The 569,568-nt window shown below is 42.6% G+C and overlaps 5 protein-coding genes across 11 annotated transcripts in view; 2 read left to right on the top strand and 3 right to left on the bottom strand.

Moving 5' to 3' along the window:
- MYBPC1 (myosin binding protein C1) overlaps nt 1–41,886 on the bottom strand; it is a 75,469-nt gene extending 33,583 nt beyond the window's left edge. Inside the window, exons 1-11 of the mRNA XM_082064071.1 lie at nt 41,768–41,886; nt 21,544–21,576; nt 18,594–18,635; nt 13,862–13,897; nt 12,920–12,955; nt 10,235–10,339; nt 8,724–8,872; nt 8,268–8,385; nt 6,596–6,647; nt 5,004–5,060; nt 1,275–1,472 (exon numbers count right to left, since the gene is read on the bottom strand). Of these exons, the coding sequence (XP_081920197.1) occupies nt 1,275–1,472; nt 5,004–5,060; nt 6,596–6,647; nt 8,268–8,385; nt 8,724–8,872; nt 10,235–10,339; nt 12,920–12,955; nt 13,862–13,897; nt 18,594–18,635; nt 21,544–21,576; nt 41,768–41,792 (851 nt within the window). The 5' untranslated portion in view covers nt 41,793–41,886. The remainder of the gene's footprint in view (nt 1–1,274; nt 1,473–5,003; nt 5,061–6,595; nt 6,648–8,267; nt 8,386–8,723; nt 8,873–10,234; nt 10,340–12,919; nt 12,956–13,861; nt 13,898–18,593; nt 18,636–21,543; nt 21,577–41,767) is intronic.
- A 32,884-nt stretch (nt 41,887–74,770) lies between these two features.
- SPIC (Spi-C transcription factor) lies at nt 74,771–84,721 on the bottom strand (the record flags this gene model as incomplete). 2 transcript variants are annotated; one of them, XM_082064050.1, is made up of 6 exons in its annotated part: nt 74,771–76,669; nt 79,746–79,854; nt 80,790–80,902; nt 82,518–82,611; nt 83,234–83,260; nt 84,653–84,721. In XM_082064050.1, the coding sequence occupies 5 exons, from the start codon at nt 83,234–83,236 to the stop codon at nt 76,242–76,244; spliced, it is 747 nt and encodes a 248-aa protein (XP_081920176.1). In that variant the 3' UTR covers nt 74,771–76,241. The 2 variants fall into 2 exon arrangements, with proteins under 2 accessions (XP_081920176.1, XP_081920175.1); XM_082064049.1 differs by lacking the exons at nt 83,234–83,260; nt 84,653–84,721 and having other exon boundaries at nt 82,518–82,623.
- Nucleotides 84,722–106,167: 21,446 nt separating this feature from the next.
- On the top strand, nt 106,168–124,201 carry LOC309441027 (protein mono-ADP-ribosyltransferase PARP12-like). Its single transcript, XM_082055390.1, has 12 exons — nt 106,168–106,575; nt 107,600–107,735; nt 108,697–108,991; nt 109,939–110,037; nt 111,242–111,365; nt 112,982–113,177; nt 113,755–113,875; nt 115,487–115,583; nt 116,559–116,637; nt 117,938–118,068; nt 118,771–118,922; nt 120,723–124,201. The coding sequence occupies exons 1-12, from the start codon at nt 106,247–106,249 to the stop codon at nt 120,995–120,997; spliced, it is 2,034 nt and encodes a 677-aa protein (XP_081911516.1). The 5' UTR covers nt 106,168–106,246; the 3' UTR covers nt 120,998–124,201.
- A 1,368-nt stretch (nt 124,202–125,569) lies between these two features.
- On the bottom strand, nt 125,570–362,506 carry TBXAS1 (thromboxane A synthase 1). Of its 2 annotated transcripts, XM_082045892.1 has the most exons (13): nt 362,322–362,506; nt 306,708–306,801; nt 279,197–279,249; nt 255,739–255,835; nt 228,600–228,716; nt 221,212–221,300; nt 217,963–218,111; nt 216,119–216,249; nt 194,521–194,835; nt 135,379–135,467; nt 132,775–132,912; nt 129,819–129,981; nt 125,570–129,131 (listed from the first exon to the last, which is right to left on the bottom strand). In XM_082045892.1, exons 1-13 carry the CDS (start codon nt 362,417–362,419, stop codon nt 129,057–129,059), a joined length of 1,608 nt encoding a protein of 535 aa, XP_081902018.1. In that variant the 5' UTR covers nt 362,420–362,506; the 3' UTR covers nt 125,570–129,056. The 2 variants fall into 2 exon arrangements, with proteins under 2 accessions (XP_081902018.1, XP_081902019.1); XM_082045893.1 differs by lacking the exon at nt 306,708–306,801 and having other exon boundaries at nt 362,322–362,426.
- Nucleotides 362,507–396,344: 33,838 nt separating this feature from the next.
- Nucleotides 396,345–531,499, top strand: HIPK2 (homeodomain interacting protein kinase 2). Of its 5 annotated transcripts, none has more exons than XM_082044612.1 (16): nt 396,345–396,844; nt 439,353–440,451; nt 495,658–495,781; nt 497,340–497,459; nt 498,194–498,280; nt 499,344–499,528; nt 501,846–501,905; nt 503,309–503,471; nt 506,125–506,251; nt 508,260–508,381; nt 513,046–513,188; nt 513,539–513,721; nt 516,375–516,656; nt 527,205–527,452; nt 528,449–528,609; nt 530,253–531,499. In XM_082044612.1, exons 1-16 carry the CDS (start codon nt 396,826–396,828, stop codon nt 530,718–530,720), a joined length of 3,591 nt encoding a protein of 1,196 aa, XP_081900738.1. In that variant the 5' UTR covers nt 396,345–396,825; the 3' UTR covers nt 530,721–531,499. The 5 variants fall into 5 exon arrangements, with proteins under 5 accessions (XP_081900738.1, XP_081900736.1, XP_081900739.1 ...); XM_082044610.1 differs by having other exon boundaries at nt 396,346–396,844; nt 506,032–506,251; XM_082044613.1 differs by lacking the exon at nt 501,846–501,905 and having other exon boundaries at nt 396,349–396,844.
- Nucleotides 531,500–569,568: the final 38,069 nt, after the last annotated feature.

Raw genomic sequence — 569,568 nt, 5'->3', positions numbered from 1 at the left:
AGGCTGTTGTGAAAAACAAGTGTTATTATAAAAGAAGATCAGAAAACAAGAATATGAATGCTGAAATGACACTGCATAAATCTTGTCAAAGCTGTCACAATACACATACACAATGTTATACATCACTCTGTATTCTTAGGCTAGTCCACATGAATCAGTTTATTTTCTAGAAACATTAGAATAAGTGCAAAGCTGTGCAGATCTGGTTATTTTGAGCAAGTTCAAGCTAGTATCTCTTCATGTATTCTGAATAGGATTGGGTAGATATAGCTTTGACAGCTTGTTGAGAAGTGCTATGTCTGAATAAAATGGCATAAAGCTGGTGCCATGGAATCATTCACAATGAATCTTCTCTATTAGCATAACCATGCAAGTTAACAGGGAATTTTAAGCTGAAATTCCTATTGAGCTTCTCACTATCAGAATAAACACATTGGTTTGACTAAGAGCTGAATAAGCTTTCCTGATGCTTTCTGTAGGTTGCAAGGTGTACATTGCAGTTCCACTGGTGATAAAGGTTACAGCTGTAAAACATTTGCAAAAATATTTGAAACAAGGCAAAAGGTGTCAGTCTGTGAAATCCAGTGGGGCTTTTCAAAGAGGTTCTTTGATATGTGCAAACGTAGGCCAAGTTGTTCTGGGCAAGGTAAGGCCAGATGCAACTCAAATATTTCAAAACACTTTAGCATTGACATTTAGATATTGCCAACCTCAAAAGTTAGACCCAGGGGAGCTGATATCTGTGGTTCAAAAAATTAACAAATAAATGGAGAGAGAGACCAGACATAGTGGTCCCAGGTGCTGAGAGATACGCCTTTCCCAGTAAAACATTTAGGTACTTCCATGTGATGCACCTGGATGGGGAACAGCAATTCCTGCCAGCCAGTTTTTAGTACAGCTGGGATTTAAAAGGAATGTCAGATTAAGTGCAAAATGAAGTTGTGAAAAGCAAACAATGTGTTTGGAGTGACTCTATTTTAGAGTAGAAGATATTAATGATAACACAACATCTAATCTCCATACTGTTTCATCAGGTAACACCTTTCCATGCAACTTGGGGACTTTGTTTCAGCTGGTTCTACTGTTTGGCCAAGAGGGAGGAATGCTTTTGCTAGGCACTGAATGGGACACGGTGTTTACCCTGACCACAGTGGACCAAAGCCACCCTCTCATAACTTCGTGCAGTAATAAGGCTTGGGTTGTAGCATGCAAGTCCTCTTACATGGAAAGGAAGCAAGTTTGGGTTTTTAAGGTGGACACCTGTGCTTGACTACTGAACATAAGAATATTGTGCCTTATCCATACCTGCACTCTTCTTCACTTCCCTGCGCATGCGCTTGAGACGCTTTAACATGCCTCTCAGGTCAGTGATACCATACTGAAAAGCAATCTTCTCATATTCACTGGGATTCGCGTTCTTCAGGAGCTCCCACACATCTACCTCAGGTTCTTCCTCTTGCTGTTTAACCTCCCTATCATTAGCAAAATAAAATTATGGGGGAAGAGTTAGTGAGGCTTTATCACACTGTAAAAAAAAAAAAAAAAAAAGATGAAGCTGAATCTATGTCAAGGTTGGAAATGTTTTGATCAAAATTTGAAGGCTGCTATCATATGCTTTCATTCACTCAGTATGAGTGAATAGCTCAGAATGACATTCACGTCTTTTCACTTCTCCAAAGCAGAATTTAGATATAAGTTTTAAATTGAGCTTTTCTGATGTAATTAGTTGTGAGAGCTTTTATATCACTTCATTATTTTAGAAAAATACCTTTGAAAATGTAGTACTATAATAACATATGGGCTAATCCCATTTAAATCCATTTTATCTGTTGTAACTTGAGTGGAATCAGAGTGGAATCAGTTACAATTTATGATGGCACCACTGAGATTTGACTCTAATCCATACATATCATAATTATGTAAAAATTCTTTCAAACTCTGAGTCCCAGTAATTGCTACTAAGGGTGGCCAATAAAAGGACATTGAAATTCAAGGGATTCTGGGTGTGTTTATAGTTACACCACTGTTTCTCAGAGTTAGTTAAAGTTGGCATATGGATAGGAACTGGAAATTTTCACACCAGCTTGGGCTTGCAAGATGGATCTGTTGGCTTCCATGTTTATCTCAGTCTTAAGAGCAGGGAGTGTTTTCAGAGGCCTGTGTGAACAACATCACCTTTATACAGAAGTTTAAATACTGTATTGACTATCTGCAGCTCCAGGCTAAGGCAACTGATAAAGAGAAGTACAATTATTTCCACAATGGCAGACATTAAGTGAGAGAGCAATGGAAGCAACCTAGACAAAATTATAATTTTTGAGATTGACAGTTTAGCTCAAAAAAGTGAACTGACAGAATGATCTCGGCATTGGAGCAGAAATCTTGACTTTTTTTTCCTGTAAATTCATTAGGATCAGACCAGGATAATTCTGATTTGATCTAGTTGGTCTAACCAAATCAGTACTTTGGAGAACAGAGAAAGAAAATAAATATTTGAGAAACAAAAAAAAATCTGAGCTTTTGAGTGAGACACTTTTAGAGCTGAGCTGTATCAAATCTGACAGAGAATTTTCTTTAACACATACAGAAATAATACTGGGGGTCCATGAGAATCTCTGTGTGTTGGGATGAGGAACTATGGCAAAACACTTTGCTGTTCAATCCATTTCAATCAGTTTTTAAAAAGAAAAAAAAAACCCGTTCACTCAAGAGTCTTTGAAATACTTACATTGTTAGAATTATTGTTAGACAACCTCAGGTATGTAATTTTATGTTTCATTTCTTTTACTTTAGCCTGTGCTCGTGCTTTCTGGAGGATGACTATGTCCAGCCAACACTGGCGTCTCAGTGAGATTCCTTCTGCATGGCGGCAAGTCCAGATCAGCTTGCAAACATATATAAAAGCTGACACACCCCATTGGGTGGAATTCTCCTCTCCCAGGGCTGGCTGCTTGCCATGCAACGCCTGTCCATGCTAATAGGAGGTACATTCCACGGGAAACGAGATAATGTACCCTTTTAAATCAGGCAGTAGTTGAAAATGAGGATCAGTTAGAGTATCCTGATTTTCAACCAGCTTGAAATAATTCCAGACTCTCTTTTCCTCTTGCATAACTGGAGAACAAATTTTGATGCTTAGAGAGCAAACCAATTTTGTCTGAGACCACAATAATTTCTGCTGTGGGTAGTGGGCAAACAATGCTTGGTATTTCGTAAGCAGACTGACCTCTCCACAAAAGCGGTTTCAGATCTTTTCCCCGAAAATGTGCATTTAGTTGAAAGATGTATTTTTTTAAAAAAATGACCTAAATGTTTGAGTGTTTTTGAGATCTTGTGCCTTTTGGAATTTCATGCCGTTACTGATCCATTGCATTGAATCACATAGTGGCTTACTGAGATAACAACTAGTTTGTCTTCCTGCAACACCAGCATGAAATTAGAAAACGGGGAGTATATAGATTCTGTTCATTTAGGTCTTCTTTAAAAAACATGTTTCAAGTATTATGCACCACAGGTGAACCACAGCTCTTTCCTTGGTAATATAACTATACAAAAGAGGAGGAATGCACCTGCAACATTGCCTTTTGAAAAAAATTGAAATGAAAATATGATTTTGTCTTCATAAAGATTGCCATTAATATCCACAGTAGCACTTAATTAGCAATCTTATTCAATTAAGCTCAGATGTATGAGGTTGCATTTCAGTGCCTGAAGCAAGGAGATGATGAACTGATTTGACCAGTATAAAATAATGGTGTTTAAAAACTAAAAGTTCACATTGCCCATAGCCACACAAAAGGTACACTATGTTTTTAGGGTTATACAGTATTTATCTTACAAAACACGTGAGTTACTTGTTAGTGAAGTGATAATGACTTTTAAGTCACGTTTCTCTTTCCACAAAAACGTCAAGATCTCTTACATGCAGCTCTCATGTTGCTAATAAAACACCCCACAGGCAGTCATGAGAACGGTCATGGTAAGTTGCATTAGTATGATAAAAAGTCAAACTGAAGATCCTAATTAGGGATGAGAAGATTAAAAAACCAAAGACCTGGTGGATTTGAATTGGTTCAGGTAATTCTTTCACTGCCTACTTTTGCCTTCAGTTTTCTCATTTGCTTTAGTTACTTAAATACTATCCTCACCATCATAGCCCATGGGTCCATTTTAATTTTTTAATGTGATTAATACTGCATATAGGGTTTTACTCTTTCAGAGTAAGCGATAGATGAGATAAAGGATCTAGGTCCTTTTCAAGTTCTCTGTGGTCAGTTGCCATCGATTTCCATGGCATATAGACTTTCTGTGATAAATTTTAAAAAATTACCAATTAACTATCTTTTCTTAACCTGCTAAAAGACTAAACTAAATTTAAGATCTAAAATAGCTACAGGCATAACTATCATAACACCAGATTTCCAAGGGAAACCAGAGATACAAGTGACCAAGTTTTTCTCCATCACAACATTTAAGTTGAATGAAACATGCTGAAACAGAAAACTACAAAGAAATAATACCAATGTTTACGGTTTGGAAAGTATGATATATGATTTTTTTTTTTTTTTTTTTTTTGGTATCAGGATGCTTATAAAATCAAATTAAGATGTACCCAAAGGGCTAAATCTAACCCTTGCAGTTTGTCACTCTTGCACCAGACTCAATTTTCTATACTGCTCATCCCTCTGTAGGAAATTGTCCCCCACTGCCCACCATGCAAACACCAAAGAAATAGCAAGTAATCCAAATGTTATTGGACTTTTTAGATTGTCGCTCACTTTTTCCCCAGTGCACTCAAATCTGAGGTTTCTTGTCTGCACGCTTAAAGATAAAATACACTGAATATTTGCATATTATACTATGAGAATAATAGTTAGAAGTACTGATAAAAATGAAAAGTCAGAAAATTCTTAAGAAGTTATTAATGCTACACCTGACTCTTTCTGTGTGAGAACCTAATGGTTTGCAATCCACACCTGCTCACTGCATCACTTGGTTCTCACCTACGTTTCAGGAGACCACTAAAGTCAAGTTCTCCTGCATCGTCTTGTCCATCACCGCTGTTATTAATAGAAAAAGATCAAATCTTTGTTTAATACAGGAAGACTTAAACAACACTCGTTGCAAACGCTCTACATGTCTCATATACTTAACACTGTACAGACACACAAATAATGGTACAAAATCAACACAAACTTGTATTCTTTTTCACGCAAATTATATTTCCTTAGGCACTTGTGAAAAATAACACAAAGGTTTGTATTGCTTGTTATTATACTTTGATGACAAATTTTTGTAACTGCATACATAAATTTGCCAGGATTTGTGTTAGATTTTGTAACACAAATAAATGTGAGCTAGTCAACACAAAGAGCTTTGTTTTTCATTTCCATAGTGTATGTCTACAAAAACAAAGGGTTTGTGCTGATCTTTTGCTATGAATGTAAAACAAAGATTTGCTTTGCTGGGTGGTGCTTCTAACAGTGCAAAGCTGTGTCAAATACTGATTGCAAAGCATTGCACTTAAGATTTAACCTTTCTCTAAGGGAAGGAAGGAATCAGTTAAAAATAAGAAAAAACAGTATATTGTACATTTTTACAGATAGAATCAGAGTCCTGTGAAGGTGCATTTCTTTCTATAATGTGACCTGAAACAGTAATACCTTATTACAAACCTCAGAGAGACAAAAAATGCCTTTAATAATTGTAAAAAGGGCAAAATACTGCAAATATTAAGCCCAGATTTTGCATGCAAGGTGTTACTTTTAAAATCAGAAAATATTCAGATACCCTTATCTGCTTGGGCAGAATAGTTATTGAAATTTTTTAAACATGTACTCAAGAAAGAAGTGCACCTTGAATGTAATATCTTTTGCATTTACTCTTTAAATCTAATCCCTCTAAATAAAAGCAGCTGCTTCTGAATCATAGCTTTGCCTGTATGTGTAAATTAACAAACAATCTTCTGTTTGTTGAACATTTTCATTCTGAATATTTCTGTCTTTGTAAGACAATTTTCTCCATAAAATATAAAGATGATATCTAGACTCATTTGAACTGCTATTTTATCACAAAGGTAACAAAACTTAAGACAAAATGCTTTATATTGCATCCTCTGCAATATATTATTTCTACTTTTTCTGTAATGATGGCCTTATGACACACTTTTTTATTGTAAGACAACATGAAGCCAGATCCTATCTCATTGAAACCAGTGCAAATTTTCTCTCCACTTTTAATCAGTACGGGATTGACACCAGGAACTTTCATATTGTAGCTGACAACTTTCAGGAAACATGCAGTAGAACATTCAAGTGAATGAAAATACTATTTTAAAAACCTCTAAAGAAACATATATGTAATTGCCTTAAATTTTCTGTCTTCCCTTAAAGCAATGACACCGTAATTTCACCATGTATATGTTGTAACTCTTTCATTCTACCCACTACCAACTACCCTAAACCCCACTTCTTTGATCTTTGTTGACATAAACATTTTTAAAAGTACTTGATATAATTGTCTGTCAAGGCTAGTGCAAGTTCTGTGCCTGCTACCAGCATCCATTACTGAGGAGCTTCATAGTATCATAAGTTACCTTCTTTTGAAAGCAGATCTGATGTCAATAGATGGAGCAGCTTGGGAAGATTCTATGAAATAACAGTAATGTACAAATTAAAAACATAATTTGAAATAAATTTCTCTAATCAGTATAATTTGGCACATAAAATTTGTTCTGTTTCCTGCTAAGCAACCACAGTTTGTGCTGCTCCTTTGGCATTAAGTTTTGATAAATGCAAAGCTGTTCAGTGCTAAGCTAAGTTTAATTCATGCATTTCTCTAAACTACTATCTGCCTCTGTGATGTTTCTCTCCCATCCCCTTCCTGCTTATACACAGGCTCTGGCCTTTTTGCCTTTCCATTCCCTATGCTTTCTCTCCTGCTTGGACCTTGCACTTTCTCAGTATGCTCAGCATCAGAGGAAAGAGCCAGTCTTCTCTACAACTACAGACTCATGTTGATTCTTGGTGCAAGGATGAATCCCCCCCATTTGTGCCAGCCTGAATCAGATTAAATGGTTCTGATCTACAGCCAGTAACTGGATGCAGCCAGGCTGGTCCCTGACTCCCTGACCTCTGAGTGCACACACCTGTGTGCCCTTTGGGCTGTCAGTTAGCCATTAAATGTCCCCTTAACTGTGACCAGCTTCCCCTGACTGCTGAATCATAGAATAGTTTTGTTAGGAAGGGACCTTCAAAGATCATCTAATCCATCCAACCTGCCATGAGCAGGGACATCTTCAACTAGATCAGGTTGCTCAGAGCCCTGTCCAGCCCGGCCTTGTATGTCTTCAGGGATGAGGCATCTACCACCTCCCTGGGCAACCCGGGCCAGTGTTTTACCACTCTCATTGTAAAATATTTCTTTCTCATGTCTAGCCTGAATCTCCTACCTTTTAGTTTAAAACCGTTACCCCTTGTCCTATTGCAACAGGTCCTGCTAGAAAGTCTGATACCATTTTTCTGATAGGCCCCTTTTAAGTACTGGAAGGCTGCAATAAGGTCCCCTCAGAATAAACCATCCAGTCTAGGCCATTCAGTATGCTTGCTTTATGAGGGTGAACAACTATTTTATCCTCTGGCTGCTGGCCCTGGCTTTTGGAAGATGTCCATCTTTCTCAGTTTGATCGTGTGGGTATGTGTGCGCTGTTGTGCTGGCAGAGCCGCTCTTGAAGGAAAAGATAAGCCTGCAGGTTAACATTTGCCAGAATAAAGACCTTATATAACACAGAAGTAAACAGAGGCACAACTCCAGTGCTATTCACATTGTGTTGTTCTTTATTTTGATGAAGAGCGAAGGAAATAGGTTTCTGGACTATGATCATATCATTCCTGATCAGGGTGCAAAGCACCAGTGAACCATGACCTCTCCATGTCCCTCTGCTCAGATGCTGCCAGATGAAGCCTTGCTCTCTGAATAGCTCTAAGTCTAGCTCTCTGTCTTGAGTGCCAGAGCCTGATTTGAATTCAATACTACTTTTATCTGCCAGTTTTTCTAATTTTTGGATAAATGTCTCACATGCTATCTATCCTAATGTTCATTTAAACAATAAATTACAGACACTTAAGAAAATTCTCTGAGCTCTATGCTAAAAATGTTCTTTTTAAGCATTACTTCATTTAAAGGTTCTGAACAGAATTAGGTGCCATTTCAGGTTAAAAAAAAAAAAAAATCTTTATAAAGCTTTTTAGGCACAAGTGGAATCTTACCAGTGACTTCAAGGTCAAAAGAGCAACTATCAAACTTGTCCTTATAAGATACTTCACAGCGATAGTTCCCTGCATAGTTTTCCTTAGCTTGAATGATATGCATCTCAAATGTGTGAATCTAAAAATCAAACATAATTTTCATTAATGTGGGGGATATATTTGCACGAAGCAGAAGTTAAATAGTAGCCTTTCAGACCTAAATGAGGACCAAGAAATAACTCAAATAAAAGGCTCTGGAAAGAAATGGAAAACTTTGATTTCCCAACCACTACTTGTCTTATGCTGGGAGAGCGGAGAAGTCTGCTTCTGTGCAGGGTCAGAGATCATCACTGAACTCTGCATGTGGAAACCAGCATTAGAATCCGATGCTCTTTAACTTCTACTTGTTTTTTTTAAACTGATCCTTAAGTTCCCTTGGGAGCTTTACCCACAAAAGAAGAAAAGACAAAGACACACCTTAGTGTGACGCTCAAAGGACTCTTTCAGCTGCAAGTGCTTCCCTGCTTTACTGGCCAGATCCATCCATTTTCCTTTAAACCACTTAACATTTGGCTTTCGAAGAAGATCTTTGGCTTCTACTTTGGCTATAAATGTAATATTCCCACCTTTTAAAAAGAGAAAAGAATAAGGCAGTCATTGAGGAACATGTGGTTGGTCAGTCACATCTGTACTAGTTTCTTTTACTATTACTCTACCATGACAGTAAAAATGGAGTCACACAGGCTGTGAAAGTACTGCAGTGTTACAGAGAGTAATGATTTGTGGTCTGGAAGACTTCTGCCCATGTCAATGTGGAGTTTGAGACACAGAGAAACAGGGTGAGTTGTTCACAACATTTGAATTTCCTTACTTAGGACAAACACAGGTGTTCCTAGGTACCAGGCAGTTGTGACCTGAATGAACTCCAGTCTGGAAAAGACAGCCTGGTGTTCTTCAGACATTTCAATCATTAATTCTTTAAGCTGAGAACAGTTTTCTCTAAACAATAATGTGGAAATACTATAATAAAAGTTAGCTCAATTTGAATAACACCACTGCTCAGCCCCTGCTGAGTTTCTATCCTGGGCTCCAGAGGAGATCACAGCTAACTCCTTATATTTATTTTCCAAATAAATCCTCATCAATGCTCTTTTTCTACTCAGAAACTGAGAAAAACAGTAGACATGCAGAAAATAACCCCATCTGATCACATCTTAGTGTATCCAAGTACACAACAGACATATTAAGTAGACTGTACTGAACTTCTCACCATTGCTGCTACCCTAATTAGGGTGCAGCTACCTTACCATGGCTCAGGAGTGCAGTCTGGAAGTGAACCTCCCCACCGTCCCTATTTACCGTGCTCTATTTCACAATACAGAAGGTCCTCACAGTCCTTGATCTCAGTTCTTTTGGGGTGAAATTCAAACCAAAGCTGTGCTCTGAGAGTTTACGACCCACGCTTTGACTGCTCATAGGTATACAGACCGCTGGACTAAACCAGAGCTAGTCCAGAGCAAATCCCCCAGAATGGTTATGGCGGGGATGACCCTACCATCTTCCCTACAGAGCTGCTTCTATTAGTCTACTTGCTAATTTACACACAGCTTTAAGGTACAAGAGTTGACCCAACAATCTCTAAGCTACGCTGCAGGCCTTTGGGAAGATCTTCCTGACATATCAATAACAGTATAGCCAACAGCATCATCGTAACCATCTCTCTTCTCTAGAAACTCTACCTCTTACTCACTGTGCTCAGTAAGCTGTTAAGATTTTGAGCTTGTCTTAAATTAAACAATTGGTTTTTTGCTTATCTATGTATAGTTCTTTTTGCCTTTGAATAGTGGAGTTCACATTCAACTAAAATCAGTGAAAGTGTTTGTAGCTGAGGGCAGAAGCTGAGAATAACAGGAACTGCACATACCTTTCCTGGCTCTGCCTCAGTCTCTGTCTGGAAGTGGCTTTCGATTTTGTTTCTAAGTACTTACCAACGCTCACTGTACCGCTCTGAGGTTTTTCGACAAATAAAGTGGATCTTTGGGAGTCATCACGTTTTTCTGTGTCTTCTGGAGCTCCTTCTCCAAGAGACCATACTGAGATGCAGAGAGAGAGGGAATTGTCAATCATCTGTGTTTTACTCCCTCCAAGATACACTTACCTGAACTTACTAAACTCTCTAACCTTATTACCTCCCTCTTCAGATGTCCTGAAAGATACGTAAGTTTTTGTTCACATTGACATCCATTGCTTGGCTGTCACATTGTGTACAGTTCCTGCAAGAACACTACCTCTGTGGTGACAGAAAATGAAACTATCAGGGAGAAAGAGAGGGGAACCTGATCAGCCAAGATGGGTTCTGAGCAACTCGAATGGCACCAGCATTCAACCATGGGTGCTTTACAGAGGCAATGCACAAAGGTCAGCTCTTTGTTTTTCAGAAGAGATGGAGGTTCTGAAAACACAAACAGCTGTAAGCACAAACAAAACACATATGAGGCATAGTTTCAGTGGGTCTCTCTCGAACCCAAACCCAGTCAATTGTACAAGCTAGTTTTTCCTCATTGTTCACAAAATAGGGGAGGGATGAAGCTGACTTTTGAACTTGGTTCTCTTTCACCATGACAGAAGCAGCGAGTTTGGAGATCAGTCAATACAACGTCCTGCCCCATGCATAGGCTGATGTGTTACAGAGAAATAGCTTGTCAGATGGAAATGACTGTCACATATTCACACAGAGCCCCTTCTCTTCTGGAAACTGAGATTTTGGAACTGAGATGGAACAACAGTACTGAGAGAAGCAGCAAGTGTTCAGTCTCCCCAGGGCAGAGAACTGTGCCAGCACAGCTGTGCGTTTCTGGTCATTTTGCTTATCTGAACAGCCCTGGCTTTGTGCTATGCAGATACATCTTGGATAAATACATGCAAAAATATGTTGAAAGCTGATTCCTAACAGAAAAGGCAGGGAGAGAAAGGCAGTGAATGTCTGTCTGTTACCTGCTCCCTTTCCACAGGGAGACAAAGCATGTGTCTCATATTCTAAACAAGAAACTAGAGAGTCCAAATGCCACATCTCCTTTTTTTGAGGAGTTATGGCCAGTGCTCAAGGGAAAGTGAATAAAGCCAGTGCTGCCACGGTAGTACTAAAGAGCAGAGTGAATGTGGAAATGTACAGCTATAATTAACACAGCCATCTGTCTCTTTCAAATCAGAGCTGCATCTCCCTTGTTCCCCTTGAACTTCTAGTTGTTTCAGAAACAAAGGTAGCTTTTTATAGTTTAACCAATGCTCTTTTGGTTTTGGTTTCATAACTAGCATGAATGGGGAACCAGTCACACAACACTTCTCACTTAGTCAAACCCTGGTCTTGAAATGAAAAGTTCCTTTCTCTGCTCAGTATTTTCTGTAGAAACTAATTTTCCAGAAGTCAGAATTCTTTCTACTAAGTAGAGTTTACTGCCACAGAAACCTTTTTGACTCATGAAAATTCCCGTTGCTTGCGAATGCAACACAACTCGCGACAACCACAGGAAAATGCAAACAATTTGCTTTTATTATCCTGAAGTCTATCAAAAATTTTTAAAAGGTGTAGAAATGTTATATAGCTTTGCTATAAAATGTCTACCTTTCAGTCTTTCAGTGAATTACAAGTAGTGTGCCTAACACCTCTGTATATGTCTGCTTGTACAATATCTCTTACAGTAAAGACATACATGTATATACACACATGTATATACACATATATGAAAACATACACTCAGACATACATGAACACAAATATATATATAGATACACATCTATATATACTCTTTCTATAATCTAGATATTTAGATTATGCCAGTATAACAGGTGAGTATATGGAAAATCATAAGAACAAGTGAGAGTTACTGGTGTGAATAAAATGATGTGACAATGCTTGGTACAGGAACTGCTCACGTGCAGTAACAAACCTAACACGCCACAGGGTGAAATGGAAAAAGCATATTAATAAATGGAGGAAGCTTACATAGAGTCATTAATTCGGTACCACATAAAATAACACCTAAATATTATCATCACCTTTAGATATTAACATTTTCCAATTTATTACACAAACAGAACAAAACGTGGATTTGATGCTGCTGCATGGGGCTGGCATAGGCAGCTATGCCAGGTCAATAACCATGGTTGAAGTACTTGCTGCTCATTTTGTTCCAGAGGCTGCAAATCCTGAAACCACAAAAAGTGGGTGCAGTGTGCGTTACCTGCCAGAGTAGGAAGAAAGAGGTTATGACTTTTTGCTAAGTTTTCCCCACCATCCTTTGAGCTGTGAGAAGAAGCTGTTCTCCTACAGTTTCCTGAGGCCTGTGTGGGGGATTCAGGGAAGTCACTGTCACCCTGTAGGCTGAGGAGGAATAGCTGTGTATCTATCTATATGGAAATAGATATAGATAGATAGGTATGTATGTATGTGTGAAATACTGATATGAGTCCTGTCCTGTGCAGCAGAGCCTTCCCTTACTCCTGGTTTAGTTGCCAGAAACCTATTTGCTCTGACACTTAAAAGCATTTCAACAGTTACAGTTTGATACTGTATAAACAATGAAAATAAATATTATCTTTAAGAAATAAAGTAGTAATGATAATTGTATTACGTAAATTTTGGAGTTTTTTGTCATTTTTTCAGGATGTCTCACCTGAATCTTTTCTTTCCGCTGGCTTAGACATCCCATCTGAAAGGGAAGAGCAATTAAGATGACACCAGCTCAGAGATTGCACCTTAACTGACCTCAGATCACTGGGATTTTAATTGATTCTTCATGCAAGAAGATCACAATAGATACTTAGGACCATACCCATGAGGAACTACTTGAATACCAGAAAATGGAAGTGAACAGCTGAGAAAAAAATTCAGAAATAATTCTTCCTTTTCACTAGAAAATCTAAGTTAGTTTATTTCCCATTCAAGATTTACTTTTTAGTAGTTCATATTTAGAAGGGTTCTGTGAAGTTGATGTTTTCTTCATGATTTGTATCGTTCCAGACAACAGATGAATTTATTTTGTTTACTGTTTATCTGAGGGGACAGTACTTTGGATTATTTAAATAGGCTATTTATTTATCTAGGTTGAGCAAAATAATGATAAATGGTCAAAATTTAATATTAGGGGTTTGTAACTTAAAATGTTATTTATATATTTAGCTTGTACCAATTATATCCTCTAGTACTGTATATCAGTTATAAGCAATTATGTGGATACATCTGTTTTGAAGTCACAAGACATCTGTTTTATTTGTAATTCTGGAATTTGCTCTCAAGACTACCCCTAAAAATTCACTCTATATTTGTTGTTAGGAAAAGATAATTGGAGTAGCTTTCAGAGGTGCTAACCGATATCTTGATTTCCAATGGCAGAAGTTCTACCAAAGACCTCAAGACAGGACTGGAAAAGAACTTGCCTGATATGAAAGTCTTGTACTTCTGAACAGAGATGAATGTAATGTAGGACACTTCAAAAAACTTCTTCTCTAATTACTATGTTTTGGGCTCAGTCCAATGGTTTGGACTCTTCCTTCATTAACAGTCAAGAGAAAAATAACATACATACATACACACAAAGCACTATCACAGTCCTAACCTGCTGGTGGAGTACTAAGTGAAGTGTCATCTTCATCTGTGAAAAGAAATACAAATAAAAAAGTGCATAAAGAAACTGAAAGCACAGACGATCATCTGCTTTAAAACAACTATGTGAAAACATAAAACCTGCAAAAGAAAGGGAAAGAAATCTCAATAGTCAGGAGCATTCACAATGGAAGCTTCAAACTGATGAAGAAAGCTTTGCATAATTCAGTAGCTGAAATGGTAAACCTTGATGTTTCAAGCAAGTAAAAGAAAAATGAGATGTGGACTGTGATCTATTATTAAATCATGAGTTTATATGAAAGCTGCTGAGTGGTTCTGTTTGTTAGAGATGTAATCTACAGTAAATACAAAAAAGCCACAATGAAATCAAGGTCAATCACATATCTAACCTGAGGAAGATGCCATTTCTCTGATGTCCGTGTCTGCAATCAAAATGTGCACCATATATGCATTCAGCATCATTAAATCAAGAAATGCAACAGTTACAAATAGTCCTCTGTATTTATACTTTGTAATTTCTGCCTTAGAATATTAATTTATAATACAAGGAACAAACAATTAATTTTTTACCATATTATAGGAGAAAAATTTAAAATAAAGACAGAACTACTATCACACTGGATTTTCCCTTTAATTACACTAAATGTTGACCATCCTTATGTATTAAAACACTGGAAGCAATTGTTATTCAGGTATTTTAAAATGTTTACTCTCATAGAGTACACTGAGGTTTATAGTTATATAAATCCAAAGCTTAAAAAACCTGAAACTGCCTTTAAACCTGAAATGTTGTAATCATGATTATTAGAAATCCAGAATAACATAAAGACTACCATCTTTACAACAGTCTCCTACATCTCTTTGAATTTTAGATGTTAAACTTCAGAGATATCAGTCTCTGATAAAAACATGGAGAAAATCTTAGTGTCTTAAAAGTCTAATGATTAAAAAAAAATACTCCTGAGGCATTTGAAAGGCTAGAATAAACTAGATATATTTAGGACTTAATACATAAGTGATGTAAAGGTAACATATTCTTATATAGTATCAGAAAATCATCTGGAGAACATTTCAATGTGGAGGAAAAGACAGTTGAACAAGAACAACTTTGGAAAAATATTAACCCACACTTTTAAAAAGTTATTTGGTCTTTTTTAGATTTTCAATTTGTGTTTCCAGAATCAGTTTACCTCTGAAGTTATCCTTTGGTTTTGACCTTAAACTTATAATTTGTCTATATTTTCTCAAAGACAAATCTAATAAGTATAACAAAACCACATATACAATATAGTTGCATTTCTATAAATACTGGTCATATGAATTTTTTATGCTTGCTTAACCACTGAAGGCTAATTGAACGTCTGTTAATAGAATTTAACTACTTAGCTGTAACATTTTACTCATTCCTTTTTAATGATTCATCAAATTTCTTTTTAAAAATCCCTTGGGAGGAGGATGTCAGTTGTAAAAGGCAGGCCTACATATCAAGGATTAATGTGTTATCTTACAAAAACGGTTTCCTATTCATAGGAAAAAGAAAAAAGAATAAAGGAATTTGTTTAGTGGAAGAGTTCTCACCACCTGCATCATCTGCATCATTCGATGGCATAAGTGGACGTTCAAGATGTTGATTTTCAGTGAAAGCACAGTAATAATAATGTCAGATTTTCAAAGAGTATTCAGCAGTCCTATCAAGGGGACTTGGCAGTATGGAAATAGTAACTGAAGTATATACATACAGCAATGGAAGTTTTAGTAGAGAGATGAATGGATAAGTGAAATCTGGAGAAATGCAAGGATGCAAACATGCAATATTTTAGCAGATGGTTGTATGGACTCTAGAGAAAAAGATATCAGTAAAACATGTAGAAATATTAGTAGCTCTCTGAATGGCTGGATGTGACCTAAAAAAAAGGAATGAGCAAATTGATATTAAAATTCAAATATTATTCCAGCAATGGGGAATACAATTGTACCAATATTCAACATCTATGATAATGCTAAAATTAAAAACAAAGGCAGAAGAATGTAAATTGAATGAGGATGAAATAATGTAAAAAATTTGGTGGGATTTCTGCTCAGTCACTTTTTCCCCTGAAAATAAAATGGATGATCATATATATCCTGATTTTTTAAAATAAATTACTTCATATATTTTTGAAACTAGAAATGCTATAAAAGATTAATGTACACAATAAAATTTTATATTTAGGTCTCTGAGCTACTGATTTACAATGAAATAACCACAAGATAACAGAATTTATCACATTGTCCTCCATTTCTTAACTTTACAGTGAACATAAAGGGACATAAATACGTAATTTCGCACAGACAATAACTACTAAAAAGAAATAGAACAGTAAAACAGACACACAGATAGATATACTTTATCTTCCTGACTTCTGCTGTTAACTTTGCCCTAGAAATGAGCTGAAAATTATGGCCTATGTGGTTTACGTGGATGACCAAGCTTTCTTTCCCAGACGCCAGGTTCCAGCACAGCCCAACTGTGCTGCAGAGAGGGGCTGTTCCAGGTTCCTACAATTTGCTGCATCTTGTAAATTATCAGCAAGGAGATCACAACTGCTAACACACAGGATTCGTGGAATTGCATTGGAATTCAGATATGAAATCTTTCCCATCTCATCCCCATTCAGGGAAGTACCCAAATCTGTTACTTCTGAAGCTACGGAAACAGTTTTATAAATAGTTTATACAAAAGCTAACCTCTAGCTGCCTGTGTCCTCACTTCCTTATTGAATCACTCATTTTCTAGTGTAAATTATTTTTGATGTATTGGAAATATGGAACCTTTTCCCATTTTGTGAATTATGTTCACCATTATAAAGATTTTCCTCTGGCAGACGAACGTGAAGCAATCACTAAAAAATGTACTTTCCCTTACTTGGTGATACTCTGCAATAAAACAGGAGCTGATAGGAACAACTGCACTATACAAAATTAAAAAAAAGTTCTACTGAGTGTCTGGCAACAACATCTACATTGCATTGCAGAGGTGACAGTTCCACTGGAGCATGGCAGAAGGCCATTCTTTCTACATACTGATATTCAGACTTTCACTGGAATTCTTACTGAGGTAGCTGCTGCCACCATGGACTCAAACTGGAAATACCTCCCACACTAAGATCTCAAACAATTTTTTTATTAGCAAAATCCTCCTAGACAGTGTAAGCAGCAAGAATGTGTTTTTCCCCTTAGGAAATACCTGTGTTCTTCACTAAATTCAGACCAGAAACATAACAATGTATACAAAGATAATAGAAGTATTTGATAAGATACCTACCCTGTTTTCTTTTCTATTCAGTAAAATGTAGACTTGTAAGCAGTGGGGAAAACACCATTGATGTTCAGTTTGGGAACAAACATTTCTCTCATATCAAAATTAAAGCAAGCAGAACTAACTGCTGGAATAGCTTGAGGCAAGACCTTCATCTTTTTTCCTATCATTAGGCATGCAAATTAGTCCTGAACTGTGTTTCTGTTCCCAAGATGACAGATTTGATTACTCACACAAGATTTTGTGTGTCAAAATAATTGCTCAATGCAAAGATAGCTGGCAAAATAGCATGCAATGAATCCTGGTTCATCATTTTTATTTCCAAAAGGGTACTTGAATCACACACTTTCAGTGTTTATATTTTGACTTTGCTGAGAAAAATAGCCATGCACTCTTTGCCAAATAAATCTGCAAGTATCAAGTATTCATCCAGCTTGTCTAAAAGGAAGGATTTTGTCTAGATGAGACCAAAAGCCAGAATACATTTTCAAGCAAGGCATTTCTTGATTTGTCATAGAAAAGCATAACCGTGCCAAATGAAAAGCAAGCATTACTTCAGTTGTAAGTATGTTTTGGTCTGGTTTAGCCTTTCAGCAGAATAAAGAAAGAAAAAGAAATAATTCATTTCAAAATAAGATTATGAGCTGTTTGAAGTCTACTTTGGCAGAAAGTACAAAGAAGGAGCAGAATTTGGCCCAGTTCCCTCAAAATATATCTTTGTAGCAAGAGGAATTGCCAACAGAGCTGGAGTCTAATCTCAGTGGCACAAAAATATATATCAAAAATTGAGCTGATTTTTGCATGCATTGCTAGTGGAACAGTTAGGTGTTTGTTCACAGCAGACCATTCTCAAAGACATTTTTCAGAACTTGTAATGAGCTCAACTGCTGGGCTCCCGATGAGGAGAGAAAGATGAATGTGAGATTTCTTTTTTTCAGATGAAAAAAATCTATTGGACCTTGCTGAAAGATAGAACATGCAATATCAAGTTTCTGTGGTAGAATAGACTGACAGTAGGAGATTGCCCATGTGTGTTATTTTTTTTTATTTTTATTTTTTTAAAGCTACTAATGTGCGTAGTGCCTGAGTTTTAGCAAGCTTGGTCAGCGTCAACATTTAGGCTCACTTAAACATGGCTTTCTGCTCATGCAAATCACTTGAAGTTTGATCTATTAATTAAATAGTCTTTATCAATACTGTTGCTAAAGTGTCAGTCTTGTTTGCAGCATTTTTGAAGATAATTGTAAGTATCATAATTTCCTTGCACTGGATAAGTCATGCAGAAAAAGGACCCAGGAAGCTTTACATCACACTTCTGAAATTTGGCATCAAAATTCTGAATTAAAGCTCAAGCAATCCAGCATCAGAACAGCATTTAGTAATGTTCTTTTTACTGTCCATTTTTTAAATATGATTTCAGACTCACCTTTACCCTTTCCAGTTCCACCCTCCTGTGGTGTTTTTTGTTCTGTGTAGGAAGTACAAGTATATTTTTGAGAGGATCTTAAAGTAAAAAGAAAAACTTACACAGCATTAAAAATACAGCAATATTCTATGTTCTGCTAGTACTGAAAAAAAGCAAAATTAAAGAATTATTGATATACGTGTGTATGTAATATATAGTTGCAATTCCATAAAGCATTTTACAGCGCTGTGCATATCAATACATTTTCTCTGTTTTGAACAAGCCATGTAAGATTGATGTTCCTCTACTCAGTGGAAGATAAATACTGGGTTCTTTAGAAGTACCAGTTGTTAGTCTCTTGTTCTTGGGCTTATCTCCAAAAGCCTTTTAAATTAGTTACATATCATTGTTAATATGAAGGGAATTGGTTCAGACATGAGATACTGCGAAATATCAATGGTATCCATAGCTCCATTACCATAATCAGTTTATCCTTAAAACAAAGTACACCACAGAGGGAGTGTATTGAGGATGTTCTTAATTCTTTATCATCATCGTCGTCATCTTTATCATCATTATATTTTCTAAGATACTTGGTTTTAGTTTTCTTGATCTTGATTGTGATCTTGAGTTGCCAGCTTGTCCTCTACTTCAAGGAGGTGAACGTGAACTAACTTTGTTCTCATGCGTATGAGAAAACTTGAACTGTATTTTCAACAAAATAACAATGGCTACACTTTCTCTATTTCAGGATTCGGTAGGATTCCTATTCTGTTTTCCTGTCATTCAATTTGCATACAAAGCCATTCAGAGACTTGTCAAATCATGCTGTCTTGAAGGTGCAAACACTCAATATTGTGTTGCCTGTGAATAATTAATTCCTGTGGCAAACTTACCTGTTAACTGCCTGATACAACATGGGTTTGGATGAAGGTCAGTGGAATAAAATTTTCAAGACGGAGGTAAGATAACTTTTGTGCCATGGAAAAAACGTGCAAGAGCCAGCTGATATTATGATTATCCTGATTTCTTGTTCACTTGTGTATAGCCCTGGTAACTATGAAGATAAAACTTGAAATTTGGAAGACAAGTCCAGATTCTGGAAGTGTGGCAGGCTCCCAGATGCTTCTGTCTGGATTCCCTGAATTTCTAAGCTCTAGTTGTCAGGTTGTCCATTTTGGCCAGATGGTCAAACCCATTCATTTTTAATGGAAATTTTGCTACAGTACCTTTCTTTTCCCTCTAGAAACTAGGAGAATTCACTATTCTTGGCAGGTGGTAGTGTGTCTAACTGCCATTTGAAAATCTCACCAGGGCTAAGTATACCAACCTGACAGCTTGACACTGAGATCTAGAAGGAACTCTTACAATGGCTTCCCAAAAATTTCCCATTGCATTTCAAAATGCTGATTATGTCCAATAAACTATTTATATGTTATAGCTTTTGGATTCTTGAACAACCAACTTCCTTCTTTGTGTGATAGCACTTGGTAATCCAAGAAGGCAGCACCTTCAGTCAGGCAGAAGGAACCTAGGAGACATGATGGGCACTTCCAGCTTAGAAATAACCCAGTTTGATCTGTGCTTGACCATACAGGCCTACTGACACCCTACTTGTTTTACAGAAGAAGTAGAAGTATGGGGAAACGGAAGGGGGTTATAGGAGTGATTTAGTGTTTAATCTTGTGTATTTTATTAGAAACAAAGATGTTATGTATTTGAAAGTCTTGATAGATGGTTTTGGTATGCTTCAAGTATGCTCTTCCTTTCTGTCTACAAAAAGCAGTTTCAGTTCTATCTAAAATTTAAGATTGATGAAGAACATGAATTCAAGCACAAAGTATATCAGATGAGAGCCTCAGTGTGAATATTTTGAAATTAATTACTTAAATATCAACTGTGCAGATTTTATGTTTGAGTAAAACACAAGCATCAAGAATGAAATATCAATTAACTTTCCTTATAAATACGTGCAATATGAAATTGTTCATCCTAACATAAAAATAATTTATGAGTTATTTAAATGTGAAATTCATTGTGGTAAATGATGCTGCTACCTTCAGACTTTGACATTTTTTGATGAAAGACTGTATCATTTAAACAAAAATGTCTTGAAACAGTTTGGTATTGCTGTTTATCCAGCTACACAGAGCATAAAACTCACCAAATGGTGAAACCAGACATGTATAATGTATATATGTATCAACCAGCATATGAGAATATAACTCAAGTTACTTAGTGCAAATCAAACTCACAAGGCAAAGGCTTACCTAACTTTCCAGCTCCCACTAAAGAAAATGAAGCAACTTTCCACAGAGCTTCAGCATTACCTGAAGCCCTAGTCCTTATGAATGTGTTTCACCTCACCTAACTCTGGCTTCCTGGAAGCTATTCACCCACTCCAATCTAGACAACCAGACACCTCAGGGCAATTGCCTATACATAGATATCCAGTCACATTTTAAGTAGGTTATCCAGGAAATGCCCTTAGGATGAGCATGTATGACCCAGGATATGCTCCACTGGCTATAGGTAGAGCACTGTTGAACAAAACCAAGATACTTAATCTTCAGATTAGGTGAAATTAATCCCATGCCTGATTGTCTACTTTATTCAGAGTGTTCCTTCAAGGAGAAAAGAAAGGGAATACTTTGATAATTAGATGCCATTCAGCATCAAAGAAGGCAGCACTATTTAGCCACAGAATTTAAGCAGTCATCCCTTTCCTCTATCCCGAAGGACATTTGCAGCATTACATAAACATTCCTTGCAAACAAAAATTGAGACTGAAAAATCAACATTCAGGCAAAGTGAAGTGAGAATATCTTATTTGGTCAGGCTTTCTTAGTTTTCTTACTGTCCTCCCACTTTCAAAGAGACAATGGATGCAAATCATGTAATGGCTACGCAGTATCTAGATCACGCAAATGTTTTTAGTGTTACAGTGCAAATTAGCATTTTTTACACTAACCTGGAGGTGGTGGTGCAGTTTCAGTTTCAGTCTCTGAAAAATGAGAAGAGAGTTATTGAGCTTCAAGAAAAACAAATCTTTTTGACATGTTTGGTACGTGTTTGTTGAATTTAGTGATAGTTTGGGTTCATTTAGTATTTTAATGGTGTTCTCAGATTTTGTTTGTTTTCACACATGCAACACATGGCACCTTCAGAGTGACGTTCATCAGAGGCCTAAAGCTTATGCTCTGTGAAGAGAGGGTACTGAACTCGTTCTGTCTGGACAGATATAATACTCACAGAGTCATAGAATCATAGAATCATTTAGATTAGAAAAAACCCTTAAGATCACTGGGTCCAGCTGTAAATCTAACACTGCCAAGTCTACCACTAAACCATGTCCCTGAGCACTGCATCTACACGTCTTTTAAACACCTCGAGGCATGGTGACTCCACTACTTCCCTGGGCAGCCTGTTCCAATGTCTGACAGCCCTTTCAGTGAAGAAGTTTTTCCTAATAGCCAATCTAAACTTTCTCTTGAACCTATATTAAATATATAATTTACCACATCAATATGCTTCCATCAGATTATATCCTATCTTTAAACAAACTTTCCATCAACTGGAATAATATCTGACATGACAGTAACAGTGAAGTGTAATGGATCCATTAACTGAGAGGATCATGCACAGAGAATCCAGAGACCCTTATCTCATTTTCACACTATCACATCTAGATTTCAGTGTTCATTGCAAGCAGGAAGTAAAAAAATCAGCTAAGCTACTCTGCCTGAGACCTACAGTACATTTATTTTTTTCTTTTCTTCAGTCATGGTTTTTAACCTACATCTCATCCCTTTCAGATGTGCGAGACAGAAACCAGGCTTTGTATTTTATTTAAATGTTACCTTTTTGGAATGATATGTTCTTCAATCTGAAAATATCAGAACAACTTAACTAGATAGAATTTATTTTTAGAACATTAAAGAAAACTTATTTTCAACCTTTAAAAGCCTTAGGACTCTAGACTGGTTGAAAATAGTAATATTTATTGAAGATAGTGCATTGACTTATAGTTCAACTACTTGCAACAAGCAAAGATTTAAAAGGTTAAAATCCTTAACTATAGTAGTAGATGGCCTTTACTGACCTTTGTCATGTTATGAGTATTAACCTTTGGGACCCCACCTCAGGTCATATTCAGGAAATAAAGTTTCATTTTCTGTCACACAGAAATGCTGGTAAGGCTATTCCTTTGCACTCATATCTAAATATAAATAAAACGTTCTTCTCATTCTTAATAAATCCATTTAATGTTTAAAAGAGAGGAATAATTTTTGTACAAATACACTTTTAAGCTGAGTGTATGAATTTGACATGGTTTAGGATCTTGCAGTTACAGATGTGAATGCTATAACAAATCCTTGTGCAGACTTCAAAGAGAATCCCTCGTTACAGGGAAAAAGCTCAGTGCTGTACGTTCTGGTCACAGCACCTAACATATGGAATACAAGGGAGAACGTATGTTAAGGGCCAACAGACACAGAGTCTGATAATAGTAAAGTGGCTTTACTTAAGTTCATAGCAATTTGCTTTTTTTCCTAGTCTAATTACAAACATAAAACTTTTGCTTTGTGGCCTAGGAAAATATGAAAGTACATCTTGAAACACATCCCCTTTACTACCATGACATTTCTCACTGCTTCCACTGAGAACAAAATAACATCTCTATGCCATGGAAGTCTATTTCTTGCATGGAAAAGTAATAGCAGAAAATTATTGACTGTATACTCTGGTCTTTTTGAAATTGAATAGCTAGAAACAGGGAGCATTCCTGTGAGCACTGAATTAGAAAATCCTCCCTGGCTCGCCAACAAGAGCCACAAAGCTATAAATGAAAGCTCACAAAACCAAGTACCTTCCAGGTTCAGATGAAAGGGTTATGAGCCTGTTGAGGGACTTGCCTTGAGTCTGTGTTTTATTTTGAAAGGTATTTTGTGTCGTCATCACGAAGTAGTTTTGGTTAGAAATCACACGTCTTTCCAGTCCTGTCTTACTTAGCAATAGGCACAGATGTTAGCCAAAATCTGCAGCACAGACCAGACCTGAAACATTATTATTATGGTCTAAACTTCATCTCATACATGCAGACATACAAGGAGATATGAAATACCTGAGCAATGTCATGGGCAACCTACTCTAGTTGACCCTGTTCCTAGGAGGGAGGATGGACTGGACAGTCTCCAGAGGTCCTTTCCAACCTCAGCTATTCTGCAATTCTGTGATAGGATGATGACTGAAGCCAGACCAAGAAGTCAGTCGTTTCTTTCCTGAACAATAATTTAAGGCAGTTTGTGCTATTGCTAGGAAAACTGAGGCAAGAAGTGAGCTCAGGGGAGAGACCTGAAGTATGTTGTGGGAGGAAAAAAGGAAGGGGGGGAGTTCCAGGCACTGGGGGTGGCAGAGAGATGGGGGATACTTCAATATAATCTTTTGGCCATGTGCGACCCCTTTCATGGTCATGCTTGGCTTATAGTTCCATTCCTGAGGACAGCCAGGAAAAAACCCCATTAATAGCACTGAGTAGTTTCCACCTCCCCAAAGAATGATATCCCTCTCTGGCTGACCTCTGCATCAGGCTTGTCAGCCAGGAAAAGGCTCTGTGAACTCAACCAGCAGCTTATGGTTGTGCTCTGTCCCTAGGAGGCATGCTTGCTGGAGTCCCCAGATGCCATTCCCCTCAGCCCCGTTGCCTATTATGGTGCTCTGTCGAGGCATTGTCAGGGGGGCTGACAGTGGAGAACGTGTTGCCTCCAGCATGCACTCTTCAGCCCCTTGGGAGGAGACATGTTCTTCACTGAGTTGTAATGATGCCTCTTGAGCTACAGGGGAAAGAGGCTGTTGAAGGTCTGGTTACTGCTGGATTGACACCATAATGTCAACTGGGCCTTCTACAAAGCAACTAAAGTTAACTTCTGTCTCACAGTTTCTAAGAAGAAAGGTAACCACCTCTTCAGTTCTTTATTTAAGAAGCCAAGAATGTTGCATTTCAGTGGGTTGTGTGGTGCTAAACACAGACCTTGCATTATGCATTGACTGTGAAACTTGTAAACCAGCTGGCTATATATAATTCTGCAGTAAAAGAAGGAATTAGCAGTCCTGTCTACATGGCTACTCAGAATGGATAGTATATTAAGTGTAGTTAGCAAGTAAAGTGAAAGCACAACTGTCACTTAGATAACATCTCCAGAAATGCTTTCATGCTTCAGCCATGTCATGAGATGCATTCAGGATCCAGTTTGATATAGGATATGAGCACTTAGAGCCAAGACATATTTATTTGTGATTTATAATTATACATGCACACTCTTGAAAATCAGCAGGAGATGCAACTTGACCCATTATCAATAATTTTCCATCACTGTTCCACATTTGCTCTGTTCAGTTTTTCAGATAAAATAAGACTTAAAATCTCTTGCTATGAGCCTAGATAACTAAGCTTCAAAAAGTTCCATGAGATTACCTATGTGCTAAAGTTATGGAAATGCTTAAGAACAGTATTAAATTGGGACTAGCATTATTTAAAGTTTCAATTCCATTTTAGGTCTGGTTGCACTGACATCTGACCTGCAATAACTACAAGAAGCTTTGGCAGGGAACTGGCAGGGTGCTTATGTGTAGTGGCCGGTTTTCAAGGGCTCTAAATTCCCACTTCCACTGGCTTCTGTGACAGCAACAAGCATATAAACTCCCTGACATCATATATATTACTTTTCATATTGGAGTATAAACATAATGAGGCATGCTGACAGTTCTAAAACAGTCTCTAGGTCCTACTCTACTACTGTGCTGGGAGCAAAGTTTTCTGGAGACTTGCAATTCAGACCATTCAAGAGCTACAGGTTATCAGCAAACCTACTGGGAAAGAGGTCTGGCTGGATAACCCTTTTCATCTTGTGACTCCATACTCATGACCAGGTTTGTTTGGAGTGAGTAGGCTTAGGAATTCTCAATGATATTGGATTTTTTTTTTGTCTTTCTTTCTTTTTTTTTTTTTTTTTTTTTTCCCCACTTAGGTGAATAAAATAACTGCACAAAGCCTAAAGATAGCAATTCACCATCACTCCATCACTGGGCTGAAACATTCACAAGAAGGAGGAGGAAAGTCTCCTGCACTAAATTCTCCCTGCAGTTAGGTATAGATTTGTTATAAGCCGACAAAGACTCTGGGCTGAACAGCCAAGGATTCAGGGTCTCAGTCTGACCAGAGGGCTTACTCCCATTTACTTGAAAGGGAAACTGGGACTGTAGCTGCATCATCGTGGATACAGGTATGATATCTATCTGTGTAACAGCAGCATATTAAAATGACTTTCATATGCCAAAGAACATGAGGATGGTCACTTAATGCTTTTCGTCACAAAGTCCTGTCAACTTGTGTCAAATTTTAGTAGGTGGATTAAGCTTGCGGACATAGCCTCAAGGGATCAGACAAATATAACTATTACGTAGGCATTCCTAAAGTGCTGACTCTGCTAGTCAGACAAAAATAGACAAAATGCTAGTTTGGGGAGAGAGCATGGCTCACTCCAGCCCTTGTGCAGTTGTTGTGCGTAAGGTGTCCCCTGTGCATGGCCCCTATAAGACACGAGAACTGCCGTTGTGGCACATGGCTTTCCCCTGGCGTAGGTGTTCCATTGAAACAGATGGGCAGGGAAGGACCAAGCATGTGGAACAGCTGCTTAACAGACCTTGTGTCCAGATTATCAGCAGAGAAAAGCAATAAAGTTTCTTCATTTCAGTATTAGTTACATGCCCTGCAAAAAAAGTGCTCTGAATAAATGTCTCAAAACTGTTTGACCATTTTTTGTTGGTTACTTCACCCAGGGCAGTACAGAATCACAGATGTGATTAAAAGCCATGTCCTCATCTTTTGGAAGACAGGAACTTGCTCATCAAACTATAGAGATTACCAGTGCATGATAACCATTTCAAACAGTACTGCTAGCAAACCCCAGATTAAATGAGCTGGGAAACAGAGGGCTTGATTCAAAGTCCCTTGTAGTCAAGAAAGGAGCTCAAGTGGACTTAAATTATACTATTCTTATGAGTAAAGAGTGGAGTACCCAGTAGTCTGCAAAAGCTGAACACCATTCTGCAGACAGGGCTGCCTGCTGCCTCATGAGTCTCGGTTATCCACAGAGAAATAAGCTGATCTATATGTAATTTCCACAGACAGTTCCCAACATGAGTGAAAGCAGGAAAGTATAATACCAGCTGAAATAATAACAGCAACATCTAATAATGATGATTATGATTATGATTATTATTATTTAATAACCATTGACATTTTCTATGTTACTTTTAAAATAAACCTACAGAAACTATTCTAAGCAAGATTCAATCCTAGGTCCTGAGAGCAAAATTCCTTCTAAAGGACTGAAGTGAATAAGCAGTGATTCTTTGGTGGCTGCCTAGATGACTATTATTGTGACAAACAGTATGATGAAGACAGACTGATAAATTTATTAATGTATTTCTATTTTCTGCTTCCACTGCTAATGATGGTGTAGACAGATGAGAATGCCTGCTTTGGCTCGCTGTGTCTGTTTCTGTTTGGACATGAAAACAGCAACCTTAGGCTAAGTACACTCTCTTAGGGCAACAAAGTGAACAAATCAGCATGTTCATTGAAGTTGAAATTATTTTTATATTCTAACAATTAAAAGTGTCTTAATCCAGTGATGTATCAACGGGTAGGGACTGGAGAAGAAATGAACTTAACAAAGAGTTTGCTTAAAAATTTGGTTTTGTATATGATTAAAAATCAAAACCATTCCTAATGAATTTCAGCTTGTAGGAAAAAAAACAAACAAACAACAAACCCAAAAAAACAAGGGCAATAATTAGTCCCAACATATAATCTCACCTACAATACTTATGCTTCAGGAATAATCTAAATAGTTCCAACTGTAGAGGTTTTTATGGGCCACAGGATCAAATCAAACCATTGTATGATAATTGCAGAATGTCCCCTGATTAAGAACCGAAAAACTGAATGAACAGTTGGAACAAAATCCTAGTAACAGTGAATTCTGTGGAATGGATTATCCACCAAAGAAATAGTTATAGATCTACTTGAGGAGCTGCAGTTTAATTTGTGACTCCAGATTTTCATTGCCATCTTCGTTGCCATCCATAATCATAGAAGTGCAAAAAGCAACCATTGCTTGTTGTGTTTTTCCAGTTCCCATTTTTCTAAAATGATGCTATTAAATCATATGTAAGATTCCACATCTTTCTGGTTTATTATGAGAACTATGCTTCCATATAGGAATGAATCTCTAAAACACTGTATGCATGACTTTGAATAAAAGTAATTTCTTTAATAAAATGTATGTTTACATATCTATATTTTCCTAAGTTTCTGCAAGTAGACTGTCCAGTAAAGAACTATGTCATCCATGCATTAGCCCCCCACCCCCATTTAATTTATGGTAGGTAGGAGGCAGCCATCAGCAGTCAGCACCCTCATCAAATGATTTCCTTGGCAGTCCTGGAGTTGTGTATGTATAATACTGTAACTGGGAACTAGCAGGCTGCCAAGCGTTGACAGTATTTAAAATAGATAAATAAAGCTAAAGTTGGTGGCTTTAGTCTAGTTATCAAGTTCCCATGCATTCTCAAACTCATTTTTAACCTACTTAGACCACAAGGCACCAACGTGGAGAAATTAAATTCCATTTGTACTTCCATTTTATCTTTCTTCTTTTTTTTATCAAAGAAATTAATTCATAAAGTTAGTTCCTGAGCATTTGCAAATCTAAGAGAAAGGAGTATTCATGCTTGTATCTCACAGACTGTAGACTAGTGGTAGACTACAATTTGAGGGCCACACTTAGTTGAATTTTTTTTTACTTTTTTTTCCATTGAGCTTTTCATACTTGCATTTTTCTACATTATTTCATAATTTAAAAACCCCTCTATTCAGCAAAATCTTGTAGACAAAGCTTTGCTGATTACACCATCTATATGGCAAAACAATATGCTGAAATATGTTACAGTGTTTACTAAAGTGTCTTGTGCCGAAAAGGTAGTTCAGTTTGCCATCGTAAATATACTTTTACGAGAAGGCTTTGTCAGCATAGCTGTACCTGCAAAGTCACTAAAAAATCTCCAAGCCTGAGACTGTTTGTGGCTATAGTGATTTGCCTTTTATTCCATGTCATGACATGCTAGGTTTTATTTTTGTGTTTGGAAATGAAAACATTTTGTTTTGAACTATCTCTGCAAAACCTGTTATAAAGTGAGGTGTAAGTAATCCCAAATGTTACTGAAGAAGTTCTTAGTAGGCATTTTTCCCATGATATTTGCACAGTGAAAACTGTCAGTTTATTCCTACTAATGATAACTCTGTGATAGAAGGTCTTAAATTTTTCTATGTTATGACTCCATTTCAGTTTATATAATACCAATTTAATGTAAGACTAAACTGATTCCTTATTCCTGAAATTCTATGTTCCTCACTTACCTACTCTCAACGACCTGAACTGTTCTTTAATGTTGCTTGAGATGATGAACTACATGGTTCTGCATCTGGTTAAACAGGGGAAGGAGAAAACTGTCTGTATAAATACTGCTAACCAGACAGGTGATTATGTCTAAAGAATAGAAGCGGTGTTCTTATTTGTACTCTGTAAAACCTACAATAAAGCAGTCCTGAAATACAGGATCCGAACTTCTCAACCTCATAGATTTACCACTGGCTTTTTATACTTTAAAGGCCCAGCTCTTTGAAGCCTCAGCAGTCAGCACAGATTTCTGTCTTCTGCAGTATGAAAAAGTGGGATCTGCAGGATCACTCCCACTTGACTACAGTTCAGCCACGACTGTTCGCTCTGCTTTTTTAATAGCACATGCTAAAAAGGTCCCACTAAGGTCTGTGAAGAGGTTCACAGTATCTGTCTAAACCCAATGGCCCCTATGGCATTTGGGGATGACCTGTAAGTGGCGCTGCCGGCTTGCGGTGTTGCCCATGTCCCCCCTGTGCTGCCTGGGTTCCCAGCCTCAGCTGTGACTGGGACTTGCAGAGCTGGTCTCATTCTTGTCTTCAGGAGAAAAATTAGTGATCTGGCTCACAGGTCAAAATTCAGTGACCTCTATTTTAGTATTTGCAGGGACAAAAGATGCACAGCCATGGAGAGCTGATGTTCAGGAGGCAGTCTTTTCTGTGTAAACACAAAATGTACATGACACAGTTTTGATTTCTTTAGATTCATTAAATGCTGCAACACATTTTCAATGTGTTAAATTGCCTGTGCAATAATAAGATTTTTGGCAGCAGGTGCTAATGAGAAATAAAGCTTTCAAAATGACTCCTAGTACAGCCGAGTGAAATTTTTTTTAATAAAACCCAACTCTAATTAATCTTTGTTATATATTTACTGAAATAAATTAATTTACTCCTCAGATATGTTTGATCTTGTGTAAAAAATTGTGATACTAGGTAAACATGTTCTCAGTTTCCTATCTTTCCTTGCTACAGTTTGTTAATAATTTATCTCTGGAAACAAATATTTCCACTTAGTGGAAGAACTTCTCTAAGGAAAAGTGAAAGCAAAAGACACCACAATATGATACCAGAGATAGCAGTATACTTAAAAATGCTAACTTCCTTTCTGAAAGCTGCAAAATGTAATAAAGTGGAACAAGTTATTGTATTAAAAACTTCATAAAACTAAGAACTGCTGCTCAGGAATGACAGTAATTTACTCCTCAAATTTAACAACATGTTTTCAAAGACAGTTGTACTTCTAATAATAGGATAGGAGTCAGCAATGAAGTTGAAAGGGCAGTTATTTGAAGACATAAGTACTTAAAAAGTAAAAAACTTCCTTTCAGATTGTCCAGATAATGTCCAAACCAGCTCGGGAAGTATTTTCCTTGTTTTTCTGAGGTATCCTGAAATTTTTCACCTGAATAAGGAAATGAATTGCAATATTGTTTTGTGGAAATCACATCATGGACCCGATGCTCTGCATTACTGGAGTGAGTTCTGCAAAGGACTGTGTCGCCTGTTGGTCAGTGCATTCGGGTTAGTCTTGAGAGCCATGTGAAGGAAATCATTTGACTTAGAGAGCTTGACTTTGAGGGCAAAATGAGGGCATCAGCATAAAGCTGTGGTGATGTGAATTCATGCAATCTAAGTTATGTCAGGAAATTATGAAGAAGAATTTGTTCTCATAGGTTTCATTTAAATCTAATTTCAGAATAAAACATTTCAACAATTTAAAATGAAAATCTGATGGTGTTTCCATTCCACAGTTTTAGAAATGTCAACTTTTATTTGAGGGTCAGGGCAAAACCGAACATGCATTTGTTGGGATTTCCTCAGAACTGAATGTCTCAGCTTCTTATCAGCTCTTTGTCAGTGTAATATGTACAACAAATGTGTCTAAACACTGTCATGACTGTGTCCAAATACCAAATAAGAAAAACATTTGCGTCAAGTCTATTTGACAGTGGGTGACAGATAATGTGATCTTTTCAAGGAAGAGTTTTAGACTTCCTTCAGATAAGAGCACTCTCCTGTCATCTACCCTTCAGTAGTCGGCCTCCTCTTGGGAGACAATGTCTTACAGAATGGGATTCTGATGAGGAATCCTGACACAAGGCTGTCAGACATGTAGGTGATTAAACATCATTTCAAGTAGCTAATCACTAATAATCCATTACTTCTGTCAACCTGAAGTTTTTACCAAATGCTTATTTGCAGTCATCAGGCTTATGGAAAACAACTCAAGATAAAAAAGAGGGTAGTAGCATCCGCTTTCTTAGTTTACTAAAGGTAATTCATATTTATGAGCTATGAAATCTAGGGACTTGTAGTTTTTGTGAGTGTCGATATTCCTGTACTTGCCAATCAAAGATGATTTATAATTATTTCTGTAAGAGAATTTAAAAAATCTCAAACATAATGGGCAATGCAAAAAAGCAGAGTTGCAGTATTGCTGATATCAAACACTAAAAGAATCACAAGTTACCCTAAAACTCAGGAACTTATTTATCTAATGGGAATTCTATGTACTGACTTTGGGAGATTTCTTTGTTTGCAAGCTTGTTTGCTTGCAGATATATATTGTTGCTCAGAGGTCTAGAATCCAGCATTGTATTCAAAAGCTTTGAGAAGCATTTTGCACATGTGGAGAGAAAGGACTGTTTCTGTAGGTAAAAATTTAGGGGATCTAAGGTCCCAGAGACCCATGGCACCAGACAAATCTTGGGTGGATCATACAGAAATATTTATGTGCAATAAAGTGATGTATGCCCCTTCATGGGTGTTAGGCACACAAAATTATATGCGTCCCTCTTTGTTAATACTATTACATTTTCTACCTCTCAATCTCATTATGCAGCAATGAAGGTAACTGTGAGAATTATAACCCTTCATTTAAAAAATAATCACTTAACTTTGCCTTTAGGGAAAACAGAACAGCAGGATGTTTGCAGAAAAACGATGAGAATTTGCATCAGTAAATCAGGAAAATGGTGTATATAAACGAAAGCTCTTACAAAGCGCCTCAGCTATTGTGAATAACAGTCACAGGTCACTGAATATAATTTCCTTCCAGCTGAAAAATCTGTTGGATAAGAGAGAAATCTTTCTTGCAAAACATGGAAATACAAAACAAGGGCAAAGAAAAAGGGGCAGAGGACAGAGGTCAGATTTCCCCTTTAAAAATAGGGCTAAGGAAAGCTTAGATGAAAGATTAGTAAGGCAGGAGGGAATGCCATGGAAAAAATGTCGGCAGGCATCTGACCCTCTGTGCCTTCACTGAAGTCTGCATCTGTGGAGGAGTGGCAGCCATGGCCTCCATTGGTATTACAGCTCCTCTTTGGGTCTAAAATAAGGTTTTTGGCCTAGATACTATGGTCTTACAAAACCAGAAGATACCAAACGTGCTACAGTGTGTGTATGTATATCTCTATCTAAGTGAATATCACAGCACAAGGCTCAGAAGCTATTAGTCAATATATTACTCCATCTACATGGCATTTCTCATGTGACTGTTCCTAGATATCTCTACCCACAGATATTCTCCACATCATCAGGTGTAAGCTTTTTCTGTAATTTTTTTTTTTTTAGGAACGACGCTTTAGTGCTACTGGAGACTAATAAAGCTGTTGAAAAAGGACAGGAGTGTAATGCTTTGTACTTTCTGGTGTGCAAATGGTTTTAAATGTTGCATTTCAGGTCAGAAAATGGTGAAAGGCCCTATTACACTAGCTAAATCAGCTCAGACTGGTAAGAAGAAGTTTTTCTTCCTTCTAGAACAGTTACAACTGGTGCTAGGGGCCATAATTTGTGCTTTTGTCTTGCACAGAAAAGATCTCATAGCAGAAAGTTATTTAAATTAACATAAAGATACCCAAAGGTTGGAATTCAGCAACTGTTCAACGGCTATGTCTTACTGCTCTTTCTAGTCCACTAGCACACTGGAGTAGGTAAGTATCAAGGGTTAAGACCTAACCCATCAACTGTACCAGTAGGCTTTTCATTTGGGGGTTCTTTCAGTTTTAGCCACATCTGTATTCAGTTTAATTTCACCACATCTTCAGGGCTTGAGAACACAACATTTGGAATATGCTTTTGGACTGGTTTTGCACACTGGCTGAGCAAAGCATGGTTCCTGTGCAAGAAAAAACTAACCATTTGAGCTGGTTTGTGAGTTGCTTTTGCTCAGTCCCTACCTAACATCTCACAGCCACACAGCTCGATAACAAGAAGTGGAGCAAATGTCTCTGCAATTCATGTGTATTCACACAGAGCTAAGATTTATTTATATGAAAAGGGAATCTTCATCTGTGTCTGTGCATGACTTCATCCTACTCTTGGAATTTATGACCAAAATTAGGAAGTTATTCTGAGCCTGCAAAGTTGTGATGAGTGTGTATTTTAAGACAGAACCTTCTCAGGAAGCATCATGGTACTCCTGAAAAATGCTTTCAGACACTCACTAAACCCACCATTTGATCCTACAGAGAATTAAATTAGAACAGAGCTTTTTGTAATAATCACCTGATCAAAATAACTTGCTGGAGCCACCACATAAAAGGACAACTGCCCTAGGAAGTAAATCACATGCTATTTTCAATTAGTAATAGGGCCAGAGGAGGGCAAATTATGTAAGAAATTTTTCTTAATCTCCAGGAAAGAGAGAGGTAATGACTCTCTTGAACATGTTCCATTGCTGCAAGATATAGCAGGACTCCCTTCTTGCTGCAGTGTCTGTACTCTTTTGGGAACATGGAGGTGGGACATAGCAGGGCTCTAAACTGTGGAATGAGTCACTCATCCACAATCCCACATCCTGGTACTGCAACTCTCTGCACTGCATGGAAGTCATGTGCACTGACTGACTTGCAATTTACTGCATTTGTTAAGGTAATTCCTGGAACAAACAGCCTTACTCCAAGGAAGAGCATGAAGCAATTTTAGGACAGTGATTATTTTTTAATTTTGAAACTTTTCTAAGACATATTTGACTTTCTGTTCAACAGCCTTCCGACACTACTCCAGGAGGTCTAATGTCCTAAATTAACCTCCATCTAGCCCTACCAGAGAGCAGTGCATGAAGCATCTCGGTATTATGACATTGAACACCATCGTGGCTCACTGCAGCAGAGACCACATTGAACTGAAAATACATGTAAAGACACTTGGTCAGGGAGTAGAGGATTGTAAGTGTGACTGGTCTTCTTCAGTGCACTCAGCAGATTACAGAAGGGTGCACTCTCCTCTGCTCAAGAGAATCTGGGCCCAGTGTACTCCCTTGGTTATTGAGGGAGAGCATCCAAGTATCACATACAAATAATGCTGGAGTGGAACTGTCTCCTTGTGTTCTCATATAACTGCCTAATGCAGAAAATACTTAGACGCTAATTGGACAAATTATAGAGAAGAACTCTGCAGCCTTATTGTTAAAGTACTCAGGAAAAAGGGAGATGCATGAATGTGTCTACAGTGTGCGCTAGGAGTCCATGCTATGATTCTAATAAGTGGAAACAGATTTTTATTCACCATAAAATAGCTGCTTATGGCTCATTTAATTTTCTTAAACATAGGTGATCAAATACATTCAGATGCCTCAGCATGCTCTTCTGGTTTCTAGCTGCTACTTCAAGGTGCTGCAGATCTCCCATAGGTCCTAAGTAATATCTGCCAGCATAGAATGAGGCTTCTGTCTACCCTAGAGCGTCTTATACGGCAGTAGGCGCGTATATTTAGCAAAGTGCTGGCTGGTCAGCTGAGCAGCAGTTGGGGCTCCACTGACTAAGGACCTGGTGTCATGATTCCAGTGGGAGTCGGAACATGTATTTCACTTGCACACACTTCCATTTGGGTATCTGGTTCCTAACCAAGAGATCTGTGGCAGTGTAAAGACAATTAGTATCTTTGTATGGTTGCAAATTTATCAAAATTTCCAATGAACTGGCATGGACATTAATGTCACATGAGTCCTCTCTTCCCTAACTCTTAAAATAACAACAGCTCTTCAAAGCAAAAGAATAAAATCTCATGGTAGTCATAAAGTGCATTGAACTCCCCTAGTCAATGATGGAAAAAAGACTTCAAATACTGGTTCCATAACAGCAGTGAAAGAGAGAAACCCTTTTTTGGAGCCTTCAGAAGTAACACTTGATTTGTGACTGAGCAGAGAGAGAGAGGGCTGGATGGGAAGAGAAGGGGCTGTTTCTCAGCCACACAGTTCCTCAGACTCAAAAGACAAAGCTCTTTGCAGTGGGACTGATAAAACTCTGATAACAACTAAGTTAATGATTCTATCAATTTGCTTTCTCCTTTATTTTACTGATTTTTTATGTTCAGTGCAAAGCTACATTAGTGTCTGGATGAGAATAAGATTTTTTCCCTCACCCTAGAGCGATTATTAAACTAGAACCTCCCACTTAGTGGAATCTCTGCATTTTCCTTGAGTGAGTGATGAGTCTAGTATTTGGCCCTATCCCAAGGGAAGTTTCCCCAGGTAATTTATTTTCAAACTTGTTTGCTCTTCCAGTTCAGGGAACCCTCTGGATGTCCACTCATGAAACATGAAATATGTTGTACAATATATTTTCAAAGAATCATTAATATGTGTGTCAGCTACCAAGGTTTTGATACCAGAGGTCTTCCCAGATGTATCTGCTAGTTTCGTTTGTTTGTTTGTTTGTTTTTGTGGTTTTTGTTTTCGTTTTTTCTATGGGACCACAGACCTTCCCATCTTTGGTAGATCCCTGAAACTAATATGAAGAAACTCATCCAGTTTGTCATGGAACAGAAAGGTACTGTAACATGGTTGTTTTTTTTTTTCTTTTCCTTTTTCTTTTCCTTTTTCTTTTCCTTTTTCTTTTCCTTTTTCTTTTCTTTTTCTTTTTCTTTTTCTTTTTCTCTTTCTTTTTCTTTTTCTTTTTCTTTTTCTTTTTCTTTTTCTTTTTCTTTTTCTTTTTCTTTTTCTTTTTCTTTTTCTTTTTCTTTTTCTTTTTCTTTTTCTTTTTCTTTTTCTGTTTTTTCTTTTTCTTTTCCTTTTTCTTTTCCTTTTTCTTTTCCTTTTTTCTTCTTCTTCTTCTTCTTTTTCTTTTTTCTTTTTTCTTTTTCTTTTTCTTTTTCTGTTTTTCTTCTTCTTTTTCTTCTTATTCTTCTTTTTCTTTTTCTCTTCCATTTTCTTCTTCTTCTTCTTTCTCCTTCTTTTTTCTTTCTCCCATTTTCTTTTTCACTTTTTCACTTTTTTCTTTTTCTTTTTCTCTTTCTTTTTCTCTTTTTTCTTTTTCCTTTCTTCTTTTTTTTTTTTAAAGCTCTCATAAAGCGATATATTTAGGAGGTATGAGGGGAAAGAACTGGGCAGTCCTTTATTTATCTTCCCAACAGGTGCAGCACAGGGAGGCACAAAAGCAGCATTTGCTAATTTCAGTTTTGCCAAGTACAAAGCACCCCCTGCTCTGCTGAAAGACCGTCCCATTTTCTTCCTAAACTCAGTGAGACTTTTATTTTAGTGCGATGATACAAAATACTTTTCCTATGCATAGATGCACTGCTTTTTGCACAGGGTGGAGGAGCATTTAAACCCAACTAAGAACAACAGCAAGCTAGATCAATCTTGCATTATTCACGTACACGAGTATTAAGAAAACCAACCAACCAAACTAAAAATGCATTGTGTAAGAAGAAAAAAAAAAGATGCAGTTCCTTCAACTTATACCATGTTAAAACAAAACATAAAGAACTCATATAAGAAGAAAAAAAAAATCGATGTAGTTCCTTCAGCATATATCATAATAACCAAAATATAAAGAACTCCAAAACTAATCAATTTTTCTTTGCCAGTGTAGATTTTTTTTTTCAATCAAATTAATCTGATTGGAAAAGAAGTTTTAAATTTAGGAGCAGTGGAGTTGGAAGGTCAAAGAATAAATCTGAGATGCTCTGGCATCTCAGAAAGAACTGCAGGAGCAACACTTGGAAATTAGCTATGGGAAAGCAAAGACAGCCTAAGAACAACTCAATTCCCAGGGCGCAACAAGATCTGTGCAGGAGGACACAGCTCTGCAGGGCTCAGGGTGGGAGGAGGGACCAACCTGATGGATCTAGTTACAACAGTTAGGCATGAGTTTGTTTTCCCTTTGTGAGGGCTTTAGATTTGTTAGCTAGAGGTGATGAAGAGAAACTTTCTAAAGAATTGAGAGGGAAAATAAGATAAGGGACTAGGGTTTCCTTCTTCCCTCATCTAGCAAAACTCATTCACCTGTGACTTTACTGCAGTGCTTGTAAATGATGTATATGGGCCTGACTTTGAGCATGATTTGGCTCTTGGACTGAAGGAAGTTAGAAAGAATGGGAATGTATTTTATAGTCATTCCTGCAGAGGGGCAATGATGGCAGCAGAAGGTGGATGTCGGTATGCTGTTCTTTTGCCTCACTGAAGCATGTATCTATGCAGCAAGGACAGCAGCAGCTGCACTGCCCAGTTTGGTGCTATAATCAAAAGATTATGCAGGTCCAGTCGTCTGCACATAAAGCACTAAGCAATGTTATATGGTGTTTGCATGCTGGGTTTTTGAATTTTCAGGAAAACTTTCCATCAGCACTGTTAATATTGATGCAAGCCAAATTCATAAACCGAAGCAGAAGTTCCATTTAACTTCTTATTCTCCTCTGAAAAATTGTCTAGCCTTGAAAACATGATATTAAAAGAAATCCTACTTTAATTAACTTTTATCCAATCTTGATACTGAGATTGATTTCCCACTGGAATGCTACTCTACATATCTACTTACATGATTTATATGACTAGCGGTGATAAAATACGTTTGACAGTGCCTATTATTCTAATAGACCATACTAAGTTATTTATTTAAATATTATAAATATAATGCAGATATAATTATAGAAGAATCATGCAATACAACAAAACCAGTCACGTTTAAAAGCCAACAGAAGTAAAGGCTGTTTCAACTGGGCTTCTTCAGAAAGAACAGTGTTATCATATCTCTAAGCAGACTCTACTGATACGTCTGTTTACCTCCTTCCACAAATTGCTTGATTTAGAGATTATCCTCCTAACAGACAATATTTAGACATAGTTTTCTTCACAACTTTTACATCTATACTATTTATAGGTTGAAAAAAGTTTTACTAAAACACTGTCTAAAGTACAGACACCGATTTTTTTACATTTTGATTCCTTGTCCATATGTGGATGTTCCAGGCACTATTCAAGCACAGCTTGCAAACCCTTAGAAAATGAAGGTGGCAGACAGTTGAGAAATGCTTTGGCTTAAAATTTGGAATAGTTGCTTAACTCATGGCCATGAATTATTTCCTAGATTGGGGAGAATAAATAAGGCAAATTTACAGAGCTGGCTACTGGTGACTGACTTGCACCTGTCCCTGTGGGATGATGCCCACAAATAGTTTGAAACCTTTGCTCTTGAGAGACTTGGCACCTTTACAAAAGCTTGTCCAAATGCCATGGCCTGTGACAGTTTAAGAAGACACCTAATTAATGGGCAGACCTTATTATGCATATTGGTTGAAGGAAAGCGGGGAGAGGAAAGCCTGCCTGAGTGATTACAATAAATTACAGGAAGTAATTATATGAGGGAGTGTTATTTTATCAGTCACCAGGAAAACTAAGGGCTGTTAAATTTAAATACACTGGTAAAGGTCTTTGGCATCACAGTCCTACCGTAGTCATCCACTGGAATCAGTTAGCCCATTGATGTAAACTTCTTCTTGAGAATATGGAATTTTAAACTAGCCGAGAAAAGCTATCTTACAACAACATTACCATATCCTCCAAGGAGGCCACAACTGATATAATATAGAGGACTTGGACTTTTTAAGAGTACAATAAAGGCCTTAAATCATTAGTCATGGAAGCCTGTTTCTACAGTGACGAATTCCATTAGGCCGGAGTGCTCCAGCAACCTTCTCTAAGCTGAATGGTGTGTTTAATTTGGTGATCCTATTTGTTAAGAGCATATTATGAGGCTACACTCTCAACAAGTCAGAACATTTCTCACTTTGGTAATCTAATAATCTTAAAATAGCTCAAAGAGCATTTGGCTTTAAAAGAAAAAAAGCACGGGAACTTGCTACAGCACTGTCTCTGAAAAACCTAGCTGTTTACTTCTGAAACTGCATGACAATAAAATGCAAAACTAAGATTTTCTTAACGTTTAAGTGTTAGCCAGTTTCTGATTTCTCAGCTGCTCGCTCTTGTGTGTGCTCTTTTTAACTGTCAGGACCTATGAGAATAAGGAATATGAGATCATTCATGTAGATTGCTTCTTTTGGAAATGTCAGAAGAATACTGCCTAGATGCTCATGTGATGCAAAAGTCTCAAGCCTCTTTTTTTCTCTGCTTTCTATTACAGTCCACCAACAAGTTTCCCAAAGGTTTCTCAGAGAGTCCTTCCATGGTACCTTCCAGAATGTAGCCAGTCCAAGTTTCACATTCATTTAACCTTAAATCCTTCTTCACACCTTGCAAATTACCCTGAGAATGGGCACATGAGGTTCTGAATTCTTACTGGTAGAGCTAGTATCAGTAGTAGCAGAGGTATTGCACTACTTACTGGTGCCAAATAATCCTGACACTAGTATAGCAAGTACTTGTACTTACTATACAAATACTGCCACCAGCTCAGGTGAGTTCTTGATCAATGAAAAATCTGTAAGAAGTAGCTGATCTCTTAAATACAGTAAGATAAACCTGTTATCACCCTCATCTACTGGCTGAAAATAAGCTTGGTCCAATGAGGAACAACCAATGTACAACATGTATGTGTCACTTTTCTAGACCTCATTGCTACTTGTGAACTCTAGCTTAATCAGAACAGAACACTTCAATATTGTTTATGCTCCTGAATATTGACTCACCAAAAATCACATTGCCAATATAATGTTCAGAGTTGCTAAACTTATGTTGTTATACAACTGAGCTGAATTTGTAATAACTGCACTGTAAGAACATCTTTGAAACAATCTAGTCTTAAATAATAACCTTGAGAAACTTGAGCTTCCTAAAAAATTTTCTTTTGAAAGTGCAGAAATTATGTTTTGAAAGTGCAGAAATATTTTAGTTTTCTTTTTTTTTTTTTTTTTTCAGTTGGCAGCCACAAAGAGCATTCTGATTAAACTGTGTAATATCCAGTCAAATAACAGATCAAATAAAAAGGACACTTAATACATGTGTAAATCATTTGAATTACAAATAAGACACCCTAGAAGTGGCTTGGCTCTAGGTTTGATATAGAGGATTAGGCTCTCGTATTAATACATGCACTTGGTGTAGCTATTTTCAGAAGGATACTTCATCCATCATTGTCCTCTAGCACTAAGGAGGGCCAGTAAGTAAAATGATCACATTGGTCTGTCAACACTAGTTGCTTAAGACTCAGTCATGCAAAAAGTTTAGTTTTTATATGCCCCCAACCCAATAAGGTGCTGAAACTGCCTGATTCTCCTCATGGTTACTTCTCTTGCCTTCCACAAAACGAGAAAACATTTCAAAAAGACTTTTAAAATAAACCAAATGCTATTGATAGGTTAGTGTTAAATCAAATGTACTTGCTCAAACTACACACGCGGGCCTATCAGATGTTTCAGAATTAATGGAAAAATGTTTAATGCCTTCTATACTTTCCATAAGCTTTTGTTTAAGATTAAACTCAGTTTTGCATTTGGGAATGCATTAGGGATACCTCTTGTATACCTCTTGTTTGCCAATACTTGAATAGCATATGCAGTTTGCATATTTATGGCTTTGCAGAAGCTATGTAAATTGTCAGTGCTAAACAATAATAATAAAAATTTCTTATCAGAATGTCTAAATTTGAAAAAAAAATAAGGGGTATGGAATTAATGCAAATATAACAAAATTATTTAGCTTAGATTTTCAAAGTAGTAAAAAATAAAACCTAACTTTTAAAAAGTTAAGAATTAACAGACCCTGAACATTTTACGCTTGTTTGGGCAGCCTCCTGTGGACAATTCTGTATCTTGCTAGCAGACTACAGACTCAGTTTCTTTCTTATGAAATTAATAATACCATAAAAGTGGCCAGTATTACTGTCTTTAGCTTTCCTTCTGAAATATAAAATATAATAATAATTTCTGTAGTGTGGCAAAAATGTATCATTCTAATTTAACCTGTACAGAAAATGTACTGCATTCTTCACTTATGTATTAGAGATATGGAATATATTTCCATCAGAATCTTAAAACTGTTTCATGAACATATCCTTTCTATACAACAACTTTATGAAAAACATATCAACATGCTGACTCTTTAAACTAGAAGAAATGCTTATTCCCTGTTTTCCAGAGTCTAGATATCATAGTTATAGAGAAACCAGTAATTGCACTACAAAAATCCTGCAGTCTTTAAAAAGTGAATGTAGCATTTGCCCAATGAAGTAGTTTATCAAGATCTCTGCAAAGCCGTTGTTTATTGTCTATAATAGTTGGAGACCAAAACAGTTTTGTGCTATACCCTACCTGAAAGTAATTTCTTAGTTTAAAAGGATCGGTGGTCTGTAATGACATAATGATGCTACAGCTATCACTCTTAGATATTATTTGTTGCTGGAATACGCAAGATGATCTAAAGGATGTTTTAGGTGTGTATATACTCATAAGCCCTGTAATTAAGAAACGTTCAGGTAATATTTGTTATGCTTACCATCTTTCTTGGTGGGTTCCGGCATTGTTACAAGAATTCTTTATTCCCAGTGAGTTTCAGCCTTTCAGATACAGTAAGTAGTAGCCCCAAGTCCAGCTGAGAGGGTATGCAGAGCAGTATGACAAGCAGAGGGTAAGAAGAATTCCTCTGCTTTATATACTGCGACTGAAAGATCAATCAAAATAGCACCTCCTCTCTTTTCAATGCAAACACTTTGAAAATTGACAGTTATGGGAACCCCTCTCACATCTGTTGTCTGCAGCCTCTGCTCCCTTGGCTTTTGGAAGGAATCTCTGCTGCATTGCATGAGGCTGATGAGAACATCTATAACTTTCTAAATTCAGCCACACTGCTCGCTCTCTGCGTCTCTTCCCTGTAACATGCAGACATGCATACACACGCAGGGAGAGGTTGAAAAAGTGACTGCCATGCTATTAAGGAGCCCCTCCTGTGTGCAGATCTTACAGGAACTACTTGTATACACTTATAACTTTTTCCACAGTGTAAAAGGGACAAATAAGTATAGACAGTATGTCTGCAGTAAAACTTCATTTTCTTCCTTTAAAAGAAAGTGGTGGGCAAAGACTAAGTGAGAAGTAGAGTACTTTGCAATATTAATGAAGAGAAAAGGGTTATTGTGTTCCTGTTCGGAGCAGTGAAGTCCCTCCATGTCTCCCTTCTGTTTACATTTGCTACACTTTCTTGACTCCTTTCCTTGCAGCCATCCTCATTTTGGCTTCATTAGAGATTATACTGTTCCTTTCAGCACTGCTGCCTCATTAACTGGATAGGTCACCGCTGTGAGATGAGATATTCTCTTTTCCACTCATCCAGGAGATGCAACACTCCTTGCCTTTGCCAAGCCAGGAAACCAGACAGAAGGAATGGAAACCCTATCTGTAACACACGCATCAAGCCCCTAAACTAAGCCACTGGGCTGCCCTTCTCTTAAACTTCTACTTAAAGTATGAATATGTAGGCAACAGAAAGGCAGGGCAAGTTACTCGGGGCATACTAGGATTTATTTTCTTTTAAACTTTTAGGATTTTGAGACAAAACTGTAGTGATTAGTGCAATAGATGAAGTGGCCCTCAAGGGTTTCATGCTATTAAAACACATTCATATCATCATTACGTATCAATAAAAACTAGGCTACTAAACAGACTGCTCAGTGTCTAAATACACCCAGCTATCATGGAAAACATATTTTATGTCTTTAAATAGGAGTTAGAAATGAAAGAGTACTCAAGTTCCTGTTTATCCTCTAGCCAATGCATGATTCTTTCCTCTACAATCTGTTGTTTTCCTGCTGTTTAGTCGTTTTACAGAGAAATTATAAGGGATGGGCATTTTATTCCTTTTTTTTTTTAAGATACCAGATTATCATCTAGATTTTTCTGCTCTACTCATTGTGGTGTTTTATTAATTTACTGATTCATGTGCTTATAGAATATAAACAAAGGCAAGAGCCCTGCCTACCCTAACCTAAACAAGCAATATTAAAGCTACCTTCCTTCTTCATTTCATATCACTATCTAGGTAAACCTCCTTATATCACTGAAATAATTCCTGTCCTTGGAAAGCAAAAAGAATGGTGCCCTGAATAGATAACTGGGGATTTTGTCCCTCTGGGTGTGGTTGTGGTGGCAGTGGGAACTGGTGCATGAACAGATCTAATAACATTTCAGAGATTGTTTTTTCTTGTTCTTCTTTCTTTCTCTGACATCCAGACACCGAATGACGTGAGAGCTGGACCCAGAGGGAGATGAAGAGCAACTGCTGATTCTCTCCAGCATGATGTTTCCTAAGTGGTCCCTTGTATTAATAAGATGTAAAGACAGTTTGATTTGCATTTCACCCATCCTATGCCAAGACCTGCTGAGAACTACATGTCTGGTGATTTCTCTTAATACAAACAAGATCAAATATGGTCGCAGTCTAGCACTGGATGGGTTGGAGAGGACTCCCATCGGAATCCCACAAAGAGAAAGCATTGGAGGCCAGTGCATATCCTTACATCCTTAAAGGACTTCCATTAAAGGAAGAGGAAGAAGGATATTCAGGAAGACAGAATCTAACTCATAGACTACCTTTTTACTACTAAATAAATCTGTACTGAGACCACTCACTGGCCCAGAGGCCAAGTAAAAAGTGTGTGATTCTCGCCCACATAGTGAAACCCCCTCTCTACCCCAAAACAAGGAGACTGCACCCAAAATGTCCACAGGGAATGGTTGCTGGCATGTGCCTACTTGGGCATAGGTGGGAAAGGGTTAGTTGGCTCAAGCCAAAATGGTACCAGGGAGCATGCTAACCATCCTCCAGCATGGGCAGTCACAGGACAACACTTGAACCTGTGCCCTAGCCCTGCTTTATTTACTAGTATAGACATAGCTAAAAAACTGAATTGGCTCAATAACCTCTGTTAGGCAGGAAAGGAAGGTAGCTTATGTGTAGAAAAAAATAATGAAATACTGTAGTTGCCTTTGTAGTGTGTGGAGAAATGTGTGTTTCTTGAGGTCTCTGTTTTGTAAAGGCCAACTGAGAGTGCAAGCAAAAGGCTTTTCAACTGCACAAAATAAAGTGAAACTGTGGAGTAGCAATCACCTGAAGAATTCCCCATCCTTTCACTCTTTCCTATCCTTACATTATACTTGTATAATACATTGGATTTCATGTTACATTCTGATTTACTCTCATAAAAAACTCCAGTGTTGCAACTCTTTAGTAATGTCATTTTTATAAAAGATGCCACTCAGAGAGTTTTAGGCTGTGATGTCTCAGAGTACCTTAGCAGTAGCAGTGACAAGGAAAGCAGTTTATTTCCTAAGAAAGTCAGCCATATTTTATTTGTTTCAGTCCAGTTCCCAGCTGAGCCCATGCTTCAAGCACCTGCAGATACTTTATACTCCAATCTAAGACAACCTAGGCATTTCATTTTTCTTCCTGTACAAATGTTTTCACAATGTTGTCCCCATCTTGTGCCGTAACAGTTATTAGTACTTTGGAGCTACTGGATAGATTTTATTCAGAGCTTGCCTTCTTATACTTGTTTTCCACATTTTGAGAATGCATGGTAGTCACCAAACTTGCCTTAACACTGCATACAGAAGAGGTGTTGATTTTGGCCAACAATTGTCCAAATTACTTTAAGGTTGGTTAAAAAAGAAGTAAAAAAACTGAAAAGAAGGAAAAACCTAACCCTTGGGTTTGTTTTGTTTTGTTTTGTTTTTTTCATTTTGGTCCTCTCTAAGCTTATGCTTCTTGGATCATAGAGATGACTAAACATACGTACAATTACTCATCCATCCTGTACACTTTCTGTTAATAAATGCATTTATCTACTCATTCTATGAAGTTCAGATTTTTAACGATTTTTTCCCTGCAATCTTGCTCTGCTTCCCTGTATATGACAATCACTCAGCTGATTTGATTGCAACTCAACCTGTGAATGAGCTAAGCCAGAAGAAAAAGCTTTTAGCTCCTCTGTGCTGAACACAAATCCCAACCAAATGAAAGGACCTTCTGACTCAGTTACCAGCCTACATGCTGAATGACTGAGCCAGAACCTTCACAGAAATTGTGAAGTGGGAAAAGCTGAATGCCACCTTGTTTCTAGCCCACCTCCGGTACCTCAGTAGATAGACCTAGAGGCTGTGCCATCCCCAGCCATGCTTTCATTAATTTACCCTACTGCTAAAAGCACCCCTGTTTGCACAGGCTGCCTCATGTCTCTAGATGGAAACGCCTCTTCTCAGAACTTATTCTCCTTCCGTAAGTTGGCTTGTGACCTTGTATTTTGCCCTTCTGTAAAGCAAATGTCTTCTGGCCAAATTTTATCCTTGTCACAGTATGGCTTTTGTGTACCACCGTAAGCCCTCTCAGCCACCTCAGGGGCCAAACACGCTAAGCTCTCTGAGCCTTTCTCTTCCATGCCCGCCCCAATTAATCTTCTGTGGTCTCCTTCCAAAACATGGGTATCCTATTTTAACTCTCTTCAGCTCCTTGAGTATTTTCCAAACAGCAGCTAACCAAGGTGTCAGATAATTAAAACATTGTCTCTCATCTGTTTTTAATAAATTTCTTTGGTCAAACATTCAAAGCCTGTATTTGCTCTTGCAGCTGCTAGATCTGCATCCATAATTTCATATTTGCTGCTATTCCTAGGACTGAACTCTCTCACTTCAGTCTCTATTTTAGTAAGTCACTGTCTGTTTGTTACCAGAGAAAAATCTTCATCTTGTCACCAGGCCAAAGGATTGGAAAATTCCCAGGAGGTCTCAGAGACAAATCTTTCACTAAACTATATAACCAAATGATGTTCTTAGTAATCTGATTTAGTTTTAGGTATTCCTATGAGGAGCAGGGAGTTGGACTTGATGATACTTATGGGTCCCTTCCAACTTGAGATATTCTATGATTCTATTTAAAAATTTTCCACTTAAAAATCTTATTGATCTTGAGAAAAGCTGATCAATTGAAATAACAATGCCGGACAGAAATGATCAGTTTAGATGAAAATGGGAAAGATGAGAGTCTAGAAATAAACCCCCAAATGCTTCCGCGTCTACGTGTTTTCATTAAAAAGAAACAGCATCTTGGTTTTGTACTAACAAACAATCTGAAGTTTTGAAAACTTACATAACAGAAAGCCATTTTTCACTAGTTTTAGTATTTGCAGCTTTGGGTCTTCTAGGAAGCATTTATAGAGCCCAAGGATTAAGGATAAGAAACAGCAACAGATGGTGCTTTCTTTCCCATCAGGAGGAATCCATAAAAGCATTTCTCCAGGTGAATCTTGGAAAAAGGTTTGACAGTGCTCAAGCCCCATTCAAGTCCCACATGTCCTGCCACCAGGCACCAAGGCCTGAGAAACCTGTTCTCCATGTCTACAGCAGAATCGCTTTATAGTGACAACATTTTGTGCTCAGATTCTGCCCTTGCCACATACTCTATTTAAAATAGGACATTATAGATTTTGGTGAATTTATTTATTTTGATATCACTGATAATCTGCAGAGCATTTTTTCTTCTCTACCTATAAAAATAACAAATAAATTATTTCAATTTCTACCATGTGGGCAAGCAAAAGCTTAAAAATATACAACCAAAAAATGCACAACTTCCTCTTTTGCAAGAGAGCAAAGTATCTCAGCATGGAAGAAGCTGCATCTCAGGATATATGCTACTTTTTAAGTCCCCATCTGATTTGTGAAGGTGGTCTTTTTAATCTGACATCTTTACTGAACTTATTGGTGTTGATGAAAGATGTCTGGATTTACCTGACCAGCTCAGTCTAATCACAGCCTTGTGGTGTAGACCTGCCAGGAAAAAAACTTTCCTACTCTGTCATGCACTCTACTTTTCTGCCATGTAAAGGAGACGTGACATTTGTTGAGAAGTGATGAGAAATACTTTCTGTATAGATGCAGCATCCACAAATGGGGTCTTAATCTATGTAGCAAGACAAGGAAAGATTAAACTTTAAAGCCTAGATTGCATTTTTTTTTTCCAAGATGATCAGCTTGGAGACACTTCAAGGCATGTACAAGATGTCGTTGACAGATAAACACCACTTGTCACCTTTACATTCTGCCTTACAATGACCCAAAGGGTGACATTACTGTGTAAGCAACACATGCCCCACGGTGTCCTATAGCAGTCAGAGTGTTTCCTTTCTGACAGTAAATTCCAGCACACTGAGGCACTCGGCACCAAAGTCAAGAGCTAGTCCCTAGGTCAGGGCAGCATGCAAAACTGCAGGAGGACGAAGGAGAGCAGCTTCTTTCTGTTGACTGCTTGGCTGGATCAGTCAGAAAAAGTTAAGATAAAAGTTGACAAGAAAGTGATGGGAAACTTTGCTGCTGACTACAAGAGATCCAGAGCTTATTTAACTCTGGTTTTAAGAGGCAATTTGAAAGAAGATCCTGCCGCCAGGAGAGGAAAGAGACTCTGTGGCCCGTATTTTTGTTCTTACTTCCACAGGTGAAATTGGGAGCAGCTCCTCACTTGAGGTATGCTTAGGTAAGCGAGACCCATCCTGGGTTTATTTGCTCCATCGTACTGAAATCTGTCTAATTGTGAATGCCTGATACAATGTATCAACCAGAAGTTCCTTCAGCCCTGATTTGATCTGTTCGTTAAGCATGTGAAATTTACCTCAGCAGCTTACAAAGAGCACATGATTTGCCCCAGCAGATTATAGTGTATCACGCTGGTGCGGTGTCTCCAGCACTGGCCAATGAGGCTTGGGATGAGGAAAACACCCCTTCATCATTATAAGCATAAGACTCTGATCTTGGGTTCTCTCTCAGAATTGTATTTTTGATGTTTTCTGATGTGAATATAACATTTCACCATAAACTTGGTGGATTAACTTTAAATTATTTTCACTGCATTTCATCTGTCTTATTAGAAGTCTGCAGAATTTAAAAAAACCATGTGTGTAGAAATTTAGCCCTGGAAATTCCTGAAATCCATAACTATCCCAGCAATAGCATAAATTTTCCAAAATTTTTTTTTCCCCTACTGATTACAATTAGGATGTTCTAGTGTCAAAACTGTGCAAGTACCTCTTATGCACAAAGATGCACACCCTATATTATGGAACTGAAAGTAACTTTGATTACTGTCTGTAAGACAATTAGAATTGTTGCAATGACAGATGCAGAATTTGTAGTTAGTGCTTATACAATACCAGTCTTTTTGGTTAAAATTGTTGCAAGCCTCCAAATGAAAATATTAGAAATATATTGATATTAAAAGAAACTTTACTTGGTCTTCTTTAGAACTTTAAATATTGCAGTCTTACAAATTCTAATACTTCATAGAGGTAGATAAATATTTCAACAATTGAGAATGAATGATGTAAATCCAAGTGTCATAATTCATTAGCATTCAAAGTAAAGCACCCAAGTCCCAACAAGGAATGGGCTGAAAATAAGACTTTAAAATTCTCTCTAACTATTTGCTAGCCTGGAAATGTTGTCAAAGTAACTCTTTCCATTCAGATTGCCACCATCTTAGGTCATCCTTGCTATATAACGATCACTCTGTGAAAGTATTTAACAGAAATACATTTAATTCCCACATGTCCAAAGGAGTTAATACACATCAGCATAAGCAGCTTCCTTATCTGGGGCATGCCTCAGTCCTGTCTGTGCAAAGTGGGGATAACCCATTATTTTACTCTATAACTATCTGTATCTTCTTTGTTTCGTTAGAGTGTGCATTCATACCTGTTTGCACAGCAGAACCTTAATCTCTGTTGCTAATATGGTATATTATTAACTTTTACAATGACTAAAAAATACTGCTGCATATTAATAGATGGAATAAAAGGTATCAAGTTCTTGGGCTGGTATTGTCTCTTATCTATTAAATCGCTTGTTCTTAGCATAACTGTGGTATAATTATAACACTGTAATACACTGAGCTAATTTGTTTGACATAGTAATGGTATAATTTCCCAGTACACATAATCCAGTGCCGCTGCAGACTGCTGCTAGCAGGATAGGCCCATTCTGCCCTCCTTTCTCTCTTCCTCCTCCTTCAACCAGAAGGTCTCGTTCTCTTCCTTCTGTTGGACGTAGTGACTATGCAGGATGAGTCAGTCCAGCTCACTGATCTGAGTGAACCCTACTTGTTTGGAGCCAGAGGAACTGTATTCCTGCTGGCTTGGCTGGCTGAAGCAACACTCTTGAGCAACCCAGTGGTCACTAGATACGAGGCAAAGGGAGCGCACAGCCGCAGGCAGGGGAGTGGGACTGTGCCTCTTAGCTGCAACCTACACACACATAGTGTCAGGTTTAATGGGAAATTATACCCTTGTTGTGTCCAAGATCCATGGTTTATAAACATCCGCTTCCTATTCTGGAAGATAATTGAGGTAAGTGTGAAGTACTGGATATCGATTTCTTAATTCCAAAAATATCTGCTCTGTGAAAACAGATTTTCTTTAATTTATCTGAATCCTTTTTCCTTTGCATTGGATGAAAAAAATCAAATTCCTTTCAACCCTCAGTGAACCACTGCAGGGTCTCACTGATTTGCTGAGGAGGGTGAACATGGGCTGCAGGGGACATACCTGAAAAGGCAGCACCATTCACTGGGAGCACAAAGCAAACCTGCAATAATGAGCTACGAATCTCTGCTTTGATGGAGGCTTTCACCTTCTCTCTAAGAAATGAGGATTATTCAGTTTTCATAATTTGCTCTGTGAGTCTGACCAGTCCTCATAACTTTATGGTTCCCCTTGAACTTGATGAGTGCTGAACATTTACCTTCATTTTATGTACATTGTGTAATGAAAGCAGTGGCATACTCCCTTTCTCACCTAAACAAATTCATCTTTTATATAACATACTTAATATGGCTGAATGACAGGAATGTGGTGGCACCACCCTAGCTTCATATATGAACACCTATTGGCTTTAACAGGAATACAGTGCCAGTTTCTATTACTATTTCCAAAGTCTTTGTAACCCCTATTCTCTTTGATGCAACACTGGGCTGGAAATTAACGATGTCTTTCAAATGAGTGATGATGAGATTTTCTTGAGTAAAACCTTGTATGTAGAAGATTCTGAGTTGAAGTTTTTGAGAACAACCAGCATGAATTTTGAAGACAGGCTGTAACTCAAAAAGTTATGTGGTAAGATTAAACATTTGAAAATACTGGTAGAATAAGTTGATAACTTACTGCATTTATTAAGCTTCACAAACAGCCTAGTGAAAGTAAGCTAGAAAGAATATTTTATACATAAAAGAATAAACAAAGAAAGTATACAGTATTTGAAGATCGGTGTGAGGTATTGGGTCAAAGGACAGGACCCCAGAGATATGGCTCTCTGTCTTTGCCTCCTAGTCTAAAGTATATGCTGCTTTCTGGATTTGTGAACCCTGGAAGAAAAATCCTAAGGGGCTGTATTGCACTTTGCCATGGACTTCACATATGAAGTTGAGAATGGACACCTGTTTTGACTTTTTGGATGAGATCCTTTATGCTTAAGTTTTAGTGAGTGCAATGGCAACTTCTGCATCTGAATTAATCTTTCCCAGCCATGCAGTCAGTGGAGATCTAGTCATCAGACTCAGTCCAGTTACTTAAACACGATCACATACAGCTATCTGAGAGTGCCCTCTGATACCCTCATGGCCTCTCATTGCCCCTGCAGAGCATGTAGGTCATCAGTAAGTCTGGTGTAAAATTCATCTCTTCCACATGACTAAGTAACCACAGGCATCTCTAATGGCACTAGACATGGATGTTTAGGCACCTGAGCTAAGCCCTTATTGAAGGGGTTTTAGAGGGCAATCCAGAAGTGAATTTTAGGATAAGATGTCTCGTATCTTGAATTTCAGTGGTGATACCCCTTAAAGTGACCAGCCCACATGTGCTCCAGTGTAGATATTCAGAGAGCCCTGCCCAATACATCTTTCACAGAGACTAATGATTATGAGAATTTTTCAGGTTCACAGCTATACCACCACATTGGATGCCCAAAAGTGAGCCCTCTCATGTGCTCCTCCCCTCTTCCACAGGCTGCTGCCTCATATGTATGAAACCCCAATGCTCATGCAGCTACCTCACAGTGGATCAGCCCAGTTTGGCATTTCACTCTTGCAGTGGCTGTGCACCTACAGAATCGCATGTCAGCCACAGTCTTTTGTCTGTGCATACATGAGACACCCAGCTCCATCTCTTCTTCACCGCTACCTCCTAGACATGCTATTGGCAGTGCAGTGCATCTCAGAGTACAAACTTCACAGTCTGCATTCTCACTATTCCTTTCTCCATGGTACAATGATGGTACAATGATGTTTTGGGCCAATCTTTTCAGTTTACCCTAAGTTCTACTGTATGGTATATTAAAAAAAATAAAAAATAAAAAAAAAGGGATGGTATTGCAGGCACTCGTATGGGAAAAATTCTTCTTCCAAAAATAAACCCTTCCTGCTCAAGTTAGAGCCTGAGGCTTAAGGTATTAGCAAGCTGGAACTGTAACAATACAAACACATGAGAATCCCAAACAGGGCTGAACAACATTTGTGCACTATGCCCTCACTGCTTTCTTATTACCAGTTCAATAACCCTCACGGGATTGCTTCTGGAGGACTTTTTCCCTACATTAACTGTGTAAGCAGGAAGCCTGTGTGCTATCATCTACTGACACCTAAACAAGCTTGACAAACTCTTTTCAAGTGACAAATTAAAAAAAAAAAAAAAAAGTTCTGTTGCTTGAAAGATATTTGCAGTAAAATGATAATTTATATAGTTTGAAATGGTTTTATTTGTATGAAATTCCCAGGCACGCAGTGGCAGACCATCTCTTGCCCTGCCCAGCAGGAACCAGCCACAGTCCCCAACTGTCAATGCAATGCCTCTTCCTTGTGTGTCGCACAGCAAATCGTTCCTATGGGCGTTTTGGCCAAGTGAGGTGGACGGTACTCAACACTCCCTCTACTACTGCCTTCTCGCAGGTATGGGTTAACATTTTAAGCCACTACTATCACCTCAGCTAGTTTCTTCTCACCCTCCTTTGGCAGTTATGGAGAGCTTCAGCACTGATCTCAGCCAGAGATGTTGACTGCACACTGAAGCAGACCAGGAGCACTGTCAGGTTCTGTTGCGTATTCTCAGGCTGCCTGGTAATTGGGACTACCTGAAAATGGCTTCTTCTTAAACCCTCCTGCTAGTTTCACCAGCAGCCACCTGGCTAACATGTCCAGAAGCTTCCAGTTTATTCCAGGAGAGAATATTAAGTCTGTGCTTCATACTCCTGCTCACTCCTATCTCCTGTCTCAAATCTCTCACCATCTCTTGTTTCTTTTGTTAGTATTTTGCAATTATTGTCCGTCATGTGCTTTTGCCAAGGGTCAAGCTGCAGAGAACTATAAAAATAGAGGGAAAAAAAACAAACTATCAGATTTCTGCAATGTCAAAAGGATCAGCCAGTAGGCTGTGTGCAGCAATATCATTTTTCCTTGGCATTAAACATTATGAATAGGGATAAATGTCACGTTAGTAAATGTCACATAATTTCCTGAATATGCTTGTGCCTGCTTTTGAAAAATATTTAAAAAGGACAAAATTTAAAGGTGGCTAGCATACTCAGTATTCAAATTTTAGTATAGTTGTCACGAGCCCTAAGTTGTCACAGGGGGCTACAGTCTACGGGGAGCTAAGTTAGTCACAGTAATCTGAAGATGGGCTTAAGAACCCAAGTTCAGGCTCCTAGTTTTAAAAATCCTACTCTTATTTTACTAAAAATGAGCAGGTACACCAATGGAGTTTATACTGCTTGATAATGAATATGCAGATCAAACTTTCTAATTTCATCCTCTACCACTGTGACCCTGAGCAAGCCAGTATCTGCTGTAGTTCTCATACCTAAAGAACCAAGGAAAATGGGTGAAAATCTCCATTTCCCTTTGCCAGTGATAATATAGGTGGGAGAAACCACCTCTGGCTTCCTGGTCACATGAAGCTGCTAAGCCCACTAAGTGGAGTAGACATGGTACTCTCAGGAACTGAGGAAGATATACAATGGATTAAAAAGTTAAAATTCTATGTATCATCTTCTCCTTGTTGCCATGCAGGTCCGTCACACACTACACGGGTCAAATTTATCCTGATTTGGGAGCTGTATAAATCTCAGGATAAGACAATCTTTGTCCTGACAGTGTTTGAGAAGGCTACTGACACACACATAGTCTTAATTCAGAAGGAGTTAGTGGTTTAGGGACATTAAAGACTTAAGGAAGAGTTTAAACAAGAAGATGAAAGCATCATAAGCTGGAAATACAAGAGGCCTCCAAAAAAGAGGGAGTTGTGAAAGAAAATGTTTGGATGTTGTGACAGGTAGGACAAAAGAGCTGTAAGCAAAGAAGGTTAGGGCTGGATTATGGCACCTTCAGGGCTTGGAGGAGTGGGAACGTGAAATGCGATTTGGCATGATGAAGAAGGAGGAAGCACTGAAGAGATTCAGATTGATGTAAAGTACCAAAGAGTGGAGTAATTTTATTGATAACTTCAACCTGTCTTGGATTTACAAAACAAAGTTAAAGCACAAAGAGATATTTAGTCTGAAGATGATATGAATAACTAAAATAGCTCTAGCGTAAGCCACAATGATGCCAAACACCATGATAGATTAGCCATACTCATCCATACGGTTTTGGTGTAGGAACAAATATATTTGCACAGAGGTATGCTTCTTCCCAAATACTTGTCCCACTGAACCTAGAAATGTTCCTCGATGCAGGTGCTGCTGGGAGTGTATGAAGAGGCCTCTGGAAGTTCAAGGAAAATGTAAAAATCCATAATTCCCTGCAGAAACTCTGCTACCTTCCAGGTAAGGATGATATTTTCTAGCACTTGCAGAAAGAAGGTGGACAGATCTTGATTCTCACACAGGAAGAAAAGGTTTTGTCAGAACAAACTCAGCTGTTCCTGAAACTGCCCCTTTCTCAGAAATCTAAGCAGTTTCATACACAGTTACAGAAGCTAAAAAAGTAAACAAGGGTATATCAGTCATCATGTTTCAAGATGTACAGAAATCCATCTGCCCACAATTTGAAAGATATTGACTTAAACAAGATTTTAACCCTCTATCTCATACTAGCAAACACTGCAGACTAAAAGGCCTCTGATAGGATGCACAGACTTCTTGTGTTCTTATAAAGCTGCTTTCTAATCCTGTACTAGACACTAAATTATCCTTCCTGTCCTGAGCATTTTGCATGGAAAAACTGACTAACTTACTGAGGAAAGGTCTATTGTAAATAATACTACTCCTTAATTTTGTTGCTATTTAGTACATGGTGCTATCAGGAGCCAGCAAACTCACACTAAGTACTATTCTATAATACTTACTCAGAAAGAGGTGATCGGAGGAACAAAATGTGCTCTCTCTCCTCCTTAATTTCAACTTAATATCTAAACTTATAGGAATCCCTATCTGGGGTGTCCTTTGGACAATTGCTCGTCTATCTTGGCTTACATTTATTAAGTTGCTTAACAGGTTGCACATCCCATTTGATCAAAGCTCATAGGGCTGAGAACTAAGCAATGATTTTCCAAAGCCTCATAGTTTTCTAATATTTTCTACATTGTGAAGATTATAGGGTTGTGGCTTTAGATTGTCCTGGGTTTAATTCCCTGTATGCTGTTCTGTTATTGACGGAATCTATCACAGTTGTTTTTTACATTTTTCTCTTCTTTTTTGTTAAAGTAAAAAATCTCCACCTTGGAATGTGCTACCTTGTATATCCAGTCCACTACCTTAATGCCGTTCATTTGTCTCATTTTCCCAGTCTAACAACATTTCTCTTTTGTGATGCTGTACCCAGTGAAACTCCTGCAAGAAGACACTGGAGGACACATTTTTGAGTCAATGCAGCCCTTCAAACCCATTGTTTTTGCTGCCAGCAGAGGTGCACATCTTCAAGTAAGTTCCCCAGCAAGCATTGTGTAGCAGACACAGTCTGCCCATTCAACCAATGAGGCTGACAGTGTTGAAACCAGACAAAGAGATTTAAGTCTACTAATTTACCTTCTAGTGTGTGTAGCTCCTTTCTTGAGATCTGTCACTGAGGCATATTTTGGCTCAACCTCTCTAGACACCTCCTCTTCACTGACATTGCTTTACTCACTGGAGGTATCACGGAGGTTGTGTTGCACTTGCAGTATCCCTTGGCACAGTGTCAGTCTGACTCATCTTCCATTTCATTACTGGGTCCGAAAACAGCTGCAGCTGTCAGAGGTTTGCAGTTACTTTGGAGCATTATGATAAAACTTTACTTACTAATTTCTTCTGGCAAATACAGCCTCCATGGTATCAAAAGAAAAGTACAAAAAATGAAGTCTCTTGCAATGCATTATGGTCATGATTCCCCAGAATTGCACAAATTTGAATAATTACACAGTAATCAGTAAGTGCAAGATGAACATTAATACACTGTTGCAAGGTGAAGGAAAAACAACTGAGACAGAAAATATAACAGTAGAACTCTAAGATATAGTATAGCATAATATAACACGTAGTATAATGTAGACATCTTTACAACTTAATATTTTGCTATTACTTGACGTTATTTTTACTGTGCAATGGGAGTGTTTAATGAGTGTACTATTTTTTACTTGAATTTATAATTTCTTCTTATGAGCACGATAACAGGCAACACATCTTACCTTCTGTGTAATTCCTGGAAGTCTTAATATCTTTCTTTTGTGTACGGTAAGCACAATTTTTCATATGCATCTAATTTACAGATATGTAAATGCAATATAGTATGTACAGGAATACAGCACAGTACTCAAAACCCATGAAAGAGGTTGGATAGATATTTGGAGGGGCTTTGCAGGCCATACAGAGGTCCATGATACTGTGACTGTACAGTCCTTGAAATAGTTTTCTTAAAACTGCAGCCATGACAGGGCAGACTTAATCTGTGAATATCCGGTGGTTCAGCTCTGATCTACTGTTTCTGAATTGTCCTGAGAACAGTCACAAATCTATTTTCATCATTCCAGGCAGGAGCTGAGACAAAGGGATAGGTGTACTGTCAGATCTAGATTATGCCTGCTTCAGAGAAATTTTTAAAGCTTGTGTTTTCCTAAGTGCACTCTTTAAAATGAACTGGATTTATCATGTGCAATTAGCTATGTGATTTTAAACTGAGATAATGAGGCTGGATCAAACACACCTTTCTGTAACAAGAACTCATCTTTTGCAAAATTGTCAAAGGTATTATAGCAATACAACAAGTCTTTGCTGGAGCATACAAAGATTCCTATTTCATTTCAGTGATTTTATACATTTTCCTGCCGAGGAGAATCCTGTCGTTCAAGCGAAGGCCTGGGTTCCCTTTCTGATGTTTAGTGATAATAGAGAGACTGGCTTTCACCTTTTTATAAACCATTTTCCTCAAAATCACACAGGGCATCAAGACACTTGTTGCAGTGAGGGATGTAACAACATTAAGTATTTTTTGTTTAGGATCCCTTCATCACTAAACAGATAGAGGTCTGACACATATGAATACACCTTTATGCTGATGGCCAGGACCAGCACAAGTGAGGTGACACCGGCTGATACCAAGAGGTAAGAATGTATGAAAAATCATCCTAGCAGTGTGAAAGGGGTGGCGGCACAAGAAATAAGAAGGAAATTTGATTTTAACTATTACTTACTTTGTAATATTCTACTTCTGTTTAATTTTTTAAAGACACGAGCATTTCAGTTTGCCCACAAACAAAGTTAGAGGTTCAGAGCAATGCTGTTTTCTCCCAGTGTAATATGTGCAGGCAGCCAGTTGACATTCATGTTGTTTCAGAGTAATATATCAAAAGGAAAACAAGCAGTTGCTGTTCATGATGATGTCAAGGTGATGGCATGAGGGTACTATCTCTGGAATTGCAAGACAGGAGATGCTGTCTGGGTAGCCGTGGGCAAGGGCTACTTCACATAGAAATCAGAGGGGATATATCTGAAGTCAGATAAAATAGGAATGGGTTCAAACTTTTCCAACACCCCTGGGCTTTCCTGCATTTTTAAAAGGTCTTCTTAATTTTTATTTATCCCTGTATTCCCTGCTGCTGTCTATGGCCAAAGCTCTGGAGGAAGGGTAGCTGTTTCTACCCTCCCTGCTAGAAGCTATAAACACATACCATGACAAAAACACAAGATTGATTATTTCATGAGATGTTTCATGATAACTCTGGTCCAGAGGCTCTGAGAAGATTTGAATAATCATTGCAGTTTAGGCACTTATCTAAGCTAGACACTTCTCTTACTGTCAAATTCAGATTAAGTATCTGCACAGAGAAATGAGAAACCTTCTCCACTCAGCAGGGGTAGTTGGGTTCATGGGTTCAGATGGCAGACTTCGACAGGGCCACCTCGGGGCTGGTGAGTAAGAGACAGGCAATGGTTGGCTCCGTCCCCTCACCACTATCTGCCATGCAAGGTGGCTAAGCTAGCGTGAGAGAGAAGATTAGTAACAAATTACTCCTCTCTTCTGAAAGCAAGGATGATGCAAGAAGGATCCTCCTGCTCAGAGGTTTGCTTCCAACTCAGACTGCAAGCTTGCTCCTGTCCCAGCCCAGCTTATCCACAACCTGTTCCTCAGAGCTGTGCCCAAAAATTACTGTCTTGTCCACCAGAAAAAAAAAAAAAAAAAAAGAAGGACCAAGGGAGGAGGAAACTCTTACACAGAAACTGTGAAATAGGAAAAAAACTTTCTTCCGATCTACAGAGGACAGCACAGCACTGATGCAAGAGGACAACAGCAACCAGAGGTTTAGAATTCATAACCTCTAATTCTTACAAGGGTACAATAATGAAAATTAAAAAAAACCCAAAACAAAACAAAACAAAACCAAAATCAATCAAACAAACAAAGCAAACAAACAAACAAAACCCAAACAAAAAACCCCACAAAGCTCTTATTAAAGAGGTGGTAGCAAAAATTATTCTATTCTAGCAACCCTGACACTTCTACACATGTTCAGAATAATGGCTAAGTTTCTGTAGATGTCAAAAGTTTGAAAAGAAACAAAATGGAAGAACAAAAATGTTGTAATTCTTAAAAAGACTAGAGAGAACTGTGTAACTCTAGCTCTGGCAGCCTGACTTCAGTTCCAGGTAAAATATTAGCAAAACCTGAGAGGCGCATCTATTTCTAGATGGACAGAGCAGATAAACCTATTGGCTTAAAGCCAGGAGGGATTTGTGAATCAGACAATGCCAAAGAAATTTGATAACCTTTTTTAATATGGTATCCGAGTGGGTGGGTTTTTATAAAAAAGACCTGTGCCATATGGAAACAGTTTAAATAATGCCTGGATAAGAATTCAATAAAGTGACAACTAAGCACTTCACATGCATACTGTGTCCTTACAGAAAGTCCTTGTACTTCTTTAAAGGGTACCCTTTTATGCAAGTACTTTCTTTACAAGAAGGCAAAATGGATTTCATTCAACCTAATTCAGAAAATAAACACAGGATCATCATAGTAAAAGACAACAGACTCTTCCACTTTACATTTCTCTTTCTTTCTTTCTTTCTTTCTTTCTTTCTTTCTTTCTTTCTTTCTTTCTTTCTTTCTTTCTTTCTTTCTTTCTTTCTTTCTTTCTTTCTTTCTTTCTTTCTTTCTTTCTTTCTTTCTTTCTTTCTTTCTTTCTTTCTTTCTTTCTTTCTTTCTTTCTTTCTTTCTTTCTTTCTTTCTTTCTTTCTTTCTTTCTTTCTTTCTTCTTTTCTTTCTTTTCTTTCTTTTCTTTCTTTCTTTTCTTTCTTTTCTTTCTTTTCTTTCTTTTCTCTCTCTCTCTCTCTTCCTCTCTCTCTTTCTCTCTTCCTCTCTCTCTTTCTCTTTCTCTCTCTCTCTTTCTCTCTCTCTTTCTCTCCTTCCTTCCTTCTTTACTTCCTTTCTTCCTCCCTCGCTCCGTTTTTCTCTCTCTCTTTCTCTTTTTTCCTCATGCTGTTTCTCAACCCTTCTCTCCCTTTATCCCTCTCCTTTTCTCTATTTCTCTCTCCTTTTTTCTTTGTCTTTCTCCCTTCCCTTCTTTCTCCCCTATTTTCCCTCTCTCACACATGCTCTCGTGTATAAACACATACCTTCATGCTTACTGGTTTGTTGGAGATGCTAACTGCAGGGTGTTGAGGTGAGCTGCAGTGAAGGAGCACACTTAGAAGCACTCAGAAGAAAGAGAAAACATTCAGTGTCTTAAGAGATGGAATCAGTGTGTAATTTCCTAACAAATTACTGCCTCTGGGGTACAATGTTCACACCAAACTTTTTATTGCGATAAACCCATGGTATTACTGAAGTGACTCAAAACTACATCAGAACAGACTGGCTCCACTCCACTCTGTAGGGGATGGACTCAGCAGAAAGCATTTCTGGGTAAAATCAGGCACTATGTGTGTGCTCCTACATGTGCTTGGACAGAGCTATGGCAAGTTTGGTTTCCTTTTCCTTGTGCAGGAGTTTTGAATTCAAAATGAGAAACAGACATGGTTCTTCTTGTGTGGGATCAAAAGAAATTCTTCTTTCTTTCTTTCCATAAGCCAATAAAGCAATGGAATGGCATGGTAATGCCTCCTCTTATTTTCATGTTGGAAGATATTAAAACCACTTTGATTTTTCTTGCAGTTCTAGGGGAGAATGCATTAGAAGCTGCATGCCAGGAAAATTCAATTTTAAAGGAATGTTCTGTCCTCAGCTGCCGCCATAGCTCACCCACTCTCCTCAAACAAAGATTTATCTATTTGCTGTGGTACAGCTTCATGCCTCACACAAAGCAATGCAGACAGCAGGCCACCAAGAGGTTGCCATTCTCTCTGCTGTGCTCTGCTTTGCTCTCTCCCTATTAGAAATGCAAGGTAATTGCACATGCACGATCAAGATCCATTACATTTTAGTAAGACTTCCTGAAAGACTGAGCTTATCATATATCTGCAGTTTCTCTGGCACAACCTATTTGCTCTAATAATTTTGCCTAGATAGAGTCTGAGAGCTTTATATATTTCTCTAGGATTTTTGGATACGTCTAACAGCTAGACTGATGGGACCGTGGGCAAAATTTCCAGACAACAGTCATGCTGATGTTATAGTGCATATAGTCATGTCTCTGTTAGCACACACAGCAGATCCGGACAGAAAGGTTATGGAAATTCTAGAAAACCCCTTGAAATGTCATCATTGCTTATGAATTTGTGTACAGAAATCTAATACATAGAGTCTGCCTGATTAGTCATAGCTGTGTGCCTAACCACTGCCTATCAATTTCTTTGCCCTTTATGATTTAAAAAAAAAAAAAAGGAAAGAAAAAAAACCAGAGGATAAGCTTCTAAAAATGGCTGTGTCTAGCACAGTAAATTTAATCCTTGCTAGCACTGCAAATTTTATGCAGTTACTTCTGTGAGCAATGTGCAGAGCTGCAGAAAACTGTGAGAATGAGTCCTTTTGGAAGCTCTTCCACCTGCATTTCCTCATGTGCCCGTTTTACGTCCTTACAGACAATCTTAGGCAAAATCAACTTTAATGCCCCTCCATGGGAATGAGTATGTTGACTAGAGCAACTCTTTGCAGGACAGTGCTCTCTGTCTTATATTTAATGCAGAACCAGAGTGTGAGTAGTTGTCACAGCTGTACCATATGTAACAACGCGTGAAGGAAAGTTCACTCTGTCTGCTCTGGTGAGAACATGCAATTGCCTTCTTTGCTTAGCAGTTTTAGAGCAGGACTTGATCAAAATTGAGAGTGACAGTCCAGGCTAGAGGCTGTGGTGAACACTGAATAACTCTTCCTGGATGAAGGTTTTATTGCAGAAATTGGGAGTAAAGCCAAAACAATAGTAAGCTGACAAAAACCATGAAGATTTCCCCTGTCCTAGGAAATCTTGCAAGCACTTGATCAAGAAAAAATTGTGAACCACACAGGTATGTTGCATTTCTACGCTTTAACAAGGCTTAATTCGTAATTTATGAGCAGCAGAATCCTTCGTTCTCAGTACATTGTCACTTCCAGAGACCAGCGATTGAAATTAAATTGGCAAAATCAAGTACAATCAGGTTTCCTCCTTATCTTCAGCCTAGCAATGTCTTCCCAAATGACTGAACCTTCATCCCCAGCTGATTCCCAACTGTGCTGAAGCAGACAGAGCCCTGCCAGGCTTACTGGAGCCTTCTCTTACAAGTATTGCACAAATAAGCAGAGCAGGACCTTAGCATTTTTTCTGAGGACAGAACCAATATTACCCAAATATTCATTTCTCCAGCCCATGATCTAAGAGTCAAATCAGTCTCAAAGGTGACTCACAGGACCTATGTTCATATAATTATGCCCTTACATTCAGCCCAAATAAAAATCCCTATCTATATGTGCATACATGGTATGTATATATATGTACATGTATATATCAATGGGTGTTTAGATGTGAGCAAAAGCACCACTTAGCTTCTAATAGTCTACTCAGAATCTCATTTTAGCTTCCTTTGGCTGGATTTCATTTCATTTCATTTCAATAAAGTCAGCTACACTAGTAATTAATTTTAGTGTTTTAATGTGTTTTGACACTATTTCTCTTGTACCTAGAGGTTTCAATGATTATTGACAGCTCCCATCCTGCAGTGATTACCTACTATTATTTATTACTCATATGAAATATTTACAATAGAAAATGTTATAAAGTTGTAAGAAAAATGAGGCTAGAAGAAATCTCAAAAGGTTGTTTCATGCAGCCTCTGTGCTAAGGCAAGGTCATCTGCCCTAGCACGATTCCATTTCTTTTCCTAACCTGACCACAAACACATCCAGGGCTAACGAAAGTGTACCCTCCCTAGGGATATGTTGCATTGACTCATTGCTCTCATGCTCCCAAGATTTTTCATAACAACTATATTGAACTTTCTGTGCTAACATATCTGGTACCATAGTGGCAAATGCAGACTTTTAAGCAGCAAATGTAATGGTTTCAGGGAAAACTTAGGGGAGAACTATGAAAGCAAGCAATGCAACTTTTACTTTTCTCAGCATTTATGAAATGGCTTTTAGATATTTTTTATAACCGGAGAAAAGACCTGAAAACCTTCATGAAGATTAGTTTTTCTGAAGTTTATGTTTTCACTGATGACATTTAATGTTGGTGTTGGAATCATCTCTATAAGTCATGTCACACAAGGAAATTAAAAAGAAACTCACCAGTTCTTTTTGTATAAGAACAATAATCTGTTTTATTCCTGCAAGATTTTCAGTAGTTATTGTTATTACAGATGAGACCTTGATACTCCTAATAACACCAAATGTTATTTTGGGCATCCATTCACATAATACTTTTGCAAGAAAGAGCTATGCCAGATTACCAGTGGGATGTGATTTGATATGAGTTGCTTGTCAAGAACTGACATCAGTGTTTCTATTTTGATTGCTGAAAAATTTCTATACAAAGCTATAAAACATTCATGTCTAGCAAAAGGAAACAGATGAGGTGTACCTTACACACAGATATGTGATGCAGTTACTGGAAAAGTGAAAAGCTGATATGTTAGCATTGCTAGTACCCTGAACACTGAGTTGTCCTGGATAAAAAAGCATGTTGAAACTTTGTCTGAGGCTATCCAATGTCAAACATGAACCAATACCATTGAAGGTTGGTAGACAGTGAGACCAGGAGCTTTTGGGACCATTGCAGAGAAAGAACTTCAGTAAGTGTTTGGGGACAGGGACTGGGGACTGGAAAAGGGCAAGGCATGGGAGACGATCAGAGAGGAGCAAAAGCCATTAGGAATAACTTTAACAGTACAGTGAGCCGTGCACACGTTGGAGTACAGTTCCTTATATAAATGCCATAGACATAAGGTCATGGATACAGTTATAATACTGCAACAATTGCTTTATACCAAAAGGGGAATCTTTCCTTCCCATAGATATTTGTGTCCCCAAATCTCTGAAATTAAGCTTTAATGAAATTAGGGAGCGCAGTTTGCATCCTATCAGTCCTATGTGCTGGAAATACATTAAAACCAAGGTCACTGGACAACGGCTTGTAATGGAGCTCTCAACTCACTACAAATAAGAGTTGCCAATTAACTGGCATCTCAGCTCTTTTCCTAAAGAGGAAAATAGAGCAAGTATTCTGTCCATGTGAGTAAAAAAATTCTTTTAAAGCTAAAGCTTAAATTGCATACAAAGAGCATGAAAGAAAAAAAAATATTAGCTCTACAGTGATCTAATTTATGTTCCTTATTTGCAGCAGCAACTCATTCTGAAGCTTAAGTGATCATTAACCTTTAAAAAAATGAAGCTTTAACCAAAAGGATTTAAAGGGTTTTAGTGTTGAATTTTACAGACCTTGCCAAAGTGTAATCTGAAGTCTTAGATTTTTGTTCCCATCTTCAGCATGCCATAGCTTGAATCATAAAGCTAGTACTCGGCATCTTGGCTGGGGGTCAAGATCAACTGAAGTCAAATGTAGGGTAAAGTGGTGAAGGTGACATTGCCTCCCCTACCTGGCTCAGGAAAAAAAAAGATCTCTGCAGCAACTTCTGAAGGACTTAAGCTCAAAAGTTTGTGTCAAAGACTCTCTGGTTCCAGTTTTCCACATCTAAATACACTCTTTAATATCCAGAGTAAGAAAGTACTGGACAAGACTGGATGTAAATTCATCACTGACCAGGGACATACAATGCTGTGCTCTTTGATCATATGGTTGACAACTGGCAAGAGCCTGCATTGTTTCTCTGTTACCTAGTGAATATATTTGCAAGGTATTAGAGGCATGAAGTGTCAGTACAGGGTGAGAAAAGGGGAGAAAAACAAACAGCAATAAATACCCCCATCAAAAAGTGTGCTCCACGGCGACATTAAGCTGAAGCGAGGATCAAATGCGAACACCAATTTTTAACACTTCTCACTCTCATGGAGTATGAGAGAGGCAGGTCCAAATACAGCCTTCACAGTGTGCTCATCCCTAAGTGGAGCAGGCCAAGCAATACCAGTTTTTGGAATATGAAATGCCAGTTTTGTGACTCCTAGGCCAGGCTATTCATAACAAGAGAGTTAATTAACTGGGACTATTCAGGTCATCATCAAAGTAGTATATGAAGCCTCTGCGTGCCTCCTTATGAAATATTCCTATGAAATACTCGTAACTCCTCCAACACTGGTAAAGAGCTTGAACGCTTCTGCAACACCACTACTACCAAATAACACCAAAGAAGAGGTGCCCACGCGAGGCAGGCTACCCTCAACCTCACCATCAACCACTGCCAGCTTTTCTTGCAGCTTTCCCCAAGCTCTTGGCATGGGCCATGGCTGGAAACAAGAACCTGAAGTGGCCCAGCCTGGCAGATTCCATCCTACTTGTCATGAGACTTGTTTGCAACATGAAGAGGCAGTCACAGCTACTGACATGGAAAAAAAACCCAAACAAACACTGAAAAATGCCTGTGCCCGTGCTCTTCTAATTGACTGACCCCACGAGGCCGCCCTGGAAGCGTTGACAGTGCTGCTGGGGACCCCAGTGTCCTTCCCTGCTCCCATATCTTCAGCCGTCACACTGCAGCTCAGGATGGGGTGGCTTTACTTCCACAGACAGATCCCTGAAATACAACAGGGTATTTACCACCCCAGTTATTTTTTCCCCAAACATGCCCTGGAATAATATTTTGGTGCCCACAGAAGCAAACTCCGACTTCTATTTTTAACGTTTATTGTCTGAACAAAAGTCATTAGGAGGCATTTTGGGGTTCAGTTCACCTTGTCCTCAACACAGTGTTTCAGCACTACTTAGACCTTTAAATTGTTGCTTCAGGGCCACACAAGGCCTGGGAAATTGAAATTAAACTGTATTTCCCAATAGGTCATTACGTCATTACAAAGAATTTAACTCTTTCCCTATGTCGGAATCAGGAAATAAATATGGAAGCACAAATTTTATTCAGGTATTTTATCTACAAGATTATATAAGTGTGTATGTGAAGTTTATGTATGTATGTGGTTTCTTTATTTCTATTCACAAAGAAGATCTCTTCTATCCTGCATTTAAGTAAAATTATTTCCAACCAGTACAAAGTGGTACTCTCTTCCACTTCCAGGCAAGCATCTAATTACATATCACTTTATTTCAAACTGCTCTGTAAAGCTTTTATTCATCTATTATCAAGTATTTCCAACAGTACAGTTACAAAGATGTAAAGTTCAGTTCCTTAAGTGTTTCTTATAATGCAGACCCCTCAAAACAATTTAAAGACAATAAAAGCTATGAGTATAACTAGAAGTTTTAATGAATAACTGCAAGCAAACTGTTGTGTCTCTACAGTCACTCACACCTCTCACTACCTGGAAATTAAAAATTGATCCTGTCAAACAGGCATAAATCATACAAAAAATTACAAACTGACTCATTTTTAAAGGGCAATGTAATATGAAAATTATTTTTATGAGATACAGTTCACCTATCTGATGAACTACTTACATCAACAATCAGACAACCACAATCACACATCATATTAAAGGAGTACAAGGAGTTCAAATACTCCATGCCTTTCTGTCTTTCTGTTTCAATATATGGAGAAAATCTAACTATTTATTGCATCAGTGCCCATTTGGGTATATAAACTTTTATGTGCATGTATATGTTTTATATCATGCAACATTAATGATGCAAATATGTAAAACTTTAAATGCTAGACATTCAATGATTGAGTTATGATCATATATATGCTCCTGACTGTTTGGAAATCTACAGATATGCAATAAACGGCTCATTTCACTGTGTAATCATATAACCTGTTAATTTCTTGAGCTCCTGACTATCTGGACTGCAGTTGGCTGACTCCATGGATGTCCTCTGTACAATCCTGTACTTGAAGGACTTATGTGAGTTTCGTGCAATGCAAAATTAAGACTTACAGACTGAAACCCCTGTAGAACTGGAGCTTAATCTGCCTTCTCAGGAAGTGCTGCAGCGTTCCAGGCCTCTGAATATCTTTGAACAGCTGTTGTTGAAAAAATAACTATGACACAGTAGTACAAAGGTTTACATTCATGTCTGATCCCATTGCAGGTAGTTCAGAGTCTTGGCAGACTGGGACTCTGCTTCCAAATGACTCTGGCCTGAGTCTCAAGCTGACAAAACAGTAATTTATCTGACCCAAACTGCACATCTGTGTCTAGTTCCAGGCCTAAGAAACACAAGAAAGGGAGATTTTTTTGCCACTGGGAAGTAAGAAATTCACCTTCCTTGTGGTACGTAGTGCTTCTTCCTTCCAGTCCTGGAATATTATTAAATATGAGAGTTTAAGCTAATTCTGAGCACTTTTAAAGGTGTGCATTTTTCAAGTGGGCTAGTTAATTTTTCTTGCAGTTAAGATGAATGGAGAGCTTTGCGTTACAACACCTTTCACACCTCATGGTGGAGCGTCAGGTTGCATGGATACTTGACTTCCAGCCCAGCACAGGGTGGCAAAAGTCTTAATCTCAACAAAAGGGAAGATTGATGTGGGTCCCCTGGAACACCTGCTGCTGAAGCCATTAGTGTTTGGGGCACTCTCCTCCCTACACTGAAGTTGGTGTGAACTGTCCTCTTGCCCTTCACAGAAAGAGGATCAGGCCCTTACTCAACAAGATTAATAGGAGCAAGCCTGCCATTGATTATGTGCCGCTGTCCTCACCATGTCAGAGGGCAAGCCAAGGGGTGAATTACAGCTACCCAGGGACTCCAAAACATGAGAAGAAATCAAACCAACAGACATACAGTGGAAATTAAAGCATGCTGTATCTGAGATAAATCAATATGGAAAGCAGAAAGACTTATGTTTCCAGTTACTTGCAGCCTGCAAACAGTCCAAATCCTGCAGACCTGTTTCATTAAAACATCTCTATGCTTAATCCAGATAAGGAAGTGCTACTGACAACTATACTTGTGTAATGTTTATTCCATTGTAAGTGTGTTTTTTGCAGAGATCCACAAGGAATAAGAACTTGCATGAAGAGAGGGAACACTGGTGTAAAAATATTAGTTCAAATTTGCAGTTTAGAACATAATAAAAGAACTTCCCTCTGTACACAAGAGCTACATAAGAGATGTCTTTTTCTGTGCAGAGGTCAGAGAGAGAATGAAATGGTCCCATATGCCAAACAATATTCTGAACTACTGATTAGATACTATTTTCAAGTAATTCCATATGACATCATGTTTCATTGTATTTCCCAGCATATGAAAGTGTCATTCATTCCTTAGGACTGAATATTTTAACAACTTGCACCTTGGTTGTCTTTGTGTCCATAAGCAGCAAGAGCAAGCTGCTCCACAAGGGAAGGGGAGCAGGATGCTGAGCACAACAAGGTGTACCAGGCAGAGACCTCGCTGACAAGAGCACAGTCCTGCAGTACCCAACCAAAGTGAACAGAACACATTGGTGACACTAACCAGGTCAGACACAGTCCCGCGATTGCCAGACAAGTCCACAGTGATGAGGAAGGTCTGTAGTAACTTCATGAAGTCAGTCCATGGGTCCAGGTGAGTGTCTGGGTCAACAAGACACATGGCCAGGCAGGGCATGGGTACAGCACATCTCAGGCAGGGTCCAAGTCATCTTAAATGCAGCTCTCAAGCAAAAGGGCAGAGTCCCTGCTGAGGTTTCTTTCAGCTTATTTTCGAACAGCTCTGTCTTCACATTTTCAAGGCCAGACAGCTCTTTCTTGAACTTGGTCCTGAGGCCAGGCAGCCAAACCCGTGGGAGAGGGAAAAAAGCATTCAGGGCCCTGATGCTCTGTAGCCAACCCAACAATTTCTGTTTCTAGTGTGCTTGTCACAGGACACAGCATAATCTTACATTGACATCAAGGAAAAACTGCAGCTGTCCTTCAGGACTGCTCTCAGTAAGGTGCCCAGATGCGTCAGGGCCTTTTGAGACGTTTAAGCCTGATTCTCGTCTGGTTTAAATACTGTGGACTGTTAAACGCGTGGAATGGACAATTAGACTCTGTGGATTTTGTCCCAGCATGCCAAAATGCCATATAAATCCTTTGTCTTGGTCTATGAAGACTGAGAGGCTCTGCAGACCTCAGAGGTCACAGAATCACAGAATGTTAGGGATTGGAAGGGACCTCAAAAGATCATCTAGTTCAATCCCCCTGCCAGAGCAGGAACACCTAGATGAGGTTACACAGGAAGGCGTTCAGGCAGGTCTTTGAATGCCTCCAGAGCAGGAGACTCCACAACCTTCCTGGGCAGCTTGTTCCAGTGTTCTGTTACCCTCACTGAGAAGAAGTTTCTTCTCAAATTTAAGTGGAACCTTTTGTGTTCCAGTTTGCATCCATTACCCCTTGTCCTATCATTGGTTGTCACCGAGAAGAGCCTGGCTCCATCCTCGTGACACTCATCCTTTATATATCTGTAAACATTATTGAGGGCACCCTTCAGTCTCCTCCAAGCTAAAGAGACCCAGCTCCCTCAGCCTTTCTTCATAAGGGAGATGCTCCACTCCCTTAATCATCTTCGTTGCCCTGCGCTGGACTCCCTCCAGCAGTTCCATGTCCTTGTTGAACTGAGGGGCCCAGAACTGGACACAATATTCCAGATGTGGTCTCACCAGGGCAGAGTAGAGGGGAAGAAGGACCTCTCTCGATCTACTAACCACCCCCCTTGTAATACACCCCAGGATGCCATTGGCCTTCCTGACCACAAGGGCACAGTGCTGGCTCATGGTCATCCTGCTGTCCACCAGGACCCCCAGGTCCCTTTCCCCTACACTGCTCTCTAAGGTCCATAGTAATCCAGTTTCCTAAAACCAGACAAGAAGAAACAGGGCAGCAGGAGCTGTGTGAAAACGTGGCTGTCTGCGTGATTGCACAGTCTTCCAGTGGCTGGGGACCATCTCACAGATGCATCTTTTTCCTTTGTCTGTCTGCAGGTTGCTAACTGCTTGTAGTGGGTGGGCTTGCCTCCATTATAGAGCACATTGTTGCTTGTAGAGTAGATAGCATTTTCCTCACTATTCTGCATCTCTCCAAATGGGCTGCTTTTCCAATAACCTCAGCTCTCCCAGTATTCAGTCCTTTTTCTGGAAAGAGTGCTAGCCTCTACATAGCTGGGTGCAGGCTAAAAACCTGAAAGCAAGATGGTTAAAAACTGAAAGGCAAATCAAATAATTCAAATATTATTATTTTTAAGACAATCTCATGATTTTTAAGCCATCTTTTGTACATTCTGTATCTCAACAAGAGTAATGGTCTTAGCCAAATCTGTAAAGAATTGTGCCTTCTAATTGTGATTGAATTCTGCCCTAATGAGGCAGAAAAGTCAGCCTAGACCTTTGGACTACTAAATGCTGCTAATACTCCGAATAGACTTGCTGAGTTTTCATTTCCTCTGTAAGAAAATATTACAAGGCTTCACCAGCATTCTGCTTGGAGATAGAACTGTAATGATTAGCTGCATTCCACTTTAAACTGTCATTAATATTCTCCATATGTAATTAATGCCTCTAATTCTACAGAGATATCATGACAAACAACCAGCTGTCTTTCTTTTCATTTCATTGTGGTTCTTGAACCCTTGGCTCAGGTTATATGTTTCTGGAATGTCAAATAAGGAATTTACTTTTCCATCCATCAGCTTACACTCCGCCTGCAGTTTAATGGCATCTTGCTAATACAGCCTGGTTGCACTGTAATTCACCTTATAATCCATTGTATCAACACTGACTGTTCAATGTGCAACTTCCTAACAAGGCGACTGGTGCCTCCTAGGCACTATATTGCCTTGGAGGAGTGATATTTTAAAATGTATGCCCAGCACCAAGGCTGTCTGGTTTGAAGCTCCTGACTGTTGTAATTAGATATAATTTCCTTCACTAGAACAAAGCCAAAAGAAATACTCTGCTCAGGACAAAAGGTGCCCATCTGCTTCAGAACTGCCCTTCCACCCTAGTGCATCCCACATTTCACATTTGAGTTGTGCTGTTGAGCAATATCAAAAGCTTGGGCTGCCTCCAGATGTGCCCCATGTGTCAGTGGAGGACTGCTTACTTCACTTCGGGGCACTTCCAGTGCACAGATCGGATTCCGCTAATTATTTTACTTATTTATTTGGATGCCTTGGAAACAGCAGGAAGCTGGACCAGCACAAGTTGGACCTGGCTGTTGGTGCAGAACAGGCTCAGGATGCTGGTCCTGTCCTTCCAGCCTTGTCACTTAACTGCTGTGAGTCCACAGATGTCTGGCTACACTTCATGTGTGCTCTGCTCTGCCTGCAGATACAATGGGGATAGTGGTACTTTTACAGAGTCCTTTGAAATCTCCTGGTGAAGGTGATATAATAAAGGCCATGATAAGACAGCCATATTATAACATAGTTACTGTGTTGCTGGTGATACACTTTGGTGTTAGAGGTCTACACCTCTTTTGAATAAATTCATGGTGAGTTCATAGTTACTGCTGCAAGGTTTTGGCCACGTGAAATTCCCGGTAGAACAGCAGGGAAGACAACTAGAAGTTGGATGAAATAAGGCTCTAAAACAGTGGTAAATTTCAGCAGAGGTCCTTACTCAGGTAGGTAGTAACTACCTGTCATGTGCCACCCGCAGGCCAGCTGGTAACTCACAGAGAGCTCTGGTGGACGTAAAAAACCCAAGTAAACTATGCATTTTGGCAAACGCCCTCTGCTGTCACTATCAACAAGAGATTTCTCTACATAGTGCACTGACTATGCAGTTTTCCAGGTCTTCTGTAATACATGTTAGGCCTTAACCACATTGCCTAATGGAATATTACAGGAATTTTTTTAGTCTGAAATGCAGCATCTTTGTAAATCTGACTGGAAGGAGAACTGAAAACCATTGTCAAAAAAGATTTAAAATGCAAATTTTGTTTTATGGTCTCAGACTCTCCCCAGTCCCTCAAGTGAATCTGTTCATGCAGACAGCAGCAGGAACATGCAATGTCACTACTCTCAACTTCTGCACAGAGGTAGAAATCTGTTCCTGCAGTTTAGTGAGAGTCTGGGAGTTTGCCTTGACCCTCTTTGCAAAATAAATTTTGGGAACTAGAAAACTAGGAAAAAGTTGCCAACGTCATTGAAACCTAACTAGAAATGAGCCTGAACACCCAACTGGAGCTCCAGCACTACCCTGATATACCAATGAGTGTTCACGCTCATTTGTCTTTAAGGCAATTAGCCATGGTTGCTTAGATGTTGCCAAGAATGCAGGGGCAGCTCTCATTAATCAAAAAAGATCACACAACTTTGTTTACAACTTGCACTCAGGATACTTCTTAGGAAACAATCCATGGAGCAGTTTCTTGAAAAAAAGCCCACCACTGTTTGTAGTATTTTCCTTCCTTTTTACACTCACTAAGCAATGTATTACTGGTAATGGATGCATCACCCCATGCAGCTTTGTGATATGATAGGGTAAGATCTCAGCTCATGAAAAGTAGGGACTGGTAACCTGGTGCGCAACATGAGACAGTATCCAGCTGTACTTGGGATGGTGGGACAGTCTGACCCATATGTCACCAGAATGCACATCTGGTAAGCATCTGACAAGGTGGGGGTAGGTACTTGACATGTGCTCAAAGTGCTATCAAAGGGAAAATTTTTGCTGGAGTTAAATTCAAACCAAATTAAATAAAATCAAGTAATTTTTGACCTGGAAGCTAAGAATCTCTCCTGCTTTATGTCTGCTGAATGGGAGATATGTATGTAAGCATGGCATAGGCTGGACAAGATGGGGTAGACAAAATATGTTACAAAAACCTCTTGGTTCTATCTCCTTCAGAAAATCTGTAAGGTTGTCAATGTTGTTCCTGCTCATAGGATTTCAGAAGTCTAAATCTGAATGATGATCTTTATTTTTTCTTCATGCACCACCCTCAGCAATGTTGGAGGCCACTGCAGCCACACTTACTTTGGAGAAAACATTGAGCTGCAGCTATAAAACTGACTGTTGTCCTGGGTAGTCGACACTGAGTTGTGAATCTGCTGACATAATAAAGCAGATATAATGTGTCTGCTTTAATTTGTGTGTTTCATATCATCATATCAGTCACAAAATTTTCTGTACCTGCCACAAATGGAATTGGCCTGGTAATAACTTGAAAAGGAAAGATGTTGCTTCTGCCACTTGCAGCAGCACTGTGCACGAAGATGAAAACAATTAAACATGGTGAAAAAAAATAAAACAACAAACCAAAAGGGATGTGCAGAGAACAAATGACCAGGAGGCCTGCAGGAGTCACAAATTCAGTGTGAAAAGCTGTCCGTTAGTGCCATCTCGTGGGCCCAGAGCCACCCCCACACCAAAGAGGCAAAGCTCTCTCCACCAAGGTGTAACCCCACCTCACCCCATCCTGGCTTGTAGCACAGGAACCTTCCATCAGAGGAAAACACTGAACCTACAGCAGATATGCAAGGCATGATAGACTACCTGTGGTCACTCAAACAAACAAGAAGTGTGTTGGAGAGAGGCATCAGCTCAGAACTCACCTGGGACCCTCAGATCTTGTCTGTTGTGTCTGAACAGAAACCAACCTGCAAAGTCAGCACAAGGGATGAGCAAGGAGACTGTCAGCGTGTCTAGCTACACCTGTGCAAGAGGATTTCTGCAATCCCTTCAAAGGCATACTTCACTCTGAATGGCTCATGTCCTTATTAAGTGCCTGAAGCATCAGGATACACAGTATTATTTACATACAGGACTTCAGTATGGGGCACCACCTTGCTCAAACTGGGGTATCCTTTAAACTGGGGTACTGAGTGTGGGAGCTGGGAGCAACCCACCTTCTTTCCCTCACCCCTAGGCCTTATCCCAGGTTTTTCTGAGGCAAGACACAAGCTCTGAGGCAGAGGTGCATGTGAAATACAGGCAGATGGGTAAGCAGGCAGACTGCTTTCTGGTCTGAGTTGGCTACTGGGGTGAGGAGATAGGAGACAAGAGTGACACAAAGGCAAAATCAGAAATCACAGAATCACTGAATGTTAGGGATTGGAAGGGACCTCCAAAGATCATCTAGTACAAATCCCTGCTGGAGCAGGAACACCCAGATGAGGTTACACAGGAATGTGTCCAGGTGGGTTTTGAAAGTCTCCAGAGAAGAAGGCTCCACAACCCCCCTGGGCAGCCTGTTCCAGTGTTCTGGCATCCTCACTGTGAAGAAATAGCAGCAATGGGCCAGTTATCAAGAGTTACATAGATAGAATAAAGCTGCTGTCTTGGGAGCTGCCCCTCATATTTCCCCTGGGTGCTTGGCACCATCACAACTTGTGACCCAGCCTTGTGTCCCTCAGATGAAATGCAGAGGCTGATGGTGGGAGCAGGGTGAGGTGCAGAGGGAGCTGCACCCATCCCACTTCTGTTTAGATCTCCACAGGTAGCCTTGAATTTCCTACATAGACTTACATGACAGGATCCTACAAATACTGAGGCTAGCAGGAGTCCATTTTCCTACACTCAGTCTTGTGTTTTGTGGTGTGGCCGTGACTTTATGATGACTTTATTGCAGTACTGTACATCTTAGAAATCAATACGGTCTCAGGTTAAAGATACTGAGAGATAGGAATCCACTGCATCCCTTAGTGTGTTGTTTCTGTGGTTAAACACTCACACAGTTAAAACCAGCTACACCTTATTTCACACCTCAGTAAATCTAAGTCTGTGCTTCAGATACTGGGTAATCTTCTGGTTTTGTTTATGATTTAACCTGACTTTGCTAGGCTAAAGCATTGCTAACAGTTAAGAATGTTTTCTGTATGTAAGCCAAGTATGGGTGTGTTGCACAGTTAAACATTCTTGTCTATACCCCTAGAAATACAATAGTAGCTTCTAAAATCTCCCCAGGTGCATTTGATTGGGGGGGCAGAAGGTTTTATTTTTCAAATAAATCTTGTTCCAACACTGGCAGTCCCCATGGTTACTCCTGTGGTTGAAATCTGTCTCTTCCTATCCACAAGTGTTTTTTCCCTCATTTCTTCTCTGCCTGAATTTCCTTCAGTTCTTCTTACCGCTTATGCTCTTTCAGCTCTGTGCTGTTCTTCCAGCTGCAGCTGTAACACCTTACCTGGTTACCAGTTTTATAGGAAGAAAATGTAATTGCTTATACCTAAGTTAAAAAGGTAACACAGAATCTGAATAAGAATTTATCTCCTTAACAAGTAGATGAGGCTGAGGAAGGTGAATCTAAACATATTGATAAGGTAAGCATTTTACACAAAGCAGACTCTTAACCTAGTGTATGTTATCAACCTTATAAATAACATGAAATCAGTGTGCGATGGGTGACAGCTGGGCAGTAACTAAACTGTGCAGTTTCTTGGCAAATTTCTGTAAATTATGACATTCAAAATGTTACATTTACATATGTGCTCTCATAGTGAAGGCATCCCAAGTGAAAGACCTCAGTCCTTTGTAAGAGTTAAACTCTCAGTGTGTTCAATGCTACAGCAGGATCGAGATTCAGTTCTATAAGACCAGATGCATTCTTGTGTCTATTTTGTAGTAGCATTTACATTTTACAGGACATTATACTCGAAATATTAACAACACAGTTACGACTTTCTTACTTTGGTAGATGTTTACTAAATTAAAACTTGGGTCTGTCTGGTTTCAGTGCTATTTAACATGCTTCAGATTTCTAAGAGTATGCATCTTCCATCTTACCAAAGCGCTAACTCAAACCCTTGAGCAGAGTGTGTTGCATTGCATCTATTACATAAAACTATATCCCTGTACAAGTAAGTAGGAGTTAGACCAAGGAGCAACTATAAAAGTCAGTGAATTCCATCAAACATATCAGGCCACTATTTAAACCTTTCCACAGAAATTAATTTTCTCTTTATTAATATCCAAGCCTGTACCCACTTGAAGTAAAATGCAGAATTTGGAATTGAATGCAGTTGAATATAAGTATTTTGGCACAGCAGCCTACTCATACGATGATACAAGTTGATCAGCTAACAGAAGTATAAGAAAAAGTGGGTTTATAGGTATCGTCCTGGCATAAGGGTCTAGTACTCTCTTTTTACCTAGATTTAGTCCTTCTTCCCCATAAAGAGAGCATAAAATCACTGAGCCTTTCAGCTACATTCCCATGTAGGAAAAGAGCTGGAGAAGTGAAGTTGTACACATGTGCCTAAAGTTATAACTTCAAAAGATGTTATAAATAACAAAGCTATATTTGTTAGGTGAGTACAGAACTGATGGATAAAAGTGAAGCTTCTCATATTAGTGGGGGAAGAACTGTAAATAACTTCATGAAAAGCATAATCCTTTACTAACCCTCTCATGGTATAGTCACTTTCCCAATTAATCCACTGCCAACACTGAAATGTGCACCTGACAATGCTAATACCATGTGTCAGGATCTGTCCTAAGATATGTTAATTTAAGTGATTAAGGATTAACAGCTTGGCCAACAGGTGCACCTTCATGTGGACCCTATTGTTCAGCCAGGCATTCACTCACAAAATGTCTCTTAACTAAGAACATTTATGAAAAAAGCAGACAGCAGCTTCATGCAGTTGATGAATCTCTTCCCATTCTAATTCACATGCACCCAGCTCACAGGGACCATGTGTGCTATAGTACAACAGCATATAAATTCTGACTGGAAATGTTGAGGACATGCATAAAACTTCGCATGAGTGTTGTCAGGATGGGATCTTTGATGTCCACTAACAGACAAAAGCCTTAATCTGATTTTAGGTATACCAGCTTGAATCTGAAGTGATTCTTCTGATTGATGTCATGGAGAATAGCACATGCCTTACAACTGCTGGTTTTCTTCAATAGTGAATGACCATTTATCATTAACTTCAAAAGGAACAAAACTAGGCCAACACAATTTTCAAAACCCATCTTTTGGTGTGTTTGTATGAAATCTTCAAGGAAAAGCTATGTACAGAGAAGAGTTCCTGTGCTGGGAAGTATTATGAGCTAACAAAGGCCTGTTTATGTGAAAGACACATCTAGCTGTTAGCATGCTGTACTGCATAACCATTGTTATACATGTAATTATTGTAACTGATCCACTCATCTGCACACTGATATTCTTGATTAGACTGAATGTACGGATGATAAACTGTTTCTTTTCCCAAGAAATAAGATGGAGCAAGTCTCTGTAAAACAACAGCACTGAACTGGTATGTCAGCTTCCTTCGTATTTTTATGATTTCACCTGTTCTTCCATAATTCCTCAGTGCTCTGGCCATTTTCTGATATGTCATGATCTTGCGATTTCCCTTTCTTTCTCCCCACAGCTCTGCAAGTTTCTCTTTGTTTTTGGAGACAAATTGGAAGACTCCATTGGGCTTATCCACCCATTGGATGCAGTTCGCCATAGCTGGATCATACAGAGACTCATGAAGGTACTCAAACAGTCGAAGTTTTTTTCTACCTATTAAGAAATAAAGTATAGAAGGTCAGAACAGAACTCATACCTGTTTTAAAAGGTGATCAGTTGTTTTTTTCCTGGAAAGGATCTTACAAGCAAAAGCATAGTTAAACCTGATACCCCATCACAAATTAAAAGATCAGTATAAACTATTCAATGGAAGACCAGCAACAGCAAATGGGATGATAGTTCTGAAACATGTACAGATATGTGACGACAGAAAGGGATTATCATTAGAGTTCCAAGAGCGGGTTATTTGGGGATGTGCAGAAGTGTCAACTTGCATTCCCATGCAGAATAAAGCAAGTTCAGTACTGCAATATTTGTCAGTTAACTAAGAACTTCTCCCCACAGGCTCAGCTCTCAAACATAAGTTTACCAGTGAGGTTTATTTAGTTCCACTTAAGTCTTGTGGATCCCTCTCTCTGAAGTACTTCTAGTTCCTTTCACAAAGCCAAGGGTAAACAAGAAGCTGCCACAAGGAGGAAGAATTGAAGATTATGAGACAAAGAGGAACATTTGCAGAACAGGGGAGTCTTCCCATCATGCAGAAGAATGGCTTCCACTTGGACCAAAGTGGAAACGAGCAGCTGCATCTAAAGTTCATAAAATTTTGTCTTGTGTGTCTATTTTAAACTAGGAACAGGGGAAAAGTGACAGTTGCTAAGGAACACTGAGGTCAAGCCAAGACATCTGGTAGGGATGACAGTGATTCTGCATCTGGTGGTGAGGAAAGAGGAGAGAAGTGACAGACCAGGAGGAAGAAGAGCCTAAAATCAGAGGTACTTTCCAAAAAATTAATTTCATTATCTAAATAAAAATTAGCCTGTGACTAGAAGTATATATTCTACTAGAAATACATGCAGTATTATAAGATGAGAAGCTTAAAGTCATCCAGTGCAGGATGCTGCCTGGTCACAGTAAACGTCTTAGAAGGTGGCATCCTTAGGTCCCCTCCAACCTGAATTATCCTATAAAACTATGAACCTATGGTAGAACAAATAAGATGAGGGGAAAATCCAGCACCTACTGCAGACTGAGTCTCTGCTGGAAAACGATAGTGTAGCCATGTCTGTAGCAGCATCTGATTTCATGCTCTCTGTCCTCTTAGTTCAGCTGCCATTTCTGCCCAAGCTTTTATTTCTAGACACATCATCTCTAGCTAATGTCTTGGTTTGAGAGGGCTCATTGGCTCTTTTGTGTTAATGCAGCTGTGTTTCTAGAACCTAACTTTTATCTCCAAAGTGCTATACAATGCGGATGCTCCAGTTTGAGCTGAGCTTAGTTCACAGATCTTTGTACTGCACCTCATGGCATAAGCTAGTGGCATTTGTTACCAGGCCCTAAAAATCAGTCTAAGACATCAGGCTGGTGTCTTCAAGTTTCTTATGTGGTCACTGGAGAGAGGCAGGTTCCTCCAGAAGGCATTTCAGGGCATCTGCATTAGATTTCTGTGCTGACTTGTCTTGAGGCACCCTAATTCTCTCTGGATGTGTCTTGTTCAACTGCATTTCTGAAGTACCTCTCTCAATTGTCTCCACTCATGGAGCTTTAGTTTAAATCATGGAATGGTCTTGATGTGCGTGAACTGGTCCCTTTTCAGAGGAAACCAAACTCAAAGATGCTTTCCAGAGGCATATCTAAGTCACTACAGCTTTCAGAACTTGAGGCCAGCCTAGAGATTGACCAAAATAAATCCCTGTGAAACACTTTAAACACAGACTTTGAGTCCTCAGTACTGATTGCTTCATCTACAAATCTATTCCTAAAAGGCCACACTATTTGCTAGTGTACAGAAAACTTATTATGTCTCAGTAAAAACCCAAGAGGACTAAATTTATTTAGGTATAGTGGAAACAGTCCCCCAAATCACAGTTTCTGGCAGGAACATCTCCATGGACACAAAGAAAACCCATAGGAGGACACAAAAAAACCTCAATTAAGAATAGTCGGTCTTTCTGAAACTATATGTAGTATGGCCTTCTGGAAAAGGAGATGGAAAACAACATAGAAGAAAGATGAAATAGGAAATTAAGTTCAACAGAGCAGTAACAACTGAAGGTGAACTCAGATACTGACATGTAAAATTCCCTGGTGCAATACTGGGTAAGACATATAAAAGCAACATTTTTTGATTGGAAGACTTTCATTTGCAATGGTGAATTTCAGGCACTAGAAGTAGAGAACTTAAAAGGAGAGGCTACTCTTCTCCTTATCCCAAAGAATTTGTAGTAGTAGTAGTAGTAGTAGTAGTAATAGTAGTAACTATTAAGCAACAGAAACCACAGTGTTCAACATCAATGGGAAGACATGATACCAAAAACTGACACCATATGGTTAAAGTTGAGAGAAGGGGATTTCAAAAAGCAGTAAAACCAGGAAGCTACTTGAAAAAACCCCACAAGCAAAACAGTTCAGGGTGGAAGCCATAGAAATCTCATTTAGCAAAGTCACAGAAAGGATGCTGAGTATGAAGGAAAGGCTAAATAATGAATGCAATAAACAAATGAAGTGCTGGAATGACCAATGTAAGCCAACCTATTCTTTGCAAAACAGATATGCACTCAAGTAAACTCAAACAAAAGGAGTACAACGCAAATTTTTAACTATAAAAGTGCACATTGGAAGCGACAAAAGCTAAGAAGTAATTTGAACGGTAAACAAAGGAAGGTGTAACATCAGGTGCAAAAAAAAAATCCACATATGTGAAAAACATTCAAGAAAACCGCTCCTTATTGAACGACATGAAATAAAGTAAGTTATTAAAGTGGATAAAGATGTTGCTGGTAGATTGATTTACTTTGCATCAGACTTCATCCAAGATGATTTGGAGTGAAACACATTTCAGATTTGTTTCTCCATGTACTAATCAAGATGTTAACAGATTTATCTTACCTTATAAGATTTATCAGATAGGAACTGAATGTTGGCAGTTGTATTCTAGTTACTATTAAATGTTATTTTTTTCTGTTAAAAGTACAAGGAAAAAAAAAACTAGGAAAAAGAAAAACCATGATTTGCCAAGGGATTTTTTTAAACTTACACAAGGTACACATCAAGACATGCTCTTTCTACACACCTTTCCCTGTTTTTGGCTGGCCAGCAGCAGCATGCATCACTTGGCTTTCTGGCGTATTCTGCAGTGTATGGTAGGCAGTCTCTTCTGCATAAAAATCCACTGCACTGTTCTTCAAAAATGAAGACAATGAAGAGTTACTAATAGCATACATTCTCTGAGGAAAAATAAACTTGCAGTAATTAATTGCCTGGAGCCACAAAATGGAACCTTTCTTCACCTCACCCATGGAAGACCTTTTTCGGCCACGAAGGCATGAAGTGTATTGTACCAGTAACAAGCAGGACTAATTTATGTCTACTGGGAAGGACTGCCCACCAGGGGAGAAATTCGGAGGGAAAACACAGTAATTGCCTCACCCTGGACCTTCAGCCCTTCTGATGGAAGCAGAGGAGGAACAGTGGATTCTGTTTCCAGAGCTGGTAAAAGACAAGGGCCATACAGGCAGTGGCTCCTGTCTACTCTGTAGTTCCTGCGCCACGTTGTTGCTAATCTGCTGGTTGAAAATGGGCTTTTGTGGAATCTGTTTACCTCCAGCTATCTCCCCTGCAATATTCATTCTCCATCACTCCTGGAGGCCAGGGTTTTTAAGAATGGACATGGACTCTGCAGGCTGAAGATGAGCTCAGAGTCCAAATAGTGCTGGTCTATCCAGCACTCTTAAAGCAAAATGCTGCAGAAGAAATCAAAGGCGGAGTACTTTCTCACAGCAGCAGAAGCAATGCAGAGGCTGGAAGTTGTTCTCTGCCTGTTCCCAGGTAACAGAGAGAAGCTCTTTTTCCTATAGTACTGGTAGGTTTGTTTGTTAGTCATCATGTTATACGATGAACCACAGAAGAGCACTAGAGGCAAACAGCTAAGATGAAGCCTAAAAAGAGACTATTAAACAAGTTTTGCAAATGTTTCTCAAGCCAATTTAAGCTTAATCATCCCTGCCCAGACAGAATTTCTGTTAGAGTTAGCATAATGATTTGTATCAGAAATCACAAATGGGCAGCCAGTTTTCCATATCTCTCTGACTTTGTTATTAGTAATCTGTTCACTTACAACCACATTTCTCCAGCTGTACCCTGGGTCCTCTGTAGATGGTGCTGCAGAGTAGCTGGGACTCGCTCGGAGGTGATGGTGATGGTTGATCACAGTCAGGCAGTTCTTATATCCTGAGGATCAGGAGGATGAAGCAAACACTGAGTGAGTAATGAGATCAGAAGAAGGAGAAAAAACACAGTGGCAAACAATCTAATATGCTGCTGGATTTATCAAAAAGCATTTATCCTATGGCTGCCTTCTAGATGATAAAGTCTCTAGTGCCAAGATGTTTCATATCAGCAGGTTATCCAGCATAATCTGTACTGTTACTGCTAATAACACTCTCGGGCTGGTTTTGTTTGTCTTCATGACGAAAAGCAATATTTTTTAAGATAAAATGTCAGATATTTCATAGCATCATTAAATAGTTTGTTTAATAGAAAAAGGAGGGCCAAACAGATCACCAAACATAATGAATGAGATAATTATAGACTACTATAATACACGTATTAGAAAAGAAAAGAGAATGTCATGCAGTTCTTCTGCAGGCCGTTAGTACAATGCAAGTCAGAGTTTCCAACTGTGAATGAAGTGAATGAGCATCAGAGCATCTTCAGTGCCTAAAGGAATGACATGGAAGGAACCCAAGACCTTAGGGTGTTGGAAAGAAGCAGAGGACAACACCAAACTGAGACACTTGGAATGAATTATGCACCACAGGTGGTCTGTGGGACATACTAAACACTGAGTTGCAAGTGTTTAATACCCCTCTCCATTGGCCCTTACAATAGATACAGGCAAGAACATTGCAGGACATTATTTGTAGTGGGTCATTCAACATCTGTAAATTACCAGTGCAGAGGAGCCAACAATTTACTTACAACAGCTGAAGTTGTGGCCCAACTGATCTTATTTACATTTCAGTATATAATAGACAACATGTAAATAAACTTCCTTGTATGAAATGCATTCCACACAGAAGACAGTAGACACTTTGTTCTGGACATAGAGGGTTTGTGATGTACCCTCCTATTTTCCCTTCCTTCCACTTCTATTTGCAATGTATTATAAAAACACCAAACACATCTTTCAAATTTTGTAGCAATGTAATTGCCAAAACCTTGCCTCAAGTAGAACAATTTACAGCTTGACTGTATTTTAAGTTTGCAAAGTAGAAAATTCTTGAAACCAAGAAAAACACTTTTCTACCAACTCTCCAGACTCAAGCTATCATTTCTGCATAAAAAACCTGAAAATTTGTATTTTAATGTTAAAAATTAATTGTGGAAATTAATTTCACCTGTCGTATTCTTGGTTTTGGTTTTTTGGTTTTTTTTTTGGTACTGGAATTCATTTTTATATGAATTTATTCACAGCATAACAGAAGGACATTTTTCAATTAAAACATTAAAGCTGGAAAGTGGCTGTTGTACTACGGTCATACATCACCTGATGATAGAAAATCTGAGCTCAATGCACCCAGAATAATACTAGGGGGAAGTTTAAGAGGGACTGTCAGACAGTTTCCCTGTGCTGTGACAAGGAGGATGCACACTACACTGAGCAGTGCTAACAGAGAGGTGGAATCCCTCCGAATATTCTTCCACCTTTCCATTCTCCCAGCATACCACCCTGCTGCCCATTAATTTACCTCAAGGAAATTACTGTCCCACCTATGTGCTTCAAGACGTACCTTCCTGTAAGAATACAAAGTGGTAAATTAAATGGAATAATGGTCTTTTTTACCTGGTGAATACTGCATTTCTCTGTCAGAGTGCTGCTGCAGTACTTCTAGTGCATCTTCGAAAGCCTGGCCCAGTACGTCTTGATCAGGAAAACTCTGCAAGGACATTATTCTGTCAGGAGCCAGAAAAGACCAGGCTGGTTCTTTCACATTGTCAGTTGGAAAATCCCAAATAAATACAGTGATTACATAGAATATACATCCTCCTGGAATATGTATTTTGCAGGCACTGAGGCATTACCATCATCGGTTACTATTGTGAGAAAGTTCTCACTCCTTTGAGTCTCTTTGGGGTCAGTGGGACAACTCACATGGGTAACATTACTCTCTCATGCAAATGTTTCAAGGTTCATTTCCTTAATTTGCAGCAGAAGTTTACATAAAGGGTGTTACTGCTATTGGAGTGTTTTATAGTATGTAATACAGAGGCATGTATCACTTGTGTAACATGATTTACGAAGCCAAAGTTATCATTCAATAACATTGACATGACAAAAATTATTACATACAAGATATGAAGAGGTTATGCAGACAAAATGCTATACTATGCCAATACAAGAAACCAAATGTGAATTTTCAGAAAACTGTTTATTATAATTTTAGAACACCTTGTTCTAAAACAATAAAAAATGCCCCCAGATCTGACTTTGCGTAAGAGTTTCTGTAGCATATTTAAAGTGCTCAATAATGAAAGATAATAAAGGCGTTGTAGACTTACCATTATTTAGGTATAAAAACTTGAATCCTGTTTAAAATAAACAACATTTTAAAGATTGTGTATTTCAAAATAAACAATAATTCTCTTAGTATAAATTTAACCAAATGAAATAAAATATATTTAATAACACAGATACAAATAATTTAGGATTAGGAAGTGGTATTTTAATGAAATTTAATACTTGCAACATTGGATTTTGTGAGGGTTTTGTTGTTGTTGTTGCTTTTGTGTGGGATTTTTTTTGTAATTAATACTATTTTTCATTACTAAAGTTTCCAGTTTCATTAATACTGCACAACTACTAATTTCTCAAACAAAATACTGACCTGAATTAAATGCAAGTGTTTAAATCCCTTTAGTTTGCAGACATAGTTGAAACAAGCTTAAGGGTTTTCATAATTAGCATATGACTGTGTATGATTATGTGTAAATTTGCAGATTAATTGTGCGTTCCAGAAACAAATTTGATTGTTTGATAAACAGTGAAATTAGACACATTTTCAGCCAGTTTAACATAGATTATAGATTATACTTTATACACCACATTACTCAGAAACAATTCCTTATACCTCTGTTTTTTCATATTTGTTACAGATTACAATAATTAGGTTTTGTTGCCTTGCAGTTTTTTTTCCTGTTCTCTTCTGCATTATTATTCCAAAATTGTAAATATAATAATCAAGTCATCAGTATTTTACTCATTAAAGATTTGATTACAATCTCTTGAAAATACTGGACATTTTGGCAATGATTTCAGCAGACGGAAGATTGGTCTCTGTGTGATGTTTTAAAATGCAAAGTGGAGACAAGATATATAAATGTAAACAAGAAAGAATTTTATCCAAGACTCACAATGAATGTTCTAACCTGGTAATTATGCCTCAGATAAGCATGTTATAAAGTACTGTCAAAATTTCTAGAAGTTTTTTTTTAAATCTTGATGATCAAGCACATATAGTGAAATCCTGATGATTTAGTAAATTGACCTCATTGAAGTCAATGGGCTTTTTCTCTTTGACCTCAGTGCAGCCAGTGTTTTGAGAAACTGATCTAATTTTATCCTAAAACCAGAATGGGTTTCATTAATCCTTTAGCTGCAATGGTGGCCACATATTCTGGGGATATAGAGCTGTAGAAACTAAAGACATGAATGTCCTTTGTAAGGATCCTCATGCAGTGTTCCCCTAATTTTAGATAATTCACTTTCCTTAAATTGCTTTTGTTTAATTCAAACTCCAAACCGATACTTGGTCACCTTGAGAGAACATTTGCAGTCACTGTTGATGCCTTACAAAGCCTAAAAACAACAAGTATCATCAAGGTACTGTTGAATGGTCTTACCATTTGCACAGCTGAATTCATACCAAAAAAGAAAAAATCACACCTTAAGTAAGTTTAAAAAGTAGTCTGGACACTTACCTACAATTTCAGCTCCACACACAACACAAGAATCTGTTCGATTTCATAAATAAATGAAAGACTGAGTTCCCACAACAATGGGCTGGCAAAGGGGCTGCATTAAATAGCTGATTTTAGGGAAGTGTTTTGGCTAGGGATTTTTTGAAGAGTAAAGGTATAGCACACTGCTAGCATGGCCCTTCATTCTGCACAAAAGAAGGGCGATTTGGACTGATATAAAATAAAATTAAATGTTGTAATATTGTCCAAGACTTGCAGATTCTAGGCCACTGGGAGAGATTCCTTTTGGTTTATAGCACATCTTGTCACCAACATGGTATCTCTAAGGCAAAAACCTCCATCCATCACCTGTCTCACATAGACTGCAGTGGACCTTGAGGTTTTATTTCAACCTCTTGCTTAGCTCAGTGTAAGAAGCAGACCAAACTAGACCCCAAACTAAGTGTTTCAGGGAATTTCAGAACTCTGCTTCAAAGCTCATGTTTGTAGCCCTGGCCCAGCTCTGAAGCATTTACTGAAGTATTCAGTAAAGATTCAGACAAGCTGTAGTTGCTGATTTGTCACACACTTTCTGAGCAGCTATAAGCCATGATGCTGCATCCTATAGGATGAGGACTCTATGTTTTTAGTACAGAACTTCTTATTGCTTCTCTGCCCTGGTTCTTTGCATACAAGACTTGCAAAGTCGCATTTTACAAAATTTCCTCACCATTTTCCTGTAGAATTAGCTCTTACAATATTTATATACACTACCTCAACCAAAAGCAATAGTAAAGAACTAGCCTGGCTATGAATGCTGAGTGGAAGTCATCTGAAGCCAATGTTAAGATCAACCACTATCTGCTGGTTTCAGATGCAAGCTGCCTTTTCAAAATTTGCACCACAAAGCTTCAGAATATTGTGTGTGTGTGTGTGTGTGTGCGTGTGTGTGTGTGTGAAGTATTTTAATACAGGTATGTGGTTTTCTGAACTACAAGTTCCACTTTGTAGGACTTCTCTGGATGATTTGGGCTTATAAGGGAAAATTAACTGGTCACTGTGCTCTTAAATCATAAAAATGTGAAACAGCACTGGATTTCAGGTCAAAATATGCTTACACAATTAACTTCTTTACTTAGCAACATGGAAAAGCATGGATTTCATGGTTCAGTTCTTTTCTGAAGTAGAAGTATGTATCAGATTCAAAATTGTGAATGAGCTTCAAGATCCCTCCTGGGTTCCTTCCTGATAAATGATGTGCTAATAGATCCTCTGATGATGCAATCTGACCTGCCTACTGCAACATCTCCACCTGCAGCTGGGCAGTCACTGTTCTGCCCTCCTGTGCTCCCCACTCATCCTGGCCATGAAACTGCAGGGGTGGCCCATGCGGAGGAGGTCAGGAATGTCCCGTGCTAGTCACAGCTGATTCCAGACGGCTCTGCAAGGGACCCACCACCTGTGAAAGTGGAGCCCATCAGCCATGTGTGCGGCACCTTTGTGAAAATATACTGAGGAAAGGGCAGAAAATTCCAAAGGTGAAGAGACAAACCTGAGAGCAAACGCAAAAGCAACTAGGAGACAATAAGGGAATAAGTGGACAAGGATGGGAACAAGGGGATGAGGGGACAACAAGGTCAGAGGAGTTGGAGGTGCTCCATGACTGAGAAGATGCCTCCCCAAAGAGATTGTGGCCCACAGAGGGACCATGCTGGAGCAGAGGTAATGAGTAAGAAGAAAGCAGCTGCAGAAGGAAAATGGTGAGAAACAGGAGAATCAGAGAAAAAATGCTACAACCTGGCCCCAACCCCCTGTGCCACCCATCACTTCACCAAAGGGACTGAGAGTAACCTGGGGAGATAACAATAGGGGAGGAGTTGTGTCTGGACTGGAGTTGAGCCTGGGAAAAGGGAAGGAAAGATGTTTTAATGTTTGCCTTCTTTGCTTCCCAACACCTGAATCAGCAATTAAATAGATTATGGCAATAAATTAAGTTAAATTCCCAAAGTGCAGGAGCAGGTGTGTAGGTGTGGGGCTGCTGTCTGGGGCTAACCCGCCCTAGTAAAAGGGGGTGAAGGTCGAGAGATTAAAGCTAATGGTTTTAACACCATTAAAACGATTAATCTTCTTAAATTAAATTGCTTGATCAGAATGTTCTCATTTCAAATAAGACGCGACACCATAAGGCAAGCCAGCAAAAGGTTTGTTTTCAGAGGAAATGGGAAGGTGCCACGTGTAGCACAAACACCCAGCACAAAACCAAGAGCAAATGCTGTCTCAGATGGTAGATTTAAAATCCGTAACCCATTTGCACATTGCATCTTTGGCCCATCACAAGCTCCAACTGAGGACTCAAGCTACCTCACTGAGAAGCCTGGAAGGATTCAGAAGAGGCAGAGTAAGGTACAACTGAGGAGGGAGCATCAGCCGACACTGACTGCTCACTCCTCAACAAATCACTGTACAGTCACAGCAGGCAGCCCGTTGGCCTCTACCAAGAAATCTTATTACTGAAGAAAGCCTGTTTTCATTTTTGTATTGGATAGGAAGAGGAATTCTGGATAAAAACCTGAAAAAGAGAACTTACTATATAAATTTTAATGTTTCAAACAATTGATGTGCCTGATATCAAAATTTGAATATCAGTTAGAAACCACAACATCAAGCTCTTCTTCCTTCATGTTTTAAAAATAAACTTCCAACAACAGAGTGATTGTTTAAGTTTCAGAACTTTCTTTCATCCTTGCGTGGCACTCAAAGCTTTTTCATAGTAATGGTATAGAAGCAGCATTTTCACTTCTCTTTGAATAAAAGACAGAACTAAATAATGTATTACAGCACTTGTTGGGGTGCTTGAGTAAGCCCAAAGTCTCTCACGTGAGGCATTGTTCAAATGTAGAATACAAAACAATCTCTCCCTTCCCAAAGGAATGTAAAACGTGAAGTGTCAAGTTTTCTCGCCAGGTATTTGTAGCTCTCTCAGACTTTTTTGAATGCCAGGCAATTTGTAAACTGTCCAAATAACACACAGACCACTCATGATAGAAGGCACTTCATAGAAAAAAGCAACTGGTTGCAGAAATTATTCTGTCATGGGGATCATTTGCTCATGCAGAACAGACTGCTTACCAGCTCAACAATCTCCAGAAATCAGAAACAGGTGAATGGGAGAGCCACAGAGAGCTTCTGTGCTTACATATTGTTCTTGCCCTTGGCAGACCCCTTTGACACTCCTCTTCTGGCTGTGCAGCTCTGTAATAATCTTTGTCATGAATCCTCATGGGTGTAGATTCACAAGAATTACACAACCACAGATGCTGTTTCCCTGAAAGTGGAAGGGATGAGAAATTACACGCCTGTGCTCACCTCCTGAGTCTAACCATGTTGATCAGTGGACTTTCAAATCTGTGCCATTATGCTGGCTCTGGTCCACTCCATTCGAGGTAGAAAAGAAATTGTAAAGTTTCTTGCAGCAAGGATGCAGCCTCTTCTCCACACAGCAAGAAGAGGCATCAACACACGAAGAGCTTTCTTCTTTTACATGTAGAGTGCAATAATAATCCAGGCGTGAGTATTTCACAGTGAATCAGTCTGCAATCTGAACTTCAAATTAGTGGGCTCAGAAAATGCCTGAATTCACATTTCCAGCCCTGGAATAACAATGAAAACTCTCCTTAAAACACAAAACAAAACACCACACACAAAAGGGAAATAAAGGCTCCTTAGTGGCAGCTTAAGTACTAGGGTTTACCATGATTTTGGTCAGATAATTTAATGTAAAATGCATACAGAAAAAAACCTGAAAAGGAACATAAACCCCAAAAACACAGTTACAGCATCATATCATATAAACAAATAGGATGACAAACTAGGTCCATTTGTGTTGGGAGAATTCAGTCTACGCTTTTTAACAAACATGATCATTTATTTATTCAAAATCCATAAGATGAGGATATATCATAAGTTCAAACTCTTCAATTTTTATTACAAATTATTTTATAAATGTCAAACTCTCTGCAATTCAAAATACAGACTTGGTGGAGCTATAGTATTGGTTCCTTAGCTGGAGTAAATTGGTATAGAGTCACCAAATCCAAAGGACCACTGATTATTTGTACAAACAGAGGTTCTGGCTCATAGTTGACACTAGTGTTATTTTCAGTACAGTAAATGGAAACTTGCTGGCCCAGCACTAATGTTGCACATTTTTCCCTGACTTCCTGATTTGTTTTAATTCTTTGGCCACCTTATAAAGCTTTACAGTTGGTTAAACAGAAAGAGTGTTGTTTTTGCATTTTAATCCTTGTAAGAGCTCCTTATAGTTACTTACAGGGCAACAATTTTCAAAGAGCTTTGTCCAACCATTATCTCAAAGTACATCTTATATATGAAGCTTTTTCTCTTCTTAGGGAAGAAAACAGATATTGAAAATGTTTTACAACTTGAATATTAAGCCTAATATGAGAGACTATCTTAATCAGATTCATTTCCTTACCTTTTAATATGAAAACTTGGCATATCACATCGGGATTCCCATCTCAGAATCATGTTTTTGACTTTAATATTGCTTTAAAATATTTTGCGTTTAAAATGTTTTAATGCTTTTAGAGTTAATAATTTTCTGGACTTTATAGATCCAAAGAAAAAATGTCTTGCTCTTTCTTAAGAAGATACTATCTACTTTTAGGCTATTTCAGAATTACATATGTTTTATTTTAATGTAAAACTGGAACCAGTGATATATTTGAATCTCTATGTTTTTCTGCTTTAATAACTTACCCAATCTTAAAAGATATATTTACGGGTTAGTTTTACATCTGCAACATATTCCACTTAGAACCATCAAACAATGACAGTCAGAAAACTAGGTATTTGGATAAATCATTGCAGAGGTTAGTCTATACACTTATTTTCATTTTCACTTCTGGGGCCTAAAAAGAGAAGTGCACCATGAAGGCTGAAGCTGCATGAGGGGGCAGATCAGCTCTTCAATGGAAAACCCACATCTGAAGCCCCCACTTCACAACTCAACCCAATACATTGGTCCAGTTGTCCGTGTCAGCAGGGCTTCTCAGGAAGCTGCTTATTTGGCTCCATATAACCAAAGGAAGTGACTTTCTACTGGGAAGCCCCGAGAAGATAGAAAACCAGAAACCACAACAGAAGCACAAGGAACTAATAACAAAAAGTTCATTGCGGGAAAGAAAAAAACACCCTAACTAAAAGATTTTAAAGTGAAATATGAAATAATTAGTTTGATCAATGTACAGGTATAATTAATACTCCCTTAAATACTGAGATAGCTAAAACACCTAAAAGTCAATAATACTTCAGTAGAAAACTATCAGAGCAAGACTGGAATAATAATAGGATAGTATTTTGTAAAAGTAACAATGGATAAAAAGAAAGACTGTCAGTAGGAGTTGAGCCTGACAAAGTGTATAAATGGAAGTCTTTTACTTAAAGAGAAAGCATATAGAGAGAAGAACACAGTATTTCAATAATCCTTAATGGTGAAACTAGGGAAGCCAAATAAGAACTAATAATTTTCTGAGTAACTGAGCTATTTGTAGAAGAAAAATACCTTCAGGTTCAAGGGCATTTAGATCACTGGAGTTTAATCCAATACCCCATTTCAATGCCATTCCCCTTAAATCATAAACCTGAGATTTGACAAATGTTAAGACTAGGTGACAGAGACTTTCAAACTCCAAACAATGTAAGGAAACAATTGTGTCTATTTTGGAAAAGCTGAGAAGACAGGCATGCAGTAACTAGTGTAGCATTTGCAATCATATTACAACTCAGAAACCCTACCTTTCTACTGCATAGACTTATGGTCAGATCAATAAAAAGAAGATTTACAATTAGAGTACTGAAATATATATGGCTTTGGTTCCTTGACTCCAAAATGCAATACATTGCTCTACTTAGGATCCTGCTGAAGCTTTTGGAGGCAGTTTTGTACCTCAAAATTGAATCAACAGCCACAGCACTGATTGCAGAGGTGCCCCAGAGGGTACAGATGTGGGTTCAGTTCCCTCCTCTGTTTCAGGAGTTTAACCTCACTTTCCTCACCATTCAAGAGAAGGCCCTGAACAATTGACCTGTATGTTAAAGCCAAGCTATAGCACTTCTTCACCTTGCAGCTGTGCCTCGATGGAACATCTACATTCAAATCTCTGTGAACCATTCCATACCAAGAGTTCTCACCATTGAACCACAACACTAAAAATAGGCAGCTCTCACCCACATTTTCACAGGATCACAGAATGTAAGGAATTGGAAGGGACCTCAAAAGATCATCTAGTCCAATTCCCCCACCAGAGCAGGAACACCTAGATGAGGTTACACAGGAAGGTGTCCAGGCGGGTTCTGAATATCTCCAGAGAACGAGACTCCACAACCTCCCCAGGCAGCCTGTTCCAGTGCTCTGAAAGTGTTTGAAATCATATTAGGAGGAAGGCTGGTATATTAGCATTAGAAATTATCCAGAAACAGCTGTCAGCTTTGACAATATAGGTCAACTTAGACAGGAAAAAGTGCAGCATCTGGATCCTGGACAGCATCAGGAAGAAGGAAGGCACTGACCTAGTCAGACTGGGCCATTTCTATATATTAATAAAACCAGTATTGTTTCCTCAACCTGGAAAAAAAAAGAGAGTAGTAATTGTTTGAGAAAAGGAAATATCAGAATATATACATGCCTTCTAAGAAAACTGATAAAAGCATGTAATAGTATGGCTGCTGGTTGCAGTCCAAGAATTTGAAATTGTTGATGGGACTCTGGAGACATTCAAAACCCGCCTGGATGCCTTCCTGTGTAACATCTAGGTGTTTCTGCTCCGGCAGGGGGATTGGACTAGATGATCTTTTGAGGTCCCTTCCAATCGCTAACATTCTGTGATTCGGTGATTCATTTTGTAGTTCAAAACCAGAGTGATTTGGCTGTGAGCTGAGGAGAGGCAGCATTTAAGAACAAGGCTTTAAGAACAGGGCTTGAGCATATAAGAATGGCTGAAATTACTCTAAGCAAAAGTCCATCCAGCTCAGTATCTTGTCTCTGATTGTTGCTCATGCTGGATGCCTAGGGAAGTACGTAAGAATGGGAGAAGTGGGAAGACCTTGTTTCCAGCAAACACTTGCACACAGACTTCCTTGTGGCCAACATACTTACTTCCATGAATTTCTCATTCATATGAAAAGCAGAGTAATCACTGATAGATATTATCAAGTCTCAAAATAGGCTGACTTTAAAGGATCTGCACCAAAGTTTTGGATATAATTATGATTATTATCACAACACAGACAAAATTGGAAAAAAGGTAGGACAAAGATTTGAAGAAAAAGGAAAAGAAGGTCTTAGAAACTCTGTAACAGATGAAAGAAAAAACCTACAGCAGACTTGTATAGAAGAAAACAGTATAAATGTAAGGTAACACTAACATTTTTAAGACAAGATACATACCAGGTTCAGGCAGACAGACCACATAAGCATATCTTAAAAAACCACATCTTTTGCTGTTGAACAAAAAGAAAAATCAACATCTAATTAAGTAGGCCCTAAATTATCTTTAAATCCTCTGCAAATTACCAGCAATAGACAAATGTGCCTGTAAGATGAAGTGGTGGAAGAAAATCACAGGTCCGCACTGGAGTTCGTAATTCTGTTGAGCTAGATAATAGAAATAATGAGAATTATATGAATACAAGGTGATTTTTCATTATAAGAATACAAGCTGACCTTTACCTTAAAAGAAATTCAGCACTCTACAGGATACTAGTATAAGGCCTATGAAGTGTACGTATTTCATTTATCACTTTGAAATAGAAATAATATGAGACACTATGAAAGAAATAAATTTCCTCTTAAAATAGGAGAAAAACATTTTTAACACAAATACGAGTTTTCTGCACCATCCTTCATGGTATATGTGCAAGACCAAGAACTGGCAAAGCAAACTGCATGTTGACATTAACTTCCTGAAAACTGAAATGAGAAATGAGTTTGGGCTTTCAACTAAAAGACAAATGTTCCATAGGAATTTTCCTCCAGCTGTTTCTGCTGCAGGTACTTTTTTATTAAAAAATTATAAATAAGGTACTCTGATAGACTGGCCCAAATTCCACAATGTGCAACTGAAAGGCCAACTGACCTTCTCAGGCATATGCATTGCAAAGTGAACATGCTCCCATTTTTTCTATTAAGGCAAAATGTGGGATCACATTTTGATATCGTTCCCATGCAAGTTATTACTATACTACATTACTGTACTACATGACTGTAACCACCAAAAGCACAGCAGTTCGAGCCTTTGACAAAACGTCCATTCTTAGGAATGGATATCAACATTAAGTTGCACCAAATTGTTGGACAGGTATTTCCTACACAGGGCTGAGACAGAAAAAGTGCAGTTGTAGAGACTTGAAAACGGGTCATTTAAAAGGAAGGAAGCTGTATGGCTGAGAGGAAGACAGTAATAAATAGTTGTGAGAGGTAACCAGTTGATCTAATTCAGTTGGAGACACAAAAACATGTCTGATCTTACAGTCAAATGCTCTGAAGAAAAGTAGTTGAAATACAAAAACTATTTAAAGTAATTCTTGCTGTTGCAACTGTCATATTGCAAAAAGAAAAAAAAAGAACAAACAACCCACAACCAGCATATTCTATCTTTACTGAAGGAGTAGAATGAAGTCAGATTTCTGCCAGAATTCTAAATAAAACAAATACATTTTAAGGAACTGCAGAGCGGTAAAGGAAGTTCTATAAGAATATGATTTCTCTCGCTACTGTACCCTGAGGGTGACTAAAAAACAGCTGTCCCAAATAATGGGGTTTTATGCTTTGATGAGGCAAACAGTTATGTGGGCATAAAGTGCTATGGCCAGCAAATAAATGCTTCCTATATTATCAGGGAAGTGCCAAAGAAGCACTTAGGCTTTGGGGATTTTTACAAACTGGTGTTAAAGAATTCTGTATCATGATTGTAGAGTAGAAGGCATGTTGATAACATAGTTTCCTGGCATGGAAGCTTTATGAGCGAATTTTCTAAAGCTGAGTGTTTTTTGTTTTTAAATTTCAAATGAAACTGTCTTTTTGCAATAGCTTTTATTTGTTTCAGTTTCTTTTTGAGGTAAAAGAAAGGGTAAAGTCGAACAACTAACTTGTCTATGAGTATTTTTTCCTACATTCCATTGGGTAAATGAATAGTAAAGGGAGATACAAGTGCGTATGTTGTCAGTTAAGATGAAAAATTCTGAATGTTTTTTTGGCCACGTTGCCATTCCTGCTTCCACTCATCAGCTGCAGAAGCCCAGAGAATCAAATCATCACTTTAAAATCTAATTCCTTCAAAAGAGACCTACAACAGAAAGCTGCCAGAAGCCTTCATTTTGAATTATCATTGAATTCAGCAAAGAAGGAAGAGACCTGAGAGGTATGCCACACCTTAGCCTTATGTATGTCCTGTAAATGTCTTCCATGGAATTCCCCCAACCCACACCTACAATATGATCTCAGCCAGTTGAGCTCACTCAGGTTTTCTGGGATGTATTAGATAAAGTTAGCTAGAAAAGAAACATTAAAAAACATGAAATGAATTGAGAACTGGAATAATGGGTTTACAAGCTAAGGTTTATGGCTACCTATTTTATGAAACTGTTATTAAGCTGTTGGTCAGCTAACTGTTTAATTCAGTCATATACAAGAATCTAGAATAAAGATATAAGAGGTTTAATTTAAAGATCACTTCAAAGACACTCAGAGCTAGGGACCCAGTTCTAGAAAACATTCAGATGTGGCCTTAAACTCATGCCTAATCAGAAGCACATTTTAACTTAAAACTAAGTGAGAAGAGAGGATTGGAACCTATTTGGCAAGAACATAAAAAGAAGGACAATACTCATAAGAGAATCTGGACTAGTTCTGTGGGACCTGGATGAAGAGAGTATTATTTGGGATTACAGCATGGTAAGAGGTATTGGCTTGTATTGCAGCTCCCCTAAAAGATGTCGAACACTTCACAGAAACAAATATAAATAACATTCCAGAAAAGGCAACTTCAAGTTACAAGGTTAATACCAGGCAGCAAAGGAAATTGAGAAACATTCCACATCAGTCTTCAAATAAAATAGTATTTTTGACCCATGCCTGCTGTAGTTTTCTCATTTCAAGCCAAGCTCTTAACCTTATTTGTGCAAAATACACATTGGAGGCTTGAACAACTTTTAGATTCAGGGCATCTAGAGCCTATTCAGTTAAATCAAGCACAACAGAAACATCCCATATTTCATAGGCCCAGAGTAAGACATCAAGCTTCACTCCATCCCATATCATGGAGTTACAAGGATATTGGGCATGACCCTTAATTCTTGCCTGCTTTCAAGTTGATTCTAAATATATGTTGAGAAAGGTCTGAAAATGCAAATCATGACAGAAATAACTGGGTAGATATTATGTTTCATGCCATTTTGTGCCTCGTGTAGAACACTCATTCAGCAGTGTTAGCTGAAATGCATGGCCACCAGAACTGCTTTGTCCTTAAAAATCATCTTCTTCAGGGCTGTTTAATTATGATCAAAATACAGAAAACCTCACAGGTGTGATACTATTTGTGTTGAGGATATGGTTTTTTTCTGTCCCACAAAAACCCATCTGAATTTAGATTACATTGCAAACCACTGCAGTTCTGCACCTGTGCTCAATGAAGTTTTACACTTCAGCATCTGAAGCTGAAGGATCCTGGGCAGGTGGGTGTGCATTGTTTCTTTCCAGCTTCTTCCCAGGCATGGGACTGTGCATGTAGTCTTCCACCAGCACATGTGTGAACAAGTACTGCAGGGGCAAATCAGGACTTGCCCTGTAACTGAAGCTTTATACCAGGACATAGTTGAGCACTAGCAGTGCCGGAACTGGCTTTTCCCTGCTTTTTCAGGTCGACTTTTTCTTCTGTCGCCTCCTGGAGAGTGCTGAAGCTTCATGGGACAAGTAGCTGCTTGACTGGAATACAGACACAAGAACGGCTGATTTTTGAGAGGAGGCAGTACCAGGGATTGTTATGCGAGATTCCATGGGAGGTATAGGAAGGAAACTGTGATTGGTAATTAGAAGAGCAGGAGATGCTGGGAAGTAAGACTGGGAGCTGGAGGTCATCAGAGGTGGAAGGTGGTTGCACAGACACTGGCTCTGAACCCCAGTGTGTGCAGTGGAGAGGTGGGGTGAAGTGCCAAAAGAAATTTCACTGGGATTTGAGAAGAGAGGATTGGAACCTGTTTGGCAAGAACATAAAAAGAAGGACAATACTCATAAGAGAATCTGGACTAGTTCTGTGGGACCTGGATGAAGAGAGTATTTATTATTTGGGATGAAAAACCTGTGCTAATGTGTGTTGGGTTGAGGAGGGCAAGAAGAACAGAAGCCAAAGATCGGGGAAAAGATAGGATAGGATTCTGGCTTCAGAAAGATAATAGAAGGAGGTGTCAAACTTGAGGAATGGAGGGGAAATACCAGTGTCCTTTTCCCACTCTTGAACTCCCAAGACTACGGTGGAGCCCAAGATTTCACCTGGACTCCTAATGCTTCCATTAAACTCTCTGGTGAAGGAGGAAGGCAGCAACCTGCTATTGCCATCAGAGAAGCAGCTAACTCAAATGGTGGAGATGCAGGTGGCAGACTGAACAGATTTTTTTATACCATTTTTTTTCCAAATATTATTTTAGTTAACTGAGGAATTTCTCTCTTCCGGGAAAATGAGGAAGAATTCCAAAGACAGAAAATGCCAAAATCAAGCCAAAATCATCTAATTTCCCTCCTCCCTGGGTGTATGTTTTAACATTTTCCTCTGAAGGACCCTAGCTTTTTCTGTGCGTGGGATAAATCTTGCTCTAATGGTAAACTGGGACTGTTCAGTAAATGAGACTGTCATTTGCAGAAGCCCTGGTGCATCTGTTGCAGAAGTTATAAACTACCTAGTGAATAAGGGAGAGGATGCTCTCAAAATTAAAGCAGCTGAATGCTACCCTGGAGAAGTGGGTTCTGGCCCTGTCTTTACCACAGAGTTCCCAAATGATGCTAGGCAAGTCCCTCTGAACAACTTTCACAGGTGGTCACTGACTGTATGTTCCTCATTTTTGGGATTTCTGACTTGAGACCCCGGTATCAGATTTGCAGAAATGCTGAACAGTATCAGCTGCCAAGTGTAGTCACTGAGCACTGGTCTGTGCCCACGAATTGCCCACAAATGCTGAACTCCTTAAAACATGAGTTCTTAGGTATCTTATATTGGATACACAAAATTAGCGGGTATCCTGTAATTGAATCTCTTTGTGCCTTCATCTGTAAAGCAGGGGTAATGAAATTATCTTCACATCACAATGCTCTTATGAATACTTACTGCCTGCATAGCATAAATATGCTGTAATGGAGGGAGCATAAAGGAGCCTATATGGAGGTTAGCAATTCTCTCTTGAATGCAACATCTGACCGTGTAGTAAATAGGGCTTGGGGATGCAATCAGTAATGGCTAGTTAGTCACTAAAACAGCACTATCACATGCATACACTGAACGAAGGAAAGATCTTGTAGCAGCAATTACTGATGATCATGTCAAAATAGTACCATAACACACACAGTGAGGGCAAATTGAAGTTGTACCAGTCAACTTAAATTGTCATGTGTAACTAACTTTAGATTACTTTGTTTGTAATCTTAATATCCTTTTAAAGTACTTTTCATTGTGTGCACAGATAGAAGGGTTGTGCTTTTAGCAGATCCCTACTTATGTTCCTTTTTAAAAAAAAAAAATGATGGACTTCTAAAGGGACTGCTCAATCTTTACCAGAAGGTGCTTTAACAGCAATAACTTTTTTTTTCCAAAATATTTTGAAGACTCTTGACTCAGATAGGGGTATTCTTATAAAACAAAGCTAGCAAAAATGTAACTACCTAAACATTCTTTCCCCCACTTCTCGGACTCTCAGTGTTCATCTCTATTTTCAAAATGACTAAAATAATAAAATCCCAGATTGATTACAGGCACAAAGTACACACACCGTACTTCAGAAAGCTGTGGGAAGGGGAATCTCAGGTCAGAGATGACGAAGATGTAGCCAGTGCTCCCTTTGGGAGAGTGTCTGGACAGAGCTTGAAAATAAATTTCCCAGCAATGTCAGTCTGAGCAGCACCACGTGAAGAATTGGGATTACTAAACAGCTTTTTTTCTTCATACAGACTCCAGTTACTTAAGAGATGCAGTTAAAGCTTGAGATGTACCCGTGGCTAAGCAGCCAGAGCTTAGCACATCTACTCTCCCCAGTTCATTGTTTCATTCATTTTCTAGCTGTCCATGATCTTCTAACACGAACATGACACGAAGATCTTGTAGTGAAAAAGGAATCTATTTATATACTGATGAGGAAAGAGAGACATCTGGTCTTTTTTATAAGCAAAATTTAAGAGAGAAAAACAACATGGCTATATTTTCCTCTGTGCATAATTTTAAAGTAATCAGATTGTTTCTTATTCATTACTATTTGCTTCCGGTTAAATATTAAGCATCGGTGATAATAAATCCCACAAATGGCCTTTCAGAGTTCATTCTTTGCTAATTCAAAGACTGACAAAGAAAACACTTGCTTGTAAAAATGGCCGAGACCAGCACTAACTTGGGAACTGAAACATACCAAATGAAAGGAAAATAAGCTGAAAAAAATCTCATCAGCCTTGATTAAAATAATCTCTGTTGTAAGTATGGAATTCCCATGAGAATACTAGGAAACAATTGTAAATCTACTTTTAGAAAACTCATATGACTCAGCAGAATGTTTTTTTACAAGTAAGTTCCTCTTTTTTTTTTCATGGAACTTGAATCTTGCTAACACATAGTAGCACGATTCTCGCAGAACGAAAGCAATATTTCCATTTCCTATACTACAGCAGATATACTAGTTTTATTTTAAGACCCTATAAGAAGTAAATGCAATCATTAGACAAAAAATACATGGAATATATTTTTATACAGAAATTATAAAGTACTACATAGATATATAGCCCTTTTATGGCAAGAGGGAGCATAAGGCTAAAAGAGTTCAGCTGATAAATGTCCTTGTTCTATGACAACATACAACATTTGCCTTGCACAACAACAGATAATCCGGATTAGCCAGCCTATCTTGCTAGTTATAATGGGTACCCGGGCAAAAACCTCTATCATAGGTCTTCTGACAAAAGACCCGAAGATCCAGTGCACGTCTCTGAAATGATGCTTTTTTCTTTGCCAGCAGTAAACTGTGTTATAGAGCATACTGTCTTTGGTCCTACTGGAAGTACTTTCCTACAGAATTAACTTTATCTGATTAGTATCTCCGAATACATTCCCATTTTGCTGCTGCATTGCCAGTTAAACTCTACATGTTTAATTATTTTGTACAATTTAGGCCTCCCTAGGCATATATTTTAGTTGGGATTCTAGGCAGTTGTTTAAGATAGTATGAATATGTTCGTTATACACCTCAGTATACTTTTGCAAGAAGCTTTTGAAAGCACAGATTTTTGGTTGCTTTTTGACGAGTTCCTTTTCTCCTTCTGTTTATCCTCTGTCACCGTAAACAGCTGCTACTGATCTCCAAATCATTTCCCTGTGACATTCCAGGTGATGTGTGGCACACCACACGAGCAATTGTAAATTTAGCTGATGAACACACAGAGAAGAAAATGAACTCACAGAAAAAAAAAAAAAATCACAAGCAAATTGTAGAAAGCTTTCACTGAAACTAGGAAGCTTCAATGGAAAATAGGGTCTAGGAGCTGGAAAATAAAGTCAGAAGTTTCTGATTTCTTGCAAAGGTAGTTTAAAGGTTTTTTATATTTGCTTGGGATGTTTCCCTTATACAGCTGTCTGCTGTCTTGAAAGGCTTTGGGCAGAATGTCTGAGAAACACACCAACTCCTTTTGAAATCTCTCGCCTTCTCCTATGGTGACGATGATCCTGCTTTTTCCTTGGTGTCTTCAGAGGTTACGGGTCTTAAATATGTTGCAAAGTGCTGAAGAGCCTCCAGGGGCTCAGGGTGTCTGTTGATTATGCTGCAGGCTTTGCTGAATTGGATATCTAAAAAATCAGTTGCTCGTGATTGTGACTAGAGTTGATGATCTATTTGATTCCTTCTGTCTCTTGTTTCAAAGTTGTTTGATGTTATAAAAATACCAATAATCTACCCATAAAATAGCAAGTTGTTTGGTTTTTTTGTTTGTTTGTTTGTTTGTTTTTTTAACTAGTATGTGCAGACATAGAATTTTCATTCATAAGCAGTGCATGTTGCCATAAATATATCTCTTCATACAGCTGTTGGAGAGTGAACAGAGGTAAGTCCTTATCAGTGGAATTTTATATTTTGTCTAACACTGGATGAAACACTGTATGCGAAGGCCAACGTCTGTATTGTTGCTGATTGCAGTGCAAAATGAAATGTGACATAGGTTCAACAACTGTTCTGGTTCCTGACAAATGACCTTTTTTTAATCATAGGAAACTCTGAAAAAGTACTGAGCTTTTAAAAAAGCTTTTTGAACCGTTGGAACCGCTCATTTAAATACGTGCATGTTGAGCAAATATTTGTGATACACAGATAAGTGGTTTGGTGGCAACTCTTATCTTTCAGAAAAGAGAATTACTATTCACTAGCTGTCAACAGGGAGGCCACTCCCAGCAGGAAGTGGAAGGCTTAAAGGAGAAACTAACAGATGTATTTCGATTCAGTGTATCGGGACAGTAGGTAATGTGGTGACAAATGCAGGCAAAACTGCTGCAAGACAACAAAAGGATTCCAGACTTTGGCAAGTTTCATTAAACTCGTTTTGTTTTGGCTGGTTCTCATGGTTCCCCCCTCTCGACCTTGCACAAGTTTCACCTTGAATTTCTATTCTAACTGTAAAGAAACAGGAACATAAAAATTTAGCTGAAATCAATGGATTATTTTTTTTTCCCATCATAACCATGAGGCTTTCCCTGTCCTTTAAAGAAGTGACTTCATGGGTTAAGATATTTTCTCAAGTATAAAAATGGTCTAAAAAAAAATGGGACAAAACCACACAGGGCCACTTGTTATGGACATTCCATATAGATGTAGCCAGCAAATGTACTACCATTCACACAGCTTTTCCATGGGTGAATCAAAATACTGCTGCTCATGATATGGCTCAGTTACTGCTCATTTGAGGATCATTGTAGTATTAAGAACTGTTAAGAACTCCTGGAAAAAAACAGATGTGCTTCAGAGGCTTTCTTCCAGCGAACACATGTTTTAGGGACATGTCTATATGTGAGATGACAGCTCTTCTAGCAAGAGATGAGCCTCTTGAAATACTAAATTAGGGAAATAACCACCAGGAATGAGACCTGTGGCCTCAAAAGTAATGGAAAGATTACCTCCCATGTTAATCCTCTGTGAGTTTAGGATCAGACCTTGGAGAAGAATGCACACTCAGTCCTTACAAGAATAAAGCAGGGGAGACACAGGATCTGTAGAGGAAAGAAGAGTCTAGAAGAGAGGTTCTTAGGAGGTTTCTGAAAGATGGAGGAAACCAGTGCAGAAGCTGACTGATTTGTGTGAATACAATAACTTTTTGAGGGTGTGAAACTGAGAAGAACAAAAGCCTATGAATCGCACAATAAAGAGACACTTACACCTGCACCAAGTAACTAGAACTTCAACAAAATAAAACCAGAGGTGTGTCAATTGCAAATAACAGCATTGCTAACTATACTATGAATTTTCGGCCCAAAAGTACTTTTATTTTCAGAAGCAAGACCACTTGAAACATATTTATGCAACAAAACAAACTGTACACAATACAAATTATTGCATGTTCCACTAGGCTGGCCTATTTTTAAAAAATAGAGAGTTTGTCCTATATCCTGTCCAGACTACACTGATAGTATCTGAAAATACACCCGGTCCTGAGGCAGCAGTAGAAAATGAGGATTTATCCTGCTCTTTGCAGAGGCTGCAAGATCTCTGGGACAGCCAACAGCCCCACAGTCTGGTGCTACTTATGTACTGCAGCAGAGCCAAGTTCCCAGTTTCTTGCTTTTGCGTTGTGGGTGCATGTGTCATCTGTTGGCTGGTTAGTTTGCAGTTTACTGTGCTGCTGGGAAACTCTTGGGATTGTAGCTGTAAACTTGATATGTAGCCAGCTAGTCCAGATTTCAGGAATACAAGCCATACATGAAGAAAGTAGTACATAGAAATAAAATATAGGAAATACAAGCCATTATAAACAGGCCAGTTGCAGACAAAATTATTGAAGGTTTAGTCAAGCATTTAAAAGTAACCATGCTGTCAGACCATCACTGGGGAAATGATTAGCCCTCCAAATGTGTGTTCAAACATAGATTGAGAGGCAAGTCAAAACATTTGCAAGTAAATGCATCATATTTCTAACTAAGCTTCTGAACCCTGGAGAGTCAGCAATGCAGCTGTATCAACCAGCTGATATTTCAGTAGAGAACATTCTAGCTCATGACTGTGTCTAAAATCCGCCTTGTTCTGCCCATTTTCTTTACACCATCCTCCAGAACAGACAATGAAAAGCTAGGAGCTTCATTTCACCATGCTAGCTAGGAGAAGGGCTAAATCAGGTGGATGGGGTGGGAAGTGAGAGCACCACTTACTGTCATGATAATGGATATTTGAAAGATGCGTACAAAAAAAAACAATGGGAAAAACATTAAATAACTACCTTTTGAAGACTGATGCATGCAAGATTGTGAAATGATGCTGCCATTCTAATTAATACCATTATCTATTAACTCTTCCTAAAAAAAAAAAGTCTATTGATTGACACTCGAAAGATTCTAGAGTAAAATTTTCATAGCAAAATACATCATCAGCTGCTGGCAAAGGTGGCTCACTGAAACTGCAGTACCTGAAGTGCCACAATTATTAAAACTCTATGTGTTCTGAGTCAATCAGCTCTTCAGAAAACACAGGAACTGCTCAAAGGCAGCTTATTACATGGCCAATGCACACAGCAGTCATAAATGTAGGTAGTCACATGCAATTATGTTACAATGGCATTTAAGAAAACATTTCCAGCCTTACCTTTAATTAAGGTATTGAGAGGTGAAGAGCCACTTGCCTTATGTACCCTTGAGGTCTCACATAATTCTTTCTTACATTTGAGGTACTTAATTTTACAAGTGAGAATTGACTTTTCCATTGGCAAAAAATTCTTCTGAAGAAGCAGAAAACACAATTTTGCTTATATATATATATTTCATAGGTAGGGAAGTTCTATCAAATCAAAGAGGTACTTTTTTTTCTTCCTGAGGAACACATCACAAAACAAACGACAAGAAACGTGTGAAAGAGGGAATAAGATATTATTTACTTCATGTTCAGGGATGGGAAGGTGCTTAAAATCAAAGGCAGCTCTGCAGATCTTCTCTCTGCATCAATCATTGGCTGTTTCAATCATTGCCTAGTTTTACATTTGTTCTCATGAAAAGAGAGAGAATGATAGCTCTGCTCCAGAGCCTTGAAAAACTCATTCTAGCTGCAAAGCAGAAACAACAATGTGAACTTCCTTGTGAAACACACACCAGCACATTGGAATGAATTGCAATGGTGTAAAGCTGCCATCAAACACCCCTCCAACCCTGACCTTACACTGCTCTCTCTCTGTAATGGACTGTCTCTCTATAAAGTGGACATCTGCATTGGCATAGTCATTCATACAAATCTTGTGATGAAAAAAAATGCTTTATTCCTGCCAAATGAGTGGGTTTTTTGGATGCATTAGGAAAAGAAGTGTGGAGGGGAGATGCAGTTGGAACAGTGACCTTGACTGCGCAGGGACGCTTGGGCAGATCTTTAAGATGGAAAACATTGGAAGCCAGTTAGATACAATGGATTTAGGGCACTGACCAGAAAAGGTAAATGGAGCCCCACTGGGGAGAATGAGAGTTGTCTAGTACCATGTTGGCTTCGATGTTTATAACCCTAAAGGGTTCCCCAAGTCTTGTTTCCGTCAAGATATCTCCTATGGCTGTGACAGTACACGTAGTTTTCCAACAACTTGAAAACATTAAACAACACACCAAAATTAGGAGGCTTCCACTCATGTTCTGAACAACCCAGCGGAATCACTGAATTTGGGGTTGGACCAGATGATGTGCTGTGGTCCCTTCCACCCTCAACTGTTCTGTGGTTCTGTCAATTACTATCTGTGGTGTGTGATCTCAGAAGTGCATAGCCACTAGAGAACCCTATGTTCCATTTGAATATGAGGAGAAACTTACTTTGAGGGTGCCAGAGCACTGGAACGGGCTGCCCAGAGAGACTGTGGAGTGTCCTTCTCTGGAGACATTCAAAATCTGCCTGGATGTATTCTCATGCAATCTGCTCTAGGTGAACCTGGTTTAGCGAGTGGGTTGGACTTGATCTCCAGAGTGGCTTCTGGCCACTTTAATTCAGTATGTGCACATATTCTTGCTATTATTTCCTTTAGTGTGCTGTTCATTCTTTCTACAGGTCCCGAAGACTGTAGGTGATAGGGAGTATGTAGGTTCCTCTCTATTCCTAGTGATTTATACAAATGTTTGCTTATATTTGCTGCAAAGTGAGTACCTGGGTCTGACTCAATTGACTTTGGTACCCCTTAGCTGGGTATAATTTCTTCCAGTAAGGATCTTACTACCCCTTCTGTGCCAGTCTTTCTCATTGGGAAGGCTTCTCGTATGTCTTCTTTCCTAATGAGCTCAGAAAATAAAGTTCAATTTACAGAGTATATTGTTCTGTAAATTTGAGATATCTAAATGAACTGGGACACTCCAACCTCAAAAGTAGTCAACTGAATCAAACAATAAGGATTATTAGGAAAGCAACAGAAGATAAAACGAAAACCACTGAAAGGCCACTGTGCATATTTCATGCACTCACATTTTGCATACCCTCTGCAGGTCTGACCCTTAAGGAAAGACTGCATTAAGCAACAAAAGACAAAGACAGCCCAAGCTATGGAATTACTTCCATACAACAACAAATGAGTAAAATAGACCAAAACTTTACAGTTTGGAAAAGAGACAACAAAGGAGTGTATGATCTGTGGATGTAAAATCAGAAGTTGAAAGAAGAGAAAAGCACTTTTCCTGTGTTTCAGGAAAGCTAATTGGTGGACACTGGAAGGGAGGGATAAAGGACAATAATGCTACGGCCTCTCACATTGCCTCCTAGGCATCTGTTGACAGCCTGTTGGAGGCAGGCTATAGATCTATATGAACCTCTAAGTGACCTAGTATAGCTGTTCTTCTGTCCCATGCACTTGTCTAGCTTCTTGTTTTGTCACTCCTTCCTGATCTTACAGGGCAAGTAGGAAATAAGATGAGACAAGGGGAAAGGCGCAACAGAAACTGGCTGGCAAAAGAAGGAAGTAGGTGTGATTCTTGCTCAATGCGAATCACCATCTGCTTTGTCACCACCTGTGCCCACTGCTGCCAGTCTGACTTAAATAAAGGTACTGTACATCACTGTTTTACTGTCATTTAAAGCATGGCTCCGAGTGAATGTGATGCACCACCAGGAGTACCAAAACGACCCAGAGAAAAGCACTTAAAAAAATGAAAAGAACATCTCACTTCTAAGGAGTTTCTGAGCTCCCAGAGGGTGAGCACATTGCTCGGCCACAGTCTGGTGCCAGGGCTGCAGTGCAGGAGGATGCAGTGACACTGTGTACCAGTTGGAACCATGAGCATCGCAACCAGGGCGGTTGCATGTCCAGCAGATGCCTGCCCATGACTTCAGCTTTCAATTTATGTGTTGAAAGGAAAGGAGTGTGAGAGTGCCCTTCGTGATGTACTATCAGAAAACTGACGCAGGTCAGAAACCTTAACCAAGAAGTTTTTCTGGCACCTAACAATGGTTGAATTCACATGCCAGCCTTTTTCCTGTAACTGAACGTGGTGAGGGATACTCAGCTGTGGTCTCTCTTTTGCCCTGGGCCACTTAGGTCTCTAGGAGATGTGTGCCCTTGCAGCTGCCACCCTTCTTTTGGTCGAATTCGGTTAAAAATGGCCAATACATCCCAAAAAATCAGCAGGGGGAGGAAGGCAAAGGCCCTCCCCCTCCCCTCCCGCATGTGTCTCGCTCCCTGCAGTCAGGTTAAAGAAAAACACAAGAGATGGCACCACAAGCCCCAGTGAAGAGATAACGAAGTCTTTAGGGTGACCCTGGGTTTTTGGGAGCATCTCAGCAGGTGAATGGAGACTTCGGTCTTGCTGGCAGGGATGGCCCCTCCAGCGACAGGGACTTCGCTCCGGCTTTGAGGTGGAGGGGGCAGCCCCGGCCCGGCCGGGAACAAACCTGGGCACCGGGACGGCACCGGGACGGCACCGGGACGGCGCAGGAGGGCAGGGAGGGGAGCGCAACGCACCTCGCTCCGCCCCGACCCCTCCCCGGGGCGGCCGTCCCCGCAGCCCGGCCACCACCCGCCCATGCCGCGCAGCCGCCGGTTTCGCTTTCGTTTCCTCGCCCCCGCGGCTGGAGCGTCCCGGGGCGGAGCTGCCGGGGGCCGGCCAGCCGGGCGCAGTTCCGGACGGGGAAGGCAGCACCGCAGCGGCCATGGCGCTCGCTGCCCAAGCGCTGCGGCTTCTGTGCGCCAGCGGCGGCTGCCTGGAGCAGGGCGAGCTCCAGCGGCGGCTGCCGGGCCGGCCCACAGCCGAGCAGCTGTCGCGGGCGCTGCGGGACGCGCAGCGGTTCACGCTGGTGCGGCGGCCCGGCGAGGCGGGGGCGGCGGCGGCAGGCGGGGGGATGGCGGCGGCGGTGGTGGTGGTGGCCACCAGCCCTGTGCGGCTCTGCCAGGAGCACGGCGCGGGCTGCCTGGGGCAGTGCGGGCGGCTGCACCTCTGCAAGTACCACCTGAAGGGGCTCTGCCGCAACCAGCAGGCCAGGTGAGCGGCGGGCCGGGGCGCGTCCCGGGGCGCCTCCATCGCCGCCTCTATCGCCGCCTCTCCGCCCGGGGCTGCTGGCGGGGACCCGCGCAGCGCTGCCTGGGCCGGGCAGGCGGGGCTGGGCCCTGCGGTGGGGGAGGCGCGTTTTCCCGGGGCTCGTGTGCTGCTCCTTGTCCCCGGGCGCGGTTGCCGTCCGCATAGCCCCCTGTCCCCGCGGGGGCAGGGGCCTCGTCCGTCCTTGCGGGACCACGAAGCGAAGCCGCCTGTGCCCCGCGGCGGGGCTGGGCGCTGCTGCGGCCTGTGCTGGCCGCCCCGTTGCTGTTGATAGCGCTCACTTAACGCGTTTGTGGGGCTGAAAAAAAAGTGTTTCCGAGAGAGAAGTCTGTGACTTTTCGGTTGGGGGCGGGTGCTGCGAGCGCTTCCGCCTCTCGCCGTGGGCGGCTGAGAGCTTGGGGCTGGGGGCTCAGCCTCGCCTCACTGTGTCCTCCCCGCAGTGGAGGGCGGCTTCCATGGAGGCTTTGCTCCCTCATCCATGTCCTTTTCCCTCTTCATTTTTCCCGAAGGAGAGAGACACAGAGGTTGTTCTCCAGACTTTGGGGAGCAGCACTTCCTCCCCGGCTCACCCCCCAGCCAGGGCTTTGCTCTCTCTCCCCTTGCTGCACACGCTGCTGCACGCAAAACTCTTGAGTGCTTTGTGCTGCGTTTATCGGTTTGAGTGCATTACTCTGGCTTTTTGGTGTTTTCTTACGCGTGGTTGCGAGTTGTGGGTCAGAAATACCAGTATTGTCAGACTATGCTGATGCTATAATGACTGAAAATCAGAAATAGCATGGTAATTATCCTCAGAGTAATTATGTAGTCTCTTTAGCAAATCACACAATGACTTTATAAAGGAGCGCTACAGATTCTTCTGAAACTAGATAATTTGGTGTGCTTTCTAAGCTGTTTAGTGTAGTATTGATAGGGTAGCAAAATAGTGCTAGTCTGTTACATTCACTTTGCACTTGGGTTTCTTAACTTGTAGGAAGGAATGCAAGTTTGTTCACAACTTCTACTCTGACCACAATCTCTATGTTCTAAAACAATACGGACTTGAGCATTTAAACAGTGGTGAACTTCGCCAGCTTCTGCTTCAAAATGACCCTTCTCTTTTACCAGAGGTGAGTAGTACTGTGATGGTTTCATATCCTTGTATTTCAGTGAGCATCACAAAGTGGAAGAGGCTTGATACTAGATGGAGATGTTAGGTGTCAGTTTAGTTAACATAATGCAAATCTAAAACTTTAAATCTGCATCATCTGTTCTTGTCTGTGGTGGGTTGACCTTGTCTGGAAGCTAAACACACAGCCCCTCACTCACTCACTTCCTTCTCCCTTGCCCCCAGCAGAACAGGTGAGACAAAACATGAACAACAGAAGTGATAAAACTTGTGGATGGAGATAAAGACAGTTTAGCAAGTGGAGAAAAGAAGGGAGAAGTGTTACAAAGGAGGTTAGTCACCACCTCCCACAAACAGACCCATGTCCAGCAAGCCTCAGAGCAAGAGACACATTGTACAAAGGCCTGACCTCTGCTCCTTCCTCCCCTTTTTTTTTTTTCTGAGGCGGGGCAGAGTGTAGGAAGCCTCAACACTGTGCAAGTACTGAGCAGTAGCTGAGACATTGGTGTGTTATCAGCACTGTTTTGGTCACAAATCCAAAACATAGGGCCATACAGTCTGCTATGAAGAAAGTTAACTCCATCCCAGCCGGATCCAATCTCTCTTACCATCAAATTCAGGTCAAAAAGTTCACCATTCCAAAACTAGAAAACCAAGGAGTCTGGGTAGTGACATTGTAAAGTCCATTATCCTACATTTATATGACTTAGAACAAAATCCTGTCTGCTTGAGAATGTCTGTAAGATGGTTGTTGTCTGTTGAAAGATCTTTCTAGATGTCAACAGGGAAAAGGAAGAACTATCAAGTAATCATTTGGAAGACAAGAAGAAAGAGGGAACTTGTATAAGTCTTTTAAATGCAAATGTAGACATGTAGCTGTAAAAATTTAAAATCATTGATTCAGACAGTCTATATGAGGATATTGTACTTTAATCTTTATTTCTTTTTTTCCTCTACCCAAGGTCTGCTTGCATTATAACAAAGGTGATGGACCTTATGGATCTTGTACCTTTAAAAAGATCTGCACCAAACTGCACATTTGCCAGTACTTTTTGCAGGGACAGTGCAGATTTGGCAGCAGCTGCAGGCGATCCCATGACTTATTAAAGTCAGAATGTTATGAGAAACTGGAGAAACAGGGAATGAGTTCAGACATTATTGAGAAACTGCCCTCCATTTATAGGAATATGTATGACATAAAAAGTGGCAACAGGAACACATATGACATAGAAGATGCCAAGTCTTCACCATGCAAAGGTAAATGATATCATCTTGTGAAAACACCAGAAGAAAAGTCATTATATTGAATGTAATATTCTCACAGATGTCATTAAGAAAAAAAAAATGAATTCACATCTTGATGTGTCGTGCACCTATCTCACTGACAGAGATTTGTGTCTTCCTAAGTGAAGGGGATTTCAAGGCATGGGCTCCTGAGAAATAAAGTGCTTAGTGTTTGTGAAAGTCTTAAATGTGGGGTTAGAAAAGCATGACAGGAACAGGAAACAGGGAGATCTATATTTTTTTCTCGATAAAAAACATAAAAAGCATAAAAAGTGTTAGAGAATTGTTTAAAAATAGGGGTGGCATTTACTTGTGTGATTGTAAACTACTCATATTTTCTTTAGTGGTTGTCTAGCATAAGAATTCACAGGCAGCAGTATCCCAGGTACTTCTCAAAGATGTAATACGTTTTTTGTTATTTTCTTTTGAAGTTCCTTGGAATTATAAGTATAATAGGGAAGAAAAGGCTAACGGAATGGTAAATCCAAGTGTGTGCGTTCATCTCTGCTATTCTCCCAGCAGGTCCTTCTTTCCTTCTGTGTTAGGTGTGCTTTAATTTGCAGAAGTATCAAATTTTGAGACTTCAGATTTTATAACTACCAATGTGAACAGCTACGTGAAATGCACGGTTGACTCAATTCCTTCTAGAAATGCAGAGGCATTGAATTCTGTTCTTATTTTGTGGTGATAGCTAAAATCTGCATTTGAGGAATTCAGCCATTGCAGGACAGTCAACTTCAGAAAGGATGGATAAAGGCATAGGACTTTTGAGTATACAAGGTTATCAAAGACTTCAGCGTCTTTCTGGAGCTGAATGCAGTTATAAATACTGTTTTCAGGCTTCTTCCCTACCTGCAGGTGCACTTTTAAGAGGTCTTGTTGAAACAAAGTGTATTAATAAGGCTTATTCCCCACTCTAGAGAGAAAACACAGCTCTAGCCGAGAGTCCTCAACTACAAATGATGAAGAATTGGAACAGATCTGTTTATATCATCTCTGCAGAAGTTGTGGCTTTAAAGGTAGGTGGTGACTGTAGCAAGTGCAGTCTATTTTCCTTTTCTCATAAAGAGAAAGCAATAGGCATCTTTCACAGAAAGGGGAAATTTCAGAGCTTATGCTTATCTTTGTTTAAATCTCACTGTAATCTTGAGTGCTGGTAGGAAAGTGTTTGACCTACCTGGTGTACAAAACGAAGGAGCTGTTTTGTTTTACACTGAAATGTATAATATGAGCACGTGTTGGAGATTGGCTACTCCGTCTGTGTTCGCCTAAGGGCTTGCTGAATAATCGAGTCCTATTTCCAAATAGCTACAAAAAGATACTCTGAATTCTGCCTTCTTCTTTTTTATTTCTAGCATGCTTTGCTTCCATCTGTCTGAGCTGTCTCTCTTTCAAAATGTACCAACTTGTCCAGGAAAAAGGCTGCTGTGCCGGCTTTCTTGTTGGGTTGTCCATTTGTCATCCTTTTTCTTCTTGATGTTCTTGACCTGTAGTAGTCCCTGACATACTGCACATCTTCTCATATGAACTGTGTGGTGGAGTCTCCTTGACTTGCCCTGATTGCAGATTGTTCTACAAAAACTAGCCTCAAGTTTATGCATGTGTGTACTGGTGATGTGATCTTCACTCTTATGGAGGAGTGACTGCATACTGACCCTTCAAATGGTTTCTGAGTAACACTTGTGATACATGCTACCATTATTCTTGTTCCTGGTGAAGCCTCAACCCTTAGAGACTTCTTGAAGTCCCTACATGTGCTACTTCCTATCCTAAAGCTAAGCACTGTTGGGTTGTTTTGTTTGGTTGTTTTTTTTAACCATGGTATTACCACTTCGAGACTAAGTGGTTTAGCACAGATATTTGAGTCTACACTGTTATTCTAGACATGAAATAATAGCCTGTATGAGCTTCTCCTCTCAATTTATTGTAAATTTTTGACTCTGAAACACTTCTACCACTGAGCTCCTGCTAGTAGTTTCAATGCACAAAGAGAATGTAGTAGATACAGAAACTGAACTTCTGCCTAAATTCAAAAATGAAGTTTTGCTTGCTTATGCCGGAAAATTCTGAACTACTGCTTGTAATGATTCCAAAGGTGAATACTTTCCATAGCTATGCGTTTGATACTTTGACCAGGTGTAGAGCACTGAAATGCTGGATATTTTTTCTCATTGCCTGTAAAAATAATGTTTGGGTTTGTTTTTTTTTTTTTAACATTTACAGACAAGTGTATTAGAACTCATTTTCACTTGCCATATAGATGGCAGATTTCTGATGGTAATACCTGGAAGGACTTGAAGAATATGGAAGAAATAGAAAAAGCATATTGTGACCCCCATAACACCAGGTATAAACTCTTATAAAGATCTAATAAACTTTAGAGTTTGCTATATTAGACCTGGCCCTTAGTGGCTATAAATTGCTACGGTTCTATTTCAGTCATTACATAAGTGGCTTACTTTGGTATTCTTCTACTGACCTCACTTTGCTGATCTGTTGCCAGAGATCTGATCCATTGTGACTTACTTATGCCTGGAGATTGTATAGGACCCTCTGGGTTACCCTACTGGATTTCGCTGGCATGGAGTTGTCTTCCTTCGTAGCAGCCCATACATTTGTGACTAAAACAGTGCTGCTAATACACCAGTGTTGTAGATGTTGCTGAGTAGTGCTTGCACAGAGTCAAGGCTTTCTCTTTTTCACACTCTTCCTGGAGGTGGGCAAGGGCTTGGGAGAGGATCAGCTGGGACAGCTGACCTGAACTGACCAATGGAGTCTCTGATACCATATATTAATAACGTTATGCTCAGCAGTAAAACCTCAGGCAGAGGAAAAAGAAAGTTGTGGTGTTGGTTTCCAAGGTGGCTGCTATTTGGAGGCTGGCTGGATAGGAGACTGCCTCTGGTAGGTGGTGAGTGACTTGCTTTATTTATTTGTTTGTTTATTTGCCACCCCCACTTCTTCACCTGTTGAACTGCCTTCATATTGACCCATAACTTTTCTCATTTTGCCCTTCCTATTTTCTACCACTTGTCAAGCAAGGAAGGGCAGGGGGATGAGCGAGCAGCTGTGTGGATACTTGGTTGCTGATTGGGGTCAATCCACCACAGTTGCTTTATGTGACTGACCTGCAGACTCTCTAGTATTCTTTGCTGTGAGTAAATGTATAAATACTTCCTACTGCTGCTACCATAACAATACTTAATCCTCACTGAGGATGGCTGGAAAACTACAGAGAATGGTGTTTTTATCAAAAGTACTTGTGAGAATCTGTCTTTGGTTAGAGCTTGTTAATACACAGCTTGACCCCATGATTAGAAGTAACCTTCTTTTTCACCTTTTGAGCTGGAGGATGGAAAGGTAGTATAAGACTTGGCCCTCTAACCCCTTTCCCCCCAGTCCATATTGTAGAACTGGTAGAATACCTTGTGTACCTGGAGAGAGAGAGATACTCTTGGGTTTAGGGAACCGCTAAGAGTATGGAAACACCTTTAAGATTTTGGAACGAGTTATGTGGCACAAAGAGGGTATTGGAAGGGGCTTATGCCAGTGCGCTGCATCCCATGCTAGAGGATTTACCTGGCCCACTAATGTTACGTTAGAGGCTCCTTGAAGCTGTGCTTAAGTTATGACACTGTTCAGTTTAGAGTGTAGTTGGTTAGCAAGAAGCAGGCAGTGTACATTTTCCACTGTTTCTGTTCATCTTATGTATCTCATGAATTTATGCGTTGATAATGGTTACGATCCAGGGAGCCAATGCGAGATGTAATATTGTAATGCAAAATCCATACAAACACAAGACAGAGCCAGGATTGTTGTAGAAGCTGCAGGTTTGCGTTCTGTTTCTGAGTGATGTTGACTTAATTTGAAAATTTGTGGTGGGCTTTTGAACCTATGTGTAAAGTTTCACAAACAGTTCTGAGTTTTTTTCTCTCTTCTTGTTCTTTTTTTTTTTTTTAATAGATTTAATAATGGTGTTACTGAAAGTGGCTCCATCTTGTCATGTATCTGTTTTCTGAATATGCGCTGTGGGTTTGAAAAGATTAGACGTCTTTCTACAGCCTCCTCTGTGACCAAACCCCCTCACTTCATTCTTACAACAGAATGGATCTGGTACTGGGAGGATGAGTATGGCCGGTGGCAGGAGTATGGAAAACGAGTAAGTGTGGAGAAATGGGGAAACTCAACTCTGTGTTAAAAGCACAGAACTACTAAAAAATACAGTGTTTATATCCTCCCACTCTTTTGTTACCCTTCCCCCTGCCTCCACTGTACAGATGGACTTTAAAGGCCTAATGGGATCTTTTCCCTGCAAATTTAATTGGTTAAGGTAGGGGAGTGCTTGCTAGTGAGTCACAAATATAATTGACGGATAATTCTTCAGTGAGTCATATCAGATAGGATCACATTAACACATTGTTTTCATTGCTTGTGTCCGAAACTTTATTTTCTGAGGTTCCGTTACAACTCTGTCTTTCCCAAGGTGAATGTGTGGTCTCAGTAGTCATGTTCACTGCATGCACTTCAAAGTGTAAGTTTAGGCTTCATAACACTGCTCGGTTTGTTTTAGGGGCAGTTTCAATGGCTTAATACATGTTTTTTGTCTAATGTCTATTATCATGCACAGAAGTTGGTACATGCTGCAGCCACCATACCATCTAACAGTTGTTGGTTTTAAACTTGCTTGTATATAACAGACCAGGAAAATTATTTTTTCTATGGTATTGGCCTGACAGGATGTTGATCATGTAGCTGCTACTGTCTCCAGTGATGACCTAGAGAAAGCTTATATAGCCAAAAGTTCTCCAAAGCTGAACTTCGAAGCTGGGAGACATAAATATGAACTCAATTTTGGAGGTAGGTTGCATTTGCTTTGGTTTTGCATTTTGTTTCTCCTTCAGTCCCTCCCTTCCTCCTTCACAGGTCCTTTGTGGTTTTAAACTACATTACTAAAGGAGATGGGATAGAGAAATTTGAACTTTGAACTACAATGCTTAGAGAGACAGAGCTTCTATCAAAGTTGTCAGAATAAGAGCTGCTCACATAAGCAAAGTGGCATTCCTATTCCTCCATTTAATTTTTGAGAAGTTCTTTTGCTAGGTTTCAAAATGTCTGCCAACAAGTCAAAGTGTGATGTCACCATTGATGCTTTCACCAACACAAATGGTGAGAAACTTCTGGAAGACTTGGCAAGCCAGCTTCTGGTCTGCTATAATCACTGGCTTGCAGAGGAAAGAGTTTTTGGGCAAAGTGTGGCGTCCAGACGATCCTTAGTATTGCAAGACTTGTGTAGCTGTTTGTCCATAGCTCTACCTGTCTGGAAAAGCTGAGAACATGCCGTGTCTATGTCAAAGTAGGAAGATGTGTTTCCCAAGAGTTCAGGAAATGTAAACCACTTGTGATGGCACTGTCATCTCTAATACTGTTACCTTTCCAGATAGTCTCTTCAAAAATCACAGGGAATAGTGATGGTGGGAATCAAGCCATCTAGACTGTCATTTTGGTGTAGTTGCCTTTGATCCAGCTCTCCATTACTGCCTCATTCTGCATGAAAATAAAAAAATGAAGCAGAAAGGGCATATGATACGTGGTTTGTGATTCAATTTAAAGCAGTGCTGTGAACATCTATATAGGCTGGGGAAACTTGTCTGGCTTAGAAAAGAAAATTGCATAGTAAATCAATCTCTTTTCTAAGGTTTTGGCTTTTTTAGTAACCTAGGCAAACGTGTGCTATGTCTTCCATAACTTAGTTTCTAGGCTTGGCAGCGCCAAGAGGTTTTTTTGTTTGTTTTCTTCCTTCTCTCTGAAGATAAGGCCTTATTCTGCTGGTTGCTACCAATTCTTAGTTACTAGTATGATGTGGCAGTAGCTACAGAGGTTCCAAGATCCAGAAACAATGCCTCTAAAATTCAGGTTGCTGTGACTTGTTTCTGTTTGTGGTCAATAGAAATGATCTGTGATAGCTGTTAGGTTGCATTTATAGGATTTGAACTCTACAACTACACATAAGAAAACAGTATCTTGATTGCAAATTGAGAAGGGATGCAAAACATGGAGCAGAAGTAGATATTTGGTTTACAGTGATTCTTTTCAGTAAAGTGTGGCTGATGGAACAGTGAAGGAAAAATAGCTACTGGTGCCTGTCATTCCTTCTAAAGTTATGAGCAAAACTGAAACTGAAATCCTTATCAGTGGTTTATACAGATAGACCGTGGGTTCCACATCCTGCTCTCACTTCCCTTTGTGTAGCAAGAAAAAAAACTTTGTGCGTTTTTTTTCAATATTTTTGGCAAAACAATGTAGTAGCAAGTTTTTTGGAAGTGTGAAGGCTTTCTAAAACATCTTTCTGATTGTTCAGTTTTTGTTGTCTTTGTTGTTTGTTTGGTTTGGTTTGGTTTTTTTGTTTTTTTTGGTGGGTTTTTTTGTGGGGTTTTGTTTCTTTGTTTGTTGTTGTTTGTTTTTCTTTAGCCATGATTCAGAAAAACCTTCGCTACACAACAGAGAGAAGGATTTGCAGAAGACCTAAATTTGTCTCTCAGGCTGAGGTAGAAAAGGCAAGAGCAAGGTAAGCTGCAACTGCTCCTTCTGAGATGATGAATTTAGTGCATTGTGAATGCAATGTCTTCCAAGGTGAATGAGTAGCTGTTAAGACAATTTTAAAAGAAATTGAGAGAGGAAGGGACATACCTTTCCTCCAACAATTTCTACCCAGGGCAGTATTGCAGCCTGACCAGCAGTTTTTAAGCAATTTAGGAACCTTGGAAATAAAGGAAGTTTGGGTTTGGTCACAGAAAGTGTGGAAGCATATAAAATAATTCAACATGTAGCAGTGTTGTAGGGAGCCTTTGATTAGAGGGAGCTGTCTTACTAGAGCAGCTGATACAGATGGAAGCAAGAAGTTTTATGCATAGTAGCCATTTCTGACGTCTGAATTCAGTAATTTTCAAAGCTAATTACAAGTTTAGAACCAGTTCTTTTGAGAACAACCAGACGGTCTGAGAGGAAAGTAGTACTTGACACAGGTGGCGCAAAAGGTGACAGTCTGCAAGGGGAGTTGTTCTATATAATTGTATGCAACTCCCAACTTTTTTGGACATTCTCTTGCAGCACAAAGTGCTTGCTTAAACAACAGGAAAAAGAGCAACTAAACACACTAAAATTGAGGTGGAAGTAGAGTGAAGGGCTGTATATATTCTGTTTCTGACATACCGATACGATACTAGATGCATTTTTATTTATCTACCCTGTTGTAGCAGGGCTTTTATGTATTCATTCAACTCTTTGCAACTAAGAAGACTACTTTCATCTTTAGTTCAGTGTATATCTAGTATTTTTTTTCCTCATTTGGCATCTCGCTTCCTGCCATAAGTCTTGACATGATGATTTAGAACAAATATTTTCATGTACCGAAATATTTCTGAATATGCTCAGCTGCTGATATGCTCCATAAATTTGGCAAAAATGTTTCGTATCGTGTACATAAAATGTAGGGATTTGTTTTGTTTTAATTACATGTTTTGTAATATCTTGTAATGTACAGGGGCTTTAAACATACAGAAGAGTTTAGGGGCATTCCAGCTCACTGGGACAAATCTGCTGTGCCTGAACTGGGATTCAAGGTTTGGAGCTTTTTGGTTTTTCTCTCCATCAGTTTTGTTGTGTACAGGTTTGTTACATCACAAGTTCAGTGTTGCTTGTGCCTTCGTAGATGACTGTTTCTTGTGTAACACACTGCAGAGGTGTTGGTAAATTTGAGCTTGGTATCACACTTGACAGGCCTAGAGCTGAAACTAGAGCCTAATTTCAACTAACAAATGGTGGCAGTATAACAATGGAAACATTGACTTCCAAAGGCTACTATTTATCCCTTTCCTTAGCAAATTTGCCTGAATTAGCAAGAGTGTTACAGGTGCCCAAGATACATAGCTTGGAAACCCAACGTGCTGAAGTATCAGAGCTTAATCCTGCCTCTGAACTTCGGGGTTGTCATTCCCTGAGCTGTGTATAAGTAGACTGTTGTACATCTGTTGAGCACTGCTGAAATCAACAGAGTTCAGGCTGGCATCATTTATCACTCATCACTCCAGTGGAGTGAACTTGTTTACCTTTGTAACACACCCAGTTAATATCTGCATGGTTCACCTTTGCTGACTTCTTGCTTGCTTCTGCTACCACCTCTGACAACTTTAGTAACTATACCTGCACAAAAGATCTTATATGAAGCCTGAAAACTACTAACTTGCAAAATGCAGATCCTCAAGAAATTGTCAATAAAAACTAGGGAAGGCTAACATTGACATTCTTGATGTTCCAAGGGAAAACATGCAAGTAGGAAACTTTGATTGCTTTCAAGACTCTCATGTAAGAAAGTGATTTTTGGCAGTCTGTCCCTACTCTTCCCTAGACCTGTTGAACAAATAAAGCGTTTTCAATTTATTTAAAAACATAGCAGGCAGTGCAGTTTATATTCACTGGCTGTAGGGAGTATAAACTATAAAGATTTAAAAAGCATGGGTGTAAAGGTGCTCTTTGATTTACTGCAACATAAATTCTTCATTCTTTTTTATTTATGTGCTCATTACTTCTATGTATTTAGGTACTGTTTGATATATGTATGCAATTGTATCTTGGCCCAATTATTAAAAGAGGCTGGGTGGCTGCACAAAAGCATGCAGCTCCTTTAATGTCTTGTGGGAGTGCAGTCTGGGTGTCCTAACTCCAGGAGTTAATTTTCCCTAGGTAAGAGCTCACTTTTACAGAGCAGGGATCTCTAATCTCCCTTTCTTCCAAGAGTATTTTTGATCCTCGTACCTCTGTTTCACAGAAAAGACTTTAAAGGTCTGAAGAGTGCATTATGTATGGTGGCTGTGTTATGATTCAGTGAAAGATGGGAGTAGCTTTTTAATTGTTTCCTTACAGCTGATCGAGCTTCACCCTTCTTCTGAAGAATACAATAAAGTAAAGGTGGACTTCCAGCGCACAATGCCCAAAACAGTTATTAAAAGAATTCGTAGAGTTCAGAACCCATCTCTCTGGGAACTGTATCAATGGTATGTGTCGAATATTGCTCTGGTATGTGTGCATGAAGCTTGTTGTTTCTGCAGTTAGCTGTATGCAAGACATAATCATTCCTCAAATGTAGCTGCAATTAAGAATCTGTTTTCACTCCCTCACTGAAGTACCTAGCCAGGGTCAACACTGAGATAAAGAGCTATCAACAAAACCAAAATTCGGTCATGACATAATGCTTAGAATAATTAGATGAGCTCTGTGGGAGGAATCCTTACTCTTGGGTAAGTGGTTCTGACTTCTGCCAGGCCTGTGTACAGGACAACTGCCTTCCACTGAAGCTTTGAAGCTGGTAATGAGTCACATCTGGCACAAACACTGGTTTGTAGCTGGTCAAAACTGAAACAGCCTTCAAAACTAAATGCAGAACTCACTGAGGGAAAGCTTTAACATGAACTCCTGTGTTCAGAAAAAAAATAATGGATAATATTCTGCCTACTTCCCAAAGACAGTAAATGAAACAAAACATTTTTCTTGTTAAGTATCTGGGGGCATTTGTGTATAACAAAAGCATTTTTGTACCCAGCTAGACAGCAGGACACCCTCTATGCCCAAAGTTCAGACCTTAATGTAAGTATTTTCAGAAAGTACTCTGTGTGAAATTACCTCTGAGTGCTAGTATGGCTGGAATGTGTCTGGGTACAGCCACTGTGAAACTGCAAAAACACTGCTTCTTATTGCAGGCAGAAGGAACAAATGCAGAAGAGCAATGGTGGAAAGGCTGCAGATGAGCGATTTTTATTTCATGGAACCAGTGAAAAATACATTGATGCCATCTGTCAGCAAAATTTTGACTGGAGGATCTGTGGCCTTCATGGGACAGTCTACGGCAAAGGTGTTTTTTCATCTTTTTCGTTATCTTGGACTTACTACAAAATTCTCAGTAGTTACTGCAGAGGTGTGAAGTTACGAAGAGGGCGCTCAGCCAATCTAGGGCCTAGCTCTGTGATGATGAGGATGACATAGCTGACTTCTGCAATGGTTACATGGAGCTATGGCATACTGAAAGGCCTTTATGCTCCACTCTGCCCTTGCAAGAAAAGACAAGCTTAGGAGAGTCCAGTTCTAGGGACAGTTTCTCCTAGAGTCCAGGCTTACTTCTTTTCCAGTTTCTCCAAGCTCCTACGGAAAAGGAAAATGGCATTATTTGCCTTTTTTTTTTCCAGGAACATAAATGCCATTCTGAGTACAGGCTTTTTGCATTGTTAGCAAATGATATTCCTTTACATTGTCCTGTGTGCAGGAAAGGATCAACATACCAAGTGGAACAGCCAAGTGACAGGCTACCCACCCATCCGATTGAAGACCTCGTAACTCTCAGAAATGTTCTGCTGAATATTAGTAGCCTCTCTTAGGAGAGGAAGTTCAATGAGACTGGGGAGGGAGGTAGATGTCTAGGAGAAGGAGGAAATCTTTTTGAGGAACATGATCACAGAATCACAGAATCGACTGGATTGGAAAAGACCTCAGAGATCATCGAGTCCAACCCTTGGTCCAACTCTAGTCCATTTACTAGATCATGGCACTAAGTGCCATGTCCAATCTCAGTTTAAAAACCTCCAGGAACGGCGAGTCCATGACCTTCCTGGGCAGGCCATTCCAATGCCTGACCACTCTCTCTGTAAAGAATTTCTTTCTAATATCCAGCCTAAATTTCCCCTGGCAGAGTTTAAGCCCATGCCCCCTTGTCCTATTGCTAACTGCCTGGGAGAAGAGACCAATCCCCACCTGGCTATAACTTCCCTTCATGTAGTTATAGAGAGTGATGAGGTCACCTCTAAGCCTCCTCTTCTCTAGACTAAACAACCCCAGCTCCCTCAGCCTCTCCCCATAGGTCTTATGTTCAAGTCCCTTCACCAGTCGCGTTGCTCTTCTCTGGACCCGCTCCAGCACTTCAATATCTTTCCTGAACTGAGGGGCCCAGAACTGAACACAGTACTCCAGGTGTGGCCTCACCAATGCAGAGTACAGGGGAAGGATCACTTCCTTTGTCCTGCTGACCACGCTATTTTTGATACAGGACAGGATACCATTGGCCTTCTTGGCCACCTGGGCACACTGATGGCTCATGTTGAGCTTCCTGTCAATTAGTACCCCCAGGTCCCTTTCTGTCTGACTGCTCTCCAGCCACTCTGCGCCCAGCCTGTAGCGCTGCAGGGGGTTGTTGTGACCAAAGTGCAGCACCCGGCACTTGGCCTTATTGAACTTCATCCCATTGGAATCAGCCCATTTTTCCAGTCTATCCAGATCCCTCTGCAGAGCCCTCCTGCCCTCCAGCAGGTCGACACTCCCTCCCAACTTGGTGGGCAAATTTGCTGATGATGGTCTCAATCCCCTCATCTAAATCGTCAATAAAGATGTTAAACAGGACTGGACCCAACACTGACCCCTGGGGAACGTTATAAACATTACTTGTGTGGCTTTTTAGTATGTGTGCTGTGAAAAATAAAAGTGTAGGTAAAGCACAGTGGTCAGTTTCACTAAGAATGCCATTCAGGACAGGAGTGAAGGCTTTGGAAAGGCTGTTCGTGAACTGTTTCATGGCTTTTTCTTATGAATTCACTTTCACACTGTATCACTCCCTTCCCTGCAGTTTTGGTGTCTTATCAACTCTGTCTTGGTTTTTCTTCTGCAGGAAGCTATTTTGCAAGGGATGCATCTTATTCTGACAACTACTGCAAGGAAGACTCATACACCAAGACAATGTTTCTGGCACGGGTGCTGGTGGGGGAGTTCACTCTTGGTTGTTCTTCTTATGTTCGGCCTCCCTTGAAGGACAACCAAAACTTCTATGACAGTTGTGTGAATAACTATTCAAACCCTTCTATCTTTGTAATCTTTGAGAAACAACAGATTTATCCAGAGTATCTCATAGAATATATTGACCAAGCACTGGCAAAAATGCTATAGCAGCAAAACCTGTGCTGGTTTTGCTGGGATCGAGTTAATTTTCATCATAGTGATTAGACTCTTTCTTTTTGTAGCTAGCACAGTCTTTTCTTTTGGATTTATATGAAAATAATGTGATAACACACTGAACTTCCCGTGCCTTTGCGTGGCTCAGAGTTAATTTTTTCTTTCCAGTAGCTAGGCTGTGTTTTTGAGTTAGTATGAAAAGAATGTGAGGACTGGCTAATGTTTTGGCTGTCGCCAAGCAGACCAAGGACTTTTTCAACTTTCTGGCTACAGGTGCACATAGAAGCCAGGAGGGAGCATAACAGGACAGCACCTAGACTGACATCCAGGCTGGCCAATGAGCTATTCCCTACCATTAGCGTCATGCTCCGTATGTAGCTGGAACCAGCTTTTCCAGCTCTGCCATTTACTCTTTTTTTTTCTTCTGGGATCGGCTGTTCAAGACCAGCGTGCTCTCTTTTCTGAGACCAGCTGTTCAGTATGATCATATTTGAGCATGAACTGCTGTCCAGATCTTCATTTTTCTGGCATCGGCTCTTTGGAACTGGAGGTCGCAATTGCTGCTCAGGAATGGGCAGAGTATTGGTCACTGGTTGGTGAGCAATTGCATGGTGTATCACTGATTTTGTATATACATTGTTATAATTTTCTCTTATGTCTTATGAAACTGTTCTTATATCAACCTATGAGTTTCTCCCTTCCCATCCAATTTTATTCCTTATCCTGGTTGGGGCAGGGGGTGGGAGGTGAGTGAGAGGCTGTGTGGTCCTAGTTGCCAGCTGGGGTTAAACCATGACAGAGAGTAAAAGTAATTTTTAGAAGTTTTATAATTGGGTAGATGAATGTTCAGAAACATTTATTCTCTATTCTTTCTGTGCAATAGAAAATGAGGGATAAAAAGACACAAAGGATGTCTTAGAATTCTTAAACTCCTGTGCCTATCTCCTGTTGTTTAGCATGCATCATGTTTCCCTGCCTTACTAGAAACTTCTGTGTGTTAGTTTAGTTCACTGATGATTGTAACATGAGAACTGGCTATGACTGCCAAGTTTAAACAATATTTAGTTGTAATTGTTTCGGGAAAGATCTTTACCCATGCTTGTTGGTCAGAGGCTGTCTCCTACCTGCTTATCTTTTAACTCAAAATTTGATAAAACCTGGGTTTTTTAAATAATGTGTCTCCTGTAGCAGTAGACATTGAAGCATTTGCAAATGAGACTGTATAATCTCTGTGCTCCACTTATTGCATAAATTCTTAGCAGCACTTGTTTTTTGTCCCTAGTTAATCTTCACCAACAAAGCCTCAAAAATTAAACTTGCTTGTTTATTCTGGTTTTGACTGCGATATAGTTAATTTTCTTCCTAGGAGCTGTTATAGTGCTGTGTTTTGGATTCAAGATGAGAGTAATGTTGATAATACGCTGATGTTTCAGTTGTTGGTGAGCAGTGCTTACACAGAGTCAAGGACTTTTCAGCTTCTCACACCACCCCACCAGCGAGAAGGCTGGGGGTGCATAGGAAGCTGAGAATGGACAGAGCTGGGACAGCTGACCCAAATTGGCCAAAGGGATATTCCGTATGATGTCGTGCCAAACAGAAGAAACCTGGGTGAAGTTGGCTGGAGGGTGGCAGCTACTTCTCAGGGACTGGCTGGGCATTGGTCAGCGAGTGGTGAACAGTTGCATTGTGCATCATTTGTTTTGTGAATTATTTTATTATGATTATTATTATTTTCCCTTTTTTATCCTATTAAACTGTCCGATTCTCTGTCCCAGTGGAGGGGAGTGAGCGAATGGCTGTGTGATGTTTAGCTCCCTGCCAGGTGAAACCACAGCATTGTTGAAAAGGAACTGGGACTTATTTTCCCTTGTTAATTTTCTCATTTAAAACAAGTACCAAGGACAGGAAGCATAACAAGGGTTGCTTGGTGCTGTGCTACTCTGAGTTACTTTGTCGAATAAATGCTGTATTTTAGGTCTGTGAGAACTGAAGTTTTTAATGACTTTCACTGTGTATGCAAATGAGAGAGTGCTGGCAGGTGCCCAGGCTAAAGAAGAGGAGGCAACTCCTGCTGTAATTTAAAAATATCATGGGCGTGAAATACACAGTTTGCACTACTTGATTAGCAAAACAGTTGTTTCTGTGGAACTACTTTCTGGTACTTTACAGCTGTTGGGAAGGACAGTGAGCGACTCTCATTACGTTTACTGTCCCTTTGGTTGCAGGAGATACACTGGTTACCTCTGGAATCAAGGTGCCTTTGGACTTTCTTGCATGAAAAACGTGCTTTCCTGGGGAGTGGTCTTCAGCCACAGAGCTGAAACCTTTTAAAAATTATTAGTGTTGAGCAGGAAGCATACATATATGCAAATAAAAAAATACTTGAGCTGTCAAGTATTTCTTAAGATTAAAAAGTTGCTGATGAATAGATCAATACTTTATCACAAATTTAATGCTCCTAAATGAGTACTTGTTAGCTATAGTGTGCTGCAAGAGCCTTAAGATTTACTTTGTATAGGACCAAAAAAAGCTCATCTTTACCTGTACTTGAGAAGTGCTTCTTTTTGATTCATCTGGATGATGAGTGACAGGTGTACACTGGGTAATTCTTGTTACTTCAGCACTGTGAACCAGGAGCTTAGCCATGGTTAGCTGGAGTAAGTCTGTGCAGAACTCTTTATGTGACTGTAAAGCTAGCAATATAATATCTAAAGGAAAATAACTCCGTGTTTAAACCTAGAAAAACACAGGATGTGGAAAACCAAGTTGACTGCATTATTTCTTTTGAAAGATTTGTAATAGAAAATATATAATAAATCTCGTGTCAGTAAATGAGCTTTTCGGTAAATGCTACATTCATTGAGGAGTATGTGTATGAAAGCTTTTGTACCTGTGCAGAATAAGATTTTTCTGCCAAAACAAAAAACATGTTAATCTGCACATTCCTGGCAAATGAGAATACTGGTGGTATGCCTTTCTTTCTCTGAACATAATCAGCATTTCAGCTAAGAACTGGAATAGATAAAGTCATGTTAATATTTTGCCAGAAAATTGAAACAAACATTTTTCCATGCAAAAAGTTGAAACATTTTTTAATAACATTTTTTGAGGGCTAGTAATATTTTTAAAACCTTAATTCTTGGAGCGGATCTGTTAGTGTGTGTGCAAGTGTGTGTAAATAAAATAACTGGAATAAAATGGCTGGTTTTGTTACTTTGTCATCTGTTATTTCTCCATTAACACAAAAAAGTTACCATGTTTTCCACTTTTGAAACTGCAATGGTAACTTTCTTGTGTGTAGTAAATAAACAACTATTTCAACTACTAAAGTCCTTGTAATGATTTTCTCTCAATACTAAAAGCACCAGGTTCCTGAGTTCTTAGAAACTTTCTTAGAGGTGCTGCTTTTAAGCAGTGGAGTCCCTCTGTCCCTCTACACCTGTTTGGGTTGCATTTGGAAATGAACAGATGAAAGTGTGATTTGCATTAAATCTATACTTTAGACAACAGTTGATATTGAACCTCTTTTCTGAGTGAGGAGGATATCTCTTGGCTACTTAAGAAATGGAGCAGGATCAGTGTAATAATCCATCCCTCACTCCTACAGCATGTGAGGAGAAAGATAAGCTGCAAAGGTTGTTCCCTTTCTTGAGAACAGATCCATCCTGGCAAGACAGATGGCAAGCCAGCAGAAGCCAAACAACTTTGCTCTGCCAGTAGTGCCCAGCGTGGAGCACCGTAATTTATGAACCCCTGACCCCCACCCACTGGGCTGGTTAGGGGTCTGGCAGGTTAGGAGTCAACGCACCACACCATTTGATGAGTTTTACCCGTAATCAGGTTTGTCGTGATATCCTGCCTCGATTTTATCAGATGTGTGTGTCAAAATCCTTTCTGTAAGTGCTGGCAGCGAAGGAGTGGCAGTACATTGCCAAGTTCAGATGCCTGCAGCCTGGCAAAGTAGGGGTGGTGGAGAAGAGGGACTTGGGTGGATGGCATGTACCAGCTATGGTCCTGTACTCAGTGCTGCTTGGCTTGGAGAAGACTTCCACGTTGCTGCTTTGCTTTTTTGCACTTGAGCCAAAGGGAGTTGTAGAAATGCTGTTTTACTTGGAATACTTTTTCTAGCACAAAACCCGGGAGGGTGGGTGGCTGTTTCGTATTGCCAGGTTTACTGATGCTTACTTGTTCTAGCAGGGGATGGGCTTCATGGGCCTGAAGAGCTCCCTTGCACTTTTTGGTTCAGGCTCAGTCATGGCTTCATCTCTACTTGCAAAAATCCTAGCGATTGAGGGAATCCTGCTCTCTCCTTGAAAGTAGCCCTAGCACCCAGCAGTGTAGGGAGCAAACAGCTTAGACACTAATCCGAGTTTTCACAGTTGGAAGAAAGACAGCAGGGCCAGTGGCAACCAAGCAATGAAATAAAGGTCTGTAAATCAGCTTTTAATTCTTTTAGCATATTTATTACTGTGAATGCACAGAAGTGTCTGATATTAGGTAAAGCTGATTCAAGATGGAAAGATGATTTAACAAAGGGAAATAAGAAGGTGGTCATTTCAGAAAGTATCACACACAAAGGAAAATCTGCAATTTATTGCCAGGTAAGAATAGATCAAATTTACAATCATGCAAGCAGAGCCATTTTTAAAACCCAGCTCTGATTTTCCAGGATTGCTATTTATAAAGTACAAAACTGTAAAGGTTTTCTGTCTCAGCACTCTCGTTTAAAAACACCACTTTATACTGACAGCTTTCTGTAATCATTGCGAAGTCCCAGAAGATGTTTTTAATAGAAGCTTTCCTTTACCAAGCATCATTTGCTTTGTATCAGCTGTCAGAGAAGAACTGAGACCCTTTTGTAAAACAGACATACCTGGTTTTAAACAAACCCGCAGCTCAGCAATGCAAGACAACACACTTACTGTTTCTGAGGAGAGAAATTATTTAAAATCAGCTTCCTTGTTCCTCCCTAGTATCAACTACTGTTGAGTGAAGCATGCTGTACCATAAATGCTAACAGTCACTGTTAGTTAAGGATATTATGTTTTCATGTTGCATGTTTTCTTTTTAAAGGAATACTAGAGCCAACTCTGTTCAGGATCAGTTTGAAACCATGTTATATGGGTGACAGACACACTGTGATTAATAGGATATTACCAGTTTGTGTTTTGCAGAGCTGCTGTCAGTCCTCTGTCTCATTTTTTGCAAATGTGTCCTTCCAGGGGGCTAAAGCAGCACGGGTCCCTCAATACAGCTCACTCTTTAGGTATGTTGCTGAGGCCACACAGCCGGGGTGAGGCCCAGCATCGTTAAATACCCTGGTAAAATGTGCGGTGTCTGGTGACTGTATCAGCAGCTGTTGTTTAAAAAGAAGAAATGGCTTGGGGCTCTTCCTTTAGTACTGGAAAGTTGGCAGCCTTTTCTCTGTCTTTCTTAATTCTCTAGCTGTCTCTCTAGGTCTGCCTGTAGAACACAGGATGATGTGCATCCAGGAATCTGGCTTGGCCCACACTTGCAAAAATATTTCCTCTATTCCATACCACTGCAAACTGACAGGTGATAATAGGTAATGCTTCCTAACCAGAAAAATTTGCAGGACACTTGAGAAAACCTTAGTTCAGACTCAAGTGAGCTTACTTGCACATAGTGTCTGTTCAACTCTGAAGTGGCTGGGAAAGACTCTAGGTGCAGTTTCCAGGCCTGTAAAATGTGATGGACAGTTGCAGCCAGTGCGGTACTGTTTGGTTTTTTTCCAGTGGAGTCAGCAGGATTCAAGATGATAGTGCTCTGTTCGGGCACAAAAATATGAGTTGTTCAACTGCTCTACACTTTAGTGAGGATACAAGCAGCAATCAGATGAACAGTCAATACAACAGTGTATTGAAGAAAGACAGAAGCTTGATTTTGTTTTGGAGCATTTGTTCAAAAATGAAGCATGCAATGTCCTGTTAAGTCATTTAAAGAAGAAAAAGATTTTTTAAAAATTGAAGAAACAAACAAGCCTTTGACAGATGACTTCAGACTGGAATGAGCTTCCTGCTTGTTCAGGTAGGTAGGACATTTTTAGGTAAGGCCCATCCAACTTTTTGCTAGTTTATATACAAGCTCTACAGAAAATCAGCTGCCAGCATGCTATTTTCATGAGGGAAAAATGATGAATAATGTGTAGAAATTAGAGTATATACAGTATATTGCTTTTCAAATAACAATCACTCCATCGGTAATTCATATAATGCGTGTCTGTAAGAGGGCACTTAGTAGCGTGCCAGCGATGCTCCAAGGAAACAGGAACAATTCCAAGACTGCCAGGTCAGTACTTCACCACTCCTACCTGTTCGGTTCTGTTAAAAAAAAATCCCTTGAAAGAGACAAAATCTTCCAGGAGCAAGATACAATAAATTGATCAGTGTTCAGTCAGGATGTGGGAAGAAAGCAGCAAAAGGTGCTTGCTGGAGAGAAACTAGGGAACTAGCTGGGGATCAGTGAGCAGATGGCTCCTTCCAGCAATCCTTGCAGTGATGCTGAGCAGTCAGTGTCTTCCTCCTCCTGCCATGATACTTCTCCATGCATAATGTCACCAAGAGAAATGCTGTACCTAAGGAAACCCCAGAGTATGTCAGCAGACCACATCTGCAAAGAACTGAAAGGTGCTTCCTTATTCTTATGATGCCACAAGAATTTTTGCAATTTATAAAGAAAAAATAAAAAATAAAAAAAAATCAAAGGACCCTGAGACTATCTCGTCTCACGGTTTTGTTGTACAGCCAACCAGTTTGTGGTACCCACTGAAGGAAATGTGTTGGTTGGTTCTTTTTTCAGGTCAGTCACTGTTGTGTGATGGTCCACTAGCTGTGTGGTGATTAAAGGGCTTTGTAGAACAGTAGGAAAGAGCATGGAGGGAATGCGAAGCATGGGAGTGTACTGCTGCTTTGGCTGTGAAGATGGATGTATGCAGCCATACAGCTTGAATGGACCCATGGTGGTGCTGCTGCAGTGGGCAACCAGACAAGTTCCCTCCTGAGCAGAGTGAGGCACTTGGGACATGACCTGTTCTGAGGACACACAAGGAATCAAGAGAGCTGCTGGGACTGATGATTCTGGTCATTGCCATTGGCTTTGGTGCATGCAGTGCTCTTAACTTCTGTGAGTCAATGAGCCGAACAAGGATGGTGTCAGCTGCAACGCGTGGAAAGGAAAGGCCTCAGAGCAGTGAAGTAGATGTTGTAACAACACCTTCTGAATACCCTTAAATTTCCTCCAGTCTTCCTGCTTTCATTGAATTTGTATATCTTCTTTTCTTCCACCTTTCCAAAACAGTTCAGTAACTAGCAAAATGGATGCCACCTCATTTCTTTGGTCTTAGCTGCTGGAACATAGCTAGTAAACAAGGGAACTCTTCATTCCTCTTCAATCAAGTCAATGCAATGTGCCAAGTGAAATTGTTAATCTAAGTGTATTTCAAATAACTTCAAAAGCCTGAAGAAGGTGCAGCTCCTTCCACTTTGAGAAAGACACTGGGATAGATTAAGCATTGTGCAGGAGTCTCTGCTTTGATTTTTAGCAGAATTCAGGATAAAACCCAACATACTAATAGTGGATCACAGGTCTTCTGCTGTAGCTGTGGTGCCTCCTGGGCTTTTTCTAGAGTAGGGACTTAGAAGCATGAGAAGGATGAATAAGATAATGAATTGTAATCAAAATCTACTGTGAATTTAGTGTGCACTTAACATCTGCTCCATTCACTGAACATAAACATGAAAAAGCATTCTCAAAGATGAGTGTAAGCAAATGCAATGTAGAAAAGCAAGTGAAAGCGGGACGCTTCTTTACAAATATTATTCACAGCAACGTCAAAACCACCAAATGACTGTGGAGCCCACATCTCATTTTAAGAAGTGACTGGAGGATCTCCCACAGGAGGTGAGGCAGCACCTGCTTACCATCAGTGGGACTTAGGCTCCTACCTGTCTTTGGGGTTTTGAAAAATATTATACCAAGTGAGTCATTGAAGAAGGGGTCCCATCTCAGGAGGTTTCTGGATGTACATTTTCTTTTAGCGAGATTCTAGCATAATGTAGACTCCATTTTTTGGTCCAAGTGTGGCTTTTGATTTCAGCTGCAAAGGAATCTGAAAGAAAAAAGAGCAGTTATATGTATTTGTGTGTATAATACCCCCACGTACCGACAGGCATTTTTGCTGGGGACCAGTTCACACCAGGATTACTGTGGAAGCTGTAAAGTACTTGTTTTACAGTTAGCTGTGGTAGTATAATATTAAATAGAATTTACAGCCAGAGGCTGAGGCAGTGCCTGCCCAGGTATATTGTAGATCTGAACAGGAAGAAATTATCTCTGTAAACTCTAGAGCTGCCAAATAAGTGCCAGGTGCAATATACAGGGTGTTTCAAAAAGATGGACCCTATTTCAGAAATACAGTGATTTCAAATTGGGTTCATCATTTTGAAACACCCTGTATATACCAATAGGCACATAGTAAAGTACTGAGATCCCATGGAAGTTGTACACCCATTCTTACCCTGTATAAATGGAGATATTTTGGCTGAGGTGTTGCTACACTGCTCTCCAGACAGGGGTCTGTAACTGTTTGTTTTGTTGGAAAAAAATAAAAGTGATATCACATTTTGATTAAAACATGTAGTCCAGGCCTCTTATGGCTCCTTATTATGGAAGCGGCCCTAGAAATTTTCTCAAATGAAGAAAAAGTCACAAAGACAAGTAAGCTGTCCTGTCTAGGACACAGCGTCAACTCAATGAAGTTAACAAGTGTGGCCTTCAAGCATCTGCATGTACAAACCTCCGTCTCTGGGCAGGTCTTAAATCGAAACTTCTGCAAAATCCTCAGCAGAGTCATCTTTGTCTCCAGCAAACCCATCTTCATGCCAATGCAGCCACGGGGTCCTGCCCCAAAGGGCAGATATGCAAAGGGATGTCGTTCCTTCTTGGCCTCCTCTGTAAACCTAGAAGGTGCGGAGATGAAAACTGGTTCAAGAAATGCTTTTTGCTCCTGATTCCATGTTTCTCAATTAGTTCTCAAAGGGTGGTTATTTCAGTTGGTCTTAATGAACAGGTCAAAGAGACTACTGACAGATTATGTCCTGATGGGGATGACACCCTTAAGTAAACAGATAATTAACTTATGACCATCAGCTAGTGATTCCAGGAGAGGAGAGGCAGACATTAGTATTACTTCCAACCTCTCTTTAATGAATTGCCTTTGTTCAAAGACCATGCTCAGAAGAACGATAACTTCAGGTACAGACACACTAGCTGTGTAGACATTTGGATGAATGAGGGAGGGATTACAGCTCAGAGAAAACTAATGGGCTACAGTGTGAACTAACCAGAATTGGCAGAAGAGCTTCCCTGCCTTGCACCACAGAAGTAGAACAACGGGAATTTCTCTTGGAAGTTTATGAGGGGAAACAAAATCTCATGGGATTGGACAGGCTGTGGAAGAGAACTGTTAAAATTCAGGACAGCCAATCTTCCTGTTCTTAACCCAAAGTGAGCGGGTTCCCAGTTGGGAAACACTGAAACTGCAGAGATTTCTGTTCTTAGTGCTGAAGTACCTCATTCCAATTGGAGAGACTGATGAATGTGGCAATCTGTATGCAGATCTGCATCAACTAACTAGCTTTAAAATACTTGATCAACCTGCTAGAAATGAGGCTTTTTTTTTTTTTTCTCACAAGGAAGGAAACAAAATTCCTATTTGAACAGTAGTACAAAAGGAAAAAAAAGTAAAATCTCCTTGCCAACATCTGCAAAGATAGATGTGTATTGGACAGACAAGAGTACAGAGCATGAGTCACTACAACTTATTAGGGCCAATTAATTACAAGTAATTAGGGCCAATGCATAATCAGCAAGGTGAGGCTCACCCTGGCCTGTGCTGAGTCACTGATCCAAATGGTTCCTTAAAATAAGGAAACCTTCACAGCAGCGTCATTACCATGGAAATCTACATAGTCCTCCCATGTCATAAGGTATTCACAGCTGCTCTAGTAGTACAAAACTACTTTTTCAGTTCTATATGTGAATAAAGGTTTTGTCCTTGATGTATAGGGTCATCTGTGAAAATCTCTCATCTCTTTGGATACAGTTTGCAAGAACTTCAGACTTATAAGGCCCAGAGAACTCATGCAGGGTAGACAGAGGGGAGAGGTAATACAGGCTATTTTGAAGTCTGAAAAAAAAAATAACATTGTGTATTTCTCCTAACACCATCCCCAGGCTTAGACATCCTAAATGAAATTGGGATACTACTGCAGGGGGTACTACAGAAGCCTGTACTTTGAGGCTAAAAGAACATGAACTCATGTACTGCGCACTGTTGCATATCCTGTGCAATTCTTGCCTTGCTCACCCCCATATATCATTCTGGTAAATTTAAAGTCTTCCTTGTATTATTCCTGAGGCAGATTTCAAAACTAAATATTAGGGGGAAAAAGGCTGTAGCTGCATTAATTTATTTTTTTGTTAAGCTCTTATTTTGTAATTCTTACTAACATTACCAACTGATACAAGCTGGGGAGAGTGTTAGTAATTATGCTTCATTCCTCAGGGAAATTTCAAAAGGGAATTCATCTCAGATTCATAAAAAACAGCAGTGTATGAGTCAAGGGGACTGCAGCCCCCACTATCCATTTTACCCTGTAACGTGCTTTCATACTACTGTTAAAGTGGTGAATAAACAATTAAGACAGTATTTCTAGATAAGCGTTGCTAAACATTCCCCTCTCCACGCCCTGACTTCCAGTTATTGCTAACATTCCTTCCCAACAAAAAGTTTGGGCCTCTCTAACCCTGGCATTGCTCTTCTTCATGGCCTGATAGAGCATCTGGCAAGATTTGCTGCAGAAGGAGCATTGGGCAAACCCACCTACACTATACACGTTGTCCTGCTGGCAAAGATGGTTTTGGGCTGCCTGCATCACACCCAAGTGTTTATGGAGCGTGCACTTTTTCTCTTAGTAGACTTTTCAATGCAGTGGTAGCTTAAAATGCAGCTGCCCACAGAGCAGCTTAAAATATAGCTGCCAACAAAACTCAGTTGTGCTTCCACACGGCACTGCCTCAGCTGAAACCCTCCCTGTAAGCTCAGCTCAGCATCTGTAAGATAGGGCAGGGTACACAGACACAACTTGACAGTGCCCCCCGCAGTTGAAAAGAGAATAAATGCTCCATGTGAAAATTCATCTTGCCAAGCAGAGCTAAGATCCCAGGATCCTAACTTATGGGCAGAGAGCATATTCCCTTGGAAGATGGGGTAGGATCCCCATTCACAGTGTACCCATGCCATTAAAACATCTCAGGTGAAAAGTCTGCTCTAAACCAGCCAGGAGCTGGATGAGTTTCCTGGGTAGCTCCAGCTGTCTCACTTCAGGATTTCTGCATCCAGACATCACACTATTTGCAGCATCTGATTTGGAAACAGATCTGAAAACCTGTGCCACATTTCAACCTTGACCAGTCCTTGCACCTTCTGTGGGATGCGCCACTATCACTACTTGCCTAGTTTGGTAGAAATTACATATTTTAAACTGTGCTCCTCTTGGTGGAAATACTACTTTGGGTGAAGAGCGAGTGACTGTGGCTGTGAAGAAGCAGCAGAATTTGGTGTCTCTGCTGGACAGACTGGAGTCTTGTGCCCACCCTAATGCATGAAACAGCATTTAAGGCAGACCTTTGGTCCAAACAGGCCCAAATAAGGACTTCGACCTAAGAATGGAAAGCACCGCTCCACATACCTCTCAGGAATAAACTTCTCAGGCTCTGGCCAGAGCTCAGGGTTGTGGTGGAGATGTCCAACTGCAGTTTCAATGACAGCCCCAGCTGGAATATGCTGTCCCAGCACTACGCAGTCTTTAGCTGCTTCCCGAGTGAACCTGCAACAGTAAGTGTCACATATCCCAGATGATTAATAAAGGTAAAAACGCAGCAGAAGGGAACCATAAAAGTCGATCTCTTCAGCTGGATTGACCTCACAATTTCGGGAGTTACACTTTCGCAGAAGATAAATACAGCAACCATTGCTGATGTGAGTGTCTTCTCATGTTACTCATCTTCACCCAGAAGTACACAGCTCCAACCCAGCTGGCTTACTTTTGCCCTTTTCACAGCAAAGCATTTCTGACTGCTTATGGTTCCAAAATGTTAACTGTTAAACTGCAATTTATTGCTAATGTTGGTCTTGGACTAATTTTTAATGAAAACTGCAGGCAAAATGTGTCAGTCATCTCTAATAACAGACAGAAACCGTATGCTGGTTTGCTTTCAGGAAAAATTATATCAAATATAGTTTTGAGTTTGTTTATTTGAGAAGCTCCCTCACATTGAGACAGCACCTGAAACTTAGCAAGGGATGGTTTTAATATTAGGGTTAAGTCTGCTGCTGCTGCTACAAAAATACCACCAATTCACAAGCCTTGGAAAACTGCCGTTCATATATACTCATCAAAGACAGGCACAACGTTAGCAACAAAACTCTCCAGTTTCCTCCCACCCTGTGGTGACAGAATAGGACTGTCCTTAGGAACTTCATCATGACAAGAAGGCTGAGAAAAGCTGCCTGCCAAAGCTGAGCTTGGGTCTGTGAACCTTGTTAAAAATGGTGTGTGGGTGTGCATGTTGGCTGGTAGACCCTGATCTAGACCTTTTGGTGCTTGGGCGGTCACTACAGACCCCAAACCAGCCCAGAGCCAGGTGGGTGCTGTGCTATTTCAGCCTGAGATCTCTTCCCCATCACCAGTGGGGAGAACAGGGGCAAGACAACATGCAGGAGCTCCTTTTGCTGCTCCCTGCGCTGCACCTAAAAAGTTGAACAAAGATTTCAGCTCCAGGGCTGTCAGCCTGATATCATTACAGGAATACATTCTTTCCTCACTGTCACCCATCTCTCTCTTTCTCCTAAGCAAATAAATAACAGAAGCTCCAAACCTGGAACAAAACAATGGCATGCTAAAAAAACACATTGACAAGCCATCCTTCTCATCTTTACATGAATTTGGTGACAGTGGAAATGTGAGTTCTGAGAAAGAAAGTTCTCTGGCTAGCAAGTTTGTTGTTGTTGTTGTTGTTGTTGTTTTGTTTTGTTTTGTTTTTTTTTAATAAAACAACTCACTTTATAACAAGTTTGGCTACTACTGTATTTTCCCCTAACTCAGCATTATCCTTGTCATAGGCAATTAGCATCTTTCTGAGGCACTGGGCTGTCCTATGCATTCCACATCAATCAGGGTAAAAGCCAGATCAATAAAAACCAGGAACGCCAACCTGAACTTCAGAACAACTTTGCTCTATTTTAATTCTGTTTCCCATCTGACGAACATTGATTGTTTCCCAGTGTCTCAGCTGAAACTCAAAGATATCTGATGTTTTAACTGGCAAAAAAATTTCCACTTGTATACCATGTATAATATAGTCAAGCCCAGTCATCTCATCCAGGAGCAAGTAGCTTTGACATTCACCCTCTGAACAACCCTGCAGATGTCCATGGAAACATCTTGACTTCTGGTCTTTGTGAACATGGAAAAGAGAACATGATTTTAAGCTTTTTTAAGGTGCTTGCAATCGTGAGGTGCATTTTTCAAAGGCTTTCACTGCAAGCTTGGCTTTGGCTCCTTTCTAGTAATCTGAATTTTTCCCCTGGCTTCACAAGCAGTGCAACCAGTTGACCCCTTCAAAAGTTCCATTCTTAATATTTGCATTTATGCTCATGATAACTCGAATATTTGACAACCAAACAGCTTTTTAATTATTTTCCCCCTTCTTTTCAGTTCATCAATATAACTTAGTAAAATCAGTCTTGTGTGACTTGAGGCAAAACTTTCCAAATTTAAGGGATGCAGCCATTATCTTAGCTATATTAGTATAACACAGTACTAAGTGCAAAACAGTAGGGGTCCAGTTTCAACACATATGTAAAATACAGTATTCTGAATGTGCAGCCCTTCCCCACATTAGGGCCTTAATGGCCAACAGGGTAACTCATACACCAGCCAATGGGCTGGGGTAGGTCCTTGCTCTGTATCACCAAAGCCCGAGGCATACAGAAGCAGCAATGTCTGGCTTTCTAAGGCCAGTCTTGCTGCAAAATGGCTCTATCCTCCAACCTTGGGGGATGTGAAGAACAGTGAAGAAGAAATCTTGGCCAATCTGCTGTAAAAAACTGCTTTAGAACTACCAGTATTATGCAGTTTTCCTTCAACAGGCCACATTTTATCTTTCAAATGCACAGGCAGTATTGATGTTGGCACAGAGACCAAGGGCACATTGGTCTTCCAAGAGCAGATTTCCATTTTATACAGCTAGGGATCTACCCTGTAGAATCAGAAGGGGGAAAAAAAAGATACCTGAATGCAGGTGGGTACATGCGCAATGTCTCTGCAATCACCATGTCCAGATAAGAGAGCTCTTGTACATTTTGGTAATCAGGGACCATCTGAAAAGGCAGGAAGAAAGGAACAATTACATTTTCTCACATTTAAGCGCCAAACTCATCTCAGATTAGCTTTTAAATCATCTATTTTTTACTGAGCATTTTTTCTGTAGAAGAACTCGATGTCTCATCTAAAACAGTAAATGATAAAATTATACGAAAATGTGGGCAGTAATTAAATGTGTGTATAGCATTCCTTTCATGATCAAAACACTTTGGTGTGCAGCCCAGCTGAAGATATAATAATAAATCAACCTGCTGGGAAGTATTAAAAGCCGGGTATTACAGAGAGCATTAATAGCTACAACAGAGCTATTGTTTTATACATGCACGAAAATCTGCACAGGACCCTCGTTTCTTCCCAAAGACAAGGGTGTACAGCTCAAATCCCACCCAGCAGGATTGCGATGGGACCTGGGGAGAGAAGCCTGTTTGCTCCTGTGGCCACCCCTTATGTAATGCTGCTTAATTTTACGTGGTGAGCAATGCCTGAGCCCACATTTTCACAATTTTACAGAACCAGCCGGCCCTTGATAACAAGTGGTGGGCACTAAAAGCCAAACAAGGATGTAGCTCAGAAGACTTTGCCCTCTGACAGGCAGCAAACAGACTGTGAGAGACACAAAACCGCAGTCAACCACCAGCAGCCGTGACAGGACTCAGTACATGGACGAACAGACAATTTGTCCCGCTGCTACCTTCCCTGGAAAAAAGGATGTTTTCCTTGTCTTATTGAGTGCTCTCAGCAGAGGGCAGCCAAAGTACATCTAATAACCTCGTCAGGAAAGCAGAGTTTTGTTTCAAATTAGAGCTTCTCCTGAAGACTGACACGGAGTAAATTGGAGAAAAGCACAGACGTCAGACTAGACTAAACCTTTTATGAAGATTTGGGGCCCCTGTCGTTCACAAAGGGGACTGGATTCCATCCTTGCTTTATTTACTACAGCACTTTTCATGTATAATGCATATTTTATTGAATTTTCATGCAAAAACATATGGTACATACTGAAAATACTAAGCAGAGAACAACTCCAGATGGTATGCAGAAAAGGCGTACAATAGAACAAGGATACCTTGCTGGATTAGGATATCCCACTTATTCAGCACTAAGCCACCATGCACCATTTCACATTAACTGATCTTTTCTAGGAAGGAAATAGATACATTCTATTGTCCCCATTTTTTGGCTTGGGAAAGAAAAGCAAAACCAGAGAAAGAAATTTGCACAGGCTGAGTAGAACCAGTGTGTCTGCTCCTCTCTTAGGGAAGAAGATGCAACTCAGCTTGTCAATAGATGAAGTATTTTGTCAGTATACATCAAATATTATCAATAGAGGAAGCACAGCCTGCACTGACAGCCTTTCAATGTTGCTTTTATATTGCAGTAGTGCCTACTAACTCAAATCTTTGGCTTTGGTCGATGGTTATCAGACAAAGGGCTAGGAAAGTAAAAGCCACAAATGTCAGCAAAGTCATGAAAACCATTGCTGAAGGCTGTGCAAGGAGCTGTGCTCCAATAATTTGAAAGGCTGAAACCAAAGATGGATGACTATTACCATCCTTGTTTTGCAGAAAGGGATCCAAGGGCTACCTGATTTTGCAGGGGGAATAAGTAGCAGAGGCTAGAAATCAGCTGTGATCAGACTCAAATTTCAGGCCTTCAAGGCAAAACCACCCTTGTCAATGACCACACAGGTGCTCCACATCTTGATGCAAATACATGCTATGTTGTGTATTAACTTTTTATTTTTTTTCCTCCTAATTTTACATCTCTTCTTCAGAACTTCCCTCTGCCCTTTTTATACTGCTCTCCTGAATCTCTTTGAATCCTGGGTCAGCGTCTGAGTCCTGTCTCTGCAATCCCTTCTGATTTCATGGCCAGGCTGGCTGAGGGAAGAGTTCAGGCTCAGAGTAAATGAGCAGTGGAGCCACGAGCACGCTGTGATGTGTTCGATTCTCTGAGCCATGCTCTTTCCACTGGGCCTTCCTGTCTCTCTCATAATCCCTCTACTTACTTCTGGAGTCAATAATTAAGATAATTATATGGTAACCTGATATAATAAGTAGCCACTAAATCAAACCATACAACAACAAATAATATAACACTAAATTATGGGAGCTTTGGTTTGCTCTTTCAAATACCTTCTATACCTTCAGGGGATTAGCAGTTCAGAAAACAAAACAAAGGTACAAAACCAGCTGATTTTCCTTACAATAAAATTCTTTTTGCTTATATAAAGAGAGAGGGGTCGGTCAAATGGCAGCACAGTGAACTTCGCTATCTTGAGCATGGCAGATACATCAGTCATTTCCTACATCTGATGCAACTTAATTATTGGCACTTCCATGCTTTTAGCGTCAAAGTAGCTGGACCTAATTTAGCAGTTGTTTGCAAGGTCTGACCCAGGGCTGCAAAAAGTACACACCAGCCAAGTATCTCTATTTAGGAAGGACAGTTTGTTGCTTTTTTTTTCCCTTTCAAAGAAAATATTTTCCATTTGTTTTTCCACTCCCTCTCTTAAAAATATTCCTTTAGCCAAGCACATTTCAAAGGAACTTAAATATGCTTTTCTCCCTAAATGTCCCTATTTATATCTTTCAACTGCTGGAAGGTTTGCTGGGATGGGGGGGTGGTGTTGTGCAAAGATGACACTTTAACCCCTGGCAAAAAAAAAATTGTCTACATTGCCTCTTGTTCAAGATTGGGTGTTTTTTCATTAAGAAAGAGACTCCTTTCTGTAACAAGTAGACATGTGGAGGGGAAAAGGAAGCACCGCAGTGCATGTAATAAAACATTCTATATTTTAATTTTGCAGCCATTGCTTTGCACAGCAGTGTCTTGTATGCTTTGCACAGCCTTTTACTGTCTTTTCCTGTTGACGTGGAAGTGAAATGGCCACCTAACTTCTTGCAGCATTTCTCTGTGTGCATGTTCCCCTGGTTTGATTTCCGGAGGTGTGGAGGTACATCCTCACCCATCCCAGGATGTTCAATCCCTTCTGAGGTCCAGAAAGCATCTAATTTGGCCAACAAACTGTCCTTTATGATTGACAGCAAATCCCAGGCCTCAATTCCTTAGAAAAAGGTGGGAAATTAATTCTTCACAGAGTACCCTGAGGTGAAATACCAGCAGTGATTATAAAATTGCATATGTGCTACGAGGATGATGTGTGGTTTAATTCCCACATGAATTCCAAGAGAGATAACTGCCTTCAGATCCACCTCTGCTTTTTAGTATACTGGCTTTAGCATTTTCTAGGCAGGCAAATCTATTTTTTGCCACCACCCTCAGTTAACTTTTAATTCCTCAATGAACACGAAGGGAATCCAAGTGCTGACAGGAGAGGTCTGGCCAATCTTTCTGCTGCAGTTTGAGATGTTACTGTTCCCAGTTGCTCGCTTCTCTTTGCTGGCTGTGGTTAGCGTCACCACAGCCAAGTCAGCAGAAGGGAACATATGCCTGCACCTCAGATGCTTCCATACAACGTCCAGCATGAACCCATCTTCAGCAGCAGTTTAAGACAAGATGCTAACTTTTCCCCAAAGTAGATGCTGAGTGAGGCACAGATCCTCCTCTACCACCTCTGTTTTGGGAATGGTAATCCAAGTACATATCAGTGAATGAAAGATTTCCACTTATCCTATTGGTCATGGTCAGAGGTGCTCAGCAGCCAGAAATGAAAAAAATCAGAGAAAATTTTGTGTAGCTGACAGAGTGTGACGTGCACCTGAAATTGCTCTGGAAGCAGCCAAGGTTGCAGAGACCACATTCCTCATAACTAGCGCTGCTGAGTCATGGCCTGAGACTGAACCAGCTGCGGTTTCTTAGAAATTGCAAACCAAACCAAATGCCTCATGGGCAGGTGTGACTGTGACGAAGTCCATGTCAGAAAGAAGATGTGCAGATCTGCGAAAGTGGGAATGCAGATCCATGAGTTATCTGTGTGTGCATAGCTACACAGCCCACATCAGCTCTCCCCCCAATATAGACTTTGGATGGCAACAGAATAGGAAGAGGTGAGTCAAAAATAAGCCATCATTGTCCCCAGTAACTCTCACCCACCTCCCCTTCCAAATTGCCCAAAGAGCTATTCAGACCATAGCCATAGCTAGGATTCACAAACAGGTCAATAATATTTCTTGATGAAATGGATCAAAAGCTGCTGATAGATCAAAGAGTCTGTCTGGGGTTTTGATCTCTCTTTGGTCACCTCTAGAAGCTGCTCGTCCCCTAACAGAACTAGAGCCTGTGTGCCATGCTCAGCCTGGGAGAGAGGGAAGAAATGCAGGAATACTATGTCAAGTCAGGGTTGACCCATGACAACCTTGGTAACAACCATATCAAGAAAGGAAAGGTTAGAGACAGGACAGCACTCGAAATGCAGATCAATTGAAAAAAGGGGTGGGATGGTTCAATGGGCTTTAACTTGCTTAAGGAAAGCTTGCCTCGTGTTTTACCATTTCTACAACAACATGCTGGAACACCTGTAAAGTAAAGTAAAGTAAAGTAAAGTAAAGTAAAGTAAAACTTCCCTACAATGTCAGGCAATGAAATCGGGACAAAGTTGATAAAGTAAAATTTCTTGGCTTTATCCTCAGAACTTGGACCAAATACTAAAAAAAAGCTTAAGGTAGTCCTCATGCGATACTTTTATTACAAAACCTTTCTCTCTGTGGTCTGTGGTCCAGCCTGGACCTGCCAAGTGAGATGTCTCCCTGAGGCACAGCACTGGGCAGAACCAGCCTTTGCCTCTGGGGAAACAGGACCCCGAAGCTCCTGAGTCCCACTCATCCCAGCAGGCAGATCACAGCAGAAGGTGTTGCTTTAAGATACCCCGCTTTAACATAGAGAAGAGCCTATCTAAAGGCACCAAGTGTCTGTTTGCATTTCCAGTGACACAGGCCTGGAGAAGGGTTTCTTCTAGCAAAATATTTAGTTCCTGACTATAAAATTGAGAACATGGTTCAGGAACAAAAACTAGGACAACAAGTCTGATTTCTTGATTAAGACACAACAGCAAGAAGCTTCCTGAGTGGCCTAGCACCTCTTCTCTCAAATCCTCTCAGGAATTAACATTAAAGCAAGTCCTCAGCTCCATCCCCTCCTGCCTCTTTCCCCACAAGCAAGCAAAGGCTACGCAAAATATGTTCTCCTAAGCTTTCCCTTTATTTCTTTATTCCATGTCAGTTACCTGCCACCTCTCTCATCTGCTTGGGTTGTCATTCAAATGGAAATGCAGCTTGCAGGCCCTCACTCCCACCCTTGGTGGATGCTCGCCAGGGTTGGGAGCATTACTTTGCTCACTGAGGCACTCCCCAAGCTGCAAGAGCACTCAGTGCTTCAGGCAACTCAAGCAAACTCCTCCAGGCTCCTCCTAAAGACTGTGCATACCAAGTAAATTTAGTATTACAGCTTTTTGTTCAAATCGCCTGCCGCTCACCCTCATACTGCCTCCGACTCTACCCTTCACGTTCCCCTCTTGCCTGGTCCATCTCCACACCAGTCGTGTGAGCACAGGTGGGGGCAGGTGCAGATTCGCGGGCCAAGTTGAGAGGTGGTGGGAAAGGCCAGCACACCAGTTACACTCCAATAACCACATCACACACAAACCTGGCAGCCAAATTCCCTCCGTTACTTTGGTGCAAATCCATGCAGCTCCCTGGGGTTGTATCAGTGTAACGCAGAGGCAAATGCGGTTCTAAGTATGTACCGAACAGTGCTGGGGAAAGAGCCAGAAAGTATAACGTTACACCAATGTCAGCTCTTTAATGTTACTTTGCTTTTTGAATCAAAGACTTTAGCTCCTGACAGAAGACAGACCTGCACTACCTCCACTAGCTTTCGTGGTGCTAAAACAAGGTCTTCGTAGCATCGCTGTTCACAAGGAAACTTCTGTGAGATAAAAATACTTCCTGGAACTGAACAGTGTCCCAAAACCAAACAGATAAGCACAAAAGCTGTGACCAAAACAGTCAGAAATCCTCTTCCACCTACATTACTACTGACACATGGCGATCACCATGAACAGAATGAGTGCCATCAGGTAGAAGATCTGAAAAAAAAAAAAAGGCAGGAAAAAGAGAAGAAAATCACTACGGAAATCCTTGATGAGGCAAGCTACAAATTAAAAGAACACAGAAAAAAACTGTTTCAATCTGAATTTCGTAACTTTGTCAGCTCCACCTAGTCCAAAATTCTCATGCCAAGAGAACTGGGTGCCCTTGAATTGAAAAGCGAGTAAATAATTGGGAGTGAGACAGGGCACCTGGGGTGCTCCACTGTCACGAAGGACGGGGCAGGCCCCAGTGTGCTTTTAATACACAAGTTCCCTCACTATACTGTCTTTCTTTTTTTTCCTTAGGTTTGGTGGAGAAGAGTAGCTCCTCTCCAGAGGAGGCTCCCTACCTGCATGCACTGCTTGCCTTGCTCCAGCTGTTTGTGGATGTGAAATAATCCCCGGCTGTGCATTGTAGTGGGCTAAGCCCATCAGAGGCACATAGACTGCCTGTTTCTCGTCTCCTTAAAAAAATCACTCAGCCCCCAGGAATTCCCCCCGCGGGTTGTCTCCTAAGTCCACCGAGCCTCGAAGTCTCCCTTTCTACACTTGTCTGGCACAATCAAAATTTCTACTTGGGTGGCAGAAATGCTGAATGGTGAAGGATCCCAGTGGGAGGGAGGCAAGGAGGAAATTAAACAGGAGAAAGGACTGCCAGAGGCCCAACAGGCCGAGAAAGAGAATTATAAAACTGGGGTAGGTCTGTCCGAAGGGCATGTCACCAGTCCAAAGCACATTAAGCACTGAAGTTCGTGCAAGACTTAATCCTTCCTGCTATAGAAGTGTCCCTTGGTGGTTGCTGCAGATCTACAGGAATAAAGAGAAGGGATTTTTTTTTCCCCTCTCAGCAGACATTCATGGTATCACATAAGAGCCAGATGATTTAATTTAATCATTCCTGCTCCAGCTGGTATTTTCTCTATGGAGGTGACAGTGCTTTAAATTAGGGCCTTGCATATAAAAGGCCTGTGTGTTTAGCTTAATGAAATGTTCATTTCCTCACGTTATGTTTATATTAAAAGGCATCAGCATGAATTTTCATGTTGCAAATAGAGGTTATCATATTGGCTACGTAGTGAGGACCTCTTTGGTCTTTCTTCATTTCTATGGCCTCGTATGCTTGGCAGCCTTTTTGGACTGAGAGGTGACTCAGCCCCAGGCCTGCAGTTTGGGCAAATATGCCCTAGAGAGCATGCTCCAACCTATGAGGAGAGCAGAGCTTTACACAAAATAAATTATTTCGGTAATTCGCCCTTCTGGAGATACTTAAATATGGGCTTGAGCCAGTGCATGCTTAAGTCATTGGCTTCAGCCGTTGCTGCATGAGACCTTTTCTGCAGGATTCTCCCATCACTCAGCCTAATTATTATTTGCTCTGACAAGGGCAGGTCAGTTTTAATACCACACAACATTTATGTAGTGCCTGATGCCTTGAAAACATTTTATGTACATTAGGTACAGTACAACAATAATAAAACTTTGCCTTCCCATAGTTGCTTTTCCCCTGAGGCTTGCAAAGTGTTTAGCAAACATTAATTAGTTGGTCATCTTCCAAATGCATGTGTGAGGTGCTCCTGGTAAATAATCCCTCCCCGTACACAAGGGGCCAGCAGAGGTGCTGAAGACTGAGGCCAACAATTTACCACCTTAAGAGTCAAGTACCCACCAATTTGAGCCTTAATAAGTAGCCTGATTTTTTTTCAGCTTCAGTATGACTTCTGTGAATAAATAGGCAAATACTGCTCCAAATACATAGAGTTAGAATGACCAAAAAAGAAAGAAATACATTGCAAGGCATTGAAATACGTCTTAAACAAAAACGAGCTTGCTTTGTTTTTAGCTGCCAAGATCATAACTCAGGGCTCAGCATGTCCTTGAGAAACTGATGGTACTATAAGTACAGAAAGAAGCTTCACTAGTGTCAAAACTCCAATTCCCTGCTGTAGACTCCCGCACCTCTTGCTTAATATAGGTAAAATCTTAACCATTCTCTTCTTACTTTCCCAAAGCAAAGGATCGGAGCCAAAAGGAGAAATAATGTTTTAATATATGGTTCAAAACTGATGAGCTATGCAAAGCCTTGGAGCAGAGGAACACTGGTATGTCCCATCTGTGTGGCAACTCTTGATCTCCACCCCTCTTTTCTCCCCATCCAGACAGCGCTGGCAAAGTTTCCTAAGTGAGACCTGTTCTGTGTCACTCCCACTTCCTGCCTCATTTCTTGACTGGCAATGTGGCTTATGCCATGTCCACTTCTAGCTCCAAATTTTAGCATGTGTCCTTCCTGCAAGGCACAAGGGAGAAGTCTGTTTCCGTTGAGACTTCTCACACTTCAGCTGCAAATATGAAAAATGGAGAAAAAAATGGGAAAAGCTTTTCTGAACAAAGCTATTCCATGACTTTTCCTCTTCTGCTCCCTCTGGAAAGTGCTGACCACCTCGGATACAACAAAGCAATCTTCAATTAGTATGTGAAAAAACTTGATAGCACTTAAAGCAGCATTTGTGTTTTCTCCCTCTTATGCATGAAGAGGATCTTTCAAAAAACATAGATGCCAGTCCAAAACCCACTACCCCAAGCTCAGAGAGGAGCTGTCTGTGAGCTGGGGTGTCTGCTACCGTGACACTATCCTGTGACAAACCCCCCTAGATATCCAGATAAAGCCGTCTGTGACGAATCCTGGCAGACGCCTATTCAAGGTTTTCTTTCCTTTTCTTCTCTTACTCTCTCTCTTCTCCATCTGGGAGCAAAGAAATTTCCCTAGGTCTGTTCACGCTTAGATTTAGTGAAGCCATCATGGTGTCATAGTCTGGCACTGTTTCGTGTCTTTGCTTTCCTCTACCCTTTGCAGAGCAGCATGGCACGGCTGTCCATCTGTTTATGATTTACTTCACACAATTACTTGGTCCCAATTATGCTGATAGGCACAGTAGGTTATTTGAGGGCCAACTGGACCTCTGTAATGACACTCGAATTGTACCCAAGTCATGGGAAAGTTTCCAATCAAAAAAAGGCCAGCAGAAAAACTCCACTGGGACTCTCCCAGGAGAGGCTTTCTGTCCTTCATCCCAGAAAGCAAAACCAAAAATTTATATTTTTATCTGTAATTCTTCTGGAATTATCAGTGTCCACAAAAACTGAACAGAAAACAAGACGAGAAACTGACACCTGGGTCTTTCTGACTTTAAAGATGCATATCGGAGAAGAGATTATAAAGAACAGCATTCAACTCAGGAGGCCACATCTTTCATGGTCTCCTTTAGCACTGACCTGAATCACAGAGTCAGAGCAGCCGTACCAACCTGCGCCAGCTGAGGATGGGCCCAGGAAGCGCAGCCATTTTGAGGACTGTGTACTGCTGCAGGGAGGGAGCCCCCTCCACGAGTACTGAATCACCGGCCCTCATAGAGCAAACGGGAGTGAGGGGAAAAAAACCCACAACTCAAAAAGCTGCAGGATGAAATCACAGGGTCAGCAGTGAGAAAATACAGAATTAATTTGTAGCCTGAATAAGGTCATTTCTAGAATGTTTTAGGATGATATAAGGCTTTACAGGGAAGGCAAATGGAAAGTATTGCTCACGATTTCTTCTGCTTCATGAGTAAGCTGCTTTGGCCTTTATTTATTTATTAACTCACAGTCCCACAACAGTCCTGGTGTGAAGACCAATTTGCTGTTCTCTCTCTCTTGCTTCTCAACGATATTTTTGCTTTTTGAACCTGACCCTTTCCTGTCTCAGTGCCTGACCACCTCACTCATTTACCTCTCCATATTTCTAAGGAGATCTTTATTTTTACAATTACCCACACCTGACTTCTGTGCTGTCATTTCACTTAAAGCCACACTACTTTAATGCCCAGTATTTTATCCTTTCTTCTTCTTTTTCAAAGCTCGAATCTACTTTATGTAGTCACAAAAACTCTGGGCTGCAGTGTGGAGACCCAGAAGAACCTGCCCCAACATAGTGGTACCCACCTAGATTTGAGCCAGTCCTGTCATGGAGGACACGGATGCCACTGAGACACAAAGGTGGCACCCACAAAATGACACATTTGTTCAACCAGTCAGCACAAAAGAGCACTTTTAAGCCAGAAAATTGCAAAAGCCATAGTGGTCTGCAGAGAGTTCATTAGCAATTTTGCACACATAAAATACCTGATAAAATACAGTATCCTGTGCCGTTTTTATCACAATTTGTGGCTCAAGGATCTATGGATACCTACAGATGGGATAATTTGGGTGCAGGGAGTGATTTTCTGAGAGTATGAAGTTGAAGTACAGCTGTAGACTTTTCCTGTAAAGGATCTGTCACACACACACAAGAGCAGATAGGCATATGCAGAATATTACCAACCCTGGTCACTCAAACATTATGAGCGAGGCCCCAACATACTTAGAAACTGGCTGGAAAACACATGAGGTTTATGACTAATAATAGTATTTTGAACTTAATTTGCCTTCTGGCTTACGAACCAGGATTCATGTTTTCAGTCTTACCTTTTCAACTAGAAACCTTTTTTTTTAATAGGTTGGTTGCTTTTTGTTTTAATAATGAAATATGAGGTTCTGGTTATACACCTGACTTCAGTGTCGAGTGATTTGAAAGAATACAAAACAAATACCCAGAGACTTGCAGTGCAAGGGCAGGATGCTGGTAATACGCCATTTACAGAGCACCATGGGCCATCCCTGCCTGCCCTTTGGCCATCTGCTACTAGTGCTCAGCTAGAATCACACAGATCTTTTTAAAAAAAAAAGAAAAAAAGTCTACAAGACTGGGAACTTCACGTGGATAAACATCACACAAGCATAAGCTGCCCCTCAGAGTGCCCACAGTTTTGTAGCACATGTTTTCAGGGGGGAGAGGGTGTTACTGCAAGAGGGGCTTCGGACATTAAGCATCCAAACCTGCTTTTGAGAATGCCGAACTTGGTACCTTGGCAAAGCTTGACACAGAAGGAAATTGAAACGTGCAGACAAAGTAACTGGGGGGGGAAAACTGTGCTAAGTCTATAGATAGCATGTTGTTTCTTCTGGGCACTAGAAGGGGGGTGGGGAAGGGAGGAAGTGAGGGGGAGAGAGGGAGAAGAAAGATAAATTTTGGTTGCTGCTGTCATACTTAGATCCACTTATCTATGGCTGAAGCCAGACAGCTGTGACTCTAAATGTAGAAATTTAATTAAAAAGTAAAAAAATGAAAATCAGCAAGAAAAAACAGAAAAAAACAGGACTTCACGATTCCCACACCTACTCTGAAGTATAAATAGAGACTATCTGACTGATGAAGGGTGCTTATTATTTCTTTGACTTCCATGTGTGTAAAGAAACCTACAATTCTTTCTAGTGAACAAGCAGGATAATCACAAATCTAATGGCAGGTTGCTGGTATTTCAACTTTGCGGCTCTAGCTTAAATGACGTCATGCGACGTCTTGGTAGTCCCAGTGATATAATGCCTATAATGCACTTAAATAACAAACAAACAAACAAACAAACAAAAGGGTTTGGATCAATTACGAAGGAAAAGATTTTGGAAAGCAGCTTTCTTGGGATCGTATTTTGCCTGAGTTACACCTCTTGCAAGAAATACGTTGGGGAAAAATCTGCAAGTGGATGCAACTCCCTTTTGCAACTCTTGCATAGATAGACCTGCCTTCTGCCAGCCTAACTTAGAGCAACCTCGTGGTTTTTCCCTGCCTTAGCTCCCAAGGCATTTGCGACGTGGCTCAGAAGAGCCAGAGCATCTTGCACTTATGTCCATACCCACTGCTTTTCCTGACACATTTGCTTCCCATTTCACATTATAGCACAGTAAGAGAAATCGGTATTAGTACTTTTGGCCTCTCTTCATGTGCGCACACATGTATGCGTGTGTATTTTCTGTAACACATCCATCAATTTGAAATGGTATAAAAATGACAAAAAAAAAAAATCTTTAAATCTCAGAAGATTCAAAGTGTCAGTGCTGTGAAGTCAGAAAATTCATTCCAGTTCTTATTTATCTAGGTCAGGATGTGGGAAGACTTTTTTTTGCCTTGTGCATATGCACGTCACTGATTTTGCACCTTGGTATTACACAGGCTGGCAGCTGAAGAACCAGGGAAGATGACGGCTTGCTCCCTGCTTCCTGTGGACTTAATAGAAAAATCCCTTTTGTGTTCCTTATAATGGAGTCTTGTCTCATCTCTACCACAAGAGACACTTAGGCCACTATGTTACAAATACCGTGCTGATGGTCAGTGCGTGTACGTAGCTCTGACTCAGTGCCACATCACCACTGCCCTTCTTTAAACCAGAAGAGAAAAGCAGCCTACAAAGCAAGGAACAAGTTAACAAAAGGCTTCATTTATCTCCAGCTGATACCAACATGACAGCAGGAAGTGCGGGGTCAGATTCCAGGCACCTTATTGCAAGGGCAGGAGGAGCACGGGGAGTAGCTGTTGTGTGGCGAAGCCACGGGGCTCGCAGTCAGGAGGTCAAGTCCTGACGCAGCTTTCTAAGTGCATTTGGGAAAGTCTCTTCCTCTCCTCCAGTGCTTTTAATAGGACCAGTAAACCTTAACATGAGATGGTGCGGATTCTACTGGCATGCTCAGAGGCAGGCAACATATGATGCTCCGTTCAAATGATGTTCCTGATCGTCACACAGTACTAACTGTAACTATACTGTGAGTTTTTAAAAATTTTTTTAAGTCACAGATAATGTAAGGCTTGTCTGTTAATACCCATATTGTAAAAAATAAAGGTAAATCTTGAAGGGACAACAAAATTGTGGACAGACTAGTAGAACTGAAATTTTACACAATCCTTTAGTGTAAATAAAGAAGTAAACTTAACCCATTGTTAAACTTTGCTTTACAATGTGCAGTTGCTGGGGGAAAAAAGCTGTAATGGGTGTTATACACTCACCCACATACCAACAACAAACAAGCAAAGAAACTCACTGTTTACCTCTACCTTTGATGGAAAAAAGTTGTAATTTGAAGTTTAAGGGCTCTGCTTTCAAAGTTTATCTATACATGATGACCTTGGGTCTCAAAGAGAGGCTGGGCTCTGTGGGGATCCTCCCTGCTCCCCACACCTCTGCCTATTCAAATTATGAAGGGAGAACCGTACAGGGAGACTGCTGCTGCTATGGGACCTCTGAAAGAGAAGCAGCACCAAAAGTGCTCCCCAAGCAGAAACCAGAACAGGCTTCTGCAGCCAGTGTCAGAGATCAGAAGCTGGGCTCATGCCACTCTCATATCACATGGTCCCCAAAATCCAGATGAGAGGGTGTCGGGACAAGGCAATGCCACTGCACTGTATGTGGTGCTACCAGTGCATCTCTGCTCCAGCCTGGATGGTGCTTCCCTATTTGAATATGTTTTTCCATAATATATTTCTTATCTCATTAAGGGGAACTATTAATCAGGTGACCCCGGTGTCACCACAGCAAGGATGGAGCTGGTGCTCTGCTGGGTTCCGACACGTTCCCTCCTTGCTGGAGCTGCAGGATGGTTCACATTTGGAGAGTGCTGCCTGTGCCGAGCTCCAGACAGGATGCAGCATGCTTGGCTCGATGGGAAATTAAAAGGATATAGGCTCTTTTGTCAGCTTGGCTTGGTCTTAATAATGTTTAAATATCTGAAGGTCACTAAATGACAGAGTGCAGCAATTTGGCACAAAGGCCCGTCTCTAAGATTATCTAGGTTTGCTAAAGTAAGACAACAAAAGAGAATAAACCAGACTGAGCAAACCCAACAACCGCTGCTAAAATGTTATTCTTCTCATTAAGTCTATGTGCTGAGCCTATAAAGAAGGCAGCATTTCCTGTCCCTCTTGCTGACAGTTCAGTATTAGGGCACAAAGGCAGGTCACTGTCCTTGGTGATATGGTAAACAAAGATAAGATCTGAAAGCAACAGAGTATTTTTTTAACCCTGATAATTCACTCAGAATAAATTCCATTGTGGAGAGATTTATTGTTTACTTAGCACTCCTCAAAAGAGTTCCTCAGGAATGCAATCTCCTTCCCATGCACCGGACACAAAACACTCATTTCAGCTGAAAGCACTGTCCAGGGCTGCTCTGGGCATTTGTTACCCATCCCTGGAACCACATGTATGAAATGTAAGCGAACCTACTGGAAAAATGCAGCCCCAAACATCTGCTCAGATCTGCTTGTTATCCTGGGTTGGGAACTTAAACAGATGTCTTCAACGGGCAGCTGTGCTCATGAAAATGCTTTGCCAAAATGCCAACAAAAAGCCCCACTGCTTTCCTTTCCTGCTCACAAAATGTCTGCAGCAGAGTGGCACAGGAGTGAATAACATCGGTGTATTTTCTGGCACTCTAAGTAAAAGAAGCATCAGTCTTCCCTCTACCTTCCCCAAATAATACTGCCCTATTCCCTTTCTCCCACAGCACATCTCCCCAAATGCAGACATACCATGCCACGACTCGGGGAAGCACGCAAGGAAGGTCTCACTGCCAACAGCACAGACTGTCTTATCTTTTTCATGTAATGGCTCAACAGCTTAAAGTAAGGCAAGATTTTAAGCATTTGCTGATTTGAAGCTTTTGGCATCTGTCAAGAATTTGGGAGCTGTGGGTGCTGCAACTGAAGTGGCCACTTAATCCCTCCGTGGCTCCCCTTCTCACTTGGGAAACAGCAACGAAACCTCTCCAGTAGGTTGCCTGGTACCTCTGAAAGGTGCACTTGATAGACTTCTCCTAGTAGTAGCAGACATAGCTGCAAATCCAACTGGATTAGACTTAACTGCTCTCAAGAACAGCATAGAGTCAGGATTGCAAGAACAACAAGAGATTTCTCATGGTTTGTGCTGTACATTTGACCTTCCCTACCTTTTCACAGGGTCTCTGCATGTCAACAGAGACAAGAATCTCTTTTCAGGACACAAGAAGGTTTGATGCAACACAGTTCTCAAACGTGCTTACTGAGGACATCCTAGGATTGGCAGAAATGCATTACCTATGGCCTTGGGCTGTGCTGTAAAGTGGATTGTGAGTTTAACATGTTTCTGTTTAACTTTCTGAAAGAGTTATAAGCTTAGCTGTTGCTAAAGTTTCCAACAGCGTTCTTAGGGACGGATTTTGTAACCTGATCTCATCTCCAAGCCTACATTGCTTGTCTATTCAGACTAGTTCCTCTATATTTCTCTGAGCAAATAGGAACTCTTTTCGGCTCTCACAGCACCACAAGATGTACGTGTCCACATTCCACTTGTATGCTTTCACATCACTGCTACAGTGGGTGGCAGTTGCTCTATTGATTGCAGCAGGCGTGTACTTGCTCTTTTTCAGCTGTTCTCATAACCTCTTTTTAGCAGCTTTCTTGCCAGATAATCTGGCAACTCAAAAAACAGAAGCAGCAAGTTCTGCTGTCTGTTCCAAGGAAAGTTTTTTCAGGATCACTCAAAGATGCCAAAATCACAGAGGAATTGTTTACACACTGTACCAACATGCCATCCAGCTTCTGATATTAAGGTCAGTCGGGGTTTATCAATATAATCGGTGGTTCTTGTTGCAGGTATCTTATTGCATTGAGACCAGTCAGCCCACAAACAGAAGCTGAGCGGCTGTGGAGTTCTGAAGAAAACAGCAGTAAAATCAATCTCTTCTTCTGTATTGTAGTGCACTCATGGAAAAGGAGAGGAATGTCTGCCTGTGGTCATCACCCCCAAAATACACTGGGGGTTATCTGCTGTCTTCTATTCCTCATTCCATGTGCTTCATATCAAACTGAGACCCTGCACCCACACACCTACACTCTGTGCTATTTGTATAGCATACAGTATATTTATATTCATGTGCTATTTTATATATGTTAGAGCAGTATGTACTGATTAGTAGAAGGGTGCTGAGGCTAAACCTTACTTTCAGAGGTGGAGGTAAATTCAAGCATAGTCTACTTAAAAATGTTAGATAGCATAATAAATCAGGAAAACCTATGTCAGTAGAAGCATACTTTTATTGACTACTTTCACTGGACCCATTTATCCGAATACAGTGAGAAGAAGCAATATTACCAGGATGCTTTTGCCAGGGAATTGCATCCGTGCTATAATACATCGCAATTCAGAGATGCAATAACTAAAAGCTCATCAATGAGTGTTGGTGGAAGACCCACACAGTAAGTTTGACCTGTGTAAACATTAGGCAGCTAAAAACAGCAAACAATGTCCCATCCAGATACGTATATGGAACACTCTGTATACAAACTAATGTGCTTGGTAGAAGCCTTAGCAGCTGTCAAGAGGTGTTGCTACACCAACGACTACCAGTTCTCATGGATCAACACTGAAACACATGCCTATGCCTTGTCTGCAATTCCTCAAAGGGAACTTCTTTTCAAAAAGAAGCAAAACTACAAACTTCCATCCAACATCTGAAAAAAAAGACAGTAAATGGATTGATAAAATTTCTTCAACCCTCCTTTTAAACAGTGGTGACAGAAAAGAGCCATAGAGCACGTGCCCTGATGGCAGGCTTGCCTAATTTGACTAATAAACTGGTTTAGAATTTGTATAATTATATCATATGAGAAATCCTTGTAATTAAAATGAAATAAAAGTATAATGTAAAGGCATTATGTCAAACTAAAGATGCTTGTACAGAAAAAGGGAAGTTATGCTGATAGAAGCAGTTTTATACTTGTATACTCCTATGTAAGCTAGGAAGTTGCATGTCATTAACTGTCTTGATTTCTAAATTAACATAGCTATCAGCTATAGCTATAGAGATGTGTGTAGATGTGTATAGCTATATACACATGTGTACACCCACTCACATCCTCTTCTTCCTTCAACACTGTACACAGAAATTTACTGTTCTTTTCTGTAAGAGCAGCCATTTGAGTAATCTGTAATACAGCAAGGGCAATTAATATACTGCAATTTATATACATTATTTTTCAACAAAGATAAAATTTAAAAACAAGACCAAAGAAAAAAAAAAGATTAACAAAGTACCCATCCACACAGTTTTGACTAAAGTTTTCAATCACAATCCACTTCAGAAATAAGCAAAAGATTCCTACATTAAGATGCACACTCACACAAACACACATGCATGCACACATGCACACACAAAGGAGAGACTAACAGTTATTTATGTTTCCTACTTCGAGAAACAGGAAACCTCCCTTTGCATCTGCTTTTTTCTCACTAAGGAAAATAATTTTAATTACAGTCACTTGGCAGAAAGCCAAGTTTGATTTTTTTTTTTTTAATGACATCTGTCTAAGCATTTTTAAACTTCCTGCTCAATGTAACTTCCTTCATTTTATAGACCAACACCCAGTTACAGCAAAAAAAGAAAAGGGAGTAGCAAATGATTTATTCATTTTTCATGTTAACTCTTATCAGGTATATCAAATGCTTCATTGTTCTGAGAACTGACGGTACAGAAAGCAGATTTACAGGGGGAATTTAGGACTCAAGCAGTCTGGGACAGGGGGAAAAAAAAAAGGCATGGAAAAAACCAACATGGTTGTAACTTAACCCTAAAACAACTCAACAGTTCCTGTTCTGCTGACTGATTTTCCTAGGTTTGGCTAAGCTTCTTCTCAGGAAAAAAAATGAGGGTTGAGAACAGGGCAAAAGTTGGGACAACTTAACTAAAACCAAGAACATGAGTCGTCACGACCAGTGGACGCCACCTACACCAGCTTAACTGTGGGCAAGTATCTGCTGCATCACTGAAGTTCCTATGGGCTTGGGCAGTGCTGCAAAGATAGAGGCTGGGCTTGAACTCCACATCCCAAGCTGGCACAGCCCCCTGCTTCAGTCAGGTAACTGGGACAGGAACAAGAACCCCGGAGCTCCTCTAACAAATCTGACCGCAGAAGCAGCAAAAATTTAATTTTTGGATGCTGAGTGTAAAAGCTGCCCTCCCTCCTCGCCCTCTCAGGCCACCACCAGTCATGGCTTACAAGGCTACGTCGCATGGCTTGCTGTTTTCCTCCTGTATGAGGATCATGTTGAGCCAAGAGGTGAAAAAAAGGAGGCAAAAACCCCACCACCAGAGAAGGAAAGCTGAATAACATGAAAAGAGAGAAAACAGGAGAGCTGGATAAAAAGCGGGTGGTGTGGGATGAAGAGAAGGACGCAAGGACAGAAGCAGTGGTGGACGAGGTGGCGGGGGAGCTACCCCGTCAGCTGTCACAGCCTTTTAGGTACCTTGGCCTGTCTCTGAGATGTAGCACGGTGCCACATGGCTGGGGCCAGGGGAGGGCTGGGGGCCAGGCCAGGCCAGGGAGCAGTGAGCAGGAGAGCTGACCATCAGTGTGGAGGAACACGTTTTATGTGTCCTTCTCGCCACTCATTCCTTGCTCTGCTGGAGGTCAAGCCACAGACGTGTACCCACACCTGGTGGAGGGAAGTCCCAAAGGGATGGGATTTATAATGCACATCAGACACCCGGTGTTAGCTATAAGAATATCTGCCTCTTGGCTGGCCCCACTGCTGGGACACAGGTAAGCCTAATTAATTGTTAATGCCTTGACACCAAAGCTGCATTTTCATTCTTTGCTCCAGACAACCTAGATTTCATTCTTTTGAATTACATGTTTTCTTGAGCAGGGTAAATCATCTTTCAGGATACATGGACAACACAACACAAACAACCTGGCAGAACTAAGTCTCTCTCCTGCACATTTTGCCTTCATGCAGATCTAGCCTACAGCCATCCTGAAAGTGCTGCAAAAGTTTCCATGTGATTTTTAATTTCCTGGTCCTGGCTGGAACCAGGACTGAGAGTGCTGGAAGCCTCTGGAGGAAAAATTGGTATTGTCAGATTCTGCCCTAATTTTCCAAGATTCAGGAGTTTCAAAGAATATTTCAGCTCTTTAAGTGTTTGGAGACTTCACTCTCACAAGTGGCTGACTGCCTTCTGACTTGAGTCAACACAGCTGGAAAATGGAGTAAAAAAAAAAGCCCTGAAATCTCACTGAAAACCAGATGTTGCCATTGAGCAGAGCTACTGTGTTAATAAAACACTAGCACCCCTGCACTCCCTGAAACAAAATGAATAACTCTAATAGATTTCCCAAACTGTGTTTTATGCCAGAAAGAAAGTAGGAGAAAAATATTTTAAGACTTGAAGCAGACTGCGGAGAGGTATGGTTCTGGTGCTGGCACTGCAATTACTGCGCTGTAAGAAAGATCTCTATTTTTAGGGAGGACAGGCTTGTGTTTATTCGGCAGGAAGCGATCAGGACCAGTGATTGCAATATTACTGCTGGACCTGTGGTCGGCTGGATATGAATGATGTGTTATAACACAGCATTTGGTATGGTGGTGCTGAACACACAAATGTTGCTGACATGTGCCCAGTGTCATGTACCACACAGTTTAAGCAGGGTCAGGAGTTTATATGTACCCCCAGGGCACACAGTGTTCCTTAATGGTACTCACATTGTAGCCATAAAAGAAAACATCTCAGTGCTGTCAGCAGCAAGGCAAAGACTTCAGAGCAGTTTTGCTTAAAAAATAGTGGAACTTCTTTGCATACTCCCATCAAAGATATTTTTCTATCAACTACATAGGCCTCACAGGACAAAGATGCATTATGTGATATGATATATACACAGCTAAGCAGGAATGCAAACAAGAACTGAAAAACAACAGTGGTTTGATTAAACGCCCTGTTTCATCTCATCCAGCCAGCATCCCATTATGAGCCACAGGGGGCCAGCTTTCTGAGGCCACCAAGATGTCAACAGTTGGAGGAAACATTCACTCAAATGCCCCTGGGGTTGCTCTGAAAGCAGTCCCTGACATGACATTCACAGCCTTCTGCAAAAGAAGCAGCAGCACAGATTTGTTAGCAGGCTACGTGAAGTTGCACGAACTAGAGGAAAGCTCATGTCTTTGGAGAAAAAAGCTGACCTCTCTCTCTCTACTTCCCATCACACACAAGACCCTCATCTTTTCTCCCTCAGCAGAGCTGGTAAAGGGTCTTTGGAGCTGAGGAAGAGTGCAGACAAGATCCATGCACCACATGGATGTAGCCCTCGTGCCTCAGCCATGGCACACACACATCAGCTCCTGTCGGCTCGGTCTGAACCAGATGCCAGGAGAAAAATGGGTTTCACTCCTCATGCTGCTTTGTTGTGATTGAGCCCTAAGAGCAGTGGTAGTACTGACTGATTGTACCACTAAGTTTAGGTTGAATCACCGACATGATTTAGACTACTATGAACATCAGTGTGCTTAATTTGTGGGTGGCTAAGCGATGATAGCAAAAGAAGAGCCAAATTTAAAGTATAAACATGATGAGGTGTTTCAAACGCAGAGCTGTACATTGTAGATAATGTGCTGAATGTATCCAGTGTTCTGACACTTAACAAAATAAAAATATGGTACCTTTCACCTGGCAATCTCCAGCCATTTTTTACAAAACAGATGGGGAAGCTGACTCATCGAAAAGGTAAAATGTTTTGCATAATGTCACAGATCACAAATTCAGTGCTAGAAAAATCTGCTCCTTAAGCTAATTCCCTTGCTTTGTCACCAGACAATATTTGCAGCAGTACACTTGAGCAATAAATTAGACTTTAAAAAACTCAAGGGCATTAGCAAATTATAATTAAGCATACATTCTGCAATGGGATTAATTGTTTTTATAATAAGCAGCAAAAATTAGTGCCTATAAATTTCACGATGTAGGAGAGTATTACTCCTTCTTAGAGACAACAACAAATACTTTTGCCAGATTTTGATGATGCAGATGTGTGTGTATGCGTGTGCATGTTTAGAATACAATGAAAGCAATAACAGCTTGGCTGCACTCATTGCTGTGCACCTTGATGCGGAAGATAACTGATGCTAGATCCAGAAAACACTTCAGGGCCTGATTAAATTCAAAAAGACACAGTATTTTTTACATTAACACTGCTAAACATGTGAATTGTTTTTCCTGGAGTGAATGATTTAAGCGCAAGCCCCAAAGAGACACCAACTGTCTTTGATAAGTGGATAAACTGCATTGACACTTAGTTATTGCTTCTTTGCAGTTAGATGCTGATTGCAAAATCAAGATGACAAAATCTTCAATGACATACCATATTCAAACTTCTATGCTTAAAATGAAATGCCAGATTAGGACAATCCTCATAAATGTTTTGTTGCTAAAGGACGCCGAACATGTAAAGCTCTTATTCATGTTGGTGGAGATTGCTGGTGGTTAGCCTTTCTAACAAACTCACACATCTATTTAGATGCTTAAATACGGAGTTACGGGCCTGACTTTAGGCACCCATGACTGAAAATACCACTGCTAAATACTATTTGTGTAGGCTGATGCTGAAATACTACTATGAACTTTCCATAATGTCATGAAACACTAGGAGATATAATAAAATTATAATAATATGTTCTCTTCCCTAAATGCCCTTCAGCCGAGAATCTCGAACATCCGTTCAGAGAAATACAAGAACGCTTCATTTACCACATGAACACACTGTGGTCTTGGAGCAAGTCAGAAGTTAAGAAAAGTCAGAAACAAGGAGTTCAAGTAATGTTAGCCAGCATTCACTCCCCAAACAAGAAACCCGCCTTTCCCTCTCTTTTCAGAGGAGGATGAACAGCACATCTCTCAGCATGTTTGTTATGGTGCTTCTGAAAAGTCCAACACTATGGATGACGACCGCTATTGCCAGAGGTCATGTCTGAGTGCATGCCAAAGTTGAATCAAAAGGAAACAATATTTTCAGCTTAGAGCCTACTAAAAAACAAACAAACAAACAAACAACAACAACAACAACTTCAACACCTATACTGATAAAGCAAACAATAGTATTGCTCACTGTGCTCTTTTCTGATTTGTTCACTTTAAATCATCCCAAGGTAGCACCTTCCTCCTGGCAGGAGGGCTGGTCAAACACATGCATCTACAGATGATCCAGGTGCCAGCTGGCACAGGGTGAGAGGGGCAATAATGCACAAAAAGGCTGGCCCACATCTTCTGACTCTGAAGATGTCTGTCACCTACTCCGGCTCTTATGGCCCACAACTAAGCCATGGCACAGTGCGTCTGCTTTTGACTTGTCACTCTGCCACGCAGCCATCTCTCTTCCTTGGAATTAACAATTTAGCTTCTAGCAGGGTGCAGCTGTTAAGACAAGCCTGTTACAGCTTCACGAGCAGTACTGTTGATTAAGCAGTTAAACTACATGCTGCTCCGTCAATCTAATAAACAAAGCCCTTGTTGTTGATATACCAACAGTGCCAAAGTGGCATGCAACAGGCAGAGAAAAGAGCTAAGAGATGTCTCAGCAATCACTAGCTTTACACCTACACAACTTCTTACATACTGCAGAAACCCAACCTGCAGGGTTTACACCCATTGAAATCTTACCCTCTTCCCCTTGGAGCCATATGACCAGAGATCGACTGGCAGGAGCCAGCAGCCAAAGCGACATGCAGGGTCCTGCCTGAAGCCATTGCTGGCACCTTCCTCCTGCCAGGACAGTCTAGGTGTGATGGGCATCCTCCCTGAGGTCTCCAGGACTGCCCCTAGGTCAGCCTGAGGATAGCCACAGCCCTGCCAGGCAGCCTTCCCCCATCGCATTGACGGGAATGTCTACTTCCATTTCACAGAGCAATTAAAAGACCACTGGGCCCAGCCCTTGAAGAGATGACCACCTCCTCTTCTGCACTGCTGGGGCTGGTACTGTGGCCACTGAGCAGCTGGCACTGAACAATAGGGGCTGAGACCCAGGAAGCACTGCTCGACCTGCAAGCCCACCTCACCTGAATCACCCTCTGAGCCCCCAGATTACTAAATAATGAGAATCCTGCGTGACCGCATCCTTTTTCTTATTCCCACACTCGAGTGGCTGTTACCTGCAGTCCCACCAGAACTTTACAACCTTCAGTAAAATCTTTGTGAGCCCCGTTTCCCCCTTGTCCTGAGTGGGAATGGTGCCCGTGGCAGCACCCAGCCCAGCACCACCACACGCTGGAGTGGGAAGGACACAGGACATGCAGAACAGCCCACAGCAGGGATTTCCCTGACCATTTCCAACCTTGTAAAGACAAGCATATGGCAACACAGGCTGCGTGTAGATATGGCATGTTGCAAAAACTTACAAGGTCTGTTACAAGGCAATGGGCTTTTTTTTTTTCCCTCTGTTTGCTGGTGTGTTACAACAAAATATTCTCATCTTGTTTGCACTGTTTGGATAATGAGCAACAATTCATTTTGTATAAAAATACTCTCTCAAACCTCTATCGCTTTATTTGTGCATGCATACAGACACAAGATCTGCTACAAAATTTTCTGGTGAAATCTCCCCTAATTATTAAAGCCACCTCTGTTCCTACATGGAACAAGGAAGTGTCATATAGAAGCTGGCTCTCCCAGCTGAGCTATATTCTGCTTGTAAATAAAGTTATTAATACTCCATAAAGCATAAATAGCTAAATATCTATTTTTAAATGTATGTAATTATCAGTCTGCTAACTATTAGTTTGCTTCTTTAGACCTTTCCAAACGGGCTTAACTATAACACAGGCAGCATTTATTTCTCATTTAATTCCAGTTACTCCAACTGGAAAAAGGTGGCTGCAAAGAGGGTGACTTATCTGCAATGCTACAGTATCTGTCAGAATGACATTCTGATTTAATGTGGAGGTTATAGGGCATGTATGTTTTATTATGCTCTGGCCATTTCATGACACTTGCAATTACAGAATGAACAGTGTTGATGTTAGGAATTAGAAATAAACAATAGTTCATTTAATGATTGATATTCACTGAAAACAAGATTATCTTTAATGTAATTGAATAATTAGTTATTGATGAAGGGCTCATGATTAATTACAATTTACCTGCCTTAGCAGGATTTTAAAGATCCAGTATGCATTATTTTCAATGGCAATGAAAAAATGGATAAGGAGAAGTTGCAACTGTTAAATGTAACAATTTCAACACTATGATTATTAGAGGTAGTTAAAAGATCTGAAAAACCTTCCTAATACGTTGAAAACAAAACCTGGTTGCTCTCTGCCTCTGGGCTACACAACCCTCTCCATTGCAAACCCTCCAGATTTGAGCCTGAGGCTTTGGGCCAGTGTCAACTGGTGCAAATCAGCATAGCTCCCTTGAAGCCAGTGACACTAATAGGAAAAAATTCAATTTAACTGGGTACTTGCATAGGTCACCAAGATCATTTACAGTTTGTAAGGAACCCGGATGCTGAAATTGTGGGATCAATTGAAAACTACCAGATAAATATTTAACAGTCATTGTGTAATTGATCAATGATGGATGCATGAGGATTGATTTATATGACATCACATCACAGCATCACAGCTATGGTAACAGTATCCAGGAAGGGCATGAGGAAGCAACCATGTTTATGCAAGTAAACATCTTATGAAGACAGATGTTTCTAAAACGCTGACTAGGCTTTAGCCTTGTTGCTTCCATTTCTGATTGCAAAAGAGAGTATGAAGAGACTCCAATCCTAGCTAAAGAAGCTGTTAAGAAATGGTTTCAGGCTCACAGATACTATAATACCTGCACTTTCTTTCTTAAAGCATTAATTCCTTCATTTTGGCTTGATAATTAGTGTCCTCAGTCTTAGTAATCCTCAACCAGCTCAAAGACCTCCACATCTTTTCATGAGAGGGAAGAAGAAATGACACTGACAGTAAAGCAGTCTTGAGGTGGATCAAATAACTTTTGCACAAAACATCACTGTTTTTCTGGCTGTATTCAAGAACGCAACAGGTGCTGGGATCCCTCCCAAGAATATAAGAAAGGATCAACTAGATGGAAAATAAAGGTGCAAACACTATAGGTTTCCAAAACCCGGCAGATAAAAATAATCCTGATGAAGTCAGTCCAAGACATCTCCTAAAATTCTTTTGTTCTGCATGTCTCTGCGGGACACTTTCTCCCTCTCACCGGCTCTATTCCCTACATTTGGATGTAAAGGATTTCACTATGCTCCTTTCTTCCTCCTACCCCCTAAACCCTAATTCAGAGGCATACCTTGCCCTTTCCCTCCCTTCTCCTCCCCAGAGCATAATTTATAAAAAAACCCCAAAACAAACAAACAAACAAAATCAAACAAGAAAATAAAAATTAAAAACCAAAGAAAATGTAATTTACAAGGTGTAAGTAATATAACATATATTGATGCCTTACAGGGAAGCCCCACTGCTCTAATAAAGAACTAGTAGGACCTTGGAATCATTCCTTGTTGGGAAGGGTTAATGGAGGCCATGCTCCTTTGCATCACAGTATTAAGCTTGACATTTTTAAAGGAGAAAACACTCCCCACTAAAACATAAAAGGCTTTGCCTACAGCACTGCCTATATGTACCGCTTCTCTTATGACACGAAGCTAAAGCATGGGAAGCTATAAACCACTCTGCAGTCAGTGCCAGCAGACAAAGGACTTTTTTAGGGAGAAAGCCAGAGTCTGCAGCAAGAGTTAAACCAAACAGTTACGATTATACAGCTCACTTCATTTTCCCTAAGGAAACCGAAACATCCCTTTCATTTCACTCCCGCTCCCCCTAAATCAAGTTCAATCCACTCATATGAAAGGGCCACAATACAATACCCTTAAGGAAAACATAACCCAACTGTGATGTGCACTGCTCCTATCTGAAGACCTTGGAGGTCAAGGCTGTGCTAAAAGAGCAACCAAACAGCACATGAGTCTGGAGAAGTTAAGTGAGAATCCTTTGCAGCAGCTGTCTACGGGAATCCAAGGGAAACCTTGTGTAAACTGATGGCTTTGGGGAAGTGACCCTGGATTGTGTGATGGTAGATTCAACCATCGCCTAGTGGGAGCGTCCTGAGAAATTCAATTTTCAGAAAAAAAAGCACTTGGAAAAGGGGCCCTTTTTATGACTTCATCTGACACGGTAAGCTGTGAAAATATAATTTCTTTCTATAGTTTAGGAAGATTTCACTCGCTATTAAAAGGTTAATGTGAAAATGAAAACCATTAAAAAGATATCTGTGCTCATCCATGTACTAATTATAGCTTTGATCATTGAAGACGAGTTTTATTTAACAAATGCCCTGTTACTGCCAGGACTTAAGATCTTGATCTCTCTTTCTTTCTTCCCGTGGTACATAATAATTGCAGCTAGTGATGTTTTAATAGAGGTTTCAAGTTGGTTAGGAAGGCCTGGGACATGTTACATGATCCATGATATGTTCATAGTGTGTAGAGAAGATTTATGGACCTTTTCAGATGAGACTCCGAGCGTTTGCTTCCACATGAAGGCATGCACTGTGATAACCTGTGTCGTCTCCCTGGGTTCTTAAGCAGGGAGTGCAAAAATCTGAAGATTGCATTTTGCCTTCATGTTATTTCTTTAACTTTCTGACTTTTATTCAGAATGGCCGGTGGACCATGTAAGCCACTTGAAACAGCTTTATGGGGCAGTGTTGCCCTGTGGTAGTAAGTTGGGTAGGTCAGCATCTGGCTGTGTCGTAGGCATACTACACGTTCTGTGTGCATCTAAGCTGGATGAAGTTACTGCTTTCATTGCTCATCACTGCCCTCAGCTACGAGTTACCAACCCCTCAGACCCTGAGAGCAGATCTGCTCACATATTGGCTCTCCACTCATTGCGTCCAAAATGCTCTTCCAATATCATCATACTTTATGATGAAGCCTTACACTAAACTAAATTTCTTCATGCTAAATAGGGCCATTTTGACTGAGGCAGGTGTGGGGGGCAACTACTCAGGCTTGCAGATTTGAATGGGAGCTGTGGGGCAGGCAAAAGGTTGGTTGACCAACTGTTGCTGCTCTGCATGCAGCTCGAGTGCATCTAGAAGACTACATGACCATAGCACAAAGCTTCGATGGTGGCCTCAGGAAACGTCCAGCCTCTAGTATCGCAGAGGGGATACTAGGAACCCGAGTGCTTATTCAGGGTCCTATTCAGTTCAGTGGTTTTTCACTGAAGAGCAATGGTATATCCATCTGCAGTTCCTCTATTAGGAAAGCAGTCAACATCTCCAACAATGATATACAACCTTAAATCCACATTGTTTTGTCAGTTTAAGTACAAACCACAACATTTTAAGAATCTATGTTCTATTAGGTTTTTTTGAACATTGCATGCTCCAACAAAACTCAGCTCTAGGATGGAAATTCTCAGTGGTATTGTAGAAATAATCACAGGAATAAGGATTGCAGCAACATTCCCTCAGGAAGTCTGCTTTGCTGTCTGGTTCCCATGCAGCAGGAATGTGTAAATTATTCAAATGTACCATGCAGGAAAAGAGGACTTGTATGAAAATAAGTGCAATTGTTATTTAAGAAGAGAAGGAAACAATGAAGCAGCAGCTTTTTAAAACATATCCGTAATTTTTCCACAAAGCAACAAGTGGAAGTTGTACACAGAACTATTTACTGTGAAGGTGTGGTTTGTCTGTTTTAAAACAAAGTATCTTTTCAATCAGAGACACCAGAAATAGGGGTACAAAGCAAGTTTGAGGGATTTACAAGCGGACATAGCTTTAAGATATGACAGTAACCAAGAGCTTGTTCAATTAGTTTACTTGTAGAAAGCTCTTCAAAATTTCATTTTACTTACAACCAAGGCTTTACAAACTTGGGCTTACACCCATGATATAAATTTCTTTGCTTGTTCTGTAATGCAAGAGAAAAACGGAATTCCAAGTGACCTGGCACAAAACTTCAAACCAAGTTCATGACAGCATTTACAAAGCTAATGCTGTGTGACATGGTTTTCAGGTCACACGAAAGCAAACCAGAAAGTGGAAGTAAATGATGTAAGAGAATTATGTTTAATTTGGGGAGGTAGAGCAAAACTTCAATTGCTGTGGTGTTGCCTTGAAAACAATACCGGATGGATTCAGAACTCCAAATGGAAGAAAAAACCCTGCCAGCAGCAGCTGCACTTTACACTTGAGTAGCCACATGGGGAAACCTGGGGCAGGTCCTCAACCAGGGTAAATTGCCTTAGCTCTGAATAGGACCTGAATTCAGTGGGAGTCTGTCTGTTCATCGACTTCAATGAGCTGTGAATTAGACCCCAGAGTGCCAGGTTTCCACAATTTCAGAATGTTCTCTTCCTCATTAAAATGTACTTACTAGTGACAGCAGCCAATGTTAACCTAATGAACAAAGAAGCTCATTACTGACAAAAAGTGCTACTGAATTTCTATGTGCCACTCATGACAAAATCATCTTTGAAGAAAGCAGAGTGAGATCCTTCACCCCTAGCTAGCTTGGACAAACTCCTCATCCAAACACTGTAGAAGATCTCCAACATCTGTCTTGCAAACATAAATGCAAACACTACCTTGGGCTGGAGAAGTTTGGAAAGCAACAGTGCTCTGAAAACTTTATCTGGCCTTTTCCGGAAGAATCTGTTTTCACTTAAATTTCCCAAGGCTGGGGAGTATTAAAGGAGGTGTAGTATTTGCCCCAGTGAAGCTGAAACATGGACAAGGTGTCAAAAGGACACCTTCAGCTTTTTTACCTTAAAATTTTTAAGACTTTTTTGATCCCATCTCCTTTGTCCTGAAAACCACACCAAGATTCTTAGATTAAGTTTATAGTGTGGTTAAGGCCACTGATGTGGATGTACCTGCTGAGCTCGCTTTGAGCAAGCTAAGAGGAATGGAAACCACACCAGAAGCAGAAAGGTCAGTGAGAGCTGAAACTCACCTGAATAACTAGGTTAATGCTGAGATAATTAACTTGTCTGTTGTGTAGGCCAAGGTTACTTAGCTAATAAAAAGCTAAGAAAATCCATTACCTTGGTTATGGAGCAGCCCTACTGTCCAACACAGTATATGCATAGCTGGCCCAATCTTTTTTGTTTCTGGGCTTGATAAAGGCATGCCCTTTTGAATGCTCCTCACTTGTTTTGTTTGCCCTGTAGGCTGTTGACTTCTCACGGCAGAGATAGATGTTCTGCCCTAGAACCAAGAGTAATGTCCGTTGCTGGCCCTCAACACACCCCATACACAGTTGTAACATTACAGGAGCAGCACCAAGGCTCTGCTGGCTTGTTCAGCAATAAAGGGAGTCACTCAGCCATCTTCAGAGAAAGAGACCAAGGAGAACACTTTGAAAGCCAAAACCAGTATACAGATGCCAAGTTTCCACCAAAGGACAGTAAGAGTTAGGCTAGAACATTGCAGGGCATCTTCCAAAGCACAAATGGCAGCTAGCTTGCCCGACTACCACTTCAGCCTTTGAGAAGTAGCTGGTAAAATGTCTGGCCTGATTCTTGTCTGTCCAGCACGCTGCCAAATTAGTCACACTTTTACAAACTGCATAAAATGCACCTCAAGGTGCTTACCTCAGAGCTGCCTAAGATGGAATTACACGAAAGACAGACCACAGGGCATCAAGCTCACCAGCTTCTGAATGGGAGAGGAGTGATAACAGCATGTAGTGAGGGAACCTCAAAAAGAACTTGAGTCACCTCAAGACAACCCAATTCAAATGGCCCCTGAGAGGCTGTAGAGTAAGGAGGGCTTGCTACATCCAGCCACATCCATTAGCTCTCCAACACAGTTTCAGTACGGAGCACACCACAGGCAAAAGTGAGGAACAATAGTATTGCACCACACATGTCCCAAACAGTACCTGAAGCCACCTTTGAGACACGGCTGGCCATATTTTGGGACATGTATCAATAATTAAGAATGACATATAAGACTCTTCTAAATCCAAAACAGCAAACCCAAAACCCAGCTTCACTCTCCCAACACCAAACCCTTAAGCAATACTGGTACTATTAAGAGCATTAATTGCTCTACAGCTTCAAGAACTCAACCTCCTGAGAGCACTGCATTAAAAGATAATTCTGGCTGCCATTTCACAGCACTGTGCCGAGCAGGAAAGCTCCATAACCTGCCATAAACGCAGACAAGCATACAGTATTGCTGTAAATACCATCATGTCTCAGAGCAAAATCATAGTGACAGGCACTCTGGTCTGCTGCAGTTTACAATTGCATGGAATAGGGGTGTGGGTAGAGTATAGTAACAAATAACAGGTATAGATTTCAAAACAGAGAAACTCATTATTTGTAAAACAGATGCAGGCAGGAGAACTGAAAGGCAAAGTGTATTGATGGATCCTTAAGTCTCTGGATGTGGATCTTATTTTGCTAAAAAAATTACTTTATCCCCTTTTCCACAATGCCATGTTTACTTAGCAGGCATTAAAAAAGGAGGAGAGGAAAAAGGGTAAAAGAACAAAACCTACAATGACTGAAGCTAAATTTATACGCACAACAGAGACAGATAAAGCATCCCAGGGGACCTTATCAGTTTAACACAATAACCAACAGGCTGTTTCCTGTATATAGCGGCTTAAGGTCGGCGGATGTTTATTAGAGGCAGAGGGGAAAGGAAATGCAGTATCTTTGACTGACACAGTGTGGATATATGAGAAGTGCTATTTATGCTTTTGACTTGAATAAGAACCACAGTGACTCATAGCTGTCTTGTACTTAATATTCCAATTAGTGCTCCAGGAACACTGAGCACCACTGTCCCAAAAATGTGGGGCTTGTTTACTGTGCCTGACAAGAAATATTAGAGGGTAGTAAGAATTTAGGCTTCTTCAATCCATTATCATCTCTCAGTTAAGAACTGCTGGGATAGATCAACCTCTTTCCACCCCCTTTGATTTTTTAAAAAGAGACATTAATTATTAAACATTTATATCATGTCCAGTGGGAATCCAGTCTAGGTTTGAGGCCACACTAAATACAGCTCTGTGGTATGCCAGAGAAATCGGCTGTCTGTGTGCTAATTCTTTTCATTCCTGGAAGACCTGTAGAAACATGAGAAGAGAGGTAGGCATTTGGTCCACTGTTTTTTTATGAGTCGACCTAATATATTATTGAATTGGGAATTTTGGGAGCACAAGAACATGAGAGGAGCAGAGGCAGGGAGATCTTGTTTAACCACAGTTCTCCCTGCTATCGAGCCATGATTAGAAGCTTTAACCAGAGGTGGGACAGCAAGATGGAAAAATCAGGATCATACTGAATATTCAATAGAGACCCTACCCTAGAGAGGCAAATAGGCATTCACTTGCCATTGTTATGCCGCGGGGAGCTCCAAAAGTAGGTCTTCAGGGCTCCATCGTGCTGATTTAACTCTGCACTGAGCCTGGGGTACAGCCACGGGTGTAACATTTTGGCGTCAGAGGGGTAACGGAGCGTGTGATGCTTCTTGTTCATGAGGAAACAAAGCATACAGAGAAGCATCTCGGGAAAACAGGGCAATGTGCTTCTTGCTTGGAAGAGGAGAGACAAGTCTGCATCTGCTAGAGATTTTGGAACTGATATTTCATTTTAAGGAACATGAACTACCCTGCTGTATGTAACCAAATGCTTCCTTTGCTCACCCCTCTGATGAGACAGTAAAGTACAATTACAATTCTCTTACTTGCTCTTTAAGACACTCATTGTTTTCCATAGTGCTGTACAGAAAGCCAGTGATCACACTCGGAGCTTTGCCTGCCTTGGCAGAGGAGATGACTTCTTTTGTGACTCTACATAGAACGGACATAGTCCCCGAGGTCAAAGGCACAGAGGATTTTCTGGTTCTCAAAAGGGACACAAAGTTGAAGGCAGGGACAAAAGTGCAATGGAACTACCACTCTTTTTTCCCACCCCCAAGATTATACAGGCCTAGAAATATGAAAGAGTGCATGCCGCTCTCCTAGGGGAGGTGAAGATGTACACTTGTACATCATCTGAGAAAAAAAGTGCTAATCGTTACAGTTCTCTGCAGAGAACAAAACCCCTTACTTCATCACCCTGGACAAAAGGGCAAATATTCACTCTGTGCTCCAAGTCCCTTTTACCAAAGCAGACGTGTAAAAATATGTATGGTTTAATCCTATTCAAATACACATGGTTGCAAACCTACCTGCTGGACATGAATCATGCTTTCTCGTGTCCACCTGGAGATGCATTGAGGGTAGGAAAGCTATAGCTGGACATTTTAAAACTATTTCAAATAATATCCCAAACAAATTGGAAGCAAACTTACCTACCTCGCAAGAAGGACCTCTACTCTATTTAGGAACGCTGACTTTTCTAATCATAATTCCTCCCTTTTGAGATGCACATTTTACAATAAGGCTTGGATGTTCAGAGGGTTTGATTTCTTCTGTAAGCTTCCAAGAAGGGCTCATCTCCCACCTAAAAGTCTTGCAAGGGACAGCCCAACATCTGAGATTCAAACACTTGGGCATACTGGTACTTATATTATTAGTGTGTTAGATGCACACAGCTATCCTGAATGCCTGAGTCTTATTCAAGTGCCTAAATGGCAAAAACTTTCAGAGGCATCAGCTGCAGTTGGGCACATGCCTTTCTTACTCTGCCCCACAAGCTGGACGTCATCTGGGTAAAATGGCAGCAGGATGGAGCTTCAGGCCAGCCTGGAAGCAGCAGTGTGGTCCATAATCTTTATTCCAGAGATCAAGTACTCTGAGAAACTCTGCCACCACGCATACCCTAACAATCCCTTCTAGATTCAAGGCTCACCTGCATACTTGTGTCCTGCAAGGATCGGTTCATGGATACCTCTCTAACATTTAGGCAAGTATGTGCACTATAGAAAATCACCAAACAAGTGTTTGGAGAAAATCTATCCTCAACTGCAGATGCCAAACACCGAGTTGAAGCAATCTCCACTGACTACTTTGGAAAGGGTAGGCAGGTGGAGACCTTGAATTACTGAGCCGTTAGCTTCAGCTGCACGTCTCCAGCTTTTCAAGCAATGGAGAAGGAATGCATGTCCCTAGCTATGTCCAAGAACTCAGACTTGAGGAATACAAGTCAACCAGTAGTAACAGCTGTTCTTGCCTCTCAGAAGGCTGCCTTGAATAAAAACAGGGATACATTGAATTGAAATGATTGAGGTTGGAGATGGGAATGAGTTCACTGTGAATCATATGGCTACAAAAGGGTATGACATGCACAGCCTTCTGTACAGCACAAGGGAGGGAAGACAGGTGTCTCATGAATTATGAGTAAAGTGGGACAATTTAGGGAAAGTTTTAACTTTAAAAAAAAAAAATAAGAGGAAGAGACCAAAAGCCATTAGATACATAACCTTGTAGTCTAATATGGCCATAAATTAACAGCTGCACTATATTATGTAAATTTATGTTAAATTATTCACTACCTGTCACCATATCCCCATAAAAAATCTACGTACTGACATTTACGAAAAATGACATCTTCTGATAATAGTTTTGCTACATATTTCAGTGGCTGCAATTGCCTTTTAACCATCTTGACTGCTGCTGAGGCAAACACTACTGGAACAGAGATGCTTTAGGAGGTTTAATGAATTAATTACTATTCACGATTTACCCTCCAGGAGGGCACCGTCCATGTAAGCCCGTGTCCTTAGGGCAGTACACTTCTTCCTCCAGTTTCAGAATTTGCTGGAGAGGAGCCAGGAAGCATCACACAGGTCCCTGCATCGCTCTGGCTCTGAGCTGAAATAGGATACCCCATAAAGGCCCTGGCTGCACCTGTTTAGTGTTGAATGTCCTGGCCACCAAAAAGAGCAGGGCCATGTTCAAGGGATGCACCGCCCATTTTGTCCTCCTTCACCCATAAGGAATCAAAGCGATCATCCAGTCGTGGAAACCTGGATCAGAGCTCTTCTTGAGATGAGATGCTGCCTGAATCACACATGGCTTGAGGTGGTCCTTCCACTTCCCAGCTGTGTGCTTCTGCTGGTTGTGACTGATAGGAAAGTGGGACTCCCCAGCAATCCTGCCTCTAGTGAGGCACAGCACACAGAGACACGTTATCCATGCTTATTCTAAACAGGACACACAATGGGTTTGGGAAATTGTGTGTGTCTTATCCTTCACAGCCTCTGAAGCAGCAAGGCACATAGGGCTTCACCACATCTTATTTTGGCATCGGTGTTAGAAACACAGCTACCTTAAGCTCCCTTTTTCCCTAGCCCACAGAGAAAAAAAACTTCTTCTCAGTGAGGGTGACAGAGCACTGGAACAGGCTGCCCAGGGGGGTTGTGGAGTCTCCTTCTCTGGAGACATTCAAAACCCGCCTGGACATGTTCCTGTGCGACCTCACCTAGGCGTTCCTGCTCCAGCAGGGAGATTGGACTAGATGATATTTTGAGGTGCCTTCCAATCCCAAACATACTGTGATACTGTGAAAGAAAAGTCCACAGGGGATCATTCAGATCTTACGACAGGACACAATTACCCCTATGTGCGTCCTTCCCCACCAACTACAGATGCAGTCTGTGATGTGAATTCACAAGAGCCTCACACAGGTTTACTGGCCTCATGCTGCCACTCTGCAGAGATGCTGGAGCCTGAAAAGCAGGCTCTGGCTCTTGGCTTCCTTCTTAAGGGTCTGGGCAAGAAGCTCCGGTTCAGCCATCCAGTCAAGGAGAGAATTTGACTGGATTTACTATCTGTTTGCTAGCTGACCTCTGACATCCAGCTTATACACAAACTATCTGCACCCACAGAACAGCTGTCTGCTAGTGGCAACTGTGTCATGGCTTAAGATGGTAACAGCAAGTGGAGTTTACTGAAAGACTCCCGCTGATGAACTTTGGACCAAACCAAGGATAAAGAGGAAAGCTCTGAAGTTCACTGAGAACTGGAAAGAAGTTCAGCTTCTTCTGCTTCTTCCTGCTAAATCTTGAGTGTAAGCTCAAAAAACGAACAGAGGGCAAAAGATAAAAGAAAATTCAGGTGCTCCCCTATTAAGCCAAAACCCATGCAACAAACTACTAATGTACTTCCAGGGACACTGTCCCTAATTTGACCTTGCAGTTCTGCTCAAAAACATTAAGCAAACATTTCAGAGACATGAAAGAGAGGGGATATATGTTAACGAAAGAAAGAATAGAGGAAGGGGGAGGGAAGGCAAAAGAATAAACAAGCTTTTGCGACAGCAGGAAGCTTGCTCTTAATTCTGAGATAATGAAACGCTTCTAACCAGGCCCAACTGCTGAATATTACAAGAGCCACCATCTCGTGTGGATTGCATGCAGCTTTATTTTCTACTCCCCTGCATGGACTGAATATGATTCACAGCACAGTCACAGGAAACAGTCATTACTATTTATTTGGAGTGAGATGAGTGACTGCTCTAAACAGCATCAACTGCACCTGCAATAGTGCAGAGAATCTTTTTTTATTAAGCATATCCATGCCCTCTTTCCCCCCTCCTTCTTCTCTTCAATATTCTCTTCACAAAGAGCATTTTATTACAGTGCTGGCTGTGTAGTTCAAAAAGGAAAGAGGCAAATTTATAGCGATCATTAGAGAAGATGCAAAAGTATGGCAGCAAACGCTAGCTTCGCCACTTTGTGTGCACAGAAACATCCCCACACTGTACACAGGCCACACAAACAGCATGAAGAGACAAACGATCCATAAAGTATAGCTACTTATAATACAATTATCATATAATAACATATCTGGCAGTGGGGAAGCCTCCTCGCCTCCATTTCTTAGTCTTGCTGTGGCTGGAACACGTCAGAACACCCTGAACTCACTCTGCTCCAGACAAATCCAAAAAACAGCTCGTCTCCCTCAACCCCCAACACAGCTTCTCCATCCTCTTTACAAGACACTGCTCACAATTTTGCTGCAGCAATTTATCTCTGGCTACACAGAGATGTGAGCAGTCGGCTCCCAGCTTGCTGCTGCTCTTTCCACTGCTGTACTTTAGCAGCTGATGCAGAAGCCTCGCTGGCCCCCAAAACACTGCACCTATAAGGTGCCTCAGCTAATTCACACCCCACAGTTATCCCCCAGCTTCAGCAGTCTTTGCTGATGAAGGTAAACTTAGACTGCTATTTTGAATTTAATATACAGCTATAGAAAATTCAGAGCGCTCAAAGCACAGACCTCTCTCTCATCTATAGCCTTTATTGCCCAAGTGCATACACCTGATGTGCTTACAAAAAATGTCCTTGCTGGCAAAATCCTCTTAAAATGGCATAGTTCTGTTTTCTGCTTTTTTCAGGTCAACAGTATGGAGAAGCTAAGGCCATTTCATCCCACTGCTGTAGGTATCAGTGTCTCAAGTACCTGCATCCTGTGATGCCATTAAAAGCTTCAGGAGATTAAAAGTGTTGGTTTCCTTGTTTTTCTAACAAAGTAAGGTACTTCACAAAATAATGGATTGCTCTTGAAGATTAATACTCCTAATAGCAGTGAACAGATGCACAGAACGGATTGTTTTTTCATAGTGCACTTGGGTACTTATGTTTATAAATTATGTGTGGCCTGTGGAGCAAGTGCAATTTCAGATCACAACATTTACTGGAACATCCTGCTTCTATATGGTCACTCTGACACCACTCGTTGACTGACACCTAGAAAGTTCCCTCACCAAACAGGGAGCAGCACAGAGTCCAGCACTCTCGCACGCAAGGGGCCATAGTTAGACTAATGCCACAAAGGAGAGCAAGAAGGAAATACAGACCATGGAAGACTGGACACATAATGGAGGGAAGAAGGGGGGAGAAAAGGACTTCACGGTGACCTGTACTCCACTCACATTACAGCAGTATAATAATCACCTCTGCATCCAGCACCCAGACACTAAAGCAATTGGCAGAGATAAAAAGGTGGTGGGGGAAAAATAAGCAAATTGAGTTAATACATAAACCACTAAACACTGCTTAATACTGCTTCTCCTATCACCACTTAGCAAAGGACTATTAGAAGAAAACACACTTTCCAGCTGACACAGGGTTGCACCCACCTTAGGTGTCAGCAAACTGCCCTGTGAGGAAAGCAGCACAACACACTTCTCCTCCACCAGGCTGAGAGCTCTGCTCCACCATCCACAGAGACAGACTTCGCCGACCAAGAAATAAGGACTCTCATGTCACTGTCACAAGAGTATGTAGAAAAGTGGAAATGGTCTCGTATCAGGCAGGTGAGAAATATATAATTCCCAGCATCAGGACTTTTCTTGATTCCAAAGAGAACATCTTAAATCTTGAGGCAGAAGGACCATCCTGTTATGGTACAGTTTGTTTTGCAATATATACACTATCTCAGCTAGGACCTGATCCCAAACTATTATTACTTCACTTTTGCCTTTGATAGCCATTAGTCAAGCAATATCTGGGGACAGATTCTCCTCCTGGTTACAGCACAGTAACACCCTGAGCTGACAAGATTATTCTTTATTTATACCCCCAGAACTGAGAGGCAGGGTTTTGGGTTTTTGTTTTTTTTCAGGGTGTTTTTGCAGCTGGAGGTAGTTGAGGTAGGTTCTTAGGGACATGGTTTAGTCCTAGAGTTAGGTTATGGTTGGACGCAATGATCCTGAGGGTCTCTTCCAACCGAAATGATTCTATGAGGTGAAGTGTGGGAATAGCCTTGCAGGAGCTGTGAGGGAGCAGTCCCTTACTGACAGGAGCAGCACAAGGCCATACCTGCTCACAGGGCCAGGCAGAGGGGAACTGGCCAGGGAAGGATCTGCCCCATGCCCTTGGCAATGGGGAAGGAGCTGCCCCACATCCTCGGTGATGGCAGCTTCCCAAGGGACAGGTCACCCTCATGCCAGGACGCACGAGGGCTCAAGCATCCATTGTGCTTACCACTGCTGTTGGAGCCTTCCCTCCTCAGCACCATCAGGGCGGTGCCTTCCCCACCAAATTATTTCAAGCAAAAGCCAGGGTTTGAGGCAGAAAGTGCTTCTCGACACGTGAACTCTCAGCCTCTGAGCAGAATGAGTGCTGCGAAAGATTCGTGGGCCTCCCTCTGCCCCCACCATGCCCCCAGTGTTTAAACAATTAATTAACAATTTCTAGAAACCAATTCACAGAAGGAGAAAGGGCAGATTTTCAAAACTATCAGCTTGTAAATGGAGCAGAGCTGATTCTCTGGCAACTCTTCTAACAAGGTTTCTTTTTTTTTTCACAGTATTTGTTTTATGCTTCCTAAAGATCTGTCCCTAGTCTAAATCCCAGCAGGGGGAGATGCCAGTGGAGTTTAATTACATTCCACCTATGGGGAACACTCAAGGAACAGGGCTCTGAAAGAAACCACACAACTTGGTCTAAAAAAAAAAAAAAAAAAAAAAAAAAAAAATGAAAAAAGTAATCTGATTAAAGAAATGATATGAATGTGCTGCATCTCCTAATCAACAGTTTAAAACATTCTCTTCTTAAAAGTCTCAAGGCAAAGAGCCAAATTCTCTGCTAAAGCAAACAGGGAATTTATACCATCCATTTCCAACAGACTTTCAGCATTCAGGCCTATGACTTAAGTAAACAGTGATATTTTAAAGGGTTTTGGTGGGTTTTTTTGTTTATTTTGGTTTGGTTTTTAATTTTTTTTTCTTTAATATAAACTAGACACGCCTTGTGCTGTGGTGAAAATCCCTGTGATTCAGGACAGGTTTTAGCTTGGACATGAGCTATTGTTAGTGTTTCAAGGGATTAAAACAGGCCCTGTGCTCTGCTGGCTGGGGGGCGTGTGTGCAGATGTTGGAGGTACATCTGACCCCAGCCAGGAGGGTGGGCAGGAGTTGAAGAAACGCACATTAAATGCAAAACGGAGACTCACTGATCTGTAGCCATGTCATGGGAACCCACTGCCCTCAGCACAAGTGTGAAGGAGAGGGAAAGAAAACTGCAGGCTGCCTCCACCAGGTATAATTCTTTAAATCTGGAAAACCCATCTAGCTGAAATATTTTTCTCTGCAGGACTCAGGCAAATGACTCCTGTTCATTCAGCTGGGACACCTGAATGCTGGACTAGACAGTGGAGGAAAAATACTGCGTTCAAAGCCGGGAGGCTGGGAGGGAAAATTAGGCTTTTTCACCATTCCCCCTTCTGGTACTCCTAAATCAGCGCCCTCGGTGTTCTGCAACTGGCCGCGATGAGACCCAACCTCAGTGCTCAGAAAGCAGCTCCCACTAGGGACTGCAAAAGGGATAGTGAACACGGCTTCTCCACCCACAATCTGGAGCTTGGCATTATGTCCTGCTGCACACAACAGAAAGACTTTGCACCAAACAAGCACTGAAATATTTAATCGTTTGAAACATTCAAGTGCGACAAAATTATCAATGAAACTAATTAAGAATCTTGAGATAATAAGCACTGATGACAAAATGTTCCACTCTAGTGCCTGCCATCAGGCAGTCAGGATTTATAATATCTGTCGTTTATAAAACTTATACCCTGAAGGACCTCAATACGCTTTCAAAATGTGTGTCTCCGCATACAGATAGTCCTGCTCCCCAAGGTGACTCCAACTACTCACACATACCCAGCAATGGTCCTCAGATTCGGGTCAGGACTACAGATCACAACTGTGGAAATACAAGTATATATGGCCTTGCAAGCAGAGAAGGTGGAAAGTGCCAGCTTTGATGTCTGCAGGGCCAGGTCCAGAGGTCTCACCCAACCCAGCTTTATCATGGAGACCCAGAAGGACAGGCCATGGGAAGTCAAGTCAAGAGCAACGGGGAGGGAGAAAGTCATGGATTTGATGAAAAGCCACGGCACCAGCATTTTATGCTCTGGGATTTTTCAGCAATTTAGGACAGGAAGTGAACCGATGTCAGGCGATCGACGCTGCAGATGGGTCTTTAAGCAGCCAACATGTAAATGGCGTTTGGCAAAGATACCGTGACTAACAGCCTTTTTTTTTTTCCTTTTTTTTTTTTTTTTTTTGGTGAGAAATGCCATTTTTAGATACAGTCAGAGAAATGCTGCCTTCTGCCTGCTAAGAGCAGGTGTACAGATGTCGACAGCGAGTTCAGGCGAGTGCCAGGTACTCGAGAGTTGTCACTGGCTATGTAAGCTGCCTAACACCATCTCCAAGCGTTTGGAGAAGGCGAGATCTTTTTATTTTGCTGAGGTTTCCAACAAACTGCTCCTCTAGCAGACCCTGTCTCTGGGCTCAACAGATCAGTGTAGCCTGATTTTTAGTTCGCCTTTGTTCCTTAAGTTAAGCCCTCTACACCAGGCCAACTTCCAATGGAGGAAAATGGTAGGTTCTCTCTGAATCACCAGCGCGGCTCCCGATGAGCTGCCCACGAGACAGGTACAGCTAATCTGAAATGACGCCTGGTAACTGCAACGTGTAATTTCAGACTCAAGGCACCAATTTCCCAGTCAGTTTGTAGCTACACTCTGTTACCGCAATGGGTTTTCTGCACAATTATCACAACACTTAGCAAGTTATTCATTTCCGAGAGAGCTAAGGAATGTTGTAAATGATTTTCATTTTAAAGAAAGCAGTCATATTTCCCTCTGGAAGAAACAAATAGCAAAGTTTCTCCCCTATATTTTGTTTATTAATAATGTTTCACAAATAATATTATTCCATCATTAGTATTAAAAAGTATTTTAAAAGATGTAATAAATAGGCAAGAATTTATAAACCAGGTGTGTGTGCCTTTGTGGCAATGGCATGCATCAGGCACAGGCAGTTTGAATATTTTATACTTCATAATTTTTTTCCTAAATAATTAACTAGCTTTAACTAGTGGTTGTCCAGTCCTACCAGTGCTGCAGGTTTACCTGCACATTATACCTCTGAATGTTCCTTTGGCAGCCCCGCTTTTCCCCTCTCTGAATCCAGACAAAATACATTCACAAGCCCTGCTGGATTTTTAACTTCAAGATCTGTTTCCTACGTCACTCTGAACAGCAATGTAAATCCATGTCCTACAGCTTTCCCTTCTGCAGCAAACCCAAACCGCTCCAGTTAACATCTCTTGGGTTCACTGGATGGACCTGCATTCAGTCTGGTATCTCTTGGCACAGTGGGCACACCTCCTAGCACCAGCTGGCAATGTGGGCTCATTCGATTCTCTTCTTGCTTCGTGCACTCCAGAAATGAAGAGGTTAAAATCTTCTAGCTTGCTTTAATTACTGCAACACTGACAGCAATGCGGAGCTGGACCACGAGATGAGGCACACTGCACCACTGAAGAGTGGTACCCTTTGGATAATGCATTGAAATGGAACCCTTTCGCCCCATTGCTGACTTGGAAAATAAAGTTCTCCTTTTCAAAAACCATCTACTACCAAGGGCATTCTGGCCTATAATTGCCATCCCATAGCATAGTCCAGTGTTGAAGGATATCTAAGTATACATATATTTAGATCCTTATAGATGCACATGAGGGCTTAGTTCTAAGTGTACGTATATTTAGATGCATATAGAGGCATATGAGGGCTTAGTAGCATTTGTCCTGAGTTGGAAGGGACCCACAAGGATCATCAAGTCCACTCTTGGAAACACTTAACTCCAACAACAATGACAGCACTTGAAACAAGGGTACACTGAGCATAACCAGGTCTGTGAGATAATATTACACACTGGTGGAGATTGCTTTTTGAATACTCCATCCAATTCTAATATTCATATTTTCCAAAGGATGTTAAAAACACAGGTGAACCTCTGAAAACAGGCACATAAACTGTCCAACTTACTGAAAAAAAAGAAAAAAAGAAATAATTTTTAGAGACTTACAGTTTCAATACACAAAAACACTAACAGGTGATATCACTGCAGCTTATGACTATAGTCCTACAGTGAGGAGAAAATAGCTTTCCTATGCAAAAGGTCTTCTGTACATCAGTCAAAGAATGATGGAAGTTCAGGGGAATCTGAAGGCAACAATTTAAAGACTGAAACAAACTTAAACTCTATTTAAGATAAGGATAATTAAGTATTGGAAGAGATTAAACAAATACATGGCAAATTTTCTGTTGCCACAAAAATCAGGGTAGAAGCTGGAGGACCCCTGGCATGATATTCCCAGCCCTGTTTATTCACGATCTTGGGACTGGTGGCAAGATGAAGCCTTACAGCAGGAACAGGAATGAAATCAGAGCCCAGTTCCAAATGTTGCCAAACAGGGGACACATTCACATCTGAATGTTATGACCTGGATCTCTATCTATGGTTTTTCTTGTAAAATCAGAGCTCAGAGGGAAAGTAGGATGTTCACTTCACACAGAGTCTCTGTGTCCTTGCGTTGTTCTCTATTTAAGTGCACTGCTAAGGCTCCACTGATAATAAAAGATTGATTTAAAAGACGATTCTACAACCTAAGCAAACACCGAGCCTGGCTAATGTTACATATCATATCCTCTTGTCATTTACTGCTACTCTGTATGTTTACTGTGCCTCTCACTCCCCCTCAGTATCAGCCCAATTTACAGCAGAGCAGCTGGTCCTCTGGGGCTGAGCGCACAACTGTAACTCCGAGCCCAGCAACAGCAGCCTCTTGATTATAAAAGCACAGCACTGATTTCGCTTAGGATCTGAACCAAAGCAGCACCCTCCTGAGGCTTTGGGTCAAGTCTTTACAGATTGCCTAAATGACAGGCACCTCTATATCACTACTCTACAAGCTTAACCTCTTGTAAGATCCAAAATTTAATCAAATTATCTGCATTCCTGTACCAAGGCTCTTACTTCAGTCCAACAGAGAATACAAAAGAAAGTAGTGTGAACAGTAAAGAATTTAAAGAATATTGTTTCCACTCCATCTTTAACTTTTATAAGAAAATCTGTTATTTTGCATTTGCTACATTTCTTGTATCAAAGTCGGTACACAGCACGACAAAAACATCCATGTTCTTCCCCCTAATAAGGAAAACTTAATGGAATGTGTCATCTTTTCTCTTTTCTTTCTCTTATTGTTTTCTGTATCACTGGTTTGCTTTCTACTCCTTGCCAGCAAGATGAGCATTACTCTTTAAATAACTGGATTGTAAGAACAAGAGATGTGTCTTTCAAGCCCAATTCCCAGTTGCACTAAGCTCCTACTATGGCAGCATAAACAGGCCTTACCATAGTTGCAAGTGCTTGTTTATGTGTTGACAAGATAGCATCACGCAGGAATAAGGTGATGATAAAACTGCTGCAGATGAAGTGTGAGGATGATGTACAGGCACCTTGACAGTCCATTCCCTCTACCGAAGCAGTGAAAGAGGGCATAAGTGTAAACTGAGAATCAGGCTCTTGGTTTGCAGTTACCCTGGATACAGTTTGTAGGATTTATATGTTTAATTAACACAAAATGTGGAAGGTTCCACAATTCAATAAAGAAAACACATTGAAGACAGTTCTGCCCAACATTTCTAGAACAGTAGAACTTGCAACAATGGAACATGGATAATTAAAAAGATTACTAAAGCACTTTGTTTTGCTTGTTCTTCTTGGGATCCTTCATTTTCAGAATCAGGAAGGACATTTTATGCCACCTAATTAAAACAACTGGGAGGGGTTTTTTTAAACAGATGTACTAATTCAAACAATTAATTCAGTGAAGTCCTATACCCATGGTTGTACAGAAGATTAGACTGCACAGTAACAAACTCCTAAACTTAAATTCTATGACTTAATGTGCTTCATAGACAATACCTCTTTTTTTTCTCCCCTACAGAATGGATATGAGTGTGCTTTGTAGGGACTGCTCAAAACACTGGTGAAGACACAGTTTGCCTGCCTGTCCTTGCATAGGGTGATGCATACACATCCTTTAATTTGTGCACACAAGCAGACCTATTGACTTCAGTGATTTGGATTTCTGATGAAAATCACTCTATTTTTACTTAAACCCATGGGAGAAACAAACACCAGATGATTTTATAAAGGATTCCTTGTGAGATGTAGGTTAACTAGAATATGCAAATACAGCTTGATGAGTTCCTTTATTTCCCATGCCAAAACTTTTAAACTCTTTGTGCCTCAGCCTGTAGAAGCAGGGCCATTAACATTACAAGCCCTGTAGGTACATTTAGAGGTTAGCATTTAGATATCATTTGGGTGTTATCATATGAAAAGTGTTAAAGTATCCTAAAATATTTAGAAAAGATACAGTATCTTCCTCTCACCGGCAGAAGTCTGCAATGCCAAAGCAGCCAAGTCCCAGCCTAATGTTGGGCTAAACATTGATCAAAGCTGTAGATAAAGCAACTACTCACCTCTCTGGGTAAATACAAGAAATAGATAAGGTCCATTACAGAATCAAGTAAGGAGGATGACAGCTCCTGTGCAGAGTTACACAGGTGACCCTCACAGTGCAAAATGTCAAGCAAGGCTGTGCATAAGGCATCTGTGGGCAGAGTGGTTTCTCCAGGTAGTTCTCTGCAGAGATTCAGGTGTTCAGGAGAGAAGGAAAAGGATCAGAAAAGGAAAACAAAGGAGACTAGGAAGCACCAGGCACAGCTTCAGACGTATGGCCAACCCAGCTTGGCAAGGGACTGCCACTGTCCATGCTGCTCCAGGAGCTGTGAATGCAGGAGCCACGTCCTGCTGCTCCGTTCCTGCTGGGCTAAAAGACAGTTCGCACATTCCTTGTAAATAAGGAAAGTAACTTCAAATCTGGATCCTAGCTCTAAGTCAAACAACACAAAGGCCCTAAAATTTCAGCTGGCTGCTCTGCTTAACACAAGTAATCAACGTAAACAACCATCAAATCATGATACGGCACAAAAACTGACAAATGATGGAATCTTTCTTGGTTGACATGGTAGCCACATCCACAGAGGTATGCTCACACACTCCTTTGGTGAGGCATCAAGCACTCCAAGTTTGCAGCCAAATCATGCATTTTATCTCACATTGAGCTCACCCAGGCGACAGGCAGTATTTTAGGTAACAACCTACTACTTCTTGTTCCTCATATCTCCATAGAAAATTGCTGGTAATCATGACTTTCTTATTAAAGAAAGTATCAAACACACACAGAAGTTTTAAAATAACGAGTCGTTAGGGGAAAAACCCACAACCTGTGACAGTCATGCATGCAACTGGTGTCAAGCTGTGCCACTTAAAAGCACTCTGTGGCACTCACCTACGACAGCCTGGCAGTACACATTTGTGTATTTCTCCCAGGCACGGAATAAAATGCTTTTAAACATCACCTTCCCCCTCCCCTCCCAGCAGGGCTGTCTCTGCTGGCTGGTTTCTACTGGGCAGGTAGAGTGAGATCACTTTTAAAGCACAATTTCTTCCATTACTGGATTTCCACTCCCCAAAGCGCAGGGACATGTACCTGAGCATAGCATTATAGAATCATAGAATGTTAGGGATTGGAAGGGACCTCAAAAGGTCGTCTAGTCCAATCCCCCTGCTGGAGCAGGAACACCTAGATGAGGTTACACAGGAATGTGTCCAGGTGAGTGTTGAATGTCTCCAGAGGAGGAGACTCCACAACCCCCCTGGGCAGCCTGTTCCAGTGCTCTGGCACCCTCCCTGAGAAGAAATTTCTTCTCATATTTAAGTGGAACCTCCTGTGTTCCAGTTTGTATACATTGCCTCTTGTCCTATCATCAGTTGTCACCGAGAAGAGCCTGGCTCCATCCTCTTGACACTCACCCTTTATATATTTATAAACATTATAGGGATGCCAGCACCACAAAGTACCTGCAGCACAAAGTGTCATACACTGGAGTGAGTTGTGAACACCCCTGGCCACCCTTGGGGTCTGGTGGAAATTCAGCCCCGGGGTCACCATGTAGCAGAGACTTTGGTGGTGCAATCCAGGGAGTCTGAATGTTTCCAGAGCATCCATCGCAAGCAAAGCTGCTTGTGGAGACGTAATCTTCAAGAGCAGAGGGCAATGGCACGAAGCTGGGAGAGTGCCATAATTTGACAAACCACAAAGGGCTAACCAGGCACTCATCCTTGGAAAAAACAATGGAAAAACTCACCTTTGGGTGAAGGGGCATTCATACTGCTGGCAAATTGTGAAGCGAAATTCAAGTAAACCCCTTGGGACTACTCCCCACTCCTCCCCTTACACTGAAACAACATCAGAGCTATCTGCCCGTGGTGCTCAAACGTTTGTGTTTTTCACATCACAGAGCCAGCAGTTTTGGACCCCCTTATTCTTACACTTACATACCTTTGGAAATTAGCATAAACACCTCAGCTGGCTACCGATGTGATTAAGATGTGCCTCCGCTTGGCAATTTTTCCTTTGAAACAAAGCAAAGGCTTTCATTTGTTAAGTGAAAATTCCCTGGTGGAAACCCCTCTCTCTTTCCCTCCCATTTTTGACCCCATATTGGGCACTTTAATCTTATTTTGGTTTGAGGTTTTAGAAGCTGAAGGCTGCTTCTGAAGATCACTGAGGCAAAAAAAATCACTGGGAGGAACACCACACTTTGAACTGAACGTCCCTGGCACAATGCACATTGGAAAAAGCAGTGAGAGCATTTCCTAGTCAATGTAGCAGTATTTTTCACACCCTGTTAGAAGAAATGGAAACCTGTGGTAAATAATGCTGCTTTGCAGAAGTCCAATTACCCTAAATGATAAATTGCCTAATTATTTTGGCTCTAGAGTCCTTCCCAAGTTCTTTATCCTTTTCTTTGTAGTCATTGTCTGCAGAATAAGAGCATTTGACTGTTACTAATTAGTGAGAGAGAAAGATGCAGGACACTCAGTAAACTCACTTCCCTTTAAATCCATCTTACAGTTATTTTTCCCCAGCACAGGAGAAAAAAAAAATAATAAAAAAAGGTAATCATTTATTTAAAAGCTGCTCTGCTGGAAGAAATTTTTTCTCCATGACTGCTCTATGATACTAAAACAGTCAGCTTTTGTTTTTTACTTTCTCCAGAAAGCCAAAAGATTAAAGGCACAGCAAGTTTAGACTAACACCTTGAAATTATCTGTAAGGTTCTCTACTTATCAGGCTATTAAATCTTCAATCCTGACTGCACAATCTTCATATTGTATCCTGAGTGCATATGAACTTAACACACCTTGAAAACAAATTTCAAAAAGCAAGAGCTCTTAAAAGTGTTTTGTTCCAGCTCACAATAAAATGACTTTCTGACATCTTGTTACTTCCTTGTTACTTCATTTAGATCAACAGCAGCAGCAAGGGGCTGTGGATAATTCCCTCACGTTCAGAACTTTTCCAGTTCTTCTCAATTTTATCCTTTAAATTTGAAGTGTAACTAGGAGTATTGAGAAAGATATTACAGTTTATTCAAAATTTCTATTGCACTAGAAGGTCAAAATAATTTTAATGCAATCCTTCTTTTGAACCAAGTGTGTGTTTTGCATTAAAAAAAAAGCACACTCTGTATTTTCCCATCTATTAACAGAAACTTTTCTGAAATTAATTTTTTGTTTAAGATGTATGTAAAATCAAAATGTTTCACATATAAATTAATATGACTATTTTGTTGAATTCTGAAAGCACAGATTTATACAGGCGGAAAGTATCGAGTCAATATTTCTGAAGAATTAATTCTTCTCCTTGTGCAATGTGCCCTAATGCACTATGCCTCAGAGACAGCCATGAAGGATAATTCCTAGGACTGAGAAAGCAACTGAGTTTTCAGTCTCATCACATCTGAGACCTGACTAAGGAAACTGCAGAATTTGGTACCAGTTATTAAAGGAGTCTTAATTCAAGCACCTATTTACCCATTCAGTGTTGGCTAGAAACCAACAGTCCAGTCCATACAAGCAATTGGTGTTTCTAGGGTACAAAAGTTCTCAGTCTCCCCTGACCGAGGCCCCGAACTGCTATCTTGGCAGCTGCTACAGTGGTGAAATTCCACTTCTGACCAGCCTACTTCCCTGGAAAGCATTTTGCGGCATAGACCAAAACATTCAAAATGTGACTAATTACACTGAGGGACAAGTTTCGGTTCTTTAAAGGATTTGATTTTGGAAAAGACCCACAACTCGTTTGAAAATCAGGCATCAAATTAGCTGCCAATACTAGTGAAAAAACAGGTATCATCTGAGACAGTAAAATCCGCTAACTGGTGTGAAATGGAAAATTCCTTAAATAGCATGAATTTCCTACTTTTCTTTGTGTTTTCCTGACTACTCCCTCTGCACCAGTCTTGCTATCTGGTTAAGTAAGGAAACGTTCACTCATATCACTGGAAGACCACTACATTTCTAGAGCAAGGGCACACCCAGAAATACCACATTTTCTTTCTTTCAGTATTAAAAGGGAAGCATAAGGTGAAGCAGGACAAACAATACAAAAGCCATCTCACGCTGATTAAAAGTAACACAAAAACACATTGTTATAAATGGAAATTATTTAAATACATATGTTCTGCCAGGGTGGTAGAGAAGGAAAAAATAAAGTGGGGGGAGAAGGTCACAAGAAGTTCATTCTACCAAGAACTGCTTTACATAATCATGAAATGCAAACTAGTTTCCATTCCTTCTGGCACAGGCTCATTCAGCCTTCACTTTGAATGCTTATTGACAAATAAATGGACTGGTTACTTCCTATTAATGCTACCTAATTTATGTACATACCTGGAGGAAAAATTCCATTTTGACCTCACATTCATACAAGCTAAGATCATTTTTTAGCTATGAATATGCTGAATACAAGTTTAATTTCAGCGTGGTAGCTGCTGGGGATTTGCCGTTTCTTGACAAATTAGGCATGTGTTTTCCCCAGCTCAGCTTTTGCACCTTAATGCACATAGTATGTGCAATTCAGGAATCTGTGTTGAACTTCCACATGAAAGACCTTCTTTTCTTCAGCCATGATTCATTCTCTCCCTCCTCCTCTCTCTCATATGCAGGCATGTGCACACACACACACAACTTGTTAGTCATTTTTGTTTTATGAGCTGTTCCCCAATACCTCTCCTTGTCTCTTCCTCTGCCCATTAAAAGTCCTTACCAAGAAAGTGATACTTGTTTTTGCAAATCTCAAAAGTTGCTGTTGTCCTGACCAAGTAAAGTGCTACTAAAGTAAGATTTTATCCCTGAGTCTTGAAGGCATCTCAGAAGTAGACGGCTCACCGGAGACCCCCACAACAGATGAAGATGCCAGGGCTGGACCATCATCTTCATCCCCTGAAGAATCTGCCGGTTACACTGTGGACATGGCAGGATCTCATTCCAACTGGATGCTAACTAACACAGAGCTTGAAAATACTTCTCTGTATGGTTTAGTGTTTCATATTCCCCAGGACACAAATTCCTGCCTGATGAATGCGATTGGCTGCTAATGCTGAGACACAGTGTGGGGTCCTGACACAGGTGCCCAAGGCCACCCTCTCTCATTTGTAAGTTCTCTCAGGGCCAGATGGTTTGGTTCCTCTGATTTTTTGCATCTGAGGTTGTGTCTATGGCTGGCTGTCCTCCCTTTCATTGGCAGGTATTTACAACTCAGCAGCACATACTCTATGAAAAACTTTTTGACGCCTAACACCCATTAAAAAAATATAGATAGATAGGTAGGTAGGTAGGTAGGTAGGTAGGTAGGTAGGTAGGTAGGTAGGTAGGTAGGTAGGTAGATAAAGAGAGAGAGAGAGAGAGGGAGAGGGAGAGAGAGAAGCATAATACCTTTCTGGACTTGACCTCTACTTCACATACAAAAAACTCCTGAGAGCTAGACAGGTTGCCATAAAAAGATCAGACACTCATACCCCTGAAGGGCATTCCCACTCCTGAGAAGTCATGCCATGTGCACCTCTCTTTCTGCCACACATAACTCCTCTGGGAAGACCAGTGAGAGTATGTCCCTCCCAAAGCCGTGGAGGGAGCTGAGCTTATCTCCTTATTCACTTCTGCAAGGCTCAGCTGCCCAGTGCAAAATTTGATCTATCAATTCTACCTGAAACTATGCTCTATCCTGCAAATAATGTGACCTACCTGTAGCTAAAGTTAACACTCATACTGGTAGTTAGCATTGATTAAACATTGATGTTGGTATGAATTTGGTTTTCTCTGTCTCTGGGGGAAGTATGTTGATTGTCAAGTAATGTCCAGAGTGGTACACAGGAGCAGCTGGGATACAAATGCTTAATAAAACTCTAACCAGTTTCTTACTTAACAGTGATATTTTTCCTTAGATTAAAAACAAATATGCTCTTTCCTCCACAAAAGCCTCAGATGGAGGGTATGGGGGAAGGAACAGAAAGATGAAGAAGATTCATCCTTCCCTTTACTTCCTCTTTAAACAAATCTGTCTAATCACATTTAAAGTACTATGTTATTAAGATCTTCACCATTAAATGTTCCATGTCACTAGAAAAATTTATTCTTTAACATGAACCCTGTAGCAGTAATAGTGGGTCAATTATTATGAGGATGGCAAAATACCAGGAAAATTCAGGGATGAAAATGAGTATCTGTCTCGCATACATTACCTGAGACTCAGTTTTGCTCAAGAACAGCAATAAGGCAGAGTCACTGAGCAACACGTGACATTGCAAGTAAAAGATAAATTAGTCTTCATGGGCAAGAGACTGATAAGCTTGAACTGAACAAATGGAAAAATAAAGGACTTTTTTTTTTTTTTTGTGAAGAGGGGTAAATGAACCCTGCAATGTCAACAACAACAAAAAGTTCCTTGAAATGTGGGCACATTAATCATCTCAACAACACCTCATTCCAGGCCACATAGAATCACAAGTTCTCACCTGTCAAAAGGATTTCCCTGGGAAAGAAATAAGGTTTTTTCATACCCAAAGCCAAAACATTTCTAAAAGATACCCTGGTCTTACCAGCTGATCAGTTCAACTCTTTCCATATTATAAACAACCTGACTCTCCTGGAAGTGCTTTTCTGTTTAAGAGGTACCTGTGGAGAAGAGAGACCTGCAGATAAAGTGTAAGAACTACAAACACGTGATAAGCAAAAGGAATTGCCCTCACGTAGCTCCTGGCTGCTCACACTCTTCCTGCTTGCCCGTGCTTCTGCCAAAGGGTGACCATGGCTGCCTACAAACCACAGCTTCTGTAAAGCATCCCACAAGCAACAGGGATCTTCCAGAAAGGCCCCCAGGACAGCTTCTCTGGCTGGTGCTGTGAGGGTGCCTGGGACAGAGGGCAACTTGTACAAGGAGATACCTGAAAAGGCTTGTGGAGTGAGCAAACTGAGCCCAGGCTTCCCCCACAAGGTGCTTCCCCTCAGCTATGGAGTGTCAGAAGAGGCTTGTGGCAAAGTGGGAGAACATGAAGCAGGCTTGGGCACAAGAACTTGCTCAGGCTACCCCTCCTTATAAAGTAGAGACAAGTCAGAGGAGACCAAAGTCCTGAGTCTCAGAGGTCCTTAAGTGGTTGAAATTTAGGAAGAGTTAGGAACCAAAATAACCTCTGCCTGAGAAAAGTGACTTTGGGTCTGTTGAGTCCAGAGCTGTCATTCAAATCAGTAGATTCCAAACACTAAGAGAAGGGGGGAAGTGTAGGAAAGGGCTTATTGTCTTCTCCTAACTTAGCAATCTTCAACCTGTATGTACAGAAGCAACACGAGACAAAGATAATGAACTGATTTCAGACACTGAGCAATTGTATGAAGAAGTGCAGAAATATGACCCAACAGCATTCACTCACTACATGCTTAAATGCATCTTTTTATTTGTTAACAACAAACCCGATTGCTGACAGCTGACGCTTGTGAATGTGACGCTCTGCAACATCATCTTACACAAACAAAGAAATCAGAGGGTCATTTCCTTCAATAGCATGAACACCACCACCATGCAACGTTACTTGTGTTTAATGTTTTTGTAGGTTTTGTGCGTGTGTGTGTCTGCATGTGTAACAGTGACTCTCTTCCGCAGACTTTTTTCTGCAAACTATTTACAATTCAGGCTCCTGTGATAAATGCAAGCCTCCACTGACAGCAATATTTGCTCAGTGAAGCTTAGTCTCTGTAGTTGCAAGCTTCTGAGAGCATAGTGCCTTGAGATATTGCATGAAAGGCACCAAACTCATGCAAATTGTTGTGGTAATTCCCTGACAGTGTCATCTCTCTGAATTTCACCTCTCATTTTCACTAATACTCAGAGAAAACAGTCTGTGCTGCCAAGGGGATTCTCTGCATAAACAGCTTAAAAATCTAAAGTACTCTATCAGACACAGAGACACCATAAAAACAGTCCTATCTCTCACTGCTCCTTGGGAATTTTATGGGAAGGGAAAACTGTGAAATGGCAAAATCTCCTTTGCAATAAGACATCTCCATTAGACTGCAGAGATATTAGTGAAGGAGTTTTTCAATGTGAAGACAGAATCATAAGCCAGTGGAAGACAGTGTGACTCCACTCAAGTCAATAATGACATGTCAAGTTACTCCAAATGAGCAACTGCCATTCCCATTGGATAAAAATGCCAAATCATTAATCATAAAGGATGAGTTTATGTATCAATCCAGTTCAACCTGGCCCATTCACAACTGACCACACACAGCAGTTAAAATAGAATGAAACTGAACCTTTTCATAAATGAAACTATGGATTGTAATGACTTTGGGCTGGCATCATTCAATATTATTGACATGCAGGAATACAATTAAAACAGTCCAGTCAACATTTTCAATTATACCTATTGAAAATTTTCCTTGGCCCTCGAGCCATAGAAAAGCAAATATTTATAGAAACAGGAAGATTTATTTCCATGAAAGAAAAAACTCCAAACCTCTATTTAAATAGTGAGAGAATATCACAGAACTTTTTTTTAAACAATTTTTTTTAAACTTTATGGGCTCTCACAAGTGATGAAAATGTTGATAAGTCACATCTGCACTGAATAGTCATGCCAGTGCTTTGTGTGGATAGGAAAACTGATGGAGTAGAGACAGGATGGGGCTTATCCTGCTCTTCATTCTTCTATACACTGATGTTTACAAGTCTCATATCAACCAATGATAATCATGAGCTGTGCCTGGCATTTTAAAAACAGAAAGGAAAACCCGGCTGGTCTTGCAGTCTCCAATGAATGTTTTACAGTAATAGCTGCCCTTTCATCTATTTACTTTTATTTACTTTTTTACTCTTCCTGACTCCTGTGCTCTCCTTTACCTTTTCCAGAGATCCTGAAAGTATTCCTAGGCATTAGCAATAAGGAATGAGCTGCTACTCCATCTGAGCTTCACTAGACCTCACTCTCCTGGCTGGCATAGAACCACTGCAGCATCACATATCAGTGCAGCAATACATTTCTCAAGTATTTAAGCAAGTTTCAGTAACTAACACTAGGCCTTTGATACAGCTGTTTCACATGGTGCTTTATGTAAAAAGAGGCTAATGTAGATATGAGCTAAAAACCAAAACTTGTTATGTACCAAGTCTTCCCATTTGTTAATGCAAGACACGGTTATCTGTTACTGAGAATGTGCAATAAATAATTCCTGAATCACAGAATCACAGAATGGTTGGGGTTGGAAGGGACCTCTAGAGACCATCCAGTCCAACCTACCTGCTAAAGCAGGTTCACCCAGAGCAGATTGCACAGGAATATGTCCAGGTGGGTTTTGAATGTCTCTAGAGAAGGAGACTCCACAACCCTCCTGGGCAGCCTGTTCCAGTGCTCTGGCACCCTCAAAATAGTTTCTCTTCACGTTTAGATGGAACTTCCTGTGTTTCAGTCTGTGCCCATTGCCCCTCATCCTATCACTGGGCACCACTGAAAGGAGTCTGGTCCCATCCTCTTGATACCCACTCTTGGGAGACTTATAAACATTGATGAGATCCCCTCTCAGCCTTCTCTTCTCCAGGCTGAACAGACCCAGTTCTCTCCGTATCTCCTCATAAAAAAGATGCTCCAGACCCCTAATCATCTTCATAGCCTGCCGCTAGACTCCCTCCAGTAGTTCCTTGTGCTTCTTAAACTGGGGAGCCCAGAACTGGACACAGTACTCCAGATGCGGTCTCACCAGGGCAGAAGCTGTGATAGAATTCAGGGTGCTTCTTGCTCCAGATTTCTCAACACTTGACACCTTCAGGTATGCATTTCTTTATTACATGGAAGCAGACCACTTCATTCTTATACATCTTTTGCCCTCCTTAGCTGTCCCAAAGCTTACCTGCTTTCCCTCTCTCAAGAAAATGACCTAATTTCAGTGGATTTGTTTACTTTGCAACAGATCAGGAGCACATACATAGCCACTTAACACATCACCTCGGGGCATCAAATAACTTCTTATGAGAAGTTAACTTGATCACCTATGTTTTTTTCAATCTATTTTTTACCACTGCTCTTCCTGTCTAAAATTGTGCAGTCCAGTAAAACAACAACAAGAAAGTAATTTATAATTGGGAATGACTCAGGCTTGAGAGAAGGGAGAAAAGATGGAGTAAGAGAAGACATTTAAATGCTAAAATGGGAAGAGAGTTAAGAAAGAGAGATCTCATACTAAGGGAGTTCTCAGCATGAAAGGTGCAGCAATTTTTCATGCCTTAAGCACTATAACTTTGGACAAACCACTCAGAGCAGCTCAGAGTGCAGTGGGGCTCAGAAGCAAGTGTCCATCTGCTCCGAACAAATGTGTGCTGCAGGTTTACTGTGCTTCTGCTAAGCCTTCTGAAGGGCTCTTTAAGAGCTCCACACAGGAGTTGTTGTTGACTGAAATGGAGAAGGTGAAAACCATGGATGTATTCTTTCTTACCTGGTTAATGTGAATAAAAACATCTCTTTCACAACTTTATAGCCTCTAATGGTTTAGGGATGGTTAGGCACAAACTGAATAATCTGATCTTGAAATAGCAACTTTTTTTCTTCCCTCCATCCTCTTTTACTGGCATGTAGAAATTAAAGGTTAGCTTCTCGACTGGTGTATAACATCATACCTGTACTAATACCAAACATGCTGTGCCAGTTTACACCCTTCTGAGGATCTGACCCCTCTCTGCTGTCCTGTAAACAGATCTGCAGTCCCTGCAGAAAATAGTATTCTATTGTACACACACAGATGTAGACGTTCTGCCCCCACTAGATCATATTTAATTCTCTTTTAATCTTGTTTATTTTGTTTTCATGGTATCAAAGCAAGATGCAGACCCAGCAACAAGCTCGCAGCAAATAGGTGCATCTTATTTTCAGTAGATGGCTTTTCATGGACCGCATACTACACCCCCAGGGGATTCATGAAGAGGACCATGTCAGAGTCTCTATGATTTTAATTTCAGTCCTTCTGATAGTGGAATCATGCTCAAAATTGTCTTTCACAGGAATTCACAGTTAGAATGGGAAGACGCAGTGTGTGGTGACTGTAGTCACCATTCAGTAACCAGTCTCTCTGCTTTGCCAGAGACAATGAAAAGCTGTGCACTCTCTTTCCCTATACCCCAAAAATCCAGACATAGGTGAGGAGGGTAATAACCGGTGTATCCTGCCCTTTAAAATAAACAAGGATAGAGGTTTCTCCTACTTACCTAGTCCACAGAATCTGAAATGGGCCAGGTGCCTTTCCTCACTTTCAGGGAAAGAGATATCATCCAACCCCCACACTGAGATATCAGCCAAGAAAAGACCTAAAAAACAATGACCCACTCCAGGTACTATTTTCTGGCGACACTGTCCTGGAAGTGCCATCTTTACAGTGCATTCAGACAGTGTGGTGGAGAGAGGCAGAGAGGTCTCCCAGGACAGCTCTGACACAATCTGGCTGGACAAAACACAGCAGGACAACCTGGTCAGTTGGACCTGCTTCTCCTCTGGGCTCCCAATTCCCAGCACAGCACTGGGGCCAGATCACTTCCAGCACCTAAACTCGTATTTCAGCACTGCACCACAGCAGCTTGCACCAAGGCTGGCACAGGGATCTCTAACACAGCAGTGCCATGGCTTTCTCCTTCTCCTTCACTCTGCCCCATTCTGCTAAAGTAACCACTATGCAAGCAAGACAGATGAAGATCAGAGCAAAATCAGGAGTATCCTCAAGTACACCATGCAGAGCCACCAAAATATCGTTGTACGTCCAGATGGACCAACCTTGCTCTCCTCACTGGCTCTCACAAGGTCACTGTGATCTGAGTTTTTGACTAGTGTGCCAAAAACCCTGAACTGGGCCTGTCATTTATAGTATTTTTTCTCAGATGGCTCTCAAATGTCTTTATAAACTTTAGCAAATGAGTGTATAAACTAGATCTATCGACACACAAATCACTCTGCCCACCACCAAAGTACAGCCATCCCTGGGATGATACACAGCAGCTGCTATAAAATCAGACCACAGCTCTGCATCACAGATTAGGGCAATAAAACACTACATGAGGCAACCAAAATGGTTGGAGGAAGGAAGGGGGATGTAGTGGAGAGCATCTTCTGGTTAAAATTACCTGAGCATAAATTTGGCTGAAGAGGGTACTGTGTTCAACGCTTGCATATCTGCAAATCAAAGCAGTCTTCCACCACCTGTCATAACAACCTGACATTCTCCATGTTTTGGCCTTCTAAAGCCCTTTCTGAAATTGCAGAGCACCTTGATAAGAGCAAAGCTCATGTGCTGAGCAGAAGCAACAGCCTAATCAAATTTCTTAGCAAGTGACTTGATAACTAACTGTGAGCCTGTAGCTGCTATGCCCCCTCCCTTCCTCTCCCTTGCATGACAACTGAACACAGCATCTATATATTCCCAGTTTTAAAATAGCTCTTGCTCCCGTAACGTGCAAACCGTTCACACAGATCCTATTTTCTAGGCTAAATGTAGTTAATTACACTCACGAAGGGGAATGAACTGCTGCATCCTTTTTCTTATTCTGGAATGGATTCCTTGAGCACTGCATTGCCACCCCTCAAATCATGAACCATTTATAAGAGGAAATCTTTTGAAGGATGGGGCTGTAGAGATTAGATCTATTAATTACCTGGAATCATGGACAGCAGATGAATAGTTATCCTTCTCTCCCTCTTCACCTTGGCCATATAGCTATCTATGCCTCATCTAAAGCTAAACCTGAAAACTAGTAAAGTATGGGGAAGTGATTTGAAAGGTCCTTCCCACCAATATACGACATGGGACAGCATGGTTTGGGATAAGGCCACCAGTTCAGGTTGAGGTACCACACAGACTGTACAGTGCTGACCTGCAAAAATCATTTGAGTGCCATCTCCCTACACAAAGTTCTAACTTCTCTGCCATGAGTATCTCTAGCTCCACAACCTCTCCTAGACACTGCAAAAGCTGAAATTACTAGCGAAGTACTCCTGTTAGAGAACAAAGAGAGTCAAGCATTACATGTCTGAATTGGATTATTACTGAAATAATGCTAGTAGTGATGGCTCAGGCAGGCCATATACAATGTAGGCTATGTTTAGTTCTCTGTCTTCAATCAGGAGCACACTCACATGCAAGTCGCTTGCGCTTGTTCACACTGCAGTCTCCAGGTGCGCAGCAAAGGCTCCTTTAACTGGAACTAAACCAGAAGATTGGTTCTACTGCTAAGGGGAATTTGATACATGGGGCCATACTCAAACTAACCCAAAATAAACTCCTGAGGTGTGTCCAGTGTGCACCCAATAGTTCTCATTACCAGCTGTGCTAGATGACGAATCTGTGTCTATGGTAGCACACTACTTAACATAGACCTAGCCATGTACATTATCTCCCTATATGAAACATCTGTAAGCAATGAACCAGTTAATGACTGCTTTCAGTCAGCTTTCCATGCACTTACATGGAAAAGTTTACTAATTCCTAACCCCATCTGCAGACAGATATGAATGACATTGCATACCTATCATATTAGATACCTGTCCCAGCGGTTTCACTTCAGTTTCTTAGGCTGTCAGTTTTCAGGAACTGGCAAGGCAATGAACCATATTTTCCTTGGGGCTGCATAATAGAGGTTTCTATGTGCAAATCTGCCACCAGTATTAACCAGTAAGATGCACATAATCCAGGCCAAGTTGCACCTTCACATCTTTGCAGACCTCAAGGAAGTCAGTTGAAATAGCCAGACATGAGGGCATAATTAGACTTGCCATATTTGAATGAAATGAGTAAACACACTCCAACTGGAGTACTGTAGTGCTAATAACCTAAGAATATTACCCAAGCACTGTAAGTTAGAACATAACACATCAACAGTTTCATTGTACTGAGTTAACTCACACCAGAGGTACGAAGCATGCACCAAGGAAAAGATCTGTGGATCAGATTGCGCAATCCCAGCCTCCACTGCTGCCATGCATCTGCACCCTCAGAGAAAAAGGAATCTTAGATGGAGAACCACCACACTCAGAACCTTATCATACAAGAAAAAAGAAAATATTTTTTGTGTGCACAAATCCCGACTTTTAAGTTTGCACAACCAAAAGGAGGGAAATGGTAGCTTTTGAATGGGCACACTCCTGCATAGTAGAGAATTTTCTATTACCAGCAAAGCAGAAAATTCTACAACTCTTTTCTTCTTCTGTAAGTACAACACGAGTATGGAATGCATAAAATGTATGAAACTACCAAAATTGTATATTTAAGGATTTCAGCATGCAAATCCAGCAGCTAAAATACTGCATGACAGCCATACCTGGTGTCATTTTATTCCTGTTATCCTCATGATCCATTATAAAAGTGTTCATAAAAAGAAAAAGACCCTCAATCTGAATTGTCACAGCTGACAACTTTTGTGGAGAGTGTAGGGTGGAAGAATGGCTGCTTCATGGTCTGCTAGATATACAAAATACTGTCAACAGTTATCCAGAGAACATAAATGCCCTTGGTAAATACAGATAGTGAAGGAGAAGTAATTTGAACACAGCATAAGAGAATTAGATATTGTGATTTCTTTTTGAAGCATACACATATATTCTACTGCTGAAAAAAAAAAAAAAAAGTATGAACATTCAAAGCAAAACTTTGTAGTTCATGGTTTTTAAGAATGCTGTTTATGTCCCTATCAGGATCAGTAAATAACATTGACCACAAAAACAATAAAAGGATCTGAAGAGGAGGAAAAAAAATAGAAATGTGTAGTTTTAGAGTCTGATGACAACTGGTTTATTTCAAGAGTGTAAAATGTAAAGGTTAAACTTTGACTATGACATAAATTTACAGGGCCATCTCTTCAGTTGCTGTAAAGTGACATTATCTATCAGGTCTCTCCAAAAAACTAAACAATATAGATTAATTTTGAAATTTTGACTGAAAATCTTAATAAAATGTCAATATACACATACATAAGCGAAACAAATAGGGGTTGTGCAGGTTCCACAGTGGCATGATGACATTCACATTGCCTTGGTCCCTGCACGAAACTCCACACCAGCACATTGTACTCACGTGTTTTGCTGAGAACGCATCAACCTCCTGAAGCACCTTCTCCTGGCACTCTGGGTTGGTGGCTAGCAAGTACGTGGCAAAGGACAGTGTGCTAGTGGTGGTCTCATACCCAGCGATCAGGAACAAGAAAGCTTGGCCTGCTATCTCATCCTCCGTTAACATCTTCTGAACCTTTTCAGATGGTGTCCTGCCAGCAAGAGGTGCTTTGTTCTGCCTGGAAGTGATGGATGGACCGATCACATCAGAACACTCAGCTTCCAGAGAGTCAGCTGAGTTGCGGGAGTCAAGCATCCACTGAAGAAAATCTCTGCGCCTCTGCAGAATACAGGAGGAGAAGACACACAAAGAGTCGGTCACAGAACAATGCTTTTACCCATGGGGGATAGAAAGAGAGAGCTGTTTCCTATCTATCTGCCCACTCAGCTCACATAGAATGACTAACAGCATTTCCCCAAATGAGGAGGCTTCTATAAATCAGCTGGAAATGCCATCATTAAGAGCTGGTCACTGATTTCTTCCCAGTGGGATGAGACTGATCTGCCTCCAACACACAACAGGTACATATTTTCACAGAGGATTGCAAATAGCCAGCTCCATACAGAACTTCTTTCATCCTCAGGGTGAGTTCTTCACACTTGCTGCAAGCAAGGTGATAGACACAGTCAATGCTCAGTCCCATGTGCACCCACCAAGTGGAGGTGGCACAACTCATGCTTGGAAGAGTTTGCCCATCTCCTTGAAGGCACCATCTTCATTTGTTCACATGGTCAAAACATGAAAGTCACCTTATAGGTTTAGAGTTGCATCTACAATACTTTCAGTGTCAGCTTAACAAGATAGAACTAGAAACTGATCTCAGTAAACTGGTGCATCTTTTTATGAGAAAGTAAAGTTATGAACACTTGTACTTACATGAATTTTTTTAAAAACATATATGCAGAAAGACATTACAACAGTAAGCATTCCTCTACCATAAAACCTGGTTTGATGGCTTGTCTTTGCAAAATGCCCACTGAATGATTCTACTGTTATGAAAACTGCTTTCTTTCACACTAGTTTCTGACAGAAATTTTCTAAAATAATCTATGGACAAGAGTGAGTTGGCTCCAAACCAGTCTGGACAGCAAGCTTGATTAGGCTTTGAAATATAACCCAAAAGGTTTGAATTGACTTTTGGGAGTGGGCATAATAGAATTGTGCTGAACCTGAGCCATAACCCTATGTGATTGATTTTCAATTCCTCAAGTACCAACAGAATACATGATAGCTCAAGGACTTAGAAGCGACTGCAGTGCCAGAACATGACAACGTGTGCAGTGGGATGGACAAAAGTAGAAACCAAGTCTTTCTCAAAACAAACAAACAAAAAACTGTAAAGCTGCATTAATCTTTTAAAAAAAGAATTTGAGTACTTTATTGGATCTGGTGATTAACAGATAAAGTAGAAAGAAGAAAAGCCAGAGAAAAGGACAGGCAAACAAGATAAGAATAAGGAAGGACTAATTAATTATAATTGTCAAAGAACTTAATCAGATTTTTTTTCTTTTTCACGACACGGGAAAAGAGACAACAAAGGAGGAGAAGTACTTAGTGCCCTGTGCTTAGCTCTGCTGCCCACAAGCTGTTCTGACTGATCTACAGGCAGAGAGAAATGGTTATTTTTAGGTTTGGGTAACAGAAGGGATTGGTACACTGCCTCTTTAACAGCTCCTTCCCTCCACCCCTCAGAACTTTTTCATTTTGCATGTGAACATTATGCACCTTGTACCCATGACCACAGTGCATCTGGCACCCTGGTACACCTGAGAATCAATTCTTCAGATAGCAGTGAGTGCTGGTCACCGCACGCTGAAGGACTATACAAGTTGGCCAGTCAAACCGCACCACCTCCAAGGCATGGGATACGTGCTTTCCCCCAGTAAGGGAAGGCACACAAAGCATCATTATACACATGGCTTTCAGCAGATGAGCTCTGGCTCTGAAAATACTTCCTTAAGCGCAATTTCCATATTCAAATTGGCCATGCTTTTCTGGTCTCTCATTTCTAACACAGCAAGCCAAAAGTTGCAACTGCCCTGCCACAGTCATCCTCCCCCAGTTTCGCAGGGTACCTCTGCTCTTTTATATTCCTCTAGACTGGAGGAAACAAGACTTCACACATACTTCAGGTGTGCATAACTAAAAATCTCATTTAACTTTTTCAGGAAGGGCTTTATTCACATTCTGGGAGTCCACGTGTTGCACAACTAAGAGTCCAGCTCTGTGGCATGGCCTACTCTTCAGAGATTTTCCTGGTACGTATATTTGGGTTAGGCCATTTTTTTAATTAAAAAAACCCCAAACAGTCCAGTACCAGTGTATTCATCAGTGTGTGGAGAAACTAGTCCACTATAGTAATGAACTGCATCTGTAGAGATATTCCCTTTTATTTGTAAGACTAGTTATCATCCCCTAAACTACCTTTAGAACATAAAAATGTGTAATTATACTCATATTCAGTGGAGCTGTAACATTGTAACATACTGTAGTTCAAATGGTATACCATTGGCTATGGTTCTGCATTCATCTTTTTCTAGCTGTGAATTTTCCTGTAAACAAATCCATTGCTCTCTGAGGGTTTGCAGTTCCCAATCATGAGCTGTTACCTGAGTCTGGTCTTATATTTAGACAATACACTCTCTGGAGATCCTATAAGATGTTTCTTCAGCCTTAGACAAAATCAGGTCCCAGCCTGATGCAAAGCATCTGGTTATTTCAACGATAGTAAAGTAATAATCATAATGACTAGTGAATAAAATTTCATTCATGAGAATTTTTGCTGAAAGCAAACTTAATGAATGCTACCACAAGTGAATATTCCCAAGAATGTGCTCTGAAATGCCTCTGTGGCCATTTTGAGGAGCTCTTTTTATTACTCACATAATATATTTGGTTAGGAATTTAAAAGCTTGTCTTGTTGCAGAATCTGTTTATAAGGTCACCCTATTGAGAAACAACTGGCTACTTTATCTGTGCCATGTAATTTGCTCACAGGTGAGCAGGGGTTGCTAAGAGCAATGGCTTCATAAACAATCCTTACAAAAACAACATTCATTTGTAAAAACTACTTGAATAATAGTGTGGGGGGGGAAGGAATAAAATTAGAAAGATGTGAACTTTTTTCAAGATAATGCTATGCAGTGGAAAGAGCTATATTTTAGCAAAGCTTCTCTTCCTTATGGTTCATTCTACTTCACTTTAGGCATCAGTATAGAATGCAACATAAAAAATCATCATCAAGCCAAGCGAGAGAAAAGATTTCCAGGGTTATAACCAGTCATAATGAAACATATTTTTCTTCCGCACCATCAAGATGGAAAAATCACTCTGACTCAAAAACCTAACAATGGCAATAGAGGCGAACACTAGCATAAAACCAAATATAATTGGATTGTTAAGTGCTGGAAATGAGGAAAAGGTATCTCATGAAAATTCACAGGGGTTTTCTCCACTTTGACTGACAGCAGAAAAAAAAAAAAAAAAAGCAGCGTTCTTTTCAGTATGACAACAGACCAACAGACCAGGTACTGACAGTATCACTGCACAAAAATATTCTCTGGTCATCACATACAGCTGCCGGGTTCCTTTTTCCATCAGGGACATTTGTTTGATTTTCCTCACAAAAAGCACAAGACCATAATAGCCTTTATTGTGTCCTCTGACACTTGCATAGTTATGTTACAATGGCCTCAGAAACAAGTTCCTGCTTCAAAAGAATGGCATACGAATGCGACAGACTCTTGTTTTGCCCCCATGCAACACAGAGCCTATCATTAAGCCAATGAAAATTGAATGGAAAGCTACTATTTGAAAAAAATCTAATTTGAATGCAGTATGGGACAGGGTGCATGTCTAACTTGGTGGTGACACAGACATCCCCTTTGAAATATATAATAAGACAAGCCTCGCTTTCAGCTCCCCCAAGATAGACACCTTGCAATATATTTCCTGACACCAGTGTTCTGGGCTGTATCATTTCTCTCATTAGTCTCCTTAAACATCACCTGGCCATGCGGAGAAATCGTTCTGCAGAGAACCGTAACGAGCTATGTGCTACACACTGGAAGAATAGATGTGTGCTATGCTGGGGAAGGCCAATCCCGCAGTATCTATCAGCCCTCCTCAAATCACTGCTTTTAAGTTTTGCAACTGTCAGAAGAAGAGAGATATATATCGCTCACATGCCTGATGTATCATGACTTCTCTCACAGGAGGCAAGGGTCCTGGAGGGGCAGGGGATGTCTCCAGGTCTTTCCATCTTAAACAGGGAACTGTGTTTTCATATCTAAGATTGACATGCCGGCTGACCTTGTGGCAAATTCACCGTTGCTTTAGGGATCTAGGGAACCCTTGGGTTGTGCTTTTAGTAGAGAGATTGAGCCATTCAACTTCTCTGCAAGGTGAAGTAAAAAAATTCCTTGAAGACAACTACCGAATGTGTATCAGTTAGAATTTTTTTGTTCATAATGCTGGGATTTCAGTTGTGTTTTCTGCTAACTATACTCAAATTTTGCACCACTCTAATAGTTCAGCTCCCCATTTTGAGTTCAAAAGAGCCCAGAACTACAAACAGCAACTTAAATCAGTGAAACAAACTAGATGACATAGGTGTTTGGTATTCTGTAAACGTTTGCTGTGGTTCAGAAGTCATACAAATAAAATGCTGCTAATATAATACCACTCACAATAAACTGTGCAGACCCTTCTAGCCATTCTCAAATGCTCTGATGGCAGCTCAAAAAAAGCAGAAGCTAAGCACTAAGCTTCAGAATCCTTATCTAACAGATCAAAAGCTCACATCTCATTCCACTTTCCAACAAATTTCTACAAACACTGATGTATTAGTTTGTATCCAGATAAATTTTTGTATAATAAATTTGATTTAGGAACTACCTTTTTAGGTGAGACAAAGCTGTGTCTCCCTGAAGTTATCAGTAAAACACTGTGATAGCTACCCAGATCCTTTTGAAAAAGCAGCACAAAATGCAGTCCCGCTAAAACTATCACTTTGCCAAACTGCTTTGAAAGGATCAAATTCCACCTCTTCCTAAAACTTCCAGGTTTCATTTGGTTTCTCAGCGAAATCACAAAAAAAGCCAGTCTCTCTGCCAATGCATCCACTCTCAAAACATTTCAGAGAGATTGTCTTTTTGCCTTGTGCTTGAACCAAGGAGCTGAAATTAACTGGGAGGCCAGAGCTGAGAGTCCTCAAATTTGTGCGTCTGAAGGTTGAGGACATGGTGCCCTTATGGGTGATGCTGAGGTCTGGAAGGATCTGGAGCCTGTTGAATTGCAGGGTACAACCATTGTTCAAGAGTGGTTGGGAGGCTTTCAGTCTGGCAGAAAATACTCTTCTGTTTGCATCAGTTAACATCAGCTGGTGAGAACACTGTAATGTGTTTATTGTAAAAGGGCTGAATGACTGAGGAGGTAGGTCTTACAAAGCAATATAACTTGCATTAAAAACCTGAGTAAATTTAAAGCAGAAAAAAAAAAATCACTGAGTGTGCACTTGGAAAACAGAGAGGCCTTCTCCCAGCCTGGCCCGTTCTTACAATTTGTAGTAAAAACCCAGCCTGAGAAGATTTTGTATAACTTGTGATATTTTCATGTATTATAATCACTAAACTCCTACACAAGTTTCTGGCAGTAGTTCACAGCAATGAGGGAGCACTGTGAGTATCCAGTGACACCACATTTGATGTCAGAAGCCACAGCAATGTTTTTGCTTTCTACTTGAAAGAAAGAAGAATTGCCCCTACAATAATGTCGCAAAAATGCTACATAAAATGCTGAGCAGGCCCAGAAGGAGCAGGTACATCAGCAAATTGATGAAAGCACCTGAGCATGGAAAGTATTAAACATGGTAACAAAATGTATCTTCTATATGTAACCGATGGTCTTGTAGAAAATAAAAATAAAAAAACAAGAGTAAGTCTAAATTCAAGTATGGCATGGATTTTATTGGCTGAATTTGCCACTAAATCGGCAGAGTAGACGATATGAATTACTGGTTAAAGCACTGACCTCCACAGGGCTGGGATGCTTTAAGCTGCACTCTCTTTTTTTGCCTTCGAACATAGTTATAACTGGTGCAGCTTCTCCATCTGTAAAATCGGTACAACACACATCAAATCTTATAAAACCCCATGAGGAAAAGCTAATGATCATCTCAGAAAACCCTTTAAGACCTAGGATGAAAACAGATTTACACAGACTCAAAGAGTTTAAGGCAAAAGCACCATCACATGGGGGAAAGAGGCCTGGAAAGAACTCAGCAAGTTATCTACTCCATCCCCTTGCCATGAGGCAGGATCAGCCAAACCAATCCCGACAGCTGTTTGTCTAACGTGTTCTTAAAAACCCAGCCAAACTCCAGCTTCCCACAGCCTCCCCCAGGCAGTCCACCCCAACACTGAACCATTTTTGTTGTTGGAGAGGTTTCCTCTCCTCCTGCAAGTCACTGCAGATATTGCAGGTCATTAGATTTCACCCAGCTACACCTGTAACATCTGAGGCTCCACGACCTGTACTCATGTATGAGTTTCTCTCTCTATATTTATTACTTCAGTTGGTCGTTAACAAAGCACACCAGTAACAGAAAAAAAGCATACTACTGAAAGATATGAAACCATTTTCACGTGGCAGTGCCTCCATTCATGAGGTAAAGGAGAAGAATGTTCAGGTACAGCTGCTTTCTTCCTCAAAAATTTTGCGCTTTTCTGACCTCCAAAATGCAAAGTTTAAGTAAGAGCATTAGTAATCTACAGAGGCATAGGCAAGCCCAATTCAACCTGAAAATAAAGCTGGAGAGAATGCTTAAAAACAAGACTTTGTTAAGGATGCATCTCCCTTCACCTTAAACTGCTGCAAGTGGTACTAGAGGGCTCACATCTTGAAAGACAACAGCCTCCTCCTTGAGATGTTCCCACACTGTCCAGGGATGAAATTAAACTTGAATTTGAGATCTAACTTTGTGAATAGAGAGAGGGCAAAAAACTGTTTTGAGTTGAGACAAGCTTAACATAGGTCTTTATGGCTCTTGTAGAAGGAGGCAGTTTTTAATCTTAAGTGTGTGGACCTGTTGACTGTGAGCTGCAAAGATCCTAGTCGGAGGTCTGACTTGGCTGATGTGATAGGTAGGATGAAGAGACAAAAATATCAAGTACACACCTATCTGACTGTTTCATTAATTATGTGGGTCCACAGAGAAACCAATGGCTTTCTTAGAGAGCTGGAAATGCTTCCAGTAGTTCTTCAGTGTAAAACCAAGGGATTGCCTGCAGCCTGGTCTATGTACACCCCTAAGGAACTGACTGCCATCTCTAACTCTGGCTGAGCAGAGTGAGCTGGGTGTCAAGAGAAGGAGTAAGTTTCTCCACGAAACTCAGCCTAAAGGCAAACAAGTGTCATGCACTTTGTGGAAGCTGGTGGGCATCTCTGCAGTGCTGGGTTGGCAGCCTCAGCCCAGAGCACAGCACAATAGCATAACCACCACAGCTCCCTCCATCGCATGCACGTGTGGGGAAGACCCAGAAAACAGCCCAAAATGCAATGGCTAGAGAGTTGCACCTGGTTTTCCCAATCCTTGTGTCGTGGTGAGCAAGACACACTGGTAGCAAGTGACAGTGGACTGAAAACTCTTTATTCTGTATTTGCAAAACATTCAGGATAACAGCACCCTGATAACAGCTCCTGGCATTATCATAGCACAAACAGTAAATATTGGATTTGTGTGTGCAGTAGCTGAGCTTCTCCTGCCCCACGCATGTTTTGCTGCTTGGAGGTGAAGGAGTGAGGTTATCAGAATGCCCAGATGGGGCAAATAGAGCAAGCGAAGAAATCGCTGGGTGCTGGGGAAGAACAACAGCTGGGACCAGGCTCCCCCACGCTCGCCAGTGTGTGGAACTGGCACCAGCTCCCAAGCCAGCAGCGAGCTGACCGCCTCTTGCACACGGGATGCACATGTCCTCTCCAGAGCTGATCTGGCCTCCCAGTGAACCACCCAAAACTCCCCTCCACGCTTGACGGGAGGAAGGGAGGATGCAGGAAGGGAGTGTTCAGAAAAAGTGACACCCAGAAGCTTGACCCTCTGCTGACTCAAATTGCTGACTAAAGGCTGCTGTTGCAGGCTGCCCTCTGTTCCTTTTCTATTTGACATGGGTTATAATTGTATTTGCTGAAATTTAATTCCTGATTAATAATCAGTTCTGGTTTTAGCAGTTGCCTAACATCCAAGAAAATACACAGGAGTCTCATTATTGCTTCTTTATCCTTTGTTCTTCCTGCCCCATGTGCTCTCTTTAACATGCTCGCAAAGCCCCACCACTCACTTTGAAAAGCCATCAGGATGTTTTGGGGCCATCCTGGGAATTTACTGTTCGTATCCCATCCTCTTCCATCTCTGCCCATGGTTTGTTTAAGATCCTCCTCATTCTGCATCACATTACATATAGATTGTATACATTCTGAGGGAAGGAACACCTCATTATTTTGTTTTGTGATGGCCTTAAGTAATTCTGGGTAGCTAAAAAAAATATATTTTTTAACTAAACTAAGTATGGCTGCGAGACTGATATAAATATGTACTGTTGTTAGAAAAGAAAAAAAAAGTACAGTTGATGTTATTTATGTTCTTTCTTAACAATATGGAAAAAAACACTTGTCTTTTCTATTACTTCTCCGAGCAACTGCTCTCCACTGCTGACAGGCAATCCTACTTCTGGCTTATCCATTCACAATCACACCTGCACTCTACATTATGATTTATCCTGGATCTTCAGCTAAATTAAACTGGATTCTACCTGTAGTACATAAATTGCCTCTATCTCTGACTCTCCAGTTGTGTGCATGAAGGGGTACAGGTTTCTCATGCAGTGGGTGAAAGCAGCATTAGGAAGGAGAGGATTCTTTTCAGTTACCCGGTGACCAACAACAAATTTTGTTATCCTCCGCCGTTTCACGGATGCTCGGTTCAGTTATGGGTTTTATCCAATAGATGGCTCCTTGGTAGCAGGAAGGATTCTCTTCCTGCTCTCTTTTCTTTCACAGAGTTTCAATACGAGTTTCTAATATTTACACAGCTATTATCTTGCAAATATAGGCATTTTGTGCACACTGATAAACACACAGAAGAAGTGTGTGTGCATGAATTAAAGCACAAAAGAAAAATTTGATGGCATTTTATATATTTCATGCCACTTTGTCCTTTGCTGGTACAGGGATACATGAAAAATTACAGCCAGGCAGCACTGTGGACTGCAATGCTTCCTAAAGTCAAACTAAATAAAAAAAATACAACTTCAGAAGCACATTAATATTAACAGCATGCCGGAATACCAACTGTCGTTCTTCCCAAAAATATGAGGACATATCCCACATCTTACATATCCCTGACTGAGCAATACTTCAGCAGCTTACAGGCATCATTACTCCTCTGTCAATGAAAGATTTTTCACAAGAAAAAAAATCCTATGTGAAATTATTGATATAATGAACCAGGAGAGCTCTGTGTAATTGGCAGGGTGCAAGTTAGCATCATTATGAGCGATGCTGCCATTTCTTAGATGGGGAAAGTGAATAAGCTTTTGTTGTTTTCCAGAAAAACATAATCAGAATAATAATAGCAAAACCCGAGACATTAATTACATTCAGACAAATCATGTTTATCCTGTGTATGCGCTTGTGACTTCTCTGAATGAGAAGAGCAGTTCCCAATCTTTTCTGCCCTGAAATCTACCTCGCGTCTCACTCAGATCTTGTCAAGACCTTATCAAACACCTGGCAGTAAGCCCACTTTTGAGATTGTGACCCTCTGGTCAGCACACACAATCAAGTGAAAAACAACAACAGAACAACCACAATAAATAATAAATCTCATAAAAGCCAGACCATGGCTATTGAAATCCCTGTGTCTTCACACTTTGGTGGGGCACAACTATAAGCCCACTATACCTGCTGTAGCATGTAAAATAATAGCATTCCTAATAATAACCTTTATCCTTGAAACATTAAGCTACTTTGAAAAGGGGAGGAAGGAACCAGTTTACTATATATATATGTATACACATATAAATAGATAACGTCTTCATATGAGCACAATTACAGCCATAATAACTGTTAAGAAAAAAAAAATGTTTTGTCTGTGTTCAAAGCTGAGCCAAATCACTGTTCACATTTCAGTGCTCCAGAAGGACTTGCCTAATTCCATACTTCAGATTTTTGCTCACTAAAACTTGGAAAATTTGGACTGACTTGCACTTTGCTCACTCCAAAATAAGCTCATCAGCATGCTCGGTCATGAGCTGTTACACTATTGCTTCCCTTGACTCCTGGGCAGACATCCTGACCAGTCCTGCAGCCTGATGGATACTGTGCAGAGAAGCAGCACCTGGAAAGGCAGACCCATGCTCTGGTGACCCCTCAGCTGGAACAAGGGCCCTTCTGCATGCCCAAAGAGCAGCTGTGACATTGCTCTTAGACTGTGCAAGGAGCAGATTAAAGCCCTGGTGAAAAAAAAAAAAAAAAAAAACCAAAAGCTCCATCTTTCCTCTCTCTGTCTCTCTCTCGGGATACTACAGCCAGTAGAACTTACCCAGACCCAAAGCCAAGCCCACAGACTTTCACCTCCCTCCCTTTTTAAGGGGCCAAGTTACGTACATACCAAAAATCAGAGTTCACAACAGAAATACTGACAACAAATTTCACCGTGGAGCAGTTTAAAACAGGCAGCAGTGATATTCATTAAGCTGTTAATAATGCATTGTGGCACAAAGCAATTTATCAAGTTTCCATTGTAATTAAAATCACTGAATATTTGGGCACTTGCAATGCACCTAGCCCTCCCTGCTTCTGAAGCTTTACATTTTAATGTGAATTGTGGCTCCCTCTCCCCAGAGACCTGCTAAAAAGCCCATTTTAATTGGTATGTTTTTAATTGCAATTATATTATTAAAAAGTGTACATTTCTGTTGAAGAGAGAAAGGAGGTGCTCGTCTCCCCTCCAGTCTCTGTCTCGCTTAGATATAGCTTGCTTATCCCAGTGGGAGGCAAAAGTGGATAGTCACTGTGAATAAAGCGGAGAAAGTCATGCACAGTCACAGGCTCTGAAGCCAGGGCAAAGCTGCCATTGACTGCGTGGATGTAAGATTTCCTAGGTGGATTTTTCAGGGAGGGAGAGGAATCACTGCAGTCATTCTGGCTGTTCTTTAGCAAAAAGCAGAGGGATTCCTGCCTTACAGCCAGCTGACATCAAGGGCACATTTTAGAAAGCCTCTCCTCAGTGCTTCCAGTGACAGACCATCCGTCGTTTTTCCACAATAAGTAACTCATATGTTAAACTATCCTCAAAATGTAGGTATGATCATGAGCGGCTGGGGTTTAGCAAAGGCCTCTGGCTCTGCTGGTTCCAGCAAGCTGGGGAAGGAGAGGCAGCCCCTGGGGCACCCTGGGCATGGTGGCAAGAACAGAATTGCCCCAGTAAATGAAGTTGGTCACTTTTACGCATTGAGATGGTCAAACTGACTTGCCACCAGTTTCCAAAGAAACACAACTTCATGTGCTTGACATCCAGACATGGACCAGATAAATGGCTCTCCTGTTGGCAAGAGCAGCTGTCGGTGTCTCTTATAGTAGAAGTATGGATCTGCTAAGGTAAGTAGACATAAGAGAAAAGGAAGAAATATCAAAGGAGTGCAAAGTAGATACCAACAGTTGAGACAGATCAAGGGAAAAGCCTCAAGAGATCAAAACATGCCAACAGATGGACAAGGCAGTTCAACCAGAATGAAATATCATGGAGCAGCTTTTTCATAACTGCTTCAGAAAAGGTCATGCTGTATTGCAAAAAGAAGGTAGTGCGTGGGGCTGAGAGAGGTCACTGCAGCCAAACAGAGACACAGAGAGACTACAGAGACAGGTTTGAAGATCACCCACTAAAACCACAAGCACTGCAACTCCCCTCCTCATTCTGTGAGCAACTCAGGAAGGAAGGACGGTGAACCAACAACAAATAAAATTAAAGAAAAAAGGATGAAATATGAAAGACAAAACTGACAATGTTAAAAATGACAAAGAAAGGAAAAGCACTTTCATTGTAATTAGGTCAGTAAATCTGTGATTTTTTTCTAAATTAAGAATTTCGATGCTATGTTCTAGTTAAATGTGTCAGAAGAAAGTCTGTCTGTAGAGGGAAAGTACCCGAACATGCTATTGCTCTGAATGGCAAGGTAAAAGAAATACAGAAAATTCACAGGCCCAGTCAACAGATTCCTTGCAGATTTAGATCAAAAGTAAGTAAAAAAAAATATATATATAAAAAGGGCTATGTAAATTAAGATTAGCTCTGATATCTCACCTTGACATTAAAGGCCACCACCCTGCTATGCAAAAAATTAATCTCCAGATGATTTCATTTTATGGCAAGATTCCCTTTGTTTGCTGATTTGAAAACCCCACACCCTGGATGAAGACCATATGACAGATTAAGCAGAAAAAAGGGAAGGGCTTTCCGTGACCTAAAGCAGGATCTTGTGAGAAACTTGGGAGGGACAGACCACAAGGGTAATGTACAGAAAAGATGAGGAACTGTAAGAGAGAGAAGTTAGAAAAGAAAGGGAATGTGCTTCATTTAAGTCAAGCAACTTTTTTCCTTTCGGCCAGAGGGATGAATACAGAGACAGTACTGTGAAGGAAAGCAAATTACAAAAAGTGGGAAAAGACACACTGGTGAAGATTTACTTTATGCTGAGGGAATCGCAAAGGGAAACTGTGTTTCCAAGCCTATAAGAAAATGACCCCGAAAGACAGATGTAACATTGATTAGGCTGGATATTTTGCACAGACGAGCACATACAACAGAAAGGCTGGTTTACTGACTGATTTGGCATATATCAATAGGTCTATGACTATATCAGATTCTGCCCCGAGCGCTAGAAAAGAAAGGCAGCTGGAGATGCTTTACCCCCATCCCATAAAACAGACACCTTGTTCTCAGCCCTGGGCACAGCAAAGTTTCCTTGAGTCTGTGTAACTTCTGTGGCCCAACACCCAGGAATGTTTCCCCAAAGACACACAGAGACCCCACAGGTTGCAACAGCCTTGATCCAATTATTTTCTCTGGTTGGAGTATCAGGCAAGATGCTAACTAACCAAGGGACGGACTTTATGTCTAAGGTCATGAAACAGCAATACTGAGTACTAGGTATAAAAAGTACTAAAGCCTGTGCCACATCCTCCTCAAACAGATGGCCTTTCAGAAAGATTTAATCAGACATTGAAATGCATGCTGCGAATACTCATTACTAGCACAGGATCAGGCTGGGACAAGTGGCCAGCACTGACGTTATTGCCTACAGGGAATTACCACAGGCATAAACAGGATTTTCAATGTTCAAACTTCTCTCTGAATAACAAGCACAGGGTCCCCTTGCCATCATAAGGGAACATAATGCAAAAAAATTCATCATGGGGTGGAGTTGCAGAGGAGAAGTAAGAGACCCAGGTCCTCATAAAGGAATAACCACCTTTTTCTTGGCTTTCTCATCCTCTGTTTTTCACCTATGCTGGTCAAACTGCCATAAAGCTCCGTGACACATAACAGTGTCTGCTGAATCCCACTTTCAAAGGACAATGAGCTCTTGCTCTTCTTACTTTTATGGACGCATAAAACAGAGCCATGACCACTCCCTCCTCTTCAGTATCAAGAACAGGAAAAACAGGATACAGCCACAATAACCAGCACCTAGAGGAGGTGTGAGTAGGGCTGGCCAAAGAATAACAAAAACCAAAAAACAAGCACTTTTCTTTTGATCTCCCCTTCAAGGATGTGGTGGTTTCTTTGAAAAAGACAGGTTTGACTTTTAATTCTTTCCTCCTCCAGTTTTTCAGAAAAATAATACTGCAAACATGATTTGAAAGAGTCCCTAAGCTATCTTTTGGCCTGGATTTTTTATAAACAACATTTTAAGTGATTGATTTTACCATCTAAACACAATTTTTAAAAGTCGCTGAAACCCTTGACATTACCAACAACCGAGCATGTGGGTTTCTTTATTTTTCCTCTGGATAAAAAAAAGGCTTTTTTCAACACTAAAAATCCCACCCTTCTCAGTTCAGAGATGTTTCTCATATGCTGTAGTTTAGCAAAGCTAAATGTCCATCTTCACTTCGTGCACTGGCTGGTGAAAACAGGAGGAAAATGCATGCAAACTTTATTGACAGAAGCATTTAAGTCCTTCCTCCCTGTAACTCTGAAGGCATTCTGTTGGCCTAATGACTTCCCATGGATTAATGCTGCTATAGGGAGGATCTGAACCTCCCCTGTTCGCCCCAGAAAGGAGAAAAGATACCATTATTTGAAGGTTCTCTGAAAGAGCTCCACCACACGTCTTAGAAAGTGAGGTTAGATTTTTCCTGCATAGATACTCACATTTGCTCAGTACTGTCTGCAAGATCATTCTTGGCAACTCTGGATAACCAAAAATTTCATCAGTGTAATCAGTATTAACACGCTGGTCCTTTGATTTCAATTCCATCCTTTGGTACAAGCCTGTGTTCTTGCAAACTGAAGCATGTGAGTGGTGCTCCAATAAGTCAATGAGATTGCTTATGTGTATGATGGCAGTTTGGACCCCAGATTGTACCTTAAGTGGGACATACAAATTATTAAACAGGGACACCACTCCTGTTACCCTCTGAAGAAGAAATGAAGATACACAGCAGTGGCTGAAAAAGGCTGAAAGGAAGTGGGCAGGGATGGAGGTATTGGAGAAAGAGTCCCAGATGCCAAGATTATTTTATTACGGTTGCTGCAGAGTTTGCTGGAGTAGGGCAGATAATATATATGTTATACCATCTGCCCATTCCTTGTCTAGGACCCATAAAGTACTCTGATCCGTAACCAAGGAGGCAGTAAAAATGGTGCAATAAGAGCAAAGGGGGAGCGGTAGGAAGCAGATGTGGTACGTGCTTGCTGGCAGCAGGTAACCGAGCAGACATTTGCTTGTTTCTTGTGACTGAAGTGCTGGTAAAGCGCTGGGCTCAGGGTGTGCTGGGCTGCAGAACCAGGACAGATGCAGCAGTAATGCAAAACTCTTCCTGCTTCCCCCATCAACACGCCTCAGGGAGGTGAGAAAGTCACCGTTCTCCTTACTTATTCTGTCCTTGATCTCTTTTGAGCAGAAAGACTGCAGAACTGCATTTCATGATGAAAGCACTTCAGCCAGACACTTCAGCCCAGGCCTGAAACCAAAATACCACATTTCGTAGGCCTGCAATTCATCATTGGAAAGATAAGGACAGACTGATCGAGAAATTTCAACTGGTGACAAAAAGTAATGGGGATTTTAAGTCCATCTCAATTCAAGGTTTTGAGGCCTTGCTATGTTTAAATGTCCACTTAAGAAATCCTGAGGAAGTTATAAAATTCATTACATCTTTAAGGGGAAAAAAAAAAAAGTATTTTTCTTCAAACATGGAAAGGAAGGAACACAATTTTAAAAGCAATCAGTAATGGCTTGATTTTTAAAAGAAGGTGAATAACTAAAATGCCTTTTAACATAATGCCACTTTTTAAGAATCACTGCATGCTGCCCAAGCACAGACACCAGATTTAATGCTCAAAAGGTGTTTAACATATTCTAGCAGAATGATACCCTTCTGCTTAAAACAGCAGAGATACAGGTTTGAGATTTGAGATCAAACCCCATATTTAGCACAAATTCCCTCTGTATCTTTAAGACACACATTTACCTTTCTGAAAAGCCCACTTCACAATTCCACCCGACAAAGGCAGTGGATAATGACATAATCAAACCCTAAGAACAGCCCAGAAGAAAAGAATTGCAGCATCCCTCCTACAGACTTAGACAAACAAAAGGACCAGACTGATCCTTTGTTTTACTGACTGATAAATCAATAAAAATGGATTATTTAATATTGCCATGTAGTGTGTATCCTTAAATGGACACCACCTTCTTTCAAATATAAACAAGTTCTGCTTGGTTTTCTACAAAGGCAGGAAAACTGCACACTATTAGAAGGTGTCTAATCCTCCCATCTGCTGTTTCCTTAGAAAAATATTTACTTTTTAACATCTGTACTGCATTTCCACAGTTCAAACGCACACATAGCTCCTGGAATGTACATAGTATTTAGCAAATTTTTAACTAAGTTTTCTTAGTAATTGTATAGTTTTCCCTTGACAAGGAGAGGATCAGACTTTTTCAGGAGGATTACCTCTGCTCAACTCATTTCAAGCAGCTCTTGAATAAAATAGTTCATTAGTTCATGAAAAGCAAAAACTCCAGGGAACTACTGTGGAAGGAAGAGAAAAGAACAGAGTGCCACAGTAATTAGGTTTTCAGATTGTGCCTTATCCTCCAGAATGCAGGTACACACACACATGCCCCTCTTCTCTTTAGGTAAAGCATTAAGGGGAGCTCATTGCACTTTTTTTTCCCTGGGAATCAGTGTTCCAGAGACGGAAGTGGTAACCAGGCCATAATTTCCCAGAAAGATATTAAAAGATACCATTTCCTTATAGTACATTATTCTTGCTAGCCAGTAGTACAAGGGCAGCTCTCTCACCTTTGCAAGCCTTTAAACAGCTTAGTTTTAGACTTCCTCAAACTTCAGTTTCCCAAACTTTTTAGGCTCTCATGGCTGATGCTGAAAAACTAAAGGATTTCTGCACACCAGGAATCACTGTCTAGTTGGATGGGGGCAGCACAGCCAGTGGGTCTGCTTACCAGGGATCGGGAAAGGATTGGTATGAATAAGGATGAGAAGTGGGGAAAACTGGAGGGAGTTTGCAATCGTGCACTGGCAATTGCTGACCAGAGGAAAACCTCTTTTGATCTAGATCTAGCACAACAGAGTACAGAGCATCCCAGGGCCATACCAGTTCATGGGAGGCTAGATCATCACCAGGACTGACAGCACCATGCAGCTTCTTGGTGGCTTACACCATGTGGCTCATGGGCAGCATGGTTCACAGCAGCACAGCCTTTTCTTGTTGTTTAGAGAACAAGTCTTAAGAGGAGCAGCTGAGGAAACTGGGGCTGTTTAGCCTGGAGAAAAGGAGGCTGAGGGGAGACCTCATTGCTCTCTACAACTACCTGAAAGGAGGCTGTAGCATGGAGGGTGTTGGTCTCTTATCCCAAGCAGCAAGTGACAGGAGAAGAGTAAATGGCCTCAAGTTGTACCAGGGGATTGAGATTGAATACAAGGAAAATTTTCCTCACAGAATTGGTTGTCAAGCACTGGAACAGGCTGCCCAGTGAAGTGGTTGAGTCACCATCCCTGGAGGTGTTTAAAAGATGTATAGATGAGGTTCTTAGGGACATGGTTTAGTGCTAGATTTAGGTTAATGGTTGGACTCGATGATCTTTAGAGTCTCTTCCAACCAAATGATTCTATGATTCCTTCTGTCTGCTCTGTACTTACACCAAAAGTATTCAGATAGTATACAGGTCTCCAGCCAGACTGACTAAACTGCCAACCGAGAAGTCAATGAGTACAGTTCTGGTGGCACTTCTCTGCGCTTTGTCATCCCCTCATTTCAAATCTGCTTGAGACCACCAAGAAACAGCTGATCATCATCAGAAACATCATCAGGTCACTACCTACCTGGCATGGATCAGTGACCTTGAATTATGCATTCAGAGCAGACAGTATGAATGGAAAATTCAGGAGATGCCAGAAGAATGTGTTGTAGGCTCTGTGAACTCTCCAGTTTTCTTTGTTAAAGGGCACATATTTTGAAAACTGGACTTGCCCACAGATCTGTTTGGCTTTTAAAAAAATAATGCTTTGCAATATCCTTAAATAGTTACATTCCAATTGTTGTTAGGACTATGAATTACAAATGAAATTCTGGCCTTTCATCTTCCGAAGGGGCTTAGTTTCAACCCGCAGTTTTAGAAAGGAATCTCATTTTGAGCACCATGAAAGACTTCTCCATCTAGGTATCATCATTTGAAACAAAGTGGTAGCTTAAGAACTGAGCTATAACATGATAGAAAAACAACTCTTACATGAATAATGATTTACATATCAGATTATTAAATGAAAATCTATCAAACTATCATTTATTGAAGTAAACAGTCTATCTGCCCTGTTTCTGGAAACATTTTGCCTAAGGGAAAAAATTCAAGCCTGGGCAGATAATCAGGATAAGGTATTTGAACACTTAAATCCTGCTGGAGTCTTCAAAGTAGGTGTTAAGTGGTGCATTAAATTTGTGCTGTTTCTTCTGAGCAGGGTGAATTTACTCTTTTGTAAATAATGGGAAAAGCATTTTATAATAATTTGAATCCATGAATAAATGTAATATATTAAAATTTCTAAAGTACTACCACTAAATGTTTTTATACATAAGCCAAATGAGCAAAACAACCAGGACTGAAATTATTTGACTGACCACAGAAAGATAATGTATAATTAAAATGACATCTGCAGCACCAACGGATGGGATGAGAGAAAGTGACATCACAGATCTCATATAAGCTGCAAGCACATTATTAGATCTAAACCTGGCTGCAAAATGACTATCTGCCCATGGGATTACCTTTAGGCATTCAGAACCATTGTTTCATTTACTGATAGAACAGGGATGATAACAGGCTGTCTTTACTTGTCACATTGTTTTTTGGCCTTTCTTTATTCTTCATTCATGTTAGCTGCAGATGAGAGGAAGAAAAGCTTCAGCTGAATCACTTTCACGGAGCTTTTCATTGTTTCAGTTTGTTCCAAAGGTGCTATTTTTTTCATTTTCTTTTAAAAAAATTTTTCTTCCTCCCCCCGCCTCCAAATTAAAAAAAAAAAAAAAGGCACTTTTAATAGTGATAAAATCAATGAGGAGTAAAAGATATACACAATGTACCATTTAGGAATATGGCAACCTAAGGAATACCCATTGGTCTAATGCAGCACAGGGAGACCGTAAGATTTCACTTATAGCTCCCATTATTAGCACAAAGAACCAGTAGCTACTGGTTATATCTCAGCCTCATTAAAATTCAATGCCAAAACTCTGACTGACTTCAGTGGGTACATTTCATCATTTGAGACCTAGGACACAGGACGTAATTCTCCTTCAAACGTGGGGCTATCTGGGACACTTAATCTCTACAGATTACATTTCTGCATTAAATTGGACACAGCTGCATTTTGATGTGTTTCACATACCATTTTTATGTTCCTGGCAAATTATTAAGTTGCTTATATCTGTAACAAGACTCATGTGCCACCTACCTAAAATAGTCAAAATTCTAAGAGCACGTAATGAGATGGGCAAAGAAAAGGGAAAAAAAAAGGAAGCTCCAAACTTTCCAGCCATTTGTAAAAGCCATGCTAATGATGCTGAGTGACAAAGGGGACTTAATGCGCTCTCAAAAATCTGGTCCTAAGTGTCTAACTCCCAGCATTTGAAACAGTTCCCATATGCCAATTTTGCAAACTGGGCAGAAGTCCTGGAGCAGGTGGGACCACAGCCAGTCGTGGACTCATGCATACACTGTTAGGGTAAACACGGACCTTGCACTTTCCTCCACACTGCCCTATTCCTGTGCAGCTACTGCCATGTGTTATCTCTCACAGCACCTCCCAAACTCCCTTCCAATTTAACCTGAAACCTCTGTTCCATCCACCACCAAAACCTGCAAACAGGCTGCATATGCAGAGAATGCTGCCTCCTGCTCTTGTCAGTACAATTTTGCTTTTCTTTGTGTTTTCTCCTAACCATTCCTACCTGACGTCCTTCATCTTAGTCTGCAGTTTCAGGGAGTGACCATCTCTAGTATAGTGAAGGATTTAGCTCATGATCGACGCCCTAAGTGCTACTGCCACAGAAATACACTGCATTTTACTAATAGTAGTGAATACATTAACTTGTTTTAACCCACATTATCTTTTTTAATTTTCCCTTTTATCTTTTTGTAATTGATACACAGAATAGACTTTTTATGGAGACCCATTTGCATAAATATTTGATTCAAAACTCTCCATACATACAGCCACACCAATATGTCATTAGAAGTTCACATTGGATCTGTGAACTAGAAATGAGGTGCCTGCAAGTAGCTTAGATACAGCATCCCTGTTAGAAAATATTCCTCCAGCACTCAGCCTGGGCCAGGAACCGTGTTTATGAATCATGAATTGTTTGCAGGCAGTCAGTGGGGTTTACAGTCTTTTAGATGAAAAGAAGGATGGAGACAAAGACCTAAAAGTTGGTTGAGGGAAAGACTCATAAAGGTGGGCTGAAGGAAAGACAAGAAGTGTGTGGTGATAAAGCACAACAGATACAGAAGTGAGGTTTCTCTGCAGAAAAAGTCAAAGAAAAAGAGCAGAACATACAACATAGCAAAGAGCAGCAGTATCTTTGAAAATCAAATTGATTTTTAAATGTGTCCCAGATGTAACGTAGGATAAACTAAAATCATTTTTTCTCCTGAAAGGTGACAGCTGTGAGTCTATGCTGTGAGAAGTTGGGAAGATCCATTCTCACCTGTGCTGTTAACACATCAGAATTGCTCTTCATCTCAAACTGGTAAGAAACATCTCTTATATTTCAATATTAAGAGCTCCTTTACATGTATGTTGTAGTGTGTTTCACATCGATTGATATGTAGAATTTGTCTCAGTTACCTTTAAAATGGAATTCTCATTGATATTCTTTGTTTCTCACTACACGTCCATAATTAAGTGGTTAACTTATTTTCAGAGATGTTATGTGCACTCTGCAGTAAAGAATGGTCCAAAAGGACAAGTAGACCTGAAGAATTTTTGTATTACAGAACTGAATCACATGCCTACATTCCAAATGCTTTGTGTACCTAAAATAGAGAGACTTTCATAAAAATATATGTGCCTTCAGACAGTTCATAAAACAACAGTGATTAAAACAAAGCAACAACAAAACCCAGACCTGCCTTATGTCCAGACAAAAGAGAAATACATGGGTAACAAATGATTTGCTAATAACACATACTGATTAGTTTACATACTTCAGGCAGAATTTACTACTTTTCTCTTTAGCCATCTCAATATCAAGCGTCTGCTCTTAACCAAACATTCAGGTTCTTTCCATTTTCAAAAGCAGTAGGAACTGTCACAGGACTATATAAAACCTGTCTCAGCTCCTAGGTAATGACTGGGTTGAAACACTCAGTGGGGGCTCCCTTTTCTCTGGCCGTTAAGGAAAAGTAGCATAGACAAAACACCTGACCTCAAGATGAGAAAAAATTTTACAGAGTGAATCCTTCCTTCTGGGTCTAAAAAGTGGATTGAAAAGTCATCCCAGATGTAACATTTTCTGCATCCTTGTTTGAGCCAAAACACTAAGAGAAGCATTCTTTCTTGTAACATGTTAAGCATTCTGCATCAACACTAAGACTGGTTGATGGAACGTAAAGCTAAAAATGAGCAAAATCTTCACTAAATTGTTTTGACTGTTCAAACAGACTGAGTTTGCTTTTTCAACTGAGGCTTATGCCACTTCAATTTTTTTCCTCAAAATATTTGCTTATCCCTATATTTATCACAGAAATAGCCTTACCTCAGCTGCATCTTGCTGGTCTCTGAAGACAATTGCATTTTTTATGCTTTGGATAAAAAATCCATTTAGTTCCTTTTGTTTCTTGTTTGGCAAAATCCGAAGCAATGGGACCATTATGAATGGGAAGGAAACTGTAAGAGATTTTAAAGAAGAAAACAGACTGTAAAGGCATACAATATCCTCCTCCATTAATATTATAAAACTCGTCAAGTGGGATGTATTACTTTTGTGAAACCTGTTTTTTTCCTCTTTCTTTCTCCCTCCCCTTCTTTTTCTTCCACCTCCATAGGCTGGTAAGGGATTTTCTTTTAGAAATTCCATGTTGGCTGGGACTCCCCTGCCAGACAGATGCCTTCCAAGCTTGCTTCCACAATGCCTCAGGATTTCAGTTCAGCTTCTCGATGCCACCACAACACAGAGCCACCACAACAAAGGGGAGAATTATTTTCCCTGCCTACTCAAACAATTACATATATAGAAGGCAGGGGATCTTGAACTAGCCTAGCAGCTTATGGCATTGATCCATGAAATTGTGTAGTAGTCATTCTCACTTAAAGTTCTCCAATATTAGGATACTCATTAGCTATTTTTTTTTTCTGCTTCTCTAAACAGGCCACAGACTCTGAAAGTGGGATGTGATCACAAGGATGGTCTCCAGTCCATTGCCTTTATAGTCAGGTACTAGAAACTTGAGTGAAGTCTTGCATCTTAACAAACACCTTGTTAACTTATGAACATCTTAAGACTAACAAAACAGTCATCAGAAAGCCCCTGTGCTGCCAACAGGGCAATGTAGTGTGGAAATTCAGACCACATAACATAGCAGCAGAAAGAGATCAACCAAGGAATCCAACACCAAACCCTACAGAAAATTTCTTTAATGAAGGGCATGGTCTTAGGCATATAGGGGCACATTTTTGTCCCTTCAGAATTTTGTCACAGATCACACTTCGCAATCAGGTTAAACACTAACCCCAGGACATTTTGGATACACAACTCCAGAAGGAAACAATTCATGTGCTACTAATACAGGTGCAATCTGTAATGCCAGCAGGATCAGATGGGCACAGGAAACTTTGCCACTGTGCCACCTGACACTACTGTGAGCAGGTCCAGATAGCAAGATGGTAAAAAGCTCAACCACCTTGATTATTCTGTGGCTTCCTCAGCTACGATTCTTACTGCCCTTGCATTTAACAAGGCCACGATCATCTTGAATCCTTAACTTTCATGTCCTAGAATCAAATGGCTTTATACCCCATTCTTGTGTTCCTTATCCACCTGAAAATAAATGCATTCTCTTAATGATAGCCTGTGCTAGCACTTACCATCTTTATCATTTATAGCCATCAGCCAGGCTGCTGTTGCTATTCAAATAAGAATTTGCAGGACTTATACTATCTGCTTATGCTCTTCCACCTCTTTTCTTTAGTCAGTTATTAGCCTACTGTTGTTTATGGGTGGGATTTCAATCTCTACCAAGCAGAGAGCACAAAAACTTTACTCTCAGGCTCCAAAGGGCAGTTACTCTGTTTTAATGCAGAATTGTATTAAAAGAGATATCGTAGAAACTACAGGTCCCAGAAACCTTCCACTCAGATCAACCTGGAGCATTGCTTTCCCAGACTCTCAGTTTCTGGAGGAAGTTGCCTGAATAGTAACGAGAGTTGTAGAACATATGGTGGAAATCTCAAGGGTATATTGAGCCTGTAGGTTGCATTCTGAACACCTTGAAATTAAGTCTGCTATACATCTTCCTGCTCCTGCTTCAGCATATTTTGTAATTTAAGAATGACTTTTAGAAAATTACCATAAATAAGTAGACAAAGGTAGACTATACTCACGGATTAGAATAAGGAGAGGCTTAAACAAAGACATTTCAAAGAATGTTCTGCAATTCTTAACGAAGGGGTCATCGGGATTCTTCTGAGAATCCACCTCAGTACCAAAAGCTACGCTACCAACGACATCCAAGGTAAAGCAGTTGTAACACCTGCATTGAGTTGGAGAGTGATAAACCATTAGCTACAAATTACATATCTGTTAGTATCTTGCTTCTACAAACATCACATAACATTAATTTTTGTCTCTGATTTTCTTTTTGCTTTTAGATTTAAGCTTTGCCAACAGAAGGTGTTTCCATCATTCTGACAAATGCTGGTTCTTAACAATGATCACCTTTTCTTTGCTACAAAGTGAACATACTTTCATACAGCTCAATAATTTCACTAAAAAAAATAAAAAATAAACTATTTCATTTATTACCTAGAAATCAAATGCAACAGGTCAGAGATTCATAAGCATTTTCTTAGTATACATCCTAAAAAAGATATAATTTCTTTCTCATTTTGAACTGCAGAAACCACAGCTCCCACCAGTCCAGTCTAAACTCTCAGTGACAAGAGGTGATTAAGTAAAATTTCCTGTCAAGGATTTCCTTCATCTTGATAGCTCCTTTATGATGCACAATTGTGGTCAAAACCAAGAGGAACTGACACCACGTGAAAACTGTATCTCTGCAGAGGAGCAGCAAATGCTTTGAGAACTACAAATGATCTGTGGACCATGATCTAGAAACTTAAGAACTTACTGAATCTCTCCTCACATATCTGACCATTTATCCAGTTGTGTCATCATCTTTATTTCTATTGGGCATTAACAGCTATATTTAGTTTTGAGACAAATGGACTGAGAATGCAAAATATTCTTTAAATTTGATTCCTCCGACCTGTGGCCAAGTGTGCAATGAGTGTTCTTCTATGTTCCCTTACAAAAGGCTAATATCAAATTCTCTGGTGTTTTAACCTGAGTGAGCATGTATTAAGAAAAAGACAGGACTCGGGCCCCAGTGTATGCTGCATGTACATTGTAAAGCAGCATTTCTAAACTATGATCTTTGGGCACTGTGATTCTGATGACACCAGAACAGATTTGGAAGATAACAATACTGCCAAGTTAAGTAACTTATTTGGGTTTTCAACTCTTACACAAAAAGAGGCATTATTGGAAGTTGAAATGTTAAAAGCAGGGGTGCAGCAATAAAATAATCATTTCAGAAGCACTTAATTCTCTTTCAGTACCTTTGTGAGGTAGATAACTGAACTAAGTTTTGAGTTGCTGGCAAAAAACGAAATGGCTGAAGAAAATTAATGTACAAGACAACAGGAGGTTGCAGATAGCTCAGCATGACCCAGCAATGTGCACCTGCAGTCCAGAAAGCCAACCCTATCCTGGGCTGCGTCAAAAGGACTGTGACCAGCAGGTTTGGGGAGGTGATTGTGCCCCCCTACTCCGCTCTCATGAGACTCCCACCTGAAGTCCTGCATTCAGCTCTTGGGACCCCAACATAAGAAGGACATGGACCTGTTGAAGTGAGTCCAGAGGATGGCCATGAAAAAGATCAGAGGACTGAAGCACCTCTCCTATAAGAACAGGCTAAGAAAGTTGGAGTTGTTCAACCTGGAGAAGTCTCCAGGGAGACCTTGAAGCAGCCTTCCAATAGCTAAAGGGGGGCTACAAGACAGCTGGAGAGGGACTTTTTACAAGGGCATGTAGTGATTGGACAAAGGGCAATGGCTTTGAACTGAAAGAGGGCAGATTTAAATTAGATATAAGGAATACATTCTTTACCATGAGGGCAGTGAGGTGCTCAACAGGTTGCCCAGAGAAGTTGTGGATGCCCTGTCCCAGGAAGTATTTCAAGGCCAGGCTGGACAGGACTAAGAGCAATGTGGTCTAGTGAAAGGCATCCCTGCCCATGGCAGGGGTGTTGGAATTAGATGATCTTTAAGATCTCTTCCAACCCAAACCATTCCAGGATTCTATGATTCCATGATTTACATCCAAAAAATAGCTCCCAAGGCAATTCTGGGAAACTGCAGTGCAATGAGAATCACATTTATAAATGTAAAACCTGCTGAAATGGCACTATTATAAAACAACCGGAAGATCATATTCTGAGATGGTCAACATCATTCATTTATACTTTCAAAAGGTCTTTTCCAAAGTGCCTCTTGAGAGGTGAAACCCTATCGTGGATCAATAGGTAAAAGACCAGGCAAAGATAAAGGAAAAATGGAAAAAAGGGAAAAGCCTGGAAGGACTCAAAAGGTCAATTTTCATTAGAGCACTAGGGTAACTGTAATGTATCTCAAGGTTTCATAGCATCTCTGCAGAAATTTAATAAAGAGATCTCTGTGCACACACATACACTTGCGTGCGTACCCATACATGTACTTGAAAAGAGGTAGATGAATCGTGGGTAAATATCTATTTCTTTAGATGACACAAAATTATTTGCACTGCTCCAGTTTAGGGAAAATCATGATCAACTTCAGTAGCGCTGGCCAAACCAGCAAGTGAAATGTATGCAAAATAGTGCCTGTTAGAAAGAATGCATTTGAACTACTCATATGCCATACGGAGTCCTGCAAGAAATGCATCTGCTTAGAGAAGGGGCTAGACAGTGTTGTGAAGATTTCAGTGAAGACCTCTGATGAAAAAGCAACAAAAAAAGATAATAGGATATTAAATGCATAACAAATGGCAGAAAGCACAGTATGGAAAATATTAAAGTGTCATTTTATAAATCAATGGTGCATTCTCATCTGGAGTACCGATCCCGTCGTTTCACAAAAGGCTAGCATGCCGTTAGAGGGGGTTGGAAGGAACGTGGTAAGAATGATTAAGTGCTAAAAAAACCTCATGTAAAAAAAGCAAGAGGGTGATGGACTAGAGGGATTTGATACTAGATCAGTTCCTTTATTTGTACATTATTGGCAGGCTGTAGACAGCGGACTGGACAGGGACTGATGCAGCTTTCTTTTCTGCTTCCAGCTGTTAAAACTTCATTAAACAACAGCTAGAAATACAATAGATGCGTTTTCAAAATTACTTTTCAAGTATGCAATGGCTGCCCCCAGGAGAAAAGGCATCTATCAGACACATCTTCTATTAAACTATGATCTTCACTTGTAAAAGAAAGGGAGGGGAAAAAAAAATCTTTTATACAGTAAGCACATATTTAAAATAACTGCTGCCATTGACTTTTTTTTTTTTTAATCTGCTACTAATTTCTGGCATGTTGAACATACCTCTGGATGTCAAAAGCTTTGCCAGAATCTGCATAGACTTTCAAGTTACACAGCAGGACGTCACAGGCCTGGTTTATTAGCGGTGTCATCTAGAAAGGAACACATTGTATTGTGAAAAACATTAAAATGTTAAAAAAGAAAAAAAATCAAATTAGTTTTATCCAGAAGATGGGACAGAGCTCTCAGGATACTCTGCTGGTGTGGTCAAACACTTTTGCACAGTTAAGATGAAATGGTGGGACTGTCTGCTAAAAATAAATGTACACATTACAGGGATGCCTTTCTCCAGCTCTGGGCCTAAACATGAGAGGCCCTGTTGCTTACCTGACCTTTAGTTCTTGCTCACCTGTAGCTATATACATAAAGAGCTATCAAGCAAAGACATTCTCTTTTTAATCACTCCCTGTTTCAGTTGATGATTTATCACAATCCATATTTACAATATATTACATTTACCAGGGCAGAAGGAATAATATTTTCCATAGTTCTAAAGTCCAATAAAGATATTAGCATGAGAGGCCCAGAATTTCCATCCTGTTGTCCCTCAGTTTGAGGGATTTAACCTGTACATTAGAAAAGCGCCATGTATACCACTACAAGTTACTGTAAGCAAACTGCTATTGCTACCTGAGGAAAGGCTTTTATGGAGTGGTGATGCCATTAAATGGTCATTCATGTGAATTTATTAATCTAATGGTTCTTTCCTGTCACACACACATGACGTTCAGGTAGACTTACCCACAGCTTGGCTGCAGTGAACAGTGCAATAGTCTCGTCTTTAGGACTTCATGGAAACCATGACACAGGACATGACCGAGACCTCATTGAAGTCTCTCTTTAACTTTTTGCATATGAAAGGCATCAGACACTTGCCTTGATTACACCTACTATGGGGGGGCAGAGGAAGTGTGTGGCAGCAATCCAGCCATGACCCTAAAGGCATTATCTGCTATGGCTCTTTCTCCGTATCAGCTGCTGAGAGAAACTTATAGCCTACAATTTGATACCACAGTCTTCCCTCAACAATTATGCCAAGCATCAGCAGACATATGCACAGAAACCTGCCTTTCCTTCCCGAAAAACCTCCTTCAGCATACGGATGTCAACAAACATGAGAACAGACTTGCCTTACTCCTCTGACATTCTTGTTACCAAAAAAGGCTTACTGCAGCCTCTCAGCACACTCCGAGCTATGCAGCCTGCCCAGCCAAGTCCATTTTGCTTGGCACTTCCACGTCTGAGAAACTGGCATAACACTTTGTGCACAGGCATGTTGCCACCCTAACACATGGGCAAGACTCTACGCAGTCAGAAGGCCAATGTGGGAGCAACCAACATGTTTTCCAAAGGCAGAAGTCTGAGGAATGTGTCTTGCTGCTCCTGAGGTCCTGTACCTATATGGGACAGAGCAGGTTGCCACTGTTTCATTTCAAAGCTGGATTAATTTGGGCTTTGCCACAGTCTCTCAATACAATTCTGAAGCCGGATTAGTATTTGGTAAAAGTAGCAGTTATGTGTTTGGGAGGTGCATACCACGTTATGTGGCAGTTTTCTTCCCCTTTTGGCTTTCTAAAGAAAGTCCCCTGCAGTGAGCTTCTTCTCAAATGGTTCAACAAAATTAACACATTTCTGTTCAACAGATTGAACAAGGGTGAAATGCTTTTTAAGTCTCTGGGTCCAGCCCCTCCAATGAACTGAACCAGTCAAGGAGAACAAAACGAAAATCCATATTTTAACAGGTATGTTTCCTAAACAGATGGTGATCATTTTGTATTTTCCTTTTATTGCCTTATTTTCTCTTTTATTCTTCACCACATCACCAGACCTGCAACCACCCAGCTGGTTGCTATTGCTTTCCAACAGCTGGCAGAGATGGCAGGGGCGCGTATGTCTGGCCAGGGCATCTCAGAGCCCCTCTGCACTTTTCACATTCCACCAGCCTTTCAAAATACCATTGCAATTCATTTCTAGTTGTAAGATATTTTTATTAGTGAATCTAACCATGCAAAAGGGGAGGGGGGCATATGGATCTGATTTATTGTTAGTATGATAGGACAGAGTCATATCAATGAGACAATTATTTGCATATGAAAGCTATGGGGGATATCTACTCAGGAATCCTGGATTAGGTTTGGGTTTTTATTCCCCTGAGGGACACAAATTAGTCCAAGATTGCTAACTATAATACAAAGAACACAGACTGAAACTTTCTCAAGTCCCTTAACACTTAAAGTCTTTGTTCAGCTGTCAAGAAAAATAGTGTTGGGGGAGGTGAACTATACCAAACTTTGAAAATGGGGACAAAACCACACATGTTGATTCGTACCACCCTGGGTATCACTGACTTCTTATATGTTCTCATTTGCCAGTCAGAACATAAAAGCTGCATAACCTGCCTGAGTTTCAGTTCTCAGTGGGTAAACAAACCCCAGCTGCTCTATGTTCAGATTGGCTGAGAGTAACAGGATGAAGAAAAATCTAAACAATATGGTCCCTGTAAATATTTGATCTGCCAGTTATCTAATAGCAAGAGTAGCCCAGAGTCCAAATTTCTTTCTTTCTGCCAAAGAAGAGCATTTGGGGTTAGGGTTTTCATGATGCCAGGGGCTTTGCTGTATAAATCCTGCCAGCATGCTATTTGGCACATAACAACAATTAGTTTCTGATTCTGAGTATGTACAGTGCATGGGGATGTTTGCTCTGTTCAAAGGCATCAGAGTCACGTTCCTCTAGTTAGATGTGGTCCTCAGTATTCACTATTGTTATTTCCCTATCATTAGCACCCAAACTATAAAGTAGAAGGCTGGAACATATTCACTCTAGATAGACACACTGGAGACATTACTGTTCACATACAATATGCAGAGGTCATGTTGGGCCTCTTATCCCACAACTCGGATGAAATATCAAGGGAAGGAGAAGGAAAAAGGACACGTCCCTAACATAAGAACTGCTTCTGTACCAGATTTCAAGTTCCCGACTAAAACCAGGAAAAGAGTGGAGTGTCAGGAAGATGTCTGTGAGAGGATTTGTTTCCATTAGCTCACGGTGGGGTCCTGCTATTCACAGGCACAACTTAACAAAAGGAGCAACTCAACCAGACACTGACTTGTAGCTCAAGGACATGCACAGTTCACATACCAGCTTCAATGTTAATTATCTGCTTTGTCTCAGGTAAGCATACTGCCAATAGCAGTTTCCAAAGACCCTTCCAAAATGCCTCTGAACATCATGCACAAGCAGAGTAAGAGCAAATCAAGGAAACCTCAATGGTTGGACTGTCAGATCTTATGTCCTAGTGAGGTCTGGAAGATCTGTGTGCCCGAGAGTGACACTAGAGGATTTTCCTGCACTGTTCTGTCATGTTATCACAAGTTCTGCTTTGTGTCTCACTTAGTTTGAAAGAAAATGCCTCAACACAAACTCAACTTTGCAAGTTATTTAGGACAATGCTACATTATGTTGTGCTCTCTTCTTTAATTTTTGTGTTCTGTTTTGTTTTAATGGTTGGTTAATGGAGGAGAGGGATTCCTGGCATACTGATAGGAGATGACAAGACTACTGCAGCACCATCAGAATAAATAAAAATCAATAGGTTTTCTGCTGGTGTTGGCTGTAAAAGAGAGCAAAGCTATTTATCAAGTCTGACAAGGGGTCCAGAACAGCAGGATCATCACAGGCACCGCAGCAAAAAGAAAAGGAACAAAATAAGAAATACTAAATAGGGAATCAAGATTGGTACAGCAAGATCACTAATATATCAGCTTGTTTCATTACATAATAACTGAGGAGAGCATGACAGGAACATAGGGAAATGCATCTTTTACTTAAGGGCCTCCAGGTATTTTACTTCACCAGTTCCTCATGAATTACATCTTGGATCAACTTTCAGCAGTTGGTATTATTCCTATTTAACATATGAAAGCCATTACATGCACAGAGAATTTAAGTAGCTTCTGCCAGATCACCCAGAGGCAGTCAATGGCAAAGCTGCAAGTGAAACTTCTTGGGTCTCCTGCCTCCTGTCTCTCATTTCTCATTCTTAGTGCTCCCATAGCAATGGCACCATGAGGTCCATTCACAGGTCACACTGGAAAGAGCTTATTATCAGATCTGCTACCAACTGTAGTGGAATCTCATTTGAGATGCTACCAAATCTTACTGTAGGATAAAGCTTAGAAGTCCATTGATTTATGCTATGCTCACCATTGTAGTATTTGAATGCAATGTTATCTGGAGCCAAACCTTCCTTGGTTGGAATGGACTGCTTTACTAATCTTTACATACTTGTTAGAAAAAGAAAAATAAAAAGGGAGAACATACAATGTGTAGAGATCCATAAAAGTAATAGTGAAACGATGCACAGCTTTTAAAGATAAATTCAGGAAACAGAGAGAGAAAGATGGAGAAGGTGCCAGAAAATCTTGAAAAATGTTAGGAAAACAGCTCTCTGTGTACACCCAGCAGTCACTACACTGGCTACCCAACAGCTCCATAACCTCTAGTTTCAGTTAAATGCTTGTAACTGTGCAAGCTACAAAATTTCTGGGATCAATTTTCCCTCTTTTGGTGACTGGCTGTTGGAGATTTTTGCCAAACTGAGGAGAAATTCCTCAAGTTTAGTGAACTTCTCAGTGACACTACACCGCTTCCATGGAGAGACATGAGCAAAGTACACCTCTGTCCCCAGCCACAGGAGCTAGCTGCCTCTGTGGGGCATTGCAGGTCAAACCTTAGCAACCTAATTTAGCTCTGTCTTGGATTTTGTCCTCCATCAGCCAGGCCAAAGAGTGGCTTTTTGTTATTGCTAGTGTTGAAGCTGTCCTTTGGCCTAGCAGTAGATTCTTGTGTTTCTGAAATGGAGATATCAGGAAGCTACATTCGACTCTCGAGCCCTCTGTGCATCTTCTATCTGAAGCAATTGCTACGGGAAGCACAAGGAGTTATTAACATTTATTGCTCTGTCACAGGCTAATCACTCCCAGTTCTCTCAGAGTGTCCAGGCAGACAAAGTCTGTGTTTGAAGAGGCTCATCAAGGGGAACCACTGTCCAAAGCCATTTGGGAGGTCTGCAGTCTCTCCAGCATCACTGGAGAGTTTGCATAGGGGAATGAAGGCAAGGCAGACATCCAGAGTGCACACAGAAGAAGATTTTAGTGTGGGACTTTGTCAGAGCTCAGATCTCTGTGAAAAGAAATCAATGTCTTAGGAGAAGAAATAAGGAACGTGTCTAGCAGAATTTATAAATATGTATAAAACAACATATCCAGGTTCTTGGCAATAAATACCAAAACTAGCTTATTTGTAACTCCTTTGAGGTAGAGAGGAAGAGCGTATTAAAACCAGGATGTCTTCTACATAACTCTAAATACTCTGTAGTATGACCAATACTAGAATATAGTATTTTTATTTCCATGCTGCTGTAAAGGTTCTGAGAGAATGTGAAATATGGGAGAGTTAAAAAGTGAGATCATAATTAAAGAGCACTAATTTCCTTTGAGAAGTGTTGGTATGGCCTCTAAATTAAGCAAGAGCAAAAGAAGCACAGGGGCAAGGACTTAAGTTGCATTAACTTCAAATCCCAAGACAGTTCAAGTACTTGGGCAGAAAATGAAATGCGAGACTGAGGAGTGCATTCATTCAGAAGAGGTTCTCAATCTCATCTGGAGTTACTGCAAGCATTTCTCTGTAAGGATGGACAGTCTTCTGGTGGAGACATGGGACAGAGGAACAAAGTTGGGCCTTTCAGAGAGACCTTCCTCATGCCTCATTTTCCCACTTTCTGTAGACTTGCAGGAGAAAGTGACCATTTCCAGGTCATCCTGAGCCCACGCACAAACACTCCCCTTCCACAGAGTTTGGAAGAGGCAGCACAGGGAAAGCTGATTATCAGGCTAAAAATAAAGGTCTCAATTTTTGCATGTAAGACAGCTCCCAGGCACTCCCCAGCTCTCTATTTTACCTCCGACTACTATTCCTACATAGCAGCTCTGCCACCAAGCAGTGCAAAGTGAGCACCATGACTTCTCTTCCCACTTTGGTTTAATAGGTCAAAACCTGCAAAAACCTGTGGCTGCCCAGCCCCAAATCACAAGGCCTCCACCTGCTTGCCTTCATCGCCCTCCTCCATCCAGCCTGCCTGGCTGGTGCCGGCAGAGGTTGCTCTCCGCAAATTGAGGGGAGCGCAGCTTTATCTTTTGTTAGTCCGCCAGCCAAGAGCTGATGACCTGCAGTAAGGCAGATTAATTTCTGCTAGGAAAATGCAAAACTCTCCCCACCACGCCATGAGCAACTAATCGCTTGCATATTTAAACATCCTCGCCTCGCTAAAATTTCACGATGGAGCCGGTGACAGAGCAAATGTCGAGGCGCATAACCAATGGCATTGTCAGTCGTGATTAATCAGCATCTCCACCAGGCTGGCAGCCAATTAGAATTTACCATAATAAGGAGGTGACAGCCGGCGTTGCTAAGCGACCGCTGTCTATAGAGCTGGGAGAGCCAGACACATTTAGATGTTACTGTGGATTTCGACAGCGGCATGTCAAGACAACACAAGCGTCTGCCCAATGGAAAATTTTACAACCCAGGACTGGGCACCAGAGTGAGGCATGGTTCCCTTTCAGAATAAAATACATAAAGGAAGAGGTGTTTTTTTTTCTGTTGTTGGGGTTTCTCTCCTCCCCTGTAACCTCCCCCCGAAATAAGACTTTAAGCAGTCAATCATTTAACTGCGTTTAATTAAGAGGTATCGTGTCACTGGAAGAGGACTTTGTTACTGGGTAATGGGTTCCCATGGCTAAGTAAATGCTGAGACATTTGTAGGAAATTAGCAGCAGGTCAGCGCATAGACATTTATTTTCAGTCAGAGGTATTTATCTGGCAACGACATTATGTTCCAGTGACTTATTTTATTATATGAAAGGATTAAAGAATAAAAGGAGGAGGGGGGAAGGAGACAGAGAAATGAAAATAGACTGACAGCAGTTCCCGTATTAACGTGAGAGCTGCTGACTCTGCAAATCACGAAAAGCTATGTTCCAACTGGGAGCAAAAACCTTTCCTGTGCTTTAGCTTACTCCTAACAGGGTGGGGGGGAGGAAGGTGTAAGACTCCTTTTTGAGTTTGCTACACTTTTATGGACAAACTGGTTTATATAAAGACAGAGGATCATATTCTCAGACGATCTATTCTGATTTTCACCAATGTATGACCTGGAATACTCTATATGTATGCTCAACTGCATGTGCTCCTCAGGTCTAAATAAACTGGCACAAAGTAGCAGTTTTTTACATGTTCTTAATATAGAGCTATATGAAGTAGATGCTTGTATGAAAGAAAACAATGGTGTCTTCTAAATTAGGAGAGCAACACAGCATACATCTCACCTCTTTCAGTTTGGTATCGCTAAAGGCTGGGATCAGGAGGCTCCGGACATACTTCCATCTGTCATCACGAAGACAAAGGATGCTGTCAAGCATTGGCTTGGAAACCAAATTCGGCTTCTAAGTCAAAAGAAAACATGATTCAGTTTTAGTACAAATGCAAGTGAAGCTACTTGAGACTCTGAAACTTGGAAAGACTGGTCATGAATGCCACTGTCCCACAGTGCTGTCCTACAATGAGAGAGGTTTGAGTCAGTCCCAACCGCCAAGCTAAACATGGCTGAGGCTAGAGAAAATCTCTCTTTTCCTGCACACATTTCCTCTTGGACTTGCAAAAAAACCCCCAGGGCCAGTCCAGTAACTGCTTGCTCAGACTGTTCTGTTTCTGCCATTCCTGGTGTTCTCCTGAGATTGCCAGTTCTCCTTTGCTGAACCCTGGCTTCTTTCCTGCCTTTCCAAGGTGACTAGCAAGAGGACCTGTCAACACTCCCTCTCTGTGCAACATGAGTGCCAACGCACTGCACGTGAGTGTCAATAGGGGACACGATTTCTGGTGACAGCTGGTATGTCAGCCTGTTACATGCATTTTAAAAGTCTTCAGAAAATACGTTGATTAGAAAGCAATTCCTAGTCCTCACTCTATCTATGAGGTGCACTCTCACTAAGAAGTTGTGGTCTGAGACTCTTAGAGCTTCAGCCAATAGTCAAACATGGTAGTTTAAAGCGCTGCCCCATGAAGTTCTGTACCAAGAAGGCGGCTACGGATTTGCTAAATTTTAATCCCCCTATCAACTACAAAAATCTCTATCCAGAAAATTGTGATATTCACCAAAGACTGAAGGAATAAAAAAGATGAAAGAGGAAGTGTGTCAGAAAACAACACAAATACACCTGGAAGAGGTGTCAGGAGATGCCTAGACCCATAGCAGAATCTAATACAATTTCAGTTATTGCCAGAGGATGTTTCCTAATTGTTCTTGAAGGACTCCAAAAATGGAGATTCAATACCATCCCCACACAAAGTCTTTCATTATTGGACTACTTTTACAATGGTAGCAGGATCTCCCTTGCTGGAAATTATGGTCTTTAGACTTTATGCTAACACAGGCACAGAGCACAGGTTATTCTCTCTGCTTTGCAGCAGCCCACCTGTGCAGAAGGCTACAGTAACAACTAATCATATTGCTGCCATCTAGCCCAAATAACACCAATTTGCTCAATGCATATGTATCAGGCGTATTATCTGGGATCATTTGTTCAGTCTTGTTGCTGTCCCTCTGCATAGTCTTGTTAATTTACATCTTTCTCAAGGTATAGTCCCTGTGACTTAACACGGTACTTCAGCCAAGGAGGATTTTTTTTTTTTTCTTTTGTTCTGCAGGCTATATCCCTCTCTATTCACCCCAAAATACTACACACCACAATATGACAGTGGTGACTCATGTATTTGCTTGTGGTTCTCTGCAACTCTCAGACTTTTTGCTGAATAATTAGTCCCTAGGAAGTTGTTCCCCAGCCTTTATCATTAAAGTTGGTTACTCCTAAGAGTCATAGATAGAACATGTCCTGGTTGAATTGTGACCATTCTTGTCATGATTTCTTCTCCAACTGATCACGACCACTTTGAATTGTAGCCCTTTCATAGCATCTTTCATCCTTAACAGCTTAGTGCCTTCTATATAAATTGTTATCACACTCAGTGCCATCATCTAACCCAGTAACAAAAGTACAGAACAGCACTTGCAAATAAGCTGCTTCTGGGACACTCTCAGCTCATGCTTCCCTTCTGACAGTGGACTGATCCCAAACACTTTCCGAGTCACCTTCAGTCAGTATTTCAGGTATTGTACAGCCATGTTCTCCAGACAAATCATCCTAATTATGGTGAGCGGAGGTGGAAAGCATATGCTCCCATAGATATCAGGCTGTAGAGACACTTATTTGCACACGCTAGATTTTCTGTCCCCCAGGCCCCTGCCTACCTGCCCAGGGTAGCAGTGGCTGTACAGTCCCCCATGTTATCAGTAGCAGCAGCATTCACTTTATTGGGAGAGACCCAAGCAAACTAAAGACACTTTGGCCTTCCCAATGATATCTGTTGATCACTTTCACCCCTAACATTTTCTTTCAGTCTTTCTTTCATTACTACTGTACATGAAAAATGAGTTCTTCCAACCTGTTAAAAACCTGGATGCTTTAATCTCATTTTGTGCCTCAAGACTTCTGATTTTATTGTCCCTATGTGCTGTTTTTTTATCCTTTTTCTTGGAAATCTGACCTACTTCTCACTCTGAAAAAAAAAAAAAAAACTTCAGGGGCTATGAAGAGCTGACAATTTACCTACACTGGTCTTCTACTGCACTTCCTTAACTTGCCTCCTTATTGGAAGAGTTTGCACTTAATATCTTTTCTTTAAGGAGCTGCCAGCTCTCCTTAACACCTTTTTCCTTTACACTTGCCAGAATCTTGCTATACTGCATAAGCCTGTAAAATGCAGAAGCCTATTTTATATTGCAAACAGGCTAATGGGATAGTTTTACATTCTCAGTGTAGTAAACCGATGTCACTGAGATGACACCACAGACCAGTTCTGTGCAAAGATGAGCTCTTTTAAAGTAGAAGAATACGTATCAGGATATCAAGCTGAAGGAAGAGACTGACTCAGGTACTCTCATCAGATGACTACTGTAAGATAAAATATGGCCACTTTTTAATGTATACATAAACTATATTATTTCATGCAATAACAAGAAACACTTGGGTCAGGCTTTCAAAGCTGAAGTGGTTTGGACTGCTTTCTCTGAATATCCTCTTTAAAAAATGATCTGATTTCTAACTTGTCAGTAGGTATCTGTTCTGAGGATCAGGAGTGCAGCTACAGACACCATCACTCACTGGAGTGCCGCCTCATTTGTTACAGATTTTCAAGGCATAGTAGAAGCAGAAGAAAGAGGCTCCGGACAACTGGAAATGATCGTCATTCTTGGAGAAAGTACTGTGTGCTAACCTCTGCTCCACAGTTCTTATGTGCTGCTAGGGAAGCACTTTATACTAAGTCTTGACTCAGTTGGTCACCAAATAAGTATTCTTTACATCTTTGGTCTTCAGTTTCAAGCCCTAAGGCCTAAATTGCAAACCTCCTGAGGACTCACTAATGCCACTGAAATCAACAACAGAGACTGTGCCTTGATCACACGAAAAGCATTAGGCCAAGAAATCAGGTCATTGAATGGAGCCCCCAAATTAGCAAACATTCCCAGACCTGTGCTTCAACCCCCCAGCCTTCAATTCTGATTTATAAAGTGGAGATATCACATCACCTCCTCGGAACTGCTAACAATACATTAATATTTCTTAGGCACTCAGAAACTACAGTGAAAGAGCGGAATAACAATTCTCACAAGGAAATGACTGATTTTGTCTTCCAAGCAAGGTTTGAATAGTGTACAGGAAAAAAAAAAAAAAAAAAAAAAAAGGAAAAAATTATAGGGCAACACTTGGAAAAATATTTTTCATCCACTCCTAAATTGAAGGCTGCCCAATCTGTGCACTCTATAAGACAAGTCTCCTTTGGAAGACAAGGCTCCACTTAGATAATAACAGATGTGATATAAATCTAACTGCATTTGCCTTGAAAGCAAAACCCCTTCCTAAAACCAAACATTCACCCTAAAAATTGCTCCTAATTGCATAAAGACTGTATATAGTGCATTCACAGAGAGGGGCCCAGTTACTGAACAAAAAGCCTGTTAACCATAATGCTATAACTACGATGCTAACAATAGTATTGCCTTTTTAGCACTCTGCTTCATGTCAGTAATGCTCCTTTAATATATTTCTGGTGTGTACAGTATTATATACATATAAACGCTGCAAGGAAGGAAAGACAATTTTGCTCATAAATTATTTTACTCTGTCTCTTTAAACTGGGAACACAAAAACATGTTTGTGTTTATTGGAATAGCATCAGTGTGACTGACAGTGTATAGCGGATTTCATTTATCAGGTTTTCCTTATCGTTCTGCAAACACTTTCCTCCTAATTGCATAACCTATGCTGCAGGTTCATACAGCAGGAATGAAAATGGATTTGGTATGAGAATGAGCCTGAAGTATCTTAGTGAAAGATGAAGTGTCACCTCTCTCCGAATGGATGAAGCGCTATCTGAGCACTGTCTGAGATTTCTTGAGCCTATAAAAAACACTAAAAAAATTACCATGGAAGGCAGCTGTAATATTTTCAGGGATGGGATTTTGGTTTTTGGGCAGGGAAGGAGGTTGCTTTTAAGTCAAATGCAATGAGACTCATATTCCATCTAGAATTATCTAAATACCCAACAACTGCTCTGCACTTCCTTCTCCTGTGTAATCAACCATTTCTGACCAAAGAACAGTAATGCTGCATGAAAACTACTGGCAGCATGGTAATCTGCTGCAGCATACCTGCAAGTGCTACTGAGTACCCACAATCACAAACAGAAACAACAAAGAAAATTGAAGAGATTTTCTTCCAAACAAATCCTTTAAAAGAGAGAACAGAAAACAATGTTTGCAGATGAGCAGCATCTTTGCAATTGATGCAAGAATTCCCTCCCCACTAAGCTGTTCCTCAGGCTGACCCTTCAGACCCAGTTATTGGCTTGTTTGTCCCTGAGTCAATTTGGCTTGCTGTGTATTACTCAATAATTTAGGCAAGCGACTCTCCTCTGGCTCTGAGGCCAAGTGGTACAGAACACCTCTTCTCATTGAAACTAAATCACCTTCCCAAAGAGAATGGCCATATCCAACCTGCATATGGTCATGGTGCATGTTCAGCTCCTTAACTGTGCCCAGACCATGCTTGGGGGACAACTAATCGATACAGGACAATGACATGCTAAGAAGCATGTCAGTATGGACATCTGTAGGACCTACTCATGCACTAATAATCTGTCCCTGTTTTATTCTGCAGTATAACTGTAACCTTGTGTGATTCATGAATCATTTGCTCCTTTCTTGCATTTGTTACTAGCAGGCTAGACTGAACCTCTGGCAGTCAACAATGACTGCCTGGAGCAGAAGGAAGTGTAGCAGCACCGCAATATTCCTTCAGAAACCTTCTCTTCTTCCTTTGGTAGAAAAATAAGGATGTACATTTGCAAGCAGCAGAAGAAAATTAATGCTGCCACACACTCTTAAAATATGCCGAACAGTTGATTCTTCAAAGAACCTAAGGGGCAGCTCTAAAGACCTTTAAAACCCTACTGACTCCAAAACCTACAATATAAACCATTCACCTCCATAGAACCAGCTGCTAATCTACTCCACATGCTTTGACAACACAGCAAGAAACGAAACTCTATAAAATAGGATCTCAGAAACCTTGTTTTCTTAAACTTAGACTTAATCATAGCCTGGTAGTAACAAAACCAATCAAAAAAGATTTACTTCTGCTGGAGCCAACCCACAGCATTGAAAGCCTGGTGAGATTCAAATAAGGAACTAAGCTCTAGAGCACTCCAATTTGCAAATCCTAACAGTAACTCCAACACTAATTCTGGCATTAGTCACACCAAGCAAACATTTGCCTTCATGTAAGTCCTCAGCTTTCTTCTAGCCCTGCAGGCTTCGCAGAGTCCAGCTTTAACTTGAATCCCATGCCCACTCTCCCCTGAATTCTAGCCCTAGTCTCAAACCTACAACCTGTGCTAATGAGACCCGTTCACTCACCTCCAGCCTGTCTTCTGTACCCGTGAACACTGAAGTATCCAGGGCTATGTCCAGCTGTGGGTTCACCCCACCCCTGCCCTTTTCTCTCCTTGGGGAAGTTTCTGGGTATATTCCCAAAACAAGGGGTTGTCCTTCTCCCAGCCCTCAGGCATGCCATGCAGTATCTGCAAGAGCTCTAGGAGGAATGGTTCTGTCTGTGCTTTCTGTCCCTGGGTGAGCTCCAGAAGCGATAAGTAGGCAGCAGCACTAGAACATCAGTGGGTTAATTTGTTCATCTTCTTATTTTCAAAGAGGGTTGCTGTCCTTCTTTTGCTAAAAGTGCACTTGTGATTACATATTGCCATCCTGCTTTAGAAACTGCATTTTAAAATTGAATTTAATGAGATGAAATTTAATGAAAAAAACAGCAAGAAAGTGAGAAAGTTTGTCTCACGAAGAGAAGGCTCTATCCCCAACCCTCAGACAGGAATTATTTGTAAAATCTGTTCATAAGATTACTTGCTCAAACCCACTTGATTGACAGGTCATCACCACCATTTCAGCCAGCAGGTGGAACCAGTAGGTCCATGAACTGCCTAGATGGTATTTCACCTAGCTAGTGGCAGAGGCATGACATTTACAGATCAACATAATGTCCTACTGAAAAAAGAAAAATCTTACCAAGTCTGCAGTAAGTGGATCATGAAAGTAAGAAGGCAGAAGATGCCTCCATATATTAGCTTTAAAAATTCCCTGGTGGTAAACTGATACAGTATATTTCTTCAAACTTGCTTGGTGTTTTGTAAGAGGAGAAGTCATGCTCCACTATATCTGTGTTCATGACAATCAAAGGCTTTGTGTAATGGCTTCTCATTGAACCACGAGAGCACTGTGTTGCATGTGGTTAAAAACAATACAGAGCTGGTTTATGTCATATACCCTATAGTTCATTATCATTTCCATCTAGCAGGTTCCTGCTTACACAGATGTTATAGCCACATCTCTTCAAAAATTGTATCACTTTTCTCTTAAAAAAGTCATCATCATATTGGAGCAAGGCTCAACTCCTTACCCAAAGATCACAGCCCTCATGGAGGATAAGGCCTAGCACGGCCCACTGAGCACTGTGCCCCAGTGTGGGAGACCACTGTGTGCCTTCCACCCATATAGCACTGGAGATGGTCACTACACACAGGTGTGGTCTCTCCCATAGTAGGCTCACTCTTCATTTACCTTTCCAAAACTCCATATCTAAATCCTCAGACGCCTCACACCCTGCACTGCTGCTCCTGGGTGGCTGAAGTGAGTCCTCCCTTGCCCATTAAAACCATGTGCACACACATTTCTTCACAAATGTTTTCCCCAAAACCCTCCCAGATCTTCATTAACCCTGCTGATAGTCTATTACACTTGACTCTATAAAACACCATTTTATACAAGCCTGATTTTAATATCTATGATTTAGAAGGTATTCTTGTGCCTTCAGAGGGAAACAAAAAAATCACCAAACTACCTCCGAAGAGCCTAAGTTGCTTTGTAATTTCATAAAAGTGTCTAGTAAAAGTTTTTTGCCTAATTTGAAACCAACATGCTTGTGGAGAAAGAGATAAAATATCCATGAATTATCTATTTCATTAAGCTTTTAAGGTTCTCCTTGGTCATTAAGATACTTCAAATGAGTGTTAGAAGGTAGAACTGGTTTCAGTGATTACAGTAATTGTCTCCCACTCTACTGTATAGCTCAGACTATACAAAAAGGCATCTCCAAGCCCATTCTTTTGTTGTCAAGTCAGGATCTTCAGCAACTGACTAATGGCTACTGTTCATCACTACTCATTGGAAAAATGGCACAGCCAAGACCAGCTTACAAGTAAATACTGACTTTTTTTCCTGTCTGTGGCAAGCAGCCTGGAAACATCTGTTCTTGTCTTTGCAAACATTCTCTTAAGTCACGGTTTTGTCAACAGAAACCAAAGCGAGTCCTTGCAATGAGGTAAATATAACCATTCATAAATGCTAAAACAAACACACATGGCCTCCTGCAGTCTGACCTACACTGATTCAAGTCACATATCATTCCATTTGTTGGTGTAAGCAAGATCAAATTAAGTCAACACCTTCATCAGTTTGCATATGGGGGTCAGTTTGCACATTTGAGCTCAATACAATCAACCTAAAGAAAAAAAGTATTCAATGTCAATTAATTAGGAGTTTTGGTATTATGAACAAATTCAGGTTGTACTAGAGAACCTGTGCTCTGTGCACAGTTTCTGCTGTGCTGAGAAGCAGGGTTTTAAATACAACATTTCAATCTACTTTACAGCTAAGGTAAGTGGACTTTTTAATGTTGGATTAAGTCACAAAGCCTCTCTGTTTATGCCCCCTTTTCCTAAAGGAAAGGTTGAGGACCACAAGGTTCCTTTTACAGATTGTAGGGAGATTTTGGAGAAAAACAGTGCCAAGTACCTTTTGCTACAGATATATTCCCATGCTTTCAATAATTGGTAATGCCCTTTCAATAGCAGGTAATGCCCTTAAGAACTTGGGCTAGACCTTTCTGTTACATAGGAACATAATATTCCACAGTCTGCTCATTTAGAGACATCACTGCAGCACCCTTGGAGAGTCTAGATAATACTAATGGACATTGTAAGTACTTAAAGTACTTACACCTGCCATAGTCCTGACCCAAATGCCTTGGGCCTGCAGCTGGATGCCTCAGAAGAGGATTCACCAAAGCTGAGCACAGAGTTGCCCAAGCTGCCATGACAGCAGTACATGAAGAGTCTCACACCACCCTAGGGCCCCACCACCATCCTTCTCATGGACATCATAAGACAATGTGCTCCAACAGAGAGGCCACTACAGCTGTGACCAGGGATTACTTCCTTTATTGCAACTGAATAGTGAAACAAAGTCATGGTGGTGACTCCCTTTCATAATGTTGCTGAGGGAACCGAAGTCACATATGGGGAAAAAAAGTTGTAATTCCCTCCTGGCGAGAAAGATGGGAAGAAGAGTAAGGAAATAAGAATAATGAAGAAGGAAAGAACTACCACAGCAGAAGTCAGAGAATACTTAGGAGTGAACTGAGACTGGACTTGCAGCATTCATTCCCTTTGTGAAATGTGCTACAATCCAAGTCCCTCTCCAAGGTCTGTTTATATAAAACTATCATTAGATAAAGACATATTAGTAATATTTTGTAGTAGTATCTGAAACCTTGGCCTCTGTGATCAGCAATATATTTTAGTAGTATATGAAACTTTGTCCTCCCTAATCCAGGTGACTCCCCCGTAAGGCCGCAGAGATTCACTAACTTGTCAGCCATTAATACCAAGGACTACATGGAGTGTGGAGTAGCTTCAACACAAAAGGCTGCTAGCGCATTTTCCCCAAGAATCACCTATAGGTTGCTAGGTAGGACAGTTGCCAGAGAGATCAGATGAGTACTTTGAAACAATTTCCAGGAGAAAAATGCACTAAAGCCTTTTACATGCAGTCCAGGCAGCTCCCCTAGGAGCTAGGAACTGTACTGAAGAGGCCCAGTTCCACCACCTTCTCTTGTGACTCAAAGGAACATGCTTGCTGCTGCTACTTTTTATTCAGAGCCTGAATCATCTGCCAGTTTCGAAGGTACTTGTGAGGTCCATCTCTTGAAGCATCATATGTCTCTAGGCTGAACTTGAGGTAGGTCTCAAAACCGCTAAGCACTTTAGCACCAAGCTACTTTTGACAATGCTTAAAAAAATTGCAGGTGCCTGAAAAACGTTGGTGTTGAAATTACCAGTTGTAAGGGACTCAATACACTTTCAAGCACTAGGTATGGCTGAGCAAAGGGGCTTTAATCTATATTTTCAAATTAAACTCCTCAAATAGGCGTTAAATTCTTAAGACTTGCTGATTACTAGCAGAGGCAAGCTAGTCAGGTGAAGGGGAGACCTACCAATGGCTTAGTTTAGAAGTATTACTTGTATGCAAAACCTTTTCAGAGCAGAGTACATATAAAAAGTGTATTATTCATGTATTTCATATTTTATGGACAGTTTTGGTTTGACCTCTTTCACTCATATGTTGTAATATAGTTATAAAATTATTGAAAGGCCCTTCTAGCTTAAAATCTCAAAGCACTGAGAAACATTAAAAGTAAACAAGTTAAGTAACCTATGACCAAAAGCTGAGTCTTTTCAGAGTTTCTATCAGTCTTCCAAGTTCCCATACAACATGTAAAAGTTGTTGCCTAATGCCCCATTTCCTGTGTGACAAAATCCTGATAAACAAAATATACTTTAAACCATCATTTGTCTAATTTGAAATAGAAGATTTGGAATCAGTATTTCAGACTAATAATTTCCAATATGCACAAAACAGCTAAAGGAAAAAAATATTTTATGTTTCTTCCCCCAATGCCAAAATGAAAATTTGAAAACAATGTCAAACAATGCAGTTTGCTTATGAAGACTGCTCATGGTTTTCCAAAATACAAATAGGTTCAAGATTCTCTTTAAATAAAAATACTGGAAGAAAAGAGCTATTAAAAATTAAAAACATAGATGCTACTTCCAGCTCAGGAAGTCAGCCATGGATGGTCAGATGTTAGGGGGCTATTCTATAGGAAATACTTCTCTGCACTTGCCCTGTTCTTCTGCCCTTTCCCTAAGCATCTGCTGCTAACCAGAGACAGAGCCCTCCCTGGCCAAATATGTCTCTTTTTATGTTAGCTTTCCTTTGAAAAGTCATTCGGAAAGTAAACTCCAGGTCATCTGTAGTGGCAGCACAACAAGCTGTCAACAAATCACATTTGCAATAACTGCTTAACTGAAGAATTCAAATTCCCTGCCTGCTACTTCACAATTTTTTCTAATTGCATTAAGTGTATATTTATTTAATACACATCAGGGAAAAAAACAAACTTTGTGTATTGAGATCTCCACATCTATCTGTCAAAACACTAATGCATTTTCCTGATAGTAGTAGCTGCTTTCGTTCCTCATTTATTTGTCCCTCAAGAAGAGTTAGGCTATAAAACTTTGTAAGCAGTTGCATAGCAAACTTCCAGGATTCTATCTTCCAAGATTTCACATTTGTGGTTATTTGTCTGGTTCCAATCAAGCAAAAAAAAAAAATAAACCCTAATTTATCAAAGCATGTCAAAACATGCTTATAATGTTTATATGAAATTAATTTGAACACATTGAGAATTAAGTGTTTGTCATAAGACAATTTCAACAATAATATAGTCCTATTGCATACAGATAATATTACAGGACTTATCACAAGTTCCCTGGAGATGGTAATTTCAGTAAAGCAGTCTCACTTCCCAAACAACCTGTAACCAGACTGTTCCTCACATCTCTCTTATTTGATTTCTTCAAGGAGTGCAGCTAAAATGCTCCTCTGAGTACCAGCAAGTACCTTGTTCAAAATAAATTAACAGTATCAGCCACTTTTGCATTCTCAAACATATTAGGCTTGTAATAGCAAGCAGTGCGGATTATGAAGCGTAAAGCACATCACCATATCTTGTCATCTTAAGAGTTCTAGGATAAGATAAAATTTAAAAACAACCAAAAACCCCACAGATTGGAGCCCATGCTCCAGAGCTCACTGATCCCTTTCTTGCAAAACAGGCCTCCTTCAGGTGACAAAACATTTGGAGGGCCAGTTTCACCACCCCATCGCTTCAGTTTTACTGTGCTGCCAACCACATGAAGTTCAACACAGGCAAGTGCTGGATTTTGCACCTGGGACACGGCAACCCTGGCTGTACATACAGACTGGGGGACGAGATGCTGGAGAACAGCTCCACGGAGAGGGATCTTGGGGTCCTGGTGGACGGCAAGTTAACATGAGCCAACAGTGCCCTGGCAGCCAAGAGGGACAACCGTGTCCTGGGTGCATCAAGCACAGCATTGCCAGCTACTGCCAGGTCAGGTTGCTCAGAGCCCCATCCAGCCCGGCCTTAAATGTCTCCAGGTATGGGGCATCTACCACCTCCCTGGGCAACCTGGGCCAGTGTTTCACCACCCTCATTGTAAAAAGGTTCTTCCTCATGTCTGGCCTGAATCTCCCCTCCTTTAGTTTAAAACCATTAGCCCTTGTTCTGTTGTAAGAGGCCCTGCTAAGAGTCTGTCCACACCTTTCTTATAGGCTCCTTGAAGTATTGAAAGGCCGCAATAAGGTCTCCCCGGAGCCTTCTCTTCTCTGGGCTGAACAACCCCAACTCTCTCAGCCTGTCCTCACAGCAGAGCTGTCCCAGCCCTCTCATCATTTCTGTGGCTCCTCTGGCCCCTCTCCAACAGATCTACATCTTTCCTGTGCTGAGGCCTCCAGAGCTGGACGCAGGACTCCAGTACTTTCATGCACCTAGTGTTTTTACAAGCTATCTGTATCTTCACTTCCAAGCCCAGCTTTACTGGTGGGTGGAAGAAGGAGAAAGAAAGGGGTTTTAGTTGCCAAACATCAGTGCTGGCCAGTGCAGCACGAGTTCTGATATCACAAGAATTTGTTTTGCTTCTGCACAGCTGCTTCTCCCACATCTGAGGTTGGTGCTGAATCCCCGCAGCATCCAACAGCCTGATAAACAAAAGGGATCTTGAAACTGAAAAAGTAACCCTCTGCAACATGTCTAAAATCCTGCTGAAATTTTTACTTAGAATAAATCATAACCATGGGACCAGCCTAAGTTCTTACAGCAAAAACTGACTGTGCACTGCCAATATAATATAAAAGCTACAACAAGCACCAAGAGCTGAAAGAAGTGAGGAAATAACAGCTGCCCCACTTGACCACCAAGGACGAAAAAAACCAAACCTGCACCATCCAGCAAACAGAGAGTGTCTAATCTGACATGGTCTAACACCAACTGGGGAGGAGATGTTGCCTCTAAAAACTCAAACATTAAACAAAATAAAACCAGATCTCGTTAGAGAAACTTAACTAAGCTCTGTAGTTGAGAGAAACTAGAAATACTGCAAAATCAATTTGTTTTACCAGGCTTTCCAGAAGAAAAAAAATGGAGAAAAGTTCCGGTAAAATATACTGTTATATATGTTCTTGGAACAAAATAACTTTACTTTGCAAATTGGACCAAATTTGACTTTACATTTACATTCTAATTAGCTTTTTATTTAATCTTTCAACTCCTCAAAATCAGCCACAACATGAAACTACTATCTTCCACATATTTCCTAAACACATCTCAGAAAAAATTAAGAGCTATGTAAGGTTGGTTTGTTGTTGTTGTTTGGTTGGGTTTGGTTTGTTTGTGGTTTTTGTTGATTTGTTTTCATTCTTGATGCTATCAATATAGCATTCCATATATTCCTGCTGAAGTCACTTAAGATTATATTAGGAGGAAACTAGGAGAGCAAAACAAATCGCTAAAAGGTTTGAAAATCTTAGACTTTGTATGGCCTTTATATCCTAAAGCATATACAAAAATTGGTCAAATTCTTTAGCTATGTTATCCTATACTATTTTTCCCCACAGCATCTCTATTTGATTTTGTAAGTGTAACATTTTAAAAGAAAATAAAGTCCTGAAGGGTTTTAATATTACATATTTCGTACGATATGATTCTGTCACAAACTCAGAATTCTCAATCTAGACGTAAAGCTCACATTACAACTTGTAGAAGAAGTCTGTGATCTGTAGAGCCCTGTCATGAGAGAGTGATACTAGCAAGTGTGTTTTCTTGGTCTTTAATAATGTTTGTTGATTCTGTGTTTACTGAGATTCTTCAGGGATTTATAAACTTAACCTTTTGGTCAGATTTTCAAAGTGTTTTTTGTTTGTTTGTTTGTTATGTTTTGGTGGGTTTTGTTTGTTTGTTTGTTTTTTCAGCCCTTACACCAGAGCAATGAAAGCCGAAGTCAAAGAAAATTACTTTGGATTTATTTTTCCCCACAATGGATAAATAACTCTAGCTTTTCCCTAGGCTTCTTCTCCAAAATAGCGAGACCATTTTGCTTGAAAAATTCTAAATGGAAAATATTAATTGATTCAGTTAAAATTTGATAAACTTGTGAAAGGCAAACATTGTAATAGGACACACAGAGCAACTTTAATTATAGATATCACCATTGCCTCTGCTACAATACAGCTTCTTTGGAACTGATGAAATACCAGTATAGTCCTGATGACGTTAAAATGTGACTGAAGGTCAATGACTGGTTAAACTGGAATGTTTCTGAGCCATTATTAAATTATTCAGAATTATTTTAGGGAAGCTGCATAAAAAGTGCAAGAGTGCAGTTTTAGCTTCATCTAAATGCGCATACTGAAAATGGAAAAGGAAATGGGGAAACTGTCCTTTGCAATTACATTGAAAAGGGAAAAAAATAATATCTTGTGTATCTTCAACTTACAATTAATCTAGCAGAGGAGAATGGTGCAAGATAGTGCTTGTTTTTACTATTTATTTCCCCAAGAGCAAGCGTGAGAGGAAAAGAAGAAGAATGGGACATTATTTCAGTAAAGAATGTAGTTATTTTAGTTTCTATTGCTTAACACTAGTGAGAGGAGACTAGCAGGAGTAAATAATTAGCAATGATCAACAATCCTTTTATTTTGCTGCAGGATAGCTGTTTCCTGATCCATGTATACATAGCTGCTGCAGCATATGTGTCTGCGTGGCTAAAGCTCTCACTGTGACCAAGCCTTCAGAAACAGGTGAACCAACATGAAAATGAGCAGTGGCCAGGCATGCTCAAAGTAGAGAGCACTTGTTACACCGGAGAGCCGGTAGCAAGCTACGCAGTGTGAAGACTTGAATTTTAGACCTCTCCTCCTCTTTTCTTTTTCACTTAAGTGTGGTGAATTTAATGCTGATGAAAAGTCAGCAGCACTGGCAAAGGGCTCTGCAAGTTTCCTTGGTCGTGGTGGGGAGCACTATGCACACAGGGCAGCACTTCCCCAGAACCTGCAGAACACCCTGCAGCCTGTTCCCTTCCTAAGGCTCACACCAGCCAAATATTTGCTATCAGCCATTCACAACAAATGGTGCCAAGATACGTGGTTGCTATATAAACAAAGAAGAACTCTCACTGGAGACTGATATAAGACCTGCGGATTCATTTTTCATTTATAGTTCATAAGATTTATAGCTGCAACACATTGGCAGTGGTAAGGAGTGCATCATCTCTAAACACCCTTTCCCATGGAGGTTTTACTCTTGCAGAATGAACATGACATGGTGTATGATCACAAGCAAAAAAATAGGATTGCTCGGAACAGACCTTCTGGAGTTAATTGCTAGGTTATTTTGTAAAGATCAGAGAAGAACTTTCCAGGCCATGGCCAGAGAACTGGTACAAAAAACAACTGCATCAGTTTAAGATGCTACTACTCCATCAGCTGTTCGACACTCCACATCCATTGGAGATTACCACCATTGAAACTGAGCTGGTAGAGAGCTCGTATAAACACTCATCATCTGTTTCAGTGCCAAGCCAGCCTGTGTAGTTCTGAAAAAGTCGGCATTGATGCATAAACCAAAATGGATTAGCTTCTGAGCTGAACCAGATGAGGAATGCTCACACGATCCATTTTGTAGGTCTTGCTGTTGGAATGGTAAGTCCAGCTAAGATATCTTCACAAAAGGTTATTAGCATTGTGCTAGACAGGAATATTATCATTACCTAAAAAAACAAACCAAACAAACAAACAAAAAAAGACAAAAGAACTTTCATATATTTAGATTCAAATATAAATACAAAGGCAGGTAAATAGATTAAGTGATCAGAAGGAACGACTAAAGAGAATTATTTCCATTATTTTCGAGATGACAATGCTGCTTTTAAAAGACTTAAAGTGAATGGCAGAGGCGTCCAAGGATTAGTATAACAATGCCAGCATGTATCACATTAACTACCACTGATGAGGAATGATAGTTACTTGCACACACCCAACTCCCCAGATTTAACTCCTATCCCAATTGAAACAAAAAGCTCATCTACACACACCAAAAATAAATAAATAAAAAAAAAGGAACCTGCTTGCATAATAGTCAATAGAAAGGATTTAAAAGTGGTGGGAGTTAACTGATTTGAGATGATGCCCACATGCAGCCTCTGGCATTGGAAGTCACCACAGTATTGGTTGCTGGAGGCTGGACAGATTGGCTAGAAGGAAGATTACTGTCACTGTCTGTCTTCTGCTGCTGGCCATCTTTGAAAGAGGACACCCTACTAGGCTACACAGATCTTAAGTGTGATACATACCATCCATTCAAACTATCATATATTGCTATGTCACATCTGCTCCAATGCGCAGTGCTGAACTTCTAGGTTTCTGGACAGGTACATGTAAATCTCTGTGCTGTGAAACATCACTCCCCTAGACCTGAACAGGTTCCTCCACCATCAGATGCTTCAAAAGGACTTTTTAACTCATGACCAGGTGAGTTATCTCCAAATGTGGATACAAAGCAAGGTACTGGGTCTGAACTCTGATCACTCAAGTATGTAAAAAGGCCAAGTTGAACATTGTGATCCAAGCCCGTATGTATTCTGGAACAAGTGATAAACTAATTAGTCTCCTCCTAACAAAAGCAGACCGGGAAAGGCAGGAATCAAAACCATTACACTCTACTGTACATTAAGAATGGGAAAAGGGAGAAAAATGTAAACAACATAACTAGTCTGCTACTGAGAAATAGAGGTTTCAGACATCAGAAATGAGGGACTGTTGAAAACCTCTGCTATTAGACTGAATAAGCTTCAGAAAAAATAACCCCACCAAATATGTCCAAAGAAGTAAGAAAAGTTGAACCCCCCTTTAAAAAATAACAAATTAGCAGAAAAGAAAGGCCAGGACCAGCAAAGACCAGCACGAACTGCATCTCCGCATATATCAAACCTACTCATAACACAGTTGGCTAAGGACAGGACTAGATAAGGAAGCAATGCTGTATTTAAACAGGAAAAATATTTATCAGCATAAGATTTTACATATTTTATCCAGCAATAAAATATATTCTTTAAATAAGGAGCAGAGTCCTGGGAATAGATAGTCCTTTCCTGTCTATAAGTGTTTTTTGTCTTCAGCATTGCAGTATAAAAAGAAAAAAAAAAGTGCTGCTATGAAACCAGTAAATAAATAGCCAATGTAAGTTTGATGAAAGATTGGCTCGGAAGACCGCTTTTGGCCTGAATAGAAAGATATGCTTTCATCCTGTTTTGACTATACTCATACGTTTACCTAACATAATTGGATGTGGTTAATATTGCAGGAGCCTTCAAGCAGCGCACATTTCCCTCATTAGTGGATTTAAAGCCTTAATGATATCTCCTGTGCTGCAGAAAAGCCCAATGTAGGCTTTAAAAGTGATTGGCAAGTTTCAACAGGAGAAAAACTGGGGAAAGAGAATGTAAAACCTAATAAAACTTGGATCTTGTTGTATTCAGTAGTTTAGAAGATGAAATTTTGCAGAATGACAGAAGAAAGAAAAAAGGTGAGGATAAACAAGCCAAAAAAGATAATTTCAAAAGCTGATCTCACAGTAACTCAAAGAAACATGTGAAAGAAACGGGGAGTGGGTAGAAAGAGGGAATGTCCCTTCACATACCTGCAACACACTAAGACACGTACATACTTAATCCTAGGTAAACTCACTCTGACATAAAAAAGTGCATATGCACAGAGTATTGTCAAATCAGCATCTTCCTACACCTGCAGCAAAACCACCTTTTTGTCATTTCATTATGCAGCTATTTTCCCCCCTCCTTTAAGTCTCAATAGAGTTGGCACAGAAGCCTTGCATCTAAGAAACAGAATGTCACAATATACCATCAACTAAGTACATGCAAAGGGTTTGGGGTTTTGTTGTTTGTTTGTTTTGTTTTTGTTATTGACTAATTTTGACCATTTTCCAGGAGCAGAAATTTCACAGGCTGGTTTAGTTTCAAAAGAAGTGTAATTATGTACAGCTGTATTCAGTATTTCTTAACTGCCTTGAACAATCAGCGAAAGGGAGATTTGCACACATTATCAGCCGCTATCATTAGTGCTGTAAAGTACGTAATCCATCTGGTGTTCTGGTGTCTACCTAGGAGCAGGTATTGAACCAATGATGGCTGCAGTATAATAGCATAAACAAAGAGCATTAAAACCAAACAAAAAACCACAGTAATCTTGGTAATTTCTCGATACCAGATTGTCCTTGTGTTTGTGTTCCCCCATGGTTTTGCAAACCCTCTTTATATATATAGGCGTGGAGAATTAAAAATATAAATTCCATCAACATGCAGTTTTGCAGTGTTCATAGGGGAAGAGGTAGCAGAATACCATGGTTATGGCAGCACTGCAGCCCATTAATAAACCAGAGGAAGACTCAGGGATAGATTCAAATACTAAGACACATGTTGAAGAATAACTCACTTCATAATAAAATCCTTTAAAAGCTAAGATGACTGTGCATCTCAACATCAGTTGTGGTCTCAACCTACTGATTCATCATGTCTTGATGGGGGGCAAGGGAAGAGGAAACCTGTTCTTAAGGCTTCCAGCCTCCTTGCAGTCAATTGCATTGCTTTTACATTGCCAAGGTTTATGGCCCGTAGCATATGAAAACAGATAACCCATATCTGGAAAAGAGAAAAAGTAGAAAGTTTTTATTCTTGTATTCCATCTGTGTGTAACCCTTCTGTTTCCACCATTACTGCTAGTCCTTCATACAGGAGGGATCAGCCGGTTTTATTTGCTATCTTACCTGGAAACATGACAAATAGTAGTGTTTGCTTACTCAATTAGAGATTAATAAATCTTAAGCAAACCATTTCACATGACCTACGTGGACAACAACACGTTAGTCAGCTAAAATAGCACGCTTACGAGATGTGTGGTTTTCTCCAAGTCCAACTGTGGTCTCACCACCACTGCTGTGGATATGCTGACCTCTTGCAGAAGAGCTCCCTCCAGCCATGACAACACAGAAAACCTTCCTCAAACAGCAAACCATCTAGGTAGCCACTCAAAGGAAATAAAATGTCAGTTAAAGGTTCTCCTCTTTAACACAGGGTCTTTCCAAGTCAGTCAATGAGACCATCCTCAAACTAATAGGACTTAACTACAGTCACTGTTTTTAGCCTGACTGATTGCTTCTAAGTCATTCTGTTACACTCCAAACTGTTGCTATCAGTATACTCCTAAACTTTCAGAATTCCTCATCAAAACCTTAAATGTGTGAAAACAGATTGTGTTTGCCCTCTTCACCATGTGAGGCACAGAAAAACAAAAGCTCCTATTTAAGGGAATGTCCCCATTCTGGACAGAATTTTAATAAACCTACTTGAGTAAATACACACTCATGGCCCACTGAATTAAATGAGACATAAGAATGTGCATAGAAGTAGGTAAATACTAACATTTTTTCACGAATAGCAGCCAGCAGAGGCACGTGCCAGGTGTTCAAGGTAAGAACAAATGAGCTTTCCCACATTGCAGGACAGTGGTTTCACTTGGTTTCCTGTTCTGAATTAGAATTACAAATGAAAATTACAAAAGAGAAGATAATCCTCAAAATACATTCAATTGAATCTGTTAATATTAATTTAATACTTCAGGTTTTTTACAAATACTTCAAAAAAGAAAGTTACTGAAAAGGAAAAAAAAAAAAAAAAGAGCTTGTCATTAAAACATTTTTCCTCCACATTTCTGAAGCTTTTTTTAAGAACAAACAAAAAACACTCCCACCACAACCATTTGAATTAACAGATAAACCAAATACCAACCCTTTGCCATCAGTTCTGAAGCACTAATATTCACTAATGATAATGTTCAGCTGGAAATTCCCAACATACTCTTTCACATTTGTTAAGGTGACAAAGCATTTCCTAAACGATTTGCCCTTGTGAACACAGGAATTCTGCAGCAAAGCCAAAAACTGAGCTCAGAGCTCCTAAATCCCAACCTAGAGCCCTAATCATAAAACCAGACTTCATCCCACTGGGATTCAGAGGATCAGGTGGTTCCCAGAACACAGTCTACTAATATGTCAAGTCTTTCTTTAAGGCTAACCGAAGCCAAAGTCTAATTAATTTTACAGTCAATAGCAGTGATCATTTGACAACATTAGTTTTGTGCTATTAGCTGTGGCATATGGGGAAAAAGAAGCAATTTGTTGTGTGTGCATAAAAAGACATACACAGTCTGAAAGAAATGACCCTCTCAATATTTATTATTTTAATTTTAAAGTGTCTATTGCGAGCATATGCACTGTTACTTTAAAACATTTAAGCAAAACTGGATTTAATTGCTCAGAAAAAATAACCAGCAAGCTCGGAAAGCAAAAAGAGGAAAGCAAAAAGAAATCCAGAATTAAACGCTATCTTACCAGGCAAAGGCGATGACAATATAGTTACATACACATTGACCAAGCTATAAAGTTATTCTCATCTGTCCAGAAGACAGCCATGGAGGCACACCGAGGAAAGAAAGCAGATACATCATTACAGTTGTTGAGCCTTGGAGCTCCTGCTCCAGCTCAGCCCAGTGAGAAACATCAGGTCAAAACAATGATAAGACCCTTTGCTCTCTCCCTGGCAGGGACTGGCACGAGAAAATCTCTCAGGCATCTGGGCTCACATAGCTGTACAACAGCACCCACAAATATTCAGTCAAACATTAATATTAAACAGTTAAGTGCTACACAGCCAAATGCATTCCGTGTTAGCAAAATTCCCTTTCTATAATGATGTTGTACCAGCCAAGATTTCAAATCAACTATGATCTCGCAGCTGTAGAAAACTGCTAGGCAAAAAAAGTAAATCTTAATAAATTCACTGCTTGGACACCTTTTCACTTATCCTTGTAAGGCACCGAATGATTTTTCGAAGCACTGAATATTCTCAGCTCAATGAGACTGAGCCTTATTGTACATGTGGCAGTATTGACACTTGCTTCAATTTGTCCTACAAAGTCGGAGAAGGGAGGAGAGAACACTGCGGCTCTGTATCACAAAGAACTGGATGTTCCTGGCATGGCCTGCCATCAGGTGTGATGGCTTTGCTGCCTCAGGAACAGAAATACCACCACAGCATATACAACGAGGCACATTTTTGAAGTTTCCGTAATAAGATATGGCACAATTGAGATCCACGAGGCTCTAGTGAGGACAAGAGATTCAGCATCACTTCAAATCATGACGACACTCCAAACCAAATGTATGTGCATCTGTATGCATCCATAAATACATACAAATATACACAAATGCAGGTATAACAACTAATTGTGGGATATGTTGGCTCCAAAAACGTTATGTTGGTCACCCTCCATGCCCTATGTGAACCTGACAAATACCAAGATGAAGGAATGGGAAAACAAAGAAACATATCTAAAAAGACTGAGGCAGTGAACAAATTTAAAGCACGTCCCTCCTTTCTGCTGCCATGAAAACCAGCTTGTGTTTAAAACTAAATATCACAATCAAATTATTAGCACACAAGAGAACATCACTTGTGTACTAAACCATCCCACTGAACAGTCATTTCAAAAAGTGGAAAAATGAAGATCTCATGATATATATTTCACCATTTTTTTCTTGTTTGTTTGAATCATCTTCCAAATATTGACTTACCCAGCATCATACTGTGTGTCACTAGTACTCTAAACCAGGCACCCATGAGAAGGTGAGCCTCCGACAAAGCACACTCATCATCTGTTTACACTCTGAGTTCATCACATTTTGCAACAACAATTTGGAAATAAACTAAGAGATTCAACATGAAAAGATGATGATGATAGCATTGACACACTGGAAATAATCACAGGGCATTTAATCTGAAGAAAAGAAATATTTGTAAACCAAAACCAAGGGTACGGGGTCAAGCATGTATATGTGTCTTTTGGCAACAGTACACAACGCTTCATTCCTTAACTATTTTTACATGATACATCTCCAAATAATTATGTCAGTGAGTTGATTTTTTCAAACCAAAACCCATATTTGTGAGAGAAGGACTAAAGAAACAGCCAGGCCCATAAGCTGAATCAGACTATGGGTTTGGATACACAACTGAATTACCACAGTTTACTGAATGACAGCCCAGCAGCTGGGTTGCTGTGTACAGGCAATGCAAGTTAATCTAAAAACCAGAGCAGGACACATCAAGTAAATCTGGCACAAGACATGCAAGTGACTCTTTACTTGCAGAAGGCCAAGATGACACACACACAGGAGAGTCAGCTCCTGAGGCACCACAATGAACTGTTCAAAGCCAGTCATGCATTCCAGCCCCAGTCCAGAGATGTAATGGCTATCAGTCGGTGTAGGGTCATCTGAAGTTAATGGAAGTACACTGATTTATGCTGGCTGAGGACCTGATCCCAAAATCACAGAAATACAGGATGGTTGGGGATGGAAGGGACCAGAGGAGAGCATCTTGTATCAAATTTGGATAGACATTTTACTAAAGAAATATCGGACAAGGGGTAATGTTTTTAAGCTAAAGGAGGGGAGATTCAGGCTACCTATGAGGAAGAAATTTTTTACAATGAGGGTGTTGAAACACTGGCCCAGGTTGCCCAGAGAGGTGGTAGGTGCCCCATCCCTGGAGACATTAAAGGCCAGGCTGGACTTGAAGATGTCCCTGTTCATGGCAGGGGGTTGGACTAGATGACTTTTGAAGGTCCCTTCCAACCCAAACTGTTCTATGATTCGATGATATACAGATGCTTTTCTTGCTGGTACTGTGTCCCCTAGCAAGAGATGAGAAAGAACAGCCAATGCAGGGGTATGTCAGCAATCCTGGACCACAGCTGAACAAGACACAGAAAATAGGCTTCTTCCTATTTGGTGGGTAATATTTGATTTAATATCACAGGTAGGTCTTGAAGCTTTACAGACTTAACAAAATAAAGATGAAGCCAACAGCTTAGTGTAACAGGCAAGTTCTACATGTGAAAAAAAAAACCATATTCCATGTGGAGGAACTTGGAGGGGGGAAAGGACAAATGGAAGCACAAAGAAAAGTAGTTCAAGCAACTGTTGTTTCCTTCAAGAGGGATACAAGGAATTTGTACTGTCACGTTATATGAACTTCCATGCTACTTTTTTGTTTTTACATTTACCACTTCATTCTCACTTTTTAGTCTATTGTTACTTCTTCCACTGCAGCAGCAAAGCTCCTGATGAGAAAACGGTAATGTTTTCTTTCAGCTATTGCAGTTAGTATAGATTTTTGTATTTTAAAATGTCACCTTCATATAGCTGGTTGGCAGGCAGATTTAAGGATTTGATCTGGATCAACTACTAGCTTCCACAAGAATCCTGGCAGAGCACTGACTCCAGCAGCTGACAAACCTCAACTAGCCAGTACTTACCTTTGCCTTTGGGCTCACTGATCCACGATTTTAGCAAATGCTCTGGCAATCAATTTCTGAACCATATAAATTACATACCAGGTAATACCTCTCTTTACATTACTCCTTAACATTCTGCTCCTACATTTTTAAAAGTACACTTTAATGATTCTCAATTACTAATTCAAAAAGATATTTTCAATGCAGAAATTAAAAACTATCTGAAAACAGATTACATATTATTATCCTGCTGGGGAGAATGCAACAAACATCATAAACCTATCTCATGCACAACACAGTAATTCAGCTAAAAACAGTCTTAGTGCTCCTAAAAGAAAACCTCTATTCAAGGGACGACTTAACATAGTTGTGAGAAAAATACATTATTGACTACAGTAAAGCCCTGCCTAGAATGCTGGCTGAGGTTTCCGTGGTTAACCTGAATTAAAATCAATTCCATATTTTTTGGCAGAAGGTCTATAAGCTAATTTTCATTTTTTCTTCTTCAACTATACTTAAAAACATAGGGAAGAGAATTCATATGGCTTAAGTATGAAGGTACATTACAGGAGACATTTTTCTTTTTAAATGGCTACAATGTTCACCTTAATCAAGTCAAAATTAAGTGGGAAAGTAGAATGTTCATTATTACCTTCCTGTGACTACACAGTTAACAATAAATATACCCCCATGCCTATAAGGGAATAACACCCTGTGTGCTAGATTTGGTTGTTTGTTCTAAAAGGAAGTGAAGCTTAATACAGACTTGATCTGCAGTCACCATACACTTCAACAAGAATTACTAACTAGTAACTCAGAAACAACAGGGGAGGTCAAGGGACCTAAGAGGTTTTTTACAGCAATATTTCAAAGATATTCATAGTAAAGATGTGAAATGTGTAATATCAAAGGGTAACATAAATGCATAAAATGAACGGGAGATTGGCTTCTGTTCACATGCAAAATCCACTTTGTCCACATAATGAGTGAGCAGATAGGTTCAAAGTATGAGAAGTGTATGAGTGGTTCACATCGCTCTGTATGTGGAGACAGGATACAAGATGTATCCAAAAGAATCCTCTCAGCAGAGTAAAACCACCCTGATTCCCTAAATGTCTTCTCATCACTTCCCAGCAAGCAGCCAGCAAGTGCTTGTAGACAGCTTTAATAAAATCCCAGAGTTCAGTGAATCATCATCTTATTCACTGCTGCCTATCAAGTACATCCACTGTTTGCAACCCTTCACAAGTTCAATTTCCTATTGTCTCTTAGTCTTGTATAAACATATTCCAAGATTAATTGAAAAAGTAGAATAATAAACATGGGACATAAACTTTTTCTACACTTAGCTTTTAGAAAGAGTCCTCACATCCTGCAACTCAGTGATGCTTTGTTAACATATGATTGCTACAACTGCTAGAGTGTGGTCAATAATCTCTCTCTATGGCATTCTGGGTTAGACAACTCATATTTCACCTCTGGTGGATAAAGTACAAACCTTGATTTTGGAAAGCACTGCTGCGGGGAGAAGAGAGAAAACAGTGGATTTTCCCAAGGCCTGTTCAAACCCACTAGTCTCATTCCCTTTCCCATCCTTCTCACCCCTGAAGACTGAAACTCTTAAGCTAAAAAAAAAAAATAAAAATAAAAAGCTTTGGGTTGAAATAGCAACTGTATGTCATGTCTGGATTGGAAGATATTAGCCTAGCTTTATGAATAACACTTACTCCAAAGCCAATTCTATAACCACTCATCAGTAGACCATTTGGAGAAGGAAGGGGTAAAATAAGGTAGGGGGATCTATTTTGCATTTTGGATTCTCTACTAGCAAATATAAAGCCTCACTTAAGTAAAGGATCTTGCTTTGAGTAATTTTAAAAGATATAAACAGAAGCAACCCTATTAAAAGTCTTAAACCAACATTTATTCAGTCAATATGAGAAGAAAGAATTATTTTAACCTGGAAAGGGCTTTTCTCACTCTACTCTTTCAACCATTTTTCACATATAACCAAAATCACATCTGAATAAATTCCACTTGCCTTCATTACATACCATCCCACATTATTTATTTTCATATAGAATCCTTAGCGTACAAGACAACTAAACATTTCATTGAGAGATTTGATAGTGAACTAAAGAGGAGAGTCAGCTTCCAATGTGAAAATTCAAGAGAGAAAAGGATCCCCAGGCCAGATGTGGAAGGACCCAGAAACAGAAGGCTCCTTGCTCTCAGTAAGTGAAAGGCAATAGGTGGAAAAGGGGGAACAAAGTGGAAAGTGAGATATACTATATCAACACACAAAGATTGCAGCTGTGTGAGAACACCATGGAATAAACAGATAAAAACATATAACATGAGGGGAAATTAATGGGAATTAAAGTCATGCGCACTAAGCAAGGCAGAAATAGCAACAGTGCACAGAGGTGAAACTGTTTATCTGTTAAGGAGGGGATTAGGAGTTAAATTTTCTCATCTGTCACAGGCTTTCTGGTTGGTGACGGGACGTCACTCTGTCAGTGTCTCAGTTTCTCATGCATAGTGCAGGATGTTGTGCAGAAAAGCCACAAATGGTACAGGGGACAGTCAAGTGACAAGGGCAAGATATGAACCTACACAGACATCTATACCTAAGAGATCCCTGATGAAGAAAACAAGAAAAAAGGGAGAGAGAGAGAAAGCGAGAAAAACTAGCTATGGCGACCTGAACTACTTGAATTTTAGAGAGGAACACAAATGTCATGGACCATGACAGATGGATGTACAACCACAAGAGAGAAACCTCTCACCATAAAATCCTGAACATAAGGAAAAATTCTGCCAAATATGAAGGGTGACAATTCAAATTGTCAAAGGCTGACTGAAATGAAGAGCAGAATGAATAACTGAATGTATCCTCAAAGGAATGCTCTTTAATTTCAAGGAGGTGTTACTGAGGCTCCAGCTACTGCTATGAATAGTGGGTATAGTCTGGTCCTATCAAATACACAGGAGAATAGCATGGGAAAGTTATGGACAGGAAGAAATAGGGTTCCTGCTTAGGAGTAGAAGAAGGGAAGAGGTGGGAAATTCCTTCAAGTACAGAGGAAATGGGGAAAGACCCTTGCCACACACAACAAATTCAGACTAAGAAGCTTTCACACTGAGATTCTTCCATTCGGATGTGAGTTACAGGCAGAATGGAGGGCGACTTGTACAAGTTGTTATTAAATAAGATATAGGTAGCCACAAGATGAACCTCACGTACCAAAAGAAGGAAGCAAAGGAGACAAGAAGTCTATAAACAGACTATCTGGTTGCAGAGAGGATTGGAGGGGCAGAGGAGACAGACAGCTGATCAGAGATGAAATTTTCGCCGAGGACACAAACAACCCTCCTGAATACATGTGAGTTATTAGAGCAAGTCTGAGCATACACAGGGGCCAGGATGAAGAAGTGAATAGATGGCACTGAGGCAACATGCGGTCACAGTGACAGTATTTCCATGTAAAATGCTGAGGAACTGCTGCAAATCTTCCTTCTCTCTTTGACCATTTCCCCCTCATTATTTGTTCTAACCAGTTCTTGAAAAAAAGTTTTTTTAATATTTATGCATGTAATGAACAGCATATGCACAAGTCCTTGCTAACCCCAACTTCATTCTTTGCTATTTATCTTTTTCAGAGTGCTAAGTATGACAAAGCAAAATACGTTAGCTGCAGGAGGCATGTCCCTGTCCCAAGCAGCCTGCTCCTGCCCAAAAAAGTCTAAAAGCACGAAACAGACCACAGGTGGCAGAAAGTAAATAGTACTGTCCACATGTTACAGACTGAGAACCAAGGAAGAGAGCTAGTAAGTGATTTCCCCAGGCTATCGGAGGAGGTCAGTGGCAAAACTGGATATTGAAACCCTCTCTCTTCAGCATCCATCTGGTTCCTCACTCACAAGGGCAGTGCATTTCTTTTAAGGATGTTCTGTTTCTTCCTCAGAGAGTCCTGGTAACAGAACCCTTTGTCTGAATGTATATATTGAGTTTATATAGCTTTAAGTCTTATTGACCCATGCTGTATCTTTCCCACCTCTATTTCCAGCTCCTTTTCAGTCACTTTTAGTCTGAGCTCCAGTTCACAGTACTACCAACTCCATTCACAAAGCCAACCTTTTTATTTACTTACGGTTCTGTTGGTGAAGTTACTGAAGTTTTTCACTAAGATTTGCTCGATCATCTCTGGTGTGGAGACCACCACATACATCTGGCGACCAATGTAGTACCTACAAAGAAAGAAAGTAGAGAGTCATTTTAGCAGATGACCACCTGTCTCTTTCCCTAAAATACCTCTTTTGGCTTGAAAATACTTGCCATGAACAAATACCACAGAAATATATTCCTTTAGGTAAATCAATACCTTTCCCCATCCCTCTCAACTATTAAATTAAGATGCATGGTCTTGGACTTTAAAGGAAACAGTTAAAATCTTTTACTGATTATTAATCAGTACTCAGCCAACTTTTTAACATAAAGGTTTACGCACTCTGTGCTCACCATGGATTCTGTACAAAGCGATGCAGTATCACTAAACCAAACTACAGAGGGGCAAAACATTAGCAACCAACAACCCAAACAATCATGAAAGACCTATGAAATCAATTATCCTGCAGTTAGCCACATGAAATGTCTTTTCCATGACAAAACTCTGTCTACAATAAGACTTTGCAGAGGTCTCCCCAGTCTGGCTGCAGTAAAGGCACACTTCCACCTCTTCTACTAGCACTGGAACCGAGTGCATCTCAGAGCCCAGGTTCTACATTACCATGAAGATACCCATCCAATAGATATCATCTGAACTTTACATAGCATCAATGAGAAAAAAAGAAAAAAAAAAGGAAACAACCACCACCAACAACAACAGAAAAGGTCTATTGACTATAAAGAAATTAATAATACTTTAGAAGAAGAATAGACAATAGGAGTTCTCACCCTCTGCTTGTACACTCCCTGTCCCCCTGCTTCCAGTTCAACATGAACTTTGGAGCCACAGTCTGTCCTCGGGGGACTTCACACTATTGTGGATACTGCAGAAGTACTGGGACCCACGCCAACCCCAGGACTTCTCAGGCTGCAGAGCTCCCTTCTCTGGGAGGCTGAGGGAGTTGGGTCTCTTTAGTTTGGAGGAGACCGAGGGGTGACCACATTAATGTCTACAAATATATAAAGAGTGAGTGTCACGAGGATGAAGCCAGGCTCTTCTTGGTGACAAGCAATGGTAGGACAAGGGGTAGTGGGTTCAAATTGGAACACAAGAGGTTCCACTTAAATTTGAGAAGAAACTTCTTCTCAGTGAGGGTAACAGAACACTGGAACAGGCTGCCCAGGGAAGTTGTGGAGTCTCCTGGAGACATTCAAAACCCTCCTGGACACATTTCTGTGTAGCCTCATCTAGGTGTTCCTGCTCTGGCAGGGGTATTGGACTAGATGATCTTTCAAGGTCCCTTCCAATCCCTGACATTCTGTGTTTCTGTGATTCTCCAGCAGCATTCCCCCTCAAGGCCCACAGGCATTCTGTGCTTGGCTGCTGTGCAGGGAGAGGATGAAGAACCACCAGCAAGCAGAGGTTGCCCGCAGTTCCTACCTTTGCCAGTTGCCATACCAGAAAGACTATTCAGGCAGCGCTGCCTCTGATCTGCCAGCAGAGAGGAAGAGGAGGCTGGAGACAGGCACAGGAGGGCCAGGCAGCTCAGAGCAGAACATAAAATATGCTGCAATACTGTGGTAATATCGATTCCTAATAATTTTGGTATGCTACAGCTTAGTATCAATATATTGCTTATGACCTGTCTACATTGCAAGAACAGAACAGACAAGCAAACCCTGGGCTGAATTAAATTTAGTAACTGGAGGTTCCCATGGCAATGAAGCTGCAGCAGCACTGATTTCACCAAGGGCAAACAAGTCAGACAAACATCTTGATTCCAAAGCAGGGTTTCACAGTCCACCTTGACCCTCTTACTACCGTAACTCATAACAAACAAAAAGTAGAGAAGAACAAGAATATAATTTTCTTCAGGAAGGAAGAGGTCTTCTCTTCTCTGGTGGGTTTCAAGAGGGAACTGTTATTTCCAAAATCCAATCCACAGGCTCCACTTGAACCTTAGATACAGGTTGCATTTCTATTAAAATAACCCTTTTCCATCTCTATCAGTTTGCTAAATCACACCAAAGTAGTTGTCTTTTAATGGACAAACTTTTCTTCAGAATCCTAATAGATGCATAAGAAAGAGCTGAGTCCTCATTTTAAAGAGTGGTTTGATCACAGTCTTTGGCAAAAGAGGATAATGTCCTGCATGCCACTTCCACATGTACTTTGTGCAATTTATCTGGTGTTAGAGAGGCAATGCAATCTCCCAAGTCAAGACCTGTGCCACTCCAAACCTATCTGGGATGATCAGCCACAAATGCTGACATCTCATGCTCATGCCTCGCTTTTCTTTTCCCATCTCCAAGTTTATTAAGTTCCTTGTCTCATCTAACTGTTAATGGCTGGTAGTCCTTCAACACACAGCTTTTCACAGGGTCCAAATATCTAACATCAAATACCAAACTTTAAAAAAATAAAAGCTGATTATGTCTACCAAGAAAACTTAACCCTAAGCACCAAGAGGCACCACACAATATATCATGCAAAGCACGTGTGTGTGTGAGACACGTCTAATGAACTTCAAACTTGGGAAGCTGCACAGCTCCAGCTCTGGTCCACTGAAATAACAGGACAGTGCTCAGAGTTGCAGCCCTTATGTCAGGGTCCTCTTTGTGCTTGAAGGCATTCAGGTCTAAAATTGGGGACAGGAGAATCTCTTGCTCAAGCTGCTCTTATGAGAAAGTGACTCACAAGCCAAGCTTATGCAAACATATCTATTCATCATCCTCCAACTCAGACCAGTCACCCATACTCCAAGTTCTACTTCCACAGCTAAGCTCTGTCTTTTTTATTTACTCTTCTCTTTCTATCTATAGGCACCTGCTTTTCCTTTCCTTATCCAGTTATGAATAAGTGCAGAGAAGGGGAAAAAATCCCCTAAAATTAATAAATTGAAAATACTGAAAAAATATCTTAAATTACTTTTTAAGCAAAGTTCTACCTCCTTTTAAGGGATGACTGCTGTAAAGCACACACAGATTTTACCACCTCTTATCCCAAACAGCAAAAGCCCTCTTCCCATTTTTTTTTTTCTATTCTCCTACTTTCTGTATATAATCTTTCTAACCTTTTCTAGGACACAAAAGAGGGAGAATGTGTATGGGCATGCTTTGGAAGTCAAAATGCACAGGCTAGGAGCATGCCTTCCATGATTTTCCCTTGAAGTTAAAGAAAAAGGACAAGAAAGCTAAACATGAAACAAAATCACCTGAGCTATTTCATTTAGAAAACACAGGTCCAGAATGTGCAAAGCCACCAGAAAGATGCTTAACTGCGTTTTAACATATTTTAAATGCTTTACAGGATCAATGCCTCAGTCACAAACCAAGAGGATATCTCCCAGCTAGGCTGTGTTCGGTGTTTTTTGTTTGATTTGTTGTTTTGTTTTTGTTGTTGCTGTTCTGGGTTTTTAGGTTGGTTGGGTTGGTTTGGGGTTTTTTTAAGAGGTTTTTGGTGGTGGTGGCGGCGTTTTGTTTTGATTTTCCACCTGTTCCAAAATGGCAAGTAAAAGATAAAATCTCCCTGTACAATAATCTATTCTTCCCAAGTAAAGAACATATTCATCCCTGCCATGTAACTTCATTTTGATTCTGTATTACTACACAAGGTTATCACCAGTCTCACACAGACTCAGATTTATTATTGAACAAAAACCGATATTCTTGTCAGATTTTAATAAATAAGAGTTTGAGAAAAACAAAAGCCTCCTGGCAACTGCATTACAAATGGAGTCATGAATAATTTAGGACAGCAATTTTTATTAACTTTCTCTAGGCTAATCTTTTCACAGGGCTTGTCCAAACACAGAAGTCCTACCTTTAGCTACAGTGATACAGCACCATTACACTACTTGCCCCAGCCCTGTGTAATATTTTCATGCAGGGCATTCAGGGTGCAATGCAAACACTTGGGACTATCTAGCTGACTCGTGCAGAGAGACAAGAACACAGGAATGTGTTACAGCATCCTCAGAGTGATGCAACTCTGTCTGCATTGGAATCTGCTACAAGACTGCCATATCAATAGAAATTAATTTCAAGACCCACACATGATTTCAATTTTCCTGTGTAGATGAGGCCTCAGTTATTTAAGTTATGCTGTTGGGGAAATTTCCACTAATTTTCAGTTTAAACTGCAGCCCTCTGAAACAGAAGAAAAAAAAAATCCATGTTTTTAGACCAGCAGTTTTAGCTCTGATGGAAGGTGAGACAGGAAAGACCTGGCACCAGTACATCAACAGCACGAGGACAGCGTTGGCTTCCTCCAGCAGATGCAAGGATGGATGAAAAGCCATCTCCACCGTGGGCTGCTGGTGCAGAAGCAGGCAGCCATGTGCTGTACCACCCCCAGGAAGGACAGGCAAAAATCTTTTGAGATGTGTTCAACAGAGGACACGGATTTACTCCCAGAAGTTACGGAAGAGCCACACTGCCCTCCAGCATGTTTATCGAAGGGCTCACAGGTCAAGGGGATGGTTTTGTTATATTGAGCAAAGGAAGTAAATCTGCATTCACCCAATACACTCAACCACAGCATTTTGCATTGTAGGAGTAGACAAGCACTGCTCTTAGGTCAATAAATGAAAGGGACAGAGACTTCTGCCTCATGTTCAGGTTTCACCCACGATGTTTAAGTCCTCATTGCGGTGATCTAGTCATTTAGTAAGCAAGCTTTTTCTTTTATCCACAAGAAAAGCAGCCATCCAGCAATGATTTCTGCTGGTTTACATGTGTCCCACCACTGATTTCTGCAGAGCTGTGGCCCAGGTGTGCCAATCCACATCTAGTGGCTTCCATGGCCATGGCCACAGAAGTTACCCCATGGAGGTACAGACATGTGAGAGATGAGCTGCTGAGCTCGACCGCAAGTCAAGGTAGGAGCACGTTGGACTGCCCAGTCACTCCTGCAACACCCAGCGGCAGCATCTCCCTTTCCAGCATTTGCCAGGGAACCCTTGGGAATGTAATTTTCTGTTCTCAAGTGATGTAGTAGATCAACCAGCTGCTTTTAATTTGAAGGACTAGTTTTTATCATTATCACTTCTGTGCCCCCAAGATCATTCTGGTTACATTGCACGGTCATCTGCTGCCAACAGCATCCCCCAAGTCCTGAGTCATGGATGTATTCTCTGAGCAAATCTCACAGCAATGTTGCCTTGCTGCACAGGAAAATATGGAGTATGCACACAGTACATCATGGCAAAGGGCCATGTGTTTTTGTATAACACTTGTGTGGGAAACACCTGCAACCCTTTCACCTTGTTTATAGTGCTGCTGTCAATTCACAGAAGACTTTGATCTCCCTATCTATTATCAGTGCCATGTAATACAAACACATCACATTAATCATAAAACACATATATGCTGTTAGGCAATAAACAAGGCTTTGTTTTCTATGCTGCAGTCTGGCAAAGTACACAAAGATCATCTGGAAAGCTAAATGAAAATAGAAAATTAATCTTCCCCAGGGAAGAGCTAAGAACAAAGACCACCCCCTACCCCCCCCCCCCCCCCCCCCAAAAAAAAAAAAAAGAGAGAAAAAAAGAAGAGGTATGCCAAGACAGAGAGATACAGGGGAAAAGGCTACTTTTCTTATGAGACATTTCCTTAAAAGAAAGTTCCTTGATCACTCTGCCTCTTTCGTTTACAGATACCCATTCACTGCAGGCAGAGAATCACAAAAACAAATAGCGCACTGCTTGTTTAAAATAGGACTCAAGCCTGGCATGACTTGCTTAATTAGTTCAGAGGTCAGCAAATTGATTTGTGATGAGCACTTTCCCTTCCAGCTCTTGCAGGCAATACAGAATCTGTAGGACTAAGCGATACGTAACAAACAGCTGCAAAGCACACAAACAGTTTTCACGGAAAGGGTTACTTTGGGCTGAGAGGAAAGAAAAGGACAAAAAATTATCAGGTACCACAAGTCCCATTATTATTTGTGTTATATTAGCAACTAGAGGCCTCCAAGGTCCCTGGGCCCTAATTTGGCAAGAGTTATACATAAGTAGAAGGCTTATTCTAAGCCTGTGGAGCCAACAACTTAAATAATGAACGGTGGGGAAAACAGAAAATGTCCATCATTTTCCATCTGAGGTACTAGGGCACGGGGAGGTATGGAGGAGCCAGGAATTGCCAGCAACCACCTTCATTTTTTTATGACTCCCTGTGGGAACAGAGCTCCTCAGCTGCCATGTGCACCTGGAACTTCCATGCTGGCTTTCTTCAGTCTGGGGGAAACCTGCTGGAAATTTGGGAGCTAACTCCCATGCCACTTCTCCCGCATCCCAGGACGTGACTCTAGCTTGCAGGGTGCCTTCCTGGACTACTGATAAGGCGAGTATCTCCAGATTAGAGAACTAAGAAATACAAATTACCACTTTAAAAAAAAAAAAAAAAAAACACAACAAAAAACCAGCCCACAAAACAAACAAACAAAAAGAACACAGACACACACCCTAGAAAGAGGTGAACTTATTGCACATAAACATGAAGCCCCAGTAGCACGGAGCAATCTCAGGCACACAGAAACATTTCAAAGCACAGCTCTGCCAACACACACACACACGCTAGACTAATCCAACCCATTGTGTAAATTCATGAAAAAGAAGACATGGCCACAGTGATTTCTATTTAAGAATAAATAGTTCTTCATTTCCTTTCTCGATGAACTACACTTATTTTCATGTCATGAAAGCTTTAAAATAAGCACATAGAACTACTAATTTAATTCCTGACTGTATTAAAAATATCATGTAACAAGATACCCAAACACTTGCACACACTTTCTGCACCATTCTGTATTGCTATGCATCCACCTCTTTCTCCACATACCCAAGATTAAAAATGCTATCTTCTACATACCAAGAACCTCTGTGCTATCTCAAGCTTGCACCTTGCTAAAAGACCTCTGCTTTCTGAAATGCTTAAGGAAATATCAAAAAAGGAAGAAAATTCTGAGATTATTTATATTCTCGCCACCACTAAAAGCACAGCTATTTTTAAAGGAGCTCCTCCCTTGTCAGGTGCAGTAAGAGATTTGTGGTGCAAAAGTAATATATTTAGGGTTGACAATAAAGAGAAGGAGGGCTGATTGGGGCCTTTACAAGGCACAGAGCTGGTCGAGTCTTCCAAGTACCTTAAACCAGGGTGAAAACGAGGCCTTTTTCTGGGCATCTCTAATCCCAGTTGGAGTTTAGCAACTTGAGGGTGTCACACTCATTTACTAATTCCTTCCCCCTTCCAAGTGAGCAGCACAGGAGACACAGACTCTGCATGGTTGTGTTAATTCATTCATGAAATGAAGTAGATGACATTTACTCACATATAAGGAATGACAGGGATTAAATTAAGCTCACAAAGTGCCATGAAGAGAAAAAAGAAAAAAATAAACCACCTCTGAATTATACAAGCATCTTTGGAGTCTACGTCCATTTGGTTTTCTGAGGAAATCTGAGTCCAGATCCAACTGCAAGTACAAAAACTCACACCCACATTCAGGGTTTAGGAAAAGAGGCAGCAAAGGGGATGGACAGGGATAACATAAGTGTTTATTTTCTTGCTCCAGGTGAGCTGTGGAGCCGCGGGGTCCTGGGCTGTTCTGCCCCACAGCTGGGGAGCTGCCGCTTCCCAGGGCTGGCGAGGGTTATTTTTATCCCGGCAACTGGGCTAAGATGATTGCCGCCACCGCCGCTCCGCATGCTTGCATCATACCGCTTGCGCTGATTAGCTGCATCAGTATTCCACTTCATTAACACAAAATGAAAGCTGTAAATAGGGTACTGTTTTTATAGGATACTACTGGAAACGAGAAGTAATGTGATATTAATATGAAGCCGGTCCCTCCTCCCGCCGGGGCTTGCGATGCAGTTGCTACCGGGTGACGCTGAAAGCACTCACAGCTCTTCACCTCGGCAAGATCTTCAGAGGGTGGTTTCTAAATCTTTTCCCATGGTATTTCCCACCAGGCTTGGACTGTATTAGTCTGTGTTTTGTTACCCGTGTTTAGACTGTGACATTTTCACCAAAGCTTGTTTTGTCTGCACTCGTTAAAGCGGGGTATGCCTGACTGACCTCATGTGATGATGCGGTAGATGTTTCCTGTGGGTTTCAGCATATTTCTGTGCCCGGCCTTTCTGTGGGTTTGCGATACACAGCAGTCTCATCTCGGGTTCTTTGCACCTAATTCACTACCAAAGTGCTCCTTTGCCATACCCTCAGAGAAAAACCATTAGGTTACTATTTCCAGAACACTAGGTAAATATTTCTAGGGAAGGCTACCTCTGGGAGGTAGCAAACTTTCTGTGTCTCCAAACTTTACTTGCTATCACCTACACAGTGTTCATTTGTATGGATTTATATGAGCCTATTATTTATATTCAACAGTGCTACCCATTCTTATCAGTGCAGTGACAAAAAAAAAAAAAAAAAGAAAAAGACAAGAAGATGGCTGAGGAAGATAAGCAGACACTGTTACTCAGACTAAACAAGGGCAGCCTTCTCTCCATCTTTTTTTTTTTCCCCCCCACATAAGGGAGGGAGAGGGATCTGCTGAGTGCTTAACCCCATTTCTAGTCAAAAGCTCTATGCAGCTTCCCTTGACAGACAGGTAAGCAATTTCTGGGAAAGGATGGGAAGTATTACCCTGGCAGGGCTACAGCCATTTCATATAAGATAAATGGAGACAGAGCAGCGCACTTGAAGAAGATGAATAATATGGCTGAGAGAACAGGTAGAAGAGGAGCATGTGGTGCAATGCTGCTTTTTAGCAAAGTGGGGTGGGACCCATCTGAATGGGTGGCCATGAATTTGGGGAGGATCCTCCGTGTCCCAGAAAGCAAGGGAGCAGGTACGTGTTGTGGTGCAGGCTACAAGGAAAATCTGGGGATGGGGACAAAAAGAGGAGAGCATATGTGTGACCATACGGAGAAAAAGAAACAGGAAGGAGGTCAAAGGATTTAAATATAATTTGTGATACTACAACATTGCAAGATAGAGCAAGCTATAAAACAGGTTGACTGTAATAAAACCACAAGCGTAATAAAGTTGCTAGTTACACACCCATCACTAAACTTCATATAAGCAAACACTTCAAGATGACTAAAACAAAACCTGTGGGATCTGACTTCTGCCTCTAATAAAGTGTTTCTGATCACAATAAAATTGAGGTTTGTATTATTTTCCCTTCCCGAGACCTGACATCAGGGTACAAAGAAAAGCTATCCATAAGTCTGCATTTCTGCATCCTTCATCTCATACATACTTTACATATCACGGCCAGGACTCAAGGGTGACTAGAGCTTTTCACATCTCCGGTTTTGGTTAGCCATTTTAGCCCTGAAGGAAAAACAAGGCTTTCAGAAAACACTGAGTATCTCTATTTGCTGAAAAGTCATGTCCTCATACATATCTTCCAAAGAGGCATTCAGAACAGAGGCATTCAAAATCAGTAGGCTGTTTCTGTTTATTTTAATTCTGCACTTTATCTTTGATTTCTTCATAGGCAAGACAGCTCATCTGCCTCCTGTAAATACGATCAGCAGTGGTGGACAATACAGTACTTTATTTTTGTATGTGTTTGAAATAAACGTACATAATTTTCTTTCAGTCTACTCCCCCTTACTGGCATTTTGATCTTAAATCAATGAGAGTTACAATATATTGCACAACATCCCTTTTTATTGTTTGCTCTATGTTTACGCAGATGCATGCGCTTCTGAAATAATACTGTCTTAATATTAGAATACTTTAATTTCTCAAGAATAGATAGGAGTCAATATACTGAGTTTTTGCATCATAAACATAACGTGATGAAATGAGCAAGCCAAATGGAGTTTTGTGCACACACAGTCTTGTTGAATAAGACACTTTGACTTGGTCATGGCTCCTATCCTGAAGATATCTGAAGTTTAAGCAAGTGAAAGCTGAGTTTCATAAACAGAAAGCAATAGGCAACCAATTAATCTGGTTTGTGTGCAATAAAGACACAGATCTCAGCCAACACTGGACAGTCTTACTCAGGCAAGTATAGGTTTGCCAGACTGGCCACGAGGGGGACAGTCACTGGGACTCATTTTTCTTTCTCGATCTGCCTTAAAAACAATATGTTGAAACAAAGGAAAAAAGGATAGTAACCACCTACTGAGCTCCTGGGAATGTACTTTTTTATGTTACAGCTTGCAAAATGCACACAGGAAAGATTCATTTTTTAAAATCCTTGCATGTCTATAGTAGTGTGTACTTTTTCTATACATTCTTAAGATCTACACAGATACACATGAAATCATTTAATTTTGATAATGCATTATTAAATGCACACTAAGCCAAATAAAAGTCATTTCCCAATGCTTTATGCATTTATCATGAAAACACTAGCAGAATTCTTTACAACAAAAATGCTAGCTGTACACATGACCAAACTAAATTACCTAGGGAAATGGCTAATATCTGACCATGTGGAAACATTAGAAAGTATGGCTTTGTTATAGAACTCGAAGGAAAAAATAGATGCATTTTCTTACAGAAAAATTGCAATACAAAATACAAAAAAAAAAAAAAAAAAAAAGTAGTAAAAAACACTGCAGCTCCAGGAAATTTTCCTGAATCAATTCAATCGGTGTCGTGCTGGACTTTAAAAACCCATTAAAAATAACCATGATAAATTTCCTAACTTCTTTCAGTGCATCACACAGAAGACAAAGGAAACTGCAATTCAACAGAGATAGAAAAGAAAGAAAAGAATGGAAAAACCTGATAGTTTGCGTTTCAGCAGTAACATCCTCACTAACAACGGGCAAATCTGCGCCACAAAGGAGGAGCAGGAGTGATGTGCACAGCTGACAATGGCACTCCAAAGTAATGACTTCCAGGAAAATCTGCTGTTATAAATGGACAACGTGCTGCTGAGAAGTCGTTGAGTTACAACTTTCATAACATGGCAAATTATTTCAGCCTAAAAATGGACATACTGAAAAACAGGCTGTATGTGGTTGTGGTAAAGCGACTATGGGGATAACGTCCTACAAAGAAGCTAATACGCTCACCTGGTTTAAATTATTAATCCATGCATGTTCAGGGATTTTTCCCAATATTTAATGTGCAGTCATAACACACAAACCATGTTTCAAACAGTCATATTAGTAAGAGCACTACCTAGTTGACCTATTTTCCATTTACCACCTTGTACATGCTATTATTTGTAACAAACATGCTCTTTTGCTGCTCGCTTTTTTTCCTGAGGTAAAAGGGGGCAATTGTATAACTAATGGCATATATGTCACTGTGTCCTGAGACAACCCAAAGCCCTGAGGATGGAAGAGTACATTTAGCTCCCTCCTCTTTCATAGAAGCACCCTTTCACCACAGAGCAACAGCTCCTGTTCACCCACCTCCTTCTTCTCACATGCACATTGAACAAAACTGAGCTCTCTTCACAGCTGCATTAAACAGCTGTCCCAGGCCTGTGTCTGGCTGCCCAGGGACATGAGTGAGATGTAGTCTCAATCATTTCTCCTCTTTGGCTCGGTCACAGAAGGCTGAAGACCTCAGAACTCCCAAGGACCTGCCTCATTTCTGAGTTGTCTGAGCAAATGTTATCATCCAACATCTCTTTGTTATGTTATTCCCCAAACTCTTTGGATTTCTGGTGTTTGCTGGGATAGTTTCCTAGAGCCCATCCCTCCAAACAGGTGAGCATACATGAAACACTAGCAATTGTGCTTAGGATTTCTGAGGAGAATATTTCTGAAACAAAAACTGCATTTTTAGTTGCTCAAAGGCTACCTAGAAAAAAAGAAAAACAAGTAGATTTGAAAGCTGACCAGTGTAAAGACTTAATTTTCCATCTAAATATAGAGCCACTGGGGCAAGATCAAGCAGCTTGATCCTCATGTAACAGAAGAGGTATAGCAGAGATATAACCCACTGAATCTATTTGCAACCGCTATAAACAAGGCAAAAAAAAAAAATACAAGCACAACTGTAGGATGAACCATCACTGAAGTAAATATATTGATCTATCAAAAATTATTGAAGACTGACAATAAAAGGGTTAAAAATGCTTAGAAGAAAGAGAAAGCAAAAAACACAAAACCAACCCACTGAAAGACTCCCACTTGCATTCACAGGGAAAATAGACGGGAACAATAAAACACAATGGCAGTGCCTGTATGTCTTTGATAGCTGCCCCTCCCAAAAGCTGGAATAATCTTGTGATAAACCAAGCAAATGAAAATGTAAATGCACGAGCAATCATCTGGGGGATTCAGCTGCTTCGAGTCCTGTAGGCAAAGAAGGAAGGTGAGGAAGGTAGGAAAGCAAAAGAAGGCACCACTTTATAATATTTATAATTATTGACCACGCTCTCTTCACCTGGAACTTTTTTAATCCAGCAGAGACCTTACAGGTAAATGTGGAGGGGAGGCTGCAGGTAGGGGTTACCTGCGGATTTTGGGGGTGCCAGGTGGAGCAAATCACCCAAACTGCAGAATTGTCACAGTTTAACCCCAGGTAGCAATCAAAACCACAACAGACACTTGCATGCTCCTCTGGCCCGAAATAGGGGTGAGAGTCAAAAGGGAAAGGAGGAACTTGTAGATTGAGATAAACATAGTTTAATAAATAACAAAATAACACTAACATACTTCTACTAGCACTGATATCTATAAAATGGAAATCGAATATAAAACATACTTATTGGAATTCCTCACAAACTCTGTCCACACCAAGCAACCAGTCCTGGGCAGAGAGAGAGTACCCTGGTCCCAAACAGCCAATCCCAGAGGAAGAGAGAAGAAGCCAAAAAAGGCTGAGAGGCTCAGAGGCCAACTGCAAAACAGCAGAACAGAAAAAGATTGAACTAAAGGAACTCTGGAATGGAACTCAACTGAAGCAGGTCTCTCCGGTCAGAAAACACAACTCTCATTAAATATGAAACGTGATGATAATGGCATGGATTATTCTTATTGATCAATCTGGATGTCAGTCAAGGTCTGCCCCATCTCTACCCCTATTTCCGAGCTGCCTCACACCTGCAGATAGAGAGTCCAGACAGACCTTGGCTTCCAGACAACAACTAAGATAACAGTAACTTCTTACATTCTCTTTGTTCCAACTCAAAAACACTGGAAAGTTACTTGAAGAAAAACATTAACTCTGTCTAAGGGTGTTCTGTGATTCTGTATTATCTTCTTCTTCTCAAACTAAATCCAAACAGTGACCATGCTAGCTATGAAAAAGAAAAGTTTCTAACTGCATGAAGAAAATTAACTTGCTTTCAGTGAAACCAGCACAAGAAATCCAGTATTCAAAAGTAGCATGTGATGGAGAACAGGAGCAGTCCTGATGCACAATGGTGCATCAAAGGTGTGTCAGGGGCTTATCTGAACACTTAAAACTGTATTTGTTTAAATATTTTGCTACGAAAATGAACATCAAGAAAAATACAGTAGTTTCACAAACTCAATTTTGTTCTTCATTGTTAATGAAAATACAGTCGTGTTAGTTATTGGGCAAAAGCAAATAAAATGCCACTGGCACTGGAGAAAAGTTGGGTCTGTAGTAAGAATAAGCTTAGGTACTTCGAGCATTAATCTTCCCATTTTGCCTCCAAAATCAGAATTTAAATTATTTTAATAGAAAAGAATTTAATATTTAATGGCTAATGCCTTTCCATGTGACATTATGTTACCATCTGACCTGTTCTAACATTTGCCTCTATACTGCACTTGTAGACCTAATTTCTCCTGCCCCAAGTATAGCTTATTTCTTACTGGGCCAAATGGACAGACAGTGTCCATAATAAAAAATTGCTAGGCTGCTTTGATAACATTTTACTTTGGCCCATCACACAGAGTATTTCATAAGTTGTTCCATGCAATAAAAGGTCCCAAAGAACCAAGATCCTCTCATAATGTCACTCTGAAAGACTCTGCAGCAATTCCCTGTGTCCTTGCCAAGATCCTTTTTCAATAAAATAGATTCCAACATTGACAGAAAAGAGTGGATTATTGCTGAGTGATAAAATGTCTACTGCTAGCCCTTACAGAGTCAGAACATTGCTCCCAACTCACTCCTTTTTCGGTAAACTACTTTAAGATGTCTGGATATGTCTTAAAATTTGTTGTACAAAACCTAATTTTATTCAATAGGCACCATCGTCCAAAAATCGAAGTTATATAACATATGAGAGAGCTAAAACCATTGGGTCAAGATCCTCAAATAGTCACGGCTCTATGCCTTTAATGGAGCTACACTGAAGTAAACAGCAGCTTGAGGCTTCAGATCACTATTTTCAGGCTTGTTTACATGGGGGAGAGAGGAGATTCTGGGACAAGATGTGATTTGAATCTTAATAAAGTTATGCTAGAAAAACTCCTATGGGAGCACACCCCTATAGACACAATCATTGCTGGGGGAGATGACCAGATTTTTCCCTGATGTCGCTTGAGTCATCCCAGAATTGCTGTGTCTGTGCATGGGAGCTTTTTCGACATTACTACAGCTGTTTAATTATACCATTACAATTTTATCCTTATGACTAAAACAAATCCTCTTTCAAGACAAGCTTCAGGTTTAGCCACCAAATTTAATGGAAGGAAAGACAGATTCCCAATCCCCAGTGTAATGATGGCTCAGTTCATTTCACACTCCCCAAGCTAGGAAAAAAATAAAAAATAGAATAACAGTTGAAAACAACTTCTTCCTTTGTTGTTGGGTATACTTTTGCCTATTGTCTGATGAAATCATATCCAGTTCACTACCAGCAGAAGGTCTGACATAAAGCAGACTCTCCAGGGAAAGAAGAGAGGTAGTCGAATAGAGGAAAAGGCTAATTTGAAGATGATGCCAAACCAACAAAGAAAAAGGAGATGTTTTGTTCCCCTTACTACTAATAAAACACAGTAGACTCAAATTGATCCCCAGACTAATAAGGCAGAGGAAAAACTAAAACCTATATATGACAAAACAATAAAAAAGTAATGAAGAGATTTATGGAAGTACATAAAAACCTTGGAATGACGTAAAAATTGTCAGGTCATGTTACTGGTTTCAGCTCAACATGGATAAGAAAAACAGGGAAGAATAAAAGTTACAGCATGGAAGAAAGCAAAGGGATAGAAAGAAAAGAAGGAATGCAAAGCCAGAGTAAATGGGGGAGGGGGGCAGGGGAGGAAGGAGAAGGGAAATTGCAGCAAGAATCATAAATACAAAGTCAACAAGACAAGTTTATCAACATAAAAAGAAAAAGACAGAACAAACCCCAGAGCAAAGTAGTCGCACAATTAGAGGACAACAGGCAGCAATGGAATTAGAATTGCTTCCATAGATATTGGGAGAAGCAGCTGCGGTCATCCTCAAAGAAGAAAATACAACTATTTCTATGAAACAAAAGACACATCCTTACTCCATTCCTGTGCAACACTTAGGTGTCCTAAGGGGCAGAGGCCCCACAAAGTCTTGTCTAAGGATTCCCCAGCATGGGGAGAGAGCATCTAATCACCACCTATGTATCCCTCCTGGTGCTCCTAGCAAGGTGTGTGTGGGGAGAGGACAAAGCCATAGATGCTCCAGCCTGTGCTGGGGCTTGAAGAGAAGACATGCAACAGGCTGCTGATTTACAGTCTCTTCTCTGCATCCTTCTTCTCCAGCCCCCAGCAGGACATATGTGGGCAGGGGAAATCCTGTTTGCTTGATGCTACTCATGGCACATGAGAAGGCAGTCACAAGCTGCTTTTGGATTTCTTTGGGCTGTCACAAGGAAGGGTAAACCTGCAGTACGGAGTCACCTGGAGAGCCAGTAACCTGAGTCTCCTGTGAAGTGTTGGGTGACCAAGGAAGGGAGGAGGAGTTCCTGAGTTGCAGCATTAGTTTAAATTTGATCTGCTTCAATGGCCGCCAAGAAAGGGAATAGGGGAGTGTGATGGACATTGGGAGATGATGCATTTTCCTCCCTCTCTGGGTAACAGAGAAAAATTATTCAGGAACTTCATTTAAAAATTGCCATGCATGGCATTGGGAACAGTGGTTCATGATCAGATAGATAGCTGTTAAATTCAGAGGCCATTAATAGCTCCCGTATGTTACAATATTGTATGGATCCACTTCTGGCTGATGTAGGAAGTTCTAATGAAAGCATTAAATAGGCACAGCAAAATATTCCAAATAGAATGGCTACATTAAAATAATGGCCAGGTTCTTCACCCTTTTAAGAGCCCTCACCCTTCTTCTTCCAAAATGGTGGAAAGGGCAAAAAAATTACAGGGTGGACTTTACAGTACGTTACGAAAATTAACAAATCCAGGCTCTGGTAGATGGTGAAGAGAGCAGATCAAGGTGAAATTAAGTCTCAGAAACCAGTTTTTATAACTGCGGGGTTCACTCAGAGTATTCTCTCCCCCTGCCTTAAATTAGGATGACACAGTCTGGTATGCAGGTGCTGATCATAACAGCATTACATGACAAGAAGAAGCAATCTGTTTAGCAGTCCCATCCCAAGCCTCTTTAAATGACTATTTTAAGCATTAATTAGCTAAGAAGCAGGCAGTACAGATCAAAGATCACCCGTGTTGTACATTAGGTGTAAAATGCTCCTCAGGCAGCAGGTTTTGAAAAGAAACTTTGGTTTTCAAATAATCTTAACCTGGAGCTCACAAGGACTATGCTTTAACAGCTAAGTGCTGCACCACCAATGTGCAATGAAACAGGGGAACCCAGAAACACCTCCCAGGGAGCAAATGGGCTTGAAACCTCCTCTCAGCCAAACCTGCTACCTGCATGTGCAGAAGCAGACAAAGATTTAATCTGTTTCCTCTGATGCTAAAATATGGTACAAGAGCCTGCTCTGCTGCTTCCCTCGTCACTTGTTGGAGCTGACGCAGTTCTAGCCAATCTCACAGAGCCTTTCTGCATCCAACCAGTGCCGACTCAGTGGAGCTATCCTGACCAGGGGATTTCCCTGTATGCAAACACTAATTTGCTGGAGCAATGACCACAGCAGTTTGCACATGCCATGAGTACAGAACCAAGCATCAGAAACATGGTGCAGGTGACCAGCACTGTCCTTTGCTGCCTTGCCAAGTGCACATAAAATGTTGTCTGTCTCATTTGGTTGGATTTCACACTCTCTTTCCAGAGGTGTAAAAGATTACATCAGGTCTCTGACTTACTTTGGCTTGAACAGCTGCAATAGAGTCATGGAGAAATCATGGATGGAGGAAAGAAACTTGGAAAAAGTGCAGCAGGGAGCACATGCCTGCAGCTCAGCCACCCCAGGACAACATCTGGAGTCTCTCGAGAGCAGGAGAGGGAGAGCTTTTCACACAGAAGAGTTCATCACTTGCATTAAACATTGCCATCCAAATGGCTTTGCCTGTGCTGAGGGCTGGAACTGTGACATTTTGGTGGGCTGTGACATTCTGAGTCCAGTGAATACCTAGAACACAAGCGTTCATGGACCTGACTGCAACAGCAAGAGGCTACAGTGACAAGTCAACAGCCATCACAGAGCAGACAAGCTCAAGTTGCATGGTTCTCATGGGAGGTCATAGCACACACATAGGATTTTGTCCATGGCTAAGAAGAACTCATTAATGAATACCTTACTAGTTACTAGTACACCAAGCATCAATCTGCAATGTTGCAGAGACCTAAGCACATTTTTGAAACAGCCAGAAATTAAACTGGTCAACTAATTTATCATAAATTCTGCCTATAAACTGCATCCCACAGGTCTATGTACACAGAACCTAAAATGCTCCATAATGATCAGGCGGCCCACAAAACCTATTTCAATTGTAACAATAACACTAGACTCCAATTCCAGCAGCTTGATTTAACCATTGGAACTAACTATAACCAACACCTAATTAGGGTTAAGTGTGGGGAGCCAGATGGAGGTGCAGCACTGTAACATGGCATTACATGTTAGCCAGAAATGTTATTGGGTTTGAGTTCTTTTAAAAAAAACAACTTTAAAGAATAGGTTACAATTAACAAATTCTGAAAGCATTAATGAAAAAAGGGGGGTCTGAAAGTTTAATTTAAGAATATTACTATTCTCTTATTGTTCAGTCCTTTTTTCAGACAAACTTCTATTTCAGAGAATGGCTAGCACATTGCACAAAGGAGCTATAAAATTGTCTACATGCAAAGTGCTGTCAAAAGAGAGGGTGGGGAGGGGGAAGAAATATTTTTCTCTCCATTAACTTCTTTCGGCTACAGTAAACCTAGGTGTTTATGTGTACCAACAGCCGTTAAAATATTTTTCAGGCACAAATGCAATTGTTTCTTTTATGGCTCTGATTCAGCAAGGTAGATAAACTTCTGCCTAACTTGAAGTATGCTGAATAACACCATTGACTTCAATGGGATTATTCATGTGCTCGAAGTTAGGCACATGTTTAAGGGTTCTGCTGTACAGTATCCTCAGTTTGCCAGTATTTAATGGAAAGTGAGATAACTTTAACTCACAATAACTATTCTGAGGCTGATAAACAATCCTATAGAATCAAAGGATGTTATCACAACACATAAATGAGGAAACAACAAATAAAGTGAGGAAAAAAAAATCTTGACAGACTACAGAAGACTTGACTCTGGCCATAAAAGAATATCGCTCTGTAAGAAAACAAAACTCCAGGCAAGCGAGGCTACCAAAAATCTTTATCGGGTTTAATGTGAAGCAGAGATTATGAAGAGCTATAGATCAGAAATAGGAAGCTTGTTTTTTCTTCCCTCTCCCTTATGCTTGCACAGGCATGATTTTTCTCCAGCTGAAATATGAAAAGTAAATTGTTTAAAATATCAAAATAAAGGAGGGACCGCAGAAGAGGTAGTAAGTCCATTAGAACCCCAGTGCAAAAGAAGAAATCAAACAGGATAAGATTGTTTCATAAAACTAAATTATTTCTTTACATGAGCCTTCAGAGAAAAAGGTGAGAATGCCTGTCCTGGGATTACTTTTTCCACATAAAGCAGAATAAGGTGAGAAACAGAGAGGTTTGTTTTTTTTTTAAAAAAAAAAAGGTTTTGAAATTAAAATGGCAATAAAGACACTGTTTCTTCAGGTAAACTAACTGCATGATTAACACATCAGCTATTCCCTTCAGGAGGAGATCCTGCCCCTATCCACTGTAGGTTCACTGCAAGGTGCTTGAGGAAGGCAGAAGGAAGGATAAGGCTTTGAGAAAAGTTCCAGATGCCCAAATCCCAGAAATGTAAGACCTTCTTCTGCCCACAAAAGGTGAAACTCCCCACCCAGTGACTAACTAGTGTGTCTCAGCCCTGATGCAGAGGCCTGGAGCAGCAGCGAGAAAAGCCTGTTTCTTGTCCACAACTGTTTTGATTATGGACTCATCTGCAGAAATGCTAACTAGTGCCATCTGCAGCGACATTTTTTTTGGAGAGGAGAAGTCAAGCGTTAGGACAGAACCAACTCTGGCTGCATAGACTTCTGACAAGCTGTCAGCTGCCAGTGTAGCTTACAATCACAACTCACCCCTGGACACATTTCAAGTTAGAGACTGGCTCCATGATATAGCCTAATTCTTTAAACCACTCAACCATTTAAGTGACCAGGCTTGATCTTGGTTCCAATAATGACTTACTAGGAAACAATTTAAAGAATATTAGGAATTCTTAAAGGGTTAAAAAAAAAAAAAAAGGGACCACCCACAGATCACACATTGAGTAATTCCATAGACATCTTAAGGAAAAACACCTATCCTATTTTGTTTTCTGTCTACTGCTTAAAAACATGCTGAAGTAACCCACTGCAAAACAAGATACTCTATATACATCCATGCTTTCACAAGATGCTTCAGCGGTGCATGCACACACCCATTCCTGTGCCTGCACCTTGACGTGATTTCTGTGCTTCTGTGCTGATCCTGGGATACTTATGCTGGAGCCCAGCAGAGGCTCAATTTGGGTACATGCAGTTTGCTGCTGGTGGCTTTATTAGGGACTGAGAATGGCTTACAAATGCATCGTGTCAGAACCATTCTCATTATTTCCTCCCGCTATCAGAAAATCCATATTTTGATCTTGTTGACTCTCTGTCAGGTCACAGCCTGACAGTCATGGGCTCAAACATCACAATTGTCTCCTACTTTCTAGAGGTGGTTTAATCCAAACTCTATTCTCTTGCTATTCTTAGATGCATCTCTTCAACTCTACCTTACTTGTCCCCCTTAGCACTTATTCTACTACATAGTTGGTCAGACTTCTCACGTCAGGTTGAAGTTGAGAGTTCAGGTGAAGGAAGAGTAAGAATAGAGCTTGATCTACTTCAAGCTGTTTCATATGCAAAAGGACATGAAGAAAGAGAGTCACCCTAGAAATTGCACTGAATTTTAATATTTTTTTTCTTATTGAGGTCTGTGTCATGAACTCTTACACTCTTCCCCACACCAAAATGCATTGCTACAGTCAAAGGCAGAATAGGTTCATTCATCCCAGAGGCAATCACCTGCCTACTTGGGGCTGTGTCGTATTTTCTGCTCCTTCAGTGGTGATGCGTACTTATTTTTGCACTGTTCTCCAACTCCAAATCAGCCATATGTGCTTACGGTGCTGTAAAGTCATAATGTTGCAATCACATTAGAGTGGTCAAACACATACGAGGTGTGTATATAAAGTAAAATAAACTCATGGCTTCTACAGACCTGCCCCTATGGTAGCAGTTGCTTTTCTGATACTATAAAGTATACCTCCCCTTTATTTCTCTTATTCAGTCAAGTAGATCTTTGTTTCTCTGTCTGGTCTTACCACCTACTTCCAACCAGTAGCCATAACTTAAACTTGAAATGGAACAATTGGTATGGGTGAAAAGAAATTGTCAAAACAAAGTTCACCCAGAAACTAAGTGACACTAATTTCCATTGAAACCAAGACAACTTTCTTACAAAACTCTTAGCATAAAAAGGAGAATATTCAACAAAAATCTTAACATGTATCAATACAATGCTTTCCAAATAGGATATTTTTCACTTTTTATTTTTGTTATGGAGAACAAGCACACATATTTTAGAGCAGATATTCTTATAGAATATAGATCAAAACTATAGCTAAACCAAAAACTACCAAGATACATCAGTGGCTTGGATTCCCCCATTAAAAAGAAATGCTCCAACTGTGCTTTATGCACCAAACCAGAGCTGTTTATTTCTGCCTTGGCCTCCATCTTGGGCCATCTCTGTATGAAAACAGACAGTTTTCACATCACACACTCACAACTGAAGACTATTTGCATTGTCTCTCTCTATAAAAGAATAATACCATCACCTCTCCTTTGGATCTGCACACGGGAGTGAAGAAAAAAAATGCTTTTGTGACCTACAAAAGCCTTACTTGAAATAATTCTCTACGACTTGAGGCCTTTTGGAATGGAAGGGATATATTGTTTTGACTTGATTAAAGCTGAAAAGTTGATTTGACATCCTGTTGTCAAGGAAACCAATTCACACACAAAAGAAAACAGTTGTGATGGTATCATTCAGACTATTCAAGTGACCTTAGAAAGAAAAAAAGGCTTCAGTTCCAAAGATTTGTATTCAACTCACTTCACCACTGTAGAAATAAAGATCATTGCTCTTTATGCTTATTGGAAAGCAGTTTTCAATCTGGAAAAAGCAAAATGCCACATCTTCTTCCAACTGCCAGATCCAATACTTTGCTTGGACCATACACATAAACACACCTACCATTGCCTATTTCAAAGGACATGGAAAGAATCACACAGAAGACACACAGAGAAGAAGGAATTTCTTTATTTGACAGCACCACGATAAATACCTCCGACACATACCACATGTATTGAACAGCAGCTCGCAAGCCAGTTTTTATAATAAAACACTCTCCTTCAACTACAAACAAAGCTTACCTTGAGCACAGTGATGTTTGAGGCCAGCTTTGTTTTCCTGGGAGATATCAAAAACCAGCATTTATTCTCTGCCAGCCTCTCAGATCCCTCACAAATTGAGTTTTTCATACACACAATAAAAGGGATATAATTATGCTCAATCTGCTTGCTTCTACCTACAGGACATCCCAAAGAGACAGGAATATCCTGGCTGACCACTACCACCAGCTCTGCAGCCCATGCAAGTCTCACAGAGGTTTCATTCCCTAACAGTTGTGGGTAAATTGGAAAAAGCAAAACTTCCTATCTATCCACTCTGTAATTATACATCTCTTTCTCTGCTGACGTAGCCTCTGCCTGCCCAAGTGAGCAGACAGACGAGCAAATTGCAACTTGTCTTGAATTCAGCTTAGAAAAAAATAGGCATGATATTAATAAGGAGGGAAATATACTGAGGATTGAATGCCAGTGTTCTTACATTATTGTCATTTAAGGGCATTACACCAAAGGTCACAGAGATAATAAGCCTCAGTCATTTTCCATTTGTTACACAATATACAAATTGCCACAGTGTTAATGAATATCTTTCTCCATTCCTGGCCAGCCAATACACTGTATTATTTCCTCTTAGACAAGTACCTAACCCTTGGAATTCATTATTTCCATCACTTCTTGCAGCACTTTGTCCTTAGGGCTGAGCATAAATGCCACAAGGCAACAGTGACTGGAGCACCAAATGATTCATGTGCCTGAGTCTGACTTGTCTCTGATAGAGTTTTTTTTGCTGGAAGAGCATACAAAGCATATTTATGTAGTTTATGATCAAATATGCACACACACATTGATATATGCTCTCTCAAAAGTGGAAAAAATTTTGACATTTTTTGTACTTTGTGGATATTGCTTGATACTTATATATTGAAATGGTAGTTATGCTAGAAACACCAACTGACCACAACAATAGAAGCCACCATGAAGAACTACATTTCCACTTTCCACTTAAAATCATGGAAAGTAGTTCTTGGAACAGAAATTACATTCACAGAAATCTGGAAGGGTTTCTGTGAATGGATATACTGCTTAAGCCCTCTTCACTACTAATAAACTGCCAAAATAGCACAGCTGAGCTATAGAGAGAGGAGTGCCTCATTTCTAATCTGTACTTCATAATGTTTTAAGTTTAGGAATTTTGCATAAACATAGATAGCAACAGCTGAAACAAATTCGTACTATTTCATAAACGAGGTGAGGGTTTTTTAAGATGTTAAATTATTAGTTCCGCGGTTCACCATAAGTGTAGAGAATATGCAGATGAAAAGAGAGTATTGAAGGCTGGTAGCTGTGTACAGTTCCAAAAAAAAGACTGAACTTTACGTGCATAATTAAAACGCTGAACTAAAATAAGCCAAGGTTACATTCTGCATGTAATCAAACAACCTCCACCTCTGTCCCCTGGACTGAAACACCACACTCTGCATTTGGATAAACATCTTATCTTGGCATTTTCTCCTCTCCCACTGAACAAACTCAAACAGCAAGAGCCAGAAAAGAAGAAAGGTGATGGTACTTCTAAGCTTACCCACAAACAGGTCCATACTCCGTTATGAGTTTTGTGTGGTTCTCCCAAAAACCCTGGATAAAAGAAAAATAACAAAGTATTTTAGAATAGTACTTAACAGGAGCTCCATTATACAGAGCTGCTAGCACTCACACCAAAGCTCTGAACCAACCTCAGCTAGGAGAACCATGGTATTAAGTCATAGCCTCACGGTTGTCTCATTGTCCATCTATGACAGTAGAGTCTAGAAATGGTGACTGGAAAAAATAATCCCACTAACAAACAAACAAACAAAAAAACAAACACCAAAAAACAACACCTCAACACCAAAAAAAACTGGGAAGACAATGAAACATGTTTTCATGGGGGTTTTACACTCCAAAATATATTATGAAAATATATTCATGAATTATTTTTTCTTAAACTAATTTCAGGATTGGGATCCTGACTTATAACTTTTTTTCTGATAACAGAATAATTATATGACTTACTACACACAAAAGAAATATAGGGAACGTGGAAAGGTGGTCTTGTTTTCATTTTAGTTCTATTATTCATAAAAACCCCAAACAGCAAAGTTGGGAGCTTAGCATGAGGCAGTCACCTCCGACACTCTGTAGAATAATAAGCAGATTTATTTTAACAAACTTTTAGAATTTTTACTGTGTGCTTCATATTCATAATTGATGAAAATTGGTATCCATTTATATAAATAAACCTGCCATTATACTAAATTGTCAGTGTCCTAAATGAATTCAAATTGATTAATCTGAAAGAAGGTGTGCAAAATGTATTCCCAAAAGTGAATATTAAAAAATCTGTTTTAAAAAAGTTGCGATATTTGAGAATTGTACGGCATTGTGTTTGTAACTTGGCTATGGAAAAATAACACATTTGACTGCATTAATCTGCATTTATATTAATTCAAGAAAGACTATTGTGATCTGTCTTCATTCTTCAGAGACAATTCACTAACAAAGTAGAATACTTATGCCTCATGTTGAATTTTTCTTATTTTTATGACATATTTCAGAATATTCACTACAACAATATGAATTATTGCAAATACATTAACCACAGACATAAATAAACAAGATAATGTAATGTGCGTATGTGTTAGGAGCATTTTACTACACTAAGCAAAAGAAAATCTGGTAATCAAAAGTAGTTATCCTACTTATCACCCTAATTAGCAAAGCACTTGCCATGACCTACAGTCCTCCTCTTAGAGAGACCTTCAAATGTCTTTTATTGTTATACAGTTGTGGTGTTGGTTTTCTTTTTCTAAAAAATGTACTTGCGATATTTTTTTATTGTACAGGATGTTATGTTTCTAGGTTAAGGCAAGAACTTAGGTTTCCCTTAAGCTACAAAAAGGTAAAGCACTGGATGGTGTGTAACAAAACACACTAACGATAAAATTATGAAAGAGGTGGTTTAGATGATTGCCCGGGGGAGAAAAAAAAAAAATATATATATATATATATGTATATGTATACATATATATATATATATTCTCACCTGAAAAGTACTTTATTACTAAGGTAAACAGAAAAGCCTCATCTATTAGCACACAAAAACTAAGGTGAACAAAGCCTTTGTGATACCACAAATACATAGAGCTAGCTAAAAAAGGCTTTTATCTGCAGATACAGAGGGAGGGGAAAAGGTACATTCACATTCACACCAACCTGCATTTTGCTACAGCGATACTTCAGCAGTAGCAGCATTTCAACCTGCAATTGTTATGTTTTCAGCATCACAAAGGTTGCCTACTGTCTTCCCCTGCTGATGCAAGGGGAAGTCCTGAGGCCAGATTCCCCCCAGCGCTATTCTCCGAGCAGCCATCGAAGACACCGTGCAGCGGGCTCAGCTCCTCGGTGCGCTCTGACCGCTTTGCCTGGGAGAGTGACACCAACTCGCCTAAACACGGTGACAGATTTGCAGCCACGCTTGGTCACCAGCACGACACTGGACAGTGCTCGAGGTCACCGGGCAGAGCTGAACCCGGCATGCCCAGCACTGCTGTGTCGCAGCAGGATCAGCTGCACAGAGCAGAGGGACTTCCAGTCTCATGAGACGAGGCCAAATCAGGTCTGCACCCTCCAGCCCACCTCCCTCCCAGCCTGAGACTTCAGTAAGGACATCCCAAACCTCAGCCTGAACCTCACCCGCTAAGTTTGGCTTTGAATTGCAGGCACGCACATAGGTATTGCACTTGCTGTATCCACCAGCTGCATTCCAGAGAGCCAGCAGGATATTAACATTTACAAGAAGCCTAGGCTTTAAAAGATTCAGTGAAAAAGCCTTTCAGAAAGCTGGCTTCTTGGAAGCACTGCTCTTGGCTCACTAGCGTAGAGGGGTCAGGCAGAATGCATTTCAAATCAGGCTTGTTAACCAATAACTGGTTTTCCACCTCCAGGTTTCCTGAATGATTGCACTAGCTTAAAATTAACTACACTTAGCTTTAATTCCCCAAAGTGAGAAGTACAAACCTGCAGGATGGGGGAAGGGAAGGAGTTGAAAATTATCTGGGAGAGACTGGGAGAAAACATCCTCAGGAGTAAAAAAAATGCTTGTTCTCTACACTCCAGGACACTTTCTCATGTCCTGCACCACTGCACACACATACATGCCGCTGCATACCTCTGCCATCCACCCCCACAGTCCACAGCTATCCCAGCCCCCTCCAAGGGCACGTAGGGCATGGTGAGTGCCCTCCTGGAGCAGGTCTCATCAGGCTGCATGGGACACACAAGAAAACCGCACACACAGAGACCTGTGAGGCTGCAGTGGCCAGAGCAAGGCAATGGGCAAGGCAAAGGGAACATGTGCGTGCATCCCTTACAAACCAAGGCACACCTTTCAGCTGGAGGAAGCTGGCATCATAGGAAGGCAATTGTGTTTCTCTTCAGTAGCTGTGAGGAAGGGCGATGAACCTGTGATGGCCTCAGTACACAGTGAGGGGATATGCCACGTCCACATAGCTCTGCCAATTTTGCAGCACCATCCCTGAAGACAGCTTCCAGTAGAGAGGTACCTTGAAAACATCCTCCTCCTCCTGTGACTCATGTTTGAAGCACAGCAAGCCTCATAAGTGCTTTTGGTAACTTATTTACACTAGCTGAGGTCGATCTGCTCCAATGCTTATTATTGCAGGTTTGTCCAGATTTATAATTACAATGGTACTTAATATGCACAGGACAACTAAGCACCTGACCACCAGCAGCAACTATTTGACAAGAAAATGGAGACAGAGACCTCTCTCTGACTCAAGACCACCCAGAGGGTGAATACAAGGAGAGGAAGTGAATTCAGAAGTGGAACCTGCTGACATATATCCAGTGGCTTAAACAGCTGTAAGGCAGGAGCTACAATGAACCTGGGGGTTAGGAAGGGGGTAAACAGAGAAAAATGAAAACACGTAATCCAATTTTTTAGGAAAATGGAAGGAAACAGAAAAGCAGAACCATGCACGGTATTATGAGATCACAGAATCATTTTGTTTGGAGAAGATCTTAAAGGATCACCAAGCCCAACCATTAAGATAACACTTTGTGCATCAGGTGGAACTGCAGCGCTTTAAACAGTCACTCATAACACTGAAATGTAAAAATATAGTCAGTAATGCTGTTCCAAGTCAGAAAAATCACTTAGCTTTTTTTTGTTTGGAAGCTGCATAATATGAATCGTCAACAACAACTCAGAAAAGGGTTGGGGCACGGGGGACTTGCTGTGAGTGGCCCCTACAGTGAGGTACCAGCCTGATGACAACCCATTATCAAGCAAGATGATGCAGAAGTATGTAAAGCTCCTTTCCCTGAAGAAAACATATTTTACAGCATCTGGTACACCATGGAAACAACAGCTCAAGTGGGCTGACTGCTGCACACCCAGAAAGCTTCTTTGTTATGTGGCGGTCACCTCCCTATAGGGAATTTGCATTCTCCCCTTCCTCTGAGTGTGTAGCATCAGCTGCATCTGTGGGTAGAACTACCCACAAGGCCAAATCCTGCTCTCAGGGATACAATTCGATCCCTATAGAAGGGAACAAGATTTGGATCTACATCAGTAAGAGTGAAGTCTGATCATTGACAGCCATCTATCTCAAGATATCTTACGCTGAGACTTCAGCCTGAGCAGCACATAAATGAGAGGAAAATTGGAACTGGAAGGTGTAGGTCCGCTGATGAATGAAGAGGGTGCCCTGGTGATGGACGATACATAGAAGGCAGAGTTAATGAATGCCTTCTTCGCTTCTGTCTTTACTGCTAAAAGCAATCCTCAGGTGTCCTAGAGAAAGAAGAGAAAGTCTGGCAAAAGGAAGACTTTCCCTTTGTTGAGGAAGATCAGGTTAGAGATCGTTTGACATCCACAAACCCATGGGCCCCAATGGGATGCACCCACAAGTGCTGAGAGAATTGGCAGATGTTATTGCAAAGCCACTCTCCATCATCTTTGAAAGTTCTTGGTGAATAGGAGACGTGTCTGCGGACTGGAAGAAAGGCAGCGTCACTCCAGTCTTCAAAAAGGGCGAGAAGCGTGACCCAGGAAACTACAGGCCAGTCAAGCTCACCTCCATCCCTGCAAAGGTGATGGAACAGCTCATTCTGGACATCATCTCCAAGCATGTGGAGGAAAAGAAGGTTATCAGGAGTAGTCAGCATGGGTTCACCAAAGGGAAATCATGTTTAGCCAACCTGATAGCCTTCTATGATGGTATGACTAGCTGGGTAGATGAGGGAAGAGCAGCAGATGTTGTCTACCTTGACTTCAGCAAGGCTTTTGATGCTATCTCTCACAACGTCCTCATAGGCAAGCACAGGAAGTGCAGACTGGATGAATGCACGATGAGATGGATCATGAACTGGCTGGATGGTAGAGCTTAGAGGGTTGTGATCACTGGTGCAAAGTCTGGTTGGAGGCCTGCAGCCAGTGGTGTTCCCTGGGGGCAGTAGTGGGTCCAGTCCTGTTCAACATGTACATTGATGACCTGGATGAAGAGATTGAGTGTACCCTCAGCAAGTTTGCCAATGACACCAAACTGGGAGGAAGGGCCGACACACCAGAAGGCTGTGCTGCCATTCAGCAAGACCTGGACAGGACACAGTCCTGTGGGATCTTGTCTGAGCGAACCTGCTTTGCAGGTAGGTTGGACTAGATGGTCTCCAGAGGTCCCTTCCAACCCCAACCATTCTGTGATTCTGTGAAAGGGCTGTTGGCTCAAATATCCTCTTTTTTCAATAGATTCTGCCATGGCAAGACACATCCTTCAGCGATTTCCTCCTTATTGTATATTCACCTTGCTAATCCCTCACCACAAGGAAAAATCTGCAGCAATGTTATTTTCTCTCCTTGCTGACAATGGGTGTAGGCACTTAGCCAAAGTTTTCAGAAAGATGCAGTAATGCCATGCATTTTGATTTTTGGGGTGGCTAACCCGAAGCATATCCAACTTATTCTTATCAGTTGCTCAATATTTGCAGATTTTGTGGCTGCAAATGGGGACTTAAGTGACTTCAAGCTTAAGTTCAAGCTTAAAGTGACCCAGCGTCAAGGGTGCTTTGTAACATTTCCACTTGCTGTAGATGGAAAACAAATCATATGGTTTATAAACTTAGCTATAGTCCTTAAGAGTCACCTGATAAAATGATTTGGAGGTGGCCACATAGTTGGGACAGAGCAGATGCATGGTCCTGACAGTAGCTCAAAATTTGGACCCCAAAGAATGCACAAGGGTAGCCCTTGAACTTTATAGTGCACTGAATGCTAGAAAAGCTACTGATTTGTGTAGAGAGTGATGCAGTGTGCCCATCAAAATCTGCTACAAGTGGGAAACATTACCCATGCAAGAATAGCCAAGGGAAAAGGTCATGGCTTTTTTTGTCCCTTTCAGAAAAGTGTCACGTATTACCTGATGTCAATCACTTACCAGATGAGCCTGGATTCAAACCTGTGACTCGGAAGCCAAAGCTGCCACATCCTATCACTTGCCCCATATATGCTCCACCCTCACCACCCCATAATCAGACATGATGTTCTGTTCCACTGCCATATAACCAAAGCACCATTGTTTCAGTGCACACTGCACATCAAGAGACAAAAAATCTATACAGTTATTTATGGTACATGACAATGAATGACATTTATGGATCAGATTTTTAGTACTTGATGGGCTTCACATGCTTTCTTTCTTTAGACCACCAGGAGAAAAAAAAACAGCTGCTAATAACCTAGTACCCAAATTGATTATTTTTTGTAATACAAGCTAACATTTAATTAAAGCAACCTTGCACCAGGCTGCATCCCACTTTGAAGGAATGACCCCAGATTGTACATCATTTCCAGTAATAATCCCAGTAAAAACACTAGGATGCCAGCAGACAAGAGGAGGAAAACAGCATGAACTTCTAACCAGCCTGATTCTGAGCCATGTACATAGTTTGTTGCCTTTGATCGTTACCCTTAATGGTTGTCCTCTGTGTGCAATTTGGTTTAATTTATGTGTATGCCATTTCAGATTTTTAAAAACACATATAGCCCTTCCAAATGTATTAGAAACAGCCTTCCTACCCTTAATAGTTATTAAGAGAGGTTAGAGTTATGTAATTAAGTTAATCCTCATCTGTAAAGGCTAATTAACTGAACACTAATTGAATCTGCATATGAAAATTTGGACAATGTGTTCTCATTACACAATTAAAAAAAAAATTACCTGAACTAAATACCAAACAAATCATAAATTTTTTTTCTTCTGCCTTTTCAGGTCTTGAATAAAAGCTAAGCAGGCAAGTTTATTTCTGTGTGCTGTGTTAGACCTTGCTGTCTGGAACAAGGAGCTGTCATATCGGTGTTTGGAGAAACTGGTCCTTCCCTGAAAGATGGTTGTCTTCCCTCTTGCATGAGCTCTCCCTTTTTCTATGCCCTTACCCCATCTGCCTTTCATCGCCCGCTTCTCCTCTGCTGTCCACCACCTGCCCTGGTCAAAGAGAGCAGAAGCTCTTGGGATCGAGTCTGATCACCCAAAGGATCAGATGGTATCAAGGTATCACTTCAGTGGATCAAAGGATCAGATGGCACAATAAGATTCAGCCATGCTGATTCACCACCCCAAAGCCTGCATACAGCCAGCTCAAAGCCACCTGGGCAGTTTTGGCAGGGCACTACCCTTTCACCCCCCAAAGATCACTTCCCAGCGAAGTCCCAAGGAGAAAACAGCCTCATCTCATTCTCCTCTGCCTGGGAGTGCCTGCATTACAAAAGCAAGACAGGTTTTGGACCCTTTTCAGCCTTTGCTTGAGACATTTACAGTTTAAAACAGGTTTCCAAAATGGAATTAAGAAAAGCACATCATCCTTTCTGGTATTTGCTGTCTCTCCCCATTAACCAGGTTAATGGCTGATTCTAATAGGCTGGTAACTGAAGAGTCAGCAGGAGGGAGGGGAAGCCAAGCAAGTAAAAACACAATTGTGAGCCTGACCTCGATAGCATTCAAGATTTCGCAGTGCATGGAACACACACAGTCCTCAGACTTCCTCACAAACCCCACCACACATTTTTAACATTTTAGTTATAAGCACCAGCACTGCATAAGTGGCACAGCTGGATGGAGCAGCACAGCCAGTTTACAGTCTCTCGGGCATCACTTCTGTCCCACTGGGAACAACATGGTACCCCTGCTTCATGGCAAATACCTAAAGGAAAGAGGGTAGAAGAATGGAAAATGGGATACAACTCATGTTCTCTTCCTTTTGGAAGATAATACATTTTCTAGGTGAGAGAACAGTGGAAGATGTACACAAACTTCAGTAACACATGTGGTCTGGTGGTGTGCAAATGGTCATCACACCCAAAAAGATGAAGATCAGAATAAGAATTGAGAGATGGTAACCATGCAAGCTCCAGGGAAATTAGTATGAACTGAGCTGAAAGAAAAAGTACAGGCATGAAAGGAAGAAATCCACAGATTTCTCAAGGATCAGTCTCAGGACAAACCTTGTTCAATGTTTTGAGGACTGACTGGCACAAAAAGCAGACAGACCTTAATGCAGTACATTAATGATTCTGGGTTGAAAGGCAATTCTTTCCTCAGAAGGCAGAGAAACTGAGATTGTCATATCAGAAGAACTGGATGACCTGAAGAACCTGAACAACTGCAACAGAGGAGAGTTTTTAGTTGAAAGAAAATCTTCATGCTCTTAGAGGGACAATGTAAACTCCAAGAATTTCTGCACTAGTAGATTATTGTTTGAAAATGACAGAGAAGGGAAAAACCTGGATGGACACATCAACCACAGGATAATGATGAACAACAAGTATGACAGAAACTACAAATGTAGAATATCTGGGATACAGTTTCTCTGAAATGCTGCATGCAAATATGGTGAGCCAAATTCAAAAGGAATGAATTAAAAAATTGAATGAGTGGAGAGAAGGGTTACAGGGATCCTCAGGGAACAGAAGGCCTGTCTTACAAGTAGTAATTAGGAGAGTTCATTTTAGCAAACCAAAGGTTCGTTTTAGCAGACCAAAGGAAGGAGACATGCTTGCCATCTATAAATGTACTGGGAGTAAGCACCAGGGAGGGAAAAATATCTATTTAATATAAAGGCCTACATTACTAAAAGATCAAATGACCATAAACTGGCCATGGATAAATGCTGCTAAAAATTAATGTTATTGACTCTCAAAGTAGTAAGGATCTTAGAACAACTTCCCAGTCAGAATAGCAGTGGCAAGAAACTCAAGGAAGGTTTTGAGGCACAGGAATTGGTAAAATGTGGATACTTAGAAAAAAACTGAGAGTAGGATAAATAACTCAGTCCATCTACACCAGCCCCTTAAGGTGACACACAGCCACTTCCAGAATGAGACTCTTCTCTAGTGGAAAAAAATGTACTGTGCTTGCATGTGTGCATGCTGCATTCACACTTCTAGTTGATTCACCTTAACTTTCCAAAGCATTCACATATAGATACGGTCTCAGACGTTATTCTGGCACGTTGAAATGAGATTCTAATTTTCTTTTTGTCTTCCTATTTTCAATCTCATTTCACTTTACAAACTTAATTTCCACAACATTTCTGGGATGGTAGGTAAGTGCCCATCTGTCACAGGTGGGAAGTCAGAAGTTCACAAGATTAAACAATTTCCCAAATGCCACCCAAGAAGTCAATGGTAGAGCCAGAATCAAGTTGCAGGTTTCTCAGTCCTCCTTCTTGGTATCTGACAAAACCATTGCTTCTCTGCCACAGAAACACAGACAGTATATGAGATAGGAATATCAACAAATTCGATCTTTTTCTGAGCTTTCAGACATACCACATGCCTGAGGCTTCAGAGATAGGCAAGAGGAAAACAACCCTACATACATGCTTAACTCCAAAATGCTTTAAATAGAGGGAGGTTTCTTCCTCATCCAGCCACTGGCTTAAGATTCAATTACCCTTATCATAATATGCATAGCTACAAATGCAATTAGTCATAAAATTATCCAGTCCCTCAAATTATTCCAGCTGCTGTATTCAACTCCCTGATTCTTGCAATCATGAATTCTCCAGACTGGCTACAATAATATTTCTTTTTATCTATTTGGAAGTTGCCTGCCATTAGCTTAGACCTTGTTTATATCTTCTGTAGAGCTATAATTGTGACCTTACTACTTTTTATTAGGACTATTGTCTGGATAACACTTAAACCTGCAAGGCTCTTTTTTTACTTAATAGTAAATGTCACAGAAGACACCTATTCACGCTGCAAGGGACCTTTATCAAAAACAGAAAACATGTCATTATCAAGACATGTACAAAGAGAAATACAATTTGAGCAATGTCTGTTCATGAAAGGCTCCATATGAGGTCTTACAGACTCACTGCAATTTCTGATCCTGTGATAAACATATATTTATAATAAGTCAAGAATCTAGAAAAGGGGAAATAGTGATGGATTTTTTTTTACTAGACTATGTAATTTCCACTAAATCTCTTCTAAGTTGTCTTCTTTCCAAACTGAGTGTAATTCTCCTCTACAGAATATCTTCTTCTATGTAACTCCAGTGGATCGCTAACCAACTTTGTTGCATTTCTTAGTATTACCACGTACTCAAATTATGACAGAAAAACAGAGAATTACAGTGCTCTCTGTAGGAGGGAATTCATTGTGCAAGAGAAGAATATGCAAGAGAAGACCGTTGCAATGTGTATTTTCACTCTGTGCTCAATGTCTCTCAGGTTGATTAGCATAAGCATGCAGCACATCTTACTAATGGTGAATGAATTTTATTTTGAATTTTCTTTGCTGGCCTCCCTTAAGGGAAGCAAAGCAGTAATTGCATCATTTAAAGAAACGGCAACAACTTCTGTAGGACAGAGAGACATGCTGGCTAAATCTGAGGAAAACAAACATTTTGGGATTACTCTTCAGCACTGATCTATGGGGCAACAAACTGGCATTTGGAGAAATGAAAGTTGACTTCTTTCTCGAGAAAGGGAAACAGGGACTCTTTTTCCTCCAAGGAGAAGAGTGCAAACAGATTTTGAAATAGTTACGGGAAAAATTACGTGTCCATGTGCAAATCTTGCATCTTCATCTACCAAATTAGGATGACAGTGTTTAAGTTTTCTTCCCTGATGCAAACTCTGGGCTATCTCATTTTGATTTAACTCAGTTGTGCCTAAGTGGATACTATCTAGACAGGTGGGTTTCATGAAAACCTCAGCTTTAGGAAGCAACATCACTCATTCAGTGGATGATAATATCTTGCCCTCCTTAGAGGCATTTCCCTTGTAGGGTGTGAAGGGTCTCTGCCATTGTTTATGAACTGATTATAGAAATCAATGACACTTACGTATCTGTGACCACCAAGTTTGAAACTACGAAACATGCATCTGAAAAAACTCCAGCTATGTTCAGTACCCAGATTTTGACCTTTTATTGTGATGACACTGAGACACAAAACAGTGCCCAAATCAAAGCACTAGGCTGCACACAGGATATTCCATCAAGGGAAGAGACCTGGAAGGAGCACTACATGTGACAGACATTAATCATGCCACTTAATGCATTACTAACAGATACTAGGACTATTTCTGTACTTTAACATAGCTGGACAAGCCCAGCTTCCTCTTGTCTAATTCCCACCTTGTATGGATGCAGGCTCTCAAGCATGAAAGGAGAAAAATGTCCCTATAGATTGTAGTGGACTCTGATGCAGAACAGAGCATGCTGCTATCTGTAGCATGGAAAGGCCAGGCATATGACAGGCATCTGTCACACGGCACCTTTGTAAAAGCAACAAGGCTAAGGGCAGACAAGTCAGCCTGACACACACAAGCCTTGAGGTGAGCCCATACATTCAACAGGGCACAAGGGGGCACATGGCTGCTGAGTGACAAGCACCTTCACCCTGGCCATGTGAACAAACAGTGGTGTTCTTCATCCTGCTCCCAGACTGACAGTCCACTTGGTAGGACAGACCCACCCTAAACCACTAAACCACTAAACCACAGAAATCCTTTGTCAGATGCTGTGCAAAATAATGTTATCCCTTCAGGAATGAGACAAGCTTCAGCTCCAGACGCATTACACCAGGCAGTTGACCTATCATAAATTATTATTTTATTTCTAACAAAATCCCCTTGTTTTCATAGGGTAAGTTACTCTTCATGTTCTGCTCTGAAGCCAACCACTGTTTAAGACCCAAGCCACCCATGTGGTAGCTTGTAGGATCCAAGCATGGAAAACAGACACTCTAGAAAACCATATCAGGCCTTCCTGGAACAAGGGATTAGGAGGAAGACAGATGGAAACATGCAGTGCCAACCCCTGTGTGGGCTGGAGAGAGGATCGCAGAGAGCAGTGGGAGCTGAGATAGCATGAGGAAACCAAATGGGAGGCTGCAGTGAAACGAGAATTTGGGATAGCCCTAGGGATCAGCAAGGGCACTGGCCAGCACCCTGGGTGAGCACAGGGGGTGCCAAGCAAAGGCACAGTCGTAGCTTCAACTGTGCCAATTTCACAGAGAGAAGAGCTTGATTTTGGAGGTGGGGAGTGAATTGGCTCATGTTAGCCATTCAGTTCTGTTTCTAGATCACCAGTCAGGGCTGGATTCTGCAGAAGCATCAGAAAAAGCACCCTGTTGAATCCATCTGGATTCCTTTTTTTTTTTAAAAAAAAAAAAAAAAAAAATTAATGATACTACACACCTGCAAATACCAGATATTTTCCACAGGAACTGATGCATTTAGCTGCCCTTTCTTCACAAATGCATTCATCTGCACCCAGAATAGGGGAGAGTGGCTTGGCACCCTCATTTGATACAACGTCTATACAGAATTAGATGCTTTGGCACAAGGCACCAAGTTGAGACCGACCACTGCTCCTCCCTCTCCCTTTGAATTAATGACATTCCCAGGGAACTGGGCCACCAGCAGAAAGTAACCGCTGCCTGGGACAGAAAACAACTTTTTCATCACACCCTCTCCATAAATCAACAACCTGAAGGGACTGTAGAGGAAAACAACAGCAGTGGACAACAACTTATGCTTATGAAGACATCATCTCAAATGGAAAACTATCAGCACCTGCACTGTACTACACTTCTAATGTATATGGTACCAAAGTGCCACCACCTATAGAGTTCCGGATTTGCACATTCCTGGCTCTGAGATGGTCCCATACTGTAATTAGTAGTTCCAGGGTAGGGGCTTTCTCCTGGAGGTCATCAGAGAAAAAGGGGCCTGTCTCATAAACAGTAAGAAATCAAATTATGGGTTTTCCACTCTAGTGAGACCCCACCTAGAGTACTGAATCCAGCTCTGGAGGCCTCAGCACAGGAAAGACATGGGCCTGTTGGAGAGGGGCCAGAGGAGGCCACAGAAATGATCAGAGGGCTGGAACAGCTCTGCTGTGAGAGTTGGGGTTGTTCAGCCTGGAGAAAAGAAGGCTCTGGGGAGACCTTATCGTGGCCTTTCAGTACTTAAAAGTGGCCTATAAGAAAGATGGGGACAAACTTTTTAGCAGGGCCCATTGCAATAGGACAAAACATAAATATTTTAAAATAAAAGAGGGTAGATTCAGGCTAGACATGAGGAAGAACTGTCTTACAATGAGGGTGATGAAACCCTGTCCCAGGTTGCCCAGAGAGGTGGTAGATGCCCCATCCCTGGAGACATTCAAGGCCGGTCTGGACGGGGCTCTGAGTAACCTGATCTAGTTGAAGATGTCCATGCTCATGGCAGGGGGTTGGACTAGATGACCTTTGAAGGTCCTTTCTAAGCCAAACTGTTCTGTAATTCTGTGATCTGAAGGACAAATTCTGCCCAGAAGAAATAATATGATGCAGCCAAGAAATGGTGCTAAAAATGTAAACTGACATCAGTTTGTCCTTGGTTTGTCCCCCAGGAAAAGGGACGGAGGAATGACTACTACAGAATGGGGCATCCACTGAAGCCCTGGGAAATAAAGGTGTGTCCCACCATATCATTGTGGGAGCACCTTATGAAAGCCATAGAGAATCTCCTGCTGGTGCAAAATCTGGCAGCACCCTACTGTCTACTGGATTATCTCTTAACCCAGCCCTTGCACAACAGGTACATCAGGAAATAGTGGCACAACAAGAAGGTGAATGGACTCCTGATCTACTGCCAGGTCCCCTACGGGCTTTCATAGAGACAGGACAGTTTAGGGGCTGCTTAAACTTTAGGGATTTAACTGGGGGGTTTTTTTGACCACTCTAAAAATTTGGCCTCTCCATCATACACTTGGGCAGCACTTCTTTTTCATTTGAGATCAAAATTACAGGGGTTGATCTCAAAGTAAAAGTAAAAGCAAGACCCAGATGAAGACCATATATATCTATTTCTCTGACTCTTCTGCTAAAATTTCAAGCTAAAGTGTTATACACAGATACCCCTAATTATATGTATTTATTCATCACATCCTCAGGTTATTTATGTGACAATACAGGATGCACAAAAGAGTCAGGTTCTCCAAAATAGAGACAAATACCTTAGTTTCTGTAGAACAGGTCATTTCTAGAAAATGATAGATGAATTTCAATTAAAGGAGCAGATTGAAGCTGGACTTTTAGTTTTGTGACATGCCAAAATCTTTGTGCCTTGTAAAGAAAAACACATGATTAAGAATGTTAACAGCCTCTTTTTACAGTAGCCAGTTGTCAGAGGAGGTGGGAGAAAACAAACCACACAGAAAACAATTGCCAATTTGTGGTCTTGACCATTTAAAATGGATCCCAAAATAGTCTGCTAAATTGTTTCACCCAGAGCAAAATTACCCATGAATACATATACATGCACACAAAAACAGCATCTCTTGACGCAGTGCTGATGGTGACTGCAGTCAAGGAAGAACCGTTATTGCATTCCACGTTGTGAAAAGACCACAATGCAGTAATTATTCTGAAAGGTTTTCACAAAGTACAATTATTAAGCTAACATTATCCCATTATTGTTTGTTGCTATGGAGATAATATAATCAATATATTTTCTGGATTGATTTTTCTTAATACTACTAGCACATCGCACAATATAGCAAGATTTAACTCAATGCATTAACTGATTTTAGTTTATGATGGGCAAAGTCTTGAGGCAATAGATTGCAATCCGTCTCACGCCTATTATTCTATCAAGACACTTAATGTCAAAATCTCTGCTGCAAAAGTAAGTTTTCCCTGTTGAAAATGAGAAAAAGGATAACAAATTTCTCTGAAGAGACACAATCTTTCAAGCATGATTTTAACACTTATTTTTCCTAAGCTAAACAAAAATTACCAGACTGACTACAGAAGTAGTAGAAAAGCAAATTCTGTTTGAATACTTGACTTAAGATGCTTATTTATTTCAATGGGGATGTTTTGAGGCATTGTCCTCCTCCCTGTGACACAAACTTTTCCTGCAGCAACAGGAGGCTCTGAGAAGGCAGCAGTGATTGCAGCTCTGAGCCACAGCCCATTGGAAGTGGACGCCGTTGGCAGACTTGCCATCACCTCTTTCTGCCCAAGCCTGGAGAAGTCTCTCACTATCTGCTCCCATGCCCAGCAAAGACAGCCGGCATTCAACCATTGGTCTCAACAGGTGGTGAAGCAAAACTGTTACAGCCACAGCCCTCAGTTTCCTTGCCCCTAAAACTGCGAGAACACTTCCTTTCTTCCAGGTCTGCCTCTGCAGATGCTAAGGTTTTAGCAAATCAAGCGACTGTTCCTGGCTTAGGATAGTGGTTAAGTCTTCACAAACCTGAGTCTCAGATCTTTGCAAGACAGTAACATAATATATTAGAGGCCTCAATTCTGACACTGTCGTTTCAGCCTGCTGCCTCTCCCAGGAAGAAAGGGGTTCATCATTGTGCAAGATCTCAAAACCTCTTAACATATATTTACCCTAATTGTCTGTAGAAGGGTTTTAACAGGTCTTCCCCTCTCGTATGGCCATACTGGGGTAAACTGCCTTTGTCTCAGTCCCAGAGGTGATCATATTTTGTCAGTAGGCTCAGACCAAAATTTAAAAGTGCAGCAAGTTAGACTTTACATAGATAAATAAAAAGAGTTCTAGCACCATTTGAAACCAACAACATCTATTGACTCACGTAAGAATCACAGGTTGCACTTTTAGGTGCCACAGTGTGGCTTTAGCTGCCTTGGGTTAGGCACCAGTATGGAAGCATTTTGGCCACAGAGTGTACAACTGCTTGCATAAAATGTGAAATTATTAATCACAGTAATCACAGAAATTTCATCTTCTCCCATCACTAAAGGCACCAGATTGGGTGGTCTTGTCTTTCTACTCAAAGAGGGTTGGGGCCCAGTAATGTAACTTTTGGACTGGCTGCAGGAGATCCATCTGGAACGATCATTCACAGATTAAATATGTTGCCTATGCAACACATCTGGCCCTTCTGGCGCAGGGGATAAGCAATAGAGTTTGGAATACACGTTCACAAGCCACCCCCTGTAAGACTGCTGCGCTGCCACTAACCCAAGCAGAGCTAGGGTTGGTTTATAAGCCACCTCTGTTCCCCTTGTCCTGCATGGCACAGCTCATTATGTTCCATCACATTTCTCAAAATGGCTCCGAACTGCTATGTGGGCAAGTGCCACAGTGTACAAGAGAAGCACATATGTAAGGTTGCTGGCTTTCCCACCTTGTTCACTTTTATGTTACTTTATAAAGGACTTTTTCTGCTGGACAGGGCTTAGACAAGTAAGTACAATACTCATTCAAACAGGCTACTGTCACGTGCAGCCTTGAAGGACACTGTCTGCTAGTTCATCAGCGCAATAAAGCATTGCTTAATACACATCAGTGTTTCGAATATGAAGAAAAACTACATTTGTTTCAAACCACTGACTGCATGCTGTCGACCACAATGCCTTATCATGCAACAGCCCAGAAATTCTGCAAAAATAAAAACTCGTTTAGCTGTAGTCAGTCAGTTTTGGTAACAAGAATGAAACAATTACATTCGTAAGGAATTGGTCTCAATAACAGAGACACAGCACCGCCATTAAATTGCTGCAGGCCTGATTTTACCACTCTCATTCATACAGAGTAGAGCCTACCAGCAAGACCCCCTTCATTTCAGTGCTCAGATACTACTTAGCAAAAATAATCAGTGTCCTGCTGCAAAGGCTGAGGCTAATCACACTTTGTTTAGTTACATTCTGTAATTGCGCTGTGTCTTCTTCTAGACAAAAATCACTATTTTTTTTTTTAATTAATAAAGTCTTATAGGTACCTATATATATTAAAAAAAATATATATATATATCACTACTCCATAACACAGATATTGAACTTTGATGCTGGAGGTTGAACTGAGAGACAGCAGAGAGTTCTGCAGTGGCAAGAGTCATGATACAGAAGCATCTGTCAAGGGGGAATCCCATCCCTGTGCTGCAGGACTTCTCCTTCCTGTGTGACGTCATCTAGGTGTTCCTGCTCCAGCAGGGGGATTGGACTAGATGACCTTTCGAGGTCCCTTCCAATCCTTAACACTGTGTGATTCTGTGATTGTGATTCCTGGAGCTCAGCTTTGCCAGCGCTGCTGTCCCTGGTCAGTACATTAACCCAGCCTGACCTTCTTGACTTTCCCTCACATATACAACAGATCCTTAATGGGAACAGGGAAGGGACAGCCCCTTACACAGGTCACACCATGGTGCAAAAGGCTCTCGCAAACCTCCTCTCTCTGCTAAATATAATTTAACCTGAAGCACTTTGCCTGCAATTATGAAAAAGAAAACCAAACAAATGTGGATTTGAGATGGGATGCTGGAGGGGAAGTCGGTACCGCTGCGTGGCAGGGCTCCCTTTGCAGCGCTGTGCTCCGGGAGACAGGAGCTGTTCAAATGTTTTGACAGAATATGCCGATTCCTCGGGAATGTTTTTATTCTAGTCGATGTGCCAATTCTGCACAGATTTCCAGTGGAAAGCAGGCAGACAGTCTGAGTCTGCTGAAATAAAGCTATTTCACCCACAAAGAAGAAAAAGTTGCGTTTTCAGACTATTTTTACCCAATTGGTGATTAGTCAGTTCGTTGTATTGTTTTCAATTTTACTTGCAAACTCTATTTTCTAACAGGCTTTAAAGACAAGCTAAAAGGCACCAAAACACTGTAGAAAATCAAACTCAAGCAAAAGATTTCAGAGGACTATTGAAATATAGGTCTGCAGGTAAACAGAGCACAGGGAGAAACAGGGAAACCTGTAAAAAAAACTTTACACTGAATTAATAATGTCCTTACTAGAGCTGCTTAGTCTGGTTCTGCAAGAACCCAAATACCTCCATATTTGCATTTGCAGCTGTCTTTCAAAAGCTTTCTTTTTTCCTTTTGCCTTAGACAGTTATTTATAGGGCTGTTATAATTTGAGATCTGGTCTTCTTGTGGCAGGTCCTCCATCCAGGAAATTAAATAGCATTAGAAAATTAAATCTCACATTTATGAGGTCTTCAGGATGGCTCCCTGGGGCAACAGGAAAAAAAAAAATAGTGAAAAATCTAAACACAAATGTAAGATACTTGTGTAGTTCCTAATTCTATCTGTCATGAACTCTATGGGTGTATTTATTAAAATAGAGACCCCTGGTATAAGCTCACCAACTGTAGCTTTTTTCCCCAAAGCTCTCCCATTTCCTCCTTGCCTGTGATCAAGCACCTTTTCCATCCCACCTTGGCTGCAAGGTGTTCCTGTCCAAGATTCCTCAGACATGGACCACAAAGAAGGACAACTCAACCACCACCCTTCCTCCAGCTGCCTGGCCACGTGCTTTGCACCATATGTCATATATTGCAGTGTATTAACTGACCAACGTTCATCCCTTTGCAAGCTTCAGCCTTTGCAAAAATCATGTATCGATCATACATTTCCTGTTCATACCTTTCTGTACTTCTTTGCTGGGCCAGCCTCTAGAGCCACAAGGTGCCTTATCCTACCTAGGGCTTACCGCCTGCTCTTCCCTCTCAATATATAGACATAAAAGCAAATAGAGGGAAATCAATGAAGATTTTGGGGTTCCCCATCCCCTTTTCCTGTGTTTCCAAAGGGACACTTCCCTCCAAACCCTCCTCTTGCCATTTATCTTCTTCCTTTTCTTGAGTGGAACATAATCACCAGGTTTAAAGTCACATTCACCTTCCCAGAGAACACTTAAACTCCTCATCACATGCAACTTCTTATGGCTTCTCTGGCCCAGCTTTCACTAACCCTACCTAGGTCACCTCTGGCATCATGCTACCTATGAAAAGTTAACAGCTTTGCATATGTCAAGAACTGAGGAAAAAGTAGTAATAATAATAATAAACATATATATATATATAGTGCACAGAAACTATGGAAGCTCATAAAACAGTAAAGACTAATTTGCAATCATTTTAGTGGGGTTCTGCATAGTTTATTGTGAAAATATGTATCTGAGAGTATTTTAAATATATATAGGTTTCAGTTTCTTTTTCTCTTGCTTATATTCTGTTTTTCTTGTCACAGAGTGAAATAAAAATCACTGTTGTTCAGCGAGTGGGTTGTTTTTTCTACTGAATACTTAAAAGTGCACCAGTGCAATTGTTCAAAGAATATTTCACTTTTCCCTCTGCATTATTAGAAATCATCTAAAATTCATGGAATATTTAAAAATTACAAAATGAAAGCAGGAAAAAGGCTAGTATCATAGAAATAAAATGAAAAGTTAAAAAGTACAAGGTCAACCCAAGACTGTATCATCCGTTTCACTGCATTGCATTGTGGGAAAGAAAAAACAAAACCAACCAAACAAATAAGAACAGTTTGAAAAACTTATTTTTAAAAGCACATGGGTTTGTTTAGACTTCCTGTTGATTTATTTTTCCATTTTCTTAAAAAAACAAAACAAAACAAACAAATAAAAGAAAAACCCCACAGCCAAGAGTGACTTCTCAAACAAATCTGGTTATAATTCAACTCTGGTTGATTCTGGTTTTCACATCATCACCTACACTTAGACATGGGCTGAGGCCTCTGAGGACATGGAGAATTCGATTAATTTTTGATCTTTATACCTCTCTGGAAAGATTGCTCTTTTTTTACACTTCTACGTCTTTCTAGGCAACTTGCATTTCTGGATCAAATTGCCTAAATGCTTATACCAAAAAAGAGCTCTCCAGAAAATAGTTTCCTTTATTTCTGACAGATTAAGTGAATCCTGACCATGCAACAGCTTCTTTACATCTGTCCCGCATCTGCAGCTATTGAAGGCCTCACAGCCCTGCCCAGTCCCCATCCTGCAAACCCACTGTGTCTTTTCCAGCACTGCATCCATTTAACTGTGGGCTATGACTAAGACCCAGCTTCACACTCAGTTCCCTCTTAAAGTTTCATCTCTGCTTTCTGCCTGGGGAGGAGAGCCCAGAAGGTCATGAGTCTTACAATCAGACAAAGCTACCAGGAGGTGATGCTGCCCAAGGCACAAAGTAGGCAGCCAGAAGACAGAACACAGTGATACCAAGGATTTAATGGCACATGTTTGAACAGGCACTTCTCCAAAGCCTTCTACTACTCATTTGAGTATAAAGCCTTGCAGAAACTGAGCCCAGCTAGCTGCAGAGGATCAGACCCACAGCAGCTGCACCTTCCTACTCTCAGAAAGGGTGAGGGAAGTGTTTTCCTTGCCTTTCGGGATGACTTGCTGTACAGAAGGCCAGCTTCTGATCTGAAGAGACGTGCCATGCTGTAAACACTTCTAGCGGAGCTTGGGTTAGCAGCACTTATAAGAAAACCCTAATGAAAATAAATTGTTATGTATTTACCCATATGCTGAGGAGCATATGGCTAATGCATTCAGACACTGCTAATGAAGTTAAGACTCAGCTAAATTTGTTGGCTCATGGATAACAACTGTTCTCAACAACCAATCTGAGCCTGCTATAATTTTAGCATTACAACAGATACCTGGCCATTATTATATGTACTGATCCTGCTGACGTAGAATAACTGTTTTTCTGAATATGGTTTTCTCCACATCTCAATAAGAAGGTGAGTAGAATATGATGCCGCTAAACTCCAGATTTACAAGTAATGTGAGCAAGTTACAATTTCTTTTCAAACAACAGAGATTGCCCTTATTCATTGTAGCACCGAGTCTATTGCTTGGGTTTTTTTAATTTCAAGGACTAAAAGATTTTATTTAGTCCAATTCCATTCTCTTCAGGCCAGTGCCACACTGAGGTGACTACATCCAAAACTGAAGACAATCATGCCGAAGAAATATTTCTGTGTTTAAGTCCATGTGTAGAAGCCCATTAAGTTTACTACAACAGCTACAGGAGTCCTCCTATTTAGTCATATCACTCGTGTGCAGCTCTTCAAGGTGAAGGTCCCTGCTTCTTGTGGGAATCCTACTCCTTGTGCATGATTGCAGGGATCCTGGGGTCCAAGGTAAATTCCAATTTAAGTGATTATGCTGGGTCTGTATGCTACCACCATTGCAATTATAAATTATCTTCATTCTCTTAACCCAGCTACTGTGCAGCATGGCTAGTTTATCTTAGCTGTTGCTACATGTTATGCCAGAGCTGGCTTTAATTTAGCAGTACATGCTGCTTAAAGAGTGGGATACATAGCAAATTCCAGAGGGTTATGCAATGCACATGCAAGTACAGTGGTGAAAAGGCATGACACCTGGCAAATTTCCCCTATACCACTCTTCGGAGATACATGTCATTTATAATGTAGACTTCTGCTCTGATGGATATGGTAGACATTTCTTCATTGACCCCAAAAAACAATGGTTTTGGTCAAGGATGGAATAGGACAATAGAGAAGTGTCCTTCAGTGCTGTTATCCTGGGGACTCACCTTACACAGACACTTTTATTTATAGATCAGAGCTAGGCCTGGCATTGATTCACAGATCCACTTGCTCTGTGACTATTGCCAAATCATATAATCTCCCTTCTGCCTTCAAACTCCCCAGATTATTGAAAACAGTAGTGATATCAGCCTCCCCAGATCTACCAAAGTCCCCAGAGAAGTTGCTCAAGGCATTTCACCATAACCTGAAAAAGCAAGACCTGTGTATTGCAGAACACCATCTATGTCATTTTGCAGGTGAGTAAAAAGAGGTAAAAGTTGAAGAAGGAGATTTGCTTACCCAGGAAATAAATATTTGCCTCACTCAGACTTGACCATAATCACATTGCGAGCCTGGGGAAAGCCGTAAAATTATTGTAGTCTCCTTACTCGTTGTGCTGCCATGGAGAACATCATCCCCGTTCCACTTAACAGGTAAAGCCCTTCACATACAGCTGGCAATTGCATCAGCCACTGCCTCTGCACCTCACAGTGTTTAATAAAGCAAGCATAAAGTATGCCAAAAGTAACGACCAAAACATGGCTTAAAGAATAGCAAACCTATGATGTTGCTTGTCAATAAAGTCTGCATCTCCTTCTAGGGACAACTACTGAGGTCCACAGGAAACACCCAACCAACCCTAAACCGAAAATAGATGTGGGAACTGTTCTGGGAAGAAGCCACACAGGCAACACGCCATTCCTTGGAATATGAAAGGGACCTGTTTCTTCCCTCAAAGGAAAAACAGTATAGTCTAAAAGAGAAAAAGCATCTGTCATGACCACAACCACTGTCATAGCTTGGGCCCCCATTATTCACAAGCAGAGCAGCAACGATTCACCCCCCTTTTTCTGTCATCTAAGACCTGCCAGTTGCTTTGTGTATCCTAAATGATGTCAGCAGCTTCCACAAAGGTTATTTAAAGTTGGATCACTTTCAGGGATACCTTGCAAACACAGCTATCAGAAACATCAAGTGCAAAAAAGCCTCTAAAGAAGGGTCTCTGAGGAGTACAGCCCGCTCCTCCAAAGGCAGGATCACCCTGCTGAGATCCCACAAGCTCAGGGAGAAGCTGGGGTGAGCCACAGCACAGCCCTACCCAATGCTTTTCTGAGAAACCAGCAGTCTGGCTTTTGCCGAAGGGTGAAAATAGCATTTAGTCAAGTGAGAGTCAGCTAATTGCGATGTCTCGATTTCCTGCATTAGGTTCCCACAAACAGATACCGCACCGACTTTGTCAGGGTATCTGACAACACTAACATCTGATCAAAGGAGGCAGCACAGAGTATCAGCTGAAACTAGGAAAATACGCATATTTGAAGGGAAAAGAGACTGGCTTTATAGATGTATGAATATACACATAAAACACACCTAACCCCAGGTTTCCTGTCACGTTGCAGACTGTGACATGGCTAGGTTTAGATCTGCACCACATGTATTCATGTCACATGAAATGCACGGGCCTCCTTGTCAAGGGGGGGTTTCCCAGAATGTAAGAGAAGATCTGGAACACCCTGTGGGGTTTGCTCGGGCAGTCAGCAGCCCATGGTGGACACACACAGCCGACTAGGGGAGATAAAGCCAGGTTGGTTGGTGATGCCATGGACACCCTGTTTGCTTCCACACAGAGAGCTATCAAGTTGCAAAACACACACTCCCTATCCCCTTCCTCTCTTGTTTATCTGTGTGAAGCAACACAAAACCATATGCAGGCTTTCACTGTCAATGTAAGCTATATTATTCTTGTAATTAAATCCAGGTCCACAGCCTGAGAGCTCCTCTTCTTCCCTTCCCCCTCCTCTTTGCTCCCCTCACCGTATGCCTCTCTCCAACCTTGTTTGGATTTACATGCTGTGTCATTAAATTCCAGAACTGTAAACACTGCAGCCTCTCTAAGCACTGATGCACTGCTTTCTAGGCTGAAAATTAGACATGTGGTTAATTTGATTCCTGCAAGGACTCTGCCTTTTATTTTTCTTTACATCCAACTCTGAGGATGTTTTTGGTGGATGCCTAGTGGAAAAAGATCATGTTTGCTCTCTGCTTCCTCCCTGCACTCTCCCATTCCCCACTCCCACCCATCAGCCATAAAACAACACAGCCCAGCCAGATCCCAAACCGAATGCAACACAAAGCAGCCACACAGCCCCCACTTCCATTCAGCAGGAATGGGCCGCTCCAGGGTAGCCCAGGATCTACAAGTAGGTCATACAGAAATAAAGAGAGTATTCTGTCCAAGCAGAGAGGGGCTAAAGAGAGGGATGTCTTTCATTAAATGCAAGACAGGGATACAAGCACGCAGCCAGTTAAAAGCATCCCTGGATCTTGTGAGGAGTAACAGGAGGAAAGCGGCACAAGATCACGCCATTATAAGGACCCAAAGCACATCACCCAACTGCACACAGGGTGCAACTGCGTATCCTGCCTACCATGTAGCAAAACAAGGCAACCAACCACACACCCACCACTGCCCCAAAGCAGCCACAACGCCAGCCCGAGGCTGCAGCAGCACTGCGCTGTTCTCTGGGAGGCTGAATAGGGAGCAGCGCACACAGGTACGGTACCAGGCAAATGTTGGAGCCAGTGACATGGAAAAACAGCATAGCTGTCTTCTTAGAAAAGAAATGGGAAAGGGGGAGAAGAGAACAGCACAGCCATAGCAACAGGTCAAGTGTTTGCCGCGATTCTTCGGGAGGAAGCATAATGCAGCGCATGTTCCGTCTTGGTTTCCAGAGCATATGTCACGTAATAAAATCATTAGCCTGGGAATTAATAGGAGAGTTTTGTTTTATTTTTCTGCAACCTGCTGCTCCGAAACCCATGCAGATCCCTCTGTGAAAGTCCATGCTGTGTATACCCTTGTGTCTCCCATTACGCGGTTTTCGCAAACAAACCTCACATTTTTCCACAGACTGGTAGGAAAAATGCAGTATATGGAGAGGTGGGGGAACAGTCAGGAGTTTCTAGTAAAACAGCTGTCTGTCTGCTGCAAGTCTGCTTGGTTATTGGGAAAATTGAACATGCTGCTTTTTTTAAACAGCCTAATCATATTTACTATTACATCAGACTTGCCCACCACAAATTGTTCTCATGCAATGGAAGAATTTTTAATGTAATATCTTGGACTTGGATAATTTCCCAGCTGCAGAACTCCAATAATTTTCTTCCTTCTCATTTTTGAGATAAGGTGATTAATTTGGACATGTTTTAGTTTCAGGGTGCGATTATCTCTTTCATTGTACTTGAGAGAAAAGGAGTAACTTAGAGCAAAACAATGAATCAGCTCCTGAAGTCTGTTTCCCTGTGATGGAGATAGGTCTTTCCTGTTGCATTTCCCTTAGCCCCTTAACTTTCAGCACTTCCTCTCTCAGAGACACTATATTAACAGCAACTCTTAGTTTACTCATAGAAAATACACTGTTCAAGAAATCCCTGAAATAACTCTTTCAAAAAAATCTCACAGTGAAAGCATTTTCTTGTTTAAGACATGTTTGAAAGTTTATTGAGACATCACAAGCCAGCACTGTTGGTCAAATCCTGCTTGCATTGTTCACTTGTTTTCAGGCACACTTACAGAAGAAGAATAACAGCAAAAAAGAGGGGGGACAATAAGGCCTGATGCTCTATTGACATATAGAGCGGAGCAAAATAAGAACCTCTGTTCACTTCAGCAGGACTGATTTACACCCAAGTAAGCGAAAGACAAGAAAATCCTTGAATTTATGCCACTACAAACTGAGAAGTACTGCTTACTCCTACAATTTTGTTGAGAGCTTTTGATATTTAGTGTTTTTTCTTAAATCCCCAGGTCCTAGATTTACTTGATTATGTCAAAGGGACTCCCTCTCCTCCTTTATTTTTTCCTTAGGTTTCTAGCAACCATATTCTAGGAAGAAAGCCTGAAACCATAAGATGAAGACAATTTTTGGACTAGAAGGCTGTATATGCGGAAGCGTTTTGATTTCCCTTTCTCTTCTACATCTCACTGTTGTCCAGGGATTTTCAACCTGTGTGGATTTGCAGACCAAATTGGACACTGGAAACATATAAATTCATTCCTCTTAGTCACCATTCATTAATTCCTCTGAAATAAGTGTTCATGGGTTGAAAACCATTAGTCTGATGATCTAGTGGGAGTGTGTCTTGTGGATTTTCCCTGCACAACATTGGCAATGCCGAGGAGCTGGCATATTTAGAAGGGAGACTCCCTAAAAAGCCAGTTTAGTGAAAATACATGGTTGTATAAACATGCAAGTGCAAAAACTTCTTAACATTATAGATGTAGCAGCAGAACAAATCAATGTTTTGCTACTTCCTAAATAAAAAAAAAAAAAGAGTAACCTCAGCTGCCAACCAACTGCTGCTCATTGTGCCCTTCACAGCTACACCCCAAAAATCATCCCCATACCCGGGAAGGTGATGAGCAACCTCTGTTTCTCCCTGGCTGGGGAAGGGAAAGTAGAAGCTCTCCTCTACTGACTGCAGTGAGAGCACTTGTGCTCCAGAAAACACTCTTGTAGAGAACAGCCTGCAGTATAAAAGCAGCTCTCCTATTACTGGCACGTTGCTATGGGCACTATTTATACGAAAGCAGCCACAGTAGCAGGTCCAGGAAACACAGCAAAATACATGAGGGAAGAAAGGAAAATAACAAAGAGCCTGGACTCATTCCTGCCTGTTCCTACCAGCAGTGATAGGACTGTAGGGAAGACGGACAGTGAAATGTGGTAGTGCTGGACATATAGTGTGGTGGGACTTGTGGTTTTGCATCACTCTATTTAAAAACCATATCTGGAATTATTGTTTCTTGATACTCCAAGATACAATTTCATAGCTACCTTTAATTTTTTTCTTTGTTCGCAGAAGTTAGTAAAGTCAAGTTTATCTTTTCTTCATTAGCCTGCTTTAATTCAACAAATGCAAATCTGACAATGAAATTTGCTTAACAGATCATAGATAACAGTTCACAAAAACGTTCTACTTGTACACTGGTACTGGGCAAGCCTATCTACAACATATCAAAATAACTTACTCTCCAGGCACCTTCTTCTACAGCAAGTGTTAGCAGGTGGCTAATAACTGGATTTTGTCATCAAATAGCTACAGAATCAGTAGCTTCATGCCATTCAGCTGAATTTAAACCAGAAGAGTGAGAATGAACTGGTACTGTATTCCACACCACCAGCATCTCCTGTATGTTAAAGTCACCCTGTCAATTCCAGTTCAAATTAATCAAAAGTGGATCAAGTCTACCTTTCATGCTATTTTCTAAATGAAATCATATGTACACATAAAACCAGTATTTAAATGGGTTTTACCTAATAATGAGTCAGATATTGACAGAACAATCACCATGAAGACCAATGTAAGAGGCACTATATGCTCGTTAATAATTCAAATCGCAGCATGGATACTGATGAACATGCACTTAAAAGAGGGAATTAGGCAGCAGCTGGACTTAGCCCAGGTTTCCTGAAAAGGTGTTGGACTGTAACAGAGACACACTAGGGAGATTTTACTGCAAGATCCAACCAGACAAATGGAGTTCCTCATGATTAAGAGATCTTGGACCCTCAGAAGCATTACTGAAATCCAGCAAGGAACATAAAACTAATAGTGTTAGGAGACTAAGGAGATGGGTGAGAAAAATAAGTGAGTGAAATCTGGAGGCAGAATCCCAATACTTCCCCTCTGTCTCTTCCTCCTCCCAGTCCAGGACAGCAACACTAGGGGCACAGAGCAACAGCATTCACTGGAGCCTAATTCCAGTTACTGCTTAGGAGCAAGAAACCTTACAAGCTTTAAAATAAATGTATACAATCAGCAAAAGCACAAACAAACAGAAAGGTCGTAGAAGCCAAAACCACTCGGAACAAACCAGTTGGGGCTAGTTAACATAATCTGCTCCATTCACATAACTAAGTTTATTTCACTGAGGGCATGAACTTTCTTGGAAAAGCTCAAGTAATTAACTGCAGGAGCTTACACATTTTCTTTCCCTCAAGTTTATTTTACCCTGAAATTAGAGCTGCTTGCACACAACTTCTTCTACTAATTCACTCAAAAAGCTGAGGTTTGCTTGTTCTCTCCAGAAGGAGATACTTGAAGAGATGGTAATGTTGAAGTGTAGGAGTCCTTTCAATTTGTCTTATCCACTCTTCCCATCACTTTGATAGATAAAGAAAAAAAACATATCTTACCTCACGGAAAAAGAACAGGTTTCCAACAAAAGGAAGAGGTGGAGGATGTCGGATCCCTACTTTGCTTAGTTTGGAGAATGCAGATGTGGAGTACCTGGAAAAAATGAGGTAGTAAGTTAATTTTGGGTCTTGTCATGACAGGATTTACCATAGTAATTAGTGCAGATGACTTCCCTGGATTCGGAAAGGGAGAAAATGCTTACTATGTTGGCCAAACAGAACTGCCAATGTAGTGACATTGCTCCTCAGGTCACAGAAATAAATGCAGTAGACTGGTGCTTCAGAGAAGGCATAAGAACAAAGAGCCTCAAACACAGGCCTTCAAATTGAGCAGTAGGAATAGAGAGCTGTTCCTCCGCTCACAGAAGGTCTTCTAAGTCAGAAGTGACTCACGTGAGGTTACAAACGAGATCAAAATAGGTATTTGGGTTTTGACTACTGTGGCACAGCTGGGAAGGGAACCAGATATATCTGCAGACTACTTTATTCTTCTTCCATCACCTATACAGACCACAGAACAAGAATTCAAACCAGTCTCAGTCATACATGAGCCAAGACACTGTCAGTATGTTCAAGTCAAGTCTACTACTTGGGCCAGATATGCTGATTAAGTGATTTCCCTGCTGCCAGTCAGCAAATTTAACAAAGATAAAAAATACACAGGAACAAAACTCAGACTGAAAAGCTTTATGCATCCCTTGTTTCAGATGAAACTGTGGCATGTTGACAGGGGCAACACTGAAAAAAAGAGAAAAAAAGAAAAATCTAACCTCATAGCTTTTTTTTTTTTTTCCTTTCCTCCCCCTTTCTTAATACAAACAATGGATTTAACTCAGTGTACTTCAATTAGTGAAACCTGGAAGAGCAGGAGCTAACAGCAGCAGCTTTGATTAGGCAAAGACTCAATAATAGTGAATATTATCACACTGAATGCTATCACCAGGAGAACCAGGGCAAAAGATCTTTAAGATTGATAAAGGCTGTGTCTATATTAGCACCTTGGCTCCAAGCAATAGTATAGTTTTAAAGCTCTCCCCCTGCATGACAATTCTATGACAATTCTATGCAACCACACCTTTTTGAGAGGTAACTGAACTTGAAGCTCTGCTCCAATCCTTCATCTCTTACCAGGGTAGGTCTGAACTAATGAGCAATCCTTCAGCTTTGGACCCCAGGTGCAGTGAGACTATTTAGCCATGGGAGCAACTTAAATCTAGCCCAAAATAAAACCCGTGAACTGCACATAGTGTAGGGGTCATGATATCAACTACTTTACTGTATCAAGTCTGCAAGACATCTGAATGACATAATAGAGAGACAGCAGAAGCAACACCCTCACCTCCCAATGGGCTGACTCCCTCTTTATCCCAGTATACAGCCCTGTTGACTCCAAAAACTCTGCTAACCCATTCCCACGACTTGGATCTCTCCTCCTTCAGGTCCAATAACTGAAACATGCCTCATTTGACATGCCCTACATGATGCAGGCTGGAATGTAACCTAATGAGCAAACAGCACACAGCTCTTGGGCATCAGGAAGGAGAGGGGAGAGAAAAGACCAGAAACTGGTCTTTTTCTCTAGCAGAGGAGGAAAGAAAGAGAGAAAGAGAGAGAGAGACAAAGAGAGAGAGAACATTTTGAAATTATATATATAAAATTAAGATAATTAAATCTCACATGACCAGCAAAACAGAATGCGCCTTAAGCATCGAGTTAGCAGCTTTTTGTACTTTTGTTTCCTGAAAAGATTTCCTGCAGCACAGTATGTATTCTCTTAATGGTTCTTCTTTTGTGCAGATATATTACAAAAAACATAATCAGAAGATAGAGATTTGATCATTTTTAAATAGCAACAATGTTTTTTTGAGAGGGAAGTTCAAACCTCTCAATAGAAATGATGTGTCTTTAGACTATGCAAGAGTATTATTTCAGTATGACAGGGTATCATGGAATAAAGTTGACATTTATTACACATTTTATACATATTAAAAATATAAGCATTTTTCTTTATTGAAACAGCTAATACTCTTGGGAAAAAAATGTTTTAACTTCAAAACAACAAACAGCCTACACAATACATTTTCTTTCCCAAAGAGAGGATTTTTTGCTGCTGTTTGAAATCTTCCTAAAGTGTCTTTGTGTCATAGCAAAGTCCTCATCTTCAGTATGTAACTAGTGGAAAAGATGAAAATCTCTCTCAATGGAAACCTGTCAATTTTGCGGCATTTTAGCCCAGATGTTTTTGCTGTAAAATAATGGCAGATCACAAAACACCAGGGCTGGGCTACAGTCAATTGCTAATTTCACTGTAGACTGGATACTCTGTAGACTCCTGGTCTTCACAGAATCATAAAATCATTTTGGTTGGAAGAGACCCTCAAGATCGTCAAGTCCAACCATTAACCTAACTCCGGCAATAACCATGCCCTTAAGAAGCTCTGTGAAAAGTGACTACAACAGAGCCTTACGCTACACAGAGTAAACAATGTGATCACTAAATACTTAAAAAGGAGCAGAACCAATGAGTATAGTGCACCCGGTTTCATAAGGTAAGAAACACCCAGACTCTGAAGACTATGCTTCGATGAGAGGTTCTTCTTTGTCAAATTCTGAATGCCACTGACAGCTCCATACAGCTGAGCACTTGCTTTCCTTTTTCCCTCCTAACACGTTTTTCTGTGATGCTTTTTATTCAGTTACATTTGAAGTAAGTTTTCAAAAGGTAAGGAAACATGATATACAATGAGATGGGAAACAGAAGTGCTGTAGTCAAGCTACACGCTGAAATGAAAGGGTAGGGCCAGCAGGAAAAAAAAGCAATGTCATTAATAAACACCTCTAGCTCTGCCCTATTTATTTAATATTTCACAATATTTCTGGTATTGCTGAAATATCTGCAGTTTTGCAGAAAAAAAAAAAAGAGAAAAAAAACAAAAACCTCAAGCAGAAAGTATTCGAGTGTGTAAAGACTGATGGTGCTGCATGCACAACAGAAGGAAGATCTAACATCGCACAGGTAATCTTGACCTTGGCCATTTCTAATGTAACAGCGCATGTTCTGCAAGCTTAAATATTACTTGAAGAGCCTTTTTTCCTCACCTCTGCAATATTTCAGCTCATTCCCACCATTTTGTGTGGGGGGAAAAAGTGACTTGGGGGCTTCTTTTAAAAAAATAAGGAAATAAAAATTACCTTGTATAACACACAATGAACATCAGCAACACAAAAATCTGACAGCTTCATGACACAAACCTTTCCCTTTTCAGCCAGAAGCAACCAATAAATCCAACAGGCTAATTTATGTGATTCAGCTACTCAGCACACCCATGACACATACTTGGCCAGTAAATCAGAACAGTGTGCTCAATGCAGGGGGAAAACAGCGGCCAGGTTCTGCTGCTGGGAAGGGGAGGTGAGCTGGAAGCCCCAAGAGTACACAAAGGCAGTGTTGCCTTGTAGGCAGTCACAAGATGTTCATCTGGAGCAGCTGTCCATGTAAATGAAATGGTTGTGAGCCTGCCTTATCACCAGCACGACGTCTTATTTCTCACTCTGCCACTTACCACACGTCCGTGTTAATTTATCACAAAAATTAATCTGCTATCAGACAAGCTCCTGCTGTTGCTGTGGGTGCACACTATGGGTAGATGACCGGCCAATGAACTAGACAGGGTAAGTCAAATGCAAAATCTAGAAATAGAAGAGATACTGAGAGGTGACCAAGATGACCAAAGATACGGAACAACTTCTGTACATGGAATAAGCAAACAGGCTATAATCTAATCCTGGAAGAGAAAAGAAGCAACTGATGCAGGATGTGACAAATATATTTAAGATCCTGAATGGTTTAAAGAAAATAAGTAAAGAATTATTGCTCACTATTAAAAAAGGAAAAAAAAAATAAAATAAATCAGGTGGTAGGATTAAAAATGAAGCATTTTTCCAGGTAATCAATATACTAACTACGGAACTCCCTGCCATAGGTTGTTGTCTATTCCAGAAGCTTAACAATCCGCAAAAAAAAAATATTAAATAAATCAATTAAAGGAAAAAAATATAGCAGGGACTTTTAATTCCTGAATATAACAAATGTAAGAGACACACATGGAAAAGATTAAAGGGAAAGAGAGAAAATTAATCAATTTTTTTTTCATAAGCAGGGAACAAGTCTGTAAGCTTCCAATGGCAAAACGCTATAAAACCTTAAAGACAAAACCTCAGACACTTCAGTTTTCTTAAGAGGAAGAGAGGAAGGAGTCCTTGTGCAAAGAGAAGGGCAGGAAAAAGGATAAAACTGATGGCAGCAATATTTACTGGACAATCTAGCACATTCTCACTCAAAGGATAAGCATACCCTAATATTTACACATGTTGGGCTTCCTACACAACTATTAATTTAATACCCTGGCAGTGTATTTTGAACAAAGTGACAAGACATCAAAAGCAACCAGAGGAACAGCAGTAATGAAGTAGATCAATAAACAATTCAATGACTCTTTGAAGCTGTTCAAATGGCCACTCAGAGCTAGATGCTCTCTGGATATATTAAACATGACTGTTAAAAGAAAGATAACATGACAAATACATTCCTGTAGGGTAGCACTGCAGATTTAAGCACTCTGCAATATGAACTTGTCTCCACAAAACAACATGTAGAAAATAAAGAGAAAGAGTTAAAATCAACAGGTAATTAACAGAAGTTGTGATATATATATATATAATCGAAAGAACTAGCTGTCTGTCCAGCCAGGTCAGTACTGATCAGAACTGCAAGGAAAAGTATTATACATTCTACCATTAAGTTAAATCAATTTGAGTAGCAGATAACATTAGCGGTCAATTCTGCATCCTGGAGTTCAACATACCATTGAAATTACCCTAAATTTGTCTCAATAGAGAAAGTGTGTCATTCCTTCACCATCTAAGTAATATACAATCTAATAATATCTGAAAGCTATAGCTAGGACACTAGGACACTAAGAAACAAAACAAAACAAAACAAAAAAGTGATGTTATTTACTCTCATTTTTGGGAGATGGGAGGTGTGTATTTTGGAAGGTGGAGTGGAAAAACAAAGTAATTTGCTGAGATAAATGAAATCTATTCTGCCAAACAAGAGATAACCACCATGCATTTTCATCTATTTGCCTCTCTTTACATATACCCATACCAGATCCCAGTTAACACTAGGATGTATTTTGTTCACAAATTAATGATAATATACAAAAAAACAGTAGCCTCCCCATTACAATGATGGCTCATATAAAATACACAAGTATTCCTGGGAGCGCTGCCTAGACAGTACAGTTTCACCAAAACATTGATATCAACTCCAGCTGGCTACAGAGTTCGACTTTTTGCTCTTCACCCTCTCTGGGAAATTCTGCATTACAAATACTGCAGTAGGGTCACTGGAGACCTGCCATCACACAAGTCTTTCAGGGTTACTGGAGACCTGCCATCACAAAAGTCTTTCCTCTAGTCTGATATTCAGGATGTTAAAGACAGAAAATCATTATCTGGTCCCATTCTGATGGAGGAACATGCAGAAGCCAGTTCCTGCAAGTGGGTGAGTATTGCAGCCAAAGTGGATACCACCCCAGATGGATACAACAACCTCTGGTTATTACCTCCAAACAGTGTACTCACTAAAAAGAAAAACAAAACATAAAATTATATCAGCTGTTCCCACCCAGAAGACAGGTAGGTCCTGAAGCACTCTCTCACAAAGCAGAAGAGGGAAAAATGGGGAAAGTAAATCTCTCTTATAACCTGTGCCAACCTTGGTCAACAAGGGTTACCAAATTGCCCTTTACTCTTACCTAGCAGTACTCCTAGTCAAGATGGAGGGTTTTGCTAAAAGAAAATACAATTGGTTGCGTAGAATACCAGGCTCAGACTAAGGAATTATTACTATTCCTCAAAAAAAAATATACAGAATATCACAAGTATAATTTCAGTACATTGACAGGTAAGCTTCAAAAGAGACTTTAGCCAGCTTGGGATAAGGCTATTTGAGTATTGCAATTTCATTTTCAAGCTCAACAAATCTATACTTTTAAGCTCTGAATTTCTAGAGCTGTAATACCAGTTTCAGAGATAATGAGAACTTCCATGTAACACTTGCTCTCCTTAATCACCTGCATGCGCTCTCAGTGTTTTAATTTTGACATAATTGCACAAGAAAAAGACAGACTACACACACTTGCACCATCTGCCTCCACAGGGGCAGATGTTTTCCAGCTGCAAAACCTAAATGACCATAGCATTATTATTTCATTGAAACATCTGCTAAGGCACCAGCAATAACATGCAGGAAAGGCCAAATTATATGCCCAATATTAAATTTATACCTCATCTATCTGCTTAACAAGAATTTTTTTAATCCATACTGTTCTGGTCCAATGAACAGTTCTTTTAGTGTCTCTTATCTTAGAGAACCAATAGGCTCAAGGGACTGGTTGTAATAAGGATGTCACAGTGTGTTTAAAGTTTTGCAAGTTACTTTAAGTACAAAAAAATAGCAGTGATTCAAGGCCAATTAAATGAAAAAGCTCATACAGAAAGCCAACATGCTTCACCATGGTCTGGAGTAGCCCTGGTAGAGACAGATGGTCCGTACAGCAGGCCAATGACAATATTTCATCACCTCTCTCGGAGTGTAGCCCCTTCACACTGGGCAGTGACTTTTCCAAATAAAGAACAAAAGAACAAGAGTCATAAATCCACAACTTCAGTTCCTCACTATGGGCTCAACACCTTTAAAGAAAATGATGGAGGTCAACAGCAGCAGAGTCTGTTGCGTCCTTATAGCAATGTATATCCTTGGGAAAGGAGGTGGTACCTCTACCCCATGTGAATGCAAAGGGTGGTCTCCTCACCAGGAGGACTGTCCACAGCAGATCTGAGGTTTGGTGTATGTGAGGCCAGGAAGCCTGGGTTGGAGCTGATAACTAAGCTCAGCTCTCACATCACAGCCCACTGCCTTAACCACAGGCCAAGCCTTCCTTTTGTTCCCCAGGAACACTGGTACCATACCTTTCTTAAGGACAAATTTTCTCTTCCTCTTTTTTATTCACGCAGATATTGTGAGGCACACAGAAGAAAATGATACCACCTCAAAGCCATAAATGTTCTTGCTTCAGCCAGAACAGAAGTTTGCATGAAGAAGTACATTGCTAGAAACTCAATTTTCAGAAACTGTGCTTGTGAAGTTTTTTCTTCCTCTATGCAACTTCATATCCTAGTGATGCAACTCCATTTGCAGAGAACATGGCACCTGTTTCTGTATGCATCTCAACTGTTCCTACACACCAGGAACAATGGTATGGATGAGGGTTGCATCTTCATGTTTAAAGTGATGGAGGCAAGTCTGTTTGGGAGCCTGATCATTCTTGCTTTTCATAACCACAAAGGAGGTACTCACTAGGCCACAGGGCCCTTATTTCATAGGGTCAAAACGGGGTTGCAATGCTGTGGTGGCTGCATTCCTGAAATGTTATCCAGCATATACATCAAGTAGTGATGTGCTGTGCAGCCAAAGCCAAGCCGTATTCCCACTAGCATGTACGTACCTCAGCTGCCTTTTGTTTTTTAATCCATGCAGTTCTGGTCTCTCAGACAACTTCCTCGCTATCTGTTGCTGTCAGGGTTTTAGAGTTCAGGTCTTGTCCCACATTCCTCAACAACAACAGTATGTACAAAGCCAGACGGCGCTATTAAGAACCACCTGGCACAAGGACTGCATCTGCCAGAGAAAGCCCTGGGAAAGACAAAATTACCTCAAGAGACTCAATGCCTCCCAGTGCTTTTGGGCCCAAGATGTCTTCCTTGACCAAAGGCAAGATGGGGAACACAGTCCTTTCTCCCTTTTTGAGATCAGCCTGTCACTGTACACACAGCAGGCACCAAAGAGTTACTGGAACAAACCCTCAGGCATCTTCCCCACTTGTAGACTCAAATGAGCAGTTCTGACAGACTGCCAGGAATACTCACCTCCCTTTAGACAGTTCTGGATAAATGCAGACAGACCTCATGATTACATAGCACATGAAATAATTATTTTATTTACTTATTTTTAAGTTAACATCAAGAGGCCACCATCCATCCAGTGCACTGTACAGGGCAGAGGTCCTGCTGACCAGAAACAGATGTGATCACAGTGCCAGAGATCACTTCATAACGTGCAGAAAGCCTGGATTAATGGTCCACAGCCCAACTTTGTTCTGGCATTTCCTAACTTGTGTGTACTTGACTTTATAACCTCAATATTGTGCCTTTAATGCAATTTTCTGTGCAAGTTCTTGGGTTTTTTAAAAGCTCATTAAAAATCCATCACATTGCATCATTTTGAATCCCTAGGGGTCATCAAAAGACCCTAGGACTATGGCAGAGACCTTTGCCAAGTGAGCTAATGGTGAAGCTGACAGAAGAAGCAGGTTGTCTTTCACACAAGGGACCTGCGAGGCACCGCCTGCCAGAGGGTGTCTCTAATACATCCTTTAAAGAAGGGAAAAAGAAAATAAAAAGCAGCAAAATTGAAGAGCTCCTAAACCAAAATGCTAGGCTCCTTGTTGGGTGCAGACACCTTACCAGTGAGCCCTCATCTGCTCCTCTGGTAGCTCCACCACCATCCTCGGTCTTTTTCATCCACAGTCCTGCCACCACTGCCAGGCCAAATCTCCGCTTCCAACTTGCACAGACCAACTTGCCTCACCTCCCATTGTGAGCTCCCCAACTGAACCCTTCCCATGCTGTTTCATATCAGCCATTCACTATCCTCCATGCAGCGTTTTATCCCAGGACCTCTTGCACAAAGTCCTCTCCCTTCTTGCCATTCGAACACCCGTGGTCCACAAACTTTCCCTCCTCCCGGCAGCGCTGCACAGAGGTGGTGGATGAGTCGAGGGAAAAAGGGCTGGTGGAGAAGTGAAACAGGGTCCCCGCTTGCAGTTCTTGTGCCCAAGGCTTGTGGATGTTATCGTGTGGGGGATCCATTACAGAAATGCTTTTCTTGGTTCTTGTAATTGGAGCAAGTTGAGCTACTCTCAGGAACTTGCCGTCCGGTCAGCCCTCAGCACAGATAAATGGTGTGAATATGGGCAACAAAGACAGAATCAGAAATATTAGCTTAAAATTATATATCAACATAATAGGTTTTGGTGAATGTGTGCTAACTGCAATTTTTCAAAGACTTATGATTTTCCCAAATTTGCATGAGAAAGGCAAGAAGTACATACACTGACAAAAACCACCTCCGCTCACCAAATATTTGAATCCCTGTGTCAAAGCTAATATAAAAATCAAACACCACCTCTAAAGAGTAATTTAAAAAAAATTCCCAGAAATAAAACAAACAAACCAGCATTTTTCTTCAGCCTCAGAAATTATTTTAACTGAAATATTTCAATAATTCCACCTAAGGCAGACACTAGCCCTGGAAAACTTCAGGCTCAGCTGCTTAGAGTTTGATAAAGCAATCGGCAACTGAAAAGAGACTTGTATAATGAGAGCATCACACAACCTTAATTTGTGGTGCTCTCAGACCCGCCTATAATTAAGTATGCCAGATTAAAAATAAAAGAAGTGCTGGCTCTCAGTCCAAGAGTGCACATAAAATCTCAGCTCACAGCTAGTTATTTTATGCAAGTTCTAATCCATTATGGTTGGAGGGTAACAATGACAATGTTGCCTGACCCTTAATTACAGGAAAGATGCTATAATACTGTACATGCCAGACAGCCTATGATAAACTTGAAATTAATACTGGAGACTGCCTGCTCCCCATGACTTGAAACCTCGTAGTACTCTGATTCCACAAGGAGAAAAGATGCTTCTTCATTCTTCTTTTTCTGCTCGGATTTTCAGTCCTCTATTTCCCTCATATTCTATCATTCCCAATAAAATAAAAATCACTATAAATTATTCAATTAAACTTCACACACCCACTCCATTCAGGTACAAAGGAGGCAGAAGCACCTCTAGAGGAGTGATCCCCTTTCCTGGCAGGTGGTTGAACCAGTAACATGAAGCAGTATAAAAGGACCCACTAAAAGTGGGAATGCTTCAGGGAACAAATGATAATCTGCTATATCATGAAATAGCACCAGTGCTGGCTGCATAACCCCAGAACAAACAAGAGAAGCTACCATACATACATCTAAATAGGGAAAGTCCAGAGCTCTCTGTTTTGCTGCATTGATTTAACACCACTAGAATTAAAGTGAAGGGTGTCTAGAGCTCCCTTTGTGAAAAGCAGCAAAGTACTGTGGCCACCAAAGAAAAACATCATTAATTTCTGAAGGGAAGAAGAGCCAATCCTTCCAACTTCAAGGTTCCTGCACACAGGAACAGTGAGTGGAAGTACAGCAGTAGGGTTCAAAGACTGGTGGAAATACAGAATATAAACTCAGCCTCCTCTTTTCCTTTGTACCTTATTTGTGACTTCTTGAGTACCTATGGACTGACAAGAGTCGAGCTGACAGGAAAGAGGAGTAGCTTAGTCCTTTTCATAATGTCAACTCATCTTGTAAGAGAAAAAGTAGCTAGAGCAAGGAATATGCCTAACTTTTATTCTCTACCCCAGCACTAGCAACCATTGGTATGAGATAGGAACAACCTTGAAATTATTTCAATCACCTTTCAGTGGGCTTGAGCAGTCAATCACCATCACCAGCCCAAGTAAGCTATTGTGGGCCACTAACAAAGGCTGATACCTACTACAAAACAGAAGGTAGTTGAATAGATGCCAAAGAAAGCCGAGGAAAAGCAGAATTTCAAACAGACTGAATGAAAGGATTGCAGGCAGCAAACTTCAAGGAGAGTCTCTGAACTTGAAAAGCTGCCTAAAAAAAGTGGGCTCAAATGTTGCTCCCAAGTGCTATCCAGATGAAAAACAAAACAAAAGCAACTGGGGTTTCCTGGAGCTCCAAATCACCCATTCAAACCATAAAGAGACTGAGCAACCAACTAAACGCAGGATTAGGAACACTGGGTATGCACGAAGTGTCAAACCCAGAGCAGAATCGACTGAAAGGTATTTTCCTTCTTTAATCACGAAAAAATGCAGTAACACCACACATTACTTATAAAACAGCAGGTTGGACCATTCAGACAGAAAGATACTTTTTAAGCTGACATGCTCCTCTCTTGGTTGCTGGTTATAAAAGAAAAAAAAAAAAAAAAAAAAAAGTGCTTGTTGCACATTATCTCATCTCCAGGCTGTACTTTGAAGTCCATTCTGGCCATTCCTCGATGACACAGACAAATTCCAATCCTTAAGAATAATTCACTTAACATTATAAAGAAGCCCTTGTTCAAGTCAGATAATTTTCGTTTAGAGGCTGACATGGAAATGGCTTTCCTGGAACAGAGTTGATTTGCATTACTCGGTGTCATAGCACATGACAGCTTACTCTGCAGCCTGCTTGTCTGAATCTTCCATAATCCACACAGCCGCCGTCCTCCTCTCTGTGAAGTGGTTGTGCACAGGACAGGAAGAGCTAATTTTAATGAAGCGTCTTTGCTCTCATATCAGTCACGTCCCTTCTCGAACTGTTTATCTGGCAGGCTCCTGGATATAATTTTGTAATCATTGCTCTCTGCTAACAAAGTCCACTACTGTCGCCTGCTGACTCTTGGGTTTTTTAACATCTGACATACTGTTGCACGAGTAATGTACCATACGAATCTGCTGAAGAATCCCTTCACAGTATCTCTCAAAGGACCTGCTATTGCACCCTGGTCCCAGCTCACCCTCTCTCCTTCAAGTTACACAGTCTCAAACGCTCCTGGCACATGAAATCAAAATGCTTCAGTGCCTCAACCGCAAATTCACTGAGACAGTGACCATCTTTCCATTACATCGCACAGCCTTCATGTGCACCATGGAGCCTTGATCTTTGACAGGGCTTCATAGCTCCTGCTGAAACATAAACGATAAATAAATCATCATCATGGGGTCCCCTAAAGCGGAGGGAAGACTGCTTGCTGTCACTCGATTACTTTTTAACTACCACAATGAAGTAAAATTCCACAGGGAGGTAACGATAGAGAGTCATTACCATGAATGATTCGCCTTCAAAGAGAGGCAAGAGGACAGTGAAAGCGCAGAGAAGCCAGTTTTCTTTGCCCTCTCCACAAGTACCTATGAGTGGATCTGTGATGTTTTCCAGAGGCAGAACAAAGAAACTAGATGCTGAAACACAGAGGCTTGGAAGGAGACTAAGAAGCTGATAAAAATAAAAGGACTAACAACAAAATTAGAATTGAGAGCAGAAGAGCATAGGAAAAAGGCATGATACGAATTACAGAAATGCTGGCAGGAAGAAAGAGCCTTGTAGAGAGAAACAAAAAGGCTGCTCAGCCAGTCAAAATCTCAGAGAAGTCACATCCTAGAGAGGGGATGCAGCATCCTCAACACTACCTAGAGCCACATAAGGAAAAGGCTCTGATGCAATGAAAGAGGTTCAATTAATTATTACAGTTGGATTTGCATATTTCTTGTGCTAACTAAAACAATTTTTTTTTTTTTTTTTTTTTAAGGCTCATTACAGATCCGCATCATTAGTTCCAGGTTTAGTTTGTCTCCAAAGAGCTAACCATAAGACATGAACCTGGAGGCCTGAAGACAAAAACTTTGACTTACCACTAGGGAGTCTGAGTTTAGTGCTTGTCCTAAGTGAAGCTAGACTGGAAGATCCAATCGTGGAAAGACAAGTGACATACAGAAATCTTTTAATTGGAGGAATACAAAAAAAGACACTCAGGAAAGCATTAGCACAATCAACTCAAACCAAATAAAATGTAGTAGTACAAAAATCTAATATACCATATGCCAAACATGGCAATGTGGAAGAAGGTGGCCGTCACTGGCCACTAGCAGAGCTCTGAAGATAAGCTTTAACTTTAATGTCTCCCCCAAGTGGTAAGTGAAAAGGTGGTTGCAATGTAAAGGCCCAGGTAAGGCGACGTATTGCCATACTGGCTACTTTATTTACTTACTCTATCACCACAATAGGAATAGCTAACTCAAACTAAGGTATTTTCAAATCCTTTAGGAAACCGCACTTCTATATTTATGTATACATCCATAAATGTACATTCGTATGAATGCATACACACACACACTAAATATGTTTATTTCCCCACAGAACAAATAAATATCTTAAAATTTTGTATGTTTTCGATACTGTTAATTTTCCACAAGGGAATCTGTACATCATGTTTTTATTAATACTGAGCATCTATCTTTCACATGCCTCTATCCCTTGAAGGTGCATCCACAGCAGAGGTAAGTTAAGGTGACACTCTACTATCGAGTGCCCACACTAACCTGCTTTGGAAAGGAATGTTTTTCTCCTCCTTGGGAAGCTCCCCTACTGAACAACACTGAAGGAAAGCCTAACATGCAAGGCTGAAGATTTTCTATGCTACAGTCCCACCAGTTATAGATAGTTTTGTTCTATTGTTTGGGCTGGAAAACCTAGCCCTTCTCAACTCCTTTTACTTCAAATCCATGCAACAGGCCAGAACCTACCCAGGACTACCACATTAGCTTAGGGACCTGCAAGTTGGTGTAAAGGCTTTCTGTTGTGGCAATTTCTCTGTCCTGAGGACAAAATAGAAAAAGGCAAACCTCAAAAATTCTTGGAAGAGGAAAGGAGAAAATGGAAGTTACGTGAAGAAGGAATCAGGTGGCTGCCTACTTGAGGTGGTTTAGAAGACTGGCTGGTTTCAGTTCTGCATCCACAGGTATCAGTATGCAGACAAACAATACTTTGAAAAAACATTTCTTAAGCTTATGCAATAGAAAAGGTGCAATTTGTAATGGAGGAAAAGATAAGGCAGCATCCTCTGGAGTGAACATTTTTGAAATTAAGTAGCATCACATATGCCTAACAAAATGTCAAAGATGCTCCATACTAAAAAGATCAATTTTTAACAAAACCTAGAGCACCAGCATAATCCTAAAATGTAAAAGGACAAGATGAAAGCAAAAGTAATGATAAGTCATTTAGCCTGACATCATCCTTATATAAAATAATGAAATTATCAATTTGGCATGCCATCAACAAAGAACGTGAGGAGATGCTAAAAATGTAATTCATGGTTTGGTTTTTTGGTTTTGGTTTTGCTTTTTTTTTTGACAGGTATACAGGTATGATTGATAAATACAGCTCTTCCAATAGCATCTACTTGTGCTGGTCCAATGTGCTAGAACCACTAGACCATGTAACTTCTTGTCTAAAAGACCTCACACTACATGAAGAACTAATGTGACACCAAACTAGACAGCCTAAAAGTTGGCTCAACACTTGGCCACAAAAATGTAGCTGATAAGCATGAGGTATTAATCAGCAAGACTCTTACTAGGAGGATTTACAGGGATAGTTTCTTAATTGCTAACAAAACGAATAATGAGTTACAGCCACTTAAATCCAACCCCAGATTTTCTGTACTAAGGAATGCATCCACAGGTCTCCCTAGCATCCTGCTGCCTTAGAGCCACTGAAGTAGCTTGACAGTTGGAAATCTGTCCTGGCAGCTGTTTGATAGCTGATGGGCATCACAGACCACCAGCAATGGTCCCGCTCATGTGAACTATGACAAACACATCCTGATCATGATATTTATATGGGTACAATCCAGCTAGCAGATCACACACTAGAGCAAGGCTGCAGGAGGCAGCTGAGACAATGTGAGGGTTCACTGCAGATGACAAAATGTGATTCCCTTCCCCCTACCACCCACCTCCACGTATTTCCTCTCATTGCTTTCTCTGTGTTCATCTGAGCTGATGCAGTCACTAAACCAGCCCAGCAGAAATGAACTTATTTTGCTGGTGGTTTTGTATCTAGGAGAGGGAAGGGTGCTCACATAATTAGCCAGGTAGGTCCACAGAGGGGCCAAGTGAGTGCCAGAGTCAGCACCAGCAAGTGGGCAACGGGAAGGGGAATATACTTTTTGGCAGCTGCGAACTATTAGGTCAGCTCAGTCACTATGTGAAATGTTTCCCTTAAACAGAGTGACTCTAAAGCTCTTTCCTGGCCAAGTTAACCACTGACATAAAGATGGATAGAGGAGCACAGAGCAAAAACGACAGGCTGCAGCTACAGGCCTGGGAAGTGAAGTCATCTGGCAACTTGATGATGCATCTAGGAAGCAGAACCACAGATCATACCTCCAGGATGGAAGGTTCTGCTTGGAAAGGTCACAGACATGTCCTAGGTCACTGCTTTGATTAGAGCTGGAAGCATTGCTGGTGGGGCTAGAAAAAGGAGTATAAAGGAGCTAGCAGGCAGAAGTGAGGAAACAACGTGTAGAGCACACGTAAGAAAACTGTGCAACATTACACACAGTCCCATCCCACTGCTGTTCAGGAAAGGCATAGGAATACTGGGTGGAACTCAAAGGATGCTTGTAGAAAGAGATCTAAAGGATGGGGAAGAAAAAACAAAAACAGCTTTAAAGTGAGAAGCTTAAGGAGCTTACTTAATACAGCATACTGAACAGAAAGTTGAGATGTGCCTTGACTGCTGCCTGCAAATACTTACACAGGAATGAGCTCTGACAGCGAGCAGCTTTCCATCCTCCCTGACAAAGCCAAAACACTCATGGTGCTGGGTAAAGACATTACAGAAATTTAACCCTGAATTCAGATGCCATTTCTTGTGATGGAGGGCACGGAAAGACGAAAACAGTTCACCAGGGAAGCTAGCAGACTCATTGTGGCTTTCAGAAGAAAATTCCTTTTTTTTTTAGGGGCGGGGGAAAAGACAACCAAACAAAAACCCACACCACACAGCACTTCCCCTTACGAAGTCTAAAGGAAAACACACAGACTGAATACACAGGAAGTCAAACTAGATGGAGGCACAGCTCATTCTGGTCTATAAATAAGCAAGTCATTAACTATTGCTCTAGTTGTTGTTTGCTATCAATGGAAGAGAGACTATTTTCCTCCTCTTCCATCAGGAACGGATTTGTGCTAACACGAATGAGTGACAAAGTCACAGAACTGGCCCCTTCCACACCAATACAGTCACAGAGCTAAAGACAGCAACTAAAAGGCTTTGGTTAGAAATTGCCTACAACTTACCTGCAAAGACAAATGCTTTGCCTCTTTTAATGGGAGCCTAAGCAAAGTTACCAAGCCAGCTAACAATTAGTTAAACAGTCCCATACACGTTTAGGCTTTTCTGTATTTAAGGGTTTATTAGAATCTAGCACTTGGCTTTTATTTTAGTACCTTATCCTACCATGCAGTTTTGTTAAATGCATTTTAGAGCATGGAGCCCTCTATCTAAAATTACCACAAAGACCTCTGTGAAGATAGGCATGTGTCCTTTCCTTATATCAAATAAAGCCTATTTGGGAAACCAGTCACCCCACAAGTCTTCCACTTAAAGAGAAAAAAAAATAATAAATTTTTTAAACATCATCATCATCATTAAAAAAATCAGGCAGCTATTACAAACAGTGATTCTTTGAATTAAAGGGGGAAAAACAAAAGAAACTCTTTTACATAAGCATGGGGTAATGTCCATTACTAAAGGGCACAATCATAGAGATGCAAGACCACAACACAGTCACCATTTTGAACCTTACAACTACTGTACAACATCATTACAGGATTTTGTGCAACCCTCTGAATGTACAGGGGGATGAGTATGTGTGGATGTATGAACAACCATGAAGAATAGTTTCCAACTTACAGTATCTGCTAGTAATCTAAAAAGTCTTTCATGGAAGGAAGAAAATATGGAAAAACCTACCATTTCAAAATCAGTACACCCAAATATATTCTCAAATCAGTACAGCACTTTCTAAGTACATAATGATATATTGAACTTGTAACCAAATCTCCTCTTTAACATAACTCAGAAACAACTCATTCTTCTAGTCTGCTCTTAAATACTAGACCACATACGGTACAGTCTCAATTTCAAAATGTAAGTATCCAGAGGATACCACATATCCTCCAGCAGCCACACCTGCACTGGTTTACCACTCTTTGAGAGACAGGCAGGCAGAATTAATTACTCCATCAGCAACATATGAAGCACCTGAGACTTACTACTACAGGCAGGCCAACTGTGGGCTTAAGCCTCCTGAAAATTAAAGTTAAGCCATTAGTTTTCTCTCCTGACAGATCAAAACCAGCAAAACCGTTGCCTTTCTAATTCTGAACAAGTCTATTTGAACAGAGTTGTATTTTACAGCAGTGTGTAGCCCATTTTTGTGTGTGCACAATTTGCATCCTGTTGCTTGACCACGGGCACAGGCTTTCCATGCACCCTATCATAGCTTTTCTTCCTACAGAGCAAAGCAGTGATGGATTGGCCTGTAATGATAGAAAACAGAGTTTGGGAAGGAGAGATAAAAAGGAAAAGGCAAAGAAAAGTTTGACAGCAGTGCATGCTGATGGGACAAAATTTGGGGACCAGGTTATCTGAAGTGCTTGTGACTGAACTTAGACAAAGAGGTTTTTACAGTTATAGCTGCTGGCATGTTGGCAAAAGGGCAGATGAGTCTCTTACTTGCCTGCACCTGGTTGGTGAAACATTGCAACGAGTAGACGGGAGATGACTCAGAGACCTTATGAAACATCCTCAGACCAGTCATCCGACACTACGGTGGTTCCTATTGTTCCATTAGCAAGTTGCGGCTGGTGGTAAAATAAGCTGCGCGTCTCTAAAACAGTGCAAGCATGTGGTAGGGGTTTTTTTTTGTTTTTAAAAGATAATTAAGTGCTTATGAAAGATGGTATGTGAGCTCGGGGAGCCAAGGCACCCTGAGTAGGCAGTAATTACAGCACCCACGTTTGCTGCTCAGTCTTCTCCACCTTGCCAAGGAATTGGCCATGGTCTTGTTTCTGTTCAAGCAGCAAAAGAGCAGTTCTCTGCACAACTGGTACTCTACAACTCCCAGCCTACAAAGCTCTTAAACAAAACAAACTTTCTTGGATGTAATTAAAAAACAAGAAGTAACCAAGAGGCTGCATATTCGACATCATGTATTTTAGTGTTTCTCTCATCATAAAGAAGAAAGATTTTAAAGTTTGAATTGCTGCCTGAAGCCAGGTTTTTCAAACTTGGATGTCAAAAGACAAAGTTCCTAAATCTACATTTAGCTACTCAAATAAAGGGGCTCTATCTTAACTAGCAACCACACAGAAATTCTCCAGAAACCAAGGGAAGTTGCAGACCCACAACTTTTTCTAAAGAAAAAAAGAAATCATCACATTATGTACACGTAAGTGTCCAAATACAGGCATCTGTAGACAGCAGAGGAAAGAAGTTTTGACCACATTGGCCAGAAGTGTTAAGATGACAGAAAGGCCCAGCCAAAACTGTTCATTGCTGTACTATCATAGAACAGTTTGGGTTGGAAGGGACCTTCAAAGGTCATCTAGTCCAACCCCCCTGCCATGAGCAGGGACATCTTCAACTAGATCAGGTTGCTCAGAGCCCCGTCCAGCCTGGCCTTGAATGTCTCCAGGGATGGGGCATCTACCACCTCTCTGGGCAACCTGGGCCAAGGTTTCACCACACTCATCGTGAAAAAAATTTCTTCCTCATATCTAGCTTGAATATCCCCTCTTTTAGTTTAAAACCATTACCCCTTGTCCTATCACAATGGGTCCTGATAAAAAGTCTGTCCCCATCTTTCTTACAGGCCCCCTTTAAGCACTGAAAGGCCGCAATAAGGTCTCCCCGGAGCCTTCTCTTCTCCAGGCTGAACAACCCCAACTCTCCCAGCAGAGCTGTTCCAGCCCTCTGATAATTTCTGTGGCCTCCTCTGGCCCCTCTCCAACAGGTCCATGTCTTTCCTGTGCTGAGGGTTCCAGAGCTGGACACAGGACTCCAGGTGGGGTCTCACCAGAGCAGAGGGGCAGAATCACCTCCCTTGACCGGCTGGCCACGCTGCTTTTGATGCAGCGCAAGATACAATCGGGCCCTTCTAGGCTGCAAGAACTAGTACTAGTAACTCAAGGAAGAAATAACAGTGTATAGAAGGAGTGGAAAACAGAGAGGAAGGATGAGATGAACAATGAGGGATTTGTTAAGTGCGTGCTTCAGAAAGGGGGCCGGAGTGTTGAGAGAGCCGGGAAGTGGGGTGCCACATCTCAGTGACAGACAGACCCGCAGGTCACCCCAAGAGCAAGATGCAGACAGCTGCACGTCTGCTGTCCCTCCTGCAAGGCAACGACTCAGCTGTTGGCTTTGCCCTACCTGTCATATGTGTAAAATTTCTTTAGCCCTCAAAAGCCGTAATTTGAAGAGTAGAGACACAATTTTCACACAGCTGAGACACATAACCGTCTGTACAATTTTACCAAGTGTGTGCCTACACCAACCCCTAATTATCTGCACTGTCATGTATAATTACTCAGTCTGAACATGTAGTAATCATAAATATGTGAATGTTAGGCACACTTTTGATACATTCAATAGCATTCTGTGTTTGTACACAAGCAAGTCTCAGTATGTATAACTAAGTTCATACCCTGAAAGGGGCAAGCAAAACAAACAAAAGATTTAGTGTATATGTGATTTATCCTGGGACCTCACACAAAACCAGAAAATTCCTCTTTAAAATATTAAATCAAATATTATCCGTTGTTTTTCTTTTAAATAATTGGACACATTGCTTCCATGGCCTACACTAATGACAGAAACTGAAGCTCATTATTCAAGCCTGCTGTGATCAATATAGAGAAAACACGAGGACAGTCATGAGCAGGCAGTCCTAGAACACAATTTTTAAGGTCAGTAAATGTTATTGTGTAATTACCTTGAAAAATGGGCATTATCAGAGAAATATAAATGTGTAAATGGAGGAAGGATGCAGTCATGAAATACTACTGTGCACATCTCAGCACACCTATACAATCTTTCGTGTAGTTGAACCTCATATTTACAAAAATCTGGAACTGCTCAACATGAAACTCAGCATATAAAATAGGGTTAACTTAACCCAAGCATGAAAAGGCTGACTAAATGTACAACAGCCAGATCTCATCCATCTCTTTCTCTTATTCTGGGTATCAGAAAGATTGAAGTGTTAATAGCTGTCTTATTGACTCATTACCTTTAAAATCTGCATAAAAATAGATTTCAAAAAAACCTTTTATTCAAATCAAGCACATTTGACTGCAACTACATCAAACAGAGTCCCAGTTTTATCAGAGATATGCTGCTTCATGTCAGTTAGTTGACACAACCACACGTCTGCCTCTGTGCTAAATACATGTGCACGCAGAGAGGAGGGGGAGGGAGAGGAGGAGGGCACAAGCTCCTATGCAAACATGCTGTTATCTATTTATTTTTTTTCAGCTGGAAAAAACTATTAGCACAGGTCAATCAAATCTATTGAAAAGAGCGAGGGACTCACTCAACCAACCTGTTTCAACAAGCTCTTTATCCTGGGCCTTATCCCAAATGTGCTGAAGACCATGGGAGTTTCTCAGCTGACCTCAGTGGGGTTTTGATCAGACCCACTCTGCAAGTAATCTCATTTGATAGGGCTGCGTTAATTTGCCGTACTGCTGGAATAAAAAGTATTGCAGAGCACGAGAAGGACTGACAAAATCTGACTCATGGAAAGCAGCAGCAAGGCCTGAGCTTGATAAAGGCTATATAAGGATTTTGCCCTTGCTGTGTGGGCATTACTGTGATCAAGGGTGAAGCATGTAAATAATCTGGGCAACAGGAAGTTTACTTCTCAACTACCAAATTAGTGATTTAACTCACTTCTTAAATTTACTGTGACAACACTGATCCTGTTCCCAATGCCCCCTCCTTTGTAAATGCTTTAGCCAGATGTAAAAATGGGCAACACCGATACTCCATCTTCACTGCCATGCCCAGCCACATCCCAAATCACTGTGAAGAAGCCCTTTTAGCTCCGGCCTTATCTGATGGGTGAACATCAGTATGCAAGCCTTTCAGAGCAGTAATGTCTGCAGCACACTGTAGATTCGCATTAAAAATGCATTGTCCAAGTTGTGATATTGTATTTTATCAATTAATTTGCTACATTCGTTGTTTCTGAGGGCTCCATAGAGCACTGATCTCCAAACCTTTTTGATTTTGCAACCCTAACAGTAAAACATTTTTGAGTACACACCCCAAATATATGTATATGTACATGTATATGTACTTATTTATAAATTATATACTTGTACTACTGGACTGACAAATTTTGTGCACCACAAAGCATACACAAAAATAGAAATTAAGAAAGGATGAAATAAAGATGTAGTATTTCTTTTTGTAATTAACACTACAAAAAATATTTCCTTCCTGCACTCTAATAGATTATCTTGCACATCCCTTGGGGTACGTGCACCCCACTTTGGTGCCAAAGAGGACAACTCTATGGAGGTGCCATACAGTACTCAGATATGTTTCTTTCCCTATTACAAATGATATTTCAAAGCCTTAACCATGTACACACAGACCCTGACCTATTCTTCAGGCAAGAATCTGGCCTGCAAGTGCTGGGCAGCACAACAGATGTTTGCTTGCTGCATCTGCTGTTTGTCACTGTGTCACACAACTGCTCAGCGCAGCTGCCTTCTGCTCAGTGCTTAGCTTTTGGAAGGCTGTCCTCAAATTTCCAGTTGCAATCAGTGAATTAAAAAAAACCTCCCCTTCAATACAGTATTTATATTCTGCAAACAGAGTTAAAAATTTAAGTCTTCTCATCTTTGTTTTTATGGATTGAAAAATCACACAGCACTTTCCTACATCTTTCACTTAGTCACTTTTTGTGTCTCCCCTCCTTTCTGTCATATTGACAACATCAGCCTTCACATCTTTTCTTTTTCCTGTTTTCATTGACATAAGTCCGCCATCCATGCTTCTGCCCGTTTGCTAAAGTTTTCCCAAAATCTGGCCACCAAGCTCATTTTTTTTTTTTTGCTCCTTTACCTCTTTCCTAACAACCTTTCTTTCTGTTTCCCCCCCTAAAAATCCTCAAATTAACGAATTCTGGGCATGAAGACAAGGACATGTGTTACTGAGCTTATTCACATAGGGGAGCCAAAATCACCTGATAAGATAAAGCTTTAAAGCTTTATCACTTTATGAAAACTTAGGGAATAACACAGGTGTCTGCAGTCACAGGGGATTGGGCTCAGTGTCTCAGGAGCCCCCTTTCCAGGCTCAGCTTGTCACCCACCTTTGCCTTGCTTACCGATGTTTATTGCTGGGCTGCACTAGAAGTGGAAAGCAGAAAATATGTTTTTGTTTATTTTTTGACAGGCCTACACATTCCTGTATTTCACAAGCTATAAAAAAAAAGCCATGTCAAGTTTAGAGCACCACATCTATTATCATTTCCAGTCAAAGGCAGGACCTCAACACTTGTCTTCATGCTGACTGCTTTCCCTGTAAGCCATCCCCTTATTAACATCAATTGCAAATCAAACTGTAGAGGTGAAATTCATCACTGTGCAAAGAGTCAGCAGGTAACCTACTTCAGCCCATCAAAACAGGGCTTATATTAAACTCTAAGTAGCGCTTAGGTCTTATATTAAGCCTTCATAGAAGGCTGCACTTTTTCTGAGTTACATTGCATGCAAACCATAACACTAGAAAAATGCACTTCAGCACTTAGGCACTGTGCAAATAGTATATTACAAGGAAAAAAAAGAGTTCAGCAGATAGGCTAAGGGCACTACATCAGGAAACACTTGAATCTTTTTTTCAGTGCCATTTTATTCTAAGAAATTGATTGCTTTTCTGAGAAAATTGTAAGTGGTGTGATCTGATAACCTGTAATAAACACATTATGTTCTCAAAAACAGACCTTGTCAAGCAGAAAATACCTTTAAAGCTTCTCAAACTACATGAGATTCCAAATGTATGTCTTTGTTACTGACACACCAACAGGAAAACAATCTTATGAAAGACCCAGAAAACCCCACTAAAACCAGAAACTGCTGTTCCAGTATGATCTTTCTTAATAGGATTTTATAGCAATGTAGTTCCACTGACTACTATGGAAAAATAAACAAACAAACAAAAACCTTATTTGTGTTTAAGGGAAAACAAACCCATAAATGCTTCTTGAGAAACTCTACAACCCTCATATTATCTAACTCACTGTCTCCTCTCTGCTGAGGATTTAACCCAGAACTGCAGCTGGTCTGAACCTGGGTTAGGAGGGGAGGCACTACAGGGCTCTCAAAACTGTCACATCCAAAAGGCTGAACCTGCAATGTTTTCCTGTTCTCCTTCACACAGCCATGGCACAACTATGACTGCAGCACAAAATCCATACTCTTACAGGACCACCAGTACACCACATCAACAACACGCCCTGCACTTGCAAAGCCAGGCTCCACTGCAGCATGGCAAAGGCACCGTGCCCAGGACCAGGTAGGAGCTCTACCAGGGGAATGAGAGCACTCAAGTCTCTGCATGGAGATGTATCCATCAAGGACCACTCTTCTTCATACTCCCTGCACATCACCATCTTGTGGTACAGAATCATACATTAAGCCCAGTTTATTTCTCTAAGAGCAAGGAAGAAGGATTGCTATGGAAAGGTGGGATACATCCCATCCTGGCCAGGTGGTGCTTCTCTTCTGGCAGGAAAAATTCACTTCTCTTTTAATCACTTCACCTCAAATTAATGTCCTCCTCCATCAAAGTTTGAATTTACATGAGAAGGGTGGCACATCATTGTAGAGATTCAGATTTGTGCCTGGCTTCCAGTCGGTGAAGGCAACATCTGCCTCTATGGTGGGTCTTGGGGATTTCACTACCACAATTCCCCACCATCCCTTCCACAAAAGGGCTCTGCTGCCAAACAGCACCAGCGCAGGCTCTATTTGTAGAAGGAGAAATGCCCGTGGTGCTGCTCCAGAGGATAGACAAACAGGTTGTTTCATCTGGGCTGCCAGCACTCTGCACTGGTTACTGCTTACAGAATTACTTCCCCTCAGTTAATTGATTATGTTGTCTGCAAGCAGGAGAATCTCACTGATCTTAAAATAAGGGTTACCTGCACATAAACTATGAGAACAGAGCAGAATACAATAGGAGGATGTTGAGCGTTTAATTTCAGCAGATCTTGTCCTTCACATAAAGTTTCCACTGATTAAATTCATCACAGACAACATAGTGTGGACACTATTTTATTAATTCAGTACAAAGGACATTAAACTTCCAGATAAACCCGTGCAGGTGTGTGTGCACACCTGCAGGAACAGAAAGCTTCTATTAACTACTTTCCCTGTTTATATAATCCCCCGCTTGTGTGCTAAAACAAAAAAGAAAGAGCAAAACACAACAAATACTACTGTACTCTTTGACTGTCAATGCACAAGTGTGACTGTGGGCACAGAAAATCAAAAATCATGTCCCACTGCCACCCCTCTCAGGCAGGCATGGTGGCAGGAGGACAATCTCTTTCCAGAAGGCACAGGACAGCAGTGAGTGCTGACAGCTGCCTTTGTCCTTTCCGTGTACATCCAGAGGGGAGCATGATCTATAGGTAACAATGTGTACGTATGTGGGAGTGAGTTGCGGGTGGTGGCTGGTGTGAGTGCTCGCCTCCATCAATCAGTAGAAAGTACACACAAAAAGAGGTCTCAAATCAAAAAATTCCCTCACCTTACCTCCCGCATGCCTCATAGTTTCTCCCATAACACAGCTTCAGTATTTCCTCCTGCTCCATTTGTACATATTCCTCCTCTCTGTGCCAAGCGCTGCCCAAGCCCATCAGATGAATAAGACCTTTATAAAGCCCACAGGTGCTGTTGTGGATTGCTGTTCATGTAATAAATATGGCAGTAAGCCAGGAAAGCCAAATGAGTATATATGCCTTTAACAGGTTTAGGAAGGATGAAAGGGTGTGGGAGAAGGAGAAGGAGGGGGACGTATAAGTTTTAACACTACAACATTGTTTTCATGGATATTTTTGTTTAAAAGAAAACAAACAAACAAACAAAAAAAAACAAAACAACAACTACACTGATGTCTATGTATAACAGGGCAAATGAAAATAAGGCATGTTTCTGGATTTATTCAGCATGTGATATGCTAGGTGACAGTTGACACTATGCATGCAATGAAAGAAATGCACAAAAGGATTAATCGCACAAGCAATTGCAAACCAGAGCTCCCACAGCTGGATGAGAGCAAAGATTAAATTGAGTTGTAGCAAAAATATGTTAAATCAATATTATCCACAGACAGCAAGAGCAAATCTTTATTTGGAGACAGGTTAAACAACTCTCCTCCCTCTCTTCCCCCACTCCATCCCCCCCCATACATATACTGTTTCTGAAAGGTCTCTCAGTACTGTGAGGTATGGCTGGAAGTCTACCACCAGCTCCTACACAGGGACAGGTGAGCAGGATTCATGCCAAGCCGTCAGTCACGCTACAGTATAGAGGGACTGACACTGCTGTGAGTTGCGAGAGCCAGGGAGGACACAGACAAGGCGCAAATGGGACCTTTGAGGGTCTGTGGTGGCTCCTCTGGGCACCCGCATGCATGAGGAACCACAATGTGCACCAGCAAACCTTGGGCCACAGCCTCCCCCTTTTCCCATCATGGTTCCAGACCACCTCTTCTAGGTACCTGCCCCAGTCTGCAGGGGCACATAACTGTGTTAATCATTCAGCATGGGGGCCCTCATGGTAAAACAAGCTACACAAAGCAGCAGGAGATAGGTGATGAAATGTGAGAAGAACCTACATTTTATCTAACAATACAGGATAACTTCAGCCATCTAACACTGAAGACTTTGTTTTCAAAAACAGCCCAGGATGGGCACAAAGTTTAGATGAATGTTTTGTATTCTTCCTTGAAATCCAAGTCACTTATGGAGGAGACCACATGTGCATCAAACTTGCTAGGAACTCAGCTTGGTTGTACGATGCAGGGCAGGAAAGGCACAGACAAGCCAAGTCAGCTTTCAGACAGTGACAAGTCATTAACTGCTATGACAACTTTCCCCTTTTTCTGTAATCACCATCTGCAGAACAATTGAAATAAGGTTCCTGGAATTTATAATAGATGCTTCGCTTTGTTATCAATATGCAGGAAACACTGCAGCTACACTGGTGAGGAGAGATAGTTTCATGGTACTCATTTTTCACACAAGCACAATATCATTTATACAAGCTAGCACATTGCCAAGAAAGCCTGTAATTTTTGGTCCGCTCTTGGCTCTGATGTGGACTTGTGCACCAGTGGCAAATCATTTCTCTGTTTTCAAGCTCTCTCACCTTTAGATGGGAAAAACAACCCTCTTGAAAGAATTACAGGTTTGCTTATTGAACAGTTGAAGTCTTAAAGCAAAAGATGCCACAGAAACCAGTATAAGAAGTACAACTGTGTGCTAAAGTTGTGTTAGAGTAACTCCTCTTCCATAAAGGACAGCCACTTCTCTCTTCTTTCTTACTGACCATACTTTCAACCTAAACACTGCTCAGTAGTTGATTTAGTTTTTAGGATCCATAACTTGAAACTGTGGAAGAAATTGGTCAAGCCTCTTCTATGGTTCCTCCATAGATATTCCTCTTAAGCTCTCGACATTTGTCTTAAGTATCCATTTATCAAGCACTATTTCAATGTAGTCTTCTGGTTGGATAAGACAAACTGCAAGCCAGAATCAAACCCAGCCAAAGCCTACCCAAAATATAGCCTAGATAGAATAGCATACTTGATTTTGGACCTGTTACAAGGTGGTTTCTTTCTGATGGTGGAGTTTTCTTGGAAGGGGAGAAAGGGCAGGCAAGGAAGGAGATTAATAAAGGTATTTTTAAATGTACAAGGTTACCAGTTTCAGGTCAACACCGAAGCCGGCAAGTCCAGGTGATGCACATCTGAGCTAATGGAAGGAGCTTTCCACATGGCATGGTGCCCCAGCTTTTGAAAGCAAAAGCTTGTGGGGGCTGGATTAGCTTGGCTGGCAAAATAAAAATACACTGAGACTCTGATTTACCTTTTGGGAAACAGAATTAACTTCAACACACCTCTCCTCATTTGTCAGTGCTTACTCGCAAGCAGTATCCCCCCTCCACCCCAAGAGTTCCCTTCCAAGTTGTGCTTCTAGGAAGGCTTCACTAAGGAATGCGGAGGGTACAGATGGATTGCTTCCATGTTTATTCTTTTATTAGGAATTTGTCTCAGTGAGCACCTCTATCATAACACAGTCTGATTTATGCTTACCTTGCAGCAGGGAAGACAAATGCACTAAACTTTCCACAGAACAAGATGACCTCATACTTATAAATTTTTTTTTAAGAATTTTTGTAAGGGACATGACTTTGCCCTTAACAGCAAGCTGCAACCCAGAACCCGTGTCAGTCCAAGTGACTCAATGCATTACAATCCACTGACAAATTCTTATTTCAGAGCTCTTCATTTCAAGAACCACCTTTATCGTTTACATATTTCTTGGGGCAAGCCAGTCACGTCCTTCGGAGCACTGGCATTCTTCATTCCAGTCCAAGGTAGCGACTACACTTCATTAAGAGGTGGGATAGAAAGAGAATGCAAAGACTTTTCATTTACCTTCATGTGAGCACCAAGCAGAGGCTTCTGCACTTTCTTGGCAACAACTGAATTTCAGAGGAGAAATAGATGATGGAGAGGAACCTATACAAGGCTGGTCAATCTAAGTTTTGTGGAGGGGTCCCAGAGCTACTTTGGAAAAAAAGAGCCTTGTAGCTATTCATCTCACAGTTAAAGACTGCAATGGAAAATCTAGATCAGCTCCACTGACTGAGGGAATGAATTCTTCCCTACACTCCTCAGCGCTACGTGCAGAGATAAAGGTTTGCCCCTTGATGCTTAGCAGAAGCCTGACTTTCGAGTCAAAATAGTACTGTGTCATCTGGCTGTCTGGGCTACACTGTACATGTGGCGTCTGCTTGATCTTCTCAGACTGAAGAAATGCTGGAGATAAAGAACGTGCAAATAAAAATAGTTTGAAAAAGAATGCTGGTGATAACGCCCAGTACTACCTTGTTGCTTCATTCTTCCAAATGTTCTGAAAGAACTGCTCGTGCCTCATGGCAAAACAGGCAGCACTTTCTGCTTACAAAAATAACTGACACTCCAAATTTCCTCCTCCCTAACACTATTGGGGAAAATATTGGCATATAAACAGTATTCACATGTCCAAGAGGCTTTTTGATTGGTAACAGACACTGATCCAAAGGACACCAATAGCCTTTGTGCTCCCTTGGTAGCCCAGCGACTGAAGCAAAGGGTCAAAATGGGCAAAACAACTATCATGACTATCTGTAGGAAAGATGACTGTAAAGTCTCAGGGCTCAGATTTCAGATGGGAAAATGAGAAGTACCTGACCCACAAAACCCTCAAGCAGTCCAATTTCTATTTTAAAGAGTGAAGGGGAATGCAAGCTGTGTAGAGACACCTGAAAACAGAAAAGAGGTGCAGTCAGACCCACCTTTCAAGAAAAACAAGAGCTGTGTTGCATCATGTGCAAAATAATGCCTTGCCTGTATAGCCTCCAACACTGTGAAGCAGTAGAAAGGGGAAAAAAACAAAAATCCAGCTACCCCAGTGGAGAAAAATATTGAATTATTCTTTTTAAAGTCTCCAAACACTGAAAGAGCTCAGGTAGGTCAACAGCAATAAAAATAAATATATGAGAGAGAGAGAATCATATGAACCTCTCTGATGACGTGCTTTTCTAAAAATAACCATGGGCACTTATTTTGCCCCCGAACTCAACGAGCTGAATAAAATTGCGTTACAGATGCACAGTCACATTGCAAGATAATACGGGATGTGAGCCAGATTCTCACCTCACGTAAATCAGCACAGCACCACTGGAGTCACTGCAGTTATTTTGAACAGCCCCAGTGGAGGATCTAGCCACACATTTTTGTGTGATGTACAGAGCTCACAAACAGCGTGACCAGCTTTATTAAAGTTCATATTTTTCCAATCGCAAGTGTCTCACATGCTTCGTTATTCAAATTTTATATAAAAAAAAAATTAAGATCTCAAGGTGCCCTGAGGATCAAACATATTTTTAAAGGAACACAGTTAGAAGCAAGGCAATGGGTATTTAAAGTTGAGGAGTGTTTGTTTTTTCCCTCCTTGTCCTATTTAATGGGTCAGGAGAGCTAGCAGGTTAAGAAGAGGGTTATGAAGAGGCCCACTGAAACTGTCCTCGCTCTTTCTTCCTGGCTAGATCAGAGGGAATCTGGTTTGTTTATTTTTTCCTGTTCTAACATAGGTCAAAGTACTAAGAAGACTGAGAATCGCCGATCTCTTGCTTACAATCTTTGGGCTCACACATATGACAAGACTGGGCAGAAAAGGTTAAGTTCAAAGCAGCTGGGACCTCTAGGGATACTTTGAAGTACTTTAGCATAATCGAAATTCATAAGGACCCCTTTAATGTCTAAGTAAACTAACAAATGCTTTTGGAACAGTCTAGCATCCCCTAAGGGAAAAGAGCTGTGCAGTAATAATCACTGAATTACCCAAATAGTCTAAAAAATGGTCTGATAAAAAAATCCTATTAGAGCTGCTCTTTTCCTTTGGTAAAGGTAATTGCATTTTTTGCTTTCTAAAAACAGCAGCCACCATCTTCCTCCCAAAGAGAGTTAGTCTTCAAAGAGAAGTGCCATTCCTGATAACTGGTGACAGACTACCACAAGGAAGCTAACCATTCAGGGCTGGGCTGTGTTCCTGCCGCCGGACAGGGACAATGCCGTGCCACCCTGGTCCAGCCAGTGGAGAACTAGGAAGAACTAAAACTCCCCATGCAGAGTGTATGACCAACATGCTGCGTCCTAGCTTTGGGCAAAAATACGCTTCAAAAAGGGTTGGATAAGCACTTACTTTTAAAGATGAGCTCCTGCAGAGCTCTATTGCTGTGTGCTTTGTACATATACACTTCCAGAAGCAACAGAGGGAAGTCTGTTGTATCTCCATAAGAGAAACAACAGAATATTTTTATGACCCAATGACACACTGCAGTTGGGAATGATGCTTCCTCCCCAAAACAAATACCTCTTCTGTTGTCAGTAGTTACTCAGAGTTGCTAGAAACAAATAGGGCCAGTGCCCACTAACTTCAAATTGTGTTTCTTGAAAAAAGGTATTACTTTAGGTAACAAAGTGAAATTTGAGTATCTTATGCTACCATAGGAATGTGATTCTACATCCTTACTTCCATGTCACTTCAGAAGGGATCTACTGACCTGACAATGAGTGATCACGAAGGAAAATTCCTTCTCTTCTTATGTACAAGCAGACACACTTGTTTGGTTTTGGGTTTTCGGTTGTTTGGTTGCTTAGTTTGGGTTGTTTGGTTTTTTTTGGTTTTTTTTGTTTTTTTTTTTTTGTTTTTTTTCCAGTTTATTCTACAGCAGTGTTACTTCATTTAGGACAAGGCAAAGAAGTCATACATCACATGATGTTTCTAGGAGATGAGCATGACATTTTCTCTCTGCCTCTCTCTTGTTTAATGCAGTATTTACCCAAACTGGATGGATGGATGTCAGTACAGCAGGCAAAGCCTTCATCCAGGACACTGGCCAAAACTAATAGGTGATCATGAATACAGCAGTACCAGCAGTCCTCCGCTTTAGTCCATAGGATCTGCAGAACAGGAAGGTCTCTCTGCTTCCTTCCTTGCACAATCAGACATGAGAGGGGCTGAGGGAGTGGGGGTGTTGGTCAACAGCAGCTTAACATGAGCCAGCAGTGTGCCCAGCTGGTCAAGAAGGCCACCAGCATCCTGGCTTATATCAAAAATAGTGTGGCCAGCAGGACTAGAGCAGTGACCATCCCACTGTATTTGGCACTGGTGAGGCCCCAACTCAAATCCTGTGTTCAGTTTTGGGCCCCTCACTACAAGACAGACACTGAGGTGCTAGAGAGAGTTCAGAGAAGGGAAACAAATCTGCTGAGGGGCCTGGAGCACAAGTCTGATGAGGAGCAGCTGAGGGAACTGGGACTGTTTAGGCTGGAGAAGAGGAGGCTGAGGGGAGACCATATTGCTGTCTACAGCTGCCTGAAAGGAGGTTGTAGCATGGAGGGTGTTGGTCTCTTCTCCCAAGTAGCCAGTGATAGGATGAGAGGAAATGGCCTTAAGTTGCCCCAGGGGAGGTTTAGATTGTGTATTATGAAATCTTTCTTCCCAGAAAGGGGCTGTCAAGCACTGGAACAGGCTGCCCAGGGAAGTGGTGGAGTCACCATCATGGGAAGTGTTTAAAAGTTGTGTAGATGAGCTTCTTAGGGATGTACGTGGTTTAGTGGTGACAATGTTAGGTTAACAGCTGAACTTGATGATCATGGCAGTCTCTTCCAATCAAAATGATTTTATGATTACTTCCAGGTGGAGATGAAGAGCAGCTCTGGTAGACAGACCTGTCAGTAGGGTCTCTCATCTGGCCACCTGAGACATGGGACCTTGAAGAGGAGGAAAATACAACAACCAGATCTCCTGTGACTAGATCATTGCAAAATGGTAACTAGTGGATAAAAGCAATACACTGATCTGCTACGTAGTGGAGCCCAGTAGTGGTGCAGGAAAAGCACGTTATGGAGCAGACCCTTGAGGTGTGAGTGAAACAGAGACACAGAAGTTTTGCTACTCTTCTCCCTCAGGTAACTCCAAGGCTTCCACTCTTTCAGCTGAAAGCAGAAGGGGCTGGTAATAATGACCTGGATCAGGTTCCCACTTAACGTGGCCTCTAGAGAAGTATCAGTGTTTAACATCAATGACCAAAGCTGCTGTGGAACTAATTGCAACACTATGTCCAATATTTCATCAAATACAGTAAATGTATCCATATGCCGTTAATAAAAGTCGAAAGTACTCAACAATTAGTACTCAAGGAAGTTAATAGCTGGGTAGGGGTTTTTAGTATTACTTTTGCTGGAGGTAGGGTCCTGGTAAATTCAGGGAGTGGCTTGTAACTAAATAAATGATCTGAAGAAGAAGGATCCCTGATTTAGCCAGAGGCAGTAGCTAAATCAGAAGGACTTCTAAGTGTGCCGGGCTGGCGTGCTTGTACATAGCAGTCCCCACTGTGCACAAACTGTTCAGAGCAGGGAGCACAAACCCTGCCAGATATCCCATCCATCCCGTGGCCTCGCGTGGAGCAGCAATGTCATGTATCCACAATGGTTGTGCAACTCACACACAGTACCAGTGCTGGAATGACGCCCAGACTCAGCCCTGGTCATTCATAAATATGGACAGAACCCAAGACCTTGATTATAAACACTCTTACACACAGTTATGCAAGTGACTGAATAATTCAGGCTTTCTTCCCAGATACGGCGTAACACTGAGCTATGTAAGAACACAACTCCACTCTGGCACAGTCTGACATCTCTGTATATCAGCCCTTCTATCCAGCACAGCTTGTGAACTGGGGAAGAGCAAACTTTACAGAAAAGCTTACAGGAATGTAACCTCTCACGGCAGCACCCTCTCCCTCCTGGGCACCTCCCCCTCTCCTGCCCAGCTCCCGTCATGTGTTTTGCACTTTGCCTCAATGCCAACATACAAAGAAAAGAGAAAATGTACTGACCGCCTGTTGGGTGGCATACACTCCATGGCTGGCAGTGTAATGCCGTCAAAACTGTGGGATTTTGAACTCCAGGGAGAGCACAAGCAGGAGCATGCCCATGGCCAGGTACAGCTGTACAGGAGGTGAGAGGATCACTGTGAGAAAGCAAGCCATAATCCCACAGTCTCCATCACAACCCATCTAATCCATTTCAGTATCACTTAAGTGCTTCAGGGGGTTGCTATAAGAACCAAGAAGCTAAAAGTTAGAGAAGGGTTTAAATTTAGCAAAATGTTACCATCTTTAGTAAGGCAGAAAATACTACCAGCATGCACCAAAGTTACCTAATACCCTCTACCGAAACAGCATTTTCTCAGGGACTTGTTCATGCACCTTGGTATTGACTTTCTTCCTTCATTCTCCTATTTTTCCCTTGACTACACCACCTTCGAAATCCATTTCCTTCACTTGTAATGCATAGTATCGTGGCACACTACAGACAGGTACCTCACTCCAGGAAAGCTCCCACTGACTCCAGTGAGAGGTGTCCTGGCCAGAGCAGCCTCACCCTGACCTGCATCAGGACCCGGCTCCAATTTCCTCCCTCGCAGCGATTCAAGGGGCTGGCTGATTTAACACCTCAAGACCCATGTGTCAAAATGCTCTGGCCATACTTTCCCTGCTATACATGTGTGTATGTTTTCAATTTGCATACAAGTAACAAAGCAAGTTAACATGAACTGCTCATGGCTTTGCAAAGTGACTTTCCAGTTCCTTTCAAATTTGGCCATTTCAGAGTATATTTTGAGAAGTAATCTAGTGGAGTGCCTCAAGGGTGAGTACTGGGGCCAGTATTATTCAATATATTCATCAATTATTTGGATGAGGGAATAGAGTGTACTATCAGCAAGTTCACTGATGACACCAAGCTGGGAGGAGTGGCTGACACACCAGAAGGCTGTGCTGCCATCCAGCGAGACCTGGACAGGCTGGAGAGCTGGGCAGGCAAAAATTTAATGAAATATAACAAGGGCAAGCGTGGAGTCTTGCATCTGGGCAGGAACAACCCCAGGATCCATTATAAATTGGGGAATGACCTATTAGAGAGCAGCGTAGGGGAAAGGGACCTGGGGGTCCTGGTGTACAGCAGGATGACCATGAGCCAGCACTGTGCCCTTGTGGCCAGGAAGGCCAATGGCATCCTGGGGTGTATTAGAAGGGGAGTGGTTAGTAGGTCGAGAGAGGTTCTCCTCCCTCTCTACTCTGCCCTGGTGAGACCACATCTGGAATATTGTGTCCAGTTCTGGGCCCCTCAGTTTCAGAAGGACAGGGAACTGCTGGAGAGAGTCCAGTGCAGGGCAACAAAGATGATTAAGGGAGTGGAGCATCTCCCTTATGAGAAAAGGCTGAGGGAGCTGGGGCTCTTTAGCTTGGAGGAGAGGAGACTGAGGGTTGACCTTATTAATGTTTACAAATATACAAAGGGTGAGTGTCACGAGGATGGAGCCAGGCTCTTCTCAGTGACAACCAATGGTAGGACAAGGGATAATGGGTTCAAATTGGAACACAAGAGATTCCACTTAAATTTGAGAAGAAACTTCTTCTCAGTGAGGGTAACAGAGCACTGGAACAGGCTGCCCAGGGGGGTTGTGGAGTCTCCTACTCTGGAGACCCGCCTGGACACCTTCCTGTGTAACCTCCTCTAGGTGTTCCTGCTCCAGCAGGGGGATTGGACTAGATGATCTTTCGAGGTCCCTTCCAATCCCTAACATTCTGTGATTATCTACACGCATCATATCAGAAGAACAGATAACAGCTTTTTGCATGTTTAGTTATTTGATCCCTGCAGCAACACACTCCTGACACAGTTTTATAGCCCTCTGTGGACTTTTCTAGCAATATTTCTTCATCCTCTCCAACAGGCAGTGGATTTGGAGTACGCCTCTTGTATGGGTTTAAGCGTGCTTCCAGTCTTTACAGCCAACTCACAGCTGCATAATATTAAACACAAAAGTAAACTATAATTCCCTATCACATTATATGAAAGGGCAGAATACAGCTAGCTATTTAAGCCTCTGCATAATAATTTAACCTAGAACAGAGAGGAAGTGCATGCTTTGAAAGATGTTTTTCTTTGAAATGTTCGACTAGGTCTTCTGTTCTAGGTGAATATCTCATACAGATAATGCTAAGCAGCAGAAATAATTCTTTCCACACTCATTCATTATACAAATTTTGATATAAATCCACATTAGAAATCAACCTGAAAAGACCTCAGACAAGTACTTAAAAATGCTCATCTTTTTCCACAGATAACCACAATATTAAAAAAATATACTTGTTGCCTTGCTATAAATTTGGCCCATGTTTGGTAGTTTTGCTTTGATGTTGTACTATGTTTAGCAATTTGATTTTGTGCTTGATGGGTAACCGCAGCAAGGAGCAAACATAAACACAAAAAGAAAAAGGCCAGAGCATTGCAATTACTTAATTTTACCATAAGACATCTACACTCTCATGCAAAAAGGAAAGGCCTCCACCTTAAAGTAATTTATTTTTCTGCAGCTAGGGGACATTTTCTGACAGCAAGGAAGACATTCCTACAACAACTACTTCCAGGCCTTTGTGCACACTGCAAAAATCTGCCAGTGCCTAGAGTGACTGTTCTCCGGCTCACCTTTTATACATGCACTTTGAAAATATTACATACAAACCAGGAAAGACAGAGGGCTTTTCAAAACAAACAGAAAAATCATATAAAGAAGGTGCTTCAATTCTTTACTTCAGTGTGAATAAAAGCATGAAGTATTGTCCATCTTCCTCAAATGACAACCAGCTCCCTACTAAACACAAAACGTACTTTAAGGATCTGAACTTGATTGCTTACTGTACATCTGAAAGAGACTATGAACTAAACTGAACTCTAACATATTCAAGATTATTAGGCCAGCAACCACCTTTTCATCTTGTGTCCAGCATTCAGTACTGCAGGGCCAGGTTTCCATGCCTCACACCAGCCTCTATGGAAGTATGTGTGTGTCTGGAAATAAATCATCATGCGATTATTTTTGCTTGACTTTGTAGGGAGTTCTGGCGCTTCTTTGGATGCACTTTGTATTTCTGATGCTAGTCCATATGTCTAATCACCTCTAAACTTCCCCAGCACATGCTTTTGAATCATGCACAGAGGGACACACACAGTGGCACTCCAGGCTGCTTTCCTATTTATTTTTAAATCCATCTATTCGTGTGCCTGGGGGGAAAGGAGACCAGTGAGCAGGCCTGCAGAGCCAGCGCTGCGGGCTCCCAGCTCCTGCCGAGCTCTGTGGCAACCTGGCTTGTCAATCCAGCTCCAGCTGTGCTCTCACCATTCACCATCTTTGAGCACTGGGCTGCTACCGCTTAGTTCACAAAGGTTCTCAAATGAAGAGTTAAAAGCTGCGCAGGGAAGTTGGAGCAAGCCTACAAAAAACATTTTGATAATCTTGCGTGTGAGTGGAAAGGCAACAGTACACAACAGCCAGGAGCTCACATGCTCTGCCATGGGCTAGACATAAATTCTCCATCTCGCTCCTCTGCTCTAAGTGATTCCAGGGCACATCCATACATCATGAAACTCTACTATTGTGCTCATGGTGCTTAAACTTGGGACAGGAAGCAGCTGGGTTCCAGTGTATGATCTCATATGGATCTGGGTAGATATTTCTGTGGGAGTGTGGTGCAGCTTTTAGCAGGCTTAATTTCTGCTCCATACCTGTGTTTTCCTGCCTGGGGAAGGAAATACCACATGGAGTCTGGCACAGGCAGTAGAGAGTTGGTGGCAGAGTATCTCCAGAGGGAATCATTGTGTTGCAGAGATGTCAAAAAACAAACAGCTATCCAGAAGCAAAATAAATATAAAAGTCAACAAAGAAGAGTAAAACACAGGTCCATCCCTGAACAGACCCACACCACAGGCAGTTTTACACAGAGCCTTGGGCAGACCCAGGTCCCACACTGGAGGCTTCACCCTGCCTGCTCAACACCAGGGGCTGCATCACACAGAGAGGCACAGGGGAAAGCAGACACCAAGGAATTGCCACTGACCGTGAGAATGGAATATCAATGAGTGTCTTCACACAAAGCCTGTGAAACAGAGGGTACTTTGGCAGTGCCCACTGCACAAGTCATAGTGACCTGAAGCCACCCATCTGTTAGAAGAAACTTTGATCTAGGGCTAGTCCTTAGGCAAAGCTGCCAGGGTTGAAAATAGCAGTAATTCCACCCCCCTGCCAAGATTTTTCTAGAAGACTGTGGAGGTCTTGCTCCCTGCCTCATTCTGGAGGATTTTTTCCACCTTTCACTCCCAAGTCAAATGGGAGAATATCTCACAGATGCCGCACGGTTGTCTTCTCACTAGTTATACCACCGGCAAGTAAAACAGGGCTCTGAGTAACAGATAAAGCTGGACGGGTGGGTGATACTAATTTTTATAATCCAACCCCAGAATAATTAAAGCGAATGTCACAAAAAGTTACCCTAACGCCTACATGCACGCTAGCACGCGATATCCAGTAAGCAGCTGTGTTTTCACATAGTTAGATCAAAGAGGCTGCAGAACAAGGAGGTCACAGTTTGGTTACAGTGTCCAAACAACTAAATCAGTGGGTACTACTGGGCTTATCACTTGATCTCATTACCTTGACCTCACCAGCTCTGGAATTTAGTAAATGTCCCTGGTCAATATTTCAGAAATGACTGAAGTTTTAGAGTATTCAGAGATTCTCTCAGCGTTGGCTAAATAATTATATCAAAAGTCCAGGAAAGGGGAAAACTTGTCCCCCCTTTCCCGTTAGCATGCATTTCTCAATTGCTCTGGAATACAGCACACACCCAGGGGGATGCAGTGATTTTCCTCTGCAATTTGCATCAGAGTATTTTTTTCATTAGAATATTTTTGAGTTTTTTGTTGTCTGTTTTTTTTTTTTTTTTATGGGTTTGGGGTTTGTTTTTGGTTTTTTTTGTTGTTGTTTTGGGGGTTTGTTTGTTTGTTTGTTGGATTTTTTTAAAATCATATTTCTATTACAGGCTTTCTTCCAGTTTTTTCAGCTCATATTTTCCAGGACTCTGCAAAGACACAGAGGAAGCTTTACTCCCCAACTTTTTTGTCTTTTTTACCTCTGTAAACAGAAAGCCCAGCTCCTTGGCTGTCAACACTTAAGCACGTGCAATCGTATTTCCTTTTGCCAACTTTCATCATAACATTATGCATGCAAGGAGGAGGAAGCAGGGCTCAGTTCACAGCCAACATACTGATCCTACTTTGTCTTCTCTGCACCTGACACCTGTTTGTCTGGTTCTAGCTCACCAAAAAGCCTACACTGGTCACATGAATTCAATTAACTTGAGGTTCAAACTCCAAGCTTTGCTGCGCTTTTTTTTTTTTTAATTTTGTTTTTCACAATAGAAATATCCTACTTTTAAAAACTTGGCCAAAGCTTCTTCCTTAAAGTTTTATTAGTTCTGCTCCACAAGAATAAACCTAGCAACAAAATCTCACAGCTTAATCATGAGTCCCTCATTATCTGGATTTTTTTGAAAGCATCAGTATTAAAACCGCACGATTGCCTAAGGAAGTGGACTTTGGGCATGCATAAAGGGCTCCAACTAAAACTTATTTCTAGGCTTGTGGTTGCTAGGTAGAACCAAAGTAATCTTAAAGTCCTGAAATCTATGAGCAAGTAAAGACTTGTTTGCGGCTTAAATAGCAAAAGTGAAAGGATTAGGGTTTCCCTCCACCCCAAAAAATAGTTGCACAATATTTTGGAGTTTGGATAATGAAATTAAGCATTAAAAATCCTGGAGTTATGCATTCTGCCTGTGGCAAAGGCATGCAAGCATAAAGAGGCTTTCGAGCCACCTGGATAGATAACACCCACCCCCAGCAGCAACGTGCCACAAACCACCATCCCTCAGAGATGGCCAGATGGTTGTCTCAGCAAAGAGACGGATCTCTCGAAGTAAGGACTTGCGCCAGTGGAAAGTCTCCTGTTCTCCGAGAGACACGTTTTCTGCCAGAACTGAGAAAGATTCCCCCAACACTTCTGTTCTCAGCGTTCACACGCTGAACAGTAGGGATGATGATTATTTAGGAGGTTTGGCTGTTAGCAGAGCATTCTGTGTAAGAGCATTGACATTTCTACCGCAAAATAAGCTTCCCAAGCCTACCTACAATGCTGGGATATACAAGCCCCGAAATTGATTGAATGCTGGTAATCCTGCTGGGACTGCCACAGAGACTTGCCTTCTCCAAGTTAAAGTATATAAAGTGAATTTATTCTGCTCTGTATTTCAGAGCTCACACTTCAATTTAGAGCAACTTCACAGAGTTCAGCAGTGCTGCTCTTGCTTTACAGCAAGGTAATAAAGATCACAATCAAGCCTTCTATGCTCCTAAGATATTTCTTACTTGGTTTTGTTACAAAAGGTATATTTGTCTCATCACAAAGGCATGCATAGTTAGATAGCACATTGTGTAAAGATTATTTCTCCTGATGCGGCGGGCTCTGACTTTAACTGGGACAATTGAGCACCCTTACAGACTAAACATGAACAACAAAATGTTCTTCATAGTTGAAAACTAACTTAAGCATCCATTTAACTTGACAGCTAGGAGGATTCTGTTGGCTTGCTTGCTTTTAGACAGTGAGGTTAATGGCTCTTCAAAACCAGCTAAAAAATATGCAGTCATGACATACCACACATAGTGAGGGCTGGGAGTTCCTTTTTAATTCATTTTTGGTAATCAGCAGTAAGGGAAGTGAAAGTTTCAGGAATTTCTCTTTTTTTCCTCCTCTTGTGCATGCACATGCAAATGTCAGGCTCCGTATACTAAAGCAAAGCCAGGGCTGTACCCACATTCAGCTCTAGCACTATGAACTCCCTGTTCTGCCCAGGGATTCCTCACTCATGTCACAAATATGCAGTATCTAAGCTTATGAACTCAGATTTATTCCATAAATAATCTGTAAAAGTCTGAGGTAGTGGAAAGCAAGCTATAAATGAACAGCATAACTAAACCAATGAAAAGATATGCCGTTCATTTAGGTGCTCCTTGTAGTATTGAAAGAAAAAATAAGTGGGCAAAAAAACATTTGTTAGAAATACGTCTGTTAAGAGAGACATTTGCAAGCGTTAGTATTTTACACAATCTTCAAAGGCCAAATTTCAAGTTTCAGTTTAGACGGCCCTTCATCAGACAAAACTCCAACCAATCTTCTAAACCATAACTGGGTTTATGCTTTATTCTGAAACGAAGTCATGATTAAACATATAATAAATTCAAGAGCTGAAGAAACAACCAGACTAAAAATGATGCATCAGCTGGGACTCTGGCTGAGGACAATCCCAATTTGTTCTTCGCTTCTTCAAAGAGATTAACTCATTGCTGAAGGGATGGCCCTAATTACTGGGCCTCTAATTTGATGTGGTTTTAGACACAGCATGCACAAAAATATTTTAAAGACCGAGAGAGAGAGAGAGAGATTCGCTCATAGGAAATGTAAACAACAGCCAGCTAATAAGTGGAAGGAAATAATTGTTTCCCATTATCTCTGACATGCAAATCCTAGATTTAAAGTGAAATTGCAAAAACACAAATTATGCAAGACATGGTTTCCAGCTAAGAAAAACAAGTCATTTTCTCTGAATGTTGCTGTTTCAGAGTTGAATGCATCCATCTTGGGAAAAGTGGTTAGCCAAGTTGAATCACATATATTCCAACTCATTTTTGAGGATGACTGAGGATGCATTTAATCTTCACTCAACTGGTGGCCCATGTTTTGTTTGAGTAGACATTGTCCGTACAATGCACACATTTGACATAAAGTATATTACCCAATTTGAAAACTCCACTACTGTGGGAGATACTACCATGCAGTTTCAACTGAATATGGTTTCATAAGTAGTTCAGAGACAGGAAGGCTAGTGTGAAACTAGTTTAAAGGGAATAAAGCCTCTGAAAATAATTAATCACACCATGTACTACTAAAATCCCCTCATAAAGGCATTGGCAATCAGAATGAGTCAACTGGCTGGAGCAAAGTGGCCAGCGGATACCCCAGGGATGGGATCTGGCCCCTGGGCTGGTTGGCCAGTAAGGCTGGGGAGCTGTGCAAGAGGACCAGCAGGCATGATCAAGCTTGGCAAGATTAGGTCAAGTGAAACGTTGCATAAACTTGATTTCACAAATCACATCACTGACAATTTATGGTCAGCCTGATCATTCAGAGTTTCACCATTCTTGAGCACGTCCTCAGATGAAGAGATAGGCATGACCCATTAAGATCTGGTCCTGTGGCTCTAACAGTGCCTGTGTTACGTGCAGCTACCTAAGTGAAAGTATGAAAGTATGCTTTTCCTAGGCAAAGAGAATACAGCCTAGCACCTACCTTGGATCCTACCCAGATAGGCAACACAGGCACAAGGTCCCTCCATTAGAAGTAAAAAAACCACCACCATGACCATTGGAGGGCTGACTTAGATGGGTTGAAGCTCATTGCCTTATCTCTGTAAATAGAAGCATTCAGTTCTGCACTTGGGCTATTTAAACAAACTCATGCTCAAGCACAGACTCCTAGTTCTCCCAAGTCAACAGTGACCTGAAGTCCCTCTTGTTCAACAATTTCAATAGTTTGTACAAGAAAAAAAAAAAAAATCAAGCAATGGTCTTAGCCCACAATTTAGTACCTGGTTATTCTTTAGCTCAGTTCTAGGAAGAAACTGCTAGATTCCAGGAGTCAAGACAGAGTATGAAGAAAGCCATCATTGATTAATTGGTCTTCCGTAGATCTTTTAGTATCCAGGCCTCAGAAATTTTGCAGTACTCAGATTGCAGTACTCTGCCTAGATTCAGTGTGACAAGACTCAGTGATGTGCTTTTGTCAATAAGTACACAGACTTCATGCTTACTTGCTTTACTTAAAGTACAAATCATAAATAGCTGTATGTGACAAATTCCCCAGTATTGAACCTTCACAGCTGCCAAGCAGCATGCTGCAGAACAGAACAAGGAGGGCTATAATTTTCTTTTCTTCATTTTGTTATTTGACCTTCAGTTTTTCAGTTGTCCTTGGATCAGTCTGGAACTAAATATAGTCCTTTCAGCATTATTTATATGTTTAACCCAAAGCTACCTACATGTACTAAGGGACTACTATAACACTGTTCTAAATTATTTTAACAGCTTATTTTAAATTGGAAAATGCAGGTTTTGAAAAACCATTGTCAATTAATTATGATTCCTTAAACTCCTACCAGCTCTCTTGTGTTTTGTAACAATTTGCTCACAGCCTACAAGACAAAGCCTCCAACTTGCTCAGAGAAAGCTCTTGAAACTGTCCAGCCTTTGAAAATACTGATTGATCTTTAAGTTAACACATTGATAATGATTTTGGCCACCGGCTATTTACAAATGCAATGCAATTTACAAATCAAAAAACAAAACAAAACAAAAAAAAAACATAAATAGATCAGCTGCATCCTTAGGGATCAACAGTCATTGCAGCTGAAACATCTCTCAGTGCACTGTGTCTCTACAAACTATTTGGAATGGGAACCAAAATCCACCACATTCAACTGAAAGTCATTAGTGCTTGACTACATACAGTAATTCCTCCCAAACTAAGCAAAAATTTTTTCAGTCGAAAGGCCTTTGCCAAGCAAGGAAAAGACAAAACAGCTACTGCAATGATCCTCTGTGAAACCTTGAAAAAGGACATTTTCTGCCTCAGGAAGTGGTTCTGTGGTATGTCTGCCAACTACAGAGCTAACCAAAACAACAAAGAGCTGGGTGGGTGGACAGGTAGATGGGGACACATATAGGCACACTATTCTATCATGTAAGAGCAATTTCCTATATCATCGCAATTCTGCAAACAGCATCAATATTCTTTTATTCACATAACCAGTGTGAACAATTTCAGAGAAGGATTTGTGGTCCTGCTTGGGTTTCTGTTTGTGTTGCTCTTTTACTTTATCAATAGTACGTTTAACAATATTTTTCAGTCAGAGAATGGACCATGTGAAAGTTGAGAGAGTTATTTCTGTTCTCAGGTAAGAAACTAAAAAAAAAGTAACACCGTTTTATCACTGTTTCAACCAATGCAAGCCAAATTCAGCCTATGAATTTAAAGGGCTTAGACTAGTAAATCAGCTTAGAGCAGTTATTTAGAAGTTCAGAATTTCTTGGATAATGAATGAGACAAGTTGCCCATGTAAGCTTTACTGAAAAATATTTAAATTTTACAGTCAGCTCTGTAACTTGACACAAAATAGTATCACCCAGAAAAACAACCAGCCATTGCCAGCAACAGCTGCGACAAGATTTCTGACTGTTATCCACCTCCATTTAAAGCCAAATTTTCAATAGAACTGAGCACCTAAGATATTTTGCTGCTTTGACAAAAAAAAAAGTCAGCTATGTTACAACGCTTACCTCTCATTTCCTTAAAGCTCTGAGTTTGAGCTCCATGGATGCTACAGGCCTAAATGCTCAGACATAAGCAGATCACTTTGGGCAACACATTCACAAATAGAAGTATTAAAAAATTGATCTGTGTGCACTTGGCAGCCAGTGAAATTTGTATTGACCTTTTGTTGCTGCTCCCTAATTTTACCAGGGCAATTGCACAAAGTAAATGGAACTGAGTTCTCAAACAAGTTTGAGACCCAGTTTTAATGATACAGTAAATGCAAGTTTAGGGCAAGAAGCCTCTGATCAAAACCATCCCAGCCATACCACCCAAAGCAGAGGCCAGCATGGATCAGTAAGGAGCTCCTGTCAAAACTTAGATGGAAGAAAGATGCCTATGTAATGTGGAAAAAGGGACAGACCACCTGGGAGGAATATAAGGAGGCTGTTAGAGTACGCAGGGATGCAGTAAGGAAGGCCAAGCTCCACTTGGAATTAAGTCTGGCCAGGGATGCCAAGGACATCAAGAAGGGCTTCTTCAAGTACATCACCAGCAAAAGGAAGGTCAGGGGAAATGTAGGTCCGCTGCTGAATGACCTGGGTACCCCAGTGATGAAGGGTAGAGAAAAGGTGGAGTTACTGAATGCCTTCTTCCTCCTCTACTCTGCCCTGGTGAAGCTGCATCTGGAGTACTCCATCCAGTTCTGGGCTTCCCAGTTAAGAAAGACAAGGAACTACTGGAGAGAGTCCAGCAAAGGGCTACAAAGATGATTAGGGGTCTGGAGCATCTTACAAGTAGAGACTGAGAAAGCTGGGTCTGTTCATCCTGGAGAAGAGAAGGCTGAGAGGAGATTTCATCAATGCTTATAAATATCTCAAGGGTGGGTATCAAGAGGATGGGACCAGACTCCTTTCAGTGGTGCCCAACGACAGGATGAGGGGCAATGGGCACAGGCAGAAACGTAGAAGGTTCCACCTGAATATGAGGAGAAACTTGTTTACTTTGAGGGTGCCAGAGCCCTGGAACAGGCTGCCCAGAGAGGTTTTGGAGTCTCCTTCTCTGGAGACATTCAAAACCTGCATGGACACATTCCTGTGTGATCTGCTCTGGGTGAACCTGCTTTAGCAGGTGGGTTGGACTGGATGATCTGCAGAGGTCCCTTCTAACCCCAACCATTCTGTGATTCTGTGACAAAAGCTCTGTTAATTCAAATTTGTTAATATGGAAAAGTGAACTTTGAACCAGATCACGTACAGCCTATCTTCTCCCAATAGCATAGCAGAAATGGTATGAATTACTTGTCTTGCACTCTCATTAATTAAATCAAAATTGTCTCATGTGCCTACCTCAGTCCAGATCAGATCTGCCTTAGAGAATGATCCAGTACTGATGGGTGTGAACCCAAGTCCGACTGCCCAAGCGACAGATTCCCACGTGGTGTGGAAAGACTGCAGTTTTTCAAAAACACAGTACAACATATCAACCACAAAATGAAGATATACAAGGCAAAACCAAGGTGGTGTCATAAAACACTTTCAGGGTCAATAGCTAATGTCCCTGTTATAAACATTCTATTGGTTTTACCCAAGGTTATTTCCTTAGCTGCCAGAAGTCATTTGGCTAGAGATGGGATAAAGGGGCTGCTTTGGGCACTGAGTGTGATCTATCCAAGGATCAGATCAGTTACATTCCGCTGTTTATTTAGAAGCTGTTTGTTCCCAGTCACTTGCTATATGTTTATATAGAAATGTATACATATGTGGGTACATACATGTACACTTGGAGGGTGTTTACATAAAAGCTCTTGGGAGATTTTTGAATGAAAAACCACAGTATTTTCCTTCAGGTCTAAACCATACTTCACCAAGAGGACCAGAAGAAGTGTTGCTGAATTTTAATACCTCCTGCTCCTCTGTTAACTCCAAGTTCCTCCACATCTCAGGGGCTACTGAGTATTGATAGCAAAAGACAGACCATTAACCTAGCAAGGCCCCCGGAAAGATAAATACTACTCCCCTGGGCCCCAGTTTAAGAACATCTGGCTTAACCACCATCCTCCTGTACAGAAGCATATCTCAGGAGAGGAAGATGAGCAGAAAGATACTGCTGAGATAAGAGACAACTGCAGCTGCACCTCTGCCAAGGGCTGGCCTGCAACTATGCTCAAGCATGTGAGACCTCACCATGCAAGTTCTTTACCAGCACCCTCTGCTCTTTCCCATTCATGATCATCTTCCATGATGCTGCTGGGTCTCACTGCCTGGCCCCTGCAGCTTTTGGCCGTTCACCTGAACCTCCCAGCTGTTCACCACAACCAAACAAAACCAGAAAAGCAAGAGGTACCATCAAGCAAGGGCTTGCAGCAGGCTGGAAGGGCCATTTCTGATTGCCTTCTACCAGGCTCATTCCTGCAACAGGCTTGTGCCTGGCCACAAAGCTGCTGTGACACCACCAAGGAACTCCTCACTGACACAGGGACATATGCAAGCAAATGCAGGGCAGCAAACTCCAAACAAGCATTTTGGCTGTACCCTCATTCCCCCTCCCCATCATGTTTATAATGCACTCAAACTCATTCAGATTATTTCTGTCCCTCATCCTCCCATGGACAGCAGTCCAAACCCCTTCAGAGAGAGGATGAGGTGGCTGTGACTGCAGAGCTCCTCTACTATATCATCTAGTATTGCTAAGTTATACGCTATTAAGCAACCAAACATCTCAACTCTATCAGTAATCTTATTATTACAGCACTGTAAAAGAAAAAATGAGAGGGTTTTGTTTGGTTTTGTTTTGTTTTGTTTTTTTGTTGTTGTTGTTGTTTTTTGTTTTTGTTTTTGTTTTTTTTTATGATGGAGCTGCCACTGTCTGGAGGAAACCTGTGTTTTGCACACACAGAAAGGCACACACGTATTTCATATGGTGCATTGCAAGCTGCACAGAATTGAAAGCAGCTGGAGGAAAACAGTTATAGAGAAATGGTTCTCCTGGGCATCATCTGTTGATTTGTTTTGTTTATAGAAGGAACGAGATTTTTATCTCTGCTCAAAATATAAAATGCTTCCATGGCACAGAGCTCACTGCTTGGCTACGCTCTCACTCAGGAATGTAAATAAAAGGCAGGGGGGTGGGAGAGGGCAGGGGTGAAGAAAAGGTTTTACTGTACAGAATCCCTAGAAATGTCAAAAATTAAATGGTAAAATGTCCATAGGTGATACAGTCAAGGTTTGAAAGAGGAACTGAATCACCACCTACTGTGGAAGTAAAGTCCACCTCACCGTGCTTGTTAATAGCTTGATTCTACTAAAGCTGAGGAGGCAGGTTAGGGACAAGCTACCCAAATCCCAAGTCTCAAATCCCAGCCTGAGTCCTGGCAGGATGAACACCCACTTAAATACACCAGTCCTTACAAAATGCATGGCCTGCAAAGGCACAGATTCTTATGGTCCTTCCACTACCTTGTGCCCACAATTGATATTCCAAGCTCTCTCTGCAACCTTGCTCTGGGGAGGTTCCTCACTTCTCTGTGCCTGACACCCAAGATCTCATGGTGTCTTTCATTTAACAACAGGGCTCTGTGTCCTAGAAGGACACCAGACGGCTGGTTTTCTACTTAGTTGATATCACTTCCAACTGTATTAAGCAAAAGTCGTATCTCAGGAAAGAAAATAAATTGTGACAACACTATATAATTAACTACTGTTAATAATTTTAACTTGAAAAAGTTTAAAAACATAACTACTGAGAATGGTGTCCAAACTGTGAGAAATTACCTGAAGTCTAAAACTTTCTAGTAGAAAAAGTTTAAAATACTATTCTTCTGAGATCCAAAAGGTTCAAGGTTTGTTGCCATAGCTAGGGATAGTTATCACAAAACTGAGGATCTTTTATCTTTGCACCACCTATTCTTAGCTCTTAAGAGAAGAAGAGAGACAGAAGGCCAGATATGTATCTGGAAGTGAAGGATGCTAAATGTCAGTCCAGCTTAATTAGCCACAGAATGGACATTAAGTCTTTCTGGAACGACCAAGAGGTGTTTGCTCTTCTTAAAGCTGTGTTGTCTCTCGGCCAGAGCTCTGACCTGACTGACTACTGAGGAAATATTTGGGCAACTCAGAGTTCTGTGCTGGGTACAATACATCATAACGTTCAGACACACAAAACATTCCAGAACATTAGTGATATAGTCACTACCCTAATAAAAATATATAGCTTCTCAGTTTTCCTACTGTGAAGCTTATACTGAGGTCTCTCTTGGAGAGGTCACCGCATCTCAACTCACGATGAGCATTTCAGAAAACCTTAAAACTGAGGTTTGTTAAAATCTTTGGAGAGCAAACAGATCACACTGATATTTTAAGAGTTGGAAGAAGGCCCTTGCAGACTTCACCACCATCACTTTCTGTCCCTCATGCTGGTGTGCAACACATTGAAGATCCTTTAGCTGCTCCTTTTTCTCCCAGGGTGGCTATATTTCATGTCGTTCCCACATTTCAAACCACGTGCCTCAATGACCTCTTCATCTTGTTATAGCTCTACTGAGAGGGTGTTTACATAAAAGCTCTTTAGAGCTTTTTGGATGAGAAACCACAAACATGCACACACAGATTACATCAGATTTATTGCTACTGAATAAGTTACAAGAAAACCTAGGGTTACAGGTTCAAAACTCTGCCAGTAGTTCTCATCCAAGAGCATTCATACAGCAGGAGCTTGTGATCATATAGTTACCAATTACCCATCTCCTCTAAAGTTCACTGCCTTTTCATCCTTCCCATACCCCTCAACTCCTAACAAGTATCACAAGGTTTCCACTAGCTGAAAGGAACTATTCTTTCCAAGGAAGTAAACTTCACTTTGTCAACACAAGCACACAGCTACCACCTCATGCCCTGCTCCCAACATACATCTCACTTCAGCTCCTTTCCTCCAGTCTCAACTTTCCCAAACATACTTGACCTCCATCTGTAACCACTCCCTTCAAATTCATATAATATCGTTCTGTTCCCATTCATTCTTCCTAGTCCTTCCCCAGCCATTCTGGGCATCTAGCTGCTTCTTCTATCTGAAAAACATACCAAAATAACAGATTTTGCTCTTTCCCTTGTTTCCCCAAGAACCCCACAGGTCCTGCAGAACCATGAAAAACAGGACTGACCAGGAAAGAAACAACCAGAGGAATGGATATGGAGAATCTACCACATGTTAGATGACCCTTGCATTAAAACTCTAGTATTGACCTGCAAAATCACTTCAGCCATAGAAAATACATGTAAAATAAACAAGCAGAACCTAAAAGAAATTGTTAGCAGTGTAAGCAATGGCACATAAGACAAGGGAATGAAGAGATGGACATTAGACATAATTTTCTCAAATTCCTCCACTATTGCTGGGAAAGTGAACTAAATGTGTTTCCAGACCAAAGCCAGAAAATACTTTGAGCTCTTTCTGCTGGCTATTTCTCAGCAGTTAGCACACACTGAGCTCATGGAACAGTAAACTTCGTTTTCAATAGGGAAAAAAAGCCAAAAACAAACCTAGGGAGATAACAGAAGGATAGAAAAAAATCCATCTAAAGGTTTCAGGTATGCCAAGGGGAACTGATAAAAGACAATCTCTCAATAATATGTCAATATTTTATTTTAAAATTGTTTTCAGACAGCTCCATTAAATACTGTATAAAACTTTCCTATAGAAGAGGAAGGTATGGCAATCAAAGGCATTAATTAGCAGCGAGCCAGAAATGAGGACAAAACACACTGAACGTTATTATTGACAAAGCCTGATGCAAAGACAAAAAGGAGTGAAAAAGAAGAACATGGGCAACTTTCTTTTAATGATGGGAGCAGTGTTGAAGGGGACAATGAAGAGAGAACACCAATTTACTCTTCAGCACTCTGAGGAAGTCTCACCTGTCAAAACTTCCCATTGATTTAACTTTCCATTTAAGAAGGACCACAGCCAGGCTGGCAGGACACTTGGACTGCTATCTGAAAGATGTGGAGTGACAAGTCCTCACCCCTTGGAGCACACGAGGATGCAAAACTAGTCACCCCAATGCAGGGCAGTCACAGGAACTGCCAATACGTTCCCCTGGGGTTCAGGGGAGAGCAGAGTTCATGGCACGGTTTGGAGGAATTACAGCAGTTCTGAGAGGCCCTGCTGAGCCTGGCAGTTAAATGCACAGGCACAGCAAGAGACAGCCCCTGAGCAATGGGATGGAGTACCCCACTGCTCACACAGGCATAGTCTTCTCCTTAAGGAGGTTGTTTACATTGCCTTCTTTCACCATTTAATTTAAATTCCATTTAGTGTACCAGAAGCAGCATGTTAAGTTCATCAGGTTCCTAATACAGTCAGTAGATGGAGGCAGGAGATCCTAGAAGCTAACTCAGAGCACCCAAAATTATTTTGCGAGGTGCCCGAATATCCCCAAGATAAGAAAAGCAACCTGCCTCAAAGCAAACAGCAGATCGGAAGTTAAAACCAAAGACCTAGTCCAGAAGAGCTAAGTGAAGCTCCAGAGAAGACTCCCAGGCAGAAGTTGCCTGGTGGAGAGGCCAGATTAATTCCCCCCTTGCCAGTCTCTCCTGCTTATACATCCCAGTTCAAACCAGACCCAGTCCATCCCAAGCCCTGTGGGAAGGAAAAGCAGAAATGGGATTGCTCAAGGACTGTGTCCAGCTCCTGTTGGTCTAGTGGCATTTGTGAGCACCAGCCAGCTTCACAGCATGCTCCACTGGATACTAGATCTGGAGATGATGTCAGAAGATGGGTAAAAGGAAGCTAACCTATCCCTGTAGGTCTACCTTAATATACTATTAATGCTATAATCTCTGTGCACTTAAAGAAATTGTCCTTGAGGGATTTTTTGGGCAGAGGCATGAAAAGGTTTAGGAAAAACGAAGACCACAAGGAATGAGTAGGCTGAAGATTTACTTTACACAGAGTCGTTAGGGTGAAATGCACCTTCACAAAAGAAGAAAAGGGTCTTCAAATAAACACAAATACAACACTTGAACATAAGAGGTGTCTGAGTTTTGCAATGAAATGCAAGCAAGCAAATCCAAAGCAGCACAGCACGAGAGGCTGAGCTACATTTACCGGGATAACCTGCAATTGTAATTATGGAAGCCTGTTCTACCTTCCCCTCACCAAAAAAAGTGTGATTTGTTGACATAAAAGCAGCATAATCAGGGCACTGAGGGAACTTCTTTTTGGATTATCAAATCTACCTTGTTTTCAAAGAAAGAAAGTATTTAGTCATTTGTGGCGTGGCACTTTTCCAAATTATAGTTCAGTAGCTTACCCTGCTCCTTCTCAGGCTCACCTAGAGATGCTTGATTTAGCTCAAAGACAAGGCCATACACTGCACAACTGTGGGTTCAAATTATGTTTGACACGTTAGTGAGAATTCCAGATTTGCTTCATGTAAAACCACGTGACAAAGGCTACTCTGAATCTGTTAGTTTTTTCTGTCACCAACAGCAATTTACTGATGTTTCCTGTTGAGTCAGATCCTTCTAGCTTTCATAAGCCCTTTGATTGAAGGGGAGGGAAGCAGAGTGACTTCCACTGACATAATGGCCATTTTAGGGAAAAAAAAATAACCAACAGCTGGAGTTAAAAGAATACCAAAGAAAACCAAACTTCCCAGCCTTTTGACCCTGTAAACCTGATGTGGGGTTCACTGCAAACTAATGAGCCTGCCATGAGAGCTGTACTTCTTAATGGGTGTATGTTGGTGTTTCCTACCCAGGCTTCTGTCTCCAGCCACAGTGGTCCTTGTAGCTCTCTGCCTTTGATGGCAGCAGTGAGAGCTGGAAAAGTTCAGGCCTACTCACCCACAGTTGGTGTTCCTTTCAGAAAGGATCCCATTTTCGTACTGCCGGACACTGGATCTGGTTGGAAGCATTATCTGGATGTGTTAGGGAGAATAACCTGCTCACCCTACACCTGCACTCGAACCATCAGCCTAACGCTCTAGCAATCAAACATCTTTTGTAAACACTGAATTTTTTAGGAGGAAGAAATGGTGCAAGATCTAGTTTTAGGTGGCATCTAGTTGGAGGAAAAAAAAAGGAAATCTATTTTATCTCACTTTTGCCTAACTCAAGCTCAAGTAGCAAGGTTCTGCAAAAACAGAACAAAGTTTTACTTGGAGACAGCTATCTCTAAACTTTCTTTTTCAGAACTCTTTCAAAAACAACAGATGTAAAATAATGCCAAACAAACAATAGTATTGAAGTCACCTGTATCAAAATACTATCTGTCCCAAGATTAACTTCTGAAGTGGTCTTGTACAGGTATACTATCAAATGATGAACTCTAACACGTTGTCCCCCACTTCTAAGTACCTTCTGTATCTAAGTGTAAGCAAATGCCTAGGCTTAAGACTAGAGGCAAAAGTTTAGTTTTCATTCTTTTTGATCAGAGACTGCAAATGCTTTGGGTCAGGATTGACTTGTTGTGCAATAGGTGGACAGTATCTAGATCCAGTGGAACCCAAATCTCTCAATCTCTCTATACATTTCTGTAACACAAGTGATCATTAACACTACTTCAGTGTAAAACTGGCATCTTCTGAATGATTTAGCTTTTCAGAAACAGACAAGAACACTGCTAGTATGTGTTTTGCTATGTTTGAAAGCATGCAATTAGACATGTATCTCACAAACATCAACAAACACCTCCCATCCAACCTCCATATTTCTAAAAAAACCCAGGTTTGTTTAGACAGGGGTTGATAATTCAGTTTGAACACAGGTATCTGAATGCTGTGACAGCTTCTTCATAATGTTAAGCTTATGGTACATTAAACTTTAAAGCAAGATAAGCTCCTGCTTTCATTTCGTCAAACATCTTCTCAGACAGCAAAAAGAAAGACACAAAGCAATGTTTGCAGCTACAGCCAAGCACGGGATACCCATCTCAGCATATGTTTAAAATGAAAATGAACGATATGTTGCATAGATATACTACTGTATTTTTAAATAGAGAATATCACTGGGATTTGTAAATCTTAACCTCATTCCTCCCTTAAGTGTTTGTTTTCATTTTGTGCCTAAAAAAACTCTGAGATTCACAGAGAATAAGTAAATAGATAGCAGTCCTTGAAATTGAGAAAGCTCGCTGAAAAGAAACTGCTCTGATAATCAGTTTGGCTATTAAAAATCGCAGTGGGTGGGGGGGACATGGGCAAGAGAATTTTAAGAATAGTCCATGTTGTGCCACTGGTATTATTGAATTTTATGTATTTAGCCATATTATGCCTTTTTGTAGTCAGTAAAACAGTAATTTCACTGTCATAATAGTAATGAGGTAGCAAGAGACATTGAAGAATCCATTATAGGAGACCCGCAAGAAGAGACTTTGACCTACTGAGAGCAAGAAGTAAGGATGGGGAGAGGAGTAGACAACTAAGTCCTTCAGGAATGAAGGACAGCAAGCAGACTTGAGCACATCAGTTAAACTGACAGATTACCAAAAAAGACACCTCAGGTTTGTTCTTCCCATTTCAAATCTGAAGAGACTATGTACCCAAAAGCTTATCTTTCTACTCCCAACATTAAATCAACTACCTTAAAAAGCCTCTCCTTATAGCTGACTTAAGGTCATGTGGAAGATAAATACTGAGAGATTACAGTCACTGAATTTTCACCTGATTTAAAATTGACACAATACACTACATGCATCATCTCTATATTACACTGATAACAATGCATGAGATGTGCTATTAGAGGATTTGTTATAAAGAGTTATCGATTATCTTTATTGTACCAGTCTTAAAAAAAAAAGGACCAAATCATCCAAGTTTCCTCCTAAGACCTATATATTTTCTAGAAGTTTAATTTTATGCAGCTACAGGCTCTCCTCCCTTTCCCGATCAACCCTTGCTTCATATGACCTCACCTTACCCAAAAATCTGAAGAGATTGGTCTTATCACAACTTAGCAAGATACCACCTGCCAGCTGAACTGTGATAAATCACAGCTGGCCTTACAATACACATGCTAACAGTGACTGAGGCTGAGCTGACAGGCAGCAGCTCAAGGCTTTCATTTAAACCACAGAGTTCCCCCATCCACCAAAACCATGCTAAGGAAACAACTCAATAACATACCAGTTGCCATCATCATGTTGGTATTCTAGTGTTCATTAGATCTATCGACTCTTTTCTCTACCTGCAACTGCCTTCTGTTTAGTCTGTTTTAGAGCTAACAAGGTGGACAAGCCGCCTATTCTTTGTACTCACACAACAGTTCACATAAGCTACTACCATAACAACATTCACAACAGCAAATATTCATTCCTCTCTTCCCCCATGACTGCCCTTCTGACATGATACAAAGCTGGCAGAAAAAGATAGAGAAATAAGAATTCAGAAGCTATTTAAAAATGAGAATAAGGCTTAGAATGAAAATGTCAAAGGAACTTGAAGAGTTATTACTTTATTATTACTCCTGCCATAAATAACACTTGTGTTTTCTGACTCCTGGAAGTGTCAGACAATTGGGTATGCAATATGATTGTAATAAAAACATTCTCTATAATTAGGGATGTGCATTTCTATTAGCAACCCTTTACATAGCCTTTAAATAGCTCCTTGAACCCAAGGTTTCAGCCATGAATAAAGGAAGCTATGAGCATGCATTGGGTTTTACTCATTTGTTTAAACAGACATGCAGTATAAAAAAAATAATATAAAAAACAGACTCTCAAATGAATAGGTTGACAGGTTTGAACAACAACCACAGCACTTGCAGATGTGATTCACACCATTAACCTTACAGGTTCAGTCATTCCATCTTACTGAGATAAATGGATCTGAATAGTTTAGCCACCAGGTAAACCTACAAATAACCCACAGATGTTGCCCAGTATATTTCATTAGAAGTTTAAGAAGCACCCTCCTCCATTGGAAGAGTGACTCATAAGCACCTGTATCTAATAAGCTCCTTAAAATCAACCTGTATTTGTAGATCAACAAGACTGGTTAATAGTAACCATTGCCAGGTAAGAGTATAAAACACTTTCCCATTTAAAACTCCAGCTTTCCTTACTTGTTGCATTCACAGAACTCATCTTCAACCAGGAAAGCAGAAACACTTAATGGTGTATCTCTACTGTAAGGCAATTTCCCACCTCAATCCTAATTTAGACTTTCTGAAACTTATATGGTAGGCACTCAATTCAGCAGCTGACTGTCCACAGCCAGAAGCCTAGTTTAACTTTGACTTCAGACTGCAATTAGAGCTAGGTTTGTTTATAGCAAGACCAAATTCTGCACTAAACTGCCGTGCCTTCACCTCAACGGGAAGAACCACCTTCCTCAAACAGAACCAGAAAATGAGGCTCTGGAGAAGCAGGCACCAGAAGGTACCCTACATTTACACGGAGCAGTTCCACGCCTTCAGGGACCTCAGGACACATTGACATGCACTATATGGAAACATCAGGCCCTTCCAGCAGTCTCACAGGTGGTCAGATCCCACCAGCAACCTGCTGCACTTCTGAACTGTGGGTGTGCCTCTGCACTCACCCTCATCCCCATAAGCTTACAGAGATCAGCAGCTAAGCAGCATGGTTTTACTGCCATTTTATTTCCCAGTAAAATTCAAAGGAATTAGAACTTGGATGTTTGTGATGATCAGGGCAGATCTTATTAAGAAAGCTGGCTCACTCACCTACGCGATATGCCAATGCACATCAAATACGGGCTTGACTCTTTTTCAGTCTCTCTAGACCCTCCCTTGACACACAAGGAAGCTGAACAAAGTTCAACAGGGTCAAAGAATGAAGAAATATGTGCAGAAATGATCTGTCACTTACACTGCTATAACAATTGTGCTAACCTGAAGCTGACATCACTATTCTCTTCTAGATTAGCTTTGGGTTTTTGTCAGAGATTCTTTTTCTACCACCATCCCCGAAACTTTTCCTTGAGCACACATACAAATAAGAAAAAAACATTGGTTTACTGGAAGGCAGGATTTGAAGAGGTATTCAAGTAAAAACAGTCAGAAAAGCACTCCGAATTGGGTTAATTTAATTTCTGAAATAAATTATCCAGACAAAGCATTGTTGTTTGGGTTTTGGTTTTGTTTTTTTTCAGCATAGCTCACTGCAATGCCTACTGTGCTAACCATTGCAGCTACTGTTATTCTGATTTGTATCCACTACAAGAGAGCAAATTCAAACAGCAGTTAAAGTGTCTGTACGCTTAAGCCAAGAAACCTGTCAAGGAACAAGTGTACAGCATAGAGATCTAAGGCAACCCTGCAACAAGTACTCAATTTCTTTCTGACCAGCACTAATGTTCCTGCTGCCTACAGAAACTAATAAGAAACCAACAATAGTAAGCTCTTAATTTTGAAGACAATTTTTGTTCGAATCTTGTTGGTAAAGCACTTACAAGAAAATATTGCAAAGAGAGAATTCTCTAAAAGGCATTATAAGTTTTGTCAGTATTTGTTTCAATCTCTGCATCCAAACCAACTCCCTCTTGCCTGACCCTTCTAGCCATTTATCTTCCAGTTTACCCTCACAAATAAAAGACTCTACAGATGCTGGAGGACTTTCTGGAGGCTTTGTGTCCAATATGCAGCCCATATCACCTTTGTCACTTACCAATACAGCAAGACCAGGAAGACTGCCAGCAAAGCCAGGGTGACCGTTGTACTATTAATTTCTACGGAGACAAATGCCAGGAGACCTAGAGGCTCCATTTTCCTCCACCGCAGCTCCTGCTTTGAGTGGTGCGTGTCGGGGAAAGTCTTCACAAGAGCTGATAAAGCCTCCCACAGCTATATGAAGAACATCTGCAACAAAACAGGAACCAGGAGAGCAAAAATATATCAAGTGCAAACTGCAAACCTTTCCTGTTCTCATCAACTGCACGCTCTGAGGGAGAACTTGAAGGTTCCCTGAATGGAAGGATGTAGCAATTTCCCCCCTCCCACTGTTGTTGACTGTCATGCCACTAAATATTTACATACCCACCGCTTGAGACATCAGTGCTGTTGAATAGGTTTTTAGACATCAAGTACAACAAACTGGGGAAAGTCAGGGTGGGGGGGGAAGAGAGGGAGAGAGACGCTGACCATGGTACAGGTCATAGAAGAAGAATATAAAGACCCTTCAGTAGCACCCTGGCACACAGTGTCATTCTCTGAAGTAACAAAAATTAAGTATTTTTGCAACATAAAACTTAATTAGCACTTAATCTCCAGCCTGGTTATGCCTTAAAAGAATGGAACAAAATCAACTTTAAATTATCAAAACTAAACGGAGGAATTGGAGGAAATTCTTCCAATGCAACTACTAGAAGACATATCTAGAAGGAAAAAATAACGAGCAGAAAAACCCCACTGTAGTACCAGGGTCCGTAAGTCAGCATCTATCACACTGGTTAATCCACACAGACAGAACTGTTTGGCTGTGTCATCTCAGGTTCATGAGTCCTACAGCAGATTTTCCCGGCTCAATGCAGTGCTACTTCGGGAGGTACCATTAGCCAGCCTCTCCAGAGATATTTTGGCTACCCCTGTGTTGCATTTCTAGTAACAGGGTTAACATTTACTATCTCTGTGTTGCAGAACAGTCAAGCCGTCACACTCCCTTGAACACTCTGCCCATGAACAATCAAGCTTTGACTGCAGTTAGGAAATATTTTGTGCATGGTATATGAATTTCTCAGCTTTCTTCTGTATTTCCTGCCTGGAAACCTCAATTGTGTTTCAGGCATCTGGTCCAGTCCAAGTAGAAAGGGCAACCCGAAAGGAAGCCTTTAACCACTTATATGAGAGAAGACCACCAACTTGTTACAAAGGTACCAAATGCCTTTATCAAAAAAATCTTAAGGATTACAGCACCAGCAGCAGTAACTTGCAAGTAAAACACTCTTGTCCATGACAAAAATTCCCCAAACTGTCCAGTATCATTTGTTAGTTATGAAACTAGAAATACACATTCCTGGGTACTGCAGCCTTCCCACCTGTTCCATACAACCTATTTGAAAGTTACGGAAATAAAAACTATCAAAAGAGTCCTGCATTTGTAAATTATATGGCAACCTTGAGAAACAGAAATTCTGCAACATCTGATTCCCATAACACACCAGATGAAGAGTGGTTTCTTCTCATACAACCCCAAGATAATAGCTTAGATTTAATGTGCGAGGCTTCTCCAATATCACTGTATTACATTTCCTGCTCTTATCAGAGAAGTTAATAATATAGGTATCAAAAAAGTGAAGTCTCTAACACAATGGAGTTTAATTTTAAGAAGATTTGGCTCTACTCTAACTGAATCACTTCTATTTTGGTTCTCTGTGCTCCACAACTGCATTAATTCCTTTCCAGCCTCAGATCTTTGCAGAATAAGTAAAAGGTGTTAACCAGCTCATCAGTTCCACAGAATAGCATGGTAGTTCACAGAAAACCTTGCTTGTTGTATTAAAAATGCTATTGCTATTCTGGGTCAATAAAAGCTCTGCCAGTTTGCTGTTGCCAAGTTCACCAAGAACAACTGCAACATGATTCAAGAGCAGTGACACAAGGAGTTAGTCAGTGAGCACAAGCCAATCTCAACCAGCAACTGATCCTGCGCGACTTTAAGAAAATAAAAATCAAAAATCCATATGCATTCAAGTGTCTTCAAATCTAAACCAATCACCACAGGAGTAGAAGGTAAGAAATAATATTACAGTTTCACTGTGCTTTTATTTACTTGGCTTTTTGACTAAAGGACATATTTATCCGCACATAGAGGAATTATGCCCTCCTACTAAAATCAACAGCAAAACTATCAGCAATCAGAGAATCAAGTACAGACCTCACTCATTTTTTAAGAAACACCGGAGCTTTTTCCCAGTCACATTGGGAGGTAGGTGGGATGAGTAGTTCTTAAACACACTCATTATGAAAGAAAATAGGCTCTCACATCAGCATTCAATTTGGAAGAGAACACATAATCAAGCTCCCAACAACAACCATCCTTTTCTGTTGTTGATTTTGTGGGGAAGGTTGTTTTGTTTTTTAAGCCTCGGAACCTGTTTCTTGCTGGAAGGTTTTAACTCAGCACCTCCAGCCATTAAGAAGGGTGACGTGCAGCACTGACTCTACAAAACACCTGGAGCACTCCTTACTGCAGATCCACACGCTCCCAGTTATCATCTCAGAGTTAAGGGTTCCAGCTCCATGAGGATTCACAAAAATCCACATGATGCTTTGCAGGGCATGGAGAAAAGCATCAGGGAGACAGACAGCAATGAAAACAGACTATTTATCAGTTCTGTACCTCTCTTTACAGGTCCCTTACATAAGAAATGCCATCCTTATTGACTAGTTCAGAGCACAGATATTTTTGCCAACCTCCCCGTTCTCTGTGGAGCCACGCTAGTCAGGCTGATTATGATAAAGTTATCAAAGAACTTCGGAGAGACACACGAAGTCTTCACTAACCACATACATGCTGGAGGAAGCCAGAGACAAGCAGAAGTGGAAGAGAGCCTTTTCCTGCCAGACCCTATGAGTCAGCAGCACTGTCAGCATTTGCCTCCACAAGGTTTCACTCAATGTTGCATCTACTAGGGTTCACAGCTCCTTGACGCAGCACCATCTGAGCTCTCTTCTTCCATAGCAAATAGAATCCACATATTACCACCTCATTCAACATAAGCCAAAAAAAAAACATTTTTGACACACACACAAAAAAGCTCAAAACACCCACCTTATACTTCACTCCCCAGCATGACATACCTGCAGCCTGAGAGCTCCCCAGCAAATGTCAGACCTACAAGGCAGAAGCAGTTCAAACCCAAACAGCCAGAGCTTCAGCTTGCACGCACATTCACAGCAGTAAATATTAAAAAGGGAAGTATATTATAGCATTCAAAGTGTGAGAAGCTGAACTGTTCCTTCACTGGAAAATAAAAAACAAACCCATCATGCAGACAATCCAGGCTGTCCAGGAAGCCTTCATGCCTTGAAAGCCCTGTCTGCTGTGACTTCAGGAATATTCTCTGCAAATACTCTTCCAAAACAATGCCTTTCAAGTTCAAAATGAATACAAACAGGGCAGTGAGCATCAACAATGCTTGACATACACAAGTATAATTCGGACATGAAATATAAAACTTATTAAAAAGCAGGATTATAGACCTCAGCAGACCTAAATCATGTTAAGATTTTGGACCCATCTTCAAAGTGTATCAAATGGAAAATGTAGTCTCTCATATTTCATAGGCTAATGACTAACCAGCTAGACTAACCACGAACACCTGCTAATGACCAAATTCAACTTCACTCATGCTATTCTATCTCCTATGTTTTAGGTCTATAATAATCTAATTAAGGCTGAGCCACAACAATTTTATGATAGATGAAGGAAGTTTAGATATGTGTTTAATTTTTATTTTATAGCAGTTCTTCTCTATCAAAATTTGTAGCACAGTCTTCAGATCAATGAAATTCTGTTATACAGACAGCTTAGGCACAAAATGCTACAAATGAAATACCACAGAACAGCTTAAAAAAACATGAGATTAATCAGAAACTACCTTATGTATAAGCTTTAACAAAGCCCATGTACAAAACTGTCTAAGTATATAAGATATTAATTTATCTTAAAGACAAAAACCTTTCCAAAGCCAAAATGAATTCTTAACATCTTTAAGGTAGACCAGTAAAAAAAGATCAAAGGAACATTTCACAAGGAGATTTTTTTATGTTTAAAACAACCTTAATAGCCAGAGTACTGGGAATATTAATGTATTGGAATAGAGGGATTTACAGTGGCTGTCTATGACTTCATTATTACTACGCCTGTTCAAGGATTGACCAAGCAGATTATCCAGGTGATTTTGTGCTCCTGCATGATAAATTGTGACAAACTACTCAACAGACAGACCACCGAGACATCATAGTCCACTTATGAAGATCCTTCTCTACATTCAAAATGGACAGGAGCACCAAAAGGATATCATGGGCTGGCTCACGGGCAATTCTTGATCCACCTTGAATAAAATCATTACAATGAACTGGATCTTGAAAGGCAAACACAGTAACTGTGAACCCACACTGAGGAAGGTTTCATGACACTTCCCACTGAGAAACAGAAAGTCTCACTTTCCTACTTAAATTGTTTCCCCAAGTCTGAACCTAGTTATATTAACCTGAATGCTCCTCAGAAAGCAGAGACCCAGCTTAAAATTCTAGGAAAGCTAAATTACCATGAAAACTTGTACTTCAATAACAAATTTAATCTTAGCTGACTAAAAGTTATGGTACTTCAAAATCAGTCAATATCACAGGAGTTAAAAAACTAATTATGCTAACTAAATGTAGTGTCACTGTACTAAGTCCCCTCTAAAGCAACAAACTGTGAGATATCCTAGTTATTTCAAAGAACTCCACTTAGAAATAGCACAGATTTTGTGGTCAAAAGGAATGACAGTGTCTTCCTCTTGCTGTGAGAGCTTGGAATGCATTCCTAAAATAAAGTTACCTTTGCTAATAGTGACATTAAGATCTTGCAGCACCAGTGAAATTCCAAAGCAAGCAGATATTAACGTAACATCTGCTGCCCGGGGCCAGGCATTTCTAAGCAAATTGACTTTATTAAATAATCGGTAACTTGTTTATATTTCTATAGCTTGCTTTAGAAACATGGATTGATTCAAGTAATCCTATAATTTCATTGTCCTATAAACTTGACTGGAGATAAGTAAGGATTTATGTTCATGGATCGATAGCTCCACATTGACAGCAAAAGCTAAAGAATCCTGTGTAAACTAGTTTTGTCATTGCAGAGAGCCATATCAATGTTTGCCTTTGTAACAATATCATGGCAAGAACCAGTGAATTTTCTTCTGTGAAGTTCAGTTTTTAAACACTACAAGAAATACCTAACCTTCTTTGATTGAAAAGCTACTCTAGGTAGCAAAGTCAAGGCTTGAATTCTCCAAACTGTGTTTCAGTGCTGGACCACAGGTCAAAAGAACTGTGAAAAACTTCACAGCAGCACATTGTTCTATACCTTCATTAACCAAACTGTTCTTATCAAATTCTCTTTCATCCATTAGCTCATGGGATTGACATCAAAACTTAGAAAGCCCAATCTTTTTCTGCGCTTTGCAAATATGAAGATGTAGAATGCTTTTTTTCCCCAATTAATAGAAAAATTTTGAGAGCTCAATGTGTAATCTCCAGCTACTACACTTCCCACCTTATCTCTCCACTTTTCAGTTCAATAATTTTATTGTGGAATCCTTTCAAAATGATACAAAGATATTTTTGTAGAGAAAGAGTACAGGCAGCTTCCTCAAAAGTGGGGCAGCCACCTTGGAAGCAATTAACCACAGCAATTGGCATTGCACAGAGAAGTGCAATGGCTCCTGGATTGCCAGCTGGAGAAACCCTGGCCATGGCATCCTTCAAGTTGGCCTAATGGGAGAAGGGGAGACAAAGAACAAAGAGAAAGGAGAAATGGGGGAATAGCAGCCAAGAAGAGGCAGTTCTGACCATCCCGTCATGGGAGGGCAGCCACAGCCACCTGCCCTGCATTCTCCTTGTGAAAAGGACAAGCAAGAAGCTGGATGAACATGCCGCACAGACCATCAACAGCCTGCACGTGTACCCTGGAGATGGGGTTGCCAGGGCCAGGAGGGGCTGGGGCGGGAGCTGAGGGCAAAGTTCATCTAAGACAAGCTCTTACCAAGGGGTGCAAGCCCACCAGGCTGAACCTAGGAGGTAGGTAACAGGGTCCATCAGCACAGCAAGGGGTAAGTCAGGACCAAGGGTCACTCCGGGGGTCAAGTCAACAATTTAAGCACCAGACCAAACCTTCAATGGGGTTCCCGGGCCAATGGACAGAGTGTGTAAGTGGGAAGTCTCAGGTGAGACCAATCAGGACAATTAAGAACTATTGGTGCCTGATTACCTGAAAAGGTCAGGCCTGGAACAGGTATAAAGATAATGACAGACACATGGGAGCTGGGTATGTGGAAGAGTGCATTCACTAACAACACATTTGTTAATACCCTGTCAAAACTCAAAATGACAAAAAGGGAAGGCACCAAAAGTCATAAGAACCTTGAACCTCAGATGAGATAAAGAAGCATTCTTCATCTGAGGCCCACCACTGTTTTCTTCAAGTAGCACGTGCTTCCGGAAGAAGCCCCACAGACATGAATGTTCCAACGGCATTTGGCCCTCAGGCAGACCAAGAATGCAGAATCAGGCCCATCTGAGCACTGTGAGCAGTATCAGCTCTGCCTTTATGCTTTATCTCTATCTAAAACCAGATGAGTTGGATGCAATTCTCTCTCTGAGATTAATAGGAAAGCAAAAAAAAAGAAAGAGAAAAAGAATGTGCAATGGATTAGACAATACAAACATGCCAAAACCAGGACAGGCATTATAACTCAGGCCCTATCACCACCTAGTCTCAGCACCAAAGAGGCCATCAGCTGACACAAAGGAAAAAGGAAGTTCCAAATCAAGCAAGTCAGACTAATGCTATTGTCACAGCAACGAATTTCATACTTCAAGAAGCCCAGAAGCTATTAGTCTGCATCCACATGCAGAAAGGCCATTCGACTGCAGAGACTGAACATGGCAGTTCGAAGTAATTACTGAGAATCAGTCCCAGTTCTTCAGCTATTCATTAGTGGCATCCGCAGAGCCTCTCATTTAGGCTGCAGAAACATCCCGTCACGGGACAAGTTCTGCTGGAGTACACTAGGTGCAGGTTTTGGTAATGCTTTTCTGACTCCTGTGGACAGGCAGGTGGAGGTTGGTGCCCTGTTGCCTCTCTTGCTTTTGAAAAACATTCCCATTGATAAATATTTCAAAATGCCCATAACTGCAGTGGAAACAATCATGCTGGATATTTTCAGATGGGAGTAATAACAATGGGAGTATGGGGCACTGGAAAACACAGAGCTGTGGCAGGATGATGTATCACACCTTCACACTATAGAGCAAATGCAAGGACAACATAAAGTACATTGTAAAGCCTTATCTTCACTCATACCCCTATCCAGGAGATATTCACTGCCTAAATTTATGCATCACATGATGAATAATTCTGGGTAGATCATGCCAAATTTTCCCAAAGGCCTTCTTACCCATATGTAAGGGAACACAGATAACTAACATGCAAACTGCAGCCCCTTACATGCTTCAGAATAGTACATGTAACATATGGATGGCTTTACTCTAGTTCAGCCTTTAGTGCTCTCCCATTCATCACTTTTTTTTTTAATTGTTTTTTTTGCTGCAGTCCTTCCTGCTGACCACTTTTACACTAATTCTCCAAATCAGAAATCCCTTCAGCTCCCTCATTCTCAGCAGGTATGTTGTAAAATGGACACACATAACTGGTGAGGGGGCACAAAAAAAGAAAAAAGTGAAAAAAACCCAACCTTACACAATCACAAAAACATCAGTTCCATATATCAAGTTCTCACTGCAAGTCTTGGCTTAGTTCAGGTGTTTGCTAAAGCACTAGATCTTCATTTGTGAAACTGTGGCAAATACAGGTTTTACTGGGGGCAAAGATGGTCAAGCCCCTAAACAAGGAAAAAAATGTTCCAAAGCTGTGAAACTCAAAGGATCAGAGCTAAAATGGTAATTAAACTATTTTAATTGCTCAGTTTAAAAAATGCACATTTTTCCTGCAGTCTCATGAATCTGAGAGTAAATTTGTGATTTCTTAACGCGTGAGGTTAACAATACTTGCAAAAGGGCATGAACCCAATAAGCTGACCTGCTAGCCAGGGGAAAAGAGGTTAAGTAGAAGACTAAATAACGTTAAATATTAGTTGAAAAATCAAGAAGAACTTAGTCTCAACAAGATTTCATCTCTGCTGACACTCATGTTAACTTGCTGTCTCAGACTGAGGCATGGATAGGATCTGAACCCACACTTCCCCGTGAATCCAGCTTCCTACCTCCTTCCTACCTTCTGCTGCATTTACCAAGTGGTAGCTAAGCACAACCTTAGACTGTAGCTGGGCTAGTACAGAAACAAAATATGTATCCTTCTCAGTTTCAATGAAATACAAAAAAAAAAAAAAAAAATCCATGGAACAAAACTTTTACCATTATAATTTATCTTTTTACTAGATGCTGATCAGAGATCAAGTTCGTGGAAAACCACGGTTCTGTGACAATCTGAGAGGACCACTTTGTGCTCGCCACAGAGCCTAACAAAGTCTTCAAGCTCCAAGAGTCTCAGGAGGTTTTTTAAGCAATTCTTAGAAGTTTCTTTCTGCTCTGAACATGCTGCTGCTTTCTTTACCTTCAGCCAATTAAGTCCGACAAACTTAAGTGAGCAATTGCAATGATAAATCAATTCTAGCATGACCATGGCCAGCAGCCCTGGCAACTGTCCACTTTTAACTTCAGCTCTTCTTCCTCACCATCCATTTTGAAGTAGTCATTTTAACTCAGAACACCACTACTTGCAGATAATTCCCCCTAGTCTAACTTTGACAGTTACACTCATACAGCAACTGAACGGGCATCATGGGATCTCTGTCCCAGCACAGAGTCATAGAATCATAGAGTGTTCTGAGTTGGAAGAGATCCACAAGGATCATCGAGTCCGACTCCTGTCCCTGCACAGGACAACCCCACAGTTCACACCATGTGTCTGAGGGCTTGTCCAGTCTCTTCTTGAACACTGTCAGGCTTGGGGCTGTGACACCTCCCTGGGGAGCCTGTTCCAGTGCTCCACCACCCTCTGGGGGAAGAACCTTTTCCTAATGTCCAACCCAAACCTCCCCTGGCACATCTTCCTGACATTCCCTCGGGTTCTGTCATTGGTCACCAGGGAGAAGAGATCAGTGCCTGCCCCTCCTCCTCCCCTTGTGAGGAAGCTGTAGCTGCCATGAGCTCTCCCCTCAGTCTTCTCCAGGCTGAACAAACCCAGTGATTTCAGCCACTCCTCATATGGCTTCCCCTCTAAACCCTAGTCCTACAGCCATCAACCCAAATTTAAACTATTGGAACATTGGAACACACGCAGCTTAGAGAGCCAGACCTGTGGATAGGTACTCCAATGTAGGGGGTACTTTCTCCTTAAGACCCCCTGCTCTGTCTGTGGAAGCTCAGGCTAACTAGAGAATCCAGCAGCTACCCAGCTGCATGGGACTACTTTAGACAGCCCAGGGACAGAGCGATGTTATTATGAACTTTAATTCATCTACCTTATATTCATAAGCAAAGTGACATGTGAATGTGAGATGCCAAATGGAGTAAGCTGACTGGAAAAGGAGAAGAGCCTGAGGTTTCAGATGGGCCCTATATTTATGCAAGACTAGAAGCTAAAGGCAGAAACAGCAGAGACATCACACAGGACAAAGTCTTACCATTTATTCAATAAAATATAGTCTCTTCTAGTCACCTTTACCTGTAAAGTACTCAGGCATCAAAAGAGGGAAGCGAGGGCTTAGCAGGGCTTTTGCAGATGCATGTGAGTATTTTAATGGTATAGCAAGGAAGAGCATTTTTGTACATCTGGTGCAGGTAGATGCATTCTGTCCCTATGTAATGCTCTCAGCTCTCTGGGTGGAAAGCACCAACTCCAAAGGTAAAATATTGTTTCTCTCTTAGTATATGTAACTCCAATTAACCTTATTGGAACATTGTGGGTATACTAAGAAGATTACACTCCTTAATGTGCAGTTACAGCTGTATTGTAAATGCAACATTACACGTTTTCTATTATGGTTCAAGACCGCTACACTCTTCAAGACTGTTATAAACCTCAGAAAACAGGGGTTTATAATGGAAACACTGAAACACTCAACTCTAAAAGCCCTGGCAAAGAGGAAATATAGCTATAAATTCAGCTTCTGTTTTCCAGCATATACATTGACAAGGTATGAATAATATGTATTTCTACGCTTAGAACAGACAGATGTACACATTGCTCAGGGTAACCTTTGCTGTAAAAGTGGAGGATGGAAAGAGCTCAAAGTGGAAAGAGAAACCTTTTGTCCTGTCTTTTACACAGTTACTGCAATTGCAATAATGACATAAAAACAGCAATTGAAATTTAGTAGCCTGTGTGCTGGGGCCGGATTCTGAATGCACCTTTTTAAAAAGGGTGGGTGGTGTTTCTACAGTCAGCAAGAAAAAGACACTACGCCCTCCAAAACTCCTCAGCCTGCTTTTCTTTAAAAAAAAAGAACTGGCTATTTGGATTCAGTTCAAATGACATTACAAATCAACTTGTTATCCATTGCAAAAATGGATATTGTCTATATATTCTCTGTGTATTCTCTCCCATATATAATCTGATCCCTAGCTTCTTACCACTACCAAGGAGCAAATTTTGAACTAGCAGTTGCTGGACTTACTTAAAAATAGCCCACTCTGTTTGGCAAGAGAAAGATGAGCAGGCAATTGTACTATCATTTGGGCTGTGGCTTTGGGGAATTTCTTCAGATATTAATAGCAACGGCAGAGGTGGGTCAATATAATCCCATTAGCCACAGCACGCTGTTTGACTTCTGATATGTAGGAGGAAAGGAAAACAAAACCAGCGCAGGTGCTTTTTGGCAGTTAAGCTAAAGTTGGGTAAACTGGAAAATCCATGCCTGTTTTAGACATTGCAGCCTGACTGGCAGGCAGGAGAAAGTGGCATAGGGAGGCCCCTGCGTTTTGCTGGCACAGCCCTCACCTCTGGGAGGGAGTGGGGAGACGCACCCACTGCTGCTGCTGCCCACACGGGGCTCCGTGCAACAGGAGGTCCCACCACCACCATCCTCCTCCTGGGGCACCTGCCCTGCCCTGGGGTTTCGGTGACATCCTCGGCCATGCCGCTGCTCCAGAGATAGAGCCACAAGTCCTGAAGTGGGTCTTGTCACCTGGGCTAAGATGGTGACTGTGGTGTCAGCCCACAGGGAGATACCCAGAACTCAGCAAGGTTGCATGTAGGTGTGGTCCCCCATTTTTGACATTAGTGCTGCTCTCACTTGAGAAAGCTTCTTGACTGCATAGGAAATGTTTTCAGATCCAGTGCCACTGCCCCCTATATATTATTTTCTGCTATTACCTACATATTAGCAGTGTCTCTAATGTTGTAAACAGAGAACATTAAATATGGCAGGAGTCTATGAGGTGTATGAAAACCGTCACATGGAAAGCAGCCCACAAGCCCTCCCCATTACAGCAGCTAGTATTTTTTAAGGTAATGGATTAGTTCACAGGAAACTTAGTGCTTCTAACCAACAAGTCTAACACTAGCTATAGCATCCTCACTTTAGATGTATAACCCCTTCTTTTGGGTAACTATTCACAGACGCTGTGTTTAACATTTCTGTGTGCTTGATTCATGAAGGTCACCCACTCGTTAGCTTTTTGCTTTCTGCCTTTCCATATGACAGCAGCCCTGGTGCCTGCACTGCCCAATCCCAACACGCCCAAGAGCAATACCTCCACATTGACCCAGAGGCAGCGAGTCTCCGAGCAGGAAAAGAATTGCCTCATTGTCCAGACCTGTTCAGCATTTGGCAGCCTCTGTGGAGATTAACAGCAAAGCTACTTTATTACCATTAAAAGGGCAATGCAATTCCCAGCAGAACTGAGAACTGCCTTTCACATCTTCCCTTGAGTGAGACCTTTACTAGGGTTGACTCCTGTCTTCACTTCAATTTTTTTGCATTGAAATAGGGTCTTGCAGTTTTTAGCCTTAGCTAAAAACTTCCATTCCACTCTCGCAGTCCTCAGTGTGCCCACTGCTTTCTGTCCCACCCCAGAAGCAGTAGCTGAGAACCGGTATCACTGGCTGTAAATTGTGCATTCAGCAAATCTGCAGTCTTCAGCATAATTAATAAACCATTTGTAGAAAAGGAGCAGCAGTCTCTATGTGTTGGCTCTCACCATCTCATGTATCTTCAGCCCTGGAAGGCCCATAGAGCATCCTTGGACAAAGGATTTCCCAGAGCTCCCTGGCAAATTTACACTCAGCTGTAAGGACCAGCAGCAAGGCTGGAGTAGTTTCCCAGGCAGTTATTTGTCAGAGGATCACAGCCAAAATGTTCACGAGTGTTTTATCTGACCCGTGAAGTACACAAAGCTGTTTCTCGTCCCTGAACTATCCTGATTGCTGCTCTGTTTTATTAAGCAGCAGCATGAAACTGAAGCATTTCCAAGGATTTTCACTGTGGTGATCTGCACAGCCTGAGACTTTCAGTTGCCTCCAGGTCAGCAAATGCCAGAAACACTGGAACAAGGAAATGTATGGAGACAGTCACTTATGCAAAATCTGTATTTGATTATTTCTCTCTACTAACACCTAGAAAGTCAACTTAAAAGAAAAAAAAAGGCAAACTTAAATTCAACAAGAAGTTATTAGACCCTTAATGACTACAGAAAGATTTCCAGTGCCCATAGGGAGTAGGATTCCCTCCCCCACATTCTTCTAAGATTGAATGATTTTTTATTCCTGCTAACCTTTACATAGAGGAGCCAACAGCCACACTTCTAAGTACAGTTGCAAGGGAGAATGACGTCCCTACCGGGCCAGTCACACATGCTAACGCAGCAATTTCCCTAAGCCAGCCCAAATCCAGACGACTTGCCCAATGATGTGCCATGGGAGCGGCACGGCAAAACCTCCCTGATAAAAGCAGCGGGCAAGGAGGACCAAGGGGGCAACAGCCAACTTCACCGCACTTGCTAAGAGATCCTTACCTTTAAATTTCTCCCATGCCCTCCTCCATGGGTTCCTGGTTCTGCTGCCAGGAGGCAGCTGCCCTGCAGCACCCCGAGGGGAGCGGCGGAGAGCGGAGTCATCGCTGCCTCCCACGGAACAGACAGGTGCTTGGAGAGCTGCCCTGGGCCCCGCAGCGAGGCACAGCCCACTGGACTACAATTCCCAGAAGGCCCCGCGCCTCGCTGTCCGTCTGCCCCCTCGCTGCTCCTCGCTATGCATTCTGGGGATTGTAGTTCTCTGGGGCACACCCACACACACGCCGCTGCCATGCCCTTGCTGGGAAGGGAGGCTTTGCGTGGCTGCGAAGGAAACAAACACTCTGCAAACCATTGCTTGAACAAGAAAAACAACAAAAATACCTTTATATGTATGTCTGCATGTATAAAAAAGCAAAACTCAGCAAATATTTTTGTGTATAGTCAAAGGGAACACCGCAGTGAGCTTTCTGATTCTGGTGTGGGTTCAGCTTGCTGGGAAGGGAGGGGGGAAAAGGTGAAAAAAGGCTTGTACGCAAGTATTGCCAAATAACTTTGCAAAATCAGATGGGAAAAATTGAAATGTTCCCATATGCTAATTAGTTAATGTCTGGCCTCAAGCGTATGAACGTGCCCATACTTAACTGTATCTTCCACTGAAGTGAATGCAATTGAATCTCATACTCCAGTTGTTCCAGAAACTCAAGACCTCTAGAAATTATAAGCATGGCTTAGTAATGGTGAGATTTTAGAAGTAATTAAGGGTTCATCCACTTCGGGAGTTGCTACAGAGTAGCTTCACTTGCATAACTCCCCTCCCCTGCGCTGGACATGTATTTCACACTAATACTACTTTATTTAGAATTCATTTGCACTGCTTGGGATTTCAGTTCACAAGGTACCTTTGCCTGAATTGATGGACTTGTGCAAGGTGAGCCTAAACTGCATGTTCTTTTTTACCTTGTGTTTTAGACTTTATTTAGGCATCTCTTCCTCAAAGGTAGAAATTTCTTTTGAAAACTGGAGGTGAAGTTTCTCACACAGTCACTGCTGTCATGAATTTGGAAAGCAATAGGAACACTAAATGCCACGAGACCCACAAAAAGCCCTTTGGGAGCATGGCCCTGTTTGCCTAACGGGGAATGTTTGTTTTTCTAACACCGAGGGGAAGGCGGTGCAGCGGAGAGAAAGCTCTCCTTTCAGAGTAAAATCATTTCTTCACAGTAAGTCCTTCTGGACAGCAAGTCCTAATGATACTTCATGGAGAACATAAAATTCATAATCTGTCCAGAGTATAGTCAAAGCTTCAAAGTTTTACCCAAATTTTATTAGTTGCTTTTGCTTAAAAAATGTTAACAATATTAATGTGAAAAGAGTCAGATAAGTTCTTCCAAGACTAGTAGGTATTAAGCTCATGGATATACAAACAGCTCCCCTTCACATGAGGTGAAGAGGAGGACAAGGAAGGGTCGTAGATAACAGAAAATAATAATGCAGGTGTGATGCAGGTTTTAGTGCACAGATTGGTGGCATCCATGAAGACTTCTTTGCTTCTACACAGCACCACGCCACAGCTGTCTCTGTGCAGTTGTATGGCAATGTTCCTACATGAAGAAGACTTCCCAGGGCTCAGGTCATGATGCAGAGGGTCCTGCCAGAACTGCCAGAGCTGCAGAGGACCCACATGTCTCCATGGCTTGCAGGGCTGAGGCACAGCCCAGCTCTCTGTGGGGGCTGCAGGACTTCTTCGCTCCAGTCAAACCATTGAGTTGCTTCTGGACTCTGTCTGGCCTGGGGAAGGGTTTAGCTCCTTTGCAAGGCACTACAGCTCACCCTGTACTTCTAGAACTAGCTGGCAGCACATGAATAGCGTACTTAAGCCATAACCCAGATAAGCCTTCCAGAATAATTGAGATTCTACAGCATATGACTTTTAAAAGTAAGTTTCCAAAGACTTGCTAGAAAAATGTGAGTTTTGCCTTAGCACTTGTAATTCTAAGATTTCTGAATAATCTTTTTAATGCAGGTTTATAAAAGAACAGGAAGGGGAAAAAAAAAAAAAAAGTATGTTCTTTTGACTTCAGTTCAAGTTCAATTGATACAAGATCTATTGATCACTGGCATGCAATTTACATTGAGAATGCCTGTATTAAAGCAGAGATATTGAAGAGCTGGAATGGATTGCTTCCCAAGATCTTGTGGCATTAAGAGTGGAGCTATGTTTGTGTTCTGTTTGTGTTCTGAACTCAATAGCATTCAGTTCACTGGGGCAGTGTCTCTTATTAAAATGAGCCATAAGAGAGCTGCCTTTGTGAACACACAGGATTATTACTTATTTCAACAGGTGTTTTGTTAGTTCCTGGCTCTGCAAAGACTTCCATAACTAAATACACCATGAATAAGTCCATTGAAATCGCTAAGGTCTGTCTAATGTTTTCATCTTCCTATTTCCCAGAACAATAATGGTCTCAGTCATCTATTATTTGCAAGAATTCACAGATAAAATCTGAATAAAGAGGAAGCATGGATAATATAGCACCAGAGCCTCCTATTGTTTCGTTGGAGTAGGGAAATCCACTGGAGACTAAACTTTCTGTAAACAGCAATCCAACACTGGCTGTCTTTCTTCCCTCCCGAGGGAATGGCTGACTTGGGGAACCTCAGCGCCCCCATTCACCTGGCCACCTCTAACGTGGAGCTGAAAGAGATGCTATCTCTAGGGACCGAAAGATGATGAATACAATGCTTTTCCCATACGGAAAAAAGAAGCAAAATCCAGGTGTGGGTGATTTCCCAATAGTAGAAGGTGGGACAAGAGGAAAAACCATTTTATGCCAACAGTGCCAGAGCTAAAAATTCCCACTGACTTTCACAGAGGAGTTTTTTAAATCAGCCTGTGTCTCCTTGCACAGAGTGAGTGAAGTTTGCAATGCCATTCAGCCTCATGCATGGCAAAGGCTTTTCGTGTTGCTTCCATACTTTGAAAAGGCCAGAGCTTTCCTCAGCACATTCTCTTAAACACCCAGTAGGCACGGGAAAAATGGGGGTGAAGCCAAAACAATAACTTTGCAAAGTGCTGAGCCACAAACCAGAGACCTGAAGTGCTCATGTTTCCCCTGAACACCTTTCCCAGCTGCACACTGGCTTCCTGAGCACTTGCTGGGACAGGAGCCGATGCTGTCACCTCACCCCATCCACAGCAGCATCCCAATCTGCCACACAGCATCAGGGCATTTGCAGGGCCTCTTCACTGGGGCCTGACTGACCACAAGTGAGCAGCGAAATCAAGTTCCCAACCAGCAGCTCAGGTGGCAAATACTCAATGTTCACAAAACTTAATTTGCTCCTTTGTAACCCTGATGAGCTGTTAGAAGCAAAAGCAGAGGGAAGCTCATGGGAGGGCAGTTCCTCATCCTGTGACCTAAGAGAAAGGGTTGTTCTCCCTCTGCCTGGGGAAGGCTCTGCTCTTCCCACCCTTGGCCCTTGTGGCGGATGAATTGAGGCCATGGAGGGAATCTGAGCTGGTGGAATCACAGGAGGAGCTGGTTACCAGCAGACAAGAACGATGTGGGAAGCTCCGCATTGTTCTTGCCAGCAGATGGAGCAGGGCTGGCATGGGAAGAGGGAGCTGCAGGAGCAGAAGGCCCTTCTGCCTCCATCCATGCCTGCCCCTCTCCCAGGAGGAGCTTCTCTGGCCCTGCCCTGCCCTGGAGGGGTCTCACCTTTCTTGCAGGTTGTCCTTCTGCTTCCCTCTCCCAGCCAGAGGATCTGTCCCAAAGCTCTCGTGGGATGAAGGTAAACCTTTCCCAGGGCTGCCTCCTTGCACTAGCACCTGCAGAAAGCTGAGCACAGCAAGGAGGGTTGATGAGTGTGAAAGCGTTTATCCTTGCATCTCCACTGGTCCGTGCATGTCCATGCTCACATGTCCACAGACATGCACACACACTTTTATGTTTGGCTGTGGACTACTTTGAGCAGTGGAGATCTTCAACATACCTGTGTTCACCTTCCATTTCTCCTAAACTGGTTCAGCACCATTGCCTGTAATGGCCAGCTAGGTTATTTTCCATTCTTATTTCTGTTTCTTCTGAGCATAAGCCAGAATCAACATGAAAGGTGGATGTGTCCATGTCAGAACAGCAAATTAAACTTACTGAACTAAGAATGACCAGATTCCCAAGGTGAAAAATTGGAGATGGAGGTAGAAATAGAGATGAAGTACTCTTTTCCTGCTTAGCCCTGGATGCAGGTATGAATGAAAAAATAAGATGTAGCCTTCATCCTCCCACCCTCTTGCCTTAGGGCCCTTCTCCAAGACTGGTTCCCCATCAACACCCTTTTATTAATCCCTTTCACATGCTTTTTTGGTGAGATTGTGAGACACAGGTCCTTCTTCAGCTCTCGTCAATCCTATATGTTTCAAGCTTTGAAAGTCAGAGGGAACAGTCTTCCCTTGATGAGCACACATCAGTGTGTCAGTCCCATCACACGATCACTGCAGATGTGGATAACACAGCAGAGGAAGGTGGTCAAGGTACTGTTATCATCTGCCAGTTTGGCGAGGTAGGTGTCTGACCCCAGCATGCTGTGCTGTCTCAGTGGGTCGGTTCTTCCCAGCTAACTCCTCCACACGTAGCAGGCTCGTGAACTAAGGTTGTCCATGGCACGAGAAGGGACAGCAGTCTCTGATTCCTCCTCAGTGGGCAGCACTCAATGGGCACTGTATCAGCCAGCAGATAATACAGATGCAGTTCTGCTAATGTGTGTGTGGTTCAATGCAAATGTAAAGACAAACAGGTTGTCCTATGAGTAATGTGAAGTGCTGTGCATACCGTACAAAGTAAATACTGTCTTGTTTGCAGAGAAAGATATTTGCAGATAACTCCAATACTTATGCTGCATTCTTCCCTGGTTTTCCTTTTGGTTTTCATTATTCTGCTTTTTGGAAACAGTTCCTTCTTCTTCCTCAGGGGAGTGGGAATATTTCCCTTTTTCTTATTTTTAAAAAGAAGCTCTTTTGTTTATGTCATATATAAGATCTTCACCATCATTAATTCAGACATCACCTGATGTTATGCCTACAGGGGCAAATACAAGCTATGTAAATGGAAAAGTACATCAGAATCTCATATGTTTAACAATAGCCTACACATTTGAAGCCAAAAGGTAGTTGTGTAGCCCCAGTATGTTTCAAAAGTGCCATACTGGTGTCACTTATTTTAGCTTGCTGTAGAAAAAACAGACATGATTGAAAATCCCAGAGCTCATACCTGAGAAAGGACAGCAAGAAATCAGCATGGTTTGTATTCTTTCTTACACTTTTTTTAGGGGCAGAAAGAGATCCTGCTGCACAAAATTCATTTGACATAGATGTTTCAGTGATCTGCTACACAGACAGTAAGGAATAGCATTTTAGAAGCTTTTTATGGGGTATTAAAATTCTAAGGAGGCCAAGTTTTCTAATGGAAAAAGCAAAATATCTCAGGGTTTGAACAGAGGCACCATCTGCATCAGAGCGACCCCAGAATAATTGACTCTGTGTGTGTGTGTTTGTGCACACGTACGTGTGTGTTTCAGAGGGACATTCTTTACTTCAGTTCCATTATAATTCCTTTAAATATTTATTACTGGAATGTAAATTTAGCTGAAAACTGAGGTCTTTGCTTTGGAAAAGCCAGACTATCACCTACCATGGGTATTGTCACTCAGCGGAATATCCAAGTTCCTTTTGGAGAAACAAAAAGGTTTGGTTATATAAGCAGGTCACTGCGTTGAATTATAAAAGCGGGGCGGGTGGAAAGAATAAAAACCTGCTGACTGCTGGTTGAACTACTCCTTGCCTACGTGTGAACTGAAGTTCTGCAGACCTAGCAAGAAGCAGGAGCAATATTAAAATGAATTGGTTACAAATAGTGGAAATAGTCCAGCATGCACATTTAGAATATGCAGCCCTAAGGATGGCTTTGTTTTCAGATGGTTTGACTTTATTTTGAATGTAAAATGTTAATAAGCCTCTTAAGGAGATTGAGGGTGGGAAAAAACATTTGTTGATCACTTTAAATCCCAGGAAAATAAAAAAGTTCTCAAGTTGCTGGATGAAATAACAAACTAGAATAGGTTTATACTTCTTACATTGCTATGAAAGCTTTACTTCTTGATCATTTCCAGACACCAGAACGTTACTAAAAATCCACAAAGGGAAAAGAAATTCTACATTTATATGAGCTTTAAAATTTATTTTGGGACCTAAGTGTGTTACCAATGTAAGGCAGAGTAAACCTGTGACATAAAAAGTATTGCTCATCAAAAAGAGGGACCAAGGACCAGTCTAGCACTACCAACACTTGGGAAGGGATTTACTCACATAATTTTTGGGATTACACTTTATTCTGGAGGGTCAAAACTGGAGCAGGCTGATGTGGAGAATACCAGTGCTGAGGCTCAGGTATTTGTATCACTTTAAACCCCACTGTCATTTCAAGGATATAAATAGGCTTGGAAAAATCAGATTATTGGAAGGATTAAATTGAGATCAGTGTCAGTAATAATCTATTCCTTTGTGGTGACACCAAATGAAAGAGGGAAAGTTTGGGGGAGGGGAGTAATGCTGTTCAACACTGCCTATGGGTTGACTGGGAATGGGGAATATAAATGAGGGGAAAGAGGGTTAAATAGCACAACCCCCAAGTGCCTGGTAGGCAGGGTGAGCATAAGGACAAGAAAATCCTGGCCAAAGACCTCGGCTCACTAAACACTAGTTACAGAGATGGAGTGTCAAGATATATTAGTCACTGTCGTTTATTAAATTACTAAAGTCTGTGTCCTGTGCTACGGTACTTCCAGCCTCACCACCCAGCGTCCCCTAAGAGCTGCAAAATCATAGAGGGATTTTTTCTTCCTTTCTTTTTTTTTTTTTTTTATTTTTTTAATGCCTGAATCTTCTCCCTGCAGCACCACTCCTGTTCACTCCTAACCGGGCTGGAAAAAGGCAGCACATGCCTGGCCTCCATGTCCCTGGGGACTCTGGAGCATCCTAGGACGAGGAACGTAGCATGATTCCCAAGCACCAGCCCCTCCATCTCCAGCTGAGCTCATGGCACTGCGGCTCCTCCAGCCAGAACTCAGTCAGTCAGTCCATGACTGAAATCTGTGCAGGTGTAAGATCAAACTTGTATGGCTCTTTTGGATCCAGACTGATTTTGATAGTGGTGACTTTAATTTGGTGATAAATTCCCTGTTGTATTTTCTTTCAGCCAGGAACATGAGAGAGTGGAGTACAGAAGGTATCTTGTGATGCTGAGAAAAAAAAAAAAAAAAAAAAAAAAAACAACAACAACAAAAAAAGCATATTTAGGCTTGTTTTCCATCTAGCCTTTTGGAAGAAAGTTAAAGGCTGGGTTTTCAGCTCAGGAGCTCTGTAAGTGAGATCATACTTCCTTGACAAGCCATTTTCTACTTACCTCCTTGCCCCAGTTTCACCTGCCACCATCTCCACTGTTTAATGGGGCAGGACGTCCTTCTAGCAAGTGACTAGGAACCGTCTTCTCTGTCTGAGCCCAAGCGAGATTTGTCACTGGCAGCTGTTGGCTTTCAGGATGTGCCATAAGGCTTATCATTTTTTCCAGTTTTTCCTTAAGAGGAATGAGGAGATAGATGGGGAAGAAGAGTATCTCACTGGATAGGGGTCTTTCATCCTTCTGCTGGTTGGCTGAGCAGACAGTGCTGGGAGACTAGTGGTAGTGCAGCTCAGGGCTTTCAGCAAGATTAATAAAGACACCTGGCTATAAGCAAGGCAGTGGTGAGAAGGAAGGAATGCAATGTTTCTTGGAATAAATAATACTTCTAATAACTACCTCATGTATACTGCCCAATGACTGGAGCAAAAATAGTAGGGTAAACAATTCCTAGCACTATCCTCAGGTACTCTCCCAAAAGTTTACTTTCACTCTGTACTAAATGATTTATTTTTTTTTTTTCTACTGTTGAAGGAACAAAGGTTGATATTTGGATTTGTGCATTTATAGCTGTGTCTCTTCAGTGGTTTCCTCACAAAAGCTTGTGGTTCTTTTTGCATTACCCATTTGATTTTTTTTTTCTTAAAGATATATTTAAACTTCTTCTCCTGTTTCTTTAGACACAAAATGCAAACCTCTGCATCTACAAAATAGCTCAGATGCTTTTCTTTTCCTTCTCTCTTTCAGCCCTGCTTCTGCTTTCCATTTTTACTTCTGCTCAGCGAATTAGGCATTTATAGTTATTTCTCTCTTTATTTATATGGGCACGTATTTTCCTTGGAAAGCTGCTGCCTGGTCCTTTGGAGTTGTTGTCACCTGGCCCCAGCCCTGCTTGGTCTCTGTAAACCTACTGGCACCACAGAGCAATCCCTTTTTTTCTGCATTTCAAAGTCATTCCCACCCTTCTCCTTGGACATCAATTAGAACTATCAGAACTGATCAAAAAGCAGAAAAACGGAGGCTAAGGAAATATCCATAAGGGTAAGCAGGAGATAAATCTCGGTTTGTGGCACCTTTCTTTCACATTTTCAGTGTGTCCCAGGGTTACTGTCCCACAGGCAGGGCTTAGCAAGGGTGCAACCCCTTTCTTCTGCATTTCAAAGTCATTCCCACCTTTCTCCTTTGACATCAATTAGAACTATCAGAAGTGATCAAAAAGCTGGGAAAAAAAATCTTCATACATACTTCATTTCAATTTCCTTCCTATTTAAAACAAAAATGAAAAAAAAACAGGTGTTTTGAAAATGTGTTTCGAACACTTCTTTCTTGAGGTTGTGAGCAAATTTCCTTCTACCCTCCTATAACCAGGTAATAATAGAAACAGCATATGTCCCCTTCTATATCCACATTAAAGAAGTTTATGCCTGTCCCACTTAGGAACTAGCTGCTACTGTGACCTGCATTTTTTGATCTCATCTCCACTTTCTTGTGGGATCATTTTAATTTCTCTGTAGTGGTAGAAAGGGAGTCCCAGGCATGTGTTTTTCTCCAAATCAGGACAAGAGTCAGTCTCTGGCCACAGCTGGCAGTCAGGTTGGTCAAAGGCTCTAGTTTGAGCAGCAAACTCTCTCATACCAGTAGCCAGAAGAAATCATTCACATTAATGCCAGCCAGGCTCCATTGCCTCTCTGCTCACTTCTAGGCAGCTCCTGATCCAAAAAGTTCAAACCTTTCCATGCTCTCTGACCAGGACACCTTCTGTGACTGTGCACAGGCACCCAGTTTGATTTCAGCTCTCCCAGTTGCCACAGTTTGCTGGATTTTGGAAAACATCTTCCAGAAGATAATTCAGCAGCAGCAGGTGTGTTGGCTACAGGCAAAGCAGAGGCAGGCAGCGGTGGAGGCTGCTGTGGGCTCTGCTCCCGATGCCACCAGTCACAGTGCTGGTGCCTGGGGTCACCTGCTGGTGTGGGGACAGAGGCACAATATGCCCCAAGATGGAGCCAAGGGCACCAGGTACCTCCCAAGTGAGCTCACAAGGCAATGTTGTTTCATAGCAGAGCACAAAACTCATCTTTTCTCAGACACCTCCCAAATATGAAAAGGAGCAGGAGGCAGAGGACAAAGAAAAGTATTCAAGATGAAGGGGCCAAGCACTAGGATGGGAAGAGCGGAGTCCATGTTCAATAACATTTATGCTTATCTCAATATTGTACCTGGCGCCTAGGTACTGTAGCAATTGGAACCTCATAAATACCAATGACAGACAGTAATTAGCACCCCATAAATACTATCAACAGATAATCTTGCCGCTAGGAAGCAAGAACAAGCTTTTCATACCCAACTGGCCAAGCAAGCTTGGAGGTGAAAATAACAAGAAGATGGAAAAAACACCTTTTGAAAACAAAGGTCTTTCTCTGGAGCTAAACTTTTTAATGGAAATAAAGCCTAAACCAGAAGTCTTATACTAGCCTTAGGCTCCAAAGTGCCCCAAGTCAATTTATATCTGGCTGATAAAAGAGTAGTTGATTGATTCATCACAGCCAAAGGCTCAGCTCCTAGGAATGCATGATGATTTATTTTTTTCTGGGATCCCTTTGATCTCTGCTGGAGGTTGAGGAGCAGCCTCCAAATTATAGAGTAATTTTGGAATTATGTTGAGACTGTTTCACAGAAAAGTCACCTTCAAGTCTCCAAGGCTCTCTCAAGTGACATGGAAGTGGCGAAAAGCTTCTAGCATGACATTTTTATCTCAGAGAAAACGAATACAGCAGTTCTTAAAACAATGGTAATCCAATCACATTTGGACTACATTCAGATCTGGATGTAGGAGCTTTCTATGCACTAGACTAAAAGCACGAGTTTCTATGAGGTTATCTGAAAGCAATAACAGGTTTATAGATCTCAGTATCAGGTAGAGGAAGACAAGCATCCAACAGAAGCCTAAAACACTAGTAATTGGCACATGGGAGAAACTTGCCTTTCAATTCAGTGTGTTAAACTCCACAGCAGTATTTATTCCAGGCAAACAAAAGCCATAGGAGGTGCAGCATCTACTCCCTACCGTTCCCCCTCCACACAGTGCCCTCCCTGGCTTCCCATGTACCTTAGAGCCCAAAAGATCTTTCACCTTGTCCTGCCTGCCAGCCTTTTGTCATGCTTGCTACCCTGCTGTAGAGCTCCTGCAGCCAGACTAGTGGCTGAGGGTCTGCTGGAGTTTGAGGGTCTTCTCAACACAGCTGGTGGTCAGCAGGACTGGAACCTGCAGTTCAGTATCTGACATGTACTCCAGCAAAGCAAGGCACGTAATGAGGGAAGCTTCTTCAGCGCAACTCTAATGACCTCCTCCACGATAATAATATAGAAATGCAGAAGACTCCATGTTCACTGACTGTATTTGCCTGAGAATTACAAAATATTAAATAGCATATTTAGCAAAACAAGAGCTTTCAGGTATTCTCTTTGTCAATAGTCAAGGGCAGAGCTGCAGATCTAGTTTGTATCTGTGTTGAAACCTTCACCAACTTAATTAGAGTAAAACGCATGAAGTGCAGTCATTATAATCTGCTTTGCAGCAACACAAATGTATATAAGCCTTGTTCGTATGACAGGAGTGTCCAGAGTTTGCATTTTCCTTTGCCAAGAAAAGCCGGGTTTGAGGGGGGACAAGGGAAGGCGGGGAGAAGGGAAGACCATAAGAATTCCTCAGCTGGTATTGCTAAAACACATGGAAAGAGCTGCTAAGTCTTTTCGCTGCCTCCACCCTTCCCAGTAGTCTCATTATGGTAAATAATGTTGCACTTATTTGAAAACTCAGGTTTCCTACGGCTGGCTGTGCTGGGGGAGCCGGCAGCGCAAGCGGCGCTGAAGATCTCTGCTCCTCGATGCCAAATCCCAGCGCTCGTGCACCCTTGGTTCCTTGGAGCATCTCTGTTTGCTTTCAGAAAGTGGCTTGAACTTCAGCCTTAAAGCAGAAGCATATTGTGGCAGATACTCTAATCACAATGTCTAAATATAATACAAGGGAAGACAATTTCAGAGAGCTCAGCTGCACTTTTTAAAGCAACTGCCAGGAAACTGCCTCTGTGGCTTGCTGCTTTAGAGTAAGATTAAGTGAATCAGTCTCACCATTTGAATGTGTGGGAAGTTAGAGACAGCAAAGTGACAACTAAGGATGGTTTATTTATAATTGGGCCCTCCCCCTATAGCTGTTTGTGCACAAGTCCTGTGCACTAAGTTCAAAAGTATCTGCCCTTTATGTAAAATTACTCACAAATGCTATGTGTAGGCCAGGTGTATGTCTACACTGGTTTGGTTGATTATAAAGTTCGTGTAATTATTATTGAACTGTCTAGTGATGTTTGGAAAAAAAATGCAGCTTATTACTCAGCAGCTTCAAAAGGCTCTGAGTCCCTGGTGTTTCAGCCAGGAGTCTTTCACAACAAGGAAGAGCCTGAGTGGGGCATCACTGCCACGAGAAGACCTTGGGGGTGGCACGGAGACTGGGGCATCACCTAAGCAGCAGCTTTGCAGCCAAGGGGGCTGGAGGGCAAGGCTGAGGCAGCTTTACTAGCAAGGACCTTTGATACTTAAACTGCAGCTCCTCACTCCTTGAGCAAAAACACCTCTGACTTTCACCTGGAGGTTTAGAGGTTCCCAAAAGACAGGAGAGTTTGCCCAAGACAGGTAAGAGTGCTGTAGCTGCAGCTGCAATCACAAGCTTGAGAGAAATTCAATAGTTTATGGTACTATCTGATTAATGAGCCCATCTGGAGTGGTACTGCAATGAGAAAGGGGTTTGTCAAAGGAAAAATGTGGATTTCTCATCTCCACCACCTTGTGATGTGGCTTGAAGTTTTCAAAGTGTCCTTCCGAGTCAGTAAAGGCAATATCCACAAATCTGAGGTAAAGTTGCTGAGAAGAAGACCCAGGAGTGGCTGAGTCCCTTGGAAGAAGAGCAGGATTGCTCTTTGCTAACCTCCTGGTGGATAAGCCATTGGAGTTGGGCTGACCTCAGTCCCTGAGCTTCCCTTCCACCCTGCTTTGGCAGGCTTGGCCTTTAGTCTGTAGCATCAGCCTGTGCCCCTAACTGGGAAATATTATTAAAATGGCATTAAATATTAAGATAGACAACACAGCATGTCTCACAGTGAGGGAGTTCCTGACACAGCAATGCTTTTCCTAATAAACTGCTCTGACAAACAGTTTACTTATACTCTTACTTCAATTATATGAACTACTCCGCAGCAGTAAGGATGAGTGTGGCTGGGTGTTATTATGAGAAGCAGTAAATATTTATTTGGCTCTCTCAGCATGGAAGTGGGTGGGCGGCAGGGTCTCAAGTCAAGACCTCATCAGCACAATTTTTAAAGCCATAGTCACAGGCTGCGGCTAACCAGCAAGGCACAACTCTGTTGTGTGAACCCATCACCGACAGCTTAGCTATTAATCTTGGTCCAGCATTAGCGGTGATGGACATCATAGCCAGGTTTGGCTTTTACAAAGATCTGGGCTGGAAAAAGAGATTACCTCAATTAAATAGTCCAATAAGTGTAAATATTTCAAGGGTTTCCCATCACTGGTCCTACCAACCCAAGGGCTGTGTCATGGCAGGCACTGCATGTACCAGGTGAGATCCTTGGCCCACAGCACCCAAATGCACAAAGTCCCTGAGCAGACTGGCGGTCAAGTCATGGCCTCAGATCTCCAGGCTCCCCGATGAGAGAGGGAGAAATACAAAGGGCAAGAGAATGACTGCTGGAAGGTGCTGGGAAATGTAATCTCCATCTCTACTTTCTTGGAAACTTTGCCTGCAATTTCAAGTATTTTTTGCTGACGGCATGAAAGTAAAATGCACGCTTCTCTTTGAAACACTGCTAGTCTTCTGGCCATTTGGGGTGGGGGGGTGAAAATACTTAACTTTGGAAAATCAGTTTCTTTCCAGAAAATCTCATGAGGGTCTCTACAGTGCATGGGTTGGAAGCCACACATTTCCAATCAGAAATATCCATATTTATCCCTGAAGTATGGAAGATAAGCTTCAGCAAAGCACCACAGAAGTTTTATTACTTTAAATTCACTGAGTTGTTCTTATAAGGCCTGACCCAAATTTTACGTCAGCCTTTATACATTTTTTCCCTTACCATAACTTCCAATATAATGAAATAATTAATATCACTGTCCTGACACCTTTCTTCGAAAAGGCTGGTTTCAGAGGCCAAAGAGTAGATGGAAGTCCCTTCCCTTGCTGTTGAAGCTAAGACATGTCTGAGATCATACATAGCTGTTCTGCATCAGTAAGGCCACACCACGGGTCTTTTTAAGATGGAGAGCAGAGAATGGGATAAAGCTGAGCAGCGAGGTGGGGTACATGGGTGGGCCAGGCAGGTGTTGCCCAGTGGAAATTTGGCTTGTAACTCAGCCAGTGAAAGACTTAATGGAGGCTGTAATGATAGGGACCTCACCTAAAGCCTCATCAAAAAGACAACACACTTTGCAGAACAGAGCATCCCTCACATAGTCCTATACAGCACTTTATACAGTGCTATAATCACAGCCTGCCTCATATGTGACTTTTTTTTTTTCATATGTGTTGCCCTTTTGATCTGAAATAGTTTCCTTCTTCCCCTTTGACTGGTATTTAGAAATGGATTGAAAATGGGTGTTAAATCTAAAATTTCAGATCGAGCAGCACAGGGTTTGGAATGCAAGATGATTCCTCGCACATGCACACACACCCCTGCAGAAATTATTCAGAGTCTGAAGCAGCCGATTTAAAAGGCTGGGCCAAATGGTCCTTCCAAGTGGCTGTATTTAGAGATGTATTTCTGTCCGTGGGCATCATGGCATCACTGGTGACAGCAAAGCTGGTCTGGCTGGTAGCAGCTGCGTCTCTGCCCATGTGGCCCTGCTAGTGCCACTGGCCACCAAAAAGGTTGAGTTTATGCTGGTAGAGATTGTCCTTCCCTTGGGAATGGTACTTTGGGTAAGACAGACTGTGAGAGCTGGAGGTTAGGGGACCCATTGGTTGTTTCACCAAAGGAAGCCAAGGAACTACAAAGTGAAATTAGGGCATAATTTAGAAGATCAACCTTTGAAAAATTTCTTCTTTAAAAACTGTGAAAATTAAGAGGAAAAAAATATGGAAATAACTTTGTTACATCTTGTGTTGTTTTCAGCAGGATACAAAGAATACACCTAATCTTTGTTGTGTAGAATGGGGATTTGTTTTCTTTCTCTTAAGCGTGCCTCTTAATACAGCCTTACCGGTGGAATAATTAATAAAGCCTGCATCACGAATATGGTGCTCTCAGGAGCCAGGTACTGACGTGCCCTTTCGCACTGCAGCAGAGGCAGGAGGCTTTCCAGTGAGCTCTGGGAAGCAGGAGTCTCCCAGGAATTTTCTGAGCACAGAAAATGCACAAGTAGGTGCTGTTGGCAGTTTTCACCACGAGGATTTTCTTCAGTGGATTTCTCCTCCTTCCAGCCAAGGACAAACCTCTGACACTAGCCCACATTATTTTTTGGAGACAGATTGAAATCTTGTGATTCTGACATAATTTTATTTTTAATTTTCACACCGCAAATGTCAAGGGAAAAAATACCCTAAAAATTATACTTCAGAAAAGACTATAATTACTTCCAATTAAATCATGGCCCTGGTTGTTTGAAAGACTTGACCACAGCTAGAATTTCATTATCTGATAAGCACTTTTTTATACATATTTCAAAGTTTCTTTTTAATAATAAGAAGAAAAGGATCCAAGACCCTGGCGACAATACCTGCACCAACTGCAAAAGCTTGATGATGGGAAATTGTGTTTAACCCCTCAAACAAAGGGGCCACATCATTTTTAGGACATTTATTTCAGTGATACTCCTGATGGGGAAGCAAGGTTCAGAAATGTGATCAGATGTGGTGGGTAAGCACAGATGAGGTGACCCAGATCTCTGCCTTCCCTGGGGCACTAATCAGACTGCGCGCTTTCGTCGCACCTTTCTTCCAGCCCTGGTACCTAAAGCGTTTTGTCAACATCTGTCCTGTTCCTCATTGCCACATTCCTGTCTATATCGGGGTACATTTACTGAAGCCACTGAGGCTTTATCAGCATCATCTGGTTTCATGACGGGCTTAAGTCACTTAAGTCTCATCCCTCTGTATGTCTACACTGCAAATCTAATTGTTGCTCCCTGAAACAGGGATTTGCATCACATAGGCTGCACTGAGGCTGCCACTGGTGTTCAGACTGAGTAAAAATATCAGTGCTCTCATAGAGTCCCACTCCCTGGTGCACAGGATAATTTTGTTGTAGGTTTTTGTGGTCTTATTTTGAACTTGAGCTATGACAGGGCCATTGGTCCTCAACCCCACTCAAGTCTGCAGCGTATTTTCCATATGTGTTCAAAAGATAAGGGCCTTTATTCAGAATATTAAAAATTAAGCAGTCATGGTCCCAGTCCAGTACGCTGTTTCCTGACATGCTTAGGAGTCAGTCTGTGTAATTCGTTGTGCTGAAGAGGGAGGCATGGGCTGGAGGGAAGGGGCAGTGGGTCTTCTGCAAAACACCTGCCTGCAAAAAGGGTTGTGTGTGGATAGATGCGTGGTACTGAAGGGAGCTGAGTCTAGCAACAGAGCAGCAGCAGAGTGTAAAGTCAGTTAACACTGTAGCCCCTTTCCCTCAGCATCCCAGCCAGCAGTGAGCCCAAGTGTCTCAGCTGCTAGCAGTGACTCAAAATCCCAGTCACAAGGGACACGATTTTCTCCAGGTGATGCCACGGAGGCAGCCTATACTGAATGTTAGCTAACTATTAGCAGGGATGTAAGGCTAGGAATGGACATATCATAGCAGGCTGCCTGGGCACCTGCAACTTGCACACGGAGCAGACATTCTTGCTCTCCATGGAAAAATCCTCTCCCAAATAATCCACATCACAGTGGCTAGTCTCTGGCCTGATCATATTAGGAGGAAAGAAATTTAAAATTGCAATTGACTCACCAGTAAAAATATGTGAGTGTACCCAGCAACTAAAGTAGGTTCCCTCAGCACTTACCTAATAATTTTGCTTTTAATTAAACTGTCCCTTCCCGCACTGATTTACATTTAAAAAGAAAACATCTGTGTGTGTTTCACTGGGAAGCCTTCCTCTGGTGTTTACAAGAATATTTTGCTTTGCTTATTGTGAAAGATTTGGGGCCTGATTCTTGTTAACAACACGCTGCCTTCCAGCTCCTCCGGGAAGGCAAACAGGTATTAAAGGTTGTCACTGAAGAGGACGTGCTCACTCGGTGTGCTTACAACCTTTCTTTTCTTTTTTGTTTGTTTGGGGTTTTTGTTTGGTTGGTCGGTTGGTTTGGTTTTTTTGTGGCGTGTGTGTGTGTGTGTTTGTTTGTTTTTCCCAATGTACCTTACAGTCTTTTATTAGTACATTTTTTAGGTTCAGTCTTTCTGAAGAAGAAAATGCAGTGGATGCACAATGAGCTGAGAAAGCCGGAAGCCATGAACCTCCTCAGCTTTTTTTGGGAGAAGGAGGAAGAAATTGTACCTCAGCAGCAGGCACCTCTGGCATTACCCCTGGCACGCTCTTGGCACAGCCGGGGTCTGGCAGAGGCAGTAGAGAAGAGGAGGTGATGCTGCTGTAGCGTTTCTGGCTCCAAGAGACTAAAGGACACCCTGTGTCTATTTGTGCAATCTCCCTAAAATGAGAATGGTGCCCAACAACTATATTTTTAAACTTACCTTCCTTCCCTTTTGCACCTTGACCTCCAAAATCTGTATTAACGCAAAAAAACAACAACAAAAAAATCAAACTCTCAGCATTTCCAGTAAGAAACAGTAACTCCTGCTACTCCTTACTGCAGTCGGGTATAAGGGTATAAGACTTGGGTTGTTAACCAGCAGGACCCTGAGACATGCCAGTCAAACACCATGTGCCTTTCTGGAGATTCGAGTGACATGCCCAAGGCCACCAAGATTTACATGTGGCAGGCAGAAATGCAAACAAGCCCTCCTTGGTGCCAGCCCAGCACTGGAAAAAGGCCACCCCTCCTTTCCCTGGCTTAGTCTCTGCCACCATCACCTGGAGCCATGGCAGATGTAGCTGAGGATGCTGCTGCCTGGGTGGTACACCAGGCTCCCTGACATGGTGAGCATGCTGTGTACTTGCACCCAGACTACGGGTGTGTTTATGGTTGACCCAAATATACGAATGGAGAAATGAAAAATCATAAGATGAGATGTTAAAATGTACTTCTCCAGTGCTGCTTTATGATCGTCTCTCAAGTGAAGGGGCCAAAGAGAAGAAATAGTCTGTTGGTATGGGAAAGTCTCTCTGGATTCAAAATTTTAATTACATGTCCTGTGGTCTCAGGCACACACAGAGTGGACAATGATCTCTCCCATGGAGAGACAGGCTTGCCTTGGGGCTGCTGTGGCCTCACTGCTGGTGCCTGTCCCCCGACAGGTACATTCACTCCACAGGGAACCCTATATGACCAAGGGTGTAGCATCCTTGCATGGATGCTCAGTTTTGAGGAGAACGGAAAGAAAGTGGTTGGCTGAGAGCTGGGCCACCTCTCAAATGCATCCCTGTCTGTGCACAGCAGTGGGAAAGCACAGCAAGGGGTTGTAGCCCCCAGCTCCAAGCCACATGCCCCAAGTCCCCTCTGACAGGGGCGAGCTGAAAAGAAAGTTGTACACAGCAGGGCGAACCCCTGCTCCCTCTGCATACCCACACATCATGAGATTCCTCTGTGCACCAGATTTAAGCAGTCAGTCTTAGCTAAGGTCAGGACTTGCTGGGGCTGTTTTTTATTTACCAGATATGCTGTGACCTCATTTGGCAGCAATTTTTAAAAATATGTAAGACCAGAATGGTCCTAGTTGGTGAAAATATCCCCATTAATTTTCCTATCTTTGGACTTATCATCAGCAAATGAAAATCTGTAATATCCTGGGGATTATAGAACCTGAAACACAATTGGGAATTGCCACTCTGGACTAGACAAGTAGTTCATCGAATTCAGCACCTTGCCCCTAAAAGAGGCAGAATAACCTGTGCTTTGAAGCCAGGCAGCTTTAGCACTTGTGTAAGTATGTCACACACAGGTTTGGCTGCTCCCTCTTCACTCCACCTGCCAGCCACAGGGCCAGAATGCACCACTGCCATGCCCAGGCCACACACATGGAGTCCACCTGCCCCTTCCTCTTTTCTTCTGCTGGGGGAGTAAGCTTGATTTATGTTTTAAGCTTTGATGGACATGTTGCTGCCATGGGCCCGATGGCTACAGGATAGCTCAGGGTGAAACAGCGAGGGAGAAAGAACCCATCAGTGCAGTCTCGGGCAGCAGAGGTTGGTACCGCTGCCCCCGTTTCACAGCCAAGGAGAGCTAACCTGGAGCCACGCTGCAACAAAATGCAGTGACAAGAAGTGAAGACAGTTCTTTCAGCAGCTTGCTCCTCCACTCCGGTCTTGTCCTCTGCTCTTTTCTGATACTTCTCCATGTCTCCCCTGTGGCTCCGAGTTGGCCTCTCTGGCTGCTGCTTTGATCAAGGGTAAGGAAGCATGTTGGGATCACAAGCATCAGTAGTCTTGGAAAGCAGATAATGCCTTCTATCATAAAAGAAGAGAGCAGTGCAGAATTACGATGACCGGAAAATGTTAGGTTATCAACTCAGTGCCTAGAGCCAAACTCTGAGGGTCTTCATGGCTAAATAAAAGAAGGGTAAGAAGCAAGTTAAAATACTGTGCTTGCTGTTGTCCATGCTGCTTGCCCTCCAGCCTGGACTTCCCCAGCTGGAGACAGCTCCATTTCTTTCCAGGATTCGGTGATGGTTGGTCTTGGGATCACGCTCAAAATGAAGCAGGGATGAGACGGCAGCAGGTTTTGCTCCCTCTGCTGTACACAGTCCTTCAGTGCCGCCCTGGACGACTGTGCCCTCAACCACCTCCACCTGCCCTGCCTGCCATTCCCGGAAACATTTAACACGTATCCTCAGCTTCATGTTGTAAACAGAATGCTAATGGGCTGTGAGACAGCCCTCCTGTTATTTCAGGCTTTTTTCAGTGGGGAAAAAAAAAAACATGCAAAACACTGAAAATACCTTGCAAACAAGGGAGGCCCACAGGAGCCTGTGGATCACGTCCTCATGTCCAGTGGGGACACAGCCATCCTGCTCCATCGGCTGGTCAGCATGGGTTGCGCCCTGGCCCACTTTTATCTGCCAGCATAGGCATCCTCTGAGAACCTCGAGACCAGGAGCCAGGCTGGTGGGAGCACTTGGCTCTCACTGAAATCCCCAAATAAAAGTTAGCTCTTGCCTCCTCCTCCTTGAGACATCAACAGGAGCAGCGGGTGCCGAGCCCTGCTGCAATCGAATCCTGTGGTGGGAGAGGTCTGGGCTGGCACCAGCAGCAGAGAGAGGCAGTGTTTTTGGGGACCAGCCGTCACAGCAGGCACACACGAAGATAATACGTCTTCACTGGTCTGATCCCAGACTGCTGGCTGCCAAGGAGCTCCAGGCGGGCAAATCCAGATGGGAATTAATGCAGGATCACAGCCCGAGGTTTCATTTCCACCTTTGCCAGAGGCTTTGTGCGAGTCTCAGCTTCCCTACCTGTGCAATGGGTACCTGGTGACTGACCTTCCTTCATAAAGCTGCTATCAGGCAAAGGGGGCTCCAGATAATGTGGCTTCACCTACAGCTTTCCCGTATGCACCGACAAAAATGATGCTGGTTGCATTTGGTGCTCCTACAGCAAGAGCTCAAACGGAGAGATGGATCTTTTAAAATAAAAATGGGGGGGGGAGAGGAAGTAGTGGCTGTCAATCTGAGCAAGTAAACACTTCTTTGATGTGGTTCCTTTTTAAAAAAAACAAATAAGCAAACAAAAACACAACCAGAATCCTAAAAGCAACAACGTATGTTTATTTTAAATGCATCCGCTAAATATTTACACTGCAAGCAAGCTAAATGAAAAAAAAAAAAAAAAGAATAAACTGGAACTTTTGTCAGTGAACCAGATTGTGAAATGCCTTGAGGGAATAGAAGGTTTATTTGGGGAGAGGGGGAGAGGTAGGAATTTTCCATGCTATTGTAAAACATGAGCTCAAATTATATGATCCCCACAGCCAGTGAATTGCAAAGCTTCAATCAGCAGCCTTTTTAATTTTTTTTTCCCTTCCTCTCTTTTCTATGGGGGGTGGGGGGAAAGAAGACAGAAGTGTTTCACCAACTTCTGTTGACTGTTCCTTTTTTCTCCTGATTGAAATGTGTTGTTAAACAAGATCCCACATAATCTCAGCAGAGGGTTTCTCTCGCTCGCTCTCTCTCCTTCTGGGAAGCCGCGATCAGTGCCATCGGCGCTTGATTATTTGCAAACTCCCTACGCTTTTTTTTTTTTTTTTTTGGCCTTTTTTTTTTTCCCTCCTCTCCGTCTCGGTCTCCGTCTCCCTCTCTCTCCCTCCGTCTCTCTCTCCCTTTCTCTCACCCCCAGTGCAACTTTTGCAGGCGCCCCGGCACACGCAGCCATGCCGCGCTGAGAGCGGGGGCACCGCGCCAGCCCCCCTCCTTCCCTCTTTCCCTCCCTCCCTCCTTTCCTCCCTCCCTCTCTCCTTTCCTCCCTCCCTCCCTCCCTCCCTCCCCAGCGCCGCCGTCCCGAGCCGGGGGGGCCCCGCCGCCCGCCGCCCCTGCCCGGCCCCGCGCCTCGCCCCGGCCCCGGCCCCGGCCCGGCCCGGCGCCGCCGCCCCCCGCCCGCTCGTCCGCCCGCCCTGGCCGCGTCGGAGGGCCGGCAGCGGGGCTGGATGTGCCCGGCTCCCCCCGCGCTGAGGCGGGCAGCGATGCAGAAGGCAGGCGGCAGCTTCGCCTCCGCCGAGAGACACCCGCTCAAGATGGCAGATGTGTGTTGAGTTTGGGGGGCTGCGATCTCGCGTCGTTCGTGGCGGCGTTGCCATGAATAACAGGCGTCCTTGCACCGATGGCCCCCATGTACGAAGGTAAGCCCTGGCCCGGCACGGCCCGGCCCACCCTGCCGGTACCCCTTGCTCTGCCGTGGTGGGGGGGGGACGGGGACACACCGGGGGTCCCCGGCCGCCCGCGGCTCGCCGTGCCCCCGGTGTTGTTGCGGGGAGGCTGGCGCCGGGGCACCCCCGCCCTGCCCGGCGCCCGGCGGGGAGCGGGGCGAGGCGCGGGTCGCCGACCGGCTCTGCCCCCCCCACTCCCCCTCGCCCCATCGCTCCCCCGCCCCGCGGTCCCGGGCGCTCGGGCCCCGGCGGGGGGCGGTGGGTGAAGTCCGTGCCGGTGCCGAGCAGAACAATGAGGTGGACGGAGCTTGCCCTGCGCCTCCGTGTGTGTGCGTGTGTGTGCCTGCCTGCCTGCCCCTCGCTGCAGTTTTCATTTCCAGGACCGGCCACCCCGCTCCTTTCACCGGTTTCCCAAGAGTTCCCCCCGCCGGGGTGCTCCTTCGGGGCGCGGAGACCTCGCGGACAGCGGCGGCGGGGGACGGGGCTGCCGGCAGCCGCCTGTCAGCTCCTCCGGCTTCAGCCTCAGCCCAGCCCGGGCTGCGGCGAAAAGCCCAAGTGCCCCAACTTAGTTTTTTGGGGTTGGAAAAAAAAAAGGGGGGCGGGGGGACGTGTGTTAGATCGGAGCGTATTTTAGTGTGGCTGTTAAAAAACAACGAAGATATCAGGGTTCATTTAAATCCCCTCGCGATGCGTTTTACCCTGCTCCGTCAGCCCTCCCGGCTCGGCGCTGGCCGGGCAGCGTTGCATAAACCGCAGGGACGCCCACCCGGCCGTCGCTTTATCCCGGCCGGGGACCGGTCGGTCCGTGGCGGCGGAGACCCGGGCGCCCGGCGGCAGGAGTGGGGGGGACAGGGGAACACGGTACTTTTCTCCCTGTGGCGAGGACGGTAAAACTTATCTGAGGAGAAAATCGAGCCCGGGCTGCAGCGCCCGAGCGGAGGGCGCCCGGCGGGCGGTGTAAAGTTACCGGCCCGCCGGGTTATTTCTGGGCAGCGCCGGGCTCACCGGCGGTGCGGAGTTTGGACCCCGCGAGAGACAGGCAGACAAAGAGGAGCGTTTTCGGCAGTGGAGGAAGGACGGCCGTGCCTCCCCGCCTTCGGCGCTGCCAGACACCGGGCTGCCGGAGTCTGGGGGCGGCGGCGCCGCCGGGGGGCGCGGAGGGGCCGCGGCGGCGGTAGCGGGGCGCTGTGCGGCGGCGGGCCGGTGCCAGCGGAGGGGCCGCGGCGGGCCCGGGGTGCCGGTCGGAGCCGGCCCGCCGCTGGCGCCCTCTGCCGGTCGCGCCGCACCGCCGAGCGGCCTCGGTCCCCGGGCCCGGGCAGCCCCCCCGGCCTGTGCCCGGGCCGCCCCCGGCGCCTCCAGCGTTAGCCGGCGGCCGCGGGGGCCTGCGGCGAGCAGGGGGAGGCCGCCGCCGTTTCGCTGCCGCCGCCCCCTGGCCGCGCCGGGGTCTCGCAGTCCCGGCGCGTACCTGCCCAGCCCCCGCCCGCAGCCCCCCGCCGGGCCGGGCCTGTCCCCCTTCGGCGCGGCCCCGGGCCACCGGCGGGCCGGTGAGGCCTGGCCCGGCATCGCAGCCCCCGCCGCTGAGCCTGCCCGGCCCCTCCCGAGCGGGCGCCGCTGGCAGAGAGGGTAATGCGGCGATTCCCCTCTGAAGTTCGCTTCTCGCCGGCCCGCATCCCCCGGGCGGGCGGCGGTGCGGTGGCACCTCGGCGGGCGGCGGCGCCCGGCGGCTCCGCAGCGGCCGGGGGCGGAGTGAGGGCGCAGGGCCTTGCGGTCAGGCCGGCCGCGCTCCCCCTTCCCGGCGCGCCGCAGCGGGCGCCCGCCGAGCGCCGGCACAGCCGCCTCCCCGGAGCCGGGCAGGGCAGGGGAGGGGAAGGGAAGGGAAGGGAGAGGAGGCCTCGGCCGCAGCCAGGGCGGGCAGGGCGCCGGCTTCCTCCTGGGGAGGAGGCGGTGGTGCCGCACCGAAGCGTGCGGTGGAAGTTTAGCGGTTCCCTAGAGCATCCTAACTTCAGCGGCGCCCGTGCTTCTGCCTGACTGGAAAGAGGGAGCGGATGGAAAAAATGCCCTGAAAAGCAACCCGTAAAAACAGATTCCTTGCAAGCGACACAGAAGGGTCCGTGGCCAGGCTCTGCAGCACACCTCGAGCCTTAAAGTAGGTGAATAACCCAAGTCGCAGGAGCCAGGGGGTAGCATAAAGGCTGATAGGGGTTGTTTTATCTGATTTGTGTTGCAGCATGTTTGCGGGTTAAATTGCTGCTGGATGGCTTCGAGGGAGGCGGAGGAGGGGTTAATGAATGTTTTTCGCCTCCTGGTTGCCATGAGAGGTCCTTAGAATTCCCTGCAATATCGCAGTGCCTAGATAAAAACTTACTTATCGCAGGGGATGTGATTTCCTCCTTGGAAGGAGGCGAGGACTGCAATCCTCCCTTACGAGCCTCACGTTATGTGCAGTAACTGGCCTGGTCTCCAGCCCTCCTCTAGAGCAGCAGGTACAGTCAGGCCACCGAGGAGAGCGCAGGAGCCGAGGGGCTGGATCAGCGCTGCGGCGAGCAGCCGCTTCTCTACTCCTGCCCTTGATGGTGGCACACGCACCACCACCACCACCACCACCAGGGAGGTGAGGGTAGGTGAAATGGTATCTCCACCGTACGGGTTTCAGAACATAGGCTCTTTGACAGAAAAGGTGCCCCGGGGAGGAAATGTGATACCTCGGAGGCCCTTATGAAGCTGCTCCAGTAGAAATTTAAGTAAGTGATAACATAGAGCACATGCACAAATTCACCCACAATTCTCGACGTGGAGGTGAGGGTGGTGTGTGTTTGTGGTCAGCAGCTGGCTTAAATAGTGGTTCTGGGAAGTGGAACAGTGCCTCACCTGATACTAATAGGTGAAGCATGATAAATGAGTGAGTATCTGGTGTGAAATCCTCTCCTACATACGCTGTGCAAGGAGAATTTTCCCATTCGTTTTAAAGAATTCAGAGTTTTTGCTGTCATCTTCGCCTCCGCTACCTTTTTCTCATTCGTTTCCGGGTGTTGCAGAACTGAACAGTAACATGAAGGACATAAAAACCTACCAAGTAAACTATACCAGCAGTAACACTGCTGTGCAGTGTTTGACCTGGATTTTAGTTTTGATCGTGTGAAATGTGTTTGGCTTCCAAGAGGGCCTCATCAGGTGTAATCCTGAATGGCCTCTGCTCCAGAGTTGGGGCAAAAGAGCAGCCGCCGTCCCACTGAGCGCCAGAGATGCAGCTTCCTCAGGGACAGTTGTATCAGCTTCAGGGGAATTGAATGGCTTGAGGCAGGCAAGAATTTGGTTCTTTGGATGCTTCTCTAGGCAATGTTGCCCTTGCTGGGCAAAATTGTCATCGGTGTGCTCATCGTGTGACTTTTCCTTTTGTTCAAGAGGACAGAGCCAGGCTCTGTGGGCCAGAAGAGACCCCGTTTTAAGAGGCTTTACTGCTAGACATTACCAGTGCCTGGGCTGCAGGTAGATTTTTGCCCTGGGCAGGTTTTTCCAGTGATTTCCTGTGTGTCTTGTAGCTGGCATCCTTCAGAATTGGGTAAAAAGAGGTGTTTATACACCATAACCTTTATTTTCTATACAGTGATTACCTCTGTTTTGGTTTTGTTCCTCTTTGCTTTGCTTCTTTCTTATTCCTGACAACTTTGTTGCAACTCACTGTGTATTTTTAGCAGCTGCGTTGGTAGTTTTCTATGTGGGTGGCTCATGGAATTAATCTCGGTAATATTTGTAAATTGCACCTCGCCACGGGTGTCGGTGTTGTTGCTAGAGCGTGGCACAGGTGGGGACCTGCCTGCACGCTGCCCTTGTCACACCAGGGGCTGGGCAGCCTGAAAATCTGCCCCCAGATGCATTGCGGAGCAGATCCCGTTTAACACCAGGATCAGGCCAGCCCTGCTGGGTTTTGAATGCATCCTCAAATCTCGTTAAAACGCACAAAACTTGCTCACTGGGGAGATGGCACCAGTGACGCGGAGTAAAGGTCTTTACCCCAGAGTTCGTGCAAGGAGATGATAACTCGGAGGTGCTTCCTGTTTATGAATTAATAACCAGAACTTACATTAAGTCAATGCTGGGACCAAAAGTGTAAGTTTTTATTAGCTCAGGATATGGCTATAGCCAGGATAACAGGAAGCCCCCTCCACTTATAATTATTGTTCTTATCATGCTGCCGCGTTTAGCGATTAAATGGGTTTGAGATCTAAGAGGTGAAAAATGCTGTTTTATTTTCAGAAGCGGAAAGAGTGCTGCTGGGACCAGGGGCTGGGTTGAGCGAGCAACACACTTGGACAAAGAGGCAATCACAGTTACTCGCTGCAGTCGTTGGCCCTTGGACTCCATGTAGCACATCCCTCTGCATGGCCCGTAGCAGGTGTGGAAACCCTCTTGGCTTCAGCTGGATACCTCAGCAGGCCTGGAAAATGAAGTAGTTTTCATTTTCCCCTGCCTCGGTTTACCTATTTACCCAGTGGTTGCTATTTACCGCCCACTTTCACGTGGTGCTTTGAAGCTACTGGATGTGGTTTCCTCCAGACTGGGTAAGCGTTGGCTGTGCACCCTGATTAGTGTAGGTCTTCTAGTGATGCGGGACAGCCCAGAGACCTCCTTTGTGCCTGTGAGGGTTTTGAACTCCTGTCAGCCCCTGGATGTTAGATTTTTTATTCAGAGGCAGATAACATACTTGGGTGGCTAAACAAATAAACCTCAGTTGTGGCCACAACACAGCAATGGTGTATAAAAGTATGTAGATGTTCGATGAAGAGGAAAGTTCTGGGAAGTAACATCATGGAAGGATTAGTAGCCTAGGCGTGGAGGTTAATCCCTGGCCTGATTGCGGGCCTCACCAGGTGGGTCCCAGGTGATGGTGTTAGAGCAGTCCTGCCAGATGGCGAGGTCAAGGGCAAGTTCAGCCAGCTTCTGGTTGGACTGGGCTGAGACACCAGTATGAGGCAGATTAGACCACTGAGATGCAGGTGTTGGGGCAACTGGGATAGCACGTACTTTTGGGCAAGACTCCTGAGAAGGGAAGTTTGCAAGGGCATTCAGTGGTGGGCCGACAGCTATTATGGTGTCCCAAGCTCTGTATCTGCAGAGGTTGGGTAAGCTGAGACTGGATATTTTTGAAAGTTCCGCCCTTTTCCTCTCTGATCCCAATTTAAGAAGATATTTTAGGGTCTGTGCCTAAATTTAAGCTCACAGGCAGTGCTGCTGACTTCATTAGAATTGTTTATGTCTTTAAAGCTAGCCACACACTGAAGTACCTTTCTGACTCATGGCCTCTATAGCTTAATCAGTCCATTTATAAAAATGAGGTTGTTTCCTCACCCTTAATAGGAAATCTCTGCCCTCTGAATGTGAATATTATTTATAGAGATTTTGCTTGCTTTTGGAAGGTTAACTGGTAGATAATAAGAAGTGAGAATTAAACACTATTTAGAAAAAAGGTTGTTTCTTCAGCTATTTACATACCCTGCTGTGGACCTAGGTGTTTAACAGGAGGCCTTCTCTTTTGAAACTATTTCCCCTAGCAGTGCGGAGTTCAGCTTTTGTTCTGAAAATAAACCCAGGTGATAATTTCACTCCAGATAGGGCATTTAGCAATTTGTCTGTTTGTTGGAGGGGGAGAGTAGAGACATGTTACTGCTTCCACCTGTTTACAGCACAGAGATGCAGAGAGCGCCCCTGAATCCTCCTTTGCTTGGCCACATCAGGAGCTGAGATCTTTCCTCTGGAAAGCACAAGTGTATGTATTTTGGGACCACTCTTGAATTCAGATAGCCTTCTGAACGGGATAACTTATATGGTAGAAATAGTTCTTCTGAGACTTCCCCATGCAGGTGAGCAGAGGAGAGCTCCCATCTCTGTAGGCTGGCAAGGGTGTCACAACATCACAAAATGCCTTGGAGAGTCCAGAGTCTGGGCTAAAAGAACAAAAAAGCTGTGCCATTAGAATTTATTTATTTAATGGAAGTAATAATAGCCTGTTACGGTGTGTGTTTATACAGTGCTGCATATGTTCAAGGTGCTACATAAAGAGTGTCTATGTGACTGACAGAATGCTGCCAAAGAATGGATTCTTTCACTTATTCGCAGGGGATGTGCAAAATAGCCAGTGAAAGACAAGAGTCTTTGAGATGTGAGCCCCTCAAGTTCCTCCTGGGCTCAATTCTGATTTCAAGGATTGTTCTGTAGATCAGCAACAGCACCGCTGAAGCCCAGGGAGCTACGTGGGGGGAAGCACCATCTCTGTGCAGTGAGCCTTGGCCCATTTGTGTTGCATTCTGGAGCGAGAGTCTTACGCTGAGCGAAGGATGACACAGTGTCTCCCTTGGTTTTCTGCAGCAGTTCCTGCTGTATGGGACATTCGCTCGGAGAAGCTGAAGTTAACTCTTTATGCACACCTCATTCTCTGTCCTGCTCACCTTCCAGGACCTGTGCTGACATCTGTCTCTGGAAGGATGAAGTGAGAGCAATCGCTTACAGCTTCTACCCTGAAAAGTGGAAAAGGTCACCCGCAAGGCAGTGGTGTTTGCCAGACATACTTGGGAAACTCGGAAGGGCAGCTGTCTGCACTGTTCATTATAACCTTTAATCCTTAAAGGCATTAGCAAGACCTGGAACAATGGTGTTACACAGCGAGCGGTACCCTGCAGGCTAACGTCTCCTGTCCTTCTGAACACTGACAGGTTTATCTTGATCTGTGGGCTATGCTGAAATGCCAAAGAAACTTATCTCTCACCAAAATCATTGAAATCATAGGAAGTGGGCATAGGAAAGACTTCAGAAAGTTTTTGCAGAGCAGGATGTCCTATACCAAATACATGCTTGTCCAGGATGTTCCCTAACACTCTTGTCTAGCATATTCCCCATGTATGGAGGGTGCACAGCCTGCATGGGCTGTCATTGCTGGCCTTTGCTAGCTTTGTTGTTGGAAAGACTTTACCTCCTCTGTAGCTGTGGTCTGCTTTGCTTGCTGTGACTTCTTGTCCTATCGACAGTGGGTGTGGAAAAACTATTCCTTCCTCTTTGTCGTGTCTCTCCTTAGCTTTCTGTTCCTTGGGCTAAATCCTGCTTCAAACACATCCTTCAGTTCTTTCTCCTATGTCTGTTTTTCTGCAGCTCTGACCATCCTCCTGCTTCTCTGTGTTCCCTTCAACTAGTGCACCTCTCTTGAATGTCACTGCTAGAGCACAGGTCCGTACCTGGGGTCCTGCACTGGCCAAGTAGAGCACAAGTGCTCCTTCGTGTCTCTTACTGGCAGTGCTCCTGTTTCGTTTTAACTGTTGCACTTCAACATCACTCATCTGTGTGTGGCTTGTGATTTGCCATGGCTCCCAGATCCCATCCAAGAGGTATGGTGCCTCACAAGCCATTTTCTATCGTGTGTGTGTGGAGCTAGCCCTTCCTACCGAAGCATACAATATTTCTATTTGCCCTGTTTGAATTATTTCATCCTGTACCTTTCAATTTGTCAGGATTGTTTTGAATTCTGATCTAATTCCCCTGACTTTGCAGTCTGTTCCTGCTTGGTGTCACCTGCCAATTTAAAAAAAAAAAAAGGACAATCTCTGTTTCTTCACCAGGACCAGCTTTGTTTTCCACTCCACAGTCCCAAAGAGAAAGCACAGAAGAAATCTCTTCATAAAAAATTGGAACAGAACTTTGCCCTCAAAATATATAATAAATTGAGAAAAAAAGACAAAACACTGTCATTGTTCTTGTACCTCCAATTCTTTTACTCTTCTTTGGTGCTTTTGAAGTATTCCTAAGAACAGTTGTATTTGCAGCATTAGTGCCAGTGTCCGACAAAAGCAAGACCTTATTTCATTCACTAGGCATGGCATTGCCATGAAGGGGTAGATAGTTCCCACCTCAAAGGGTTTGCATTTTATTTAGACCCACACACGGGAAGGTGGATAATACAAACTGGCTTGGCTCTCTGAGGAGAGGAAATCACAACATGTGGGTTTTTCTAGACATTTGTGATAGGGATTTGTTTGGGGAAGGAAAGGGTGGGTTGGAGGGAGAGAAATAGTACAGAAATCGGTCAGGAGCAAGAGAGAAGAGGATGAGAGAGACAGGTGAGGAAGAAAGATGAGGACAAGTAACTGTAACAGGAGAGGAGGAGGTGATCCCTGAGAAGTAGAGGGGCTGAGGCTGTGGCAGCAAAGGCTGACAGGGACGGAAAGTTGGGTGAATTGCTGAAGATCCTGGCTTGGAGTGTTTTTGCAGCTGCCCTTCCTGACTTCAGTCTTTCCCAGTTTTTTTCCCTGCAGTTGTCTCCAGCATCTTTGAAAAGGAAGGTGGGTGAGAACAGGAGATACCACATATGTCCTGATGCTCGTAGGTGGGATGAGGAGTCTGCCTGGGGATTGCCTGGCTGGAGCTGAGACCAGAGGCAAAATCAATGCTCTAGAATTCCCATAAAATCTCTAATCCTGCTCTCCATGCTTGGGAAATTCTGTTGGGGCTGAATGCGCTGAAACGTCAGCACTTTTCATTGATCTGATATCCTCGTGATTTCCTCCATTGCTGCCGTCACCCTTTCCACGACGAATGTGGCTATGCAGGATAAATCTGATGTGCCATCCTCCCTCCTCCTCCCCGGCAGGCCCTGCACGCTAAATTTTCCTGCAACCTGCCTAGGATGTCTTTAAGGGCACGTGTGACTCTCCAGGTGACCGAAACGGGTGCGTGCGTGGAGGCACGGTAACCAGCAACTGAGCTCATGGGCCAGAACCGCACGTGCATCGGGCTGCACATGGATGTTTGCGGCCTAAAGGCTGGGCGCGTTTCGAGTGCACAAGGCTCAACATTCTGTTCTCTCTAGTAGCAGGTCAGGTATGTCAGTACACTTGGCAGCGAGTCTGTAAGATTATAGTTTTCCTCTTGGGTGAAGAGAGCAAGAAAAGCTCTTTTTTTGCTTATAGTTTGGGGTCAGGGTGTTTATTTGCTACTGGATGTGATCCAGTGGATTCAGTGTGTCTCTGTTTATTTTTGCTTGAAGACATGACTTTTTTTTTTTTTTATTCTTTAGTTACAGATCGTAAAGGCACACAGGATGGCGGATAGCCAGCAAAGTCCCTAACTATTAGCTGCATTGGTGGAGTGTTACGCTAACACTTCTGGAGGGAATGTTACAGCAGACGATGGAGTGGCTTGACGGAGACTTGGACTCCAGCAGCAAGACCCAGAAAATATCCAGTCCCAGAAAACTTGCAGAACATTTCAGAGAAAGTTTAGTTTTTCAGGAAGCTCCTTTAGCTTTCCCAGAATATTTTTACTCGTAGGCAAAATTTGTAAGTGTTCTTTATTTTTAAAACATGGTTTATATTCTGCTCTTGTCTGCAGCAGCGCCAGCACTGTCAGTGTATTTATCTTTTCCCTGTTAACACTTGCTGTTCCTGGAACGTCTCCTGTTCAGCAGCTGTTTGTAGATGTTTTTTTTCTCTCCCATCGTTATGTACCTTTCCTTCCTGTTCAAGGCATCCATAAACCTCTCATAGTGACATCATAGCTGTTTCTATAGCAACAGATTATGATACTAGAACAGAGGATAATATCAAACAGGAGGAGGAAGAGATAAATTATGGTGTTTGTGTGCGTGTGTCTGAGGGCTTGATTATATTCCTACGTCTCTTCTGAGGATGTTGTCTGCCTGGTTTCTCTTCTGTTTATCTTACATGCCTTTTAAAGGTTAGGAAAAAGCAAAGGAATAAAAAAGATCTGGAGGTCAGAACAATACAGACACATATTTTCTGTCGTCTCTGTGTAAACCTAGTAGACTGAGGGTTTTTTTATTTTGATTTTTTTTTTTTTTTAAATCTCAGTGGTAGCTCTCCTGTGTCTCCTGGGAGTAATCTAGTCTGGAGAAAACTTGGAGGCACAGCAATCCCTTGGTGCAGCTTCACTTTTATTTTAATTATGAATTAGTCGTAGCCACTAGCAACTGGGATCCCAAGTCAATGATCTCTGTGCTGCACATTTTCTAAAAGCTGGACAAATGTGGCACGACGTTGCCTCAGAGAGCTCGCAACCTGTGTTTGAGAAAGGATGCGACAGGTGCTCAAATCAGATGGAGCTGGCATGGGGAGAAGAGGGAGAAGTACCCAAGAGAAAGTTATCAGCAGAAGTATGATCTCTAGATGATGTTCCACCCTGCCCAGAGTGTGGTCTGAGTGTTAGCTTTCCACAGTGGTGTTTCTGGAAGAGCTACGCCCGTAGTGGGTCGGGGGTCTGGATTGTGACTGTCTGCATGGTTCTTCCATGGAGATGACAGCAACAAGTTTGCAGAAGGTTGAGTATCTGTGTTGCTCCATGCTTATGTTGGTAGGAAGACTATCTGTTTGCTTAAAGCATGAGGCCGGAGGTGAAGAACGTCCAGCTAAAATGCATGGAGGTTTATTTTCTCCTAGGCAGCATTTAGTGTTGACAGATTCCAAATAGTTTGGCAAGGATTTCCAGCGAGTTTCTGTTTTGCCTCTAAATAGCAGTAATTTCTGGCCATCGCTGCCACTTTCCTATTTGGATTATTGTCTTCAGAAGCTGGAGAAAAAAAATCCAAGAAAACCCTCTTAGATAGCCTCATAACTCCATCTGTGTGTGTGCAATCTTTAATCTTCCCCTTGTGGCAAAATTTCTGAGGAGTTAAATGGCCATTGCTGGTCTTTAAAATACTCAGTGTAGGGTCATCTCTAATACGGCAAATCTCTGCTGATGCTCTTGAGCACCTTAACATTGACAAACAGTTGTGATCCCAGGCTTAGGCACTCTGGTGCCCCAAGGAGGAGTGCAGGGCAGGGAACTGAGCAGAGCAGCAATCCATAACACATCAGGTAGCTTTAGTGATGCTTTAGCGATGCCATGGGGCACACACTTCTGCAGTCAGGCCTCAGGGTGGTGGGGGCAAGGGAAGCTGGAACAAGGTCCTTTGCAGAGGGAAGAGAGATCACAACCTTTTCTCTGAAGCCAAATTAAAACAAAGGGACAGTTCTTGGCTACAGACAGTTTGTGAGCACAGTGGAGAAACCCAAGAACTCATAACACCCCTAAGGCATGTGCCTACAAAGCAAAGTGGGGATCACATTTAGTCATGAGTACAATTATAAATTTCTTCATCTCTTCTGGTGCTCTTCTGGCACCACCAGAAACCTGCCTTCCCATCAAACCCCCTCTCTGCCTTTTCTCAACATCAGAATATGTATGTATTTAGCAAGTGGGGATAAGAAACATGTTGCAAATTCCATTTTAAAATAGTTGCACCACCTGACAAGGACATGCAAAACCCAGACATGAGCAGATCCCATTGGTGGTGACAATATTTCTCTTGCGGTGTCATTTTCTCGTCATTTATCTGAGGCTATGAGCACCTGGATAATAAAGTGCAGCTTCCAAATGCCTATGCTGCCTGAAAGCACGTGCGAGTCAGAGGGGATGGTAGATGCTGTTATTGAGCCTTATGTGTGAGAATACAGGTGGAAGAGCATATGTGTGTATAGATGCATATGTGGGACTCCTTCCATGTTTGCCGGCATGTGTAGGATTATGCACGTGTTTGCATGTGGCTGCACCCCTTTGTCTACAGAAGGCAACATGGGCCTGATTCTTCTTAGAGCTGTTACGCCGTTCTGTCAGCAAATTGCATTTGTGCCAGGGCTCTTTTCCACTGCAGGGAATGAAGAAGGGAGATTTATTATAAATATAAATTAGGCCTTCCGTGTGTTTGTGAGCTGTCGCAGCCTGTACAGGAGGAAATACAAACAAGGTGAATGCAGGGTGTTTATGTGGAGTGATGCTGTGACAGCGCGTGTGTTGGCAGGAGTGCTGTCTGCAGTCTCTGCGTAAGGGCTTGTGTCGCCGGTGTGAGTGTGGAAGGCTGTAAATCACAGTGTGTTCAGGAGGGGACACTGCCACTCTGCCTGTAAAATGCAGGGAAGGATTTTTTTTTAAGCAATTATGTGACTCCTTTTCAGGCTGAACAAAAGGGTTACTAGAAATCCAAGCTTGAGAAAAATAGCATCCAAGACATTTTGACTGGGAGTGACACGTAAGCCACATCCACCAGCTCATCTCCATCCTGACACAGAACAACTGCATGGCTGGTGTCCTTTACACCTCTCCCAGTGACAGGTTTTGGTGGCCCTACTGGACTGGTTCTTGGGTATCTCCACTAATGTGTCTCACATCTGTCCTCCTGTATCCTCAGTGTTTTCAGTCTTGACCTGGTCCTGCAATGTAGCTGCTGTCTGTATGCAAGTGCAGTATCCCCTTGGGAATCTGTGTGTATTTAGATGTATTTACCGAATTGCTCACAACGTACCTAGTGTAGGTGAGACCACCTCAGTAAAGTAGCTTTTCAGCATGCCTGTGGGTAGGCACCTGAACCCTCTTTTTGTTCTTGCTCAACTGCAAACTCAAGCTACAGACTGTGGAGTTCCCCTCTTTAGGACTGGGCTTGGCTTAAAAGTTATTTTGTGTTCCTCCAAAATCACTGCTGTTTCCCAGAGGAGCACTTGAGTCATTATCAGTCCCTCCATTTCCTCTCAGCCAGGAAGGGTTGAAGGGGTTTCAGGAAGAGGATGCTTTACAAGGAGACGTCTGCTTTCCCTTGCCATGCCCTGTCACAAATAGGCACTGATACTCCTGCCAAAAAGCTGCTGCCTGTAGAAATTAATGTGCGAGGGAAGAAGTTGGGATGTGAGTGAATGGCAGGGTAGGACAGGGTTTCAGGTGGGGATGCACAATGCTTCTGATACTGGGTGCAATAAAACAGATGATGTGGCAGCACTGGGGGCAAGTTAAGAAAGGTGCTTACGTCACTTGGCATCACTGGAGCAAGCTGAAGGTCATAGTTTTTCATTTGGATTTCACTGTGGTTGGTACTCCTGTCCATCTTGCCCTCTGTCATTATAGAGCTTGTGGAAGGGTTCAGGCTTTTACTTTGCTTGTATATTTTGTGCCCTTTCTCCTGTTCCCAGAAGCATCTTCCCTTCTGCCACCTCCTCCCCAGCACAGCCCTGTCATGTTCGGTTGTGCTTGCTTGAAGATGACCAGCCCACCTGAGATGTTCGTGGCTGAGGAGATAGTGCACCACGTATTGAGAACATGCTGACTTCCCACAGGAGCTGAATGCTGTGTGTCAGATGTCCCAAGCCATGGACCAGCAAGCGCAGGGGCTCTGCTGTCACCCCTGGGGCTCGGGGTGAGCCCAGGGAGCTGGCAGGGGAGGAGAAGCGCAGGCACAGTCGCATGGGTGAAATGCTCCATGGTTACCATGAAAAGCTTGCTGAAAATGCAGATATTGGGAGTTACTTGGCTAAACGAGGCAAGGGAAGTGGAAGCCCTTCCCGGTGATCTCAGCCTGCCTGCCTTGCCCTCTGGGGACGTGGGGAGGGCTGTGGGGGGAAGGTGCTCCCTGTTCCCTGCTCGGGGTGCCGGGCAGATGGGCTGCCTGCGAGCCAGACTGTGGGGCACTCGTCCCCATTTTGGTTGAAGGTAACGAACCAGCAGCACACGAGAACTGTGAAATCCAACCCTGTGCTGGGACGGGTTGTGCTTAAGCCCCGTGTAAGCCCTAATTTGAAGGCTTAAAGGGAACTGAAGTGTGGCAGCAAGTGCTGCGGCTGAGCTTCACCCTTCCTGAGCCGTGACAGCCTGCCAGGAGGGGAACTGAGGGGCAGGACAGCCTCTGCCTTCCCAGCAGGGCCAGGAACCTTCAGCTGAACTTCTCAGTCCTAACAGAAGCTTTGGATTTGGTCAGGTTTTAGACTCTGAATGTGATTAATCGTAGCTGGCGGTTCTGACCTCTGTGGTTTTCACTGGATGCCCAAAGAAGTTGTTCCACTAATGGGCCTGTTCTGCCTGCAGCCCAGCTGGTCTCCATGTGTCTGGTTATGTATGTTCATCCCTATAGTTCTGCACCTGGTAACTGCTCTCCATCTCCCCAACCCAGTCTTCTCTTTGTGGGCAGCGGGCTCAGCTTGTGACTGGTAGCTGATAACAACCACCCCTGTACCAGGCTTCTAAAGGCCAAGTAGCCATTGCAATGGGCCTCTGTTGGGGGAGACCCCCACTTCTATCTCATGCCCGTGTCCCCTCCTCTCCACGCTTGCTGTCTGCACAGGGACCTCTTTCGTCTGATACCCCTTGGGGGGATGCTCAGCTTCGTGTTCTGCGTGGGGGGAGTGGGTCAGCCACCCAGCACACAGGTAGTCACAGCGGGCTGAGCCTCACCACATCTTCCTTTTCTTTGCAACTGTGATCGCTTTTCATTTATTTGTACCAACTGTTGTTGCATTCACTTAGGGTCATTTCAGCACTGGATGCTTTCATTTGTTTCAGAGCCGTAGTTTTGGGAAAGTCAGAATGTACCGTGCTATGCTTCGGATAGGTCCTGAGGGTGGCCCCCAGCATGGTGCCTGCTGTATTCCTGGGAAGCACACACGTGCACCTGTGTGCCCACAGGGACCCGTGTCTGCGGATGTCCCTGGGAGCATCCTATGGCATCCTGCCCACCTTCCTCCCCCAGTCAGGTCCACGGAACTTCAGCCAGTACTCTGGAGAAAGGATCAGTGGTGTTTGTCAACCTTTACTAGAAAACAGGTGATTTTTTTTTTAGCCAAGGCTAAGATTGTAGCTGGAGGCCGGAAGGTAACTGTAAATCCTTGGTCTCATTTGCACAAATCCTAAGGGCGTTTTGCCTTCTCGTGCCTATACCTTGTTTCAGAAACATGTAAATTTAGCTTGGATTAATTTTTTCAAAACACCACAAAACATGGCTGGGGGCTTTTAAATTACATTTGGCACAGAGAGGATAAGAAGGATTCTGGATGCTCCATCGGGTAGGTATCCATGGATGTTGGTCACACGCTGTCAGAGGGGAACCCTGAAGAGACTGGATACAACAGGAGAGCAGTAATGATATTTGCAGCCTCTTATTTGTAGGTCTGCTCCTCAGATCAGACCTCTCAGTTTTCTTCTGACCCAGCACATGAGACCCCACACACTGGATCATGTTTCAGGCTTGAACCTTACATGTAGGGTCATCTGGTGGATAAATGCCCTGTTATGTGAAGGGACGGGCCATGTGGCAAGGTTGCCACTGGAGTGGGAGGCAATGCTGGCCAGTTCGTTTCCTTCCAGGGCATAAACCTACAAGATGCCCCTGCCTCTCTGAAGAGACCATCCCTTTTGTGTCAGGGTCCACAGAGGAAAGAAGAGGGACTTGGTTTCTGCCCCGAAGACATGGGAGGTGCAGACCTACCAGAAAGCTCATGAGGAGGCAGCCATGGCAGTGATTCTCTGCTTTGCTGGGGGTCAGTAGTGATGGCTCATGTATACCGCTGAAGGCCTTACCCATAGCAAAGGTTTTGTTTACATTAACTGGCTGCTTACCAGGTCTCAAAATCATTACAAAGAGCAACAAACCAGATAAGGAGCTCCGCACCCGCACGAGTCGTGCTGTGTGCGCCTGGTGCTCTGTCTCCAGAGCTGCCAGTTCAGCGTCTTTCACCTGCTCTGGCTCTCTAGGAGGAAGAAACCGAAGTAGAGTTGGAGGTTTGTCCATGCTGAGACTGGCTGCTGGAGGAACCCCCCCCACCGGCCCTCCCATTACTGTCAGCAGAGGAGAAGGAGAGTTTTGTGTCTTCACCTGCCTTTCAGCCAGAAGGAATGCATGTGCTTGGGGGCTTCCTGCCATGCTCTCTTGCCAGGCTGATGGGTTTCATGACACCACTTTTAGCACCTGAGGATAGGTGAGAAAAGGGAGGAGGAGAAGGAGGAGGAGGTGGTGGTGTGAGTTAATACAAGACCCAGTGGGAAGCTGCGGCAGGCAGTATTACTGCAGTGGTTTGAGCCAAAACTTTCACTCCCTCTCTCTCTCATTAAATTACAACTAATGCAAGTAGCATTGTGAAGGAGGAATTTGGGAACTGTTGTTCATCATCCAATCGCTTGTAACGAATGTGCTGCTCAGTGCCATAGCCCATAGCCTAACTGAGAAGTAATTCACTTGGTATTTGCAGGCATGACATGCATGCCATAAGAATTCCACTGTTAGCATTATTCCAGCATTAGTGAGGGGATATGAAAATAAATGATGAGTGATTGTTTTTCATGATTAAGTCCAGGCTTTTTGCTCCTCTTTTTCCCTTCCCCCCTCTGTGAAAGGAGGGGCCTCTCCATTCCTTTTGCTTTCAGAGCAGGCAGGTTGTGCCCTTGCTCATCCCAGCTCCCCCATCCCCCTTCCAGACCAGCACCCTTCGGCTGAACCCTCTGCCTGTCTCCTCCTGGGTTTGGAGACCAGCCACAGCAGTCCTTTGAATTGCTGTAGGTTATCACCACAGAATGATATGATGTCAGAGGGGACCCCAGCATTTTGTTATGGGTTTATAAAGCTGTTTTGCCCTCACCATCCCTTGAGGGGACCAAGCCCTGCTCTTCATGGTTGCAGTAGCAAGCTCAGAGTTCACTGTTGGGTCAGCAGTTTGGTACTTTGAGGTCATCTGCAAGCCTTAAGTGACTCTTATTAAAAAAAAAAAAGAAGAGGGAAAGCTCTTGAGGCAGCTGTCAGTCTGGATGCCAGGAACAGAGCTGAGCAGCCTCTGCTGGGGTCTGCTGGCAGTGGCCAACACTTAAAAGAAGTCCACAGAGAAAATGAGGGATCTGTGATCTATGGCTGTGAGGGGCATCCCTGTCATTCCAGTGGGCTTTCCTGTGTTTCCTGTGGAGCTTTATAAATGTGAAGGAGTTGAACATAACAGGGGAGTGAGGTAATTAAATATTATTTATCTCTGCTTTCTACCAGGGGCAACCAAAGAAGAAAGCATAGCAGTGTCAGAGATGACCACTGTTTCTGAAATCATCAGTTCATGGGTTTGGTTTAAGCTGGCACGCGAACACCCGCCTGTGCAAAATAAAAGACTTCTTTGGAAAACTGAGCTTAAATATCCCCATGAAATCCCCAAACTGAGTCAGTACCAGTTCTATACAGGATCCCTGTGCTCTTAATCTTATTCTTAATCAACTAACCCAGTCTTTCATGTCGCTGAGTTGCTGCTCACTCTAGTGGCCCCAGCCCACGTTGACTGTTCAGCAGAAGGCCTGGCTGAGCTGAAGGCAGATGGCAGGGTAGGAGCTTGTGCTGATCCCACTACTATTAACTCTACCACTCCTCTGCACAGCAAGCTGCTCCCTTTGAACATCAGCACAACCATTTTTAAAAGCCCTGCAGCCCAGCCTTCTGCGACAGAATAGCTCGTTTTGTCAGGGAAAAAGATACCTTCACAAACTTTTGAGTGCGAGCTGTCAGAGGTAACCTCAAGATGCTGGAAGAAGCAGCTGTAGGCTTTGAGGAAGCAGCAGCAGTTCCCACCTGAGAGTGGACAAGTGAAAGCTCTTGATTTTTTCCCCCGTGTTCTTTATTCACCTCTCACAGGAGCAGTGTATGCACCAGAGAGTTCTATGATGTTGCTTTGCACGCAGTCGGGGTTATGAAATCCAAAGCTGCTGTAGCCGTCCCACCCTGCGCCGTGCTGCCAGCATAGCTTGGCACACAGAGACCTGCAGTACGTTGTGGTTATCCCCATGTAGCCCTGACCCATGGGTCTCCTAAAAAGTCCCAGGGCTGGTATCTCCTCTCCTCCACCACCTGCACTTGCTTACACGCGTGCACACGCACGTGCAATGCACAGGCTTTAGCCCTGACAGCTCTCACCAGTTCACTTCAGGGCAAATGCAAAGTCCCATGTCTCAGAACCAGGGAGGCCGTGTCCCTCTGCCGGAGCTCCTCCACACAGCCCTCCCACAGCCCTTGTGACGTTTGCGAAGGTCCTTTCCACTCAGAAGTGATACCTGCACTTGATTCTTCTCGGGTTTTGCAATATGCATAAATGGGGTGGTGGTGACACTGGGCGTGAAGCCATCAAGTCATATTTACTTGTGATCTAAGACTGTGATTTCAGTTCAGACCTCAAAGGGCAAGCTGCTGTGTCATTTAAAATTGTGCTACCAGCAGAAGCATACGACCTCATCGTATGAAAAAGCAGATTAGCAAAGAAGTAAGCTTCTAAGGTACACAAATCTCCATGGGGAAAAAGGAAATATCTTAATAGAAGAGTCAGTTTTCTACGTAAAAGAAGGCTGGGGAAATGACTAATTTGCTGGTTCTGTTGTACGTGCAATTTGATTCAGCTGTTCCTTCTTTGATTCAGGCCCCCTCCTTTGCTTTCTGTACCCCCTACCTCACCTTGGCTTTTTCTGCCTGTTAAAAGAGAGCGGGCGAGGGAGAGTGGAAGGGCTCAGTGCGGAAGGAGTTAAGGGAATGCTCAGTGGGGATTATAAAACAGCCAGGCACTTGGAAACAGTTAAGAAGAGAGAAACAGATCTGCCGGGAGGGAGTGTGGCACTGGAGCCGATGGTTTATTTTCATGCCCCCCTACACAGCGATGCAGAAGGCTCTCCTGCGATGGGGACGGAGGTAACAGCAGTGGGGAGCAGGGTCAGTGCCGGGGTGGCGGGGCAAGGTCAAATGGCGAACAAACTTCTCCAGATCCAAATTGGCAAACCTTCTCACTGATCCCTACTGACATGCTCCGCCCTGGCTGCGGCTCATTCCTGTTAAGGGTGGCAGGACTTAGCATCTACCATAGCCTGAGGGCATGGCCTTGCCCTGTGGGCAAGGCGCTCTCTTTGCATGTTAGACATAGGGACTGTGGTCTGTGCACTCTTGGAAAGGTGAACACAACAACTTGGCTGTCTGCTCAAGAGCAAAGCGTGGGCAGGTCTGTGGGTATGCCCACATGAGCGTGAGTTGTGTGCGAGGTCCCCTGTGAGCGTGGCTGTGGGTGGACATCTTGTGCAAGCCCACCTGGCCAGGAGGAGCCTTCCTTCTGTCATGCTCTGATGAGGCGGCCTTGAGTCACAAGGAGCCGTGTTTTCACTCACGCTGCATTCGTGCCTCAGAAGCCCAGCCAAGATGTCCCATGTGCCGTGTCAGGCACCAGCTGCCTGGACAAGGGCAGAGACTCTCGGTCCCAGGAAGGAGTGGCAGATACAGGCACCTGGAGGCAACGTCACCCAACACACCAGGTTATCGGCAGGGCTGCAGAGAGAAGCCGGGTTGCTTCAGGCTTCCTCCGTTGGGCTCCCTGCATGCCCAGTCTTGGGGCAGTAGCTCACCTCTTCCTGGTTTGAGGGACACTGCTCCTGTGGTGGTGAGTTAAGAAGTCACCTGAACACCGGTTCTGCCATCCCCTCCTGGCTTTTCAGCTCTGTGCATGAAACATGGTGGTTGCACAGCAGCAGGAGTGTATCCGGCGGTGACCACAGGGGCAAACTGCACGCGTGCAACAGGGAGACCCGTTTTTCATGCGGGGGGAAAAAACAGGTGCAACTATTGTGGCCAAAGTGTGTGGAAAGAAGGGTTAGTCACTCTGCAAGTGTCAGGGGCTCGCGGAGGAAATAGCAGGAGTTTGCTGACTAATGCCGATGATGTTCAACGAGTAAATGAGAAATACAGAGGGAAAACCCTCTGCTTCTGAATTTGGAAGGGAGAAAAAAAAAAAAAGAGGGAGAGAAAAAAAAACGAAAGGAAAATGTATGGAGTTGCTAATCAGCCCCCAAAGTCTCTGACCTATATCTCCCTCCTTTCCCTGGAGCCATTCTTAAAATGAAAAATTAATAGAGAACAACCAGGTTTTACCCCCAGGGTACCTTTTTAGGCTGCCACGTACTGCAGGCTGAGACCAGTGAATAGGAGATTGGTGTCCCGCGGCATGATCCAGAAAGCAGAGTGGCCTCAGTCCAGGGTGTTGTGAGGACACCCAGAGAGACTGGAAGCGAGAAGGTAGTCTCCCTGCTGGGAAGAACGGTCTCTGGCTTTAGACGGTTGGGAAAAGGGTGTTGAACCAACAAGGTAGGTTAAAGTAGACCAGTAAAGAAGGATAGTCCTTGAAGTTACAGTGACTTTATCAGGGGAGACAGAGGTGAGAAGGAAAAAAAAAAGTATATCAGGTCATTAGCCCTCTGAGGGCCAAGTTCATTGTGTCTGCAGAATATTCCTTCCCCTCTTCCCATTTTTAGTTTTTTAATGAGGAAAGAGAATCCTTATTTAAGAAGCCAAAACCTAAGCTTGTGGGTCAGGAGGTTTCATTTCCCAGTTCTGCTGCTGCCTTGCTCTTTAAACTTGAGCAAGGCACTTTCTTCTGGCTTCGCCTTTGTCCCTATAATATGTGGTTCGTGATCCCTTTGCAAAACATTTTCAAACCTGTAGAAGAAAGGAAGAGCTACATTTTCTAAAGTGACCAGGGCCGGAGCATTGAGCCGACAGCCGCGTTGTCAGGAGGAGGAAGGCTGACGCTGGGGGGTTTCTGCCTGTGCTGGAAGAGGCTCTGCGCCGGCGCAGCACACCCACAGCTTTGGGCACTGCCGGATTCACCCTCCCACGTGGCGTGGGAGGGACGGGACCGTGCGGGCGTGGAGTGGTCCACACTGTGAGAAGAGACGCTGTCACCTGCTGTGGCGGCAGAGATAGGTGTGGGCTCGCTTTGCGGGGATTTGAGCATATATAAAAAGTGGTCCTTTCCCATCTCCTCGTGTTGGATGACCTCAACTTAAGCTGCTCAAGATCGCGGGCCATATTTAGTGTATAGGTCTGGATGCATCGTGTTGTCTTTGTTGTACTCCTCCAGAGCCCGGCTCCTTAAATGTTTGCAAGATGATACTTCAATTGCTGCTATCTTACGTGATAAATATCCTCCATAACCCTGTAGAGCCAGAAGCTGAGCCATCCAGGCTGTCTCTGCGTGGACTCTGCCTTTTCAATATTAGGATGCCTTATGTAGCCTGAGAAACTAGGTTATATAGCAGCTTTAATGGGGCTTTTTCCAGACACTGATTGACCTGATTCCTCAGACCAGCTGTTTTATTTATTAAGTAAAACAGGAGAAAAAGAATGCATCTCCTGCATAAATTTAATTCATTGCAGAAAATGTTTAAACTGTTTTTTTGTTTTTTTTTCATAAATTGATGTGGAGCTCTTCATATTGATTATGGGGGTATTAATTCATACGCTAGGAATGAGAAAGTTTTGCCTCTTCATGTAATCCTGTTTCTAGAGAGAGATTTACTTAATGTGCAGTGTAATTTGTCTAATGTGCAACTTTGTATGTAGAGTACGCCCAGATCAGTAGAAACAGTGGGTATAAAAGGGGAGAGCACTGTAGTGCAGTGCTGTAAATCCCTCTGTAATTAAAAATACTAAATTAGTCAATGTTAGTGCAGTCAAGAGACACCGCTAGCTGAAAAGCGGGGATATATGGCAAGAGTTTTCAGTGCAGGACAGAGAAACTGGGTCTGTGTTTGTCTCTGTGTGTGTGTGGTATGTGTCCAAAGGAAGGATGTTTTATAACATAATTTGCCAGGAGTGCAGCCTTGGGTGTCAAGGAGGAATCATCGGGAGTTATCCCAGCATTGTCCTTGCACATTCACAAGGTGCTGGGGGAGCCAATTCTGCCAACTCCCATATTGTCTCACTGTGTTTCCCTCCAAGTCCCACACACGCTTGGTGGACAGTTACAAGGTTGGATTTTATGATTCTGCAGAAGCATCTCTAAAAACACTTTAATTCTCTGAAGAAAGCCGCCACCAACAATGGGTTGATTTATTCCCCCTCGCCCCCGTCTGTCTTTTTGTCTGTCTCTCTTTCTTTCCTGGTGTTAACACAGATAAATCACTGCCTGAAATTTTCAGATGGGTCTGGTTTTTTTTAGGATTTTGTGAATCTTCCTGTAAATAATAAGGGGAAGGATCCGTTTATACCAATGTAAGAGTCACTACCTCTGAGTACTGTCCGTCTGTCTGTCCTATATCCATCTTATGACCACTGCTGCCTACTGTGCCTGATGCTTAACTAGCTTTCTGTTTCCAAGAGAACAGGAGGAAAGGTGGGATTCTTACTCTAAGCAAAAGTTGCTATTTGGAACTGAGTAACAGGACTTTGTTGGGCATTAAGATTAAAAATAAATGAATCTTGTTTATCTGAACAGAACCAGGATATGAAATAAAGCTTCAGTTACAGTTTGCATTTAAGTTTGACATAATTCTGTTAGTGTAACATCTGGCATATGTGGTTTTTTCAATAGCTGGACAATATCACCCAAGAGGAACAAAACTGTATGTCGTGGCAGTGACCTGCTGTTGAGGACATCCTGCAGCTTCCCTATAACAGACCCTCTTTTGGGTTGTTCACAACTTTACCAAACTTAAACTCTCTGGGCTACAATTTTCCATCCCAGCTACCTACCTATAATGTATATTTAGAAAACAACTCACTTATACCTCTATTTAAATTTTTTATGAAGGTTCAGTCTAACAAATAAGCAAATAAATGAGAAAACAATCCCCTGTCTTCACAACCCAATGAAATTTGCATGGTATATACATAAGGGGCACCAATTCTGCTGTCTTGAAGAACATCAGCCCAAACTTGGCCAAGTTTTAAGCCTTAAAATTGGCTGTCGCCACTTCCTCAGCAGACAAAACAAATCTCTGAAGAATTTTATATAATCATAGAATAGTTCGGGGTTGGAAGGGACCTTCAAAGCTCATCTAGTCCAATGCCCTGCCATGAGCAGGGACATCTTCAACTAGATCAGGTTGCTCAGAGCCCCATCCAGCCCGGCTTTGAATGTCTCCACGGATGGGGCATCTACCACCTCTCTGGGAAACCTGGGACAGGGTTTCACCACACTCATTGTAAAAAGTTTCTTCCTGAACCTCTCCTCTTTTAGTTTAAAACCATTACCCCTTGTTCTATCGCAACAGGCCCTGCTTCTGTCCCCATCTTTCTTAGAGGCCCCTTTTCAGCATCAAAAGGCTGCAATAAGGTTTCCCCGGAGCCTTCTCTTCTCCAGGCTGAACAACCCCAACTTTCTCAGCCTGTCCTCACAGGAGAGGTGACCTAAGAGTTTCAACTAAGCAGTTAAAATTAGTGGAAGGTTTTCACGTTAACCTCTCTGTGCCTCAATTCCCTGCCCATGACATATGGATAATACAATGTCTTACTTTATGAGGGCATTGTGAAAATACATTCCTTTATGTTTGTGAAACATTCAGTTACTCTAATGATGTGTACTGTAGGAAAGCCTGTGAGTAAATTACTAATTCCGTCTGCAGAGCAGAGTGTGGCCGGTACCTAGTAAACAAGGCTTGGGGCCACACCTTGAACAATGCAGAGAAGATGAAATAGTGACTAGCTGCTCGCCAAGTGAGCACCATGTGTCCTGCTGAACAGGGTGAGGCCAAGGTTCTGTAGAAAAATAGCCTGTGATTATGTGATTAACAGCTCTGCCCCAGTACACAGGCAAGAAGGAGGGCCGAAGGAAGGTTTCACAGGCAATCATAAAGCTGAGGTCTCCTAAGCCTTGAATTCTCGATTTGCGGCTTTAAATAGCGTTGCTTTCACCTTTTTCTGTTTTCTGCGTAGTTGTCTGTCATGCGGAGTGGGCATGAGGAATAATAAACAGCCATTGCTCCTGGAAGAAGAGGCAGGGAAATGCCTGGTGGCACCGGTCATCAGAGAGGAATATTCTCGGTGAAGCCTTGCAGACAGGCATTGCGCACAGGAGCATGTGTGGCCCTCGAGATAGAGAGAAGTCAGGGATGGAAGAAAAAAAGCAAACAAACCCAGATGTCTTCTTTTTTCCTTATGACAACTCTTCAGTTTATGCTGTTTTCCTATAACATTTTCATTAAACAGCAATGCCTCAAACCAACAGACTTGCAAGTTATTTTAAAGAAGGGCAAGATCATCCTGTTGCTTTTTGCTGGGGGCCTTGTGGGAAGGTGTTTCTTGGGTACTCACAGTTCTGGTGGCTCCCTCTCCCAGCTCCTGCCCTGTGGAAATCTTAAGTGGTACATGATCATCTTTAAGTTTGGGAAAATGACCCAGCCTTGACTCACAGGCAGAATCACCCCCAAATCCCTCTGCTTTTGCTCATTTTCTTATAGTTTACTCTTCCACCCGTGTGTTTCCTCAGGTAGAGGCAAGTAGGGCTGCCTGCAGCCCGTTACTAGTTGTGTGTGGGCAGCACCAGGGGAGGAGGAGGCTCTGGATGAGGGTTTGAAGAAGAAATCGTGATCGTGCCACACATGAGCAAGCTATGGGATGGCTGGAATACACAGTTCAGCAGAGGTTTGCTCGTGTCACGGTGATGTTGGCTGCTTCTTCTACACTAGCTTAGGATGGGAGTAAGGCAGTCACTCCAACGCTGTGGACAGCAAAGATTGCCAGGAGCCAGGAGCTATGAGATGCAAGAGAGTTGTAGACATATACTGACTTCAAAGGGTTACAGTTCAGCAGAGGAACACACTTGCTGAGCTGTACAAGTTGAGGAAACTTGCTCCTTCTCTGCCTACATTATGAGTCAAACCAGGATGCATATTTTCTGCAAATCCCTAAACCCTAAAGCCCGTGCACAAGAGCCTCTTTTTAACGTGTTTTTCATAATTGATGTTTGGCTATTTCACAGTTGCTTTTCCCCATGGAGTTTCTCTCAAAAATGTCTTATATTTTTCTTTAATTTTGACGGCGCATGGCAAGTTTATATTTCAGAAAAAATATTCAAGCATCATTTTTTTTAAAGCTAGGATGCCATTAGGGTGCTTTGGGGAGGGGACTGCTGATTATTTGTGTTGTCCCCTGAGAAGCTGATAACTGAAGTCTTACCAGTATTTCCCCTTCTACGTGTGAATTTTCAGAAAGATTTGTCAAGACAGACACTGGTCTGCTGGCACGGGCTGGTTATTTGAGTTGTTCGAGCATTAGATAATTGCGTTTTAGCAAAATGATAGTTTCTCTTTCTATTTCTTTTTTTTTTCTTTTGCTTTTAATAGCAAATACCTTTCACATTCCCTGCTGTTGACTCCTCCAAAAGGAGGCTTTTATCTGCCAGTTTTGAGTGTGTCACTCTGAGCTGAGGTCCCTCAGCCTGCTCAAAACCCTGGAGAAGAAGTTGGGGTAGAGTAGATGGTCCTGCTCCAGCCCTGTGAGGGAGAAATGGGGGGGCCGCAGTCCCTTGGTCTTGCTTCATGCAGCGTGTGCCTGCGTGTTGGGGGCAGCCACTGCTGTGGGCATCTTTGTTCACCTTCAGGTTATACCTATGCTCAGTGTGGATCACCACCACTGTCCCATCTCCCATAACCCTAGCGAGGGAAACACAGAGTTGCTCAGGAGCAAGGATTTTGGAAAAAAAGGGGGCTGTTCCCACAGGAGAGGCTCGTCTCCTCTGAAAGACTGTGTTGAGTCCCACTAGCAAAGGGCTCAGTCAGGGCCCACTTGGGAGCCCACTGCGTTGCATCGGTCTGTTACCCCAACCTCTGGTGTTTCACACCCAAACTGAAGGGTGTTGACTTTGTCACAATCAGCTACTTTTTAAATGGCCCCTACTAAGTGGGGAGAAGTGTCTAACCCACGATGTGCCTTCACCCTCCTTCCTGCTCCCCTCCGCAGAGCTCCTGGGGTGCCGCAGCATGCAGGTGTCCTGGCGATGGAAGGGGAGGTAGTGGAGATAACATCCCCCTCTGAAGATCTGGTACATGTTAGGAGATTAGAATGCGTTACTCCATTTCTGACCTCTGAAAATGACCTCATTTTCATTTTTGACCTCATGAAAACCTACTCTTTGCCCCTGCGCCTGCCATCCAACCCTGTTCTGAGGTAGACAGAGCATATAAGGCTGGGTAGGTGGGATCACCTTTCCAAAAAAGAGTATGAGGCAGCGCCAGCACTTGTTTTAATTTATTCCTGCTCCTGGGTGTAATTATAACCTCTGGGTAAGGTGCAAAGGTGGAAGGGGATGTGACTGAATGGGGTTAAGTTATTTTTCTTCAAATTGCATTAATACGTGACTTATATGAAAAACAACCACCCTCACACAAGAATGCAAGCAGTGTTTGCAGGCTGCCTGTGGATTTATGAAGCGTTTGGAAACACACTGTACATTATTTCCTGAGACCTGTTTCTTTACACAGCAATGGTGTTTGCTTATTCTGGGGCAAGGATGAGACATGAAGGTATTACAAAACAAAATTTTAAAAAGCATAGAAAATGTTTCTTTCAAAAGCTTATAAGGGCCCTGTTTCTTAACAGAACATAAACAAAATGACAAACTTTTCAGTATGTAGTTGGGACTTTGAGAAAACGTTATTTATCATGTATTTATTTATACTTTGAGAAAACTGTATTGTATATTTAGATATGCTTATTTTTTAAAAAGTACCCTCTTTTCTGCGAAGTCTGTTTAGACCAAAGCAATATCTTTGTTTTCGGAGCTCATCTGCTCCCGCTGCTCCTTTTCCATCTGAAATCACAATACTTGGTCTGTGACATCACCGTTGGCTGCCGTGACAACGTGGTGTCACAAAGACGAGTTTTCATACCAGGTGGAGAGTGCGCAGCAGCAGCAGACAGTCTCCAGTGAGAGCAGAGAGCATGTTTGCCTGTGCGTATTGCTAGTCATGAAGAACAAAGCGAAGCGAAAATCCGCAAGAAAACGCATGGAGTGCCTGTGTAGGTCTTGTGAGAGAGTGCAGCTTCTGGGGTGGGCATGGGTGCTGGAGACTCTACCTGCCGCGGGATTTCTTTTGGAATCGGTTAACAGCAGATCAAATACGTAACTGGTACAAAATTACTTAGTTTTAGAGAAGAAAGAGGGAGAGAGAGGAGTTTAATTCGGATTCGAATAAGACTTGGATACCTGAACTGTATCCACAAGTTTTATGGGGGTTTTTTGCCCCCCTCCCCCCCCCTTTTTTTTTTTTCTACACAAATCCCCTTGGAGGAGACAAGGGAAGATGACTAATGCCCTGATCCTGCTAACGCTTACACATGTGGTTAGCTTTCAATGCATGAGTTGTCCTGCTGTAGTCAGTTAAGACAATTCATGTGCATAAACTCAGACACAGGCCCATGTGCTTGTAGCATGAGGGTCTAGCCAGCTGCCCTAGGGGAACAGTTAAATAAAGAATTTATAGAATATTTTCTAATGCAGACACTGTCTTGACCTGGCGGAGCTGAAGTCTCTGTCCTGAATCCTCCAGGAAAAGCAAACAAACTGGCCTTACGCCTTTCCCCTTTGCTTTTGTCTGCCTGATTCATCTCTTGGGTCACAGGCTTGCAGTTGCTGGTGAGAAGGTGAGGCATCTCTGCAAGTCTTTGAAGGACTGTGTCTTAAGAGGTGACACAGTGAGATTATGAAAGAGCAAGGGGGAAAACAGAATTGTAAAATGGTCGATGTCCACATTGACCATATTGCAGTGATACAAGTGAAAAATATCTGTGCATCCATAGACATCCTATAGGTAGATCTAACTAGACATCCAAAGTCTAGTTAATTAGCCACTGGTTCATTCATTGGTTGCCTTGAAGAGCAGCGTGTCCTGGGGGCCCGCAAGTATGGATGGAACAGTTATCTCGTATGCAGTCCAAAGGCTACCCTGAAGGGTAAGGGCAGCATGGAAACCCCTCATAATCACTTGGAGCATTATTTCCATGCTTCAGTCTCATGCTGCACCAAAGACCCCAGGAGGACCATGAGCAGGAAAAGGCATTGCTGTTTCTCCAACATAACTTCTCTGCTGGTGTGAGAGGGCAGCACCTCCAGCTGGCTACACGCTCTCAGAGGTGTGTTTTCCAGAAGACCCTGAGCAACCCCTGCAGTCACAGCCCTCGGTGACTGATGAGCAGCCTTTGCTATTGCGTGTTTTCTCATTTCCAGCATCCCAGGCAACCCAGGTATCTGCTTGGTTGTGGTCCAGGTTCCCAGCGAGAAGAGCCTGAGTGTTACTCCTGCTTTCCCCTGGCTCCCCACTACAGCCATGTAGAAACATTTCTGAAGTGTCTCATATCGAGAGGATATATATTTTTCATGCAAGCCCTGTAGCATAGCTGTATTGGCAGCCTTAAGAGAGTGGCCACTTACCTACATCTGTGTTTTGGGACATCCTAGGATTTTTTGTTTGTTTGTTTGTTTGTTTGTTGTTTTCTAGCAGGGCTGCACATTGCCGTTGTGGCAATCTGTGTGATTCATGTCTTGCACAGCCCGACAGGTTTATTGCAGCTGGTGTGTGCGGAGCTGCACGCTGCGGTTGCTGCATTGCTTGTGGTTGGTACCAGGGAAGCCCAGGGTGCCGGTGCTGGGCTGTGAGCGACTGCCAGGACCCAGAGGGTGCTGTGTGTGGGAGGGCCACTCAAGCAAGCTGCTTCTGTTGGCTTTGGGAAGTGGAGAGGATGTGAAAACACTTGCTTAGGCTTTATTTTTTGGAAGATTCCTCCAGGAATAGCATGTTTCTTGGAGCAGGCAGAGCAGAGAGCGGGAGGGTCAATGTTGGGGTCTACTGGTGCTGCCAGGATCCAGTTTCATGTTTATTTTCTGCCCTGCAGAGCATGGAGTAAGTTATCATTTCGTTTGAAGAGCTCAGAGTCTCTACCACCGAGCCTTTGAAAGAGTAGATGTCCAGTTACACCTGCTTCTGTTTGACACTTGTCTTCCCTAAGGTTCAAACATTACACTGGCTTGTTGGGTCCTTCGTTCACTGATGCTCATCTGAACATTTCAGCACTTCTCTTTTTTTTTTTTTCTTTTTTTTCTTTTTTCCTTTTTTTAAAAAAAATTCTTTCTTTTTTTGTTTGTTTGTTTGTTTTGGTTTTTTGTTTTTTTTTTTTTTTGTAAAGGAAGGTGCAGAGGGCTGGGAGCAAAGGCATAGCAAGTGAGATTCATCACAGCCTTGCTGAAACCCAGGGATGAGCTGGAGGGAAGGACCAAGACAAAACAGGCGTGGCATCACTAGTTGGGAGATTTACAGCACTTTCATGAACACCTGTTTGGTGCTATCCCGTGTGCAGCCCCCCCGGTGCCTTCATCGCTGCTTGGGGCAGGTCGAGGAGTGTGGTCGGGAGCCTCAAGCCAACACGTTTTTTTGGGTGAGCCACAGAGGGACCTGCGCTGTTGATCTGTCCCCATAAGCAGCTGCAGCTTTGGAGTCCCCAGGCTGCTGGCTCGGTGGTGGCTTGTGGCAGGTGGTTTGCAGGGCGAGCTGTGCGGAAACGTGTTTCCCGGAGACGCGGTGCAATGCGACCCAGCCATTGCAAGTCCGTGTTGCTCTTCCATGACAGCACAAGAACAGGCTTTTATCCTAGAGATCTACTGACTGCTCGTTTTGCTGTAGAGCAACAACTCCCCTTTACTTGTGTCTTTTGTGAATATTTCCATAATAGTTAATATTCAGACTTTCTGTGGCCCTCAGTGGTTTTATCACGCAGCTACATCTTCTCAATTTTTGCCAGATTTCTGTAAAGGGGGACAGAGGTCAAGGTGAGCTCTGTGTTGCGGGTCACTGATTTTTTATGTCCTGGTATAAATACATCTGTTTTAAACATCAAGCCTAACGTTTATAGGACTGAGGGCCCACTTAGCACTTTTAGCCTGTTCAGCTGTGTCAGTGACGTGCCTGATGGTGTGTGCTGATTGACAGCATGTTCAGGAGGGCTGGACAGCCGGTCAGGATGAGCATCATTTGATCAGTGCCCAAGGTTGTGGTGCACTAAGTGATGTGTGGGGCAAGGGAGCTTGCCCTGCATCTGCTCACAGCATGCCCAGCTCCTCCGGACAGGTTTAAGAGTTGCCCACTGTCCAAAATTCACTTGCTAAACTTTTGTAATCACCATAAAAAACCTGTTAGGTAAGTACATTTTCTGTGCCCAAAAGCAATTGCCCCAGCTCCTTCTGTTCTGAAGATAATAAATATAAAAATGAAATATGGACCTGTGTTCTTAAAAGGTCATAGTTATTTGGTCCTGAGGGAGATTCGTATTGAAACAAGTTTTGTTAAGAGTTGATGATAATCTAAAGAACTGCAATGAATTAGCTCCTTGGTTCGTAAAAGGTGGAAAATTGATTAGAAATTGCCTGTGATGGCAGAGGTGGCCTTTTCTGAGATTAGGAATTCTCTTTTTCTTGATGCGACTGGGATGGAGAAACTGAATGGAGAAGGGCGTTGTGTCAGATGCAGAACCAGTGGTCAGTGCTTATTTTGCATTGTACTAGTTTCATTTAAAGCCTTCTTCTGTCTGGCTTAAAATAATTTCTCATAGTAGCAGTGGTCCCCATCCCTGGCTGCCTAATGCATGGCTGGTTGCTAGGAGGACTGCTGTCATCCACATTTTAGTTGTGGATGTGATGACCAATTTTGCATCACTTTCCAGGCTTTGTCTGGATGACTCAGCTGGTCCTCTAGTGACTCATTTCAGTCTCCCATGAGCACAGGAAGGGCTAAAGAGGGAAGCGTGGCTATTTTCAGATACGAAAAATGACCAAACTCAAGGAGTATGTCCACAAAGGAGTAATGGAAACATCAAAAGAACTTGGTATTTATATAGGGTGTAAACTTGCCCCTTCCCACTGAAATTCTTTCCCCAGTTACTGTACTTCTGCTGAATCTAGTTTCCGGTCTCTTCTTATTCTTCATCCATATGAGTATTGGAAAGCTCTCTGTGAGTTTGAGTGCATCAAGTCTGATCAAAGTTCACAGGACTTTTGGTACCAAATTCCCCTAGCTGGTTTTGCTTTTGTTTTTCTGGCAGTTCCCCTCTCATCATTTACTAGGATTCTCACAGTCACCCTACCAACAACCAAAACCCCACCCCATGCCATTTTTTCCCCAGTCATTCCTGTGTTAGACAAAGCTAAGATGACCAAGATTCTCCTAGACCTGTTGAAAGCTCTTGTGACTGACCACAAGATGTTGCTAATTTTTTTTTTCCCTGGATCCTGCAGAAACAGCAGCGTATTTGCTTTCTGTGAGAAAATCATATAGAACTAACTTTCCCAGAAACTTTGCTTTCCCTGTGACTCAGTTTGGCCAGACTTCTTTTCATCATCAGTCGAAACCCGTAGGTGTGACTGTGGACAGCTTGGCTGCAGTGTCACCAGTGCATTAATGATTCTGAACTCATCGTCCCATTGCATCTAGGCTGAATCCTCTAATTTCCTTGCTATAGGAAAAGGAAAAAGTCAAGTATTCTGGGTTGAAAGGGCATGGCTGCAAAACAGCTGTAGTAGTGCCAAAAAGGTGGTTGCAGAAGAGATGGGGTAAGTGAATAGCGACATGTCAGTTCACAGATGTAGGATCACAGAATCACAGAATGGTTGCGGTTGGAAGGGACCCCTGGAGATCATCCAGTCCAACCCACCTGCTAAAGCAGGTTTGCCCAGAGCAGATCACACAGGAAGGTGTCTGGGTGGGTTTTGAATGTCTCCAGAGGAGGAGACTCCACAACCTCTCTGGGCAGCCTGTTCCAGGGCTCTGGCACCCTCAAAGTAAAGAAGTTTCTTCTCGTATTCATATGGAACCTCTGTGCAATCTGCTCTAGGTGTACCTGCTTTAGCAGGTTGGTTGAACTAGGTGATCTCCAGAGGACCCTTCCAACCCCAGCCATTCTGTGTTCTCTGCTTAGAGCCTGCTTTTGAAGCTCCAGCCCCCTTTCTAGCCCATCACAGCGGCAGAATGCCTCAGGCTGCACTGCAGAAGGCATTTGGCATGTATTGTACTGGATCTTCAGGCTCAGTTTCACTCCTCTTCTGTTGTGCTCTAGTCTTGCCAGCGCAAGAAGCCCAGCAGCCGTGGCATTAAGCACTGTAGAGCTGAGTAAATAAATATGTCAATAAATAATCATATCCTGCACAAAAGAGAAACCTGGGGGAGAGACTGATGGTAGCCAGGGAGTTCTGCTGATACAGGTGGAGGTTTTTATTGTTTTCTTTCTCTTAATGACTTCTCTTCCTCTGATTTCTTTTCTTTCAGAGCTTTGAGGGGGAGTAGGCAGTAATTGGTGTCCCTGAGCTTCTTCATCACACACAAGGGCTTTATATCCTTCTTCCTCAAGTAGATGTCCTTTCCTGAGCTCCTGGATGTTTACTCTTCAAGGCTCTGAAATCCCTCATGTAGTTTATCCCTGTACCTAAATTAGGTTTTCTTTCTGTGTTAGCAAGAGCTTCCTGCATCACCTAGGCTGTCCTTCTTTGGCCAAACAGGCTTCTTCTCTGCATGCTGAACTGACCTCTGTCCTATTAGACCTTGCTTAAAAAGAAAGTTGCTGTGAAGACAGCAGGAGATCTGGCAGGTACCACCAGCCCCCAGCCCCAGCATCCAGCCAGCAGTGGGGCAGGAACGTGTCCAGAGGTACTTCTGTGTGATTGCCTGGGGCAGCATCACTCATGTCTTTCCTTGTCTTCACGGGTCATCCTCTGTCTGTGCCTGAGCATGACCATGTGCATGACCGTGGCAGAGGTCAGTACAACTTTAAATACAGCAAAGCAAACCTCTGGAATTCTCAAGGCATCACAGTCACTGGGGTTCCCAAGGTTACACCCGTTAACACACCATGTTCTCGTGGAGACTGCTGCAGCTCCCTCTCATGTGGTCTTCTACGAGCTACTTACCTCTTGAAGGAGGAAGGATGGAGAGATACAGTTAAGTGGCACTTTTCTACAGGGTTACTCTTCTCAGGTGCAGCCTGTGAATTAAAGAGTTTTTTGAGGGGGAGAAATGGGTCCACACCTAAACCCTACACCCTGTATCTCCGCCGTGGTCTTCTGTTTGGGCCAGGTGGCACAGCCCTGCTATGCCTGTTCTGGTCCGAGCTCACGGCCCCAGCGATTTCACGTCGTACATTTCTGGATTTATAGTCTTACTTTGGAAAGCAAATCAAAAGCCGTGAGTGACAGCAAAAAAGGGTTTCTGACTGGTCATCGCTTTGGGCATATTTTTCTGGCCCTAAGTGATAAGGAATATAAAGTCAGGAAGACAGGGTGAAAAATTCATGCTCAAGATGTGTTTCCTTGAGGAAATCAAGGGCTTTTCTCTGTGTGGGGGTGTGTGTGTGCCTACGTGAGGACAGGTTATTTACAGAATTGTTTTAACTACGAGGAGGTCAGGCGATTAGCCTGCAGTATCCTTTCTCTTCATTTCCTGAAACACCCTGTAGCCCTTGGTGTATGAGAGTGCTGTAAATCTTGTGTTTGGTCATTCTTATTTGAAAGGGAGATGTTGCTTCAGAAGCGAGGAGGCGTAGCTAACCCTGGCTTTGGGATAGCTGGGAGGTCATCACATCAGTCTGTCTCAATTTTCTGCTTTGGCAGAGCCCTGTGCCCAGCTTCCCCACCTTTCTCCTTGCAACTTTGTCTTCCCTTGCAGCCCAGATGCGGTGTATTTTGTCCAGATTTCACCAGAGGATTGTTTCTCTCCAACAGGTCTGTGTCCTGATGGAAATGAAATGGAGGGACTTTGCAAGCAGGCAAACTGACCTTTTCAGCCCAGCTAGCGCTTGATCTGAGTTTCAGATTTCGTAAACAAAGCAAGGGCTGAATGTCATGCAATGGCCGCTTTGCAAATGAAACACTTAGGAAAAAATCCTGTGGGAGTGAGAGGTTCAGCCTGAGACTCCAGCAAGCCTTGCCCATGTCCTGCCTTCACAAGTAGGGTTGCTTCTACGGACTGAGGTATGCGAGGTGCCAGCCATTCCCTATGGTTTCACCACACTTAGGCCAGTTGGAGTCATTGATATTACAAAGCTAATACTTACAGGTGGGAAGTCATCCAGGTGGGGAGGCACACCTGGTGGAATAAGCCAAAATTTCCTTTCCTCTAGGCAGCTGTGAGAAGTCGTGAGTGTGCCAGTGCTGTGTGGGTGATGGGGGCACAGCCAGGGCAGCAGAGGGTAAACACTGATTCATTTTGGTCCCTTTTCCAGAGGCCCTGGCACCCTCTTCCAGGAACTAAGATCACAGAGGGCCAGGTAAGGGCAGCCAGTGAAGGCTGTAGGACCTGAGGTCAGGAGCTGAGGAAGTCCTCTGTGTCCCCTGTAAGATGGTGATACTGTTGTGAACCGTATTTGGAAGATGAAAGCTGAAGTGACCCAGCTGAGTGACTTGACCCACTCTGCCTGGAAAGCAGAGCCGTGCCGAGATCCTTCTTTTTTTCAGTTCTGCTTTCAGGATGCAACTCTCAGCAAGTAACAATCAGAGACAGAGCTTGTGGGAACCCAGAGGCTCTTGCATTACAGATGTTTGGAGTTAAATATAGGGACCTACACATGTGCTAAACTGGACTACAAGGCAAGCCCTGGCCAGTTTCATATTTACTGCTCGGGCTACCTGTTATAACTCTCCAAAGGGAACTTTGGGTGCTGTGGAAATGCCGTGGTTAAAGTTTGTTCCACTTTCACTCCCTGGAGGATATATGATGGGTGGGGGGGAGGTAGCCAGGCAGTCCTACATGGCACATTGATCTGAGTACCTGCTTTCAGCCTCCCTCCGCTTCAGAATGGGGAAGCCACAAAATGTTCCCTGGCAGCTTGCTCTTCCCACTCCTCTGGCCATACTCAGCACCTCAGGAGCTCATTTAAGGACAGTATTATACAAACCTCAGTGTGTCATGCCTCCTTTTGAGTGGTGCTGCAGGTGTTACCACGATTTCCAGCTCTTTGAGGAGATGTGGTGCTGCTCGTGGTCCACACAGCAGCAGCTCCAGCCGGGCACCTGGCAAGTGCCTCAACTCTGCTGGGCCCCTCTACAAGACCCTTGGGAGCACTGAGATTTTGGTTGTAAAACTTGTCCCTGACTTCTTCAACAACCACTTTTCTAAAACATCGTTAGACTGTGCAAAGGGTCCTTTGCACTCTCATGCAGACCCTTCAGATGCTGACATTGCCCCTGCCTTTAGCATTCATTGCCTCATTTTGCTCTTGAGACTCCAGAAGTCATCACAGGAGGTGATGGCTTCACTCCCTGGCTCGGGAGGATTCTTGCTCAGTGAAGTATGTCCAGCAGCGGTATCCGTCTTCTTAAGACACCAAGACCTGCCAAGGGCACATTGGACTTCCAAGTTTCTTACATTATGTCTGGAGACCACTTTGACATCTTAGTAGGGTGTGTGCAGTGTCATCTCATGATTTCTGTGGAGGTGACCGTCTTCCTGTCAGTTTTGACAGGTATGCTGAAGGGGGTTTATTTACTGGGGTCTGGCTCTGTTTTGTCAGGGCTGTAACCTATTGAATATATTTACTTGCTGCCTTAATTTGCTTTCCACTCAAGGGACGCTGAGGTGATCTGGAGAGAAGTTGTTTTGCACTATCCCAACTGTGCTGGGTTTTCCCCAGGAAGATATCAAGGGGTTGTCTTCCAGTTCAGGGGAGCACAGACTTGACTGCTGGACCTTCTCGCACCAGGATCTAGAAATTAGTGTCAGGTCCAGTGTCTGCAGCATCTGCAGGGAGGTAATGGGGCAGCCTCTGGTGAGGTAGATTTTAACCTGTGTTCTCAGGTGTTGCATCGTTAATTAACTATAATGTGAAACATAAACTAGTCACATGATTCACTGAGGAAATCCGTAATATCTCTTGTCATTACTGCGATTCATTATAGTGGGAGATGGAGGTGACCCCGAAATAATTCGTCGCTGAATTGTAATTAAGCGTTTAAATGTAAGTGTATGTATTTGTCCCTGAGATTTTGCTTCACATGCCTAAAAACAGGAATATGTCAGAGGAGCCCACAGCTTGTTACTCAGGCTTGTGGGCACATGAACCCACATCAAAAGGATGAATAAGAATTGCGATGTTTCTAGATTACAGAAGATGCCTAATAGTAGGGATTTGTGGCTCTGTAGTGGATATGGAAGAGTGGAGTTTTGTAGTGATGAGATGTGAAATTGTGGTCACTGAGCACTGAAGGAAATGCTTGATATTTCAGGGACTCGACTCCTTTGTCTATAGAGACAAAATAAAAGACAGCACAGATGGTTCAAAGGGAGATCTGTGGCTGGTGATGCCTTGTATTCACTAATTCATAAGAGTTTGGTGTTTCAGATGATTAGCATGCTTATTTAAGTGCTTGCCCACAATCCAAATGCAGCTCACATGACATTGTCTAGTGACCCACCAGATGTGATGAGCGTGGATGGATGGGGCTGGAGCAGCCTGGATGTTTCCAGGCTCCAGTGCAGCGTCTGGCCCAGGGTGGTGCTGCCTTGTTTGGTCTGTGCAGGACACACCAGGGCTCTGGGCAGTCCATTTCCCACAGAGCTGTTCCTGACAGCTCTTACCTGGTGTGGCAGGATGCTTCCAGGAGCACTGGATGCAGCGAGGACAGCACTGTCCATCTCACAGTCTCCACACGTAGCCCTGGGAAAAGAGATGCTGCCCCTACAGAGACCGTTCACCAGAGAGCATCCATCTCCCACCACCCCCAACACTGGAGATGTCCTGGAGTGGGTGTGTGCCATCTCACCAGCCTTCAGCCTGCGTCGGTGCATGGGCACTGAGCCCCGCGACACTTCCCATACCACCGCTCCCAGTGCCCATGTGCAGGTGTGGTGGGGCTAAAGACTCAGGGAAGGGGGAGGACAGACTGGGCTGTCTCAGAGGAAGGTCTCCCCAGGATTTTTCTGGCTGTGTCCTCCTACCCCTGGTCAACTGAGGTGGCTTTCAGTACCCAGCAGGGAAATTGCCCCAGATTTAAGGAGTTAAGAGGGAGAGTGAAGAAGGGAATGAAGATGGTTTGGTGTGGGAGGAGATAGCAGTATCCCGAGCCACATGCCAGAATAACCTGCTCAGGGCATCATAGGGAACAGCTGCCTCATGCCCAAGAGTACTAACAGAGGTCCTGGTTGCTAACTTTTATCCTATCTGTAAAGGAAAGTTTTGGTGTGGAGTATGAAATAGTAAGCAGGGTTGCGTTGCTGATGTTATAAATGCAGGAGAGGGATGTGTAAGAGGGCAGTCGGGGTGACAGGGGAATATAGGGTGTGAAGGTGATTGTGATCAGAGCTCCTGGCCATCACACTGCAGTGGGAGATAGGCTTCTTGGGGGGGGTGTGGGGTAAAAGGATGCTTGGCTTTGTTTGGTCAGTTTTGATTATGGCTACTCTGTGCATTTGAAAGTCTTGCTTTTTCATCTGGCCAGGCAATGTGGATCAAACACAGCAGGTTGAAGCTGTGTAAAGCCAGGTCTGGAGCACTGCAGGGAACAAGCTGTGTGACATCTATAAGAACTGTTTTTGTGCTACATAAGCATTTAGGAAAGTACTAATTAGGACGATACAGTTTTACTAGCAGGACAGGAAAAGCAGAGCAGGAGGGCAGGGAGATTTTCACCTGGAACGAAGGCTCCCTTGACATCTTCTGCTCACCAGGAACAGGAAGGAGCTGAGGCTATTGAGGTCTGAACTCCACTTTGAGGTTGTCTCCAAACATTCGGGAGCATAGGGGAAGGAATTTGTGTAGCCTCAGGGACATAAACTTTAAGGAGGTTCCAAGAGCACAGTGGTAGTGGGGACAAAGCCTCCAAAGAGGCCACACAGAGGCCGATGTGAGGAAGAGTGCTGTTCTGGAGACACACGGCTATTATGAAGGTGCAATACATCAGCCATACTTAGCAGATCCCATTTTCATTGCCACCTTAACCTGGGTGTGCATATGAGTTTGCAGGCTTGTGCCTCTCTGGGGAGAACTGGAAGATATTTATTTCAGGAGTGTCTTGCGTGCATCATTTATATGCTGAACACACGCCATGTGCTTTCGACGGCATTTTTCAAGCAGGCACTGTCGTTCTGGTGGCAGTCAGCAAGCAGCCGCTGGTTACAGTGCACTGGCAGCTCTGCAGGTACTGCAGAAGGTCTTACTGCCTACTTAATACAGGGCAGGGGCTTGGTCTCTTGCCACCACAGAGGCCAGGTTTATAAATCAGCAGTAAGTGCTAGGAGTAAAGTAGAGGAAAACATCAGTGACTTTCAAACTGTTCCTTCCGTAGTCCCCAAAGTGTATTTTTTGCCCTTTGGGGTGACGTGGGTGGATAGGGAGCGTTGCCTCATTTGCTTTCCTGAAACCTGCTGGAAGTACAAGTGAGTCGGCTGCGTGATTTGTGTATGCGTGCAGAAGAGGGCCATCTGAATTGTAAATAGCACCTGCTAAATTATTATTAAGTGAAAGCTGACGTGGGAGGAGTTCTCAGGAAAAAAAAAAAGTCAGGTCTTTTAATAAAAGTCATTCAGACTCTTTTGACATTGTCCCCTGGCTGCACACCACATACTTCAGCTCATGTGGATGCTACAGAGTTACATGAGTCGTATCAAGGACAGGGGAGGCCCCATTAAATCCAGTTACTGTCAATTGTGTGAGAGCTTTAAATGGCTACACTAAAACTCATTATTAAAGAAGGGAACTATCAATTTTATTTAATGCATAGTGCCCAAGCTTGATTCTGCTCCCAGCCCAGAGACTCACTGTGCGCAGGGGTGATATAAAAATTAGTCCTGCACTCTTCAGGGCTTGTATTTAGCTGTTGCAGAGTCCTGGCTGCAGCCCGGCTGGCTAACTGGGGCTGCAGGAGGCTGCCCCGCATCCCTCTCAAGGCAGGGACCCAGCCTGAGCCCAGGATGGTTCAGTCCATCTCACCACTTGCTTTCATCCAGAAGAAGCTTTTGCCAGCACAGGTGGGGCTGCTGAGCCAGGCTTTGCGCAAGCAGGTGTGCTCAGTGGGCATGGTTGCTCATCCTGAGCATCCTCACCCTCTCTGCTGCTGTTGGAGGGCAAAAAGGAGAGGAACCAGAGGCCAGCCTCAGGCTGTCGCACGCAAAACATGGCAAGGTGTCTGCTAGGACCTCCCTGGGTCAAAGGGAGGTAGCAAGAGACACCCAGCCTTGCACAAGAGTTTCCTTGGCAGACCTGAGTTAAAGAGGACTTCTCCCAAGTGGAACTGCCTGTCCCTCTCCCTCCATGCCCTCTGCTTTTCTGAGACTCCAGGAGCAAGGATGCTCCTGCCCCAGAGACGGGCTCTGGGGGATGCTCAGGGGGCATCACTGTCGCAGGGCCTGGATCGCCGTGTTACTGACAGCTTGTTTCTGATCACGGACTTTGTGGCAAGCCGTTGTTGGCCTACGTAATCAAAAGGCTGAGGCTGTAAATCATATTACAGGCTGTAATGAGGAATTTGATCCCTGCAACAAACCATCCAACTTCTATTCACATTAATTACTATTTCTGCTATTGCCATGAAGTAAAGATGCATTTTTTAAGGAAAAAAAAAGAAAAAAAAAGGAATATGCCACTAGCACAATTTGATAGTGTCCTCAGGAAATTCAGAATTTAGGACTGTGTTTTTCTCACATTAGCTGCACAGGCAAATTTGCAATAAAAACATCTTCGCTGCAGAAGCCTTCTTTTCACATCACCAAGCTGTCGATCAGCCTGTAATTTCTTGGTACTGGACTATACTGAAGAGGTGGCCAAGTTATTCTCCTTACAACATGTGCCCCTAAAACCTGAAATGTGAAAAAATAATTTTGGATGGAAGGATGAACATTTCATACCTTTTTTTAGGGGAAAAAATATTTCTCCTGCAATGAGATTTAACCTCTCAGGAGAGTAGAAGTGAGAGCAGAGAAGTCCAAAGTCCTCCCTGTAGCTGCAAGACAGACCTGCTTCCTCCATCCCCTTCAGTTTTGGGCTAGCAGTGTGGATCAGTGTTTGTCCCCGGTTCCTGACCCCCTTCTGAGGCTGCCAGCAGCGTTGCAGGGACAGCAAGGGACTTGTTGTTGATGTGGAAACCAGACCCTAACAACAACTCGTTTCACCAAGGGACACAGGCGGCCGTCTGACGTTGACAACGTTGAGTGACTGCTGACCTTGTTTTTAGCGTCAGCTGATATCAACTGGAGCCCTGCCAGTTTGCACCAGTTGAAAGTCTGTCTCTTAATGGTGGTGATTATCCTGATTTTTACAGCAGCACTGAGAAAGTTGAAGCTGCTGCGCTTCACATCCCTGATTTTAATTTGGGGTGTCTGAGTTTTCTGGTGTTATCTTTAGAGGAGCATGTGAGAAGAACCTCTCTCCTTCTTCTGCGTCAATCTTTTTTTCTGGTTTGATTTTGTATGAAAAGATATTGCTCAAGCACACCGTGGAATGAAAGCCATAAAGCTATAAATTACACCTCTGCTAGGTCCACAATATGTTACCAATTACGTCTGCTTTATTATTCACGTCCAGGGGGAAAACATACATCAACCCAACCCCACTCTCCAGGCAGGTCGGTACTGTACTGGAAGGAACACCGTGACTCTTCTTTATCAGTGGAAAAACAAACAGAGTTTTGGTTCGCTCACATATGATATTTGTGCCCAGCATGCCAAGTTGAGTAATGTTGCTGCAGTTCTCTGAGCTCGCTGCGTGCTACACGATACAGCATTCGTGGCAACGTCATTGCTCCATGGAGGAGAGGGGAGAGAAAGCACTTAGAGGGGCAGGGAGCTTGGGAGTCCTGAGGACCTAGTGTCAGGGACCTTGGAGGTTGCTGCCAAGGAGATTGGTGGGGGGAAGTTAATACAAATTGCAGCAAATGGCATCAGAAATCACATTCAAGCCAGGGGCCATGTCTGCAAAGGAGGACACACCGTGGTTTGCAGGGCTTTGTTGCTAGAGTGGGGTTAGTGGGGTTCTGCATTCCATGTTCCAGCAGTGTGAGGGTTTCCCCATGTGTCCTGATAAGGGTTTTCTTCTGCATCTGCCCTGTCTTCAGAAGTTCATCACTGCGGCAGGGATTAAGGTGGGAGTGTTGAAGCAAGCCAGAGTGATTGTTTTGCTGGTTACTTCTGTGTAGCTGTGTAGGATGGTTTTGGGCTCATCACAGTGCCCCTCTCCTGAGCAGTTCCTGGGCTTTGGGTTGCTGGGAATGTTGGATGTGTTTAGGTGTGTTTGCTTGACCGTGCATTGGAAGCGTGGAGTAACGTTCCTTTTTTTCTGTATGAGTGTATATATTTATGCATGCACATGTGTGAGTGTATGTCTACACATGAGCTCCAGAAATCTTCTGAAGAGCCACATGACTAGTGGAGAATGAGTTTCTTTTAGGAGGGGGAGCCGAGTGTTAAATTCTCTCAGGTCTCCCCTTGAAGAAGTCATCCATGTGCACTGCAGAGTTTGTTGTGGTTTTGTCACTAAAGCATTCGTGCAGCTTTTAACTTTTTAAAGTTGAAAACAAGTCAAGGTTATGTTTTTGCTTAATAATTCAGCAACGGTGCCAGCTCAGCATATTGTCTTTTTCTTCCCTAGTCATTCTGGTTTATTAAAAAGAAACACTGACGACAGGCAGAAGAGTGAAGGAGGCTGTGCCTTTCTGCTTTAACTCCTGCCGAGGGCTGACTGCTTCCCCAGAAATCGCCATAGATTTGTGCTGTTCACAATACTTTTGCCCCAGTGGTGCCATCCCTACCCTGGGCAGGGGAAGCTGGCAGCAAGTCAGAACTTAGATGTCCACTTCTCGGTGGACGTCTTTTTTTTTTTCTGAATAGGAGTGTGTTCTGATTCAATGGAATATTACTCAGAATCCTTCAGTAAGTCTGTCTCAGTCATACTTTATTTTCACTTTGGTTATGAGGTTGCGGGTTTCTTTTTCTGTTTGTTTGCTAGGGTTTTTTTTTAATAAAGATGTAGAAGGCCATTAACTCTTCTAGAACCAAAGAAGCTTGCAGTACAACACATTTTTTTCTTTTCTTAAAAATTAAAGTTATATTATGACCTAGTTCTGCCACATGCTAACGTGTACATTTGCTTCATTAACAATGCCGTTCATTTCCAGGGGATCTGCTTTCTGGTAGTGGTATTGTCACTGTGAGTAAGGATAGATGAACACAGTTCTATAAATCTGGGAGAACTGAGAGCACAGAGTGAAGCTCATGTTAAGTAACTCCCATCTCCAGTGTCCCTGAGCACAGACCAGCATTGTGCACGATACCCACACGCAGACTTGGCACGTAACCTGAAACATCAGCTGCTGCTTCTGTCCTGACTCTGCAACTTGTCCACGCATCTCCATTTTGTCATCATGGTCTATCATCTCCGGGGCCTATCCTGGCTCTCTGCAGGCCAGAAGCTACACAGTGGTTTTATGGAAATAAACAGAGGACTTAAATCAGATCCACCAAACTGTTTAGTGTAGGATGAGCCCGAGGATTTGAGATTTGGCCTCCACAGGCAGAATACTTTGCAGTATTTGACATCGGTTCTTCCTGAAAGCTAGATATATTCCTGGAGACAATGGGAATAAGTGTCTCTTTAGGCAGAGGAGGTAAAAATAACATTTACATTCCTGTTATTAAAAATGAGAAGAGGGAGAGCAAGAGAGCAGGAGTCGTTGTTGTTGTTAGTATAGTTCAATCAGGGGTAATGATTTATTTTAGAGCATAATATTTTATTTGTGTTGAGTACATATTTCTGGCAGAACTTGGTTTTTGTGTGTGTGCATGTGCTGTATCTGATGTCTCTATCCCAGTTTCCCTTCCTGCTATGGAACAAACTAAAAAAGCTGTGGAGGGCATCTTGACACCCTGGTTTCACTCTGATGTTGTATTGCAGGTATGGCCTCGCATGTGCAAGTTTTCTCTCCTCACACCCTTCAGTCAAGTGCCTTCTGTAGCGTGAAGAAACTGAAAGTGGAGCCGAGTTCGAACTGGGATATGACTGGGTACGGCACACACAGCAAAGTCTACAGCCAGAGCAAGAACGTGCAGTCCTCCCAAGCAGCCGCCGCAGCAGCCGTCAACGCCTCCCTCCAGATCCCCAACCCCAGCATCCCGTACGAACAGACCATCATCTTCCCAGCAAGCACGGGGCACATCGTGGTGACATCCGCCAACAGCACCTCGGGTGTGGTTGCAGTGTCTGGGCAAACACTGGGCGGGCCACACAACCTGATGCGTCGCAGCACTGTGAGCCTTCTGGACACCTACCAAAAATGTGGACTTAAGCGCAAGAGTGAGGAGATCGAGAACACGAGCAGCGTGCAGATCATTGAAGAGCATCCGCCAATGATTCAGAACAATGCCAGTGGGGCCACTGTAGCCACTGCCACCACCTCCACGGCCACCTCCAAAAACAGTGGCTCCAACAGCGAAGGGGATTACCAGCTGGTGCAACATGAGGTGCTCTGTTCCATGACCAACACATATGAAGTGTTAGAGTTTCTTGGCCGTGGAACCTTCGGACAAGTAGTCAAATGCTGGAAACGTGGCACTAATGAGATTGTGGCTATCAAGATCCTAAAAAACCATCCTTCCTATGCCCGGCAAGGCCAGATTGAAGTGAGCATCCTGGCTCGGCTGAGCACAGAAAGTGCGGATGACTACAACTTTGTCCGTGCATACGAGTGCTTCCAGCACAAGAATCACACGTGCTTGGTGTTTGAAATGTTGGAGCAGAACCTCTATGATTTCCTAAAACAAAACAAATTCAGTCCCTTGCCCCTTAAGTACATTCGACCAATTCTCCAGCAGGTAGCAACTGCCCTAATGAAGCTGAAAAGCCTGGGACTGATTCATGCTGATCTCAAACCAGAGAACATCATGTTGGTAGACCCATCCCGACAGCCATATAGGGTCAAGGTCATAGACTTCGGTTCAGCTAGCCATGTGTCTAAAGCTGTGTGTTCTACCTACCTTCAATCCAGATATTACAGGTAAGAGACTGGGCTTATGGCATATTACTGGGATAAATGTTTTACCTATGGGAATTTTCCTACATTCCTGTAAATAAGTGGGAGTCATCCCTTAATCCTAAACTGGGATGGCTCTTTGAATGGCTGTTGGTGATAGAAAAAATTGTATTTTTACCTCTTGGAGTTTACTTGCATTGAAAACCATTGTAAATAACCATAAACTGTTGTAAAAACAGAGTTTGCCTGTTACAATTTAGAAACCCTTTCAATTCTGCCCGTATTTCATTCTCTCTGGGACCACTTCCAGAAGAGGGGATGGATCTAGAGAGTTCACATTTCCTTTCCAGGTCAATGCAAGTAGGTTCTTGGTTTCAGAAAAACCTTAACCTAAACAATCCATATTTCAGCAGTGCCTTCCAGTTTTTATTCATATATGAAACCAGAGGCTTTACAAGAATAAGGTTGGCCTGCAGGAAGACTCTGTGGATGCAGAAGATGCATTGTCTAGTTGTAGTTTTCACACAGGCTATGGAGCTTGCTAGAGTCAATGAGAGTATTCCGGTTGGCTCCTGTTGGCTCTGCTCCAGGTGAATGGGCACCTTGGCCGGGCTAGAAACACCTTTCTCCGTGTGGGAAGTTGACGGTAGGAATGAATGAGTATTTTCAGTTATTTAGTGTTGGACTGAGGACCTGCCGTGAACTGTCTATTCCCACTCAGAGTGCTTTTAATTACAGGTGTGTGATGTGCGAGGATGGAGTTCTAACCTCCACGTAGGTGTGCACAAAGCCAAATGTGTGAACCAGGTATTTCCCTCTTCAGTCTGTTGAACAGTTTCAGCAAAGCAGCCTATTCTTATAACATCCGTGGATGGGCATCCTCTCCCTCTGTCTTGACTCCAAGACACAGAGTTGCTCTGTAGATGCTCTCCTCAGATCCTCTCTTTGGTACCAGTGAGCTTGATTCAACATCCCAAGAACCAAGAAAAGCAATTCCACTGCTACCTCAGGGCTGGGGGAAATAGCAGGGGCAGGGGGGAAGGGAATTTGTTTTTAGATGACAGCTGAATTTAGGAATGTACAGGTCATGTTTTTGTTGTTGTAATACTGTGAAATAGGGGCGAAGAGGGAAAATGTGATTCTTCTTGATGACTGATTTAATGAAAATCAGTCCTGGCAGCATCCACAGCTCATCAGATGGGTTACAGAAAAGCAGGGTAGCTGCTCTGTTTGTAAACAGGAAAGAAATCTGGCTTATATGTGGGGAGGACTGGGGACAAAAAAAACAACACGAGTTGTTAACAGGCCATTTTCCTACTTCATAAATATCACAGTGAAAAAGAATACCTGAGCTCTGAGCTTGGGAAGAGTTAATTTCCACAGGAACAGGAACTTTGACAGTGTAGCACTGCAGCAGCTGATTTTTATCTACTTGTCCTTTGCTCTGAAGGAGGCCAGAAAAAAATCCCCAACCCGAGTTTATACCTCAGAAGAGGCTTATTAAATGAAATATTCTACCTGATGACAGTCCCATCCTCCAGGAGAGACATGTTTCTGTAGTAAATATGCAAAAGCTTTTAGGGTTGCAATTACCTGGCAGACTAGAAGAAAAAAAAAGGAGATAATACAGGCATTTTGTTGTTGAGTTATCTGTGATTCTGCATTAGCAGCCTAGGTCCCTAGCTGAAAGACAGAAGGGGCAGCCAAAATGAAATATGTGACAGAAAGCAGAAATGAAAGAGAAAAATGGTTCATTCTCAGCGACAAACAAGGAACATTTCTGTGGCAGTCTCTGGGGAGGAAAAGGCTTGATAAAATTTGCTTTTTATATTTTAAATGTTATTCCTGCCCAGTCTGAGTTTGCAGTTTCTTAGATAATAAGTTCTGTCTGTCTAATTCCTGCCTTGTTTTCCATGCCTGAATTGATGGGAGGAGGGGGAAAGGGGCAGCAGCTCACCAGGAAAAGAAGAAAAAAAGAGAGAAAAAGAAAAATCTCGTTGGGTTGAATTACATCAGCAGGGGGGTGCTGATGAAGCTAAATTCAAGTCATGAGGAAAATTTATATTCTTCTTCATTTTCTGATGGGGAAAAATACAGCACAGAGTAAAGACCCATTCCACTCCAAAGAGAAGGAACTTTCATGCTAGGGGAAACATAGGGCTTTATAAAGATTTCATGTGTCTTCCATTTAATTTACACTTGTTTTGCTTGCTGGAGTATAAAAGACAAGGGGATGACTTCAAGAAATGGCACATTTAAGCTGAACGTGAAGGAAAAGCTTCCTCAGAGTAAAACCTCTCAGACTCTAAGCAGGCATGCCAAAGAAGTGACAGAAGCCCTGCACCCCATGCATTTAAGGAAAGAGCCCTGGGGAATATAATGTAGAGGTCGGCTCTCAGCTGGAGGTTTTTTATCACAGGCTTTTGGGAGCAAATTCCCAGATTGTCCCCATATTTTATTAACAACTTGCCTTTTTTTTTTTTGGTTGTTGTTTAACACTACGCTCAAGAATGTGATGGCCAAATCCTTTCAAATGAGAAACGTTGTGTGGGACCCTGGCCATTCTCAGAGCAGTGTAAGGCCTTTCCTCTTGTTTTAAATGATAGGCCTATTTTCTTCTCCTGGAGGTGGAAGACAGAAGTGTCTTTAAACAAACTCAGTGCTCTTTCTTGACACGAATCCACATAGCCATGTGCCATGGCTGCCACGTGTAATGTGCTCTGAAGACAAAACGGATCCCTCAGCACAGTTTTTTGTGTAAGGAACAGTGGGCAAACTTGGTACTGAGCTGCAGGGGCCTCTCCGGGCACCCCAACATCTGCAACATTTCTGTCCCACCAGGGATATTTCTGTCAGGCTCTCCGGAGGGATTGCGACAGTGTTGAGGTGGTGGGGTGGGACAGAAGGTTTTAAAAATGATCATCAGAATGTCTTCAGTCGAACAAAATTTAGCTCCCATCCCTGTCAGAGGACAAAGCCTCCTCCTGGCTGGGTCTGCTGCCATAACTGATACTCTATAGATTCTTCTCCCTCACTCCCGTAGAGGGGCCTGAGAGAGGCAGGACATGCTAGGCTAAGGTGGGCCTTGCAGGAACCTCTCCTTGCAACCAAGAGTCCCCATCTGGGAGGGCAGCACTGTCACATCCCCAGCGCTTGCCCATGCCTCTGGCAAAGGGGATGAGCACCAGCCAGAGCCTGGTGGGGTGGGGGGACAGGCACATGTTGCGCCCTGCCACTGGCTCCGCACCGAAATGACAAAGAATTTCACAGCCATTGTGAGAACTTAAAGCTCCCAGTCCTGAGTCCTTTACTAAAGGGGAATGACGCCAGAGCAGACTAGGAACCAGGGGTAAAGTCCTCTCACCCACCCAGCCCCACAGTGGTACATGGTCACCTGCATCAGCCCCAGTGGCTGCGCAGCTCTGGAGCTTCTCGCCAGCGCTGGTGGGCTGGTCAGGGACTCTTCCACCCCATCCCAGTTTTGTTGGCTGCCCCTTGTGCTGCTGTTCCACCCAAGTGAGTGATGTTTTCAGTACTGTGGTGGTGAGAGTTGTCATCTAAAAGGGGGAGTGCTGTGAAAAGGATTGCTCTCCTTCCTCTCACCCGTCTTCAGCTTGTGGTGCAAAACTCACCGATGTGCAAAGCGTTTCTTGTGTAGCATCCTTAGCCTGTGCGTGTAGAGCCTGGCCGGTGGCCATCCAAGCATTCCCCTTTGCTTGGGCCAATGGTCCCAGCCTTCCCCCCAGTCACCACAGTCCTTTGTCTTGTCACTTATCACTAGCTGAGTCAGCCTGGGTCTGATCCCTTCATGGAGTGACGTGGTAACACAGACATGGTCTGGAAGTGCCTGTGTGAGGAACCGAAGCTGCAGGTGGAGGGCTGTTCTGCCCAGCTCACAGTGAAGGAGCAGGGCTGGCACTTATAGCCAGACGTGCTTAGGCTAGAAATGAAAGCCGGTTCACAGAACAACCGATCAAAAAGCTGTGACAGCCACTGCGTCACAAGGTATCTTCATGGGATTTTATTTTTTCCTTTTTTATGCTGCAGTTTGAAGGGGAGATCATTGAGGTAGGCTTTGTGATCTCCGTTTTGCAAGAGGTCAGAGAGATCCCTTCTGGGTTGCCCATCCATGTATGAACAGCTTCCCAGGAAAACACACATCCTGAGACATGCAGGACTCAGGTGCTCGCTCCATGAGAGCCCACACTCACACACCCAGGGGGAAGAAGGGGTGCTACCCTCTGGGAGAGGGGGTGTTTGGGGTGGTGGGTAGAGCTGCAGTCCTCCCTTGCTGGAGCCAGAGCGTTCCCTAGCATGGCGTGGCAGCGCTGGGATGCTCGGAGCAGGAGGGCTTCTCTTGGGGACACTACCACTACGCTCTCTTGCCCTCTTGGCTTTTCTTTGCTGCTGAGCTCAAACAGCTGCTGTGTTGCACCCCAGTGATAACAGCATTTCACTAATTAATGGCATAATCACCTTATGAGATTTAAGTCTTTTAGAATTTTCAAAATATTGGAGATATAAAGTAATGGCTGTCAGCCCTAAACTATTAACTGCTAAATGTAGTTCCTTGTTTTCAAAAGGCTTTAGTGTGTGGCGTGTCTGGTCATGGGTTGAGATGTCTGCTTTGTAGGTAAGTGGCCTTTGATGAAATGTTTGGATAACAGAGAATGAAGCTGAGTATCAGTCTGAAAAGGTGTTTATGAGTCTAATTTCAGGCTCCACAAGAAAATATGAAGGCATAAAGGCCTATGCACATGTTATCTGCTGCCCAGAGTGCTAATTGGAGTAAATAGTGAGGTTGTGGGCAGTTGTGTTTTTAACTGGGGTCCTGAGGGACGCAGGGGGTTAAACTGGATCTCTCATCTGTCTTGCCACACGTGGATGTCGTGCCATCGCAGGTATCAGTGCTCTAGCTGTGCTGACAGGGAGCCAAAGCATCACAACCTCTTCCCAATTGTGTGACTCAGAGCGTGCGTCATTCTGGCCAAAACTGCCCTTTAAATGAGGCAGTAGTAATGGCAGCAGGGATAGGCTGTGCTTATTAGTTTACTCAGTGAATTGGCATCTGTTATGTCCTTGTATAACAGTGCACTTATATTTCAAAAACTTCCGCCATTCCGGATTTGCAAAAACATCTCTATCTCAGACTTGACTGCTTTTGCAGCCGTGGGAGTCTTGTTGTTCTGCCAGGCTGTTCCAGTCCTACCTGCAACATTCACTGCTTTACTGACTCTGCCTCTCCAAGGTAAAGAGCAGGTTAGCTAGATGGTTTGAGGAGGAATGTTTCTTCTGGGGACTGGAGTGAAACAACCAGGTTCATTGCTGAAGTCTAAGCTGGGGTTTCATTTAGTGATGATCAGGCCTGATGGGACTGCAGGCTTGCAAAAGAAGCGATACATTGTAGAAGACTTTGTGGAGGAAAGCAGACTTCAGGCTGTACTATTTTAAGCAGTTTTTCATTTCTCTCCCAAGGATGTTTGGAGTTTGGATGTTTTTTTTTTTTCAGAACCAAAATTCAGCAGATTTTTTTTTTTTGGCAAAACCAACATCAGGATTAATTGAATCTCAGTTTCACCAAGTTTGGGAAGGAACAGACATTCAGCTGAAACGCTTTGGCTTTGTCTTATCTCTGTGATAATCAGTCCAGGTTGTTTTTTTTTTTTACAAAACAAAAGGAAAGATAGTTCTTCACCAAGTTCCTTTGTGTATATGTCACCCCAGAGCAGGGATGGTAAACCAGCATTATGCCCATAGTGCATCCAACAGAAGATACACACTGTATATTCCAAAATAACTCCTTTTCTGGAGTCTAATTTATAAGAGAAAAGCCAATATTTCAGCCTAAACAGTCTCCTCAGACCAGAGTCTCCCTAAGGTTTTCTCTGGTGAAACCTTCTTACCTTTTCCCTTGGTGTTTTTTAGTTTGCTCTGAGCAGACCCACCATCTCCTCCTTCATCTTGTCAGGGCTAGCAATCTGCCCCTTTCCCTGTGACACCGCAGCATCTCCTTGCCTGGCTTCGGCATGGCATGCAGGCCTCACTGCGAGAGGAGCCCTATGTCCCTCTGTGGAGTCAGAAAGGCCGTCACAGGAGGGCTTTATTTATTTATTAACCAAGTGTGTAAAAATACATCCAGTTATGTGCACCCAGGCCCAAGAATATTTGTAATGAAGGCCTGTTTGCAAGGAACCTGGCAGAGAGGCTTTCCCCAGCAAAGAGAGGTTGTCTATGGCCTGATGAGGGGGAGAAGTCTTGCGCTGCTTCCTCTTGGGTCATCCATGTCTGAGTGGTGAAAAATCAAATATCTCAACTGAGTGCTGAGCCAGTCCCTTCTGTCCCCTCTCCCCTGTCTGAAAACAGCTCCTATACAGCAAAGATGTGGGACTGAAAATAAATATTCCTTCTGCAGATCTCAGTTTTGTCTTGGTGGCTGGAAAAGGAGTAACCCGTGTGTCCACAGGCAGGGCTTAATCCATTAGGGATGTTGTAGATCAGAGACAAGTACGTGAAAGGCAGCCAGAGGCAGGTACCAGGGTTGGGAGCACTGGTTTTGTATTGGGTCATGCTGCCCCACAGGTGAGGGCCTCTGGTCCTCACCAGTCAGCTGGAGTTGCAAAACCTTTGCCATAGTCCAATGAAATCAAACACCCCAGGGAACTGATTGGCAAAGCCCCACTAAGCACAGATTTTTTTTAAAAAAAGAAAAGATTTGGCTGTTGCACTCACCGTTAATTGTTGGAACAACCAGAGACCCTAAGAGCACCCTGAAATCTGGGCTTTGGGCCACCTGTTGACTCCTGTTGACCTTGTTGTTCCTGCATTGCTTTTCTCTTATCACTGATAGAGATACTTGCATGAGAAAGTTTTATTTCTTAGGAGTTCCTAATTTCCACGGTTTCTCTTCCCTGCCTGAAGTTATAATTTCCCTTTAGCTGTGGAAAGGCGCTAGAATTGCCAGTGCAACCAGTGCAGGTGGCAGGATGGTGGCCTCAGGTGAGGCGATGAGCACTGGGAGCAGGTGAATGGCTGAAGATCCCTCTTTTAGGAAAGTGGCAGTTGTGCAAAAGAGTGAGCAAAACACAGGAAAGAGAAGGTAAATGCATGTTTGCTTCTTAAAAAAAGAACATTTTCCCAAGGCTGCCACAGGTTTCAAGTGTGTCAGCGATCCCCATGGAGGGAAGGGCAGCCCTCTGGGTGCAGGCAGCCCTGTTCACCCTCAGCGCAGGGGCAGAACTGTGATGGCAGCACTGCTGACTAGGGCTCAGTGGTTGACCACCAGCTCTGACACAGGTGTCCTGTCCATACTGGGGCAGCTCAGCTCACCCTCCTTCTCCACATCAGCTCTGAAGAGACATGGTTTTGGAGAACAGGGCTCCTCTTCCCCTCCATCCCCTCCACTCCGTAACTTTCCCATGTAAGCACGCGTTCCCTCTGTGGGCATTCACACCTCCTGGTGCCACGAAGTCCCAGGCCTTGGGCTGAGCTCCCCAAAAGCAACACTCTCTGGTTTGGAAACAAACACTCTGCAAATGCAGCTGAGCTGGAGTTCCTGTGTGCTTTTGAGAGGGCTTGCAGAGAGGAGGCAGCAAGCAAATACACTCCATTACCTGTCCATGTACTGCTACATGAGGTCATCTGGGTACTCCTGACATAAATATCCATCAACCTTTATTTTTGTTTTAATCTGTCCCCTCACTACAAGAAAGACATTGAGGTGCTGGAGAGAGTTCAGAGAAGGGCAATGAAGCTGGTGAGGGGTCTGGAGCACAAGTCTGATGAGGAGCAGCTGACGGAACTGGGCTGTTTAGCCTGGAGAAAAAGAGGCTGAGGGGAGACCTTATTGCCTACAACTACCTGAACGCAGGCTGTAGCATGAAGGGTGTTGGTCTCTTCTCCCAAGTAGCAAGTGATAGGATGAGAGCAAATGGCCTCAAGTTGTGCCAGGGGAGGTTTAGATTGGATATTAGCAAAGACTTCCTTACAGAAAGGGTTGCCAGACATTGGAACAGGCTGCCCAGGGAAGTGGTTGAGTCACCATCCCTGGAGGTGTTTATATGATGCGTAGATGAGGTTCTTAGGGATGTGGTTTAGAGGTGGACTTGACAGTGCTGGGTTAGGGTTGGACTCAATTATTTGAAAGGTCTTTTCCAACCAAAACTATTACATGATTCTATGATTCTTATCTACGCTTGCTGCCAGAGTAATTTTGGTAATGCCGGGAGGATCAGTGAGAGGCTCAGAAGTCTCTCACTACTTGCAGGTTGGCCACAGGTGGTTTTGTATTTAGGGTTTTTTTGGCTTTTTTTTTTCCCTTCTACCATCTCTCACCCATGATCACAAAAACAAGCCTGTCACAGGATTTCCTGCTGTCTAGTTTTCTTCTCTCAAGCTTTATAAGCACAGCAAGTCCCTTTAAGGCTGCAGTCTGGTGAAATGATGTGAAAAATCAAGGTCACTCTCATATTTACTGTACCAGGGCAAGTTTGAAACAGCTACAAATTACTAGCTTGTTTTACTTAAAAAGAGCTATTTACCTAAGAGAATTCAGAATCCTCCTATTGCAGCTATTGGCTGTAGCGCTTCAGACTCCATCTCTGTAGCACGTAAAAAACATAGTATCTTTTGGTGAAGATACCTGTGCTCAGACCAGGGGCTAGGAAATAACCTGTCCCAGTACGGTGGCAAGCAGTTGCTTCTGCAGCCGCTTGTGTGAGTGGCAGTGCAATTAGCGGGGCTAGAACAAGGGCCATTTACAATCGGAGTCTGCTCTTTGCATGTATACGAAAGACAAAGTTTGGTCTCTGCTCCTCATTGCTTACTTCTGTGGTTTTGTGTTTGCTCTCCTTTCTCTCCTCCCACTCAAGTTGCTTCCTCGCCAAGCACAGAGGAAACGGAGCAGAGGAAAGTGTGCTCTTCTTTTCAGCTCCAGTGACTGAGCACCAGCAGCATCAGCAGCAGCTTGTAGGAACAAGCAGTGTAGTGACCCACAGACATTACTCCAGCAAGAGGTTGTCAGTGAAGGAGAAGGCCCTGCAGACGCACACTGGGGTGTGATTTTCCATGTCCCTCTCCGCTTATTTGAACACTTGTTTGGGTCAGGGCAGTAGCTGGCTAATGGCAGCGGTAGCTGCCGAGAAGCAGAGTGAGGTGAGGGGCTGTTGGCGTGAGATCAGTGCACCAAGTGTGAAAATAAGAAGAATTACAAGTAGTGAGATTCATCATCCGCACTTCTGAATATGAAAAAGCAGCATTAGCAACACAGTTTGCACAGGATTTCATGGATGCTTTACTCAAGTACCACGTATTTAAATCCTATCAGGTTTTTGCCTCCCCCTGTACATTTGCTCACTGCAGGCAAGGGATTTATGTGTAACATGGAGGCAGCTTACTGTGTACGTCTGTGCATTCATTAGGTTCACAGGTTTTAGGCCCCAGCACAGTGGGACTGAAAAGCTGTGTTACCCTGAAGAGCATTTTCTGATTGGAAGGTGTTTCTGCTCTGCTGCCTGTTGGCAATGAGGGTAGGAAAGTGACTGACGTGGGTTTATAAATGAATGAGTCATTACCAGAAGAGAGAAATTACCTGAAGATGCTACGATTAGTATGGGGTTATACATTCCGCAGCTTCAGACCCCTCAATGCTGTGATTTCAGTCCCCAAAGTTTCTGTCTTAACTTCTCAAGCCACTTGCTGTACTGATGCTTCAAATTAGCCTAAGCTAATATAAAGGCACCTAATACTCAGGTGGGGGCTCAGTAGCTGCCTCCTTCTCCTGGTCATGCTGGGGAAAAAGGAGTGACTCCCAAGCAGTTGAGAGTAGTTATCTTCCTTGAAAACCACTAATCCTGTGGCCTGACTTAAGCTGAGTTAGAGCCACAGCTGTCACCTGTTTAAGGGGGAAAGTCAATGAAATGTCCTTTGCCTCTTAGGCCAGGTCATAACAATGGTTATTCTGTGGTGCCTTACAAAGTGGGGGGGAAAAAGTCAAAGAGAGGCATGTGTGTGTATACTGTGATTTTTTTTTTTTTATTCTAAGAGGAATAAATAAAAGGGAAGTGACTCTAATAACTGGAGAGGAGAAATCCTTTTACAGGAGATGGTTACCTGGAAGTCACTCTTACCCGTATAAGGAAATATGTGGGAGGAAAGAAGATGAGATTTCCCTCTTCCCATTATCTGGACACTTCAAAACCAGAGATAGCTGGTTCCTAAACAGGATAGTGTGCTTCTGCTGCAATGGGTTGGAAAGTAAACCGTGAGTCCCTGAGTGGCAACTTGACTTCTGTCTTCTACTTATTGAAGGACAGAAGTCATTGCAGCCCTTGTTTTACTTGCAAAGACACAAGTGATTTTGTGCTGACAGGTTTTGCCTTTATTTTGCTGTGACTGTATGGAATTGATTCTTGAGTGCATGTTCAGGTTCTGTCCCTGTTTATGCTGGTTTGCATGAGCCGAGGAGTAGCAGACTTCTTCCTACCTGCTACCAAACCTACAGTCAGTCACCAAAGTCTCCCACTTAGACATGGAGACAGGGTAGATGTGTGGGATTTGGCCTGTGTCTGAGTCAAGTGACTCAGAATCAAAAATTTTCTGTCTCCAAGAGTTAACTGTTTTTCTTTTTGCCAACCGCTGCCGTTCTTACTTGATCTGAAGTAGAAATTCCCAAGCTTGAGAGTAGGACCCGAGGGCCTGATGAGACATGCAAAGTGCTGAAGGTTTTGTAGCATCATCACTGAACTTATGCCTTTGTGGAAGGCTTGGGAGAGTTCTCAGGTAACTCTGGTGACTTAGGAAGCTCACCACCTGAAGCCTTTAGAGGAGAAGAAGAATCATCTGTTCCAGCAGCTGATGCTTGTGCTCATGTGCAGAGAGGCAAAAAATTTACCAGCTTTCAGTTAACTTGACAAGAAGAGGAGCAGTACTGTAATGAGTTGTGTTTTAACTGCAGATGGTACAATTAGATCATTTGTGGTAATACTGCTGAGCAACACCACCGTGTTTGCTCCCCATTCTCTCCAGCCTAGCTGGAGGGGTCTGTCGCCATTTACTTTCTGCTGCTCTCCTCAGATGCCGGGTTTTCTGAAGCGGGGCTTGTGTTTACAGCACCTAACACACAGAGATTCTGTGGCTGAGGCCATTAAACAAAGGGGTAATAGAGAGCATAATGGTACACGTGACCATGAGGGCCAGCACGCATGTTAATGTGACAGCTGGCGTACAGAAGAAAAGCTGATGGCCTTTTTCAGATGCACCATGGTAAGAATTCGTGTTTCAACTAGTTGCTTCCATGCGGAGCTGTGCACTCAGAAGAAAGCTCAGGGTGGTGGGGTGGGAGGAGTATCTGATGGCTTAAAAAAAGTTTCGGTTTATTTTGTCCCTTATTGTTTTACTTACCAGTAGGAGCCTGCAAACAGAGGATATCAGCCAAGAGGAAAATTTAGTATTTCTTTGCACCTCACAACAATATTAAAAGGGACAGATGAAATCTTAAAGGTAAACAGGCTCAGTTGAGGCTAGCTGAATTTGCTGGTTCTTATGCTAAAAAGTTGATGAAATATTGCCAGTTGATATCAGCAGGTAAAAGGGGAGTAATGGTGATGTCCTGTATCAAAAATAGAAGCTTACCTAAGTGATCTCATCCCTGTAGTTGTCAAAAATACAGCTCTTGCCATTGTTAGCCACTTAAATTAGTGGACTGATTCTAGTGAGTTGCATGAGGGTTGTGGAGTCTCCTTCTCTGTAGACATTCAAAATCCGCCTGGACACATTCCTTTGTAACCTCATCTAGGTGTTCCTGCTCTGGTGGGGGTATTGGACTAGATGATCTTTCAAGGTCCCTTCCAATCCCTAACATTCTGTGATTCTGTGATGATCACAAGCAAAAGCAGAAGATAGCCGTGGTGTTGTTTCTGAAAAGGCTTTTCTGGAGGCTCATTTGATAACCTATGTCCTCTTGGCAGGTGCATGAGGGGCCAGGGAAGGGAAAGGTTAGCATGGTCTGGATTTTTCTTAGCAATGCCAATATGTCTACAGAGATGTGGCAGCTCCAAACGTGTTCCTTTGTGAGGTCAGAATAGAGCTTGATGTGGAAGATATATAATGAGCTAGAGAAAGAAAGGCAAGTTAACTGGGTTGGAAGATAACATTCTGTCTTTTGAATGGATACTTGTTATTGTGACCAATGTTACTTTCAGAAAAAAAAAAAAAAAGTTGAAATTATTCTTTTTTCTCTATTGTTTAGCTCTTGTTCTTGGCTTTGTTATGGCCACAAAGAGATGATAAAAATGGATTGGCACAAAGTTAGGTTTCCTGTATCGTTTAGATGTTTTCAGCCCTTAGCACTTTGATAGGGTCTGTTCTTCATTTTGAAAATAGCAGTAAAAGAATAGAGAACATAAGAAAACACAATTCTTTCTCTCTCTTTTTTTTTTTTTTTTAATGAAATTGTCAGTGCTAGTCTGAACTTTGCTGCTGATCCGTATGAAGTCTCTGAACTGTGCGGTTGGAAGATGGTAGATACAAAAGAGAGATAAAATATCCATATGCCTGGCTACTTCAGAAGGTAGTAGAAAGCTCCCAAAGTCTTGCTTGTTTTTAATCTGTATATTTATGTCTACATAAATCCTTTGGGGAATAAACTTTAAACCTTTACGTTGGATTTAGAGAATTACCTTCCAGCATCAGTACTACGATCTAGCAAAAGAAACTAAGCTTAAGCTTATGTGAATGACCCTCTTGGCTTCCAGAGGTATGGGTAACATTAAAGCATGTGTTCAATTCCTACACTAAAATGAGGAATGGGGGTAACAGGTATGAAGTGTTGCAATGTATTTACTGTTCCTGTGTGGTTTTCAAAGGCATTTGGCATGAACAGGAAGATGGCTCACATCTTAGAAAAGGATCAGTCTGCAGCATCAGGCAGCTGGGTACTGAGACACAGTTGACAGCCCCCCCGACTTGGGTGTCATGTGGACCTTGACCGAGCCCAAGCCTTCACCCTGCTCATCAGAGGGAGGCGAAGAATCCTCAGCTGCTTCTCTCTGGTAGCTGGAGAATAGCAGCAGTGCCTGTTCCACCTGTAAGTTGTCAGGGCATTTTCCTAGAAGCATTGATGCCCTTCTCAGGCTCTGAAGGACAGCCAAAGTAGAAGTTGGAGAGAGAAGAAGCAGGAGCAAACCCAGACCCTCACAGGTTGGTTCAGTTGAAAACCATGGGTGGCAAAGGCCAGAGTTGCTCTAGACAGCTGGTAAAGCCACGTGGACCACTCCTCTCAGCCCAATTCTGCAGTGTGCTCTTACGTGGGATTTGAAGAAACTGATTCAAGGTCTGTGCTTTTGAGCAAGCCTGAAGCTCTAGCTCCTAGGCACACTCACAGCTTTTACTTTAGCCTGGGACTACAGGTTCTGATTGCTGCCCACAAAATGGCATTTTAAGTCATGTAAGAATCCTATGTGCAGAATATAACTATAGTCATTACTTTTGTAAGGGGGCTGTCACAGCAGCCCAGTGACAGGGCAGAAAGATGGGGATTCTGCTTGGTTTTCTGCAGAAAATGCCCCTGACTTTCTGCATCATGTGATGAGTGAGGTCTGGGGCAGTGGGGATGGTTGCAAACTTTGACTCAAGTTTTCAGAGCTATTGCTAAGCTCAAGTAGCTTGTGAAATAGCTACTCCCATCATATTTCCCCCATGCTTTTGCCTTCTGACAGATCCAAATTGTTGCACATTTCCCTTCCACACCAGGAGCGGTGCATTTCCCTGATGCTGTGTTCCCTTGCTTAGCTCTTGGTTTATGCCTGAAGTGGTGCCACACTATAGTATTTGCAGTTTTCATCAGTGGTGTGGCCGGGCACCAAGGTACATTGCTTTGTGATGCTTTGAAACGTCTGCCACGACATCATTGCACATATCCATGTGCACACACGTGCACCTCTCTGGTGAGCCAGGGCTTGTGTGTGTGGTGGCCAAAGGGCCAGCAGGTTGCTGGCCTGGGCAGTAGAGCCTGCAGTAGCCAGAGGGGAGAGAGGACCCAGGTGCTGGACAGGAGGCTGCTGTGGCTACAGTCTGAACTTGTTTTCCTTGAGTCTGGCACAAGGTTTTCCAACAAGGCTTTGACCGACCAGGAGCTTAAAGGCTTTTCTTATCTGCAGAGTGTGGCACAGACTGGTGGCAGGCTGTAATTAATGATGATACTAACCCTCCTTATGCAACCAGGGGATGTCTGACAGCATTAGTAGGTAGTTGCTCAACAACAAGGCATGTTACAACTAACCAGCTGGGACCAATTATGAAAACCTCACTAATGCTAGCAAGCACTTGCCTGTTCGTATCATCAGACTGAAGTTGAAGAGATGAGTGACTGCTCTGCGATGCGCGGGCAGGCTCGTGGTTGGGTGGTGCACGGTGTTGAGCTGAAGCACAGCCACCGTGTCCAGCGTGGGGTGTCTGTGCCCTGGGATACATTTGCTGGGCACCGATGAGCTGCGGTGCCCTGTGTCAGCACCATCCTTAGCTCGTGGCCCCAGATCTGTGGGGAGGAAGCACCCCCAGGGCTGCAGCACCATCTTCCTTCCCACCCCACGGCTTCTACTACCCCTTTGCTGCTGTGGCAGTGCCAGTATGTGCCCAGTGCCTGCTTAGTTGTTCGCTACGGTTAGAAAAGGCATTAGGAGCGGGGGCTCCTACTTAAGGCTTCCTCATGAATTTTTAGTTACTACATGAAGATTTCAAGAGTGTGCGAATAAAACATAAAATGAAGCAGAAGACTAAGTGGCACTGCACAAAAGGAGAAAAAGCAAAACCAAACAAAAACCCAACACTGAATCATTGTCCAAAAGGTGCAGCCATTAGAGAATAATAGTTTTTGTGTGCAGCGCAGCTGGGGCCACAGTTGCAGAAGGAAGGTCCTTGGTGACCTGTGTGATGGCTCTGTTTGTTTAATGTGCTAAAACAAAGAACTGAAAAACAGGCAGGGCCCTCACAAATACTCACAGGGCTTCTCTCTCTGTTCCTGTGTCTGTGCCTTCTCTCTCTGCGTGCGTGTGTGTCTTCATGCTCCAAATGCAACTAATCACAGCTTCATGCTCTTGGATGCTTTCCGTTGTGCATCCCTGGTCTCTGCACCTGGGCACTCCCTTGTTGTTGAGTTGCTTTTTTTTTTGGTAATTTAGAAACTACGACAAGTAACATAAAGTCAAACGGTTACTATTTTATCGTCTGTTTTTGTAATTCTCCGTCCTTCAGAACGAGCTCGGATAATGACATTATTCCCACCCCTCCACCCTGACCTCAGTCTATTCCTATCCATTTAGCAAATGCTGCAGCTTGCTCTGTTTCTAATGGGTGGGAATCAATGTGGCTTTTTAAAATTGGATTCTCTCTGCCTGCACAAACAAAATCAATGGTGTTATTGAGCATGTGCAGGGCTGTGTGAATGGGAGCGAGCCAGCAGTGTTTGCTGCCTTGTCGAGGCAGAGGAAAAGCCTGTAACTCATACAGCAAGGATCACTATTTCTCTGTCATTTTTGTAAGGGCTGATGAGTGGCTTAGTACAGTTGGGAAAGTAGGGCCTAGGGAGCACTTTTCATTAGGTTAATAAGATTTTTAAGGTGGTCAGCTTGAAACTGTAAAAATGGGCTAAAAGCAGACCGGTTTGAGGGCAGGTAGGAGGCTTGAAGAACCCAGTAAAATGAGATTTAATCTGAAGTGTGCTTTAGTTTGATAGGACTTTACGACTGGATTTGCTCCATCATGTGGGGCATTCCCAGTGCAGACTGGTCAGAGACCTTTGCTCTCCGAAGTGAGTTTCAGAGGGAGCTAAAGCAGCAGGGATGAGGTTTTGCTTCCTTCACAACTAAGCGTTTGTATGCAAACAAATGAGATGGGGAATTTGTATATCCGTGTTTATCTTTTGTGGGGCAATGAGTTTACTAACATCGAGCTATTGTGGGAAATCACTGGCCACGGCCTTGGGAGATGGAAGGAAGTGCAGATTACAGATGGATGGTGTTTTAATATTAGGATTTTTTTTGTGTGATGTGGGAGGAATTTATTATTCCAGAATGTTCTCTTGGAGACGTGTTAGCTGTAAGCCCTAGTTCACTAGGCTGTGGTAGATGGTTTGTGGAAACGCATTAAATGGTAACCTAGAAGATATTTTCAGTTAAAGCTTAGCTGTGAAGAGTATATCACAACCCATGAAAAGCCTTGTATATGCTTGGAGAGCGTATCAGCTGCATGGTGGAGCAAACAGCATACATGAAACGGAAGTTCAAAATTCACTCCTTTCTGAGTCTTAACCTCTCTATGCAAAGTACCCCAAACAGCTTGTATGTTTGTGTTCCAGGATGTAGAGCAATACTACCAACTCGGTTAGATAGGACACCAGCAGTCTTCCAGCTGCAACCTGTTGCAGACACCACTGATACGGGTCAGGTTCAAGCCAACGACTTTAGCTGTGTGTGAAACACTCCAGAACCTTTATCAACCTGCAAGGCCATTCAGTCATTTCACATAAATGCACATACTGATGCTTGTTGTGAACACCGCTTTGTTAGGAGCGCAGCCAGCCTGGTGTTTTGAGTGAGAAAATGGATTTCTGGCTGTACCAACAGAAGAGGTTTTCTAATGTTGCTGTTGGCTGAGGAGCTCTAGGCCCTGGGAGGGAAGGGATGGCAAGAAGGGACCTTTCCACTAGTGGCTGCACCACCAGAAGATGAGCTTGTACAGTGCCATATGTTTTTGTCGCTACGCGGAGTTCATTTTGAAACACCGTCAGCTCTGAGGATGGAGTATAGATGAGTGGAAAGGAAGAGTTGTGTTTATGATGGTTCATATCTCCATAGCTAAGAGGAAAGCATGAGTTAGCATTTGGTTCCTGACAGTGACTTCTGCTGTGGCGCCAACCCCGGCTTTTGGTGTGTGACTTTCCAGTGAAATCCTCAGAGTTTGCTTTTCCTGACCCACTTTGGATATCTTGGTTTCTCAGTGTTGAAAATCCCCATTGCCCCTGGATTTCACTTGTAAATGGGGTGGGCACATTTTTAACAAACAAGAAAATTAACCTTCTCCTGCTGTCCCTGGTTCAAGTAAGGATTTCTTTATGGCCATCATTTAATTATGCAATTGTGACTGGCCTGGACAAATGAGACAGTTTCAGCATCCTGCATTTGACATAGCTTATCCATGCATACATTATGAAGTGTGTAGAGTAGCTATAAATGATACAGGATTTGTTTCAGCACAGGGCTTGGTACGTGTATGTACGTACTGGTGGACACCATTTTACATTGTGCATACGCAGTTTTATCCATGCAAGAAGCTTGTGATCATCAAATATCCTTTAAAAGAAGCTAAAAATGTGTCTTTATAGGCTTCTTTTCATTCCACAGACAACAAAGGTCCTACTTAATTATTTTCAAATGCTGGCAGCAATGAGGTTTTCTGCAACTTGCAAATCAGTGCAAGAAGCTTCCCTTGGCTGAAATGTGTTCAGCAAAGGGTCCAGTCAAACATTAACCACCTAATTTCCACACATAATACAGTTTTCAATTAATAGAGTGGTTTTTTTCATATGTTCTGGTGTGCTGATTAGAGCTCTGCAAAATAAAATCGCTGTGCTGTAGTATGTGCCAGGACAGGCTTTTTCCTCTTGCTTCATACAGTCTCCAAGATAGATAGATCATTTATGGGGGGAGAGGCCTCTCTTAACTGTGAAGACAGGAAACTTTTTGTGCCGCTTCAGTCCAATCCTTCACTCCACTCCGGTGTCAGCAGTGTGCTCCCACCTTCACAGTGTTTGGTGAGACCCAGGGCAGAGATTTCCAAGTGTCCAGACAGGAGGAGTTCTGATCCCTCCCAGCTGCTCCTGCTGTCCCTGCTTCCCCTGTGTGATGCAGTGGGAGCAGGTGAAAAACGTTGGTCCAACTGTGGGGAAAAAATAACAGTTTCTTCTTTATTTTGTTTGGAGATTTATAATTTTTTTTTTTTAGATTTTAGGGCTGATACTGTAAAGATTTGAGTTGGAGCCTCGATGATTAGAAACTTAATTAAAATGGAAAGCTAATATTCTTACATGAATCCACAGCTGAGACTTTTTTAAAAAATGTGTTGACTGAAAGAGCAATCAAATAATAATAATAGTATTTGGACTTCCCTGACTTGTTTTGATGTGGATAAGTAATCTTGTTTAGGGCTAATCAGAAGATGATCTCTCTTCACAATTCTATTTCTCCAAATTTTTATCCAGAAAAAAAAAAAGGCAACCTTTTCCCATTCTAATTGAAAACCTGTCACTATGAAATTTTGGTGTTGGGCTTTATTGTAACATTTTAAGTGGCTGAAAAATCAATCAAATTTTGCTTTATAAAAATAATAATTTTTGTTTCTTTTTTTTTTTAAACAAAGCAAACAAAACCCCTGTCCCCTTAGTACCCTCTAGACTGCTCCTACATTAACACAGTCCTAAAATTACATTCGGCCCTTTGAAGGCAATCGTGAGGCTGATGTGGCCCCCGGTGAAAATGAGCTTGACACCCCAGCTCTCAACTATACACTTATACAATATTCAGCATTCTTCCCTTATTTTCTTTTTCTTTTTCTTTTTCTTTTTTTTTTAATTTTTACAGTGGAGTAAAAATAATAAGGTGCAGTCTGAAATAGAATTGTTTCTCTTCAACAACTTTCCAAAGCAGTAAGGGAAAACGGATCACACAGCAAGTTTTAAAAAATCAGCCAGTGTGCGGGACATGCTACACTGAACCTCTTTTCAGAAAAGAGCTAGACTGCAGCCTTTAGGAACTGTGTTTATTGTAAGAGAAGTGGAATTTACACCAAGTAGAGGATGTGGGAAGCACCAGCTTGGTATTGCTGCGATGACCGGAAAGAAAAAATTAAAAAATATAGATAAAAAAACAAAAAAAAAACAAAAACAGCGCAGCCAAAAGAGGGGGTTTCCATCATGTGGATAAATTACTGGAAATGTCTGAATGGATAAATTACTGGAAATGACTGAAATCTGTTAGTTCTGGGAAGGTGGACCGCACAAGTAATTTCTCCTCTCTGTCAATCTAGCGAAGGGTTAAATTTTGAGTGAGAATTGATTCGGGGAGAAGACTGCTGCCACAACGCTAAAGACTCATTTATTGGGAGAGCGCTACACTGCTTACTGTAATTGCAAGAAAATTAAAAGAAAGCAAATTAGCTGGGAGCTTTTCAGAACTCTTCCTCCTTTTGCTGACGTTAATGAGATTTTCCCCATACCAAAGCAGCGTTAATAACTTCCGCCGAGTGGCTTCTGTAAATGAAACAAACCTGGGGTGACAGGAAAGGTGGGGCGAGTGGGGAGGAGGAAGGTTACTGAGTACAAGGAGTGGCGGGGAAGGGGACAGATCCTTCGGATAGGTTATATGATGCTCTGGCACGTCCCCACGTGAGGTGGTTCATGCCAAGGTGTGTGGCGATGGTCTGAGTGCAGATCGGCCGCTGCCACCCACACGGCTTCCCCGGCGAAGCGACGCTTTCCCTGGTTTATATTCTGCGGTGGCTTTCCTTGGGAGGGCTCCGGCAAGCGGAAAGTTTCTGTAGTAAAGGGAAAAGTGTCACAAGCTGTTCTGAGGGCTGTATTTATAGCCAAGGCATTTGCAGGAAGGTGGATTTCCTAAACTGGGGTGGAGGTCGGGGCCAAAGGGAAGAGCTTGATCGGGATCAGCTTCCTTAGCAGGAATTCCTATCTTAAGCAAAAATCTGCTGCTTTCCAAGAAACTGGGATTTTCCAGAGCTAGCAGAAGGGATGCTTCAGAGACAGGCAAGGAGAGGAGCATTTGGAGGCCCCTCTGTGGGGAAATGCTGAGTTGCAAGCGAGTTGCATTGCAGGGAAAGGCTTTTGGCAGGGCAGGACCCCCTTTTTGCTCCTCTGCCCCAGGAGAGAGGTGGCTGGCAGGGTTGTGCGAAGCGAGTTCCCTCTGGAAGTGAAGCACAGGGGAGCTGGGGTCCCAAAGTGCTGCCGGGACGAGGGGGATGGATGAAAGTGTCAAGGCTGTAGCTCTTCTTCCCTTTGAGTGCGGTGCTTTCCTGTGAAGGGATGGAAAAATACCTTTGTTTTTCTGAAGACTCATGGATGCAAGTGTTTGTTTATGGTGGGCATCTCTATAGCTATGTACACACAAGCTCAATGTATACACACATGAGTGCATGCTGAGTGGGAGTAATATTTTGTAATTTCTAAGGCACTCCTACATGAAGAGACGTGGGTGCCTAAGAAAACATAGCTGAAAGCAAAATCAACATGACCTAGTAAACAACAGCTATCTCGCACATGTGTGCCTACTGTAAAGCAGATCCTGCGTGCGCAGGCTGCGTGTGCTTCTCCGGATGGTGAGAAGTTAATGTCATTTGAACTGGGAGCTCTCTCTAAGATTTTACTGAATTAAGTTAATTCTGCAAATTTTCTTTTGCATGTCATACCCCACTGACCAGATACAATAGAGTGATAGCCAGCAGCTACGATGCCTGCTTTGTGGGAAACGGTACCTGCTTGGTGCAGCAGAAGTAAGGCTGTTTTTTAGCTGTTGCTGCTCAGCACAGGCACCTTCCTGATGCTGTCCTGTGGGTGACAGCGCTATTTGCAAGTTATTAAAAGTTTAGGAGGATTCAGAACATCCTATTCCAATGGTTTCTAAATATTTCATGCCTGTCATCTAAAGCAGTTTCTGTGCTTCAAAACAGCAGGAGAAAAAAATTATGCATTGTATATTTATAATACATGATTGTTGATCTCTGCTGACATTTATCTTTACTCTAGAGAAGAGACCGGATAACTCGCTTGTGATGGGGAAGGTAAATGTCATAACCAGCATAGCCTGTTACAGATGTGTATTAACCATTTCAATTAATTTTCTTAATGCCTTAATGGGCTTAATGAAGGGTCGTGTGATAAATCAGGCCTGTGTTTTTGTCTTCCCATGGAAAGGGATTTACAATGAAACTTGTGCTGTTCCATGCGCGAACACAGAGGTGCAAACCATAAAATAACTCTCAATGGATGACAGCAGAGAACATGCTGCCTGTGCGGGAGCCCAGGAGATGGTGGCTCTGGGTGTCCTCGTGTGCAGCATGACCTGGTGGGAGCTGTTTTGGGGAGTCAGTCTCAATCAGTCGGTGCCAAGGACTCACCAGCCATGTTTGGGACATTTTGGGGGGTGGCTCTTGTGGACTAGGTCTTGTTCAGTGGGTGAATGCCTGGTCCTGCACTCTGAGACCACTCTGCAATAGGAGCACAGAACAAGTGGGAGCAACTGGGAGGTTTGCCTCAAAAGGGCCCAGCTGAAACACTGGTGTAGATGCACCCAGCATTGATAGTTCCTTTTGTTTTCATCAAGTCTTACAATCCTGTTCCCTTTTTTTTTTTTTTTTTAACATTCTACCTACCTGTGAGAATCTGATTTTTAACTTAAAAAAAAGGGGGAGGCATTTCTAGACCTCAGTGTTATAGTCAGAAGGAGTTTGAAAACAAGCTAAAATTAAGAGACTGAATACATTCTTAAAAAAAAAAAAAAACAAAAACACAACAAAAAACCTCATGCAATTTTGCAGGTTGGCAGGTGACTTTTTATGTTTTTGTTTCCGGGGAGAAAACCTGCAGAAACAGCCTGGGTGGAAAAGAATACCTCTGTGACTCTCCATAATACTGGAATCACAGGAACGGCTTATCTCTTGATTTAAATCCTTGCATCTCCAGTGGAACAGCTGTGGAGTTATTTGTGGTTCAAGTTCACTGCAGTGACAGCTCTTGGAAAATCTGCTTCCAAAATTTCCCTGAATTCTGACAAGGAGCTGCCGACAAAGTCTTAGGCTACGTTATTTATTTTGCCTACGCTTTTCTAATTTTTACAGGCCCAGCCTGCACGTTCCTCTCTGGGTCCAGGGCTATTTCTATGCCTCTTGCTTTGAGCAGCTCCTGAGGCATCCCCGATGCCAAGAGGTGTTACCCCAGCCCTGGGGAGCAGAGGGTTGCCCAGGTGCACATCCCCTCTCTGTGCACAGCTACCCAGAGCCTTTCAGATGCTTAAAATCTTCAGGGGGGTAGGGAAATTGGGAAGAACCAGGGGGGAAGGTGATAGGGGGGAAGCCCTCATGGTGGGCAGCTGGGTGCAAGACAAAACCTTGGAGCAGAAGGAAAGCGCAGGGTCATTCTCATTCTGATTTTTCCCTCGAATGTCGAGTACCAAACCCTCCACCGCCTTCCTGCATGCTTACCCCTGTGCTTGCTTCTTCCCTCAGAAAGTGTTTGTAGCAAGAAGGAGTTGAGGAGATCAAAGCACTAAAAGCAGAACACACGAGTACCTGGGAGGGATGGCAAGTGCAAACCCACCCCGAGGTTGGCAAACTGGTTGGGAAGGAGGGATTTGGACGGATGCAGTGTTGTTATTTCATCTGCGAGCTGGCCATGCTGGGCAACACATGGCTTGAAAACCGAGAAGAGAAAAACATAAAGGGGTGTAATGGCTTTGAGGAGAGTCTTTGCTGCCTGGAGAGCTGCAGCTAGTGCCTGGAAATCCTCAAGAGGTTAGGACTGGGTTATTGTCACCTGGATGGTGAAGAGGTTACCAGGGAGTTAATGAACACATAAAAATCCCGCTAGTCCCTGAGGTAGGGCAAGTTGCTACAGTCAGTTGCCTGCTGGAGATGAGTTTGCCCCAAATAAGATGAATCTGTATGTAAAGAAAAGGTTAGATTTGACACTTGAAAAAAGTTTCCTCCAGTTGGATGCCTGTCTTTTTTTTTTTTTTTCTCTCCTTCTTCTTCCTTTCCCCCAGTACTTTGAAAATGGGGATTTCCACATCTAAGATTTGGGTCTGTTTTGTACCTTCCTGAAACAACAAATTAAAACAGAAGTCTGAAAAGATTTCTATAGGAATAAAAGATCAACACCCACCTGCTGAGATGATTTCTAGAAAACTACATTATGGCCAGGTTTTTTTAAGTATCTCCACCTACAATTTTTAAAGGGTACTCGTAGTTCAGACTCAAAAGGCATCCCAGCTTCCAACTGCCTGGCTAGTTCTCTTGCTTGAGAATCTAAATGCGTCATATATAGTTTAAATATTTTATTTTATGTATATATTAAATACTTGAAATATTTAGAGCATTTTTGATTTTTTTTCAGATGAAACTCCTCGTTTGAGGACTAACCTGAAAAATATAATCATATGCCATTGATTTTTTTGGTCTATGTATGAGGGAAATTAATTAATAATTTGAATTCTCTGAACGGTTTCTACTGTGTTGCAATGATGTAAACTACAAAGCAATCCAAATGTTAATATCAAACTGTAGGAAAAGCACAGGTAGAGAACAGATGTTTGGTGAATGAAGTGAAGTTGAATTTTGAAAATTCCCAGAGCATCTTAGAGGTAATGCTGGAAAGTTAAACAAGAGAAAAGAGCATATTTGCACCAGAGAGGAGGGTAGTTCCCTTTGAGTTATATCTCCATTAGCCCTGCTGAAGGATGTGTGGCTGTGGGAAGTCTAAATCCACACAGAATTTGGTTTAGATGACTTCTGGATTCAGGGTGAGCCTTTCCACATCCACAGTCGCTATTACTTTATTCCATTAATAGTGAAGTAAAGGTGAGTGTTCCTGCCGGTGCCGTCAGTACAGTTACTGTCTGCCAGGCTGCATGTCTCCCACTCTTTATTCTTGTGTCTTTTTTCTTTTTTCCTTTTAATTCATGTTTCTGACTCAAGAAGGGAAAAACTTAGGAGCATGGCCCATCACAGCTGGAGCAGCTGCTCACACCGATGGGGCGTGAAACCCTGCTTGGTTTCACTGGCTTTCACTTGCTTTTCCTGCGGGCAATGAGACTTGCCTCTTGCTTTTGGAACAAGCACCGACCCTTCATGGCACCTTGGCTTGCTCAGCTCCATCTGCCACGTTATGATCTGTAGAGGTTCAGGAGCAAAGGCTGGGGCTAACGCAGACCTGGACTGCAGAGTCAACAGTCAACCCACTATTTTATTCACTCCCATCCTGTCTGGATAAAATAGCAGATCATAGGATCATAGAATGTCCTGATTTGGAAGGGACTCACAGGGATTGTCGAGTCCAACTCCTGTCCCTGCACAGGACAACCCCACAGTTCACACCATGTGTCTGAGGGCTTGTCCAGTCTCTTCTTGAACACTGTCAGGCTTGGGGCTGTGACACCTCCCTGGGGAACCTGTTCCAGTGCTCCACCACCCTCTGGGGGAAGAACCTTTTCCTAATGTCCAACCTAAACCTCCCCTGGCACATCTTCCTGACATTCCCTCAGGTTCTGTCATTGGTCGCTAAAGAGAAGAGATCAGCACCTGCCCCTCCTCCTCCCCTTGTGAGGAAGCTGTAGCCACCATGAGGTCTCCCCTCAGTCTCCTCCAGGCTGAACAAACCCAGTGACTTCAGCCGCTCCTCATACGGCTTCCTCTCCAGATGCTTCACCCAACTTTGTGGCCCTCAAAGCCCACATGACAAGGAAGGCAGTGAGCAGTGTTCCGGGAAGGTGGGCATGCTAAGATCAGCCGCTTCCCCGGTGACACTGCTGCACAGGGATCCAGTGGCCCAGCTCCTGCAGAGGCCTTGGTGGCCCTAGGGGAGAGCGAGGACACTGCACCCTGGAGCAGGAGGGGATCGTGAGTGGCTGCTAGGCTCAAAATTGGTATCTAGTACTTAGAAGAAACTGGAGGGAAAAGGAGGCGAGCATAGGATGCAAGAAAAAGTAATCCTGCAGACTACCTCTCCCCTTGAGTTTTGTCAGTCGGAGAGAAAAGGGAAGTAATATAGACGTTGCAAGTTTATTCAGAAGTTGTCAGTCTGGAAAGGGCCCTGCCTAAATCAAAAATAGATTCCCTTTGCAGAAGAAGCTTCCTTGCTTGTTCTTTATGTATTTATATCTGACCTGGGATGGCTGAATGGACGAAATGTTCTGTACTTATTTCCTCTTCTTTTTTCGGAAGAAGGCAGCCATCGAGTACAGGAGAACTGCATCGGGGCTGACTGGTCCCCACCAACTGGGGACAAACACCCTGTTTCTAGGGCAAGACCTGGCACTCAGTGGTCATCTTTTGTCCATACCTTTGCACTGCTGCAATGGGAAGGCTTTGCTCTCATATGAAAAGAGCTGTTCCTCTGCCTCCTTCTCTAAGCTTTTAGTTTTCATTAAGCAGAGAGCATCGACCTCTGCTGTGGTGGAAACAAGGGCAGAGGTGAAGGATAGGAAGACCGTCAAGGCCAGGATGAAATAACCCTACAGGACTGCAGGAGAATATATGGAAAACTCCCTCTGACTTTTATCAATTAAGGGGAAAAGGGGACTACTATAGGCATTGCAATTAAAAAAGGTAATAGAGTCTGATTTACATTTCAGAATGTATTAGCTTGGTTTTAATTGGAAAATAATTTGAATTGCAAGTGAAATAATTAGATTAGAAAGCCACTCAGCAATTTACTGCTCATATTCCCCAGAACTGGACTCTTGGTTCATAGAGTAATTGTGAACATTATGGGAGCTGCGTTTGATTTCCCTTTTTTTTGCCCTCCCCTTCACTCCTCTCCTAACGAATTGTGTTCTGGAAGTAGAGGCACATCGTCATTAATGGATGCATTTTATGTCTGAGCTCTCAGCTGGTCGCAGGGGCTTATTTGAGGTATGAAATTCGTGAGAACTCATGAGAAGAGGACTGAGGGAGCTATTCTGGGTTCCTCCGAGCCATTTATTCCAAATCTCAGCTGTTAAAGAAAAATAATTGTCAGGTCCTCCTCGGTATCCCTTCTTGAAATAGGCAGGAGCCTTCTGGAGCTGTTAAATGCAGGAAAACTGGTGCCAGAGATATGCAGTGCTTGCAGTGAATACATTATTTTTCCAGAGACATAGATGTATAGCTGGTGCTTTATTTACAAAAGGCACAGCACATCCCCAAGCACCTTGCATCCCAGGAGCCCTGGTCCTGCAGACTGGTATGCCTGAGCAAGCCCAGCTATCATCTCCCACCTTCTGGCCCCGGGGCAAGCACCTGGGGACAGGGACAAAGGCAGGGGCTCCTGTCCCTGACAGCACAGAACTTACTTTCCTGGTTATTGGATGTCACTAATGCTTTCGTGAGGTTCAAGCTTCATATTCGAAAGGAAAATCTTTTCGATACGTGTCGTGGAGAAGTACACAAGGGAATCGTATTTGGGGAACTTACCTATTGCTGCTTATTAGTGTTATAAATCATTGTTTAGTGGCTCATAAAAACAATCTGTCATAAATTACAGATCTTGGAAAAAATCATCACAGATGTGAGACAGAAAGCAATCCATTACTGCTGCATTTTCTCGTTTCTTCTCTGATAGACCCCAGCAACTGCACCATCAGCCTCTGGTTATTTCTAATAATTTATTTACACGTAAAGCCCTTGCCTTCTCTTCCAGATCAGGAATGCTTCCTTCACTTGAGGGATAACTTAAAACCAATTTGATTGGGCATGAAGAGTAATTGGACGTCATTTGGAGAAGCAATCCCTCTCTGTAATCCATCACTGTTGTCACGCTAGCCTGTTTCTGAGGCAGGGCAGTATTTGCTCATCTCCGGTAGTCCGAGGCTGTTGTTTCTCCAAAGCAGAGGCCCCTTTTCCATACTGACTCTTCTGCAGCCTCTGTTTATTTCCTTAATGACTGAAGCGAAAGCAGATACTGTTAGATAAGTGGCTATAAATGATTCTGGCAGCTTTGTATAAAGGCATGTGATAAATTTGCAGGAAAGAATGTTGTGCCAGAGTAGCTTCTGGAGCCAAAATGTTGGTGCCAAACTAAACGGGAAGAGCGCATGTGAGAGACATGTCAGGTGCTACCCCGTGGGGTTGCAGCCTTTCTTCTGGTGACCCCACTACTTCTGCGATGGTGGGGCGAGGGATGGTGTGATGCTCTGGGCCCTGACCTATTCACCAAAACCATTACATGTCCCTCTTCCTTCCTGCCGTTTCCTGACCCTGTTCAGTGTGTGCAGTCACATCTCACTCTTGGGGGATTGTTTTTTTCCTTTTTTTTTTTTTTTTTTCTCCCTTTTTTTTTTTTTTTGAGCAGCTCTGAAGCCTGTAATTTGGTCTCAGAAGCTGTACAAGGAACCTTGTGGATTTGCTGGTGGGACTTCGTATACCTGTTTGTCCAAAGTGAGTGACCTGTCTGCGTGGCTGGGACGTGGTTGGGGTACACACTGCATGGTGTGAGGACACCTGTGGGTGCTCCCCTGGAGCTGAAGGAGATCCCAGCAAAGGGCAGCAGCAGGGCTGCAACCAGAGCCTGTGATTCCATCGTAAAGAGCTGCTCCTTCTGCCTTCCCTGGCATCAGCACCATCACCCAAACCTCTAAATGTCTCATAGGAGGCACCGATTTGTATTCCCAAGCTCAAGTGCTGCAGATTCCTCCATCTTAAAGAGCTATTCTTCCATCTGTAAGCTGGCTACTTCTTTGATTTTTTTTTTAATTTTTTTTAAATCAGGTTTTCCTGTTGAAAGTAGACACTGAGGGGAGGGATCCCTTTGGCAGGACCCTCAATGTACACACATGGTAGTTTCCATTAGTTCCTGTCCGCTCCAAGTGGATTTAACTTTCATTTTTAAATGGCAGCATTTGAAAGGCATACAGGGCTGAGCTAACCATGTAAGTAATTAGGCTAGGAATGCAAGCAGAGGGGGCCATCAGCACTCATTATTTAAGAGCCAGCTTCATTATTTTTACTGCTTGGATGCTTATCTTAACATCAGCAGCCGCTTGTTTTTTAAAGGGACTTTGCCTTGCAGACTTGATGTTCCTTGCTAGGCTCCCCTGGAAGGGTGCTCAGAGATCACACGCCTTCCTTGGAGGGGTGAAACTGAAATATTCTGCTCCAAAAAGGATGCTTCCCGGTGCTGAGGCTCCCACAGTATTTACACCCTGTGCAGGCTTCTCAGGGATTCCTGCCCCCGTCCCTGGAACAGTGCTGCCACCACGATAAAAGTGAGATGTGCTTTGGCAGCACCTGGTGTTTTTTATTAGGTCAGAGCATGAAAACTGTCCAGGCATCTAAAATTAGAAGACGATGAGGTCTGTAGGGAAAAGCAGTGTCGAATCACACAGTTGCAGTCCCTGTCCCGAAGTGCTTGCAGATGAACACCCACCTTGGCTCCAAGCTTTTGTTGAATCCAACTTGCTATAAGGGAGCCCAAATGCATTGGTGATTTTTATTCCTATTCCTTTTATTAAATATGTATATTCCTAGGGCTGTATTTTGGTGGGAGATGCAAAGTGTACGAATAGCTCAATATCATATACCAAACGATCATACTGATGTGTTGCTGCGTCCCTTCCCATACTCATTGCTGCTTTTTATCATTCTTATGTGTGTGGTGGATGGCTGGGCTCTGCTCCTGTAAAAGACTCATGCATGAGGGTAGACCACATGGAAAGAGGGACGTGCTGCTAGTTCTCAGAAGGAAAGATTAGTCTGAGATGCTGAAGTCCTTTGTGAGGAGCTTTGAGACATGTAAGTGGGTTTGCTGCTCTAGACCACTTCTCATGCCACCCAGAACTACCCAGAAATTTGAAGACATCTTGCAGGAGGTGGCCTGGCCATCCTTTCAGCAAACCCCCAGGTGCTGAGCAGTGTATTTCTCCAGGCACCTGGGGGAAGCAAAGGAGATACCATCCTCTACCTTTGCAGTTTCCTGTCTGCTCTGGTCTTTCCTGCAAATTTGTGCCCAACCCGGCAGAGTTAAATGCTGCCGCCGCGTTGCGTGCAGGGCTGCTTTGTTGCCATGTCAACTGTGCATGTCATTTGTTTACATTTGATTTGGCAGAACATTTCATGATAAGAACCAAGGCCTCCAAGCGACTTTGAACTGGGGGGTGTCTGGGCAGGGGCATGGCAGGATGGGGAGCAAGGTTGAGGATCTGCACCCACCTTCTGCTGGTTGCCCACCAAACGAGTGTGTGAAGCTGCCTGGGGCCTCTTCTCCATAGTTAGTTTCCAGGAAGGCAGGAGCAGGGGAAGTAAGTGTTGATTCTTATATTAATATCAATAACTGTGTACATTAATTCTCAGGAGGTTCTCATAGTTTGACCCATAGAGTGTGAAGGTTATTTCCACAACCTGTTGTGGCCAAGGTTGCAGCAACTGGGTAGTTTCTGTGATCTTACCAAATTCCCGACAACCAAATCTGGATTGTTTTCATGTGTTAGTCAGTGATGGGAAGAGATGAATCTTTACAGGCAAAGACCCATAATTCCAGACAAATCTGTGGCAGACTTTCCTGAGGACTTTCCCCAAGTAAAAAGAATACCAGGACTTGGCCCAGAACCAGGGAGAAAATGTGCCTTAAAGAAAATCCTTGGAGACTGAAGTAGTATGTGGTCTCCTCAGCCAGTGCAAAAGTGATGCAAGAAGGATGGGTGCAAAACTAATTTTTCAGGATTACTTCAGTGACAGTGGACTCCTTTTTTTTTGCCTAAACACAAGCAATCTGGGAAGAGGTTCGTAGAGCATAAGAGATTTTCTCCCAAGTCCTTCTGACTGTTTGCCAGGGATGTCTCCCCCTATATTTGTTGCCTGATCAGGAGTGATAAAATCTCCATTTCCCTTTCTGTGCTGTTCTCTGCCTTGTGGACATGAGATACTTTGCTTGTAGTGATGGTGGGAAACACATTCAGGATTCAAGGGCTGGGATACTGGAGAGGTGATGCTATTTCCCCCTTCCTTCTTCAAAGAAAGAGATTAATTTACTGTGTGCTAGCATGAAAAGCAAAGCTTGTCTCCCCAGCAGCTCCTCAGGTGAAGACAGGGGACAGCATAAAGTCCATGATCCTTTAGGAGGTGTGTGCCTCTGCCAGTCACAGCGACTGCACCGGCAGGTGGCCTTCTGGGAGTTTCTGCTTCCATGTGAGAGAAAATACCCTTCACCTGTGATTAATGTCCAAACCACTGAGCACCATGTGAAAGACCAGGCTGTTGGGAGAGCAGGAGAAATGACTCATGGGCTGGCAGTATATTCTCCTGCTTTGATCTCCATCACTCTGCTCGTTGCTTTGTCTTGGTTTTTACATACCTGTGTGTGATAGGTTGGTCCTGAGCTCACCAAGGCAGCAGTTGTCTTCTTGGGACATGGCCACATATGTGCCCTTTGGTGACAGCGGCTTCCTGAGCAGTGCTTCTTCCTTCTCCCCGTCTCACCACCCTGGTACATCGGAGCTGGTTCACCCCTGCATGACTCTGTAAGCTTTGGTACCAGCTTGTCCTGAGGGAAGGCACGGGGTTGGGACCTGGATTTGGGATAGAAACTGATTAAAGCAGCAGTGCCACCAAGAAGAGATGTACCTGGAGACCACAGCCTCCACAACAGCCAAGAAAAGCCGGGGATGTGATTCCCCATGCCTCCCATGTAGGTGGAACTCCACGTCTGCAGATGGTGCACACTGTTGATGCTGGCCTAGAGCTGTGCAGGAGTTGCCCATATCCGTACCTGCTTTGTTACTCATGCCAATTACTCAGAATATCTCCCTCCAACCGATTAGGCTCATGCTGGGGAAGGAGATGGGGAAGGGGGGCAGCATGGTAGCATGACTGCTGTTGAAGCAGGGCTGAAATGTCCATTCTCCTTTTACTTTTCCATCTCGCATGGCCTGGAGACATCACATCTAGGTAAAGGGCTAAGCCAACCTTATTACTCCCTTGGTCTTTGCTGTGCAAACATGCTACCGAAAGTGGTTATTTTTGTAAGGTGGGTTCAGCTCCTGGCTGCTGACCAGCCATTTTTGAACTCCATTCATGCAGGCCTTGAAGCAAACGACTGAAAAATAAAGCCCATCAGGTACTACCGACACGCGTGGGATTTAATCTGGCTCCCAACCTGTGTAAGGTTTTTGTAGGGCACTAAAAATCACATGGTGTGCTCCAGTTCTTTCTTTTTCATTTTCTGCTTAAGGGTGAGACTAGGTGCTTTCCTCAGAACATGAGATTCTTTAATTTTAGACATGAGGTCTGGCACCCTTTGTGGAAGCCAGCTGTCTTGTCATTTTCCTAGCAGTGCTTTCATTCTTCTGCATTGCAAGCCAGCTCTTTTTCTGTGTGGGATCCTTCTCACCTCAGCCCTTTCCCAGTTACATAAAGAAGGAAGAATGCTAAAAGAATGGCTGTGCTGAAATTTAAAAAAAAAAAAAAAAATGTTGAGGCCCTTTCTGATGTGTTGCTGTGTGCCAGATGTCTGCCTGTGGTTATTCCCAAAAAAAAGGCGTCGCCAGGCAGCAGGCATGGATCTATAGTGTTATCTGTAATAATGAGCAGTGTATGGAATAATAGTGCAGAGTACAGTTAAGAGCAAGGCAATACATCTTGGTCTTGAATCAAAGATCACCAAAGGTAGGATGTCACTTTGTAAAGTTTCAGTTGTTTTACTGTTCTGTAGCCACCTTCTGTCCCTCGTTTTGGAATTGGTATTTGCATAACATCTAAAACCCAACGCATGGAGGAAGCATGCGGAGATAACTTCTACAACTAGGTCCCAGTAGCTTTGTTTGCAGAAGAGAGGTTGCCTGCATTCTTTCTGGATGTCACCTTTTTCCTTGCTGGATCCAGAATGAAATTTTATTCCTTCTGCCAGGCTCACTGCTGGAGTGACGTTGGCTAGAACAGGTGCCAGTGAGGGGTGCAAGATGCTCCTGCTCAGTCGTGGATTTTAGTTCCTTCCTCAACTCCACCTCCTTGGAGACTCGTAATTCCTATACTAAGAGCAGGGACCTGTTGTATCTGTATTTATTGGGCAAGGCAGATGTCCTCAGTCCTTTTGTCACTTATAGCAGATGAGCTTTCCAGATGGGAACCTCGTTTACAAACAGTTCTTCAACAAAAATGACATTCCTTGGACTGCTTGTTCTCAAAAAGTGCTCCAACTGACCTTAATGCGTTCTCAGCTGTCCTTTACAGTTGAGAAGGATTTCTGAATGCAAGGTCACCCATTGCAGTGATGTGTGTTACTAATAAACTTGGCACTTGTATCTGAAGATGGTCTTGTGGCCAACATACAAGGCTGCGACAACAGAAGTTGTTTTCTTGTTTGCTTGCATGAACTTGTCAAAGTCATTCTTCTGCTACATCTCTTAGTCTTCCCAGCTATAAAGTGGGATTATTAAACCGCGCTTGCTTTACCTGGTTATATTAAACTTTCTGAAGGTTCGACAGTTGTCTTTATGGCAAAAGAAAGTGCTTGGGTCTTTCTCTACCACCCTCACCCTAGGCGCTGACCCACGGGCTTGCTTCTCACAGCTGGAATCACATGGAAGTTTATTCTGATTGCAGGCAAGTATGGTATTTGTCAGCAGCTCTTGTGAACATCCTTGACCTAGACCCTGCTCCAAGGGGCCAGACTGCATATGCATCAAGTTAGAATTCGCATTCTGCTAAGATATGTCTTCAAAACTCTTGGTAGAAATACTTCTGCACCACATCAGCATCATTCCTGGGGACCTGTTGATTGCCCGTAGCAATTAATGCAAGGCAGGTAGCAGTGCTTGGGAACAGAATGGGTGATTGACTTTCAAATTCAGGTCTGTTGTTTGCAGGACTGTGCTTAGGGGGAAACCCGTAAAAAGGTTTCTGTCTAGAAACTAAGTGTATCTGATGTGGAATTACGGAGGACCAATGAACAGGAAAGTTGACAGTACTGCTTTTACTGAGCAGAGTTACACTTTTAATTACATTTTAGAAGTAGGTTTTGCAAGACAGACCCTTAGACACTTAGAAGGGCAATCCTCTGGCATCCCAAAAAGAACATTGTAGCCTCTAATTAAGCAGAGCATTAACTACGTTATCTCCTTGATGAAACTTGGTAAATTCTGCTCTGACAGATGCTCACACATGGCTTTCTCCCTGGAAATTTGGAAGTTAAGACATGCTTTCTCAATCATCTATGTGATTTATTTTAACCCCTGGCTATTCCTCTCGAGTTGAGCTAACGCACTGAAATAAGTGCAGCTGTCTTAGCGTTGAGCTGTATTTGCATAGAGCTCTATTTGCATGTTGGCTTGTACTGGTGTACAATATTAATAAGGTATTAAAGGAAAGCAGGGGAAGGGGGAGGGGCAAGTTAAGATTTCAGTCTTGTCTAAGCAGGGCCATGCAAATACATTTCCTTTTATCCAGAATTAATGACTAATATATTAACTGGCCTCGGACTGGGATTTTGCTTGCCTGGGAACGATGTCTGCAGCAAGGGGCTGTGCTTTCTTCTGTGTCTTCCATGCTTCTGGAGACACGGGTGGGTTTGTCCACCTTTGGCTGGAATCTGCAAGGCGGCTCGTGCAAGGAAATCTCTCTGTTTGCAGCCATGCACGTCTGGAAATAAATGCAGCCCAGTGGAAAGCCACAGCGTGGGAATGGATGGGAGGGAAAAAAAGGAAGGGGAAACAAAGCAAAAAGGAGGAAGGACCTAGTTCTTTACCAAGAGAAAGCTAGAGCTTTGAACTTGAACCTGAGCTGCTCTTACCTGAAAGAGCGTGCCTGTGACACTTGTTTTGGGAAGAGGGTATGTCTCTCAGAGGTGGAGAGTTGGGGCTACCTACCTGTTGGAACGATAAAGGACTCAGCATTCCGATTCAATGTGAATCACACAAAGCCATTTATTACAGAAACAAGCCTCCTTATGTATGCAACGATATTCTAATCACGCGTCCACGCTCCAAGCATGGATTCTCTAAATGAGTATCATGGGCTGTCCATGCACTGGAGTCTCCCTGATGATACGTCCGATGATTCACGCCACGCCAGGACCCCGCTGATTGAGGAACACCCCTCTTTCTCACAGCAGATTCTGTTCTCAGCTTCTCGAAGCGGCCTTGAGATTCCTTTGAGCCTGACTAATTCAGCAACAAATCTTTATCTATCAAAACCGCTCCACACCTACCATCATTCAGTGTGGTGGCCATCCTCAGCATCCTGATCCACACTTGTCCTGGAGTTATCCCGGCCTGGCCATCTGTCCCACCTCCCGTGCAGGGATCAGCAGCAGCTTGTGCTGACCGAGGTGGTGGTGCCAGCACATCGTGTTACACGTCTGTCTGGGTGGTTGCCTGTCAGTCTGTGTGCTGAGGGGATGGTGAAGCAGGAAGAGAGATGGATTCCCAAGGAGCAGGCAAGAGGGGCGCAGCGCTGTGGCCAGGAGAGCCGGGCTGGGACCTTGGGAGAGGAAGGAGAGGGACCTTGCCATTTTGCGCATGGTTAGCTCTTGGTGAGGATAATCTGATTGCAGGACACTCGGAGCCCGAGTAGTAATGGCTGCTGTGGGGGAGCTGATTAATGTGGCCTCCAGGGAGGGCTTGTCTTCACTTTGCAGAGTAAGGAATATTTCTGGAGCTTGCATACCTAGACCCTTTTATCAACAGCCCAGAAATGTTTGAAGGAAAAGGGGAGCTGTTCTAGAAGGACCTGTTTATAATTGGGGTTTTATCAGGTTGCTGTGTCCCAGATATTTGGGGGAGGACAGAAGGGCCAGAATTTCTGTGTTAATGAAGAGAGGTGCCTTAGCCCCAGGCAGGTTTGCATTGCCTGTCCTTGGGTTTGGTGGGACAGAAGCCTTTCAAACATGGGCTTACCACTAGCGTAATTGCCTCCTGTGCTGAGGCCTCAGCTTCCCTTGGGGTGCCATCCAGCCAGACTGGGTCACCTTTTCACAAAGTCTTGGTGTTTCAACTTGCAGCAGAAGAATAAGTAAGGTGGGAGGAGAGCAGGAGGAGGCAAATACAATGCTCTTGTCCATGTGCTCAGTTCACGATGTAGACATTTTGGTGATAACCTGGTAATCCCACGAGTCGCCTGGGGGAACAGTTTGATCTTGCTGTGGGGATGGTGCCACATTATGGGGGAAGCTCTGTTCCTAATCAGTGCAGAAGCCGTGAGGGGAAAAACAAGTCTGCAACATCACTTGGCAACACAATTATTATAATAGGGTTTGCTTCTTCCTACACTGCCCAACGGAATTATTTTCTCCATATGGTGGAGCTACTCTGTTTTTAACCGGTTCTTCCTGCCCCTTCACCAGATGGCTGTTTTTGTGCAGGACCTCACAGCTCTTGCATGTTGTGCCTTGCCAAGCTGAGAGCAGGGAAAGGATCTACAGGTGAAAACAGGCTTGGGACAGATGCTGCTAGCCCTGGTCGCAGGGGAATGAACATACTGGAGCTGGACGGTTACACATCATCATTAAGATCTAGGTGTTATCTAACAAGGTAATTCAAAGCTAGCATCCTGTTTCTTTTTGGTGGTCACGGAATTTCAAGGAGAACATGGAGTTGAATGAGCAGTAATGGGCTGCACACTGTAAAGTCTTCTGCTTCTGTGTTGCCAGCTTGCTTCAGGGCTGACCTGTATGTAACAGCTCTTCGTCACCCTTGTCTTAGGTGTTAAGCACAACTCTGCTAATACATTGCAATCCTATATGTCTTCTTGCTATTTTTGTCTTCCTAGAGCAGGGCACCCACCTGTAAGCTTCTTGTTGCTCTCCAGCTGCCAGGGAAACCTTGTCCAGCACCACAGCGTGCCTCTGATTTGAGTGCATCCTCGTGATGCCAACGGCCCAGGCACTAAAAAAAAAAAAACCCCAAACAAGGCCAAACAAATAATCAACAACAACAACAAAAAGTGGCATACAGAAATTCCAACCATAGGTGCTGAGTGTTTAAAAAAGATAAATCACTTGTGTAATTTACACCTCAGGAAAAAAAAAGCCCACCTGGGTCCCGCATCTGTATTCAGGGGCCTTCCTCATTTGTTTTCAGTCTGTTTTTCTAAGGAAATGAGATGTGTGCGATCACACTGCTGCTGTGTTCCCTTTAACTTTTTAATCCGGTGGACAAATTCAAGCAAATCTAATGCAGGGGGAGAGGTCTCATTGGTATTGAGTTCTACATGTTTCATGAAAATAGGCAGCTGGGCAGGGACCCTGTTAATGCATGCCCCAGGGGAAGGAAGGGCTGCAGTGTCAACTTGCCAGTGAATGTGTTCTGTTGGAGGAGTGTCTTTGTACAGGAGCTCAGTCCTGAGACCCCTGTCTGTAGGAGATGGCAAAAGTCTTTCTCTAATTTCCTCTTCTGATTTTCTTTTTTTTTTTTTCATTTGGCGAGACTTGAAAATAAAAATAACACTTTTCATCTTCAAAGGGCTCTACAAACATCAGCTAATTAATCCTTCCCTCATCTAGTTTGCTGCTTCAAGGAAGAGTGGAAAAGCAGGGATTTTTCTGAAAGTGAGTGAGATGGATCCTCAGAGGGCCCATCTGAGTCCTGGAGGGTCTGCAGCTGTTGCTCCACTTGAGAGCATGCGGCTCTGTACTACGTTCCTTGGTTGTTCTTTGTTTCTGTAGCAAATAAATAAACAATGGAATTCAAAAAAGCAACCAAGAAAGGTCCCCCAACACATATACCCTAGCTTATGGGTAGAGCATTAACGTGAAAATACTGTAAATTGGTTTAATCGGGAGGGCAAGAAAATTCCCAACATTCAATTTTAGATGTTTAAAATTGATCATACATGAGATCCTCAAATTTTCACAGAAATTACCTTGAAAACACTCCTGTTCATCTCTTGATGTCCTTGAGGATCTTGTGGGCATTGTCAAAACAAGAAGCTTCAGACATCTGGTCCAGTTCTACTTCCCCTTGGTCCAGCAAACTGTACTTGGCTACAATGTCAGTCCTGCTGGTGATGAGACAAGTAAACATTGCTTCCTGGATTCAGGGGAGAATGAGCACGGTGCTGACACTGGTCCCCTCCGTTGGATGAAAGAAGGTCCCCATAAACCAGGTCTGACTCCAGAGAAGTCAGGCCCATGGGTGTGGAGGGGAGGAGGGCACAGAGCACCGCCTGGAGGAGAGTAAGAGCCTGGAGGTGGCTCTTACTCTGTTGGCTTCAAATAAGGTCTGGCTGCCTTTCTGCAGCTCGATTCAGGTTGGGTACCAATGGTAGCTCTGACTTCTGTGCCTTGGTTGTGTGCAGGATGGGCATTGATGCAAAAAATCAGTGCTCCTGGTGGAGTCTTAACGAGGAGCAGCTGAGGGAACTGGGGCTGTTTAGCCTGAAGAAAAGGAGGCTGAGGGGAGAGACCTTATCACTGTCTACAGCTACCTGAAAGGAGGTTGTAGCATGGAGGGAGTTGGTCTCTTCTCCCAAGTAGCAAGTGACAGGACAGGAGGAAATGGCCTCAAGTTGCACCAGGGGAGGTTCAAATTGGATATTAGGAAAAAAAATTTCACAGAAAGGGTTGTCAGACATTAGAACAGGCTTCCCAGGGAAGTGGTGGATTCACCATCCCTTGAGGTGTTTAAAAGACGCATAGATGAGGTTCTTAGGGACATGGTTTAGTGCCAGAGTAGGTTAATGGTTGGACTCGATGATCTTGAGGGTCTCTTCCAACCAGAATGGTTCTATGATTCTGTGTGGGTTTTCCCTTGGTAACAGCCACCAGCCAGGTCTGGCAGAGGTGCTGGCATCACCTCTGGTCACAGGGATGCACTGTAGATCACCACAAGGGTTCGGTAATGAGATATCCCATTGAGTGGAGGGGGGAACTATAAAGAGGGGGTGAGAGCCAAACTGGAGGTGCCTATAGCTGGAACATCTGTGCCATGGTCAACGCTGAAGGTGGCAGGTCACTGTTACAGCCACCCCGTGCTGCTTTCCTGAGGGCTTGGCTGAGGGACATGGGAACCAATGTCCATTGTGGTCCGTTGTGGATTTTTTCCAGCATCCTCTCCACTGTCTGTTGTGGATCCACTCAGAAATAAAGCTTTAGGGATGGGCTGACACTGATTTTTTTCTGTGGCTGGGTTGGGTTGGTTTTTTTTTGTTTGGTTTGGTTTTGGATTTGGGTTTTTTTTTTGTTGCTCTATTTGGCCCCTTCACAAACATTTGGAAGCACATTCGAGCATTTTGGAGTGGTTGAGCATGGTGACATTCGATACAGTGAGTTATCCTTGGAGGGCAGCAGGTGCCGTACTTTTGGTTGTCCTTGGCAGTGTTAAGGAGACCTACACCTCCTTGTTTTTTCTGGATCCTACTTGTGCCTAATTTTTCATCAGGATCCTAAGGTGAGCAGCTCAGAGCTCAGCAGCCTCAAAGGCATTTCAAAAGCTCTCACCTTTCTAGGTTTCTTTCTCAAGAGAAGTTCTGTATATTATTTCCGCTTGAGACTCCTTGTACTGGCTTTTCCAGGGTGATTCTCTCGTCATTAGCATTCAACAGATGTGAACTTTTCTGGGGTCCAGAATGGGACATGCATACAACTTTGTATCATTGTGTGACTTTCATCATGCAAGCTTTTCGCTCTTGTCAGCAATTATTTTTTTTCTATTCCACTTTGCATCAACGTAGAGTTCTATTGCAGATATGGTTACAATTAGAAAATAATTGGTTTAGTATTGTTAGATAATGAATTAATTATCATTTCTGGTGGTACAGAAAAAAACAAGAAAGGAAGTAGTTCTCAGATCTAGGGCTTAAAATGTTTCTCACTATTATTGCTGCTGCAGCAGTTTTCCTGATTTTATACATATTTACTGTTATTCTACAACTGAGAAGCCTGGATCCAGAAATACTGCAGAAGGAAGAAATGGTGAGTGCAGATTCTCAAAGGAAACTATGTTAACTTTCCCCAAAGAAAAAGAAAAAAGTAATAAAAAAATTAGAAATGCCTTCCGGCTTCCCTGCATCAGAAACATGATGCTGTACTTTGAGTAGAAACATACCGAGTTCCCTGCAAATTCATTGTCTTCAAATCATGGCCTTGCACTTCCCATGCCTATCTCTTCTTCCCATCTCTTCCCATGCCTATCTTATTCTTCTTTTAAATGGAGAAGTTCAGATGAGGCATCAGGGAGACGCAGTAAACAAGGAGCCTGGTGATGCCGTTTTTAGACGAGCACCATTCAGAGTAGGATTGTGCTTTGGAAGGTGCTGAGTATGTTCAACAATATTGGAATTTTGTTTCAGTCGTATGAAGGTCTGAAAGCAAATCTCAGCCCTTCATAAATTCAAACAGCCTTCCCTTGCTTCTCTTTCTCACATGGCAGGTGTAAAGACCCGCATCCCTTCTACCTCCATCCCACCTCCACCTCCCCTGGGGGGTGGTAGCTCCTCACACTGGGTGAAGGGAGGGCAGGAGGCCCCCAGGCTGCCTTTCCCTGGCCACTCGGCTCTGCGGGCATCACAGGAATTGTGCCACTTCATCCTTCAGCCACCGTGGCGTGTTGTGGGGTGGTAACAAAGAGCATAAACAAAATACATAACTAATAAAGCAGCAGTGGTTTGCGTTCGGTGTTTGGTGATGGGTGGGACGTGAGGAGAAGCGGCGGGGTAATTATGGATGTGAAAAATGAGGTTGGAACATGCAGTAACCTTTCTAGCTTAGCTGTCCCTGTGATCGATGGCCTTACATTGTTTTCTCACTAACCTTTTGGTGAACCTCCCCTTAGAATAACAGGGGAAATACACTTATTCCCTTCCCCGTCTTGTTTGTTGGTAAAGCGCTCATGTACCGCCTTATTATTGCGCCCTAAATATTACCATGTGTTGGTAGTAAATGGTGTGGTGGGTGATGAGCTGCACCTCAGGCAGGGGCTGCTCTGGCCTCCCCCCACCCAGCTGGAGCTGCCTGCCCATGGCAGTGCGGGCAGCGGCACTGACTGTGCTCCAGTCCAGGTTAAACCAAAACGACCACTATCCACAACTGAAATGGGTGTTGGGAGAGCTGCGGGAACAGAGGTGGGGAAGGGCGCAGTGAGGAGGTGATGAAACCAAAGAGGTGCCCTGAGGTGTTTTGTTGGAGGGATGGGGAAGCTCAACTGGTGATGCAGGCCTGGGTCAAAGTGTCTCTAAGGGGAGGTGTTGGTCCATTTGCATCCCTGCTGCTTGAATGTACTCTGGTTTTACCTATCAAAGCCAAACTTATCCTTTTTTCAGTAATTTCAACACAGCCCTCAAGTGATGAGGTTTCTGAGAACTGCAGCAAGTTTAGGGACCCCAAACTCCTCTGTCAGCAGGAAGATGATTCAGTTCAGGCATTTTGGGGAGAAGCAAATGGTAGATGCCAGATAAAATTGGGACACATGAAAAAATGTAAAGAATGCCAGGAAAGGTTCTTGAACCCCCCAGTTGACTTATCAGAGGTCTCAATGGTTACAGGCAGTCATGATAACTGAAGATACGGATGTATGTATGAGAGCCCCTTCTTTCAAGAAAGGGTGGATCTTTGCCTTCATGTTCAGGGAAGTACTTTTGATTCTTGTGTTTATTTTTCTGGAGTGATTACTGAACTTCCCCTAAGCCAAAAGCACTCCTGATATATGAGGATTTCTTCACTCTTTACAAGGACAGTACTGGCTACTTGCAAAACAGTCAAATTAAGGAATGACATCCGTACTGCAATGCGATCCAAGGACAATTTACAAGTTAAAATTAATCAGATGGGAATTGTTCCAAATTCCCCTCGTGTATGGTGAAGAGGAGGGAAAGTTTCTTTTGTATGATGTTTTTTTTCCACAGGCTTTGTCTCTCCAAAATTTGTATCATGGCCACCTAAAATTTTAACATGTGGGAAATGTTTATATTTTTCAGAACATTGGGATAGCTTTAAGAATTTGTTTTGGCAAGAAAAAAATGAAACTGTAAAAGGAGACATTTGAAGAGTCCCAGAATCAAATATATGAGTATGTGTTGACATGTTATGAAGGTGTTGGGAGCGACTCCTTACTTAAAATTGTGTTGAAATTTGCACTTACTATGGATTTAAATTCATCAGCTTCACACTTTAATGGTTGAATTTAGTCTCCTGATTTCGTACAGAGATGCGTTGGAGAACAATTGAATTTTCTATGTGATGGTTTTAAATAAGGAATGAACCTAACTTTGCAGAAGACTTTATTTTAAAAGTCTTCCTTCTGAAGCGTTGCCTTTCTCCCTGCAAGCATCATGGCTCCTTCGGGACTATTTGCACACCATGTGTGCATTCTTGCTTGTGTTCTGGTTTTCTGTATGGCTCCTGTAAGATATGTGGCATTAAAGGTTGAAGTCAGAGTTGTTCCTCTGCAGACAGCTGCAAGGGCTTTCTTCCACATCTGGACAGTTGGGGAATTGCAGTCTTTGGCCCCAAAATGTGGTAGCCCCCATCCCTGTGTGAGATGAGGTGTGGGTGGCAGCAGAAGGCATTCACAGAAAACACCATTCCAGCGATGGTGTTTGGGGTTTGCCCTGTCCACCCTTGTGCTCCTGAGGCACTGGACCAGCAGGCCTTCAGCCCAGGAAGGATGAGACCTAGGAAGAGGGATGGGGAAGGAGGAAATACACTGGCGTTCGGAGTGAGCAGGTGAGCCAAGTAGAGTTTTGAAGCGGAGCAAGGGCTGGTGGGGATGGTGGGAGGAGTTGAAGGGTGGGGCAGGGACTAGGGGAGCTGGAGTGGGAGATGTGGTTATGAGAGGAGCTGAAGACAACACACTGGTCCCTCCAAAGCCTTGGGGTGCTGTTTGCTGCCATCACGGTGCCCAGGGCTCCATGAGGAGCAGGGGGTACCTGGTTACCTTTCAGTGCTCAGGTTTGTGCTCAAGAACCTTGGGCATTTACCGTAATCATGCAATATCTCACATTGGAAGGGACCCATAAGGATCATCAGGTCCAGCTCTCTGCCCCTCGCAGGAGTCCATGCTGAGGTCCACAGTGACGCTCTGTGTGCTGGGACGGTGTTTGTATGCTGGGGGCTTGTTAAGGGCTCCCATGTGTCATCAGCAGCCTGAGATTTTAGCATTGATCTTTGTCCTTCCTGCAGATTTGCTTAAGCCTCACTTTATTGTACTCTTTATGTAACCAACAGTGGGATACCAGCAGCTCAGGCTGCCGGGGCTTCCCAGTGGGGCTGCTCCCTCCGTGGGCTCGCTCCTGTCCCCATCAGCTGCAGCATCCAGACTGTCAGTGGTCACCCCAATGGGCCAGGGGCTATATTTTGTGCAGGTTTGGTTGTTCATCCTGGCTTAGGCGATGCTGAGCAGCAAGTCCTACAGTTGATGTGAAGAGAGATCCTAAATTAGATCGTGAGTCTTTTAGGACAGGGCCTGTTTTCTTATGCTTTTTTACAGCACCTAGGACAAGGGGTAATGGTTTTAAACTAAAGGAGGGGAGATTCAGGCCAGGCATGAGGAAGACATTTTTTACAATGAGGGTAGTGAAACCCTGTCCCAGGTTGCCCAGAGGGGTGGTAGAGGCCCCATTCCTGGAGACATTCAAGGCCAGGCTGGACGGGGCTCTGAGCAACCTGATCTAGTTGAAGATGTCCCTGCTCATGGCAGGGGATTGGACTAGATGACCTTTGAAGGTCCCTTCCAGCCCAAACTATTCTATGATTCTAGTATGATAGGGCCCTGCTTAAGCCTTCCAGATTTTAGCCCTAGTGTAAATACAGTAAAAATAAGTTAATTTTCAAGTGGGCTTGTGTTTCTGCAGTTCTGTGGAAGAGGAGTGTTCTTTCATGGTGCTATGCCATGCCGTTTGTACACGGGGCTGTTGTCACCTGCTCCGCGGGTCACTCTGCGGCTGTGTTGATTCAAGTAGGGCTTGAGTTGAAGGTGGAAATTTGCAGCAGGAATAACCATCTGGGGCAGCTCTGGGGTATCCCTGCTGTTCCCAGCCACGTTTACCTCCACGTGCAAGTGGGCAGGTATTCTCAGGCTTTTCCTAAAACTTGTTTGTAGACCAGACAGGTCCTCAAAGTGTAGGCAGGATGCTGCAGCTCACCGAGCGGGGCATTAACATGGGCCTTGGGTTTCGTGAGCTGTTCCCAACACGCTGTCTTGCTGGGTGACATTTACAAGTCATTTTACCTCAAAATCTGCCTTGGCTTGGTAATACCCATCTCTTTTGAAAGAGCTTGGAATCCGTGTACTATTATTGCTGTTCCCAAATATCATAAGATGTTGTGGCCTAATAGATACGCCACAGTTTGCAAGGACCTTACTTCTCTTCTTGGCTTTGCTGCTCTCTCCGTGTGATCTTGAGCGAAGTGCTCCACCAATCTGTTTCCCTGTCACCACACATCGCCTTAGATCATCAATTCTCTGGAGCAGATGCAGTCCCTTAGCACGTCGTCTTTTAGCATCTAGCATTATGGGGCTCCAGTCTCCACCAGGATTTCTGCGTGCTACAGAAATACAAATAGTTGCTGCTAATAATAATATTAAATCTGCATGGCTCTTCAGAGATAAGGGCAATGCTCCTTTCTCCGAGGAGCAGGCAAGATAAGTACTTTATTTTTGTCTTTGTATTTTTCTAATTAAAAAAAAAGTGGCCAGTAGACATGACTAAAAGAAAAAAAATAGAGGAGGCTGCAGTAATTTGATATTTTTAGCCTCAGACTTGCTCTGTGAAACCAGTCTTAGGATCATGGCCTCAGTCTGATTTGTATCCGTGTTTGCCAGGGGTAGAAGTTGTTTGGAGCTTTATATTGGTAGCTGGCTCAAGTATTTGGACTAATCCCATAAAGCCACCGTGCAGCTTGGTGCAACTTTCGGTATTTGCTGTGAACAAAAGTCTCAGGGAAACATTACAGATCAGACGCAAGGAGCTTCATTCACTTGGCCGATATGTGGCAGGGTCTGGGCTAGAACGATAAGAGGTTGGGATGGAGCTGAGTGTAGCAGAATGGGAAGCTGTCGGAGATGAGAAGCCAACTTTTGACTGTCTCTTTGTGCTTTGGTTTTGTTTTTGTTGTTTTGTTTTTTCAGGTTTTTTTTTTTTTAATTATTATTTCATTTCCAAAGAAACGCAACAGCAACGACAAAAGGTCTTAAGCATTCAACAGTGAAAACAATAGATCTGAAAAGGAAAACAAAAAGTTAGAGCCAGCTCTGGCATTGGTGGACATTTGGCTCTGAGGGAAGTGAGAACAGCTTGGATTTGCATAAATTGAACACTGAGGGTCAGAAAGTGGAGTCAGAATTATGCTTTCATTGCAGTGGCATGAATGGGAGCGCATAATTGTCATTCTTCCCCTCCTGATCAGATGCCTCCTTGAGGGGATCTCCGCACCCAATACGTTGCAGCTCATCCATTCACTGCCTGGCATGGGTAGGGCTTTTGTTTTCAAATTATGATTTTTCTATTCTCTGATTTCTTCCACAACCTGGGAAAAGCCCCAGCTCTCCCCACCGTGCATTACCCTTTGTTTCAGAGAACAACCAGGGGTCATGCTGTGCTGAATGTAGCTGCGATTGCATCACCCCCGCCCGTGCGTGTTCCTGCACGTCTGGGTCAGCGTGGAGCTGCTGACCCCCGACGGCGATGGTCGTGGTGCTCAGCATTTTGCACCTCCTCTGAAGTTCATAGGGTCCTGCATTTCTAAGTCTGAAGAGATGAGCGTGGTTGTGATCAGCCCAGTAGGGCTTCCTCCAGGGATGTACAAAGATGCGCTTCTGGCTGGGACAAGCTTAGTGTGCCTCTTGGCTGACCCAGGACCTGGCTTTTCTTTTCCATTATGAGGCTTAATAGCTTTTCTTGCCTCTTAAGATTTCCAGCTCAAGTACAACAAGGACTTCCTAGCAGATTCAAATTCAGCAGGGCACTTAAATGTTTGCTTAACTTCAGCTGCATCCAGAGCCTTCACTGAGACTCGGGCACGTCTTTGTTTCGGGTGATGCACATGGTGGGGGGTTTTGCTGAGCTGGAGTCGCAGCCTCCAACCAGCACGTGTCGAGCTGCTAAAAACCCCTGTGCACTCAGACATCAGCAGCCATGTGGCAGCCGTTCCGACTGGATGTCAGGTCCTGGTCCTCCTCTTTCCTTGCGGGCACTGCCCACCCAGGGCTTCCTCTCTCATCCTGGGTGTCTATTTGCAGTTTTCCTCTCCGCAGAGCCACTGGCCAGACCAAACACCAAGTGTCGCTTGGCTGCGTCCCATCCTTTCCCAGGACCATACCCACCCTCAGCTGGATCTTAGATCTGCCCAGCAGCAAAGGCAAATGGCAACTGGCAGCTGCCAATGGCTAGGGCCTGCCTCTGCATTTATCCACAGACAAATGTTTTAACCTGTCGGCGCTAAGAAATCATATTGATTTGAGAGATTTTCTTTTATTCCTTGGGTCTGTTAATTGAAAGGGTGCGTCCTCTTTTAATATCTTCCTGACATGGGCCCGGTTCTACTGTACCTTGTCCGAAAAAGCTTTTCTTTTCAAGGCACAGGGAAAATGATGTTTATAAAAGATAAACTACGGGAATTTTCATTCCCCTCTGGCTTTAGGAGGAGAAGAGCAGCTGGTAGAGAGTGGATGAGAAAGGCTTTATCTGCTATATTTTGGTTACTGCGCTTTGAGTGATGGGTTTAATAATTGATAGAGCAATTTAGCAATGATCCATAATCCTGAAAGAAGCCTACGCTCCCCTCCCTCTCCCTCTCCCTCCCTCCCTCTGAGACTGACAGGCTGCTCTCAGTGCTTTTGTCTGCAAAATTTCATCCCTTGGTTTCTGTAAACAGCCTGACATGGGAGAGGGGGAAAAAAGCAACTGTTTCTAAATCTTTTGTCTTGTTTCCACAAACAGCTGTGCTGCCCTCTCCAGCTCAGGGCTTCAGACGTTTGCTCGCACACTCTTGCTGAAGAGAACAGGAGGTTTTCTTTCAGGCCCTAACCTAAATGGAATGATTATATATGCAATGTATATAGGAGAACAGTGGCTCAGAGCCCTCTGGCAGGGACCTTTCCCTCCTCACTTAAACCCAGGCTTTGTTCATCGCTGAATCCTGCTTTCTTAATCCCAAGAAAGATGTGTAGCAATGGGAAGTGTGTGGGGTACACTGGTGCGCTGGGCTTGAAACTCTTCCAGGATTAACACGTGGAAATTGCTTTTCCCAAGACCATCGTGCTGATGGTCATGGCAAGAACTGAGATCCCATTGGGGTGCCCGGTGGGTGAGTTTCTGTGTGACACCTCATTTTTACAGATGGATGGATGCGATCTGCACATGCCCAGGTCACCCTCGTAGCAGCACAGGGCTGTGTTTGCAGGTGTGTGGTGTGCATCCCTCCATGGGGGTAGGGGGTTTCAGAGCTCCTGTGTGTGATGTCAGCCTCTCTCTTCATCCACAATATGCGCAGGAAGAGAGCAGAAGAGATGAGGCAGAAAAAGAAGGCAGAGAGAAGCAGGAGAGAAAAAGAGACAAGGCTATAGGTACTGAATATGTGTTGAGGTCAAGGAAGGGTGAAGATGGGGAGGATGTACACCCTGGCAGAAGGCAAAGTCAAGTGAGATGTCTTCAGTTAGGTTTTCCGTATTTATTTCCATAGATGTATTACATAGATGCCGGATTGACAAGAAGCTGTAATTAAGCATGACATAAAGTCAGCTATGCACAGCTGTGTTATTCATTAAAATTACAAGGGGTGACGTCCTTTGGGGCACAGCAAAGTTTATGGGTGCTACACCATGGGAGGTCTGTAAGACCAGCTGAATGGTAGCCGGGAGTGACATGGGCATGGCTGGTCCAGTATCGGGGCAGGGAAGGAGCGGGTGAGTTCCCAGGGTCCAGACTAACCTTGTCAGCCTCTGACACCATCCGCTGGAGTATTTTTCACCCTTCCCAGTCAGCACCCTGGTGGAACATGAGCAGTGTCAAGGGGGCGGGTAGTTTAGTCTGCTTCTGTGATTTATTTGCTATGAAATACCCTTAGTAATGTTCGGCTCCCAAGGCTTGCTTGATAATTACGCCAATCAAGTCTGGAAGCAGTTCTTGTGTAACTTGCTCTCTGTTTTTAAAAGACAGATAGAACTCTGTGTGTACACTTGCTACAAACACCCTGGGACCTGCATCTGTACACTCCCAGCTATGAAGTGTTTTGCCTGGATGTAGGAAGATCATGGTGACCTTCCTATTGACAAGTGTATGGTTGCTGCACCATATAGAAACAGAGTCGTTCAGGTGGGAGGGGGCCTGAGGAGGTCATTTAGCCCAACCTGTTGCTCAGGGTAGGCTCAGCCACAAGATCAAGGTCAGGGCTTTGTCTTGTCAGGTCTTGAAAGCCTGACTACTGCACAGCCTCTCAGTGCAGCCTGTGCCAGTGTTTCATTATCTGCACAGTGGAGGTGTTTTCCCTGTCCCCAGTGGGAACCTTCCCTGTTTCAGTTTATGTTTATCATCTCTACCTCCTCCTGCCCACCTGAGCAGAGAGCCTGGCACCGTGTTCTCCATGTGGCAGAGAAGAAGGGGACAGGCTGCTGTCAGGTCCCCCATGGTTGGCTGTCCCCTCACTGAGGCTGCTCCAGTTTGCTCATGCACTGGGAGGCCCCAGGTTGAACGTGGTATCCAGATGTGGTCTCACAAGTGTGGCTGAAGGTGGGTCATCACATTCCTTGGTCTGCTGGCCCTGCTCCAGGGAGGCCATTGGTCCAGCTGCTGCCAGGGTCCTCTTCTCTACCCACTGTCCCCCAAGGTAAGTTGCCTATGGCCATTCCTGCTGAGTGGTTGTGCAGGTATTGTCACCAGAGTTTATTAATCCCAGGGGTAGGACTCAGCATTTGTCCTGGCTGCACTTTTCTTAAGTTCGTATTGGCTCACACCTTCTTCCTGCCCAGGTCGCTCAAGGTGGCAGCCCTGCCCTCAAGCACATCGCCAGGTCACTCCAGTTTGGAATCATCTGTAAACTGGATGGGAGTGCACTCTGCCTCCTTCCCCATGTCCGTGATAAAGAAGTTAGACAAGACCGGTCCTGGGATAAACCCCTGCGGTACCTCACTTGTTACCAGCCTCCAGTTTATATTTGTGTCTTGTAACATAAACCATCACTGAAGGCTGAGTGGATCCAGCTTCCAGTCCTCTGAGCTGATACAGATATTTTTTGATGTGTTGCAAACTAATCTTGAGGGATGGACAAGGGCAATGTGAGCAATGCAGTGTTGGAGCTACCCTCTAGTGGTGGTTGTGCTGGTGGCCCAACAGCAATGGAAATGGCTCTGGCTACACCCCCAGTCCTTTCCAGAAAGTGTCGCTGTGCTTGACACGTGAAATAGGAAGCATGTTAGTACACCCCTCAGAGGCACTGTCCATCCTTACAGCTCAAACCAGAACATCTTTGTAGGTAAACACCGGGTGACATTCCTCAATGGCCCTTTCCCTCCCTCATGAATATCCCTGTGTTAACTAAACTCTCTGGAGTTCGAACTTTGTGCTGGAATATGAAAGGCATGGTAGGCCTGCATGTTCTGGGATGAGTCCTGATGCCCAGGGCTGTCCCTTGCTGCGATACTGCTGGATTGGTGCTTCCCAACACAGTCCAGAGATCACAGCAGTCCTTTAGGCTCTAGTGGGAAGTCTGCAGAGCTGTACCATTTCTGTATGGGCTTCATCTGAGTGTCCGAGCAAACTCCAGAGCTCAGGGACGCAGGAGAAATGCAGAGGTCCCACAGCAAGGCCAGCAACGAGAGTGAGCCTGTCTCTCCTTGGCTGGGAATGGTACAGGTGGAGTCTGGAGCTGCTCTCCTGCACAGGATGGGGAGCAAGTGAGCAGGAGACACTGGTGCTTGTAGGTGTTAAGCTCTGGCCCTGATGGCTGGGTTTTTCACAGGTGGGAAGTCTGCAACTGTCCAGCCCTGGAGCAGAGGAAGGACTCGAGTCTGGGGGTCATTGCATTAGATGTCTGCATTTTTTCCCAGTGTCTGTGTGAGTGGAGAGGTGGAGGAGCAAGGGAAATACCAATTATTACCTTTTACTCCCAGAATATGAGTCCGTCTACTTTTACAGCCCGGCAGTTAAGAAGTGATTTGGGGTCAGAGAGGTACAGAGGGACAAAGCAAGGTGTTCTGTGCTCTCCATCTCCATTAACTAAGAGCTAAAGGTACTCTACATGCTACAACATACAGCAATAAAAAGTGGATACCTCCACAAAATCCAGAAGGGTCAAGCGAAGAGGTGTGAGAAAGAGTCCGTAGAGATGCCAAAGAAAGGGTTCAGCTGGGAGGAAGATGGAGCCTCGTCGCTTGAATAAAAGCCCCTTTGTAGGACACGTGAAAGGATGCAGTTCCTCCTCCCCACAGGAAGCATCTTGGTGTGTGGGAGAGCACGAGCGCTGAGAGGTCTCAAGCCCTGGGCATGCAGCTGGTCAGTGGGTGCTTGCTTGGGCTGGGGGGTCTGGCTTCTGTCTCTGCCTCTACTCAGGGCTTTCTGGGTGGAGATGTGAAGGCAGCTGCTTCCTGAAGCACTCAGGCCTTGGCAAGTGAGACTAACAGGTAGAACGCAAGAGCTGTGTCTGTTGGCTGAGAAGACAGCACCGCTGTGGGTCTGTCTGCACTGCCTGCAGCTGCCCGCAACCTTCTTCTAGAAGCGTCACCCCGAAGGCGAGAAGCAGGCACGCTCTTTGCTCAAGGTGCCAGCAAGTATCGAGTTTTGAGTTATATTTTTGTCTGATGTGTATACTTGTCCATGAAGGACTCTGCTGAGACAGTCACGCTCAGCCACGAAACCCTACCAGAGGTGGTAAATTATCCCCAGGAGGGCAGTTTGCAGGGCAGTTTTAAAATTCAGAAAGAGCCCAGCTCTCTGAATCCAAGTCTGTGGAAATGAATTTTTTTGGCGTTTGTTTTTAATGTCCTGTGATATGTGGGTGAAAAAGCCAGCGATCTAGACTGGTAATTAATTTTCCTGACAGAAACACCAGACAATGAAATTACCCTGCCACAAAGCAGGGTTGCTAAAGTAAATACTCTGCCAGCGGCAGGCCTGAAAGCAGGACGGGGTCATATGTGAGGTGCAAGCAAATGATGAGATGGCACTCCTGCATCTGGGGGCCTGTGGGAGCTGCCAACACAGCGACCCACATGTCCTGCATCCCTGGCACCCAGTGCCAGCAGCTCTCTGGTGTACACGGGCACATTCAAGCTGGGCTCCAAGGTGATTGGGGACTTACCAGACCCAGCACTGAGCCAAGGAGCGGGTCGTCTTTTGCTGGCTGAGTAATTTGGTCTGGGAAAGGGGTAGGAGATGTGTGGAGCGGGCATGGGCTGGCTGCTGCTGTCCTGGAGATATAGGCTCTTGGGGGGCAGCTCTTCAGTGTCTCGCAGGTTGGTGGTGAGTGGTTTTTAAATCTTTGGTCTGTGCTGGTGAGATCTGTGTGAGCTGTAGAGCAGGTTGTGCCTGCGTGTACGTGCATCTCGTGGGAGAGGGAGAGCAGGAGGGCAAAGTTTTCTGTGTTCCGTCTGTGTGTCTCATACCAGAGGCTGGAATTACTGTGCTGAGGGTGTTGTGGATGCACAGCCGGAAGACTGGCGGAAAGCGGTAAATGGGGATGTTCCTGCATGTACCAAGATATCTGGCAGCGGGCTGCATTTGCTTGGTTTCCAATCAGATCCCCACCACCATCAAAAGGTTTGGTGAGTCTGTGTTCACAGAATCACAGAATGGTTGGGGCTGGAAGGGACCTCTGGAGATCATCCAGTCCAACCCACCTGCTAAAACAGGTTCACCCAGAGCAGATCGCACAGGAATGTGTCCAGGTGTGTTTTGAATGTCTCCAGAGAAGGAGACTCCACAGCCTCTCTGGGCAGCCTGTTCCAGTGCTCTAGCACCCTCAAAATAAAGAAGTTTCTCCTCCTATCCAGACAGAACCTCCTGTGTTTCAGTCTGCACCCATTGCCCCTCATCCTATCATTGGGCACCACTGAAAGGAGCCTGGTCCCATCCTCTTGACACCCACCCTTGAGATATTTATAAACATTGATGAGATCCCCTCTCAGTCCCTTGTTGTGTTAAAACAAGCAACAACATTGGGATGGAAACACTTCCCTGTGCAGCCATGGAGTGATATGCTGAAGATCTCTATGCTGTTCTGGGAGGACCTGACACCATGTGAATTGTCCTTCTGATTGATAATTAAAATACTCTGATGTGCAGACCGTAATAGGGTATTTTCCCCTGTTACATAGTGTTACTGACTGCAGAATGGAGAAATCCCACATAAGAACTGGCTAAAACATGGAAATGTTTTCTTTCGCTTTGGAAAAGAGAATTACATCATTCTGATTGCTGGGCTAAATCTTAGTGCTTTTAGGAATAAAAGGGTCAGTTGTGGAGTGGACTGCATGCACAATTTAGGACCAGAGTTATTTAATGTATTAATTATTTGCAAAAAGTGGTGGACCGGCAGTGAAGTGCTTAAGTGTGCAGATACCACAGACTTGCTTGGATTAGGCTGCAGAAGAGAATGAGGAACATTTAAGGGACTTATCTAGATTACAGACAACATTACGCCCGATCACTGCTGTACTGAAAGGCAAGTAAACATTGGAAAAGGAAAAACAAACTATTTTTACATAATTCTATGTCCTAAATTAACTGCAGCTCCTCTGGAGAAAGGACTGCGTGTCTCAGAGGATCTCCCAGATAAAACATCTGCTGAAATGCTTCATGTCACTCCAAAAGCAAACAAAATATTGGGCTCAGGGAAGACTGGAACGCGAAAGCATTCTGCAAATAGTGTGAAATAAGTCTAGGGAATATCCTCGTGTTTAACTGTTTCTAGGTCTGTTCAGTCTATTGCTAAGCAGTCATGTCAGGAAGAGGAGTTGTAGGGGCAGGCGGTGGCAGTGGGTTGAAACATGCATGGAATGGAACACTGGGAAGCCAGAAGCTGCTGCAAAGAAGGGAGAATAGGGAAGAGATATAAAAACAGTTTGTGCTAGAAGAAAAGTGATTCAAGCACTTCTGTCTTCACCTTTAGGCCAATCCATGTGAACATGAAGTGAGAGGTGACAAATTTAAACCTGATGAAGGAAAATCAGGCTTTAAGCAACTGAGTTAAGATGCTGTTGAAAGCAGAAGGTTGCCTGTTGAACTCCAGGTGACATGCGATTAAAGTCAAGATCTCACCTTGTCTTAAAAAAATTGCATTTGTTAAGAAAGAGAGGAGTACCACGTCTTAGGTATAGGTCTACATGCAGAAGGAATCTATGCATCCGTAACTGAGCATACAGAAGTTTCTGCCCGATAGATGTTCGGAAGGCATTTTATCAGTGGATAAGTTGTTTCATTACAGAACGTGTAGCATCTTCCACCAAGACGCTTGGCGTTGGCCACCAGCAGGGTGCCAGCAGGCCGGCAGAACACTGGTCCTGCAGCTTTGTCCTCTGCACCACAAACGGGAGTTGTCTGCTGGCTGAAAACCTGGAAGCCTGTGTGGTGTCCAACACCTGTGGTTCTTGCGGTGTCTTAATGACTGCTTGATTGAGTTAACAAGATCTTTTTGTCTTAGGGCCACTCCCTCTCCATGGAAAAAATTGCAGTCATGAGGCAAAGGCTGGGAGAAAGGTGCAGAGAACACTGGCTGTGGTGCACATAGGGAACCATAGCACTTCAGCCTGGCCCCCCTCTCACAGGGGTTCTCATTGCTGTTCCAAAATTATCATAATTTGGGGCTGAACAGGCAAAGATTGCAACTGATGTTTAGGCTTGACTGAGTAATGAGAATACCAGCTTTCAAAAAAGTAAAATAAGATAAAACTATCTCACCACCTCCCCTCTCTGTAACAGAAGGTCTGTTTTAATATAATGAATGGCGTTCTGTTTAGTTGCCTTTTATTTGTCTAAATGGTACAGACACTGGTTTTGTGCTTTTCTTCCTAACAGTGGGCATGCAAAACTTCTTTCGTGTGTGAAAAATAAATTCTCTCCTAATTGCTGCACTCCAGAAGCTGGAGCTTTAAGGAAAACCCACTGGACAGCCAAAGACTCATGAGAAAAAAGAAATTAGACATTTTAGAATCTCAAATTCTAGGTCATCCCTTCTTGCAGGGGTCTGGAGGTATTGGCAGCATAAGCATGGGGAGGAGGCGTGTGCCGCATATGACAGCAGCGCGAGTCATTTTTATGAACAGGGAGGTTTCTACACAAAATCACGTTGGGAATATCCCATGGATGGTCCACCCCTCCGCTCCCTCCACTTGAGTTAGTGGGAGGGATCTGAAGTTCAGGCGCTGCCTGGCTGAGCTCTCATTAGTGACCAGGGACATTTCGTTGACAATGTGGAAGGCAGACAGTGAGAGGCAGATGGCTTTGAATGCAGGATTTACATAGTAATGAGATTCAGGTCACCATAGCTGTCTTTTTCTTTCTGCATTTTGCCTAGGTGTGAGTAGGGATGATGGGATGGGGAGGGATGGAGGAAAATTAACCCCTTCTTCCTAAGAAGAGATTGGCGTTAGAATACAAAGTTTGTCACGACAGGCTAAAGGACAGTGGGGTATGAGAAAATCAAGAACAGATGAGTCTAGAAGGGCTAAGGGTAGCCACTTTCTAAGTTTCTGGTATGTTTTCTGTGGGAATGGTACAAAGCATCCTAGCCTTAAAATCCCAGAATTTCCTGAAATTTTTACATTCTGCATTGCTGGTTTGAGAAAAGGTAGTTTTGGGCTTTTGTCATTACCAGTCAACTCAAAATTGGGGAAGTTTGTGGGCTGAAGATGGGGCATGGATTCTTGCTACGGGGCCTTTGCTTGTTTCCTTGGAAAAAATTACCCATTTTGCTTGGTTTCTTGGCTAAAGACTTGTCTTCACATGACCATGTAATGACGTGATTAAAACATAATGTTTTCCACTGCAATTGGTAATCCTTAGTATGATCTCAGTAGTGTCAGATCTTATCCTGATGACAGATGGAAAAATGGGAACCATGGGCCCTATTTCCAGCTCTGGATGGTGGCACTTGATTTACTCAATAGCAAACTCCAGGCATTCCCAAAATATGCATCACGGCCTGAGAAATCCCAAGGCTGTTTTGAAAATGACTCAAGTTTTAAAGCAGTGTGTGTTTCTTTTATCTTTGTCTTCTGCCTTTTTATTTAATAGTCAGAGGAGTATAGGAAAGTAAGTTTTTCTTTCTGTTTTACATCACCTGACTCCAGAAGCTGAGGCTTTAGAAGTGTTGCAAGATCTGCAAGAAGTGCAGGAGAGAAACCTTGGGTGATCCCTGTGTAAAACAGGAACTATGGCACTTAACTGCACATGGCTTTTGTGTGCGGAGGTGGGTTTTGTACAAGGTGTTCAGTATTTATTAGATACTTTTGATTCTTCCACTTAGAAGTTTCTTTCAGAACACATTTAGGGTACTAAGGGGAGGATTCATCTTGTCTCACCTTGGCTACTGGAGTTTCGGGAGTGTGTGTAGCCTCGGTGAAGGAAGATTCAAACCATCCCAAGGCAACAGATCAAATCCCCCTTGCTGATGTGTGTGTCCCTCCACTGACTGCACGGTACCTGGCTAAGATTTGACACCAGTTTCTACCTGGCTGAAACGTGAAATGACCCTCACCTTAAGCTCCTGTGGAAATCTGAGCTAAGACTGATTTTGCTTATTTGGGTGTCTCCTGCATGGCCCCAGCTGGGGATCCCTCTGGAGAGCTGAAGCAAAGTTTTACCTTGTCCTCTCCTTCCTCAGCAGGGCTAATATCAAAATGCCTCAGTGAGCATCTTCTGAAACTGACAGTAAATGCATAGCAGGAGTGCTGCCACAGTTTGGCTGTTTGGGCAGGGAGGGAAGAGAAAATCTAATGAGGTGCTTTGGACAGACTGGGAAGTAAAGGCTTGTTGGGTACTTTCTCCTGAGGAAAAGTCTTAGGTCGAATAGATCTAATTATGCTATTTCTCTGTTTTATGGTTACATCCATTTATTTAAAAAGTCAGTAATCCTTTTATACCAGTCCTGTAATGATTATTTAATGTCTGGCTGTTTGTGAAGCCCACCGAGCTGCGTGAACAGAGGATGCTTCACCATAGGGAGTCCACACGCTTCCTCTACAGGGTGGCAAACTGGTCTGGAGAACCTTGAGTGGGGACCTTAATTGGGTGGCCTTCAACCCACAACATTTGGTTCATGCTTCATTTCCCAACCTGACGAATTAAAACAATGGTAGTTCTCTCCTTTGCAAACTGCTGAGAAATGAAGGGCTGTCTCTTGGTGAAACGCTGCAAGAGGACTCTTCTGTAAGGATAAATATTCACTGACGCTCATGCTTGGTTAGCAGACACTTCGTTGGTAGTTGGTGGTGCCCTCGGCTCCACGGGAGCGGTGACACTTGTTGGCAGCAGGCAGCTTCATGAGCATCATGATCTGCGTGGGGCTCCCCACGCCAGCCACACAGATCTGCTCCCATTGCTGATGTTTTCTAACCTCTTCCTTTGCAGAGCCCCTGAAATCATCCTCGGTTTACCGTTTTGTGAAGCAATCGATATGTGGTCGTTGGGATGCGTCATTGCAGAGCTGTTCTTGGGCTGGCCATTGTACCCAGGAGCTTCGGAGTATGACCAGGTAGGTACAGATATTGCTGTGGATGCTGGTAAAAGCACAGGTGTTTTTTGCTTCTCTTGGCGGAATGAACAGACGTCAACTTTTTCTGTTTCACTAACAGGGGATATGTGTTTCTTATCCTCCCGAGTCAACTTTTTATTATCCACCTGGGGAATTTGTTCTAGGTAACCTGTGTGCTGTTTGGTACACTGGCTTTTAAGACCTGACCACGTAAGGAGAGTCTCAATCAAGAGTCAACACTGCTGTTGACTAGAGAGCTCTGTGTGTGTCTCTCCTCACTGAGCAGAGCAAGGACCCTTTCTCTGATGTAACAGCGAGTGCTGAATAAAGGTTTATTTGTCGGAAGAAACTGTACAAACTCTGTGGTGTTTCATAACCCCTTTTATGGGGGTGCATATTAAAAGCAATGCCAAGGAGAACGTTCACAGTGGTGTAGGTTTCCAGCTAATATAAGCTGTCGTGCTTTTCTCCCTATAGGCTTTTGTGCTCCTTTTGTAGACCTAAAACTGATAGTGTAGTGTCTGCTAGAACAACGGCTGCAGAACACTTGCCATTCCCATACTCTTCTTCAGTATGATCTTAGCCGTCTGCAAATGCAGCCTGAAAAGGTCTTTTTTCTTTTAGAGAATTAAAAAAAAAAAAAAAAAGGCAGGGTAATAAATAGGTTTTTAATATATTAAAATGTTTCTTTGACTCTTCTTTTGCAACTAGTATATTTTCAGTCAGAGCTTTAAAGGTGAAATTTGGCAAGGGAAATAACCTGCAGTGAAAAGCAGGGCCATTAGTGACTCCAAAGGAAATCAGATGTAGCTGAAAAACTTACAAGCATTTGAAAATCACATACCAAGCATGAAGAGTAGTTTTTTTTTTTCTCCTCCCTGCCGCACTCCTTTGAATAAATAAATTAAAGTCTGAGATCCTGGAAGCACAGCATCTTTTAGCTGTGTGAGTGCCAGCGAGGTCATACTTATGGAAGTAACCCAAATAACAAATAAGTCATGTAGGCAATAGAGATGAAGTACTTTACCTACTATGAGGGTGTCAGTTCATTTGAGTGTGTATTTCATCTAAGTTCAAAGATAGTCACTTCATAGTCCTCTGTTTTGAACTTCAAACTGCTCTTTAGGAAAGCCTGTGCACTCAGCTGGGGGAAAAAATAGCAAAAGTTAGAGCACGAAAATCAAATTGTTGAAATTACCTCCTGGAGAGGAAAGCGCGCAAAGCAGTAAAACACCCCATTGAAATCTCTGTATGGGTCTTCCTCTTTGACCTTCAAAACCTAGGGACTTTCCTCCCTTTATCCGTAGGCTTTGTAGGAACGTACCGTAGGGGTGTGGGTTTCCAGTGATGTACGTGATAAATGGAGGGATGCCATATGGGAATTCTCTTTCCTCTCATTCCTTGCACTGGGGTTTTTTTTTGGTGAAGTCTAACCACGTGCTACATTTTCACTTTCTTTCTTTGTTGTGTTCTTTTAAATGCCTCCTGCCCTCCTTCACAGAAGACCTCCAGAGATCTTTCATGGGATGAACAGTGACCTCTCATCCTTCTCTTACAGATTCGCTATATTTCACAGACGCAGGGCTTACCAGCAGAGTATTTGCTAAGTGCAGGGACAAAGACCACGAGGTTTTTCAACAGGGATACAGACTCACCGTATCCTTTGTGGAGACTGAAGGTAGGAAGGTGTTCCCTTGTTTCTTTTGCCTTGCAGTTGTCGGTTGGAAGCGAGGAGACATTCAGGTCACCTAAGAGCCTAGGTCTCTGCTTTTTGCAGTGCAGCACAGACATTGGGGTGGGTATAGCCCGAAGTAAAACTGCCGTCCCCGAAGTCTGCAGCACTTAGCCCTCCTGCTCGGCACCGCTTTGTGGGAAATTTAAATCTGGGTTTGACCTGGAAATCTCCCTCTAAGTAGTCTATGAATTGATGTGTACTTTAAATGAAACATGCCCTGGGGAGACTTCGCTCTAATATCTAATGCATTGTGGAAAAAAAATAAAAAAAAAGAAAAAAAGAAAAAAAAATGATTCTGACACTCAAAACCGCTAGTAGTGTAAGTGAACCATGTGTCTCTGGTACAAGTGTGTTTGGTACCCAAGGGGAGAGACCAGTGGGCTTCTGACTGTGAGGATGGGATGCTGGGCCTCTCACTGAGGTAGGCATAGGAGACCTCTGGGACTCCCACTGTAGTTGGAAGGATCCTCTGAAGTGAAAAATAAGAGACATATCACCTTATGACACAAAAGTTGTCATATAACCATAGGGGAGATAGCGTAAATGTTATCTGCTCAGGCGAGGGAGACGTGGTGGTCTCTGATGAGGGCAGGATAAGGCACAAGCTGGAAGTGGCACATAACCCACAGCTGGTTGCAGGGCAGTTCTGGTCAATGCCTGTCTCCTGTTTTGAGCAGACACCAGATGATCATGAGGCAGAGACGGGGATTAAGTCGAAGGAAGCAAGAAAGTATATTTTCAACTGTTTGGATGATATGGCACAGGTAAGAGCACTGGTGAGTAACCAGCAAGACTGCTTCATGTGCTTTTGGGCAACACTAACAGAGGGGAACGACATGATTTCTCTCTGTATCCTATTCTTGTGATAGCTCCTGAGAAATACCAGGATTATGCCTACCTAATCAGCTCCTTATGTGCTGCTGTGTAGGGAAAACTGCACACAGGGGCACGTGGGCTCAATGCGCTGTAGTAAAACAGCCTTGGAAAATGGCTAAGTCACATCTCTGAGTGTTTTCCCTTGTCTCTCCTGTGAGCAACCCCTGGCAAGTCACTTGCTTCTCTGCGCTTTAGTGGTGACATTTGTAAAGTGGTGACATTGGAAATAATCACCATGCCTGCAGAAGAGCGTGGTCACTGTAAAACATGGCTGTCTAGCGGAACAGGGTGTACTAATTCAGTGTCAGTTCCATGTGGTTGTGAAAGTTAATTACAGACTAACCATTCCTGTGACTGGACTTTGTGCTGGCAAGCAAACTGTCACACAAAACTGGTACAACACCAGTACAAAACTGGAGTTTGTGCTAGCGAAGTCCAGACATTGTAGCATTCACAAGCAAACATGCAGAAATAGAGGATTGTATAAATGAATGAAATAAAAAAAAGGGTTTTTTTTCTCTGGTACCTGATACATGAATGGGATGTTTCCCATAAACCTACTGACAATTTTTATTTGTTCTATGTATCTTTTTTGCTCACACGACACATAGTTAAGTATCAGAGAGCACTGTCCTTTCTATGATAAATACGCTGATTATCGGAGCTTGCCTGCTACCACATGGAAGCTGTTCATCTTCAGTGGAGGGTGACTAAGTGTTTCATTAGCCACTGACCCAAGCGAGCTGAACACTTAACAGTCTGTCTGGAGAGCTGACGTGCACAAGCCAGATGACGAGCCACTGCGGAGTCTGCCGTGTGACTTCAGCAACTACCCCTTTAGACAGGGAGGCTCCCAGGGCATGTGCTCCAACAAGGAGTAAACACAGTTTGCTGAAGACCTGACCATCTGCTCTTTCCCTTCAGCGCTCACCCTTGTCCCTTTTCCTTCAGGTGAACATGACAACAGATTTGGAAGGAAGTGATATGTTGGTGGAAAAGGCGGACCGGCGGGAGTTTATAGATCTGTTAAAGAAGATGTTGACGATAGATGCAGATAAGAGAATAACACCCATCGAAACTCTGAACCACCCTTTTGTCACCATGACGCACTTGCTCGATTTCCCTCATAGCACACAGTACGTGGCTTTCTTTTCCCTTGGGGTTTGAATTGAGGGATGAAGAGGGGAGCTAGTTGTGGTGGAGAGCAAATGTGTCTAAGGGGCATTATTAAGATGTTTAAGCTCTAAGTTTTAATCTTTTTCTGGTTAAAAAAGAGGATTGCCAACTCTAAGGTTGCAAGAATTATGTTGTAGGTGCTTGGCATTTAAAACACTGCAGAGTGTGCTACATTCATTATGTAAATATTCAATAATTACATATGTTTGCATTGAAATGCAGAAGAAATTATGCAATTAGTGCTGAAAGTATCAGTATATCTCAAAGTAATACAGTCCTGATTGTTACTGCAGCAATCAGCCTTATCTGCAGTGGGGAGCCAGTCCTTCCTCCCAGAACATTCCCATCTTGCAGGGGTCCATTTGGGGATGCTTGCTTTTTAAGGGAAGAGCTTTTTCTGCAGCAGGCTGGTTTAGAGGCACAGGCAACGGAACAAGGAGTTTTAGGCTTTGTTGTTGCCTGCCTATGTAACTTCAAACACCACACTCTGACCTCAGTTGACACAGTTGTGTGAGGATGTGTCATGCCTTCCAGCCCGACTCCTCATTCTCTGGGGGCTGCGTCATGGAGCGCAGCAGCCCAAAATGCAAGAAATCCGCACCCAGCACTTGCTCATGTGCCCCTAGCAGGTCACATAGGGCCGGGTTCTCAGGTGCAAGTCAAGGCCGACACGTAGTGGGAGTTCTCCAGAGCCCTCAGGCCCACCTACCTTTGAGCATCCTGCTCTACAACACTTTGCAGTTCAAGGGGCTTTTGCAGGCCATCCCTTCCCCATGTCAGGAGAACAGTTACTGGCACAACACTGTGCTTCATTGGGTGCTATGTGCACAGCTGTTGAAAGCCTCGGAGGAGTTTGGGTACAAAAATATAGGAGATGCTTAAAAAGCCATAGGATATGTTTGTGTGGGTACTGCAGACCAGCAGGTTACTCTGTGTCCCCTCTCCCGCCCGTATGTGTACTCTTACCTGCGGTATTTCAAGTTCATTTAAGGTAGTTTCCCTCTGTGAAGGAGGTGTATCTGCCTTTTCATTACATTTGTCACAAGATAAGAGCAGCTGCTTAGCAGAAGGTAGTGGGTGCACGATCTGCATAGACCCAGACTTACCCTTCATAGACATCTTTGAGCATTGTTATCTGTAAGTAGATATTAAGTGATAAATGTAATGAAAACAGGATGGGAGATTGTTGTGCTAAATAAAAAGAAAGTAAGTTTCATATAAATACATTCATAAATTTAAAAATAACAGTGTTTTCCAACAGTGTTAGCATCATATAGGGTAGTCTTTTTATTTGCAAAAGTCCTTCTTACTGTGCAACAACTGATTGTAAGATAGGAGAGATGTGTGGCATAATGCATCGTCGTCAGAAATCTTTCCGTAACAGTCCATAATCACATCTTCATTTTTGAAGAGCTTGGTGGTGGGCTGCTCAGGCAAAACCCCAGAAAGGTTGAAAATACCATTGGGGCCAATAGCAGTGAGAATTTTACCCAAATAAAAGATTCAGCATCAGGTCTCCAAATAGTAAATGATATGCCAGCCAGGTGCGTAACCCCACGCAGCCCCTCTGCTTTGGAAGCAGTGATGGGTAAAGAGAGCAATAAGCTGTAACCAGCGTGGCAAGCTGATGGAAATTTTGTCTGTGATTGCCTGTGGTTTGGAGAGTAGAAACTTCAAAGCCTCAGGAGGTGCAGGGAGTTGTAATCTCTCTTGAAAGTAAATCAGGCAGCAGAGAAAGTGAAAATGTATGGAAGATGCAGCTTCTGGAAAGAGTCTCTGCCGTGGTGTGCTTCAGAGATGCTGCAAGCTTGAGCAGCCTGAGAGGGACCCTTCTGCTTACTTCCAAGCAAAAAGCAAAGCCAGTTAGCTCCCTATTTCACGTGTATTTAACTGCCTGGCTCTTAAGTTCTTGAGTACTTTTCAGTCTTCCTGTCTGTTTTGTTCTGTCCCTGCCTTCTTGTTTTTCCCCCTTTTTTTAAGACAGAGAACACCGTATTATATTAGTAGAGATTATACCTTGTTATATCAAAACATTTGATAACACAAACCATTTAACCATGTACAGAATATACACTCTTTCCAGTGCTTTCTGTTTTTTGGAGGGAGAATTATATTCATACTTGACTAGAAAAATGCAATCCAATAGTCTTCCATATTTATTTGATAAGTGTTTGATATTTCTGAATGTTCTGCGACTTACAGGTATTTCATAGTTCTTTAAATGAATGCACATAATGCGCAGCTATGCACAGTGTCCTGAGCCTGTCTTGTCTGCAGGTATTTATGGCACAGATCCAGTTATCAAGATATTACCTGTAAGAGAAGAAAGATGACCATGTGAGTAAGAGACAAGACAGAGATGAACAGATCTAGGTCCTCCTCCTGACCAACCCTAGGGATCATATGAGCTTGTTCCTTTCCGAGGGACAATTTGTTTCTTAAAAATTATGTGAGGATGTGTTTACCTCCCCTACCTCTAGTAGCTTAGATCGTTACAAAAACAAATTATGCATACAGCTGATTTTTTTACAGCTGCAGCTGATTTTCCCTGCTTAGATTTTCTATTTTTCTGGGTTGGGATAATGGAAATAAAATCAATGCCTTTATACTTTTTGGGGTTGTGTTTCAGACTCTGAGGTCACATTTGTAAAAACTATTATGGAAGAATTGTGGAAAACCTATATTGGTTTTTAGATCTTGGAAAAAATAGATTTTATTAAAAATACAGCTTTGCACAAGATCGCTATGTCGTTACCTTTTAAACCTCTGTATGCTTTGGTATCCCAGTTATAAAAAAGAAATAATACCAACAGTTTCATGTACCAGGCACATGGAGTGCTCTAGCAATGCAGAGAGTATTTTGTCTCCTTTACCGGGGATACGAAATATGATACTTCTCAAAATGTCCATTGCTGTATCAATAACATTTAAACAAAAGTCTGTGTAGAGGTAGAAGCTGTAATTTTTCCCCCCAGAGATCTGATTCTGATTCTGAGTCTGAGATAACCTTAAAACCCGATTCCCTCAGGACATTGATGAATCTGATTTGGCATCATCTTTTGCCATGTGAATCGTCCCATTGACTGCAAGAGGACAGCTCATGTGCTTTTAGATAAGCATCTGCGGAAGCGTTTAGCCAGACAGGGCAATGTTTTAACTGCTTGGCTGGACTCTGCTCTCAGTGAACTACTTTTTTAAAAGGAACAAGTAAGATTTTTCAGGGGTCTCAGTGACCAAGAACAGTAAAATTCTTTCTTGCAAAAGACTTGTAAAACTGCCTTTGGGCTTACATCGAGGCAGAAAGAATGAGTTGTCTTTTTCCCTTAGCCTCAATCATCACAAAAAAAAAAACAGTCTGTATCTTTCTTTCTTGCTCTCAATCTCTTTCACTCTTTTAAAATAGCCACTTTGTATTTCTTGCCCTGACACCGAAAGAGCAACCGATTTGCTGGCTTTTCTGTGACTTAGATTGCAGTGTTCGGACCCATGGGGGCACCCAGGAGTCCCAGAGCTGCCGCTCCCCTCTTGACACCCATTTGACCCTCTTCAGCACAAGGCAAATCTGACTCTCACCAGTTAAGAGAGACCTGCATAAAATAGCAAAGGGCTTTACAAGCCTAGAAGGTGCCAAGCCTGCAGTTGAGACCTAATGCAGGGCCACTGTGATGAGCTGTTACCTGTGTTGGTTGATTGGTTGGTTGATTTTCTGTCTCTTCCCTGTCCCTGCTTTCCTTACACAGTGTCAAGTCCTGCTTCCAGAACATGGAGATTTGCAAGCGGCGGGTGAATATGTATGACACGGTGAACCAGAGCAAGACACCATTCATCACCCACGTGGCCCCGAGCACATCAACCAACTTGACCATGACTTTTAACAACCAGCTGAACACAGTCCACAACCAGGTAAGGACATCGAACAGAAGCAGCCAGTGCTTGAAAGGTTTAAGTCCGTAGGGTCTAGAAGGTGAAAAGCAAAGTAGCATCCCATTTAACATGCCTGCAAAAAGATGGTTCTTTTTTACTCTCTTTCGTCTGTTCTTCCTCATTCTCTTTTCTTCAGGCAAGCAGTAATCTTGTGACATTTTGTGCAACGGTGAAATGTTGCCCTCAGTTGTTTATGTTGTTGTTTGGGGTGATAAATCCTGCTTACTTGGGAAGTTGTTATGGGGAAAAGCTCATTAGTCCCTTAATGCAGCAAGCAGGACTGCACTCCCTGGGTCAGGCAGAAGTATTTGTGATCTTACAGCACTTCTTTAAATGGAAGGAAAAAGAATTTAAATCCTTCTATAATAGACACAGCACTGTAACTGATCAACAGGAAGGAAGAGTTTAGTGGTAATGTTTATTCTTACCTCTCACCGATTTTAATGCAGGTGCCACAGTTGATGTGGGGACCCTGTGCACGTACCCTGACTCTGAACACGTTGTACTCCGCATTGGTGGGCTCTGGCTTTGTAGTGATGCTTTGGACTCTTCAATTAGTTTTATGTGCCCCAGTGTTGGGCTGACAAAATTTATGTGACTAGCAGGCTAAGTTGTTTACTGCGAAACTGTATTATAACAGTGAAAGGAAACTTTCCAGGGACAGCACCCTAGGAGGCTGAAGCTGAAGAAATAGCTACTGTCTTTTAAGCCTGTTGAGAGTAGGCTGCACAAGATTCACTCTAGACATTGCAGGTGGCATTGCAGAAATGGTGCTTGGAAAGCAAGGGAGATAGAGGAGTCTGTGTAGATGTACGGGCTGTTCCTGTGTCACTCAGAAAAGCAGACTTCATGACTCAGTTCTCAATATATGTGATCGCAGAAGGTCTTTTGGAACAATTCGTTAAGCAGGTGCAGGCAGAGCTAGGTCATGGCTTCGCGTGATAGGGTATTAGTTGCAAACACTGGTTCCCTTTCTTGGCTGTTTCCGAGATGCTGACTAAAGAAATGTGGGCTACATGCTCCCCTAGGCTGCAGCTGCAGGTCAGGGACACCATTTGTACCACAACTGCTAGTAGGAAATGCAGACTTGCTTTCGTTTCTTCACAGCTCACTAGATGTTAAGATCGGTTGTTGGCTGGGGAGATCCGTGGTGATCACTGAATTCTCGTAAGGGGTGTGTGTTGTGAGCAGAACCGGTGTCTCCAGTGTTCCTAGAAGAAGTGGTAGAAACATTTCCTGGAAGGGTGTTTTAATTTGAACAAGCTCTAAACCTTTTGCTGTTCTCTTCAAAATACCACTCGTCTTGGCTCTCTGATGCTCCCTGTCTCTGCAAAATGTCTGGGGATTGTCTCCTTCCGGTTACAGCTCCTGAGATCAGGAGTGTGGGAGCTGTCGTGGTTGCTGCTCGGTGTGTGGCACAAGGGAACAAATTGCACTTCCCTGCCTCTGCACAGAGAGGAGGGAGAAAGGTTTCGCCATCGCGTCCCTCAGGGCCGTGGTTGCAGCTGTGTTGGTGCAGCTCAGGTGCCCTTCCTGGGCCCAGTAGCAACTGGGGCAGCACAAAATGCTGAGCCTGCTGCCTCCTGCAGCCTTGATCAAAGCCTTGTCCCTGGTTCATGCATTCACCATGAGAAAGTGTTGTCTCACCTGTCTCCAGCAGTGGTTCTGGTGCTTTTGGATGGAGGGGAAGCGTGGATCTGGCAGAGTCTATCTGCCTAGACATCAATGCTAAGGGCGTATTTTTATAGAGCAGTGGCAGAGCTGTTTAGGGATTGTTTGCAATTGTTACGGACTCAGTCCAAATAAAAAACAAATCACCCTTAGATTTCTAGATGTTTTGCGGAACACTGCGCTGGTTTGTGTGGGTTTGCAACATCCCATGCTGGAGTTTCTGCTCTGACAGTCAAGCCAAGAGAAGTTTGGACTTTGAAAATGTTATTATTACCTACTGTTATGCCTTCTGATTCTTTCAAATTCAAAACCTAATCCAAAGGGCATGTGCTGTCTTAAATACAAAGTAAAGGAAAGGCTGGAATGAGTCTCCCCTCTCAGGATGAAGCTTCAGAGGGCATGGAGGTCCTGAGTTTCTTTTACTTAAGAAATATGAGCTGCTTCTAGAGTATGTGCATGGTGACAGAACAGTGTGATTTGGGGGTAGTAGCATTTTCTGAACCCATATTCTGCCTGCTGCAAGTCGAAGCCAGTAGGGCGATAAATGGGGCTACAGTTCTGCTGTGGAGAAAGCACTGTGTCTCCAAGCAGAACGCGGCAGCACCGCATGGCTGGAGGTCCCATGGTGTGGTACAGCTGCAGTTACTCAAGCAGACCGTGTTCCTTTCCCCATCACTGCCCTTGCCGCTGTGCTTCTCAGCGTCCTGTTCTACCCCTTGTTTGGTTTCAGTTTGCTGTTTTGTTTTTTTTTACTTTATCTTACACTATTTTACTTTTTTATTTTCTTTTTGGATTTTGCTTCCTCCAACGTACCCATCTCCCTCATTTTTTTGTTGTTGTTTTTGTTTAATTCCCGTCATGCCTTTAGACCACCAACCTGGCTCCCACCTCCTCCAGTGCCACTATTTCCTTAGCCAACCCCGAGGTCTCCATACTAAATTACCAATCTGCACTCTACCAGCCTTCAGCGGCGTCCATGGCTGCGGTGGCCCAGAGGAGCATGCCCCTGCAGACAGGAACAGCGCAGATCTGTGCCCGGCCCGACCCCTTCCAGCAAGCTCTCATCGTCTGCCCACCAGGCTTCCAAGGTAAGCACCAGCCTCACCAAGTCTTGGTCAGTCACTGTTCACTCCCTGCTGCTGTTTCATCCAGCTCTTGGTGGAATCACAGAATCACAGAATGTCAGGGATTGGAAGGGACCTCAAAAGATCATCTTGTCCAATCCCCCTGCCTGAGCATGAACACCTAGATGAGGTTACACAGGAAGGTGTCCAGGCAGGTTCTGAATGTCTCCAGAGAAGGAGACTCCACAACCCCCCTGGGCAGCCTGTTCCAGTGTTGTTACCCTCACTGAGAGGAAGTTTCTTCTCATATTTAAGTGGAACCTCCTGTGTTCCATTTTGTATCTATTGCCCCTTGTCCTATCATTGGTTGTCACCGAGAAGAGCCTGGCTCCATCCTCGTGACACTCACCCTTTACATATTCATAAACATTAATGAGGTCACCCCTCAGTCTCCTCCAAGCTAAAGAGACCGAGCTCCCTCAGCCTTTCCTCATAAGGGAGATGCTCCACGTAAGAGCAGTGAGGTTGTTGCAGATGAAAATCACAGGATCATAGAATAATTTTGGTTGGAAAAGACCTTTAAGATCATCAAGTCAAACTAATAACCTAACACTGCTGATATTTGTGTCAGCGGAGGACCTTGCAGGCACCTCTAGCATCATGGGCTGGAAGTCGCTGGTCTGAAACAATGGGGCAAGCATTGAGAAGGGGTTAGGGGAGAATATGTGAAATTTTTCGGCCTATACCCTGAACAAAGTTTAAGGCTCTTCTGCCTCACTTCAATAATCTTAAAAACGTAGCCCCACAACAATGATAAATCAGTACATAAATAACTTGTTCATCACTTCTCAGTGATTCAGTTGTCAAAAGAGGGACTCAGGAGGTTAATGCAGCAGGGAGTGTGGTGCTGGTGGAGATGAGTTTTGCCTCCACGACAGATGCTCATGGCCATTTATTGGTACAGTTCCTTCAGCTGCAAACAGCTCTGCCTGTGTATACCAGTGGCAGGCACAATTGTCAGACAACTCGGGCGATGGTCAGATTTAGCCACTTGTCCTTGTCTTGACTTTGCATGCTGTAGCAATTTGGAACAACTAGCTAGGTGTCTGTAGGAAGTGATCTAAACAGACCTTGGTTCAGCTGGTGCAACTTCTACTCTTAATTTGTGCAAGCCTGTCTGTACAGCAGTCTCTAGGCACTTGTTAAATGTTTTCAGGATTATCAAAGCTCTTTTGAACCAAGGGAGTTTAGCTAGACCTCTTCTGCATAGTTAAAATGCATCTCGAGGGTTTCACTTCAGAAATGTATTGCTAGAATACGTAAGCTAACATCTTCTGCTTGCTGTTTTGAAAAAGCTCTAGAGCAGAGGAGGTAGCACAGGCTGTGCCAGGCACTAAGGTGGTGGAGAGGGAAGTTTCCTCCACATCAGTTAGGCTAATTGCATGGCTGAGTCAGCAACGGCTGGAGTTTGGGGTGTACTGGATTACACAGTCAGATGAGAATTTTTTAAATGTGAGTCCTGAGAAGCTGTGCAAGAGAAAATCACCTTTTTCTGTCATAGCTGAGTGAGTGCACAGTTCTGGATTCCCATCCCTCTGTCCCACTTGGGTCACAAGAGAGACTTGTCACATAGCAATGTTTTTTGGCTGGCAAGGATCATTTTCTGTTATCAAACCAGAGAACATGGGGGAGGATGAGCCATTCCCTCCCCTCTCTTCCTTTTCTCCCTGTACATATTGTGTTACATATTATGTTAAAATGTCTCCCATGGATTCATGATACCCCAAAAATATGAACTCAGTTAACCATTTACCATCTTTGAAAATGTCTTCTCTGCACTCTTATGCATGTATCATATTTATGAATATTGGATGGACACCTTTGAGCTGAGGTAAAATATGTGGGGCCCTGAAAGCCTGATCAGATTTAAGTGGACATCAGTGAGTGCCGTTAAGGTCCTCTGAAAACCAGACCCCTGTTCCTAGCAATGATGTTGGTGGGTAATGCTGTACCTTCTGTGCTGGTGGAACAGGGTTACAAGCCTCCCCTTCGAAGCATGCTGGGTATTCAGTTCGGATGGAGAACGCCGTTCCCATTGTCACTCAGGCTCCTGGGGCCCAGCCTCTTCAGATCCAGCCAGGACTCCTCGCACAGGTAAGGAGCCCGGAAGACACTGAGCTCAACATGTATGTTTTTGGTGTTGTTTAGCTCTTGGAGGCTGAGGAGAGGAGCTTTCTCCAAGGACCTTCTGTGGTGCAGTCTGGAGACTTGGGCAGCCCATATAAGGGTCTCCAGCTTTCTCTGAAATGTCCAAACTTTCCCCAGTTCATTGTTCAACTCAAAGGCTATGTCAGAGTTGCAAAAGCCTCTGGTAAAACCTTATTTCCTTCTACTTCTCCCCTGGAAACACTGGGAAGCCTCAGGGGAAGCTGTGTCAGGCCTCTGCTGAGGAGGCACTGGTAATAAACCTTCCTTCATCCTCCTGAATGTGTGCTCTCAGTGGTAGCTGGTGGCCAGGAGTTGTGCTGGGGAATTGCATGCGGCCAATAAATACCTTTCATGCTTTAACTTTGCACACTTCTGTTTTATGAGCTGCCCCTCTGCTTTTAAGTTATGAGAGAGATCTAGGGGGTCAGGGGCAAGGTCCCCACAGCCGGAGAGCTCTGCTTGTCAGCAGCACTTGTTGGCACAACTGTACGGAACGCTGTCATGGGAAAAGCATGGTTTCTGACAGAAGAGAAAAGAAATGGGGATGGGTACTATCTATCATTTGCACATCCTCAAGGGGAACCCCAGCTCCTCAAAAAGGAGGAGCAGTTTATTCCTTCTTGTGCTGGCTCCAGTTAATCTGCCCCTATTGGTTTTCAGCTGCTGCCATGGTACCTCTGTTTTTCTGGCAGGAAAAAAAAAAAGTGCCTAGTATACTTAGTATTAAATTATACAGCCTGGAAAATATGAACTATGAGTCAAAAATGCATGCCACTGACTCGGGATTGGTTGATCTGCCATGCTTTCATTAATGCCAGCACAGTCTTATGCAGTCAGGTACCAGCAGACTTGAGGGTTTATGCCTGTGCATTGCCTTGCCAGGGTAAGACTCAGTGCAATTGCCTTCCTTTACCAGCTACCAGTCAAGCTTATCTGGTGAAGATGGGTTGAAACAAAACTTGCAGCCTGTGTGATTTCCATTAGCTAAGGTGCCCTGCCCCTTCCCAGTAGCCAAGTCTTAGCTAGAGGGCTTTATAAAACACTGAACCTATTTCTTGCAGCCTGTTGTAACAATCTCCCTGGGCCAGTTCTCTTGTTTGGTAGGAAAGGAGAGCCTAACAGGCAGGGGGAACAAAAACAATGGCAAAGCAAGATGCAGTCTGTGCAAGCAGGGTTGCAGGCGCCTATTGCTTGTGCAAGAAGCCAGCCAAGGTGGTGGGGGAAGGAGGTGACAGAGCTTTGCCCAGCCCCGCCGTTCTGCCAGGCCTCCTGAGGTGTGCTGTTACATGGGGCTTAGAGGGGTGAGGGTTGGGTCTAAAGCATCCTGAAAGATCTTTGGACCTCTAATCCCTTCTTTCTTCTTGAGGTGGCCTTGTTGGGGTCACTGTGCAGTCTGTGGGAGGGAAGGAGTGTTCAAAAGAACCTTTGCTACCCACTTCTGTGCTGCCCCTGCTACACAGAATCATAGAATCATTTTGGTTGGAAGAGACCCTCAAGATCACAGAGTCCAACCATAACCTAACTCTAGCACTAAACCATGTCCCTGAGAACCTTGTCTACACACCCTTTAAACATCTTCAGGGATGGTGACTCAACCACTTCCCTGGGCAGCCTGTTCCAATGCCTTGCAACCCTATATGTGAAGAAGTTTTTCCTCATATCCAATCTGAACCTCCCCTGACACAACTTGAGGCCACATCCTCCTGTCCTGTCACCTGCTACTTGAGAGGAGAGACCAACACCCTCCATGCTACAACCTCCTTTCAGGTAGTTGTAGGCAGTGATAAAGTCTCCCCTCAGCCTCCTTTTCTCCAGGCTAAACAGCCCCGGTTCTCTCAGCTGCTCCTCATCAGACTTGTGCTCCAGAGCCCTCACCCTCGTCTGAACTCTCTATAGTACCCCTGTCTCTCTAGTACCTCTCTAGTACCTCATGAACTCCCATTTCATGGGCTGCCCCTCTCATACTTTCTATGCATGTTTTATTCACTGTCACTTCCACAAGGGAATTGAAGCTGTTTCTGAAAAACACTCCTCACTTGCATAGATTTTTAATTCTTGATTTAATAAAAGAGAGGCAATCTGCCTACTGATATATCTGTCTGTCTCACACGATGAGAAATGCTAGCTGCCTCTCTGATGGCAAGGCGCTCTGATTGATGCCGGTGGCATCTGGTGTCCGCAGGCCTTGCTCAGTGCAGGCCGAGCAGCTGGTCTGATAAACAAATCTGTACCCAATTCCAGTTTCCTGAATGGAAAAACACAGCTTCTTTGTCATGCATTGTAGTCGCATCTGATCTCCAAGCGGCTGCCTGTCTCTCTTTCAGCAGAGAGCTATTCCTCTCATGCGCAGCTGCTTATCTAATGCTCTTCAGACCGGATGGTGCGATTGCTCCAACTACCAGAGGGACTGTCCCCAGCCGAGAGCACAGCGCCTCCAGAGACCACTTCTGTCTTTTCCACCCACCTTGTTTGTCCTCCTGATGAGGCAAGATGCCTCTCCTTGTGCTCCCAGCACTGTGTAGCACTTTTGTTTGTGTGTCAGGATTTCTCCCCTGCCCAGCGCGCAGCACAGGTCACTGTGCTCACCTGCTTAGGGTGGCTGTGGCTGGTAAAGCCGTACTGCGTCCCGGCACAGCCAGTGCCCAGCTCTCCCTGTGCATGTTGTATGAGACCACATACTGTAGGCACAGAGGCCAGTGAGACTGATCCTGTCTTTACTAGCAGCTCTCTGCAGCTTCAGATCTCAAAAGAGACAAAGCTGTACAGTTTTCTGGCAGGCTTCCATGACATGACCCACAACTGTCCCCTGTCCTTGAATAACGCCCTTAATTCTTGATTTTCTCTCCTTTTAACTCCTTCCCAGCAACAATTCTTCCCACGTAGGTCCTGCCACCGGCTTTCAGAACAGACACGCTTATTCCATTAGTTGTTCTGCCTGTGTGTAAGCACAGAGCACTGTGCTGGTGGATAGCCTAGACAAGTCTTATCGACAGATGAAATGATTCAGTGGTCCTTACCTAACAAGTGAGGAATTTGTGCCTGGACCCTGACACTGCATCTAAATTTATGCCCTGCACTTGGGAAAGGAGCTTAGATTTGTTCAGTTCTCTTCCTGAAAAGGAAGGCAGCAGTTTTCTCTGCAAGTAAATCCAGGTAGTCCCCTGGGACTGACTGCAACAGTAGTTTAGTCTCCTCTTTCAAATCAAAGTAGAGACAAAAAGGAACAGAAGAAAAGAGCGGGAAAAAAAACTAAAAAGTTCCTTTTCTTTCTTCCTGATCTTTTTGCATCTTTGTGTCTTCCTCCTACCTGCTCCAAGCAGCACTAGTCTGTGGTCGTGGCTCAATAGATGAAGAGTTTTCAGGAGCCCTGTTACTGTCCATCCTTTGCAGATGTTGCTGAGAGGCCTCACTGTAGCAGCCTTTTCATCTTACTCAGCAAGGCGGAAAATTAGAAGACAAACTTTGGAGCAGAACTGGGAAAAGAGGATTTGGGGTGGGCTGTTTGTTTTACTGGGGGATAGGAGGGGATTATGGGGATAGTTAACAGAATTCTTGTGAGGATGGAGACGGAGACAAAGGCATACTTGGAAGAAGCCTCCCCTCTTTAAAATTTAGCCTCCTTAGAACTGTGAGGTGACACAACATGGGTCAAATACAGTGGTGCCGTTTAGGACTAAGGAGAACCATAGCTGGTACCCCTGCATTCCCCAGCCCTGGCAGGAAGAAGCTGCTGGAGCTGCCTTCAGGCAGCACGTAGCAAAGAAAGTTTCTCAAGTCAAAAAAACCCACAATCTTCTGACTCGTGTGTGGAGTCACTGGAGCAGGACGACCTGAGTCGTGCCTGTGGCAGCACAGCTGGAGGGATGGTTGCATAGCAGAACGATGGCTCAACTCACAGGGCAGAGATTTCCACCCCTGCAAGGGGCGCACCCACTCAGAAAAAAACAGAGAGGAACACGGAGAGGAGAGGCACACGGTGTGGAGCCATGCGCGGCACCACTCTGGTTTGGCTGGGAGGCTGCTGGTGAGCTGGAAGCGGGTGACTGGGCTCCTTGGCCCATGCAGCAGGATGTTGCTTCTGAGGAGCGCTCAGTAACCAATACTCACTCCCTATTGATATCCCCAAATTCCTCTTTGTTTTTTTCTTCCTTGCAAAAGTCTTGTAGCTCCCTGTTCTCTTTCCCAGTCCTTGAAAAGTTCATTCTCTTGAAATCCTTTAGGTCCTGTTGGGTTAGGAAGGAAAATTGACTGGGCAGCGGGGTAGAAACAGTGATGGCACCGTAGTGCCTGGTTGATCTGAAAAGTCAAAATGAAAAGTTGCTAATGTGTTTGATGTTTGGATTGAAACACCGACTAGTTCAGTCCCTTCCATTCACAGTTTAACCTGAAACACAGCTGAGGCTTTGGACAGCAGGGGTTTTTTTGTCCCTCCTTTGTGCTCTCTCTATTGATAACTTTTACTGCTTTTACCATGGTTTCCTAACAGTATTTGTCATCTATGACTGAAAAGTGGTAAGAGCTAGGTAGTATGGCCTTGATCATGATCATGATACACCACGCTCAGTGTATGACAGATCTTATAAAGAGATTGTCTCCCTTCTGTCCCACAGCAAGCGTGGCCCAGTGGCACCCAGCAGATCCTGCTCCCTCCTGCCTGGCAGCAGCTGACGGGGGTGGCCACCCACACTTCTGTCCAACACGCGACCGTCATCCCGGAGTCCATGGCGGGCACCCAACCGCTGGCAGACTGGAGGTAAACTGGAGGTGCTTGGAGGCTCCCCAAAGTACCCACTGGTGCTGGAGGAGGCGTGAGAAGAGCTGGGGTGGGAGGGATGGGGATGGGGTCCTGCCGGGCTGTAGAGCTGTGAGGAGAAGGGCAGAGGCTGCAGCCTGACACTCCCATCTGAGAGCTACAGGCAGCTTCACTGTCTCCTGTCCCTTCAGTCAATTCCCTGAGGAAAATGCTCCTTCCTTAGGGGACTGGGAGCCTGACAGGCCCTGGAGGAGGGTGCCTTGGCGAAGGCAGCGGGAGCTTGAGAAAGAGCCTGCTGAAGAGCCGCCCGTTCCGTTTTAACACGTGTGCCTGTCTCCCCCACTTTGCAGGAACACCCATGCTCACGGCAGCCATTACAACCCCATCATGCAGCAGCCCGCGCTGCTGGCGAGCCACGTCACTCTCCCCGCCGCCCAGCCTGTCAACGTGGGTGTCGCTCACGTCATGCGCCAGCCGCCCGCCACCACTGCCGCCTCCGCCAGGAAGAGCAAGCAGCACCAGTCGGCACCCCGGTGAGTGGGCACGGCTCCCAAAACTGGCACCGGTCATGGCCTCGGTCAGGCAAGAGTCATACTGGGGTTGTTCTGAATCATAGAATAGTTTGGGTTGGAAGGGACCTTCAAAGCGTGTCTAGTCCAACCCCCCTGCAGCTTTGCAATGCGAACATGCTGGTGAGGGTGGTCTTTACTGACATCTGTGGGGCAAAGTGAGGTTTCTTCCACAGCCCATGAGGGATTAGGTCATGCTTTGTGTGACTGGAGACTGCACCCAGGGCGGGAGAGTGGGAGCTAAGTCGGAGTCATGTGCATTTTATACCCATTTGCTGTGGGGATTACTGGCTGGAGGGGTTGCAAGATGGAAGGCTCGGACCCCATTCATGAAAGCTACTAAGATTACCCAAGGCCTTCTAGTCATCGTAATTAAAAAGTAACTATATTCTCAGGTCAGTGTGGTGCCATACCCAGTTGCCAGACCTTTTTCTTCCCATCTCAAAGCACTCCAGAGGTGCAGTGTCTGCATTTCCACAGGGTGGTGCACTTCCAGGGACTCTTCAGGAACACATGCCTGAGGTGTGCACATGAGATCTGCCCTTTCAAAAGCAATGAGATGAGGACATATCTTCTGAGTTTTAATTCCATGCAGAGTGGAGGACTGGAGTGGCTTTAAGCCACCTTCAGGCTCTTCAGCTCCTAATGTAGGTGGTTTGCTCCTATCTTCAACAATACACACCAGCAACAGATACCCGCACTGGCCTTGTTATAATCATGGCAGCTTAAAACCAGGCACTTTATAAGCACATCTCATACATGGGCAATCCTTAGATATCTACATCTGTCAACTTTAAACAGGACCATTTCACTCTGCAGGGAGGAGACAGGGTTTTGGTTCATCCCGTGTGATGTGGTGCAACTCAAATGGCAGGGTGATGGCAGTGTCTGTCACAGCCCTGTAGTGTTGCCTAGAGGACAGGGCTGTTTCAGACATATGTGCAGCTGTTCCGGGAAAAGTCCTCTGGGCTGTGAAACTAGCACATTTCTTAAAAAAAAAATAACAAAACCAAAAACAGTGTAGGGGAGAGAACCAAAATGGGTCACCACTCATGCAGTGCCAAAAACAGAGGAGTTTGTGGCTTTCCTGGGTGATTGCACCAAGGCCAGAGGAGCTCTGAGTTCACAACCGACTCGACCCTAGTTAAGAGGCCACTATTTACATCTTTCCTATTTATCTGTTCTCTAATGTTGCTTTTACTTTGGGTGGGCTCCAGCTGTCTTAGTCCATTCATCATGTAGAGCAGAGGCAGCCATGTCCCCACCAAGTCAGCTCAAGAGAGCCCCTCTTGCACCCAGTATGCCTATCTGTGCGAGGCCTGCTGTCTCCAGGGGCTGGGTGACAGTGTCCAGAAGAAACTGGACACTTTGAGAGCAACAGGTTCCTACATCTTCATTAATCGTGATGCTTTTGTAGCCAAATGAGGAACGTGCCCCTTTGGAGAGGAGGGTACTCCACACTGCTCATTGGTATTCAAAAAGCAGTGCGAGTGCTACTGGGCAAGCCATTTGTTATGCAAAAGAGCCTGGGTAAGTTGGTATAGTGTGATATGTCCAGAATGATTTCCTTTTGATGGATGCCACCTATTCCTTTTGTTAGCTTTTGGGCCAAGCTGAACATGCAGCCCAGGCCCCTCTGCAGAACAAAAGCAGAACTTTGTTTTCTTCAATTTTGAATCTGCAAATGTTTTACAATAGGCAAAAGAAATGCAAGGAAAAAAAAGCAAATGTGGGAAATGAGTGAAATGGGCTCTAGTCAGTGTGCTTTGGTAAATATTCCCATCTGCAGACCTGTACTGCACTGTTTGGTGGACAGGTTCTGTGTTCAGATCCATGATCCAAGTGAGCCCTTTCCAGCTGTCAGGGAGGGAAGCTGGAGTAGGAAGGCTGGGGAAAAAACAGGGCTTGAGAATTATTTTCCACTGCATAATAAGAAGATTGTTCTTTTCTTTCTGATTTATAGATGCTGTGTCTGCTGCTTCACATTGTAATTAAATGAAACTGATTATATGTCCTCCCATCTGTGTGCTCTCATCCATGGGACTCCACTGTCGTAGAGGATGAAGCATTGGGCAGGAAATGTTCGTTGAAAAGATTCTTAAGCAGAAAAATAAATTTCCAACTAAGAAAAGCAATTTTCCTGATAAATGATTGTTGTTTTCCACAACAAATTATAATTTTACTTTTAGCTTTTTCTGGCCAAAAAATATCTGGTCATGATGCATCCGTGCAGGATACAGGAGGAAGGGATTATCATTTGGGTTGTTCTTCCTTCTGCAACAGCCATACGGTGCCTGCCTGTGTTTTGTATGTCCGGGCTGTGTGATTAGCCTCCAGCTCCCAGCACAAGCTCCTGGGAGGCAGCATTTCTCATTTGGAAATTTCTAGGGAAAACAAAATTGGTATTTTAATAAAAGAAACTGCTTTTCAGCTAATTATATGAATAAGTCATGTGAGGCATTCTGTCCTTTGAAGAGGTGACTATGCTAATTTTGCACTTTCCCTAGACTCCATAAATCAGTGCCACTGAATCAGAGACTGGGAATCAGATGCCATGGCGACGGGCCACTTAGGCAAACTTAAGTTTTAACCAACTAACAACCTTTCCCGTTTCCAGAAATGCATCCACCTATGAAGTTTCATCCTCTCAATCCATCAGCTCACCTCAGCGGTCGAAACGGGTGAAGGAGAACACGCCTCCCCGCTGCGCCATGGTGCACAACAGCCCGGCCTGCAGCACCTCCGTCACCTGTAGCTGGGGCGACGTGGCCACCAGCACCACGCGGGAGCGGCAGCGGCAGACAATAATCATTCCCGACACCCCGAGCCCCGCAGTGAGTGTCATCACGATCAGCAGCGACACAGATGAAGAGGAGGAGCAGAAGCATGCACCCACCAGGTGAGCAGTGGCTCTCTGCACTTCTCTGTGTGCAGGAGAGAGAGGGACAGAGGAAGAGAAGTGATGGAGCATCCCAGGAGTTGCTGTAGGGTCCCAGGAGCTACAATTGGGTCTCAGCACCCAGGTTGTCTTTTTTCTTTGAGAGGAAATATGATGGGGAGGGTTAGATACTAGCTGAGGACTCCGCAGACTTAGGTGATGTTCCCTACCATGCTGTACGTTTGCTGTGTAACCTTGGAGAAGTGTAGTAGTCTCTCATCTGTAAAAGGAAATAATAGTTTTTGCGGAACTGTTGAAAGGATGCTTTAGAGATTCTATGGTGATGAGCTTTTTAAAGTCAGCCTTTTAAAACAAAGAAAAAAGAAGGGCTTAGAAGGAAGGTAGCTTAAAATTGCCTTTTCTCTGTCTAAGCGATCTGTAAAGAGCATTAAATGACACTTTTCATGTGCGTTACTTTCCATAAAAAGATCCTGAAAAACAGCTAGTGGTTGTGTCATAAACACTCAGTAACGGTACATACCTTGCAAGAAGTTTGCTCTGTTCTGACTGTGTTGCCAACACATCCCTGAACTATCGTCTTAACTGGCAGAAACTGATTGCTTTTTGACTGACTATGCAGAGAGGCATAGATGAGGCGATAAAGACCGTGGTGACTGAGTTTGCTCCTCAGAAGTAACTCACACAAGTGAACAGCGTGGCCCAGGACTGCTGCCACTGCTGATCATCTACTGTGGATGAGAGAGGACTTAATTTTCCAGGACTGTCTTTTCAGCACCTTTATCACATGCAAACACCCTAGGTCTCGCATCTGATGCCAGTCACAAGACATCACTCTGCTTTATACTTTGTAGAGAAGTAGCCTTGCAAGCAGCTGAATAATTATACCATCTTTATGTTGGTAACTGAGCTAGGAAGTTTTTAACTTAATCCTTCCAGTATTATCGAGAGAGAATTTATGTTTTTTATTTAGAACATGCTTCATGGCAGATTTTCCTTTAATCGCTGGAGATACCTATCTATATCTCTACATCTCTGCGGTGTGGTAGTAAGTGGAGCACTGCAAATGTGCACAGAACAGATGAGATGTATTTGGCCTCAAGGAGCTAAAAATCTGTAGAGAGGAGCCATATGATTCAGGCATCTAGGGCTGCAATTTCAACCTGCCTCCTGACAGGCACCTCTGCTTCCCATTCCCCTTCTCCTTACCACTGAATTCCACCAGGCAGCGAGAGCTCAGTGCTTCTCACATCCAGGTTTGCTATGAATGCAGTGGTTATCACGGGGAACTGATCACAGGACAGTGTAAAATTTTTCACCTTAAAAAAAAACCCCTACAGTATTCCTTAGTTTGGTAGGGAGAAGAGAGCATGTTTCTAAAAAGAGTTGAATGGTGGTCAGCGTGGAAGTCAAGTGGCCTATAAATACGGAGTCCCCACTTCCAGGGCAGGAAGGGTAGGACAAAAGAAATGCTGAAAACTAAGGTTGTGAGGTTGGGCAGCATGAAGAGGACAGGTATCTCAAGGGTCATGGGAGCTATTTGCAAGCAGATTTACCCATGCTGCTGATCCCAGGCTTGGGAAAGTTATGTGCAAATACTTAGACTTACCACCTGGGTATCCCCTTGGGTCCAGAAGAGGATGGAGGGAAGAGGTGGGATCCTCCAGCCACTTCAGCTAATGGTTGTCTCCTCTGCTTCGAGTTTGCTGCCGTCTGACCAGTTTCTTCAGTCGGCAGCTCTCCAGGGAGACAGACAGAACAAAGTTCTGGAAAATGTCTGGAAATCGAGTTGGGAGTTTGGGATATTTAAATATTCAGGCAAGGTCTGATGAGGGGTTAGGAAAGTAGTCCCAGGAGCCAGACTTACATAAACAAACTGGCTTTGATATGACTAAAGGATATTCAGGACACGTTCCTGCCCAGGATCAGATCCCTGGCTACTTTTTGTATCCATATGGCATATCTATACGGAGTGCCAGGGCGACAGCATTCCTGGAAGGCCAAAGCTTTAGAGCTAGATTTAATTTTGGAGCCATGTAGAGATATTTCACTTGGGTATGGGCTGTTCTTGGGCACCTTTTGGAATTCCAGAGTGAGTTAAATTGCCTACACAGATGTAGCCAGAGTGGAGAATTAAGGACAGAGACACAGATGAAAAATGGCAGGTCCAGAATGAGAATTTTTGTTTAAAGTCTCCAGGAGAGTGAAATCAACTCACTCAGCACCTTTCGACCCAGGCATATCTAAGACCAGGTTCTCAGCTGGAGTAAGAACGTAGCTTCCAGTCTAGAAAGCTGTATCAACATTTAATGCCAAGGAACTTTGCCCCTGTCAAAGTATGAGGTCTTTTTCATTGAAAGCACGTCACATTTGGGAAAGTACCTCCAAGTTTTCTTATGTATTTTTTTGGCTCCAAGAAAAATGGGAGTGACAGTGAAGTGTGTTCTTTACTGTAATCAGTGCCCAGGTGTCCAGGATCTGAGTCAAAAATGAAACTGTGCAAAGAATGTGTTGTCTCACCCATATTTATGCAAATGTTACCCTGTTGGGCAATCACTGTGGTATGGGGGTGAAAAATAAAGAATAACTTAAAACACACTATCAGTCGCATCCTAAAAATTTTTCCTTTTATTTGTTGATTTCATAGCATGGTTGGGGCTGGAAGGGACCTCTGGAGATCATCCAGTCCAACCCACCTGCTAAAGCAGGTTCACCCAGAGCAGATCACACACGAATGTGTCCACGCGAGTTTTGAATGTCTCCAGAGAAGGAGACTCCACAACCTCTCTGGGCAGCCTGTTCCAGTGCTCTGGCACCCTCAAAGTAAAGAAGTTTCTCCTCATGTTTAGTCGGAACCTCTTGTGCTTCGGTCTGTGCCCATTGCCCCTCATCCTATTGTTGGGCACCACTGAAAGGAGTCTGGTCCCATCCTCTTGACACCCACCCTTGAGATATTTATAGACACTGATGAGATCCCCTCTCAGCCTTCTCTTCTCCAGGCTGAACAGACCCAGCTCTCTCAGTCTCTCCTCATAAGAAAGATGCCCCAGAACTCCAATCATCTTTGTAGCCCTTTGCTGGACTCCTTCCAGTAGTTCCTTGTCCTTCTTAAACTGGGGAGCCCAGAGCTGGACATCCTGGGTTAGAATGCAGAAATCATATGGCACTTGAGGGATCAGTCAAAGTTGATTGTGTGATCCCATTTAATTGATAGCAGCAGTATCTTTCCATTAACTTCACTGACGTTGGATCAGCTCCTGAATTTGCTACAGCACTTCCTTCTCCTATTTCCTCTGGGGTTAGAAATTTCTCTCTGACCCATGAGACTAAAAATGTTTATTATATTGATTGCTCAGCCAAGATTGTTTAGAGCTACATGTGGTTGTGAGAAGTGGTAGATCCTTTGACCATATAAGAGTTCGTAAGTCTCAGTTTGAGAAGGACTGGTAATGCTGATAAAAAATGACACTGCTGATGCAGTAAAGGAGCCCTACAGCTTGGATTTACTTCAACAGAAAAGCCTCTCTGTAATACCACAGCAGCAGAGAGAGCTTTTCTAGGACAGAGGGTGCAAGTTTTTATTGACAAAAGAAAAATCTGAAGAATTCGGTGTGATATGGGAAGAATTTTCCTTTTCCTTTCCCTTTCATTTCCTTTCGAAAAGCACAGATGTTCAAGTAGGGTATTTATGAAATAGCAGCTGGCCAGGCAGTCAGGACAGCGTGTTGCTCGTTCTTTGCTCGATCAGTATAGCTTGGTGTAATCTTTTAAAAATCAATAGTCATCTGAAAATGTTGGGCTCCTGTTGAGTAAAGGTGCTGGGGAGGTGTTGTGAGGTGGATTCTGGGGGACATGTTCGATGGAGCCTTGTCAAAGGGAGCCATCTGCTGGGCCCCAGCCCCATGCCTGGGGCAAAATCACAGAGGAGGGACCTTGGGTACAGTTTGGCAGGGACAGTCTGCGGATAAGTGGTCAAAGATTTTTCAGGGGGCAAGTGTCTGATTTTAAAAGTCAGTTTGTCAAAACCAAGGCTTTTTGCAGACTACCTTGAGATTTTTCTAGTAATATCCCCAACACAGTGAAATCTGGGGAAGCTTAAAAGCTGCAAAAAGGTTTTAACTTTTTATTTTTTAAGGGAAAGAAAGCATTAGGTCTCTAACTAATTAAGGGGAAGACTTCTTTTTCCTGATTCAATGGGGTTTTTTTCTTCTTCCAAAATGTAAGGAAATAATAGAAAACAAATTTTGAAATGGGCAAAATAAAAAGGGAACATTGTGACTGACTGTTTTCACCTGGTTTGTGATACCCAACGAAGTTTTGCATGCGACATTTTGTCTCATAGAACAGTAGAAAAAAAATTGCATATGAAAAGCACTATGTGGATATGGAACAATTTTGTGACCCTCTTTATTTATCTAGACTCTCAGTTCAGCGTCCTTTACAAACAGACTCTATAGGCCAAAGAGGTGTTTCGTGCTGTGCTGGAAGATAAAACCGTGATTGGTATTTATTCTGGAAAGAAGAATTTAGGTCTAACTATTACCTGTAAAGCACTGCAAAGAGTAAAAACAAGGGTGTAGACTTGATATTTTTCTTATCAGTTTATCCCTCTGAAGTTTCTCTACTTGCTCTAGCAAGAAAGTCAAGCAGACAGACCAACAGCAATTGGAGGACACATTCAGAAAGCAGCAAGTAGCAGGGGTTAAGTACTCCCCAGTATGCAACTTCACATGGTGCAGTGGTTTAAATATAAATCTCCCTTGATTAAATATTTCTGAAGCTTAGCAGTAGAGAAAAATAAAGCAACAACTTAAACACAGAGCTGAGAGCAACAAGTGGGGATGGACTTTTTATCAGGGCCTATTACAAGAGGACAAGGGGTAATAGTTTGAAACTAAAAGAGGGGAGATTCAGGCCAGACATGAGGAAGAAATTTTTTACACTGAGGCTGGTGAAACACTGGCCCAAGTTGCCCAGAGAGGTGGTGGTTTCTCCATCCCTGGAGACATTCAGGGACAGGGCTCTGAGCAACCTGATGTAGTTGAAGATGTCCCTGCTCATGGCAGGGGATTGGACTAGATGACCTTTGAAGGTCCCTTCCCACCCAAACTATTCTATGGTTCTATTCTATAAGTGCACCCTGGGGTGGCTGAATGGTGGCTGGGAGGGAGAGCATGTGCAGGGCTGTGTCAGTGGTGCAGTGAGGGGTACATCCATGTCCTGCCACGGGCCACATCACAGAGTACGGCAGGAAAGAGTGAAAGGAAGAGGCAGTGGAGGTGCCCACTGTGATGTGCCTAGATGACGTCCAGTCCAAGCAACAAGTGCAACAGCCAAGGAAAACAATACAGTGATGATCTTGAAGTGGGTGGTTTTCAGGGTGGTAACACCTCTCCAGCTTGGTTTTACGTAGGGTCCTCACAGTAATCACTGTCTTCCTGGGCAAGAAAGGCTGGACCACAGCTGTCACCTGAGCATACTTGGCCATCTTCACTGGCCCAAAATTCTTGCAGGGTGGAGGTTTTTTTTTCCTTTTTCTTAAGATGGTAAACTGTACAGTGAAGTCTCTGTGGGAGTCTCACCTTTAGAACTGAACATGAGCTGGTGCAAGTGGTTAATTCACCTTATTCACGTCATAGTGCAATGATGGTAGAGCCTACTTCACAGGACTGTCATTCCCCTTACGCACAGAAATTGCTGGCAGGCTCAAACCAGGTGTTTTTGCCAACTTGCTGATGTGCATGTGTGATGGTCAAAATACCATTTGTGATTCTCTTTTTGACATCTAGCCTATTGTGGCTATGTTATGCTGTGCATTGTAATGCACTGACTCTGCATAGCAATATGTTGACTAACCACAGTCATCTGGTAAAAGGATTGCTGCCTTCCATCTCCAGAAGACAGACCGATATGCAGCTAACACTTAAAATAACAGAGATAGACCATAGCGCTCTCGGCAAACCTTCAGCAACAGGACATTTAGACCTTGCTAGCAATTCAGTATATATGACTTAAATAGCTACAGCACGTGCTGTATAGTCTAATAAAATGGCCTCAGTATAGTGCTTGATAAATAATTCTTACCATCACAAATTCGCAAAGAAGGTGAGAGCAGATTAACAGGACAGGACAGAAGCTGAGCTGGAGAGGGGCATGTTCTCAGCACTGAGCTATGCATGGCATAAGATTTCAACGTGAAGAGAGCGATTGCAATTGTAGCATGAGTTTTTGCTGGCTGGCTCTATACTTGCCTAGAATAGGTGGATCATTCTGAAGCAGCAAACTGAAAAGGTTGCGTGTTATCTGGTTTTCAGAGACCTGGACCAGATCTTTTTGTGAGGTGATGTAAAGCTAATGTGACATGGTGTACATGTACACCAGTCCGAAGGCACAGTTGTGGGGTAGCTGCCTTTTCCCCCAAACCTAGGACATGTTGGTGACCTTCTGAGCAGAAAGCCTTTGTTGCTCTAGTGTCAGCCACACTGAAAGGTTTGTATCTCTTTGGGTGAACTGCACACTGAAGAATTGTCCTTAATAGACTTAATTTGCTTTTTCTGGGATTCTGGTGTAACTCAAGATCTTTAGGATCAAAAAAAAGATCATGGTCATGCAGTGCTATCACATACCAAGCTTTTGGGCTGGTCCTTCAGCAAGTCAAAATCATCTCAAGTTGCATTGTTCCAAGAGCTGTTGTCCCTGTCCTTGGCTACTTGTGTGGTTTCCACGTTGGTTTAATACCTAATTCAGCACCTTTTTCTTAATTTCCTCTCACTTTTTGTTCACGACATCTGCCTTTGGCACCTTTCCATTAGCAGTATCTCAGATGCACACTTAGTTTCTTTCCCTGCACTTGTGCACAGACTATCTTCTCTCCACTGAACTTTTCCTTGAAATCTTTCCTTGCTGTGGGGAGTAGGAACCCGTGTCCATCTCTCCACTGTGCACTCACAAGGGTGGTACGTGTTAGGGAGCCATCTCAGCGACCTGCTTCTGCATGTTCAAAGGCACGGTCGTGCTCTGTGTCTGCACATTGGGCAGACATGAATTGTTTTGTGTCCAAGTTTCAGAACAAGCTCTTCGGGACCAGGTGGGAATGGGCTACCACTCATAAACTAACAATAAACTTACAAAGCAATGCATCTTTTTCCAGTTGCTGTTCTAAAAGGGAGGGTTAAAAAGCCTTCCTGGCTTATTGCTTTTCGGTCTGTGCAGATAGATTTGATGCCACTGTGGTAATCTTGCCCCCTCCCTCCTCTGGAGAATTAGAATACACCTACCCACATAATGCAGGCAGGCACACAAGCTGACCGGGAGCACATGCTGACTCTCAACACTGCTAAATCACATCTGCTGCTGCTACTGTGCTTGCAGGAGGGAAAGCAATTACCAGGCTTGGAGTGAGCTTAATAGGAAGGGGGCAAGACTTTTAATAGCATTTTTCTGTGTAAGCACAAACATCCCCAAAAGCTGTGGCTGAGTTATAGGAATACAGCAAGTTTGCTGAGTAGGCAAGTGCTATGTCAACAGGTAAAATCTCTCAGTCCTGATAGTTTCTGAGCAGGGAAGGTGATACACCAGCCCGGAGCTGACACAGAGAACTCTCGCTTTACTGCGAGATGGGGAGAGCAGCAGGGTCCCCCAAGGGAGCTGGGAGCAGGACAGTTGCTGGCCAGCCAGAAGGCTTTGGGAAGGGGGATCGCTTGCTCTACTGGGTCAAATTTTGAAAAGCCCACATTTCAGCTTAACATGTGAATCAGCTAAGCCTGTGAATCAGCTGATTTTCAGCATGAGTTGGGCCTTTGATGCGTTTGAAGTTCCCACCCTTAATCTCTCAGGCAGGCTGTGGTACAGCAGGTGCTGAGCTCTGGGCATGGGAATAGCCTGCTCAAACATCAACCGTGGACGTTACCTTTCCTAAAGACAAAAAATCCAGCTGCTTTTGATGGGACTCCCTGTGTGCTTGAAATGGTGCAGCCCGCTGAATCAAGGGGCTGATCACTTAGGGCCTCATCCTGCAACTATTTACCCATGTGCTTTAGCTCTGTTATTTGGAATCATCCAGCTGATGGGTGGATGACACATATCAGTAGTGCTAAGCACTTGCGTAAGGGCTGGTAGGACCATAGCTCTGGCCCTTCTCAGTTTCCCATCCATGAAATGAGTTTAATATCCTGCTACGGTCCCTTTCTCTGGAATGGTTTGTGTTTGGGGTCACTTCTTTGTTCTTATTGTAACCAAGGAGCTATAAGGAGAAGACTTGAAGGAAAAGACTCTTCATGGTCCCTGCTTTGACCAGGCCTCAGTCAAACTGCTGAAAAATATGCCCATTCTAAAACAATAAATAGCACAGATTACACAGAAAAATACCCTTCCAGTTCTACATCTCAAGCTTTCCCATGTCAAGTGTCAGCCAAGAACAAGTATTTCCAGTTCAGCAGCTCAGCCACTTATGTGAGGAAGGGACTGTAAAAGAATAGCTAGACGTTATCAGTTGTCAGCAAACTCTTTAGTGACTTGATTTTTCTTTATAAAATGCAATAACTGTCAGAGGTAGAGAATATATATCTCTTCCCAACTGTCAGCCAAGGGTAGCTGCAAAGGGCAAGCAGTGTGGATACTCATAAATGTGTGATTACAGACATTTCTACTGAAGGAGAGAGGAATATTGATGCAATATTCGTCATTTTTATTGGCTTAATAGTCTTCTTTCGTAGCACCATATCCAAACTGCTACATCTTTCTTCACATACCGTAGCTGTCCATCCGGGCTACTCTATTGCTCTTCCCGTTTCTAATCCAGCACTCTCCAGCTCCTTGTGGAATGCCAGAATACAAGGGTTCGCTCTCGTACACCTTCCCCATCAGAAAGATCCCTGGTGCTGCAAGGCTTGCTTTCAGCTTCCAGATTGCCCTGCGATAGCTTCCCCTCCTTCTCTGTCATCTGCCTTGTTTCAAGCTTTAGGATAGCAGCGGCCTCTCAAGATGTGTTTTTTGCTGTGTGTAGAACAACCTGGTCTCTTTGGGGCACACCAGGATCCTGTGATGAAAGCCTGGGAGAAGTCCGTGTGATGGTAACTTGTTTGTGAGTGCAGCGCCCTAAGGTGTTCTTTGATGGAGGAGATGCTAACTTTCCAGAGACAAGTCTTGGGAGCGGGGTGATGAGCTGCGGTTTGTGAATGCTGGTGGAGAGGCTTTGGGATGGACAAGTGGAAGGGAACCCACCAGTGCTCCTTTAGCACTGTGAAAAATAACTAGGGCAAAAAGCGTCTTTGGAAGGAAGCTGTTCTCTGGTATCTGCTCCACCTTTCCCTGGGTAAGGAGTGATGCTGAGATTAGGGAACAAATGGCTCCATCACAAACTAAGAGTAGATTAATCAGCTGTTCCCTGGACTGGACTGGCCAGAGTGAGGAGATGAAGAGGAAACTCCATGGGAAAGGTATCTCTCTCTTTTTAAAGTGCACATTCAAGAAGTTAAGAGATGGATTCCTCTTTCTCCATGGCATTTCTGTTCCTGTTGGGGCTGTTTCCACCATTACGCCTAATTACTTAGCTTTTTATGTGCTATCCATTTCTTTTCATCATTTTTAAAACTTCAGTTGCCATAACAACATAATGCAATCAGTGAAACACAGCAGCTATTTTCTGTAGTCAAGGTCTGTGCACTGTCAAGGATGCGAGCCATTTAAGCAAATCTTCACCATCCCCCTTCCTCCCTTCTCTTTCTTGCTCTCTCTTTTTCTCCCTAAACAACCTCATAACAGGAAGGAGAAACCATCAGGAATAATTAGACACAATAGCAGAGCAAATCCCAATCGTACTCATGCAGTTTAGTCTAATGAACTTCTAGCACTAATCTTGGAAGTGTTGATGTTCCTTTTTAATCACTTTTTTGATGTCATAGGTAGATTAGCTGCAGCAGGACCTTGATAATCCATGCTAGAGTCAGGAGACCCAGTGCCTATTCAGAGAAAGAGAAAAAAAAAAGCAGAAGCTTTATATACTTTGCTCATTTTTTCTTCATACATGCCTCAGTTTCAAATGCTTATTGAGAATATAAGTCCATTGTACCATATTAGTAAATAGAATTGAGTGTATTTTGTAGAATCATGGGAATTGAGCATGAAAAGTCATAGCATCTATTATTAAATCATTGCTGGAAGGCTGGGAGAAACCGCCACGTTTTTGTGTGGGTGGTGAGACTTGCAACAAAGCATAGTATAACTGCTGGGCTTCTACTGCACACATCTATATATATATAAAGCAGTCTGAAAATAAATCTGGCAGTCTGGTCCAGAGCTATTCTAAGCAGTGTGAATATAAGATCTATCCACAATGTCTTACTCACTCCTTGACCTCCATGAAGGCTTTCCTGGAATAGCAACGAGTGAGTTTGGAAGCCTGGGATTTGGCTTTAGCGACCTTTATCTGGCGGAGGACTGAAGAGTATGCGTTGCCTTTATGATGCTGGTCGGTCGTGGGCAGAGTCTTCTGGTGGCTGCCCAGTCGATCGTTCCCCATTCACTCTTTCCACTTGTGTGCTTGTGTTTCAGCACCTTGTCCAAGCAAAGGAAGAACGTCATCAGCTGTGTCACCGTGCATGACTCCCCCTACTCCGATTCCTCCAGCAACAACAGCCCTTACGCCGTACAGCATCGCGCGGGGCAGAATAACGGGAACACCTACGACACCAAAGGGGTTCCAGAGACTCACTGCAGTGGGAACCCCCGAACCATCATCGTGCCACCACTGAAAACCCAGGCCAGTGAGGTGTTGGTAGAGTGCGATAGCCTGGCACCAGGTAAATTGCACCTCTTCCGTCAAGAAAATTAGTAAGAAATAAATGATTTATCTTCGAAGAATCTCATTGTTCAGTTTCATTTTGTTTGTTTGTTTTGTTTTCCAAAGAAACCGTGCTCCTGCCCTTCCCTCAAGTGACACATCTGTTCTTGGGAGCAATGTTGCATTATTTATGTGCCCTGGTAGACTCAGGAGTCACGGGGGCAAGTGTCGTTCCCCGTTACTTCTGTATAAACCCAAGAACAGAATGCAGCCTTTAGCTCAACATTTGACCTGAGAGGGTCCCAAATGCAAGTGTGGACCTTTGCTGCCTTGCGTTTCTGTAGGTGTACTTTAAAATGGGTAAGAGATTGAAAATACATGTGCATTTTCATCCGAACTTGTTGACGTTTCTGGGAAGAACGTTCTTCATTGTGGACTGAGGAGGTTTGCTCATCCAGAGCCTCTGCAATGCTAGGTAGTACGATGTGTTGCCAAGGGGCTTATGGTGAAAGTCTGGCCTGAAGCAACTGGCTTTGAGCTACTTGGCAGTCCTTTCTTTTGATGCACTGCTGGTGAACACAAAGGCTCAGAGGGTGAGCTCCCCACCAGCTCCTTCGCCCTCTCTTCCTACTCACTGTGAGGTGAGCCAAGCCAGGGCTTTTTTGTGCTGTGCGCACTATTCTTTCCTTCCTCTCCTTGGGATTTGTACCTGCATTGTACAGTTCTGCTGGCAGAACAGTTTCTCGCACTTCTGAAGGATCTATAAAGCCTTCTCCAGGCCCAGATTGGGTCCAGATATCAGGTCTGTTTGTCTACCTCTAGAATAACATGCTGGCTGTGTATATGAAGCACTGCTGAGGTATTCTGTTAATTAAGATAAACTGTTTTCTTATCCTGCTTCTGTTGTATGTCTCCTCCCAAAAGCCACTCTGGAGGAGATTCAGTGAGGAAAAGGTAGGGTGAACAATTAAAGAATGTGATGTAAGCTACAAATGTGTTTCCTTTCCTGGCACAGTCACCACCAGTCACCACTCATCCTCCTACAAGTCCAAGTCCTCCAGCACCGTGACCTCCACCAGCGGTCACTCTTCAGGGAGCTCGTCTGGAGCCGTTGCCTATAGGCAGCAGCGACCAGGAGCACATTTCCAGCAGCAGCAGCCTCTTAATCTAAGTCAGGTAAGTCAACAGAGACAAATTTTGGTGGTGTGTCATCCAGCTGTAACCTACCACTCCTCCAGCGTGGGCTGTCCTGTTCCAGTCTAACGATAGTTGAGTTTGATCACCTTGTTTCAACTTCACTGCAGACATTGGGTGGGCTGGTGGTACTTTTACCATGTGTTTTGAAGCCAGGTGATCTAACTGTGAGTGGGAATAATGTTAGAGAGAGACGGTGCAGTGGCTCAGACACAAAGGAATGGAGCAGGACCATGTAGGGAGGACTAAATTCTCCTTAGCTATAGGTAACCGTGGGAAGAGTATCTTCCAAGCGAAGGGTGTGGATCAGCCTGGCTATGGGACTGGGGGAGAAGTCCCCATCAGACATGACAAGGCAAAGCCTCTGCACATGTAACGAGGTTGATCCATCTTGTGATAAACCTAGGCTGAGATCTGGGCAAATCCCATTACTTGGCAGCATGCAGTTCTCAAGATGTTTCGTAGTCTGTGGCCACAACACCCAGAGTCTCACCAGGAGCTTCACTAAATAATGCCCTATTCACTTACCGCACCTGGGGCCTCTCTCTGTGCTGAGGTAAGGTCATGAGTGTAGGGAGGTAACAGGACAATTACCAACATTTCAAGAGAAAAAAGTCTGGAGAGCTCAGAGGACAGTGCTGATTTGCATCCAGAGATGGATATAAGCAGAACTGTTTGGGTTTTTTTAATAATTTGGGGAAGAAAAATGTCATCCCCCCCCTCAAAATGTAGTTGAAATTTTAAAATTTAAATGAACTTCAAATAAAAGTGAAAATGGAGGAAGTAGGTGAGATGCTGTTTGCAAGAGTAGGGGAAGAGTGTGGCTGCCGCATTTTAGACCACAATGACAGCACAGGAAGTGCCTACAAATAGGATGAGGAGGCATAAAAGAATAGAAGGAGCTTTGCCTTTCTTGCCTTCTAATTCTCACTTTGTTGAGTATTCAATACTCTGACTACAAATGGCCACGAAAACTCCTTGACATTCTTGTGCAATGCAAAAAAAACTTAGAAAAATCCCTGAAAAAGTACATTGGTCCCGTCCCACTGCAAGAAATTGTCCATGCTCAACAGGCACCTTCAGGATCTGATTGACTGAGGGCTTTATCTTTGAAAAATAAAGTAGTTATTTTGCTAAATGAGGAAATTATAACAGCAAAGACACAAACTGAGCAAAAATAAATTGCCTGTTCCAGGCTTGGTAAGGCAACTTCATTCCCCTGAGCGGTCAGCGCCGCCACATTTCATCTGCAGATAGTTCGCTAACAAAAGCTGTGCGTTGTGCGAGTGGCTGGACTCATGGAAGATGTTCTTAGGAGCCAAGCGTCGAAAGTTGAGTCTTTGTGGTAGTTGTGCCAGCAGGTTGTGGCTCAAACTCTGTTGTCCTTTTGGTGGCCATTTTGGTGAATGTATGAAACAACAGGGTCTTCCTAGGCTTGGGAGGGACCCTTTGCTGTCACCTGTTTCCCAGGGAAGACTGTGGTGATGCTGAGGGTGTTGGGAGGAGCGCACGGGACTTTCCTGAGGTTGTCCTGGTGTCGCAGGGAGACTCCCCAGCACCACTGAGGCAGTGAAGATCCATCTGCTGTCTTGTAACCGGTTATCACTATTGCTGTCTTTCTCCAGGCCCAGCAGCACATCACGACCGATCGCACAGGGAGTCACCGGAGACAGCAAGCCTACATCACTCCAACGATAGCTCAGGCCCCGTACTCTTTCCCGCACAATAGTCCCAGCCATGGCACGGTTCATCCTCACTTGGCCGCGGCTGCCGCTGCTCACCTGCCCACCCAGCCCCACCTCTACACCTACACCGCCCCCGCTGCCCTGGGCTCCACCGGCACCGTCGCACACCTGGTGGCCTCCCAAGGGTCTGCGCGGCACACCGTGCAGCACACCACCTACCCCGCCAGCATCGTCCACCAGGTCCCGGTCAGCATGGGCCCGCGGGTTCTGCCCTCACCCACCATCCACCCGAGTCAGTACCAGGCTCAGTTTGCCCATCAGACCTATATCAGTGCTTCTCCGGCCTCCACAGTCTACACTGGATACCCACTGAGCCCCACCAAGGTCAACCAGTACCCATACATCTAAACACTGGAATAAGGAGGGAGAGACGCACCCGTCCCGGGGGAGCGAGGCGGCCACTTTTGTACTGAAGATACATGACAAACAATGCAATGGGAGGCTCGCGCGAAACTTGAACGAAGGAGACTTTGAGGAAGAAACGAAAAAGAGGAAAGAAGGGGGAGAACCAATTCTACACTTTTTATTTAAAAAAAAAAAAAAAAAAGAAAATGAAAAAAAAAAAAAAAAAGAACAGAAAAAAAATAACCCACAAAAAAACCCAACCATTCTGCACCAAACTAGAGAGAGAGAAGCAGAAGGACCCTCCAGTGGGTCCGGTCTTTTGAAGAACTTCACCAATAGACTTTTAAAGGTTATTTTCATCCAATAGTGAGATACATTTAGAAATTTGTTGTCCAGAACACCTAAAATGAAATCCATTAGGTTTTTAATCCAATAGGTATACGGATTAGGGATTTATCCAGCATTTCAAAGGTTTTATGCCCTATCTTTGGCAGTGGAGTCTGTATCCCAAAGCATACATAAGGTTTTGGATTTTTTTTTTTTTTTCTGGAAATAGAACGTGGGTAAGGGAGGCTGAGGGAAGAGGAGAAAATATTGTCCCAGTGCTCTAAATTTGGATCTAGCACTGCTACACTTAAAAACATGTCAGCAAAATGGGCCATGCAGCACTGGTCAAGAGCGGAAGCAATGGGGGTGTTTCTCCCTTTCCTTGAACACACTGGATAAATCCCTGAGAAATGCTATTCCTCAATGAGATCTGTAATAATGTATGTTGGATTTCAGTTGTGTTTCATTTTATTTTATTTGGAAATGTTCCCTTTCAATCCCTAGCCGTTTTAGTATAGGAGGAGACATTTTAGCTGCCCCCGTCACCCCCACCCTGGTAGAATGTAGCACTCTACAGGTCATACTCCCTTTTTACTATTTTGTGTTGAACTTCAACGATACCAATAGACTATTCCTCAATGTGATTGCACAAAGAAAAGTGATATAACATAGGCATGTAACAAATGTGATTGTCCAGGTATGTACGTGTGTGTGCGTGTGTGCGTGCGTGCAGATGCTGCCTTCTCTCTGTGGTGTGTTCCTCGGCACAGCCATTACAACTGTCACAGTCTTAGTTTTACATCATTCCCTCGTAGTGCCTTACCGAACTACAGACGCGGTTTAAGGGTTTACTTCCACTGGTACTCCTAGAAACTGACTGAGGCTAGTCGGAATTTACTCTCAGCTCTTCTTCTGTTGTTTTTTTTTTGGGGGGGTTGTTATTGCCGATTTTCTTCTTCTTCTGCTGGTGGTGTTTTGGTTTTATTTTTCCCCACGTTGTCAATCTTAGCTCACTCGTTGAGGTGTTGGGGAAGCTCGTCGGGATTGGAAGCGCGTATAGCTGGGTGTTTTGTCGAGCACTGGATGGGCTGGAAGTGACCAGGTTGGTTGCGGGACCCAGGGTGACTCCCTGAGGGTCTGGGGATTAGTTTGTGGACTGGTCTGTTTCTATCCTGTTGAAATATCAGGTTTCCTCCCCAGAAACTGAATTCTCATTCTGCTGTTTGCCGACGTTCTCGGTGGAATTGGGAGGACAGCGTCCACCCGCGTTGTCAGGTTGTCCCAGTTTTGTGTCTGAAATGGGAACAAAACTTTAGCCCGTGAAAGGGGGAAACACTAGTTGTTGCCAACATCTCTCACTACATCTGTTGATGGAGGGGGTTCCGGAAAGGACTGGAGTCCCAAAGCAAGCACGACAAAATCCAGTTGAGTGAGTCAAACTCAGGTTTCTAAATTAAAAGAGTATCATAATACACTGGGCCTTACCCACTCTAATGTAGCTGTGACCTTGTGTGCTTCCCTCTGTCCTTCTCCCCTGTGCCTGCAATGGCAGAGGGACCCTGGAATGGGAGAGCACTGTGGTCCTGTGGGTCCTCCACGCTGAGGAACGCTATGTGGTCATCTTGTTTACTGAGAGGTTTCTAAAGAGAGCCTTTCCTACAGCTGGGTTTGGTTCAGAGGGGAGTGTCGGTGGCAACAGCAGTTGCACTGGTGCATCAATATTTGGAATATTCGGAAGTGTCTCTAGAGTACCCTTGCCTGTGTGTGGCCCGGGAAAGAAGGAGAGAAGGCAGTTTGATAGGACGTTTCCATGAAAGCTGAAGTCTATGTGGCTGCTCAGTTCCACTCTATGTTTCCCTGTAATTGGAGCATGAAGTATTCAGGTATTTCATAAGATGCTGGAAAAGATCAGGTTCATTGGCAGGTTGGTGAGGGGTGGGTTCCCAGGATGGCAGTAAGGAAGGCGGTTTTCTCACGTAGGAAGAGCTGACAGAAAGACAAGCACAAATATATTGTCTTGTGGTAGGTGCTTGGCTGGCCTGGAAGAAGGAGGGATCCCACTATGCATAGGCTGTTCAACAAGGCTGTTGTCTTCTGGCAAACCACCAAATAACCACCCTGGTTGCCAGCTCTGGTTCCTGGGCTACTCTTGCACAGTTTTCTTCTCCTGCCTGTCCTTCATTCCAGCTCAATACGCTGTACATGAAGATGCGATCTCCCAGCCACCTATGCACCTTACCCCCCGCTTTCTTTGGAAAGACAACATGTCCCCCTTTCGTCTGAGGCAGGAACATAAAGCCCTGCTCTCTCTGATGCATTCCTCTCCTCTCCCACCAGTTTGGGAGCGAGAGCGTCATGCTGCTTGTGTCATGAGAAGGAAAGATAATGTTATTTTATTGTATGGTTGTTATGATTATTATTTTATTATTATTATATTTTACTCTGGGTTTTAATTGCACATGCATTCCTTAGTCTTTGTGTTATTTTTTTTCATCTTAGTATTGTCATTCTTCTTGTTAATTTTATTTCTCTTCTTCATCAGTGGCATCAGAAGGGTTGCTGAGTTTGTGAAAACTGCAGGAGGAAGGGGAAACGAGATTGTCCCAAGGATGAAAACTCTGCCACCAACTTAGGGGGAGTGAGGCCACTCTCTTGAGAGTGATTACAGCCTTGAGGTACAGGAGTTATCCTCCATGTCACATCTGCATTTCAGAATAAGTCCAGAAACATTCGTTCAGAGGCCAAAACCAAACAGCAGCTAACGTAATGATCTGTTAGGAGAGCTGGATCAAAGGCAGGTGAGGACCTGGGTGCCCTGGGATCCAGCTCACCATCACTTCGATAGCAAGTATATATGAGATCAAGACCTAATTGTGCTCCAGGCCATGATCATTGGGCCCTTTCAATCAAACCAAAGTCACGCTACACATTAAGGGTTTGGTTTTCCTAAAGGAGAAAGCAGATAGATGGCTCTCCAGAAACAGGGTTATCAGAGGAGCAGGGGCAGAGGTGTGAGCGTGGACAGAGGACGACGATGCACGGATGGCATTAGCTGTGTAAAGCTGTTCTGGTTGCTAGAGTTTATGTATTTATGTTTTCATTTGCATCATTTGCTCTGTTAGAATGGGAGGTAGGGAGTGGTGACTGAATTTAAACTCCATAAAAAAATGGTAGGACTTCAGCAGAGACTTAATCGTGCACTTGAGTGCTTTGCTAAAGAACAGACTTAAACCCTCCAAGTTAATTACTTGTTTGTGCGCTCCTCTGGCCTAGGACTGGTGAAGCGTGGAAGGTTGCAATCTCAATCACAGTAATGTTTTACTTGTATTAATTGCGTTTTCCCTGTGTAGCCGCCTGACTTGTTCTTCCATGCGGGCTCAAACCTGATTTTGATGGGTGTTTGGCAGCGGAGGTGTTAGAATGGCAGATGCTGGCGGCGAGGTGGGGCGCGGTGTGTGTCGGAGGAGCCACCTTTCACGTTGTCCATGCTGGAGTGGCTGACCTGCCAGCCATAGGCGGTCAGAAGTTCGTGGTGAGGAGACACCATGATTGCAAGGGTGCATGGCAAAGCTGTGGAATTGCTTTGGCAGTGCAACACTGCTTGTTTTTCTGGTGGATATGGGAGAGCTGAGCAACACCTCCTTCCTCAGACCGGTATAAAGGCAGGGTGTTGAAAAAAGTGTGGTATGGTTAATCACAGGTGGGGAAATCTGGTTGTATTAGCAGAGGAGGCAAAAGTTTTGCGTGCTGTCGGTGCAGCTTACATAGTAACAGCCAGCTTGTTTTGCTCACAGAGCCCTTTGGAAAGGAAATGGGGTTGGCGTGGTTGGGTTGGTGTTCTTCGTGTGCGTGGGGTAAACGGCATGGAAACTTGAGAGAGGAGGCGAATGTTTAGAATACTGGAAGTATTATGGGTGTCTTATGGCTGGCACAGTGAAGAAGCGGTCCCTTTCCCCATCATCTTGTCTTGCATTCTTCTCGTGTGGGAAGCAGAAGGAAGGATGGACATCGCCTCTCCTCAGAGACAAGATGTTCAAATCCCTGCTGTGAAACCAGAACGCAGGAGGGAGCTGAGAGAACCACTGACATGAGCAGAATGGAAAACTCGAATGGAAGCACTTTTCACTGCAGACTGGGCCAAATCCTGTTTTTGAGAGAGCAAATGCAATTGCATCTTCCTTGGCAGAGTTGTACCTGCTTGCACCCAACAAATTGGACCTTGGCAGGTCTCTCTCTCCCTCTAGTTTGTCGTAATTCACAAAACATTCCAAGAAGGGGACATTTCTGTCTGTGACATTTTTCCTTTGTTACGCTCCCAAGGGATTATGTCTTGTAACTTGGTTTGAAGGCAATTCCATTAGCAAACTTGAAGGGTAATAAACATATTTTCTTCTTTTACCAAAGAAACATTTTAAGAGAGAGAGAGAAAGAGACCCCCACCCACCCCAGAAATGAAATTAAGTCACGAGTCATGACGGGCAGGCAATGGGGACAGGCTGTGTAATACCATCTTTCCTTTCTCTTCTTTTTCTTTTTCTCTCTCAAGTTCCTGTCATTGTTTTCAGTAGCTGGCTTGACAAGCAGAGAAATTCACACTAAATATTGCTGCTATCCTAGACTGTAGGGGATGTCAAAAACTTTATTCTTCTCTCATTGTTGTTCACATTGATTGAAGTGTTTCGGTGGTGACAATGCAGTGTGGAAATGGTAGGCTGCATAGTGGAGATAAGCTTCTGGATGCTCTGCATGCTTGTGTAGCATCTCCTTCTCTGGATTTAGGGTGCTGGTTTTGTTTTGTGGATCAGACCCCCAGCAGTGCTGCTGTGGTCAGGCTAGGCACGGCTGGACAAGGGTGTTGGACTGGTGTAAGTGTTTCTCCGTGGCTTGGCAATCAGCCCATCAGAGATCTGCAGTGCTACCCGTGGGCCAAATCCTGGATACCTGCACGGAAGGTCTGCAGAAATCATCTTTGTTGAGGGTAGGCAATGCAGAAGGAAAAAATGTGGGAAGGGAACAATTTCCCCCTTCCTGCTGACAGAGCTGTGCCTGCTGTGGCCCCATGTCCCATGGGAGCTTCAAAGCAGTGGTTCTGCAGTCCTGGGCATTCATCCATGTCAGCCCCCCGCCCCCATGTCTCACTGATGCTCCTGTGAGGAGACTCTGTATCCATAGTGCATGGAGTCCCCAGCTTCCTGTGGCCCGCTCCTGTGCCTACAAATCATTTTGCTCCCTTTGTAGTCGGGGAGGAGAAGATGGGTCTGTGCTACTGGGCTTCCCCCACTGCCACGCTCCATCAAAGCTCCTTCTGAAGACGGTGAGAATTTCACCCCGGGCTGCAGATGCTGAGCGAGGTAAAACATTTTAGAGGTCTGCTCGAAGCTGTGGCGCTGGTCCTGTTGCACGTGGCTGTGCGTGGGCTCCTTGCTGGAGGCCTGCGATGAACGGGAGGCACTGGGCTCACCGGGCTGGTCAGTGGTCCATCCTTCCTACCACCCGGGAGCACCGTGACGTGTGAGGGACACCGTGATGCCACCGCGCTCACCTCCCACCTGCCACCGCAGGGGTGGCCCCTTGGAGCGGGCAGAGGAGCGTCGCTAACTGAGAGCTCCGCACTGAAGGTGTCTTTGTTCCTCGTGACAAATGTAATCTCTGGCAGTGACCCCCAAAGGTGGCCATTACCTGTGAAGAACTGCTGAGGCAGGTGAAGGTGTGAGAACTGGACGGGAGGTAAGCCGGGCAAATGCTTTCAGTGGGAAGACATGTCTTAGAGCATTTGCGTGTGGGTCAAGAGTGAAATTTGAATGGTAGACTGGCTTGGTTCGTCAGAAGTCTTAGAAAGCGTACTAGGAGGCTTTGCGTTCGGCATTTATGGTTCGAAACTCCTGTTTCTTATTTACGGGTTAGCTTTGTCCTTCCAGTTTTAGCAGTGCTGCTATAACAGACTATTCATGTGTGTTTGAAGATAAAGTTTTTGTTTTTAATCTTTTGCTTATCATAGTTAATCTAAGAAAGGCAATACTAAAGGTATATTTTTTTCCAAAAATGATATTTTTTACTGCACTGATAAATATTGTGACATCTCTGTTCTTAACTCTTTCGCTGTGAGGGGAACTGTGTGCAGATTCACACAAACCTTGTAAATACTTGCGTGTACTTCTGACAGCCAGGGATTTTCCTTCCTTCCTTCCTTCCTTCCTTCCTTCCTTCCTTCCTTCCTTCCTTCCTTCCTTCCTTCCTTCCTTCCTTCCTTCCTTCCTTCCTTCCTTCCTTCCTTCCTTCCTTCCTTCCTTCCTTCCTTCCTCCCTCCCTCCCTCCCTCCCTCCCTCCCTCCCTCCCTCCCTTCCTCCCTCCCTTCCTTCCTCCCTTCCTTCCTCCCTTCCCTTCCCTTCCCTTCCCTTCCCTTCCCTTCCCTTCCCTTCCCTTCCCTTCCCTTCCCTTCCCTTCCCTTCCCTTCCCTTCCCTTCCCTTCCCTTCCCTTCCCTTCCCTTCCCTTCCCTTTTTCCTCCCTTCCCTCCTTCCTTTTCCTTCCTTCCTTGTTCCCTCCTTCCTCTTTCTTCCTTCCTTCCTTCCTTCCTTCCTTCCTTCCTTCCTTCCTTCCTTCCTTCCTTCCTTCCTTCCTTCCTTCCTTCCTTCCTTCCTTCCTTCCTTCCTTTCCTTTCCTTTCCTTTCCTTTCCTTTCCTTTCCTTTCACAAGGTTTCCTCTTTGAAACAGAAAGCAATGGGGCAACAATGCTCAGAGCAAAAGCAAAGCTTATCCCACTTTCAGAACATAGCCAAGGAGTTTTTGCAGTGCTGGCATAGAGTTAATATTTAATGCCGATGCGTTTTGATTTTATTATTACTCTTTTTTCAGCAAACGGTTTGGAAAGGAGTAAGGCAGATAGAAAAGCTTCGGTCTGGAATTCTGATCAGAAATGTTACCCATCTATTTTATGGCACCTCTGATTTGTCTTTTGTTTCCTTTTTTTTTTTTCCTAAACAAAATATAAAATAGAGATAAAACAATGGCTTGCCGCCTGACCTCTAGGCTGGTCGGCCGCTGTCCCTGGGGTGCCTGGTGCTCCGGGACCGCCGGCTCCTTTGGAAGCAAACCCACTGATCAGGATTCTGGATTCTGATTGCTACAAAGGGTATCCCCCAGCACCGCGGGATGCCTTCTGTTTTTTTTTCTAAAGAAGGACTTAGATACACTTATATTACACAAACTGTGACCTAATGGCAATAATTACCTCAAATGTGGGCATTCATCCTGGTTTTAGCCTTTTCGAAAACATGTAGCCAGCTCGAACTTCGATTCAAAGACTCTGAACTCCGTAGGGGCGGAATAGCGATAAATGCCCACCCTGGTCATTGTTGCTTGAGTGAATTCTGAGGACAGTGAATCTTTAAAAAGAAAAAAATTAAACCAAGGAATAGATTACTCTTTTATGTATTTTAATCAATTGTGATGTTAAAATGCACATGTAAGTATATATGTTTATAGCTACTGTAAAATGCTTTGGCCTTCTAGAAGATATTTAACGAGTCACATTTTAAACCAATATGAACTGAATAATAGACTGTGGCTACTTAAACAGTTTTCTGGCTACATTTTATAGTTATTACAGTGTTTTATAGTTTACATTTAAACTGGTACTTTTTAATGGAAATCTTGTGTTTGTAAGTGACACCTTCAAAAACTCAATATAGCTGCCTCTTTTTAATTTTGCCCGTTAAAAATGGAAAAGTACAACTGTGTCTTTAATATGTATATTCTGTTTTGAGATATAACATAGTGTTGGAAAGTCAGTCCAGAGATCAAGTAACCCACTGTATTCTGAAGTCTGGTTGAAAAAAACACTCCACCCACTTTGAAGATGTAGTCCAACAGATAAGCTATTTGTTTGTTCACTTGTTTTAATAACGTACTTTATCAGGCTCCTTGGGTTGAAGCAGGGAGCACGATACTAAATTCACTGTTTTATGTAGGATCCTCATCTGGATGAAGATACCCACGTCAGGAGAATGAAGGATATTTCAAAGGAAGGATCGTATTGTACTGTTGATACATCATTAGCCAAATGATTAATTCCTGAGTTAGTGAATGCTTGTTTTATTTGGGAGGGGGGGTGGTGGGTGGGTGGTGTGTATATGTGTGCGTGTGACAGCCACTCAGAGGCAATGCTGTAATTTGGCTTCCATGTGTTCACCCCTTTCTTACAAACAATGCTTACCACCACAGAAATGTTTTGAACCAGTAAATGAAATACAAAGTTCACTGACCATCTCCTTGTCAGCTCTGTTTTCTCAGCCCATGCCAGTTCCTGTCAATGCCGTTTCCCCGCTGTCGTTACCCTGTACTTTGCATCTTTATATATCACATTCCCCCCTCCCCGGTCTCGCCTAGCTGTCTAGTTTCGTCTGCTGTGTTCTTTCACTTGGGTAACCAATGAACATGGTAGGAATATCTGCTGGGCAAAATGGTACTTTGAGCTCATGAAAATACAGGAGTTGGCATTTAAATATAACGTAGACTTACATCTGAAGAGCCGAGCTTCAAGTAGTGGAGCTTGGGAGGCCTCGGGAGAGCTCCTTACGTGTTTCCCTCGTGCCTGACGGGGCCGTGTCAGTCAGCTGAGAGCGGAGGCAGAGAAAAGGAGCGACGGGCGATGCTTTGCAGTTGGGTGCCGGTGCTGCTCCCAGTACAATCAGCAGCGGTGGGGCCAGGGGAGGGCAACCCCCCTCCTCCTTCTCCCACCTCAGCACCTTTCCGGGGCTGCTGTGTCCGTCACCCAAAGTGATAACATGTCACAGCGAGCCAGGATTACCAGCAGCACTGGGGCCAGCTGGGGAACGTCCAGTCCACCCTTTCTCATTGGGCACCACCACCCAGCCACCACGCTTTGCTGCCCTTGCCACCTGCCCCGTCTTCGGTTCCTGTGTGGGGACTCACACCCCCCAAATACCAGCAATACTCACATGAAAGAGCCACAAAATCTTTTCGAATACTTTGGCTCGCAGCTTGTTAGGCGAGAAGGGATCTCGGATACTGGCAATACACATCCCGTAGCATCTGAATGGTTACATATAGCACCCCTGCCCTCAGCAAGGAAATAAAATGCTTCTGCAATCCTTCCACCTCACGTGGTTACGTACAACACTTCTGGCTTTTCTTTCCCCCCCCCTTTATCCCTTAAGTGTTTGATTTTTTAATTTTATTTTATGGGGTTTTTTTTGCTCTGTATTCTTCTCAAAATGAAATTTCCACGGATATTCCAGGGCGCAACCATTTCAGGTGTATAAAAGGATCTCCTCATGCCATGTTTCACCAACAGAGCAATCAAGGCGTTTTGGGTACCAGATTCTACTTGGGCAGAACCAGAATGTAGCCTGTATCTTTCATACCAAATCACATTTCTGAAAGGAGAGGAAGTGTCATTAATAGCTTTATTAAAGGAGTGTGTGAGAGAGAGAGAGAGTAAGAGAGGGAGCAAGAAAGACAAAAAAGGGTCATCTCGGAAGGTGAAGAATCTAGACTTCAGGTAGTTGAAAATGAACCAACGGGTGAAACATATTTTTTTATGAGCAGTAAAATCCTTTTAAAAAACAGAACGGGGGAAATGGAGGGACTATTTTATGCCTTTCAACTGCCCACAAGCCCAGCGTACTCTGGATGGAAAGTGGAAGTTAATGTACACTGCACCAAAATGATGAAGGGGAAGAGGAGGGAGGAAAAGCTGTGAAATGCTATTCACAATCGCAAGGGGAAAGATGCCCCAGCTCTGGATCTCGAGTGGTTCTTTCTCTACAGTATCATCTCAGCCCAATATCCCCACAAAAGCCCTGAGCCGTTGTGTTCCTTCACTGTATGGTTTCTGTAATAAGAGTGTTAATCCATGTTAATCTTTGTGAAAATTATCGTGTGCAACAGTATTTTCTTGTGTACTGTTTTTTTCCTATGTGAATTGTCCCTTTCTTTTTCCTTTTGTTTCTCTTTTTTTTTTAATTTCCCTTTTTTCCTTCTTTTTTCTTTTTTTCTTTTGGTAAAGATGTCTTTCTTCTTTTAAAAGAAAAAAACAAAAACAAACTGATGTGTTGTAGACCTATATGTAACCTATTCCTTAGTCTCATATTATAGGTATGTTATAAGAATGGATATTTTACTTGGCTTTAGAATGTTTTACAAGAAAACTAATTCTTAACCAATCAAGTTCTTGCTACTAAAAAGAAAATGCTTGTGTTTTTCATCATGACGTTGTGTGCTTCTAATTAATAATCATTTTCGTTGTAGAAAAATGGAGTGAATTTATATTAGTCTTGGAAACTAATAATAGCATTGTAAATTTATGAGATGATTTTAACAGAAAATACATTATAGAAGAATATAGTTATTTTAATTGTAATATTACTAACTGTAGGGTGAGAAAGGAGGTCCCGTTGTGGTGAACTATGTTATAGCTTGTTATTCACAGTTTCTTTTTGATCATTTTTTCGGTCTCTGAGGTGAAATGAGTCATTAATCAGAATTTGTAAACTCACATATGCATATTGTATATGTGTAGAAATGTAATCACACTTTGTCTTGGAATTACATTAAACTGTTTTAAGTCACTGCAAAGTTTGTGTGTCTGCATGTCTTGTCGCTGGTTAAACTTGGGTCTGAACATTTAGTTAGTTTTCAGTTACTACTATTTAATCTCCCCAGTCTATCGGAAAACCAGCAGTAATAGTATCACTAATAACAAATAGTTTTCCCTTTGAGGTGACACGTTTAGATTTGTGAGATGTACTTCTTTTTGTTTCCCAGGGTGGAAGAGCATCTGCATTCAGATGTTCAGATCTGGGCTTCCCAGAAGCACAGAGAGGCCGCTCAGAGCCGTTCCATCGAGAGCTCCCCGCTACGTCCCGCTGTGCTGGTTGAAGCGTGGCCATCGGCTGTAAATGTCGCTCTGTTTTTCCTTTTCATAATGCCTGAGCCATCGTTTTGTTTGCTCCTTTTTGTTTCTTTGCCAAGTCCCAACTGACCTTTGAAAGGCTGATACAGACATTAAGATGCTTAAACCACCACCTGTTGCCAGTAGGAGTACCTGCCTTTTGGGCTGGGCCTGATTTTCACCATGAGGTTGCTTCAGGAGCAATCTGGAAGTGCGTCTGCCAAGGGTTCCCCCTCCCCCAAAATACTGTGTTGTCACCTTGGAGGAAGCCAATGGCTCCTCAGCAACTTGTCTGAATAAAGGGACAGCAAGACCCACCTGGTTTTGGTGCTGACCTTTCCCAGCATAGTGCACAAGCCACCGGGTTTCCTGAGCTGCAGGGTTCATCTCTCTACTTCAGCCTCTCCATTCTCTGGCACGGCCAGAGGGATATTCAATGGGTTGTATCGGCTGTCTACAGCGCAGGGTCACGCTTTGCATTAAATATGTGACAAATGGCTTTCTGCAAACATGTGGTAAGTGCCTGATGGCACTGCACAGCACCACCAGGCCATGGGACATCACCCTTTAGGTAGAGCAGGGAGCTCGTTTTAGCAGGGAGTGCCAGCAGTGAGGCAATGGCCCCTTTCCACAGGCTCGGTTTTCCAGCCCTGTGCCTCAGGAATCCCTGCAAGAAGCAGTGAACATTGCAGAAACTGGTACTACGAATTTCTAGGTAGACATAAAACACTTGGTAACGAAAGGTCATGGGACCTTTCTCTTGGCTGCCTTAAGCTGGCTGAGACCCCAACTCAGCAAAAGCAATTAAAGCTGTAATGCTTGTGCCTGTCAAGCAAACCAATTAAGTGTGTGTTTAATTCAAAATCACGTGTCCTATTAAACTTCAAGCTTTTTAACATATGCTAACAGGTAATTACATGGTTAGGTGCTTTACTGGAAATGAGGAGTTTACTGGGTTACGATACAAGGAAGTGAATGATCTAATCTCAGAAAGAGCTGTAAATCCAGAAGAGTTAGATTAACTAGTGCAGAGTTTCTCCATGTTTGTATTGTGTTGTAATGTCTTCTATTTTTGTTTCTTTGTTTTGTAAAACTTATCTATAAAACTGTAAAAAATTATTTGCCATTCTGTTGTCCAAGACCAAAACAGATTAAAAATGCCTTGTAGTTGGAGAATGTACCTTCCGACCATTTTTGCCCAGGAAGGAAAAATAGTTTCTCAATTTAAACAGGGTTGCTTCCAATGGAGCCTGCGATGCCTCGCAAGAGGAAGCCATGAGGGTTTTCAGCCACCAGATAAAAGGATGAGAATGGTCTTAGAGAATCCAACACCATCAGTGCTCTAAACCTGGCCTCCAGACTGCCCAACACCTAGGAATGGTCCGCAAGTGCAGCCATTTCCTGGGTTTCTCCTCAGATAGATCATTTATCTGCATATCCACTTTTAAATATTCCTGAGTCCAGTTAAATCTAACTTGGTAGGCATTTTACCAAAACCCAAGGGAGCTCTTATTGACTAGCAGGAGGTCAGGACTGTCCATGCATCTTCCACCGGTGTGGTGGTCACAAGGAATTAATCCCCCACTGCCCTGAGTTCACCCAAAAGATATAAAGTTCAACTCACACGAGGCTTACACTGCCTGGCAGGGCTTGAAGAGCCCAGTCCACTATGGAGCTAAAGTCAGATTATGTCTCTCTCTGTGGCCCAAACCCTCTGGAGCTGCAGGAACATCAGCACCTGGAGAGCATGAGCCTGAGCAGCTGGTATAAATGACCACCAATGAGTTTGCACCAGTCCAGCTCTTTTTAGGCTAAAAGGAATCTCTACTGCTGCTTTGAGAGTGTTCACCTTGGCCACAACCGGTTTATTCAAGGTGGGTATGGTTCTTACCTAAAATTGGGAGTGTGTGGGGTCATACTGACACGGTGTACACCTTGTGGTGCAGCTGTTCTTGGCAGATGCTGCTTGTGCTTTCCAATACAGAGGCCATGTTTTAGTTCTTTTGCATCCCAAGTTTGACACCTAAATTTGTATTTATCCATATGAGGAGAACTTGTCTGACTTCCAGCACCGCTCTGCTGTCCTAGCTGCTGTTCGCTTCACATAAGACCAGAAATGAGGACTGAGAGCAGGAGGGGAATGGTCCTGCTCCTTGAAATGCAGACTGTTTCTCTTGAGTCACCTGTGCATGCATGTCAGATCTCTACAGCAAACCCATGCTGTTGCTGTGGAACTGCATCCTGTAAATTCTTGTGTCTTCTCTTTCTTACTATGCCAGTCAGGCCAGGGCAAACATGCTTGCATCAGCGTTTCCTGCAATGCACTTTCCTGTTATGGTTTCTCCTGCGAGGTGGCTGTGCAAAGAAGGAGCAATAAAAGCTGTTATTTAAAGGCCCTCACACTGCACCATATATCAAAGTCTCTGCTGTTTGGGGCTTTGAGGAAGCAGCCATGGGAGGAGCTCACTGCATGGATCCAGAGCCACGCTAAAACCCATCTGTCAAGGGAACCGGCTGGGACAGGACCAGGCTTCTCCAAGGTAGCGCTACCACCACCGTGCCAGCCCTGGGGACCCAGCACAGACCAGGGAGGAACACTGCATCCCCACAGGGACTCATCACCCCGGCGTAAACCCCGTAACAAGGTCCAACGAAAAGGCACACCAGGTAGCTTAAGTACACTTAACTCCAGGCTGCATTTGTACACAAGCCTTTCTGGACACGTCCAGGCATGTGGTGTTGGGGTGCAGGAGGCCACAAGTCCAGCAGGCATCTGGAAGGTTTCCCATTTGTATTTGGACAGCATACTGCCTCTGGCGTGTGAACTCGTTAAATACAAAAAAGTCACTTTATTCTCCTGTTCTTATGCCAAGCTCGTAAAAAATAAATAGATAAATTAAAACTTGTACTAATGTCACAGAAAAAAAAAAGGAGAGGGAAGTGTGGTTATAAAGAAGGACTTACTGTAGTTCACAATACTGTGACTGGACTCTGCGATAAATATTCCCATCCCTTCCAGATGCTCGGGGACAGTCTGAAAACCACAGAGAGGAATTCATACACACACAAAGAAAGAGCAAGGCTGCTACTGAATTGCTCCCCCACAGAGTGAGGTTTGGGTCACAGCTCCATGACGGCAGCACTGCTGGGTTGCTCAAGAAAAGCTGACTTTGGCTCTCTGATGGTGTTTCTTCCACACCCAAATATCCTTGATCCGTCTCTCTCCTTCAGACAGCAACAGGCCTCCTCAGGAGTTTATGGAATAGGAGTGATAAGGAAAATGAAGGCAGGTCTGGCTGCAGGAGGCATCAGTGAAGGTTCAGCTGTACTTCACCTGTACGTGCCAGACTATTTGTCTACTCTGTTCTTAAAAACATTACGTGGCATCAGAGCTTTGCTCTCTTCTGTGTCAGCGAGCCAGTGCTCCTGTGCTAGTCACATTTCCCTCTTTATTCCTGCCTTCCCCAGGATCAAAAAGCCCCCATTTTTTGTTTGGTTTTTTTTTTTAATGACCCTTGTCCTTCATGGTCCCATTTCCTCACCTCTGCCCTTACCTCCTTTATTTTCTCTCAATACTGTTTTGGCCTCAGCATGTGTATGCATAATTTAGCAGGGTGGGTGAAAGCTGAGGAGTGCAGGGTGGGCTGGTACAGCTTGCAAGAGGCAACAGTGGGTAGTGGAGGGTGTCGGGAAAAGCAAATCCCATTAGACTGGGTTTTTTTTTTAAGGCTTTAAAATAATATCAGGGATGACTGTGTTTGCATGGAGGCAAGGCCTAGAGACACTGATGGTAGTGGCTCACCATTCAGCCTTGTGATAAGAACCTCTTTCATGGGGTGTTTGTTTTAACCCTTCGTGTGTGTGTGCCCCATGGCTGCTAAAACACTAGGAGGGAAGAATCAAAGCAGCTGGGAATCCTTTCCCCATATCCATGCAATCCCCTCGGCTGTGTCACTTGCCCCAATCTGTCATTTTCTCCGTCTCTTACCCTTTATGCTGCCCACTAAAATACAGAAATGGGGGTGCACAACGCAGACAGATAAAACAAAGGAGGTAAAAACATTGTGTGAATTAGGGAGAGGGCACTACGAGATGGTGGTATTACTAGTGCTCGGTGGTGATGGGTATTACTGGCAAAGGTGGATGGAGGGGATGAAATATTCTGAGACCAGGCACAAGAGGAAAAGAGCTGAGGAGAAAACAGGCAGCAGGTGTAAGAGGAATACAAGAAAACAGTGATGCAGATGTGAAAGAAAAAAGAGAGGATTTTCAGGAACAATGTGTTTCCACTGCTCTAACCAAAATACAGAAAACTGTGTGGGAGTGCTCAGGCCGTTGAAAAAAATCAGGTCCTCTCTCAACCAGATCTTTCCACCCAGCCTCTGGAGCTGCGGTCTCCAAAACGGGGTGTGCACAATACAGTCCATTGGGGTGCATGAAGGAAATATTTTTCTACCAGCTTCTAATAATGGGACCACAACACCATCACTCCCGAGCACCGCATCTGACACAATAACCATGGCCAGGCACCGGCCGGCAGAGGGCACCCGGCGCCCACCCGCAGCGGCTGGTTCGGCTCTGCTCGGCTCCGTTCGGCTCGGTTCGGCTCCGCTCCCGCAAATGAGCATACGGCACATACAGTCTCAGTTCACCAAGAAGTGAAGGGATTTAAAAATTCCCTCTTATCTCTGCTACTTAACTGCAGTTAGGTGGCACTGTGTTAGTTAGTTAGTTGTGGCCGGCGGTACTTGATGCTGTACATCCGTGTGAAGTGAAGCAGGTTGGGTGCTTGATGACATTTGCAAGTGCTGAGCACAGTAGAAATATTCAAATGTAAGTGTCGTGGTCTAATCTGAGCTGGCAATATAACCATGACAGCTGCTCATTCAATTCCCCCTTCTCCCACTCTCAAATAGGGGAGAGAATCAAAAGTGAAAGGAGAAACCTGTGTATTGAGACAGAGCACTGGAACAGGCTGCCCAGGGAGGTTGTGGAGTCTCCTTCTATGGAAACATTCAAAACCCGCCTGGACATGTTCCTGTGCGACCCCACCTAGGCGTTCCTGCTCCAGCAGGGGGATTGGACTAGATGATCTTTTGAGGTCCCTTCCAATCCCAAACATACTGTGATACTGTGATTGAGATAAACACAATTTAATAAAACAGCAAAACAACACTGATATACTACTAATAATAATAATACATATAAAATAGAAATAGGATATAAAATAAAAGATACTCAGTGTAACTCCTCACAAACTCTGTCTGCACTGAGCAGCCAGTCCCAGGCAGCAGCACCTGGTCCCAAACAGCTGATCCCAGAGAGAGAAGAGAGAAAAAGGCAGAAAGGCCCAGAGGCCTCTGCCAAATGGCAGGATGACAAAAGGCCGAACTAAAGAAACTCCCAAACAAAACTCCCCCAAGTAGGTCTCTGTCCTGACTGCAAGCCGCTCCAAGCCTAGCCAGAAGATCCTAGCTCTCCTTGAATATGAAGCATGATGCTAATGGCATGGAATATTCTTACTGATCAGTCTGGATGTCAGTCAAGCTCTGCCCCATCTCTGCACCCCTTCTGAGCTGCTTCACACCTGTGGGCAGAGCTCAGAGGCCTTGGCTCTCAGATCAGAATAATTAAAAACATTAACTCTGTCCCAGGGTGTTATCTTCTTATTTCTCAAACTAAATCCAAAACAACAACCATGCTAGCTATGAAAAAGAAAGTTTTCTAACTGCATGAAGAAAATTAACTCATTTTCAGTCAAACCAGCACAATAAGGATGTGAAAGAAGACTGGGTTGAGATTAAGACAGCTTAATAAGCAAAGAAGAAAACCTGCAAGTGATGCAAGAACAGTCACTCACTACCTCCCACCAGCAGACCAATGCGCAGCCAGTCCCTGAGCAAGAGCACAACTGGAATCTGCCCCTTCTCCTCAGTTTTTATTCCTGAATATAACATTATACGGTATGGAATATCTTTCTGGACAGTTTGGGTCAGCTGTCCCACCCCAGCCTCTTGGCTACCACAGCCTCCTCTCTGTGGGCGTGCAGAGTGACAAACAGAAAAACCTTGACCCTGTGCAAGCACTGCTCAGCAATAGCTAAACGCTGCTGTGTTACTAGTGCTGTTTTGGACATAAATCCAAAACACAGCACTATATATGCTACTGCGAAGAAAATTATCTCCATCTCAGCCAGACATGATAGAGCTGGGAAACTTTGTGAGAGACATTGTAATTCAGATGTTTTGAAACAGAGGTAGCAGAAGAATTCACAGAATCACAGAATGGTTGGGGTTGGAAGGGACCTCTGGAGATCATCCAGTCTAACCCACCTGCTAAAGCAGGTTCACCCAGAGCAGATCACACAGGAATGTGTCCAGGTGGGTTTTGAATGTCTCCAGAGAAGGAGACTCCACAACCTCTCTGGGCAGCCTGTTCCAGTGCTCTGGCACCCTCAAAATAAAGACGTTTCTCCTCATATTCAGATGGAACTCCCTGTGCTTCAGCCTTTGCCTGTTGCCCCTCATCCTGTCATTGGGCACCACTGAAAAGGGTCTGGTCCCATCCTCTTCACACCCACCCTTGAGATATTTATAAACATTGATAAGATCCCTGTTCAGCCTTCTCTTCTCCAGGCCAAACAGACTCAACTCTCTCAGTCTCCCTCCATAAGAAAGAGGCTCCAGACCCCTAATCATCTTCGTAGCCTGCTGCTGGACTCCCTCCAAAAGATCCTTGTCTTTCTTAAACTGGGAAGCCCAGAACTGGATACAGTTCTCCAAATGTGGCCTCACCATGGCAGAGTAGAGGGTGAGGAGAACCTCCCTCAACCTGCTGGTCACACTTTTCCTAATGCACCCCAGGATACCATTGGCCTTCTTGGCCACAAGGGCACATTGCTGGCTCATGGTCATCCCGCTGTCCACCAGAAGTCCCAGGTCCTTCTCCACAACGCTGCTTTCTAACCTGTCTGGGGTTATTCTTCCACAGGTGTAGGTCCCTACACTTGTTATTTTTTAAAATGATCAGTTCTCCAGCCTGACCAGTTCTCACTGACTGGCAGCACGGCCTTCTGGTGTGTCAGCCCTTCCTCTCAGTTTGGTATCATCAGCAAACTTGCTGAAGATATACTCAGTTTCCTAATATTTTCTCCATTTTGTAACAGATATGACAGGCACAGGCACAAATGCATTTGTTTTGAAGATTATTCACAATGAAGGCAATTCTATACTAACCTGTTACTGTTTACCTCATTTGTCTGTGTGTACAGATTAACTGGCCTGCACACTTGCGTTGTCTGTTATAAATTAAACGTTTAGTATTACAATTAATCCCTCTCTAGAAAATTGACTGAAAATACCTGTGCTACTAGGCACTGGGAAATAATACATGCACCTGAACTCTGAAGCCTGGAGCAACAACCACAAGACGCAGTCCAGTCTGTGCCTCTGTCACTCAAGCCACACAAACTATCCAACTCATTGAGGTACTCACTCAAATGCAAACATAATGAAAAGCACACTCAGAAGTCTGCCAGCTCATTTTTAAACTACAGAGACAATTAAAAAAGAGCACTCGAAGATTTCAGTTTAAAAAAGCAGTTGGTGCTAGAGGTAAAGTAAAAGTAAGCAGAATATTCATTGAGCACTCAAGTAAGGATATCACTGGTGCTTTTCTCTAGAAGGAGCCAAAGATCCTCAGACACATACCTTTGATCACAGGGTTTTCCTTTGATCACAGGGAACAGCACTGTGCCTGCACAGAGGATTTTATAAAACCTCGGTTGGATATCGAATGTTAACAGCTCCAACACATCCAGTGCTGGAACCACTGATTGTGAGATTCCCAGCAAATTGATTGAACTACTTGAATGCAAAATCTGGATAGCAAAAGGTCATGAGGGGCCATTCATCCATCTCAGTTGCCCTTCCTTTGAACAAAAATGGGAGTCCTCTGGCTTCTTAAATCCATTACTCTCCAGAGGCTCCTGGCTACAGTGAGGAAGATGAGGAATGTCACATCTCAGGAAGATGAGGGGCTGTTAGGATTTTTTTTTTTACCACCACTTCCCCTTCCCCTAAGATATTTCACCTCAGCTGCAAAGGCAGCAGCCTGATTTCAGCCCCATGAGAAGAAAACTGATCGGAGAAGGGTGTCTGTTTGGTCTTTCCTCATTACCACTTCCAGAGTTTTCAAAGGAGACAGGGCTTTCACCAAGAAATACTCCAAGGTTTTGAGCTATGTGCAGATGCTCAAGGAGCCAATAATCTGCTTTGTGGAAAAAGAATAACTGATAAGCAATCTCTGAGAAGTAAACCACCTGTGGTTTAGAGCAGAAACAATACTTGGTTTCCTTTCATAATGGTTTATTACTCCTAATGTTTAATGAAAACTTTGAGAACATTTTCCTGAAGCAGATTTGTCATTTATGACCTTCCTTTATCACAAGCAGAGGTTACAGAGATAGAATCTGGGTTTTTTTAAAGAGATTTTCAATAGGGTATGTTCTTCCTTGTCCTCTAACTACAGGCAGGCAGGGTCACAGGGCATATGCTAACTACAAAGTTCAGCTTTCTGTGGCTGCCTTGTCTCTCACTTTTCTTTTTCCTTCCTTTCTTTATTTTCTCCCATTACCCTGATTTCCTTTTTGCTATGAGCAAAGTTGTTAATGGTCCTAAATGGTCTGTGATGAACTCTCTGTTACTGAGCCATCCTGCTTGCTTGCCCAGGGCACTATATTTACTCTCTGAACTGTGAAGCGGTTCTTTACTATGACATCTACCTCCATTTAATAAAAGGCCTCCTAAGAAAAGGGCACTAGAAGTATGTTGCTGAATACAATAATGATCTTCTGAAACCAATTCTGCTGCATCAACCCTCTGAACAGCAATGTGTGTTTCTCCTGTGCTTCACATAGTCTGGCATATGCTCTTTATACTGGCTCATATGACAGGTTACCCTGGCAGGATGGCTGTAAGATCTTGAATCTGTTTCCTGGTGAGTAAACGCTGATTTCACAGAATCACAGAAAGATTGGGGCTGGAAGGGACCTCTGGAGATCATCCAGTCCAACCCATCTGCTAAAGCAGGTTCATCCCAGAGCAGATAGCACAGGAGTGTGTCCAGGTGGGTTTTGAATGTCTTCAGAGGAGGAGACTCCACAACCTTTCTGGGCAGCCTGTTCCAGTGCTCTGGCACCCTCAAAGTAAAGAAGTTTCTCCTCATCTTCAGATGAAACTTCCTGTTTTTCAGTTTGTGCTTGTTGCTCCTCAGCCTATCATTGGGCACCACTGAAAAGAGTCTGGTCCCATCCTCTTGACACACACCCTTGAGATATTTGCCTTCTTGGCCACAAGGGCACTTTGCTGGCTCATGGTCAACCTGTTGTCCACCAGGACTTCTAGGTCTTCTCTGCAGTGCTGTTTTCCAGCAAGTCAACCCCTAACCTGTACTGGTACATGGAGTTATTCCTCCCCAGGTGCAGGACCCTACACTTGCCTTTGTTTCTTTAAGGACTCTGGGAAAAGTCAATATTAATTCTCTGGGGAATGATGCAATTGGAGAATCTGGCTTGGCAGGAAGGAGCCCCACCTGCGGCTCTGAAACAGCACACCACATGAAAGGGGCCTGGCAAGTGGGAAGAAGCCCTGTAACTCCTCTGGCAAAGCAAATGCAACTGCTGCTGCTCTCCTGCAGAGGAGACCCTCTGATCATGCTGAGCATCCCAAAAAGGAAGAGAATGAGTGTGACACATCTTTTACATCTCCAGGGAAATGCAATCATAAACTCTGCTCTGATGCTAATTGATGCTAATGAAAAGACTCTAGCAGACTTTAGAGCAGACTTGCACGTAAGGAAAAAATATGCCATTTGAGTCTTGCTGCCAATAACAACCAAAAGGATGATGTTATGGCATTGTCAACCAGGCCAGTACTGTTAGACCTTTTGGACAAAGGTTAGGAGAAGTGTAAGCAGGGGCAGGAGAACATTCCTGCTCTGCCCTCCTCACTTGTCCCTCGTTTCTTAGGTGGTCTGGTCTCTCTTGGGACCAGGGGCTCTCTCTGTGGGACAAACACGTTGTGGAGGTACCGAGGTGGTACTGTGGGCATGCAGACAACCACAGCCTCCTCTCTTGCCCTCTGCCCCCCCAGAACCCAGAGTTTCATATTAATACATGCCGTAGCTCCATGGTGCTCTGCAAGGGAGAGGAAGAAGCCTCAATCCCTTCTCCTGAGCCTCTCCAGGAGTAAAAGAGGATGCGCTACTCTCCAAAGGTCAGGGCAGAGACAGTCAGTGAAAAGTGGGATCAGGACACAATAAAGGTACAGAGCAGAGCAAAAGACTATTATCAGTTTTGCCCCATAGAATAAACCCAGTATTTGCAAGCTGGCTAGTCTTAGCTCAGTTCCAGGGAAAATAAAGGAAAGCTCGTGTGGTATTCAGTTGAGCAAGAATTAAGGTGAATAATATGATTAATACCACTGACATAGTTTTATGGTAACTATAAGCAAACTTACCAAACAAACCCAATTTTTGTGCTTTGATGAGACTACATATGCTCTCCTCCCCCTCTACTCCGCCCTGGTGAGACCACATCTGGAATATTGTGTCCAGTTCTGGGCCCCTCAGTTCAGGAAGGACAGGGAACTGCTGGAGAGACTCCAGCGCAGGGCAACAAAGATGATGAAGGGAGTGGAGCATCTCCCTTATGAGGAAAGGCTGAGGGAGCTGGGGCTCTTTAGTTTGGAGAAGAAGAGACTGAGGGGTTTATAAAATGTAAAGGGTGAGTGTCACAAGGATGGAGCCAGGCTCTTCTCGGTGACAACCAATGATAGGACAAAGGGCAATGGGTGCAAACTGGAACACAGGAGGATCCACTTAAATATGAGAAGAAACTTCTTCACAGTGAGGGTGCCAGAACACTGGAACAGGCTGCCCAGGGGGGTTGTGGAAGTCTCCTTCTCTGGAGACATTCAGAACCCACCTGGACACCTTCCTATGTAACCTCATCTAGGTGTTCCTGCTCCAGCAGGGGGATTGGACTAGATGGTCTTTCCAGGTCCCTTCCAATCCCTAAAATTATGTGATTCTGTGATTTGGGTGACAAAGGTAATTGCATAGTGATAATGTATGTGAAAGTGTGCTGGGTGTATTAGTCAGTAGTGCACTGCATTTTGAGTCTAAAACTGAACACCGTGCAGTATCGATGCAACTCGTGTGAATGATACCGAGAGAAGGCCAACTGGCAGTGGAGGAGTCCAGGAGAGGCTTCTGGAGATGAATGCAATGCTGGAAGCTGTTTGGTCCATGAATGCAACCATTTAATCTATGATCTAAATGAATATGAAATCACTATTGAGAACAGCAGGGGCTGGCAACGATTAGCAGGACAGAAGACAGTGATGAAGACAGTCACACGGAGTGATCAGGCATGCTCTGATAGCAATGGGATATTTACTCTTGGAAAGGTAGAAGCTGTGAATAGGAGCAGATTGGGATTTTTAGCTTAGTGGATGGCATTGACAAGTCTAAAACATCCGAGATCTTAGAGGAGATTTGATAAAATGAGCTGATTTCAATTCAGAGGACATAATGGGTCTGTCTTGGATACAAAAGCAAGAAGTAGAGGCTCTCCTGGACATGAGATCTCCATGACCAGAACCCTTCCTGACTCCCTCTTAGGCTTCCTAAGCAGTGGAGAGCTCTTTCCTTCCCCATACATCTCCAGCCAGGGCTGTGGAAAGGACATCACCGCCTGCACCCCACTGCCAGGCTGCCCTGTAGTGTGAAAAGGAACAGAGTAGTTTAAAGCCCACGTGGACAGCAGAAGAGGTAACCTCCGGGTACTGCCTTCTGGTACCATTTGCTCGATTAATATACTTGAGTCTGCCCGTAAGGGAAGACTGTGCTGTTCCTGTACGGAGTGGGATTGCTCTCCTTCTGCAAACTGATACCCTGTTCCCTGCCACCAGCCTGGCAGGGGCAGCAGCAGCAGGGCAGCGGCCAGCTGTGAACTATAGAGCGCACACAGGTGGGAGAAACAGTAGGGTCAAGTGACAGTACCTTTCTCAGGTTTACCCGTGTGTTGGGGGGGTTGGGTTGTTTTTTGTTTGGTTGGTTTGTGGTGCTTTTTGTTTGTTTGTTTGAGGGTTTTTTGTTCTGTTTGTGGGGTTTGTGTGGTTTTTTGTTTGTTTGAATTTGGTGGTGGTGGTGGTTTTTTGTTTGGTTGATTGTGGCTTATTCATTTGTTTGTTTATTTGTTTATTGTTATGGAGTTGTTGCTTTTCTTATCTGGGAATAATGAGTTCCCACACTTGTGTACCACTGCTGAGGGGAGGAAGCACAGGCTTATGAGGCAGCTGGCACACTAAGTCACCTCATGTCATTGCCAACCGGCAATGGTGTTTTCCCCTCCACATAGTCCTCTCCAGGGTAACCGAGTCCAGCACTCTGTAGAGAAGCCAGCAGCCCCTGCTCTGCACCGCACTGACCCAATACACTTTGGGCCAGCAGCTGATCCAGAGCACTCAATAATATACTTTTTTGAAACAAAAGATATTTTTTTCAGACAAAGGAAAAAAATCAGAAGATGAAACGTGAGATGAAACAAAGAGCATTTGTATGTAAGTCTTACCAGAAAACGCAGCTGTTTCAAGAGCTTCCACTGAGCATAAACACACCTGTTCAAGGTCAAGTGCCAAAACCAACTCTCTCTTAAAGGCTTGCTTTTTCTTACTCATCCCAACACTGCTGTTCATCTATTCCTCTTTGTCTGGCTGCGGTTTCCAGCATTTCAGTGTCTTCTTTATTCTCGCTGGACTTAGGAGAAATTAACACTTGCCTGTCTGAAGGTATGTGGATAGATAATCCCTGACATACTTCTGTGATATTTGAAAAGGTATTTGTACATTGTCACTGTTTTCTTCCTATTTGCTTCCCTCTGACATTCTTCTGTATAGCCTGGCAGGAAAATAGCCAATGGGAAAACTGAAATATTGTCAACATTCATAAAAATAACTTGTTTTCTCCATTGTTTTTCACACCTAGCTTTATCTCACTACTTCTGTTACAACAACCTAAACCATCAGCAAGTGGTGCCTGCAGAAAAAGCATCAGGGATTTCAGTACCCATGCTGGGCTATGTTTAGATGCAGCGTCTTGAACAAATGGACTCAAATGGCCAAAAGATATAGATTTCCCAGGCTTACAGTGAGCAGTGCCACAGGCCTGTCCTGAGGCCTGGGCTCACAGAGGTCCCTGCAGGGGCACAGAGGCCCTGGTGCCAGATCCACTGGACACACACTGAGTGTTTCTGTGGTGGTGTATGTATGACATAACGTCTTCCGTGCATACGTGCATGGTTTGACCATCCTCCAAACCATCCTGTTATGTCTCTCTCGCACACACACAGAGAAAAAAGCCTTGGCAAGCTCCAAAAATGAGTGTCCAGAAGAAGAAGGGCCAAAGCATTGCTCTGACTCTAAAGAGGGATTGACTTGGAAATGTGCTCTACCCTGTTTCTCTCTTCCCAGGGTCTTATCCTCAGGGATGTTTCAGCTGCTACTATGTATCCTTGACTTTTCCTTGATGATCTGATATTCCTGAGGTTTGCAAGGTAAGCCTGCTTTCCTTTAGGTGAAGTATTGTTAGGTTACTTACAAAAGGGGGACAATTACCGTAAGTGGTGGATTATCAAAACATGCCAAATGGCAGCCCTCTTCCCCATAAGCTTTTTGTGAGCACTTGCCTCTTCTTTCCACCCTGCAGATGGTGTGTTCATCCTCCTTCTGTGCACACTGAGGAACTGATTACATTGATACAATTCTACCGAATTTGAGGGGATTACCTTTCAAATTACATTGGTGAGACACCCTTCTGTTCTTCAAACAGCTACTCTGATCAGAGTTGTATTTAAGGGCATGAAAATCAGTGTAACTGTCAGATGCTATAAATTGTACAGGTGGGACTCATTAGACCTTAGGGAAACATGCAGATCTCCTGTAACTTGCCTGAAGGTACTTGAGTTTAACCTCCTGAGACTGCAAAAGTTTCTCTCTGGCTCTGAGTACATCTAATTTATTCTCTAGTTGATGCAGGGCTTTTGCTTTCTATCACACTCCTACATGGTTCTCCATCTCTTTGCATCTTCCTTTCTTTTCCTCATTAGTGCTTTTGCTCTTCAGCTGCATTTTACAATACAGCGTGTTCTTTCCAAAGCATTTCCGCATGAGGCTGCAGTGGAGCTAAAGCTGTGGTGAAGGGAAAGATAGCAAAAATAAATCGAGCGGTACACTGCTGTGCAATTGAAAAAAAGAATATGTCTTGTGTTAGCCAAACAATACAGCATTTAGTAAGCTAACTGTAGCTGAGAGGGTCATTTTCAAAGGGTAATCCACCTGCAGCACAGGATCCAAGGATAAGAGGTAAGCTTCAGGCTGCACTCCCAGCCAAGGACCCTCACCACTGTTTTCCATTCATTCTTTGAGGTGGAGATGAGGTGAGATTAGTCCTAGCTAAGGACTAGGACATTTGACAGGATTTTTTTTATTGTAGCAAGAAATGACAAAACGGATAGGAGGGATAGGGATGGTGAGGGATGGAAAAGATTGAGAATTGTTTCCTTGGCAACTGAAACCGTGGAGCCTCATGCAGGAATCCCTGAGAAAAATCCTAGAGGAAGCCAAGCTAAATGATCATAATGGTCTCTTCTGCCTTCAGACTCTGTTTCAGGCTAAGTTTACACATCACAGTGTGGTGCTGCATAAAGAGATGGAGTTAGTGCTAAATGGAAACCAGAAGCTGTGTAGTTGCAACAGATTCTTGGGAAGAAGAGAAGCACTATTGTCTCCTTTTCACAAAATGGGGAACACTTTTATAATGCAAAAGGCAAAAAGATTGAATGACTTGGCAAAGATTATTAAAATGCCTTTTGTAACACAGAGGAGAGGCACATTACAAGTCCCTGCCTCTTGCTCTCATCACTGCAATGGGAACACATCCCCCTCAGCTGAGGGTGTGCTGAAGAGGTTTAAGGAATTAGCAGAAGGGCTAAGGGAGCGGAAAGCAGGTAAAGTGGCTGCTGTTTAATGAATGTCATTTGCCCACCATGCAGTTCAGTGCTCCACAGGGGCTGCCAGCATAGAAGGGTCCCAGGTCCTGCGCAGTGTTCAGCTGCAGTGCCAGTGAATCTCCATTAGTGGATTTACATACAAGAATTGGGGCATATATATGAATATTAATGAAAGAAAGATTGACTAACTTCATGCTATTAAAAGATTTCTAGTCTCAGAGAGTAGGCGGAGCCTTTTAAAAATGTATAATGAAATACAATATGTGATACACAATTTTAGAAGCACTAAGAATGTGGATTTTGATCCCTTTTAGTTTTCTTTTTATATAGTGCTTTGCAAGTGTGAAATGGAAATATGCCTTCATTTGAACATTTTTCTTTTTTTTCCTCTATGTCCATGTAGTCATGTTTGTTAATGCAGAATTTCACAGTCAGGCATTCTGGGAAGCCACTCGGCAGTGGGCAGCTAGCATTGATTTCTGCTCCAAAAATAGCATATCAAATGCTTGTGTATTTATAAATGTATGTGTGCACGCATATATATATATATATATATATATGAATGGATGTTGCAAAGATATAAAAGACATAGGAAGGTTAAATCAGAATTATAATCAATAACCTTGCCAGTTCCAATGTAAACTTTTGTGGCAGCAGTGTATGTAACACATAAATGCTGGAAAGCATAATATACTGTACCATGCCTGTGAAAGGCATACCCAAGCATAAGACTGGTGCATTACTATACATTCACTAGAAACTAGAGATTCAGGGCAGCAGGATTTCCAGACAGCCATGTGAAGAGAGAAGTACTGCAGCATCAAGGCAGCCTGTCCACTTATTTCTGGCTGTTCATGATAAATAATTGCTGAGGCCTGCATTGCTATCAGTTACTTCTCTGAGTTGCTTAATGACAGGAAACCAGCTTTGTGAGTGATTCCCAGTACAAATGAGTAGAGATGTTACATGTGTCTGTCTGATCCTCTGCAAGGATCTGTGGCAGCTCTAACAAAGCAAGCGAAGAAAATGAAAGGAACCTTAGGGAGCCAATATATGTTTTTTACTCTTTGGTGTCTGTGATGGAGACGGCTGGCATATAGCAAAAACCGAAATTTGTGTTCCCCGAGACTTTCTTCTGGGCTAGCACCAATATTCACAAACAAAATACTGTGTGAGTAAAGTGCCAGAATGGCCATGTTTGCAGGTACAAAGACAAGGGAGTACTATAAAGCATGACAGCCAAAATAAGTTGGAAAGAACTGCCTCGCTGACTGAAGTATTCCTTAAAGGTAATTAGTAACAGGGTATCTATGGGTGTGTTACTACATAATTAGTATGTAAAAGGTGAAATTCAAAGCTAAAACCTATGAGTTTTCTCTTTATCACCCTCCAGTTTAAAGTCTTAATTGTTTTTACCCTCTTTTTCTGCTTACTTTTCACCCTTCAATATCCAAAATATCATGTCTCCAGTTCCTTTTCTTTGATGAAGGTCATTTGGAGACCTGAATAATGATGTCAGATAGATGTGCAGCTTTTATAAGGAACAGAAATTTCACTGCCCAGAGAGGCAGCTGTTCCTTTAGGGCAAAAAGAGATGAGAGATATTTAAAGCAGTGAAAATGAAAAAGGAATTTAATTTTATTATTTTGATTCATGGGTACCCAAAATGTGATATTAAGCTTGGGATTCATTTAACCTAATGTTATCCATCTAGAAGAAAGGACGTAGTTATCGAAGCCTTCCTCTATAGGCAAAGGGGAGAGACAGGCAAGGCCAGATGAGCCAGGCTGATGTCTGTCCCATCTTATAATAAAATGCATATTATTTCTTTCTGTTCACAACAACAGAATGGAGCTTAGAGACTGAGTTTCAAATAAACGCATGTAGCTTCAGTTAAAAAAAGGATCTATTATATTTGTGCTGAGTCAAGGAATGCAAATTCTTTCCAAAGTGGATATAAGAATGTTTTCCTCCTACCAAACAGGTGAGCTCTATAAGCAAGCAAGGATGCAGTACATTAAACACAAATGAGGAAATGCAGGACAGGTATTTCAGAGGAACCAAAAGAGAGATGGATGTATTAGAGCAGGAGTCAAGCCTTCTGAAGCTTCAAGGAAGTGTACTCCACAGTATGATATTATCCAAATTTTTCACAACGTACAAAATGTGCTTCCTTCCAGGGATGTGGGTCAGTTGGCTAGGTTAATTCATTCACTTGATTTGAGGAACTTAGCACATTGTCACTGACTCTTGTAAGTCTCAACTTCTTTAGTATTTTCCTTGAAGTCCTACACCCTGGAGCCATGTGATTTAATAAAAGCTTGGACTTTTCTTGAAAATAATTTTTTTTTTTCCTAGATTGTGGAGTAAAACTTGAAGATGCAAACTGTAAGGGCTCCAAAAAAGGAAAAGCAAATACAAAAGCAGACACATATGATCCCTTAGCCAGCCTTATGATTTCTGAATGCTCAGATTTGACCACCAAGTTGGCATTAATGTAATGTTAACATCACCCATTGCTTGCATTCCAAAACTGTGTTAGCTGTATTATACATGGAAGGAAAAAAGGATGCAATTCTCTGTATGGCCCTTATTTTTTCTTCCCTTTCCCCTGTGTATTCATAAAGCCACCCTTTGCCCCATATGTGCAGCTCAAGCGACATTTAGAGGTACAATTATGGTGCAAAAATAACCAGGTTATTACCACAATAACACAACAAACCACTCTAGATAAAGTATATGTATTGCAGGCCTGTGATGTTAAAACCAGATTTCCTTAAAGTGCCTTTGGTTGCAGACAATAAAAACATCCTCTATGGCAGAAGACCACTGAAAATAACTTTTAAAGAAAGGATCAATTTTCACAATAGCAGCATTTCATCTCATGTGCAGATCTTGGTTCATAATTGAAAGTGAGACAGCCAAGGGAACTAGTAGGATTAGGCTATGGGAATTCAGCTGAAAAATGTTTTGCATTCAGATAATTGCATGAAATTGGGCTATTAGTGTAATTTTTTTTCAAATTGCAATAACATAAAACAAAGTAAAATATTCCCAGTGTATACATTCAACTAATGTGCTAAAAGAGAACCACAACTGGTTTCAGGCAGAGCACAGAGAACTTCCATTTACTATTCAGAGCTGTGTCCAAATATTGTTCTCAGTCTCACAGTTTCTTCAAATGGACTTTCACAGAGAAACTCTTTTAATAAAACAGTACATAAATAAACATAATTTAATAGTTAACTTGCGGTTTTCACTGGCAAGGATGTTATTAACATGTCCTTTATCTGACCTTAATTTAACATTGTATAATATATCCCCAGAAAGAACTGGAGAAGAAAAGAGGTTTGGCTCAAATTGCAGCTGCTCACTTCAGTAGCTCTCCTGACCAAATGTCAGCTGTATCTGCAGCTCATGCCTTTTTAACTTCTTCCACGGGACAGGATTATTCTGTCTGGAGGCTTTCCCCTAGCTAAGCAAAAAGTTTATCAGGAGAGATGTCCCAAATCCTCCTTTGTCTTAACTTCTTGCTCTTTACTTTTTACCCTGCATTCGCCTTTGGGACTCAGTCTCAGTATCTGGAGTGAGTCTTTCTAGAGGACAGTTTTAGAGGTGGCTTTTGACCACACAGCTCCAGCCTGGTCAAGTCATCAAAACAGAAAAATGCTGGCCCACCACGGACTCGAGCTAATTATTCTTGTGCTTTGAGCCCAGTTTGGCTAATGCTGACTGCCGTGGCACCTGAGAACGAAGACTGCAATTAGTCAGGCTTTTATCTTTATTGAAGACTTGGCTGCTCAAGAGCATGTGCCAGCCACATGAGTAGACAGACTGCCGAAACAAATGCCTGTGTGACTAACATCTCCGTGGGGTTTGGAGGTAATTTCCCCTTTGCCTGTTTCTTCTCCCACATTTTGGAATAATTTTAATTATTTCTGTGATGAATATAGAATATGATAATACCAAATAACCAATTAATGTATCTGTGTCAGTAATTAAATCTCTTTACTAGTATTTTTCAGCTTAAAAATCATGTCAGACTACAGAAGAAAACACCACATCAACATCCTATGATGAATATAAGCATGAAAGACAGTTGAGCTGTGACTAAAAGGTACCTTAGTAACACCAGAGCTTTCCGCTCATTTCCCTGTTACTGAATTTAGCAGCAGAGTAAGCCTTTCATGGCATCTAATGTTGCTCCCTGGATTCTGCTCTGTGCCCAGTCTATGTGAGCCTTAAAATACCAAAAGTGAAGAGCTTTGTTGCTTTCCTTGGAGGACAATTTCCATGCTGGTGTAACTCACTGCCAGAAATTTTATCCAAATATTCTGACTCAGGTTTGCCTTTTCTGGATTAAATTACTTCTCTTTCAAACACTACCCTTAACAAACTCCTTTTTCTTGACAATTATGGCTCTTCAAGTGTTATATCTCTCTTTATTACGTCTGCCTGTCACAAGTATGTATAGTAGTCTTTTAAAGTTTACTTAGGGCGCAGCTGCACTGCGATGCACCACGGTGCAAATAGCCCTGAGAAAAAGTCCAATGAACTGGCTCCAAAACCGGGATTTGTACTTTGGCTATTTAATAGAGACAGACAAGGACCATCTTTTCCAGCATATTTTGTTCCGTGTCTGTTGAGTTTGATACAACAGGGTCCTGGTTTCCAGACAGGGTTTGTGGGCTCTAGTTTTAGAAAAGACAAAAAGTAATGAAAGTAGGAAGAAGTTCCACATTGATCCAACTGCAGTGTTCAATGCTAAACAAGGGGGTTTGGCGAGGGACAATGCCGGTTGAAGAAAATAATGTGAAACATGGTTTAGGAATGACGCAATTGGGGTCTCAAGTGTAGTCCTGTAAAGTACATTTCTTGCTTTACTGAGATCTGGATGGTGACATTTCACTGAGAGATGAGGTAACAACATGGGGAGAAAAGGTATTTATGGTGATGTAAAGGCAGGAAGACTCTATGAAGATGAATGTGAATGGAGAAAAAAGAGTAGAGAACAGACATATAGGTGTTTTGTGACAGGTATTGAATGGGAGGGAGTCTGGGGTTGTAATTTCTAGAGAGACCAGAAACCATTAGCAGTAGGAAACCAATGCAGATTTGAGGGAAAGGAAAAGGGCTGTTAAGCCATTTGTCTCAGGAAGATCAAGCTTCTATCATCTGTCAGCAGGAGCAAAATTTCACTAGAGGTGAATGTCATGGGCAGGATTTTGAAAGTGTTTGTTCCAGCTGCTCTTACTAAAATCTGGCAAAGCATCTATTGATTGCCTGATTTAGTTATTCTTACTTTCCAAAAAACACTGATCCTCGAGTCTGCAACCTAGTGATCTGCACTGTTCATTATATAAATTAGGATAGCATTTGATTAATCTTTGGTATAAACTGTATGTGGGCCAGACAGGAGGAAGCCTTATGCTTTCATATGAAGTCCAAATGGTTTCTGGAATGGAAGATGTACCCTGAATTATGAAGTGATGATTGGAAACAGATGTGGGGGAGGATTTTGCAAAGTCTGGATATTTTTGAAGGTATTTCTTGACATTGCATAAAGTGGAAGTTTTGTTGATTCTGTTTTGTGGGAGGAGTTTAATGGATGTATAAGTGACCTTTTCAGTGAGTGCTCTGTTAGTGATGGCATTACCAAGGTCATTTTATAGTAAAGTCACTATACTTTAGATTTCCTTAAGTTCCAAAACTACAAGACGCAAGATCTGGGCTGCTTGGTTTTTATGTGTCATTCCACAGCACAGAGAAATAATCTGATTGCTGCCATGATCAATGCTATAGTAGCTTGAAATGCATTATCTTTAATATGATAAGTTAGCTAAGTATAGATGGAATTATTTTCAGTTGCTTAGTACATTGGAATTTAGGACAGTTTGATCGAGCAAAATATATCTGTGGCACAATAATTTCTGAATATGGCATGTCTGTGTGTTCTAAAACAATATTTTATGAACAAAATGGGTTACTTAAGATCAGGATTGGTTGCACATATGAAGGAAAAGAAACCATTGGTTCAGAGAGCTACATATGTCTCTACTGGAGGAACAACACTAAGCCCATTGATTCTAATGCATTGTCTCAGAAGAACTGGAAAGACAGGAATTTGAAGGAAAAGCTTCTGGCAGGTGGTACAAGTGGAGCAGTCAGAGGAGGAAATCAGAGCAACCATTCTTAGGAAGAGCAGTATGAAGCTGTATATCTGAGATGTTTGTTGCAAACTCAATGCCAGAAGTCCAGGAAATGGATTGAACAGACAGCCCAAGGTATTTGCAAAAAGTTGACAAGCCTTTCAGCAAAACAGAGATGCACTTGGGCAGCCTCTCTAAATTCTCAATGAAATCTGTAGTAGAAAATGTTGAAGAAAGCAATTTATTAGACACCTTTTTTTTTTTTTTAATAAAAGGCTATTTCTCTGAGCTAACTCCATATTTCTCCAGCTTAGAAGCTCAGTATTGAAAACACAGCACACAGGCATGTCTTGCCTTTTTCTTCTTTTACACAGGAACAATCTAGTATTTGTGTGGGCATTCCTGGTGCCAGTTCCCAATATTGTGTTTTACATGGTTATAGCATGAGACCATACAGGATTGTCTCATTCAGCTACACAAGTACAAAAATCTATACCCTAATGAAGTTGGAGTTTTTTTTGTTTTCACCTTTTAACCTATACTTTCTAGTACTTTTCTTGTATTTTCCAGAACAAAGCTGATCTGTTTTGTTAGTCTGGCCTTCTGAAACCGTCTCTTTTCCCTTCTGGTGCCAGCAGCTGTTGCTGCTGTACTTCATCAGCTAGTTAAAAGGAGAAAGGCAGAAGTAACCTAGACCACAAGTTTGGATTAAACAAAGTATGAGCGTTCAGAAATAGAATGGAAGTGCACAGTAAGACTGGGCTGTTTTGATCTGTAGAATCATAGAATGTCCTGAATTGGAAGGGACCCACAAGGATCATCGAGTCCAACTCTTGTCCCTGCACAGGACAACCCCACAGTTCACACCATGTGTCTCAGGGTGTTGTCCAGTCTCTTCTTGAACACTGTCAGGCTTGGGGCTGTGACACCTCCCTGGGGAGCCTGTTCCAGTGCTCCACCACCCTCCAGGGGAAGAACCTTTTCCTAATGTCCAATCTAAATCTCCCCTGGCACATCTTCCTGACATTGGTTGCTAAAGAGAAGAGTTCAGCACCTACCCCTCCTTGTCTCCCTGTGAGGAAGCTGTAGACTGTGAAGAAGTCTCCCTTCAGTCTCCTCTTCCCCAGGCTGAACAAAACCAGTGACTTTAGCTGCTCCTTATATGGCTTTCTCTCCAAACCCTTCACCAACTTTGTAGCCCTCTTCTGGACACTCTCCAGTAGCTTAATATCTTTTTTATCCTGTGGTGCCCAGAACTGCACACAGTGCTCCAAGTGAGGCTGCACCAGTGCAGAGTAGAGCGGGAATAATGGAAAGTGGCTTAGTGATCACCTCTGCCAGCTCCCTCAGCACCCCTGGGTGTATCCCATCTGGCCCCACAGACTTGTGGGTGTCCAACTGGTGTAGCAGGTCACCAAACATTTCCCTTTGGATTATTTGGGCTTCATTCTGCTCCCCATCCCTGTCTTCTGGCTCAGGGGGCTGGGTACCTAGAGCACAACTGTTCTGACTATTAAAGACTGAGGTGAAGAAGGCATTTGGTACCTCAGCCTTTCCCTCATCTTCTGTCACTGTGTTTCCCCCCACATCCATCAGGGAGGGGATGGAGATTCTCCTTAGCCTTCCTTTTGTTGCTGGTGTATTTTGTTGCTGATATAGAAGCATTTCTTGTTGCCTTTAACAGCGGTAGCCTCAGCTCTAGTTGGGCTTTGGCCCTTCTAATTTTCTCTCCACATAAATTCACAGAATTCTTGTATTTCTCTTGAGTAGCCTGCCCCTCCTTCCAAATTCTCTTTTTATGCCTCTCTATTCAGCCAGGCTGGTCTTCTTCCCGGAAGGCTCACCTTCTGGTGCGTGGGGAGGGCTTGCTCCTGTGCCTCTAAGATTACCTTCTTGAAGAGAAACCAGAAATACAAGTTTGAGGATCTTTGTAGGGGATACAAAGCCCCAAGGCTCCAGTTAAACTTGAACTCATTACTCCTGGTTTATTAGGCCAGTGCTCTACCCCTGAGCTATGGAGCCTCTTCATACGATGAGCAAATCAACACTCCTGCCTAACTGGGTGTGCTCTGCAAATGGTTTGAGTCTTTTTTAATGTCACATATCACACAACTTTCCATAGCACACAGCTTTGCAGAGAGTAAAAGAAAAACCATAATGAATAAAATGCACTCTCTGCTCCCTTAGATACAAGTGTTGGTAAGAAAATGAGATGTCTGAGAGCATTTGGAACAGCCTAATGAACAGAACTCTCTGAAGGCCTTCACAAAGCCAAGCTAGAACACCACCCTCTGAATGTGGGCTTTTTTTCCAATGGGTAGTTCAGCAAATTGGAAACATTCATAAAAGTCTGTTTTCACAAATTTCAGCAACAGCAAAACAGCAGGAGAAAAAACCTGATTTTTGTTTGGTTGGTTGGTTGGTTTTTTAACACAAATATTGTTCACTAAAGGAAAATATATCGTCAGCAGCTCTGGTCACTGAGTCCCAAACCAGTAATAACTGAAGCAGATGTCTGGTTCCACTGGAAATAACGTTGCTGGTCTCTGATTCACTACAGTGTCTCTCAACCAGGGTTTTGATGTGCAATTTTGAGAAACAGGTTGCCAGATGTGGGTATTATATACATTCCAAAAAGCAAGATGATTGAAAAGTACTTTCAGGTTGGTAAGAGGGTCTAATTTCACACCTTCCCTTCCAGCAACACCTGGGCAACAAGAAGTGACCACTTCCATAAAGAGCCTTCCGAGATGCTCTTTTTTTCTGTCATTGCAGTGTGGGTGCGCATTTCCACTGCTGAGGTTGCATCTTCCAAATGTCCTATGTGTGTACACTTGTGAGGTTCCTATCCAAAAAAGTGGGCATTTTTGTGGTTCTCCCTGCCCTCGCATCTTATGTCCTTCACAAAACAAACTCACAGTTTACAGGTGAAGCCTGTCATCACTAATCTAATCATACTTTGCACAGACTTTGATTTTAATTTTTGGATCCTCAGCCTTACACCAGTGATAAATCAGAGTAGCCGTCACTGTAGTGGAAAGCTCAGTGACGTCTAAAACTTCCTGGTTTATATGCAATGGGAAGTCATTCAGCAGTAAGTGACTAACCCTTGCAAGTCACACTGTTAAAAAAGATTACTTCTACTCTCTCCTTAAGCAACATGCCTAGTATCTTGCTCCACACCACCAAGGACCACAGCAGGGTACCACAGGAAAGATAATTTCTCACCTTCCAACTCAGTTACTTCTTATGATTAGTACATTTGCAAGCTGCAGAGTAAAACTTAATTAAAATTATAGCTAGTTTCACTTTGTGAGTTTGCAAGTGACAACATAGGGAAGGCTCTGAGAGCCACAGATCCCAGGATTTCTGGCCTGTATTAATGTTCTAGCAAAATTAGCCATATTTTTTCAGATTTCTGTTTTAATGGAATCTGAAGCCTTCTATATATTTTATTACTATTATTATGAATAACTGTCATTTTTGACTTAAGATAGTTGTTAGAAGCATGTAAGGTGTGGTAGAGTTTGGGGTTTTTTTGCTGTTCCAAAGGGAAAGGAAAAACACAGCCTCCACCACAAATCCCAGTACGTCATCCCTCCAAGGATGTAACAAAAAAAAAATGTTCTTTGTCACAGTTCCTGCTGTACAGAGGAAAACAAGACTTTCTGGTAGGTGACAAGAATACTGAAGAAATATCTGAAGGAAATATAAAGGTCAGCTACCACAAAGATGCCAAAATCACATGGATGGCTCCTGCCCAGGTTCATTAAGACAATCAGAGTCAATCAGATTGCCACATACAACGAGGCTTTCCAGCAAAAAGGGGGACTCAGCAGTCTGCAAAAAGATTAAAGGAACTAATCAACAGTCCAGAGTTACTAAAGTTAATGCTATCCCTAAGGGGAGTAGGAGCTACAACTGCAAAAACATCTCCCAAAAGTATGGCTCCAGTGAAGAGGAGGTTAAGTGGGACAGAGGATTGTATGTGACTAGTGAAATTCCTTCACACCTTCTGGGAAACAGACCAGAAGAGAGGGTGAACCGTAGCATCACAGGTAGCTGCCTCGCAGCTCCTCTTTCAACGCTGGTTGTTATTTAACAACAGCAGTTTAATTTGGAGGTGTCTGGTGGAACGTGTGAAATTACAAGGGAATAGAGAATACACAATCAAATGTGACAGTTCTTAAATGAGCCAAGGAAGCAGGGAAATAACAAAATACCAGTTCAGTCTCAACAGACACAGAAACTGGGGAACATGAACCCAAACATGATGGGAAGATTATTTTTGTGAACTGAACTCTGGGAACTGGAGCAGGAAATCTTGTTAGCTGAGACAGTGAATGAGTGAGCAGTTGCAGTGTATGTCATCATGGATAATATCTCAGAAATGTGAAAGAAGTTGTCTCACGCTTTTGTCTGGCAAGTTACTGTTCATGACTGGATCTTGGTGAAACAAATTATCTACAGGCAGTCAGAAATGTACTACAGGGCGCTTTACACGCTCTGTTACTAGAGGTGCTTTTAGGACAACGATGTAATGTGGTACCTTTCAGTAAAGGAGATGACAGGTGGTGTCTGAAATATGTTTTGAAATTACGAATTTCAAGGGTCTTAACTGTCAAAGCTCCCACTAAATGTGAAGCAGGGGTGGATTCCTGTTCACTTACCGAGTACTTCCGAGGGCTATCTTATTAAAAGCACAGGAAACCCACATTTTGCAAACAGAAAGACTATGTAACCACACACTCCAATGCCAAACACGGGTGCCCAGAGCTGCTTACAATGTAGGCATATGGGAGTAGAGTGGGTTTTTTTAAGCTTTTGGTGGCTATTGTTTCTCCTGCACTGTAGATCCACAAGAGATGTTGGGAAGGCCAAGGGAAACTGAAAGAGATGGAAACAAGGAAGTACTCGACATGGTGCATGTCCATGAATGGTGGGTACGTAGTTAAAAGAAAAGGTTAAAGAGCACTCTTTTGTAATAAACTGTATATAAAATAAGCTGTTTGATTCCTAATGGGTTCTGGGAAACAGAAATGTCTTTTTAAATTTTTTTTTAGTAAATAAAAAGGAATATCAAAAATATACTTCTATCTATCAGCAATTTAATATAACACAAACAATCCCGAGGCCCTGATCTTTTTATTTGCACAGGTAACAGAAAAAGAGGGTGTTATGCAAGTTTTTCTGCATTTAGTTTTTTTTAGATGAATCAAAAGTTTTAGGTATTTTTTGTCCTGCTGTGGTCTTCTTTTTGCAATGTTTAACATCTTTCCATGGGATGTCATAGCTTAGACTTTTTGTTTCATTTTAAGATATAGGTTGCAATCACCTCTGAAATTTTCTGTGAAACATCTCTCCTCTCTACAAAATGCAAGAAAATTATATTGTTTGGACCGAGACTTTTAGAATGAAAGTATAGGTCTTGTGCTAGGAGGCCTGAAGTACTCATCATGGTGATTGCTTTTGATACCTTGCCAAAGACAGGATATCTGTGGACTTTTTGACCCTGAAAACGTCTAACCTACAACCAGTAGATTTTTCAGATTTCATGCCCTCCTCTTACTCACTGTGTCTATATTGAGCCACATCTTCAGCTGATGTAGTTTGGCTGATTTCAGTTTTGCTTATTTATGTTGCCAAGGTTCTGCTGTGTATTATTTTCCTTTGCTGAGTGCGATATTACATTGTGATGTGAACCTAAAGCTTATAGGTATTGCGTGTGTCAGTAAAATGAATTCTTGCTCTTTCCACTTTACTTTGGGAGTGAGGTGCATCTGTTGTGAGTGTGTGCCAAGGACCTCGCTAGGAAGTCCCTTGATGTATTGTTAGCATGTTCCATTGCGAGTGTAGCTGGAGAACTTGGTGAGTCCATCTCTACTTTCTTATGATATTTCCCAGCTCTCCCTGGTGCTCTTTGGTGACTTATGGAGTTGTCCCTGCTCCTGAGGAGAGCTGAGCTCAGGAGGAGTCCTGTGGTGACAAGGACCACTGCCGGTCTTTGTGCCCATTGCATCACTAACGTTTTATGGATGTCCTGCCACATAACTACACGCTCATAGCTGGACCTTCTCCCTTTCTGTTTGGACATTGATCATTATTTCAGCCCTCAAAACTCCACATGCAGCCTGTGGGCTGTGACGGCCTGTCCCTGGGCGCCCCTTGGCCTGGCCAAGTGGGTTGAGGGAAGGGACCACCAGCGTCCCGGCCTTGCTCATCCATGGGGGAGCAGTGCAGTGAGGAAACATGGGTGCCCCACACAAACCAGGACTGGGCCCCGGTCTGGTACTGGGAGACACCAATGACTCAACTTGTCCCTGTGGGGGGGCGGCTGTTGGGTGACACCCTTGCTTTGCCTGGGCTGCGCGTGCTCTTTAGCTTGGAGAAGA

Source organism: Streptopelia decaocto (genome assembly GCF_964273445.1).
Source record: "Streptopelia decaocto genome assembly, chromosome: 1".
NCBI lineage: Eukaryota > Metazoa > Chordata > Aves > Columbiformes > Columbidae > Streptopelia > Streptopelia decaocto.
The sequence above is the reverse complement of the archived record's forward strand: the minus strand, read 5'-3'. Positions and strand labels throughout refer to the sequence as shown.

Coding starts and splice junctions, on each gene's coding strand:
- HIPK2 (XM_082044610.1), top strand. Junction 440,452..495,657: donor CTTCAATCCAGATATTACAG/GTAAGAGACTGG, acceptor CTTCCTTTGCAG/AGCCCCTGAAATCATCCTCG. Junction 506,252..508,259: donor CTGCCCACCAGGCTTCCAAG/GTAAGCACCAGC, acceptor CTGGTGGAACAG/GGTTACAAGCCTCCCCTTCG.
- LOC309441027 (XM_082055390.1), top strand. CDS start 106,247: ATGGCGCTCGCTGCCCAAGCGCTGCGGCTTCTGTGCGCCAGCGGCGGC. Junction 113,178..113,754: donor GGCAGGAGTATGGAAAACGA/GTAAGTGTGGAG, acceptor TTGGCCTGACAG/GATGTTGATCATGTAGCTGC. Junction 118,069..118,770: donor CTCTGGGAACTGTATCAATG/GTATGTGTCGAA, acceptor TTCTTATTGCAG/GCAGAAGGAACAAATGCAGA.
- TBXAS1 (XM_082045892.1), bottom strand. CDS start 362,419: ATGGAGCCTCTAGGTCTCCTGGCATTTGTCTCCGTAGAAATTAATAGT. Junction 132,913..135,378: donor ATGTACCCACCTGCATTCAG/GTATCTTTTTTT, acceptor TTACTGTTGCAG/GTTCACTCGGGAAGCAGCTA. Junction 129,982..132,774: donor GAGAAGTTTATTCCTGAGAG/GTATGTGGAGCG, acceptor CGCACCTTCTAG/GTTTACAGAGGAGGCCAAGA.